The sequence below is a fragment of the Podarcis erhardii genome, assembly GCF_964252035.2.
Source record: "Podarcis erhardii genome assembly, chromosome: 8".
NCBI classification, from domain to species: domain Eukaryota; kingdom Metazoa; phylum Chordata; class Lepidosauria; order Squamata; family Lacertidae; genus Podarcis; species Podarcis erhardii.
In genome coordinates this window covers 87064971-87539032 of record NC_138499.1, presented here as the reverse complement: position 1 = coordinate 87539032, position 474062 = coordinate 87064971, and the positions used below count along the sequence as shown (strand labels likewise).

The 474062-nt window shown below is 45.2% G+C and overlaps 1 protein-coding gene across 5 annotated transcripts; it reads right to left on the bottom strand.

The window, feature by feature from the left end:
• Positions 1-3982: 3982 nt before the first annotated feature.
• On the bottom strand, positions 3983-253948 carry LOC309347902 (START domain-containing protein 10-like). Of its 5 annotated transcripts, none has more exons than XM_081872869.1 (7): positions 253944-253948; positions 12965-13161; positions 8464-8611; positions 7551-7654; positions 6621-6738; positions 5928-5980; positions 3983-4420 (listed from the first exon to the last, which is right to left on the bottom strand). In XM_081872869.1, the coding sequence occupies exons 2-7, from the start codon at positions 13127-13129 to the stop codon at positions 4208-4210; spliced, it is 801 nt and encodes a 266-aa protein (XP_081728995.1). In that variant the 5' UTR covers positions 13130-13161; positions 253944-253948; the 3' UTR covers positions 3983-4207. The 5 variants fall into 5 exon arrangements, with proteins under 5 accessions (XP_081728995.1, XP_081728992.1, XP_081728993.1 ...); XM_081872866.1 differs by lacking the exon at positions 253944-253948 and adding an exon at positions 13780-13897; XM_081872867.1 differs by lacking the exon at positions 253944-253948 and adding an exon at positions 13638-13770.
• Positions 253949-474062: the final 220114 nt, after the last annotated feature.

The following is a 474062-nucleotide window of genomic DNA, read 5'->3' as shown; positions in this document are numbered from 1 at the left end:
AAATTGATAGTTAAAGTCTTTTATATATCAACCGTATTCTTTTAGCTTCTTTTAAATTCTTATAGACTTTCACATTCACCTTCTGTTTTAGTACCTTTTAGCTTTCCAAAACGCTTTTCAGATTTTAAATGACTGTATCCCACCGTTTTATGCTGGTCTAAGACTGTAATAAAGATTTGTATTGTACTGGAGTGCTCAGATACTCTCAGAATCACGGAGATTTTCTCAGAAGCAGCACCTGGTCATATCTCTAGACCAGGGGTCAGCAAAGCTATTCAGCAGGGGGCCAGTCCACTGTCCCTTGGACTCTATTTTTTTTGGGGGGGGGATGAACGAATTCCTATGCCCCACAAATAACGCAGAGATGCATTTTAAATAAAAGTACGCATTCTCCTCATGTAAAAACACCAGGCAGGCCCCACAAATAACCCAGAGATGCATTTGAAATACAGTGGTACCTCAGGTTACATACGCTTCAGGTTACATACGCTTCAGGTTACAGACTCCGCTAACCCAGAAATAGTGCTTCAGGTTAAGAACAGTTTCAGGTTAAGTACGGACCTCTGGAATGAATTAAGTACTTAACCCAGAGGTACCACTGTAAAAGGACACATTCTATTCATGTAAAAACACGCTGATTCCTGGACTGTCCGCGGGCTGGATTTAGAAGGCGATTGGGCCGGATCCAGCCCCCGGGCCTTAGTTCGCCTACCCATGCTTTAGACCAAGCTCTAGCTGTGAAGTAGAAATATTGTATTCTAAGGGCTGCAAGGCCACTACCTTGTCGTGCAGAAGTTACATCTGGCCCGATTTACCTATTCCTTACGGTGAAATTGATTATGGTCCTTATGGTTTTAAATTTATGCAGGTTTATTGAGGCTGAGATAGGATAGCCCTAGCAATGCAGTCTGCTCTGTACTGTTAGGATTGCCGGGGATTAGTAAGCAACAACCCTGCAATGAGTCAAGTGTTAACATTGCAGGTCAGAGGTGGGGCTGAGGCTGGTTTGGATTCCCCAAACAAAACATCCTGTGGGTTGCAGCAAAGGCTAATCTACATAATTTGCCCCCTCAGCCACCACCCAGATCAAATCCAGTGCTAAATTGCACACAAAAGCCTTCCATGCAGCTGCACTTCAAAGTATTTTAAAACTCAGAAAAATTATTATTTTTGGAATGAAATTGGATGTGAGTTGGGGAAGAGTAGGAACTCATCTCTTTGCTGGTATGATGTCTATCAGTGGGATCTGGATCTGAACGAATGGTAGATGGGTTTAGCTAATCTCAGGCCTAGCAGCAACTTCCTATTTCCTTTCCAACCAATCTCAGGACACTGGGAGGCTCCCTGAGTCACAGGCCAAACAGGAAAGCTCCCCAGCTGTATTTAGTGGGACCCCTCCTCCAATCATGAGCCACCTCATTTCCTGGATGTCTTTGCTGGGTCTCTGAAAAAGGATTGTCTTGCCTTCTCTGCTCCTACTGGAAGAGTGCTGCTGTTAACCACCAACTAAACTGAACTGGGCCAAAATCCTAAATCAAGAAGTTGTCTCAAAATCTGTGCTGCTGTAGTATTCTGCATATCAGCGAGTTGGGGGGTTGGTTTCGCTTCCTTAGCTTTCTATATACATCAGCTTTCTATATACAGTGAGATTTTTTCTAGCAGATAATGAATGTTGGACTCTGATAGGAAAGAGATGTTCCTATTCCCCTCACCCTCATACAGAAGCTGTGCCTTTAAAGAATAACTTGAAACTGATTCACACTGAATGAATACTAATTCTTCATACTAACATAATTTGCAGTCTGCATCTGATCTGGGAAGGTCCCTTAAATGGGGAAGCACAGATAATTCCTTGTTTCTGAGTCTAGAAATCCAGTTCTGATTTGCTACTTATGAGACTGGTGAGTCATGACCGATTCTGAGCCAGTGCGGGAGGAGATTGCATGAAAGCCTTCTTCACCACCACTGTTTGTGGCCCTGGTGGTGACTTTCTTCTCCAGTGCTGTTCAGTCAGCTGGAGTTGTGCTACCTCTCTGATCTCTTTCCCCCTTCTCTCTCTCTCACCCCCCTGAGGAAAGTGGTAGATCATCCACCTTGCAAGCAGAAGGTCTCTGTTTCAATTCCCAATGGCATCTGCAGGTAGGGCTGGGAGAAACTTGTGCCTGAAACCCTGGAAAGCGGCTGGAAAGCTGGAAAACAGCAAGATGGACCCATGGTCTGACTCACTACAAAGCAGCTCCTTATGTTCCTATGTTGTTCATGTGTCACACTCCATCTGATAGCACTTTACAGATGCAGCAAGTTAAAATTCCTACTTTTAACACAAGCTTTGCTTATCAAGGTTGACAAAAGGTTGCCTTGTGCGTGTTTTGCTGAGAGCTGTTAAACTGCACATGCTGAGAGTGTTGCTTCTTGCTGTTGTATGTTTGTATCATGGAGTGGATGGCGCTGTAGTCTAAACCACCAAGCTTCTTGGGCTTGCAGAGTGGTGCTCTGCCTCAGATTCTGCCAGCCTAGCAGTTTGAAAGCACGCCAGTGCAAGTAGATAAATACGTACCAGTGCAGCGGGAAGGTAAAAGGCATTTCATTGCACTCTGGCTTCCACCACGGTGTCCCATTGCACCAGAAGCGGTTTAGTCATGCTGGCCACATGACTCAGAAAAGCTGTCTATGGACAAATGCTGGCTCCCTTGGCCTGAAAAGTGAGATGAGCACCACACCCCATACAGTGGTACCACGGGTTACAAACGCTTCAGGTTACAGACGCTTCAGGTTACAGACGCTTCAGGTTACAAACGCTTCAGGTTACAGACTCCACTAACCCAGAAATAGTACCTCAGGTTAAGAACTTTGCTTCAGGATGAGAACAGAAATCACACGACGGCAGCAGAAGGCCCCATTAGCTAAAGTGGTGCTTCAGGTTAAGAACAGTTTCAGGTTAAGAACAGACCTCCAGAACGAATTAAGTTCTTAACCCGAGGCACCACTGTAGTCGCCTTTGACTGGACTTAACAGTCCAGGGGTCCTTTACCTTTGCCTTTTTATCTTTTGTTTGTATCATGCTTTAACTGCTGGGATCTTAAGGAGTATAATTGTCTTCATTTCCCCATTTTTAATCTTTACAACAGCCCTGTATGGTAGCCTCAGCTGAGAGTTTGTAGTTCAGATAGCAAAGTTTGAAACTGCAATATTTTTTCCTTGTTGTTGTTTATCGATTTGTCAGGGTTGGCCAACTTTTTTTATTATTATTGTTTTGGTATCTTGCAGTAGGTAACAGAATTATAAAATGTAGCATTTAAAACAAGGGGGGCTGCTTTTCTGGGATTGTACAGGTTTGCTTTTCTTTACACAATCTGTGAATGGCATTCTGTATTTGTATGTGACTTTTCCTTCCAAGAGCTCAAGGTCATGTACATCTATCCTGCCCTTCCCATTTGCAACAGCCCTGTGAGGTAGGCCAGGCTAAATTAATATATGTGCATAACTAGCAGTTCTTGCTAATAGATTACAGAGGGAGAAATGCAGGGGCCCCAATCCACATACAGTGTACCAGCCCCAAGTAATCCCATTGACATCTGTGGCTTAGCATTATGTATGAATGTGAATGCCACCTCCCAGCCACCCTGTGCCATCTGAGGGTGCCGCATTCCAGACTTACAATACGTAATGTCAACTTTCGGTGAATAGTCCAGGACACTGCTAGTGGGATTGTCCCCCGAGTGCCACCAAATGGCTCTAAAAGGCTAGAATGCAAAGCAGCAAGTGTGAGAATCCCTCTACCCCACCCCCACCGAGCTCTTGGCAGATGCACACTGATAATTCAGTCTGCGCAGAAAGGATACCTCAGGTCATTGGTCCTGTGGTGTCCATTCCTACGCACTGAGATTCTGCGGACCTGTCAGGGCCACCTGAAAACCATCATCCCATGCACAATTGTGGTGCTTCCCAACAAGTTTCACAAACAGGGAAGGAGACAAGAGCAAACTGTGACCACTGGTCATATATGCACTTTTTGAAAAGTAGTGCTGAACGGCCCCCCTGGTGAGTCTGTGTCTCTTGGAAAGTGGGGAGTTGGAGGGCAGGGAGCTTTGTCTTCTGTTGGGTGGGCGGGCATGGGGTGGCTCTGTGGGAGCTGCTGTGTTCTGGATGGTGGAAGGCCTCATCCAGCTCACAGGACGGCGATGAGCTGTGCATCCAGATCCTGGCCTCAGGCCTCGTCGTCACTGAGGCTCATCTTGGCTTCAGACAGACCGCTCTCGTCGATGTTCTCCAAGGAGTCAGAATGCTGCAGGGAGAGCTCAGCTAGGCTAATGCTGGGCAGTGTGTTCTGTTCTGGGTACAACCAAGGCTTAAAGCCAGGGTCATGCTTCCGTTTCCACTCTGGGTACTTCAGCCCTGCCTTATAGATCGTCTTCATAGCCTGTAAAAGGAGAGTAAGTTGGTAGTAGCCAAAAATCTGGTTGCTGACGTGTATTGTGTTTCTGAACTGAAAGCAAAGACCCACTTTTACACAAGCAGACAGAGGCAGCAGGCTCAGGGCTGAGACAGAGATACAGTAGATGACCTCTGTGAGCATAATAATAATAATAATAATAATAATAATAATAATAATAATAATTTATATACTGCCCTATGCCAGGAGGTCTCAGGGTGGTTCACATAAAAAGATCACAGTATATAAAATAGAATTCAGTCATGGCAGACTTTCCTGCCCTCAGAGGAGGCTAATTGATAGGAAGGGCATGGAGATTTCTTCTAAGAGCTGCCAGTTATTTAATTCCCTTATTGGGGCACACTAGCAGTTCTTTTGAGTCTCCCTAATGTCCCAGAGCAAACAATTTGGTTGAAGGGCTGGCATGCCCATGAGGTGCAGTAAGCTGCCTTGGGCAGCTGCATCACATTTTCCATAAGCACAGCCCCCCCCCCCCGCTGCCACACTGCCTCTGCCTCTTCTGTGGGCATGATGCTGCCATGGGCTCCACCACACTTGCACCTCGATGGGAGTGGCAGTGGGGGGGTGCGTGCAGAGGAGGAGGTGGTGATGGGCCCATGGCAATGGCAGGGAGTGCCCATGGTGTGTGGGTGGGTTGGGGGGGGTTGCCTTAAGTGGCAAAACATCCTGGGCCACCCTTGTTTGGGAGCAGCTGGTCTTAAAACTGAAGAGCACAGCTCTTCCATATTCTAGCTTTGCAGAGCTACACTTTTTGACAATGTTGTGGGATGTGAAACACAAGAGCACTCAAGTACAACATTCCTAGAGTGAACATGCTTACACATGGGGAGGAATGTTTGTCCAGCCAGCAGGTAAACTTCCTGTTTCCTTCTGGGCTGGGATAGACTTCTTCTGCATGTGACTAGAGGTGGGCGTGGCCTCACCTGTGCAGGTAACGACAAAAGCATAGGGCAGGGCAGCCATCTCTCTCTCTTTTTGACTACATGCATCGAAGAAGCAACATCTACTTAGCCAAAGATGCTCTAGCCAAGAGAGGACAAAAGGACTATCTTCTTATGAGATAGTTTCCAGGTGTATGTTACTTTTCTAAAATAAGTCTGCCTTCTGGGATCCGATTGTGAACAGAATGTGAGTAAACTCTTTTTATGCTTTTATAGAAGATTGTGTTGTGTCTTATCTTTTATGAGGGAATAAGGGGAAAATACCAGAACAGTTATTATAGAGGCTTTAGCGAGCCTGAGCAAACGCATCCGCTGAGTTTAAAAGGGGAATGTTTCTCTGCTAAATTGTGAACTTGTTAACACAAGTTGGAAAGGCTATTATCAGACAATATATCCTCTCCTGCATCCCTGAACATTCCCACAACTGTGCCAATATGGACAGTTATTCCCTGCCCCCTACCAAGCCTGCTTAGCAACTTGCTTCAGTCATCGCCATCCTGCCACATGGATGTGCCCACACAACTCCAACTTACCTTTGGTGCCACGTACTGAGACGCTTTATTCACCACCCACTTTGGTAATGAACCTAAAAGAAAACCAGATCCACTCGTTACCAAAAGCTGTTGCACACAAGTATCTCTGCCATGATAACTGCTGTATTTTCCCACCATTCCTACACAGAGAAGAGCCCAGTCTATTGTGCCCCATGGGACAGGTGCGTCACCCATCGCTGTGGGTCCTTTGGTTATCCTTTGCTATCCTGCAAGGCTCCTCTCCCCAAAGCACACCCACCAGCCCCACACCTGAGATATGGTGCAAGTAGAGATGTGGCTGAATTGGCTGCACAATCAAGTTCAACTGATGGTGGCGAGTTCAGTAATGCAGGATCAGCTGAGTGAGCAGGTCCTTCATGTGGAATTCGATCACACAGCCAATCCCCGCAGAGAGCAGGGTTAAAGCCCCCCTTCTGCACACTGCCTCCCTGCCAGGCACTCGGGAAACATGGTGCCAAGGCCTTCGACTCGCGAGTGATGTCATAACAACCTCAGATGATTGCAATCTAGCCTGCTCTGCCAAAAATGGTTCCTACCTGTGCCTTAGGAAATCTCCCCTTTATTTATCACCCTGAACCCTCAACACTGACTTGGGCACTGCCTTGAACAATTCCCCCCCCCCTCTCAGGCTTTGTCTTTTCCCAGCCACAACCTGGGCGTAAAGATGCTCACCTCGAGGGTCTACTTGGGTGAGGTAGTAAAGAATGCAGCCACTCTTGTCCGTTGCCTTGATCAAGTAGCCCGTCTGCAGGGATACGGCCCTCACGCAGTCCTTTCGGGGTGGGTACTTCTGCAGAGAGACCCCACAGTTTAAGGCTTGGTTCATACATGCAGTCACCAACATGAGTGCCCGCTTGAAGAGGAACTCGTGAAGGCACTGAATCACACAATAAGCCCTTTGTGGAAACAGATGCATATGCACTAAGGGCCCTCAGATGTAGGAGCAGGGCCCATGGAGGGAGCAAAGGAGGGAAAGGAAGAAACTGGTGGAGAGCCAAACTGAGAAGCAGCAGCAGCAGCAACCCCACTGAAGAGGCTGCCAGTTCCCCACAGTGGCCAACTCAGGAAGAGGTGAGTGAGATATTATTGCTGCATAGCAGATAGAAATGATTCCCTTGACTTGGTGTAAGGCCATGGCTCAGTGCTAGAACACATGCTTTGTATTCAGGAGGCCCCAGGTTCAACCTCCAGTTAGCTCTGGAAGAGACTTGTCTGTCTCTGAAACCCCATAGAGCTGCTGCCAGCTACTCAGCCAGATAGAGCAATGGTTTGACTCTGTAGAAGGCAACTTCCTAGCTTCCTTTGAGTAAAGGCATGCTTTTAATGGGCTTAAAGGATTACAAATGAGGTAAGGGCTTGAGAAACTGGCATGGCTGAGAGAAGGGGGTTGAGGGAGAAGGAATTCTGTGTCTCTGCATGAGCAAAGGAAGAGAAGAGATGGGGTGGGGGGAAACCCCTTGCTCTATACCCCTTCCTCTTCCTTGCCAGCAGGGTACCAAGCCAGGGATGACGCCCATCCCTGCTTCCCATTCTGAACTGCAAGGCAGGACCGCAAGCACCACCCAAGGATCAGCTGTGAGGAGCTGAGAGCATGTGGCTCACTGGATGTTTGACGCTGTAGTTGATGATCATGTAGTCGTGACCAAGGGGCAGCCAGGAGCGCAAGGTAACAAAGTCCCTATTCTTCAGAGGACTTGGGCACCTCCCTGCAAGAGAAAAAACACGGTTAGCAAGAACATACTGAAATTAAAAACCCCAGGAGGAAATAATGCCTCACTAGAGACGTTGCCTAGAGAACATGGTTCACCCCTGTTCTGTTCTGGGGACATAACACCGGCCTATAGAGATGTGTTTTGAATAGCGCTATATAAATACCAAGCATTAATGAAGCAGCTCCAGTGTGTGTACCTGGATCTACCTGTCCTTGCTAAATGTTTTCCTGACTTGAGCAGCAAAGTATTCCCTGCTAGTTCTACCTCAGCCATTCCTTCCCCAATGCCCATTCAGAACCCCACATTAAAAGAAAAAGGAATGCCATGTTTGCATTCCATGTTTCGGGCAGACATTAGTTGAGCAAATATTCATTTTATTTAATGTGCATGGCAGAATGTAGAATGTGGCATTCTGCTCAGAAAGCCATTCAGCTGGAAGAGACCTCAGGAAATCCACTGTTACAGCACCCCTGATAGGTGGTCATCCAGCTACAGCTTAAAATCCTTGCTGAGTTTTTTGTTTTCTTTTGGGGGATGCAAGAAGCTCAGGACTAAGGGTTTCAGTGCAGGCCTACCAATGGCTACTCAGAAAGAAGTCCTGAATTACTCTCAGGTAAGTGGGTCTAGGATTGCAGTGGAGTAATCCAGTGGCATTCTCAAGATACACCAGCCCCAAGCCCAGCAGCCCCTCTGGGCTCAGATGGGGACGTAGCTTAGAGGCACAAGAAGTGCTTTCTTCTAGGAAGCCACATAATCTGTCAGGGGTTCCATGCCCGTCAAGTGCAAGAAGCAAGGTTGCTCACAGGAGTAATATCCAACATCCGCGTTGACAGTCAGGCGCCCAATGTCATGGGTCTCAATCATGTTGGAGTCCCACTTCTTGCGGTAACTGGTGTCATGTAGAACATCATAGAGAGTCTCTGGAGGCACATCACGGCAGACAATGCGCATCTGTGTGGCAAGGAATTTGTGTGATCATGCACTGAAAAACTGATAGCAAGCACAGCAGCGGTGTCATCAGACTCTGAGGCAAAACATTTTACCAAGGGGTGGTGCAAAGGCTGAGCAAGTGAGAGGGAAATTGTAATAAAACAAGCTGCAAAGTCTGCACTTTAAAGCTCCTTTATTTGCTCCAGATTTTTCCTCACAAAAACTTGCTCTTTAAAGCTCTATCAGAGCAAGCCACTAAAAACCTGAATGGATGCTTGTCCTGACTGGCTATTAAGGAGCGGGTTTTCACAGGAAAAGCTCCAGAGCAGTAGCAACAAACAAAAGAAACACGTTTGGACGGAGCTTTTAAGCACAGATCTGTTCCTGGAAAGAATGGGGCAAAAAGTGAGTGTCACTGAGCCTTCCTTTTACTTTACACATTTTCTGCATACAGGGAGTTGAGGGTTACCTAAGCTTCAGTCTGAGCTGGTACAATCCAGCAAGAGCTGCATGACGTGGCTCTTCAGATTCCATCACTTTGTTAATAGTCAGATCTTCTGTAATGAGACGCCTTAACCCAAAACAAGGTCAAGTGCACTTAGACCAAGCTTTTCTCTTCAGTTGGCTTAGCTCAAACAATCCATCACAAGCAAATGTGTGGAGCAGGAGTCCATTTGGAACAGAAGCAGATAACTTGGGGAGAGGTCAATTATGTGCCAGGAAAACCTGGATTCTGAAACTTTAAAGATTATGCAAAATCAATAAAATGGCAGCTATGTGAATATTTTATGTGATTTGTTAATATAAGTGGATTTCGTTTACTGTATTTTTCACTCTATAGGACACACCTGACCATAACACATACCTAGTTTTAAAGGGGGAGAACAAGAAAAAAATAATTCTCCCTCTCTGCGCAGCGCCCCTTCAGCTAAGCAGCAGAAGAAGCGGAGTCCCTTCCATTTCTTCTCCCGCTTCCCTGAAGGGGCACTGCGCAGAGAGGGAAAGCTGCGCAGCGCCTCTCCAGCTAAGCAAAGCCAGGAGAGCAAGAGGGATCGGTGTGCACCGACCCCTCTCGCTCCCCAGGCTTCAGCAAAAGCAACACGAAGCCTCTGGAGGCTTCGGGCGGCTATCCCTGAAGCCAGGAGAGTCTTCCTCTCCTGGCTTCAGTGGAAGCAACGCGAAGCCATGGAGCCTGCATTCACTCCATAAGACGCACACACATTCCCCCTTAATTTTTGGAGGGGAAAGGGTGCGTCTTATAGAGCGAAAAATACGGTATTTTGTTTAGCATCTTCTGGTATTGAACATATAACTTCTCACAATCCCAAAGGTTTTACTCTCAGTTGTGAGGTGCGATGCAATAGCCCCTGTGTCTGACGTCTTTGCTTCCTGCAATTATATCCCACCTTCCCCATTAGGAACCCCCGAGGTGGTTTACCAGTTTCAAACACTAAAACAAATGAACAGTATAAACTGTAGAGCCACATAGCCCTCTCAGGGTGTCTGGTGGTGGTGCAAGTGTCCTGGCCTGGGCCTCTCTGGCTTTCTTAAGGTCTTTCTTGCATGACGCAGCTCTGAGCTTCCAGTTCCCAAGGAGATGGAGAATCCCAAAGGATGCTCCAGGAGAGAGGCAGCTGGCCTGAGAAGAAATTCCTCAGCCGCTCCTTGAGGGTCTGCATCTTGAACACATCATCCAGGCATTGGAATTTGGGGAACATCTGTCCCCTCTCTTCATCTCCACATGTTTAAATGTTGTCGTTCAAAGAAGCCCATCTATTCCTTCCACCAATCAGGGAGCTCAAAAAGGGGCAAATTTCCATAGTCAGCACACGACACCCTCGGGAAGTGACTGGGGGTTGGGGGTAACATCCTTAAGGAGGCCCACTCCTCTGCCACCCATTAATCCTGCAGGTAGAGAATAATGCTGAGACGCTTGGGAGTGTTCAAAGCATTTCATATACAGAGCAAGGACCCACAAAGAGTCAGCCCTCCTCAAAAGCAATTCAATTTCTGTTTCAATGAATAGGCCTTTGAATACAAGGTGACCATGACTGGATGATGGCACGGTGGTGAAACCCTGCAAAAAGGGAGTGAAAGAAACATGGAAATACCAGATACTTGCCACTGAGCATTCAATTACATTAGTAAAGGAAAAAAATATGCATTTTAACACTGTGACAACAGATGGTGCTGTGGAGTCTCGTCTTTCGCCATCATAATTTCCCTTTTTGAAGTTTACAATGCGTTTTCCTGGAACACTTTTTTGATGTGTCTAGATCCACCCTGAGGAAACGATTCCAGATCTCATAAGTCTGCAGGTGGTTTCCGCCCTGAACTAGAGACCGAGGACTCGGCTACATTCTTAAAGAAACAGCAATTTGAATGTAACACCAGATGGCGCCAGAGAACAGGAAATTTTAAAACACGATTTCTCATAGAGATTTCTTTTCTTTTGTTAAAACGATCTGATTTCTGACTTATTTATAGCGTTTACCCCCCTATGTTTAGCTCCACCCCAGATTAGTGGTAACCAAAGTCACGACAACACCTGTCACTAAAGCTGTCTGTAGGATTAAGTGCCTCAGGCAGTTGGTACTTCATGGATCTACAGTATCTATCTGCATCTATCTCAGCTCAGTTCAATGAAAGCAATGGACTAAGATTAGCAAGATGGTATCTGCTGCTCATTATCCTGTTCTCATTTTTAATTAAATACTAGCCAGATGCCGAATGAAAAGAGCTATCCCTTTTTATACTGCCTTTTCTCTTTTTTGTCTGTATTTTCATCTTGGTATTCATGTACAGAAGAGCTCATATTATTCCATCAGCAATCCACGCACACATGGGGGGTGGGCTGGGGGCTTCCATTGTTTGGAAATGAGACCTCCAGATGCCCAATCTCCCTTGTCTGAAGATTAAATGTCTCTACACAGGAATTCTTTAGTCCAGCAGAGGAATATTTCAGAAGCGTGGATACCATCTAGAAGGGCCTTCCACCAACCGTGGCTGGTTTGAGAGCTATGGCCATTCCTGGACATGGAGAGTTGGTGCCTGCCCACCCGCACGGGGGAAGCCTGGCCAGCTGACAGCACTGGGTGGGCCCGAAGCAGACGCCCCACACAGGCGCCCCCAAGCGCAGCACGGCCTAGTGCTCCTCTCCATGAGTGCTGGTTCCTCCAATGCCAGAAGAAAAGCTCTGGGCCAGGCTGGGGGCACCTGCTTCGTGCTCCCTCTAAAGTCTGCACATGGGGCCAGGGGCCCTCTGGAGCACACACATGCCACTGACAGGCTGGAATTTTGATGACCATTACCTCATGTGAACAGTGTGAAAACCTCCACGTATAAGCAGCACTGATTTCACCATCAGTCTCCCTGCTTGCCATCTACACTCTGCCCAGCCCAGTAAGGCATGAGAAAAGAAGCCATTATCTCAGAACTTTCTCTCAGCCATGCAAACATTAAAGTCACAGGAATCCCTTTGAACATTCTGCTTAGAAATTCTAGACACACTTATTGAAAATAAATAAACTCCGCTAAGCACAGTGTGACTTTTTTTTTTAAAGTAAACATGTAAATCACAACTAACGGTTGGTTAAATGAAGAATCTTTGTGTACCCAAGTAAACCAGGTTCCATTGTATTGATCCCAGGCCTTTTAGATATGGAATAAGCAGCACCTCAGTGTCAATATGTGAGCACAAGAAAACGATGTGTGGAGCCAGTGAGTGAAAACTGAATCAGCCTCTTTCTGAGGGCTAACCACAACTCAAAAACTTGTGTCTTTATCTGCTATCAAATCCATATACAGTGTTCAATTCCCTTACATCTGAGCAGGACACTCAAAAACACAGAATGAGCCTTATCTTCCCCTATATCTATCTCAGTTCATGTCCAAGATACCTGAACAGGGATATTTCTGTCTGTAAAATGTGCTCGGAGGCTAAAACAGCAGAGATCCCTCACAGAAAAAAAAAGAAAGGGGAGAAGAGGATGAGGAAAAGGGAATGTGAGATCCAAAGGATCTTCCGGGACCTCTAACATTCTAGCTGAATTGCAACATTGCACATTCTGCAGCCTGGATTAATTTGAGAACTGAGCGCAGCAAGAGGGATGCTTGTTTTGGAGCAAACCTTTGTTTTGGAGTCCAGCATTCATGGGGCAGGAGCAGGAGAAGAGGCTCCTGGACAAATCAGAGGGGGCAGAAAGGGGGTGGACAGTGCTGCATCATCACCCATGATTCCCAAGCCCAGGCAGGGGCCCCTGGGTGGCATTCAAATAAGTTTTACTCAAAGCAGAGCCTCTGGAATTAATGTCGTGTTCATTAATTCCAATAGGTCTACTCTGAGTAAGCCATAGCTGAATGCCACCCCCTTACCTTGATTTTCTGCACAGTCTTGCTCTCCTGCTGCATTTGGGTCCACACTGCCACTCCTCCCTTGTTATACCGGCTGCTCCAGCCTTCCTGGCTTTCACACTGGTCCCGGAAAGTGTTGAAGTCGGAATCATCTGGGATGTAGGCTCGCTCTCCTTCCCCAGACATAGGTGCAGCTTCCTCCAGGGCCGCCAGGCTGCCTGCGAGAAGGAGCTGTGCAAATACCCACCCAGGCAAGAGAGGTTCCTGGCTGGCTACTGGGGAAGCTACACTGGGCTCAGCGCTGCCCTGGCCACTTCCCTCTCTTCCTTCATAACTCTCCCTCCCCAGCTCTATCAGGGGCCGCTCTGGGCCCCCAGCCCTGACTCTGGGAGAGAAGGGATGGCGGCGGCTACTGCTACATTCAGTGCCTCCATCAACTGCATGGCGTGGGCTCTTCAGAGCCTAGACGCTCCTCTCCTGCAGAAGAGTGACGGCTGCTGCTGGCAGTGTGGATGCCTTCTCAGTCCTGCCAAAGGGCACCAGGCCCCCCTGGGAAGCTTCTGCTATTTATGTGGGCAATCTGCAAGTGCACAAATACACACAGAGCCCATTTCGGTGCTCTATCCCCAGCATTCTCCAGTGCCTCCCCCCATGCCTCTTTCCTATCCCTCTCCTAATTTCTGCTTCTCTTAACCTGCCTCTGACTTTGCCGCACTGAGTTGCAGAACCAGCTGGGCACTTGCCAGCAGCAGCAGCAGCAGCCGCCGCTGGGTTCAGTTCTGCAGATGGTTAATGTGATGGCCTTGTTAATGCAGGATGCAGTCTAGTCTACTTACCCTGAAATGGAACTGTTGTGGGGGAGCTAGAGAAAATTCTAGATTGTGGAATAGGGATTCTGGAACAGGCAGAAGGTTGTGGGGATTGCCTCACACTGGCCATTCTCCTGGCATTACATTCTGAGGCAAAAAGGACATTCCAGATGTACTGGAGCATAAAGGGAGGGGTTTTCAGATTGTAACTCCTTCAGCTGTGACGAAGCTAGAATGTTCAGAGCTTTCAAAATGCTGTGGCCTCGTTAGAGATAGTGTGATGGCCTGGGATTCAGACTTGGATGCTGAACCTGAGGGATCCCAGCCTGCACAAGATTCCCCGCCTCCAGAACCAGCTGAGCCGGGGCTGGGGCTTGAGCCTGAAGGGTCCTCACCTGTGCTGGATCCTCAGGTGCAGGCATCAGCTGACTCTGCTCTGGCTCCTGAGGTGATGGAGGACCCATTGCCTGCAGGTGCTCCACTCTCAGCCCCATCAAAGAGAGCTGAGTTTGCCTCTGGGTCCAATAACCCTCCAGCCTCTCCTGAGCTGCAGAGGCTCAGGGCAGAGAGGCAGAGGGAACTAAGTTCTCTCAGGAGGAGTGCTTGCCTCCAGGCCAGGAGAGGCGAGTCACCAGAGGATCGGGGCTGCCCTATGCCTCGGGGCAAATAAAAGCCCCAAGTTGTGGGAGCAACATTGTTGGTTGCTAGTTCCTGCCTGAACTCTGTCCTGCTTTCCTGCCTGAGCTCCTGACCCGCCCAGGCTCCCTGCTTGCTTGCATGCCTGTCCCTAACTTCACCTGACTCTTTGCCCTGCACCCAGCTTCAGCTACTACGGACTGCCTCCACGTGGCATCTTTGACCATGGACCGGACTTGGACCTCACCTCTTGGGTAACCCATGGGACCAGCACAGTTAGGGATGTACCCGACCCAGGAAGAGGAGATCCCCTGTAACAAGGCAGATGCAGCAGGAGGCAGTAAGGGACCCCCATCTCAAAAGTCCCTTGAATCAAGGTTTCCTGCTAACAGCCCAGCAAGACCAGTTTTGCTTGTCACAATATTAATCACAATATTCACAATACTAACCACATTGAGAAATCTCAACAAGCAGAAGTAGGGATATCCAATGATTAGCAAACCCATTTAGGTGGTGATATGGGTATTTTGAGAAACATTTCAATAGCAGTATATATATTTTTAAGGTGCATATCCACAATAGAGCTCAGGTTTCTGGAAGTTATGGTGAGCAGGGAAGCAGTGACTGAGTGGAGAGGGAAGCGCACTGTGTCATCCAGTAGCCTGGATACACTTCAAAGCACTCACGTGTGGACAAAGATGCATGAATGCACACATGGAAACAGCCCAGGTATGCAATTGCACCCTGCTGTGGACACAGCCTAAACTCCACCATGTTCAAGGGGGCTGGTTCCCAGGCATGTGTCCACAGGACTACATCTGAAGCTGCTTTCAAGGGAAGCCTGTGATTGCACCAGCGTAGAGGCTTTGCAGTGCAGCTTGGGGAGAGGGTGAACCATGGGCAGGGGGAGAAAGGGTTAAACTCTCTCAAACGCACCTGCTCAGGATCCTGAAACTGTTTTGGCTTCCCTAAGTCTGCTAACTGCATCACAAAGCAGGCATTTTCTAGGCCCTGGCAGCAGGCTCATTACTTGCTATTTTTCTTTCTTTTTTTTAAAAAAAGATTTCTTTCAGAGAAAAGGGCTAATATGGAAGCAACTGAAGATAATAAAATATTCACTTTCTGTGCCAAAGGCTTCAGTAATGCTGTTGCTAATTCTAGGATATCTCCTGCAGGTGGCACCTGTGCTGAGTGCAGACTCCAGAGAAACACAAAAGATGCTTAATACAGCCGCCACGAGGCACAGATTTGGTGAGGATATTGCCTGCAAGCGCTGCTTTTCTGGGGATGACAAATTGCTTAATGAATGTCCAAGCCAAGTGCTTTGCACAGATTGCTCGTAGGCTGTGGAAGAACAAAACTCACATTTCACAAAAGACTTGGAGCTCATTGCAAAAAATAAAAAAATTAAAAATCACAGCAATACACACATCCAAGATGATTAATTGGACCTGTTTTTTCAAATAATACAGCTTCCCAGCTTAAACCTGTTTTAAACCTTGTGAGAAATAGTAATACCATAAAAATTCAAAGGAGGAGGAGAACTTTTCCATCTGCTTGTTCTGCTTCTAATTGCCACATTGTTTGCCTGGGGTTTCTGTAATTAACTAGACAGCCCTTCTAGTATACTATACAATCCACAAACCAGAGGATGAGAAACCATATGCTGCTCTATGTTTTAAGACCTGATTTTCCAAACCTAAATTAAGTATTTAAGGTTGGGGGAATCTTTTGCAGTCTGAGGGCCACATTTCTCCATGAGCTACCTTCCAAGGTATTCTTAAAGGTAAAGGACCCCTGACAGTTAAGTCCATTCGTGAACGACTCTGGGGTTGTGGCGCTCATCTCGCTTTACTGGCCGAGGGAGCCAACGTTTGTCCACAGACAGTTTTTCTGGGTCATGTGGCCAAAATGACTAAGCCACTTCTGGCGAAACCAGAGCAGCACACGGAAACGCCATTTACCTTCCCACCGAAGTGGTACCTATTTATCTACTTGCACTTTGATGTGCTTTTGAACTGCTAGGTGGGCAAGAGCAGGGACAGAGCAACGGGAGCTCACCCCATCGCGGGGATTTGAACCGCCGACCTTCTGATCGCCAAGCCCAAGAGGCTCAGTGGTTTAGACGACAGTGCCACCTGCGTCCTAAGGTGGTCCTTAGGTAGCAACTATGGACAGTCTCTCACAAAGAAACTTGCCTGACTAGTTCAACAATGGAATCCTCTATTTAGATTTTAGCCCTTGCTGGATCTAGGACCCCAGAAACTAGAAGGGGCTTAGGTATCATACAGGCTAACCCTGCAAACTCAGGGCAAGCCGTAGGCTCAGTGGTTTAGACCACAGCGCCACCCACATCCCTGTGTGGTATTCTTAGGATCATATCATTGTAGAGCTGGAAGAGAACCTGAGGTCATCTAGTCCAACTACCTGCAATGCAGGAAACTGAGATAAAGCATCCATGACAGGTGGTTGGATACCTTTGCTGAAAAACCTCCAAGGAAGGAGAGTCCACAACCTCCCAAGGAGGACCGTTCCATTGCCAAACAGCTCTTACCATCAGAAAAATTCTTCCTGATGTTTAGTCGGAATCTCCCTTCTTGTAACTTGAAGCCATGGGTTTGAGTCCTACCCTCCAGAGCAGGTGAAAACAAGCTTGCTGGATCAATGTTTCTGGGCATGTTTAGCCTGGAGAAGAGGAGGTTAAGGGGTGATATGATAGCCATGTTCAAATATATAAAAGGATGTCACAGAGAGGAGGGAGAAAGGTTTTTTCTGCTGCTCCAGAGAAGCGGACACGGAGCAATGGCTCCAAACTACAAGAAAGAAGATTCCACCTAAACATTAGGAAGAACTTCCTGACAGTAAGAGCTGTTCGACAGTGGAATTTGCTGCCCAGGAGTGTGGTGGAGTCTCCTTCTTTGGAGGTCTTTAAGCAGAGGCTTGACAACCATATGTCAGGAGTGCTCTGATGGTGTTTCCTGCTTGGCAGGGGGTTGGACTCGATGGCCCTTGTGGTCTCTTCCAACTCTATGATTCTATGATTCTATGATTCTATGATCTTCCATGTGTCAGCCCTGAAGATATTTGAACATGGCTGCCATGTCTCTTTTCTGTCTCCTCTTCTCCAGGCTAAACATACCCAACTCCTTCAAGCGCTCCTCATAAGGCTCATCTTGGTTGCCCTCCTCTGCACACATTCTAGCTCGTCAACATCCTTCTTAAATTGTAGCACCCAGAACTGGACATGGGACTCCAGGCATATTTTCTGCCCTAGATCATTGATAACTGCTGTCCCTTGGAGTAGACAGTTCTGAGTTAGATGGACCAATATTCTGACTTAATAGAAGGCAGCTTCACATTATCCATGAAACTGCATTGGATTTGAGATCTTTTTTAAATATGAAATTGTTTTATATGTGCTTTTATTGATAAATTGCTTTGAGATTATTCATAAATGGAATAAACACACACACACACACACACACAAAGTATTATTGAGGCATCTAACCATAAGCCTGCATTTTTATCAAAGCTTCTATATATTTCAATCAAGGCTTGTATTTAAAAATGAGCTTAAAAAGGATTTTCAAATGTTTCATGCCAGGCAGAGAAAACCTTGGCCATTCTCCTAAGACAAGAGGGCCCCATTGATTTATAGTAGAAAAACAATTCTCAAAGTCATAAAAAGGGAGAATTACATATGCTGCCCCAAGGCTGAGAAAACACCATTAGGAATGGGGAAGATAATACCAATGTGCCTCCCAGTAAAATGAGCCAGATCTTCTTTCTAAGGTTCAAAGGCCAAGAGCAATGGAGAAGCATCTAGCTGGCTGTGAAAGGAGGGGTGCAAACTGAAGAGGCTTCTTTTAAAAGTTGTGTTTTACTGAGTTTCTTCCTTTTTACTTTGAAAAGCTTTATTCTTTTAAGAGGCTACCTATGATAAATGTATGAAATATATTAGCTTAAATATATTGGCTTAAATGTAATTATGCAAAGGATTTAAGGAATGCTAGATTCTTATTTCATAGAGTCATATTGCAATAGGAGACCAGAGGGGCAAATGAGCCTAGCCCCCCCCTGCCAGACAGAAGACGCCATCCAAGCAGTCTTGATATATAGTTGTCAGGCATTTGTTTAGAAACATTAAATGAAGGAAATCTTTCAATGTTGATGTGAAACTCAAGATCCTTGACATCTGTTGAACATAAAAATGTAAGATTAAACATTTGTTTTAGAAGGCAATAGGGCAAGGAGGGCAAGAGGTGAGCTGGTAATTAAGATTCCATGTAAGATATATTATTACTTATATGTCATATATATAGCTCTTTGTCTCCCTTATAAGGGCAAGGAAATGGGTGTATCTTTTGTGGGTGTATCTTTTGTGATTGGTTCTAGCAAACAGCCAATAGGAATTTCAACCAGGCTGATTGGACAGAGGCAGCCACAGGAGGAGCAAAGGGGGCTGGATTAAGGGAATATAAGTGCTGGCCAGAATGGCAGGAGGCCAGGCCAGAGCTTGGTAACCATGTACCACTGTGCCTCTTATTTATTTGTCTGACAAATAAATTACTATTTTAATTTCTCTATTGCTGCGTTGAATATTTCATTCCAGCTAAGCGTTAACCACAAGCAGGGTGCTACATTTTATGGTGCCCTGTGACTCGGATAAGTGGTCTGCTGGAACGCAGCCCCTTCGCCCTACTGGGCAGGGTACAAGAGAGAGGACAACTGCTTACCCAAAGCGCGCACTGGTAAATTTTTCCAGGGGGAACGCAGAAGACTCGTCTGTCTGATACCCTGCTCACTGGCGGCGACGGACCGGGGGAAACAGGGAACCAACCAAGGGTAAGTGCACAAAGGGATTTTTGGCCCTCCAATTAATTAGGAGGAAGAGAAGTCTTGATCAAACTTCTGCGTCTCAGTAAGGGGAAACTGAGTACGCTAGGTGGTTGGGTACATCAGATGGTGGTCTGGTGGAGGAAAAGGGAAAAATTGGGAGGTAGAGTGTGGTGAAGTATCCAGCGCATTGTATGTGTGAGAAAGTACAGAGCAATCTGTAGCTGACCTGAGTGTGGAGTGGGCAGTACTTCGGTTCCTAGTGAGGCGACTCCATCTAGGCAAGGAAACCCACAAAGCGCGTCTGTGAGTGACTGAGTGGATACTTCACAGGGCCATACAATGGGAGTTGGGGGTTCAAAGGGGGAAAATACACCTCTTGAGTGTATGTTAAATAATTTTAAGAAAGCCTTCTCAGGGGCATATGGAGTCAAAATGACGCCAGAGCGCTTGAGAACGTTATGTGAACTAGAATGGCCAAAACAAATTACTGGATGGCCATCCCAGGGAACCTTTGATATAAATTTAGTGAGCAAACTTTGGACTGATATCGCCAAAGAAACTGGAGGGTGCCCAGAACAATTTCCATATATAGATTCCTGGCTGAGCACATTAAATAAAAATCCTCCATGGATAAGGGAATGCAAAGTCAAACGATGCAAATTATTGGCTGTAAAAGCCGAAGCTAGGAAAGGAATCTTGCCAAATAAACTCAAACCCATTTTTGAGGGGCCAGAGGAAGAGGTGCTTCCACCTCCACCCTATGCTCCACATCGAAGGGAGCTTAATCCAAACACTCCACCAGTTGTAACCCCAAGGCAAGAAACTGGAATGAATAATGGGAGTGGAGTCACAGAGTTTGATTCCTTGATAGATTATGATAAATATCTTCAGGAGGCATTGGAGTCCTATAATAAAGCCCAAGCAGAAGTGGTTATTCCACCTGTGACTCCTAATAGACCTCCATCTACAGTCTCCTTTAGTGGAACAACTGATTGCCCACCCCAAACCCCTGTACATCCAAGTCCCAGAGAAATATTACAGAAGTTACAGGGAGACCTTGCTCGGTCAGCAAGCAATACAGCCAGGCGTATAAAGCTGCTAAAAGAACGCCTTGCGACAGATACCATCCCCTATGATTTGAGGCCCCTAGAGCAAAATGAAGAGAAAGATCACGTAGTAGCCCCTCTTAGAAGAGTATTTGATGCACTTGAGGAGCCTGCGCTGGTTAATGGGCAACCCGGACCACGGCCACCTCGAACTTCGACCCTGCAATATATTCCATTCACAACTACAGATCTGATGAATTGGAAAACACACACCCCATCTTTTGCAGAAAAACCTCAGGCTATGATGGACTTGGTGACTTCAATAGTAAATACTCATAGTCCTACTTGGACAGATTGCCGCCAGCTCCTGAATACTCTGTTCACCACTGAGGAAAGGAGAGACATAATTGAAAAGGCACAGATATATTTGCGTGAGCAGGCCAGAGTGGGAAATATTTATAATATTGACCGTCATCTCCAAGATAACTTTCCCTTGGAAGATCCTAATTGGGATCCAAACAATGCAATTCACCTGGCCAGACTCACCACCTACCGCCAGACACTTGTGCAAGGTATCCGCAGGGCATGCCAGAAGCCCACTAATATGTCTAAAGTCTCAGAAGTAGAACAAAAACCAAATGAGAGTCCGGGAGACTTTTTAGAGAGGCTGCAAGAAGCCTATCGTATATGGACTCCTTTTGACCCTGAAGCCCCTGAAAACAGCAGAATGATTACTGCTACATTTGTGGCCCAGTGCGCTTCTGACATTCGTAAGAAAATTCAGAAATCAGAAGGATGGGAAGGGATGCTGATGAGCCAAATTATGGCCATTGCACGCCGAGTTTATCGGAATAGGGATGAGGCTGAGAAGCAAGAGAAGAAGAAGTGGCAGAAGGAAAAGATGGTAATGCTAGCCACAGCAGTGAAGCAAGACCACCGCCCCTTAAATGGAGGGCGAGGGCGAGGAAGGAATCCACCACTGGGAAGGAATCAATGTGCAAATTGCAAGAAGGAGGGTCACTGGAAGCGGGAGTGTCCTGAACCCCTGAGGTTGGAAGAAGTACGCCCAGGCCCAGGCCCAGGCCCAGGCCCAGGCTCCGGCCCAAGAAACCAGGGACGGGGACGGGGAATGATCCGAGATGGAAGATATCAGAGACCAGGACAGGGACGGAGTAGAGACAATTTCATTGGACTGGCAGAAGAGGATTTTACTCAAGACTAGGAACGACCGGACTCCATAAAGTTAGGCTTCCAGGAGCCCACGGTCACGATTCAATTAGGAAGCCATTTAATAGATTTTATGATTGATACTGGGGCTGAATACTCAGTACTCCCAGAACTATTGCAGAAAAAGGCATCCAAAAGTGTAATCATTAAAAGTGCCACTGGACAGTCAGCTAAGAGGTCTTTCCTCCAACCTTTGGAATGCCAGATTGGGGGACATCGTTTAACCCATCAGTTTTTGTATATACCTGAGTGTCCAATACCTCTCTTAGGCAGAGATATGCTGTCCAAATTGCAGGCCCAAATCACTTTCACTCCTCGAGGTCCAGAAATGAAACTGCCATCAAAAGCAGCAGGAATAATTACCCTCTCAGTACCTAAGGAACAATCATGGCGCCTAATGTCAGCCTTGCAAGTCCAACCCACATTGGATACAGAATTAAACAAGCTCCTCCGAACTCTACAGGTGCCACCAGGAGTATGGGCCGAAAATAGCCCACCAGGAATGGCTAAGAATATAGCTCCAATTGTAGTAACCCTAAAACCTATGGCTACCCCTGTATCTGTAAAGCAATATCCCTTACCCCGGCGAGCAGCGGAGGGCATCCAGAAACATTTGGACCGCCTATTAAAATATGGTCTGCTTAAGCCTTGCCAATCAGAATGGAACACACCCCTTTTGCCTGTTCGAAAACCTGGGACAGATGAATACAGGCCAGTGCAGGACTTGAGGCTCGTAAACCAGGCTATCGAGACCTTGCACCCAAATGTACCAAACCCATATACCTTGCTGAGTTTGATCCCACCAGAAGCAACATTTTTTACTGTATTGGACTTGAAAGATGCATTCTTCTGTTGCCGGCTGGCACCACAGAGCCAACCTATATTTGCCTTCCAGTGGGAAGACCCTTTGACAGGAACAAAAGGCCAGCTAACCTGGACAAGATTGCCCCAAGGATTCAAAAATTCCCCAACTTTATTTGGCACTGCCTTGGCGAGGGATCTAACAAGTTACCCCTCAATACCGGGAGAAAAGGTGGTTCTGCAATATGTGGATGATCTTATACTAGCTGCAAAGGATTTTGATACCTGTAAAGAAGGGACAGAGGAACTGCTCCACTTGCTCTGGGAAGCTGGCTACCGAGTTTCCCAGAAAAAGGCACAGTTATGTTTAGAAAAGGTCAAATATTTGGGCTTTGACATCTCACACCAACAACGAGCATTGAGACCAGAGAGGAAAGAAGCTATTTGCCTTATCAAGGAACCTACCACAAGAAAACAACTTAGGGGATTCCTGGGAACAGCAGGGTTTTGTAGACTATGGATACCTGATTTCAGTAGTCTGGCCAAGCCCTTACATGAAAGCACTCGAGGTGCAGAAAAGGACCCATTCGTATGGGGACCTGAGCAGAAACAAGCCTTTTTAGTTATCAAACAACGACTTATGGAGGCACCAGCCCTTGGATTGCCTAATTCGGAAAAACCCTTTCAGCTGTATGTACATGAACAGAATGGGATTGCAGCGGCAGTCCTGACCCAGAGATTAGGAAGTTGGAACCGTCCAGTAGCTTATTTGTCTAAACAATTGGACTCAGTAGCAAAAGGATGGCCTCCATGCCTAAGGGCAGTAGCGGCCACTGCGAGCCTTGTCAAAGAAGCTGATAAATTTACCTTTGGCCAGACGATGTATGTGAATGTACCTCATGCTGTTCTGACACTCATGGAATATAAGGGTAGTTATTGGCTAACGAACCCAAGGATGGCTAGATACCAAGGCCTATTGTGTGAAAATCCCAGGATTCATCTACGAGTAGTGAATATGCTCAATCCAGCGACTTTGCTGCCCCTACCAGAGGTAGATGATGAGGAATCACATGATTGTCTCCAAGTAATGGATGAAGTTTATTCCAGTAGACCTGATCTGAAAGATGAGCCATTGAAAAATCCAGATGTTGTATATTATACGGATGGTAGCAGTTACCTGCATGAAGGTGCCAGACGAGCAGGATATGCTGTGGTCACCAATGAGGAAGTTGTGGAAGCTGAGGCTTTGCCTGCTGGCACCTCAGCACAAAAGGCTGAACTTATAGGTTTAACTAGAGCTCTGCAATTGGCAGCCGGATGTAAGGCAAACATCTATACTGATTCAAAATATGCCTTCTTAACCCTGCATGCACATGGAGCTCTATGGAAAGAAAGAGGTCTAATCGGAGCCCACGGGAAGGCTTTGAAATATGGACCTGAAGTAGAAATCCTGTTAGAAGCAGTATGGGCTCCAGAACAGATTGCTGTAATGCACTGCAAAGGTCATGGACGAGGAAGGGATCCAATAACCAGAGGAAATCATGCTGCTGACAAAGCAGCCCGAGAGGCAGCCCAAAAGCCTGTGGGAGGATTTATAGCAGCCCTCATACCAGAGGTAGTTCCAGAAGATGTTAAACCTCACTATACCCCAGAAGAGAGGAAGTGGGCTGATCAGGAAGGAGCAGTTGTGAAGGACGGTTGGATGATCCTGCCGGACAATAGGATTTATGTACCTCATCATCTAGCAGGCACAATTGTAAGAAATTATCATGAATCTACTCACCTTGGCGGTACTGCAACTAGAGAAAGTCTCAGTCGGAAGTTGTATATTATTAATCTATCACAATTAGCAACTTGCATTTCACAGAAATGTGTTCTTTGTGCTAAAAACAATCCCAGGCAGGGACCGGTACAACCTCCTGGAATTCAGCATGTGGGATACGTCCCCATGGAAAGCCTAATTGTGGACTTCACAGAGCTGGTCCCTTCTAAGGGATTCAAGTATCTCCTTGTGTTTGTAGATACTCTTACCGGATGGGTTGAAGCTTTTCCCACCCGAACTGAAAAGGCACGAGAGGTAACTAAAAGACTCCTCACTGAATTGATCCCAAGGTTTGGATTACCTAGATGCATTGGAAGTGATAATGGGCCAGCGTTCATTGATCAAGTAGTACAAGAAGTATGTCGAGTCCTACAAGTAAAATGGAGACTGCATACAGCATATAGGCCTCAGAGTTCAGGGAAAACTGAAAGAATGAATCGGACTCTGAAAACCCAATTGGCAAAATTAACCCAGGAAACGGGATTGGGATGGGTAGATGTGTTACCCATAACACTGTTTCGTGTTCGGTGTGCACCCACAAAAAGACTTAAGTTGTCACCTTTTGAGCTCCTGTATGGGAGACCGCCCTCCTTTGTTCAGGATATTCCAGCTGACCTTAAACAAATAGGAGATCATGTGACACAGGGACAAGTGCAATCTCTCTCCCGTGTTTTTGTTTCTCTTAACAGGTGGGCCCTCGAGCGCACGCCGTGCAGCATTGCCGAGCCGATTCATCAGTTCCAGGCTGGCGATAGCGTATGGGTGAAAGAGTGGAAACGTGATCCACTTGCACCTAAGTGGCGTGGACCTTACACCGTCTTGCTCTCTACTCCAACAGCGGTGAAGGTAGCTGAGGTGACCCCCTGGATTCATCACTCTCGTTTGAAGAAGTCTGAAGGCAATTGGACGTGCAAAGGTGACCCCTCTAATCCTTTAAAACTAACTCTCTCCAAAAACCCCTGTATCTAGCCCTACCGGGAACGGGCTAGGTCACGGGCAACATTTGACGACCGGCCTGCTGCAGCCACAACCTGGAAGCTGGCTGACCTGCGCACGCCTGAAGCTTGAGGAGCGTCTGAACCAGCGACTGTGAACGGAAAGATTCTCTAATACAATTGATTGACTGCCCCCCTTGTGGAACAATTATCAGAGATATTACTCATTGGGGATCCTTGGGATATATGTTTTGGTCTTGGTGGTTCCCCATTTCTGTCACTGGGGGAATTATATTGGGGCTAATAATTATTTGCTATCACAATAAGGTAATCTTTTGTGGAAGGAATGCATATACTAGACATCAACATGATTTTATTATTAATCCTGATCCCTTGGGAAGGGGAAGGGTCCTTGAATCTGACCAAATTGGCTAAATATGGATTCAGCCATGACCACAATATGTGGGTAGGTTTAGCTGAAATGGTAGCTAATGTTGCAAATAGGACCAATTGCCTTGTTTGCTCTCTTGGGCCAGATGATTCAGAGGGAGGTATGCCCTTATTACCGATACCATTAGATGCTATTGGTATGGTAAGCGAAATGCCACACCAAACTGAAATACAGAATTTCCCCGGATGGAACTCAACTAAACCATTACGAGTTATACCTGTACAAGGGGAATTCTGTGTACATAAATCATCAGATGCAGCTGATTCTCCCATGATAGGCTCTTCTCATTGTCACTATACTTGGGATTATAAGAAGAATAGTCATACCTGGGCACACGGTACTACCTATCGAACTCGGAATACCTTGCCCTGTGCACCTCCTTTTATTCACGCATGGAAAGTGGTGTGGAACATAACTGTGACAGAAAAAGGCAATCTAACATACTGCACTGTAAACTCTCTACCCCTTTTGGTATTTCACCTTCTGTATTCCCCGTACCAAAAACCTCAGACCCGATGGTTGTGGTGGATATGTGGAGAATGGGCATACAAGAAACTCCCTTCCAAATGGAGTGGGACTTGTTTCTTGGGTTGGGTATTACCACCAATGTGGATTATGCCCACTAGTTCGGCCAGGCGAACACGAAGGAATGCTGATATTTCTCATATAGCAGGAGGAAGTACCCAAAGTTGGAGCGGTACTGATGATTGGCCACCAGAGCGCATTATAGCCTATTATGATCCTGCCTCCTGGAATCCTGGTGAGCTCATACAAGGGGCACGGGATCCTATTTATAATCTAAACAGAATAATTCGATTGCAAGCAGTAGTGGAACTTGTAACCAATGCAACGGCCCAGAGTTTGAGACTTATTGCACAACAGTTGGATGAAAGTAGAGCCGCCATTTTGCAGCTGAAAATGGGAATGGATTATGTACTTGCCAGGCAGGGAGGCCTATGTGGAGTCTTGAACTTGACAGGGAATGCCTGTTGCTTTAACATTTCTGATAATGGTGAGGCAATCCGTGTGTTGGCCACAAAGATGGAGAATATAGCACATGTCCCAGTACAAACATGGGAAGGATGGGATATGGGATGGCTCACCAATTGGTTACCTAATGTCACAGGACTCAAAGGGATACTATTGTCTTGCTTGTTTTTCTTGACAGTAGTAGTATTGGTTTTATGTATGATGCCATGTATCATTTCATGTTTTAGAAGTACAATTAGCAAGATGGTTTCAAATGAAACTCTACCTCATATCATGGCCCTATACAGAGCTTTACCTCAGGAATATGATGAAGGTCAAGCTATCAAGGACACTTGGGATGAAGGTCCTTGAGCTTGAAAGGGGGGAATGAGGCACCTAACCATAAGCCTGCATTTTTATCAAAGCTTCTATATATTTCAATCAAGGCTTGTATTTAAAAATGAGCTTAAAAAAGGATTTTCAAATGTTTCATGCCAGGCAGAGAAAACCTTGGCCATTCTCCTAAGACAAGAGGGCCCCATTGATTTATAGTAGAAAAACAATTCTCAAAGTCATAAAAAAGGAGAATTACATATGCTGCCCCAAGGCTGAAAAAACACTGGGTAAGATAATACTAATGTGCCTCCCAGTAAAATGAGCCAGATCTTCTTTCTAAGGTTGAAAGGCCAGGAGCAAATGGGGAAAAACATTTAGCTAGAAGAAAGAGAGCATTTTTGGGGAAGTCTTTTTCTAAAGCCATTCTTTCTTAAACTGAAGAGGCTTCTTTTAAAAGCTGTTTTACTGAGTTTCTTCCTTTTTACTTTGAAAAGCTTTATTCTTTTAAGAGGCTACCTATGATAAATGTATGAAATATATTAGCTTAAATATATTGGCTTAAATGTAATTATGCAAAGGATTTAAGGAATGCTAGATTCTTATTTCATAGAGTCATATTGCAATAGGAGACCAGAGGGGCAAATGAGCCTAGCCCCCCCCTGCCAGACAGAAGACGCCATCCAAGCAGTCTTGATATATAGTTGTCAGGCATTTGTTTAGAAACATTAAATGAAGGAAATCTTTCAATGTTGATGTGAAACTCAAGATCCTTGACATCTGTTGAACATAAAAATGTAAGATTAAACATTTGTTTTAGAAGGCAATAGGGCAAGGAGGGCAAGAGGTGAGCTGGTAATTAAGATTCCATGTAAGATATATTATTACTTATATGTCATATATATAGCTCTTTGTCTCCCTTATAAGGGCAAGGAAATGGGTGTATCTTTTGTGGGTGTATCTTTTGTGATTGGTTCTAGCAAACAGCCAATAGGAATTTCAACCAGGCTGATTGGACAGAGGCAGCCACAGGAGGAGCAAAGGGGGCTGGATTAAGGGAATATAAGTGCTGGCCAGAATGGCAGGAGGCCAGGCCAGAGCTTGGTAACCATGTACCACTGTGCCTCTTATTTATTTGTCTGACAAATAAATTACTATTTTAATTTCTCTATTGCTGCGTTGAATATTTCATTCCAGCTAAGCGTTAACCACAAGCAGGGTGCTACATTATGAAAGGCTTAAAGTTAGGTTTCTTAAAAACGGATTTTATTGTTCTTTTCTATTGGGGGGGAGACTTGGGTGGGGCATGGGGAGGGGTATCAGGCTGAAAAGCTGTATATAAATGTTTTTGCTCCCCCCCCCCGATCTCTTAACCTCTTTTCTTCTTTTTTTGGTTGTAAGCCTGAGGAGAGGGACTGCCAATAAAAATGAAACCATCATCTGATTCTAGGCAAATGGCACTGCCATCTAGTGGCTAAGTCAGAGTTAGTTTATGCCTCAATATTTACCAAACATTTTGGAAAGTGTCTGACAAATCTCAGCCAAGGATGAAGGCCAAACAATGGAAGCATGGGGTGTCTGTGATTAAAAAAGAAATCCAGGAGATCTAATCAAGGCTCTCCTGCACAGCAATTTACATATGGAAAAAGCTTGGCAAGCAGCTTACAAACATCAGTAATAAGGCAGTCCCTCTCCTCAGGCTTACAACCAAGAAAAGAGGTTAAGAGAGCGGAGGGGGGGGGAGAAGCAAAAGCATTTATATACAGCTTTTCAGCCTGATACCCCTCCCCATGCCCCACCCAGTCTCCCCCCAATAGAAAAGAACAATAAAATCAGTTTTTAAGAAACCTAACTTTTTAAAAGCAGTTACAGATAGGTAGCCGTGTTGGTCTGCCATAGTCAAAACAAAACAAATTCCTTCCAGTAGCACCTTAAAGACCAACTAAGTCAGTTCTTGGTATGAGCTTTCGTGTGCATGCACACTTCTTCAGATACCTGAAGGTATCTGAAGAAGTGTGCATGCACACGAAAGCTCATACCAAGAACTGACTTAGTTGGTCTTTAAGGTGCTACTGGAAGGAATTTGTTTTGTTTTTAAAAGCAGAATCATCATGAACAAAACTCTGGAGATAAAGGCAGTATAAAAGGATAGAATCAGAATGGGAAAAGGCCATGATGCCAGTCAAGTCCCACCCCTTGCCCAATATAGGTGGGCAATGCAGGATGCAACTTCTGAGTATCTCCAGCGAAGGCGAAGTGACCACTTTCCAAAGCAGGTCTCTTCCACTCTTGAGCTGTAGGAAGCTTCTTTTTCTGTTTGGTTGAAGTCTACTTCATTTGGTTTTCATCCATGGGCTCTAGTCCTGCCCTGTGGAACATGCCTGCTCCACCTGCTGAAGGCCACTATAAGATTAAACTGTGAGATATAGATTTGAAAAGGGAAAGCATGTTGGCGGGATGGAGGGAAGTCATAAGCTCGGCAGAGCGGTAGGGAATGAGATTGGTAGGCGTATATTGGAAATTATTGTTTATTGTTTAAAGTGAAAGTTCAATAAAAATTATACTGGGGGGGTAGATATTTGAAGGCCACAATCATAGCTCTCCTTAAAAGTCTCATCTCCTGGCTTAAGCATGCCCAATGCTTTCAATCATTCCTTATAGCACTTCCAAAACATTGACCATCTTGACCTCTCTCCTCTGGACATGCTCCAGTTTGTCAATGGCCTTTAAAATGCAAACCTTAAAGCTGGATGCAGTGCTCTGGATGAGGCCTGACCAACCCAGAATGAAGTTGAACAATTACTTCTTACAATCTGGAGTGGAGTGTCTGGTTTGACCTCTGAGGACTCGGTGCCTGGCACCAGGTCAGGGATCGGCAGGACAGCTATTTTCTGGGGCAGGGAAAACATTGTCCATAATTTCCAGGTAGCCCCACTTCCTGGAATGTCTTGGAAGTGACTCAATGTGATATGATTTGTCATCACGCCTGAGCTAGCAGGAAGCCTTTTAAAGTTAAAAAGGCAAGGGGGGGGGGGAATGGAACTCCTTTGGCCACCTCCTCTTCCGAAAAGCCCAGAGACATTTCTCTCTTCCCCTGCACCATAATTTTTCAAAAGGGCTTCGTTTTGTCCTTCCCACCCAAATGAAAGACATTTCTCCCACAGCTTGAGCTTCAAAGTGCAATTTATTCACACAGAGGCCTCAAATCACCTCCTTCCCATAACTGATGGCATGTCAGGGAATTCTCCAGCTGTTTCCCTGCCTCTCCTGGACTATGAGTCATCTGCCTAACCAAAGGTATGGCCAAGCTGACATTCATGAGTTATGTATGTCTAGGAAGACATCCCTGATTTACATAACTCGACATACTGCATGCATGCACTTAAAGCCTGCCACAATCTTTTAGGGAACCAAATCAGTGTTTCATAATGCCAATTAAAAACCGCAGTATTATTGCAAAAGGCAAACTCCAGCACATTCCTATACTGCACCCACATAGGATAGCCCTGTGTAGGTGGCGAGATGCATCGTTCCCATGAGAAACTTGCCTGGTATATGTTCACATGGTACTGAACCTGACCCATTTCCATAGCAACAATTCACCAGCTTTTGAACTGGAGACAAATTGACTTAACAGCTCATGTGCTTAGCCATTATGTTATGTCAGCTCAGAGCACCTCCTTCTCCTTCTCCTTCTCCTCCTTCCACCCCCCCCATATTGCTTCTTCATGTCTTTTCTCAGCAAGTAGTGTCATGTACCAGTTTGGGGGTGGAACTGGTTAGTGAACTTTAAACAACAGCCTTGCTGTGTGTGCCAAATTGATCAGGCCTGAGACACACAGTGCAGGAATCTTTCTCTGCAAAAGGGAATGCAAAAACACCAGGACAAATGCAACCCCACAATCTGGGGTCTTTCTTTGCAAGAGAATATTAAAACAAATAACCAGACCAAAAATGTCTGTTGTCTGCCTTTGCCAGAGCAGCCCACCTAACAGAGGCATGGGCCCACAGGATATCCCTCTGCCCTGGGACCCCTCAAACCTATAGCTGAGCCAGATCACTTTTACGTTTTGCAGAATTCCTAGTTAGCTCTCTAGTGGCATCAGATGAATGTTATGTTTCTTGGCTATGGCAATGGTTTGCTGATGCCTCTTTCAGTGTCACATATACCAGAACCTGAAATATAAATAAGCCTGTATAGTTTTTCCACCGATATAAAATTAGTACTTTTCTCTTGGAGAAATATTAAATATTTGGAAAGCTCTTTTTCTTCAAAGATGGCAATTTTTTCAATTTATATTTGGCCACTTGGTGTCGTCCAAGTGCCATGAAGGAGAACAAAATGGAGTCCCTTTTCTGAAAACTAAAAAGACTGTGGGCTGTAAATTTCAAACCTCGCAGAAAGAACACGAAACGTCCTTTCCTGGCTAGCTGGCATCCATCATCATCTCCACCTTGTAACCCATGACTCAAGCATGTTGGTCATCTCCCTTCAAGTTTACTATGTGTGCTTTGCTTCTCAGACCAATTATGAATCCTTGAACTGAAAATTAAAGCTAACTGGTTGCAATAAACCTTCATTTGCTTCCACAGCACATGCCTCTCCTTCCCACTGGATGCTTCTCAAAGCAGCAGTCTGAAAACAGGCTGTGTAGCCGTGGCTGATTCAATATTGTGAATCAATCTAATAGCTTTGCCTGAAGCACACTGTACCTCACAAGCCCACTGACAGTGTCTAGATGGGGGAAAGCCACTGTAAATATCTAGTCTTTGTAAATGAGTCTCATCGTCTTTGTTTCATGCTTCATTTCCCGCACAAGCTGAGCTCATGGTTTCTGAATCAGAGTCCAAAGCAAAATAAAAGAAAACAGGATATTGGAGCGCACTCCAGCCTGGCATGTATCTCATTCAATTTATGTCCTGCTCTGTTTGTGTGGATGGCCAATGAACAGCTCGTCTTCCCTCCATCATGTTATCTCAGCTTCAGGGAGATAATTTCATCGCTTATTTCCTTTCTCAGGCCATCCCTAAAGACGCCCACATGCGCCCCTGTATTTGTTTATTTGAACCAAGAACCATTACAATCCCAACGCAGTGTAGCCAAATATCTTCCAGGGGTGGCGGTGGTGGTTACTGTAGCAGACATCTAAGCCCTCTAAGTGCAGGGTTACTTGTGTGGTCTGCAACCATGATGAAAGAGGATATGAGGATGCTCATTTAGCCCCAACCCCAAAGGCACGTTTCCAGCATGGCTTTGGGTAAGAAACATCATAGTGGCACTTGGAACAAGAGGAAAATAATATCCAGAACGGCACATATCCTATCTGTGTCATTCTCAGAAATACCATTTCTTGGCTCTGTACAGACAAGAAAAATACATTTGCCTACGATGGCAATGGCTTGAACTTCCCACCAACACCCCCACCACAAATTGTTGTTGTTGTTGTTTAGTCGTTTAGTCATGTCCAATTCTTCGTGACCCCATGGACCAGAGCACGCCAGGCACTCCTGTCTTCCACTGCCTCCCGCAGTTTGGTCAGACCCATGTTTGTAGCTTCGAGAACACTGTCCAACCATCTCGTCCTCTGTTGTCCCCTTCTCCTTGTTCCCTCCCTCTTTCCCAACATCAGGGTCTTTTCCAGGGAGTCATAGAATCATAGAATCATAGAGTTGGAAGAGACCACAAGGGCCATCGAGTCCAACCCCCTGCCAAGCAGGAAACACCATCAGAGCACTCCTGACATATGGTTGTCAAGCCTCTGCTTAAAGACCTCCAAAGAAGGAGACTCCACCACACTCCTGGGCAGCAAATTCCACTGTCGAACAGCTCTTACTGTCAGGAAGTTCTTCCTAATGTTTAGGTGGAATCTTCTTTCTTGTAGTTTGGAACCATTGCTCCGTGTCCGCTTCTCTGGAGCAGCAGAAAACAACCTTTCTCCCTCCTCTATGTGACATCCTTTTATATATTTGAACATGGCTATCATATCACCCCTTAACCTCCTCTTCTCCAGGCTAAACATGCCCAGCTCCCTTAGCCGTTCCTCTTAAGGCATCGTTTCCAGGCCTTTGACCATTTTGGTTGCCCTCCTCTGGACACGTTCCAGTTTGTCAGTGTCCTTCTTGAACTGTGGTGCCCAGAACTGGACACAGTACTCCAGGTGAGGTCTGACCAGAGCAGAATACAGTGGCACTATTACTTCCCTTGATCTAGATGCTATACTCCTATTGATGCAGCCCAGAATTGCATTGGCTTTTTTAGCTGCTGCGTCACACTGTTGGCTCATGTCAAGTTTGTGGTCAACCAAGACTCCTAGATCCTTTTCACATGTACTGCTCTCAAGCCAGGTGTCACCCATCTTGTATTTGTGCCTCTCATTTTTTTTGCCCAAGTGCAGTACTTTACATTTCTCCCTGTTAAAATTCATCTTGTTTGTTTTGGCCCAGTTCTCTAATCTGTCAAGGTCGTTTTGAAGTGTGATCCTGTCCTCTGGGGTGTTAGCCACCCCTCCCAGTTTGGTGTCATCTGCAAATTTGATCAGGATACCCTTGAGTCCATCATCCAAGTCGTTGATAAAGATGTTGAATAAGACCGGGCCCAAGACAGAACCCTGTGGCACCCCACTAGTCACTCTTCTCCAGGATGAAGAGGAACCATTGATGAGCACCCTTTGGGTTCGGTCAGTCAGCCAGTTACAAATCCACTGAGTGGTAGCATAGTCAAGACCGCATTTTACCAGCTTCTTTACAAGAATATCATGGGGCACCTTGTCAAATGCCTTGCTGAAATCAAGGTAGGCTACATCCACTGCGTTCCCTTCATCTACCAGGCTTGTAATTCTGTCAAAAAACGAGATCAGGTTAGTCTGACATGACTTATTTTTCAGAAATCCATGCTGACTATTGGTGATCACAGCATTCCTTTCTAGGTGCTCACAGACTGTTTGCTTAATGATCTGCTCCAGAATCTTCCCTGGTATTGATGTCAGACTGACTGGGCGGTAATTATTTGGGTCCTCTCTTTTCCCCTTTTTGAAAATAGGGACAACATTTGCCCTCCTCCAGTCTGCCGGGACTTCGCCTGTTCTCCAGGAATTCTCAAAGATGACTGCCAGTGGTTCTGAGATCACATCTGCCAGTTCTTTTAATACTCTTGGATGCAGTTCATCTGGCCCTGGAGACTTGAATACATCTAAACTAGCCAAGTATTCTTGTACTATCTCCTTAGTTATTCTGGGCTGTGTTTCCTCTGCTGAATCATTTGCTCCAAATTCTTCAGGTCGGGCATTGTTTTCTTTATCGGAGAAGACTGAGGCAAAGAAGGCATTGAGGAGTTCAGCCCTTTCTGTGTCCCCTGTTTGCATTTCACCATCTTCTCCTCTGAGTGACCCCACTGTTTCTTTGTTCTTCCTTTTGCTATGAACATACCCATAAAAGCCTTTTTTGTTGCTTTTAACCTCTCTAGCAAGCCTGAGTTCATTCTGTGCTTTAGCTTTTCTGACTTTGTGTCTACACGTGCTGGCTATTTGTTTGAATTCCTCTTTGGTGGTTTCCCCCCTTTTCCATTTTTTGTACACATCCTTTTTAAATCTTAACTCAGTTAAAAGTTCTTTAGATAGCCACCCTGGCTTCTTTAGGCACCTTCCATGTTTCCGTCTCATTGGTATTGCCTGAAGTTGTGCTTTTACTATCTCCCTCTTAACAAACTCCCAGCCATCATGAACTCCCTTTCCTTTTAGTATTACTGTCCATGGGATCTCACCCAGCACTTCCCTAAGTTTTATGAAGTCGGCTTTCTTAAAGTCAAGAAATTGAGTCCTAGTATGCTTGGCTGCTCCTTTCCGCTGTATAGTAAACTTCAGAAGAGCATGATCACTCGCGCCTAATGATCCTTCCACTTCTACCCCACTAACCAGGTCATCAACATTGGTTAGGACCAGATCTAAAATGGCTGTTCCTCTTGTTGCTTCTCCCACTTTCTGGACAACGAAGTTGTCTGCAAGGCCAGTGAGGAATCTGTTTGACCTTATGCTCTTGGCTGAGTTTGACATCCAGCAAATATCCGGGTAATTGAAGTCCCCCATTACTACTATCTCCCTTCCTTTTGCATGCTTGGCCATCTGTTCCAGGAAGGCATCATCTATGTCCTCCGTTTGGCTTGGGGATCTATAGTAAACTCCCACAATGAGGTCCCTGTTATTCTTCTCTCCCTTAATTTTGACCCAAATGCTCTCACTTTGGCTTTGAGGTTCTAAATCTTGGATCTCTTCACAGGTATACACATCCCTGACATATAACGCCACTCCTCCTCCTTTCTTGTCTGGTCTGTTTCTCTGAAATAGATTGTATCCCTCCATTATTACATTCCAGTCATGGGACTTATCCCACCAGGTTTCAGTGATGCCTATTATGTCATATTTAGTTTGCTGTACCAAGAGCTCAAGCTCATCTTGTTTATTTCCCATGCTTTGCGCATTAGTGTACAGACATTGAAGTCCATTAATCATTCCCCCGTGTCTCTTATTTAAGGATTTTTTCCTCCCACCACTAGGTCTGTGTGCTGTTTGCTCCATTTGGTCTATGAAATTTGGATGATCATCTTCATCAATTGATAGACTCCTACCTTCAGGAGCACTGTCTCCCTCCCCCACATTAGTCAGTTTAAAGCCCTCCTGATGAGGTTTCTGAGATTTTTGGCAAAAACATTCCTCCCAACCGTTGTGAGGTGCAGCCCATCGCTTGCCAGAAGTCCATCTTCAAGAAACTGCAGTCCGTGATCTAAGAATCCAAACCGTTCCTGTTTACACCATTTGCGAAGCCAGCTGTTCACTTCCACTATTTTTCTCTCTCTCCCTGGGCCACGTCGTTCAACTGGGAGGACAGTTGAGATGACAATTTGTGCATTTAATTGCTTCAATTTCCTGCCCAGAGCCTCATAGTCTCTTTTGATCTTCTGGAGGCTATTGCTTGCAGTGTCATTGGTTCCCACATGAACCAAGAGGAAGGGGTATTTGTCAGTGGGTTTTATGATTCCTTGCAGTCGTTCAGTTACATCTTGGATCTTAGCCCCGGGGAGACAGCACACTTCCCGAGACATCTTGTCAGGCCCACAGATCACTGCTTCTGTTCCCCTCAGTAGGGAATCCCCTATCACCACTACATGCCTCCTCTTAGGTTTGGTCGGGGTTCTTCCGTGATCTGTCCATTCCAAGGTCGCCTGCACATTCCCTGAGGACTGACTTTGCTGCTCGTCTTCATATACCTGATCGACTGTAATGAGGGAGAGATCCTCAAATGGAGTCTGCTCTTCGTCTTCCATGCTAGGGGAGAGGACCTCAAAGCGATTGTGTATTTCTAAACAATCAGAGCGAACCCTGGGCTTCCTACTTCTTTGTGTCACGTTTCTCCATATATCTGGCTCCTGTGTTGGTGAACTAGCCTCCTTCTCAGGGGAGTCCCCTGTCTCCTCCTTGGTGGAGACGGTGTGCTCTGTTGCTTCCAAGAAGAGCTCCAGCTCTCTAATTCTTTGGAGCGTAGCTACACGTTCCTCCAGTTGCTGGACTTTGTCTTTTAAGAGGGCAATCAACATGCAATTGCTGCAGGTAAAGCTGCCTGCAACCTTTGGCAAGATGGCAAACATTGTGCAGGAACCGCAGGCGACTGCAGCTGTTCCCTCACTCTCCATCTTGAGTCTTCTCTTCTCATGAGGTGGCCAAAGTATTGGAGCCTCAGCTTCAGGATCTGTCCTTCCAGTGAGCACTCAGGGCTGATTTCCTTAAGAATGGATAGGTTTGTTCTTCTTGCAGTCCATGGGACTCTAAGAAGAACAAATTACTTACGGCTAATTTGAATTGTGCAGTTTCATTAGCTGAGACAAGGATTTCAGAGATCTGGCTGTTTGGTTCAAGCCAATGTGTGAAAGTCACTGCTCCTAAGGGTTTCTCATTTCCTGCCACCTATCTGCCTTCTTTCCCTCAGCTCCTGTCTGTTATCACATCCTCTCAGCAGCCCTGTCATCTCTGCCACCCTCCAAGCTTTCAGGCTCCTCCTATTCAACGGTTTCTCCCCTGGTCAAGGCTTTCACCCCAAGCAAGCAGAGCTTTGCTTGCCCCATAGATGCCGCTGCCTTCTTTCGCCAGAGAGGGTGGCAGACTGAAACCAGGGACCCATTTGTGAGTTTCATCAGCTAAGCACCGACTAGCAGCAAAAGGCCATTCAAAGGAGGGAACTGAACTTCAGACAGGTCATTGCGGTGGACTTACTCACCACACTGCAAAAACTGGATTGGAAAAGCTGTTCATTTAAGGATTATGGCATATTGCTTATCGTTTAATAACTAATCAGTTACTTCCTTTTACTTATTAATTACAGTTCTCAGTTGCCTTTTCCAAAAATGACTCAACAGCCCCCCAAACTTTAAATATCAATTAGCTGTTGTTTTTATTACATACATTGTCAGACTGCTTTATTTCGTGCAACTGTGAAATTTCTAAGTGGCAAGACATCTAAAAATAAATGCTATTCTTACATTTTATAAATAATGCATTATATCACGCCTGTTGATGAGTCACTGCCATGCAATCCTGGAATCACAGAATTGTAGAATTGGAAGGGACCTCAGGGGTCATCCAGCCCAACCCCCGCAATGCAGGAATCTCAGCTAAAGCATCCATGGCAGATGGTTTTCCAACCTCTGCTTAAAAACCTCCAAGGAAGGAGAGTCGACAACCTCCCAAGGGAGACCATTCCACTGTCAAACAGCACTTACCATCAGAAAATTATTCCTGGTGTTTAGTCAAAGTCTCCTTTCTTGCAATAGGAATCCACTGGTCTGAGTCCTACCCTCCATAATGGGAGAATACAAGCCTGCTCCATCCTCCATGTGACAGCCCTTTATATATTTGAAGATGGCTATTATATCTCTTCCCTTCTGGCTAAACAAACTCAACTCCCTCAACCATTCCTCATAAGGCTTGGTTTCCAGACCCTGGATCATCTTGGTTGCCCTCCTCTGTACACGTTCCACCTTGTCAACATCCTTCTTAAATCGTGGCGTCCTGCTCTATTACCAGGGAAATCCCACTCTTTACTGCAATTTGCCCTTCCTCTCTGGTCTGTGTCATGGAAGACATAGAGGAAAAGCTAGTCAGGGAGCTAGGCAAGAACTTTGTTGTCTTTGTTAAACAGGAGCAGAGCAATGACCAGAAACTCCTGCCTCCACTCAGATACAGACTCCAAGTGTCCCTATTTTCCAGGGACAGTTCCGGATTTACAGACGCCATCCTGGTTTCTGATTTGATCCCAGAATGTACCACTTTACCTTAGGACAGCAGTTACCAACCTGTGGGTCCCCAGATGTTGTTGGACTACAACTCCCATCATCCCTGAGCTCTGGCCTTGCTACCTAGGGGTGATGGGAGTTGTAGTTCAACAACATCTGGGGACCCACAGGTTGAGAAAGGCTGCCTTAGGATGTCCATGCTTTTATTGGAGAAATGTCGGAGGGTATGGAGTTATGCCAAGGAGATAAGCAACTACACAACCTTTAGAAATTTTTTTATGTTAAATGTTTTGTAATGTTTTTATATAGGTTGGAAGCCACCCAGAGTGGCTGGGGAAACCCAGTCAGATGGGTGGGGTATAAATAATAAAATTATTATTATTATTATTAGTAGTAGTAGTAGTAGTAGTAGTAGTATTGAATAGGACATCCCTATTTTCATGTGAGAAATGTTCGAGGGTATGCAGATATAACCAGGTTTAGTGCCATCTAATGACTAAACCATATCATGACAGCATCCATACACCCTGCTATATTAGGGACTGGTACATGGAGGGGGCTGAGGTAGTTGCATACACATTATTTTAAGATATTCGTATTTGACTCTTCCTCTAAGAAGCAGCAAATATGTCCTCCCCACCGCCCTGCCATTTTATCCTCACAACAACTCTGTGAGGTACATTAGGTGGAAAAATGTTGTCTTCTTGGCCAAAGACACCCAGGGAGCTGTATGGCTAAGTGGTCATTTGAATGTTGGCTTCCCGAGGCCTAGCCCTCACCCTACCATCAAAGGAAGCCCAGAGGCTCTGAAAAGTGGGGTCAGATTTCCATTAAGGCCAGCGTTGTGTCTACAATAAATTTCCTCACTGCGACAACCTTCTGTAGAGCCCTACTCTGCAAACGTTAAGAAAATTTGTCTCAGGCATCCGGTTTCTTTGCTGGTCTGGGCGAGTTGTGGAGAGCTCCTACTCATCCATCTACTTGAAATTGGGGGAGTAGCATATTGAAAAGGTGGCAGACATTACATGAAATGAAAACCATACTGGATCCATTTAACATACAATTAAACATTTTCTTTGAGCAATTAGCATGGCGACAACTAATAATTACCTTGGATAACTGCCTTGCGAGACACTCTACATATTTATGCAAAATTATTTCTCCCATAATATTAACATGCCATTAAGAGAAATGTGTTCGTATGAAAACATCTTGGTGTAAATGTAGAGTCGGTAAATGTGTGCTTGCTCAGCTGAGAAAAGGGAACAGGGAAAACTTTCTGCTTCAGTAGGAACAACACTGGGCTCTTTCTATGCACATGGCCTCCTGAAGTTGGCTGTGTATTAGGAGTGGCCTTCCAGATGTCATTGCATTCCAGCTCCCATAGGCCCCAGCCACTATGGCCATTGCTCTGGAATGATGGGAGCTGGAGTCCAGCCACATCCAGATTGCCGCAGGAAAGCCATCCTAGGTTTTCATGTGTGATTCTATGGCTTACTTCAAACACAACAATAATCTTCGGTTTTTGTTGTGATAACCTCACTCTTTTTCTTCCCACCTCCGAAGATGAGGGGAGGAGACTACAACTTTCTACTTACATTATGCAGCACACCATAGCTTGTGAAGAAATCAGGATATCAAACCAGGCCCATGGTTTATGGCTACATCATTGATGTTGTTGTTTATATCCTGCCCAGCTGGCTGGGTTTTCCCAGCCCCTCTGGGCGGCTCCCAGCAGAATAATAAAAACATGATAAAACATCAAACATTAAAAACTTCCCTACACAGGGCTGCTTTCAGATGTCTTCTAAAAGTCAGATAGTTGTTTGTTTCCTTGACATCCGAAGAGAGGATGTTCCACATCTGAATTGGGCCTACATGTCATACTCTCTTGCCATTTTCCCTGCTTCTCCTTTGCCGATTTTTTCCTACTCTCCCCTACTCTTACCTTTTCTCTCCAATTCTTTCCTCCATGCCGGGGGGGGGGGGGTTGTGGCATAATCAAATCACAATCTGTTGTGGGTTTGGAGCAGGACTCCTTACGATTAAGTATAATTGGTTAATTGACACTGAAATAAAAAATACCTAAATGTTTATTGCTAATGTTGGGGAAATTCCACTGCAGTATTCTAAGCAACTCTGAGCTTTAACTGAGTTGATAATTAACTGTTGCTGTTTGCTGCTAGCTAACACATGAGTGTTTAACCTTAGATCAGGTGATTAAGGTATTGGATTGCAAATCAGCACTTTGAAGGGAGTTGCCCTTAGTTCTTTGTTCTCAGACTCTGTGAGAGTATGTATGTAAATGAAGCTCTCCAGGAAACCACAGCTTCAGGTTGGAATGCAGGTTGTGGGAAGAGACATTCCTCTGCTTCTAGGTCAGTTTGGAGTATTCCATACTTTCTAAGATGTTGAGCCTACACCTTGTCTTATGAAACTGTCTAGAAATGTATCTTGGGTGTTTTTGTTTTGTGTTGAAGAAAGTTCTGCAAGTAAAGTTTAAATTAAACTTATGGGCCTCAACCATGTTCTGTTTCCAAAATGAGTCAGTTTTTATGCATCTAGTCACTTCAAACTGTGCAGTATTAACATCTGCAATATCTGCTTGAAGACTAATATTGTACAGAAATTTCAAAACCAGTAGTCTAGCACTGCTTGGGTGGTTATGTTGGAATTCATTTTTAGAAACTCCCAATTTAATTTTCCTCTTCAAAATGCAGCAAGCGGCATCTTGTTACTTATTACTATAGTATTCTTTCTTTTTTCTTTTTTTAATAACCTGCCTTTTCCCCTGACAGGCCTTTGGATTAGGAGCGAGGGTTAACTCTTTGCTTCCATGACCATCCCTCAATTTAACACCTCCCCACTCTGAAACTATAAGCCACAGAGGGCTAAACATACCAGCACAACTGTAGCAGCTCAGAGGAACTAATTCAGTGTCCCCCAAAGTAGGCAATACCACCCCCTGGGGGGGCACTGGAATGATGGGGGGCGGCGGTAGTGGCCTTGGGTGCAGCTGTGAGGGGCATTGAATAAAACTAAGGGGGAGGTAGAAGCATAAAGAAAAACAAGAAGAAAAAATTAAAACACAGTTTGTACATGTTTCATCTGTTGCGTAATGATGCTTACTGCAAAAACGCTTCCCCTGGATCTGGCGGTTGTGCTGGAGGCGAGGGCTTTCCCTGGGATTGGGTGAACCCTTTTTGGCTTCACCCAGGCCAGGAAAATGGATCACAGCTTGCCTGCCTATTTGGCCAAAGGCAGGCAGGCTGCAGTGCCAGCCCCACCCCTGTGGCAGATCACACTGAGCCGGCAGGCTTCACTCTGGTCCACCCCATGGGTTTTAATAAATAATTTTATAATTTCAAGCATCAAGGTGTCTTATTTACAACAACATATTTCCTTACTATGTTGTTGGGCAGGGGTCAGCAAACTTTTTCAGCCGTGGGCCAGTCCACTGTCCCTCAGACCATGTGGTAGGCTGGACTATATATTTTTTGGGGAGGGGGGATGAACGAATTCCTATGCCCCACACATAACCCAGAGACGCATTATAAATAAAATGACATGTACTCATGTGAAAACACACTGATTCCTGTACTTTCTGCGGGCCAGATTGAGAAGGCGATTGGGCCACATCCAGCCCACGGGCCTTAGGTTGCCTGCCCCTGTTGTAGGGCATAGGTAGAAATATAGATACATAAAAGGCTAGTCTGTCGCTGCATCTTTCTGTTTGTTCACTTAAGGAAGGCAGATTTCTAAGGAAGCACTGTGGGGGTTTTTTTTCTGAAAAGGGGACGGTAGGCTTCTGCACTAGTGCATGCTTCAGTGGCGGCACACTTGCACATACCCCTTTTCATATACTTGTAAGTGCCAGCAAGAGCCTGTACAGCAAACACACAAACCCGGGAAAGCTCAGTCAGTAGAGCATGAGGCTGTTAATCTCAAGGTTGTGGGTTCAAGTCCCACGTTAGGCAAAAAGATTCCTGCATTGCAGGGGGTTAGATTAGATGCCACTTGTGGTCCCTTCCAACATACAATTTTATGATTCTGTGAGATGCAATAGAGAAGCTGAGGCTCCAATACTTTGGCCACCTCATGAGAAGAGAAGACTCCCTGGAAAAGACCCTGATGTTGGGAAAGATGGAGGGCACAAGGAGAAGGGGACGACAGAGGACGAGATGGTTGGAAAGTGTTCTCGAAGCTACCAGCATGAGTTTGACCAAACTGCGGGAGGTGGAAGACAGGAGTGCCTGGCGTGCTCTGGTCCATGGGGTCACGAAGAGTCGGACACGACTAAATGACTAAACAACAACAACATGAGATGCAATCCATTACCTTTGGAAGCAGATACGTCCAAAGCATATTCGCACACAAATATATGTGCACACAACCTTATATCCTCATGTTGAAAGATGCAGACAGACACATGATACGCATTTTCACCCAGCCCGCTCTGCTCTTATGAAACAGAATCTGCGAAACCTCTGACTGGGCTGAGGAAGTGCTGCTAGGTGGCACTGTGAGACCGAGAGAGAGGCCTCGGTGCCAGCTCCCATTTTTGCTTCTGGTGAGTCTTGGCCGTGGCTGCTCTGATTTGCAAGAGATTTCATTATGGCGCAATGGTGAGCTTAGAGTGGTTTCTGGCCTCGCCCAAGAGTTTATGCAGAGCTAGGAACAAAGTATATTTGCTGGCTCTGGGAAACTGCTGCCTTCTGTACCAGTTGAGAAGCTATTCCCTCCAAAAGGATTCTTTGAAGCAGGGCTTTCACCCAATGAAAGAAAGATTACAGAGCAAGCCAGTGCTCCACCATCCACCAGGGACCCCGCTACTAATGCTAGTGTGGCTTCCGTAAGGTTTATCAGATCCTGTGTACTCCCAGCGGGGGAGCAGAGGGCAACAAACAGCAAGGCACAGAGCAACAGCAACAACCAGTCCCCTGGGGTCCATGGCAACCGAGCTGGCACACACCATCACAAAGGGGTTAAATTCACAACCTCTCCCCTGCAAAAAAGCATCTAGGAATTGAAGAAGCCAACCCAGTCGTGGCACTGGGTAAATGGCAACATGGTATTGCCCTTCCTCTATACACACACAAGGTGTAACTCCAGGTAGGAATAGGGGGAGAATTTTGTTTCAGTACACATTTAATACCAAATTCGCACTTTGCAAAACTATATGTGAACTGAAACACTGCCATCCTTCAAAAGCCACACATATCTGAATTTTGCGATGCAGTTTTTCAACAAAGTAATGTTTACAAAAATGTGTGTGTTAGGAGGTGTGCATAAAAGTGAAGATAATAGCGAAAATAACAAAGAAAAGTGCATTATATTGGGGGAAGTTGCTTGCAAAAATGTGCACATTTGTCAAAACGGCATACAAAAATGTGTTTGTTAGAAGGAGTTTGCACTGAACTGCTGATGAATTTTTCATAAGGTTTTTGTTTTTTTAAACCAGAACCTGCTGCTGTCAGAGAAACTATAGGATGAAAATTGAAGTGTGTGAGTGAATGGCTAATTTCAATATTGTATCAGGCAAAACTGCATTCTGTGAACCGCCCTGAGACCCCCGGGTATAGGGTGGTATATAAATTCACTTAATAATAGTAATAGTAATAGTAATAATAATAATAACATGGAGAACTGAAAGTAAGACAGGAAAAATGAGAAACTGAGCATACCCCAAATGACAGATCCTTCCTCCCTAAGGTACACAAGAAGAATGCCTCAGGGGCTCAGGTGTGGCAGCCTTTGTGATGGTGGCAGTCAGAGCAGGGGAACGGAACAGTCCCAGGGCTCCCCATTTGAATCCCCCTGAGACCCCTCACACACAGGCTTCACAAAATCACTCCAGCCACAGAGCTCACAGGCAAAGCAGGCCACCCAACAAGTTATGTGACTGACTTAGCAGAAAGTACTTATAGGAAAATGTGGGCTTCTGAGGAACAAGGATTCGTGTCTCCTTGGGGAGCAAATGTTCGTATCAGAGAGCAGAGCTTTAGTCAAGGAGGGAGAAGGAGAAATCAGAAAATGTATCCAGAGAGGCCTTTATCAGTGCTGTTATTGAAGACTGTTTTCAGTCAGAATGCATTAAGGAAAATTATTTGGAGTTGGTTCCCCCCCTATATTTTTCCACATTAAGAATAATTTTTAGGAGCTTGGAGTTTACTTCTGGGTTTTGTTTGGCTTTTGTTTTCTCTCATCTGCTCATAAGAACATAGGAACTGAGTTTGGTTTGCTGCATTTCTGAACTTAAGTCCCCAAATTGCAAATGTCAGTTGGGTACACTGGTACATGTGAATGCATGTACACACGGAAACAAGGACACACAGTAACACTATGCAGAGCTGAAATGATTTTTTTCAAATTATCTAGGGGTGCTCGCAGCCTTGCACCCTGGCATAATTGGGCCAGAAAAAGGTCTGACTGCAAGTGTAACAGAGCTGGACTACTACTGAATTTCTGTCAGAGCGTGTAAATCAATAGTGACAGCTAAGTATAAAGATTTTTTAAAATGAAGCATTGCACTGGAAAACATGGATTCATAGGATGCTTCTAGCTCCCAAACACTGAGGGTTCCTGGCAGTGGGCTGAGATCCCAAAATAAGGATGAGCTCTGTGAGGAAGGGGAGGTCATGGAGTCGAGCTTGTGGACAAAAAGACCGTAGCTAGAAGAACAAAGTAGTTAAAGGGCAGATGAGTGACTTGCTTCACAACCCCACAGACAGCCTGACCTGATCATATGCAGAGACTGGCCCCATCCTTTCCCCATTGCATTTTCTACCAATGTTACTATGCATGCAAGTACAAGACAAATAGGGCAGGGGATGCACTCATTTCTACAGTGCAGCTGTGCTTGTCCGAACTGAGAAACCTCCCTCCATGCCCCCCACTGCTCCACAGCACTCCCTCCCCCACCCCCCTCTGTGTGATCTGCAGCTTGCTGGTTCCTGGTCCAGAGCCATCTCTGTGCAGCACGCAGCATCTCTTGCTGGGAGCCAGCTGTGATTTTGCAAGGAAGCACTTGCAAATATCCTACTGCTCAGAGAGAACGCGCTATCTTGAGCTTCGCTGCCAGGGAAGGCAAACAGGCTCCAGGCTTGTGGCAAGCAGGTGCCCTAGACCCACCCAACCCTCTCCTCTCCACAACACATAGCAAGGAAGGCAGGCTGAGATGGGCTGACGTCTCTCTCGGTCAGAACAGACCATCGTTTGGTTCACACATCATGGCAAATGGTGGCTCGCTCGCCATTTGTGCTCAGGCCTTTGGTTTGCATGTTTCCCCTCCCTCTCACCTACATGCCTGTTTCATTTTCCTCTCTCACTTTGTCTGCAGTAACCACAGATTGCTGTGGCATCTGAAGCAGGCAAACTGGAATTGGAAACCACCGCCCAGACTGGGCTCCAACAACATTTGAGGGGGGCTACAGTTCATCTACCTCTGTTGTAAACATCTCGGAAGCTGTGCATATGAAATACAGAATATGAATCGCCACAAAGTGCTTTTGAAATGTTAAGTCAGTAATATCGTTCTGACCTGTGCCCACTGAAGCCTGACAGAGATGACAGAAGTCCCATCTAATGGGCCCTCGTTAATCACCCATCTGGCCTTGGAGAGAGGCACGCAGTCAGCTAAATGGGTGCTACATGGCCTAGGAACAAACAAATGGCATTTCTGCTTTTCAAGCCCTCTGACTAAATTGCCATTTAACTCCTCAGATCTTCTCCTTTCTCCAGCCTTACCCCTAGCCAATGCCTCCTGCTGATGGAGCTCAATTTCCCCCTTTCCCTCTGGTTTTCCTTTTCTTTCTGTGTCCCCCACCCGCATTTCCCTCTCTCTGGACCCCCTCTATGTCCCTTTTGCCCTTGCCTCACCTCTGGCCTCGCTCCTGTTCCACAGAATGGCATTGGAAGGAGGTGTGCCCAGAGAAATTCTGGAGCAAAACACCCTAGGAGCCACAAAGGTCATGCATGATGTGTAAGACATCCATGCAGTCAGGCTCTCCCGTGCCTGGGGGTGTCTGTCTCCTTAGCCCTGCGGGGGTTAATTAGGAACCCCACATAGCTGCTTTGAAGTGCAGCCCTGGGAGAAGAAGCTTAGCTCCCACCATCACTTTCCCTTTCTCTCTCCCCACATAGATCTCTCTCCCCTGAAGCCACTTTTGGCCCCACCCAGCTCCTAGCAGGGTTTTTTGGGGGGTGGGGGTGTAGGCAGGATACAGATCATGGGAAGGGCACAGGAGGAAAGAATTAAGCACTCTCTCCCACAGCAATATCTTCAAAGCAGCCATATGGTGCTGCTAATTAGTTAAAAACAAAACAAAACACCCTCACCGGTGGGAGATCCTAATCATGGGTCTCCAGCGCCACATCTAGTTTGGTCCTTTGTCAAAAGCAGGCAAATGCAGCAAAATGAGATGGTGGAGAGCCCTGAACTAATAAAAGGGACTGGACTATGCAGACTGCAGGTGGGGTACCACATATTTGGTTGCTCCCCTGCAGCGCACAGGAAAATGAGAATCCTTCCTAGTGGTGTGCTAGTTTCCTATTTGCAGGATTATTATTTCTTTTCTGAGAAAGCTTTGGAAAGGACATTTCCCTCTCTCCACCTGCAGCTTTTAGTGGTACAGGCCACTCTTCCACTTTAGCATTCTGCCACCTCGTTGTGCTGCTTAGCGAGCTCAGGCCTGGCTCCCCTCTCATCTGTGCAACCCACACCTGGCCTTTCTTTGCCTCCATACTCCTCGTTTTGCTCTGCTCTGCCCCTCCCTCTCCCCCTGCACCCTAAGTGAGCAACAGCCCCAAGGTCTCACCCCCCCCATGTTACTGACTGCAAGAAGGAAGGTGTGGCCGCTGCTCCCACAACACAGCTCTAGCTGGAAGGCTAGCCAAGAGCCTGAAAAGGAGACGGTTTGTGTTATGTACTGAGTTGAATAGGATCCAAAAGGCAGCAGTCTGATTGGTCCACAGGAGCCACCCAATCCAGCTCCAGATGGAAGGGAATCTGCAACCTGATTGGCCTACAGGAGAATCCCGGAATTAGTCAATCACGTGGGGCCCACTGTGTAAATAATGTATATAAGGCAGACATTCTGGGGGAACTTCCATTCCTCCTCACCACTATGAGCTGAATAAAGAGCATGAAACCCACTCTCGACCCTGAGTATATTTCAGTTTGAAACTGGCAATTTTGAGCTGGCTTGCGGGCAGGGCCGGCCCTCCCATGAGGCAAGGTGAGGCCGTGGCCACAGGTGGCAGGCTCCACAGGGGCAGCAGATTCTGCCACCAAGGGAAGCATCACCTGCAGCTGCCAGCATGGTGACAGTGTCTGCTGTGGCACACTCCTCGGAGGCCACACCTGCTGTCTCCCCAGCAGCTCGCCCCCCTGCTGCCTCTACAGCAACCTCTTAGTGAAAAGGAGGCACTGCTGGTCTCTCTCCCCATCCCCGTTCCAGATGTACATCTTCATTCACCCGTTCTTCCTTCATGGGGAGTGGGGCCACCATTTTGTGGTTTACCTCAGGTGCCAAAATATATTGGGTTGGCCCTGCTTATGGGAGCACCAGGAGGCTTACTAAAGTCTGATGACTAGCAAAGCTGGTGCTTTCTTACACACACACACACACACACACGCAATATTACTGTGTGCCTACAGTCATCCATGCATTGTCAAGCTCAAGGGGGAGATTACTGCAAGGTGCTTTATGTGGGGTTACTTTGATGTTGGCCCAGAGGCTGCAGCTAGTGCAGAACATGGCAGCTGGGTTGCTTGCGGGAGCCAATGGCCGACAGCATGCAACACTGTATTTTTTGGATTCACACTGGCTGCTAATCTGCTACCAGGACAAGTTTCAAAATGGAAAGTGACACTCCTACTGGGCTGGGTCTCACATACCAATGACCAACTCACTTGAGAGACAGCCGTACCCAGTAGGAGTAAGGAGAGCTTCTCTGTCAAGCCGCAAAGATATCAGAAGCCTGCTCAGAAGTAACTTGGAGTAGGGCTTTTAGTGTGGTGGCCCCTGTTTTGAGGAGCAGTGTCCCTGCTTAGATAGTGCAGTCACAGATAGCTGCACTTTCTGGAAACATCTGAAGACATTTCTGTTCTGACAAGCTTTCTCAGGTGGAAGGATACGGTGTCTCTGCCACAGGTGTCCACTTTGTATGGTTTTTAATTTTATCTGATGTTATTTTCTGTGCTGTTTTTAACTGTTCTTCAGCTGTTTTTCTTGATATTTTTTTTTGCATTGCCTTGAGAAGTGTGTGGAAGGGGATTAATTAATTAATTAATTATAGCATATAAGGTATCAATTAGATTCAATTCATTCAGTCAAAAGTGAACCTACACAATTCACACTTTCAAAAACAATATGTGAACCCAAACACAGTCATCCTTTGAAGCTGACATTTCTCTGAATTTTGCAATGCAGTTCTGCAGCCAGGTAATGTGCACAACAACATAAAACATGAAAAACAACATAAAAACAAAACATATTGTGTTAGGGGAAATTACTTTGCAAAAATGTCTGTATCGGGCAAAATTGCATACAACATGTGCGCGTTAGGAGAAATTCAAGCCGGAATGCTGATGAATTTTCCGAAGGACTTTATTTTTTGGCAAACTGATATAGAAATGTTCCGAATGGAACTGAAGACTTGAAACCTGAAAAACTGAGTGGTGTAACTGACAGATTCACACGCCCCTGTGTTCAGGTAAATAAACAGTATGCTACAGTAGCTCAGTCTCTCGTGGCCTCTCACTCCCAAGGAAAGTGACACTGCTAAAGGCCGCCTTGCCATGTCATCTTGAGAGACAGCAATAAGGAGAGCTTCTAAAGCAACCAGAGCCAGCCCTCAGACCCTACGTGAAACCCTACGTGGACCTGGCAAGCACTGCTGTATTCACCCCTTACCACCCTCTCCAAGCTGATTGGACTTCTCTGTGCAGCTACAATTGTGCAATACTGAAAGAGATGGGTGATTCTGCCCTTGTGCACAGTTCCTTGGCTACTTGAAAGAGTTGCGGAGGATAGGTCCATCAGTAACCATTATTACTAAAAGGAGACTCCATGGTCAGAGGCAGTATACCCCTAAGCACTAGGGCCACCCAATGAATCCAAAGGCGGGAAGATACAGGCTAAACAAAAGGAAGTACCTTTTTAAACATCACATAGTGGAATTTGCGACTGCAAAATGTAGTGATGGCCGCCAACTTGCATGGCTTTAAAGGGGGTTGGAGAAATAGAAGGACAATACAGCTAGGATTGCTCTGTATGCCACCTCAATTATCAGAGACAATGCAGGGAACAGGAGTAGTGGGAATGCTGTTTATGGACTTTCCAGAGCCAGTGTGGTGTAGTGGTTAAGAGCAGTGGACTTGTAATCTGGTGAACCGGGTTCGCGTCCCCGCTCCTCCACATGCAGCTGCTGGGTGACCTTGGGCTAGTCACACTTCTCTGAAGTCTCTCAGCCCCACTCACCTCACAGAGTGTTTGTTGTTGGGGAGGAAGGGATATGAGATTGTTAGCCACTTTGAGACTCCTTTGGGTAGTGACATCAAATCCAAACTCCTCCTCCTCCTGCTCTTCCTTCATCTAGTTGACCATGTGAAGAAGCCATGCTGGACTATCCAGAAGGGCTCTTATATTTGTATGATGATTTGAGTTACAAGAAAAATGTTTCTGACTAAACATATGGAAGAACCTTCTGACGGTAAGAGTTGGTGAATGATCTGCTTCAGAAGGTGCTGGACTCCCCTCCAATGGAGGTTTTTTAAGCAGAGGTTGGATGGCCATCTGTCATGGCTGCTTTAGTTGAGATTTCTGCATTGCAAGGGGTTGGACTAGGTCACCCTCAGAGTCCCTTCCAACTCTGCAATTATATGATTCTATAACTGGTAACCTTTTTGCCATGCATTTCAGGGTTAATCAGGTATTACCATGTCCTGCTATGTGCTGGGCTCATTTTTGTTCTACAGTACAAGTGCACAGATAATTTTTTCAACATATTAATGAGCAAACGATGGGATTGCTGTGATTGCACAGTGGAAGGGACTAATTAAGAGGGCCAGTTCTGGGCAGGAGGGAACAAGAAATGAATAATTAAAGGGTCTATTTCAGTCATGCTGGTGACTGGAGAAGGAAGAACACACCAAACATGGAGCAATTTCCTGACTGAAGGCTATGGTTCTGTGAAGACTTTCTACAACCAAATGAGACTTACTCCTGGGTAAACATACTTGTGATATTTCCTGCAAGCATGAGTATGATGGGACTGATGTGGAGAACATAGCTCTATATTAAGTGTTCCATGGAATCACAGTAGGCCATTCTGCTGCGGTGATTGTAAAATGTGCTGCTTATATTCATTCATTCATTCATTCATTCACCCCCCCTTTATTCCTATTTTATACTGCATAAAAATAGCTCGCTCCCTCCTTATGTAAGCTCCACAACAACCCTGTGAGGTAGGTTATGCTGAGAGCCTTGTTGATTTAGTTGTCTCTATACTAATGAACAGAGTATGGGAAAGAAGCCGGATGAATTTGAGCTGTTAATACAGGATGGCAAATATCCCCTAAAGGGCATTACCAGAACCTGGTAGGATAAGACTCATGACTGGACTGTAGAAACTGAGGGTTATAACATGTTCAAAAGGAATAGACAAAACAGGAAGAGGGAAGAGTAGCATTATATGTAAAGGCTGTGTACACTTCTGAAGAAATCCATAACCTGGAGCATGGAAAGCAGATTGAAAGTATATGGGTAAAAATTGTAGGAGAAAAGAAATAACCATGACTTTACTGTGGGTATCTGCTATAGACTGCCAAGCCAGACTGAAGACTTGGGTGATGCTTTTCTACAGCCGATTACCAAATATTAGGGTTGCCATATTAAAAAATAATAATCAGCAAAAACAACACTGCTGACATGGGCTGCCATACATTCAGATATTCCTGGACATTTCCAGACACTGCTTGCGGTTGCAGTATTCCGGATATGTCTGAGAAATTCTGGATGTATGGCAACCCTACGAAATATTCAAAAAGTAGAGATATAGTAGTCATGGGAGACTTAAACTATCCTGATATCTGTTAGAATGTATCTAACAGATATATCTCTGCCTAGAATATAAAGCAGTGACTGGCCCAAGGTCACCCAGTGAGCTTCCTGGCTGAGTGGGGGGCTTGAACCTTGGTCTTCCAGATCCTAGTCTGACATGAAGGAGACTTGCGGAATCACCCTGTTAAATACAAACAGGTTCATCATTGGTGGGGCATTTACCTTTAATTTCTGAGGCTCACAGATCCTCATCAGGTTGACCCTGCCCAAGTATGTGAGGACAAATCCAGGAGGAGCCACAACTCCACACACTAACTTGGGAAGTCCTGCTTGATCAGCAGCACCCTAACTATGCCATGGCAAGAGAGGACATGCGCTGGTTTTGTCCGCCGAAAGGTGAGGCACTGCAGTTATTCAGCTGGACTGTGAGAAATGTAGTTATTTTTCTGTGTTCATCTGGAAGTCAATACTCAAGGAAGGGAGCTTTAATTATGTCTCTGGCCCTCCTAAATCTCTTTATGAGAGGCCTTGACTGCAAATCTCTACATCATTGCAAAGCTATTGGCTGCTGCAGTGTGTGGCAGCACCATAAATTAGAAACAACTGGGCTTTCTCAGACCCCACAGTTCTGCCTGCACGTCTGCCTGCCCACAATACATTGGACCACCCGCTCCTTAAGGGTGTGTGTGTGTGTGTGGAGGAGAGATTGTCTCTCCTGAGGAGCAGATAAATCAGGGAATAAATGGAGTTGCTGGAAGCATGGGCTAGAGAGAGGTCAGCAGTTTACAGGCTGGGCTTGGGGGAGTGCAGTCACCTGGCACGGAGAGAGGAGATGGCTCTGATGACTATGTGCATCTCTCGCTGGGAACCTTCCTGGGCGCTCAGCAACTAGAAAGGAAAGGTGCCAGTGTCTGCAAGCAAAGCTATTTGCTTTCTTCTCCTCCATGTCTCTTCACTGTGGCAAAAAGCAAACAACCCACCACTCATCAGTTTCTGGCATAGCTCCAGAGGCTCCTTTTGGTAGCACTCCCAGAGCGAGAGAAGCCTGAAGTTGGATATTTTATTTAAAAGGGCAGCTCCACCGACACCCAGGCCCAGCCACACTTTTATTTGTCCTGTGATTTCAAGTGCATAGCTGTCATGCGTCCCTTATTTGGCGGGACAGTCCCTTATCCCAGCGCCATGTCCCGCTGCTGTCCCTTATTGATGATGTCCCTTAAATAAGCTACTGAAGGTAATGGGGCCCTTTCTATGTCCAGCTGTCCTTTGTCAACAACAAATTGTTGCTTTTTTGTGTTGAATATATGCTATATGGTAATTTATGGACCTAATAGGTATCTAAAGTCATTTGCACACAACAAAATATGTATTTTATCAAAGTAATTGTTGATCCCTTATTTTGGCTGCTGGTCCCTTATTTTCAAATCTGTAAGTTGACAGCTATGTTCAAGTGATTTCAAGTCATTGGTCTGAGAGGGGTTTAGTTTTGGTTTCTTTTTGGTGCTGCCGTTTCCCTGGGAAAACTACTGTTTACTGCTGAATCTTAACCAAGACCAATCTGCAGAAAACCCGACTGGCATTTGTGCCGATTCAGCAGTAAACGGTCTAACTTTGGGGAAGGGTTTGGGAGGGCAGAGGGCAGAGGACTCCCATTAACATGGGAGGTGTGTTGTGTGCTTCTCTCCAATAGATCTCCAGGGGGAAACCATGCTCTATGCTCCAGGGAAGGATGTCCCAGGGATCTCTCCTCTATTGGTGATTTTCCTCTGCTGCCTGCTGCACCCTAGAAAGGGCCTTTATGCTGGGGGAGCCTTCTACCATTCTACCATTGCTGGAGCACCAACACTGAGAAGGCCCTTTCTCAGGTTGCTTTCTGGACCTTGAATGGCACAGGAAACTCTGAGAAGATCTTAGTGTACAGAGAGGCACATGTGGGGACAGATGATTCTCAAGGTACAGGAAAGCATAGTTCCAGTTCCAGAAAATTGGGTGGAAGTAAGTAGGCCCTAATATGGATAACGAAGCACACCTCCCTCCCTCTCCCTGCTCTGGTCTCTGCAGCTTCCCCAGGTGAGGCTCATGGCTTGATCTGCTTGAACTTTAGAGTGGTGATTTTGGAATAGGCTTTACATAATTTGCTGCAGTGGGTTTCACACTGCTGTGTGCTTGCTGTTGCTGAAGACAAGGAGATTTGCAAGCCAAAAGCAACTGCTACAACATCTGCTGTGTGTGTGATAAGGACAATAAAGTATCCATGTTTGAACTTGAGTTTTGCTTGTCAAAATCTTTCTTCCATTGATGTCTAAAGATTCCCAACTGCGGTCCAGAGAGGAATTTGGATTTCTAGCACTCTGGCAATTAACCTGGGATTTTTGAGTGCTCATATCAAACACTAAAAAAAGCCTCTCAAGGCTTTGGTAGTGATCAGTTGGGACACCCAAAAGTCTTAATTTATCTTTAGGCAAATAACACCTCTAGTTCAGTCTCTGGGTATGATCTCTCACTATAATTGGCCGGGAGGCACAGGTGAGAGAGTGTGACTCCAGAACCAATCAGAAAGAGTGCTGCATAAGCCAATTGCCTGGCTCTCTGAGGTTGCCTTTTGGATTACCCAATCTTTGACAATTTCAGCATCCCCCAACATGTGATTTGCCAGGTTATCACTACCTGCTTGCTATTCTTCCAGAAGCCATTTCTCTATCCAGGCACCATCACCCTCCCCTTCCAGCTATATAGTTGTTATGAGTTGATGGGGGAAGGAAGAAGGCTGTACCAAGACTAGCCCCTGGATCCAGCAAGTGTTGGAATATAAGCCAGGCTGGCTTTCTGGTGAGGTGATAACTTGGGTGATAGGCCATTCAGGGAACAAAGGAAGGGGCAAATGGGTGGGGCCCCCTCCCTTAACTCACAGGTAATTCAAAGGACTAAGACAGTATTGAGTGAGGAGAGCTAGAAGCGGGAAAGCCAGAGAGTCAGAGTGATGTTCGATTTCTGTTTGAATTCAAGGCTTCATCTATGAGGGAAGCAAAGCCCTCTTGGGGTGGATAAGTTACAGATAGGTAGCCGTGTTGGTCTGCCATAGTCAAAACAAAAAATTCCTTCCAGTAGCACCTTAAAGACCAACTAAGTTAGTTCTAGGTATGAGCTTTCGTGTGCATGCACACTTCTTCAGATACACTGAAACAGAAGTCACCAGACCCTTCTATATAGTGAGAAGGTGGGGAGGGGTATTACTCAGAAGGGTGGTGGGAATGGGTGATTGGCAGATAGCTGTGATGAGCCTGTTGACGACTCTTAATGACTGCAATAGGTCTTACAGGAAAAAGCAAGGGGTGAGAAGGTGTGAAAAATGGCTTTGTCATGTATAATGAGATAAGAATCCAATGTCTTTGTTCAGACCAGGTCTCTCCATGGTTTTAAGTTTGGTAATAAGTTGCAATTCAGCAGCTTCTCTTTCCAGTCTGGAATGCACACGAAAAGCTCTGCATGCACACGAAAGCTCATACCTAGAACTAACTTAGTTGGTCTTTAAGGTGCTACTGGAAGGAATTTTTTATTTTGGGGTGGATAAGTTAATGCTGTCAACCCCTCCATAGTAGGCTCAGGATGTAGATATGTAGATAAGCCATATATCATAAATACGCCACAGTCTCCACTGTCCCCAATTCCAAGGGGAACGCAAACCCTGGGTATGTGCCTGGAACTCCTGGAATCTTGCCCTGCTTGGAGGTTGGGATGGTGTGTGTCCATTATGCCTGCAGTGTGAAGGAGGCTGGCATCTGCCCTCGCGGAAGCTCAGAGGGGCTGAGAGCAGACCCTGAGCCCTGCCGGGATGTGGTAGTGGACAGGTCATTCATGGAGAAGCCTACCTGGAAGATGGCTGAGATGAGCTGCAGAGAGAGTGAATCGGAAAGCAAGCAAAATGTTTGTTGATTTGCTCCCTGCAGCTTAAAAAAGGTACAGGAGCCCAGCAGAACAAGTGGCATGGCACAGAGGACACAGTCATGGCGCTTTTGGTATTGCAGGAAGACAGTCTGAGCAGCACAAGCCACCACTGCACAGGGAGTGCCATAGCAACTTCCCACACAGTTGTCTCCGTTGCTCTATGTTCTCCTCCAACAGGGGAAAGGAGTCTGAGGGGAGGACACTAGGAGAGCCCTTCTCTCACATGCGCTCTCATAGTCACTTGTGCTCACATACCTATCAAGCAACAACATTTGGGGCTTGTCTCTTGCAGCTGCTGACCATTGCTTATTTCAGGGGTCAGCAACCTTTTTCAGCCGTGGGCCGGTCCACCGTCCCTCAGACCATGTGGGGGCCCGGACTATTTTTTTTTGGGGGGGGGAATGAACAAATTCCTATGCCCCACAAATAACCCAGAGATGCATTTTAAATAAAAGTATGCATTCTACTCATGTAAAAACACCAGGCAGGCCCCACAAATAACCCAGAGATGCATTTGAAATAAAAGGAGACATTCTACTCATGTAAAAACATGCTGATTCCCGGACCGTCCGCAGGCTGGATTGAGAAGGTGATTGGGCCCTGGTTTCAAGAAGCACTGTAAAAGTTTGAGATGTATTGTTAAAAAGAAATAGAAAGGGGAGGGAAGTTAAATGGCAATACAATGAAGGGAATGCGTATCGAAGAGTAAACATGGATGATTACCAGAGAAGCGGAAGGAAGTCAAAAAAGATTAATTTGTTAAATCATAGAGAAAAATGTATAATTGTGTTGGAAAACTAATAAAAATATTTATTAAAAAAAGAGAAGGTGATTGGGCCCCAGGCCCCGGGCCTTAGGTTGCCTCCCCCTGGTGTTCTCTCCCCCCACCCCCTGCACATCTGCACTAGCTTCTCAGCAGGGGAACCCCAGTCCCAGTGCAGCACAAACCACAAGATTAGCAGCCGTGATGAGTGTGATCCCTGCTGTTCCCCTGCGGGGCTGCCAGCCTTCCTTTGCCAATGTGCAAGTGCTGGGCAGATAGTTATGTACTGCCTGGTGAAGCCATCCTGAGACTGGGGAGGGAGTGGACCTGACCCTCTGCTGTGTGTCCTGCAGGAAAGGTACATGAGACCTGATGGGACATGTCGCACACTCTTTATTCACCTCCGCCTTCCAGAAGCCACTCCATCTGATGCTACTCAGTGCAAGTTTTCACTTTGCAAGTGCTGTTGCTTCTTTGCTGATAGGGCCTATCAGATAAGGATCCCTGCCTTTCCCCACAGGTTTTGACTCACGGAAGCTGGCGCTAAGATGGGATTGTGACTGGGGGGTCAGGTACTTCTCTGATACCAGGGCTCAGGACCTGCAGCTTCTCCTCCTCTGGATATTTGAGGGGCAGCAGGGGCAAGGGGGGCTGTCCTCTAACCCAGGGTTCCCCAAACTTGGGTTTCCAGCTGCTACAGCTCCCATTATCCCTGACCACTGGTCTCAGGAGCGCAAGCCTAGCCCCACGACTGTGGGTGCCTGGGGCCATGGGTGCCATGCACTGTGCATGGCCCTGGCCCTGAAATTTGTGGGTGCCTGGCCCCTTCATGGGGAATTTTGTGGGTGCTCAGGCACCCAGGGCCTCAGGGAGTTGGCACCTATGACTGGTCTTGCTAGCTAGGGATGATGGGAGTTGTAGTCCAACCACAGCTGGAGACCTAAGTTTGGGAAACTCTGCTCTAACCAGTGCACAGTCTCCTGCTTATTGCTTGCATGCTGAACTAACAACCACCTGCAACTGACCCATGGGCACGGAGAACAAGTTCTTCTGGGGCAATTGGCAATCAAGCAAGGAGCTGCTAAGGAGCTAGCCTAGAGGGGTACCTGATGCCTGGGACCCAGACCATTGGCTAATGCTGTACTCCTTCCAATGGACTCTTGGCATAGGATCCTCTCAGGCTTGCCTAACTCTGCCCAACCTCTGCTAGTGAGAGATAACATCCAAGGTTTGAACCCTGGATCTTCTGCTTGTGAAACATGTGCTGTTCCACAGGCCTAGGGTTCCTCATATGACCTTCTCAGACCCTCCAGGTGTCCCTATTTTCCAGGGATATCCCTGATTTAGAGAATCATTCCATTTTCTAATTTGATCCTGGGAAGTCACACTTTTCCTTAGGATGTCCCTATTTTCATTGGAGAAATCTTGAGCTCTCTTGTTGCTTGCCGTAGTGCCATCCTTTCCCTGCCTGCCAAAAGGGTCCTTCATTCCCCCAAATGGGTTTTGCTTCCAATTGTCAGTGTGTGTGTGTGTGTGTGTGTGTGTGTGTACGTCTTGAAAGCTTGTCCCAGTGAGACATTTTAGCGGTTGTTCTGCAGGTTCCTCCCCAAATTGCTATTTGGACTTCCTGTCCCTTCCTCCTTCCCTGGGTGGCTAGTAGCAGACTGTGGTGGCTGCATGCACACCATATATTTAAAGCACACCGCCCTTCCTAAATTCTGCAAACTGTACTTAGTTAAGGGTTCTGGGAGCTGTAGTTCTTTGAGGGGTAAACCACAGTTCCCAGGATTCTCGGGAAGGTGTGTGCTTTAAATATACGGTATGTGCACAGCCCTTGTGTGAGTGGCCTGAGGTGATTTAAACCTCTGTGTATAGATGGTTAGTAGCATTTGCTTGCAGCGTTTTGGGTGCCTTTGCTGCAGTAGCACATGCAGAGGAACGTGCTGAGGTGTCCCCATGCCTGGCGGGTTGTGCCTTAAGTGCATGCAAAGTGATGCTACAGAGGCATCTCCCTGTCACCATGTGTGGATTCGCTTAATCCCTACATGGCAACAATGGGCGGGCCATCAGCTGGCTGTGCTCTGATTGGTGTGTGCAGATGGTGTTGCCATGGTCACCGTGGCTGTCAGAGTTGCTAGGTTCTCTGTAATTTGTGCCGCTTCCCTGACGCCCTTCCTCTTTCGGATCCCTGGGAGTGCAAAGGATCCTAACTCAGCTTCACGGATGCTACACTGGGGGAACTGCTCATTCGTGTGCCTTGGATGATAACACCATCATCATTTACATGGAAGTGCACTAAAGACAAGATGCATTAAACACAAGGCACAGACAATTTAAACACAAGGTGTTAGCAATTTAACTTGCAGAGTTCCTGGGGAGAAAGCTGAACCCAAAAGAGCAACAAATCTAACAGCTAACACCACATCATTTTAACCAGGTGTCCCCCAAAATCAGGAACCGGGGCTTTAAAAATAGAGCGGGGGGCACTCATAAACAGGGACAGTTAAGAGGGCATTGTTTGCAACTTTATGAAAACGAGGTTTCTGTCTCTGTGGTCATTTTTCTGCTTGTTAATGGCCAAGCCCAAGGGACCCCTGACCCATTAGCATGGCTTCCTCAGTTCTTTTCTCAGTATTTGGGAAGTTTTTTGTATACTTGCCCTCCCCAGAAAGCCTGTTTGGGAAAACAGAAGCAGAGGAGGACTTAAGTATGGGAAGAGTGTACCCAAGTGGGAAGGCTTATTCTCTGACTGCACGAACTTTACCAGCTGACGTCTTCCGAGATAGCAGGAGGAGCAAGCTACACCTTTGTGGCCTGATCAGTTGGCAACTGTGGAAAACCTACCCTGTTACCAACTGACGGTTTTGCTTGCCCTCGGCACTGAGCCATGCGCCGAGTGTGCCTATGTGGTGCTCCCACAGTTCCGAGTGTGGGCTGCATGTGTAGGGCAGAGAGAGCCCGCGGAGGGAGCTGGGTCGCTGCTGTGCTAATGAGGCTGAATGGGACCAGCACACGCGGCCTCCTGTGCAGGAGAAGACGGATGGGGGCCTCAGCTCTGCAATTGAATTTCCAGTTGACTCATGGAGTGGGGGGGGGAGGGTGCCACCCCACTTTCTGGGCTCTGTCCAATTGCAAATAATGGATGGGTCTCCTGGCTAATGGGATATTGACGCGGCAGTACCAGGGGCTCTGCTTCTGCAGCTGCCGCTTAATTGCTGGCTCTGACTGATTGCATGCACTTTGGCTGCTAACCACACTCCCGTGGAGGATAGAAGAGGGACATATTAAAATCACATGAGAATAGGAAGCAAAAGGAGCTGGGGGAAACGGGGGACAGTTGTCACATCACCCACTGTAGAAAGATGGGAGCGCACAGCAGCCTCCCACCTCCATCCACCCAGTTCTGGCCAAATCGTCAAGCGCTTGTACAAGCCTTCGTGAGAATTTGCAGCCCCTGGCTTGGCCGCCCCCTCCCTCTGAAGGGAACGGCGGTGGGGTTAAGGACGGGGGGGGGGCGCTTTCAATCCCTCGGCTGCGCACTGCTTCGGATTAATGGCAGTGGCTCGTGCCACATGCATTGTGAAACACATTCATGGATAAAGCCGGCAGAACAATGGGGATCTGGAAGCGGCTTAGGCAAGCGGCTTTGGCTGGGTGTGCAGCTGGCTGCCTTCTTGCTATATAATTACAGGCAGATCTGAAGGCGGAGAGAATCAGGTAAAAGGCGCAGATGGAACGACCCCAAATCGAACAATGCAGGAGCTGGCTGGCCAGGGGGAAGCACACCCGACAGGGCTGCATGGGGCTGGGAGGCAGGGTTTGTAAGGATTTCATTTAGTATTTACCAAATCATCTTTACATGCATATATCTATTTTTTTATAAAAAATTCTGACAAATTGGATGCAATCTGGGCTAAATCTCTTCACAGAACCACTTGGCTGTTTTAGGGCCTGAAGATTCTTAGGTGATTAGAGTGGATGTATTGAGAAAGCAATTATTTTGGATGCAGGAGCTTCGAGGGAATGTTGTGCTGTGGTTTGCATAGAGATTAAGATGGGGGCATTTCCGGACTCCTGTTGGTTTAGCTCGAAATGGGAAAAGGTCCTCTGCACTGACACGCTTGGTCTGTTTTTGCATTTGGCTTTCCTTTTGCTGCTTGAGCCCTTTCCTACTGAACAATGTGTGAGGTCAGAGCACTAATGCCATGCTAGGTTTTGCCCTGAGCCACATAGAGGTGTGGGTGAAAAATCAGCACCTGCAACAGGGCTGAATATACACCCCCCCCAATCACAAGCATGTGCTCCCCCCTGCAGCCCACTCAACAGAGCATCTACAGTGCACCATGGTCCTAAACTTGTTTACTCAAGAGTAAGGCCCACTGTGTTCGCACAGTGAAATGAGTGAGCATTCTAATATGTATTTTTAAAAATATTTTCGACTCCAGTGGTGGACAGTTCAGTGTCTCTCCCCCTAGTTATGGTTGTGTAGCTCAAACTGTCCAAGAGCGGCTATTAGTGTGTGAGAGAAGTGAATAGAAACTGGCAACATCCATCCATCAATGCTCAGCAAGTCTGAGACTTTTGCACTCTTCTTGTTGTTGAACGATCCTTTCAGGAATATGGCACTTTAGGATATTGTACCAAAATTTCATGCACGTAGATGGTGGCTGGGATCAGTGGCATAGCGTGGCAGGGTACAAAGGCAGTTGCCACAGGTGAGAATGGTTAGGGGCGTAATTTCGACACCCTCAATACAGCTGTGCACATCCATCGCTGGCCTCCATTGAAAATGGCTTTTCCATGTGAACCAGGAAGCGACTTCTCCAGACAACGGAATGACTCTTCTTTTCTTATCTCCTGGGTGACACAGGTGCTGTGAGGCACTTGAATGCACATGTGTACTCCGTCTGTTTCCCTCCTACCCACCCCCACCCCTCCATGTGGCCCCGGGCACTGGCAACCCATGCTACGCCACTGGATGATATTAAAATTAGGGTCAAACTAGATGTGATGTTAAATGCATCATTAGAAACTACATTGTCCTCTTTGAAAACGGAGGGTGCCCAAGTTTATTATTTTAATTTTTTTTTTTTTTAAAAAAACTGATATCGTTTCTAATGATGGATTTAGAATTATTTAACCTTGGTAGTCACACATTGGTCTAGGTGGACTTGTGGAATTTAGGGCTCATGCCCTATATTCTTTTACTCTGTACTTTCCAGGCACAGGCCTGCACTTTAAAGCTCTATATCTGAACACTCTTTCTTTCCCCCCTTTTTTTGCCCTGGAGCTTTCCCCGCGAAAGTCTGCTCTTTAAAGCTGAAGCACAAGAATGGCAGTTCACCTTTTCATGGACTGCTGTTTGCTCCGATTCAGCTTTAAAGGGTGGGTTTTCACGGGGAAAGCTCTGGAGCAGAAAAAAGAGCGCTTGGACATGGAACATGAAAGTGCGGACTGTGCCTTGAAAGCATGGAGGAAAGGTAAGTGTGGATAAGCCCTTAATCGGAACAAATGGCATTTTGGGTTTTCTGTGAATTGTCGTTTGCTTCAATTCAGGGGTAAGAAGCAGGTCTTTGCAAGGAAAGCACCAGGGCAAAAATGGGGAAGTGCTCAGACATGCTGCTTTAAAGTGTGAAGCTGTGCCTAGAAACACAGCACAAAAGGAAGTCTGGATGAGCCCCCAGGGAAGCTTTTCTGGACCAAATAATATGCACCATCCAATAATGCTCTGAGCAGCAGCCACAGTGATGTCCCCCGAAATTTAACTGTTGAGTCATGCTGGAGATAGTTTGATAGAGGCATTATTGTCCATGCTGTGCAGTAGACATTCATCATTCCACTTCTGTGTCTGATCAAACAGATCTTGCCAGGGTTTTGTAGTCCTGTGAAATACTAGGACAAACAAAATGATTGTGGCCATTATGGAACACAATGGTTCTGTTGCCATTCCTTTATCACCACCATGGGAACAATGCCCTTATCTGTGATTCTGCCTCTCAACTTTTTCCCTCCAGGGTGTGTGTGTGTGATGAAAAGCAGCTGAGGAAGCGAGGAGCTAGAAAAACCTTGTTCTTTCCTATTCTTTGGTCTACTCAAGCTCACTCCCAACCTGCTTTTCCCCCAACAGCGCAAAGGAATACAGGGTTTATGTGCGAGAAAAGCACCTTTGGGTATAATTTGAAGCAGACAAATGGCAGGAAGTGAGTGTTAAGCTGGGCCAGCCTTTGGGGCGAGAGAGCCGGGCAGTGTCTGAACTCAGAGTCTGTGGGGCTCCCCCTCGCTCCCCTTTTCTTTTGAATGTACCGTCTGCAGTGTGGTAGCATTGGAAAAATAAAATGTCTGCAACCTTTTCCCACGATTTGTTTCTGGCTACAAAAAATGATCCTCCTTCAGTTAGCTTTAAAGTACTTGTTTTCCCCCTCAGTTTTCACTTTGATGTCATTTGTGGTGGGTAAATAGGAGTGCAACACAGCTTTCCTTTGAGGCAATGTTACCAAACATTTAGCACTTGAAATACTATAAGCACTATATAAATAAAATAAATCTCTTAACAGGTCAACTGGATGCCTTTTTTTATTTAGAACGTTTCTTTATTATTTTTAAATCCATTTTAAAAATGGATATTCTAAACTAATAATAATAAATGCTTAGCAAAAGATAGAAACTGCTACAGACAAAAAAAAAGTCAAGGAAGGTAGTTGCTAGGCTCAACCATATGGTAACTACAGCTCTGTATTTTGGAGAAATTGTGATTTTCAAAGTTAAAACAAAAGCAATAAGGGAAAGTGACTGAAGAAGAGCCTGCTGTTAGTTACATGTGAGTGGAATCTCCCGATCTGGACCATATGCAGGATATGAATCAATAAACTCTCACACCAAGAAAGGAGTTCCAAAATTTTACTGCAAACTGTCTTTACACTTACCACATACACGCACAAAACCCAAATTCAGATGTAAATACAAATCAACACTTCGCTCTTGAACGGCTAGCAATGCCATCCAGTTTTCTTTTCTGGTTCCAGAGAGAGACTCGGATAAGCAATTTGCTTCCCCAACATGCTGGCAGCTTCTGCAAGAGACCCAGACTCTCAGGGATGAGTCACCAATTCACAGAAACATGGAAGCAAAGGCTTGAACCCCTTTGTTGCAGCTTTAGCTGCAAAAGCACCTCTTTTCACACTTGCTGCAGTTCTCTGCGAAACAGACACTGTGCAAATGCAAACCTTCACTAAGTTTCCTACACAGTGTGCATGAACATAGCATTTCCCACTGGCCATCTGTGGTGAGTGGCTGCCACCCAAAAGTCCCATTGGGGAGACAGTTTCTGCAGCAGTTGTGAGTCGCATAGGATTATAATAAGACACAAAGACACATTATTTTAGGTTAATGGGCAAAATTAGGCCACAACTTTTATTGGTTACAGCATGTGAGTAGTATTGGCTTAGGCATTGGATGAAACAGCAATACAAGACTCCACCCCGCTCAGCCCGGAGTCATATCAGGGTTAACAACCAATGGGAGGAGCTTGTTGATGCAAATACAACTGGAAGCTCCCCCATGACATCACCTGGGGTCATGCCATGGCCCTAGCCACCAGCAGGGCATCGGACAGGATCCACAATCGCCGGATTTCTTTAACAGAATACCCAAAAGAGGAGGGGTTGATGATGGCGCACACCCAACCCTCCAACACAGCACACATATTCCAATGCCTAACTGCCAATACCAGAAAGTTGTGACAAATTGCTACTAGGTAGGCAAAAAACCAAGAGGCTGCTGCCAATTTGCCAAATGGATAAAAAAGTCCTTCCAGGCCCCTTGGGCAACCAAGGCAACCAACTGAAGTCCATAGCAAGGTCAATATGCAAAAGAAGCTGACCTAAGGGGGAGAGAGGGCGGGAGATCAGAAGCCAGCAAGAACAGACTGGGAACTGAGTGCTGCCACGGCTGTTTAAATGTGGTTAGCCCCATCCACCAGCCAGCCCTATTGGTCGGCTGGAAGGCTTGGCCGTGGCAGCAGAGGCAGTCAGGAGCAGGGAGCGAAATAGGCCTCCCTGCCCCTGCAGGAAGCTGCTCCCGCTCACAACCCCCCCCCCCCCCCGGGAGGAGGAGAGACCTTCCCAAAGGGAAAGGTGCAGGTGTGGGGTAGGAGGCCAGCCCTTGAGGGAGGGGGGGGGGGCTCCCTTCTGCGTGGTGCAGTAGAAGGTGCCAAGCAGCCAAGACCTGCAAGGCTGAATCCCAGGAAGCGGAAAGGAAGTCTGAAGCTGGAGGAGGTGATCAGGAGAAGAGCAGCCTGGTCCCTATTGCCATTCCCCATGAAAGAAGAAATGAAATGCATCCATCGATCTGCTTGCTCCCCGGAGGCGCTGTGGGTGAGGATTTGCACTGTGTGGGTGCAGAGATCCACATATGTGGGATAAGTTTTGTACACACATGTCAGCGGCCTCGTAAGGAGCAGCACATTGGCTCTGGGGTTGAGCATCCCTTTCATACCCCTCTTGCTTCCAGCCTCTCTTTCTTTTTTTAAATATTTTTTTTTGTGTGTGTGCAGCTCTCAATACCTTACATGGAGACAAGATGCAGGTTAACGATAAATTGTAAGCAGAAACCACAGAGGCCCCAAAACAAGCAGCAATCCTGTCCCTGACTGTGGCTCTGGGGAGCAAAGGGCACTCTGCACATGCTCAACAGCACTCTTCAGCAAGATTCAGGGCCATCAAGCTTTCAGGGCCAAACAGAAGCTTCTGCCTTCAGGCTTCACACTGAACAGTGGGGCTGGTTTGCTTCTTCTAGTAGTGAAAGTGATCCAGCCACATTGGTGGGGTATAACAGGAGGGCCTGTTACAGCCACTTGGATCTGGGATCATAGTGCAGATTCAAATTTGTTTTCTTTTACATTCCTGTAGATTGGAATGAACTGACGTGTTAGTGTCTGGGGCTGGAATATCATTCGGGAGAGATCTCTGTCCAAATACATTGGTTGTTGTTTTTTTAACAAGTCCCAAGGCTGATCCCTGGTTGGTCCTCTTTTACGGTAAGCAGCAGCTACAATGCTGAATTTCATCCCTCACTGAGATGTGCGATCATGCAGTGTCCACATAGCTGAGCACCGAGGTGCAAAATTTGCAGTTGCGTGGGCTGAGCAGTGTGCCACTGCACAAACACCCCCCCCCCCAGCACACTGAGTTATATTTAACTTCCTCACTCATTGTGGCTGATTCTCATCTTTTTCAAGCTGTTGACAGAGATAGGAAGTGCAGAGAGATGCAGTTTCAGTAAGGCAAGAGACGAACTCCAGGAATGTGGTCCGGATTCTTGTCTTCTAAAAAAGACTCCAGAAGAGAGCTGCTGCACTCTGTGTTGCAAATGAGCAACTGTTAGAATTGTGCCCATATCTTCACGAAATGTGATATGATCTTTGCAAGCCCAGGGGCATCTGCGCATCAAACTTGTTGCTGGCACTCTGCGCTATCACCATTCATGTGCTGTCCTCACTCTGGACTGCCTCCCACAAAGCTTGTTTATACGGCCATGAAGAAGGGAAACGGTCTGCGGCACCTGACATTTTCCATCTCAAATCACTCGCAGTCAGTACCAGTAATTAAACACTGAGCTGCTGCCCGTGGCCTGTGCCAGCCAGCTGAGGAGAAGCAAAATGGCTCACTTTCTAGTGTCCCACCAGCTGCCAGTGGGAGCTACCCCTGGCTTTGTGGCCAGAGACTTAGTTAGTTCCCTCTTCCTAACAACAGCATCCGCACCGGGGTTGTCGGTGCAATCCAAAGCAGAGCCTGTGAGGAAATGAATACCGATTTCCATGTATGTATGTATGTATGTATGTATGTATGTATGTATGTATTTACCTACCAACCAACCAACCAACCAACCAACCAACCAACCACCTGTCCACAGGGTGGCTTACAATATAAAAGCATAAAATACATGACATAACAACAGCAGCAGCAGCAACAACAAAAACATTCCCTGACACATTTAAAGGGCCACGGATTGTTTAATCAGTAAAAGGCCTAGGATAAGACACATAGGTAGGCAAACTAAGGCCCGGGGGCCGGATCCGGCCCAATCGCCTTCTCAATCCAGCCTGTGGACAGTCCAGGAATCAGCATGTTTTTACATGAGTAGAATGTGTCCTTTTATTTAAAATGCATCTCTGGGTTATTTGTGGGGCATAGGAATTTGTTCATCCCCCCTCCAAAATATAGTCCAGCCCCCCAAAAGGTCTGAGAGACAGTGGACTGGCCCCCTGCTGAGAAAGTTTGCTGACCCCTGGATAAGAGGAATGCTTATGCCTGGAACCTAAAGATATTTGACAAAGGTGCCAGGCGAGCCTCCCTGGGGAGAGTATTCTACAAATGGGGAGCCATTGCAGACAAGGTCTGTTCTTGTGTTGCCAGTCTCCGGATCTCTCAGGATCCGGGGCAGTTTATATGGGGAGAGGCGGTCCTTGAGGTATTGCTTTATAGGTCAAAACCAGCACTTTGAATTGGGCCCAGAAAGTGTTAGCACATGCAGTCGGACCAGGATTGGTGTAATATGCTCAAACTGCCTTGCCCCACTGAGCAACCTGGCTGCTGAATTCTGCACCTGTTGAAATTTCCGAACTGTCTTCAGAGGCAAATCTGTTGGAAGAGACTAGATGGTATACAGTCATACCTCTTGTTACGTTAGGTTCAGGTTATGTTCTTTCAGGATACGTACCACAGCGACGCGGAAGTAACGAAATGGGTTACTTCCTGGTTTCGCCACTTGCGCATGCGCATATGCTCAAAATGACGTCATGCGCATGTGCAGAAGTGGTGAATCATGACCCATGCATGGACATGCGCGGGTTGTGTTCTGCTCAGGTTGCGAATGGGGCTCCAGAATGGATCCCGTTCGCAACCAGAGGTACCACTATAGAGATAGTTGTGATGTGAGACTTGCGTGCCTGCCCTTGAACACAGAGAATCCAGGGATCTATTTTTCATACTCCAAGAGTAACAGGAGCCCTTGCTGCACATGTAATAAGCTTCAACACTGTCAGTGGGAGACAGCATTGTCCAACACCCCCAAAGGCAGCAGGCTTATGTAGGGGGAGCAGGACAGGCCATGAGGCATGCAACATGCAGCTTCGTCCTTCAACTCCTTGCTGCCGCTGCCACTCTCATGCCTGCTCAGATGGCTCGTGCAATGCAGCAGTGGTGGTGGTGTGTGGATCGTGTGAGCAGAGCAATTTATGCCATGCACTGTGTGCCGTGGGGCCAGGCACGGCCGCCTCTCTGTGCCAGCACTCTCTGATGTGTCACGAGAAGGAAAATAAGGAGGATAGCTGGCCAGTAACAGCAAGCAAGCAAACATCACAGCCGCTGGGTTGCTGGCCCAGGAGGATGGGGGTGGGACAGCTAGTGACCCCTAGAATCTCCACCTCAGGTACCCCCTTCGCTTTGCCTAACAGTCTCTCCCCTTAAACATGTAGGCATGTCTGCAGATGGATGTAAGATGTTAGGAGTATGTGATCTTGCCATCAGGCAAAGTTGCCTACTGCCAGGCTGCTGTCATGTGTAGATTAAACAGTATTATTCATAGATTCACTTTATTGGTATTTAACATGTTCAACTCCTAGTTTCCTGCAACTTCAAGGAAATGCTTAAAAGTTGGAGTGCGGGAGGTAGAAAGCTAAAGTTTCACCAGTCATGTTTCTCAAATTTCACTAATCCTATTTTTAAAAAAAATTCAAAAGAAAGAGAAGAGATGGAACTCTGTCCTGCCATTATGGGTCACTCAAAGAGATTGTGTCCTATTTGCGCCCCAGTGTTATCTAAGGAAGCGTCTGCATAGCAGTTTCCCGGTGATGCAGCGCCGAAACATGACTGTACGCAGGAGGGTCCCTCCGCAAAAAGAGAAAATAAATAAGTATCTTCACTTTCATCTGAAATGGGTAACAAAGGAGATGTGGGCAGGAGCAGTGCTTTTTCTGGGGGTACGCAGGGGTCTGCATACCCCTAAACATTTTGTGAATCTAAGTTTGGCCTCATTGAGGGGCAGTATTTCAATATGAGTAGGAAAATGAGAGTACCCCTAAACATTTTTTTTTTAAAGAAAAAAGCACTGGGCAGGGGCTTTCTGTGCCAAGCTCAGTGTGACAATATGCCAGAGCAAGTAAGAACTTCTGTTTCACATATTTATATAGTGCTTGATACTAGAACGAAGCAGTTTATAAAAATAACACTTCCCAGAGTACAGTAGTGGCAGCAAAGGCAAGTGATTCCATGATGTCTCATTCAAAGTGAGATTGTTGGGTGGTATGGAAATCTGGCAACCAAAATGATCAAGGGTCTGGAAACCAAGCCTTACAAGGGACAGTTGAAGGAACTGGGTGTGTTTAGTCTGGAAAAGAGGAGACTGAGAGGAAATAGGATAGCCATCTTCAAATATCTCAAGAGCTGTCCCATGGAAGATGGAGCAGGATTGTTTTCTCCTGCTCTGGAGGGTCGGACTCAAACCAATGGCTTCAAATTCCAAGTAAACATCAGGAAGAACTTTCTGACAGTAAGAGCTGTTCCACAGCGGAATGGACTTCCTTGGAAGGTGCAGTACTCACCTTCCTTGGTGGTTTTTAAGCAGAGATTGGATGGCCATCTGTCAAGGATTCTTTAGTTGAGATTATTACATTGCAGGGGGTTGGACCAGATAACCCCTGGGGTTCCTTTAACTCTATGATTCCTATGTATACCACAGATCAGGAAGGTACCACCAGGGTTAAGGTGATGTAGGTTTTTGTTTAGCTAATAGCTAAAATGATTTAGCTACTGGTGATTGGTGGGACAGCTTGGGTAAGAGTAAAATAAAAATGAAGACAACTCAGTAGATGGACTGCAGCAGCAAAGCCCAGGCCTGGATCTCCCAAGAAATGCTGTTTGCTTTTGAGGAAGTTGTTGCTGAATTAAAGATCAGCGCTCTGTGCTTGCCTCCTTCCCCCAGGCTCAACTTGTACCTTTATAAATAAGCATATGTCTCTGGTGCTGTCTCCTCACAAGGGAAATGACCCTGATAAAGGCTGACCCTGGAGCTCCCAGCCATGGGAGGAGTGAGGTAGCAATACTGAGGAGGATGTAAAGGAATTCATTCTCTCTCCCATACTATTGGTATCCTTCTTTCCCAGCCCTGTCTGTATTTCGGAAAAGTTGGTTTTGCTGAATTTCCCATATTCTGAATGAATAGGACTACCAAGCATATTCTGAAGCAAGAAAGATATTGTAAGGCAAGAGTCTCCCTTTGGAGGAGTTGATGCCTTTGCCCTGTTGATGAATGCTAAAGGCAGCCCTGCAGCCCACCTAAGCATGTTGGTCACTGACCTTCCCTCCCCTCTCTCCTGTTGTCACTCTTGTTTCCTTGGCAGCCGAGGCTGGTATTATGGGCAGTGACATTGTTCCTGTGCCTGGGTTTACCTGAGCACATCACGAGGCACAGTGAAGTCCACAACTACCTACCACAAGGTCAAAAGAGCCCATTACAGAGATACTGTGTCCAGCAGCACAAGGCTACAGGAAGGAGCAGCTGGCTAGGCAGCTTGCACAAACACTTTAACAAGATGTTAGAAAATCAATTCCAATAACCGAGACCTTAAACCTGGAGAGTATTAGAGCTTTATTGGCTGCCCTAACATATTCATAGCCGCAGCCTCACACAGGCACACAACACCTGCCCTCCCTTTCTCCCTTGGCACTAAGGCCAGGCAACAATTTCTTCTTTTGAGACTATGTTGGAGCTGAGCAGAATTAGTATAGCCAGTCTGTGGTTTGGAAACCCCCAGAATGTTGAATTTGGTGGTGGCCCTTTTCCATCAGTAGAAGGTCTGCTCACTAATCCCTTGTCTGCTAACATTGAGGCAGGAATCCCAGGGGAGAGAAAGTGTTCTTGCTTTGGTGGGAAAAGCTGGCTGCTCTTTGTTGCATTCAAATCTGCATTATTAAAGCCCTCATATGGCCTGGAGGCTTCAGGACATGGAAAGAAGATACCTGCTGCTTGCAGTTATTGCGCCCTGCCTCATCCCACCCAGGTGCTCACCAGCATTTTCAGTCTGGAAGAAGAGCACAGGTGGGGTAAGAGCTGGTCTACTGGGACGGCGAGTGGGTGGTGCTGATGACAATCAGAACAAGGATAGCAAAGGAAAACCAAGCGCCTAAGCACCTACTAAATACCAAAGCATTAATGCCAATGTGTCATCCAGTCTGCAGCTAGCCCAGCATGTCCAACTTAGGTGCAGCATCTCTGAGAGTTTTATATTTTCAGGATGCTTTGGTGCACAGACTGAAGGTACGGTGCTAAATCCACCCAGACTCATCTTGGATGTACAGCTGAAGTTGGGTTGATCTGTGTGTGGAGGCCAGTATCAAGCTCTGACCTGTAATGGCCTTTCGAGGGGAGAGAAGGAGCTCTTCTGTTTCTTTCTTGGGACCTTCTCAGTCTCCTCTTCTGAAAGGCTTCTCCAGGGCTCTCTCTGTGTGTGGATGACATGATTCAGATCCATTCAACATGGCATGGCCATGGCCAAATCCCTTTCAGTGCTTTTGAATACATAATAGATGCATTATGACATATGTGGTGCTTTGCTTTTTGGCCTTGGGTGCAATTATTAGTCAACTCCCTGGTAAAGCTGTACATTGGGAGAATAATTGAGTGAAGTAGCTACAGCCTTTTGTGTCTTCTTGCATAGGTGAAAAATGTGTCATATCTAGATTATGGGCCTTCCCAGTGGACAGAAGTGGTGTCCTGGGGCTATTGGTCGTCAGGTTATTGCAAAGGCTCCAAGTGATCTTCCCAAAGCAAGGGCTTAAATTCCTGGGAACCTGAATGTGTATTGTTACCTGTTCCATCTTGAAAAGAAAAATACCCCATCACTTCTGAGTGCATTTTCCCCACTTGGTTTGTTTGCTTTTTACTAGTTCACATTATGTTTCCCAAGCACTCAAAGGCATAAGCCAAGGTTGCAGTTTAAATACAGTTCCTCCATTGCCATGTTGGGGGGGGGGGTAAGATGCTTGTTGTTAATATCTGTGACATCACTAATGATGATGAATGTTCTCTCCCCCCCCCCAATAACTGTGCAATTGGCATGGGAGGCATTTTAAAAGGGTGAGCACTTCCCAACTGCATTGTCTGAGCTTCACTTTTTAAAGTGAAAAACTCAGGAAAGATTGTCTCCTTCCTCCCATCCTTAAGGATGTGTTCTCAAGTGCATCATCAGGCTTTTAAAAGAGAGAGAGAAACAAATTGATTCCCCTTAACCTGCTCTTGCCACCCTAAATTAGACAACTGCTTTCTGTAATATTTTGCTTGTTTTCCTAGATACTGAAATCCCTTTTGATGCAAGCCACACGGGTTTTATATTTTCGGATAGGTGGGATCAATTCTTATATGGTTCTTTCTTCCCAGCAGTGCTAGGTGCAACCTGAAACCTTCAGAGCACCTATCAGAGCCTTGCTTGAATGCCTGCTATCTTCTCCCACATTCCATCTTGAGACTGAGACCAAATGAAGATCTTGTGGCTTCACTATCAGACAACTTTCCTCCCTCCGACTTCCTATTGAGGCAGGAAACCCCCCCCCAATCATTCAGTTTGTACAAACTTCACACACACTCACACACTACATACGCTATGCTTCTTTTATAAATTCATAGAAAAGCAACCATACATCAGATTTGCACTGTTCCACTTTTATTTTACTCCATGAAGGAAGGACTACAAAATGGGGGAGGTTTGATACAGGCCACCATAATCCCTTGAGCATACCAGCACATCCACAGGAGCCCTGCCCAGTTGCTATGCCAACCCTGATGGTCCTAGACAGAAGACAATCAAGATCACAAAGAACTTGCATATGGGAGTGGATTCAGCATGGACTGGAACAAAGGACAATGATCAGATCTTCCCTCTGGGGGCAGGAAACTGGAAACTCCCCTTTGTCACCTGGAAAGACCTCATGGGGAGGGGGAAAGGGGGAACCAGCCAGGTGACAGGACATTCAGGTTACCACCACAACTCCTCCCTCAACCCCTCCTTTCTGTGATGTATGCATGATGTTTCTGGGGGTGGTCTTGATCTACAGGGTGGGAATTTCAAAAGTTTTTATAAGGCCTTGGCACGATTTTTCTGTGTCTTTCCTCTCTCCTGCAAGTGAGGGGAACACCCTGTTGCAACAGATCAATAAAGGCCAAGCCTACAGGCTGCTGTTTTGCTCCAAGTTATCCTGGTTGGTGTCTTTGTTTTTTGTCCAAGGGAGCCCTCGGATTTTTCCGTTAACACTATGTAGCCTGATGAAAAATCTGGAGAATTCAAAATCTTGCAGACAATTTTGTGACATTCTGGTTGGCCTAAATAAAGATATTGCTCTGGTATGGATTTTGAAATCAATATTCATGTTGCTTGGGAAAAAGCATTCTGTGACTGAATACAGTGTCGTAGCTGGGTTTGTGTGTGCCCAGTCAGGATTTCTGGCCCGGGTGAAGCCTCCAGAGGGGCGCCATTGAGGCTCCCAGCTTCCCAGCATGTCTGGGCTTCAGCCGGAGAGAAAGATGAAAAAGTGAACGGCAGCCGCAAGCTCCATCCTACCCCTTTCCCCTTTTCCCAGGAAGCTGAGGAAGATGCATTTACAACTTGATACAGGGAGAGGGGGAGTTGGAAAATCTGGAGAGGCTGTGTGACTCTCACAGTGAAGCAGAAGATGGGGTCCCCTGTGGGTTTGCTACTGTGTGAGAAAGAAATTCTGGAGGGACGGAGGGAGGGGCAGGAAGCTGAGGAAGAGAATCATTTGGACTAGATGATCCTTGGGGTCCCTTCCAATTCTACAATTCTACGATCCTTTCAGAACTTTGAATGTGTTTAGATAGCTAAAGTTAAGTCATTTTACAGACTATACATGATCTACACACAGGAAAGTAAGGGGTGTGTGAGCATTTTTCCTGCCAGAGGCAGTTCCCGGGCAAGCTGTGGTCAGTCCGGCTGCATTAGGATTGCAATGGAAGAGCACTTTCTATTTTAGACTCGCAAAAAACATTTCTTCACATGACGTAGAACCTAAAATGACTACAAAATTATCGTTTCCCAACATGAGTAATCAAACAAAAATAAAATTGAAAGGAATCTTGTTGAAGCTTACTCTGGAGTAAATTTACTCCTTGAAAGGGTTTGCACAGAACCAAGAAGAGGTGTGGGTGACAAAAAGCCTCAAAGAGACACAAATGTTTTTTAAAGGAAACCGGAGGGTCTTGGCTGATCTTGTGGAAAGTCAGTATTTTAATGATCCTGTGACCAAATAAATACAAATCAAAACCTGACCTCAGATTGCTGCATATGGACGTTCTACTTTTGACAAACAATTTGCTTTTACTGGAAGATATGCTCATTTTCCATTTGGTCATAAAGTCGTAATACTTCTTAGGATTCCTATGTATTCAAATGATATATTGCCTAATTTTTATGCTCTTGACCCAGGTGACAGTAAACCTAGTTTCGGCTCTGCTGAATACACTAGCTCAACTCCTGTCCCTGGGAGTTGTGTGTTAAGCAGGCATATAGGGATGGGGATAATTTCTATTAATTTCACTTTTAAAGGCAAACCTGTCTAATTTGCACTTTCTGAAACTATACATGAACCAAAGCAAAGACGTCCTTCAAAATGTGCACTTCTCTGAATTTTGCAGTGCAGTTCTCCTGCCAAGTAATTCACACAAAAAATGCATGTACTGGGCTGAAGTGTGCCTAAAAATGCATATATTAGTGAAAATGGAATTCAGATAAGCTTTGCATTAGATAAAACTGGTATGTGAAAATGTGTGTATTAGACAAAATTGCATACAGAAATGTGCGTATTAGGAGAAATTTGCACTCGATGAATTTGCAAGAGGGCTTTAAAAATAATAATAATCACAAACTGATACACAAATACAGACAACTGAATTTATGAGTGGAAAAATAGAGAAATCAAAATGGACAGATTTGCCCATCCCTGCACACACACATGCGCGCGCGCGCGCGCGCACACACACACACGCTGGTAGAGCTCCCACATGAAATGGCAAGGGTGTCAGACCTCAGTCAGCCTTTGCTTTGTAATATTATGACCATTCTGTCTTCTGCTTTGCTCTTTCTTTGCAGCCTGCTAAACATTCCTGCAAAGCAAAAGCCGTCCCATGCACCTAGTGGTCTTCCACCTGCTATAAGCCTCATGTTCTCATGCAAAGCCAGCAGAGATGGCACCAGGCTGGAGGCCTGAGATATGCCACCTTCCTGATAATGCCTTTTATTGGACTAAGTGACACATAGGTTTTAGGGGATAGAGAATCCTCTTCTCGGCTCATCCTCATGCAGGATTTCCACACCCCTCCAGGCTCCTTGTCAGTGTTCTCCGCCCCCCTCCCCATATCCTCCGAGGCTTACTACCTCCCTACAAGGAACTGTGTGGTGGGGATTGAACAGAGAGCCTACCCCCTGTTTGCTGCTAAGGAAGATTAGGCAGCCTTTGAATAAGCTGCATGGAAGACTGGCTGCAAATGCCTCAGACAGGGGCTAATCAGAAAATTAGCAAGCAGGCAAAGCAATCTCATTGTTGGGGACACATTTCCCAACCTCCTATTTGCTTTGCTCCGTCTGAGCCTATTCTGCAGGCCACATTGGCCAAGCGTTCCATCCACTTTTACCTGGGAGAACCTCTTTTCCCTGGGCCCAGACCACATAAATGCAGCAGCAGTGGCAGAAGTGCCCAGCGCTCGTGCGGCACGCAGAGTCCTCTCCCTGTGGCTGCTTTTGGGGGTCCTCACCCACTCACCCCAGGGACGCAGGGGCTCAAGAGCCACAGCAACATGTACTTCCTCAACACCGTGCTGCAGTGCCTGAGCTACACAGAACTGCTCATCTTTCTTTATCTTTCTTTTGAAATTTTGCACCGCCACTCAAATTTGCACCCGGAGCAGCAGCCCCTCAAGAGTCTCTTTTAGGTTGGGAAAAGGTGCCAGGGGTAGGGAGAGAGGAAAATATTTATTCATTTATTTCATAATGTTGATATTCCTCTTGATTGGAAAGCAGTTTACAAAAAGGTAAAACAAGAAATCTGAGAAAAAATCACCACCAAAGTTTACAGAATAATAATGTAACAACAACAACAACTTATTACTTATACCCCACACATCTGGCCAGGCCTCCCCAACCACTCTGGGTGGCTCCCAACAAAATGTTGAAAACACGATAAAACACCAAACATTAAAAACTTCCCTAAATAGGGTTGCCTTCAGATGTCTTCTAAAAGGCAGGTAGTTGCTTATTTCCTTGCCATCTGATGGGAGGACATTCCACAGGGCAGGCACTACCACCAAGAAGGGCCTCTGCCTGGTTCCCTGTAGCTTCACTTATCACAGGGAGGGAACCGCCAGAAGCCCTCAGCGCTGGACCTCAGTGTCTGGACTGAATGATGGGGGTGGAGATGCTCCTTCAGGTCTACTGGACTGAGGCTGTTTAGGGCTTTAAAGGTCAGCACCAACACTTTGAATTGTGCTCAGAAATGTACTGGGAGCCAATGTAGGTCTTTCAGGACCGGTGTTAAATGGTCTCAGCAGCCATTCCCAGTCACCAGTCTAGCATTTAACAAAAGTTAAAATACTAAAACGGATTGAAATGATCTCAGCCTTTCTTAGCATCTGAGAAAGTAAGCACTGTCTGTTCCCCGCTTCCTGCCATTGTTAGTTTCCTTCCCCACAGGCTGGGAAGAAGGGGGAGGAGGGGAGACAGTGTGGTGAGGGGCTGGGGGGCACCCTGGTGGCATCTTGCCTCCCAGATTTGGCTCAGGAGCGGATGGCAGGAGGTATACCATTCCCACTGAGATCTCTCTGCCGCTCACTCGCCCCTGCCTGATTGATTTGCAGCAAGTCCTCTGTGCCACTTAATCCTGGCAGCACCAGTGGGTTCATATACACTCCTCTCATGCTGTCAGGCAGGAAGGGAGGCGGTCCTTTCTGGCATCCTGTCAGAAATGGAGGGGGCTGTGTGAATAAGGAGGCATCAGGACGGAAAGGAAAAGCCTTGCAGAAGGCAATTTCCCCCTTGATGGCACCACGCCCTTGTGCAGGCACCAAGGAAGGTCTCTGATGGGCACACAGGTACCATGTTGGTTATAATGGCAGGGCAGTCCCTGCTCCAGTGCCAACTCTGCAGGGTATCTTACCAGCACCAGGGTCCCGTCCTCTCTCTGCTGCTGCTTCGGTGTCACCCAGGGCAAGGGGCATGGGAATCCCATGGCCTTTCAGTGCTCTCTTTGGATGCCAGGTCTTGACAACTCTCCCAGCACTTTGACAACCAGTAGCAGAGTCCTAGCAGCCTAAGCCACAAGGGAGGTTAACCAGCCCTTGAGCATGTGCAGAAACCCACACAGCCCAGAGAAACAATCAAGCGGATTATTCAAAAGGACAGAGTTTATGTAAAAAGGGAGGGAGGGAGAGAAATAGCAAGTAAACAGCTAAAAATTGAAACTAAGCACTGCACAAAAATATTGGTCTGACTAAATGTATACTGATTCAAACTAACATTGCAAATCTCGGAACCGTCACCTCTGATGCTGGCAGCTTCAGGCATCAGTTGCAGGCTGGGGAAATCAAGAGGAGCAAAGGACAGTGCAATCGGTAGAGCATGAGACTCTCTTAATTTCAGGGCCATGGGTCTGAGTCCCATGGTGGGCAAAAGGATTCCCACATTGTAGGGGGTTGGACTAGATGACCCTTGTAGTCCCTATGATTCTATGAAAGGACCATTTTGCAGCGGCCCACTTTTAAGGTTTTGGATGCACATTGCCTTAACTGACTGCGGTTCGTTTCCTGCCAATCATGTCTCCTTTGGGGCGAAGGGGAAGGTGGTTGACACCTCCTGGGGAGCTATTGCTGGTGGAAATTGCCACTGGGATGCCTGTAACTCCTTACGAGACAGGATTTTACTAGGAACATGTGTAAGGAGTGTCCCTTCTTGACTAAAGCATAATGGAGGGCAGGGTAATCTTAAAATAACAGACTGGGGATAGTATAACTGTGCCACATTGGTGATCCCTGCGCTAGAGCAATCAAACCAGTTTCAGGCCCAAAACTGGGCTCAAAACTTGTCATGGTCCTGAGCAGCAGTCAGGATTTGGACACAGGAAGGGACAAGCCAGTTGAGTCTGTCTTGCCCACATCACCAACAGAGCTGCCATTGAACTTGATCCTGAGACTGGCACAGAGCATGAGAGATGCCCCTTTAAGGATCTCCACCCCTCAGCCTTTATGCAAAGGAAGAAAACGAACATATGGCTTCTAGCCAACTACAAGGAGTGCTTTCCACAATTTGTGGCTCAACTAAAATGCCGTTTCAGAAAACCACATGTTCCTTTCACTAGTAACTACCAGAGCCAGGTGAAGAGCTGGCTTCTTGATTTCCACTTCAGGCACAGATTTGGCATTTTATGGAGTTGGGGGGGGGGGAGGAAGTTGTGGTGTGTCCCATTTGGAGGGCAAAGCCCTCAAAGGAGGCAAGGCGTTCCTTGTCTTCCCCAATGGAGCAAGGAGACTCAGGGCCAGTTCAGTTGCTGGAACACGGCTAAGTGGTTGGGCTGAGCACCTCCCCGCTAGCAGTGTTCACTGGTTCTGCTGGTGGCAAAGGGGAATAACTTCTTTTTTTAAAAAAGTTATTTTGATCCCCCTGTGCCCTGCCTTGTAGGCTGTTTTGAGCATGGCTGAGGAATCTGTTACACAAATCTCTCCAAGCAGTAATGGGGCTTGCGCCCTTATGTCTCTCTCAGACATGGAGCTTGCATCTGGGGAAATCCTTCATTTCCCACAGTGCCAAATAACACACTGCTCTGAAGGTGTGTGTGTGTGTGTGTGTGTGGCTGGCTCAGAAAGAGAGACAGAAAGAAGTCTGCCTCCTCTACGGCCATCTTCATAATCTAATTGTCTGATGAGCAACGAAGGAGCCCAGTGCAGTCCAGAAGCAACAAATTGCATTGCAATCGCAAATTGAGTTAGGCTTAATCAAAGGCTCCCTTTCCCTTGGCCAGGAAGGAAGAGCTTTTCCATCAGCCTCTCAGCTTTTGTTTCTTGTCATGTATGGTCAGAAGGCAGGGGCAGCTTGGAGGCAGCAGGCGAGAGACAGCGAGCACCCGGGGGGGCCAGTTCCTTCGCTAATAGGAGGCGGCCAGCGATGCCAATAGTTCCCCAAGCTCAGAACCTGTGGGTGACCCTGTCTAGAAGGCTGCCAGAAACAGCAGGAAGTGTGACTTGGGATGAGTGGGGAAGCCTGCTTGGGCCAAAACCAATATAATCATGCAAGGCCAGAGTCTCATTCCCACTTGTGTTTCTTTCCTTTAAAAATACAAATTAAGAAAGCGCCTGATACTTTTTGCCAGACTCTCAGAATTGCTGGTGTCTTCAAAGTGAGGCTGCTCTCTCTCTCTGGAAGACCAAGTTTACAATTTGGGGTCCTCTTGGACTTGATGCTTTCCCTGGAAGTGCTGGTCCCAAGAGCCCTTCACCTGCTTAGACTATTATGACCCTAGATGGAAACAGCAGCCCTTGCTTCATGCCCCAGTTACACCCAAGTTAGATTACTGCAATGTACTTCATTTGGAGCTGCTTTTATCTTTAGTGCTGCTGGGAGACTAGCACCTTTTAGTCCTTCCTCCTCCCTAAACTGCTTAAATCCCAGCTGATTAGAAGAACTTTGTTATATCAGAGCAATCTGCTTGTACTGGCCTTTCAAGCCCCACATTATTTGAAGGCAGGTTATCTGAACATGCCTGAGCCTTTGTTACGGAAATGCTCACTTCAGCTGGAACTCTGTATGAGAGAAAGATTTCTTGTGTTTCTGAACCACACTTGAAGGGTTAAGAGGTATTGAAGGATAGACTAAAAGGAAACTCTTGGAAAGAGGAATTGGCTTGTCCCCTTGGCATACCAGCAGATGGCTTAGGTTTCACAAGTGACAGGAGACATGGTGCTCCTAAATCAGTCTCCAACAGCCCCCTTATAAGTTACAGTGAAGAAATTCAAAACAAAATAAAAAAATTCCTTCCAGTAGCACCTTAAAGACCAATTAAGTTAGTTCTAGGTATGAGCTTTCGTGTGCATGCACACTTCTTCAGATACACTGAAACAGAAGTCACCAGACCCTTCTAAATAGTGGGAAGGTGGGGAGGGGTATTACTCAGAAGGGTGGTGGGAGTAATGAGTGCTACTGGAAGGTGCTACTGGAAGGAATTTTTTTATTTTGTTTTGACTATGGCAGACCAACACGGCTACCTATCTATAACTGAAGAAATTCAGAAAGTTTCCTCTGTGCTTTCAGGTAATATTTGCACTCTCAATCTTCCGATGTTCTCCTATTTCCTGTGTTTTCTGTCTTGCGCCAGTCTGTTTTTTTTTGCAAGACTGAACAACAGATTTGTATCCAACTTCACAGAATCATCATAGAATTGTAGAGTTGGGTCATCTAATCCAACCCTCTGAAATGCAACTTCTTCCCCTTCCTGGCTCTTTCACTTTCCCCCACAGCAAAGCTGTGCCTTTCAGTTGCAGCCTCACAGTTCCTTATTTGGCAATTCTCTGCCTTTGGTCTCTTTCCTCTGTCTCTGTAACAGCAATTAGTACTGTAAATGGTTCAGGAAATGCATTATTAACCCATTCTTCACTATATCTTTTCTGTAGTGGGCATTTCAAGCTGCAGAGCTGCTCGTTTTTTCTATTGCCATGTTGTCACCATTAAACCATTATGCATTCATTCAGAAATAAATATTATTATTGCAGATGTAGTGCATTTCTTGCTCAGTTTGGTTTGTGCTAAATTCTTCAAATTAAGCAAGGTTATCTAAGCCTTTGCAATTCTCTCTGTGATTGTATGTGTGCACAGTGTTCTTCGGTAAAGGAGATGCTAATTTCCCCAAATTAGCCTCATGGTAAATGCATGTGGAATACACCTGTAGGTGCCATGTTTGCAGTGGTCTCCTAGCAAGTCTGGTAACATCTTAAGATAGGCTGTGCCTGAGGCTCTGCTCACAGGCTCACCATTAAGGCCAAGCAGTTTAATAAATAATAAGAGTTTGGCTGATTAACATTAATGTGTTTGTGGAAGGGGGATTATAATAATTATTATTATAATAATAATTAAAGTTTGGTGGACACAAGAGATGGCCTTTTGTGGTGTCCCTGGATCTATGGAACTTTCCCCCCAACTCCAAAGGAGGTATTTACTTGTAGGCTCTTCCCTAGTTTACTTTCAAGTGGGTCTTCAATACCTGTTTAGTTCAATTGGCCTTTGTGTTTTAAACAATAACTGCTTTAAACTAAAATACTGCCTTATTGGTCTGGACTGAGAGCTGCTTTACACTATTCATAGTATGGAAAAATAGATGGTGTACACACAATTATAAGCTGCTTTGGGGAAATGTCTGTTTTGAAAGATGAAGTAGAATCCTTAAATAAGTGTTTTCATGAGCTGCATCAGTTGTATGCTGGTGAGAGAACTATGGCAATGACCCAACAAACGGGATGAGGTGTGTACTCAGTGTTATCTCTCTTTGAGCTTAGACCCAGCAACCATGGAGCCTCCTTGCTGCATTAACCAAATGGCACTCTCATGTCCTCTGCTTCCGCCTTCACTCTCCCTACTTCCACAGCTGGCTCTGGGCAGAGCAGTGGGGAGCGGGGATGTGCAAAGATCCTGGTTAGATGAGTGTAGGCAATGGCCAGAGAGCATCCTCGCCCCAACCCTCACATGAGCCACTGAGCAGAGGATGGGAGCCCAGCACAGCTTATTGACCCAGGACTTTTCATTTTAATCTGACTGCACTGCTTGATAAATCCATAAACCACACCTAAAAATAGAGCTAGATCTCTCTGCAGCCCCTTGTAAATCTTACTAAATGTATTTACCACAAAGCCGGGTAGAAGTAGGGAAAGAGTCCAAGTTGGGAGTATAATCTGATGCTATGGAAGAAGGGGTTGAGAGGAGGAGGGGAAGGGTCAGAATTGGGAGCATGTTTACATGCGCAGGAGCAGTGGTTGGCAATATATGGAGCTATGCAAAAGTTGTGTTTTCCTTTCACAGTAGGTGTGGCATTTCTCTAGTTTTGTGTTTCTGCATAGGATTTTTAGATTTTTTATTTGGCAGCTCGTAAACATTATTTGGTGCATTCTGCAGAGCTTTTCCAGGATCATCCTAAACTCATTTTATTTAGCAAAAGAAATTACCAACTGCATTGTCAGACACTCTCTGTCATTTTTATCCTGCTTTGTGTCAAGTCGTGTCCACGCCACACGTTTAAAGCACACTCAGACCTCTTTCAGAGCCATTGCTTTCCTTAAGGAATCCTGGGACTTGTGGTTTGTTAAAGGGTTTTCTAACAACTCTCCGTGCCCTTGACAAATACAGTTGCACCTGCAGCCAATCGGAAGCCGCGCCTTGTTTTTGAACGGTTCTGGGAGTCGAATGGACTCCCGGAACGCATTCTGTTCAAGAAACAAGGTACAACTGTATTGTTAGAATAAACTAACAGTAGTCACTGTGGATTTTTCAGAACTATTGTTAAAGGATATGCAAACCTGCAAGATGAAGGCTGGATTGTCTCCATCCCATATGCATGAGGCTGAGATTTTATTTTAAATAAATTGTAAGATGGCAACGCACAGCTTCGGTAACTGGGTGTGTGTGTGTGTGTGTGTGTGTGTGCGTGTGTGTTACTGGAGGCACAAGCACAGGCAAAAGGAATCCACCACAGCCAGATGGTGGTACCCGCATGACTTTTAATGATGTGATTGTCATCCCTCTAAGATAGTAAATCCATTTAACAGGGATCTGCCATTTCTGTGTCACCTTCAGCACAATGGGTACATGTCATGCACTCAAAGGATGCATGCATGCACACTTGAATCCTGGGAACTGTAGTTTGCTAAGGGTGCTGGGAATTATGGCTTTATGAAGGGTAAATGACCATTCCCAGGATTCTTGTGTTTGCACGTGTGCTTTCAATGTATGGTCTGCGCACAGCCCACTATTGAATGTAACAGCTGTGAAGAACAAATGACGCTGCCTGTCCCGGGTCTCCGGCTGGAGTCACGTTAAACTGTTGACAGAGCTTGGGGTCGTCTGCGTGCTAGGCATGGGCTCTGTACCACTGAGCTTACGTTACGGCCCCTGGAACTGTCAGGCAATTAAATGGAGACCACCTGCACGAAAAGCCGAAAATGTGCGGTGGTCTCTGCGCGTAAATGTGTGGGGCACGAACGGGCGAGGTGCGCAGGGGCGTGTGTGGGAAGGTGAATGACAGGCGCTTGCCAAGACTGCCACACGTGGTTTTAATCGTCTGGCAAGTTCACCGACAGGCACCCCGGGAATCGAGTAGCTTTAGCTCCCTGCAATCCTGCGCCCGGGGTAGACTTCATTCTGGCAGCAGCGAGAGAGATTTCACTCCATTTTGTTGCCTTTGGGCAGAGGCAGCTGCCTGTAGATCCCCCTCCCCCCGTCAAAACCCATAATCGGCGTGTCCCCCCCCCCTTGAAAGCGAGGAGTGGGGAGGCTGGTGCTCTCCGGGTGCAGCCCCGGCGTGGAGGGGGAGTTGCAGCTGCGAATGGGAAGGTGAGTTAAGTGTCTCTAAGCTGCCGTGTGCATGTGATTAAAATGCACTGTTTGTTTTACTTAAGCACAACAGTCGGAGAGAGTTACAGGGCAGTGAGCTAGAAAATAACATTTACAGAAACAACGCTGCCTCCGCCAAGTTCCCTGACCTTTCCAAACCTCATTATTTCACACTTTGCACACACTTCCCTGGCCCGGGGGGGGGGGGAGGAGGGGTGCTGGATGGAAGACATGTGAGCGAGCGGCAGGAGAGGGAGAAGACAGTGCGCAGAGCCCCGGACAGACTTATTTCGCACGCCCCCTTCCCTCCCGCCACTATCGCGCGGACAGGCTGGCTGCTGCTGCTGCGGCAGATCGATGCTTGGTGGCGCTGCAATGCTATATGACGCAAGGCAATCTGGCTCTGCAGCCTGCTGGCACCCCGCCCTGTGCTCACTCCAGCCCGGAGCAGCAGCCTGAGAAAGGATGCAGAGCGGCCTGGGAAAAGAGCTGATCCCAGGATAAGTGAGCGCGGACAGGGAAGCAAAGCTCTTGGCCTGAAGCCGGGCAGAAACGCCGCATTCCTGGGAGATGCCTCTCGCTCTGTGTGGGAGAGGGTGTTACACGCAGGGCCCCCGGGATTCACACAACCCATTCCCGCAAACTGCTCTTCCCCTGAAGCCCCTCTGCGGACATCTCTCAGTCGCAGGACATAAGCAAGTGTGTGTGTGTGTGTGTGTGTGTGTGTGCGCGCGCGCGTGCAGCCACTGGGTTTTTTAAAATAGCAGATAACCCCAAATCAATTCTGTTAGTATAACCAGGGCTGAACATTTTAAACGTTTAAAATTCTGGCCCCCAGGGAGGAGCCCAGGTAGAACCTGATTGGAACCTGATTGGAGTTAGTTGGCAGAAGCCATGGACATAAGAAAAGGATGCTCACAGCAGCTCAAGTCATTTCCCCAATGCAGGCATCTCTGGTAAAAAAAGAGAGAAAAGGTCTCCTGGTCACTGCTGGAGGAATGGGAGTGCGGAGGGAGCGGAGCGCCCCTGGCACCACTATTCCGGTAGGGTGGCATTGCGGGCCCCCGGACACTCCTGTGCGCCGGGCGCCATGCCCCCGTCTGCTCTTCACCCCTGGTAGCGGAGCATGCAGCTTCGCCACTGCTCCTGGTATCAGTAGCATAGTTCCCTAAGCTCCCCTTAACCCTGCAGAGGGGCAAGCACTTAACCCTGCTGCCCATCTTACCCCTTTGGTAGACTTCCAGCAAGACACTTGAGCACAATTCTCCAGAATGGCCCCCTCCAGGATGAATCCGCTGTGAGTGGTACCTTTGTGTAGTTAAGGAAGCAGGGAGTGCCATGGGTGCCATGCAAGGACCAGAGGAGGTCTGTGGCATTTCTGGGGGACAGGGCCCCAGCCTCTGGGTCAGCTCTGCTTAGCAAGATCCTTTTAGGCAGAGAACAATTCAGCCATAGCAACAGTTGCTAAGCTCTTGCTTGAACTCTCAAGTTTCAATTCCCACCAAACCTTCACAGCTGGGAACATGTTTACATACAATTACTGCACCATAATTAGTGTGCGGCAACAGAATCCCCATAAGAGAATAGAGGTGGCTACTTGGCTGGGTGGGGTACAGGGGTGGGATGGAAGGGGGCAGTTTCATAATGAGATCAACCGGTACGTAATTTCTGAGAGCAATTGCCACACCTCCAGCCTCTCTGGAAGTCACAGGATACCGTCCCCCATCACAGATACCTGTGCTTATTCGGGTTGTGGTAGGTGGAGAAAGAGGCCAGAAAAGTAATCTTACAGATTTGGTGGGGGGGGACCCCCCTAAACCCTAGAAATTGATAAGATGGTAGGATTTGATTGATTGGGATATGGATGAAAGTACAAGCTGCAGAACTGTGCCAGACAAGGAATCCCTGGGCTGGCTTATGCAAAGAGCAAATCTGTTAATATGACAAAAGGGGTTGATGGACCATGGGATAAGAATAATTTGGCCTGGGGAGACAGCTGTTGCCAAGGTGATGGGGTGTGTGTTTGAGGTGACAGGAAAAGAGAGTTTTTGAGCAAGGGGTTCTGGGAATAAGAAGGAAGAAGACTGGGATCCATCTAGGGAAGGCTGGCTGGAAGAGATGCCTTGGACTTCATGGATGCAAAAGCCCCTCTTGAAATGACCATGCTGTGAGGTCTGGGCTCCTTGCATGCAGACTGAAGGTGTAAATACAGGGGTACCTCTGGTTACATACTTAGCTCGTTCTGGAGGTCCGTTCTTAACCTGAAACTGTTCTTAACCTAAAGCACCACTTTAGCTAATGGGGCCTCCTCCTGCTGTCATGACGCCGGAGCACGATTTCTGTTCTTATCCTGAAGCAAAGTTCTTAACCTGAGGTACTATTTCTGGATTAGCGGAGTCTGTAACCTGAAGTGTCTGTAACCTGAAGTGCATGTAACTCGAGGTACCACTGCAGGTGAATAAATCACATTTCTTAAAGCTACAACATGTCTCAGTTCTCCAAAGGAGTACGGACCCTGCATAAGTGCCTGGAACCCCATGGACTCTTGCTGCCGCTTGGCAGAGAGAGGGGGAGACACCCAACTTTTGTAACAGCAACAACTGTGAGACGATAGTGGCATTTGTCCTGGTACAGCTTTGAGAGAGAGGCACACAATGAGCATCAAATATCATATGTTGTATTCCGAGCTGTTTATGTTAAATTGAGTATATTTTTTCAGTATGGAAAAATTATGCGTGCTTTCAAGAGTGAAAAGCTTGGTGAGGGCAGCAGGCCAGGGAGGCAGGAACCCCTGTAGCTGCTCCTGAGCCTGTAGCCTCAGCCTTTTGGGGCCTGGAGCTGTGAGCTGAAGGGCACAACTAGCAAAGGTGGGTGGGCTGCTTGACCTAGGTCACCCCTCTGTTGACACGTATGTGCCACGGTGGAAGGTCTCCACTTTCTGACAGTATTTCTAGGAGATGCACCTGTCCCCCCCCCCTCTAGATATGCAGCCAGCATTATGAGATCCAGGAAAGTCCTGGAAGCCATTCTGGGAATTGCTATGAGTGTATATGCAGACTGAAAAACTGAAAGCACTAATGGCATGGGCTTGGATGTAGCATCAACAGTAAGAGCTTAGGTCAGTATTTGTACCAGTGCAACTGTCAGACCAGAAAAGTGCTTTCGTGATTTTAAAAAGGTTGTGTGGTCAAGACCTAATATGTCAGGCTTTGGCAAAAATGCACTCTCCTCTCCAGCAGCAGAATGCATATGCCATTTGAAAGCCTGGCTCGGCTCCTCTTCCTGCCCTATGATTTATGCCTGTTTAGACTGTGCCAAGCCTTCCCTGATCACAAAGGCAGTGCGCTCCTGGGCTGCTGGATGAAATTGACCTCAGGCAGCCCATGGTGGACATTCTGCCTCCTTCCTGCACTCAGCTATCAGTCCTTGGAGCTACCTTACAGGGCAGCAAAAGTGTTTGCTAAGTGTCTGCCTTTGTCTCTTTGCTGTGCTCAGCAGGAGGCTTCCATTCCCATTCCTAGAAATCCTCAAACACTCCAGATGCTTTGTCATTTAAATGTAATCAGCTCCATTCTCCTGCAGCAAGGAAATGAGCTGGGTTTGCTTGTGGGTTTGCCCACAAGTGTTTAAGTGGAGCTGGTACCGGCACATAGTCACTTAGCAGCCATTCTTGATGGCTGCTGCTCCTTGCAAAAAGGAGGGGGGGGGGGAACAATGGCATTTGCTAGCAGGAGAAGGAAAACGTCCTCACTGAATTGATTTAAATTACACTTTGATTGGGAACAGATGTAAGAGATAATGGTAGTGAGACAGGTACCTGTGAGGAGGCGGTGATGCAGGCAGGGCCCAGCAAGCCTGATGTCTCATTTATTCAGTGCAGAATGGAATGGAGCCTAGCAAGAGTGAAAGGACAGCTTGCTAAGCTGGCTTCCTCTCCACAACAAGGCTGGCTTTTTTGCTCACGGCTTCCAGAATCCGGTGCAGGAGGCAAGAGCTATTTCCAATGAACGCTCAAGTTCCTCCACAGCCAGAAGGTGCAGAGAGGATAACAAAGCAGTCATAACTTAGGCCAGGCAGCAGCAGGGTGTGTGAGAATTGCATCGTTCCCACTGCAACCCTCTTGCTCTTGCCAGGTGGGGAGCGGGCACCCCCTGTGCCAGCCTGGAGCTGGCATGGTATTTGGGCCTGGTGGCTGTGGGACAAGATGAGCCAGTCTCTGTAACCTCCAAGTGCCCCTGTTTTTCAGGGACATCCCAGATTTATAGAAGTCATCCTGGTTTCTAATTTGATCTGGGAATGTCCCACTTTTCCTTGGAATGTCCCTATTTTCATTGGAGAAATGTTGGGGAGTATGGAGTTATCTGCCCCCCGAGCCGTCTGAAGGCAATCCTATACAGTGGTACCTCTGGATGTGAATGGGATCCGTTACGGAGCCCCATTCGCATCATGAAGCAAATGCAACCCGTGTCTGCGGGTCACGATTCGCTGCTTCTGCACATGCGCGTGACGTCATTTTGAGTGTCTGCGCATGCGTGAGCAGCGAAACCCAGAAGTAACGCACTCCGTTACTTCCAGGTCACCGTGGAGCATAACCTGAAAATGCTCAACCTGAAGCACATTTAACCCGAGGTATGACTGTATAGGGAAGTTTTTTTAATGCTTAATGTTTTATTATGTTTTTATATATGTTGGATGGTTGGACAGTGTTCTCGAAGCTACAAACATGAGTCTGACCAAACTGCGGGAGGCAGTGGAAGACAGGAGTGCCTGGCGTGCTCTGGTCCAGGGGGTCAAGAAGGGGCGGACACGACTAAACGACTAAACAACAACAACATATATGTTGGAAGCTGTCCAGAGTGGTTGGGGCAACCCAGTAAGACGTGTGGAGTATAAATGGTAGAATTATCATTATGGAATGGGATGTCTCTATTTTCATCGGGGAAATGCTGGAAGGTATGCCAGAATTCCCCAGAGTGTGCTTTTGACAGGCTTGGTGGGTCGCTGCTGTGTGCCAGAAGAGTGACGCTGGCATCACTCCATAGGCAGAGGCAGGTAGAACTGTTTTGGGCTGGGGGGAGAGAGACCCCTGCCCCACCCACCTCCCCCACATCTGCACATTGCAGCAGGTGGAGGACTGTTAGTGGCAGAATGGGAAATGATGAGACATGCCTGATCTGTAATTGACGCCCCATCCCTTTTTTGGGTGTGGTTCCCATGGAAGAAATTTAAAGACTATTTACAGAAACATTGTAAAATTAATAACTGTTAGAAGGATGTTGGAATAATATTATATGATTTTAGCAGGAATGATATAAAGGATTTGGGAATAACTGACTGTTAATTGGTGAAAGGAGGAAAAGTAAAGTTACATTATATTAAGATAATTTACAGGACTAAAATTTTAAAAGAGGGAAAGGATTTGCTGAAATGGATAATTGACCTAGAATACAAAAAAGGGAGGTGTGAGGAGGTCAAGGAAATAAGCTAATGAAAGATAAGTAATGAGGAGATTTGATGTATTTTTCCTTGCGTTTTTGTTTCTGTTTAATGGATTTTATTTCTCTGTTTTTTCATATTGTGATGTGCTGTTTTGTTTTTGTTTAATGTGGTATTTTTACTCTTTCTTTCTGTAACCTTTAAAATTTTAATAAATATTATTTATTTATTTTTTAAAAAAATTGGGTGTGGTTCCCTTCGCAGCTCAGTAGAAGCTATGTTATACCAAGTCACACCAATGGCCTGCCTGGCTGATTTTTTTCTACCCAGACTGGCCGTGGCTCTCCAGGAGACATTCTGTGGATTGATCCTGGCTTCTGTCATGCACTTGGAGGGGGGGAAGAGAGGGTTGGGATAGGATGGTTCTCCAAGGGAACTCGCAGAAGAGGTTAATGCAAGACGAACACACCCTTGCTCTTAAGCCAGATGAATATGTATTTGGCTCTACTGAGAAGCTTTTTTGAGAGATGCTAGCTAAATTCCCTGACTCCTGCACTTTGATGGCTTGGGCTGGGATAGCTCTGTAGGAGGCACAGCCCTTTTAACTGGTTTTGTGTCCTTCCTCTCTGGCCGCCAGGATGATGATTTGCAGCTTGCTAAATACCTGCTGCAGGTATTCTGCTGCAGATAGAGCAGAAAGCAATCACTGGGGATATGCTGTCGAGCTGCACTTTTCTTCCCTAATCTTCTTATTTCATTTTAGCATTTACAATAACCCAGCCAGTAATCCTGACATCAAACACACAACATGCTCTTCCAAGCCGCACCCGACATCAGGATGCGCTGGTGCAGGCAGGATCTGCCGGCTCAAAGTCTCCAGATAACGCAGGGAAGAAAGACAGGAGGGAGAGGGAGAGAGCGCCTCTCGTAATCAGCTGACAGCGCACAGGCCCATTGTGTCTTGATGTTCTATTGTCCGCTGGAAGGCAAAGCTGCTACAATCCAGCTGCATTCCGAGACTCAGAATCCTGGCGCTGAAAAGGAGCTCAGAAGTCATCTAGTCCAGCCTTCTGCGAAGGAACCCCACAACATCGCTGTTACAGCATCAAAAAAGTTGCTGAGTTTTTCTTGTTGTTGTTATGTGAGGCCGACAAATGTGCCAAGCACTCACTTGTTTGGGGAAGATGAAGCTGAGAAGACACAATCCCGTTTTGTCAAGATAGTTTCCACTGCACGGCTTCAAAAGCCACTTGGGTCTGTCTGTGCTCAGGGGCCAAATACAGAAGGGTCTCCCTGCAAGAGTGGGTGGGTGGGCGGGTGGGTGGAGGTTAATAACAGGGATGTGCAGCAACCACAAGATTTTGTCCAAAACTCAGATTGGGTTTTATGGTTTGGATAGATTCAGAGGCTAGGCAGTTTAGTTCAAGTGCAACTCCTAATCCTGCTTCAAAAATCTGAAGCTTTGTGTCGTCTTGTTCACTGTTGTGGGGAAATCAACAAGTAACATTCTTGTTATTGAAATAATTGGATGCAATTTGCAGGCATAGTAGCTATTTCTGAGTGGGAAAGGCCTGCTAAATTGCAGACAAATAGTTCAGGGGTAGTAAATATGATTTTTTTAAAAAATAAGAAAAGAACCATCTCTTACTGTTTTATTTTTTGGCATAACTGGAAGAAACTTCAGACAGGGAAGCCTCTCTTTCCGTACACCACCATTGAATAACATGTTATGACAGTGTATAATGATAAAACATAAACCCCTGTTAAAAGCCATGAGGATACCTGCCAAATCTCTGGCAGGTATCTCAGTGTGGGACCAGCAATGTTAAATGCCCAACATTTAGTTGAGGCCAGACAGGCCTCTGTAATGAAGGAGACAGCTAAGAGAGCTCCTTTGGATGACCTCAGTGACTGACCTGGCATCTAAGGACTCAGAGAGTCTTTAAGGTATCCTGGGTCTCAGTTGCTCAGGGCTTTGTATACCAACACAAGAGTAACACTAGCAAGTCAGTGCAGACATGCTGCCAGCCTAGTTGCTGCATTCTGCACAGTTCAGCTTCCAGGTCCCTAGAAGCTGGAGATTCCTCCTTGGGATTCCTCCGTGTTCCTTCTTGCTGCTGTGCTCTATGTTCTGCAATGCTTTCCAGAGTTCTAGGTCTGAGGGGAATCTCCTGCATCTCACTTTTGACTTTTTGCTCAAAATTCAGGTCTTTGTCCCCTTACAAAGGGGAGTCAGACCCCAAATTCATGACAGGGTGTGAACACCGGAGCAGATCTTTAATGGTGAGGAGAAACAGTTCTTTAATTTATTCTATAATATATCCCAATTATGGGTTTATGTCTGTAGAGATGGGTCACACCTACAGGTGGGAGGGGTGCTGCTAGACTGGCAGGGTTTGAGGAGGAGAGGTGGACTTTTTTTCTACTTATGCTTCTGAGAGTAGCAGATGTCTTCATGAAACAGGGCCTTGCTGAACTAAGGTCATGGCATTTTTGTGACCGCTAAATCTAAATGGTCCCCCGTTCCCTTAATCCATTCATGGCACAAGCCACCAGTGTGTCTCCAGTGTGAACCCAGCTGAAAATCCAGCTTTCAAGATCAGCGTGAGGAAACTGCCTGGTGTCATGGATCGGACCTGTCTGTTACTGCCCAAAATCTGCTTCCTGAGGCAGATGCTGCTCATCTCCTGGATCATAAGCTGCTTCTGGATTTCTTTGATAGCGTTCTCTGTCATGAGAGCAGCCCTGCTGGATTAAGAGCAGAGGTCCATGTCACTTTGTGTTCTGTTTCTAATAGTAGCCAACCAGATGCCACAAGGAAAGCCAGTCCTCCCTTGTGGTTTCTCCCTAGAATCTGGCCTTCAGAGATAAACTGCCTCTGAAAATGGAGGTTCCACTTAGTGCCATAGTTGGTAGCTGATCATAGGCCCAATCTTCTGTGAATTTGTCTAACCCCCATTTCATGGTGTGACTACAAGCCGTTTTTGCTGTTTTTTGTCCGCTCGCCTCCTCCCTCCTGGTGGAGGAGTGTTTGCTGGCTGATTTCACATCCAGGTTCCCATACGCTGGCCTCAGGCAGCGGGGACTGTGCAAGCAGCCTGGATGAAATATCAACAAATACCTGTGCAAGATTATATTAAACAATGGCAGCACAAAGCTATTAGCAGGAGCGGGAGGCGGGGGACCCTCTTACTAAAACACAAACCAAAGGAGGCTAAATTGTGGGGTTGGAAGCATTTGTCTAATAGCAGTATTCTGCAGAAATTCAGCCAAAGGGAATAAATTCCTGCTGCAATGGGAAAAAGGGACCAGGCATAATAAGAATAAAATCACATATATGCAGAGTCAGGAGGGGTCTGAAGAGCAATATAGTAGAATCCTTAGCTGCCTTGGGAGGCCTTTTTGGCTGAAAGGTGGCATAGAAAGGAATACTAACCCCAGGGCTAATGCTTGGGAGTAGAACATAGAGGGGTGTTTTAAAGCAGGCCTGTATTTACTAAACAATGGAAATCAATGCAAATTATAAATATCCTGCATTGACTAAATAAACTCACCTGTGACAAACAAATGAATCATGTGCAGGCAGATATAAGACAAAACAGTTAGCTTTCCTTATTTGGTGCTAGCTATATGAGGAACTTTCTTGAGCCACACACCATTTCTCTCAACTTGTCACGTACTCCCGCCAGTCTTCTTCTTTTGCAAAGAGGGTCTTTAAAGGGGCCTGCCCAGGGCCAGATTTAGGTGTGACGAGGCCCTAAGCTACTGAAGGTAATGGGGCCCTTTATATGTCCAACTTTGTCAACAACAAATTGCCACTGTTTTTTGTGTTGAATATATGCTATATGGTGATTTATGAACCTAATAGGTATTTAAAGCCATTTGCAAATACAAAATGTGTATTTTATCAAAGTAATTGTTGAACTGAAATACAATTAAGAAAAAGTATATTAATAGTGAAATACAATTAAGAAGTAGTATATTTTTGGGGCCCCCAAGAGAGTGGGGCCCTAAGCCATAGCTTGTTTAGCTTATACATAAATCCTGCACTGGGCTTACCTGAGGAAGGTACGTGAGGAAGAAATAGCCAAGGCTTTCCCCCTCCCATGAGCCTTTGAAAACCTTGAGTTGCTGCTTGCAATTTGTTCCCCTCCCAAGATCAGAGGATCCAGTTCCCTTTGCAGCTCCAGGGATCCAAGACAGGATCTTCTATGAAGCTGCCAAACCTTGTGAGTAAATTTGAACAACAAATGTCAAGACCGGATCTTCTGTGAAGCTGCCCAGTCTTGCTGATTCTTGAATGAGTGTTGTACTTAGGCTACAAATAATTCAGTTTTAGAATATTTTGTATTCTGTTTCACCTTCTGCCTCCTTCCCCCTACCTTTATTCCTAATAAAGTTTCTTAATTTGACTGTTGAAGTGTGTATGTTTGCCAGCCTCAGAGTTTCAGAATCCCCATGTGCCCAGACACTTGGCATTTGGGCTCCTGGGAGTTTGGGATTAGAGTTGTAAGTGACCAGCACACTCTTCTGAGGTCTGGGAGAGACTCAGGGAGAGGGAGAGGGAGAGAGGGTTGCTGCTACACTCTGAGTAAACCACAAAGGTGCAGATTGAACATTGGTGACAAAAGGGAGTTGGAGCCCTCAAGTGAGGCTGTGGAATGAAGCATCCCTCCTTGTCAACTGTGCAGCTCATCCCAGAGCATCAAAATATTCCGCACGTTTCATTTTGTTGCAATAAATCTGTTTCTATTCTTGAAACCCAGGACTTGTGCATTAGATGTGTATCGGCTGGATTATATCGTTCTCAACCTATGTCTCCCCTTTTTTCTTTTTTGCTTTCGTGGCCTGAATGCTTGTCTCCTCAGAAGTAAACCCTGTGAAGTGCAAGGGAATTTGCTCACAGGAAAGTGGGAGATGTGTGTAGGATTTCTTCTGTCCCAGGTCAAGTTCTGGGGAGGTGAAAGCAGCTGCTTGGCCCCTTGATACAGATTGTGGTCCTGATCCAGATTGGGGCTCTACACTGGTTTCGTATTGGAAACAATACTTGGCATTTATAGAACATGTTTAAATGCTCAAAGCAGTGACCTCTCCCACTCACGAAAAGAATGGGTGACCGGGGTTGTGGGGACTGTCTACCAAAATTGGTTGTGTTTTTTTTTTTTTTTTTGAAGTTTGTTATCTATTTTTCTATTTTTATTCTTTGTTTTGTTTCTTATATCTTTTTATATTCTTTACTTTTCTTTTTGGTTTTATTTATGTATATTTGATGTATGTATGTGTTTGCAATTTAATAAGAATAAAACAAAAAACAAAAATGTGCAGAGGAGCTGCTCCAGATTATCCGCACCTTTGGCCAGAGCAGGAAGGGGAAGAATTCATGTAACGATGTGTATTCTGGCAGCAGGGGCTGGGGCTGACCTTCAAGACCCTACAACTGTGTCCTTTCAGAGCAGACTGTTTTTCTGAACTCTCCTGCAGTCTCTTGAAGGGCTTGCAATATTCATTTATATTTTTAAAAACCATTAGTATACTTGCTTTTGTATTCAATACACTTCATTTTGTTATTTATTTGTTAAAGTCACATTTGCTTTGTTGCTTGTTCATTAAACTCACATTTGCTTCTGTTCCTATATTAGCTTTTGTTGTTACAGTATAAGCTACATTCCATTCTTATATTAATTTCTATAGTTGTTGCATTCTTTTTTCCTTTCCTTTCCTTTCCTTTTCCTTTCTGCCCCCCCCCCACTTGCTAATGGTATCAGCAGGAAAGCTGCTGCCTGTGACATGATAGAAAAATAAAATGGCAAATAAGTGTGGGGCCTGTTGAAATTAGTCCTCCTGCCACCAGCATCCCAACCCAAGTGCAATTAATGAAGAATTATTTAATTTTTAAATTTTTTATTCAATTTTCTGTTTTATTCATTACATACATCTTATATCCATAACATATACTATGCATTCCTTCCTCCCTCCCCTCCTAGGCTTCCCCAACTTCCACTTCTGGTTTGTTTCCCTTTTCACCCACCTTGCTACCTCCTAAAAGAAATATACTAATAACATATTTATACAATAACATCAAACCTAGAAACATAAAGATGAAAAAGTACACCATATTATTTCTCTGTCTTCTACAGATTTTCTAATATGAATAATAATAATAATAATAATAATAATAATAATAATAATAATTTATACCCCGCCCATCTGGCTGGGCCTCCCCAGCCACTCTGGGCGGCTTCCAAAAGAATATTAAAATACTATGATACATCAAACATTAAAAGCATCCCTAAACAGGGCTGCCTTCAGATGTCTTCTAAAAGTCTGGTAGTTGTTGTTCTCTTTGAAATCTGGTGGGAGGGTGTTCCACAGGGCGGGTGCCACTACCGAGAAGGCCCTCTGCCTGGTTCCATGTAACTTGGCTTCTCGCAGTGAGGGAACCGCCAGAAGGCCCTCGGTGCTGGACCTCAGTGTCCGGGTAGAACGATGGGGGTGGAGACGCTCCTTCAGGTATACTGGACCGAGGCTGTTTAGGGCTTTAAAGGTCAGCACCAACACTTTGAATTGTGCTCGGAAACGTACTGGGAGCCAATGTAGGTCTTTCAAGACCGGTGTTATATGGTCTCGGCGGGCGCTCCCTGTCACCAGTCTGGCTGCTGCGTTCTGGATTAGTTGTAGTTTCCGGGTCACCTTCAAAGGTAGCCCCACGTAGAGTGCATTGCAGTAGTCCAAGCGGGAGATAACCAGAGCATGCACCACTCTGGCGAGGCAGTCCACAGGCAGATAGGGTCTCAGCCTGCGTACCAGATGGAGCTGGTACACAGCTGCCCTGGACACGGATTTAACCTGTGCCTCCATGGACAGCTGTGAGTCCAAAATGACTCCCAGGCTGCGCACCTGGTCCTTCAGGGGCACAGTTACCCCATTCAGGACCAGGGAGTCCTCCACACCTGCCCGCCTCCTGTCCCCCAGAAACAGTACTTCTGTCTTGTCAGGATTCAATCTCAATCTGTTAGCTGCCATCCATCCTCCAACCGCCTCCAGACACTCACACAGGACCGTCACCGCCTTCACTGGTTCTGATTTGAAAGAGAGTTAGAGCTGGGTATCATCCGCATACTGATGAACACCCAGCCCAAACCCCCTGATGATCTCTCCCAGCGGCTGCATGTAGATGTTGAAAAGCATGGGGGAGAGGACAGAACCCTGAGGCACCCCACAAGTGAGAGCCCAGGGGTCTGAACACTCATCCCCCACCACCACTTTCTGAACACGGCCCAGGAGGAAGGAGCGGAACCACTGTATGACAGTGCCCCCAGCTCCCAGCCCCTCAAGACGGTCCAGAAGGATGTTGTGGTCGATGGTATCAAACGCCGCTGAGAGATCCAGCAGAACTAGGAAACAGCTCTCACCTTTGTCCCTAGCCTGCCGGAGATCATCAACCAGTGCGACCAAGGCAGTTTCAGTCCCATAATGAGGCCTGAATCCCGACTGGAAGGGATCCAAATGGTCCGCTTCTTCCAGGCGTGCCTGGAGTTGTTCAGCAACCACTCGCTCAATCACCTTGCCCAAGAATGGAAGATTTGAGACTGGGCGATAGTTGGCCATCGTGGCCGCATCTAAAGATGTTTTTTTAAGAAGTGGTTTGATAACCGCCTCTTTCAGCGGGTCTGGGAAGGCTCCCTCACGGAGGGAAGCATTCACCACTCCACGAAGCCCATCGCCCAGTCCTTCCCGGCTAGCTTTTATAAGCCAGGATGGGCAAGGATCAAGGAGACAGGTGGTTGGTTTCACTCGTCCAAGCAGCCTGTCCACATCCTCGGAGGTAACAGATTGGAGTTGATCCCATGCAATTTGACTAGATAGGACTCTAGCACTCTCCCGCCCTGGCCCTGCTCCCACGGTGGCATCTACCTCTTCCCGAATCTGAGCGACTTTATCTGCAAAAAACTTTGCAAAATCATTGCAGGAGATCATGTGGCCCGTACTGGGCCCCGATGTAGCAGGTGGTTCCGCTAAATTGCGGACCACCTGAAAAAGTCTCCTGCTACTGTTTTCTGCAGATGCAATGATGTGATGTGAATGATGTGAATGATGTGAATGATTATTTAATCCATGAATGAAGAATTAATGGGTTCAAATGGGAACAGTGAAAAAGCAAGTCATGAATCTCATTTCTTTTTTTGATGGCGTTACAAGCTTGGTGGATCAAGGGAAAGCTGTGGATGTAGTGTATCTTGATCTCAGTAAGGCTTTTGACAAAGTCCCCCATGATATTCTTGTGAAGAAGCTGCTAAAATGTGGGCTGGACGAGGTAACTGATAGCTGGATTTGTAGCTGTTTGACCAAACTCAAAGAGTGCTCACTAATGGTTCCTTGTCAATCTAGAAAATAATAACAAGTGTCCCGGGCCCATTGTTGTTCACGTCTTTATAAATGGCTTGGAAGAAGGAATGTAGCAGATGTTCATCAAATTTTCAGATGACACCAAACTAGGGGTGGGTGGGTTAGCTAATGCTGCAGAAGACAGAATCGGAATTCAAAATGACCTTAATAGATTGGAGAACTGGGCCCAAACTAACATAATGAAATTCAATAGGAACAAATGTAAGATTCTGCACTTAGGCAGGAAGAATCAGATGCACAAATATAAGACGGGGGACACCTGGCTTGCCAGTATTACATGTGAAAAGGATCATGGGGTCTTAGTAGACCACAAGCTTGACCTGAGCAATGGTATGATGCAGCAACAGCACAAAGAAAAAAAGAAGAAGAAAAGGTCAGTGTTATTCTAGGCAGCACAAAGAAAAATCTAGTGTCTTCATCAAGGGAAGTAAGAGTAGTGCTCTAATCTGCCTTGGTCAGACCACACCTGGAATACTGTGTCCAGTCCTGGGTGCCACAGTTTAAGAAGGATATTGACAAGCTGGAATGTGTGCAGAGGAGGGCAACCTGGATGATCAAGGGTATGGAAACCAAGCCTTATGAGGGACAGTTCAAGAAGTTGGGTATGTTTAGCCTTGAAAAGAGGACACAGAGGAGATATGATAGCTATCTTCAAATATCTAAAGAGTTGTCTCATGGAAGATGGAGCAGGTTTTCTTTTTCCTGCTTTGGAGGGGAAGACCCAAACCAATGGCTTCAGGAGATTCTGGCTAAATGACAGGAATAACTTTCTAAGGGTATGAGTTGTTTGACTGTGGAATAGACGGGACTCAGAAGGTGGACTCTCCTTCCTTGGAGGTTTTCAAGCAGAGGCTGGATGGCCATCTGTCATGGATGCTTTAGTTGAGTTTCCAGTATTTCAGGAGGTTGGATTAGATGATCCTTGGGGTCCCTTTCAAAGCTACAATTCTATATAATTCTGTACAGGGCTTTTGTCTTAATGTCAGCTTTCAAGCCTAGTTGTGTGGCAGGGCTGCAGCTGGGATTTCCTTCTGGCAAGAGTGAAATGGACTAGCCTAGCTCCTAGAGGCAGAACACATGGCGGTGGACAAGATGAAGCAATATCCTTCAGTCCTGCATCTAGTGGCCTATAAGTGACCCATGTCTCACACTGGTGTTTAATCCACCGATTTACCACATGCTGATCCACTTGTGCAAGCCGAGCCTTATGGAAAAGAATACGAGCTGAGCAAGAAAATTTAATCGCGAATTTTGACATGATGAAGAGCGTTCTAGTTTCTGTAGCCCAGAGACAAAACTTGTCTCTGGAGAGAATAGAGGATTTAGGACCCTCATATCAGGCAGGGAGCGGCCTCTGCTTGTGTGGGTTGAGCTGCTTCCCTACGGAGGGCAGCAGCGCTGATTTCAGAGTGTCAGGGCCTCCCCTTGAAAAGCACTTTCTTTACTTTAATCCTCCCCTGCTATTTGGGATTTTGCCGGCACTGGAATAAGCAGCTTTCCCTAAGGCAGTGAAGAGTTTTGGCTCAATAGGAATTAATTTGCCTAATTACTGTCTTTGGGAAAAGACTGCAAAATGGCCCAGGTGCCAGCAAAAAGAATTTTCTGCAAAGACTTGCTCACAGGGTTGCTTTGGCCTCTGTGTCTAGAGGTGGTCCATGCTTACCCTGCTGGCTCTGTAGCAAAACCTCCACACCAATTGAATCTGATGGGTAGTGGGTGTTTTGCTGTGAAATCCAAGCTGAAATGAGAACAGCCATGGATGGGTGAAGACCTTTTCTCACAAAGCCAGGATGCTGCCTGCCCAGCCCCACCTGCCTCAGAAGACCAAGTTGCCTGAGGCCACGGGAGCGGCTCTCCTTTTCTGGCTTCAGTTGCCTGCAGTCACTGAAAGGAACCAGGAAGGCACTACTGCTAGGCTGGTCCACAACTTCTGCTAGGGGCTCTTTCGCTGAACTCCAAGCCTGCTTGCTAACTCTTTTATTTGCCTTTGGTCTTGCACTGCTCTGACACTTCTGGAACGCTTTGGAGGATTACAGTAAATTTGAGTGTGTGTAACTTTTATATTCAAAACTTGTGATTTGCCACCCCCTCTCCCACCTGCCCCTCCCTCACCGCCCCCCCACCCCCTTGCCCCTCATACCTTTGTCCTCCTCCTCTTCTGCTGGCACTGCAGACATACTTCCAGAAGTGCTGTGACAGAAGGAGGAAGAAGATTGGTGACACACAGGTGGAAGGGACAAGTACAAGCCCTTTTATTATGGTCAGTGACCAGCATCAAGACAAAAACACCAATTGCAAAATTTAAAAACTCTGGTTTATGTTTGGGGACTTTTCCTTCTGCTTTTTCATCCCATGCTCTGGGGTGAGCCCACTGACTCACACCACAGGGCAGGACAGAAAAATGCCCGTCTTTTAGTCCCATGTTCTGGTGTGGCCAGAGCATGGGAGCCAAAATGGGGCATCCGGAATTGGGATCAGAAACTGTGTGGCTTCTGTCAGCCCAGGACATCCCGCTTAAAATGGGACAGTTGTGTAGTATGTATTTGCATTATATGAATTGGCCTGGGAGTCTGTCTCCGTGATTCCTGCTCAATGTCTGTGCTCCCCTTCAGCTTGTTTGCCTTTTAAGCTTTTCTCCTACTCTGGCCGTCCCACCCATGTGCTGCTGGCTTGGTGTGGTGACACAGTCCATGTCCCCAGGATGGCTGGCAAAGTGATGGGGGTAACATCACAGGCTGTGGGTGGAGTGCTGCCTCATTTCTTTTAGGGCATGCTCCTCCCCATATAGTTTGGCTGTGGTCATGCATGCTCTATGAGACTCCGCGCTTTCTCACTAAAGTGGCTGGGCTCCGTTCCAAGGCAGGTGTGAGGAACTGGAACATAGGCAAAGTGGAGCTGCTCTAGTGATTAATTCAGCCCCTGCTGAAACGCTGTTCTGGATAACCAACTATGTAGTGCAGGTAGCAGAGGAATTGCCCCGGGCCAGGCATGTCAGGATCAGTAAGGGTTGATCTAGCAGCAGGCTGCAATAGCTTAATCCATGCTTTCCTGATAGCATCCAATTTAGCAAGCTATATTCCTGCCTCCACAGAGTATCTGCTTGCTATAACCCTCCCTCCCTCTCTTATATATACACCCCACCCCCACCCCGGTCCCCTCCTCTCCCCTGGCATAGACTTCCTTGCTTCCATAGGCGGAGGCGGTTAAGAGGTGATTTCAGGCTCCCTCCGGCCTGAATGGAGCCTGAGCAGCCCAGTCCCGGTGAGAAAGCCCCTCTGTGAAATACCCAGAGTGGGTGGCTGACAGCAAAGATGAATGGATTTAATCACACTGCTTACAGGGCACCATCTGAAGTTTCGTGTAAGTTATGATAGCGACAGTTTGCACGAAAATTGTATTTCCAGGCTTCATTGACTGGCTTAATGAGAATCTTTACGTGTCAGATATTAAATTAAGAAATTAAAGAGCTGTTTCAGTGTATATAGACTCCTTCTCTTGCACTGGCCAGCGCAGCTCCCTACACATCCATCAGCAGCAAGCCTGCAAAAGGATGGGAGAAGGCTTTGATTTTCTGTCACAGGAGAAGTTAATCTAATGTATGCTGGCACCTAATTCATGTTTTATTAAAAGGCATGAGGAGGAAGCTGCTAGCCTGGTCCTCACCCTCCTGAGAACCTGGGAGGAGAGCTGACGCTGCCGGGTAGACAGGACACAAGGAGAACCAGGGCGGTTTACTGTGGTCGCCTAGATTCTAGAGTGTCCAGTTAGACCAGGGTTCAAATCCCCACTTGGCCATGGAGCTCACTGACCTTGGGCCTCACAGGGTTGTTGTGGGGATTAAATGGGGAGGGGGAGAACCATGTACTCCACCTTAAGCTCCTTGGACTGAAAGGTGATATATAAATGCAATAAATAAAAATAAATGATGAGGTGCCAGAAAAACTCAGGGCCACTTATCTGCCCCCCCCAATGTCATGAGTATCCTTTGGGTATAGGTGTGCAGAAAAATGAATATATAAGAGGAAGAAGAAAGCTATAGAAAGATCCATACATTTGCCTAGGAGTATTTGGAGCATGACATTCTAGACCTGCATGATGGACAGATAAAAATTGGCTCATCCTTTACAACGTTGTCAAAGTTCAGGCTGGTGACTTGGGGTGCTTCCAAAAAAGATGATTTTTGTGGAACTGGTGCTTCTCGTGCACATTTTGCACCATCCACATCACATTGTCACCAACCCAGATGTCCTCTTACTGTGGAGAAATCTGTTTAAGTAAAAAAATAGCCAATTATGCATCCCCAGTGACTGCTGGTGTGGAGCTCATTAACACTTCTTCTTCTTCTTGGTGGATGCTTTGTTATGTGTCGGGAGATGTTTTGGTGGGTGGTCTCTATCACCACTCAGGAGGTGGTGCTACAAGGTGTCTGAGCCCACATGTGGCTCAGCATTCCCATGTACAACTCCCAATACGCTTAGGCTCGTTTTGCTGGAGTTTTTAATACATGTTTCGGTAAAGGTAAAGGGACCCCTGACCGTTAGGTCCAGTCACAGACAACTCTGGGGTTGCGGTGCTCATCTCACTCTATAGGCTGAGGGAGCCGGTGTACAGCTTCTGGGTCATGTGGCCAGCATGACTAAGCCACTTCTGGCGAACCAGAGCAGCGCATGGAAATGTCGTTTACCTATTTATCTACTTGCACCAGAGCAGTACCTATTTATCTACTTGCACTTGGACGTGCTTCGAACTGCTAGGTTGGCAGGAGCAGGGACCAAGCAATGGGAGCTCACCCCGTCGCGGGGATTCAAACCGCCGACCTTCCGATCGGCAAGCCCTGGGCTCTGTGGTTTAACCCACAGCACCACCCACGCCCCATGTTTACCCTTAACCTAATTCTCACAAGAAGTTCCACACCAGAGGAATAAATAAAGATTGGCTTATTACAAGAAACGGAAGGGACAGATTATGTGAGGGTGCTGCCTTCACACAGCAAAGTTACAATATTAATGGGCAGCAAATCCTTTGGCATGCACACCTTGATCTAAGAGAGTCAAAAGGACCCCTTTCTAGCCCCAAAAGCCTATACAGACGGAGCGTGACATTTGCCACAGACCCATGCTAACAGGTAAAGTGTGAAAGGGAGGAGAAGAGCATATTTGTCCTGCAACAGGCAGACTATAAACTGGATCTCAAGAGGGCTGTGCCTTTTGTTGAAGGATTAGGTTTCCCCCACCAATAACCTGCACCAGAGACACTCAACCATCCCTTGGTCTCTGATCCTGTGAAGCATAGAGTTGGTCCTGGAGATCATTAAGGAGCAAAGAGGGGGTCCCGCTGGAGCTCTGAGAACTACCCAACCATTGAATACCTGGGGTTTTTAAACTACTTTGAGCCAGTGTGTTCTAATGGAACAGGGAAAGGGGTCTTTTGGATTATTTTATTTATTTAATATATTTCTATACTGTCCTTCATCTGAGGATCACAGGGCATTTTTCAATACTAGCAATGCCATGACAACTTTATTTCTTTATTTCTTTGTTTATTTCCTACAAATTCATTTCTGTTTGCTATTCTGCTTTGCTTGACCTCTTTGTAATAAAGGGGACATGACCTTAACGAGAAAGGACTGCTTGCTTATCTACATATGGTTTAGACCAGGGGTCGGAAACCTAAGACCCACGGGCCACAAGCAGCCCATGGGGGTCATTTAACCAGCCCATGGACACCCCCCCACCTGCTCGGTTGGCTCCTGTGCACTGCACTAAACCTGGGCAGAGTGGGGACCGCCTTCTGCAATGCTGGCCGGCTTCCCATTGGCTGCAGGAAGCTCCTGCAGCCAATGGGAAGCTGAGCATGCCTCCTCCGCACCAGAAGGAGCACCGGAAATAGTGTTTGCGCATGCATGCGTGCAATATGCATGCACACACTCCGGCCCACCGCGGCGCCTGCGGGACCGTGAACCGGCCCAAGCCACAAAAATTTTGCCGACCCCTGGTTTAGACTGTATTCCCTCATACAAACCAGATTGGGTTGGGAGGTCTTTGGGGAGGCCCTTCTCGCACTCCCTCCACCCTCACCAGCAGGCTGGGTGGGGATGTGGGACAGGGCCTTCTTGGTGGCTGCTCTCAATGATAATCAAACTTTGCTGGTGATACAAGATTGGCACACACCAGACTGGGGCTTACCATTGCAGCGGTCCCTTGCTCCATTGGCTCCTCCCTTGAGCCCAGCCCAGCTCAAACAATGCAAGCCTACCTATTTCCACCCATTGCTGTCTGCTTAAACCACACTGGCATTTCAACAGCCGAGTTCAGAGGAAGTATTGTCTCCAAGATCTCAGCTGATGTGGGAGATTACACTGGAGACTGTGTTGATTTGGATAGACTTTAGAAAACCATTATTTTAATGCAGAGATCTGGCTCTAGATCTCTTCACTGGAATTTGGTATAGGTAAATATCAGTTTTATGCAAGGCCTCTGTATTAAAAATTGAAAGAATGACCCAAAACCGCAAGCCTTTGTGGACTTTTTGGAGGTGGGGGGGAGTGTTTTAAAAAGTGGCTGTGAACAGGTGTAGAGGTACCTGCATGCGTGCCACAAACAGGAAACAGGAGCGGAGGGTGGGGGGGTGGGGATAGTAACTGAAGAGAAGGCCAGAAACTCATCACAGAAACATTCTGTCAAGGACTGTCCTCTGGTGTGGATGGCAAACAGTGGGATACCTAACACTAAACTACAGTATGGGTGGATAGTTTCATGCCCTTTGTGCACACAATAAAACAAGACCTGAGCAACATAAAGGCCCCATCTGGAAGCGCTGTTGCATTTGAGAATCATTGTGTTTATTTGGAAGCAATTTTGTTGTGTCAGATCTTTGATAGGTTACACTTATGGAGACAAAACAACAGCACTTATAGGTGTGATGGAGGTACCAGTGGACTTGGAGTAATTCTGAGGTTTGCAACAACTCAAAAATATTTTTAAAACATCCTAAGGTGATGGAACAAAGGCAAAAAAATAAAATAAAATGTTGAGGACTGAGTGTGTTCAGGAAATAGTGACTGACTGTTGGGAGCGGAATGGAAAACTAGGACAAGGTATCATGGAAGAGACATTGTGTTGTAGGCCTCATGTGTGTGTTCGTGTGCCATTGAGGCTGCAATTTGAAGTAGAAATCAGCATCAGGAAGTGGGATTTTAAACCTTTCCTCCTTAAAATAGTTTCCCTACCCGTTTTACCCACACCAGAGCCCCATGTGCACTGTGCATCTAAAGCAATATCATACCATTTTAAACAGTTGTGCCTTTCCCCAAAGAATCCTGGGAACTCTGAGCTTGTTCTCCAGAGTGGCTTAATGTAGGGTTACCAGACATCCCCGGTTCCTGGGGACAGCCCCGGATTTGCAAATCTGTCCCCGGACAAATTCTGCCCCCAGAATGTCCCCAGATTTGCAAATCTGTCCCCGGGAAAGGTGGCAGCGGCAGCTTCAGAAGCCCGGAGCCAGCCTGGTAGCACAGTTGGCTCTGGCTGGCTTCAGGAGCTGCCCGCTGCCGTGATGCCCGCCATTTTTCCTCGCTGGAAGTCCCCATATGATGTGTCTTGTGTGCAATACATCATATGGGGACTTCCGGCAAGGAAGAATGGTGGGCACCACAGCAGCAGCTCCTGAAGCCAGCCAGAGCCAACTGCGCTACCAGGCTGGCTCCGGGCTGCTGACTGCCACTGCCGCCACCACTGCCAAAGGGAAACGGAGGATGTCCGGCGGTACAGATCTCTTGCCCCCTTCCCCCTTTGTTTTGACTGATGGGGGGAGGCTCAGGAGTCACAGGCAGGCGGGCATTGCCCAGTTTAAAAAAAAACTCTGCGCATTTATGTTTCTCAGGGTGCAAAAGAAGGGCTTTGCACCTTTATACAATATGCATGTGTGCTTGGGCCCGGGGTCTTTTGCCTCACCATCCCCGCTACTGACTCCCTGTTGCTACTCAGCTTTTAAAAAAAAGTGTCCCTGGATTCATTGAAAAAAATCTGGTAGCCATAGCTTAATGGCCAATTCCTCTTCCAGGGAACTCTGAAAACAGTTGCTCCGTGGGGGGGGGGAGGGCATGCTAAGAACTTTCAGCACCCTTAACAAACTACATTTCTTAGGATGGGAACTCTAGGCCAGGTGGGACCTAGAAAAAGGATATGGGTGTCTGTGTCCTTTTCTTTATGGGGATAAAAACAAGTTGTTGCGGGGGTGGGGGGGGAGATGAGAGAATGGCAGGAGGGAAACGGTTAAGAAGGTCCTCTCCCCTCAGCTTTCACCTTCAAAATTCAGCCTCACTGGCTGCATTGCGCAAAAGGTAGAGCAGTTTAAAAAGTATTGCAAAACTTTATTTATTTGTTTGCTGCATTTAAATTAGCTGCCCAATAACATAATTCCCAGGGTGGCTCACAGAGATAAAATACAATATTAAAAAATTCATAAAAAACAATTGCCGCATAAAATGTTCCGGCAGAGAAAAACCCAAAACCAAATCCACTATAGATCTAAAAATGCACAATATGCCAACCAGTGGGAATAAAACAACACCAACAGAGGTTTCTATCACAAATCTGCCTGACTGACAGATGACGCGAGCCATAGTGGCCAGCCAGATTAAAATAAGAACATCAGGAGAGCCTGTTGGATCAGGCCAATGGCCCTTCTAGTCTCACGGTGGCCAGCCAGAAGGCTGTGGGAAACCAGAGAGCAGGATATGAACCTGTGCAATCCTCTTTTAAAGACATTCAAGTTGGTGGAGTCAGTTCCATATGTGTTGCCTGAAGAAGATTCCTCTGGAAGTTGAGCAGCGGAGTCTGAAAAGAAATTTCTTTCCCCTCTGGTCTACACAGAGTGCGGGTTGAAATAAACGACAGACGAATGACAAGTGTCCTATGGGAGGCATCTCCCGAGCATGTCTCGGGGAGTCCCTTTTATTGAATATTACAGCATTGCCACATATGTGCTTGTTGCTGATTGGTTAACACAAATACAACGCAAGGGTTGCATATAGGCATTAATCATCAATAGATTAAAGGTTGGGAAAGGGAACACAGAATTGGACAGGTATGAAAACCTCCTTATTAAACTATTACTAGTGATTGATATAGCATGACTTAAAAGAACATAACTGTCGCATTCCGTAGATGTGGTTAACCATGCCTTGAGAACAGGTCAGGGTACGATGTTTCATGAACTCAGTGTGAACTAAACATTCTAGGGTGGGTGAGGAAGGATCGCTTCAGCTTAGAGCGGTTTGCCAGAGTCATGTGCAGAAGCAAAACTTCCCATCGACAGAGAGCCTATGTGAGTGCAGGGGAATGCAGATGGGCGACCCTTTGCAGAAAGGGTGCAGTAATAATAATAATAATAATAATAATAATAATAATAATAATAATAATAATTTATTATTTGTACCCCGCTCATCTGGCTGGGTCTCCCCAGCCACTCTGGGCGGCTTCCAACAAAGATTAAAAATACATTAAAATGTCACACATTAAAAACTTCCCTGAACAGGGCTGCCTTCAGATGCCTTCTAAAAGTCTGGTAGTTGTTTTTCTCTTGGACATCTGGTGGGAGGGCGTTCCACAGGGCAGGTGCCACTACTGAGAAGGCCCTCTGTCTGTAGCTTTGCTTCTCGCAGTGAGGGAACCGCCATAAGGCCCTCGGCGCTGGACCTCAGCGTCTGGGCAGAACAATGGAGGTGGAGACGCTCCTTCAGGTATAGAAGGATGCAGGATGCTGGAGAAGGGGCCGGTGACACACTCCCTCTCCTGCATTCTGCACAGGTTTGTCTTATCCCTACGGAAGAAGTAGTGGGTTGCTTTTTAGTATGTTTCAGGATAGCACTCTCTTTTTAAATAAAAACATCTCTATGGCCTATGGACTATGCTGTGCTTAAAGCAGAGAACTGTGATTAAATACACCCCAATAAATAGGAACAGGTGTGCAAGGGTCTTATCCAGGACTATCAGGTAAGTTTCCTTGGCTTAGCAAGACTTGGACCTAGGCTCCCCACAATGAAACTAGCCAGTTTGCCAGAGTCTTGCTGGATGGCTCAGTCTTGTCAAATGCCTCCCCCCCCCCCAACCATGTACTGGGAATGATGAACTAGAGCATTCAGTTGTTTTGAAAACAATCAAGATAAATCACTTTTCAAGCAAAAATTGCAGTGTAAGTAATGAGTGAAGCGATAAATTCCTTTTTTTCTTTTAAAAAGAAACCGCTTCAGGTTTGGATTTTTTTTGTCTTTTCTTACAATAAAGCTTTCCCTCCCCACTCCGCTTGTCATGGTCGCCAGGTAAACCTACAATGACTCAAGGCTATTTTACTTCATTCTCTTTGTTCTACTTTTGAACAGAGTATGCTGTGAAATATGCAGGTTTCACCATGAAATAAGCAATTGCTTACTATTTAGAAACTGCAGCTTTAACCACAGGAATGTATATTCATAGGCCAATCTAGGGTAGCATGAAATTTATTTTCTTTTTGTTTGTTGTACATCTTCTGCCTGTTAATTAATCCAGGTGTTCTCTGTTTCTTACACGTTGGGAAAAAGTAAATGACGGCTCCTTAATGGCTTTCCTCCCACAACAATTTACCAGGTTATATCTCTATATATTCTGCCTCAATCATCTCCTTTGAAAACCGAAGTGCGCTGGTCCTTTTAAACCATTCTCTACTGATAGGATAACGAAAGCTACCTTTTGGAACATGTGTATTTTGGAATACTCTGTGTCTTCCAATTATATCTGCAGGTGGGCCTGGGTCATAGCTAGCCTGCTGAGATGTTGGCGGGGCCGTCTTAAGTATATCCGGCACCGTGGTGCAAAGATCTCTCCAGCGCGCCCCCCCCCCCAGGTTTCCCAGAGTTGCAGACCTTTTTATGGCTCTGCCGGCAGTTTTGTAGGACTGGGCAGTTTTGTAGGACTGGAGGAGGCGGGCAGCAGCTGGAGGGCAGCTCTTCCAGTGGGGAAGAGGCAGAGCCTCCGGGCGCGGCGCTGCTTTAGTGAGGCGGGCGAGGGCGGTGAGCTGATGCCAGGAGGTGTGGCACCCAGCTTCCGCCTCTTCCCTGGCGCCCATGCCACGGTGGCCACAGCAGACAGAGGCCCCGGGCATGGTGCTGCTTTGGCATGGCATGGTGGAGGTGGGCGAGGGCAGCGAGCTGATGCTGGGAGGCACCGTGTCCAGCCTCTGCCTCTTCCCTGGTGCCCTCCAGAACTTGGCGCCCTGGTGCCCTGCGCCACTTGCCTCTATGGGCACGACGTCCCTGGATGTTGGCCCCCTCTTAAATACTGTTAGTAGGTCCATTGCATGTAGAACCAGCTTGGACAGAACAGGATAGAATTTGGGGGAGGAGTTGCAGCAGTGTAGAAACCCCGTGGGGAGGGGGGTATCCTTGGAGGGATTTAAGCAGAGATTGGAAGGCTATCTGTCCTGAATGCTTGAGCTGAGATTCCTGCATTGCAGGAGATTGGACTAGATCAGGGGTCAGCAAACTTTTTCAGAGGGGGCGGTCCACTGTCCCTCAGACCTTGTGGTGGTCCAGACTATTTTTTTTGGGGGGGGGGGATGAATGAATTCCTATGCCACGCAAATAACCCAGAGATGCATTTTAAATAAAAGCACACATTCTGCTCATGTAAAAACACCAGGCAGGCCCAGCAAATAACCCAGAGATGCATTTTAAATAAAAGGACATATACTACTAACGTAAAAACAGGCTAATTCCCAGACCGTCCGCAGGCCGGATTTAGAAGGCGATTGGGCCTGATCCGGCCCCCGGGCCTTGGACTAGATGATGCTTGGGGTACCTTCCAACTCCACAATTCTATGATTTGAAATACTGAATGTACCAAGTAATCAATAGAAAATGTTTGAAATAATCACATCTAAACAGAAACCCTGGTTTCGCTTAACTAGGAATGAGTGTAAATGAGAACATTAAAACTACATTTTCTGACTTGTAAGGAGAAAGGAATCTTAGCCTTAACTGACCTTAGCGCATTTGCATGAATGTGTGAATCTTAGATTAAGACTCTGGGAAGAACAAAGAAGGATGGAACAAAGCCTCAAAGAGGAGCACAGCACCTGTCTCCGGGATTCCTGGCAGCATCACCAGAACAAAAGCAACACCTGTGGGAATGTTAGAACCACAAAAGGCAGTGGCTGCTGGTGAGCTGAGCGGGCATGGACCCCTGGATAAGGAAACTGCACTTCCAATCCCCACAAGTCTAGGGTAGTGGTTCGAGGTTTATGCAAATGTCTTTCTCAACCAACTTTAAAGCTACAGCCTTAAGCATTTTTATTGGACTAACTTAGTGGGGCTGCCTTCCATTCATAAAACTGTGAGACATCTGCAGTGAAAAGGGATGGAGGCTGTCAGGCTCCTTGGGGTCTTTCCCAATATATATGGAAAATGCAAGTTTTCCTTCAATGTGCATGTGTCAAATGTGGAAACAAGTTGTGATGATCCAAAAATTATCCAAGCACAGCATCTGATGCCAAGCCAGGCTATTCTTTTCATGTTTGCATAGGAATATTTTTTTTTATTTGCATTTTCAACACCTACCCTTTTTAGAATACCAGATGAGTAGCTTGGAAATGATGAGGCTGACAAAAAGAGAGGTAGCCCAGCAACCACCTTCCACACAAATTCTCACAGTTAATCCCAAAGGGAAGAAGAGAGGATGGCTTCATAGAACATCAGAGTGGAAGGGAAGGGGCCCTTCGCATTTCTGGAACTCCTCTGCAGAGTGATATGAAGAATCAGGAAACTCTCATCTGCAGTCAGGTTGGGCTGGGGATTTAATTTTCTTTCGTTCTTTTTTAAAACGAAAGCTCAGACTCTGGGGCCCCTTGGTGCAATTACTCCGGTCACACCATGGATAAATCCAGTCTTGACCCACGGTGGATCCAGGGATAGGCAGCGTTTGTATAAGCATCAAATTGTTCAGCATGCCACCTCTTCAGCATCCAGCTTGTTCGACTTCTCTCAAAAGAAGCAAACGCTAACCATGTCTCAAACCATTCCTCCAAAGAATGGCAAAGTCAAATCTAAGGGACTCGGGGTCTTGAGCCAGGAACCTCAGGATCTAAGTCAGGGACCTAATCTGGTGCATGATCAGGACTCTGAGAGCTCTTTGGGTACCAAAGAGAAGGTGGACATGCAGCTGGCAGGAAATATTAAGCCTCTGGACCGGCCAAGCCAGACGCAAATCCTAGGCACAGATATGTCTTCTGTGCATATCGAGTGGTACCTTTGCCTGCTGTGCTCCAGGCTGAAGCACCCAGTTCCAGTGGTGTTATGTACTGACCTGAATCCTAGAACAATAGGATCCAGAATGCAGGAGTCTGACTGGTCTGCAGGAGCCACCCAATCAGGCTTCTGGAGGAGGTGAATCAGCAACCTGATAGGCCTGCAGGAGCAGCCAATCAGGCTTCTGGAGGAGGTGAATCTGCAACATGATTGGCCTACAGCAGCAGCCCAGAATTAGCCAATCATATGGGGCCCATTGTGTCAATAATGTATATATAGCTAGACGTTTTGGGGAAAGTTTCATTCATTGCTACTATGAGCTGAATAAAGAGAATGAAATTCACACTTGACTCCGAGTATATTTCACTGGCAACGAAGGTGGGATTCCACTGAGCTGACAGCCACACACAGCACCACAGCACTGCCGCCTGCCGCACCGCTGCACTGCACCGTGCATCCAGGCTTCAGCTCAGAAAACTGGATCCCTGGTCCCTACACAAGGGCCCTCGCCTGGCTCTGACAGAGCATAAGATTCTCCAAAGGTTCATTCGGCAACACAGGGGCTTTAGTGCCTCCCCACTTTCCCTCATCCTTCTTTACAGAGCTCTGAAGAGATTCTTCCTATTAAAAAAAAAAAAAATCTGTCATAGCAAGAAAAATCACTCACAAAGGGCCCTTGGCTAGCCATCCATCTTCCCCACCCTGCTTATAGATTGGGTTTCTCTTTGGGTGAGAAAAGTTTCAGTAAACAGCTTAATTTGGCACTAATATGAGTGGAGACATTGTTCAGTGTGTCACCTATTGATTGGCACCATTACAGCCCCATCATTCATGCTGGGTATTCCACCCTTGCATTATTATTTCAAAAACAATCCATCCCCAAGGCTCAAACTGTTTAGGCAGGTGGCGAATGATCTGCGCAGGCCAAAAGGTGTGCTGGGAGCAGGCATGTGGACACGGAAAACAGGGCGAGCTTTGTGACAAGATGGTTTGCGGCAGGAGCTCACCTGTCAAAGGGAGCCTCCCCATCTGGTTAGTCTTTTAGTGTGGACCTTTCTGATGTGTACTTGCTGAACTGATATGAAATCACAGCTCTCCTTTGAAATCGACACTACTTTGAGTTTTGCTGTGCGGTTCTCCAACCCGAGAATGCATATAGAAGAAGGTATGTTACAGGAAAGGGCACACAAGATGCCCGAACTATTGAACGAAATAAACAAAAAGGTGTTATATCTGGGAAATGGATTGCAAAATGTGTATATTAGGCAAAGCCGTGTAGAAAAACACATACAATGGGGAAAATGCATATGGAAGCAGATAGGAATTTTTGTGCAGACTTTTAAAAACAAAAAACTGCAAACTGATGTGAAAGTGCTGTGAACTGCAGATAAAGGGGCAGTTCTCCCAATGGAGGGATGTAATAATAATAATAATAATAATAATAATAATAATAATAATATATTATTATTATTATTATTATTATTATTATTATTATTATTATTTATACCCCGCCCATCTGGCTGGGTTTCCCCAGCCACTCTGGGCGGCTTCCAACAGAACACTAAAATATAATAACCTATTAAACATTAAAAGCTTCCCTAAACAGTGCTGCCTTCAGTTGTCTTTTAAAAGTAAAATAGTTGTTTATTGCCTTGACATCTATTGGGAGGGCGTTCCACAGGGCGGGTGCCACTACCAAGAAGGCCCTCTGCCTGGTTCCCTGTAACTTGAGTTCTTGCAGCGAGGGAACCTCCGGAAGGCCCTCGGTGCTGGACCTCAGTGTCTGGGCAGAACGAGGCGGGTGGTGGAGATGCTCCTTCAGGTATACTGAGCTGAGGCCGTTTAGGGCTTTAAAGGTCAGCACCAACACTTTGAATTGTGCTCAGAAACGTACTGGGAGTCAATGTAGGTCTTTCAAGACCGGTGTTATGTGGTCTCGGCAGCCTCTCCCAGTCACCAGTCTTGCTGCCGCATTCTGGATTAGGTGTAGTTTCGGGGTCACCTTCAAAGGTAGCCCCACATAGAGCGCATTGCAGTAGAAAGTCTATATTACACATATATACTTATGGGGCTGAGGCATCTGATCAAGGCCTGTATTTTAAAATGAGCTTAAAGATATATTTGCAAATGTTTGTATGTTTCATGCCAGGCAGAAACCAGCTGGCTAAGTACTTTGGCAGTTGTTTATCTTTCTGCTCTCCTGAACAAGCCCCCCCCCCCCCCGATTTATAGCAGTAGCAGGAGACAAGTTTCTCAAAGTTGTAAAAGGGAATTACAGGCTGGGTGCAAATGTTACACTGACCCTACATATTACAGAATACAACCAAGCTGCAAAAACGCTAATTAAGAGTTGGTAAATAGTAAGATTTATTGTTTAACAGAAAATAATACCATGTGCCTCCCATCAGACTCTAGCCATATTTTCCTAAAGGTTTAAGGTATACTGAGAGAGAGCTAAAGGGCAATAAATTTTGGGAAGAGCTAATGGGAAAAGCAGCTGGCTGGGAAAGGGGGGGTGTAAACTGAAGAGGCTTCTTTTGAAGCTTTTTTTTACTGAGTTCCTTTTTACTTTGCAAAGGCCTTTTCTTCTAAAAAGCTATCTATGTTATGTATGAGATTTGTTGGCTTAATGTAATTAGGCAAAGGATTTAGAAAGTAAGAAATGTTAGATTCTTATGTTGGATTCTTATTTCATTGATGGTGTGTGAGAATGTGAACCCAAGATCTCTGTTTAGATAGAATTTAATACCACGAGCCATTTGTTTTAGCCATTTGTTTTGGAATGCAGGGGCAACAGGGGCAAAAGGTGATCTGGTAATTAAGGTGCCTTGTCGAGGCAAATGTAAGATATATGGCTACTTGTCTGCCATTTATGGATAGAAGGAAATATAGCTCTTTGTCTCCCATAAAAGGTAATAGGAAATGGGTGTATCTTTTATGATTGGTTCTAGCAAACAGCCAATAGGAATTTCAACCAGGCTGATTGGACAGAGGCAGCCAAAGGAGGAGCAAGGGGGCTGGGCTGAGGAAATATAAGTGCTGGCCATCAGGGCTGGAGAGAGCAGAGCTTTGGTAACCATATACCACTGTGCCTATCATTTATTTGTCTGACAAATAAATTATTATTTTAATTTCTCTATTGCTGCGTTGAATATTTCATTCCAGCTAAGCGTTAACCACAAGCAGGGTGCTACAGGGCCCCTGGCCTGGACACTAGGCCTGGTAGCATAAAGGCAGCCAGTGCAGCTGCCATCTTGAGACCCTAGTGAAACTGCTGCTTATTTCTTCAACGGCAGCCTTGTGTACAGTGCATTGCAGTAGTGCAACTATGAAGGGGTCAGGTGGTGAATACCTGTGGCTAAGCTATCTTGATCTAGGAAAAGCTTTCTCCTGCTTCCTCTTTAACAACGTAACACAGTGGTGTCCAAACTTTTTCCAAAGAGGGCCAGATTTGATGAAGTGAAGGGCCGTGGGCGCCGATCAAAGGGCCAACCAAATTTGTTAAGCTTTTTGGGATTGAAGTTGTTGAGTTTTTCTTAGGATTGAAGTTGCTGAGGTTTTTTTTTAGGATTTTAGCTGGGGAATATACTGCCACAGGGGCTGGATTAAACTGACCAGTGGGCTGGATTAGGCCCCTGAATTGGACTTTGGTCATGCCTGACGTAAAGGAATCCAGCTCGCATGTTCCAGAGCTACTGAGTTATCCCAGAAAAGTTACTGTATCTTTAATTTCACATAGTTAGAGGAGAAAGTAATGGAAGACAAGGGACGGATGAAAAAGTGGAGGAATGGTGTCCTTGGATAATGAGGGCAGCTTCTGCCCTTAGGGTATCTAGCAAATCAGGCAAAGTCTCCCTGCTTGTTCTCTTGTATTTCTTGCTTCCATCTCTGCCTGCCTGTGATGCCAGTGGGGACACCTTAGCGATACCTACCCAGAGGAAACTGCCAGGCCAAGGAAAGGAAAAGGAAAGTCCACATACCCAGCCCAAGGCCCAGGACGGATTCACTGCATGCAAGCACTTGCTAATTAAACCTCTGCTTGTCAACGTGGCTCAGGAGCAATGACAAGAAGAGACAGCTGTCAGCAAGAGGCATGGATGACGGGGAGGCAATGAATCAGAGGAGGAGCAGGGGGTTAATTCAGAGAAGTGAGTGGGCTGAGCAGTGACAAAGAGAGTTGCCATCGAGTCGGGAAGCAAGTTTTGTGGCTTAGCCTTACAGATGTGGGAAAAGGAATACCATGGGGCCTGGGAGTGGGGCAGACTGTGCATATTCACTGTGCAACCTTGAAATTTTGTATTGGTCATGGAATTCAGCATCCCAATTGTCTCAGCTTTTTATTTGCGCATTAAAGCATTCAAACCCTTCCTTGCTGACCCTCAAAGCAGAGTCCCCATTTGTTTCTTTGTTTTTAAGTATATTTTTTCCTAGCTCTTATGGTCACAACAATAGGCTTGACAGGGTCACAAAGGGACATGTTGTTGTCATCCGTCTGTCTCAGGAGACAGTGGAGGAGTTAAGTCAAACCACTGGAGAGTTCTAGCGCCTGCCGTGGTTGTAGAGAACAATATGGTTGCAAAGTGACATGGACAATACCTATCAAAAAGTGAAAAACTATGTGTGGGGCTGAGCAAAATTGCCAGTGATCAGAACGTGGTTGGGTCTTTGAAAGTACTGAACAATTCTGTACCTTACACTGTAGCTAGCAGAAGCGGCATAAATAATACATATAAGCAAATACATACCAATGTTTATGAGCATTGCAGAGTTAAGATTTTCTTGGCATGTAATTTTGATTATTTAGGTGCAATGTTCTTTAATTTATTGATCATGAAATGCATTGCTTCTTCAGATAAGAGCACAAACCTCTGTAGGTATGTGGTGGCTGCATGCCTGATAAATCAGCAGAAAGAGAACAGGTGTGGGTCTTGTCTTGGAATTTGGTGTCATTCCTCGAAGGTGCCCTTTGAACACGTATCAGTGTTTCCTCCATGCAGGATGCTATGCTTTTGTGAGTGTGTGTGTGCGCGCGCATGCATGTGCACGTGCAATAGTGTGCATGGCTTTGGGAGCAATGATAGACTCTGTCAGGACGAAAGGAGGGCTGAGGATACCATATATTTGACAGAGCTCCAAAGAGTAAGTGACAGGAGACTGGGGAGGCAAAGGGAGCCAAAACCATTATCTCTCCTCACATGGTGGAGGCTGCCTGTTCCTGGGAGCAGGTCATTAATACACTGTCATCTCCAATGCTGACAGCTGTGGATTGGCAGCTGACAATGATTGGCAGAAAAAGATGAGCTCTCAGTGCAGTGAGAAGTCAGGTACCTGTCAGGAGCTTGCTGTTTCACACAAGGAAGCCCACACAGGGCTGCCAGCACTTTCTGAAAGAGAGAGCTCGCCATGTATTTCCTCACACCACCTAAGTGGGCACCCGGACACAACTGCACACCAAGAACTGCCACAACCAAGCACACACTGCAACCAGTTCTGTTGGCTACAAGGGAATGCTTCTTTCAAGCCAAAAATCAGGGTGAAGGGGAGAAGGCTCTGTGGGCTCCAGAGAAGGACTCTGCAGGTCCACAGAGACCAGGTTGGTGACCCCTGTGATAAGTCGTCTTTTTGCTCCCAGCTGTGTAACTTTTCTAGTCAGGAGCTGATATCCACTCCTCTCAGAGCTTGGCTGACAAGTGATGCACCATAGATCCAAACTAGATGTTAACAATGGCTGCCCCATTCCAGTATCAAGTAGAGTTGTAAGGTCTGCTTTCGACAGCAAAAGGGGCATGTGGATGAGAGGACCTGAGAAGATCTTCTGCCATTCAAAACGGCCCAATTATTAGGAATTAAGGCTTAACTCTCCATGTTCCCAGCTTCTCAGGTGAGATTGATGGATATCTGGGAATAAATAATAGACTTGTGGAGTTGTAGAGGTGGAAGGGGCACAAGGGCCATCAGGTCCAACCCCCTAGAGCCTTTTAAGTGGTAGCATCTAAGGTGGAACCTACACACATATTAAAAAAAACACTGAGAAAATGCTTGTTTAAAAAAAGTTTTGAAAAATACATTGAATTTGGCATAGCTCACTCTCGCCATCTAGTGTCACATTTGTATATTGCACTTTACAACACATTTAAAACATTTTATTTGCAACTGGTGTCAAACATGGTGTCTTTGTGGCAGCTTGTATGGTATCCAAGACTGTTTTCCTGGGATGGGAGTGGTTTTAATGGCTCCTATGGAGGGATATGAGTGGTCCAGATTGATGTGATCTGTTGATGCTGGAGACAGCTGCTTTCTCCTGTTTATTATTTTTCATTGCTGTCTATTTTACAATTACAGTATTGTATTTAAACGGTATGTTGTAAGAAGGAATGGGGTAGAAATTTGGTTCACTTTGCACTTAAAGATTAACCTACCCAATTTTCACTTTTGGAAATGAGGCTCAGGTCATGCAGTGGATCAGTGGGTCTGGCTGTTAACCAGAAGTTTGGTGGTTTGAGCCCACACAGGGATGGCTGTGGACAGAATTCCTGCATTGCAATGGGCTGGACTAGATGGCCCTCGGGTCCCTCCCAAATCTACAGTTATATGATTCTATGATACATGACCTGAAACTCGAAATTCACACTTCTCCCAAATTTTGCAGTGCAGCCAAGAAACATGCACAAACATGCATGCATCAGAGTAAAATGTGCATAAAACTGCATATGAAAATATAAAAAAAATTAAAATAAGATCAACAGAAGGTGAAGTCTGCTAAGACAGAGGTCCTGGGACTGGTCCTCAGTTCTGAGAACTGGGGAATTTGCCAGTTCTAGATGGGGTTGCACTCCTTCTGGAGGAGTGTTCTTGGAGCTCTGTTGGCAATGAGTGCCTATCACCAGCTTCAGCTGGTGTGTCAACTGCACCCTTTCCTGAACAGGGATAATGTGTCCACTGTGACGTGTTAATTGGCAACCTCACCTTTAGATTATCACAATGTGCTCTATGTGGATATACGACGTGCCTTTAGATTCCTGTTGAGTCCTGCTTGCAGGATTGTCCCCAGACAATTATTGATCTTGCCTTTCCAGATTTGTGTACTAGAAGGAAAACGTCAAAACTGCTCCCAAACAAAGCACTGCTGAAAAGTGAAGGCGGAAAAGGCAATGCATCGTGAAATTTCCCACAAAGTGGACCTGGCGCCTTCGTGTGCTCTGCTCGGATGGCAAGAACGCGGGGTCCCCAAGCAGTGCCGCAAGTGGGAGGAGGGTGGCATGTCATCCTGCTGAAAGTGCTGGCAAGAATCAGGGCTGTGCTGGTACTGAGCAGAGGGAACTCACGTGTTTGTGTATGTGTGTGTGTGTGGCATGAATGGAGAGGTGGGAGGAGAGAGGCATGTCTAATCCGTGCTCATTACCGTCAGGAGAGTGGGATAAGGGGCTCATTAAGGCTTTTCTGGAGGGAGCAGTCAGAGAGCACCTCGGCCTCGCAGCCTGACATCTCCCTAAATGAGCCTGGGCCAGAAGGGGCTGACCAGCTCCTGCCAGCCCTACCTTTTCCATCTGATTAAAATCAATTCTAAGTGGATTCCCTTCTGGCCCTTGGCGCCCGTCATTCAGCCTGATGGCTTGTCACTCACTGTTTCTCTTCTCCTGTTCGTGATGGGGCCTTCAACCCCTTGGCCTGCACAGGGGAGGGACGGCTCGGTGAAATGGGGGGAGAGATTGTTTCGCCTGCTCTTCCTGTCCCGCTCTGCATCAGCAAAGTGGTGGCAGATAGAGGGCCTTGGCAAATCTCCGTTCTCCAGTGCCAGTTGTAGAGCCTTGCCCAGGCTTTACCTCCAGTTGTTTTGGTCCCTTGGGAACGGGCCATAAATCTTTGCAAACAAATTCAGAGATTAAAAGAGGCTTACACCAAGGAACATAAATGTGCCTTTGGCTGAGAGGGCCAAGTGTAGTGTTGCTGGCCAAATTCTGGTGCTGCTAGCTTGCCTCCCTGGCCCCAGACAGCTGGATTTCAACCAGCTTCACTAGGAGGTTTGCTGCTGGTTTTTATTCTGGCTTTGCAGCTTGTTATCTCATTAGAGAGACACCAGCACAATGTAATGGCCAAATTACAACCTGCCTTTATTTGCATAAAGTAAAATATATGTGCCCAGGCCTTAAATTGTTCCAGGGCTTAATTGGGCTCAGCCCAGTTCTCTGTTTTCAGTAGCAGGGCTCAGGTGGTTGGCATCTGTCTCTCTCGGGAGAAAATGGAATCAGGGCTCAACCCTGAAAGAATAGAGAAAAGGGCCCTCAATCACTTGCAGAGTGCAGTTCCCTCACTTCTGTCATAAAGGTAAAGGGACCCCTGACCTAATGGTCCAGTCGTGGCCGACTCTGGGATTGAGGCGCTCATCTCGCTTTATTGGCCGAGGGAGCCGGTGTACAGCTTCCGGGTCATGTGGCCAGCATGACTAAGCTGCTTCTGGCGAACAGAGCAGTGCACGGAAACGCCATTTACGTTCCTGCCGGAGCGGTACCTATTTATCTACTTGCACTTTGACGTGCTTTCGAACTGCTAGGTTGGCAGGAGCAGGGACCGAGCAACGGGAGCTCACCCCGTCGCGGGGATTCGAACCGCCGACCTTCCGATCGGTAAGCCCTAGGCTCTGTGGTTTAACCCACAGCGCCACCCGCGTCCCTCACGTCTGTCATAGCCCCTCTCTATTCAGTCTGGGTCAGACCATACCTGGAATCCCATGTCCAGTTCTGGGTGTCACAATTTATGCTAGAACATGTGCAGCAGAGGGCGATCAAGATTATCAAGGGTCTGGAAACCAAGCCTTGTGAGGAATGGTTGAGGGAGGTGGGTATGTTTAGCCTGGAAAACAGGAGACTGAAAGTAGCTATGGGAGCCATCTTCAAATGTTTCAAGGGCTGTCGTATTGTAGAAGGAACAAGTTTGTTTTCTCCTGCTCCAGAGGGTAGGACCCGGACCCATGACTTCAAATTACAAGACAGGAAATTCTGACTAAACATCGGGAAGAAACTTTGATGGTAAGAGCTGTTTGACAGTGGAATATAGTCCGTGGGGAGGTTGCGGACTCACTTTCCTTGGAGGTTTTTAAGCAGAGGTTGGATGGCCTTGTGACATGGATGAGATTCCTGCATTGCATTGGATGAGATTCTATGACTATGATTTTCTCATCTTTGTTTTAAATGTTGTCTATTGTATATGTTACTGTATTGATTTCTGCAAACCACTTTGAGACATAGTGAAAAGCAGGATATAAATTCCTTAAATAAGTAAATCAGCCTGCATATGTGTGTTGGGGAGGGGGTGGAAGAGAGAATGCGTATGCTATGTGCCTTTGTGAGCTTGTGTGTGCTGCTGCACTTCAAGAAAATTCAGGAGGGACAAAAAGGGGCAGTCTTAAAGATGCACTCATGTAGCCCCAAAGATATGGGCAAGGTCTGGTGAGGACCTATAATATCTGCCCTGAGATGTCTTTTAATCACTTATTCAGAAAACAAAAGCAAAAGCGAAATTAACCAAGAGGATCTGAACTTGCCATTTTTGGTTTTTTTATTAAAAAAACACTGTTAGCTTGCTGAGTCACCTACGGGATGTGTACAAACAACAGTTATTGCAGGAAAATGCAGGATCTTATCCCTTGCTTCCTCACACAGCTATTTCTCTTTCACACCTTACAGTTCCCCTCTTGAAATACTGGAGTTTTTTTGGGGGGGGCAGGGAATATATAATACTAAATTATGCAAATGGCATACCCTCCAACAGCTCACAGGTGAAAACAGGAGACCTGATTCTCACTCCAATAACCATTGCCTGAATACTGCCCCCCCCCCCCACAGAGACAGCCATTACCCTTTGCTACTAGTGTATGTTCTGCTGGTAAACTTAAAGAACAGTTTGCTTCTTAAACACACAGAGAGACAGAATATTTCGTTTCCTAATAGATCTGGTTGTAGTGGATGGGGTGGGGGCACAGTAAAGGCCAGCACTGGGAGGTATGAAGGTGCAGCACTTAGCCCAGGCTTTGGCATCAAGTTGGAGCTGGTCAGCCATTTCAGACACCCCCCCTTGCATTTGCTTCTGTCCTGAACTGACTGCATTTCATTTTGTTTAAAACCAGCTTTGCTCAGAGACAAGGCCTTGCGACAGCTTATCGCGCTTTCAGCCCCCACCTCCCCTGCAATTTGGGCTCACAAAGGGCCTTTCCCCCAGCACGCATTCACTCTGCGCACGGTGCCCATTCTCTTCCCTTTCACAAAGGAGCGAGAACTCCAGCGCTGCCTGTTTGGCCAGTTCCGGCAGGACTTGGTGCTTCGGCTCGCGGGCGATATCTCGCCGTACACATGGGTTGCTTTCATTGTCCACAACTCTGCAAAGGAATAAAATGGACATCATTAGAATGTCACTGCAGCAAGTCTAGCTCTGCCTGCCTTTGGCTGAACAATGGCTCCGCCATCCCCCCACATCCACCTGCCCACTCCCCTTCCACAGTTGTCTTTTGTTGCCTAAGAAGGGACTTGGAAGAGTTAGTTGCTTGTGGAATCAAGATTAATGACTACCTAGTTTTTCCATTCCCCTATAGCTGCTGTGCTTGGGAGAACCAGCACCTTCCTCCTCCTCCTCCTCGCTTATAGCTATGGCTCTCTGATGTAGGAATGTGACATAACATGGAACTGCTTGGCTTACTGAAGGGGAATTTGGATGCTAGGATTCTGGATCCTGACAACTACGAGGGTGGTGATTAAATACCATATATGACACTTGCAGTGGAAAAGCAGAGATCTGGAATCCACATTTCAAAAGAAGCAGTTCTAAACCAAGGTAGCAGAGACTTAAAGCTGGCAACATGTCATTGGTGCCACCCCAAAACAATGGGATCAAACAACAGGGTCAGACCACCCCCCAGAGATATTCATTCTCTCTCTCTCTCTCTCTCTCTCTCTCTCTCTCTCTCTCACACACACACACACACACACACACACACATAGCCACACTTCCATTGTGCTTCATAGAGCACAAACTCTAAAATTAGTAAGAGTATTTGAAAGTGACATGAATAGCACGATTGTTTCCTAGGCTCATGCCCACTGGGCAGTATAGGATTGCTCCTAGACTCTTTTGCAAAAAAAGAACACAGTGCTACACTGGTGCGGAAATTATGCTGATGCAGCTGTATGTTTGCATGACTGGAATGCTATTTTGCAGGGGGAAGGGAACTGGGCAGAGTTGGTGACATAGCATGGAAGAATGGAAATTAGTCAGAACCGTGTGCTCCCTCGGGGATCAGTTCTGCCTCCAAGAACAGTATAAAGTAAACATTTCCATTGGAGTCAATGGACAGCCACAATTATTGCTTCTTGCTCCCTGCCTTCCACAACCACAATAGAGGATAGGATTCTCGCTGACTCTGCAGCCAGTCAAGGTGCACCACCAGAGCTATAAGGCTGACATGAAATGACCCCCCCCCCCATTTTGGGCCATATTGTTTGCAGCAGCCCTATTTTGATGCATGACGTCTCCCCCCAACCTCCTTGCTTACCTGAATGGAGAATGTTGTCCTCACATCTCCAGGATATGGAATGAGGACAGTGAACATGACGTTGCCCTGCACGTGCTTAGGGCTAGGGCGACACCCAAATGGGGATGGGGCACATGCATGCAACCCAGTCCCCCATCATGGCAATCGAGAGACTGAGAACATCAGTGGCATTGTCAACCCCACACTAAGAAAGATTCTCAGAGACCCCTGCGCTGTATGAGACATGGGGTGAATCACATCTACTTGTATTCCAACAGAGTGAACCGGGTGCACAGATCCTAGGAGTCCCAAATTCTCCCCTCATTCAGAGAGAGAAATCCTAGCTGATATACACACACACATCTAAGGGATGGAGCCTGCAACATACTGCTCACCCTGAAATAATATGCACCCTGTTTCATTTATATACCACGTCCCCTGACAATGACATGAGAGATCACAGCACAGGTAAATTCCAGAGGGGAAGCTGGTCTTGGTTGCTGCAAGGCAAAAAGTGTTGTGGCATGAAGTGTTGTGGGCTAGAGCACACATGGGATAAAGAGGGCTTTATGACACATTGCTACAACAAAGTGGTTCATCATGGCTTGAGATGCCGCAAGAGTCAGCCAGCAATGAAGTACATATGCAGGTTGAGAAATGCTACTAGGGATGCGGAGACTCCTCTCTGGATATTTCTGGAGAGCATCCCAGTTCTCTGTGTGCTCTTGAGCCCTTCATTCCACAAGGGCTTCCCTTTTTGTTTTACTGGAGGGGCAGTCCTTGACACATCAGAGGATCAGCATTCTTCAGGGCTCTGAAATACAGGTGTACACCAACAAATTTAACTATGTTCACACATACCATTTTAACTGCAAATAATCTGTACCTCAATGACATTTTCATGTTTGTTTTAACCAAATTGACACCTTTCTACGCACCATTTCAGGTTCAATATTTGCACTTATACATCTGTGTTTGTTATCATTTTAATGGTCTTCTATTGCACATGCGCAGAGAGTGGTTTTGGAGAAGTCTATTTTTAGTTCAAGTCCGGAATGCCAATTGCTGCTCATGCAGAGCTAAGCAAACACTCCCAAGAGGGATTTGTAAAGTTCCAGGGACCAATGGAGGAGCTCTGCCTTCTGCAAAAAAAGCTGCGCAGCCCTGGAGCTCGTTTAACCAAGCTTCAGGCAGCTTCCTAACACAGCCAACAAAAGAAGCAACAGCTATTGTTACAGCTTCTTCTAGCGACTCCCCTAGCCTATGTTTTCTCAATCTCTTTAGCTTATAGTGAGGCATGAGAGGAAAAGAAGACATTCTTCGAGATGCCTCCCTGTTTCGTACAAATTACAGTGACATCTCCAGTATCTTAAGGCTCTCCAACTGTTATAACTCTTAATACAATTCTTAGCCCCAACACACACTCCAGTTTCTTCTGCCCATGGCAGCAAGAGGACTCTGAGTGTGCCACACAGCAGGTAGAAGCAGACCAAAGGACTGAGCAAGGAATTGGCAGAAAAAGGTCTGCCTCTGGCATTTCAATGATAGTTTACAGTTTTGATGCTCTTTTTTTGAGTTCCGATCTGGCAATCCTAAATTACACCAAGCAACAACAACAAAAGTCACATGAGAAAGGCAGGCGGGGTGTGTGTGTGTTAAAATGGAATCACGATTCCGAACTATGGATTCAGATGAGAGCTGGACACCACTGTAGCAGATGGTGAACATCTGGAACCAAGACTCTGTGCTTTGGCATTATTATATGCTGCAAAGATCAGAGGCTCATCCTGACTTGCCTTTCCTCACACACTTTCTAGGCACAGGTTCATGCTTTCCTGGTCTGTGTCCAAGTGCCTTCCCCCCCTACCCCCCTCCCCATTGCTTTCGCTGTGAAAACCTGTTTCTTAACTCTGAATTGGAACAAACAGCAATTCAGGTTTTCCATGGATTGGTTTGCTACTATTCAGTGGTAAAGAAGTTTTGTGGGGAAAGCACCTGGGGGTGGGGGGAAAGCACTTGGACACAGCGCTTTAGAACCTAGAAATAATAATAATAATAATAATAACAACAACAACTTATTATTTGTACCCCACCCATCTGGCCGAGTTTCCCCAGCCACTCTGGGCAGCTTCCAACAAAGACCAAAAATACACTAAGATGTCACACATGAAAAACTTCCCTGAACAGGGCTGCCTTCAGATGTCTTCTGAATGTCAGGTAGTTGTTTATCTCTTTGACATCCACCAGGCGGGCGCCACTACCGAGAAGGCCCTCTGCCTGGTTCCCTGTAGCTTTGCTTCTCGCAATGAGGGAACCACCAGAAGGCCCTCGGTGCTGGACCTCAGCGTCCGGGCAGAAAGATGGGGGTGGAGACGCTCCTTCAGGTATACTGAATATGACATGACACAAAAGAAAGTCTGGATGAGACCTAGGCATTTGAAACCATAAACCATAAACTCTGAGTTAAGCTTAGAGCTTTATGTTTTGTTTCTGTGTACAAACTGCCCCCCATTCTATATGGTTTAAGGTATGCTGCATTGAGCAGAAGGAGATACCGTTAATCTGATTCTTTATCTTTCATCACCAACAATTCTTAAAAGATTCCAGAATGGTCAAAAGTAGTCTAGACCTCAGGTGCGCTTGGTGCTATGGCCTGGAGAAGGCAGATTGTTCTGTAATATCTGTAGAAATTAAACTATGATCCATCTGCAAATGGGAGACTTGTTCTGGGAGGGGGTTGCGCTTCCACTGAGGTTCATATTCTGGGAATCCTGCTTGTCAGTGGAGTCACAAGTGGAATCTCTGGCTAGAAGTTCTTACACCCAGCTTAGGCTGGTTCCCCAGTTATAGCTATTACTGGGCTGGGATAGAATCATAGAATCATAGAGTTGGAAGAGACCACAAGGGCCATCAAGTCCAACCCCCTGCCAAGCAGGAAACACCATCAGAGCACTCCTGACATATGGTTGTCAAGCCTCTGCTTAAAGACCTCCAAAGAAGGAGACTCCACCACACTCCTTGGCAGCAAATTCCACTGTCGAACAGCTCTTACTGTCAGGAAGTTCTTCCTAATGTTTAGGTGGAATCTTCTTTCTTGTAGTTTGGAACCATTGCTCCGTGTCCGCTTCTCTGGAGCAGCAGAAAACAACCTTTCTCCCTCCTCTATGTGACATCCTTTTATATATTTGAACATGGCTATCATATCACCCCTTAAGCTCCTCTTCTCCAGGCTAAACATGCCCAGCTCCCTTAGCCGTTCCTCATAAGGCATCGTTTCCAGGCCTTTGACCATTTTGGTTGCCCTCCTCTGGACACGTTCCAGTTTGTCAGTGTCCTTCTTGAACTGTGGTGCCCAGAACTGGACACAGTACTCCAGGTGAGGTCTGACCAGAGCAGAATACAGTGGCACTATTACTTCCCTTGATCTAGATGCTATACTCCTATTGATGCAGCCCGGAATTGCATTGGCTTTTTTAGCTGCTGCGTCACACTGTTGGCTCATGTCAGTAGCTTGGCTTCAGTAGGCCGTGAACATGGAGCTGCCCTGGAAGGTGGTTTGAAGGCTCCAGTTAGTGCAGGATGTGTTGTTGTAGAAAGGAGAATTCCCTGGATAACAAGATCCAAGTTTGGGCAAGTACTCTTTGGTGGGAGAACCTCAGCAGGGATTTAAAATCACAAAATATACAGCAAAGTAAAGCGTGGAAACATAGGCTTTTAGACCTTTAAAATATGCCCTTTAAAATAAGTTCCAAACTTTCCCTCTTCCACTGGCATAGAAAAATACCATACGTTTGGTAAGTTAAAAATGGTTTACTTACACATTCTCCAAAGGTCAGATTCAAGTGCCTTTCCATACAGCATTCAGAAAAAGTTGCAAAGGCAGTAAAAGTTTGCTGAGTTACAAAGTAGTGAAAGCTCCTAAATTAGGAACTCAAAAGTGGCTTGTGAGAGCCATGCAGTCGAAGCTGGAGCAAGCAGCTCAAATCTCTTTATGCGCTGAGCTTCTCAGGTTGACTGAGAGAGAACATAGCCCTGATTCCCTACTTTCTCCCAAGCTGTGGGGGAATGACCTCGCTAAGCTTGGCAGGAATACTCTGTGGTATTAACCCTTGCATGCATCAATTAGAATTAAGCATGCTAGTTATGTGAGGCTCGTTATCCCACATAAAATGAAAAGTGTGTGAACTTTCTTTTGTCTATACTTCGTTTCCCACCAATCAGCTTCACTGGACATTCTTAGACTGGTTATCCCACAGAATGTGCTTGCTGGGTATGTAAATGGGGCAGCCCGTGTGCCATCAGTTTTGAAAGCACTGCATTGACTGCCAATGAGTCCCGGGGCCAAATTAAAAGCATTAGTATTAGCGTACAAAACCCCACATAGCTTGGGACCTAGCAGAGTTCCTCCTCAAGTCCTGTATCAAGCCCTATATCAAGCCCTGCAGTTGGCTGTTGGTGTGGCCTTCACTGAGTGCTGTCTGGTTTGTGCCTCCCTCTTTATGGGATGTGCTCTCAGATAAGGTGCTGCTGCCTCCCTCAGGGAAAGTATTAGCTGTGGTTATTAGCTGTTTTAAAAAATGTTTTAGATGCTCTTAACTTTTATTTTTAATTGCACTGCTTTATTGTTTTGTTGCCCTGGTCCTCTTTTGAGGGGAAGGTGGGGTAGGAATCTATAATTACATAAATAACTAGTTACCCCTAAGCTGCTTGTCAGGAGAAACTTTAGTTTCCGTAGGAAAATTGACTGATATCCAATATTCTGGCATTTAACATGCCCATTTTCTAGTGGATGCCTTGAGAAAGGAAGTCTGGGAATGGCTAAGCCTTATGCCACCTTGGGCCAAATGGCCGAAATATTGGGAAATTTTGGAACAAGATGGAGACAGAATAAAACTGCAGAGCTTTGAAAAATTAAAAAACAAAGTGCGAGATTGGCTCCATTATTACCAAATAATGGAGGCATATAATTTGAACAAAAAAGTTGGCTTCCAGGTGGAAAAATCAAAATTGGAAACAGAATTGTTAGATCCTAAAATTAAGAATTTGTCAAGAATGTATAATTTGCTGTTGAAATGGAACACTCAGGATGAAACGGTGAAATCTGCTATGATTAAATGGGCACAAGATGTTGGACATAACATTATGATGGCTGACTGGGAACAGTTATGGACCACAGGTATGAAATTTACGGCATGTAATGCCTTAAGAGAGAACATAATGAAAATGATTTACAGGTGGTACATGACACCAGTCAAGCTTGCAAAAATTTACCATTTACCCGAAAATAAATGTTGGAAATGTAATGAGATTGAAGGTACATTCTTTCACCTTTGGTGGACATGCCCAAGGATTAAGACATTCTGGGAGATGATTTATAATGAAATGAAAAAGGTATTCAAATATACCTTCCTGAAGAAACCAGAGGCCTTTCTCCTGGGTATGGTCGGCCAATTGGTGCCAAAGAAGGACAGAACTTTCTTTATGTATGCAACAACAGCAGCAAGAATACTCATCGCGAAGTATTGGAAGACACAAGATTTACCCACCCGGGAAGAATGGCAGATGAAATTGATGGACTATATGGAACTGGCGGAAATGACTGGCAGAATCCGAGACCAGGGAGAAGAGTCGGTGGAAGAAGACTGGAAAAAGTTTAAAGATTATTTACAGAAATATTGTAAAATTAATGAATGTTAGAAAAATGATGGAATGAAGTTATATGGCTTTAGCAGAAATGTTATAAGGAATTAGGTACAGACAGATTGTAAATGTATTAAAGGGAAAAAATAAGGTTAGAATATGTTAAGATAAATTACAGGACAGAAAACAGAGGAAGATGGAAAGGAATTGCTGAAACAGCTAATTGAAGTGGAATACAAAAAGGGAGGTGTGAGGAGGTCGCTGAAACAAGTGAATGAAAGTTATGATATTGAAATTATTGGATGTGTTTTTAATTGTTTTTGTTTTGTTTGGTTGATTCAATGTTTTAGGGTTTGGGTTGTGTGGTGTTTTTGTTTTGTTTTTGTATTGTATTGTCTTGTCTTGTTTAATTCTTTTTCTTTTCTTTTGTAATCTTTAAATGGCATATATATATATATATATATATATATATATAGCCTTATGCCACCTTGTTCTGCACAGAGTGAGGGTTTGTTGTTGAAAAGCCAGAGAGGTTAGCAAAGCTGGGCTCAGAGGCGTGGAAGGAGGCAGGGGATGATCCACACAGAGGATGTGGGAAGTAAATAATGCAGGAGATTCCTGCTTGCCATCTTTTCCTCCTAGGCAGGTTAGCTAGGTTTGAAAGGCAACAGATTTACCCTGATTTCCAGACATGAGTTTTTGTCACCAAGCAGGGTAACAAAGAGACTTTGAAGCAAATACGAACATCAGAAAAGGAAATAAAATATGAAGCAAGTCTCATGTTCCCTTCAGAAAACAATTGCAGTGTCAGGCAGTGCCAGGCAAGGGAAGAAGCAAACAGGGAAACTGACAGACAGCACTAGCACTGAGAAATTATCATAAAAATAAACAAATCTCCAGCCTCTGACAGCACGCAAATAATTTTGTTCTGTTTTGTCTCTCCTATTGCCAAAATTGAGGGCAGGAGCATCCTTTTCCTCCCCTGATGGATGGGTTATCAGGTGATCCTCACGTTTATGTGCAGCATGCACTCAACTCTGACTCCACTCTGCTTCCGCTACAAACATGCTTTGATTGCACATGCACCCATGAAAACATTAATTTCTACCTTTCTCTGTTTTGTTTTTCTCAAACTCTATGATTGGTTGCAGAGTTCTTAAAATCTCCCTTCCTGTGGCTTCCTGAAATAAAAAGATATATACTGTTATGAGTTTGCAGGGTTAGTCTGCATGATACCTGAGCCCCTTCTAATTTCTGGGGTCCTAGATCCAGCAAGGGTTAAAATCTAATAGAGGATTCCATTGTTGAACTAATCAGGCAAGTTTCTGTGTGAGAGACTGTCCATGTTGTTGTTGTTGTTTAGTCGTGTCCGACTCTTTGTGACCCCATGGACCAGAGCACGCCAGGCACTCCTGTCTTCCACTGCCTTCCGCAGTTTGGTCAAACTCATGCTGGTAGCTTCGAGAACACTGTCTAATCATCTCGTCCTCTGTCGTCCCCTTCACCTTGCGCCCTCCATCTTTCCCAACATCAGGGTCTTTTCCAGGGAGTCTTCTCTTCTCATGAGGTGGCCAAAGTATTGGAGTCTCAGCTTCAGGTTCTGTCCTTCCAGTGAGCACTCAGGGCTGATTTCCTTCAGAATGGATAGGTTTGATCTTCTTGCAGTCCATGGGACTCTCAAGAGTCCCCTCCAGCACCATAATTCAAAAGCATCAATTCTTCGGCGATCAGCCTTCTTTATGGTCCATAGTTGCCACCTAAGGACCACCCTTAGTATAGCAAAATAAGTGATGGTGCCCTCAGGGCAAATGGGAGGGTCTTTCCCCCTCCTCACCTGGCTGGAACTTAGAAGGACAATAGCCAGTGCAGTTGTGTGTAAGCTGAGCAAACAGTAGGCTGCAGGAGAAGCTGGGAGGCAGAGCCATGCTTCATTTCTGCTTGAATCCAAGGCTCTGACCATGGGAGAAACAAGACCTTCTGGGGTGTTAATGCTGTGAGCTCCTCCATCTTATTCTCGGGTTGTATATATGTGTAAATAAACCATAGATCCTAAAGACACCACAGTCTCCGCTGTCACACATTCCAAGTAAGCTGTACCCTGGGTAAGCGCTTGGAACCCCTGGAATCTCACACTGCTTGGAGATTTGGCTGTCATGCAACAATACATTGCCCTGTCTATGTGTTCATTCACATTGATTCAGATCTCTCCTATATATATAAAACGTGCATTGAAAGACAGCAAAAATGCACTAGGTTTCCAGAGGATGCACTGGGTGGAGCCTGGGAGATAAGCGATAGTGTCTGCAAGACCAGTGGTGAACCCAGATAGCATGAGAATGGAGCCTAGGCTGTGTTCAGGTTAGGTAACGTGTTTGTGAATTGCTGTATTTATGTATGTGTTTGCACGCCTTCGTCCACACACAAGTACTTTCAATATGCCTTTGAAATCCACCTTGGAGTTCCCTGTGCATACTAGCGGGCTATACTTGATGAAATCCATTTTTTGCTGAGGGTTGTTGTCCCCTCTCCTCAATTAATATTTTCCCCACTGTACATTTTCGAAACTTGAGGTCCATGGTGAGCATGTATGGAAAACATGCTGCATTCACCTGTGCATGTGCAGCTTTAAAAACATTTTTTAAAATACAAGTTTTTTGGATATACCAGGTTTGCACAAAGGAGCAGTAAAAAACAATTTTAAAACTATTTGTGTTCTGCTTAGAGCAGGAAACTGGAGGGCCATTTTGGGTAGGCGTGTGGGTAGTTGTTTACCTATGTGCAGGCAAAGCTTTACATTCTTAAATTTATTTTTGAAATACAAGGTTTTTGATACAGATTTGCACAAAAGATCTGTCATTTGTTTTGTTTTTAAATGTGTGCTACTCCAAACCAGGCAAGGATCTGATCTCACTTGCATTAAAGGCTGCTGCTCTCTTTCCTCCCCTTTTTATATTTATTTCTAATACAAATGCTTTGTGCAAGGGCAGTTCAGTGCAAAAAAACTTTTTGTTTTTGTTTTTTTAGATGAATGTGCCTTGAGAAACAGTTAGTGGGAAAAGGCAGGCTGCTGCCTTTCCTTGGGGCTGAAGGAACGAGAATGGAAGTAGGGGGTGTGGCAATCGATGGCACCCAGCAAAACGTCACCATAAATGTAAAAACACCTGCCCCCATCATGGATCCACAGTCAAGTAACATGCCATTTTATATTGAATTTTCTTCCTTTGTTGGTAGGGCCATGCAAGCAATTGGTCTGAATTCTGAACTGAATTGGGCCAATTTGTACAAATTTCTGCTGAAACCAGATTGGGTCAAGGCAGCTACAAATGGCTACAGTGTGGATTGGGTTGACCCAAACTGATTTGTAGCTGGAACTAAATAAACGATCTCTCTAAAGCCAGACAGACTGCCTCCAAAGTGTTGCAGTTATTAATTATAGCATCATATAAGGCGAGTGTCAGGGTAAGAGGAGAGAGGGGAGGGGACTGGACTTAGTTCACTGAGAGCTATAGCTTCTCCTCCAGAGCTTGCAGGGGGATGATGAAGTTTAAAAATCCAGCTCGCACTGGCTTCACTCTTCACTCTTACAGGGGTGGCAGTTGTTAGGGTTGTTGATGTTAATCTTTCGAATTTTTATTTTGTATCTTATTATGTATGTGGGAATTGTTCAATTTGGTTGTATACTTTTTGATGTTTTGTTCAATGTTTGGTTATGTTTGTAGTTAAGTAATTTTTTTTTGTATGTTGTAAGTTGCCTTGAGCATGGAAAGGCATACAAATAAAATGATAGTTTTATTGACTGATTGATTGACTCTTTTGTCTGTCTGTTGCAAAGGATTGGTTGTATTTGTTCAGGCAAAGAGCCTGGCATTGGTATAGCAGGGTAGCTGGCCGGGTAATCAGGTTTTGGGGTGCCTGAAATTCCAGCCAACTGCTGCCTTGAAACATGCCCCCAAATCACATGTCCAAGTTTGTACCCTACTTTTCCTCATGGTTCAGCCTGCCCTGAAACAATCACGTGTGAGTGGGCATTCTTACAAATCTAATCAAGATAGATGCCACATCAGCCATTTGGATAAAATCAGGTTGCAATCTCAGCAATGTGGGGAGCACTAGTAAACTTCATTTTAAAATATAGGTGTTATCTCACAAGAAACATCTGGAAATGACAGTTAAAAGTCACCTTGTCAGGACTTTAGCACATCGGAAGTGGTTGTGGAAACAGAGTTTTATCAACTTTCAGTGCACACATTCTTATTTCCCACCACTGATCAGAACACCAAAAGCTTGTCTAGGGAACTTTTTACAGGGCTCAGATTTCTGCTTGTCTTTCATGACAAGGGCCTGATGAATAATAATGTTATTGGGTTTTTGGATAGCAATCCTACCCATTTATTCATTTGCTAATGAACAAACAAGCCTAATATTGCACACACCAGTAAGGGTAGGGCTACCCTACATCACCTTGCAAGCTCCTCATAGAATCATGGAATTGTAGAGTTGGAAAATGCAGGAATCTCAACTAAAGCATGCATGACAGAAGGCCATCCACCCTCTGCTTAAAAACCTCCAAGGAGGAGAGTCCACAACCTCCGAAGGGAGACTGTTCCCCTTTCAAACAGCAACTACAGTCAGAAAGTTATTCTCCTTTCTTGTGACTTGAAGCCATGTGTTCGAGTCCTACCCTCTGGAGGAGAAAACAATCTTGTTCCATCTTCACAGCCCTTGAGATATTTGAAGGTGGCTATCCTATCTCCTATTAGTCTCCTCTTATCATTATTATTTCAGTCTATGTGTGGGTATTCAAACTGCTATATTATCTATATAAAACACAGGAAGGGGCAATAATAGCACCTCTAACTTCACTTAATTAAACTTCCTTAGCCTTAGTGATGAATCACAGTGCCAGTTTATGTAATTGACAATAGGCTTTCTCCAGTGGGCCTTGCCTTCCTTCTTCAGTACTTCCTTCTCCCCAAGTCACCTTTCTCCTCAGCAGCACAACTGCAGTAGAATCTATGGTTGTGGAATCCTTGCACATTGTCCATGAACCATTCAGAATCTCTCAGTTTGCAGTTGCAGGCTGGGTCGGAAGGTGACGCTGCATGAAGCCACAGCCCCAGCCCCACATTTAATGCAGTGCTGGTCTGCAACTTGTTTTGCAGGAGGGGGGCCACGTTGAAAAGGGGTAGGTGGGAGCAGCAGCAGGTCACCCTCCAGTTCCTTTCCCACCAAATGCCCTGCTGCCACATCCTACCACTTCTCCCATATCCTGTTTTGGCCCCTACTATAAAGCATGCGAATACTTTTCAACATCTAGCTCAATACATGGCTGCTGTTGGGTGAGAATTCCTGGCCACCAGGGAGTGGAAGCAGTGAGCGCTTTAGATTCCCCACGGAATGTGTTTCAAAGATGTAACTCCATAACATTCCCCTTCTGTGTTACTCTTAAACATGTCACTCTTGTTATGTTGCTGAGTTTAGCTGTCTTGATGCTGTCAGTTAACTAGCGACTGCGAATGAAAGCATACACCTTGCATCACTGTGGTGTTGGGTTCCAGTCTTGCTGCAGTTAACTTTCTCGGCTTAAGCACACAGATGCCTCTCTTGCTTTTGACAGAGTACAAAGGAACGAGAGCTGAGCCAGAATCATCTTTCAAATGGAAAATGCCTCATTAGGAAGAAGCAGACCAGCTCCATGAAGCTGCAGAGCAAGGCCTACCAGACTCCCTTTGATAGCAGCAGATCTGCACCTGCTCCCAGCTGGCAACATCTGGTTCAGGATGCATCCCGTGCAACAGCAACAAGAGAAGGAGATTACATAGGAACATGGATGAAAGAGGGCCATATGCTCAGGAATAAAAAAGGATTAGTTTTGTACATGGATGGGAGAGGGAGCCCAGCTTTGTGCTGTAAAAGGGTGATTTAAAAAGGGAAGGGCTGTAAGCTCAGCTGGATAGAATATAGCTTATACATTGAAGGTGTTAGGACCCCCCCCCCAACCCTGACATCTCCAGGGAAGAATTCAGGAAGCAGGGCTGAATAAAGGAGTCAAAAGGGAATGCCAGCCAATCACTGTGTAGACAATAAGACAGAATCATAGAATTGTAGTAGTGGAAGGGATTCCTCATGTCATCTAGTCCAGTTCCCTGCAATGCAGAGCATTCTTGCTCTGTTACCTTAGCACCCCTCTTCTTCGACCTGTCCTGCCCTCCACTCTGTCTGAACTAGGAGGTTTTCTCGAATTAATTCTGCAATTGGAGCATGCACAGTTTAACATCACTTTTAGTTCATTTGCCTCTTCAGTGTCTATGCCTCTCCCCCCCCCCTCCATCAAGAGTACAGGCTTACTGGCTTGGAGGGGACAACTCAGTCATGTCAGTGAGGTCCCCATAAGCCATATTTCGATCTCCTCCCGGGCCTGTTCCTGCACAAAATTTCTTTTGCAAATTTGAGGATAGAGGCGGAGGTCTGGTGTGGGAGGTGAACCGATACACAAGCTTGAAGAACACATGCGCTCTCCAAGGTGCTGCTGCCTGCGCTCGCCAATGTCTCGTTCTTCTTTCTCATTTCAGCGACGCCACTAGTGCCAAATTTGTAGGGTCCTTTCCTGTCATCTTATGCTCAGCCTGCTGGCGGTGCTGGACCAAGGGAGATGACAGGCACCCAGTCTCGGTGGGCTGAGGCTGGGTATCCCTGCCAGATGGCGCCTCTCACTGACACAGGAACTCCCCGTCTCCTGCTGCAAATAGGTTAACACTCAGCTTCAGAAAAGGCACCCGCAAAGCAGCGAGAGAGGCACTCTCAGAAGAGATTATTCCAGGTATAAATATAGAGGGAAAGTGTTGCGGGGGGCAGGGCAGATCTGTGACATTTCTCCAGCATTGTTCAAACACTCCCCTTCTGTGAGTTAAGTTGTTAGCTCCCAACCCAAATGGATTGAGTATTTTTAAAATGCTGACCCTAATCTAAATTAACTGACTCCTGACTTCCAACCCAAACAGACTTGAGAATGATTGGCTCCAGCATTTCTGTAACACTGCCCCGAAATTGCCCTCTTCCCCTCAAAACAAGAATGAATCTCTCTCTCCCTCCCTCCCTCTCCCTCCCTCTCCTTCTCTGTGCGTATCACGGGAAGGTGGTGGAGCAGACATATGGCCTGCAACTGACATTTGAACACCATGAGAAAATCTTAGCTTCGACTAGCAAGTCCGACTGAGGATGGTGCTGTGAGGCTGAGCAGGGAGACACATGGCCAGTATTTCAAAGGGTAAACGGAACCTACGAGTCCACCGAGAATAAAGATGAGCTCAGAATAGGCTGTAATTCTACAAAACAGAAGTGCTAAATGCAAATGGAACTGTGTTCTGCACACACAGCCAAGCCTCGCGCCCTCTCCCTCCCTCCCTCCCTCCCTCTTCTCCAAGCAAACTAAACTCGGAGGGGGGGGGGAGAGCTACAAATCGCTCAACTGTTTTATTTTCCTACACATCCCTCCCCTTGCCATTGTGCTATTGGAGGTTTTTTTTTGGGGGGGGGGGAGAAGACCTATGAGAAAGGTTATTGGATGCGCATTTTGACTTCGTTGTATCTGGGCTGGAGACTGGAGAGTTTCCATGCCAATCAGTCCTCCCTCCCGCCCCGGTCCATCAAACGTCGCTGCTTTGCTGGAGAACTGAAAATGATGAAGGAAGCACGAAATGGCGCCGAATGCAGAGCTTCTCGTTGGGGAACTTTTGGCACCTTTGGCTTCCAGCATGTGGTAAATGATAAGCTGAACGAAAGGGGTTCATTTGTCTCGGTTCCCAGTTATCCCAAATCACCTTAAAAAGCATGCAACGCCCCCACCCGAAAGAAAGCACAAATGATGTTTTAGTTGGCATTGTCTGAACTCCAGAGGGGGGAGGGAGGGAGGGAGGCAGGAGGCGGGGAGATCTAGGGGAGGCCAGGCAAGCGCGTCGGGCATTAACCGGCAGGGTGGTCCTTTGAGACCAGAGGCGAGGGTGATGCTCACTCCATTTCGTTGAGTGGCATTACTGAAGTCACAGGTTTCAATCTCTCTTGCACGGAAGAGTCGTACTATTTTTTTTTTAAATATATATATTTTTATTAAAGATTTATTAGTTTACAAAGAGAAGTACTAATTGAATCTCCAAAGCATCCTATTTAGGGGTCATACTTCTCCCTTTAAAGAATAAAAAAGCAGCAGAAAGGCTGCTCCTCTGTTAACTGAATAGCCTTCCATACCTCATGTGAAGGAACTTTACATGGGGCTTGCTATTGTAATAATGATAATAATAATTTATTATGTATACCCCACCCATCTGGCTGAGTTTCCCCAGCCACTCTGGGCGGCTCCCAATCGAGTGTTAAAAACAATACAGCATTAAATATTAAAAACTTCCCTAAACATCTTCCCTAATGATTGCCACCACCCTCAGCTGTCAACCCTTTCCCTGAAGGACTGGATTATACCGGGGATTTGGAGAACTCAAGAGATGATGACACCTCTCATTGTCAAGAGACAGGGTTTTGCAAGCCGCAGGGGTGTGCCTGGGTATTTTGAGCCCTGCGCTAGAGTGCTGGGTTTGGGCCTGAGCTGCTGCCCTGCTGGACAAGTGGAGTCACCTCTGCTGCATTGGGAAGGGAATATAGTTACCACTCCCGCCCAGACGTTCTTAGGACAGGCTGCTGTTGTTGTTTTGGAAGCCTCTTCTGAAGCTATTGATCTAGCAGCCTCTGCTTAGCTTGCTTGTCAGATTCAATGGCATCAGCCACAAGTGAGAACCACATAGCTGCAGGCTAGAATGTCCCATTTTGCTGCATCAAATCACCTCTGTGGCAACTGCTGGCTAGAGTTAACTCCTTCGAGCCTGACCTGAGACTCATTTTGCTGCTCTGGCATGGCTTCTTATTTGGGGGGTTGCAATCATATTATCCTAGCAAGTTAACTGATCCAGACTTCTTCATGGCCTCCATCTCTCTATACTATATTTGCATTAATTCATTTTCATGCTGACCACTGAGTGTGCATGCCTGGGGGGCTGCCACTGCCACCGGAGGGGAGGGGAATGGGGAGGGGAGGGGAGGGGAATGAAAGGCAGAGAGTCGTCCTCTCCTTCATCCACCTGCAGCTGCGATAAGGAAGCTACATTTGGGTGGATGAAGGAGAGCTACACTTTTCTGTGAAGGATGGAGAGGGAGGCATTTGGGGGCAAGCTGTAAGGGAAAGGGGTTTTGGGGGTGAGCAGGGGGTGTACCTAGGGATTAGCCAGGTTGGTCCCTGCCAAGTCAGGGTTGGCTGGTCTACCCTGCCCTGCCCATGAGGCAAAGTGAAGCAGCCTGCCTCAGGCGGCGGAATCCCAGGGGACGGTGCCCCCAAGAGTGCCCCACCTGCTCGGGTCTCATGGCAATGTGGCGGGTGGTGGTGACACCTTACCATTTTGCCTCAGGCACAATTTAGCAGCCACCCACCCCCACTTGGAAACCCCCTCCTGGCGGCTCTGCATGTTGCCAGGTAACAGCCTTCCTTCTTTCTCCCAGCATCCCACACGTGGCTGGACAAGCGAGAAGCCATCAAACAGGGTGGGGTCACTGGGCGGGCAGGGAAGACTGTGGGAGATGAATACTGCAGGACCAGGGAGGAGGCAGGAGGCAGCTAAAATGGGCTCCTTGGTTTTCAAAGCACAGTGCAGACTTGCATGAAGGAGCGTCACTGGCCGAGTTACAAGTCACAGGCAAGACCTCCATTGGTGCATCCCTTTCCAGTTGTCACTCACCTCACCTCTCTAGGTCAGGAGTCGTCAACCTCAAATGGTATATTATCGCAAAGATAATCACCACCACATATCCCTACCGGGAAAATCATAGATTCATAGAACTGTAGAGTTGGAAGGAACCCTGAGGAGAATCTTCTCCAACTCCTTGCGATGCAGGAATATGCAGCTGTCCCATACAGGGATTGAACCCACAACCTTGGAGTTATCAGCACCACGTTCTAACCAACTGAGTTATCCAGAGACATTTTGGTGGAGACAAAATCCCTTTCCTACCACTGATGTTGGGTAGGTTCCAGCTCCCACTGAGAAAACACCACAGGGGAGAGTAATGTGCCTCCCTCCTGAAGGCAGTTGCTAGTTTTAATGCAATAAATCATGTTTCTAAAGGTCTTCTCTCCCCGCAGAATGGAAGATGCTCCCACACAAGGCTAAACAAGCTGTTAAGGTTGGGTTGAGGAGGGAAAGGAGCAGAGCAGAGCACCATCTCTGCCATATTCAGAATGTAGGTTCCAGCTTTGGGTGAAAGTCTTTCTTAGGCCCTTAAGTTCTTCTCAGGAAGAAGAGTCAGGTTTGGAGAAGAGAGTCTACCTACAGCTTGCTAACGACCTTTCATCATTTGATTCTTTTCCATTTCAGAAAAGAGCAGAACCATCCCATGCCTTCGTCCCCCAGTCAGTGCTTGTGCTGCCACAACTACAGCATTTCTGTAATGCATACTGTCAGGGGTTCAGGAGCAGAGACACAGGAGAAGGAGCAAATGGAGAGTGAGGAGGAGGAATACGAGGGGGGTGTAGGCAGTGACAGTGGTCAGAGAGATTCCACGAGTCTCTCCAGCGAATCGGAAGATTCACAGAGAGGAGCGCCGATGGCCAGGGCAAGGGGGGTGCCAAGGGGGAAACCCCAGAAGGAAGGGGCCAGCGGGGACTCCCTGAGCAGCAGTTGGAAATCAGGACCAGCGTCCCCACCAGAGCGTAGTGGGGGGGAGGAGTCCCAGGCATCAGGACCAGTCTTCCCACCACCAGAGGGAGGAGATGAGTCAGGATTGGCCACGCCTCCATCGGAGAGCGGGGAAACGGTCAAGAGGAAAGTCACCGGCTGGGCGCGCGCGCCAAGTTCAAATGTACAGGCGAGCGGCACAGCAGGTAGCCCGGATAGGGAGCCAGGTCCCAAAGCCCGCCGGAAGGAAGGGCAAGAATCAGGGGGGTCAGCGTCAGAAGAGTCCAGGAGGGAGGAAACCCCAGGGGGCAGAAGGACCCAGAGGAGGAAGGAACAGCGCAGGAGGTGGAGCCGGGCTAGGATCTTAAACTGGTGCGGAAGGGGCAGTGACTCAGAGGGGACTACGCCTGTCTAGAGTCTAGACGTAGGGTTGCACGCTCTGGCTTTAAAATGGAAATTATACTTCAATAAAGACTTTTGTACATAATATCAGCCTGGCGTTGGTCCTCTGTGAGCTGGGACCTAGAGGGAGCCCTGACACATACTTTTATAAAATAAAGTTCCCTCAGATTAGAGGTTGGATTTTAAAAGAATCCTTACTCTGCCCATACTAGGTATTTTTTTAAAAGTGCAGCAAATCATGGAAAATAATCCCCGTGGGTCCCACATGGATACTTATCCATGCAGACAGTGCTGCATTCTACTTACAGGCATTGTCCCAAACTGCAGGACCCATGAAATGGTGATGCTCACCGGTAGCATAACTGAGCTATAATATACCGTATTTTTTGCACCATAACACTCACTTTTTTCCTCCTAGAAAGTAAGGGGAAATGTCTGTGCGTGTTATGGAGGAAATGCCTACGGGTGGCATGCCTACGGATTTTCCTCCTCTAAAAACTATGTGCGTGTTATGGTCGGGTGCGTGATATATATAAAATAAAAAAAATGTCCAGTAGCACTTTAGAGACCAACTAAGTTTGTTATTGGTATGAGATTTTGTGTGCTTGCACACTTCTTCAGATACACTGAAACAGAAGCAAGAGGTGAGATGGCCAAAAATAGCTTTATCATGTATAATGAGATAAGAATCCAATGTCTCTATTCAGAGCAGGTCTCTCCATGGTTTTAAGTTTGGTAATAAGTTGTAATTCAGCAACTTCTCTTTCCAGTCTGTTTCTTAAATTCTTTTGTAATATGACAGCTACTTTGAGATCTTGTATAGAATGTCCTGGGAGATTGAAGTGTTCTCCTATTAGTTTCTCTGTCTGTAATTCCCCTCCTCTCCCTCTCACTATATATAAAGGTCTGGTGACTTCTGTTTCAGTGTATCTGAAGAAGTGTGCATGCACACAAAAGCTCATACCAATAACAAACTTAGTTGATCTCTAAGCTGCTACTGGACAATTTAATTTTAAATATATATATATATATATTTCTACTACTTCAGACCAACATGGCTACCTACCTGAATCTTGAGCTATAATAGACTCTGGAATTCAGCTTATTTAAGTCAGGTTTCCACAGGCAGCCAGTGCTCCGCCTTTTGCAAAACCATTGCAGCACCTGATTTCCAGGAAAGCAGACGTTGGTTTGATATTCTGCATTTGTAATAGCAGAACAAACAGTTGGATTCTTCCAAGTGGGACAACAACACACTGTAATGTTGCTGTACCTACCACGTTTCCCTGGCTTGCTAACATCCTGCTTAAAGTGGGGAGATATATATATATATATATATATAACGCAAGGGAGATGTTATCACATTTTGACAAGCTCCCCTCACAAACCCCACCCTGTCTTTGCAGCTGTCATCTCCTTGCTAAATTTCACTTTGTTGTTTTAAGTGCCTTGGCAACTTGGCCAAGAGGGATGGTTCCTCATCAGGTTTTTGCAGTAATAAGTGGAAATGAAGCCTGAGCCATCACTGCATGAGAAGCACTGGCATCAAACGCAATTCTAACTCAATCTCTTTAGTGCGAGAAGTATCAAATTCCTCTCCTGGGAGGTGGAAGGGGGGGGGCATGCAGGCAGCAGAGAGAGCAGGGAGGGAGGAAGAGAGTGTGTGATGGAAACTTGCAATATAATGTCGAAGAGCCTGGTGCTCATTTAAAGTGGTTGTAATCAGATGGAAATATCCCCAGGGGGGAAGCAGAGAGGAGCCTGTGAAAAAATATTCTGGGAAAGGAGAGCCGGGAGGGGAGGGGAGGGGAGGGGAGGGGAGGGGAGGGGAGGGGAGAAACGAGAGAAGCAAAATTAATTTTTCATTCTCTAGTGTGAAGGATGCTTCCACTTTTATTAGCACAGTTGTTCTCAAATCTGCAGGAAAAAAAATGCACTCACATCCGGCTTCATAGGAGAAGCCAGCTGTCAGGCTGAAATGGAAGGGAAGGCGCTTGCATCCGTGGTGTAATTAACCATCCCTGCCTTTTACTGTAGAACTCAAGTGCTTTCCCTGTTCGTTATCTGGGGTTTCTGCTTCCAGTAACAGCCATTTACACCTGAGCTCCCCCAGCATAGAGGGGCCTCTGGGGCGTCCCCCTTGCCGCTTTCCAGGCATAATGACTATGATCACAGCAACACAGCCGGGTATTTTAGGGGGGGGGGCTGTTTCTGGAAGGCTCAGCCTAGATATCGGCTGCCTTTGTAAACCGCTCCCCCCTCGCCTTATCTTGTCCCACAGTCCTCTGAGCATTTGATTGCAAGACACAGAAAAGCACAGGCTTGTCAAATCAGGTCACTCCACAATATAGCAGAGGACCAGCCGGCTCCCAGATTCCACAAAGGGTTATGGTGCTGGCAGGACCTATGACAAAGCACAGGTTCTGTTTCACCTCTTGCTTGTACTCCTGCATGACAGTAGCATCTCCTGCTGAGGGGCTGAGAGGATGGCTCTGTCTGACATTGTTATTGCAGGAACAGCATGAGGTCTGCTGGGGTGGCACACCAGAATTCTGTTCCAGTGCGCACATATCGGTGTGTGCTTGTGACGGACACAAAGCCAGTTTGGAATCGTCTGTGGGTGACATAAAGGGGCATAAAGCAAGACTGCTGTGGCCAGTCCTGAGCATAGCTTTCCCTACAGCTGACATTGTTCTGTAGTGCTAAGCTGCAAGAGTGGCCAAGTTGCACTAAAAAAAGAGAGAGGTATATTTTGTGCTGTCTGGGGGTGGGTGTCTCTGGGGTTCCCCAGGACGCTCATTTTCTTTGCAGACATCAACAGAAAAGGAACTCAGTTTGATCTGTACCAGATTGGATTAAACCTCCCCACCCCCTCAATATGCAGTGCTTTCCCCAAGAGGTCAGCACACGCAAAGGAAGAATGTAAGAGTAGTTTAGCCCATGGGTCTTTTAACTGGTGGGGGCTGTTCTTAAGGGGAGTGGGGGAAGGATGGAAGGAAGGTGAAAGAGGAAGAATTTCCGGAGGGGTAATGCTAGTCTGTTGCAGCAAACAGCAACAGCAATGAGTCTTGTGGCACCTTAAGTCTAACATTACAGTGGTACCTCGGGTTACATACGCTTCAGGTTACAGACTCCACTAAGCCAGAAATAGTACCTCGAGTTAAGAACTTTGCTTCAGGATGAGAACAGAAATTGTGCTCCGGTGGCATGGCGGCAGCAGGAGGCCCCATTAGCTAAAGTGGTGCTTTGGGTTAAGAACAGTTTCAGGTTAAGAATGGACCTCCGGAATGAATTAAGTACTTGAATGAGGTACCACTGTATTATGGCATAAGCTTTGGTCCACTTCCTCAGAAGCCTGGGGCAAGACGGTTTTAAGTATATTACACTAATTCTGGTCTGGCTGCATAGGCTGCCAGTGTGTTTTGGGCTCAATTCCAAGTGCTGGTTTTGACCTATGAAGCCTTAAGACGGCTCCGGACTGCAATACCTCAAGGACTGCCTCTCCCAGATCATCCTCAGGGGCCCTTCCTCATGTGCCTCCTCAGCGAGAGGTCTGGAGTGTGGCAAGACGAGAACAGACATTTCCTGCAGTTGCTCCCAACTTGTGGAATGTTCTCCCTAGAGAGGTTTGCATGGCACCTTTGTTGCATATCTTTATCTGCCAGACAAAAGCATTTCTATTCTGACCATGACAAGGGACTGATGTCAATGTCCCCCACTTTCAAATTACCCTCTACCTGCCCAGTTGAGAAAAGGAGGTCCAGAGAGTGGCCTGCCACATGCTTTGGGCCAGTAACATGTTGGGATAACCCCGTGGTCATCATGGCAGCCATGAAGTCCAGAACCACCCCAGAGCCAGTCTCTTTGGCATGGATGTTGAAGTTTCCCAGAACCAGCAGTCTCAACACCGCCTCTGAAACCAGCTCTGTCAGCTATGGCTGGTGGCTGATGCAAATAAAGATTTTTCTGATTCTGGGCAGTGAGGCGGCCAGCAAACCAGCAGAATCCCAAATTTGTCCCGGTTGCCCAATGCCAGGAACACACAATCTAGATCCCACCCCCCTAATTGGACAGAAAGCCAAGAGAGGGAGAGAATCTCTATAGAGCACAGCAACTCCTCCTCGCTGGCCCTTGTCAAATCCTCGGCAATGGTTGTGGCAGTTTTGCAGTGTTGGATAAGTGCAGCACTGGGCCATTTGTCAGTGACTTGTGGAGGATGCAAGACCAGCAGTTGGAGAAGTGCTGGTGTTTGTAAAGTGGGCAGGACCTAGAATTTAAGAAGCTTAATGTGGGGATTCCTACCCACAATTGTAGCCCAGCTTCTCAAATGAGTGCCACCCTCTCTGACATGATCCACATTCCTGTGGCACACATTGCTCAGGTGTAGGGGAAAGCTAAGGCTATCCTGCTTTTATTCTCACCATCAACATTGGTCAAAACAAAATAAAAAAATTCCTTCCAGTAGCACCTTAAAGACCAACTGAGTTGGTCTTTAAGGTGCTACTGGAAGGAATTTTTTTATTTTCTTTTGACCATGGCAGACCAACACGGCTACCTATCTGTAACATCAACATTGGGTCATCTTTTTACCGTATTTTTCGCTCTGTAACACGCACCTGACCATAACACGCACGTAGTTTTTAGAGGAGGAAAATCCGTAGGCATGCCACCCGTAGGCATTTCCTCCATAACACGCACAGACATTTCCCCTTACTTTCTAGGAGGAAAAAAGTGAGTGTTATGGTGCAAAAAATACGGTAAACGCTTGAGCTCTTGCTGATCCCTGCTTGGGCATCAAGTCTCCAAGGATGAGTGGCGTATGCTGCCAAGCGCTGCCCCTTCTGGGGCATCATCTGTACATGGTCTGGAGCCCTGGTTGAGTTTCAGGGCAGAGGGCAGAAGCAGGGAGCCTCTCCTACTCATGGAGGCTTCCTGTGTGGTTTAAAATGCTGAAACTTCGGGGTTTGATTTTTTTCTGTTTTCATTGCCCTTCCCCATGAAACCCATGGACCTGCTCTGACTTTGCAGTTGTAGGTACTTGTTATGTATTGAGCTGAATCCTAGAACAATAGGATCCAGAATGCAGCAGTCTGATTGGTCCGCAGGAGCCACCTAATCCAGCTCCAGGTGGAAGTGACTCAGCAACCTGATTGGCTTGCAGGAGCAGCCAATCAGGCTTCTGGAGGAGGTGAATCTGCAACCTGATTGGCCTACAGGAGCAGCCCGGAATTAGCCAATCACGCGGGGCCCATTGTGTAAATAATGTATATATAGCTAGACGTTTTGGGGAAGGTTTCATTCATTGCTACTATGAGCTGAATAAAGAGCATGAGATTCACACTCGACTCCGAGTAAATTTCAGTACTGTTTCCTTTTGCTCACAGAGGGCTGTTCTTCCTTTCAGAAGAACAGCCATTGTGGGCATTGAGCAGGAGTCATTGTTCCAACAGCAAGGTCTGAACCCGTCTTTTACAGCCCCTCCAGAAAGCAATTTATTGACCATTCTTCCTTATTTGATTGCACAGAGTTTACATGGAGGTTAGATTATAGCCAGTCTTTTTATTGAGCATTCGTTCTGCTTTGTTTGTGCGGCAGTTACTCAAGAAGCATTTGCCCTGCTTTCATCCTGATTTGCATGCAGGGTGTTTACAATTCTTCATGTTTGTTATCCATTCATCTCACAGTTTCCAATCCAGCCACTTTCTGAATCCTAAAAAAAGTCCATGTTGTGTGAGCATGTTTTTAAAACTGAATTTGTTGTGCTAATGTGACAGATCCCTTTAATCCACTTTAAATTCAGAAACTTAAAGTTCCGGTCTGTGCTTGAATCTCTCCCACAAGATAGTGGCAGTCTGGAGTTAGTGCACACCTGAATTCGCCACGGAGACTTCTTAAATTCAGCACCATGGTGTGTGTGTGTGATTGTGTGTGCAAGGGAGGCTTTTGTGGTCTCTTTCTGGCTGTCTATTGTGTTTGGAGGGTATGTGTGAATGTACTAGGTTGGCGAATATCATGGGGTCATTTTACCATTACTGAAAAACCTGCAATAAAATTATAATTATAAATAAAAAAAGCTTGCTGTGTGTTAACAACCAATAATCTTTCCAAATCTGGTGAATGAGCAACAAAACAGAAGTTGAGTTTCAAGGTAAGAGCAAAGTGTTAAAGAGGAATAACTCCTGCCTCTCAAAACCTTGACCTATACATGTTTCTGAAGTGGGGGGCCAGGTGGCTATGAAATATTGGGGTCATACAAAAGCTTACTGGAACATGTCACTTCAGTGACTGCACTACTGAAAGAAGGAAAATTCTATAATGGGAATTATTAAGGAAGAGATTATCATCATCATAAGAAAGCAATTAGGACAATGCCCTTGTGTAAATATATGTGGCATCCACATTTAGAATACCACGCACGCTTCCGCCTGCTCTGCCTTAACAAAATATAGCAAAGCTGAAGAAGACACAGAGAGGGCATCTGAAATTATCAGGGGGAGGGAACATTTCCTCTGCAGAAAGGATTTCTAAGTGAAAAGAAAAATAAATAAAAAATGAGCATTATGGATTTATAATATTATGGACAATTTGAAAGTGGAAGCTTACCTTTTTACTAAAACAGTTGAATATCCAGTCAAAAAATGATTGGCAGTAAGTTCATGGTAGACAAAATAAATTATTTCTTCTTTCCAATGGATTGTGCAAGAATGCTATGATGGCTACAAGCACAAGAAACTTGTAAAGAGGAGGACAAAAACACAGCTGAAGAGAAGAAGAAGAGTTTGGATTTGATATCCCGCCTTTCACTCCCTTTAAGGAGTCTCAAAGCGGCTAACATTCTCCTTTCCCTTCCTCCCCCACAACAAACACTCTGTGAGGTGAGTGGGGCTGAGAGACTTCAAAGAAGTGTGACTAGCCCAAGGTCACCCAGCAGCTGCACGTGGAGGAGCGGAGACACGAACCCGGTTCCCCAGAATATGAGACTGCCACTCTTAACCACTACACCACACTGGCTCTCTGATATGAAATTAGGGGATGCACCTCATGAAAAGGTTTTTCGGTCCTCCTTCTTGTGATTTTTGCACTTCTTTGCACACCAACAAAAAGGTGAATTCACACTGAGGTGAGTGTTGAAGGAAGAAAGGAACCTTTCTCCTAAGATGAGGAAGGCAGGGCAGCACTCTTTGCCTTGCCACACTGCGCTGGTGGTTTCACTCCCTGCCAACACCCCACATCAAGAACCAGCCCAGGCATAATGCACATTTATGCACATGACCAGTTGGGGGCAGAAAGTGCACCAACATCTATGTATTAATCAAAACCATTCTGTACTACCTCTCTTGTCTTGAGGTGGCGTCCAACATGATATGCACGTCTCTGGGAACCCATAGGTATGTGCACTTCACACGTGATCCTTAAACATGCTTGTGAAAGGGGGAATCTTTTAACCAGGTCAACTACAATGAGCCCTAGGGATGCGTCTAAAGGGGGTTTGGGATTCAGGAATCCACACAGACCACAAGAAATCAGTTTGAAATAGCAAAGTATTTATTACAGCGGGGTGAGAAAAAGGAATTTAATTAAAGATAATTAATGTGATGCAGTCTATAAGCATAAATTCAAGGGTGCATTCAACCTAATACCCTAATCCATTCACAACCCTGAAGACTAAAATAACTCATTAAAAGAGAAAAGAATGTATTATACTAAGGCAACGGAGAGAAAGTGGCTGGAGAATGCCCTTTTGACAGAAACACTCTAGAATAGTGGTTCCCAATTTGTGGTCCAAGGACCCCAGGGGTTCTGCATAACTCACCCAGGGGGTTGGTAACACATACCCGTCAACTGTCCTGGACATCCTGTTTGGGGAGGGGATGCTCTTATGTGGGTCACATGACTCATGTCATGGCCTGGAAGTTGCGCTGTGACATGTTGGAGGGCATGGTGGCACCATTCACATAACAAAATCTACCACAGACATATCAACATTTTCCACAGTAAGGGGTCCATGACTTGGCTTTTGAAAAACAAGTGGTCCGTAATACTTAGCTAGTTGGGAGCCACTGCTCTAGAAGATAGAGCAGGAATTAAAAGTCACTTAGTCAGTGTCTAGACAAGGACTCCTGCAGCTGTTAACTGGTAGCAAAATCATATGTGTGCATATGTTCATGTCCAAAACAAGGAGCTTGGGCTAGGAATTCTAGGCCTTAAGTGTGGCTTTCAGTCACAAGCCCTGTCATGCCGTTGCTTTGACTGGGTCATGACGAGAGGCAAGGCAAGGCAATAGAAGACCCTTACCACAGAACTTCCTGGCACAGTGTCCTTGTGAAGAAAATGCTGTGGGATGTGTTTGTGGGAAGAATCCGGCAGAGAGAGCCAGACCGCGCCAGTTGTCCTTGTTTTCTAGAAGCCTAGTCTCATAAGATTGCATTGCGTGGCAAGTTCCCGCCCCACCCAGTGGAAATAAAGACACATGACACAATTATTTAAGGTTAATGGGCAAAATATGGCCACAACTTTATTGGTTACAGGTGAGCGGTATTGGCTTAGGCATTGGTCCAACCAACTATCTGGCTTCAGCCCATCCGCTTGAAGTCCGAGAAGGGTTAACCACCAGTAGGGGGAGTCCTGCTGATGCACATCAACTAGGAACGCCCCCGGGGTCACCGCTCAGGGGCGTGCCTTAGGCCCTCACCTCCATAGGCTTCGGACAGGGCCACGCCTCCTGGAATCCTTTATTGGACTACCCTTCAATATGTGGGGGAGGTGATGGCGCTTCCTCCCCCTTTCCATCTACATAACAATACCAATACCAATGCCTAACCGCCAATACCAAGGAAGTTGTGACAATTTGCTACGAGGTAGGTGAAAAACAGGAGCATCTGGAGGCGGCAAAAGAGGGAGATCCCCGGCTGCGCCTGCGTTAAATAGGGCCAATTGGCTGTCCAGGGGATGACGTGGCCGGGGATTCCCTCAATCGCATGGAGGCTGAGAGTCAGCCACCGTGTGCATGGTGTGGGCGTGAAGCCCGCAACCCCACCTCCTTTGAAGGCAGAAGTAGCTTTGTCACAGAGGGTTTCTCTGCCTCAGTCCATTCAGACTGAGAAGCAGAAGTGTCTTTGTCACAGAGGGTTTCTCTGCCTCAGTCCATTCAGACTTCTTTTCTGGACGAAGGTGGTTTCCTCCACACTAGCCCATTAAACAATTATGTTAGGATTGTCCTGATCCCTGGTTCTGCAGGACTGGGGTGTTTTTGAAAAGAAAGGCATTGTCTTGTTTGCCCAAGAGCATGCTTACATTATAGGTGGATTCTCTCTTTGCAAGAGGACATTTCACTTCTTGGCTGTTGATTAGATTTACCTGCAAAGGGGCTTGACCAGGTTGACTCTTTTGTTTAGCCAATATTTGTGTTACTGCAACATACAAGAATGGAGAGCTAGGCAATCTGGCCTTAGAACTCAGGTAAGGGAGGGTGTCCCAGCATGCCCCACTGGTGTCCAGTTTCTCAGTCCATTGTTTGGAAATGAAGGGTGGGCTGTCATGTTTCAAACGATATTGACATACGTATAAAAATAATTAAAAAGACGGAGGGGAATGCAACTCCGTTACTTTCAATGGGATACATATTTGGGTATGTATCCAAATACACATCTCCATCCCTGTTCTGCTCTGTGCTAGGCAGCGCTGTCAGGCAATGAAACTGCCAGCAAAGCAGAGCATTGCAAGGTAAGATAAGGAGAGCCAATCCATTTGCTGGGCAAGTGGGATGTGATCCTTCTTTCTCCTGCAAAGCAGCAGCAGGTTTTCAGGAACTGCCTGTGAACAGATATGAAAAATGTGCAAAAGGGTAAAAAGCAAAGGAGGTACTTAAAACATGTTTGTACTCCCTGAAACAGTAACTTTTGTGGTGAGGACTGTAGTATTTGAAAATTCAGCGCAGCACTAACCAGGGCTTGAACCGACATTTGCAAAGGCAGCAGTCTGCCACTGATTACCAGATGCTAGGGATAAAGAACAGGAGGCAGCTCTCAGCATCTTGTGCTGCTCTAATCTTACCCCGAGTATCTGGCTAGCTACTGTTGGAAAATGGCTACTGTTGGAAATCAGTTGATGCCTTATGAAGCACAGAGTGGACTGGTCGTTTGCATTGTTAACCCTTAAGCAGAAGCCACGATTTTGGATGCCATTACAAAATGGATTGAGTCATAAGGTGTGGAATGGTGAGTTGTGGAAAGTAGATTGAGTGTTGGTGGGCAGAACTATGAGCTGTGCTCCCACAAATTATCCAGGTGATCAGTTCCCCATGAGCACCATTTATTCCCTAACAGAAAACAGCAGCATCCAGTCTGGGGGGAAAAGGCCCCTTTAAGGTTATTTTTAACACGATTCAAGCTCTCACACAAGCACAGAAAAAAGCAGACAGAGCAAATGTTGTGGCTTTGCCTGTGGCTGGTATGGTGAACTCTGGGGGGGAGGGAGAGGATATCATATTGAGTACTAAATACCAAAACTGGGACGAGCATCTTCCTGCCCATGTTCCCATGCAAATCTCGTGACCAATGCAAGGACACGGAGCCCAAAAGACGCACTTTGGGGAGGGTGCATGCTTGCACGGCACCTAAAAACATGCATTTTGTGGTGCCGTATGAGATCACGGCCTTGAAAAAGTACTTTTTTTGGGGGGGATGCTTTTTTCTGGGCAAGATCTCAGTGCAAAATTGCATGAGATCATGGCATTTGCGGGATATGGTATATGGTTGGGTGGAAAGTCCAGATAGTTATGGACCATACCTCTCTCCAATTTTCCAATCACCTTAAAGTCAGCACAGTGACTTCTGCTTGCACAATAGCACTTTCCTGGTGCCCCCCCCGGCCATGTGCCCCCTAAATATGTTCTGCAGCTTCCCCTTGTTGGAAGCACAACAGCAGGAATCATTCAATTAGAAACCTACGAGTTAATTATGTTTAAAGTTTAAAGTTGTTTAAAGTTAGTCAGCCAACCAAGAGGTAGGAGAGGTGCTGCCCAGCAACCAGTCAGAGGAGTGTGATCCTTGAGTTTTCTCTTGATTATTTTAGTGGAATGTCTCCCTGCTACAGACCAGCCAGTAAAGTATTATCAGTTTCTTTTTTCTGTGGACTCTGTGTTATTTTAAGTGACTCTGCCAACAGGTTATGGGCCCAGAAACACCACTACTGTTGGCTGTTGGCTGTGACTCGGAGAGAGCAGGCGAGAAGGCCAGAGCAAAGCAGACCTCTGAGACCAATGACCAGAAGCTCAGACTTTATACTGGGAATAACAAAGTTGAACAATGGGCACCACCAGCTGTGAAAGTTCAAAGTGGAAACGCTGTACTCCTAGGATGACTTCTGGGAAGGGCTGATCATGGACAGAGCTGCTGCCACCTCTGAAAATTGGGACAAAGAGACCAGGCAAGCAAAGAGAGTAGTCAGCCTGCTTGTGGAGATGACCAGTTCATTCACACAAGGAAGGAGGATATAGCCAAAAGTATGTGGAATGCTTTAGGAACATGACATGTGTGTGCAAACCCACCTGCTACAGAAACTGTGATGAGGTTGCAAAGGGGCCAGGACATGTGGGAAGGCTGAGGAAAGAGCTGAGGCAGCAGAATGTGAAACCACAGCAGAAGAAAAGACAGGAAATGCAACATGCTGGTGCATTGACTCTGGGGGCAAGAAGCCACATGACCTTTGACAATTCTTCACAGAAATCGAGCTCAGCGCAAGAGATAGCATTCCTTGCCCAATGGAGGAGCATGACTGCAGAGAGCGGGGCAGGGATTTCTCAGCTGTGCCTTGCCATCTGGAGGCAGGTGCCAGATCTGAACGATGATTATGTGGGATGTAATCAACTGAGAGCAGTCAAGTACAACATTCCTTGTTTTCCTAGAGTGGACATGCAAGGGAATGTTTGGTCCAGCCAGTTGGAACTTCCTGTTCGTCCTGGCCTGGAGCATCCTTCCTTTTGCATGTGGTAGAAGGTGGGCATGACCTAACCTGTCCAGGTAGCAAAAAGATGAGTCATCCAGCACACTTCCCTCCTTCCCTCTTTTTTGACTTACTTTTTGTTTGACCAACTTTTAGCTAGCTCTCAGCAGAAGCACTGGGATAATTCCCCCATATGGGGTAGATCTGCATGTACATATTTGTAACTAAGTCTGCCTTCAGAAATCCAACTGTGAACTGATGTGAGTAAACATTTTATTGACTTTGAATAAGATTGTGGTGCCTTTATTCTTTTAGGAGGGATTCAAGGGGTCTTACCAGGAAAATATTAGAACACATTTCAATCTGGACAAGCCAGATTGAATTGTGCATTGTCTTAAGAAACTCACACAAGTTTGCAACTAGTTTTCTGCTGCGTAAAGGGGAATGTAAACTCTGCTAAGTAAAGGAACTTGCTAGCGCAAGTTAGGAAGGATGTTAATAAACAATATACCCTCTCCTGCCTCCCTGAACATTTCCACAGTTTTGTATGTGACATACCAGAGGGTATGCTTTATTTCAGTAAAGCGGCACTTTCAAGGGAAAGAGGTCACCTTTCAGAAGTGGGAAGAGGTTTTGGTCATGGGATGAGCACTTGCACACACTTAACCATGGTGTCAGTGAAGCCGGAACAGCCTCTCAAATCCTGCACAGCAAGCACGCACACCTTTGGCGCTGACGCCCAGGGCACAGAAATCCTGAGGCAACCCAGAGCTTGTGAACAAGCTTTGTGATACCAGCATCTGCTGCCTCAAGGCCAAGGCAATGCAGACGCCACGACCCAAGAGCAGCCAAAGCAGAGTAAAAACCTGTAAAGCACTACCTTCCAAGGGACTCTCAGGAGCAAGGGACCGCAAAGCTGTTGAGAAGGGGCATTGGGAGGACGAGGAGAGGCCGGGTCATTCAGGTAGCAGCTTAAGGAGTAATTCTGTTTCCAGAATCACAGGACCTAGAGGTCTTGCACAGCCCCCAGGCAAAGAGGGCGTGGGGGGGTGGGAGGAAGCCTTGTGCTGACAGGATGTGGGAGTTCGATACTGCCCACTGGTAGTTTGTTGCTATTGCTATTTTATTTAATTTTGCATTTCGCAGCGTAGAAATATATGAAATAAAGAACGAAAGAGATAAAATGGCAGGGCTCCCTGGCACTCTTCCAACTTTCTCCCCGCTTTGTGAGGGAAGGTGCAGCTGTGAGCAGGCATGGCTAACAGACTGGAGGGACCCATAAGGCAGCCACCTTCCGTCTCTCTCCGATCAGCCTTCGCCTCTCTCCCCCCCTTTGCACCCCCCCACGATGAAGCATCTCCTCCTCCTCTCCGTTAAACGGCTCCTCCAACTCTCCTCTTTCTCCTTTCTGCTTGGCCCCCCCATTCCTTCCCCCACCTCTTGCTGCTTCTCTCCATCTGTCTGTCTGTCTCTCCCCCCCGCGCACCCCCGCCTCTCACTTTATCTCCCTCACACACATGCTTTCTCCAGAAGCCTCGTCTCTTTCATCCCCCTCTCCTTTGTAATGGTTTTCCCCCTTGCCTTCCGTCTTTTCTTGGCAAGCAGACCTGCATCTTCTCCCTTCCCCCACAGCTCCCCCAGCTCTCGCAGGCTCTTGTTTCAGTCTTCCTTCACATCCCCCCCACCAGGAATCCAGTTCATCTCTCCTACTCACCCCACAAGTTTCTTGTGCCCCCAGCCTTCTACCCTATACTTAATTTCTCCATGTCTTATTTACTACCGCTCATTTCCTGCCCCCCTCCTGCTGCCTGGCTCTGAGTCCTACGGCACTCATCCTTATTTTCCTTGGGTTTTCTCCCACCCACCTGTGCCATACAGACACATTTTCCTCCCGTCCTTCCCTTCAGGTAATACAAAAATGCATGATGGTCTACGGCCACTGAAATGCACCGATTCCTTCAAAACAAATTCAGGCCAAAGAATCCCCTGAATATATGGATGGCCATTAGCATGCATTAATCCAAGGGTAATTGATTGCTTACTGTGGTTGGGCAGGGTAATAGTTTTTGGGGGGCCGCCTTTCAAATGGCCAGAGGAAAGAATTGACCGAGGCTGTGATACTGTACTCTGGTCTGTAGGCCAAATCAATGGTTAAATGCTTGTCGTTCCAAACAGAAGCAGGAATACATTGCCTTGCAAGCCCTCAGAATAAAACTACAAAAAGCTTGGCATGCTAAATGGGTATTAAAATGCAGAGGTTTGGGTGGAGACAGTGAGCCTTGGCTAAAGCCATAGGAATGTACTGGAATAGGTTGGGGTGCTGTACAATGGCAGTTCGCTGTTAGTCACATGTACACTCAGAAGGGCCCCCATGGATCCTGGGGTGCTACTAACACCCAACCTTCTTTCCATCGCCACACAGCACCCACTGCCTAGCATTTTATAGTGCTCTTCTGGGCTGTTCAGATATATTATCCCTATAATCATGTGAGGTATGCCAGTAAAAGTAAAGGGACCCCTGGCCGTTAAGTTTGGTCGTGGACGACTCTGTGGGATGTAAACACAGGAGCAGTCAATGACAACATTCCTAGAGTGTACATGTTAGAACATGGGGAGGGATGTCTGTCCAGCAAGCAGGTAAACTTCCTGGGGACGGACTTCCTCCGCATGTGACCAGAGGTGGGTGTGGCCTCACCTGTGCAGGTAATGATAAAAGCACAGGGCAGGCAGCCACTCTCTCTCTTGCCTCTTGCCTCTTGCCTCTCTGCCATCTTCATCTTCTGAAGGAGCAACATGCCCTCTTGGCTCCCAGCCAAGAGAGGACAGTAATATCTTACTACAAGATAGATTCTAACTGCATGTAACCTTTTAAGCCTGCCTACCTTCTGGGATCATATTGTGAACAGAACGTGAGTAAACTCTTTTATACTTTTATAAAGACTGTGTCGTGTCTTGTATTTTAAGAGGGAACAAAGGGGAAATTACCAGAGTAATTATTATAGAGGTTCTAGCGAACCTGTGCAAGCGTTACCGTTGCGAACTTAAAGGGGAATGTCTATAAACTCTGCTGATATTTTGGGAACTTGTTAGCACAAGTTGGATAAGGATATAATTAGTCAATATATCCTCTCCTGCACCCCAGAACATTCCCACAGACTCTGGGCTCATCTCTCTTTACTGGCCAAGGGAGCCGGCGTACAGCTTCTGTGTCATATGGCCAGCATGACTAAACCGCTTCTGGCAAACCAGAGCAGCGCAAGGAAACGCCATTTACCTTCCCACTATAAACTCTGCTGATATTTTGGGAACTTGTTAGCACAAGTTGGATAAGGATATAATTAGTCAATATATCCTCTCCTGCACCCCAGAACATTCCCACAAAGGGTTATTGGGCCCAGTATTGCATATTTCTGCGTATTTTTGAAGGATTGCGTTGGATTGTGATTTTGAGTTGAGTAGTATTTTTCTGAGTTAACTTCCTGGTAAGCACATGGTCCTTTGTTCCATTGTGCAGTGGGGATTAAGCACCCCCCCTTCCCTCAGAGTTCACAGTGACCCAAGGCAGTGAAGAATTGTTTTGCATTTTTGAGATTTTTGAGATTTTGATTTTAAAATTTTGAGAAATTTTGAAATTTTGAAGAATTTTCAAATTTTTGGATTTTAAGATGGCTAGAGCAGCTTTTGATAGTGATGCAAAGCTAGGAATGCCTGTGCTGAATGAACACAATTTCATACACTGGAAGCAGCGCTTGATAGCATGTTTAGATTATAAGCACATTTTGGAAGCTTTAAACCCTCAACCTACAGGAACAACTGAGGGAGATTTAGCCAAGATAAGTGCTTGGAAACGCATGAACAGCGAAGCTAGACACATAATTTTGAGTGGACTTCGTGATGAGCAGCTATCATTAATAAATAGTACAGATGATGCATCTCAAATCTTAAGAGATATTGAGCGCGTGTATGGAGAATCTAGCATAAACTGCTTCAGAAACTTGGTGTGTAAATTAACCAGAGTGAGGATGAATTCAAAAGAGGAATTCACAGAGCACATCAACAAGTTTACTGAGATTATTCAAAGAATTGATCTGACTCCCAAAGCTTTTGATGAAGACACAAAGATAGCATTTTTGTTATCATCACTTGGACCACGCTTTAGCGCATTTGTAAGTTTGATGGATCATAGACAAGGTCTGACTTTTAAAGACTTGATTGGTTATTTAAAAGAAGAATGCAGAGATAGAGCTGAATCTCCAATGAGAAATGCTAGAAGCAAGGACAGCAGTTATGCATCTAGGCAATGTACAAAGTCCAAAGAGATGCCAAAGAAAGTGATTTGTTTCAATTGTAACAAAGAAGGACACATTGCAAAGAATTGCAGGGCTCCTAAAGCCAAGAAACCCCACCCCTTTCAGCCAAAAGGAGAAAAGAAGGGGAAATGTGAGTGCACATGGCTACTGCAAGAAAGGAATTTAACTGTCCAGAATCGTGAGAATAGACGTAATAAATGGATAATTGATTCAGGTGCCAGCTCACATTTTTCATATAAAAAGGACTATTTTAATGAGATAAATGATGAAGAAGGATCTGAAATTGAAATTGCAGATGGGAACATTGTTAAAGCAAAAGGTGCAGGTTCCATGAGTCTGAAATGCAATATAAACAATGAATGCATTGAGAACACAATCTCTAGAGTTTTGTATGTACCAGAGCTGAGCTGCAATTTAATCAGCGTGTCCACACTGGACAAGAAAGGTTTCCAGATCACATTTGGAAATGGAGAATGCAAGGTGACTAGAAATGGCAAAGTGTTTGCTCAAGCAGAGCTAATCAATGGTGTATATGAGCTTGATCTTTCAGAGAATCAGTCTGCAAAAGTGGCACATTCCAGCCAGAAGGATGAAGCAGATCTGGACCTATGGCACAGAAGGCTTGGACATAGAGACACCAACGTCATTCTGGATCTACAGAAAAGAGATCTTGTAAGAGGTTTGCAGGTAAAGCAGAGCAACAAAGCTCCAGCAAAGTGCATAAGCTGTATTACTGAGAAGGCTGTAAAACCTTCATTTCCACGTTGTGCAGAACAAAGAAGCAACAAAGTGCTTGACATAGTGCACACTGACATATGTGGACCCATGAATGTTCCCTCACTGGGAAAGAATAGATATATTTTAATATTTCTGGATGACTTTTCAAGATTTTGTGTTGTGTATTTCCTCAAAGAGAAGAGTGAGACAGTGGACAAGCTCCAGGAATACATTGCCATGGTCAAGAATAAATTCCAAAGAGCTCCAGCTGTGCTAATGAGCGACAATGGAGGTGAGTACTGCTCAAATGAAATGCAGGCTCTCCTGGCCAAGGAAGGAATTGCACATGTAACCACAATTCCTTACACACCACAGCAGAATGCCATAGCTGAGAGAAAGTTTAGGTCCATTATGGACATGACAAGGTGCATGCTAAAGGATGCATGTTTGCCACAGAAGCTGTGGGCCGAAGGAGTGTACACGTCGGTCTATTTGCAGAATAGACTGCCAACTAAAGGTGCAGAGCGCACACCATTTGAACTTTGGCATGGGAAAGCTCCCAATCTGTCGCACATACGTGTGTTTGGAAGTCCGTGTTACTTCCACGTGCCCAAGGAACACAGACACAAGCTTGACTCCAGGGCAAAAGCAGGTATCCTTGTGGGATACGCCTCTGGAGGCAAAGGATATAGAATTATGGACTTACAAACTGGTAAGACAAATGCATACCATGCGGTTTATGTTGATGAATATGGAAAGGTAGACACTAAGAACACTGTTGTGGATTCTTCAGATGAGTCAGAAAGGACTCAAGAGTTTGTATATTTCCCTTTTGAGACCCCACAAAGTACTAATCTGCCTTCGAGTGTTACAGCGCCCCCTACAGGCGATGCACCAGAGGACCAGAACCCTGGCGGCACCAGAGACGAAGATGAGGACTCAGATGGGGACATGCCTGCGTTGGAGGAGGATGAAGAAGCTGATGCGGTCGCAGAACCAGAGGTCAGGCGCTCGTCCAGAACCAACAAAGGTGTCCCACCATTACGGTTGTCCTACTTTGCAGGGTCGGCGTTTCCACAAGAACCTTCCACTTGGGAAGAGATACAGGAGATGCCAGCTGCAGAAGCCAGTCTCTGGAGGAAGGCCGCGCAGGAGGAGATGGATGCACTGCATCAGAACAAGACCTGGACACTCACTGAGCTGCCTCCCGGTAAGAAGGCCATTGGCAGTAAATGGGTTTTCAAGGTTAAGAAGGGGTCAGAAGGAGAAGTGCAGTGCTACAAAGCTAGACTTGTAGCACAGGGATTTTCACAGCGTTTTGGTGAAGACTATGATGAAGTTTTTGCACCAACCGTGAGGTACAGCAGCGTAAGAATGCTTTTAAGCATTGCAGCCTCCAAGAAAATGAGAGTGAAACACATAGACATTGCTACCGCTTTTCTACATGGGCAGATTTCTGAAGAAATTTATATGAAACAGCCCAAAGGTTTTGTAAAACCACATGAGGCACATTTAGTGTGCAAACTCCAGAAAGGACTTTACGGACTTAAACAGGCTGCTAGAGCCTGGAACCAGAAGTTGCATAAAATGCTGATGCAACTTGGGTACAAGCAAGGCGACGCTGACAAGTGCTTGTACAGTAAGTCAAATAATGGACAATTCTCATATATCTTAGCTTTTGTCGATGACCTGATTATTGCCACAGCAAGTGAGAAAGACTATACACAGATAGTAAAACACCTTAGCAAAGAGGTGGAGGTCAAGGAGCTAGGAGATGTCCAGTACTACCTCGGGATCCAGGTGGAAAGAGAAGAGGACGGCTCATTTCTTCTCAGCCAAAGACAGAAGATCCACGAGCTGATTGAGCACATGCAGATGCAAGACGCACATCCAGTTGCTACACCGATGGCTACTGACTTCCTGAAGAATCAGCAGGATTCGAAGCAGTTGCCAGACAACAATGACTACAGGTCGGCGATTGGTAAACTTTTGTATTTAGTTACCACATGTAGACCTGACTTAGCAAATGCTGTGGGGATTCTTAGCAGAAAAGTGAATTCTCCCACTGAGCATGATTGGGCAGGTGTAAAGAGGGTGGTGCGATATTTGAAGGGTACCATGAATTGTAAATTAAGGTTACCAGCCGTCAGAGACCCTAAGTTGGTTGGGTATACTGATGCGGATTGGGCTGGGGATAATGCTGATTATAAATCAACAAGTGGTCATGTTTTCATGTTTGGTGATGGACCTGTTTCATGGGGCAGATATAAACAGAGCTGTGTAGCATTATCTTCCACAGAATCAGAATACGTTGCAGCAACAGAAGCCTGCAGAGAGATCGCCTGGCTTGATCAACTCATAAAGGACTTTGGGTTGGTGAGAAAAGGGCCTGTCAGCTTGCTAGAGGACAATCAAAGTTGCCTGAAGCTGACGCAGAGTGAGAAGTTCCTGGCCAGAACAAAACACATTGGGGTTAAATACCACTACATACGCCAGATGATCCAGGATGGACTTGTGGAACTATCCTACTGCAGCACCCAAGAGATGACTGCTGACATCCTGACGAAACCCCTACCAAGAGAGAGTTTCCAGAATCTACGTGTCAAGCTGGGACTCTGGGTGGTTGAATAAAGTTGTTTATGTTTTGTGTATGTTGTATTGCCTGAGAAGGGGTATGTGGGATGTAAACACAGGAGCAGTCAATGACAACATTCCTAGAGTGTACATGTTAGAACATGGGGAGGGATGTCTGTCCAGCAAGCAGGTAAACTTCCTGGGGACGGACTTCCTCCGCATGTGACCAGAGGTGGGTGTGGCCTCACCTGTGCAGGTAATGATAAAAGCACAGGGCAGGCAGCCACTCTCTCTCTTGCCTCTTGCCTCTTGCCTCTCTGCCATCTTCATCTTCTGAAGGAGCAACATGCCCTCTTGGCTCCCAGCCAAGAGAGGACAGTAATATCTTACTACAAGATAGATTCTAACTGCATGTAACCTTTTAAGCCTGCCTACCTTCTGGGATCATATTGTGAACAGAACGTGAGTAAACTCTTTTATACTTTTATAAAGACTGTGTCGTGTCTTGTATTTTAAGAGGGAACAAAGGGGAAATTACCAGAGTAATTATTATAGAGGTTCTAGCGAACCTGTGCAAGCGTTACCGTTGCGAACTTAAAGGGGAATGTCTATAAACTCTGCTGATATTTTGGGAACTTGTTAGCACAAGTTGGATAAGGATATAATTAGTCAATATATCCTCTCCTGCACCCCAGAACATTCCCACAGACTCTGGGCTCATCTCTCTTTACTGGCCAAGGGAGCCGGCGTACAGCTTCTGTGTCATATGGCCAGCATGACTAAACCGCTTCTGGCAAACCAGAGCAGCGCAAGGAAACGCCATTTACCTTCCCACTAGAGCGGTACCTATTTATCTACTTGCACTTTGACGTGCTTTCGAACTGCTAGGTTGGCAGGAGCAGGGACCGAGCAACAGGAGCTCACCCCGTCATAGGGATTTGAACCACCGACCTGATTGGCAAGCCGTGGGCTCTGTGGTTTGCCAGTACCATCATGTTAACATTGGGGAAGGGTGACTGAAATCGAGAAAACATGTTGTTGTTGTGTTGTTGTTTAGTCGTTTAGTCGTGTCCGACTCTTCGTGACCCCATGGACCAGAGCACGCCAGGCACTCCTGTCTTCCACTGCCTCCCGAGAAAACATAGTCTTGCACAAAAACCATTAAATAATGTTGTGAGCGTGGAAAGTGAGGGTTTTACATGATTAGATGGTCAAATGACCATATAAGCAGGCCATGCACAGATGTCATTAAGCAGTACAGGAAGAAAGCTTTGTGATAGTATTTCCGCTGACAATGGTAGTCATCACAAAGGAAAACGATAATTGCATTAGTACATGCTCATGTTGCCATAGCTTGAATTGTTTGACCAATCATGCCTCGTATTCCATCTTATCTGGGTGCAGAATACAGAGATATTCTGGCCACAGGAAGACTGGCTATCACTCCTCCAAGAGTGCTAGGAATTTTAACAGTCAGGTGCTGCCCTGATGCACACTTGTGAAATTTCCATTTGTTTTAGTATGTTTCTCACCTGCTGCCACACTTCTCCTTTTACATGCACACGTCTGTCCTTCCTTCTGTCGACTCTTTGTCCTGTTTCTCACACAGAAACACACACACAAAACACCCTTGCCATATGCATGTTCATTGCACAGCTCCACTTCCTCCTTCACCGCCTCCCTCCCTCCCTCTTCCCCCCTCCCTTGCTGCCTCTCTGCCTCTCATGCCAGCTTGGGCACACTGTCAGTGGCACACACATCCTGTTGTCATACAGGTGACTGCTGATCCTTTTATCATGCAAGCACTAGAGCTGACACCCCTGTTTTTTGCTTTCATGCTTCCATCATCCTCTTGTTTGTACCGTGCGGCAGGCGTTGCTTCCCCACCCCTGCCAAATCTGCCTGCCATTCCCAGCTTCCCTTGCTTATGAATTTTACATTATTATCCACTTTAAAGTATATAAAATAACTCATCATCAATTATTGAGTGGAAATTTAAAATACTACAAATGTTTATAAATGTTTATCAAGAGGGCTTCAGAAGTGAGCTGGAAACAGCTTAAGTGGCAGAAGCACTCCCTGCCTGGGCCCATTTCACTGACAATAATTTTCATGGGACTAACAAAAAGAAATTAGTGTGGGATCCCCAGCCCTGTAAAATTCATGGCGCCTGAGGATATTGGGAGTGGCCTATCAACTACCCCTCTCCCCCAGTTTCTCCTGTGCCACAACAAGCTCCCATCCTTCCACCCAGTTCTGCATTTCCTGACACTAGAAAAGGGAACGGAACTGTCAAGCATAAAAACCTGATCCTGTCCACTTAGCTGTCCGTAGGGGCGCGTTCGGATGGAGGGTATAAAGCATGACCTCAGCCACCCACAGATACACACGCAGCCACCTGGAAGCTGCTGCCAACATCACAAGCAGCTGAAAAGTGTGCTGACATAATCAGAGAAATTGTAGCTGGGAGCCCGTGGCTGTGTCTCGTGGAATGTAGACATGAACTGGTTTAACAGCTGTTCACCTCAGGGAATCCTGGGAACTGTAGTTCTGCATGGAGGCTACAGCTTTTGAAGCACTGATTAGGATAAATATAGGAATGACACCCGGCCTGAACTTTTGATACTGATTTCTAGGGATTCAGATGGGGTGTCACTGTCACTGCGCCTCTATGGTGAAACACATTAAAAAAGGATGCCCCTGAGCATGCGCAGAATACCTTTCTTCACACAGTAAGCTGCCACACATCTATAATTGGCAATACTTGTGTAAAGAGAAAGAGCTTTTGCCTCCAAGCAGGGTTTTGCCAAACTACCTCTCATTGCAGAAAATAAATGCTGCCTCGTCTTCCTCTCCATGTTGTGGTACACAGTTCAGTTCAATACTGGATTTTCCAACAAAGGATTAGGAGTAGGGTTCCTTTTCTCTTGCAGCACAATTTCCAGAATGGATATAAAGCTGCTAGATGGTTGTACTATTGAGAATCCGTGCTCCACACCATTGTTCCTCCTGAGACTTTGAGGGCTCTTTCTTTGGGGAAGATTTTGAATGTCTCAATTGGTTTTGAGACAATTTAGTAATTTCTTCATGTCGGATTGCCTATGTTGACTGGACACAGACCTCAGATACACAAACAGGGGTCAATGTAGAAACTAGGGTCAAATCTCCACTTGGCCATGAGTCTTACTGGGCGACCGTAGACCAGTCATTGTCTCTCAGAGTTGTTGTGGGGGATTAAATGAGAAGGGGAAGAACAATGTATGCCACCTTGAGCTCCTTAGAGGAAAAGGTGGGACATATATATAGATAATCTATGCATGTACTTAAACCAGTTTTTACATAGCTTTTCATTTTATTTTTATTTAGATTCTGTCTTTACCTTCTGTGGCTTGAAATGCATGCAGTTTAGTGTAGCAATTTCAGTTTCCACCAGCTAGGATAGGCTGCTTACATATCACCAAGAAAGAGGAAATTGCCCCCCCTCCCCCCAAAAAGAGGCCACAGGTTTGCATAAAATTTGCATATGTTAATTAATAGATATATGCAAATCTAGAAACAGTGGACCAGATCTAGACTAGCTGAGGTTCATTCCCACTGAAATCAGGAGGTTTTCATAACTAACCTACCATATTGATTTCAGTGTTCAGTTAAGTGCAGTGTTCACTCTAGATCCAACTCAATTATTTTAACCCAAATAACAATATAATGCAACTTACAATAGTGGGAAAGGGTGAGATTAGCTGACCTGGTCAGTCTGCTGTCAACAGGCAAGCTCAAGGCGCACACCCCCGGCACTCTCCTTTCTTATGGCTCTTCGTTTCTAAACTGGGTGAATTGGAGATCCTTCCCTGCAAATATAGGACTCCTTCAAACAGAGGACTGCTCTCTGCAAAGTAGCACATATGGACACCCTAAACTAGGAATTCTAAAAAATGGCCTTTTAGAAAGTATCTATAGTAGAGCCTCCCACATAGGTGCCGAGTGTGTGGGGCTGTGGGTGCTCCAGCCCCCATAACATTCCCCAGGAAGGGGCAGGGCCCCCACAATTTTTTAGGCCAAGCCGTGCATGCCACAGGGGCATACGTTCCCCTTGTCAGCACACCTAGTGGTGGAGCATATGTTCCCACCAAGTGCTCCTGAGGGAGCCCACTGTGCCCAACTTGGCCTGGTGCACTGCCCAGCTGCGGAAAGGGGCAGCCAACTCCAGGGGGGCCTGGAGTGGCTCTGTGTGCCACCACCTCACCCCCTCACATGCCTCCTTATCTTCTGGAGGCTTGCTGTGGCCTCTGGAAGGCCCAATGGGGCCGGCTGCGGCCACAGGTGGGTCTGATGGGCACCGTCAGACCTTCCCGCAACCACAACACAGTGGCGTAGCGTGGGGGATGCAGGGGGGGCCGGCCGCACCGGGCGCAACATCTGGGGTTAGGGCAAATCCACGGGTTAGGGGGCGCAAATCCACGGGTTAGGGGGCGCAAATTACTTGCCTTGCCCCGGGTGCTGACAACCCACGCTACGCCACTGCCACAACAGGCCCCATTGGGGCTTCCACAGGATGCAATGGGCCTCCTCCTACTGCGTGACGTCACACATGCGCCATGCGCATGACATCACAGGCCCGTGCCGGGCACCCACAAAGTGGAGCAGAACCCGGCGCCTGTGGTCTCCAGATTCTATTGCAGATCACTTGCCTGTAAGCTTTAATTACTGAACCTTCGTGGCCTCCAGCTGCACCTTCTGCATCGGAAATCCAGAGCATGTCTGTGTCCCCGCATGTTCAGGGACAGGTATGATGTTTTCTTGCCCAGTAGTTACAGGCAAGTAAGCACTGCCCCCTCATCATAGGATTCTCAAAATATGACCCGCAAGTCACACCATCTGTAGTACCTTTCATGGGTTGCATGCATGAACTTGGGATCTCCAAAGTTTAGTCTTAAGCATCTGTGCATGGGCATAGGAAGGGGGTGCAAGGTCACGCCCCTGTCCTCAGAGGCACATGACTTCCCCCAGCCATGTAAGCACACTGGGGAAAGCCATGCATTCTTAGTCAGACCCTTTTTACCTGCATTGGCCCTCCATGCAAGTATGAAAGGGACATGCTTTGAAGACCCATTACTGCTACAGCAGTATATCTACTGGAACAACATTATCAAACCGATACAGTGGTACCTCGGGTTAAGTACTTAATTCGTTCTGGAGGTCTGTTCTTAACTTGAAACTGTTCTTAACCTGAAGCACCACTTTAGCTAATGGGGCCTCCCGCTGCCACCGCACGATTTCTGTTCTCACCCTGAAGCAAAGTTCTTAACCTGAGGTACTATTTCTGGGTTAGCGGAGTCTGTAACCTGAAGCGTCTGTAACCTGAAGCATATGTAACTCGAGGTACCACTGTAGTTACGTAAATTCAACAAATATACCCACAACGTAACTGGCTGTGTTTAGCTATATAAATTCTTTATACATCATATAAACATAACTCTTTTCACATGATCTAATTGAGTAGAAACAATTAAGGACCAACATTTAGAACAGGAAATACAAATGCAAAGTATGGTTGACACCAGCATACAGCAACTATATTTTGCAAAGGCAGATGTTAAGATATTTCGTATTCTTCATCTGATACCTGCACACAGCAGCAGCATACAACAGCCACACTTTGCCTAGGCAGATGTGGAACATTACAAAGAAAAGTTCATCTTTTGCAAGTAGTGCTCCTTAAAGTTGTTACGTTTGACACTTGTGTTCACTAAGACATACGTGGAACACAGAAAGCTTTTATTTGGACATTACGTTTAAAACAACTGATTCATTTGTATTTCCTGTTCTAAATGTTGGTCCTTAATTGCTTCTACTGAATTAGATAACGTGAAAAGAGTTATGTTTATATGATGTATAAAGAATTTATATAGCTAAACACAGCCAGTTACGTTGTGGGTATATTTATATATCTACTGGAAGCAGGAGAGGGGGGGAAAGGGAGTGGCAGCTGCTTTGCCGCACTTGATTCCTCTGATGGCTCCATGTTAAATTATGCCCTGTCAATCAAATCTCTGGTCTGCTGAGGCTACAAAATGATGGGGGTGGGAATTGACTTTCCATTATTAATTTATCTGTCAGAATTAAACTGTGGTTTGTTTTACACTTTGAAATATGATAATGTTCCAGTTTAAACCCAACATTCTGTGAAAACACCTGATTAACGTTACTTTGCTGCTCATATGCACTCAGCAGCCAATAGCCACACAGTACCACATGACCAGATGCTTGGGGAGGAATTCAGCGTCACACTTTCAGTTTTTCCATCAGTGCAAGCATCTCTGCATGCCCATCACAATAACCACTCCTTTCTCCACCTCTCACTGTGTTTTGGTGATTCCACTTCCTTTCCTTTCTTATACTTAAGCTTCTTGAAATCAGCCTTCTTAAGGGCCAGAGTGCATGTCTGACTACATCCCGCTTTCCCTTGCTTCTGTATCATGAAACCCAGGAGGACATGATCACTTTCTCCCAAGTTCCCCCATATTTCAACTTTGTCAATCAGTTCCTCCCTGTCGGGGAGGACCAAGTCCAAGATAGATGATCCCATTGTTGCTTCTTCTACCTTCTGGGAAATTTCATGGTCTTCATCATAGGCTGGAGAAGTCTACAGTACAAGTCTCTTAGCTGTCCTTGCCCTGGTTTTCAACAGTCTATCAGACAGCCATGGCCACCAATCCCTATAGATTCTGAAAATTCACGTAAATTTGGTGATACTTTAAGAGTTACGTATGGTGAAATTGGTTATACTCATAGATCAAAACTGAATGTTCAGGCTCCAGAAGAGAGTTGTCTTCCAGCTTTTTGTATCTTTGGGCCACCTAAATATGCTTTGGTCTAGGTTAGAGACCAGGGCTGTCGTATATTGGCCGATGGGACCCAGAGGCAGCGAAAGGATCATTTGCCATCACAACGGTGGTCTTCTAGGGACCCCAGAGTTTAGCCTGGTGGCCTGTGCTCTGGAGAGTGGGGCTTCACCAAGTGAGCTACCTTGGTTCTTGTGTGCTTAGGCCTCTGAACCCCCTTTGAGTAGAGAAGGGACCAGGGATGGTAACATCAGCCTTGACAGACTGGTAGTAGGATTTACAGCTTTCAGGATTTGATTTGAAGGGTTTTAGACCTCCTTTTCCAGGACTCCAGAAAAAGGAGCAGAGTCACAGCGGAAGGGGGCAAACAAGGCTACTTTCTGCTTGGCACAATGAGAGCTTTTGCTTCCATGTCCATGAGGCACACAGCATGGATAGGCTATGCCTCACCACCCACCAGCTGCCACCCTCTGCCTCCAGCAGATAGCACAAGGCTCAGATGGCATGGCATCTTCCCCAGGTTCTTCCTCCAGTGTGATCCAGAACCTAAGACTCTGGAGATCTGGCAATCCCAAATGTTAAGCAACATCAGGGCTCTGGCTTGGCCAGGTTTGGTACAAATGGCCCTTTGGCCCTTGCCTAGTCAAAAGAGAAGTACTTTCCACCTGTTGCGCTTCAGGAGACTTGACCGCGGGTGGAGATGCAGATTTGAGGATAGCAATTCACAGTCCCAGCCCCCCAGCCCCCTACTGCTGCTTTTCCACTCCCCTGGCTCACATCTGGCGAACTGCTTCCCAGCCCAGCTGCCTAGTTTAGCAGTGACCCGTGCTTTGGTTTGAAAAGAGCAACGGGCTCTGGCTTGCACCTTATGTGCAAGTGAGATGTGACTGATCGAAGGCACTCTGCTGAATTTCAGGGGTCAGGCTTGTGTTTGGAAAAGGCAGGGGGTGCTGTTCCACCGCTGGAGCTTGGCAGAGAAAGGGCTTGGGTGCTTGGGAAAGCTGTGCCAGACAGGGGGCGCCAATGCCCTGCGTGCTTCAGACGCAGCAGGAGACTGCGAATTATGCCAAGAAGCCACAAATCTCCCGAATCCACCAGTGAGCGAGTGACAGTTTTTTAGCAGTTAATAAAGAAAACATCTTTAGCTAGGGAGTGGGGGGGGGGGAGAGGCATGATTTCCCTCTGATAGTTGCTTCTTTTCTGCATGCTAATTTGAGCTGAATATGGAACAGCATGTAATTACTGTAGAGTGGCTGCCTGGCTGACACAGCCAACATGCCTGCAGGAATCACAGCTTTTAACTCCTGCTGAAATAAGAAAGAGCCGCTGCAAAAGGGCTGCTGCTGTGCAGGAGAAGGAGCCAAAAAAAAAGGAGGTGGGGTGGGGTGTCCAGGCATCCACCAGCTCTGCAAGCTAAAGACTGCTAGCTTCTCTCTCCTTCTTGCAGCTGGACCCTGCTGGAAGCTTTGTGATGGAGAAGCCCAGAGCCCCAGCTTGGTGGAGGGACTGCACTGAGCACTTGCTGGTCACAGCAGCCCTGGGATTCCCAGGCCAGTTGAGGAGGTGGAAGAGTTGCACTTTCTGCCTCTGGCTCCAATCCATATGGCTCCCATTCAGTCAGCGCCCTCACACTGACTGACTCCCTCTTCTCCCCAAGTTCGTGGTTTTTTAAAAGCAGATTTCCCAACTACATCAGAGACACCCCATACACACACGGAAAGGGAAAAGGACAAAAGAGCCATGTAAACACAAGTATTTGCTCCTTGCTTACACCTGTGTACACGTCTGTTCCTCCATAGGAGTCAGTAGTTCTTATCTTCTATAGACAATTCATTTATGAATCTGTCTTAGTACAGTAATGTTACTTGCCTGTAGAGGAAGTTTTAGTCAAATAGAAGAAGATGCTGGAGGAAGGTTTAGGCAGTTTGTTTCACGTATAGAAGTGGAGTGGACTCCACCCTTTGTGCACATGCTGTCCCTGATGTTGCTTGCCATTTAAGTGTCTAGTTCACCCCCTCCATCATGGCACAACCCAAGGGCTCTGCAACACTGTTGGAAGGCAAAGCCTTCGTAACAGAACAGCAACAGCCAACAGTGCCCACTGGACACAGTTCAAGATGGCGGAGGGATGGCTGTGCAGGAAATGGTTTAGCCATTTATTGCAGATAAAGAAGTGGCATGGATGGAAGAGACACTCAGTGGCTGAGGGTCATTCCAGGATATGGAGTGTTTGTGGCATTAGGAATTAATCCTGCCACGAGTTCTCTGTAACAAAACCTCATTGATCTCAGTGGGACCACTTATGCTCTTGCTACCGAGGTGCTCAGTTTCACTGAACTTCTGAGTACTGCTCTGAGCATCTTGACTCAATAGCCATTCCCATTTTTTCCTTGGAAAGATTGCCTAACCATAAAGCATAAAGACAGGCCAGGATAAGAAATCTGCAGTTTGCATTTCCTGACCTTGATTTATATTTGTTAATGAAATACACTTGTTACCAGTGTGAAAACTCTGGACGCGCAGAGGCAGGCCAAAGCAGGCTTTGGAAGTGCCCCCTGCAGGTGTTTCACTGCCTCCAGTGGAGAAGCAGTGCTGGCATCAGTGACAATTTTTGGGAAGATCTTGTGAGGAAGGGATACTTCAGCGGAGGTAGGGCAGGGGTGGGGCAGGGTAACACTTCCTGTGCCCATCCTGCATAAAAATATCCACCAGTAAACCTTGAATTTGACCTTCCACAGAGCCTGGGTGCAGTAAAAACTATCCCTCCTGGTCAAAACCATTGACAGCTACCAGCATGTCTTAAATGTAGGCTCCCTCCAGCAGATGTTTGTGCAGGGACTCAATTTTCTATTCTTTTTTCACTCACGGCAACTTCTAGTCACCCATGAGATCACTTTCCCATGTTTGTCATGTCAGGAAAAACATCTCTGCATAGCATCTGAACTCCAGGAGATATCCTCAGCTACATCTCAATGTTCAGTTTGATAGGTTCCTGCTTGGGGTCAGTTCAGGCTTTTCCACCCATCCTGGCCGGCCTTGGAGAGCCCATTTCATGGATCCAGAAATAATACTTTGCAGAACACTCCAGCTGCTCCAACCTCCATCCCTTTCGTTAATTAGTTCAGCTCCCTTCCTTCTCTGATTCCTTTCCCTTCTCCGCTTTTGCTATTTTGAAATTTGGTCCCAGAATAGTAGCTCTGAGAACAGATCACCATGCCACATTTAAAGCACACGACTTCCCTCAAAGAATACTGGGAACTGTAGTTTAAGGGTGCTGGGAAGTATAGTACTGAATGTGTGGGAACTAAATTCCCCGGACATTTGAGGGGATGACATGTGCTTTAAATGTGCCTTGGATGTGGTTTACGTGAATTATCCCCCTCCGAAATGGAGAAGAGGGCGCCTGCAAAATATTTCTCAACCTGGCTAGAGCAAGCAGAGTGCCATGGATGGAGACATTTGTCTTGCGGGTAATTAGTTGGGGTACATTGCATCACCTGCATGAAGTCCTGCCATTGTACAATGTCACACACCATTTCCGCAACTCGTCTGTCTGCAGTGCACACAGTGTGACAGGCGGAGGCCTCCTGGCAGCAAATTCCATGTCAGCAGTTGCTGATGTACACAAGCCTTGAAGATGCAGTCAGTGGCCTGGGCCTGGGGAGATGACTCTGAACATCTTACACTGTGTAGGATGTCCCTATTTTCACCAGAGAAATGTTGGAGGGTATGCTGTTCTCCCCAAAGAGACCACAGTGGGGCCTTGCCTTCTGTGTGAGGTTGGGATTTAGAAATGGCAGTGGCACTCACAGAATGGCACACATTGGGCATGGAGCACAGAATATATAAGAGGCTGGAAAGGTACAGAAATGGGAACTCCGTGATGGAGGAAAGGAACTGCTTACATGGTGGAGGCTGGAGAAAGTGTGAATGTTATATATGAGGCATTGTGGGAATGAGTAGGCTCATAAAAATGAGAAAAGGGGAGAACATGTTGTTTTTCTTCCTTATTTTAAATAATATTTCCCCAATTTTCTCAGTGAAAAATTACAAATTTGAGGGGTGGGGTGGGGAAATCACACACACTGAATAACCTCTTATGCAGTGTTATCTTTTTAAGAGTGAAATGCTAGTTAATGTTTTAAAATCATATTGTTACACCTAGGGATGGGGACGGGGTTTGATTCAGTTTGCATCGAAAAGTAAAACTGCTTAATTCACACCTTTCGAAACAATATGAGAATGGAAATACAGCCATCCTTTGAAATTTACACTTCTCTGAATTTTGTGCTCCAATTCTCCAACCAATGATTACAGAAGTGCATATATTGTGGGGGAAATGTGCATTACAATAAATATATCACAATGAACATACAAAAATGCGTTATACTGGGGAACATGCTTGCAAAATTACATACCTTAGTCAAAACTGCAGACAAAATGTGTTGATTAGGAGGAACTCACAAAATACTGACAAATTTTCGCGAGGATTTAAAAATCAATAAATTGCAAGCTGCTGCGGAAATGTTGGAGAATAATAATAATAATAATAATATTTATACCCTACCCATCTGGCTGGGTTTCCCCAGCCACTCTGGGAGGCTTCCAACAAAATATTAAAATACAATAGTCTGTCAAACATTAAAAGCTTCCCTAAACAGGGCTGCCTCCAGATGTCTTCTAAAAGTCTGGTAGTTGTTTTTCTCTTTGACATCTTGTGGGAGGGCGTTCCATAGGGTGGATGCCACTACCGAGAAGGCCCTCTGCCTGGTTCCCTGTAACTTGGCTTCTCGCAGCGAGGGAACCGCCAGAAGGCCCTTGACACTGGATGTCAGTGTCCGGGCAGAACAATGGGGGTGGAGCTGCTCCTTCAGGTATACTGGACTGAATTTAGGATTGGAAAAATGAGAAGCTGGCAGAACTGAAATTGACAGATCAGCCCTAGTTACACCCAACATTTCTGCTGTAAAACTAGATGACCCTTGTGGTCCCTTCCAACTCTACCAAGATGCAAGATTCAAAGGGAGCAATGAGGGCTGGCCCTATCATTATGCAGAGTGAGATGACCACCTCAGGCGGCAGATTCTGGGAGGGCAGGGAGCAGCAGTGGGGTGTTGGGAGGACACTGCTGTGTGTGTCAAGGGGCCTGCCCTGTACCAGCTAGATAGCCTAAAGTCCTTTGGTGCAGAGGAAGGCTCTGTCTTGCCACCAACGTTAAAGAAGGATCTTTTCCCCTTGTAATTTCCCTTGCAAACAAAAGGGAATATTCTAAGTTGGTGTGAAGAAGAGAGGTGGAGGGCACTAGAATGATCTCAAGCACAAGAACAGTTCCCTGCCTCTGTCTTCGCAGGGGCTAAGCTAAGAAAATGCCTATCTGCACCATACTGAACATCAAGTTTTCCTTTAATAAATTTAAACCAAAGAATTCAATTCATTTTTAAAAAAATAATATTTATTCCAGTTTTAAAGGTTACAAAAAAGAACACTAAATTAAACAAGAAAAAACAAAACAATACATCACAATAGATACAGGCAGACAAAAAAAAAAAAAAAACAGCACAGAAAAATACAAACAAAAAACAAATCAAACTTTCCCATAACTTATTTTTCATCTGCTTGTTTCCTTGACCTCCTCACACCTCCCTTTTTTGTATTCTAGTTCAATTAGATATTTCAGCAAATCCTTTCCATCTTTGTTTTTATCCTAATAATTTATCTTACCATACTGTAATTTTACATTCTCTTCTTTCACCAATTAACAATCCATTATTGCTTAATCCTTTATGACTTTTTGTTCTGTAATTTATCTTAATATAATGTAACTTTACTTTCCCTCCTTTCACCAGTTAACAGTCTATTTTTTCCTAAACCCTTATGACATTTCTGCTAAAGCCACATAACTTCATTCCAACCTCCTTCTAACATTCCTTAATTTTACAATGTATCTGTAAATAAACTTTAAATTTCTTCCAATCTTCTTCCACCGACTCTTCTCCTTGGTCTCGGATTCTGCAGGTCATTTGCGCCAGTTCCATATAGTCCATCACTTTCATCTGCCATTCTTCCCGGGTGGGTAATTCTTGTGTCTTCCAGTACTTTGCAGTAAGTATTCTTGCTGCTGTTCTGGCGTACATAAAGAAATTTCTGTCCTTCTTTAACACCAATTGGTCGACCATGTCCAGGAGAAAGGCCTCTGGTTTCTTCTGAAAGGTATATTTAAATACCTTTTTCATTTCATTATAAATCATCTCCCAGAAAGTCTTAATCCTTGGGCATGTCCACCAAAGGTGAAAGAATGTACCTTCAATCTCATTACATTTCCAACATTTATTATCGGGCAAATGGTAAATTTTTGCAAGCTTGACTGGTGTCATGTACCACCTGTATATCATTTTCATTATATTCTCTCTTAAGGCATTACATGCCGTAAACTTCATACCTGTGGTCCATAACTGTACCCAGCCAGCCATCATAATATTATGTCCAACATCTTGTGCCCATTTAATCGTAACAGATTTAACCGTTTCATCCTGAGTATTCCATTTCAACAGCAAGTTATACATTCTTGACAAATTCTTAGTTTTAGGTTCTAACAGTTCTATTTCCAATTTTGATTTTTCCACCTGAAAACCAATTTTCTTATCCAAATTGTAAGCCTCCATTATTTGATAATAATGAAGCCAATCTCGCACTTTGTTTTTTAGTTTTTCAAAACTCTGCAGTTTTAATCTGTCTCCTTCTTGTTCCAAAATTTCCCAATATTTCGGCCATTTGGCCTCCATATTGAGCTTTTTCTGAGCCTTCGCTTCCATTGGTGACAACCACCTTGGAGTTTTGTTTTCAAGCAAATCCTTATATCTTATCCAGACATTAAACAGTGCTTTCCTGACAATATGGTTTTTAAACACTTTATGTGCTTTGACCTTATCATACCACAAGTATGCATGCCATCCAAAAACATTATTGAAACCTTCCAGGTCCAAAATGTCTGTGTTTTCAAGAAGCAGCCATTCTTTCAGCCAACAAAATGCAGCTGATTCATAATAAAGCCTGAGGTCTGGCAGGGCAAATCCACCTCTTTCTTTAGCATTGGTTAATATCTTAAATTTTATTTGAGGCTTCTTGCCCTGCCAGACAAATCTAGAGATATCTTTCTGCCACTTCTTAAAACAGTCCACCTTGTCCAGAATTTGCAATGTTTGAAACAAAAATAACATCCTTGGGAACACATTCATCTTTATCACAGCAATTCGGCCTAGCAGTGATAACTTCAAATTTGACCATATTTCTAAATATTTTTTCACTTCCGTCCAACATTTTTCATAATTATCTTTAAATAAATTCACATTCTTAGCGGTCATGTTAACCCCTAGGTATTTCACCTTCTTAACCAATGTTAATCCTGTCTCCTTCTGAAACCTCTCTCTCTCGATCACTGTTAAATTTTTCTCTAAGACCTTAGTTTTCAGCTTATTCAACTTAAATCCAGCAACCTGACCAAATTCTTGAATCAATTCCAATACTCTTTTAGTACTAGATTCTGGCTCCTGTAATGTCAATACCAAATCATCAGCAAATGCTTTCAGTTTCTCCTGTTTAGCTCCGACTTGTATACCTTTAACCAATTGGTCCTTTCTAATCATATTTAGCAAAACCTCCAGGACCGATATAAAAAGCAATGGAGAGATTGGGCACCCTTGTCGTGTTCCTTTCTCAATCTTAAACTCTTCTGTAACTACATTGTTCACAATTAATTTAGCTTTTTGTTCTGAATAAATTGCACCCATACCATTTTCAAAACCTTGGCCTACCCCCATTCCCTGTAAATTTTTCTTCATAAAACTCCAAGAAATATTGTCAAAGGCTTTCTCCGCGTCCACAAATATCAAAACTGCTTTGGTCTTAATCTTCACTTGTAATTTTTCTAAAATGTTAATTATATTCCTTGTATTGTCAGACAAGTGTCTCCCTGGGAGGAAGCCCGCTTGATCTTTATGGATTCCTTCTGCTAGTACCTTTTTAAATCTTCTAGCCATAATATCAGCAAAAATTTTGTAATCCACATTGAGCAATGATATGGGGCGGTAGTTCTTGAGGTGTGTCTTCTCAGACTCTGTTTTCGGTATAAGTGTAATATATGCTTCCTTCCACGACTCTGGTGCCTTTTTCCCTTCCAAAATTTCAATTCAAGGTGGTACATGACTCCATTCAAGCTTGCAAAAATTTACCATTTGCCCGATAATAAATGTTGGAAATGTAATGAGATTGAAGGTACATTTTTTCACCTTTGGTGGACATGCCCAAGGATTAAGACATTCTGGGAGATGATTTATAATGAAATGAAAAAGGTATTCAAATATACCTTCCTGAAGAAACCAGAGGCCTTTCTCCTGGGCATGGTCAGCCAATTGGTGCCAAAGAAGGATAGAACATTTTTTATGTATGCAACAACAGCAGCAAGAATACTCATCGCGAAGTATTGGAAGACACAAGATTTACCCACCCGGGAAGAATGGCAGATGAAGTTGATGGACTATATGGAACGGTTGGAAATGACTTGCAGAATTCGAGACCAGGGAGAAGAGTCGGTGGAAGAAGACTGGGAAAACTTTAAAGATTATTTACGGAAATATTGTAAAATTAATGAATGCTAGAAAAATGTTGGAATGAAGTTATATGGCTTTAGTGGAAATGTTATAAGGAATTAGGTATAAATAGATTAATAGAGTATTAAAGGAAAAAATAAGGTTAGAATGTGCTAAGGTAATTATAGGATAGAAAACAGAGAAAGATGGAAAGGAATTGCTGAAACAATTAATAGAAGTGGAATACAAAAAGGGAGGTGTGAGGAGGTCGCGGAAATAAGTGAATGAAAGATAAGATATTGAAATTATTTGATGTGTTTTAAACTGTTTTTGTTTTGTTTTGTTAGTTTAATGTGTTAGCGTTATGTTGTGTTTTTGTATTGTATTGTATTGTCCTTTTTTGTAGTGTTTAAAAGTAATAAATATTATTATTTTTTTTAAAAAAGAATTCAATTCATGGCTTTGGTGGTCGCGCTGAAAGACATTCAGACAGTGGCAGAGTAAAAAAAGGGGGGGAGTATTTGTGCGGTTTTAATTATGAATGGTGCACGAAATACGCATTTGGAAATTAGCTTCACAAAGTCACTCCAGTTACAGGAGAATGCACTCTATGTCTCCAATGCTTTTCAGTTAAATATGAGGGAAGTGAAGCAGTGAGGAGACATGCAGAAAACATCACATGCGAGGAATTTGAGAAACAGCAGAACCCCCCCTCCTCCCAAATATCACCATTTTTTCAACAACAGCAAAAAAGACTCATTCCAAGAAAATCTGGTGATAATAGCTGAAGTGGGGCAGGTTTAACACCTTATCTCCCATCATTTAAGTTATACAAGCCAAGACTGTGCAAAGCAGCAACAGTAGAAGCAAAATGTTTCCCAGAATATTGCCTAATTCTAAAATGGTAAAAGCAGACAAGCTATAAAAGCAACCACTTGAAGATGGGCAAAACCAAGCAAAGTCAATGGTCTCTTTCACACTTTATTTTCATTTATTTGTTTGTTGCATTATTTTCATTTATTTGTTTGTTGCATTAATAGCCCACCCTTTTCTCCAAGGAGCTCAAGGTGGTGTTTTTGGTTCTCCCCTTTCCTAATTTAACCCACACAACAACCTTGTGAGGTAGGTCAGTCTGAGAGGCATCAACTGGCCTAAGGTCACCCAGTGAGAGCTTTCTGGCTGTATCCTCCTGTCTCTAATGCCTCCTTGTAAGAGAGTTTTCACTTTAGTGGCAGAACTGTAGGCCAAAGACAAAAAAGGCTGTGTTTTAGTGTTATGAAGGCCAAGCTGCAGAGGCAACCGAGCATTATTAGGACCCCGTGCACAGTTTTCCAACTTTTAAAAAACAGAACAGGATCTGCTAAACACAGCAAAAGACCAGCACAAATATTAGTATTCTTTAAATTTTGGGTTTTTTTTTTCAAATTATAATTTTACAGAAATATATCAAACATAAATAATAAAAACAAGATTCCAAGGAATATCCTGGACTTCCATCCTCCCTTTTGTGCGTCCGATTATTAATCATTTCCTCCTGCATTTTTTTATAATAATCCGAATCTTTCCTTTGTGTCCAGAATTCACCCTTAAACTATAAGTGATATTCCAATCCTACTAACGATTTAAACTGTTTACAATGGTCTTTAAGATAACTTATAAATTTCCCCCGTTCCTTATTAAAATTTTGGTCTTCCTGATTTCTGATTCTTCCGGTCATTTTAGCCATTTCAGCATAGTCCATCAACTTGATCTGCCATTCTTCTCTGATAGGAACTTTATCTTCTTTCCATCTCTGGGCCAATAACATCCATGCAGCCGTGGTCGCATACATAAATAGTATTTTCTGCTCCCTTGGGATTTCAGCACCTAAAATTCCTAAATGGAAGGCTTCAGGTTTTTTTAGGAAAGGTTATTTTAAACATTTTTTTCAACTCATTATATATCATTTCCCCAAATCCTTTTAATACCTTACAATTCTACCACATATGATAAAAGGTGCCTTCTTTTTCCTTACATTTCCAGCAAACATTTGAGCATGTTTTATACATTTTTGCTAATTTACTAGGAGTTAAATACCATCAGTACATCATATTCATATAATTTTCTTTCAACATATAACATGCCATGAACTTTAAATCCCAATTCCATAACTTCTCCCAAGCTGTAAGTTATATTTTATACCCAAAGTCTCTCGCCCAGTGTATCATTACTGATTTGACCTGTTTGTCTTTTGTATACCATTCTAGTACTGTATTAATTTATACATTTTGGAAAGTAATTTTGTTTTATTCTCTAGCAGCTCTTTTTCAAATTTAGAGACTTCAGTACAAAAACCATTCTTTTTGTCCACCTTAAACATATAATTTAATTGGTGGTATTGTAATCAAGCACAAATACAAATTAAAAGGGAAGGAAGCAAATTTAAAAGGAAGCCAACCCAGCTTTCAAGTAGAGACATCGCATTTAATTTTCAGCATGAAGGGGTCACGCTCGCTGCCTAGATGCAGGGTGGGGGCTTGGGGTTTAGAAGGATGACAGAAATGGCCCTCTCTTAAAGAGGAATGTAAGGGGTGAATTGGATCTGTAACTTCTGTCTTGCATTTAGTAGGGGAAAGCAAAACATTAGAAATCTGAATTCGGTTTGGTAAAAATCCCTCAGAATTTCCTCACCCAGAATTGGCAATCTTAATAAGGATTGTTCTGTCAGCCTACCCAACAAAATACTGCAGTTAGTCCAATAGCATTATTTAAGAAATGCTCAATTTGGAAAGATAAAGACAGTTAGTAGAACACAGAATGAAGTCAAAAAAAGTCCGTTCATTTTCCTATATAAGATACAGTTCTAAAAACAGCTATAGGAGAGAGAAAACCTGTTTAGGATTGCCCTGCTTGCCAGTCTTTTTCTGGCACCTTGCTCTTTATTGAGGTGCAAGACAATTCCCATAGTAGGTGACGAGACTGTGCTGTTCCTGCTTCTCCGGAGTGGCTCCAGAGTTCACGGCTGCCATGGCAACCATGGGCTTGTTCCATGTAATTTCTGGCGTGGCCTATTCAGCTCCACAAAAGTGGGCAAAAGGGACACTGTATACGGTGTATTTCTCAGCGGGTGGCATTCATTGATTCTCAAATAACAGCATTTGACTTTCAACAGCCAAATAGTTTTTAAAACTGGTTTCAATAACCACTTTGACTGCCAGTTGTTTGAAGAACTCGTGGCCTGGAAATTAGGATCTTGGACAATTTTTACACTAACCATCTGGTGGACTGGGAATCAGCTGCATAGGCAAAGCCTCCCAAATGTGGGTTGGGTGGATGTTGTGCCGCCGCTCCTCCCCACTGGCTGGTCTGCGCTGTGGGACGTGGGACTTGTGGTTTGGTACGGCACGGCTGCCTGCCGCATGACTGCCGGCTTCAAATGCAATGTGCTGCAGGCAATATGGCTGTTGCCTTCACTGCCTCCCACTGTCAGCTGGCCCAAAATGCAGGGGATGGAAGGCTCAGTGCTGACCATCAGCCGGGCTGGTGAAGGTCGTGCTGGATGGACCGTGGCTGATTTATTGCAGACTGCTTAAAATGCAGTGTAGGGTTGGGCTTGCTACTACTGCTGGTGCTGACTCAAATGATGATGTGATGGAGTGCATTGTTGTGGCTTCTGACACCTAGTCTAAAAGTGGGAGAGGTGTTCCTGCTACTTGCCCCCAAAACGATTAGTTGGCAGACACACAGCTGCTGCCCACCTCCCTCCCTCCCACCCATCCACCCACTCGCTCGCCTATCCTTTTCCTTTTTGCTGCACAAATCATGTGTGGCACCTTGCTTTCTGCCTATGTGCTCCACATCAAGGCCTACAGCCTGGAGATTCGGGGTGCTGACCTGGATCTGGGAGCCAAATGGGGCCCTCTAGGGACTCTCTTGGGGCCACACCCCCTTTCTCACGGCCATTTTCTGCAGCAGCCTTGCTCTGTGTCTTCCATGAGTGCCTTTGTTTGGATGAAATGGCTCCTTAAACTGGAATAAAGCCTGTTGCTTCCCTGGATGAAGAATGGAGAAGATTGTTGGTTTCTGCTTCCTTCACTGTGCAGCGAAGTGCTTGTCACGGGACAATGTTTTGCATTCCACAGTCAGAGCACTGTTGGGTTTCCCACGGGAATGGGAGACTGGATGTGACGTACACTGGTTTCCTGTTTTTCACAGTTCTCTCGGTGTTCTTTGTTTCCAAGGGAAGAAGTTGCTTCTCTGCTCTCGCAGAGGCAAGATGCATGCTTGTAATCTCTCGGCATTGGAGTGTAAATAAAGTAAAGTTAAGCATGTGGCATGTACTGCTCATCCTTCCGCTGTGTACAGGAGTCTGCAATTACAACAAAGATGACCAGATGTCTGTGGGCGCCTGGCAACCTCTGCCTTTTGCATGGCTGGAATGCAGGAAAAGGTAAGATTCTGAACCATTGCCCTTGTGGTGTAGTGGTTAAGAGCAGTAGACTCGTAATCTGGTGAACCGGGTTCGCGTCCCCGCTCCTCCACATGCAGCTGCTGGGTGACCTTGGGTCAGTCACACTTCTCTGAAGTCTCTCAGCCCCACTCACCTCACAGAGTGTTTGTTGTGGGGGAGGAAGGGAAAGGAGAATGTTAGCCGCTTTGAGACTCCTTCAGGTAGTGATAAAGCGGGATATCAAAACCAAACTCCTCTTCTTACTTGGATGATGGACTCAAGGGCATCCTGATCAAATTTGCAGATGACACCAAACTGGGAGGGGTGGCTAACACCCCAGAGGACAGGATCACACTTCAAAACGACTTTGACAGATTAGAGAACTGGGCCAAAACAAACAAGATGAATTTTAACAGTGAGAAATGTAAAGTATTGCACTTGGGCAAAAAAAATGGAAGGCACAAATACAAGATGGGTGACACCTGGCTTGAGAGCAGTACATGTGAAAAGGATCTAGGAGTCTTTTTTGACCACAAACTTGACATGAGCCAACAGTGTGACGCGGCAGCTAAAAAAGCCAATGCAATTCTGGGCTGCATCAATAGGAGTATAGCATCTAGATCAAGGGAAGTAATAGTGCCACTGTATTCTGCTCTGGTCAGACCTCACCTGGAGTACTGTGTCCAGTTCTGGGCACCACAGTTCAAGAAGGACACTGAAAAACTGGAACGTGTCCAGAGGAGGGCAACCAAAATGGTCAAAGGCCTGGAAACGATGCCTTATGAAGAACGGCTAAGGGAGCTGGGCATGTTTAGCCTGGAGAAGAGGAGGTTAAGGGGTGATATGATAGCCATGTTCAAATACATAAAAGGATGTCACATAGAGGAGGGAGAAAGGTTGTTTTCTGCTGCTCCAGAGAAGCGGACACGGAGCAATGGATCCAAACTACAAGAAAGAAGATTCCACCTAAACATTAGGAAGAACTTCCTGACAGTAAGAGCTGTTCGACAGTGGAATTTGCTGCCAAGGAGTGTGGTGGAGTCTCCTTCTTTGGAGGTCTTTAAGCAGAGGCTTGACAACCATATGTCAGGAGTGCTCTGATGGTGTTTCCTGCTTGGCAGGGGGTTGGACTCGATGGCCCTTGTGGTCTCTTCCAACTCTAGGATTCTATGATTCTTCTTCCCTGGCCCCACCTACCACTGCCCTGTGCCCCCTGGAAAGTTTCCCATGATGGCATGTGGCACTCAGGCTGGACAGGGTTCGACACACTCCTGCTACAGAGGGAAGGTCCATTTTTAAGGGATAGGTGGGCCGAGTTACTATCTCTCCTGTGGCAGGAAGAGACAGACACAGCTCCTTCGAATGGATGAATTTAAATGAATGAACATTTGAAACTGGCCACTGACTGAGGATAAAGCGAAAAGCAAAAGCTAGGCTAACCCGCCTCAGTGGATGACAAGAAAACTATTCAGGACAGTTCAAAGGGAGAAATTGCAAAAAAATGTATAAGACTGGCAAGAAAAGGTGTTGGAAGTGTAAACCTAAAGAGGGAAGCTTCTACCACATGTGGTGGAAATGTGCAGAAGTTAAAAAATTTTGGGATTCCATCTACAACGAACTAAAGAAAATACTTAAATACACCTTTGTCAAAAAGCCCGAAGCCTTCCTTCTGGGAATTATCGGAGAGGAGATAAAGAAAGAAGATTATATAATGTTTCAATATGCAACTGTAGCTGCCAGGATTCTGTTAGCACAAAATTGGAAAACCCCAAATACCCCGACCGTTAAAGATTGGCAAATTAAATTATTTGAGTATATGGATCTGGCAAAAATGACGCAGAACATTAGACAGCAAAAAGGTTCAAGGTTTATCGACAATTGGTCTAAATTCATAACATATATGGAAACAAATTCTAGAGATAGAAAAATCACAGTAGGTTTAATATAACCCTTGCGATGTGTTTACGCTAAAAAATGAAAAACTGCAGAATGGATTTAATATTCACATAACCCAAAACCGAGATGGAGGGAAGTCAAACGTTATTTATTGTTAATGAATGTTTGTTTTTTGGTTGGTTTAGGTGTTTTGATTTGGTTGATGTTTTCTTTTCTTTTCTTTCTTTTTTTGGTATGTGTTGGCTATTTTTCTTTTTCTTTCTTTGCTGTTGTTTGGTTATAGAAAATGAATAAAAAGAAGTTAAAAAAAAAACCAAAGGGAGAAATTAAACAAACATGAAGCTGGACAAAGTGCATGCGGACTGCAGTGGGGTGGTTGCACCCAGAATTCTGTTTGGAACATCTGGGGGTGATGCTGAGCAACAGGCCAGGCTGCCTACAATGTAGAAGAGAGTTTTTGGCTCCTTTTGCATGGGCCAGCTTCCCCTATGCCAGGAATGCCCATGTCAGGCACTGGGAACAGATGGGCTGCGACACATATACCCAGCTTCATTACCCACCAATATGGAAACTGTCACTTACAGGGGAAAACACAGCCAGGAACATGTGTTGGCTCCTTGGCAAACAGGTGATTTCATGCTTATGTGGAAGATCTTGCTTGCTTATCACTTAGGAGGAGGGCATTGGAGGACAAAACAGGAATGAATGAATCTTTATTTGCGTCAGCCATTGGTCATAGCAAAAAACAACAACACAATATACAAAGGATAGAAATAAAAAGTCAGTTACATAAAATACATTTTAAGGTTTTGAATCAATAGTCAAATAGTGGATCTTATTCTAATTGCCCCCAGCTAAAAACCTTGCAACCTTTGCTGTCACCTGCTCATCTTGATCTGCCAAGAGAAAGGACACTGTGGCAGTGGTTGGGCGACCGGGAATGGACAATAAAAGAGGGGTGATAACCTCGTCTCTCAAGTCTTTATAAAGAGTGCAAGCCAGAAGGGCATGCGCCACCGATTCCGTACTGCCAACTCCACAGGGACATAAGCGTTTTTCGTGTGGAATCTCTTGGAATCATCCCTCAAGTACAGCCAAGGGCAATACATTCAATCTTGAGAGAGTAAAAGTGCATCTATATTTTAGAAGTAGTAGGTTATGCAGATAGGGTGCCAGAGAATTGAAATGGGAAGGTGGAAAATAGTCACACCATGTGCAAAATTTCCTTATTGTGGCCAAGTTGTTCTGACGCTCAATATCATTTAGGCGCCGACAAATTAGACTGTTTGCTTTACTGAAACCCAAAGTGAGTAGCTGTTGTGGTGATAAACCACAAAAGTGAAGTTTTTGATAGACAATTTTAGTCCAGGTGCTCTTGCGACAATCTTGCAGCACTAGGGATATTAGACCCGGGGGGATTTGAGTTTAGGTGAAGCCAATAGTTAAGTGTCCTACGTCAGATCTGTAATTCTACCGAGGGAAGATTAGCCTCTAGGCACAATGATGCATTTGGGACACAGGGTGGTACAGAGAAAATTTGCCTTAAGAACTTTGATTGGACAGATTCTATAGATCCAAGGTGAGTGGCTGTCCAAATCTGAGCCCCATATAATAATTGTGTGCTAGGGGTTTAGCTGTGTGCTAGGGGTTTAGCTGTGTGCTAGGGGTTTAGCTGTGTGCTAGGGGTAACTGTGTGCTAGGGGTTTAGCTTGGAACACAGGACAAAACATAATTTCACAACTCTCAGCAAAACAACAACAACAAAAAGTACCCACATTTTGACGACCTTGATAAACAGGAAGAAAATACTCTGAGTACGTGCATTTTCACATTTTAAACTCACTCATTTCCTCCTTGATTTTGCTCACTTCCTTCCTTGCACCAGTCAACAGCTCTCAGCCTAATCTACCTCACATGGCTGTTGCAAAGCTATAGGAGGAGGTATAAAATGACTGCAAAAAGGGACTTAATCCTTACTTATTTATTTAAATTATTTCTTTATCCCTTTATAATAATAATAATTTATTATTTATACCCCGCCCATCTGGGTGGCTTCCAATAAAATATTAAAATACGGTAATGCATCAAACACTAAAAGCTTCCCTAAACAGGGATATTTCATATTTTCTAAAATATCTCTCAAGGCAATTTACATAGCAAAGTATCAAAATGAAACATTGCAGGTGACAGTCAAATACTCCTGGCATCAAGGGCATTTGGGTTCCTTGAAGCAGACTGATGCTTCTTTGTACTTTAAAGGGCCATGTTTTACTCCCCCAACCTCAGACAAATAAGTACACGTCCAAGGCTTCAACCAATCTTAATCTGGCCTGATTGTTGTGTGTTTTAAATGCCCAACTCTACTTGTTCTCAGTCCAGCTTCCTCCCAGGATAGTGTTCATGGCGCAAAGGGTAACAAGCCATGTCACCTTAAGCCTTTAGGCGCTGTGGATGGGAGACAGTGGAGAGCGGAGTGATCTGCTATCATTTTTTAAATGGTTTATTTTTGCTTTTTACTATTTTGATTTTACAGGTAATATAATAAGGGAAAGTATACAGACAGTATTTTTCCTAATTGCTCAGTTAAAAAGAAAATAAAACCTGCTCCCACTTTCCGGTGTTCTGCCTCAGTAGCAAAATCACCAAGATAATTAACAGGATTTGTAAAATGTTGCAGAATAATTTTTATGTTATTATTAATAACGTAATTGTGTTGAAATTAGTATTTTATTTTAAACTCCTCTTTTAAAAAATAGCTTTAAAGTTAATGGGCTGCCTATATTTAAGTTGTAAATGTGTCTGCCCGTTGCTCACAAGGAAGTCAAGGCTGCAGTCCTGTACCCACTTACCTGGTTGTAAGTCCCATTAAACACAAAGAGATTTACTTCAAAGTAGGCATGTATAATGCAGGGGACGCAGGTGGCACTGTGGTCTAAACCACAGAGCCTAGGGCTTGCTGATCAGAAGGTCGGCGGTTCGAATCCCCGCGATGGGGTGAGCTCCCGTTGTTTGGTCCCAGCTCCTGCTCACCTAGTAGTTCGAAAGCACGTCAAAGTGCAAGTAGATCAATAGGTACCGCTCTGGTGGGAAGGTAAACGGCATTTCTATGTGCTGCTCTGGTTTGCCAGAAGCAGCTTAGTCCTGCTGGCCACATGACCCGGAAGCTGTCTGTGGACAAACACCAGCTCCCTCGGCCTATAGAGCGAGATGAGTGCCACAACCCTATAGTCGTCCGCAACTGGAACTAATGGTCAGGGGTCCCTTTACCTTTAGGTAAAGGTACCACTGACTATTAGGTTCAGTCGCGGTTGACTCTGGGGTTGCAGCGCTCATCTCGCTATATTGGCCGAAGGAGCCGGCATACAGCTTCCAGGTCACGTGGCCAGCAAGACTAAGCCGCTTCTGGTGAACCAGAGCAGCGCACGGAAACGCCGTTTACCTTCCCGCCGGAGGGGTACCTATTTATCATCTTGCACTTTAACATGCTTTCGAACTGCTAGGTTGGCAGGAGCAGGGACTGAGCAACGGGAGCTCACCCTTTCGCGGGGATTTGAACCACCAACCTTCCAATTGGCAAGACCTAGGCTCTGTGGTTTAGACCACAGTGCCAACTGTGTCCCTTTACCTTTACCCAGGCATGTATAATATTGTACTGTAAGCTAACTATCCAGCACATTCTTAATGTGTGCCCAGCCTTCAGCTCCTGCATGGCAGGACACATTCCTAAGCCTCCTTGCAAAGTTTTTGCATTTTACATTTGCTGTTGTGGGTCCCTCAACATCCACCCACACTTATTGTGCAGTAGGATTTGAAGAAAATAACTTCTGGGGAGTTTCTGCTCTCAAAATAACCCATCACAGGAAAGAGTCATTCCAAGAATTAGAAAATGAGACAGAAGCGGAAGAAGCAGGGGGAACATGCGCTAAAGGAAAGGACCTTGGAGATTCCTAGTCTGATGTCCCCCCAAACTCTTTTGTCAATGGCACTTCTGACTTCACTGATTGGCTAAAAATAATGAAAAGTGGGACGTGCCAGGCTGAGTCATTTCACATAGATTGCCTTTATATGTTGCTTTATAATTTTTTTGTTTTAGGAGGCTTTGTGTTGATTTGTTTTTTAATAGAAGCTCAGAATCTGGGGCCCCTGCTGGTATGGACCCTGGACTGGTACAACTGCCCCAATTGCCCCAATCTGGCCAATTCTGTGGATGCCTCTCAGGCTTAATCTACAGTCCTCTGCTAATATTCAGGCCTTTGCTTTCCTCTTTCTCTTTGGAATTACAGTGGTACCTCAGGTTACATATGCTTCAGGTTACAGACTCCGCTAACCCAGAAATAGTGCTTCAGGTTAAGAACTTTGCTTCAGGATGAGAACAGAAATTGTGCTCTGGTGGCGCGGCAGCAGCAGGAGTCCCCCATTAGCTAAAGTGGTGCTTCAGGTTAAGAACAGTTTCAGGTTAAGTACGGACCTCTGGAACGAATTAAGTACTTAACCTGAGGTATCACTGTAATCTTCACTTCCAAGCAATAGAGATGCTGGGATCTCAAAGCACAAGAAAGAGCAATGCTTTAATTGTCCTGAGTTCAGCCTTGTGCAATGCAGCCCTATGAATATATGATTATTTTTACTCAGAGGTATGTTCCTCTGTGCTAAAGAAACAACAGCAGCATGCATTCAGCCTTGCAGCCTTAGTCTCTAATTTGCATCACCTCAAGATCTGCCTTTCCCACCCTCTGCCCCCCACCCATTGTGCAGTTCCGGAGACATCAACAGCTTACCTGCTTTCCCTGGCATGCATAAATGAAACTCTCACTGTGTGGAAAGAGCCCTGTCACTTCAAGGTAAGTGTGCATTGTTGAGAACTTGTAGCCTTGGTCTTGTTTGCAAGCTGTTTCCTCAGAGAGCCTTGAATCAGGAGGGATGTAAAGCACAGACAATTTGTCGCTTACATTCTGAAAGCGTGAGGGCTTCGCCTCTCAGCCAAGTCTGCCGTCCCTGGCTCAAAGGGCAAGAGAGCCTCTGCTCTGCACAGTGAGCATAATGAAAAATATGCACACAGGTCTAGTTGTGGAAGTTGCACATCATCATGTGTCAGTTCCGCTGTTGCTGCCCTGTACTCACAATATGGCCTCATCTGTGCATTAGATTTATACTATTTTACTTATCATGGCTTCCTCTAAAAGAGACCTGTGTGTTTTAGGTTCGTGATGTGTCAATGTTCCTTACACTTCTACTGGAAATATAAACCGGTTTGATTTTATTTGTGGTTGTGCACACCTCATGTTGTGGGGGTTTATCCTAAGCTGGATGGACAACTGCAGGGGTCCTTCAATTAGAAACCTAAGGGTTAATTCCGCTTACAGTTATCCAGTCAACCAAGAGGGGTTGGAGGGGTTGCCTAGCAACCAGTCAGAGTGGCATGATCCTTGCTGAGGTAACTCATGCTCTGATTGTTCTGAGGGAGGTTTCCTTTGTATGCATTGTATTGTAGGACTGAATTTCTATGAACGACATACGCTCTCTGTTTATTTCTCCTCATAATGTGTGCTGCTTTTGTTCCGTTTGCCCAATAATGTGCTTTTAGTTTCTTTTCTGTCTGGACTCCATCTGCATTACAGTAAGCCTGCAACTTATGAGCAGGTTACATTCCGCCTAAAGCCAAAATCATGTATAGTCAAAGCACATTGGATTGAATGGTGGGTGGGATTGCCAAAGTAATTTTGCCCAGAACCACGCTCCCTTTCTGCCTCCTTTTATTTATTTATTTTAAAGCTGAATGCACACAAGTTAAATGCATGTCAATTGCAGGCTTACTGTAGGGCACATCACACGATTGCTTGTATAGCAATATATTCCAGTCAAAATCCCTCATTAATATGCAACATTCGGCAGATGAAAGTAAAGACTCTTCCAGATGTACTCAGTGGTAGTTCTTGGTATCCGAGATGGCAGGTCCTGGTGAATCAGTGGTGGATTCAACATAATCTACCGGCATGGTTATCATATTGCAAGTCCCAAGGTTTATCCCTGAAACTTTCCAACTCAGCACTGAGATTACTTTTAGTGGTGGGCTTTCCCTCTAAGCACATACAATGTATAGTTCTCTCATCTGATCACAAGTGTCATGGCTTAGATGACACACCGACTAGGGAGATAAACAAGAAATGTATTGTCTCTCTTTAACAGAAGCATCATAAATAGGAACAGGAAACTAGGAGTTTACATCAGGTTTGGATGAATCCCAGACCTAAGTGGGCTTCATCTGAGAGATTCAGGGCTTGTCTGAGCTGAACTGGGATCTCTCCAGAGCTTCACAAAGCAAAGTGAGGCTTCTGAAGTTATTCTGGGCAATTCAGTTGTTCAGAAAATTGTGCTGACAATGGTATTTTTTCAAAAAGTGAAAGATTTGTTCACAAGCTTGCCATATAAGAAAAACACCAGGTTGGAGGGGGAGAGTTGTTTTGTGACTGACAAATGTAACTTCCAATCAGAGCTCTCCAATTATAACGCTTTAGGAATTGACGCTGAAGTAATGTATCGTCTTCTTTTTGTTTGTTCTGTTCTCTAAGCCCTTCCTTGAAAAATGCTGGATGTTCAAAGCATTCTGCCTCTGAGACACATGCCCACACACCCACTTCTGTCAAAACAGGTTTGTTCTTAACTTTCATGATTTTTGGTGCCAAATGAGCAGAACACAAGTTTGAAGCTGTTAACTCTATAGTTCCAGAATATGTTTCTGAAATTCTTCAGGTTACTCTCCTACGTGCACCTATACTATGTATGCCATTTTCATAACAAATGTGTTCACCACAAAACCACCGAGAGGGAAGTGAATCTCTCTTTGTTATCCCCCCAATCATCTTCAAAGGTGCTCATCACACAAACAAAAAAAAAGGCCTGGAAAAATTTGTCAGTATCTTGGCAGGTTTCTTACCTAGAAGCACATTATCTATGTATTCTGTTTTCACACAAATGGCCTGAAAACAGTAGGGGAGATTAAGTGATTTTTTTAAAAAACTACTCCAAGGCCAACTTTGTGGGGAAAACCCTTGCAGCTATCCTTCTGAAATTTGGCAGGATTTGCTTCCTTACAACATGCCTGCAAATTTAATCCAATTCTGCCAGAATAAAATTGACAAGTTATAGATGCTTTTAAAAGACTCAAAAGGTGTACAGTAAAGGATGGAGAAGCGTGGACCTATTTGTCTGTAATCTCTTCAGAAGGGGCTAATATGCCTGAAAATGTCATCAAATTCCTTCAAAAGGAAAAAAAAATGTAACAGCCTTGTTAAAAACATCCTCAAAACAGTGAATAAGGGAAGGATGAAGCTTCTTTTTCCTGAATTGAGATTTGGACCTGAACCAAACTAGTCATCCTCCAAAGTGCTTTGGCCTGCTCTGGGCTGTTTTTCTAAGTGACGTGGTAACATGGGCACAGGATATCAGAGACAATATTCCAGTGCACACGTGGGAATATTTACAGATAATTGGTGACACCTTTTCTTTAAATACGAATGTAAGCGAAAACTGTTATAAGATGCTCACCAGATGGTATGTTACTTCTGTATGGACAAGTAAAATTAACAATAATTATAATCCTGTGTTGGAAATGTCAGATGATGAATGGTTATTTTTCTCCATATGTGGTGGATTTGTTTATGGGGGGGGAGGAGGGGGAAGCTCTGTGTCTTCATACTTACCGTATTTTTTGCTCTATAAGACTCACTTTTTCCCTCCTAAAAAGTAAGGGGAAATGTGTGTGCGTCTTATGGAGCGAATGCAGGCTGCGCAGCTATCCCAGAAGCCAGAACAGCAAGAGGGATTGCTGCTTTCACTGCGCAGCGATCCCTCTTGCTGTTCTGGCTTCTGAGATTCAGAATATTTTTTTTCTTGTTTTCCTCCTCCAAAAACTAGGTGCGTCTTGTGGTCTGGTGCGTCTTATAGAGCAAAAAATACGGTAAATTTATGGCATTTAACTGAACTGAAGTCCTATGGTTACAGCAGGAAATATAGCTTGCCCTGTATTTTGAAGAGAGCCAAAGATCCTGCCTGTAAACTGTTAGTTAGATAAATGTGAGAATATGCAAAAATCACCAGTTCTGTATGTGTCAAAGAAAAACAACAAAAATAACCTTCAAAAACCCAATTTCTTCTCTATTTTGATATGTAGAGATTTGCTTCAAATTGAGTATATTATATCAGTTTGAACATTAAAAAGTGTTGAAAGGAAGAATACATTTCAACATGTATTTGATAAGGCTGAAAGCTGCTACCCATTAAGAAAGTTACAGAAGGCAGGGACCGCCCTTGGTAAATAGGAACAGTTGGAGCAAATCCGTATGTGTTGCTGCAGTGGAGAGGGTGGGGAGACACATAGCAAACTACCAGCTGGAACAACTGCACTGAACCTGAGCAGTTCACCAGCATCCTTGTTGAAAGGAAGGAGGCCCCTCAAGGATCTTGAACAGGTGAGGCCACTCTTGCACCAACAGTTACATTACAGGGAGGCAACAAGGATGGAATTCAACATCAGGATGGAAGTCATTTCCTCCATATGCATTTGTGTGTGTTAGTTTCACCAACATATACATGTTAGTTCATAGAATCATAGAATCATAGAATCATAGAATCATAGAATCATAGAGTTGGAAGAGACCACAAGGGCCATCGAGTCCAACCCCCTGCCAAGCAGGAAACACCATCAGAGCACTCCTGACATATGGTTGTCAAGCCTCTGCTTAAAGACCTCCAAAGAAGGAGACTCCACCACACTCCTTGGCAGCAAATTCCACTGTCGAACAGCTCTTACTGTCAGGAAGTTCTTCCTAATGTTTAGGTGGAATCTTCTTTCTTGTAGTTTGGATCCATTGCTCCATGTCCGCTTCTCTGGAGCAGCAGAAAACAACCTTTCTCCCTCCTCTATGGGACATCCTTTTATATATTTGAACATGGCTATCATATCACCCCTTAACCTCCTCTTCTCCAGGCTAAACATGCCCAGCTCCCTTAGCCGTTCCTCATAAGGCATCGTTTCCAGGCCTTTGACCATTTTGGTTGCCCTCCTCTGGACACGTTCCAGTTTGTCAGTGTCCTTCTTGAACTGTGGTGCCCAGAACTGGACACAGTACTCCAGGTGAGGTCTGACCAGAGCAGAATACAGTGGCACTATTACTTCCCTTGATCTAGATGCTATACTCCTATTGATGCAGCCCAGAATTGCATTGGCTTTTTTAGCTGCCGCGTCACACTGTTGGCTCATGTCAAGTTTGTGGTCAACCAAGACTCCTAGATCCTTTTCACATGTACTGCCAGGTGTCACCCATCTTGTAATTGTGCCTCTCATTTTTTTTTGCCCAAGTGCAATACTTTACATTTCTCCCTGTTAAAATTCATCTTGTTTGTTTTGGCCCAGTTCTCTAATCTGTCAAGGTCGTTTTGAAGTGTGATCCTGTCCTCTGGGGTGTTAGCCACCCCTCCCAGTTTGGTGTCATCTGCAAATTTGATTAGGATGCCCTTGAGTCCATCATCCAAGTCGTTGATAAAGATGTTGAATAAGACCGGGCCCAAGACAGAACCCTGTGGCACCCCACTAGTCACTCTTCTCCAGGATGAAGAGGAACCATTGATGAGCACCCTTTGGGTTCGGTCAGTCAGCCAGTTACAAATGCACTGAGTGGTAGCATAGTCAAGTCCGCATTTTACAAGCTTCTTTACAAGAATATCATGGGGCACCTTGTCAAATACCTTGCTGAAATCAAGGTAGGCTACATCCACTGTGTTCCCTTCATCTACCAGACTTGTAATTCTGTCAAAAAACAAGATCAGGTTAGTCTGACATGACTTATTTTTCAGAAATCTATGCTGACTATTGGTGATCACAGTATTCCTTTCTAGGTGCTCACTGTTTGCTTAATGATCTGCTCCAGAATCTTCCCTGGTATTGATGTCAGACTGACTGGGCGGTAATTATTTGGGTCCTCTCTTTTCCCCTTTTTGAAAATAGGGACAACATTTGCCCTCCTCCAGTCTGCCGGGACTTCGCCTGTTCTCCAGGAATTCTCAAAGATGAGTGCCAGTGGTTCTGAGATCACATCTGCCAGTTCTTTTAATACTCTTGGATGCAGTTCATCTGGCCCTGGAGACTTGAATACATCTAAACTAGCCAAGTATTCTTGTACTATCTCCTTAGTTATTCTGGGCTGTGTTTCCTCTGCTGAATCATTTGCTCCAAATTCTTCAGGTCGGGCATTGTTTCACCAGTACATGCATATTTGAATACATTACCTGTCTAGAAAGTGGTACTGCAAAACCAGTGCTTTGTGTTTTGAAATGTGATCTGCATTCCCTTGTGCTGGGCTTTGCATACTCTTGAACACGGGTAGGCAACCTAAGGCCCAGGGGCCAGATCCGGCCCAACCGCCTTCTCAATCCGGCCCGTAGATGGTCCGGGAATCAGCATGTTTTTACATGAGTAGAATGTGTGCTTTCATTTAAAGTGCATCTCAGGGTTATTTGTGGGGAATAGGAATTCGTTCATATTCTCCCCCCCCAAAAATAGTCCGGTCCCCCACAAGTTCTGAGGGACGGTGGACCGGCCCCCTGCTGAAAAAGTTTGCTGATCCCTGCTCTTGATGATGGGCCATGAAAACCAGCAGTTGGAATCCTAGTTGGAATCCTATACATCAGTATGGCTTGGGGGGTGAGGTAGGGAGCAGTTGTTGGGAATATCCATTAACAAATATAGGAATGTTTTCACTTATGCTGTTACTTTTATAGACCCAATGAGATGTTACACTCTCACTGGAGACAGGAACAACCCTGACCTTGCATAGGCTGCCAATGAAGCCCCACTTCTCTATTTGCCACACCCCAAATACACCCAATTCCCACCCCCACCCCCCTTGTGCTAGTGTGGCCCACGGTTGCAAGAGTATCATTGTACAAGTGAACATTTACTCCTCTGGCATACCATTGTGTTTTGCTTCTGAAAGAGAGTCATCCCATCTTGCCAAGTCAGTATCTCAGAGATAGGATCATACTGCCAAGGATTTTTGCCTTTGTAAATTCAGAAAAATATGCTTTCACAGAAGAGTTTTCTACAGTTTCTATCTATAGTTTCTGTAGAAAGGCAGGAAATAATTTGTTGCAATAAATAATAAATAAGTTTTTATCTTTATTTAGTAACCAAAGTTGGCTCATACACATTTTTAATAAGTTTCTGAAGTGTAAGTAACTTGTCCTTGGACCATTTCCATTCCCTTCTAACACAGAGAGAAGTCGTTTCTTAATCTAAGCAGTTTAAAGCCTAGTTCACATGGTTGTCCAAACAGAAGTTTTGTATATGCAGTGATGTATATGTTTTCCATAAAACGTAAAATGCAGTGTGCAATGGAGGGCAGTTGGGACATTGCCCAGTGAAGTGTCATGCAGAATTCTTTAAAGACACCCCCCCACCCAATCTCAAAGCCACACTATTTCTTAGTTCCACATCTCTTTCTATCATCTATTTGAATTTAGAGAGAGGTTCCTGGAGACATTTATCGATCTCCCATTTTCTGGCCAATCAGCTTTCTGTACCACTCGGTCAATCTCAAACCCAAAGTATTGCTGTGGCCGGAAGGTTGAACCCATTTATCTCCAGGCACAAAAGCCATGTGAAAATAAATAAATTTGTATTGTAGCTACTGGCTCTTAGCCCTGGTTCTGCAGTTTCTCCCTCCCTCCTATTCTCATGACGGCATTCCAGTAGGTCTGCCATCATGGTAGACCTACTAGCTAATGCACGTATTCTGAGCATGTTCAGAGCTTATTTCCTTTAAGGCCATACCTACTCACAGCTCTTAGCCCATTCTAATAGGCAGCGGTTGTTTTCTGCTTTGAACAGGTTTGCCCTTTTTGCTTCTGCAACCTTACAAGAAAGAGAACACAACAATGGACACAGGGTGAACTATCATCTATCATCTATCTATCTATCTATCTTTCTATCTTTCTATCTTTCTATCTTTCTATCTATCTACCTTATCTATCATCCATCATATTTTTTTTGTGTGTGAATGGGGGATTGGAAAGAGAAATGGTGGATGGATTGTGTACATGTTTCAACTAGGGATGGATGGATCTGACAGTTATCTCAGTTTCTAATTTTTCCAGTCTTCACGTCTGTACATTTCTGCGGCAGTTTGCAGAGCTTAAAAAAATCCCCTCATGAAAATTAATTAATATTATCTCATAATAAATACATTTTTATGAAGTTTTGACTAATGTATACATTTTTTTGCAGGAAATCTCAATGCATTTTAATGATATTTTCTTCAATATATTCTTTTAATGCATGCTATCCCCTAAGATGGGACACGGCTGGCGCTGTGGGTAAAACCTCAGCGCCTAGGACTTGCCAATCACATGGTCGGCGGTTCGAATCCCCGCAGCAGGGTGCGCTCCCGTCGTTCGGGCCCAGCGCCTGCCAACCTAGCAGTTCGAAAGCACCCCGGGGTGCAAGTAGATAAATAGGGACCGCTTACCAGCAGGAAGGTAAACGGCGTTCCGTGTGCTGCGCTGGCTCGCCAGATGCAGCTTGTCACGCTGGCCACGTGACCCGGAAGTGTCTGCGGACAGCGTTGGCTCCTGGCCTATAGAGTGAGATGAGCGCACAACCCTAGAGTCTGGCAAGACTGGCCCATACGGGCAGGGGTACCTTTACCTTTAGCCCCTAAGATATGCATTTTTGTAAATATAGTTTAACTGGAAAAGTATATTGCAAAATTGGAATAAGTACAAATTTCAAAGGATGGCTGTGTTTTGATTCTCCTTGCTTTAGAAAGTGCAAATTTTATAGGTTTGCCTCTAAATGCGAATTGAATTGCAACGAACTCTGTACAGTGGTACCTCGGGTTAATAACTTAATTCATTCTGGAGGTCCGTTCTTAACCTGAAACTGTTCTTAACCTGAGGTATCACTTTAGCTAATGGGGCCTCCCACTGCTGACGCACCGCCGGAGCACGATTTCTGTTCTCATCCTGAAGCAAAGTTCTTAACCCGAGGTACTGTTTCTGGGTTAGCAGAGTCTGTAACCTGAAGCGTCTGTAACCTGAGGTACCACTGTATTAACCATTTCCCTACATTCACTAATCAAAATCTGCAGCAGCTGCTGGGCGGAGCCAGGCAGGTTGTTCTGAGACACATGTATTTCCCGAAAATGTTCGTATGTCTCTGTGTGAATGTATGTGTGTATACAGTCTTCCAACAAGTGTTCTCCTAGTGCAAGATTCTGATCTTGAATGCTGAAAGGAAGAAAATGATGGTTTTGTTTCTTAATGACTTGACTGAAGGGAGGAACTGACATATGGGGGGAGGGGAGAGGACAACAAAATGGTACTGTGTGGTTAAAAACAACAGATTGTTGAGGTGAGAATGTTTCCAAAGCTAGAACTGCAAAGGCTCAAGATTCATTTCATTATACTGTGTTTGAGTGTCTTGAAAAGGAGATAACAGCTTTCACTTTGTTCCTTTGTGGGGAGGGGAAAGGGCAAGGGAGTACTATTTTGAAATAATGTCCTCTGAGGAAGGGAGGGAGGGGGGAATTCAATACCTTTTGTTCCTGATTATGGCTTGGTAACATGTTTTTTTATTGCATTCCCTTTTTTGTGAGTTTGTCACTGAATTTCTAAAATAAAAAGTTTTGCATCTAGGCCTGACTAGAAATCTCACTCACTGACTCACTTTGCTGTTGTTGCTGTTGTTGATGTTGTTTAGTTGTGTCCGACTCTTCGTGACCCCCTGGACCAGAGCATGCCAGGCACTCCTGTCTTCCACCTCCCACAGTCTGGTCAAACTCATGTTCGTAGCTGCGAGAACACTGTCCAACCATCTCATCCTCTGTCGTCCCCTTCTCCTTGTGCCCTCCATCTTTCCCAACATCAGGGTCTTTTCCAGGGAGTCTTCTCTTCTCATGAGGTGGCCAAAGTATTGGAGCCTCAGCTTCAGGATCTGCCCTTCCAGTGAGCACTCAGGGCTGATTTCCTTCAGAATGGAGAGGTTTGATCTTCTTGCAGTCCATGGGACTCTCAAGAGTCTCCTCCAGCACCATAATTCAAAAGCATCAATTCTTTGGTGATCAGCCTTCTTTATGGTCCAACTCTCATTTCCACACATCACTACTGGGAAAACCATAGCTTTAACTATACGGACCTTTGTTGGCAAGGTGATTCTCTGCTTTTTAAGATGCTATCTAGGTTTGTCATTGCTTTTCTCCCAAGAAGCAGGTATCTTTTAATTTTGTGACTTCTGTCACCATCTGCAGTGATCATGGAGCCCCAAAAGTAAAATCTCTAATTGCCTCCATTTCTTCCCCTTCTATTTGCCAGGAGGTGGCCAGTGGCCAGGATCTTATCCTTGCCCAAACCTTGAATACATTCTCCTTAATATCAATCATGAAGGTGAAGATCCGGGACTGTCCCTGGAAAATAGGGACACTTGGAGGGTCTGTAACTATTGTAGCCCTGCCAAGTCAGAATGTCACCAGTTGCCACTGCTGCAAGTTTAATGTGCATGCACCTGCACCTGTGTATTACCCCTTCTCCCCCCCTCTCTGTGTCATTTAGAATTTCCCCTCCCTTCAAGGTTAAGGAGCGTGATGTTTTCCCATCCTTAGAACAGCCATTTGCGGTGAGATATACTGAGAAACAGTGACTTGCCCCAGGCTAGCCAGCCAGCCAGCTCCATGATCAGGTATGCATTTGAACCCATGTGCTCCCTCTACATATGACTGGACTGACTCACAGCAGTACCGGAAGGATCAGGCACTTCCTGTGTACACATATATGCCCAGGTTGGATAAGTGCTTGCCTCTTCTTGTGGGAATGTTCAGGGATGCAGGAGAGGATATATTGTTTGATTATATCCTTTTCAACTTGTGTTAACAAGTTCTACAATTCAGCAGAGTAACAGTCTCCTTTTTAAACTTGCACAGCGGATGCGTTTGCTCAGGCTTGCTAAAGCCTCTAAAATACGTTTCGTTGGTAATTTCCCCTTTAGTCCCTCATAAAAGAAATAGACACGACACAGTCTTCTATAAAAGTATAAAAAGAGTTTACTCACTCACATTCTGTTCACAAATGGCTCTCAGAAGGCAGACTTAAATTACAAAAGTAATATACCTGGAATCTATCCCATAAAGAGACAGTCCCTTTGTCCTCTCTTGGCTGGAAACCAAGAGAGCATCTTAGGCTAAGCAGATGTTGCTTCTTCGATGAATGTAGTCAGAGAGAGAGATGGCAGCCTCCGCTGAGGTATTTTGTTACCTGCACGTGTGAGGCCACGCCCACCTCTGTTCACATGTAGAGGAAGTCTGTCCCAGCCTAGCAGGAAACAGGAAGTTCCGACTGGCTGGTCCAGACATCCCCTTTTTATGTCCACTCTAGGGATGTTGACTGCTCTGTGTTTCACATCCCACACTTCTGACCATATACTGCATATGTAAACATGCAGCTTTGCCGTATCCCCATCTTGCAGAGACCATGGGCCAACATGGAGATATGAAGGCATGTTCTCTTTGGTATAGTCATGAATATTCATCTTCAGCTCCTAATTTTTCATGGCCTTCTGCCACATCTCCTTTCACGTTAATTTCTCTCCAAATGCACTTTGTGGTCCTGTGATTATCCCAGTCAGCTGGTGCTTTAAACAGATTCCCTGCAGGCAACAAGAACTGGAAACTAATTCAGAGCGAAGCAAATGCTGAGCGAGGAATAGTGGGTTGTGTAGGTGACGCATGCCTGCCAATTAAATGGAAAGAGCTCCCTGCACAGATACAAGGCTCACAGACCCCCCCTCTGCACCCCCACCTTTTCACAAGTGAAGAGAGTTCCCTGGACTGGAAGCATCACTCTTGCCCTGATTCTGAAGCTTTTCTCTATTGGGACATATGGCTCTACAGTTGTTTGCTTTTGGAAGATCACCATTTTTTTTAATGACATTCCTCTGGGAATGGAGAAAAGTGCTTTCTCCTAGTTCTATATTATTCTCTCCACTGGGTTCTGACCCTCCTCCTCCCATTCTGGAGGTTTCAAATGCAGCCACTGAATCTGATAAATGCTCAGGATTCTTTGGAGCTGAATTTTTAAAATTTAAGCTCCCCCTCTGCCAATCCCCCTACCACCAGCTTGCCTCTTCAACACATAGTGGATACTTCTAAGATAACTCTGACTGTGCATAATTTTCCTCTGTTATTTTCATCCTGACCTAGTTGCTCATAAACTGCTGTATTGGAAAGCACTATTCTGGTTTGTCTGATTTTAGACCTCCTCAATTGTGTAGGTTTTGGTACCACTTGGAGGGGCACTTGGAACTCTTCCGCATTAAGTCAAATACAGCACATTTCCTACAGAAATGTACAGAGGGTTCTTTGAAATTTTCACTGCAGCCATGTCCAGTGCTTAAGAGGCTACCTGCTTGTCAGTTTGGCTAATGCACTTACCTGCAGTAATAAAGCAGAAGTAGAGAGCAGGTGCAAGATGAACTAGGGATGCAACTGGTCAGACTGGGGCACTGGTAGTACAGATCTCAGACTGCAAAGAATTCCCCACTCTTACCATATGTGTTCCCTTGCAGCTGCCTTATTGATTTCTGCTTTGAAATGTACTTACACAGAAAAATTGCCTCCAGCATGTGATGGAAACTTCAAAGTAATCTTTGGAGACCTCAACATTTTTCCTGAAGTAGCTGCAGCTGTATTAGGGAACACTGGTAATATTTGGATCCCAGGTCAAAAACCACTGCTGCAGTCCAGTGACACGTGTCTGAAGGAGTGCTGTGCCCAAATGCAGGCTGGCGGTCTTCTTCTTCTTCTTCTTCTTCTTCTTCTTCTTCTTCTTCTTCTTCTTCTTCTTCTTCTTCCAGAAAGCACTTGTCTTGCCAGGCAGGTAACATTCATGTGGTAGACCATTATTTTCAAATGTTCTTCTCTGATGAGCCTGTTTCCATGTTTATGCCATTGTTTCTTTTATGGGATTGTTTTGTTTTAATTGTAAGGTGTCATGAGCAATTAAGGAGAGACCAGCTGCCTTTTTGTTTGCCCCCCTCCCCAGGGAAACCCTCAGTTTAGCTATGAATTGGAACAATTGGCAACTGGTTTGCTGTTTGTTCTGATTAGTGCTGAAGAGCGGGTATTTGGGGGCGGGGGAGAGCAGTGGGGCAAAGGCAAAACCACTTTCTAGGCACGGAACAAGTGTAAGTGTGGACAAGCCCAAGCCACAGTTAGTCCATTAGGCTCCTGTGAAGGGAGAGACAGGAAGCAGAGGCCTTGCCAGTCATTTCAAGGGAGAAGAGTTGGTGGACGAAGATTGGAAGAAATTCAAAGACTACCTGCAGAAACACTGTAAAATTAATGAATGTTAAAATGATGTTGGATTGAAAATAAGTGGCATTAGCAACAAAGTTAAAAAGAGTATGCAAAAGTGAATTTGATAATGGGTGAAAACATAGAGTTTTAACATGTTAAGATATAGAGTTAAGATAAATTGAAAGAGGGTAAGGATTTGCTGATTTGATTATATTAATGGGAATACAAAAACAGGAGGTGTGAGGAGGTCAAAGAAACAAGCTAATGAGATTAAGGTTATATAAAAAAGTGGATTTGTTTTAACTTTCTTTTGTTTATTTTTCTTATTTTTTGTATTTTGTATTTTCTCTGTTTTTTTGTTTTATTATGTATTTTTGTATGTATGACCCTGTAAAATCTTAATAAATATTCTTTAAAAAAAAAAGGAAGCAGAGGCCTTGGCTCAGGTGGCTCCTCTTCTCCATGAACCGTTTCCATCCCAGCTAGTCATCCTAAGAAATCTGTAACTGTCAAAACTGATTTTGGAGTTTGTTTATGGTTTTCCTACATCTTCATCCCTTTTCCGTTATTGTCACATTTTTTAGATTGGATGCCTGAAGGCAGGGACTTTCATTTTTTTTTATTGATTTGTAAATCGCTCCAGCAGCCTTTTCATCTGTAGAGCAGGACAACAGGGCTTTCAATAAACAAACAAAAAACACAGTGTGGTTTAGGTTCCTCTGCACACCTTGGGAGCTTCCTGAACATGCAACGCTGCCTTAATTTTGGGTGCCAACATTTTACTTCCACACTGATAGGCGCAGGATTGCCCAAGTTTATATTAGAGGGAGCGAGTGTTGGACCTGCAATAAAATGTTACCATGTTAACGCAGACTCTAATAGGAACATTATACTCAGCTGGGATCAGAAGACTTGCAGTGCTATTTTGAGCTCAGATGTGGCTGGAGGGGGAAGAGGGATCCCCAGGGAGAAAAGGGGCAGCCCCCTGCGTACATAGAAATAAATACTGTTGTTCTCATTTTGCTTCCAAACTAAGAGGAAATTTACTACCCAAGTTCCATACTGAGAGGCAATGATGAGTAAACATGAATAAATACATGGTAATAACTAAAAAAATGAAAATGAAAATAAAAGAAAGCAGCAATATTAATATCAGCAGCTATATAAAACTCCTTTAGATAGAAAAAGTATTCAGCTGCTGGCCAAAAGAAAACAAGGAAACAGCTTGACAATTTTTTCTAGGAAGAAATTCTGAAGGGAGGCCAGTGGCTAAAGGGAAAACAATAGTGCAAAGTCCAGTGGCAGTTGCCAGGTGGGGGGGAGATGCCAGAATCAGAGGAAAGGAAGACTGTCCAAGACAATCTGTTTCCTAAAGTATTCAAAGTCCAGGCCATGGAAGTAATGACCTTGAACTAGCAGACCAGAAGTAAGTGGATATTTGCTACGATTGGTTAAATTCACGAGTAGCGTCTTCTCTGCACTTGTTACCTACTTAAGTTCCCTAAAAAATTTAGGAGCCACCTCCAAAGTTTTACTAAGATGTAAGGCTTCTGCAAAATGTCTTGTACCAATTCACAACCCCATTCAGAGGTGGTGCATTGGGAGATGGCCAATTTTCCAGGGGTGCACTTTGCAAATAAAATCCAAATTCTTACAGGGGGAGGGATGTGTTTTTCATTTTTGCCCAGTATTAAAAACGTGCCTATTCACACTGGCTTTTGGTTCAAAATGTGGACTAGGGCCTCACTGCTGACGCTGTTATCATTTAGGCCCTACTGTTTTTGCTGTTTTGTTATAATTGATTGCTTTTAATTATATTCACTGTGTTACATTTTATCATGTTGTGCACTACCCTGTGCTGTGCAAAAGAAATGACGGTATCTAAATAAATATGTAATGTCCTGCTGCAATATGGCAAAGCAACTCCTTCCTGTTCCTCCTTCCCTCCTCACTTTGTCTGTGGGGTGGCAGGAGCAACATACTAGGCAGTTAGCCATCTGGGCAATATTGGTGGTGATGACTGCTGGCTGGCCTGCTTCCCAGTTAACCTGCTTGAAGGAAGTTCTACACAGAGCATCCTTAGAGCTCTCTAGAGGTCATCACCAGTGCCCAGGGCCAGGCCAAGACGTTTTGGCACCTGAGGTGAACCACAAAATGGTGTTCCCCTCCCTGCCAGGGACTAAGGGACTAAGTATCAAGCGGGAATAAATATCTACATTAGGATCTACTGCCCTGTAATACATTGCTTCCACAGACAGACAAGGAAGGGGGAACAGGCAAATCTGTTTTGACATGTTGCATTGAGTTAAACAACAACAACAACCCCAATGCTGTAGACTTCCTTTCCTCTTAAAACCATCCAGAAAGGTTGCTCCCTCCTAGCTAGACCCCCAAAATCATGGGGGAAGAAGAATTTGCTGCCTCTTCCTGATTCAGCAGATCAGCTGGGTAACAGCTCTAGAGTTTGCTGAAGTCTTGGTGACTCTGGCAAGATTCTTATTAGGTTGCTTGCCAGCCAAAGCTAATAAACAATTCTCCTGGCCATGCCCAGGAATCAATGGCAATCAATGTAATTAAATGAATATATTAATAAATAAATAAAACCAAGGGACTAGAAGGATAATGTTTTCTGTAGATGTAACAAGACTCTTCGAATTTGATTGTAATTTGCAGCCTGACCCCTTATTTTGGCCCGATCAGCTTCTGTTCATGTCCCCTTCAACCAGCATTCACAGGGTGAGATTAGATCTAGAGTGAGTGGTTGGCACTTGTTTAACCCTAAGAAACTGTTGGTCTGCACACAGTGAAATTCTTAATACAGCTAGCTTCATTTTTACATACTTTCTCTGTTACAAGAAAGAGAAGTTACAGCGTGTTCATACTCACTCAAGCATGGGCATTTAGCATCTCAGCATGTCAATATTTCCATGTATCAGCATCTCTGGGGATGCACCCATCTCTCTTGCTGGCATTTGAGAAGGGGATACCTGATCTAGTCTTAGCTTGCTTCTTTTATCTAGTATTTTCTTCCACAGTATGAGCTAAAGATGGTCCTGACCTTTACTAAAAACAGGTGTGCCTGCATCCCAATGTGGAAAAGCCCAGAATGTAATTTCCATCTCCTGACATACTACATCGCCTAGCTGACCACCTGGATTTCAAAAATAGGCAGGGATTTGCATAATTTCCTATCAACATTAGATCACCAAATGACCTTTTCTTGTCTTTGGCCAAAACATCATCCCTGTTCTCATTTTTAAACCCAAAGATTAACCACAAGACTTGCCCAGACATGTCAAGAGAACATGTTCTTGCCTGCAAATGTCAAGTTCCATTTTCCTTGCTCCATTCACCTTTCACCTCTAAACCTTATCTTGAGCTACTTGAACAAAGTATATATTTTCAAGCAAATAGGTAGCCAGTCCGTATGGATTCAACATATCCCAGATTCCTACACTAGGGAAATGGAAAGTTTGCTAGAAAAAGCAGAGTTTGCCCTGAGAAAGCTTTGTGGAACTGGCCAAAACAAGATAATCTTGTTCCAGTACTAATGTCTTCACCACAGGTAACCTTTGTACCCATTTTGCCATCTGTACCCATTTTGCTCAGAATTGGTTAATACACTAAACTGCTTATTTGAGTATTATTATTCCTCCCACCCCCTACCACTCAGAATTTGACTTTATTCCAACATGCAGGAAAACCAGCTAACAGAATAAAGTATCCGGCTTGCCAGAACCACCCAATTAAAAGGGGGATGGCAGCTAAATTTGCATAAATCTACATAGAATTAAGCCAACTGGCACAATAGCTCAATGGCTGCCAGGAAGATAAAGATTCCCTCTTCTGCCTACAGACACTTTCTGGGGGGGCCAGATGGCATCGCGTCTGTCAGCCTGTTGGTTCCAGGGACTGGCCAGCTGCCAGCACTACGCCTCCAGTCTAAAACTGCAAGGCAAGGATCCCTTTCCAGCCAGCACAACCAAGTCATTCCACACAAGTCTTCTACCTACCAGTGACTCCCTGCCAGCTCCCGACTCATGAGAGAAATGTCATCATCATGACAAAGCTGCCGTCCTCTGAAAGCAGGGGCACTTGCAAAGACTGAGTTTTTGTTGAGACCTCTGTTATGAAATATGGGGTCTAGATAGCTAGGCAGAAAAAAGTAATGGTCGTAGCATTGCTCCCTGAGACAGGCAGCTGTCCATTGACTGGGCAGTCACAAGTTTGTGGCTCATGAGTGTGGTGGGAATGACACGACCTGGCCAACAGTGTTGGGTGAAATTAGGCTGCAACTTGGTTTTGGGGTTGGCATGACAACTTGATACTTCATTCCAATCAGCATAGTACCCAGTGTGGGACTCTGATGTGGGGCAGGGCAAGCTTGTAGGCTGGGCTGGGATCTTCTGGGATGAGGACCAATATTCCGCTCTCCTGTTTTTATGAAATGAACTGTAAAAAAGGGCACCACGCCCACCAGAATCTGATGCCAACTTGAATAAAATCTTGTGGGGTCCAGGTAAGCCCTGCTCTGCGATCACATGACACAGTACACACACACCATTTGAATGGGAATGCCCATCAGCTTTGTGGGTGCCCAGCCCCTAGTTTAAGGTTACCAGACCTCCCCGTTTCCCGGGGACAGTCCCCAGATTTACAAATCAATCCCCATACAAAATCCATCGAAGTTGAAAAGTGTCCCTGGATTCATTGAAAAATTCTGGTAACCTTACCCTAGTTGGCTGCTATGATTTGCTGCATGGGGTGGCCACCTCACTCTGCCTTATAGTAGGGGGTGGCCCTGCTTGCTACAATAATGCATGTGGTCACATTTTTTAAAAATCCCACAATGGAGAATTCATAATGAATTGGTTCCACATTGTAAACAAGCCCAGCTATTTGAGAATTTGAAAATCTAAGGAGAAATTTTAAGCCATTCATAGTGCTGGGGTGGAAACTGAGGACTAGGGGCTATATTGATGCAATGTCCAGTGCTACAGTTTAAGGTCACAAGGGAGATTACACAGAGGTAATTTTGTTTGGTCTTTGAATGATACTCAAAATGAGTGCTTGAGCTTTGAATGTCTAAGGCTAAATGGCTCTGTAAGAAGAACCTAGAGTTCCACTTGCATGTCAAATCAAATGTCCCCAATTGTTAGATACGGCATGAAACATTTTGATACATGAGTTCGGAAATCCAAATTATACTGCCTTTTGCACTGATTAATTGTTGTTTAGTCGGGGGTGCAATTCCCTTGGAAGTTCTTCTGTACAAGCCTTAGTAAAACAAGCAGGAGCTCCACAAACACACAGTAGATCTGGGTCAGATTTGCCTCTCTTTCATTCTTGACAGAATTTGCTTGCCATTAAAGGCATCAAAAATCTACCATCATCTCACACTACCTTATAGAAGGGCTCTGTCTCTCCCTTAGGAATAAAAACAAGTCAGAAAAGTGTAATCCATGTACATTAATCACTGCACTCAGACAGGGCAGTTCCTGTAGAGAGTTCATAACGAAAGCATATGGGCAGTATGCTTTTCTGATGTCACAGCATTAACACGTCCCTTAATAAAGAGCAAGAATGATACAACAGTGTTTTCAGCATAAACACAATTGGCAAAGAAGCAAAGTGTTGTATATGGAAAATATCCATAATGGATCAAAATAATTTGGGGGGGGGGCATCACTGAAAGGATGCAATGTGAAATCTGTAAATAATGCAGACGGGTGATGGTGGGGTTCTTGTACCTTAACAGCTGGATAACAGGCAGAGGTTCATCAGGTTAAGCCTTTTCTGCTATGGAAATACAATTATGGGGAAAGCTTCGCTGCGACTGTACTCTTTCTCTCGTTTTATGTTACGCCATTCTCCCATGGCAGTCATTATGTAAGAAGTCATTATGTAATTGGCACTAACAGCAGTCTCTTAAACTCAGAAGTCTGCTCAGAGGTCCAAAAAGGATGGCAGCCAAGCTGACCTCAGACTTATAGCCAAGAGCAGGCCTCAAAACTTAAAGCTGAGACTTTCACCTACCCACCAATACCTGCCTCCTTTCAGGAAAATCCTTGCTGATTCTGGGTGAGTCAAATGGCAACAATTCCAGAGGGTTGCTGCTGCCACAAAAAGAGCCATCTGGGCAAGTATTGCAGGCAAAGAAGCTGCTGGGTGATCTGGCATCTGACAGCTTGACTTCGATCCTGTCACAACTACTGCCTTTAAAGGCAAGATGCAGGCATGTAAATGTGACAAGGAAGCACAGGGAGAAACAGAATACTTGAACTTCTAAAAGGCTTTATTGCATTGCGTTAAAAGCAAATGGTTCTTTTTCAAACTGCAAAGTTTGTTCTGGGAACAGATGTTCCAGAAAGAAGGCAACAAAAGACCCCCAAATGCAGAGATTTAGCCACAGATGCCATCAGAACAGCTGGGAAGTCTCCTGACATCAATACTAGGGCACAGCGTGGTGTGTTTGCTCATATATATATATGAATGTGTGACAAAGCTCTACAGGCCATCTTGTCACATTCCTATGTGAGTATATGAAACTGCCTTTAACTGAAGCCCTGCATGTGTTGAAGTATGAAAGCGCCCTGGGCTTTATTCCCTGGCAGGGCAGGAAACTCTCATCCAGCAGGGCTTTTTATACTTGTAACTTGAAGAAATTACATAAATACCCTGGGTCTTAATCACCCATAGTTGTGCATGTGAGGTTAGTTTTTAACCACACACACCAGTTTGGACTACAACTCCCATCATCCCGGAGCTCTGGCCTTGCTAGCTAGGGGTGATGGGAGTTGTAGTTCAACAACATCTGGGGACCCACAGGTTCAGAAAGGCTGAGTTAGGGGATCAGGAGATTACTTTACACATTATAGTTCATCAGTCAAGGTTCAAATGATGTGGTTGTTACCATATGGGGTGAATGAGCCAGAAAGAGAAGAGAAGAGAAGAGAAGAGAAGAGAAGAGAAGAGAAGAGAAGAGAAGCGAAGCGAAGCATAGGAGTTTAGTGAAATTATCAGCCACGCTGGCTGTTGGTAATGAGTAGCATTCACACATGTTTTGACTGTACACTTCTCCCTGGGAGCAACAGAAAGCCATTGGGACTTTCAGGAACACTTGTTCTATGTTCATGCAAAGCACCCGCACCAAGGAGCCCTATGTGCTAGCCACTTGGCCACTCAGGCTCTGGGCAGCTGGATGCACACTTTTCATTGCCACCCGTCCCCCAGTATTAGGGGAAAGCGAGTCTGTCAAGGGCACTTCCAGATAGCCACTATTTTGGGGTGGGATAAAGTCACATACTGGCAAATCCAGCTTGAACAACTAAGATTGATTTGGTGTTCTTATGCCTCCCCCTCTCCTCCCCAGAATATGACTTTTTGTGTCAAGGAAGCGATAGGAAAAGGCACTGGGAAGTGTGGGATAACATTTGTTTGATGCATCATCATCCATCCTCCCTGTAATCAAATCAGGATTAACGCCCAATACACTTGTCAGCTGGAAGTGACCAAAATCAATTTTAATCGTGCAACCTGAATTTGCTAGTATGTGATTGAATCCCACCTGAAAATGAGCCTGACTCTCTCATGTCCCTCCAACATCAGTCACCAGCTGACAGTGGCTCCTTTCCTTTCTGAGACTGCACACACATTGTGTACAGTTCGTAGCACAAAAATGTCATTTTCCTCTATCTGGTATTGTTTATGCTCATCCTCAAAATGCTTCTTTCAATCTAGATTGATTCTAGATCCTGCCACCCACAAGGGCAGGTGTTGTTCCTTGATACACATTTGAATACCTTCCCCTTGGTTAGGTTTTCCATGCCTTGCACATGCCCCAGATGAATCAATAATGAAGTGGCGATTGTGATATTGGTGTACACCTGCCTACAACATCATTGGGTGAGTGTGGATGCGTCCACTATGGCTGGGACTATACCTGTTTTCATTTGCTTTCAAATGTACACAGTGCAAGGAAATGTGGAATCAATCTGTAAATGAGCTTTGGGAATGAAACCAGTTTCTTAAGAAGTGTCTTTCAGGAGCAAAAAAATAATAATAAAAAAAAATGCAATAGTTCTAGACAAAGGCCTTGTCCACACTTCCACTTGTCCCATGCCTAGGAAGCACAGATCTGAGAGTCTTTCCAGCATTCCCACAGCTTCTAGGCATGGGTCTGAGTCATTTTGTCTTTACCCTGAAAAACCTGCTCTTTAGTGATAAATCAGAACAAATGCCAATTTGCAGAAAATTTGATTGCTGCTTGTTCCAGTTCAGAGCTAAAGATCTTCTTTCCCTGGGGGAAGGCGGTGGGGCAAATGGAGGTATGGATAAGCCCTGTGTGTGGACTATGTAGGAAAAGCAAGTATTCAGTCTCCATTGATTATAGAGTAAAGTGCCATGTGCTTCACAATGAAAATGTCCCAGCCAAAGGGCAATTTGGCCCCTATATGCCTTTCTGGTGGTCTTGGAAGAGCTAAGAGAGGTGCTCACCTTCCTTGTTGGTGCAGGTGTTGCAGTGGTACTGCTAAATGCTGGATCCTGCTGCTAGCTTTGGAAAATGTTGTAAGAAGGCAGGGAGAGCAGCCTCAGTATGTTGTGTCTTGTGCAAGGTCTGTGAGATTCCCCTCTTCTCTCCTGCCACTTCACTTTAATGGCACCAAGAGGCTTAGTTAACTGCTTCAGTGAGCTGTGCATGCATTCATAGTGCTGTGCTGTGGGCACAAGTGTGAGGAGAAGTTCCTTGTTTGTCCTGAATATACAGTCCATTTATTTCATTGGGCAGCCATAAGTTCTAGTATTCTCTGCACTTTCTCCCCACCCTGCACTATTTTATGAACACCTATCACACCTCCCCTGTAGCCCTCTTCAGATATTCACTAAAACACTCACAAGGAGGCGAGGCAAGGCAGTGTGGAGCTGATCTGTCAAACATGCACATACGCACACGGTGTAGGGTAACCAGCCTCATCTAACCAGCATGCTTGAGTCTAATGAAGGGTCTCATGAAGGGGTTAATGTAATAGAGTTGGTGTTAACTTTAAGCTGTCCTGCCAGGCTTAGCCTATGTCACTTCCTTTCACCTTTTGAGGAAATGGGTAACTAAACCTTTTGTTGTATTCAGTCCACTTGTGAATTCAGTATGTGAGAAGCTCTGAGCTGCTTCCTTCAGCTGCATGACTTTAACCAGCCTCTTTTGTTTCAGACAAAAACAGAGTATATCAATACTCCTATACCAATAGTCTAGGAATGTTTACCTTTTATTTGTTTTTTAATTTTACCAAGCTACATTTTACTGCCTGTGCAACTTTTTCTGATTGCTATATAGAAAAGCACACGAATCTGACCTTTAGGGAGTTTTGTAAGTAAACCATTTTGTGACTTATGTATGCTAGGGAAGTGGGATACTTTGGGATTCTCTGGAAAGGGCATATTTTAAAGGTTTTACAGCCTATATTTCCACGCTTTTCTTTGCTGCATGCTTTGTGATGTTAAATCTCTGCTGGGGTTCTCTCACCAAAGAGTACTTACCCCAAAGAGTACTTTACCTTTTTTACCCAAAACTTAGATCTGGGCTTCCAGGATATCCAACACGCTGCTCTGTCTATAAATCTTTAATCTGTGTTTGAGGGTGAATGTCCATAGTAGGAAGGCTTCTCTACTTACGAAGGCCCCCAGGCGATTTAGAGCCCTGCACAACCATGAGTATAAGAGGCTCCCAACTTCATATCTTCACCCACAGAAGGGAGGACGTTGTAGCATCTCCCCAACTCCCCAACTTGTGGCCACTACTTTCAACTGTGGTGACTGCCTGACGAGGGCTTTAATCATTTTCTTTTCTAAACTGAAAATCCCTGATCACTTTAAAAAACTGTCTTTGTAGGGATGTTGCACCAGTCCACAAATGGATTTGTCATTTTCAGAACCTTTCCCCATTCTATCATTTCTTTTTCAAATGGGATGAACAAAATACCATTGGTAGTAATTAATGTCTTGTTGGATGTGGAAATATTTCCTGTTAAATGAAGGGCAGCTCAAAGGATTACCTCTTCACACACACACCCTTGAGTCCATATTAGCTAAACACTAAAGTTGCCTATGGAAGGGGAGAGATTTGCTTGTTTCTAATGCTGAACAGATGGGTTGATAAATCTATTGAAGACTATGGCTATTTTTCGTTCAGAGTCAGCATAGGCTGTGTGTGAGAAAAGGCTTATGAAACAGCTTCTCTTCCATGCTTTTGTTTGGCGCACTCCCCTCTCATCATTCACCTGCTCAGCGTCACATGGCAAGGAACAGCTGCTTCTGATGGATGCAGGTGGACAGGGACCCTGGAGAAACCTGGGGCGACGGGGTATGCATGGTTCACAGATTTAGCTGCACACCTTTGATCTAGACACACCACAAAAAAATGACATGGCTGGAGGGGGAAAGTGCTGATGAAGAAGCCAGGTGATGGACTGTGAGCCAGAACAACAGGCCTGCCACCTTCTCAGGAAGTTGGGAGTGTATGGCTAAGCAAGATGGACAGAGGGACATTTGCCCCCCCCCCCAGCCCTTCCTCCTAACATATTTGGCCTTTGCAAGCAGTTCTTAGGAAACACTGGGGAAAGTGACAGCCCTGCAGGAGATGTCACGGACTCAAAGATCAATACCAGCTGCTCCTCAACCCTGGGATTTGCTTGTGTTGGATGAGTACTTAAGCACTCCAAATGCAGCTTTGTGACCAGAGGCTTGAAATCCTGGTTTTGACTGGATCCAGATACAGTGCCAGAAGGAGCTGTGTGAGATTCAGCAGTCAGAAGCAGTGCTAGTTTTCCCCGCTCTTATCATGTTTATCCAGTGTCTGGAAAGGGAGAAGGTTACTGTTGTAATATATAGTTAAAAGGTAAAGGTAAAGGGACCCCTGACCATTAGGTCCAGTCGTGACCGACTCTGGGGTTGCGGCGCTCATCTTGCTTTACTGGCCGAGGGAGCCGACATTTGTCTGCAGACATCTTCCGGGTCATGTGGCCAGCATGACTAAGCCGCTTTTGGCGAACCAGAGCAGCACATGGAAACGCTGTTTACCTTCCCGCCGGAGTGGTACCTATTTATCTACTTGCACTTTGACACGCTTTTGAACTGCTAGGTTGGCAGGAGCAGGGACCAAGCAACGGGAGCTCACCCCGTTGCAGGGATTCAAACCGCCAACCTTCTGATTGGCAAGTCCTAGGCTCTGTGGTTTAACCCACAGCACCAACCGCATCCCTTAATATATAGTTACTCACATTTTTATCATCATCATCATTTATTGAATTTATATACCACCCTATACCTGGAGGTCTCAGGGTGGTTCACGTTTGCATGCATGAAAAGGTGGCTTACACAAAAGTAAGCCCTGTGAACAGTAACACTGTGCTACGATTACAGATTCCTCCCCACCCACACATTCTCCTTACCCCACCCCAGGATGTCTCCCCACTAGAAAACAGCCACTCCCTTTTTTGAACCACCCCTTTTCTTTGCACCCCCACAGGGTCCCTCTCTCCACCCATCTAAGAACATCAGAAGAGGATGCTGGAACAGGGCAGTGGCTCATCGAGTCCAGCATCCCGCTGTCATGGTGGCCAACCAGATACGCCAGTGGGACCTGGGCACGAGAACCCTCTCCCCTCCTGCAGTTTCCAAGAACTGGTATTCAGAAGTATACTGCCTCTTACCTTGCAGGCAGAGCATAGCCCTTGTGACCAGCAGTCACTGATGGCCCTCTGCCGCATAAATTTGTCTAATCTTCTTTTAAGGCAGTCCAACTTGGTGGCCACTACTGCCTCCTGTCCTGTTCAGCTTTCGGCTATCATGTCCCCTCTTGCTCACCTTTTCCGTAAACTAAAAAGACCCCAGTGCTGTAACCTTTCCTCATAGGGGAGTTGCCTCATTAACGCTGTACTGTTTTTAACACTTGATTGGGAGCCGCCCAGAGTGGCTGGGGAAACTCAGCCAGATGGGCGGGGTATAAATAAATAAATAAATAAATAAATAAATAAATAAATAATAATAATAAAAAATCATTTTGCTTGCCCTTTTCTGAACCTTTTCCAATTCTACAATATCATTTCTTTTTTTGGGGGGGGGGGGAGACAACCAGAACTGTACACAGAATTCCAAAAGCTTTCACACCATAGATTTGTTTAATGGCATGATGACAGTTTTATTTTCAGTTCCTTTCCTAGTGATCCCTAGCATGGAATTTGCCTTTTCCACAGCTGCAGCTCACTGGGTTGACATCTTCTTTGAGCTATCCATTACAACACCAAGGTCCTGGTCAGTCACCGCCAGCTCAGACTCCATAAGCGGATTTGTGAAACTAATGTATATATATTTTGCCTTGCCATGCATCGCTTTACACTTCTTTACACTGAATCGCATTTGCCATGTTACAACAAGCATCTCCAGCAGCAGCCCAAACACGCCCCACCTCCTTCCAGGGAGGGATCTGGAAGCCATGTCCTATGAAGAATGATTGAAAGAGCTATGTTTAACCGGTAGAAGAGAAGATCAAGTGGAGATAAGATAGAGATCTGACAGTCAGATTGTTCTCTACTGCTCCAGAGGACAGGACTACAACAAAAGGTGGAAATTGCATAGAAGCAGATTTTGGCTCCATACGAAGAGAAACTTCTGAACCGTAGTAGCTCTTTGACAATGAAGAAGATGGTCCCTGGAGGCGGTGGGTTCTCCTTGGCTGGAGTCATTTAAGCAGAGGCTGGATGGCCACCTGTTAGGGATGCCATAGATGCGTATCCACAACACCATTCTTCTTTTCTTCCCTTTATTTCCAGAAGTCCACCTCTGAACACCTCTCTCTTCCTCCGCATCCCCACTCAAATCCATCTTTCCCATGAAGCTGTTGGCTTATCCGCTTTGTCTCTGCCTACACCTTTATTTTTTCACACTCAACCTGTACTAATCTGGCTAACCTGTCTCCCACCTCTGCTGCTCCATTGTCTAAATTCAGATTGTAAGCTCTTCAGAGCAGGGCCAATATTTTGCTTTTGTGGTTTGGTAATGTACACTAATAGTAATCATCATCATCATCATCATCATCATCATCATCATCATCATTTATCTTTCTCTTCAAACCTCTTCACATACATGCCACTTTGCAGAAGAAGGAACAGCCCCAGTAAGACATTAGGCTGCTGTCTCAGAATTCTCTTCCGCTTTTTAAGGCGCTGGTTCTTCAGTTCTTCCTAATGGCCAATCATCTTAGTTCTTAATCTTCAGTTTGCAGCAAATGCCAAACCAAGGGCTCAAAACTTCCTTTCTTTTTCCTGGAGTGTGATAACAGATGGCTGTATCAAGAGTAGGGATGTAACTGGAGTTCATTTTGAAATGTTTCTTCTTCCTCCTCTTCAAAAAATCACAAATTTCACCCTGAAGTGAGTGCACATCCTGGGAGAGTCCTTGTGCATTTGCAGGGTTATCATGCGCAGTACCTCTTTCCCACATAGTGTCCTGGAACCCCAAATCCCTCCCTTGCTTCTATTAGGCTGAGAAGGGTGGAGCAATCAATTGGAGGAAAATGGACAGGCCCCAGCAGAATTACTTTGTCCAGTTCTGGGCACCCCAGTTTAAGAAGGATATTGATAAGCCTGAACATGTGCTGGGGAAGGGCAAATTATTATTATTATTATTATTATTATTATTATTATTTAGCTTTATACACCGCCCATCTGGCTGGGTTTCCCCAGCCACTCTGGGTGGCTTCCAACAAAATATTAAAAATACAATAAAACATCAGACATCAAAAACTTCCCTAAACAAGGGTCTGAAAAGCCTTATTTGATGGAGTTGGGTATGTTTAGCCTGGATAAGAGGAGACTGACGAGAGATATGATAGCCATCTTCAAATACTGGAGAGCTGTCACATAAAAAATAGAACAAGATTATTTTCTCTTGCTCCGGAGGGTAGGATCCGAAACAATGGCTTCAAGTTACAAGAAGGGGAATTCCAACTAAACACCCAGAAGAACTTTCTGACAGTAAGAGCTGTTCAGCAGTGGAACCACGGACTCCCTCAGAAGGTGGTGGACTGGAAGTTTTTAAGCAGAAGTTGGGGGGTCATCTGTCCTGGGTGCTTTAGTTGAGATTCCAGCATTGCAGGCAGTTGGACTGGATGACGCTGAGAATAATTTCCAACTCTACAATTCTATGATTTTATGAAGTCACAGTTACAGAAAGCCCACAGGCAGGGCATAAACACAGTATTCCTCTCCTGCTTGTGGTCCTCCTCAGCAACTAGTATTCAGAGGTACACTTTACAGTGGTACCTCGGGTTACATACCCTTCAGGTTACATACGCTTCAGGTTACAGGCTCCGCTAACCCAGAAATATTGCTTCAGCATGAGAACAGAAATCGGGCTCTGGCAGTGCAGCGGCAGCAGGAGGCCCCATTAGCTAAAGTGGTCTTCAGGTTAAGCACAGTTTCAGGTTAAGTACGGACCTGCAGAACGAATTAAGTACTTAACCCGAGGTACCACTGTACACAAGTAACCCATTCCCTCAGTTCTACACCGCTTTCCTATTATTATTTTCACAAAAAAGTATCCATCAAAGTCTTACGTAATCTCATGCAAGCAAAACACACAGGAACAAAAGAGCTTCAAAATTATGAAAAGAAAGAAGCAGGAAGAAGAAAGGGCTCGGTAATTGCAATTTTTAAAAAATGAAGATGACATGTCGAATTACATCTCAGTCGCTCCTCAGCCGGTCCACCACCCTCCCTGTAACAGATGACTGCCCCCTTAAGCAACTATCTTGCCTCAGTGCTGCAGAAGAAGAACTTAGTTACTGTTCTGCAAGAACAGCTCTGCAGCCAATCGCTCTAAACACAGGCAACATTTTTAGGAAGAGTCAAGGAGACGCTTGAACCTGCGATCCTTAAAAACGTGTGTACACAGCATAGGCTAAAAGTGCTCAGGACGCCAAGAAATGGGCGCCACCCGTCCTGAAGTTCTGCTGCGCAAGCCCCGGTGAATCGCAGTGTGGAAACCACTGCCCTCCAGCACTTCATGCGTTCCAGCATGGGTGCATTTTCTCTGCCTTGTGCACATCTATGCTACAAAGGAATCCACTAAATAATTAAGTCAAAAGTATTTTTAAAGAATAATAAAGGCAGGCGCGGAGGAGAGGAGGAGTGACGTGCTGCAGGAGTGAAGTTTGCTGCGAGACGTCAAGCAAGGAGCCTTTGATGGGCACCTCCTTTGATCTGTGCTCTGAATAGAGCCCTCACGTTTCCCGGTGTTCAGCCGCTACCTAATTACGAGGCGGCAGGACCGCAGCGAGCGCTCTCCACGTTGCTGCAGCGATAGATTTGCGGGCCTGGAAAGATGTCGATTCTCACACCGCCATTGACTCTGGCAGAACATTACCTCCCATCGATTGAGTTTGGAAAGAATCTTATTTTATTTTTCATTAAATTGTTAATCAGGGAGAAATCTCCCCCCTCCCTCCCCCTCGGTGGTATTATTTCGGTAGTCTGAAGATCGAGAGAGGAAAGTTCCATTGCCATAGAAACAGCTTCGTATCATCTTAATGCCTTGGATCAGTCCCTCTCGAACAGTTTCTCATCAAAAGACCTAATTGTTGGCCCTGATCTCCACTGCTCAATTAGTGGTGATGTCTCCCTTCAAGTTAATTGCCAGAGAAGGGAGGAAGTAGGACAAATGTAACCTTTTAGATGAAAAGATTTCTTTCCATTCCTTCGCCTTTTCTGCTCAGATACACTTCAGAGCTCTCCATTCCTGCTCCGAGGAAGCCCAAGGGACTTGCGGGAGGAGGCGAGGAAGGAGCGGAACAGGCGAGTCCGCCACTCCGAGAGACGACCGACTTCTTCACAGAATAGAAATGCCCATCGTGTTTTCTTTTCCCCTAATGGATTACGTTGTAACCCTGCCCTAAGAGGATTCGCAATCTCGCTGCAAAATCCGCTCCCTGTTGCCACAAATGAATCGGTTTACAGTGACACGTCAGGTATACCCTGCCAAATCCCAGTAAAACGGAGATTAATGGTATAAGCCAACTTCCACCATTTAGGAATATGACAATATTAATACAGGCATCTTGCTTTACTGCATCCACTGGTTTCCATTCAGTCGGATGGATCCTATTCCTGAACTGTACAAAAGGCGCAGCGATTCGCACAGTTGACACCGCCGGGCTCCAATGGGCGCGTGGCAGACTGAAGTCTTTTCTGAACTAGGTGGGAACTCAGTTTGCAAGACCTTAGATGTGAGTTGTCCACAGGGGCTGACCAAGCTGGAGTGGCTTTGATGGCCGGCCAAAAATGTGTGGTGAGGCAGCGGAGGCCAGGGACAGCAGGGAGAGCCAGTGAGGGGCACGAGCTTTCTCTTCCTCTGCCAGGCCACTGGAACTCCAACCAGCCAGCAAGTACGGAGGCAAGAAGCTACGCTGGGAGTCAGGGAGGGGAGGAATAGATTTATCTTGGGGCTCTGCTTCCACCCCAGCAGCGTAGCGTGGGTTGTCAGCACCCGGGGCAAGGCAAGTAATTTGCGCCCCTAACCCCTAACCTGCCGCCGCTGCCAGCTTCTTCTTGCTGCTGCCTGGGCTGGGGTATTTAGGGTAAGGTAGCCACGCGGCGGGTCCGTGTTAGGTGATCTGAGGCGAGTTGCCGCTGGCGCTGCCACCCAAACAACGCCGCTTGCCCGGAGGAGGAGGAGGGCAGAGAGGCGAGGAAAATGCAACATGGCCCAGCAGCTGCAGCAGCAGCAGCAGCAGGGCTGTGAGGAGGGGCTGCCTGGTGCGCCCTCCACGGCCCTGACGCGCGGGACCGTGGCGAGCGCTGAGAGCTGCTGCCTGCTGGACGCCTTCAGCCCGGACGTGCACACAGCTCGTCGGTTCCGAGACATGGGGCTCTGCTACAGCCTGTGCCTGAGGCTCTTCGGGGACTCCGGAGGCGGCGAGCGCACCCCCCCAGATGTTGCGCCTAGTGTGGCCGGCCCCCCTTCACCCCCCACGCTACACCACTGCTCCACCCAGCAAGTTTAGAGCGAAGACAAACTGCAGGCTTCCATCTATGTTTGCAGCTAGGTAGCGGGAGACAGGCAGCAACCCTCTGCGGATCCAGCCCTGGAAAGAAGTACGGGTTTGTCTTGCTTATCAGAACCTCTCCCACAGCAGCATAGAATCATAGAATTGTAGAGTTGAAAGGGAACCCTGAGTATCATCTAGTCCAACCCTCTGAAATGCCGGCATATGCAGCTATACCTGACTGAAAGGGGCGAGCAATTGCCATAGCCTGATTAAACAGCTCAAAGCGTAACGAAGTTCATTTTAAGTTGCAGAATTGCTGACCGTTTGCAAAGGGTGCATGCTTTGATTTGGGAACTCTGTTTATGCAAAGTTGATCAAGATCCAAAGGATGAGCTTGCTAAAGCAAATCAATGCATTGCACTCATTTGCAACACAATCCAAGTACTTCACAAGCTCATTAGCATACTTTTTAGCAAAGTGTTAAGTAGCTCTAAAATTCTTAAAGTTTGCTGTAAAGTGTTTTGTGCTGGGATGAGCAGACTTCCACGTTTGATTGCTTTATTATTTCAAGAGTTTGCTCTGTCCAGCACTGCTTTCTTCTTGAACTGTAGCTTCCGAACTTGGAGGCTTCTCTAAAATTATTTCTAGAAATGGAATCTGAACGTTTTGTCACAGCTGTTTACTTCCTTCAGTTCACTTGCACACACCCAATTTTAATTATGTGCACATGATTTTCATGCAATCTTCATGGGCTATGATGGAATCAGGATTATTTTCAGGTGATGTTTCTACTGCTGTTCATCTGCATTGTAAATCACTACAAACATAAAATCAATACAGCCACACACAGAACCACATCAGGATTGCTCTTTGCAGTATTTCTTCAATGCACATCCTAATGCACTGGTTCCTCCATGGGAACAAGACTTGGTAAATTGGAACTCTAGCATCCAGGAATCAATTTGATCATTTAAATCTGCAAAGCAGCTCTGGTGTACATTATTCTGATCTTAACTGCCAGAACAAAGTTTGGACATCAGAGCAGAAGAGAGGAATTGTGTGTGTGTTGGGATAGAGTAAAATTATTCATAGGTCCATGCCTAGGAATCTTTGAGGAATTCCATCTTTGCAAATTCCCGTGTTAAAGAATTTGAGCTGAATATTTTACACTAATGTGTGGCTAGGAGCTTAGCTACTCGTTGGATCTCACATTTCTCTGATTATTGTGAGGAGTTCTGCAGTTTAAACTTACAAAACATGCATTTAAACATATATATTTAGAGAACACACACATTAATATACACCTAGTGTGATGATTTTTTAAAAAAACTGCAGATTAATGTGGAAATAGCACATAATTATGTTTTGTTTCTTTTTAATGCTAGTTTTAGCACTGCCACCACAGGCAACAGTGTGTGATAGAGGTGGTGGTGGGGAGGTTATTGATTTGTTTTTGTTCTTGTCTTTACTGTGTATTTTGTTTTACTTTTATTTTGTATTTTTGTGTTGTGAACCACTCTGGGATCTATGGGTGAAGGGCTGTATATAGATTTAATTGATTAATTGATTAATAATAATAATAGGTCGGTTTTGGTGGCCTTCCCCCCCACCCTACAAATGACTTACTTCTGGAACATTCTGAGATAAACATGGCAGCTTCCATTCATTTTTAAAAAAATGCCTCCATGCTGCTCTCTTTGTGTGCCTGTGCCTTTCCTGTGATATATATTTTCTGCACTGCTCCATGGACCAGGTGGACCTGTTCAGAAGCGAGTCTGTCTGGGGATATGTTGCTCCACTTCAACTTTCTATGTAACTGGGGCAGCTCCACTGACAGATCTAGTTGGACCCTCATCCTTTGTGATATTATACGTGATAATAATAGTGATCAATGTTACAAGGATCATGGAGATAATGTACTTGAAAAGCTTTGGATACCAAAATAGCTAGCTAGCAAGCAAGCAAGCAAGCAAGCAAGCAAGCAAGCAAGCAGACAAGCAATATATATTGATGCCACAATCACCTGCCCCATGTGAGTGGGCAAGGAGAAAAAGGGGGCAAAGAACCACCCATGGATTTGTGCATTTCCTCAGGAAACAGCACAGACACCCAGGGGACTCTACTTCCTTTGTCCTTTGCTCCTGAGAAGCTTGCTTGTTGGCATCTTCAGATAATTATGATTCTTCCCTGGAACTCTCTCGACTCTGAACATCCCATCTTCACCACAACCTTAGTCTCAGAGACAGCAAGAGACGCCCCCAACCTCAGCATCTGAGGCTACAGTTCAGAACTTACTGGCAGTCCTTTTGCTGTGAACCGATCTTCTCCACTGGGTTTTTTCAATAGCAGAGCTGTTGCGTGGGTGCAGGGTAAAGGAAATAACTAAATGCAACTATTGCTGGCAAATTATTACCCACACTGGAAATAATCAGCAATTTCATCTGAAAAGAGCAGGGGCATCATTTAGGAAGGGTGGTAATGACCTTGTTTTTTTAAATTCCCATGTGATTATTGCAGCCTAGCCCATGCCAGTTAGCCGTTGGCTGTGCCCACTGGTGTCATGTGCTCAATCCCTTGCCAGCCTGCCCTTCATGCTCTGAAATCCTCCTGTGGCGAGGACAGCAGGTAATCCAGAGGCTTGCGCCATGCAGCTTGGCAGCAGCTCTTATCTGGACCATGCCATGAACAGAAGGCGTTGGTCCTGCACCTGCGGTTCTTTTAATGACACGAACTCATGTTTACAATTCACAACTGCTGGGCGGTGCTCTGACCATTGGAAATACGGGTGCATATAAAACAAATGAAATATATATGAACCACATATGCTTCCATAGCGTTGGCAAACTGCAAAAGGAACACCCTCAGAGGCTTTCAAGCAGTGAACCCCCCCCCCCCAAGCTCATGCTTTCCATGAAAAGAGGCCATTCCAGGGTAATGACTATGAGCGTGCCAAATGGCTACAGAGCAGGGCACTGCAAGGCCAGTCATCCCCAAGTAGCCTCTCTTCTTCACTGATGATGTAATCATTCATAAACGGACTTGGCTCCAGCTTCAGTGTGCCCTCTCCTCATCTGTCTCTCTGGCAAGATGCAGAGTGATTCATGTTTAAATGCAAACCATTTGCTTTTGGCTTGTGGTGCTGGGTGGCTGAGTGCCTGACAGTACGTAGACACAGACTCAAGTGCAGAAAGTACAGTTCGAATAGTGGCATCTGAATGTGTTTTGCAAAGAAAGCCAAAGGATGTGCATGAATAAATATATCATACTATATGTGGAATTTCCAAATGTTGGAAGCAGGGGTGCCATCTAGGGGGGCTGAAGGCACCCTAACATTTTCAAGGAGGGGGCTGGGGCCCCTTAAAATTCTGCAGCGGCTCATGTCACTCGTGTGTGCTGTGGGGCATGCACATGACACGTCACCATGCCCTGCAGTGCATGCACATGACGTCAGCATGTGTGTGCATGTCACGTGGCCACGACCCCCTCAATTGTGGGGGCAAGCTGGCACGCTTGGTTGGAAGTGATCATTATCAGTGTTCACTCAGAAGTTACTCGATGATGACAACTTATTTATGTGCCTCCCATCTGACCGGGTTGCCCCAGCCACTCTGGGCAGCTTCCAACAAATTAAGACATCAAACACAGTAAAACATCAAACATTAAAAACTGGGCTGCCTTCAGATGTCTTCTAAAAGTCAGATAGTTGTTTATTTCCATGACATCTCACTTCTCAGAATGAGGGAACTGCCCAAAGGCCCTTGGAGCTGGATCTCAGTGTCTGGGCTGAATGATGTGGGTGGAGATGCTCCTTCAGGCATACAGGGCCAAAGCCGTTTATGTTTTACTAGTTATGTTTTACTAGTCCTATTTCTAATCTTGTATGGGCCAGGATGTGAGTCCCTTGAGACAATCTCGAACCAAAAGGAAGAGTACACATCAGTTTACTCAATTATCTCTCAAGTATGAGATTAAGGGCTTTCCCAGCAAGAATGTCGTTCCAGTTGAGAAGCAAAGGGGGACAAAGATTTAAGTGTGTATAAATTCTAAGTAAGGCTTACAACCCCTGTCTTAGGGTTCATCCTCACTTCTACCTGCCCCGCTGCTTTCCCCTGTGAAAAGCAGCTGCCTACAACTGAATCGGCTCGACTATCGGTTGGGTTTTCCATGGACAGACATTAGGTTGACATTCTGGTTCAGCGTTAAATTGTGGGTTTCCCCAGGGGAAAGTCGAGGTACAAATGGAAAACCTCTAAGACCCGTGCTAAGTGTGGGACAAGCAAAATATGCCTGATCTCTTAGATATTATTTCACCTTGAAGAGGCACACACACCAGTTTTACTTTATTTTAGCAAGGCAATTTGTGCCCCAGGTATGCAAACTAGTACACAAGTCCATGAAACTGTTTATAAGAAGTTGCTCAGTGTTAGGACTTGTGAGCTGTCCAGAAAAGTAGATGCTTCTGAGGAATATGATAAAATTTGGACCGAAAAACATGGTGTGAGGATTCCCACATCGTTGCTCTTCCTGAAGGGTGCTCCTGGACTTCCAAGCTGCCATGGACCAGGGTTTCTGGGTGGGAGTGACTCAGCTTTCACTTAGTGTTTTTCTAGCACTGTACTGTGTCTGCCAATGCCCATTCCTTGCATCCCGAGAGCAGGAGGGATGGCTCAAACGTTGCTGCTGAATGGTGGTTTTGATAGTGAGAGTACAGCCACTTAAAAAATGTAAGAGGCTCAAGTGCTGGAATGGGTGAATGCTCAGACTTGGAGAGGGTAGGAAGGAAAAGGAAATGGCGGTGACTGGCTGCTGGGAAAATATGATGACTAAAAACTGAAACACTTATTTATTTATTTATTTATTTATTTATTTATTTATTTATTTATTTATTGCATTTATTAGTCATTTTCTACAAAAAGAAAGAAATGTCTCAAAGCAACTTAGGGGGAAAAAAATAGAAACAATGTACAGTACAAAATTCCTTAAATATTCATCTCGCAGTATAGTGGTACCTCGGTTCACAAACTTAATCCATTCCGATCTTAAACCGTCCGATCTTAAAAGTCCGTTCTTAAACCGAAACCATTCTTAAACCAAGATGCACTTTCCCTAATGAGGCCTTCCGCCGCCGGTGCCCTTCCACCATTTGGCTTCTGTTCGTAGACCGAGGTAAAGTTCACAAACCGGGACACTACTTCCGGTTTTGCAGAGTTCATAAACTGAATTGTTCGTAAACTGGGCTGTTCTTAAACCAAGGTACCACTGTACAATAAGAAGGACAAGTCCTAGCCCTCTCTACAAAAAGATGAGCGCTGCACCAAAACCCTGGGTAAAAAAAACAAACATGTATTAGTCTGGCACTTAAAAACTGACAATGTTTCCATGGGAAAGTATTGCCCAAAATGGTATTTCATTCCACTGAGGAAGCTGGTTTTTGTGAACTAACTCTCTGCACCTCTGACTGAGCTATCCTGTTTCCCTTAGGTGAGAATGAGGCCCCTGAGAAAGACCACAGGGCTCAGGGGCTGTTTATGTGGACAGTTAGTCCTTGAGGCCTTGAGCCACATGAGGCTTTATAGGCCTTGGGTGGCCATCTGTCATGGATGCTTCAGTTGAGATCCTTGCATTGCAGGGCGTTGGACTAGATGACCCTTGGGGTCCCTTCTAACCATGATTCTATGACAGGACAAAATCATCACTTTCATTTTTTAAAAATAAATTTATTTTCAGATTAAAAGTTTAGAGTCACAGATCCAACATACAACATAAAAACAAGATTCCAAGGAATCTCTTGAACTTTCCTCCTCTCCTTTGTGGGTCCTATTGTGAATCATTTCCTCCTGCAACTTTTATGATAACCCAAATCTTTTACCTCCCCATTGTGTCAAAAATTCACCATTAAACTACGTGATATTCCAATCCTACTAACGATTTTAACTGTTTACAATGGTCTTTAATATAAGTTATAAATTTTCCCCATTCCTTATTACAATTTTCCTGATATCTGATTCTTCCAGTCATTTTAGGCATTTTGGCATATTCCATCAACTTGATCTGCCATTCTTCTCTGGTAGGGACTTTATCTTCTTTCCATCTCTGGGCTAATAACGTCCACGCAGCCGTGGTCACATACATAAATAGTCTTTCCTGCTCATTTGGAATTTCAGCACCTAGAATTCGTAAAAGGAAAGCTTTGGGTTTTTAAAGAAAAGGTTATTTTAAACATTTCTTTTTCAACTCATTACATATCATTTCCCAAAATTCTTTTACTACATTACATTTCCGCCACATATGATAAAAGGTGCCTTCTCTCCCCCCCCCCCATCACTTTCAATTGAGCTTGGAAATTACCGTAAGTGGTAGCCAGTGTGCATTGCATTTTTACTTTTTTAAAAAATTAGACTGCTCTTTCTCTTTCTAGATTTAAATCTTTAAATCTTTCTTGATTTAAAGCAGCACATTGAGGATGAACACAAAGAGTTCCAGATTGATGAAAAACTACATTTTTGGACTACAAATGGGTCGGTGTGTACGCAATCTCAGCATACTGTTGTTGTTTATTGAATTTATATACCGCTCTATACCTGCAGGTTCACAGTATACTATAAAGCCGCTTCCTACATTCCAGGCATTAGCAGCGGGTCTTGCCAGGGCACTGGGTCCCAGGCAGCTACCAAAGGGCTGTTGCTGGACCAGGTGGTTTGAGGATGCCGGGGCAGAGGCAGCAACATGAGCTAAAAGAGGAAGGTCCTCTACTTATGGACCTATAACCATAAGACCACTAATGCCCACCTAACTCCTTTTCTATGGCTAAGTGTACAATGCCTGACCTAAGGGAACTGCAACTGCCTCATTATCTCTGATTTTTCCACAGTTTCTGTGCTGAAAATGCTTCTTTGGAACGTGGTACAAACAGCAGGCTGGCATGTGGCTGGTGAGAGGGGGGATGGGAAGAGCTGGCAGGCTCAGGGAAGATTTGCGCGTGGTAGCTTTTAATAGCAGCACATTCTGCTGTCAACGGCTTCTCATCATTTCACTGGGAATGTTTGCTAATTGTCAAAGATCTGATGTTTGTGTTTAAATAATCATGAAGCTGCCCTGGCTGGCTGGCCCATTTCCTCCCTTCCTGCCCCCATTTTGCAGCATATTGGGGAGAGCTTTGGGGAGGCAGCCTCTTCTAGTACGTAAAGAGAGGAAGAGCGAGCAGGGCCCAGGGAAAGGATAGATCCCAGCCTTGGGGAAGGAGTTGCTCCTTCCTCTCTCTTTGGGCCATTTTCCTTACAGATGTGGGGCAGGTAGTGGCTTGGGAAAACATCTTGGGGGCCAAACAGAGACCTGTGCCAGGCCAAATTTGGCCCACTGTCTGGAGGTTCCCAACCATGGCTTGGGAGCTTCCATACAAAATACAGTTCATAATGAGAAACCATGGTTTCTTGCTATGTGAATGAGCCATGGTAAGCATTGAGCCCCCATGCTCCCTCTCTTCCACTTTTGTGCCTGTGAGGAGATAATCAGACACACCTTTTTTTGCTGTTCTAAACAAACCATATCCAAACTCAGGGAACTGTGGATTGTTTATATTATAGTTTCAGAACAAGCTAGTTTCCGAAACCATGGTTTGATCTTGTTCTGTGGCCACAGTTTACTGACTTCAGTTGGATATCCTGGGGAAGTGTTGTTGTCTCTTCTGTGCCACTGTAAAAGAAGAGAAGCAAGTCCAAGGCTACTTTTTCACATATTGAGAGAAATTGATTTCTGTGACCTCTGAATTGAACCAATAAACCCAAGACAGCATTTTGATTTGTCATCATTGTTATGAACCTGTTTAGGCCAACAGCAGAAGGGGAATCTGCATCATTTCACCTTCTCTCCCATTAGTGCTAGACCAGGAATGTAGAATATAGAATTAAGATGTTGTTGTTTTTAAATGAACAAATAAATAAATGGATGTTTCCTGTGCTTCCAATTTAGCATAAAAGCTCTGTGGTATCATGGTCAGCATTGGACGGAGACACCCAAGTGGCTTTTGTTTCACTCTCCACTTATTTGGTTGCAAAGTTTACTGTGGGAATGTGGGCCAGGCACGATTTTGCAGTCTACCTTCCTTCAGGCACAGGTTGTCATGAGGGCATAATAAGGTGTCTGGGAGGCCATATATGCTGCCTTGAGCTCTTTATGGCAGGGCAGGATGAAATTCTAAGAGACAAAAAAGCCAAAAATCAATGGCTCTCTTGTGTGCTCACATATGAAGTGTAATTTTTATTCGATGGTATGGTAGGATGTCTGTGTGGACTCACATCTGTGAACGTGGTAGCAGCAATGAACAGAAGCGCTTCCCTTTGGATGCCAGGTTTCACGGTTTATTTCTGAGAACAGCAGGAGCCCTGATAATGCCACTCAGATATCTATTGGAAGTGGATAGCTCTCTTCCTCTCTCCCGCCCCTCCAAATGATGGGCAGATTTCCTATGCAGCTTTACCTCTGGGCTCCTTTATAGTGACAGTACAAGAACCTTCCTCAGAACTGCCTGGTCGCCCCTTTTTTCTCATTCCCCCCTGTACCAGCACTCACAAAGGAAATCAGAATGATATCAAAGGGAAAATTAAATTACCCCAATAAAGGTTTTAACGACATCACCATCTCAGACACTAATTAGACTAGTACAAAGGAAGCTAAATGTTAAAACGTGATTTCCAGTTGCCTCCCCCCCCCCAATTGTGCATAAGGAAGAATAATGGCTGTGCGAACCCTCCCATTTCAGGTCAACTGTTGTGTTGCGCCCCTGCGCTTCAAGGGCTGGAAACAGAGCCCAGTCCTCTTCTGTCACAGGAGATGTACGCCCACACAGGCTCCCAGTAAAACATGGTGTGGGCACATGAAAACCAAAAGCATTGCTGCATTGGTCACTGGGTTGTGTGTTCTCTGTGCTGCCACCTCCCAAATGCTGTGCCAAAATGGTCCAAATTCTGCAACACGAAAAGGTCAGTTCTGAGTGTGCTTCTTTCTGATGTCCTCTGTGGAGAAGGGAGCCCTTGTTTAGGCATACCTGATCAAGGGACCCTGGCAGTGCACACAGAGAATTTCACTGCCTGCCATTTTGACCTGCATGTTGCCCTACTTTTCCATGCACCGGCTGGAATTTTTCTTTTGCTCTCTCTTCACGCTCTCCAATGTCCCGCTAGCACACTGTGCTCTTTGGCACGTTACTGACAAATGCAAACATTTGTTGTAAGCACTTTCCATAGTCTAATCTCAGCAAGTCAAGAAAGTCATTCCTTTCCCCTTTCTCTTCCTGAATTTAACTCATACATATATCTTTGCACCCAGGAAAAGCCATAGCTCCACACATAGTCAAATTTCCCTATTGTCTGGATAACAAATATGGATTTGAAACATTTCTTGCTGCTTTTACATGTTGGTTTCATCCATGTTGCCAAGCAAATGTTGCTTATGGACCCAATAATGTCTTCTTCACGGTGACAATGCCCATAAAGTTGCTGAACATCTCCTATTAATTCCAGAAATGCATATCAATGTACCATTTTGCAAATTATCTACCAGCCAACACCACATTTGAGACCACGTCCACCAGCTCACACAGAGGGGTTGCAGTGCGGTCAGCTGGACAGTAGACTAATCAGCTATACAGCTGCAAATAAAATGTTTTAAGTTTGTTGTAAAGTGCATTATACAAATGTGACACTAGATGGCGATGGTGAGCTATGGCAAATCGAATATATTTTTCAAAACTTTTTTTTAAAAGCATTTTCACACCTTTTTTTTATATGTGTGTAGATTCCACCTAGCAATATTCCAGTTCTGTCTCTCTGACCCAGTGCCATGAACAATCCCTCAAACCCAGACACAGTATGGATTGGTTCCCTAGTGAAGGACACGAAATTATTATGGGCAATTGTGCCCCACTCTCCAAGCTGGAATGGTGTTGCAGGCAGGCACAGCTGGATTAAACCAGCCAGATCAGACTCTCAGATCTTGTGAATGATAGATGCTGTATTACAGACAGACCTGGCATTTAACACAGCATCGCCAGGCCAGGTGGTCAGCTGACTGATACCCCCAGATTCTGAAACAGAGGGGGGAGAAGCAGAGGGGGCCAGTTGCTCTCCTTTGCCCTTCTGTGCCCCACTGCTGCATCTACGTATGGATATGGCAGTCGGCTGCCCCCATCTCTGACCCAAGCACATACTTTCACTAGTCCAGCTCTAATGAAACACCAGAGAGAAGAGAACAAATCACAGATCAGACACCATACTAGGAAATATACATGGTGGGTTGGACTTTCCCCTACAGGGGCAAGAAGCGCTTTACTCTCACAGCAGTCCAGACCGCTTTCAGTCTTTCATCCTGGAAATGGTCAGGAGAAAACCATGATAATTCACCCCAGAACAAAACAAAACGCCAATTCTGGTCACACAACCCCACCCTGTAAAAGTAATGAAAAGGGGATTGGCCCTTGCTTGCCCTCATGAAGCTCTGAAGAAGTGACTCAAGGAAGGTTTAAAACTACAATGCCTCATCTGACTCAATCATGCCTAAATTGTGCTTGCGTGGAGACCAGGTAGTTAATTGTAGCTGAGTACATGTGTCACGTGTGGACGTGGGTGGTGCTGTGGTCTAAACCACAGAGCCTAGGGCTTGTTGATCAGAAGGTCGGTGGTTTGAATCCCCGCGATGGGGTGAGCTCCCATTGCTTGGTCCCTGCTCCTGTCAACCTAGCAGTTCAAAAGCACGTCAAAGTGCAAGTAGATCAATAGGTACCGCTCCGGCGGGAAGGTAAACGGCATTTCCATGCACTGCTCTGGATCGCCAGAAGCAGCTTAGTCATGCTGGCCACATAACCCAGAAGCTGTACACTGGCTCCCTCAGCCAATAAAGCGAGATGAGCCCCGCAACCCCAGAGTCATTCGCGAGTGGACCTAACTGTCAGGGGTCCCTTTACCTTTACCTTACATGTGTCACATACCACAACCCTATGCAAAAGAAAGAAAGAAAAGAAAAACAAGATGAAATGTTTTGTTATGGAGAAGCCTGACTGTAAAACATATATCTGGTAAAGGTTTCTTTGCAGTTCATCACTTTCTGCTCAAAGGATTCTGCTGGCAAAGAGCCAGAACAACTATCTGTAGCCGAGAATCACATTGGATCCATTCAATTGCCCCCTGCTTCCTATTTCTGCAGATGGAGTGACCCACATTCCCAATAAAAATAGCTCATCAGAATGTCACCACCACCAACTTGCCATTTCTAACCAGGAACCACAAATCCAGGAGGAAAGGAAGGGGAGAAGAGGTCCTTTTAGACTTCAGCAACTTCCAGCTATATCTGTGCAAACCATGACAGCACCGAGGAGAGAAGGAAATGAGTTATGGTGGTCTAGCAGAGCTGGAGCAGCTCCATAAGCAATCTCACTAGGAGGGCGGGTGGTGCTAACTGGCCCCCTGTGAAGGGTTCAGGGATGCTTGCACAGAGCTCGGCTGTTGAGAAAATAAAAACACAGATGGGAACGACAGAAAATGATGAGCACGGTTTAAGGAACAGTGGTGGCAGGAGCATATCGCATGCTTGCGATATACAAGCGCTGCAGGTTTGCCTGCTGCCTGGCAGGGAATCTCCTTCCTTGGAATCGTGCGAGTCCGAGCCCTGAACGCAATCTGGACCTGCTTCGCTGCTGTCAGTGGTGGGCAGGGGCTCTGCATTTGCAGGAGCCCAGGGGATTTTCAGGGGCTCGCCATCAATCATCACTGCCACCTTCCTTGCTGGTCAGCATATGGACTGCGATTACATGCTAGCAGCAGGAATCTCTAGTCTGTGCAGATTTCATAAATATATGAAACAAACAGAAAACCTGCAAGGAAGTGGGTGAGTGAAGAAGGGAGATAGTCCTTTTTATTCCCTTTCACCTACAACCGATCGTTTGAAAGTGGGGAATCGGGTTTCCTCTGGATTTTCTAATGCATGTATGAGGGAAGCATCCATACTCCCAAAGTCCAAACATACATTCTTCATTCTATTTTATGTCCCCTTTCCATAGTTAAAACCATGTTCAAGGGAGCTCACAACATGAAAAAATAGATAATTCAAAACATAACAAAAGTAGTCATAAGTAGCAAACATCAAAAAGTACATGACCAAACTGAACAATTTCCACATAGATCATAATAAAAATAAAGATACAAAAAACAGCAATAACAGCAATAACACCCCCCACCCCAAAGCAATACCCCAGCCCAAGAGTCTGTTCAGCAGCCTCAGTATTTGTAGCTGGAGTTCACAAGAGTGATGAGGATCTTTTGGCTATGCCAGCATCACTATTTCATCAGCATTAAAAATAAGCCTGGGGCAGTATGGTCTCTCTCTGTTTTTGTGTATATCATGACTAACTTTCTGCACATGCTCCGTCTCCTTTCTAGCCTCCACCGCCCTGCCCCTGTGTCCAAACACCATCCATCTACTTTCCATGCAGACGAGATGTGCTACGCACAAGCAATAGGTTTGCCCTCGGAAGCCCCTTTTCCCCAATCTCAGGTGCCCTAAGGGTGGCTGCACAATCTCACTGACTGCCCATGATGGGTGGCAAAATGGGACCACTAGGAAAGTCCACCAGCAGCCTCTTATCCACGGGGCCACACAAACTCAGAACCAGGCAGCCTGGGGGAAAGTGGAGGACTTCCCTGGCAATGTGGTGTCGTTAATTCAGCAACATACGGTGGTGTAGGCACTCTCGGTTCTTCAGGGGTCAAAGCATGAATGAGAAGGAGACAGGTACACTTCTGTTTCTGCTTCAACATGGCTGTTGGGCTTTCTTTCATGTAACACGTACAACCACCAATGGCCTTTCCAGACGCCTCCCTTTGGAAATGTGTTAAGTGGTCACTCCGCAGTGCCAGTCTTTTGTGCAGACACTGGCATCTGCCTAAGCACACTGTGTGAGCTGCCGAACCTTAGAATAAGGTTACCAGACGTCCCCATTTCCCGGGGACAGTCTCTGGATTTACAAATCAGTCCCCATACAAAATCCATTGAAGTTGAAAAGTGTCCCTGGATTCATTGAAAAAAATCTGGTAACCTTACCTTAGAAGGGTTACCAAGAATTTCGTAAGTGATGATCGGCAAGGAAAAATTAAGGAAAGTGGTCTAGCTGAGAGCCAGTTCACCCTGGGGGCAGACTTTGTGGTGGTGCAAATATCTGTCCCAGTGCGGCTATGCAAACATTGCTCCTTCCTAGCCAGAAAAAAATTGTGAGCTGGCAACCAGAGCTTAGAAAGTTCATTTTAAAAAGGAACTTGTTCTAGTTCAACTTGTCAAAAAAGGAACTAATTCTCACTCATGTTCGTCACGTTACAAAACAAACTACTTTGTTCATGTTCACTTCACATTTCAATTCGGGTTCATCCAAATGATCCTCAGCAAAAAAATATTCAGGATTCAGAATGTTGCAAGCTGCTGTGCTGAAGTCTAAAATACAGTGGTACCTCGGGTTACATATGCTTCAGGTTACATACGCTTCAGGTCACAGACTCCGCTAACCCAGAAATATTACCTCGGGTTAAGAACTTTGCTTCAGGATGAGAACAGAAATCGTGCTCCAGCAGCGCGGCAGCAGCGGGAGGCCCCATTAGCTAAAGTGGTGCTTCAGGTTAAGAACAGTTTCAGGTTAAGAACGGATCTCCGGAACGAATTAAGTACTTAACCCGAGGTGCCACCGTATACTTAAGACCAAGAAAACATAAAGCACAGACAGCAGAATGTGAACAGTCCATTTTATTTTCTCCAACCATTATGACCTTTAAGCTAACAGGCCTTAAAAGTAAAACACACACACACACACACACACACACACACACACACACACACACACACGTGTAAAGGAATTAACTTGAAGATGAACTAGAAATCATTCAAAATTCTATCCCCAAATGAACTTCAATCACATTCAGCTCATTCAGCAATTCTGGAAACCACTTTTGGGTATTTTTCAGAGATGACTGAACTAACTGAGTGACCTTCGTTACACTGAACTAATTCGTCGCAAGCGCTGATGGCAGCCCATGTTTCACTCCCCTCCGGCCTCCAAAATTACTGCTGGGAAGGGGAGCTGGTCATGCCAGGTCAAACCTACTTTTCTCCAGGCTGCTGGGGATTCATGATGGGGATGATCCATGCAGAGGGTCCTCAGAGTTCAGACGCTGTGAAAAGGGGAGATGATTCAGAGGCAAAAAGCATTGCCCCTGGTTATTATTTGGCATATTCCATTGGCTTTTTCTCTAGGCAATAAATTTGATTTCAAATTGATATTTTACCCTCTCATATCTCTGGCCATTGAAAGTCTGATGAAGGCGAGACCGATCTTCTCTACTCAAGTGATCATCTTGGGTTTCTTCTCCACCCGTGACTTGTTCATTTGGCGCAGACGCTGAGCTTTCTAGGCAGGAACTAGAATAGCAAGCATTCTAGGCCTGCCTCTAATCCTAGTTATTAGCACTAATTGAGGGTCTTCTCTCCATAGACTAAAACATGCTTGTTGCCCTAGAGCAAGAGCATGTGTGGAGGATGCCATGCTTTATCACTGGTGGTGCCACAAGCTTGGCACAGGCTTGTAACACCAATCCACTGCATGCAGCTGCCCCTCCTGTTTTTCTATTTTATTTGAACAGTGTACCAAGATACACTAAAACAAACATAAAAACCTACACTAATACAGAGTCTGCGAGTCCAGTTCAGGGAGATTTTTATCAGGATTGCAGTGCACAGGGAAGAGTGGTTTATCCCTCCTTTGCTAAGGATGTGGCGGGTGGAGAAGCTACAACAATTTACACTTCACAAAACAATATGCAAACTGAAACACAGTTTTCCTTCAAAATTCATACCTGTGTAGAAAATTAATATATCAGGTGGAAATGTGTATACAATTAATATACATGTGGAGAAAATTTATATATCAGGTGTATATTACCTGATATACACCTGATAAAGTGTAGAAAATTAATACATCAGATGGAAGTGTACATGAAATTGACATATTAGGAAAATAATATACAAAAATGCAGTACATTATGGTAAATTGGTTGAAAAATGTTTGCATCAGTCCAAATTGCATACAAAAAAGTTGGAGGAATGTGCAGTAGTGGGGACTAATTTTTGTGAGGACTTAAAAAACCCCACCCCAAAATCATGTGGAAGTCTGAGAAACTGAGTTTAAGGCTGGAAAAATTAGAAACAGAGGAACCAAAGCTAACAAACCCATCCACCCTCCATTCCTTGTGTTGGATCTGACCCCATCAGTGCCGTGGTGTTCCTGACTAGGATGCTCGCACCAGCAGATATACAGTCTTCCGTCTGTGCTGGAGGTGCAAAGATTCAAGTTCAAGGATTCGCAGACTTGAAGAAGGTGCTGCCTGACTGCTGTTCTCCTTCTCCACTGCTCCGATGCCTCACAACTGCTACCGTTCAGCTGCCAGCAGGCAGGGCTGTTCGTCCATCTTACGCAAATTTCATTTTTGCAACAGCTGAAACTGAATTCTGTGGCCTGCATAAATTGTGTAAATTGAACAAATGTGCTGCCCTCCTTGTATCTTTTTTTCCTAGTTTGCCATATTCATGGGAAAGGGCAATGAGCTATGCAAGGCACTGAAGGCTAGCCTTGGTCATTTGAAAGTATATCCTGCAACTTCTTCAGCTTCTAAGCTTTTAACAAGCATTACCAAATATGCTCAGGTGCATCTTTGCAACAATAGCTAGAAACCTGCTTTCTTAAAAAGATGGGTGTGAATGAGATTGGGGCAGGGAGGGCTCAGGCCTGCCCCTTGGAGGTCACAGCCCCAAATCTCAGGTTGGCACAAGGAGGATGAGGTGACAAAGGGCTGTGTGTGTGGTATCTCACCTTACCTTCAGCACCTTCATAGCTTTAGGGGTTAAGGAAGAGTCTCAGGGCTCCTGCAAAGTCCTTCCCTGTTGCTGTAGCCACTCCTGAGGCTGAAGAGTCTGCTGCCTTCCTTGACACTCCTGAGGGCCTCACCTTCTTCATGCTCCTCATTCCAGCCCTGATGGGAGCCTTCCTCTTCATTCCTTTCCTGTGTTGGGGGAGACAAAGACTGGGCCACCTGTGCTCGTGTGGCCAAGACGCACCCACCCAGGCAACTTAGGCTTCAGGCCAACAAGGCTGCCAAGTGAAAGGCATTCGACTGCCATCCCACACTGGCCTTCCCAGGAATCTGGGTTCTGCGGCTCCCCTGCATTTTGCTGGGACTGCAGCGCTCACAGAGCCCTGCCTCAGGACGTGCCTGCAGTGGCAGGAGTCGGAGCTATGAGGACAGAATCAGTGGCACAGACAGGGGGACAGCAGGCAGGCTCAGAGGTCGGACGCTCAGAAGGGAGGTGGAAGCCAGCCAGATCTAGCTGCTGCCCGAAGCAGCATCCCAACCGAATAGTTTGTCTTACTCATCAGTCTATAAATAATTGTCTCTCTTAGTACCTATTCCTCATTCAAGCTGTGAATCTAACAATTTCATCTGTTAGCCCCTATTATTATGAAAATTCAAACCCAATAGTTATTGGGACTCCCTGGCTAGGCAATCTGGGATTTTTTAAGGTGATTTTCATCTGCTGGGGGAGTGTGGCTCTCTTTGCTGAGAGGCTAATGTGAAGCTCGCAGGCTTGCTTACCTCAGTGCTTCCTTAAATAATATATAGCTTGTTTCCATGGCAACTCTTCTTTGCCTCTTGTCTCAAACCAAGTGCAGCAGCATCTGTTTGCTACTCCAGCAGGCCAAATGCTCTGCTTCCACGGAGAGAAGGGAGAGGGTGGATTCTGGGCTTTGCTGCAAGGGAGATCTGGCCCAACCAGAGACGAGACTTTAGTCTAGTGGTAAAGCAACTGTTTTGCATGCACAAGGTCCCGGGCTCGATCCCCAACACTTCTAGGTAAGCCTGGGAATGTCCCCTGTGCAAGCCAATGAAGACAAGACTGAGTAGACAGGCCAATGGTCTGACTCTGCATAAGGCAGCTTCCTAGGTTCCTTGTCACACAGAAGAGCTCAGCCAGCTGCTGCATGGGCAAAACCGAGGATGCCATTGTGATCTCAAAAGATGCCACCCTGCTCAGATTCATTTCGCTAAGGATGGTGGCCCATGGCCATTCATAGTGACTCTGAAAACAACAGGTGATTATAAAAAGAAAACAAAGAGTAAAGGCATTTGAGGAAAGAGAAAATATAAGAGTGAAGTATATTCTAAATTGTGGTGCAAGTACTCCAAAGATGGTCATACTAAACTTCAAAGCATTTGTTCCCAGGACAGAGGATCTTTCACCGCACGCAGAATGCCTCTTTAGCCATATTTGTACATTATTCTCCTTGTGATCATAATTGTGTGGTGGGAGAGAGGAGTCACACTTGCTGCTGCATACCTGCCACCTGACCAGCCATGAGCAAGGGAGTGGAGGGAGCAGGTGTGTTGAGCAGCAGTGGGAAACCTCTAGGCTGGGGGCCTAGTTTGGCCTGTTGGGTCATTTCCTCAAGCCACATGTGACATCAGGTGTGGGCAGGTTGAGGTGGGAGCAAAGGACCAGTGGAGAGCCTGATGGGCTAGGCAAATGGGGCTGATTGGCACAGGTAGGCAAGAGGTAGAGCTTGGCAGCACCTGGGAGGCCATGAGAAGAACTCACGGAATCTGGAGTTTGTCAGCTTTTCATATCTCAGGACTGGTGGTTGTATACTACCTGGCTGTCAGGCAGCAGTAAGCAACTCCCATGGCCGGTTGCCAGGAACGTACAAGACAAGGAAAAGTTCTTAAAGGTAAAAGGACTCTTGACCATTAGGTCCAGTCATGGTCGACTCTGGGGTTGTGGTGCTCATCTCGCTTTATTGGCCGAGGGAGCTGGCGTACAGCTTCTGGGTCATGTAGCCAGCATGACTAAGCCACTTCTGGCGAACCAGAGCAGCGCACAGAAACACCGTTTACCTTCCCGCCTATTTATCTACTTGCACTTTGACATGCTTTTGAACTGCTAGATTGGCAGGAGCTGGGACCGAGCAACGGGAGCTCACCCTGTCATGGGGATTCGAACCGCCGACCTTCTGATCGGCACGTCCTAGGCTCTGTGGTTTAACCCACAGCGCCACCCGCGTCCCTGAAAAGTTCTTACCACCTGCTTTTTATTCAATATTTACAGAGAGTGGCTTGGAACACAACCTCTTGGGATAATAGCGTTGTCCCAAGTGACTCTCTATCCTCCTTTTCTCCCACTTCCTCATTGTCATCATCTCCCCTACTGGTGGTGCTGAGGGCCCTCTGCTTCTGAGCTCTTTGCTCTCCTACTTTCAAGGCTCACTGGGTTCTGGGAGAAGGGGTGGTCTGGAATGCTTTCTAAAGACAATGTGTTCATCAGCTGTCACTCTGCTGCTGCTTCCTGTTCCTCCTCCTCCTCTCCCATTATTTACCAGCTTTCCCCCTCATCTGCCTCTGAGCTGTGACCTCCCTCAAACCCCTGCTGTAATACTGAACTGTCTTCCTCTTCGCTGGAAGGGTCAGGCTGGGGAGACGGTCTCCACTATTCCTCCTCTGCCCAGTCCCTGGCACTGGCTTTACTGGTCAGACTCATAAAATACTGGTTGGTTTGTGATGGCTCTGAAAGTGCTGAGGGATGGGTTCTGGCTGAGAGCCCACCACCTGAAGAATGCCCAGAAATCTTGGACTCTTGGCAGCTTCAAACGGATGGTAAAGGCAGTGTGGACAAGTCCACACTTTGAATACTTCCACTAGTGTGGACAGGAAATGCCGAGGCAGAATTCAACTGAAAGTGCTCATGTGTAGATGAATCTGCACTAAAGAACACATGGAAAAATTGGATCTGTGCAACCCACATGCACATGAACACTCTGATTGAGGTTGAATCCTGACAAGACAGAAGTATTGTTTTGGGGGGAGAGGAGGTGGGCAGTTGTGGGGGACTCCCTGGTCCTGAATGGGGTAACTGTGCCCCTGAAAGACCAGGTGCGCAGCCTGGGAGTCATTTTGGACTCGCAGCTGTCCATGGAGGCACAGGTCAATTCTGTGTCCACGGCAGCTGTCTACCAGCTCTATCTGGTATGCAGGCTGAGACCCTACCTGCCCGCAGACTGTCTCGCCAGAGTGGTGCACACTCTGGTTATCTCTTGCTTGGACTACCGCAGTGCGCTCTCCATGGGCTACCTTTGAAGGTGACCCAGAAAGTACAACTAATCCAGAATGTGGCAGCTAGACTAGTGACTGGGAGCGGCTGCCGAGACCACATAACACTGGTCTTGAAAGATCTGCATTGGCTGCTGGTATGTTTCCAAGCACAATTCAAAGTGTTGGTGATGACCTTTAAAGCCCTAAACGGCCTCAGTCCAGTATACCTGAAGGAGTGTCTCCACCCCCATCATTCAGCCCAGACCCTGAGGTCCAGTGCTGAGGGCCTTCTGGTGGTTCCCTTGCTGCAAGAAGCCAAGTTACAGGGAACCAGGCAGAGGGCCTTCTCGGTAGTGGCACCTGCCCTGTGGAACGGCCTCCCACCAGATGTAAAAGAGAAAAACAACTACCAGACTTTTAGAAGACATCTGAAGGCAGCCCTGTTTAGGGAAGCTTTTAATGTTTGATGCATTACTGTATTTTAATATTTTGTTGAAAGCCGCCCAGATTGGCTGGGGAAACCCAGCCAGATGGACGGGGTATAAATAAATTATTATTATTATTATTATTCGTAGTAGTAGTAGTAGTAGTACACAAGCAATTCCTTTCAGAGCAGAATGTAGACCATAAACTATACCACTATGCCATCTGCTTTCTCTTTCAATTGGGCCAAATAAAACCCAACAAACCCCAAAGAACTGAGGCAGATCTAGAACTGAGTATTTGGTATAAGACAATTAATCCCCTGCTCCCCCCCCCCGCATTTACCCACAAGGAATGACATGTACAACCTATCCATGTTGGGGAGGGCTCAGGAGGCATGGCCGGGGGTGGGGTGGGGGGGTGGGCAGAACTGCCACCGCTCCTCTGCCCCTCCGCATCTACCCACCTGAGGCTGTGACCTGCTTTGCTTAATGGTAAGGCTTGCCTTGGGCTTGAGAAACTGTCATATCTGATCTCAAAGCTACGCTACTAAATCCCATGCGAGGAATTTGTGGGACCTTCCTTTGTCCTGTCTGAGGCGGGTGCCACCGTAAAGCATCAGACGTGCTCATTCCCGTGTCAAGGAGGGGAAATGAATCCTCTCGTTCCAGTTTTGCTGTCTTTTAATAGTAAACAGTGACATACTGAGGAAGTCTGGAGCCAAGAAAGAGTGTGCCGTCCGTGACAAGGGAGGGGAGGAGGGACAAACTCCACAGAAAGAAACTGCCTGTCAAGCACTTAGGCTACCACTGAGCAAATTAGAGTAAGGGGCCAGGCAGAGAGGCGATTGCTTGAATATCCCACAGCCCTCCTGCCTGGCCCTGTGGGGTGGAGATCCACCGCTATGACCCAGCTCACTCGGCATGCTCCCCTCTAAACCTCTAATTCCCAGTGTGGAGGAAGCCCGCTGGGAGGAATTAGGCCGTGTTGCAGAGACTGTGAGCAATAAAGACAGCGCAGAGGCAGAAGATGCACCTCGCAGGCTGCGCTCAATCAGCTCTGGCCCTGAACTGCGCTGGAAGGGACTTGTGATGCTTGAGAAGAGGGAGGCAGACCCACAAGAGGAGAGGGCCACTGTGGCTGATGTGCAAGATGACTTTAAAAGGTGAATTCAGCATTCAGGATGTCACACCATCCTGTGTGCGTGTGGGTTTCCTTGTTTTGCAGAACTTAAATTCTTACGATTTTGCTTTTCAGATCATTCAGGACATTTTGGAAACGATGCTTTTGTGCAAATGCAAGGAAGGGGTAAGTGTGGGCTTGGGGAGATATGGACTTTTTTCAAAGCTCTGCTTGTTTTTTTCAGTCATCTCTTTCCCTACCAACCCATCTAGTAATTTTTCTATGAATGAGAAATTCTTGGTGTTTGTTTTTAAAGACATTTGTGATGCCAAATTATGAAATCTAGAAATAGAAAACAGCTGGAGAGGAGCTAAGGCCCAGTAAGGTCCTTGCGGCTCCACATATTATGCTCTACCAGCCATTTTTAGATGTCATGCTTCTGGTGCTTCCGCCCAGCTGATGCTGTTGGACAGAGCTGGGTATAGGGCTAGGCTGCCTTTGAAGACAGGAAGCTGCAAACTCTGCGCCAGCCTGATCTTTCCCTTTCTCACAACCCACACGGGGCAAAATTGGAGGATGGGAGAAAGAGCCAAAACCTGCAGAGGACTAAAGGGTGCTTCCCCCATTGATACTCTTTGATTCAACCTGTTCAGGGGTGTTTTTTGCCCCTAAATCAATGCCCTTTCCCTCTATGGGCTGTGTTCTTTCCTACCCACTTCTGAGAGCTCATGTCTACCAGGAAAGGTTGGATTAAGGTGGCTGGAGTCCTTTGCTGCAATTCCCAAAATAGGCCCCCTTCCCCACAGAAGCACACAAAACAAGGTGCGACAAAATAAGTTATGTGGTGCATCATCTTAAAAACCAGCCAAGCTTTTGTGGATTGCAAAATATACTCTGAGCCTCAATTTTCACAACTCTCAACAAACAACCACCATTTTGCTAACCTTGATAATCAATAACAATATGAGCCTGGGCCGTTTCACCTTCTAAACTCATCTCATCTCATTGGTGTTTGGCTCACTTCCTGCCTTGGGCCGGTCGCAAACTCTCAGCCTTATCCACTTCACAGGTATAAAAGGAGGTATAAAATGGCTACAAATGAGGACATCATGCTTGCATCAGAAGCATCATGCTTTGTACCAGTAGAGATTGGTCCATTAAGGCAGGTGGGGTGCCTTCAACTCCAAAACTATAGCCCAACTCCTCCTCTGCTCTTTACATTCACATCCAACAAAGTACCTCACATTAACATCTGAAGAAGTGTGCATGCACATGAAAGCTTATACCAAGAAACTTAGTTGGTCTCTAAGGTGCTACTGGACAATTTTTATTATTTTTATATATATTTCAACTGCGTCAGACCAACACAGCTACCTACCTGTACCTCACATTAAGAGAGATTCTGGAGTTGTTTCTGTCAATCTGCTGGGCCAGCCAACCATCTCTGGACAGTACAGCCAATAACAATAATCTCAGTGTCCCACCCCTGGCTGCAGGGGTGAAAGAAATTACATTCCAATAGATGTGGCTTGGAGAGGGCCTCCATTTTTTACTTCCCTTGGAATAAACTCTAGCCAACCAGGAGTCCCTCAGAAATGCACTGAAAGGTCCGCAGCATCAGGGCAGGACCACGAAGAGCCTCCCCACCCAATCAGATGCATGCATTTGCAAGCTCTCCTCTGAGTTTGTGTTGTTATTCCCTGGCCTTTGTGAGCAGCAGGCTAAAGCAGCAGGAAGCAGGATTCTTTCTGTGACGGTCTCTGAAGCAGGAGCACCAAAATATCTGTGCGAGTTCGGTTGGTTGTTCATATGGGCAGCAGTGTGAGCTGGGAGGGTGTAAGTGGTTGACCTGAAAGGCCTTGATTGGGTGGGGAGGAGGTGTGACTTGCTAATATAAATAGTGCAATGCTAAATGCCTACTTGGAAGTCAGCCCTACTAAGTCTAATGCAGCTTACAGTGAGTACAGAATTGGAACCTTAAACATCTCAATTCAGTTTTTTCCTTTAAAGACTAGCTGATGTATCAATAATTATTATAGCATTCATAATAATTCCATTAAATCTCTAATATGCCATCAAGGGACTCTTCTGCTACCTTTCAGGATTGTGCCACAAATAGATCCCAAAAAGTCTGCCTGAAATGTGCTCCAAAACCATGTGACACATAATGAACAATAGCTGCAGTCGCAACTGTCATGATAAAGTCGCTTGATGCCTAAGTAACACAGGGCTCAGAGATGATAGTTGTAAAAAATAGAAGCTTGAGGTAATAGTTATTCTTGGAAGCTGAAATGTGTCTTCACATAATCACAAGCAGGTTTACTCAAAAGTAACTTCCACTGTTCCTTGGAGCTGACCCTCAGGTAAATGTGCACAGGATCATAGCCTTAGAATCATAGAATTGTAGAGCTAGAAGGGTCCCTGAGGATCATCTAGTCCAACCCCTGCAATGCGGGAATATGGGAATATTCCCGTCCTATATGGGAATCGAACCTGCCCCCTTGGCGTTATCAGCACCACACTCTAACCAGCTGAGACTTTATTTCCTTTATATTGCACCTTTCCTTCAAAGAGCTGAAGGTGGCATACATGGTCCTCTCCATTTTATCCTCAGAAAACAACTCTGTGTGGTAGTGCAGGGCTGAGAGAAGGCCACTAGCCCAAAGTCACCCAGTGAGCTCTGTGGCTGAGTGAACCCAGGTCTCTCGGTCCCTAGCCCAACAGGGAATGTCCTCTCTCCGCTCCCTGGTCAGGTTTGACCCAGGATTGGGGCTGCGCTGTGCCACCCCAGTGGTGTAGGAAGGGGTGTGTGGGTGTCATCACCGAGGGGTGTGTGTGACAAAATGGCAAAAATGTGTGTGTTTTTAAAAATGGGCTCACGAAACTTTTTTTTGAAAAAATAACTCCAGCACCCACTGCACCCCCCCCTTCCTACACCACTGGTAGCTAGGTGAGGCAGGGGCACTAGGCACCACACTGCAGGGCCTGCAGTGTGCCTGAGCCATGCATATCTTGTGAGAGGGAGGCAGCAGGCAGACTGCCTGCAAGCGCTGCACTGCTTTTTTGAGCAGTGCGGAGCTCGTGCCTGCCCACTGCCTCAGCCACCCAACAGTTGAGGGGGAGACTGTGGAGAGGCTCCACGCAGCATGCCCTGCCTTGGCTCGCCCCGCCCCCATGGGAAACTCACCCCCCCCCCGGCTACAGGACACGCACACTGCACCGGGCACCCAAGCAGCTAGCTACGCCACTGTGCCACCCCCAGAAAGTGCCACCTGCAGTGGCTGCTCCTGCCCCCTATCTATGCTAGGGGGTGACTCTCAACGTACGTGGGTTACATTCTGGGTTTTTTGTTTAAAGCCAAAATTGCATATACAATCATACCTTAGTTTTTGAACAGAATGTGTTCCGGAAGTCCTTTCGACTTCCAAAATGTTCAGAAACCAAAGTGCAGCTTCTAATTGTGCAGGCACGCCGGAAACAATAGCAGAAGCTGCATCGGACGTTCTGCTTCCAAAAGAACATTTGAAGACTAGAACACTCATTTCTGGGTTTTGATCGTTCAGGAGCCGAAACGTTGGACAATCAAGGTACGACTGTAGTCAAAACTCATTGGGTTCACTGGTGGGATTTCCAAAGTCTCCCCCGCCCTATCAGATGCCTGCCCCCTTTTCATTCTCATTGTTGCCAGGCACGTGAAGCTAAATGTGCGCAAGTAAAATGCACATAAGTTGCAAGGAGTTACCTGTACGTTCATAAATGTTTAGTAAACTAGGGGAGGGCAGACTTCAGGCTTTTGTGCCTGGTATCTGCCTTGCGGTTTACATAAATCCCCAGGAGTCACCAACTGCAGCCAGGTTCTTTAGTATGAAAGAGCATGGTCTCTCTGAAGATTTCTTAAGCACAGGGGTTTCTTTTCAGGAGCAGAAATGAGATGAGCTCACAGTCTTACCACACATGGATCCATTCCTAGTTTCCATCAGCTGTCTTAATTTCAGTTGTCAAATTTCCAAAGGGCTGTGTGTCATTTTGCTATTGTTAAAACAACTGGAAGAGTTTCTCTCTTGCCAATTGACTACAAATCTCCCAGAGATCTACCAATATATTCCAGTCTACCTTTTGCCCACCCCTGCACACTGGCCAACCTAACAGGGTTGTTGTAGCATGGTTTGAAGGAGTGCTTGCAAGAAAGAAACTACATCAACAGGTAGGACTCTTCAAAACATTGCCAAAGAAGGAATTCTCAAAGGCATTCATTTCAGTTCAAATACAGCTTCTTTTTCCTCACAGCCCCAACTTCCAAATATTTTTATATATAAACGTTTGGTATATTTAGGGTTGCAGCTATACAAATTTATCTATTGAACTCTATAGGGATTACATCTGGGTAGGCATGTATATGATTGTGCTGTTAATGTCTACATCAAAGAAAACCACAAATGCTCTAAGGAATAGCAGACAGTGCAAATTATGTATTTACAATATTTTAATAACTGTAATTATGATAGTTGAAGATGCTGGTGTTTTCATTTTAAAAGTTTGTATTTTAGATTTAAGGAGATGAAGGCAGTGCAGAAAATAAATAAAATAAAATAAAATAACAGAACGACTTTCCACTACATTCCACTTTCTGCCACAATTCTTTCTATTGAATGTAAGCCTTGGTAGAAAAGAGTTTCGGGAAGTGTAACAGACCCAGCATACCTCACCTTGTTGCCAATAAAAGGGAACTGCTTCAGTGACACATATAGTAAGTGCAGCTGAAGCTGTATTCTTTTGCTGGTAGCAAACGTGTGTAGACATGACCTGCAAATAACTGTCCGAGTGTATAGCTCAATTTTTGTGTCTCAACACCCCTCCTATCACTAGTAATCAAGTGTAGAGAAATGAAGTAGGCTAGTTGTAGAGATGAACTCGCCAGAGATACCAGGTGGGTGGCTTCAGAGTATTCTGTGAGCCCCAATACACTAGTGTATTGTAGCATGTGTGGAGGCAGCACAATGTTGCAGAGCTGCCATTGCATTGGCCCAGCTCCTGCCAGCAGCAAAAGGTCCTGGCCAGCTTCTGTGACTACTCTGAGCTGCCAGCTGTGTTGCCATGGTTGAGGCAGGTTGGGCTGCTGAGTCCTAGTGATGCCCCCTGCCCCATATTCCTTGGGGTGGCCCTAGTCCATGTGCAGGCACTACCCAACCCTTGACATGTAATTGTGATCAATACACGAGGCATTGGCTAAGTGTAGGCTGGCTATGATGTGCTGCAATGGCATAGGGGTAACTAGTTGGTCAAGGACACCACCATGAGAATGAGCCTTGGTATGAATGGGTCTGTGGTTGTCACACATGTGCAATGCTGACACGGGGTTATGGATACACTTCCCAGTGCCCATGACATGGCCACATCTCTTTGCTTCCCCTGAAATGCCCAAGTAGTCCTGTGCAATGCCGTTCTGGATGGGAGATGCCATGATGGACCTCTTCATACCTCTTCTGGTCCTGGAAGACCAGTTGGGAGGGGAGCCGGTTGCAGCAGGAGGGGGAGACTCCCTGGCTTCTCCAGCAGCCTGCCTCATCTCTGTCTCCTGGCCCCCTTCCTCTCCTGCCTTTGGGTCTGGACTGCTCTCTGCCTCAACCTCTTCCTTCTCACTAAACCCTGTCACCTCTTCAGCTTCTGACACCTCCTCCTCCTAGTCTTCTCCTTCTGACCTCTCATCGTTGTCCCACCACCAATCTCTGGGCTCTGAGCCTTCTTCCCTTGGCATCCAGCCAGTCCATGACAGACACACAGGATCAAACCGCATATAGCAATACATCACACACAATTACAACAAGTAATTGGAAATTGCAACAGCATGTAACAGGTAAATATGCAGGGCAGCACTTCAGATTTCTACATTGTTTTTTATGTGCACAAGAAGGGAGAAAGGGTTCTCATCTAGAGAAACCCAGAAGTCAGGAGCCTGCGTGAGTCTAGCTAATGGAAGTGCACATGAGGGGGTGGGCAGAGGGGGACTGAGTGGTCTATCCAAGACAAGCCACCACATAATATAAGTTGAGTGGTCACTACGGGCAAAGTAGTTCTGAGAATCAGCCATGCCCCAGTGCTCCCTATAGCAGTTTGTGTGTGCATAGACAGTATTCCCTTCTGGGTGGTTGGTGAGCTCTCTCTGCATGTGTGGGATAGCTCCCTGAGGTGTTTTGCTGTGCCCTGTCCAGTCCTGTTTGCAGTGCAAAGTGTGATGGGCTCTGCCCTCCTGGGAGATTCTGGCCTCAAATAGATTCCACTGTCAGGGAATGTTTCCTAATATTCACTCTGCATTTGCTTTTGCTCAATTTCATCCCATTAGTCCTAGTGACGCCCCCTGGGACCAGCAGACAATTGCCTTCCCCTGAGTGTTGTCACGTGTCAAGCAGAGTGTGGGTGTATTTATTTATGGAAACAGCATGTCTGTGCCTGCATATGGTTTGTGGGCCACTTAAAACAGCTGCTCTGTTTATATTTGCTTAGGAGATCTCAGTGAGGAGCAGTGGGCACCTCAATTGAAATTTCATAAAATAGAGGACTGAAGAGGCCACACTGCCTACTGCTGCTCCCTTCTCCTGCAGGGATGGAAACTGTTACAACCAGTAACCTGTTGTACAGCCAAGAAACTGATAATTGCCTGTTCCCACTCCTTATTCCAAGGGCAGCACCACAGCTCAATATGTCAAAACCTCTTAAGGCCCCTCCAGAGTGTTGTGATTTTTTTAAAGCTGTATTCTGCAATATATCACTGATGCACGAGTGGTGAATTTATGCTGGACTTTTAACATATCATTCAAATTGCTAGCTGTTCTGCACTGCTCCCCCAATGTTATTACATTATTGCTATCTGCAGGGACGCTCTTGTGCCAACAAAAGTGGGGCACCTCTTCCACTCCCCCCCCCTCCAGAAAACATTTGCGGTATGAAAAGTCACAGCAGGAGTTCAGCAGGAAGATACAAGCCATGCACTGCCTAGAAGTGAAGCAATACGCCTGCCTAAAACATTTGCAGGCACAAGCAGTATCGAAATCAGGATTGTGTATACCCACCTCGATACCACTGTGAGCACAAATAATAATGTGAGCACAAATAATAATGAACAAGCAACAAAAAGAACGCCTGGTGGGACCTTGGATTAATTTCTTGAGCATAGCAAACTTTGCCAGCAGCAACCTATACAAGTACAAGCCTGGAAGAAAGATGTCATCTATGGTTCCCAGCAAACACTGGCTGGCCACAAACCTGATAATATTTGCCTCAATTCACCAGGAGAGATCTGGAAGATGCACATTCAATGCCAGAGCACTGTTGGCACCTGAGGGCCACAGGGAGCCATATTTGCATCATGGGTTGCTGGTTGTGATCCAGGACTGTGATTACTGTTGGACCCCGAAGTGCCCAGTAGGCTGTCTTGGGAGGTGATGTGTTGAAAGCTGTGCTCCATGCAGCCATACAGCCCAGTTGGAGCAACCAGATGTAAACAGGCCTGGCATGAAAGTGATGCAGCGTTATCAACATCAACGTGTGGCCACCCTGATGCATGGCTGAAGCACGTTTAATAATTAATAATAATAATAATAATAATAATAATAATAATAATAATTTATTTCTACCCCGCCCATCTGGCTGGGTTTCCCCAGCCACTCTGGGAGGCTTCCAACAAAGATAAAACATCAGTCATTAAAAACTTCCCTAAACAGGGCTGCCCTCAGATCTCTTCTAAACATCAGATAGTTGTTTATCTCTTTGACATCTGATGGGAGGGCATTCACAGGGCAGGCGCCACTGCCGAGAAGGCCCTCTGCCTGGTTCCCTGTAACTTGGCATCTCACAGTGAGGGAACCGCCAGAATGCCCTCAGCGCTGGATCTCAGTCATTTCCAGGTGGCTGCTCTTTCCCTTACTCTTTGAGTGGAAGACCAATGGGGCTGAACTAAATCTGGAGATAGGGAATGACCTAACTGGCCCCGAAGACACACATGTTCCCCTCGCATCCCCCACTCTGTGCCATTCGGAAGGGTTGATCAAGCGACTCTGGTAACTGCTCCCAGACTGGGTCTCCCCTGCAAGGTTGAGAAGAATCCATTCATATCATATCAAGTGACAAATTGAAACATTGGGGCCAATACTTTGCTATTAAAGAAACCAATGCCAGAGTTCTTAACAGCTCCAAATGTCATATATTAATTGGCTGCTCTTTTGGAATTCAGTCAGGGCCCTTTCAGCTTTCAAATTTCCCTCACAGCCAGAATAGGTCAGTTAGAAGGTGCAAAGGGAGGGGAGAGACACCGCCAGCTCTCTAGATTTCACCTCAGACTCCTAATAGTCTGACAGGAATTCTTTCCACACAGAACCCTTTAATTACAATGGCAAAGAGAGGAGTTTACAGAAGTCTATAAAAAGGAGACAAGGGTTTAAACTGTGTGTCTGTATTTTCAGTCTCTTTTTTTTTTTAAATATATATTTTATTAAAGTTTTTAAACATAAATGCAAAGATAGAAAACAGTATAACATATATCATAACATACTTTCGTAACTTCTTTGGACTCCCTCACATCTCCCGCTCCCATTTGCATCATTGTCAATTCTTGCCTGCAATTTATCATCTTGTTTACAATCTTGTGTCACATTCATTTAACTCTAATCTGTTAATTCTCCAATAGGTTTATAATTTTTCCTCAACTTACTTGTCATCTTAATTTCATCTAGTTTAGTGGTGCACAATTATTTATGATCTAGCATCCTTTCTTAACATTCAACCAAATTACAATGTTTTTTTAAATAAATCTTAAATTTCTTCCAGTCTTCTTCAACCCTCTCCTCTCCCAGGTCTCGGATTCTGCCAGTCATCTCGGCCAGTTCCATATAGTCCATCAGTCTCTTTGAAGCAGTGGCGTAGCGTGGGTTGTCAGCACCCGGGGCAAGGCAAGTAATTTGTGCCCCCTAACCCGTGGATTTGCGCCCCTAACCCTAACCCCCAGATGTTGCGCCCGGTGCGGCCGGCCCCCCTGCACCCCCCACGCTACGCCACTGCTTTGAAGACAGAGGCTGTGAAATGCTATACCTTTAAAGCACATTCAAATTACATTTGTTCCCTCAAAGAATTCTGGGCACTGTAGTTTGCCCCTTACAGAGTTACAACACTTAACAAGCTACCACGCCCATAATTCTTTGAGGGGGAAGAAGTGTAGGTGGGTTCCCATGGGGCAAGACACAATGATAACAGGAAGAACCTTTATTGAACTACATAACTGGGAAACAGAGGCAAAGCAACTACTTATATACATTTCTGAAAGCCTGGGCCACTCCCACTCCCAACACAATTGGCTGTCTACACTTCCAAACTGTGAATCACGATTCAAGAGTTTAAGGGCCAATGGCAGAGGCCCAAATCCTGAAATGTTCTGTGATTGGACAACATGTATTGAATCAGCACACAAGAACTCAGAATCCTTAGTCCAGACTCAAGCTCAGGCAAACACAGACCACTGAATACATAACACCTGGTGTGTGTCCCAATCCAGTAGTAAGCAAAATAAAAAATTCCTTCCAGTAGCACCTTAAAGACCAACTAAGTTAGTTCTTGGTATGAGCTTTCGTGTGCATGCACACTTCTTCAGATATCTGTATCTGTATTCTTCAGATATGTGTATCTGAAGATATGTGTATCTGTATTCTGTATATCTATGTATATCTGTATATTATGTATATCTGAAGATATGTGTATCTGTATTCTTCAGATATGTGTATCTGAAGAAGTGTGCATGCACACGAAAGCTCATACCAAGAACTAACTTAGTTGGTCTTTAAGGTGCTACTGGAAGGAATTTTTTATTTTGTTTTGACTATGGCAGACCAACACGGCTACCTATCTGTAACTAGAACTACAGTAGTAAGCAGTGAGGTTTCCCAGGTGAAAGTGACTGGACAAGCGGAAGAGTGGATGAGCCCATAGTCCAACATCTTAACAACTCAACCACACTGATTCTTTTCCGTTGCTGCAATTCAAAGGAAACTTTCATTGGTGCCTGTGGAGGTTTCCCATGGCATGCAAGTAGACACTTTGGAGAGGTGGGTTGTGGGTTTTTTGGAGAGGCATTCTCTAGCATAAGGAAGAGCAAGAGCAGTGGGGAGATGTAAGCTTGGGTTGGAGGAACATAAACCATGCAGACTTTCTCCCTGCCATTCAGGGAGATGCCTCTGGCTGCAGTTCCTGGCAAGCGGAGAGAGGGAGGAAGAGAATATTGAGATTGACGACTTGTGTCCTGATTCTGTTCTCCCACCTCCCCCTGTGAGCACTGGGAGGAGGGCAGGAGAGCAGCTTCCACTTCAGAAGTGAGGAAATACTCGTGACTCATGATCCATCCCCAGTGCAGAGGAAAGAGGGATATCAGTTGTGCTAAGATGACTTGGCACCTCAACAGCTCAGGCATGATGTATCACCTAAGGCTAAGACTGCTGTGTAAGTCAGTGCCGCTGTAAGGGGAAGCAGGCAAAGTGGGGCCCACCATCTTCCTCTCTCAGACTGCTCAGGAAGGAGCAGCATCAGCATGGGCAAAAGGAATCACAAGGCCCCACTGGACTCTCCAGGGAGAAGCAGCCTCTGCCACTGCAGTGCCAGGCCAGTGGTGGTGCTTGGGAAACTAGTGGCAGCTGGGGTCAGCCATCCAATTCAAGCACCTGGTGAAGCCAGGGCACACTGTGTTCAGCAGGAATGTGGTACCATCTCTGTTCCAGGCAGCCAGGGAAAAAGGTGATGTCACAGCTGGCCAGAACAAAGGTACCTTCTGCACACATTTATCACAAACCTCTGAGCTGCCAGAGTGCACAGCTTGCTTACTGCTCACTGGTGGCAGGTGGAAGGAGCACTAGGACAGGGAACTGGCACTGCCGGAGTTATGGAGATACTGCCCAAGTAAATGCCTGCAAAAGCCCTCCTCTTTCCTGCAAAGTCCTCTTTGCTTCCCTCTCTCTTGGTCAGATAGAGGTGCCCCATTGCACCATGATTTGTGGACGTAATAGTTAGGTAACCTAACATTGGGTGTGGGTGTGCGTGCGCTTTAGTTTCCCTTCTTAAATTTTATATGGCTAATTAGGTTTATCCTTCAGGATCCTTCAACTCGAGGGACATGGGTGGCGCTGTGGATTAAACCACAGATCCTAGAGCTTGCCCATCAGAAGGTCAGTGGTTCAAATCCCCGCAATGGGGTGAGCTCCCGTTGCTCAGTCCCAGCTCCTGCCAACCTAGCAGTTCAAAAGCACGTCAAAGTACAAGTAGATAAATAGGTACCACTCCGGCGGGAAGGTAAACGGCATTTCCGTGCGCTGCTCTGGTTTGCCAGAAGTGGCTTAGTCATGCTGGCCACATGACCTGGAAACTGTACGCCGGCTCCCTTGGCCAGGAAAGAGAGATGAGCCCTGCTACCCCAGAGTCATCCGTGGCTGGACCTAATGCTCAGTGGTTCCTTTACCCTTTACCTTTATCCTTCAACTCACTTGTTGTATTCTCAACTAATCTCATATCCTTTTGAGGGCTGGGAAACCCAGTCAACATTTGAGAAAACACAAAGCTTAAGCCGGTGCAGCTTATCCACTTCACTTGACACACATGAACAGGAAGTTGTATATAAAACCTTCTCTGCAGTTAACGTTGGAAGAGAATCTCTTTCCCCCCATACTTAGTTGGAATTGACCTCAGCTTTCTCTGGCTTTGCTTCAGAACCATCTGGGGACATGAATTTCCCCCTGTATTTTCAGTAAAGTATTTATGTCATATCGAGAAAGGAAGAAGTAACCTGAATATACCACTGAATCTATCATCGCAACCCTACATGGTGTAGCCTTTAGCTCCATCTTGGGTAGAACCAAATGTTCCATTTGCTACCCTGATAGCTGAAAGAAAAGGAAAGAAAGAAACCAGGAGCCCAACCAGCAGTAAATCAAATATTGCTGAGGCTGAGCTACAGTGTATATTCCTTAGATAGAGACACAAAATCTTGATTTATTATCAGGTGACGGAGACTCTACCAAATCCCTAGTCAAGTTGTTTCGGTGGCTAATTACCCTTGCTTTATTTCCAGCTTGAACTTTCTAACTCCTACTTCCAGCTGCTGGATCTTATCGCATCTTTTTCTTGCTAGAGTAACAAGCTGTCCATCACTGAATTGTTTTTCCCCTGAAAGATCATGATCAAGTACTTAGATTCGCTTGGATTTAAAGGCAATAGAATTTATTTCGTAAGTCTGCAATGTAAAAGGTAGGGGATTTTCAGCCCATCAGATCTCTTGTAGCTCCCTTCTGAGTTCTCTCTAATTTATCAATGTCCTTTTCAAAAGGGGGCACCAGAACGGTTCCCAGGGATGTATTTCATCTGCATAGAGATTGAATGCTATGTCCCTGTTCCAGCTCCCTATCCCCTGGTTTATCTTTCAAATATCACATTATCCCTTTCTCCACTGCATCACACTAAGGTCTTGCAGTGTGTGTGACAAAATCCTTTCTCAGTTTCTGATTTTCATGGGTTGCTTCCATGCTAGGTCTTCTCTCTGATATTGCTATCCTTTGTTCGCCCACTTTTACACAGAATCCAGACAACACGGCTGTCAAATGTTGCTGCTCAATGCCCTCTGCATTGTCTTTCAGTTAAATTTTCAGATCCAGTTCGTTGCAACTTCTTTAAAACAAAATGCATTTGCAACACCAGCCAGCTCACTGTGGACAGGCAAAGTGTTGTTGAGATTTAAGGACTCAAATGCATTTGATTCAAAGCTTCCTGTTTGCAGGTCCTGTCCATTTTATTATGTCCTGAAGATAGTGGCTGAAGTGATGAATGGCTTCTTAATTGTTCCTTGAACACACTCCTTTAATTACCACAGTGTCAGCTTTCTGCTTTCAAAGTGGGGAAGCCTTCATTATTAATTTTATTGCATTTTAAAAAAGAATAATGCAAGCAAAGCAGCTCTGAAAATCTCCCTCCTCCCCACCTCGAGAACAGAAAACTGTTCCTGAGACAATTAAGAGAGTCTATTCAAGGATCAATGTGCAGTGCAATCCTACATATGTTTACTCAGAAGTAAGTCCTACTATTTTCAGTGGGGCTCACTCCTAAATCAGACTGCATCCACCCACTACAATTGGCACTAAAGTAGACAGCACACAGGAAACTTTTAACTGAGATTGGAAAGGACCTTTACTGAATGGGACTTGTGGCAAGTAAACATTATAAGAAGGACCCTGGGCACAAGAAAGGGCATTGCTCACAGCACTTCACTTTAATTCTTTCCCCAGCTAACTATGTAGAAGCAATGATAGCCTGGGATAACAACAACAACAACAACAATTTATTTGTACCCCACCCATCTGGCTGGGTCTCCCCAGCCACTCTGGGCAGCTTCCAACTAAGATTAAAAATACATTAAAATGTCACACATTAAAAACTTCCCTAAACAGGGCTGCCTTCAGATGTTTTCTAAATGTCAGGTAGTTGTTAATCTCTTTGACATCTGATGGGAGGGCGTTCCACAGGGTGGGTGCCACTATCAAGAAGGCCCTCTGCCTGGTTCCCTGTAGCTTTGCTTTTCGCAGTGAGGGAACCGCCAGAAGGCCCTCGGTGGGAGTGGAGACACTCCTTCAGGTATACTGGGCTGAGGCCATTTAGGGCTTTCAAGGTCAGCACCAACACTTTGAATTGTGCTTGGAAACGTACTGGGAGCCAATTTAGGTCTTTCAAGACCCGTTTTATGTGGTCTCAGCGGCCGCTCCCAGTCGCCGGTCTAGCTGGCGCCTTCTGGATTAGTTGTAGTTTCCGGGTCACCTTCAAAGGTAGCCCCACGTATTGCATTGCAGTAGTCCAAGTGGGAGATAACTAAAGCATGCACCACTCTGGCGAGACAGTCTCTGGGCAGGGAGGGTCTCAGCCTGCGTACCAGATGGAGCTGGTAAACAGCTGCCCTGGATACAGAATTGACCCATGCCTCCATGGACAAAGGGCTGTGGTGTGGAAGCAACCTGCATGTGCAATCATGCCATTATAGAACTAGTAAACAGTAGCCAACACCAACCCTGCAAAGGACACATGGCTGCACTGTGTCTTTGGGAAGCCACTTATTTAACACAGTATATTCAGATTATTTTTTAAAAAGAGCCAGCCACTCATGAGGATACCAAAATTTGGGCTTACTTCCACAACATATAGAAAGCTGCAATTTGTTAAACATGGCATTGCCCTAAATACATATCATCATCACTAAAAAGAATTTTCTGAAAGGGTAGAATGAAACATTAACCCAAGCTCCACTGTTGCCTGCAACCTGCAGAGGGAACAGATTGGGGCTGAAAGACCAATGGAAAGTGCGCTAGTTGCATGGAGGCTCAGCTGCAAGCAAGCACAATATAGAGACAAAAGAATGTGCTTGTTTTAATATGGCACAAAAATTGTGGGCACCTTAATTTACAATTTCCATGCTTTGGGGAGCGTGACTGAATGTGTAAGTACCTTAACGATTCTCTTAAATCAAGGGTGCTTTTTAAAATAGAGAATTTCCTTGTGTTTTGAGCAATCCACTAAATTACACAATCCCTCTTGGGGATGCCTATTCCTTTACCATGGTCCTATCTGACACTGGACACAAATCTACCTTGAAGTCTAATTTGCATCACAAAACATGCCAATAAACATAATTTTAAAAATCATTTGTATTTTGAAGTGTGTAAAATTTGTTAACTGCAGCACCCAACAGGACTTACTTTCACATGTATCATTGCCCACATACCAACTTACCTTGAAATGTGGAAAGTGCCGACTGTAAACTAGGTTGAACTCCTTCCTTGGCCATTGAGATGGGCCCAAGCAACCTTGGAGCAATCTTCCCTAGGCAAGAGACACACACCATCCCACAAAACTTCACAAACATCCCTCCCCACAAGCACTTCCCAAGGGTGTCACCCAGCTCTCCCCATCCTTGCACACAGCCTCCTGTGCAGCCACTCTGTCACACAAACAATACTGCTCACCTACATGCTGTGATGTCACTTGCCCCAATTTAATTCATTCACTTAAATGGGGAATTTAACCAAGATTGTGTTCCACCCTCAATGTCTGCAGAGCATTAGAAAGATTCCAGGGGGTTCCAGGCACTCAGCCAGGGTTGTGTTTCTGTTGGGAAGATCAAGGCACAGCAGAGGTTAGTGTCTTTAAGAAATGTGGCTTATTAACACATATTTACACCTGGAAGTTCTCTCTCTCTCTCTCTCTCTCTCTCTCTCTCTCTCTCCGCGTGTTCAGACCTTTAAACCTCCCCCTTAAATAAATTCAGACAAGACTCAAATTTTGGTTTGGTTTTTGGAAGAATTGAAGCCACAACTTTATTGATTACAGCAAGTAAGTGGTTACATAGGCTCTGGTTCGACTAGCTACCTGCACCTTTGCAGGTGGCGCCAGCGGCGTAGCGTGGGTTGTCAGCACCCGGGGCAAGGCAAGTAATTTGCACCCCCTAAACCGGGGCAAGGCAAGTAATTTGCGCCCCTAACCCCTAACCTGCCGCCGCTGCCAGCTTCTTCTTGCTGCTGCCTGGGCTGGTCGGGTGTGGTTCTCTCCCGCACTCAGCGCTGCGCTGGGCGGCCGCTGCACTGTCCCTCCCCCAGATAGTCCCTCCCTCGCTCTCTCTCCGCTCCGCACCGCAACACACGCCTGGCACCCTCCCCCTCCAGTGGGCGGCGACCCGACAGCTCGGATCGGATTCGCACAGCCAGCACTGCAGTGAGAGAGAGAGAGTGAGCCAGGTAGGGGCAGAGAGCTGCAAGTGCGAGCGCCCCCCCCCAAATGTTGTGCCCGGTGCGGCTGGCCCCCCTGCACCCCCCACGCTACGCCACTGGGTGGCGCTGACCCAGGGCACCGGGCACCCCTTCTCAGCGGTTGACCAAACTATCGAGTCCCTGGATTCCTTTAATGGAATACCCTTCACATAGAGATGGTGAGAGTGCTCTCCCATCCGTATCACCTGAACCAGAGCCTATCTGCAACCTTACAAGTTGTGGCGATTTGCTACACGGCAGGTGAAACCTAAATGGCACCAGCCAATCAGCCAAGTGGGGGAAATTCCTGCCATGTCCCTGTCCCAATGACAGACGACACACGACGGCATAGCAAGGTACAAGCACAAAGCCCTAAAAGTAGGGAGAGGTGGGCGGGTGTTCCGATGCACGCACCTTGATCCGTTTAGCCTGCGTCCCATTGGCCTGATTAAACCCTGCATCAAGGGACCTACCAATTGGGTGTTGTGGCTAACCAATCTTACCCACCCACAACACAGGGTTTGGTTGCCAGGTCTCACCGCAACACGTGCCCTCTTTATGGAAGGACCCAATCTCTCTTATTTTTCCAATATTTTCAAAATAACAACATTTTCCATTCATCAAAATATCAAATTCTCTTGTTTGACTTCCCCCTCCCTCCCTCCTTCTCCAGTTTCCAAAAGTTTTTACTTTATCCCCTTGCATATAATTAATTTTTCGACTTAATTTTCATTTCGTCATTTTTAACTTAGATATCCAATTACTTCATAAATGCTACACCAATCCTGCTAATGTTTTAACATATTTACCGTGTTCTTTAACATAATCAATAAATTTAATCCAATCTGCTCGAGTTTCTTCTCATCTTGGTGCCTGATCTTCACGATAAGTTTTGCCATTTCAGCAGAGTCTATCATCTTAATTATCCAGGCTTCCTTAGTTGGTACACATTCTTCTTTCCACTTCTGGACACATAATATTCTAGCAGCTGTTGTAGCAGATGTAAATAATTTCTTTAAAGTTTTTGGTATTTATTTCCCCATTCTTCCAAGCAAAAAGGCTTCTGGTTTTTTTTAATGAAATCTGAAACATCTTTTTTAATTCATTATATATCAATTCCCAGAAGTCTTTTGCTTTTTTACAGGTCCACCACATGTGCAAAAATGTACCTTCATTGTCTTTACATTTCCAGCATATACACCTGGAAGTCCCCATTGGAGGCGGTGCAGAACATTATGCCCCAAGAATGCCAATCATTGCCCCTCTCATAGCTTCAGCGGGCTCAGGTTCAAAGCAGTGCTCAGTCATGGCTCCCAGTCTCTCAAGGCAGCCTAGTCTACCAAGCGTCAAGATGGTTTTGCCTCCTCCCTTCTTCAGGCTTCCAGACCACCTTTAGATTTCAAAAAGGACAATTTTTCCTGTGACATCAAGCCCCCTCCCCCATCACCTACCATTTCTTCTGTCCACTTCTCAGAGTGGGATATGGGCGTGGGAAGGACAGTTCTTTTGCACTGACAGTGGCCCTTAATGGCTCAGGACTTAGCTTGCTGACCATGCTGCTTTGCATAAGATAGGCATGGCCAAACTTGGCCCTCCAGATGTTTTGGGACTACAACTCCCATCATCCCTAGCTAACAGGACCAGTGGTCAGGGATGATGGGAACTGTAGTCCCAAAACAGCTGGAGGGCCAAGTTTGGCCATGCCTGGCATAAGGCAACCCAGGAATTTCCTGTCTGGCACAGTTCTGCAGTTTGCATTTCCCTTCGGATCCCAAATACTATCTAAATAATACCTTTTACTGCACTCAACCCACAAATGTTGGAGGAATGAAATGCAGCGTCAGGGACGAGGCTCAAAGCACAGCCCCACTTCTGCTTCCCCGTCCAAATCATGCTTGAAAAGGTCTATGGGTGGAAGAAGAAGTGACAGGAAAGCCAGCAGGAAAGAAACTGGACGAGGGTCAGCATTTGAGGCTTGCTGGGGAATGTGGGCACACATTAGGGAAATGGGATTTTATTGAAGTGAGAGACTGAGCCCTGAGTTACTGGAGCTGAGCAGAAATTTCAGCATGGTTAATGCCAAGGCTTGAATGAAAACTATCTCCACACATTACAATGATCCACAAGCTGATCCCAGGCTCACTCTTCTCTCCTTGCTCATCCTGTCATCATTGCCAGCTCCCTGCCCAGCTCAACATGTGCCACAAGGAACTTTTGTCTGCCTTACATTCTGATTGCTTGCTAAATAGTAGCTCGGGCTGTTGTCTATACACTCTAGCTTTTCCCCATGCTGGCTGGCCCCTCGTTTGTTCTCATTAAGGACTGGCAGGGTGTCTAATTAGCTGGTGTGGCAGTGCCAGTGCCCTGCTGGCTAAACATCTGTGCACATGAACCCCTTCCCTCTCCGTGGCACATAATAAGCATACATAACTCTGACTTGCTCGCTGCGTATGACCTGCCTTGTCACCAGGAAATAAAGCCTTGTGGCGCACAGAACACAGCACGGAGGCCTTCGTTTGCAAGGAGCTACCTGCCAACCTGGCCCTGGAACTGTCCACCCTGGCCTTGGACTCGCCGAGCCTCTGGGGATGCTCACATTAGCCGCTGAAAAAGCAGCAAGGTCATTTCCCCCTGCTGCATTTGAAGCTGCATTTGCATGGCATTGCTCACAGCAAAGAGAGGGCAGGGATGTCTTCACTCAATGCACAAGACCTTTGGGGGTTTCCCTGATACCCCAATGAATCCTATTCATGAAGCTATCATCTGCGCATGCACGGCGGCTGTTTCAGATGTTCACATTCCCACTTACTCCACAGCCAGTTTTCTAGCCTAGTTGGATTGAAGTTGTGAGTTAGTATTGTGTAGCTATCACTGCCTACAATACAGAGGTCTCTTCTTTCTGTCCCACTGTTGTTGTTGTTGTTAAGTCGTTTAGTCGTGTCCGACTCTTCGTGACCCCATGGACCAGAGCACGCGAGGCACTCCTGTCATCCACTGCCTCCAGCAGTTAGGTCAAACTCATGATGGTAGCTTTGAGAACACTGTCCAACCATCTCGTCCTCTGTCATCCCCTTCTCCTTGTGCCCTCAATCTTTCCCAGCATCAGGGTCTTTTCCAGGGAGTCTTCTCTCCTCATGAGGTGGCCAAAGTATTGGAGCCTCAGCTTCATGATCTGTCCTTCCAGTGAGCACTCAGGGCTGATTTCCTTAAGAATGGAGAGGTTTGATCTTCTTGCAGTCCATGGGACTCTCAAGAGTCTCCTGCAGCACAATAATTCAAAAGCATCAATTATTTGCCGATCAGCCTTCTTTATGGTCCAGCTCTCGCTTCCATACATCACTACTGGGAAAACCATAGCTTTTACTATACGGACCTTTGTTGGCAAGGTGATGTCTCTGCTTTTTAAGATGCTGTTTAGGTTTGTCATCACTTTTCTTCCAAGAAGCAGGCGTCTTTTAACTTCGTGACTGCTGTCCTACTGTAGTCACTAGCAAAGCATGAGAAATTGTGAACCCCAATATGGACCGGTCTGGCCTTTGCCTCCCAGACTGATGTATGCATCAAAAGTAATTGTGCACCTGCACTCTGAAGTGAGCTCCAATGGCTTCAACTGTCTGGACTTATTCCCAGGTGCAGAGGATCATACCCCTAGCTATCTACTGGCTATCACATTTCTCAAATGTTGTAATGCAATTCCTGACTCAAAGAAGTATCAAAATGCATTAAAATGCTCATTTTAAATGAAAATATATTTTGCAATGTACTTTTTTCTTTTGAAATACACAGCTAAAATACTATTTGAATCTTGTTCTTTGTGCAGATTTTTTTTTAAAAAATTGAAGATTAATGCACCAATGGAACGGAGCGGATCTATGAGTCAACGCGTATGAAAGTGACACAGAAACAGACTGATTCACCCACCCCTCGCAGTCTCTCTGATCAGCCAGTACCCAAGCATCATTTCCCTGGGCCTGGAACAAACTTGTCACATCTGCTCCCTTGATTCCTTGTCTGTTTTGAAAAACTGGATGATTGATTGGTGCCCTTTATAGCTTCTTTTGGTTCCCTTTAAGTACCTTATATTTCTGGCTGCCTGGTTTCTATTATCTATTATTATTCTATTATTATTATTTCTATTATTATTTCTATTATTTCTATTATTTCTATTATTTCTATTATTTCTATTATTATTATTATTATTATTATTATTATTATTATTATTATTTCTATCCTGGCCTTTGCCTCAAGGGAGTCCAGACTGGCAAACAGGAACACAAAGAATACAATTTTAAAAAAAACAATTAAAAGAATTTGGAAACCTGAAGACATTTCCAAACAGTCACATAACTTCACACAGCTAATCATTCCAAGGTTGTCAAGTCTTGCAGCCATCAAATGCCTGGGTAAGCAGGAATGTTTTAAAATCCTTCCTGAGCATAAATGAGTCAGACATGCCTCAGCAGGGAAGGCATTCCACACACGGGGAACCGTGACTGAAGACGCCCCATCAGGGCTACTATTATTTAATACAGGCTTCCTCAACCTCGGCCCTCCAAATGTTTTGAGACTACAATTCCCATCATCCCTGACCACTGGTCCTGCTACCTAGGGATCATGGGAGTTGTAGGCCAAAAACATCTGGAGGGCCGAGGTTGAGGAAACCTGATTTAATAAATGCTATCATTTAAAACATTATTATTAAATGTTTATATATTTCACGAAAGTTACAAGCTGAAGAACAATTTGTTGAAATCAGCTGCACATCAAAGGGGAGCTTATGGACTATATACCTCATTTGTAATTCCCTCTGGAGGTGATGAGTCTTTGCCTCATCCCTCTGAAATTTGGCAGGTCTAAAGGGGGGGAGTCAGTCAGTCAGTTCAATTTATTGTGCCTGGCGAACAGCCATTACATACGTGAAAATAATACTACTACTACGAATAGCGGTTTACATTTCTACTCCCCCACCTTTACAGGATAAATCATTTCCCATTCCCCCTTTAAGTTTTATTACACAAATTTGTAAAGCCTTTGCAAGAAATGTGGATGTTCAAAAGGATATATACCTCTCCACAACGGACAGCAAAAAACAGGTCTTTGCAAGAGATGCCCTTCTCTTCTGCAATCTTAACAATGGATGGATGCAGTTGTTTCTAAGATCATTATAAAAAGGGCATTCAAGGAATACATGAGTTATGTCTTCTATAGACAGAGAGTTGCATGTGCAAACTCTGTCCTTCTTAGGAAATCCTTTATATCGGCCCATCCAATCTGCTAACAGAAGAACATTTGGTCTTGCCTGAGTAAAGACTACCCTCATTTTGGCAGGTCTACCAGATATCTTGGCAGGGATGGAAACAATGGAATAAAAAAGCATACAATTTGTTCGATTGGCAGATCTTAGGGTTGCCATATGTCCGGAATTTCCCAGACAAATCCAGAATACTGTAGTTGGAAGCAGTGTCTGGGTGGAAATTGGCCAAATGTACAGGGAAATCTGGATGTATGGCAATCCATGTCAGCAGTGTTGTTTTTGCCAATTTTCATCATCTGTGTAAAGGGGGACTGAATATTTCTGATTTCCGATTTTTACCGGAAAATAGTGCTCACCTCTTAGAAATTCAACTACATCATTTATAAATAAATCGAAGAGAAGGGGAGCAAGTAGATATCCTTGTCTTACTCCGTTTGTAACAGGTACAGTGTCAGATAGGTGCCCTCCATTCATTCTAACTCACAGAGATGTACCAGAATATAGCGCCATTATGCATATCAATCCCCATAGATTATAGTTTGTTCCAAAGGCATTCCTGAGAGATAGAATCAAAAGGAGCCCCATCCTGCATAATTGATCACATGATGTGGTGCACACAAACCATTTGAATGGCATTGCCCATCTACTTTGGGGGGTGGCCCCCTCAAATATTTTAGGGGGGCGAAGACCCTTCGGCCCCTAGGAGTTGGCTTCTATGCCTTCAGGTGGGCTGGTCTTTTGGATCTGGAAAATATGCCAATATTTTGGAGGGGTAGTCAGTCATTTCAGGGACCCTCAGTTGAAAAGGTCTGTGCTAGGAAGAGGACACACAGGAAATGGCTTTTGAAAAGTGGCGTGATTTACCAGCAGCCTTTTCTGGGTTGCAAGGGCTGTTTTCTGGTGAGATGCTCACATGTTACTAAGGGTTATTGCTTGGCATTCACATAAAAGGGATTCTTCCACCCCTCGCCTAACCTCCTGGAGTGCAGTTCTTTCAGAAAGTCCTTAGTTGTCTTGGCTCAGAAAGCTTGTTAGACATTGGCACTGAACTTGTCATAAACTCACTAGCACAATACCAGCACCTCCACTTTCTCACTGTGAAGGAACAGATCCTTTTAATCCATTGCTGTTTCAGACCAGGTTCTTTGCTATTTGTACTCAATAATAGTGGTATTCAGTCCCCTTCCTGGGCTGTTCCTTGGCTTCCCTTTTGGGCCTGCCATGCGGAGTCTGGATGGAAAGCAGAGGCAGTGTGGGGGAACTTCTTTCAATGATCTCCAATAGGGGAGGAGGATATGCAAACAGGAATGAAATGTCAGGAATTCCCCCTCTTGACAATTGACAATTTGCCAAGGGAGGAAGCATCTTGTTGTGGATTGCAGTACATCTTGCTCCCATACACAAATGCTGAATATGCCAGGCTTTGCGAGATGCCCAGGGTGTGGCATGGCTAGAGACTATTGCAATTCACTCAGAGATTAACAGCAGATCTACCTTCTGCCTGCTCCTTCTGTGCATATTCCCCAACTGGCTGGAATTGCTCCAGAAAGTAGAGGAGGGCACGGTTTGGCTGAACATTAGGAGAAGTAGGAGCACCTGGAACCAATTACCCAGAGAGGTGGCACTGGGCTCTCTCTTGCTGAATGTCTGTGAGCAAGAGGTTGGACTGTCGTCTCTTGGGCATCCTCTGACTTTTGGATTTCTGCACTGAGCAGAGGGTTCAGCTAGACAGCTTACATGGTCCCCTCCAACTTTATGAGCATGTTCATGTTAGTGCTCACTCCACATTCAGTGCTGTTTTTGAAGCTGCAGTCGTGTGGTGTTAACAACAGTCCACATCTATCCTGCAGTTTCTTGACCATTTATGATTTCCCCCCTCAAATCAGCTTCAATCAGACGAGAATATTTAAGCGGCATTCACTTTGTGCTTTGAGATGGTGTGAACGTTTGAGGCAGGCGTTGCGCATGTGCAGCTGAGTGCGCATAAACACATAACAGCTTCTTGAGTAGCAGTTCTGTGCCAGTTGCAGGGGTGGGGAAACCAAAAGGGAGAAGGCCTCCCCAACACACGCTCTCTGATGTGGAGCAGCACTCTGCAAATTTGGCTTTACTTTGTTAGATTTTTTCAAGCTCACTTTCCCAGAGAAAATGTGGAATGTGAGTCAAAGAGCCCATAAGGGAACACACAGAATGGAGCAGAATGGTGCTCTCTAGCAATCCTCAGCTGTATTCATTGGCCTCAGCTACACAGCTGGCCCTTTCAGGCCATGTGGTAGGAGGAAGCAGGGCTATCTTAATGCAGGCAGATATGGAACACACTAACCAAAGGCTCCAAGCACAGATTCTGCAAAGATTCAAGTGTTTCCGCAACCCCTTTCCTTCCTGCTCTTACATATCCAGACTCCACAGATGTCCCCCTTCCCCTTCCCCTCACCTCTTTTTGTAGTTCTCCAGGATAAGGCAGAAGGGGCATTGCTGGGGCAGGGAAGGAAGCCAGTTTCAACCTCATGTGTTTGCTAGGCATGTTCAGCTGGGAGCTTGTTAGCTCGATATGAGCAGCCGCTGCAAAGAGCTGACGTGGTTGCAGCAAGCTGCTGCACACTCATATCCCAGGGGCTCCCGAGGGACCTGAGCTTCGATCTGCGCTGTGCGAGGTGTGCTTGTGTGCACAGAACAGATGCCATTTGCATGGATTTATTACTTGCTCCTGAATGTTAATCTCAGCACCATTTAAAAATGATGTTTCTGCCTGTGATGCTTCTACCCAGACTGCCTTTCAGAGTTTTGCCTCAGCCACAGAGCTACTGAGCCAGACGGAGGTAGAGCTCTACCCACACCCCTTGAGCTAAGGAAATGGGGCAGGGACTCTATCCTGCTGAATTTGGACTTCATGGTTGTGGGACGGTTACTAGTTTGCAGCTTGCATCCTTGTTCTAGTTCCCTGGTGCTGGACAAAAATGGCTGCCGGGAGCAGGTAGCTGTGGTCATGCAACTCTTCATACAGATGAGTCTGGCATGCACTATAATACCCAAAAAGGCCTGTTGCTAATGGGAAAAAAGTGGATTGAATAGGCAAGATCCTGGGTGCAAGGTGTCTGAACCACATGAGCTGGCCTGCCCCCTGCCCTGTCCCAAGAACAGTCTTTTGCATCTTGCTAAAGATGCCACCAAACCCCTTAGGAGAACAGCCCTTCTTTGTAGAGGGATCTTTGGCAAGCGCAGCTGCTCTGTGCGCCTCAGCTCTGTAGACTTCCTTTTCACTTGGTCACCTTGGGGCAAGGTGAAGGAGCATCAGGGGGTGCAGTCACTGCAGTTATCAGATATGATCGCTTTGGGGACTTCTCTCAGTATCAGAAGGTCTTGGGAGGATGCGCTGAGCAATTTTTAGTGAGATACTGTCTGGAAGACAAGCTCTTAGCTTCTGAATCTCCCTCCCAATAGACTGTCTCCCTAGATGAGTTATTTGGATGACCAGAAAACAGTGATTACACAGTGGCTCTCAGGCCCAAGTGGGTGTCAGCAGAGACTTGGTGTGCTGTCTTCGTCCTCTTCCCCATCAATAGAGCTTTTCCCATAATCTCTTTGCAAAACACTGCAGAAGCAAAGGTCTGAGCCAGCATTTAGCTCCTTCGCTGCTCATATATCATTGCAGGAAGACTTCACCTTTCCATGCCTTCAGTGGGCGGGTCATGTGCACTCTCTTCCTCCTTTGGCAACCTGCTCTTCCCCTTCACAGTGCTCAGGAACAATGCTCAGGTGACAATGGCAGAATGCCAATGGGACAATACTGGTGAGGAGGGAGAAAAGGATGTGGGCGTCTTCCTAGCCAGAAAATCTGGGAAGTTGGGAAGCAATCAAACCAAACTGCCTTCATTATTTGTGGATTCTTAATAGGAGCATTTATAAGCAGGAATTCTGGAGGATGTTGATTTCTGTGACTTGCTATATGAAATGACCCGTTCCACATCTCAGAATCTATCTCCAAGATTCTGCAGTGCTCCAAATGCTGCAGTACTGTTCTCAACCATTTAAATTCCTCAAAATACTCATTTAAATATGTGTTTTGAGGAGAGTCACCTTTCACTGTCACCTCTTATCCTATTGGCGTCTTTCTCCTGAAGTGGATTTCACTGATGGCGTAAATGACTGGGATCTCCTGGTCATCTAGGATTGTGTGATGAACGCCTTCAAACCAGTGGGCATTCTGGAGCAATGCCTGTGATAAGTTGCAGTCAGACTATTAGACCAAGACCTGCAGCAGCTGCAGGCAATGTACCAGCCTTCTTCACTCCACAACATCTGGAGGTAGCAGCTGTGCAGGCGGATGAAAACCTGTTTGTGTGAAGAAAAACAAAAGGGCCAGCAAAGTCAAGCCCAAGGAAGCATTGGGTTCCTGCCAAGAGACACAGATGCTCTCAGCTTTGCCACCAGGATCTCCCTCAAAAACCACTTTCAGATTTGTGCCTGCAACAACCCGTGGTAAAAAAACCAAGAGGAGAAGGCATGGTGAGTAAAAGGTTGCCCTTGGCCATAGAGCTGAGCCACGAAGCCACACTCTGCCTCATGCTGCTTAATAGAATCATAGAGCTGGAAGAGACCCAAGGGTCATCTAGTCCAACCCCTGTAATGCAGGAATCTCAACTAAAGCATCCATGACAGATGGCCATCCAACCTCTGCTTAAAAACCTCCAATGAAGGAGAGTCCAACACCTCTCAAAGGATTCCATTCCACTCTTGCTGTTCTTCCTGAAGTGTAGTCAGAATCTCTTTACTTGTAACCTGAATCCATTGGGTTGGGTGTGACCGTCTTCCATGTCTCATTTGAAGATGGCTATCATATCTCCATGGACTGCAAGAAGATAAAACCTATCCATTGTTAAGGAAATCAGCCCTGAATGCTCACTGGAAGGACAGATCCTGAAGCTGAGGCTCCAATACTCTGGCCACATCACGAGAAGAGAAGACTCCCTGGGAAAGACCCTGATGTTGGGAAAGATGGAGGGCACAAGGAGAAGGGGATGACAGAGGACGAGATGGTTGGACAGTGTTCTCAAAGCTACCAACATGAGTTTGACCAAACTGCGGGAGGCAGTGGAAGACAGGAGTGCCTGGCATGCTCTGGTCCATGGGGTCATGAAGAGTCGGACATGACTGAATGACTAAACAACAACAACACTCATATCTCCTCTCAGCTGCCTTGGAGTCAGACAAGACTGGATCCAGAATGCAAGATGGTTATTCATTTTATTGGAAGAAAGGTGGTCTATGCTGGCAATGATGAGAGGACAAAGCAGTTTAGGCCCTAAAGAAATGATGAGAGCACTCTGGGGTAGGAATCATCACCATCACTCCACTCCCCCAGAACCTGAAGCCCGTTTCTCTCTCTCTTAGAAACACAGGTTGCTATTTGTGCGTTTGGAGGTTGGTGTTCACAGCCACTCAAATTCTTGCAAGAGCCAAGGAGCAAAGGGATTGACTGGCCTTCTCCTCCAATGAGATTTTCAGTTTTAAGGATTTTGTGATGGAATGAAAAGTGGCTTTATCTGTTTAATTGAAATATTTTAAGGCTGCCTTTAATGATGCCTTAAGTGGTTAGGATATGCCTGGGGTGACTTGATTAGGTTGGAGAACAGGTAGCATTTCCATCTGAGAGATCTCATGCCTGGTATGCATAGCTAGGAAGTGTTCTTCAGTGATCAATCCTTGCATTGTTATCTCCACCCTCTGCTTGGCAATTTGGAGTCAAGGTGCTAGAGCCTAGCAGTTAGGGGGATACTTAAACAGTTGCATTGCTGAGCTTCTTGGCAACCTTATCAGATTATTTAATATTACAAAATGCAGTGGAAACAGCAGCAGCAATTGCTACTACTAGATGTGAGGGTTTCAATCCCCACACCAGTCCCATAAATATAGTGCAGAATGAAATATTCATAGAAACTGTTACTACAAACAGATTTCCTTCCTGGGCCCCAAATTACAGTCAAGTATGATGCTTTGAAGCAGTTAATCCATTTGTCATAGATGCTTTGGTTGAGATTCCTGCATTGCAGGGGGTTGGACTAGATGACCCCTGGGGTCCCAATTCTGCAATTCCATGATCAAGACCAACAGCAGCAGAACTGGCACAGGATTGACATTGCCAGTCCCCTAGAGAACAGCAGCCACACAACTCTACATTCAACATTTCTATGAATGGGAAATTGCTCATAGAATCCACAACAACCTTACCTATGTATTTAAACAACAACAACCTCCAACATTTAGGCAACTGGTAAACAAGAAAGTAAAAGGTAGGGTTACAATGGCTAGTTCTATACATTACTCGGAACAAAGTAAATTTCATTAAGTTTGGTGGGTCTTACTCCCAGGAAAGCGATTCACAGCTGCAAGAGTGGCCCAAACAAAATGTATACAACAGAATAGAAGCAGCACGAACAAGTTCAAAAGAATGCCAGCGTGGTTAAACAACAGAGTCAAAAGAAGCTATATAGCACAGCACAAGAATTAACCTTTAAAAGTGCACATTTTTCTTGGCCAAAAGAAAATGAAGAGAACTTTTTTTTTTTTTTTTGCAAAAATAAATATTTATAATCAAGCAGGCCAAGAAAAAAAGGAAGACCATATGACTATTTATAAATTTATATCTAACTCTATCTACAGATATAAAAATGAATTATAAAAAAAAACCTTTTTAATTGCACCAGAAGCACGAAACCAACTCAATAGGCACTGAGAACATTAATGTTAAAGGTGTAAAAGTAGGACTGGAGGAAAACAGGCATTTACAAAGAAGTCAAATGCGTTCCTTGCACTCGCCTGCTCTGTGGAAAATGCTAGAGAGATACTCACATCTGGTGGTGCAACTGAAGAATCATATCAAGTTGAGGGTGTCAAAGGGTGAAGGGGGTTTTTTATATAAAAAAATACGGGGCCAGATGGCATTCACCAGAGAGTTCCTAACTCAAATATGAAACTGCTGAACAAATAGCTACAATATGTATGTTGTCACTAAAACCAGTCTTCTTACCAGAAGCCTGGAAGCTAGCCAATGTAGCACTTTTAAAAAAAAGTATTTAGGGAGTTACAGGCTCATCATCCTATCTCCTGTCCTAGATAAGATCGGTGCAGAACAATAGCCTTATTTAGGTTTTAATCTCAGTCTGTAAGGCCGTAAAATGTGGACAGGGCAGGGGTGAGCACCCAAGGCCTGCCCCCAAACTCCCCAGGTGTGTGTGGACCTCTCTTCAGACCATCACCCATTTGGCACAAAGGTCCGCAAGAGGTTTCTGAACTGGATGAACATGCCCAGTTGCTTGCTTCTAGGGCCATTTGCTTGAAACGTTTAACCCTGATACAGCATGTTTTCCAAAGGCAAGGAGATTTCTAAATGTGCTCAACTGAAATCCCTCTTCAAACCTCCATAATGAATGTTGAAAGGCTTGAAGAAGTGCCCCGACCCCTGGGGATGTTGGAGTTGGGGATTTCATGCCCATCTCCTTTGAAAGCTTCGTGGTTTCAGGTGTTCAAGGCGTGAACCAGGGTGGCTTCTGCAAAGGGAAGCCTAATCTTACCTTCTCATAATTGCTTATTCGGTGTCACTAAATGTATGGTGGGGTTATTGTATTACTGGATTTGCAATAAGCTCATGACAAAAGACCCTGACTAAAGTTGCTAAAGAAACTCTGTAGTAGCAGCAGCAGACAGTTCCGCTAACAGCTCTACAACCAGGTAAAACCAAGAAGCAGAGCCTAAAGGGAGTTTTGCAATGGAGGGCTGTAATTGTATTTCAGATGGGTATTTTCAAAGTTATTAAAAATGTCCTGGAGTCAGAGGGGAACAATGAAGTGGACAAATTTGGGGGTAAGAAATAATTAACATGGAGAATTCATTATCACAAGTGGCGTTGAACCCTTAGCTTAGATGGGTTTTGGAAAGAGTTATACAAACTCTTTTTGCGTAACCTAGGGGTCTTAGTGGACCACAAGCTTAACAGGAGTCCACAGTGTGATGCAGCAGCAAAAAACCCAGTCCAGAGTTAGCACAGTCGATAAAGTTCTGCTTACTGAAAAACAGGTTGTAAATGGTCATCTAACTGGGCATTGAGCATGTAGAATCCTGACAAGACAGAAGTACTGTTTTGGGGGGACAGGAGGCGGGCAGGTGTGGAGGATTCCCTGGTCCTGAATGGGGTAACTGTGCCCCTGAAGGACCAGGTGCGCAGCCTGGGAGTCATTTTGGACTCACAGCTGTCCATGGAGGCACAGGTCAAATCTGTGTCCAGGGCAGCTGTTTACCAGCTCCATCTGGTACGTAGGCTGAGACCCTATCTGCCTGCGGACTGTCTCGCCAGAGTGGTGCATGCTCTGGTTATCTCCCGCTTGGACTACTGCAATGCACTCTACGTGGGGCTACCTTTGAAGGTGACTCGGAAACTACAACTAATCCAGAATGCGGCAGCTAGACTGGTGACTGGGGGCGGCCGCCGAGACCATATAACACCGGTCTTGAAAGACCTACATTGGCTCCCAGTATGTTTCCGAGCACAATTCAAAGTGTTGGTGCTGACCTTTAAAGCCCTAAATGGCCTCGGTCCGGTATACCTGAAGGAGCGTCTCCACCCCCATCATTCTGCCCGGACGCTGAGGTCCAGCGCCGAGGGCCTTCTGGTGGTTCCCTCATTGCGAGAAGCAAAGCTACAGGGAACCAGGCAGAGGGCCTTCTTGGTAGTGGTGCCCGCCCTGTGGAACACCCTTCCAGCAGATGTCAAAGCGATAAACAACTACCTGACATTCAGAAGACATCTTAAGGCAGCCCTGTTCAGGGAAGTTTTTAACGTGTGATATTTTACTGTAGTTTTGGTTTCTATGGAAACCGCCCAGAGTGGCTGGGGAGGCCCAGCCAGATGGGCGGGGTATAAATAATAAATTATTATTATTATTATTATTATTATTATTATTATTATTATTATTAGAAGAAGAAGAACATGACTGACCAAAGCACTGTAGGAGACAATTCACACACAAAATACGCTTGGAGAGGAATACAGTGTATAGGTATTTAAATGCTGACAATAGAAGCCCCGAAGCACTTGGCTAAACACTCTTACAAGTCTCCTTGTGATCTGGAACCACATGGAAGCAGGCTTTCTAACCTAGGGGAAACTTTTCAGCTGAATATACTTAAAAGCCCCCTTCAGATCTTCCTACTCTATACAGGAAGATATGGGGTGGTGTTATCAGGACTTAATCCTGGATGATGCCCAGGATTTGGTTCAAGTTCTTGTCCAACCAAACTTGGAACAGTGATCACAGTGCTGTCAAATGCAACATATCTGTAAGTGGAAGCTTGCCCAGAAAACTCATCAGGCTCACAACATTTGAATCCAAAAGATAAAACTTGTGTTGAGAGAGAGAGAGAGAGAGAGAGAGAGAGAGAGAGAGAGAGAGAATATTAATTGAAATGAAGCTGAAGAGGATCAAAGCTCTCCAGGGTGCCCTTATGGATAAACCAGTTAAACTAGAAATAGAGGTTAAAAGGAAATTGGCAGTTGTCACAAAGGAAAGAAGTGAAATTACTGTTCTCCTAGGATCTGTATTGGGAGGTACTGGTGCCATTTAACTTGTTCATAAATAATTTTCAGTCAAGACTATGAAGTGGCTGACACCAGATTATTCAGAATGGTGAAAATGAAAATTAATTTTGAAGATCTGCAGTAGGATCTCTCCAACAAAATGGCAAATTAGGTTCAAAGTCAGCAAGTGAAAAGTGATGCAGAATGTGGTTAAGCAAAAATACATGTACGTATATATCTCCTAAGTAGAAAAGCTAGTTTGGAATTTGGAATTGTAGCTGACAGCTAGAGATGGGGAAGAAGTTCACTTCAGTTCACATTTAAAGGTGAATCCACCTGATTCACAATTCCTCAACCAATATGTGAACAGGAACTTAGACCAATCCCCCACATTTGCACTTCTCTGAATTTTGCAACGTGGCTCTGAAATCAAGCAATGTGTGCAAAAAAAAAAAAAAAAAGAAGAAGAAGAAGAAGAAGAAGAAAAGAAGAAAAGAGATATATCAGCGGAAGGTTACATACAAAACTGCATTGTATTAGGGAAAGTATGAATATTGTGGAAAACAAGCCCTGTAAAAATGTGCTTATTAGGCAAAATTGCATACAGAGTTGTTTATATGAAGAGAAATTCACACTAAAATGCAGCTAATTTTTATGGGGGCTTTTTTTAAACAACACCAACAACAAAACACCAATGCAAACTGAAGTGGAAATGTGGATGACTGGATATAAGATTGGGAAAATGAAAGAAAATAAAACTTCCAGTAATTTATTTATTTATATTCCACCTTCCCTCGAAGGAGCTCAAAGTGGCAATCATGCTTCCTTCCTCTCTGCATTTTTTAATCCTATTTGCTTACATAAATCCATGGTGCAGTCAAATCTCTTAACACGCAGTGATTTTTCTGATCCTCCCATTTCGAAAAGGGCTTCACAGAGCTAGAGAAAGGGCGGAACGGGGCAAAAAAATATCACCAAGGAATATCTGTGCATCTGCCCTAATAAGCTTGAGTGGTTGTGGGCAAAAGATAAATATGAGTATAACAAGCAAGCAAACACACAGCTTGAACTTTTCAATGAAGGAGGTTGGCAATGTATTTGAACTCCCTGGGGGGATACCAGTATCAATGACAAGGAGGACTCACCGAGACTCAACATAATGGGATTGTCAGACTCCAGAGACACACAATTTTTGAATGGGACGTGATCTTGTAGAGCTGGTTTCAAAATTTGCTGTGTTTTTTTTATGAATCTCCTGAATTATCATCATCATCATCTTATTAGTTATTAAATTTATATATGCACATCATCCAAGAATCTCAGAGCAATTTGCAGTATAAAAAGACAAAAATATGTAACATAATAACAAACAGAGCGATAAGCACCACCCCAAAGTCCATCAGCATACGACTTGAATGGCCCAAAACACCTCATTGACTTAATGAGAAGATGCAAATAGCACTCTGTAAATGAATTTTTAAAAATCATGAACTAAATAATTGCCAATTTGTTGCCCTTTAAGAATACCTCCCCTCACCAAACAAAAAGGCTACCTAAATACTGTTTCTGTTCTTAAATTAAACCAATATTCACATTTGATTGGCAGTTTAGCTTGAGTCATTTTGATGGCACAAAATGTGCTCAGAAAAACACAGAAACCTTTTCCTCTGTGTGTCTGTGATAACAAAATCCGCCCCTGCCACAACAACTGGGCTCAATAATAGTGGATGTGAAGCAGAAAGTTTTAAATGACCTGTAATCAAAAAAGATCAACTCAAAGATCCCTCCCTGTCAAAGCCGTCTTATGGCGCCACAGGTTTGCTTTCAAGCTCCAGTCAGCAGGGTGAAAGAGCAGGATGAAGGCAACTGCACTGGCTTGGTCTTGTGGAATTGCCCTTGTGGACCTGGATTGTGATACCTGGCCTTGGACAATTATGAGAGGACGTAAGAACTCTCTTCCTTTGACAGCTAAAATGCTTTTATTTATTCCAGTGGTTTCCCCTCCCCCTAAGAGTATCTGCCCATTTCAGGCCTTCCTGAGAAGCTGACCTCAGGAACAATGAGGTTATGTGACCATAGGACTAGTCGAGTTGCAGGCTGGCACAGAGCTGGCTAATCTACAATACATTTTTGAAAGTGGTTTGTCTGTCCACCTGTATGTTTGTTGTATAGGTTTGTCTACCTCTTCAGCTATCATCACCAAATTCAGCATGAGGGTTCCTGAGGTGGGAGCAGCAGTTGCTGTTGACCTTTGGATGCACGTCGCCATTTTGAATCAAGATGGCAGACTGAAATGTGACTTTGGTGTGACTTCACCCTTTTTTCTTTTTTCTTTTGTATAGGTTCAGCCATCTCTTGAGATATTGCCACCAAGCTTGGCATGAGGGTTCATGAGGTAAAGGCAACAATCTCTGTCAATATTTAGATGCTGGGTGCCATTTTAAATCCACCTCTTTTTTCTCCCCTCCACTCAGGGCACGATGGTCCTTCAAAAGCTGCTGTGGTGACATTTTTGGGGGAGGGAGAGGCCACTATGAGAGCTGGATGGTGACAGTTCCTCAAGCTTCTTTCTTCTCCCCTCCACTCAGGGGAAGATAGGAAACCACAGGGTTGGCAGGGACCCCAAAGATGCCAACTATGCCACCCCACAATCCTATAGCATCACATTCCAGTTGCTGCGTAGAAATGTCAAAAGTATTTGAATGTTTGCAATGCAAATGATTCTTTGTGCGTAAGCTTTGGCTAGCCCCCTGACACAGTCCCAGCCTAGCTTCTTCTCCCTCACCCTGACTATTAGTGAAAGAAAAGCAGCAACACAGGACCAAACATTTGTCCCCCTGTATGCAAAGGTGTAGCTATGTGAGGAAGAAACAGGGGCAGATTACATTAGAAGAATTACTTGCACTTGCTATTAGCAGCTGGTTCATAGCTGTCAACGTTTCCCTTTTTAAAGGGAAATTCCCTTATTCCAAATAGGATTCCTCGCAAGAAAAGGGAAAAGTTGACAGCTATGAGCTGGTTGCCATAGAAAAAGAGTTCCAAAATTAAGCCAAAGGGGTAAAAAGGATTTAAATGGAGCAGTTTTAAGCCAAGACACCAAACTGCCCTTCAGGGGCAGTTGCTAGCTAAGATGTGTGGTACAGAAGAAGATCATTTAGCATCACTTTGTAAGTATAATTTGGAACAGAGCCATAACAGCCTGCAGACAAGGTTCTGAAGATGAAAATGCATACATGAAACATCAGTGGGAGCTCACCTTTAGAGCGCCACAAAATACCACATGACAATTAGGCACAGTTTTCAGCGAGGGTTTAGGGGCCCAGAGGGCAATTACTCCATGCAATGGTCAGCCAGCAAAGATCAGCCAATGGGAGCCCCAATGACACCAGCACATTTGAATTAGGGGTGCTTATGAAATTATCATCTGAATCTCTCCCTGGATTTGAGAATTTCAAATTAACAGACTCCCCCCCAAACCCCCCCCAACCAGTACATTCTGAATTCTCCATTACTGTGTGCTTTTTATTTGTACATGTTGCACAGAGTACTGAGTGTGCCCAGTTTTCTGCACTTTTCACTTCACTTGCATCCTTTTCTGCTTCTTCATAAACATGCTAGGTGGCTGATTTGTAACTGACCGAACCCAAAGAGTGTTCATTAATGGTTCCTCGTCATCCTGCAAAAAAGAGACAAGTGGGGTGCCACACACGGTTCTGTCCTGGGCACGTTGTTGTTCAACGTATTTATAAACGACTTGGATGAAGGAATAGAAGGGGTACTCATCCAATTTGCAGATCACACTAAACTGGGAGGGGTAGCTAATGCCATAAAATATCCACCCTGCATTTGTAAAGAGTCATTCCTTTAGTGTGGCAGCGCCTGTCTTTGGAACTCCCTGCTGTTGACATTAGGCAGGTGTCATCACCGCCTGCTGAAAACACATTGTGTTAAATTCATAGTTTGTTCTTCCGTGTGTATTTGCAATTGGCACCAAATGGTGGCTTTTCTCTTGTAGCAAAGAGCAACTTTGGGAAGAGGGGATTTTCATCAGGAAGCAGCTTGGGAGAAGAAGACCACCACTCCCTCCCTATACACCCAGGTTGTGAACCTGCGGGTCCCCCTATGCTGGTGGACTCCCCGCCCAGCATGGCCAATGGCAAGGAGTGGTGGGAGTTGTGGTTCAATAACATATGTAGGGCTCCTAATATCTGCCATACCACAACCCATTTATGTCCTCCATCCCACCAGTAGGACTTCGAAGGGGAAAAGACAGACAAGGACAAGCAACCCATTTGCAGTTTGGCCTTCACCATCACTCTCTCCTGGCCACCATGACAGACTGAATCCTCTTCTTCTGCCGTGAGCCTGTGAATCTGCAACAGGCAGTGAAGGTGGCCTAACAGAGAAATATTCCTAGCCCAAAGCACCCAGTCCAGAAAGGACAGGTTTTCATGTGTTGCTGTTAACCATTCCCATGCCTGCAAGGCCATCTGAAGAAAGACTGAGAGCAGGTTTTGACAAGCATCTGGAATGTTGCTAGGGCCAAAAACTCAGGGTTGTTTCAGACAGGTCAAATATGGAGAGCTGGGGGATATGCAAGTTATGCTAAGATTTAAGATCTCATTAATAGTTGGTATGAAAGTCTGTTTTACTTCTGCACATTTCCTTGGTCCACCATGACCCCTTTAAGCGAGGGCAGTGCTTTTTTTCTGGGGTTACACAGGGGTACACATACCCCTAAACATTTTGTGAATCATTGAGGGGCAGTATTTCTTTAAAGCCTAAACTGTCAGCAGTTAGAAGAAGTTGCTACTAATGACGACTTTGCACTTCATCCTTGCTCCCAACTGGCTGTTCGACAGTGAAATTTGCTGCCCAGGAGTGTGGTGGAGTCTCCTTCTTTGGAGGTCTTTAAGCAGAGGCTTGACAACCATATGTCAGGAGTGCTCTGATGGTGTTTCCTGCTTGGCAGGGGGTTGGACTCGATGGCCCTTGTGGTCTCTTCCAACTCTATGATTCTATGATTCTATGATTCTATGGCTCCATCTTAACTCCCAGCTGAAAACCCAGGAAAGAACAGGGTCCTGTGAAACAGATGCCTCCGCAGTTGCATGGAAGAAACACTGCAGGGAGCAAACACCTATGGGATAAAACACCCTCATGGTTCTCAAGTGTTCGTTTTAAGAAAAGGAGCGGTGAAAGGGCTTCCCCTTCCCTTCCTTTATTTCCCCTCTGGTTCGATATGCTCTTTGTTCCACTCCTCCTGAGTGCTGGTTTAACTACAAACATTCCAAAGACAGATTCCAGAACTGGGACATGCCCTGTTAGCCTCTGGTTTTTGTTCTTTCCTTTTTTATTCCTTTTTGTTCATTCCTTTTTTCACCCTAATGATGCCCTTCGTACATTCTTTTTATTCTACCTTTTCAACCAGGTGCGATTTTACATAACATCAGTAGGAAAAAGTCCCCCCTTGTTTGCTCAGATTTGTATTTTGCCATGCCCCACAGTCTCTTATGCTCGATGGATTTCTGCCTGGACTTGATTTTTACTTATTGTTCCCCACCCCATTTTTGGAAGTTCCTGTTTTATCTGTAATCCCTCTTGAGTCCTTGTCAGGGGAAAGGTGGGGTATGACTCTGCTCCTGCGGACTGAGCAGGAGCAGAGTCATGTGCATGTGCGCATGTGCGCATGTGCGCAGCATCTCATCTCTCTTTGCTGGATTTCTGATGGGAAAATGTTGTCAGTGCAGCCATCCCTGCTCAGCCCAGCAGCCCAGGGCCCTCCTTTCAAAACACCCTTGCTGGCTCTGAGAAGAAGAGTGTAGACCCCAAAGACAGGTGCGTAGCCTCTGGTGAAGCCCTCGGTGTTTGACAGATACTGCTGCTGTGCTGGGTGAGCTCTGTGGAGATGCTGCCCTGCTTTAGGGGAGCAAGAAACCTGAATCATTAGGAAGCTGACTTTACAAATTCTTCATGCAATTCTTCTGCGGTCATTAAAAGGATTCTGCCTGCCTGCAATTTCTGCCTTTACATAGAGCCAATTGACTTGAATTTCACATTCGTTTGGATGGTGGCAAAGGAAAGGAGGAGGTGGAGGGAGGGAGCAAGCAAGTGGAGCCCTTTGAAAAGCAACCTGTCAGTTTCCCTCTCCCCGACCCCACCACCGGTTCCTTTAGGGAGGGAGGTTTGGCAAGGTTCTTCTGTTTAATACTGGGCTTTTCTGCTACATTTTGAATTTAACAGCACAGCCGTGCAACTATGATGTTAGTGATTGTCATGGGAAGGGATTGAGGCTGGCAGAAGAGACAAGGCAGCAGCTAGAAACCAGCCTCGACTCCCCACCTTCCTCTTTTCTCAAGGCTCCAGTGCATTTGGGGTCTGAAAGGCAACACCCCTTGCTTTGTGGAAAAGACTAATCTGCAGTGAATGCAAATGTTAAGTCCACTGGCCAACACTAACCTGTGGATAATTGGAGAAAGTACGGCTGGAGCAACAACCAAACCACAAACAGCCTGACTGAAAAGCTGTCTGGCAGCAACCCTCACTACGTCCCATCGCTTGACCTTAGAGGGTTCCAATTACTGCACAAGAGGGGATTATCGGCACTCCTTTTAGCAAAGTGTGCCGGAGGAAGCAGGGATGGGAAACACTTCCTACGGCCACAACATGTGACTGCTTGTTCTCAGGATTATTTCCAGATTCTGTCAGGCTCTGAACAAAGAGCAGGGCCCTCAAATCTGCTGTTCCAGTTGCTGGTACATCTGTTCTGGGAGGAGCATGCCATGGGGGGAAGGCTGGTGGTAGCAGTGACCTCCAGTATTTCTGCATTTCCACAGTGCAATGCTCCTCCCTCTTTGCAACCCTGCATGGTTCCCGCCCATCTCTATGGACAACCTGGAGCTTCAGCTCCTAGTTCTGGAGTCATCATCACCTGGTTTCTGAATGTTGTCTCTCACTCCTGTTGAAACTACAGTGTCAGGCAAGAAGAGACTAGCTTTTTTGGAGTGGGAGGGAAGAGTTCTGTGATGCAGGCAAAGCGCTGGGAAGATTGAAGCGAATTCCCAAAGCCGTTACTAAATTTCCTGTTCATTGCTCCAGTGTTCTCATTGGTGCTTAGTTTCCTGAAACAAGAGCTTTCGTATTAGCACCCCCCCCCTCTTCCCGGCCTTCTGCTCTCCTCATCTCCCATCTGCGCAGGAGGCCGACTGGAAGCCTAGCACAGCTTTCTCCGATGTGAGCTGGGTTGTTAACAGTTTAAGAGACGTGGAGCCCCGCTCTCCCCTATGTGGAGTTGCAGGCAGCCTATTAGACTCTAGCTAGGCAAGACATCTTGTGCTTTATGCCTAATAACAACTGCAAAGACCTCAGCATTACATGGTGATGGGGGGAATATGCAGAGGCAGCTGCTCGCAGCTCCGACTTATTGGACGGTGTGCAATAAAGCAGCTGTAAGCACCTTCATCAGCAATTCAAACAGGCATACAGCACAGTCAGCAGCAGCAGCAGTAGCTGCCTTTTCAAAACGGGCCCAGAATTTAAGTTGGCTTGGCTTGTTTTATCTCGCTGATAATCGTGAAGGCTGCAACGCGATGTGGGCTGCAGTTCCAGCACCCTCCCCAGGGTGGCATCTGCCGTGTGCTCCATTGTCACCTGCATCCCAGGGAGAGTGTGTGCTGTTGTGTGGCCATAAATGCTGGCTATCTTCGCTTGTGAATATCGTAGCATTGTCCTGGGTCCCTACCCTGTAATGCTTCACCACACAGTTCTCTGCGCATGAGAACAGCCTATGCTGGGTCCATCTGCTCCAGCGTTCTGCCTTCAGTAGAGCAAGACGGAAAGAGGCAACCCCTGTTGTTTGCCCCTAGCATCTGGAAATCATAGGTCTATCACTGCCTCTGAATACAAAGGTTGCACTGAGCTGTCTGGGCCAACATCCTTAATGCACATATTACCTATGCCTCTGCCTCTAGGTGATTTATTGCAGTGGCTAAGAGTATTAGCTGTGAGCCAGGAAGTCCCCTGTGGCATGGCTAGGTCAGTGGCCGTTGTGTCAGCCTCACACTCCATCTGCAACCTGCATTTACAGTTCCGCTGCAGGGATTGCACACAAAAGTAATATTGCTCTATTGGCGCTGCAGAACATGCTTTTATATTGCGCACCATTGCTCTCCACTACCAAATGCGCCGTGCCATCTTGGCTCTCTTCTGCAGTGCCCCACCACCAGCCACATCTTTCTCATTTGAAGCGGCTGCTGCTGCTCCTCCCTCTGCTCATCGGTGCTCCTTCCCATCCTCTGCTGAGCATTAACTGACTCCGTGCTGAGTCCTTTGCCAGGCAGCCTGCATTGCTGCCTGGTGCTTCTCTCTGCACAGGCTTGGAGGCAGCCTCAAGTCCCCCCCTCCCCCCCTCCTTAGAAAAGGGGCTCACTTGAGCTATGGCTAATTGAAGCCTTTGGGACTCTGCAAACGCTGTATTGAGAAAGATGAAATGCTACAGGGCGGCACAAGATGAGGAGCGCTCCTGTCAGAAGCGGCTTCATTTCCACCCCTCGGCATCTCTGGACCTGTCACTTCACCATCCGCCTGGTGTCCTTTCTAGGCACCATCAAAGCAGGAGCTGTTCGCTGTGATATCAAAGCTGCGGGAGCTGTGGATGTATCTCTGTGTGACATCCCTTGGCTCCCAGCCTCAGCGCAACGGCGAGGGGAGGGAATCAGACCCCTCTCCCAGCCGAGAAAGGGAAGGGCCTCCCGGAGCATCAGAGACTGGGCCGCACAAGGCATGACACTGTACATCGCACCATTTGTAAGTGAACAAGCACACAGTCACAGGGACTGCGGAATACATGGAACGAGCACATGGCTGGGAGCGTAAGTCGTTGGGTTGGAAAGGGAGGGACTAGTGCTGATGGCTGAGTGGCTAAGAGGCTGAGCTGTAAAGCAGGGAGGCCCTAGTTCAGCTCTTGTCTCTGCTGGGAACTAATTGGATGGCCGTGGGCAGACTAGTCTCTCAGTCCAACACCCCCCCTCCTCACACCTCCCATACACCATGGAGATGATAACACTGACCTACTTACAGAACAAGGATTTCAACATGATATTTGTTATTATTATTTATTAAATTTGTATACCGCCCTTCACCCAAAGTTCCCAGGGCAGTTCACAACAGAAAAAAATGCAAATTGAGAATACAAAATATACAATAAAACAAAAACAAACAGAAACCAATAACCTCCCTCCTACAAACATATTTTTAAAAACCATAGAATGCTAATCAGCTGAACGCCTGGTTGAAAAGAAATGTTTCTGCCTAAAGATGTGTAATGAAGGCACCAGGCGAGCCTCCCTTGGGGAGAGCATTCCTCAAATGAGGTGCCACTGCAGAAAAGGCCCATTCCTGTGCTGCCACCCTCTGGACCTCACGTGGAGGAGGCACATGAAGAAGGGTCCAGGTTGGTTCATATGGAGACAGGCAGTCCTTGAGGTATTGCAGTCCTGATGCATTTAAAGCTTTACAGGTCAAAGCCAGCACTTTGAATTGGGCCTGGAAACTAATTGGCAGCCAGTGCAGCCAGGATCATTGTAATAAGCTCAAGCCATTTTGCCCTGGTGAGCAACCTGGCCGCTGAATTATGTGTGATAATGCCAGTGCTATATAAATGTGACATAGCAATGTTATTAATATGCTGGTATATGTGAGGAGGTGGAGAAAATATTATCCAGCTCTTCAGTACTGAAGCTGGCAAGGCCCCACAATGTCATTGTCGTCACACGGTTGATATTTTAGCCACGACCCAATTCAGGCAGCCAATATCCTCAGTTTCACAGGGCAACGAATGCAAACAAGCACACATCTCTGCACAAAATGCCCCAAAACATTTCCCAGGCTGCCTTATTTTCAGTGGCTGAGGCCTGACATGTACACCAGGGGAGGGAAATTCCTAGATGCCAACTTGGCAGGGAAAATCCCATAACAACCACCTGTGGAAATGATGTTGGCATTTAGGTTAATGAAGGCTATTCATTCAGGGTATGTGGCAATGTGGTTCTTGGATGCTTGGCAACTCATCTTCCCAATCACCCCCACCTGGTAGTTGCCCCTTCAAGCTGTTGGAGAACAAACAGGATACGCAGAGGGGGTTGGACTGAGGCAAGGATGAGATGCACCAACAAAAGAGTAACCACTGGGAATTTGAAGGCTCACAAGTCATTGTTTGGTGGCTGCAAGTTGAAAAGAAGATGGCATGAATCCAGGTGTTGTTGGCACATTGGGGCACAATGGCCCTGAAAGACTTCTTTTTGTTCCTAGCAAACCACCTGGGTCCATAGGAGTAGCTCTATACTTCATGCACATGGATGCAATGTCAAGTAGGAATGCTTCTGTAAAGGATTGTGTCCCTGTGCACATGTGGGATTTTTCCTAGGTAGAAAATGTATATATAATGTTGTAAATGCCCTTGATTTATTTTAATGCCATAGTTGTCTATAAATACTTTTATAAATAAAATAAAGGTGCCGCAAGAATACCAGAATTGATCTCACACATGCATGCAAATAGAGAAATTGGTTACATCAAACCTTGTCATGCATGATGCTGTATCTTGCTGGTCATAAATGCATTCACGCACACACACAATGGTCAATCACACACATGTGCTTGCATGGATGTGTTTATTTGCATATGTGTGTCTGGTAGAGATGGAGGAGAAATTTGGTTCAGTTTGCTTTTTTTAAAGCAAACGTACCTGACTTGAGCTTTCTGAAACAATATACAAACCTAAATACAGCAATCTTTTGAAAATTGCAACTCTCTGAATTTTACAGTCCAGTTAGGGTAAAGTGTGCATGAAAATGCATTTATTAGTGAAATTAACATACTATATTATATTATATATTAGAGGAAATTGCTTTGCAAAAATGTGCATATTAGGCAAGACTGCTTACGAAAAATGTTTATTATGAGAGATGCACACTGAAATGCCCATGAATTTTCATGAGGAATCCCCCCCCCCCAAATCCTAATGTGGAGAATGGAACTCTTAAGACTAGAAAAATAAGAAACTTCAAGAAATCATAACTGACTTATTACCCTTGGGCCTGGGTGTCTGTCCTCCTTTCTTTTTAGCAGGTAACTAGATGTGCAGCATGTACAAACACACATCTCAAAGTGGAGCATTAGCGCCTACCTTCCCAACATGCCCCCCCAACTGCATTAATTCTTACGTGTTGGGCCTCCCCAGTGTTTGCTGTAGCTGATTTCTCAGGCCTCGAGCTAAAGAAACCACTAATTGCAATTCCTTTGTCATTTGAAAGAAGAGTAATATCCCTGATTGGTGGTAATAAAGCCGTGCGCTTCAGCTAAGGGAATTCACCCGCCTGCAAAATGAGGTTAAATAAATAGCTAATAGGAGTACTCTGTAATTCAGAAGCACACACACATTGACACATAAAAACAGGCATGCGCAGATGTGCACTGGTGAATAGATTTGTGTCATAACTTGATATGCAGATTCACACCTACAGAGACATGCGCTACAGAACACGCAGATATACAGAGATTGTGATCCCTGGGTTTGATGGTGCATTGATTTATGTTCCCTATGGGTTTTCTATTAGTACATGCTAAATTTAATCTTACACGCAACATACTGTGTATAATCTACAAATTTTACAGCATTTGCTTTAAAGGCGCCAGTAATTTGTTTTTGTTAAAATCAACAACAGTATCCCTTTGAACATACAAGCAGAACTTCATAGGCAAATTAGATACAGCACAATGTGTTGTTTCCCAAACAATGCATTTTCTTCCTCCACGTGCCTTCAGCACAGCTACAATCAGATTTCATCTTTAAAGGAATTCCAGGGTAAAGTGTTTTGAGGAGAAATTGTAGCTCATGCTTTGCATGAAGAATGCCCCAGGTAAGGCTGGGAAATATTTCTTTCTGGAAGCTAGGGAAGCCACTGCCAGCCAGCATAGAGTGGCAAGCAGTGGCTTTCCTGGCATTTGGAAAGTACTGAGCTACAAAGGGCAGCTTCCGGTGACTCTCTGCATTTGGGAATAAGTAGTGTTTTGGATGGGGTCGCCCCACTTACTATGTGCTGTACATATTACTTATAATATACATTGTTGTTGTTGTTGTTGTTTAGTCATTCAGTCGTGTCCACCTCTTTGTGACCCCATGGACCAGAGCACGCCAGGCACTCCTGTCTTCCACTGCCTCCTGCACTTTGGTCAAACTCATGCTGGTAGCTTCGAGAACACTGTCCCACCATCTCGTCCTCTGTCGTCCCCTTCTCCTTGTGCCCTCCATCTTTCCCAACATCAGGGTCTTTTCCAGGGAGTCTTCTCTTCTCATGAGGTGGCCAAAGTATTGGAGCCTCAGCTTCACGATCTATCCTTCCAGTGAGCACTCAGGGCTGATTTCCTTCAGAATGGAGAGGTTTGATCTTCTTGCAGTCCATGGGACTCTCAAGGAACTCTCATGGGACTGCATAATATACATATCTACTATATATTTTGGGAAACGGTCAGTCCATTTGTTCTCTATGCATTCTGACAGCTCTTGAAACATCATCGCCAAATTTGGCACGAGGGTCCCCGAGGCCGGTGGACCAAAATGTAACTTTGCTGTGACGGGTCCAAACCGCACTTCTGAAGATATCATCGCCACATTTGGCAAGGCATTGCCAAATTTTGTGTGGCAGGTCCTGCTGGCACCAATTTGGATGGCTCTGGAGATACTGTTGATGGTTCCAACCTGCTCAAATTTGGATACCTCTGAAGATATCGTCACCCAACTCAGCACAAGGGTTTCTGAGGGGGTGGCAGCCATTTTTGTCTACGTTTGGATGCCAGAGGCCATTTTGAATCAAGATGGTAGCCCATGACTTCGGCATGACTTCACCCAATTACCAAATTGGGTCCAAATGTGCTTTGTCAACACTTGAAGATATTGTTACCCAGTTACTATGCCAAAATTTGGCATGATGGATCCAACCTGCTCCAATTTGGATAGCTCTGGAGATAGAGTCACCCAACCTGGCAACTTGGAGGAGGCGGTCTTCATTACATTTGGATGCTAGGCACCATGTTGGATCAAGATGATGGATCAAACAAACCATAATTAAACATTAGCATCCTCCCACACACAAGTTGTTTCTGGGCTGAGTCAGGCGTTCCACGGGTCAGGACAGATCTTTGGGTTGGTGTGTGTGTCTGTGTGCATGTGTGTGCACACAGCCTCAACACTCACAAGCTACACTGCGCATATAAAAATCACAATACATTTTGTTTCTTCGAATTCCCGGGCAGCACCAGGCACTCTTCACTAGCTGAGTTATAATATACAGTCTCTAATATTCAAAGACTTCATTCCAGATAGAGTTGCTCAGAAGCAAAGCATGACTGAGGTTTAGGAAATTACACATTTTATGGAGAAAGTGAGTAGAGCTTTTTCTTTTTCTTATATAGCATTAAAACTTGTAGTCTCACAATGATTCATTAACAGTAGATTCACTGAAGACAAAAGACATTACTTTTTCATACAATATTTAATCAATTTATGGAATTTACTGTCATAGAATGTGGTGATGGCTACTACCTTAGGTGAATGTTAAAATGGCGCAGCCTACCTGCAGCTATCGGCTGTGCAAATAGAAGCCCCTGGTTCAGTGCCAGTATGCCACCAAATAGCTGTTGTGGGACAGCAATGATAGGAAGGGTTGTGGCCATTTTGCCCTGCTTGTGGACTTCACAGAAACATTGGTCCAGTTACAATTGGAAGGAGGCTGTTGGACTAGCTGGACCCTGAGTTTAAGCCAACAATACTTTTCTTACATTCAACAGTGGATGTTGGCAGAAATAATTGGGGGGGGGGAGGTATGTGTGTGCCTATGGCATGTAACTACAAGTCGTTGACTTATAACCAAACTGTACAAACCATTACATGGTGCTGAAGAGAAGCAATGAGAAGCAATGGGGATTTACTGTAAGGAAGGATAGCTAATCTTAATTTGGGTACATTTTTTCTTTAATTCTAGGGAAAACTGGGAGCTGCAAATGTTCTAAAGTTATAATTTTGAGATGCTATGCACTTCTCTCCCTCTCCCTCCCTCTGCGTGTGTGTCTTGTGAACCTACCATTTAGAAAGCTTTCCTGCATGTTTATCAAGCATGTTTATAAGTCTGTTATGCAGGTTTCAGTCTCATTAACTTCAGCAAGGAAGTTGTGCTTGTTGTTCTCAGCACCACTGTCCCTAATGCTCGGCTGTGGTTGCACTGCAATGTGCTTTTACTCTGTTTCTTAACCAGTCTCTATCGTATTAAGGTAAAGGTAAAGGGACCCCTGACCATTAGGTCCAGTCATGACCGACTCTGGGGTTGCGGCCCTCATCTCGCTTTATTGGCTGAGGGAGCCGGCATACAGCTTCCAGGTCATGCAACCAGCAGGACTAAGCCTCTTCTGGCGAACCAGAGCAGTGCACGGAAACACTGTTTACCTTCCTTCCAGAGTGGTACCTATTTATCTACTTGCACTTTGATATGCTTTTGAACTGCTAGGTTGGCAGGAGCAGGGACTGAGCAACGGGAGCTCACCCTGTCATGCGGATTCGAACCGCCGACCTTCTGATCGGCAAGCCCTAGGCTCTGTGGTTTAACCCACAGCGCCACCCGCGTCCCTCTCTATTGTATTTGTTTTGACATAATACAAGATTAAAACTGACTTTTTAAGAAATCAAGCTCCACATGAGTATTTAACTTCTTAGTTAAAACTTGTTTGCTTCACACTGTTTGGTATCCTCGTCTTCACTGCATCGTTAACATCCCCCCTTTTTTAATGAAACAAAAAATATGCCTGGCACTTTTCCAGCTGGAACTTGCCAGGACCCAGTTCCAGCACCTCTCAGGTGGGCACCATAATCTCTCGCTTGGACTACTGCAATGTGCTCTATGTGGAGCTACCTTTGAAGGTGACCCGGAAACGACAACTAATGGTACCCGCCCTGTGGAATGCCCTCCCACCAGATGTCAAAGAGGAAAACAACTACCAGACTTTTAGAATCCCAAGTCTGTCTTCTGTGGCATTAGCTACCCCTCCCAATTTGGTTTCATCTTCAAATTTGATGAGCATACCTTCAATTCATTTACCCAAGTTACTTATAAAGACATAGTGCAACAACAGACCCAGGACAGAACCCAGTAAATAAACCATATATCATAAAGACACCACAGTCTCCTTTGTGCCTTATTTCCAAAAGGACACACAAACCCTGGATAAGCTCCTGGAATCTTGCCCAGCTCAGAGATTGGGGTGGTGTGCAACAATGTAAATAATAATAATAATAATAATAATAATAATAATAATAATAATATCCCATTATGTAGGTCAACACACTCTCTGCCTTTCCCTTTCCCTGGCCTGGCCCTTACCTCCCCTCCACCAGTGAGTGGAGTCAGGATTGTCTGGCACTATGTGCCCCCTCCAAATGCCTCAGCTAGAAATACGTCTGCCTCACCCAACAAGGCTGGCCGGCTACAGTGCTGCTTCCTCCTCCTCCTTTTTTGATTTGAGTTTGTGCAAAGGTTTATTAGAGAACAGTGTTATCTCCTTTGCTGAAGGGCTGGTGGTGCATTTGAGTTCCTTTTCATTTCTTTCTCTCTGTTTTCTTTTTTGGTATCCTTTGTTTTTGGTTTGAAGTTTTGCAAAGAAACAAGAATGCTATAGCGCAGTATTAGCAACCTCTCTTTCATTCCCTCCTCCCTTCAGTTTTCAGGGTAGTATTTGTGAGTGATTTCACTCCATTTTATTCTTGCTAGTAGGGATTTATCTCTCCCTTGGGAGGAGGTTTGGGACTTTGCTTGTGAATCTTTTTAATTAAACTTGAGTTATTTTGTTCTATGTATTTTCCACACACCTTGCTTCTCAGAGACACTGGACTCAGACCCCTCTTTCCAGTCCGCCAAAGTGAACTGCTTAATCTCAGCCAATAGTAGTAATAATGACAACAATGATGAAATGAAATAGGCCAATGATAGTTATTGGTTCATTATTTCTTTTAAAAAGCTACTGACCCAACCCCGCTTCCCTCAGACACTTGCCAGCGCCCAACTGTGTGCGCCTCTTTCTCTGCAAACCACAAAATGGCACACAGATCCTGGCCAGCGAAGACGGCAAGAAACAAAGATATACATTGGGAACAAGGGTGGGAGGAGCCTACCAGCACCTCTCATTTGCCAAGAGGCCACTGTAGAGGCAGCATTGGAGGAGGGGAAGACTGCCGAGAAGGAGGCAAATCTGGCCTCCAAGCAGCACGCCAGAGCAGCACTGAGCAATGAAGGCCGGATCTGCTGCCTGAGGTGGTTGCCTCACCTTGCCTCATGGGTGGGCTGGTTCTGTGTGGAAGCAGTTTGTTGGATAGGGCCCATCCCACAGGGCTGTCAGCAGGTCTGGCACTACCCATGGCAGAGGTTTGGTCATGGCAGCCCTGCCCATTTGAGTCCCTCCCCCAAACTCAAACGCACCTTCCGTGTCGCATAGAGGAGTGATACAGAAGAGTGCCCACCCAGCTCATGGAGTGAGGGACACTAAGATGCTCCAGACTGATGTCACTGGCTTGGTTTCCCCAGCTCCTAATATGGCCAAGTAGATCCATTGTTCTAGCTATACCCCAAACAACAACTTCAAGAACTGTCTGGGAAAGAGAAAGGCAGGGGTGACATCTCTTCTGCCCCTGTTCATGGTAACTACTGGAGAGAAGATGTGAGGAAAATGCTTGCCTCTAGCCACAGGCGGGCAAGTTTAAAAATATATTGGAGCTGATACAAGACTCCAAGGACTCTTTTGGGGAGTGATGGGGTGGGCTGCTGGTGCTGTGAGCAGTTCCGTCTCATTGATGTAGCAAAACCTTTGTGAGCTTTGCTTCCAAAGCGTGGCCTTGCCAATCCCCCTCCCCCTGGCTTCAGGTTGCCTTTGTTCGAGTCAGGTCAGAGGGCACATGATGAGCACACATGGCAAGGTGATCGTGTCTTTCCCTTCCACAGCAAGACCTCATACAAGCCCTAAAGCAAAGCTTGGCCTAAGATCCAGGATCAGTCAGTGCGAAAAAAAGGTACCAAAGGCTGATTAGAATTGAAAGCCCCATCTCCATACCAGCTCTGCCAAACGCTGAACTCGCAAGGCTGTGCTCTCTGACAGAAATGAGGCATGCCAGCATGGAGATCAGCTGACAGGGGAAGCTGGCATCCCCTTGAAGTCTGCAAAGGAGGGCATGAAAGGCAACAAGTTCCTCTGAATGGCCACTGGAGGAGGAAAATGTAGTTGCAAATCATGGTGCTCCTTTGCTTGCGTGTCGGTGCAAGGCTGCCAGGGACCCTGGAGAATTAGGTTTGCTCCCCGGTAACTGTGTGCAGGATTATAACATTTTCCAGACTAGGGTTTCCCAAACTAGGGTCTCCATCCCTGACCACTAGTCCTGCTAGCTAGGGATGATGGGAGATGTAGTCCAAAAACAGCTGGAGACGCAAGTTTGGGAAACCCTGCTCTAGACCGTCACAAGCACAAATCAAGGACAAGTACATATAGTAATGCCAACATTAGTGAATACAGTGGTGCCTCGCAAGACGAAAATAATCCGTTCCGCGAGTCTCTTCGTCTAGCGGTTTTTTCGTCTTGCGAAGCACGGCCATTAGCGGCTTAGCGGCTATTAGCGGCTTAGCGGCTTAGAAAAAGGGGAAAAAAGGGAAAAAACTCACAAGACTCGCAAGACGTTTTCGTCTTGCGAAGCAAGCCCATAGGGAAATTCGTCTTGCGAAGCGCCTCGAAAAACGGAAAACCCTTTCGTCTAGCGAGTTTTTCATCTTGCGAGGCATTCGTCTTGCGGGGCACCACTGTATAGGGCTACGATACACCTGGGTTTACCTGGACATGTACAGGAAAAGGACTGTCAAAATGGTGTTCGGGCCACTTTGTCCTGATTTTCACTTTTGGGAATATGGCAGCCCTAGTGAATATGTGGGATAGACTCAAAATCCACACCAAACAGGTCCCTCTGGATCACGAAGAAAGCCAAACACCAGCTCCAGTGAGTCTGTGAGAACAAATGCAATTCTCACTCCAGCTCCCATTATCTTCCATGACTTCTTTTTAAATTCTTTCTCCCTTAGATTTCCCCCTTCCTTCTCTCTTTTGTTTACTGGGTGCCATTCATTCCAGCACAGACAAATGCCTCCCTCCTTCCATTCCCTGCCTTCCCTTTGCTCACAGCCCAATCCTCTTCCCTGCAGAAGACCTAAGTAATAAGAAGATGACTGCTTTTTGCACACTCTCTTATTAGCGCTACCCAAGGTAAGCAAGGGCCGTTGCCACTGAGAAAGAAGCTGCAGCTCACGGCAGGATTCCTTGCTGCCACTTCTTTTGCCCCTTTGCAAACTCTGCATGCTGAGAGAGATGTCTGATCACGCCCTTGCTCCTCTTCCATTCCTCCTCCCTGCTGGCACCCCCAATGGGAAGCCCCCCTGTCACGGCTGCTACAGCAGCAGCTTTGCTCACTCTCTGCGAAAAAACCTTAAGAACAACTGAGCCACCAACATTCAGAGCCATGCACACACCATAACATTAAAGCTCATTTAAAAACTCTCTCCCTTAAAGAATCCTGGAAACTGTAGTTTGTTAAGGGTGCTGGGAATTGCAACTCTCTGAGGGGTGAACTATGGTTTCCAGGGTTCCTGGGAGGGGTTTGTGCTTTAAATGTGATTTAAATATATGGTGTCTATGCAGCCAGATAGCAGACAAATTCTGTTTTGCCTGAGTTGGGAGCATACACTGTTATCTGTGTTTGTCCTAACACACCCTGTGCAAACATACCTCTCATTCAGATCAATCTGGGAGTCTTCCACTGTGAGCAGGCATCTCATCATTAGCAAAATAGCAACGCTGCTTGCAAAATAGTCAGTTGTTTGAGAAAATGCTTTATCAATGCTACTAAAGGGTTCTAGTGCGAAGGAAGTCCAGGTTGAGATGGCTACCTGAAGAGTCTTCTCAGGAGATGCAAGTGTCTCAGTCTCTTGGGCAGACACCTATGTTTTAAAACCAGCACCTCAGCTGATAGCTGCTCTTTTTCCACTTTCCTGGTGACTGGCTCAGGAAAAATGGAAGCCACTCCTATCAGGTGTCTTCTGTTCTTTCTATACCTGTTGCCATTGCAAGTCTCTGCCACACATGATCCTAGTTTTATCAATTCTTCCAAGACAGTGGCTGATACCTACGCAGCACTGATCTCCCCACATCCCTTTTATTCCACTGGGGAAAGTGGCAGGGTCACAACACCTTTGTCGTAAGCAGACTTCCTCCAACTGGCACTTGTGGTGAATGCTTTGGTAGTAGGTAGCATAAAGTACCTGTGGTGGCCTTTATCATCCTTTGAGAGTGAGCAGTGGGATGCTCATGAATCATTACTGAAAATAAAAGCTTAGAGACGCTTCAAGGACAAATTACATTGTGCTGGGTTCTGAAAACAAGAGCGATTTGCTGTTGTTCAGCTACTGTGCTCCATAGGACCTAATTCTAAGAATATTTTGTGGTTTGATATCAGAGAGAGACCCCAAATTCCTGAACTCCATGAGATAAGCTCATTTGGCAAATAGAACATGTCCCAACAGCAACCAAGAATCATAGAAACCCATAGGTGTAGAGTCTTCCCCAGTATGCAACAAGATGATGTGTGTGTGATTGCATGCCCAGGAGTTCCCCTGCCCAAGGAACCACCCAAATTTCATGAATAATGAGACATGGCAACTAGTGTTTGGGTCAAATCAGACTACAACTTTATTAACTACAGATGTAAGAGGTTTGGCATAGGCATTGGGTAGGACCACCCACTTCTGGCCCGCCTGCTGGAAACACTTACTTACATTTGGAGTCAATCGGAAGAGAGGGAGTTCTTAAACTACACCAAGGAGTAACTCCCCCACTGGATTGCACCTGGGGAGTGCTATGACCCTGACCCTGCCTTGGCATCCAGACAGAAGAATCTGCCCTGAATCCCTTTAATGGGATATCCCCCTTTTTTGGAGCGCCAGGCAAAGACTACAACTTAGCCTCTATCCAAGGCTGCACCTTCCCCATGCCTAAACCTCCAAACTTATGATGATTGCTATGAGGGTGGCAAAAAACAGATGACTGGGAAAATTCCCCCCTGGTCTTGGATGACTGACAATGCCATAACAAGATCAAGTAAAGCAATGTCAGGCTTGGGGGATTCTATCCTGCCCCAGCAGCATCAAGGAAAAAACAAGAAAGTTCATATTTATGGTTTTATTCTTGACTCACCAGTAGTAGATGTGAAAAGGACCTAGAGGCCTTAGTAGACCACAAGCTTAACATGAGTCAACAATGTGATGCAGCAGCAAAAAAGGTAATGCTATTCTTAGCTTCATTAACAAAAGTACAGCGATTAAGGGAAGTAATACTACCATTCTATTCTGCCTTGGTCAAACCCCACCTGGAGTAATGTGTCCAGTTCTGGGTGCCATCATTTAAGAAAGATATTGAAAAGCTGGAACATGTACGGAGGAGGGCAACCAAGATGACAAGGGTCTGGAAACCAAACCAACAGTTGAGAGAGTTGGATATGTTTAGCCTGGGAAAGAGGAAACTGAGAGGAGATATGATAGCCATCTTCAAATATCTCAAGGGCTGTCCCATGGAAGATGGAACAAGCTTGTTTTCTCCGGCTCCAGAGGGTAGAACCTGAACCAATGGCTTCAAGTTACAAGAAAGGAAATTCCGACTAGACAGTAAATTTCTGACAGTAAACTGTTCAACAGTGGACAGACTCATTTGGAAAGTGGTGAGCTCTTCTTCCTTGGAGGTTGGGTGACCATCTATCATGCACGATGCAGCTGAGATTCTTCCATTTCAGAGGGTTGGTCTCAAGAACCATCTGGGTCCCCTCTAACTCTACAATTCAAGGAAAGCCCAAACAAGGAGACCTTCCTTTCACTCTTCATGGGTCTGACACTGCATGCTTCCTTCATAAGAAGGAGAAAGACGGGGAGTAATAAGATTCTACGACGTTTATTTGCAGCAAAAGGGAATTTTACTGAAACAGAATGAGCTTCTCCCCTGCTACACATACTAGGGGCTTTCTTGGGTGCCCCCCTTCCCTCTCTCTTTAATTGCAATGTGTTTCTGTGCTCGGTGTTTGCCATGGCAACGCCTGCCTGGCGTGCTGATGTGCCTCCCAGCACATATTGTTTCTGAAAGGTCACACTGTGGTGCGGGTGGGCTCTGCCGAGTGCACTTTCTTAATATATATATTTTTACATATTTATGAAAAGTGAGATGGAAGGTAATTACAGCCCTCTTCCCTGGGCCTTAATCTCCTCGGAGCAGCTCTTTGTCTGGAGACACACAAGCCAGGCTCGTTCCAAGTCACTGATCAAAACTGCAAACAAACAGCTAGGAGTGGGCACTCCCTTTGCTGCACTTTATTCCACATGGCCAGAGAAGAGGGATTATTCTGATAGCTGCAGCGTGTAAAAGCGGCTGTGCCTGGAGCCAGAATTTTGCAAGCTTCTGCAGGCGTGGCATCTCCCACAGGAAGCAATTCAAGGAGCCGGAGAAGATGTGGAAAGGAAAAGAGACTCTGACTTGGCCCATTCCTGGTCTCAACCGCTAGGGGACACTGCAAGAAGATGATGCTTAACCATTATCTTTTATGCTGTTCCTTCACCCAAGACCTTTGCTATGTTGCCCTGCTAGAGAAAACAAAATGGCAAACTCAGAAGTAATCCCCAACATCTCCACATCAGGCACAGAAAGACTTCGTCCTGACACCCTGCACAGCTGCTGACAACCAGTGTTGACAATACTGAGCTATTTGGAGCAGCTGCATTCTGTGTTTCGTAGCTGAGTCAACAGACCCTTCCCCAAGCTGCAGAGTGTGTCAATGCACAGTTTTCAGCACCAATCTGCTGGGCAGTGAGTGGGGATCACCATGAACCAGGAGGATGGGGGGAGGTCTATGTGTGTCTGTGTGAGAAATGAAGGAGGGGAAGCGCTTTCATGGGAGAGGAGGGGGAGCGCAGACACTTCCCACCATTGGCTGTGACCCAGCCCACAGCCACATGCAGCCTTGAGGCAAAATGGTTGCCTGCCCCTGAGATAAGGAGATGATATCAGCCCCTGAAAGAATGAGAACAAGTAAGGAGGGACTCTGAGAAATGTCACCAGACATATCAGGACTCTGTTTAGGAGATGCTCCACAGGATATCTGAAATTCTGCAGATAGGAAAAACTTACAAATTCACTTTGAATTTTGCTTCAAGCAGAATTCAGTGGACATCTAAGGATGCACAAAATACTCCTGAGAAATTTGGCCAGTAAGAGTTTTTTTAACCCTTTTAGCTTTATTGGAATTCCTCCCATGTTTTGCCTAAGCAGCATATCTTACTTGAGCAGAAAAAAAGGACAACTCAAGATCAGTCAGGGAATTTATGGCTTAGTGGAAAAGGGAAAGAATATGTGTGCACCTGGGCATGAAGGAGCCAGGTGTGGGGAGCTCCACAACTTAAGGGCTGCCACAGAGAAGGCCCTCTCCTGGGACCCCATCCCTGAGCTTCTGAGGGTGGTGGAACAACCAGGCTTGGCACTCAAGAGTGTCTGTAGGGAAGGAGGCAGACTTTCAGGTATTTGGAGCCTGAGTCATTTTGGGTATTAAACGTCAATGTGAGCACCTTGAATTGGGCCAGCAAGCAAAGTGGCAACCAGTGCACAGTTTTAAAACAGGAGTTATATGAGATCTAAATGAAACCCCAGCCAGTAGCATGGCCACTGCATTTTGGACCAAATGAAGCTTCCAAGTCATCTTCCAGGGCAGCCCCACATATAGAACATTGCAAAAATCCAATCTTGAAGCATTGAGTACAGTGGCCAAATCATCTATGTTCCAAAGAACCGGCCAAAGCTGAAAAAGATTTTCCTGGTCCCCAAGGCCACCTGAGCTTCCAGTGACAGTGTTGAATCCAGGAGCACCCCCAAACTGCATACCAGCTGCTTCCAGGGGAGTGCAACCCCATCCAAGGCTGGCCACCTGCCCACCTCCTGGGTGTGAGAGCTCAGGACACACAACACTGCTGCATTTTCAGGATTCAGCTTCTGTTTATTAGCCCACATCCAGCCCATCACCACCTTCAAGCACTTCAACTGCCCTTCCTGATTCAGTTTGAACAAAGGGAAAGAGAGAGTTGGGTACCGTTGGCATATTGGTGGCACTTCACTCCAAAACTCCTGATGGCATCTCCCAGAGGATCCTAGATGATCCTCAGGGCTCCTTCCAACTCGACAATTCTATGACTCTAGGAGGCTTTATATATGTGTTAAATAGCACGTATATGAATTGTCACCACCTTCTTGAGGACTTTGCCTCTAAAAAGGATATTTGACACTTGGGCAATAGTTGTCCCAAGTGGGTCCAGGAAGGTATTCTTGAGGAAATACCTCTCCCTTATTGTGAAACATTAATCACTCTCTGGACCTACCCAGTCAACGTCCCATGGCTAGCTCTAAGAAGCCAAGGTGGGCAAGGGTCAAGGAGGCAAGTGGTTGACTGCACTTCTTCAAGCAGCTTTTCCACGTCCTCGGGCTGCAGTCATCTAAACTGATCCCGTATAGGTGGCGTAGACAGTGCTCTAGACACCTCAGGTGCAGTAAAATTCTAAAGCATTTCTTCTGACTGAGTTCAACTCTCACTTATTAGAAGTCGAGTGGCCAGGAGCCAAGAATCACTTTCTTGTCTAGTTGGGCTGCAACATATTTGCTCCTAAAGATTCACCTCTGCAGATCTTGATGGTGAATAGTCACTGGATATTTTCCTAGTATCCACATGTTGACATTTATAGTTTAGAATGATTAATTGAACAGGCTTCTTAACAAACTCACCCTGTGCTTGAGGTCCTCTCTGAAGGGCCATGCCTGAGGGCTGATACTTTCCAATGGCATCAATGAGTAGCCCTGCCGAGGTAGTCTCCCCTCTGCCCCTGGAAACCAGGACAGAAATGGAGCAGAGGACAGCATTTGGCGGAAGAGTCAGGGCTGCCCCTCCCACCCCCTTCTTCCCTTGTGCAGCTGGCAGAGGAGTTGGGAGTTCTTGCACCCAAAACAAACACATTCAGTACGAACCGACAATTATAGATCTGAATGGAGCACAACAATCACACAAAACAGTGGTACGAAACAATTGAGAGAAATGACCCAAACAAAGATGACATTCAGCAGACAAAAAAACTGCTTAGTTGGTTGTCTGGTCGTGATCAAGCCCTGCAATCAACAAGAGCTTGATCAAGAATAAGAGGCTTATGTAAAATAAATCTTGCCATGGTGGGGAAGCTTCAACCTGGAGGCCAAATGCACCCCTAAGGCCTCACCCTTGAAGTCTCCTCTATTCTGGTCAACACAGCACCCTCAGCAGCACTGCTGTGTGCCCCCCATGAGGTTTTTTTTTCTTTCCCCATGAGGTTTTTTTTCTTTTTTCTTTCCTGGCTGGAAGTGGGAATGTCTCTTGCTTGCCTAACTGGAGGACCATGTGAGGGTGTAGAAACATCTGATATTTCTCTACCTGGAATGTTGCCTGTTGCACAAGGTTAAGTGTCATGTCCGTTTTCTGCCCACTTTTGTGGCAGGACACAGGCACCATTGGCATATAGCCCATGAGTTCTGCTCCTGGCCTGCGTACAAAGTAGCCTGCCAGCTTGTACACTGCCTGCACATGCACAGTTTCTTCCTTTGTATAGAGAAGGAATTCTTGAGGACGTTACCCTTGATTCACAATGCATCCCAACATTATGTACTAGATAAATCCATATTTGGAATTACGAACTTTAACATCACCACCAACTGGGTGCAGAATTTCATTTCCTCAACTTTCTTTCTGCCTTTCATGGCATATCTGTAGCCTATATGGCAGGTAAGATAAGTTTGGAAGTGTGTCCCAGAAGCCAGAGTCCCAGAAGCCAGAGAGATGAATAGGCCATGGTTGTGGCCAGCTCCTGGGCTCAACCCCCTGGCCAGCAAAACCAGAAGAAAGAGTGCAGAATACTAAATACTGCAGATCTAAGTGAAATGTGCATGGTTTGTAAACTACTGAACTCACATTTTCTTGGCTCAGAATTTGGATTGTTTGTGTCCAGACTTAAAAAAATGTTTTAGTAAGAGAATTTAGAAATGGACCAAAATGGCTGGACCCCCAATCTGATTTGTAGGTGGCTATTGGGGGGAGGGGACTTTCCATAGCAGGGGACCAGTTTAAAGTTTCAGGTAGGCTTACCTGATGTAAGTCTCACTCTGCTTCATTAACTGAATAGATGTTTGCTGAAACGCCAAAATCAGCATTATGCCATATAGGTCATGGGTTGCTTGTCTGATAAAAATTGCAGATAGTTGGAAGGGAAGGACGGAGGGAAGGATGGAGGGGAAGCACATTGCTAACCTGGAATAACTTGCAGTTCTCAGCAGGAACAAACAAACATGAAGACCAGAGGAGGAAACCGGAGGAGGGGGCAGGCTGTGATGACTGGCAAGACAGGACATTTGGTTTATGTGGATCTAGCACAATAAAATGCTTGGCAGTGCCACCACAAAGAGAATGAATGATAGCTCTGAAGTTGGCATATTGATTTTTTAAATAAAATAATCTTTAAAAGGGTCTCAGCTTGGGAAGGTATCTTATCTCTGCTGCCCTGATCTCAGCATGGCTGGACAGCAACCCCCACTTCAAAGTGACATTCAGCTAAAGTCATATGGTGAATGTAGCCTTATGCTTTAGCTCTTTCTTCTGTCATGTGGTACCTTGCTGGCACTCTACATGGCGCAGACTGAATGTTTGTCCCTGCATACCTAGAATACCTGCTTGGTGGTTAGGGGGTTTAATTTGGTTCTGTTGGGCACACCAAGGGAGAAGTTGTTTTCCTTCCTTCCTATACTACTTAAAAGCTGGTGTCTCTGCTGGCAGCTTCAACCGTGCAGCAGCAGGGGCAGAGCCCTCAAAGCTGCCAGCCTCCATTCCCAGCAGCAAACTGCAAAACAGGGCAAAAGAAGCCACTGGGAAGGATGGTGCCAGTGTGCCCACATGGAGGGTAACAATGGTCAGAGAGCCACCCTTGCTTCTGGGCTGCTGAAACTCCTGGAAGAGCCAATGGCTTTTAAACAGGATGGTAGAGAGGGGAGCAGACCCCCGCTGCCTTGGAAGGCCTCCTCATCTTCTCCAGTCTCAGGCATTGATTTGTGCCCTCCCCTGCCATTTGCCCTGTTTTCAGGTAAAAGGCAAAGCCACTAACTGTGACAACATGCAAAGTTCCCAATTAATGAAGGTTTCCTTGCAAAACACTGTGTCTGGGAAGATTTTAAACTTTGTTGAGGATGACTGTAGGGGGCAGTTTCTAGGTTTGCCAAGACTTGTGTGAAATGTAGATATCTCTCGTTTAAGGATGCCCAGACCTTAGAAACCCCCGTCCCCACTAAATTGGCTCAAAACTCCATTGGGTCTAGCATCTTATTTCCAATAGAAATCAGATTTTTCTAGGGCACTCACAAGTAAGGCAAAAAGGTACCACACCCACATGTCATTGCCATTTATGCTGTTTCTGAACCTCAAGGTTCTGTTCAGCTGCTACAGCCTAGGATGGCTCAGTCAACAGAGCATGAGACTCTCAATCTCAGGATCGAGGGTTTGAGCCCCATGCCAAGCAAGAGATTCCTGAATTGCAGCAGGTTAGACTAAATGATCCTTGGTCTTCCTTCCAACTCTACAATTCTATGATTCTATGGTAGATTTATCATGCTGAATCTGCATTGAAAGCTATTTTGGTCAGAAGTCGTCGCCATAATCTTGTAGTACCAAATTGTACAAGTCTGCTCCACCAATGGGGCAAAGCGAGGAGATGGTCAGGTGGCAGATCCACAGGGGAAACAGATCCCCATCTTGATTTGCACTCCCTGCCTCTTCCCTGGTGGGGAAGGGCACCATTTTGTGGTTTGCCTCAGGCGCCAAAATGTCTTGGGCTGGCCCTGATAAGTCAAATAGATGTTGTGTAAAGAAAACTGTCTCTTTTGTCTGTCCTCATCCTATTTATATAGTGAGCAAGGGACAGAAGGAGCTGCTTTCCACTTTCACTAGAATTTTTAAGGCTTCTACCAAGCTTCCTCACTTACCTATTAATCATTTTCTCAAAATAAGATCCCTTAACATTTAACTTCTCCTCACAGGGAAGATGAACCTCCAACCCCTTGGTCATTTTGGAGTTTTTGACCCAAAATGGAACTGAGTATAGTTAGCAAGTATAGTTAGGATAGGCCTAAGGAGAGAACTTCAAAGTTTGAAAAGTGGGAGCCTCACAAGAGTTTGCCTGCCTGTAGGTGAACACATGGGGTTAAAATCTGTAGCAAGTTTGCTCCCTCTCGCTCTTTGCCAGCCTGATGGAAGTTACTCACAATTCGCTGGCTTTGGATTCAGCTGTGTTGCTTAATTAGCGTTCAGAATGATACATTTTTAAAGTCATTACTTACTGCACTGCATGTTCAAAGTCAAAGCATTTCCTCTGCTCCAATTCATGAGTGCGTTGATGATGCTCTCATTGCTCATCTCAGCTGCGAGCGCGGAAGGGGGAGGGAACCCACAAGAAAACACAGCTCTTAGCATCTGTGAAAGACTGTACAAAAGGTACAATGTCATTTGGTCCGTTTGATGGAGATCTGGCACCATAAGTGCAGCCCACTTGGGCACAAAAAGCTAACCTCACAACACAGACACCAAGAGTAATAAAAAAGTAATATTTTATATCTGGCAGGTACTCTGTTGGAGAATTGCACACTCTGCAGCCAACATACACTCTGGGATTAGAGCAAAAGCACCACTGGGTGTCTAAAGGGCAAAACACATGTTACGCTTAATGTGTCGCTACATATCTTGCTTTTCTCCAATTAATTGCAGACTTTTGCCCCCACCCCACCCCACCCCCCAGAGGGGATCCCAGTGTGACTTCTTTTGAAAATCAGTGGTCCTACATTGCTATGGGGGGATGCGGGTGGCGCTGTGGGTTAAACCACAGCACCTAGGACTTGCCGATCAGAAGGTTGGCCGTTTGAATCCCCATGACGGGGTGAGCTCCCATTGCTCAGTCCCAGCTCCTGTCAACCTAGCAGTTCGAAAGCACGTCAAAGTGCAAGTAGATAAATAGGTACCGCTCCGTCGGGAAGGTAAACGGCGTTTCCGTGTGCTGCTCTGGTTCGCGAGAAGTGGCTTAGTCATGCTGGCCACATGACCCGGAAGCTGTACACCGGCTCCCTTGGCCAATAAATCGAGATGAGCGCCGCAACCCCAGAGTCGGTCATGACTGGACCTAATGGTCAGAGGTCCCTTTACCTTTACCTTTACATTGCTATGAGGCTTGGGGAGAAAGCTCACTTGGACACCATTGTGAAATTTCCTCCTAAACGTCACAGCCATGTGCGATGGCAGTGATGCAGAGGGAATTAATAAGCCTCCCCATGTGCCACTTAAGTCCCTCAAACCTTTTAATGAAATGGAAACAAGAGATGTAGCTGCACCCTATGCATTGAGTGTACTGAGTAATTTGGTAAAAGGCATTGTTCGTTCACATGGTGGTTTTGAAGGAATGTAGCCAGTGCATATCTGGTTGTCAAAGCCCACAACCGCAGGTTTCTTTCTAGTGCTTATTTCCTGTCTCTGTGTCTTCATTATTAGCTGTGCCCCCTTATCCCACTCATACCCTCTCCTCACCAATATTGTACTGAGGACAATGCTAGATGTTACTCTGGAAAGTATGTATTAGAATTCCAGCAGCTGTTTTGTCCAGGGAAAATCAGATTTTGGCAGGGGCAGGCTTCAGCTCAGATGTGTCAGGAGAGATACATAAGCCTTTTAATTTAACTTCCTTGTCAAACTGTTGTGGTCTGCTTGGACTTCCAGGTACATAAATGTCCATTTAGAGCTCTGGGCAGGCAGGTGGGCGATGGCTGGTTTGGAGGAGAAAATCAGCATCTGAAAGACTATGCCACAGGGTTGTTGAAGGGTAAAATGGAGAGGGGAGGTATGTACCCCACCATGAATTCCTCTGAGGAAAGACTGTATACAAATGTGATAAAAAGTAACACATACATAAAGAACTGGGTTCTAATTGCACTCACTGCTTATGAAGTCCATGAGGGACAGGTCGTCAGTAGAGAATGTGATTCTTAATCTCAGAGTCATGAGTTTGAGCCCCTCATTGGGTGAAAAATTCCTGCATTGCAGGAGGTTGGAGTAGATGATCCTAGTGGTATCTTCCAACTCTACAATTCTATGATTCTACATCCACAGTCTACCTGGTGAAACTCATGCTATTGACCCATCTAGTCCAGGATCCTGTTCTCACAGTGGCCAACCAGATGCCTGTGGGAAATTCGCCTGTGGGAGACCTTCACTTGCAGGCACTGATAGCCTTCTCAGTGAATTCATCCTGTCCTCATTTAAAGCCATCCAATTTGGTGGCCACCATGGTTTCCTGTGGGAGAGCGTTCCATAGTTTAACTGTGTGCTGTGTACTGGAAGTTAGAAATTCAGGAACAGATTTTAGAAGAAGATTGGGAAAGAATCTTTTGGCAACCACCCTTTGTTGCGACCTCTAGGATAATCCAGGAACAAGGGTTGAAGTTGGTACAAAAATGGTATTATACACCTGTAAGGTTATATCATATTACAAAATCTGGAAGCACGAATTGTTGGAGGAAATGTGGAGTGATGGGAACGTACAGTCATATGTGGTGGGATTGTCTGTTAGTTAATGAATTTTGGAAACAGATTGGTATAGAAATATCGGAAACTGTGGGTAGGAAGGTGGGAATATCTAAATTAATAGTTCTTATTAGTCTGAGTAGCACCAAGTTAAAAACAAAAGAGGAATATAAATGGGTAAAATTGATGGTAACTGCAGCCAGACAGGTTATAGCGAGTAATTGGAAAAATTCAGAAGAGGTAGGGGGTGACCCAATGGAGGGGAAAACTGAATAATATTATAATTTTAGAATACCTAACTGTGAAGATACACAGAATGAAAGGGTTTAAGGTCAGTGAGAAAGAGGAGGATTGGTTTGAGAAGATATTGAATTATTTGGGTTGGATTGAACAACTTGGGGCAATTAAAATGTTAAACGTTAAATAAACCTTGTGGATGGAGGAGTGTTAACGTATATAAAACTGTACATATGGTTAATTTGAATATGTTATTATTGATTATGCATACCCAATGTATCAGCCGCCTGGGGGGTTTCACTGTTTGTGTTTTGGTAGTTGGTAAAAAATAAAATAAATAAACATTTTTTTAAAAAAAAAAACCTGTACTCTGTGTACAGAAGCGCTTTCTTTTATATGTCCTGAATCGTCCGATGTTTGGCTCATTGAAAGTTCACGAGTGTTACAAGAGGAGAAAAATCTTTCTCTCTCCACTTCCTCCCTGCCATGCAACCTTTTATAAACTTCTTATCATGTCACCTCTTACCTTTTCACAAAACTAAATATATATATATACATATATGCAGGTTTTGGTGTCCTCGGGTGTCTTCCCGTGTAAAAGTTGGGGTGTCTAGGCGACGTTTCGACCTCGTCGAAACGTCGCCTAGACACCCCAACTTTTACACGGGAAGACACCCGAGGACACCAAAACCTGCATTCCTGTACCCGTGAAAATCTACGAAAGCAAATATACATATATATATATACATACATATATATATATATATATATATATATATATATATATATATATATATCCCAAATGCTGCACCCTTTCCTCAGAGGGGAGTAACTTTATCTGTTTGTTCATTTTGGTGGCCCTTTTCTGAACCTTTTCCATCTCTACAAATATCCTTTTAGAGGTGAGGAGATTAAAGAGACAAAAGAGATTTTCATACTCCCGAATGACTCAGTTATCAACAGGAATGAGCAAATCTGTCAGTTTTGGTTTCCCTGTTTCTCCCTTTCACCAATCTTAAATTTAGTTCTACACATTTCCATATCCATTTGTGAATCCTTTTTTAAAAGAAGCCTCAATTGTTATTTTTATTTTAAAAAATCATCACCATTTTTGTGCAAATGTCTGCTAATTACACATTTTTGTGTAATTAAATAAACACTTTTTTGCAAAACTATTTCCCCTAATATGCATTTTGTATATTATTTTAAAACTAACATAAGTATTTTAATGCACACTTCACCTCTGTATAGCTTTTGTTCACATCATTTGGCTGGAGAACTGCATTGCAAAATTTGGAGAAGAATGAATTTCAAAGAATAGTTGTTATATGGTTTTCCTATGGTGCCAGAAAGTGTAAATTAGGTAGATTCGCCTTTAAATGTGAATTGAATCAAATATGTCCCCCATTCATAGTATCAGCGTGCAAAGGTACACCAACATCATAGCTGCACTGCAAAGTTCTATTGTTTTTGTACAAGTTTACGGGCATTGCTTCTTCCAAACGCTTCTTCCAAATGCTGTAGCCAGTGAAAAAATCAGTGTGATGTAGTGATCAGAAGCTGGGGAGACCTCTGTTCAAACCCTTGCTCATCCATAAAGCTTACTGAGTACTCTTGATGGAGCTAGTTGCCCTCTCTCAAGCAAATCTATCTCATAATTTTTTGGTAAGCATAAAATGTGGAGAAGGAATTAACCCAGTAGCAAGCCAGAAATACTCAGTTTCAAATTTACAGTGGGGTGGAATGGTTAAATTATCCCACTTGGGAGCAAGATTTGTGGCAGTGAAAGCTCCTTGTTGCCGCGAAGGTGTTCTCTTTTGGCACAGTAGCAGGTGGACTATGAGTTCTTTAGAGGAAGAGTGGGGTGACATCAATAAAATGCAGCTTCATTGAACAGAGTTTGGCTCAGCAATGACAAAGCTAGAGAGAAATCCCTCTTCAGCAGCCACGAGTCACTGGCTCTCAGTTTAACCTACTTCCCAGGGCTGTTGTGAGGATAAAATGGGATAGCTCTGAAGTACACTACCTTGAACTCGCAGATAGAAGTGCAAGATGCAACTGTGGTAAAGAGATAAAAGACCTATATTGTCCTGGGGACTAGCTCAGCTATGAGGAACAATTGTTAACAACCACTGGCAGATGCTTGACAAGAGATGCGCCAGTGCACATTCAGAATCCCTTAAAGCAGAAGACAAAGCAGTGTCCCAGGTGAGTTGAAGCGTGGATCTGACTCGGGGTCTTTCCTCTCTCAATCCCTGCCTTGCACACACTTTGGACAGAGATGCTATTTGGCTTGGGACATCGTGCTGCCCTGAAGATATCTTCTGTCTCTCCCGCCATTAAGCGGGAGGATGTGATCCTGTTGACGCTCAGCACTGCTGCATCACAAGCTTCTTCACTACATGCAAAGGATCGCACTTGAGGAGCACTGACTGGCACTGGTCAGGACTGGATCCTCTAGGAACTCCACCAGCTCTCGTCTCCAGTATCAGACATTCAGAGGTACACCGCCTTTGAACATGGAGGGTTAGAGATTCGTGATTCTGTTTAGGGAATCACCATGGGTGTAGCCAGGATTTCTTTGGGGGGGCAGGCCTTTTGTTCGGAGGGGCAGGTCTTTTGCTAGGGGGGAGACCCCAGTTTGCTATGTATTTTTATTGATTGGGGGGCAGCTGCCCCTCCCCAGGCTCAGACAGAGGGGGGGCCATATGGGCCACTTGGCCCGGGCCTCCAATTCCAAAGGGGGCCTTGGTCAGCTTACATTCCCTATGCATTTTTAAAAAGCACTTTTGTATATCTATATTTTCCATTTTGTCTTCATATGCAGATACAGTTCAAGCCTTGAAATAAAATTGTCAGCATAACTTTTGTGAAAATTATTTATATACTTATTTATAAGACTTCAGTTATCCCCAGGGTAAAAAAGGGGGGCACATTATCTACCTGCCCAGGCCTCTACCTGGCTCTGCAAGGCCCTGCCCCTCCCTGCCCCCCTTGGCTATGCCCATACCAATCATTCATAAGTTTATAAATCTCTAATAGATTCTCTTTTGCCACCCCTCCCCTCCCCCCCCCAAAGCTACCCCCTCAACAGTCATGAGCCTTCATGGAGAAAGTGATTGATCAATGGGACGGATGTGCATTGACAAGAAGGCACGCAACAGCCATGGGGCCGTTTATAGGTATGAGCAGAGGGGAGAGAGTAAGAAATCCTGAATTGCAGACATAGTCTCTGATGAAGTCTGTCTAATTAACCAATTAACCATACCAGACTCCTTGCAAATTATTGAATTGCAGGTTGCTTAAGCTAAATTAGGCATGAGAATCCCATAAATGGCTCACTTTTATTAATCCAAATAGATTTGAAATGAGAAGTGACAGGGAGCTGATAAACAGGATCTGTGACTACATTTGCAAAATAAATTAAGGGGTATGAGAAGGATGAGCATACATACAGATGAAATCAAGAAAAACACATCCTTCCCATACTTATTCTAAAGAAATTAATTGTTTTTGCAATAACCTTTCTGTTGGCTTCTACTAGTATAGTATTGCCCAAAGTGATTTTCCCCTCCAAAACAAAAGTTAAGAAAGCAAGTTTTGCAAACCCTTTGAGCAATTACTAGACATACAAGGAAAACAACATACAATAACCAGTTGGGGTGGTAACACAACTTGAGGATTGATGAATGAGTCAACTTTAAAAGCAGCCAAACAGTAACCCAAAGTACTATCTCTCTATCGCCTTCCCCTTGCAACACTTATTGGGACTTCTTATTTTCGAGACACAAACAAGACAGACAAATTACAAACCCCTCGGGGCATGCACATTGTTACTTGATGATGGGCAGAGCTGTAAACAGCAAAATCCTTTGTACAATCAGCATTCACACCACAATCTGGAAAATCAAATACAGTGGTACCTCGGGTTACAAACATCTTGGGCTACAAACACTTTGGGTTACAAACTCTGCTAACCCGGAAGCAGTACCTCGGGTTACAAATTAAAATTGTGCACTGGCGGCGCGGCGGCAGCAGGAGCCCCATTAGCTAAAGTGGTACCTCAGGTTAAGAATGGTTTCAGGTTAAGAATGGACCTGACAAACGAATTAAGTTTGTAACCCGAGGTAAAAAGGTAAAGGGACCCCTGACCATTAGGTCCAGTCGTGGCCGACTCTGGGGTTGCGGCGCTCATCTCGCTTTATTGGCCGAGGGAGCCGGCGTTTGTCCGCAGACAGTTTTTCCGGGTCATGTGCCCAGCATGACTAAGCCGCTTCTGGCGAACCAGAGCAGCCTACGGAAACACCATTTACGTACGCCAGAACGGTACCTATTTATCTACTTGCACTTTGAAGTGCTTTCGAACTGCTAGGTTGGCAGGAGCAGGGAGTGAGCAACGGAAGCTCACCCCGTCGCGGGGATTCGAACCGCCGACCTTCTGATCGGCAAGCCCTAGTCTCAGTGGTTTAGACCACAGCGCCACGGCATTTTTTCAAACAGCAAGACTGGGCTGAGTTTTCATGTGTTTTTCTAAGCACAAATTGCAGCAGATCAAGTTTGCTCTAAATAAAAGGGGGGGATAGGCACAAGATGTGAATCCCATCCCAAGTTGTGGGGCTCCTTGGCAGGCTTTTTTAGGGGAGGGGCAAAAGTTTCTAAAAATGTCATTTTCTTTTGTTTAGTCGTTTAGTCGTGTCCGACTCTTCGTGACCCCATGGACCAGAGCACACCAGGTATTCCTGTCTTCCACTGCCTCCCGCAGTTTGGTCAGACTCATGTTTGTAGCTTCAAGAACACTGTCCAACCATCTCATCCTCTGTCGTCCCCTTCTCCTTGTGCCCTCCATCTTTCCCAACATCAGGGTCTTTTCCAGGGAGTCTTCTCTTCTCATGAGGTGGCCAAAGTACTGGAGCCTCAGCTTCAGGATCTGTCCTTCCAGTGAGCAATCAGGGCTGATTTCCTTAAGAATTGAGAGGTTTCATCTTCTTGCAGTCCATGGGACTCTCAAGAGTCTCCTCCAGACCATAATTCAAAAGCATCAATTCTTTGGCAATCAGCCTTCTTTATGGTCCAGCTCTCACTTCCATACATCACTACTGGGAAAACCATAGCTTTAACTATACGGACTTTTGTTGGCAAGGTGATGTCTCTGCTTTTTAAGATGCTGTCTCGGTTTGTCATTGCCTTTCTTCCAAGGAGCAGGCGTCTTTTAATTTCGTGACTGCTGTCACCATCTGCAGTGATCATGGAGCCCAAGAAAGTAAAATCTCTCACTGCCTCCATTTCCCCCCCTTCTATTTGCCAGGAGGTGATGGGCCCAGTGGCCATGATCTTCGTTTTACAGGGAACCAAGCTCACTCTGGCTTCATTTTCTTTTACTGTACTTTACTCTAAAGCAAGGGAGTCTCCCGACTATCCAGATGCTACTGCCTCATTTCTGGATAGCACTGTTTCCATATTGATAAGAAAACAACCAACTACCAAAGTTCACTCTTTACAATTATTATTCCCTCTCACGACTTTTTTAAAAACAGTATTCAAAGTGCTTTACATATATTATCTTGCTGACTGTAAAACATACAACATCCCTGTAGGGTAAGTAGTTTTGTCAAGTGCCTTGGTGGCCCACTCCTGCAGCTCAAACAGGCAGGTGACTTCCAGAGAAGATCTAGAAAAGCAACTGGTGCCATTATGGATCAACTCCTCACACATCCCGGGTTCTTGTGATCTCTCCTGCTTTCTCTTCCCAAACTTCTCTCTTTTTAAAAAAATATTTTTATTAAAATTTTACAAGTTTTAGCATAATCATTGCTAGTCAAAAACTCAAATTACATGTTACATTTTCAATTACCCCTCCCCCCCCCGCGACTTCCCCCAACTTCCCTTTCTGGTTTATAGCATATTCATTTCTTCTGCTTATAATTTTATATGCCTTGTGTGCTGAAATTAAAGTGGTACCTTATTAATCTGTTCTTAACATCTTAACCTCATATTTATGTTTTCTGTTTATGTTTGTTAATTGTAAGAGTCAAATTCTGCAAGTGAATCAACTTCATTGCATTGTTTCTGTATATACATCATAAAAGGTTCCCAATCTTTTAAAAAGTCATTATTGTCCTTATCTTTAAGTCTTTCAGTCAGCTTCGCCGTTTCGGCATATTCCATTAACTTTTCTTGCCATTGTTCTTTCATTGGCCTTTCATCACTTTTCCATCTTTGAGCTAATAAAATTCTAGCCAACTCTTCCCAAACTTCTCCTCAAGATAACTCCTCTTCTACTGCCCCCCCCTCGGCCTTTAGGCTCCAAAAGCCCACTCTGGCCTCAGCCCCCACCTCGCCACCAATCCCTTTCCCACAAGGGATTACTTTTAAAAATGTGTAAGACATACACTGACTTGATGTTACACTGCCCCCCCCCCACTTCAGAACATCAAAAACATGTTTTTACATCTTCACAAACCCATATTATTATTATTATTATTATTATTATTATTATTAGTATTATTATTATTATTAAAACCATAGCCACAATATAACAACAACTGTGGAAACATGACATTTTGTGCCAGAGGGACTTCTTTTTTAAAAATTGCAAACTGGTGTAGAAAAGTGGAGAACTCAACATAAGGCTGGAGAAGTGAGAGAGTAAGAAAAAATCAAAATTGATAGATAGGCCCATTCTTACCTCTACCATATCACTGTGGGCATGTATAACTACTTTTGCCTTAATAATAATAATAATAATAATAATAATAATAATAATAATTTATTATTTATACCTCACCCATCTGACTGGGCTTCCCCAGCCACTCTGGGCAGCTTTCAACAAAATATTAAAATACAGTAATGCAGCAAACATTAAAAGCTTCCCTAATCAGGGCTGCCTTCAGTTGTCTTCTAAAAATCTGGTAGTTGTTTTTCTCCTTGACATCTGGTGGGAGGGCGTTCCACAGGGTGGGCGCCACCACCGAGAAGGCCCTCTGCCTCATTCCCTGTAACTTGGCTTCTCGCAATGAGGGAACTGCCAGAAGGCCCTCGTCGCTGGACCTCAGTGTCTGGGCAGAACGATGGGGGTGGAGACACTCCTTCAGGTATACTAGGCTGAGGCCGTTTAGGGCTTTAAAGGTCAGCACCATCACTTTGAATTGTGCTCGGAAACGTACTGGGATGCTTTTAAAAGGATGCTTTTCTCTCCCTATATAAAATAATAAATAAATTGGATTTGATCTCCCGCTTTATCACTACCCGAAGGAGTCTCAAAGCGGCTAACATTCTCCTTTTCCTTCTTCCCCCACAACAAACACTTTGTGAGGTGAGTGAGGCTGAGAGACTTCAGAGAAGTGTGACTGGCCCAAGGTCACCCAGCAGCTGCATGTGGAGGAGCGGGGAATCGAACCCGGTTCACCAGATTACCAGTCCATCTCTCTGAACCACTACACCACACTGGCTCTCTATAATGTGTGCAGTGCAGCAAATGACAGGAATGTGTTTCCCAGCTGTGCTGCAAGTCTTATTCCATAGGTTCAGGTTAACTCCATATTTAAATGGAAGCCAGTACCCAACAATGTTTCTATGTCTGTGTGCTGTGCCACTAAGCTACGGTATCAGTTCAGATGGTAGTTTCCCAGTTTCCCATCAAAGTCAGTTTCTGGCCATTTCCCACCCTGATAACCCTGAATTAAGTACTGAGAACAACCTGGCGATGCTTCCTTCTATAAAGTATCAGATACGACAGGCAGTTGTGCCCCAGGATCCAGACAAATAGATCCTATTTTTTACCACAACATGATTAAATAGTTCCAGATTAATAGGTGCAGCAGGGAGGGACTCTGGAATAGAGGCGGCTGGGTGACCCTATTTCTGTCCCACACCAGTTGCATTATTTTTATTTTTATAAAACTGGTTCTTTTTCATTCTGTTTGTGGGTGGATTTTCCTCAAGAACTGAGAGGTGTGCACAGTGGAAAAAAGAAGAAGTGTGTTTTAAAATGTTCCCAGGAAGCGACTCTGCATCATAAAGTGCAGCCCCTTCTCTGGAGATGGTAGGAGAAAAAGGTGGTTGTGCTCATATAGCTATGTGGGCAGCCCCTCCCCCCCACCCAATGTAAGCAGCTTAAAATGTTACAAGGAAGAAAGGGGTGGGGCCACCTTGCAAGCATGGCATGATCCAGGCACAGTTCAGTAAACAGATTATGCAGCAGTGTCTGCAGATCTGCGTTCTGGTCCATGCATGGGTCTGAGGGAGGTGACATGGGATGGATAGCTTCAAAATGAAGAGCAAACTGGAATCCTCCCCAATCCTACTCTGTGTCCCTTGAGGCGAGCTTTAGCAAGCGGACCTTCTAGTTTATAGCATCCTGGTTTATTGCATTTCCAGCAGACTTCTTTTGCAGTGTACAAAGATTCGCCCCACCCCCACCCCAATCCAGGCCATCTCTGTTTAGGGCACCAACATTGTCTTGATTGAAATTGTCTTATGGTTTTCTGAGGTTTCTTCCAAGATCTTCCTTGTTGTCATTCTGTCTGAAGCTGCCTGACCTTTTTAGTCAGTTTTTCCACTACATCTTTCAGACTTTTAATTGTTCTGTCAATCCCTGAAACTGCACCACTGAGTCCTTGAGCGTCGTGGCTAATTCTTGATGATGTTTCCTTCTGCTTTTCTAGCTCATGAATCTGGTTCAGCTCACTACTGAGTGCAATAGCTTCATCAAGTAACAGAGGTGTTGTAAATTCAGATCTCCCCTTGGCCCGCATTAGTATTTTGGCAGTGCTAACAGTACAGGGCAACTTAGCAGCACAAAACTGCCCTATACTTTACCACCATCCCAGGAAACCACCAACCTCCTAACGTGGTTTCCATGGTTTCTGTGAGACTCTCCTAGTTGCCATTTTCTCTCTGTGAATGGTTTCTTAGCCCAGTACTCAGGAGATGGAAGCTCAAACTGTTCTACTTAAAAAATTAAAAACCTGTAATCCTCCTGCATCAGGTGAGAAGAAGCAAACATTTGATGGACTCTTTGTTTTAGAAGTACCAGAAAATCCACTCTCTCCTCATCAAGCCATCTGCTCACCCTGGAAGGATGTTCAGAATGTGCAAACTGTAGGGTAACCAGCCTCATATAACCAGCATGCTTGAGTCTAATTAATGTATGAAGGGGTTAACACCATAGAGTAAGTGGTCCTGCCAGGCTTAGCCTATGTCACTTCCCTTCACCTTGGGAGGAAATGGGCAACCAAGCCTTTCGTTGTACTCAGCCTACATATGAACTCTATGTATGAGGAGCTCTGAGCTGCTCCCTCCAGCTGCCTGGCTTAACCAACCTCTTTTGTTTCAGACAGGAATGGATTCTTAAACTACTGTAACCATTTTGTAACCAAGCAATGGTTTACCATTTTGTAACCAAGCAATGTTTTACTGCCTATGCAACTTTTTCAGACTGCTGTACAGAAAAGCACATGAATATAACGTTGGAAGTTTGTAAGTAAACCATTTTATAACTTACCAAATGTGTGGTCTATCTGTGTGCTATGGGATTAGGATACTTTGAGAGTCACTGGAATACATTTTAAAGGTTTCACAGCCTATATTTCCATACTTTTCTTTTCTGCATGTTTTGCCATGTTACATTTTTACTGGGGTTCTTTCACCAAACTTGGGTCTTGACTTTTAGGATTTCTAACACAAACCAGGAGTTCAGTTCTTCCTTAACCACTGAGAAAAGTTTGCACACGAAAACAAGGTGTTTTGTCCTACCTCCTTTGATTCCTGAGACTATCTGCTGTGAGCCACTCTCCACATTTCTGTTGTCATCAGACATTTTATTCACTGCCTGCTAATCCTACACTCTGCCACCAGTGTCAAGTAGCTCAAACAGCTCAAACAGACAGGCATCTTCCAGAGAAAGCTGTGATACAGTCTAGGAAAACAGAAGATGCTCCTCCTCCTGCAACCCTTGCTCTCCATCTCACTTCATAAACCTTCCTGCTCTCAAGATAACTCCATCTGCAAGTGTGCATGTGCAGACACACACAGACAAAGACAGCTTGTTTGGGTTTCCAGAGCTCTCCCTGGTCTTCAGAGGCTGCCTCTCCTCACATTAGTGCTTAAAGATGTGTACAAGTACACTGACTTTATGTTATGGTATTGCTGTAAGGCTTCAAGGCTTTGTGAAAGTAGTTTGCTTAACGGTTGCCTGGTGAGTTAATAGCAGAGGTGAAATTCAAACTAGAGGCCACCTGATTCATAGCTCAGACTCTTAGTTATGTACTACCCCAGTTCACTAAATATTATTTTTAAGCAATTTTGAATATAAAAGCAAAGATACGTGCTGAACAGTTAATAACAGATTTTAAAACTGCACAATGCACTAAATCAGTGGTTGCCAATTAGCTAAGTACTTCAGAACCCCTGTTTTTCAAATGCCAAGCCATGAACCCCCTACTTTTGAAAATTTTGGTATCCCTATGTTAAGTTTTTGTTATGTGAACGCTGCCATGGATTCCTGGGTGAGTTATGCGAATCCCCTGGGGTCCATGGACCACCAATTGGGAAGTACTGTGCTAAATGTCAGTTGCAGTCAAGCACTGTTGAAAGTTTTGAACCACTGGGACCATCAAGTTGCCAGCCCCCCTTAGAGTCCCATCCTACCAGGGGGGGGGGGAAGAGTTCCCTGCCCACCACATCATAGCAAACAAACAAGCAACCGATCTGTCACCCTAGCATCATGTTAGGAACAACTTCACCTATAGCATTATGTTTTTATATGTTTTTATATGTGCTGTAAGCTGCCCAGAGCAGTTGCGGAAACTCAGCCAGGTGGGTGGGGTATAAATAATAAAATTATTATTATTATTATTATTATATCTGTCTGTCATTAACTGTGCTGGGAAGGATGCGTGAGCTTTCCTGAGTCTGCAGATGAGTCGGTGCCTTCTATAGTTTGGCAGGTCTCATCCCCACAGAGGAAACAACCTTGATTGCAGTTTGCAACCAATTCTGGCAGAAAATACACCTTTTTTAAAAAAAAAAAAACCAAAAGCTATAAAGGTTCCCCCCACAAAAAACCCCACTGGGTAGATCTGCCCCCTGAATGGCATGCCTGATGTGCTCTGAAGGGGGTTCCTTTGCCTGAAAATTTCAAAACTTAGGTGAAAAGGAAACAAAAGTTATAGCAATTTTTAATTTCCCCATTATACTCTGCGGGGGGGAAACATCTTTGGATTTCAGATCATATTTGGACCTGAATTAACGGACAGAATCAGAATGACACAGTGTGGATCTGAAGCAGGTACAAGGTGACTCACTGGTGGTCTTTGAACATCCCTAGAATGTGGGCAGCTTGAGAGGTGATATTAGGTGACTTTTTTGAATTCCCCCCTCAAAGGGAAGTCAATGGAAGGGAAATTAGTCATATCGAGTTGGGGAAGGGTGTGAAGTTTTACTGACAAGAGGTGTGGCTGTGAACTGAAGCAGTATAGGAGTTCACATAAATGCTTCTCTTGCAGCCACATTTCTACTCCAGTTCAGCTTCTCTTTGCCAATAGTGTATTGAGCAGGGGTGGCCTGTCCCATATCACCGGGTCCTACTGCCCCTCTGACACACTTCCTGGGATTGCATGACGTTGGCTGCTTCAGTCCACCTCATGGGAGGGAGTTCCACTGCCATTGCAGCCATAAACCTCATTTTCTGATGGTGTCATGGGCCTTCTGCTGATTCCTTAGCCCCTTGGCCAGAAGCTCTTGAGAATAGGATTGTGCCCTAAATCTGCATGAATTTTAACAGGAGTAAAAGTAATCAGTTTTGAAGTACTGTATCTTGGGAGGCACTATTTTGTATCGGAGAAAAGGGGAAAGACATCTCCTAAAATAATGCATTTTTTATAATTCCACAGAGCATGTGGAAGGTGTTGAACCATTGCTCCTGGCGGGTGTAAGTTGCCCACATCTCAAAGCAGCATGCTCAACACGCAAGCCTGGTAGACTTTCATCTTGGTATTGGTTGTGAGCATCACATTTCTCCATAACCTTTTCGAAAGGCAAACAATGACCACTCCCCACATCAAATGGGGGGCGTTTTTTACGTGGTCGTGCGCCCCCCACCCGATTCTATGCGGCTCCCTAAAATACAACCTGGCTTTGCCCCCTCCCACGCTGGATATATGGAAGTTCCCACCTAACCTCAGACAGTTAACCAATCCCGGGGGGGGGGGCATTGTCAGGGGAGTTGACCAGGTAGGGTGGGGCCGCCCTGCCCACACAATAGAGGGTGGAACTTACCTGGGAGTCCTCTCCAGCAGCATCAGTGGAAATGTTGCTGGTCATGGTGGAGCCAAAGTAGACAGAATAGTCTACCATCTCAAGCGTGTGATCACCAGTGCTGATGCATAAAGAGCTGGCGGTGTCTTGACCCAGGATATTAGTCTTTGTCCAGCTGATGGTGAGGCCAAACTCCATGCAGGCTTAGGCAAAATGGTTCACGAGTCTCTATAGAGCTTCCTTGGAGTGTGATGTCAACGCTGTGTCATCTGCCAGCAACATCTCTCAGATAAGAACCCACCACACTTTTGTCTTGGTGTGGAGATGTGCCCAGTTGCCTTCTTTCACAAGACAGGGGCTACAATACCTAAAGCATCACTGGTATTTTTATTTGTTCAGTCTTGTCAAACCTCCCAGTGAAAAGGTCATGCAATACTTTCCATTGCCCTTCCATTCCATTCATGTTATGAATCTCAGTAAGTTTTCCCCAATATATAAATTATTCTACACTTAATTGCCTTTCACCTATTCTTAGCTGCAAGAGAAAACAGCACATCTCAATCTTCTTTATGGCAGCTTTTTAATTATTGAAAACTGTTATGTCCCCCTGCCCTCCATAACACACAAAGCTTAACTTGTTCTCTAGAATGAACATTCTGGCTGCTTTCAGCTTTTCCATGCATGCCTTACATTTTAAATGCACTACCATCTTTGATGCTTCCAACATCTTCCAAACTGTTGCCCTGTGTTTTTTTCAGAGAAAGGATTGGATATAAATTGAAAAAATAAAATAAAATTTTGATAACATTCCAAACATTAAGTTCTTCTGTAGACTGAAACTTCTTTAGTAGTCCTTCTTTCTACCCAAGAAATGCTTGGATTGGATTGTGTGGTTCTGTGGTGCAGGACTGTTGATGTCCAGGAGAGAATTCTGGGCACCTTCATCAAACTGCACTTCCCAGGATTCTTTTAAAGAAAGGCAAATCGGGTAAATGGAAATAACGTGACTATAATTTTGTTATAGATAGAGAGGTACAAACACACAACAATCCATTCCAATATTTATTTACACTTTCGTCTGGCATTTTTTGGTTCTGCTACAATTGGTTCATTTTGCACAAGTTTGTGTTCTGTTTTGCCATTCTCTGATGCAGAAATATACACATTTTTAATGTAACTGCAATAGACTTACATATCTCAGCCATCAAAATACAAATCCGTTATCTTCCCTGCATGTTGCCTTTAAAAGTTAATAAATTTCCTGTTTGTATTTTGCAGCAAAAACAACAAACAACCATGTGACATTAATCTTAAATTTTATGAAGTGGCTAATGGCTCATTACAAAGCACCTGACTGAATATCCCAGTGAATTCAGGGGTCCATATTCTCAGGAAAATGGGGTTGGGATTACAGCCATTCTCAATACCTTGATATCACACGACAGTAAAGTTGCCATATCTTGTTTCCCTCACTCAGGCATCAAGGAGTGAGGGGAGAAAAGGAACTTTCCTCAAGTTCCTTTAAGTTCCCTATACAAGATACAGGGTTTACTACCAAAAATTGGCAGTTGAATAAGAATGCTTCTCCCCACTTTGACAAAGAGGCTAGGACATTAAATGAGGAGCACAATATAACAGAAGAGGCTTCTTCCCATGTGAAAATAACAATAACGAACGATGAATTCCATTGAGTTTTAAAATTCATAATAGGAAGCTTATTAAGGCCATTTAAACCATTTACCTGGTAAGTCTTACTGAATTCAATAGGATTTCCAAGTAGACATGATTAGGATTGCAGTCTTTGGCAACAGATGGCCAATGAAGAAGGAAATCAGAGGCACCTGTATATGCAAATAATGTATGTTGCAAACCACTTTGTGTGTTTATTTACATATAATGTGTGTCTATGTTTTAAAAGCAGATCATTTTAGAGAAGCAAGGTGAACAGTTTTCACAGCAGGAATCCATGCCACAATGGGCAGATGGAAGGAAACCCGCTTGATAGTCCATTTTCAGCAGATTCCTCTGACATCCCTAAGTGAAGCATAAACTGATCAGAGGAGAGCTATCAACCTTCTATAGAAAACTCTTGAGCCATTCTTTCAACCTTCAACCAACAAAAGCAGCAGGAGTGCGATTCTGTTTCTCAAAAAAGGCTTATCGCTACCATTTCCTGGGCACCTTGTCAGCATTTTGGGTTTCTGTTCTGCTGGGTTTCTTTTGGCTTCAGTTTTCAGCCAGCCCTCCACACCCAGCTGCACCTCAAAAAGCAGAGACAGGGCACCCCACTCCCAATCTCCTCACCTGAGCACAAAAAGGCACTACAGTGCCTTTCTTTATACTTCCATTGTATTTCTAGGGTTCCCAAATCTTGTAACACTTGCAGAAGCAGCATCGTTCGATCAGAGCAAGCACATCTCAGCTGCCTGCTGGCCCAGGAAAATGCGAAGTGTCCAAGTCCAGCAGCTGTTCTCAATAGGCATGATCTCAGAGATCACTCTAAACCTCTTGTTGACCAGCTGTGTTAAACTCCTATTTTAAATCCACATGAAAAGACATCTCATGAAATCATGAAATCATAGAATTGTAGAGTTGGAAGGGATATCAAGGGTCATCTAGTCCAAACCCCTGCAATGCAGGAATCTCAACTAAAGCATCCATGACAGATGGCTATCTAACCTCTGCTTAAAAACCTCCAAGGAAAGAGAGTTCACAGCCTCCTGAGGGAGACCGTTCTGCTGTCAAACAGCTCTTACTGTCAGAAATTCTTCCTGATATTTAGTCGGAATCTCCTTTCTTGTAAGTTGAAACCATTGGTTGAAGTCCTCCCCTCTAGAGCAGGAAAAAACAAGCTTGCTTCATCTTCCATGTGACAGCCCTTGAGATGTTTGAAGGTATCCTCTCAGTCTCCCCTTCTCCAGGCTAAACATACCCAACAATCTCAACTGTTCTTCATAAGGCTTAGTTTCCAGACCCTTGATCATCTTGGTCGCCCTCCTCTGCACATTAATATCTAAATATGTATTTCCTAAACATACTTTCTTTCAAAACGGGAAAGGTGAAACCCCCCATGACTACAATACTGAAAGGAGAATGTATGGAACCTTGTGATTAAGGTCAGAGAGGAAATTGAATTAATATTTATTTATTTATTTGCAGTATTTTTATACTGCTTTTCAGATGGACCTCATTATTAGTGGTAATAATGACTGGCTGCAGCACCACAAATGATAAAAACCAAGCTGAAATTAATTCTTCTAGCTGTTGGTATGGATGTATCATTCAATTTCAGGTGTACACTATAACATCAGCATCTAAATGGATAAAGAGAGTGCTCCTTTTGCGAGGCTGAGTGCCTCCAACATTCCTTCCTTTTCCTGTGGGGTCGTCCTATAAACTCGGAGCTAATATGTGTTGATGCTTGAAGGCTAGCTGGCTTTGCTTAGGGAATCAGTGTATGCTGCAAATTCATAGTCTTCCCAATCAGAACTTGCTTATGAAAATCCCTCTCTTCCTCCTTGGTGAGCTCCAGGAGCCCTTGCTCCTCTTGATGGCCCTGCCTCGCCTCTTCCCCAAAGAGTCTGTCAACTAGCAGTAAAGTCACTGAACAAACGGTTCTGTGGCAGCTCAAGTAGGGCAAAGCTGCTATATAAATCTTCAGGCTCTGTAATACCATTTGTTTATTACCCTGGTATGAATTATGTACAGGAGTCTATTTGTCAACGTACATCTAATCAAGCAGGTAACCTGACCTTAATGCACATTTCTTTTTCTTCTGACATGCTTTGCTTGGCCTTACCTTGAGTCTTTACACAACAATTTGGCTGTTCCATAAAACGTAGACAAGGTTAATGTAATGCATAGCCCTCATTTCATGTGCCAACCGAAAGGCCACTCTTGGTTGGTATGCCCCTGATCAGATATGGGGAGATTGTTCAGTCTTTATGTTACCTTTACCTCAATCTGATCAGTGAGAGGTTTCACATGTCCTAGCAGAAACTTTGGGCAGCTTTTCTTTTTCCTTAAATGTACTTCCAGTACTGTTAGAGACCTTGATGACATCACTTCAAACTGAGGCAGGGAGAAGGATCTCCAATTATTTAGTTTTGGGGGCAACATGTCACCTGTACTTGGCCAACTCTTTAATTATATGAGGATCCATCCTCCAAACAAAAGGGACTCTGCCAGGCTACCTTTGTCCAACTGATTCCACCTGTATCAGTGCAGAATCCAATCTTATACCCATAAAACCACAAGCTTAGTGGAGACCCAGAGTCATTAGTCGCCATTCCCGTCATCTTATGTTTACATCTTACATCTCTAAGATGTAAACCTTCCGTCATCTCACCTGCAACTCAAAATGGCAGTTTCTCATTTGATACCAGACGTATTGTTCTGAAAGCACTGAGACACCTTGTGTCTTTTACCTTATATACTGCCGTAGTATCCTTGCACAATTCCAGTTTACTTCAGTGGGGAGACGATCTACCTTTCTCAATAGGACCCAGAATCCACTGCTGTAATTCTAGAAATCAAGGCCTCTGGGATATGTTGTAATAATCCTGGAGCAAGCAAACTCCCCATAGCCTGGAGCTGAGTATGTCTAGCCTGGAAAAGAGGAGACGGATAGGAGATATGATAGCCAACTTCAAATATCTCAAGGGCTGTCACATGTAAGATGGAACAAGCTTGTTTTCTCCTGCTCCAGAGGGTAGGACTCAAACCAATGGCTTCAAGTTACAAGAAAGGAGATTTCGACTAAACATCAGGAAAAACTTTCTGACAGTTCAACAGTGGAATGGTCTCCCTTGGGAGATTGTGGACTCTTCTTCCTTGGAGGTGTTTAAGCAGAGGTTGGATGGCCACCTGTCATGGATGCCTTAGCTGGAATACCTGCATTGCGGGGGGTTGGACTGGGTGACCCTTGGGGTCCCTTCCACCTCTACAATTTTTTGATTCCTGGGTTTCACTGTAAGGGCCCTTTAGCCCTCCAGATGTTGATGCACTACAACTCCCATCAGCCCCAGCAAGCATGGCCAAAGGCCAGGGATAATGGGAGTTGCAGTCCAGCAACATCTAGCAAGCCAAAGAATCCCCATGCCTGATGTTGTTAGTCCAGAAAAAATGATACCAGTTGTTATGGATTCTTGTTAGTTCCTTATCTTCATACTAATGAGCTTTGAAGAACAGCATGCTCACTCAAGGCGTCCCATTTTCTTGCAAAATTTGTCCTCAGCAGCTGAAAACAAAGCAGCAAGCTAATCCTCTGGAATAGGAATAGGAATAGGAACATCTACAGATGTTCTGGGCACTCCTTGTGTTCTCTCTAATTTTATTTATTCAAGATAATGTCTGGGCTACCATTCCCAAGGAACTCGTACAATCAGTAATGCACATTCAACAAAAGCATAAACACCAAACAAAGATAACAGAACAAGAACAGCAACCAGACAGCCAATAAAATCCACCAGAGATATAGCGTCAAACTAGAGTCAGTTATAAAACATGCTGGCATGACTCAACAAATAATGACAACAAAAGTCTTGGCACGTGCCAAAAGGCCAACAAGGTTGGCACTAGGTCAGTTTCCCTAGCATAAAAACTTCTTTCTCAAGTCATCGTCTGCTTAACTCTGGATGATGAATTTGAGAGGCACTGTGGTCACCCATCATGAGTGAGCTGAAGTCTGCCTTGGGAGCCATGCAGGTGTAATGAATGGAGGGTTCCTAAGGCAGACCCTCTGCAGCCCTACACCTGCAGTGGCTCCTTCTACCTCAGACATAGTGTTTGAACTGCTCAAGGACAGGGGGAAATCTTGACTTAAGGAGTGTCACACCCATGGAGAAGCGAGGCAGCAGAGTTCCCCTACCATCTCTGCCTTATTCCTCAAATGACTTCAACATGGTGTTTGCAAGGAACTGTGGGTAAGAACCTGAACTCACGGATGAAGGGAACAAGAGTCCAAGAGCTGTGCATACAAAGTCATGTAAGGTTGAAATGAATAATAAAGGCAAAAAGAAAGTGAAATTTAGTGCAAACCAAAGGGGCTGAGGGGATAGGAAGGGCTTTTACAAATATACCAGGGGAAAAGGAAATATCAGACAAAGTAGGGTCATTAATAAATGAGAAGGGTTATTAAATTAATGATGATTCTCAAATGGCTGAATTACTGAACTACTTATTGAAATCTGCCTTTAACAAGAAAAACAAATGAAAAAGGGAGTCAGGCAATTTTGACACAATAAAGGATTCTTCAATGGGTAGCAAAAGTAGAGAGGCATGCTGCAACATGGAGCCAGCATGAATCAAGGACTCAGGGTGGCCCCAGAAAGGAGTATTATATTAAACATCTTCCAGGCAGCAAACCTACTACAAAGCCATGTGGAAACCAGGGAGTGTTATAGTTTGAAAGACCTAATTTGGTGGATTAAAGTGAAATTTTTTGAAGCTGTCTTCATATGAGTGACTTGTACTGAACCTCTACCTCAAATATGATACCCATTGATTAAAACAACAACTGTAAAGATAAGGTTGTCTCTAGCTCAGGTGTTTCCTCAAGAGAGAGATCTGAATCATGGTTTTAGCCTAGTTGAATCCAACTACGTCCAACAATCCAAATTCTCAAAGCCCACAGTCTAGATTACCTGCAGACAAACACATTCTGGTGTCACTGCTGCAAACCAAGTTCACAAACCCCCTGTCTGTACTGTGATTCTATGCCTGTCCCTTCCCCAGAATATTCCAAATTCTATGCCATGGAAAGCTCAATTCTGCAACTCATATAAATTATGCCAATGAAGCAAACTTGCATAACTACTCTTATTTTTTCATGCTTTATCTTGTAAATTTTATTAGTTATTATTTTGGATTTCCTAGTCATGTAGTGGGTCAAGGATCTATGCAGGGCACTGAAACTCTGCTTCCAAGTATTTAATCATGGGTACCTTGGGCTTCTGAAATTTTGGCAGGTGTTGTTTGAGCATTTCTGGGTTTCCACAGCTGTAAGGGCTGCAAACATGTTTATTTTAAAAGAAACATGTAATTCTATGAATGCTGAATTCTGTACCTGTGAGTTTCTGTGCATCTGAAGAATTGTGCCATTTATCAGGCAGGCTATTTAATAAGTTAATTGACTAGCAGCTCTAGGGCCGGACAGTCTTATGCACATGTAGTTGGGAGGAAGTCATACTGAACTCATTGGGATTACTTAAGGGTAAACATGCAATTAAGTCAAGCTTTAAATCTGGTTGCCTTTCTTAGTTTTCTTCTTCTTCAATGTACTAGCCAGGACATCTTTAAACCCCATTTTTAGTTTACTACCAGACCATGAATGAGGGTTGACCCCTCCTCACTGGGACATGAAGCACTCTCTTTCAGGTTGCTACAAGAACTCAGGGTTCTTAGTGATTCTGTTCCACTGCTTCCTAGTAAAGAACATGTGCAGCTCATCTACAAAGCAAAATGTAACAAAGCAGAAACATCATCTTCTCTAATGGAGGTGGGCAACCTTTTCTGAAGCTGAGTGCTGCATTCCCTGAGGGGAAAGCGATTGGGAGCTAAGTGCCGGTTGTGGAGAAGTGGGAAGTGTCTAAAGGAAAAATGAGTGGGGCCACTTTGCAAAATTGTTGCAGGAGATCTTGAAGTCCTTGCTGGACCCTGATGGCAAAGGTAGTTCGGTTAGCCTACTAACCACCTGAAAGCAACTCCTAGAACTGTTTTCCACAGATGCAATAGAGGCAGTGAAGAAGGTCTTCTTTCTCTGAACAACAAGTTCTGTTTTCTAAAAGTGTTCTATGTCTCTCAGATGCTGAGGCTGCAGATGCTGACGTTGTGAGATGGTGCAAAGGGTTGGGACTTCCACCAGTATAAGTTTCATCTCACTGGCAGGCCTCCCAGCCCTGTGTCCAGCAGCCCCCTCAGACAGTCTTCAAAAAAGACCAAGGGTTATCAGAGGGAGATCACCAGAGCTCATAAAGAATGTGTCATGGATGTGAGATCAAGGTCTCACAGAAGTGGACTTTACCACTTCAGACTGCAGGCAGGAGCCTACATGATATGACATTCCTCCATATCAAAAAAATATCAAAAATATAAGTGAGGGAAAGTCTAGCCTTTTCTCACACATTCCTGTTTCCTATTGTCTATTCCCCCGCCCCCCATGGGGAAACATTTTGGCCACAACATGCAGGATGTGTTTATCCAGTCAGTTGAACTCATATCCAACTCACACTTCCATGTGGACCAGTATTTAACTTTACTGGTAACATGAGCAGCAAAACCTGGACAGCATATAAATGTAGATGATCAAATACTTCGCTGCAGAAGAAGCATTAATGGGTGGTTGAACATGACTGAGTTAAATGGTACTGGTGAGGTGAAAAGACAGGGCAAGAAGACAGTTTTTCTTGCATGCAAATAAGAGTGGCAGAGGGGTGCCTTTCTTTTGAGAACTGGTCTAAACATTATATACTATAGGAACAATGAAGCAACGCATGATAATAAATGCAAAGACTTCATCGGTCTCTAAAAGATCCACAATGGGGGAATTAAAGCAGTTGTAAATATAGAGACAATATGGGGGAAATATAACAAATATCACAATGCCCTGTGGGGAGAAAACATCCCAGTCTTCAGTCTGTCCAGACATAGGTTTGCCATCTCACTGACCACTGAGCCTCTGGGAAGATGTAACTCAATCTGCTCCAGCCTTTCTCAACCTTGGGTCCTCAGCTATTGTTGGACTCCCTCATCTCTGACCACTGGTCCTGCTAGCTAGAAATCATGGAAGTTGTAGTCCAACAACAGCTGGGGACCCAAGGTTGAGAAGGCTAATCAAGTCTGTTTATGTTTAGCAATATTGCATGGAGCAGGATTTATGGTTATACTTTGATGTCAAGTTCTGCCAGCCAGGCTCTCTGCTTTGGAACTTCATGTTTAGAAGGGCAAACTGTGAAACACAGAGCAGTCAGGTACAACATCCCTAGAGTGGACATAAAAAGGGGATGCCTGGACCAGCCAGTCGGAACTTCCTGTTTCCTCCTAGGCTGGGACAGACTTCCTCTACATGTGACTGGAGGTGGGCGTGGCCTCATCTGTGCAGGTAACAAAAGCATAGGACTGGCCGACATCTCTATCTCTCTGACTACATTCGTCGAAGAAGCAACATCTGCTTAGCCTAAGATGCTCTCTTGGCTTCCAGCTTCCAGCCAAGAGAGGACAAAGGGACTATCTCTTTGTGGGATAGATACCAGGTATATTACTTTTGTAACTTAAGTCTGCCTTCTGGGATCCATCTGTGAACAGAATGTGAGTGAGTAAACTCTTTTTATACTTTTATAGAAGACTGTGTTGTGTCTATTTCTGGGAAATTACCAGGTAACTTATTTTAGAAGCTTTAGTGAGCCCAAGCAAATGCATCCACTGTGAAAGTTTAAAAAGGGGAATGTTACTCTGCTAAATTGTAGAACTTGTTAACACAAGTTGGAAAGGATATAATCAAGCAATATATCCTCTCCTGCCTCCCTGAACATTCCCACACAAACACACACATGATGTGTCAGCAAGCACAGAATAGCCACAAGACCAGCTAATCCCAGTTCTTGGATGGATGTACCTTTGCAATGCCTGTGTCTTTAAATACATTTGTTGCATTCAGTGCACCATTGTTTTAGGAGGTCTCAGTCCATCTGATGTAGCCTTCTTACATTTGGCCTTCATTCACCAAAGAACAACAGGTTCCCAAAATCACATAACTACATTCCAGAAGCAAAGTGCTCCAGCACTAGAAACTCTGCATTGCTGCTTATGACAGATTGCATTCCCTTGCCCACCATTCTGTTCCCTTTGCCAAGCAAGGCCCCTCCAAACTTCTTTGCACGTGGAGAACCTGGTGCCGTGGAGTGGTCTCATTATATATTGAGAGGAGAAGCATTGGGGATGGCATTAAAAATGAGGACCCTGTCAATATTTTATAGGCCCTGGATTCCCCGGGGCATGTTTACAGGGCAGTAAATAAAAGCACTCAGCCAAGTGACATTTGTGTTCTTGCAAATGCGATTATTATGCATGATTAGCAGCCAAGCTCACTGAAAAATCTACACTAGCAGGCCTCGCCTGGCAATGAAAAATGGCTGAGCAGCCCTCAGTGATATGTGCTTCATAATCAGGCACTCTGGCTCTTTCTGAGAGGCACCTCGCTTGGCTTTAATGGAGTGCAGAGCCAGGCTCTGCTGATGTGACTGGAAAAGCTCTTCTGGCGCTTGGCTGCCTTTGCTCCCTTCTCCAGTTCATCTCTCTGCTCCTCTTCTTCCTCAGTGCCCCCCACCCTGCCAGCTCTCAGCCACACTTTGTCTCTCTTGCTTCTTCTCTCTGTTTTCTTGCCAGCTAGAGGAGTTCCGAGAGGGAAAGGGTTAAAAGATTTTCCTTACAGCCACTTACCCTGCTTTCCAGTGAAATGCATCCAAACCTACTTTTTAGCTTTAATTATTTATCAGTAACCAATTTGGCAAGGAAACCAATTAAGTGAATGGGTGATTAATGACCTGCTGATTTGCACAGGTACCTAATTTAAATGTCTATATAATATATAAGCACATTTCAGAGATGCCTTGACTGGTTGGCTCTCTCCCTAGGCCCCTGCAGCCAGCCATGCTTCGAAAAGGCTTCCTGCTCCCTCTTGGATTCAGGCAAAATGCCTGTTGCTCAAGATACAGGAACTGGGAACGGCTGACTTGGAGGCATGGAATACACATCTTAAAGATTCTGCACTATTGAAGTGCAGACTGTTGGGCTGAATGTACACCTCATAAATCATGTCCTCTCTAAAAGAGACCTGGAGACCTGGAGACTGACCTCCTGGTTGTGGGTGGGTCTATTGGATAGCCACAACACCCGATTGGTAGGTCCCTCGTTGCTGGGTTTAATCTGGCCAATGGGGTGCAGTCTAAACGGATCAAGGGACCTATATAAACCCATGCACATGTCCCAGAGCTTCCTCTTTTAGCTCGTGCATCGGAACACCCGCCTACCTCTCCCTAATTTTAGGGCATTTTGCGATTGACCTTGCTATGCCGACGTGTGTCATCTGTCGTTGGGACTGGGGCACGGCAGGAATTTCCCCCACTTAACTGATTGGCTGTAGCCATTTGGGTTTCACCTGCCACGTAGCAATTTGTCACAACTTGGAAGGTTGCAGATAGGCTCTGCTTCATGTGATAGGGATGGGAGAAAGGTCTCGCCATCCCTATGTGAAGGGTATTCCGTTAAAGCAATCCAGGGACTCAATTTGGTTTGGTTAACCCCCGAAAGGGGAGTTGTGCCCATGCCTGAGTCCAGGGGAGCATCTGGGGAGTGAACAGAGTCTGTTCCCAGGCTTTTCACCTGCCTCAGGTGTTCACCGTTGGCTGATCTCTGATAGAGCTCTGGGTCAGCGCTACCTGCAAGGGTGTAGGGAGCTAGTCGAACCAGAGCCTATGCAACCACTCACTTTTCTGTAATCAATAAAGTTGTGGCCTAAATTCTGCCAAAAACCAAAAATAAAATTTGAGTCAAATGTGTCTTTATTTAGGGGGGAGGTCTCTGGATCTGAACACGCAACAAATCTATTACTGAATGCCAGAGACCCTAACAGGTTTCTTCTTCATGCGGGAGCTGCAGAAGGTGGCTTCTGCCTTCTGTGGCACAGCTCCAACTTCTCCTTGGAGAAGTAGCGAGGGAAATAGGATGGAATGACACTTTAGGTCCTTCAAAGCCAGGGCAGCTCTTGCTTGGGTTCAAAAGTAATGAGAAACAGGCACTTTGTGTGTGTTTGTGTGTGTGTGTTGTTAGTTAGTTAGCTGGCTAGTAAGTTAGTTAGTTAGTTTCTATACTGCCCTCCATCCAAAGATCAAATATATTTAAAATACAAAAACACAAAAATATATACCATAATAACAAACAAAAACAATACCCCCCCCCCACATACTGTTTGAAAGGTGATTTGATTATCCAAAGGTTTGGGAGAAGAGGAATGTTTTCATCTGGCACCTTAAGATATGCAATGAAGGTGCCAAGTGAGCCTTCAGGGGGAGAGCATTCCACAAGTAGGGGGCCTCCACAGAAAAGGCTCATGGGTCTTACACAACTTGTGCAATCTTTAGTAGGGGATTGCAAATGTGCAGGTGATTTTGAAGAAAATGAAGTTGGTTTCATGCCATTTCTGAATGTAGTCCTTGGGCAATACACTCTCCTCCCCGCCAGTCTAGCATAAAAATGTGGGATGTAAACACAGGAGCAGTCAATGACAACATTCCTAGAGTGTACATGTTAGAACATGGGGAGGGATGTCTGTCTAGCAAGCAAGTAAACTTCCTGGGGACGGACTTCCTCCACATGTGACCAGAGGTGGCTGTGGCCTCACCTGTGCAGGTAAATGATAAAAGCACAGGGCAGGCAGCCATATCTCTCTCTCTCTCATCTTCATCTTCTGAAGGAGCAACATGCCCTCTTGGCTCTCAGCCAAGAGAGGACAGTACTATCTTCCTATAAGATAGATTCTAAGTGTATGTAACCTTTTTAAAGCTGTCTGCCTTCTGGGATCATATTGTGAACAGAACGTGAGTAAACTCTTTTATACTTTTATAAAGACTGTGTCATGTCTTGTATTTTAAGAGGGAACAAAGGGGAAATTACCAGAGTAATTATTATAGAGGTTCTAGCGAACCTGTGCAGACGTTACCGTTGCGAACTTAAAGGGGAATGTATATAAACTCTGCTGATATTTTGGGAACTTGTTAACACAAGTTGGATAAGGATATAATTAGTCAATATATCCTCTCCTGCACCCCTGAACATTCCCACAAAAAAGACATAGGGCTCACCCACACTTATATTTTGCCCCACGATTTCTGGGCACAGGTCCACACTTTCCTGGTTTGTGTCCAAGTGCTTTTTCTCTTTTTCTTTACCTTGCCACTTTCCCCACGAAAATCCGCTCTTTCATGCTGAATCAGAACAAATGGCAATTTGGTTTTTCTGCAGAATTGTTTTCAGCGATAAAGAGTGGGTTTGTCACAGAGAAAGCGTCGAGGGGAAAAAAAGTGCTTTGACAAGGAGCTTTGAAGTATGGACCTGTGGCTAGAAACATGACACAAGGAGAAGTCTGGATGAGGCCATAATGAAGATATTACTCTGGATGGGGCTATTTCCCCCTACAGTCAGATTATCTCACTGCCTAAACTATATATAGATCAGCCTTCCCCACCTACAACTCCCATCACCAGCCTAGAGTTGTAACCCAAAATATCTGAAGAGCGCCAGGTTTGGGGTGCTGATATAGATCCTCTGGCATGCATGATCCTCAGCATCTAAAGACTGGATTTTATTCCAGCCCAAGCTACCAGTTAGAAACAATAATGCCTGCAGAGACTGAAGATTCAGCAACATTTTGGATCCACATAGGGCAGACTAGATAATAACGAAGATTTATCCGCATCTAGCTCCTGACCACTTTGTTTGTAAGAGGCGTGGGCTGGTCCCTGGCCAGATCATCTCATTTGCAGGCTCGGTAGCGGCTGCCAGCACTCCGGCGCATCATGACAGACAACCAGCATTTTGGCCTTGGTGCCAGCAAGGCGTGGGCAGCATTCAGTGTCTTGCTAGCTCAGCACAAAGCCTGCTGCCCAGAATAATCAATACAGCGAGCATGTCTCTTCTAGGCTGCACCTCCTTCCAATTCTACAAGTTCCACAGCTGTTGGCAGGCAAATCCTTGTCTTACTGATATATTTTTGTTGCATTTTAAGTCCACATGTCATCCAATAGATGACAGGGCAGTTCACAAAACACAGCCAAGAATTAAGCCCCTTAACAATAAAATCCAATATAAAAAGTAAAAAATAAAAACCTTCACAACCACGCCAGTTAAAACATCAACTATGTTAGCATTATGCAGTACAGGAACATTTTAACTAGGATAACATTGAACCTATGAAGCCGCTTACTGCTGAGTCAAGCCATTGTTCTGTCTAGCCCTTTGCCATCCACTGTGGCATTTACTTTAAAAGATCTCAGGCAGACGTCCCTTTTTTCCAGCTACTTTTAACCCGCGATCATTTAACTGGAGTTCCTGATGATTAAACCTAGGACCTCATGCATGGAAAGTCTGTGGTCTACCACTGAGATATCTACTGAAGTAATGCAGTCCACCAAACATCGATTGCTCAGAAAATGCAGCGTATCTTGTGGGATTAGGTGTGGATGGTGCACAAAAAGGGAGAAGCAGACGTAACATTTGTTACACACTAAGGCCGTTTGGCAGAAAGAACCTGGCAGTGACTCTTGGAAAACCAAGTACATTGTGATGTCAGCGTGAGCAATTGAAATGAAAACCTTCGACTAAAACACCGTTTCCTAGATGAAGCCAAACACATCAATGGAGATCTAACACTACTACTTTTCCGTGAACTGCGCTGGTGCCACCTCGTTTATGAATGATGTGAGAGCATTGTAGCTGCTAATGGGGATTCCGTGCAAGGAGATAGCAATTTGAATTTTTACTGTGCTGCCTTCCTTGGCCAGAGTCCTTGGATGATTGCAAGAATGCATTAAAAGAATAGCTCAGGTAAGCTAATGCCCAGGATGGTGAGAAAGCAGAAGGAAACAGAGACTGGAGTCACATTCCAGGTGTGTCTAACGCAGGATATTGGACTATCAGGAAAAGGGTCGTTGCTGATCCCTAGAGTGTTCCATGTGGAACCTGGGATTTTTCTTTTCCTAGTGAGTGGCCTTTTGCAGGATGATGGTACATCCAGGCTACCATTTTATTCATTGAAACTGTTGCAATGATTATATAACAACTTGGTTGCTTAAAGTTGTTGCCACATGATAACATCTCTTAAGAGCAGAAGCCACTAAGGAAGGAAATCTCTCCTGAGATCATCAACACATAAATGTGTTGATGCATCTAAATTTGTATTTGGCTTCCCTCTGCTAAGGATTCAGGAAAGAGGAGCGGCAGAATGAGGTTCACATTTTGGTGCAAAATGATCTCCAGCAATTTTTGTATATTTTGACCATCCTGATTTGGAATCTGAGTCATACCATCTTCTCATCCTTGGGGAAATGGATATATTCCTTAACATATTCCCCCTTAAAACAAACATTTTGGCTGGACCTATTGCCTAGACATCTTCTTGATTAAATTGTTCCTACGCATTCTTGAACTGATCTTTGTGTCTGGATATGGCCCTCCCAGCATGGCCCCTCACACCTCTTTGAGTAATTGATGTGCACTGTTATGTTATGGTTCCACTATTTTTGTTAATTGTATCCTGTTATGTGATATGCAACCATTTTTAAAAAATAAACAGGTAATTCAAAGAACAAAATGGAAAAATAACCTAATATATTCCTCAAAGAGAGAGGACAATGTTGTTCTCTCTCTCTCTCTCTCTCTCTCTCTCTCTCTGTGTGTGTGTGTGTGTGTGTGTGTGTGTGTGCCTATTTGCTCAGCTTCCTAATGTATGTGGAAGAAAACATTTCAACTCAGTGGATGCATTGCTTTAATATTGCTGATAGCTTTAATATTTGTGGTAAACTCTCTCCCTCTGTTGCCCTTTATTATGCAAAGATGAAATGTTTCATAGATGTTGATAACATGCTTTGCAAGAGCAGTAAGAAAAGGAATGAGAGAATTTCCATTGCACCTTTTCGCTGCTCAAGAAATGATTCCTTTGCAGCTGGCCACTGGCATTCTATTAGATATATATTGAATTATTTGATAACAGCAACTTTCACTAGAAATATTGCCACAGTTCATGCAAGGAAAACTTGTGATTCCCCACACTCCAGTCCTAGGGGGTTGGTTGGCATAACACTGGATCAGTGTGTTCTGGAAATCTGATTGTTGAGTCTCTATAAGCGCAGAATCCCACTTGTCTTGCATGTGGGGTGAAAATGCAAGCTTCAGCAATGTCCACTGAACAGGTGCCTTAGAGAGCTTGACAAACTGGAACAAGGTGGAGCTGGGATCCCAACAGGGAACTGTTCACAAGGGATGTGGGAGCAATTTGATGCAGTTTGCATTTAGCAGTGAGCTTACTTAATTTTCACTTTCTGAAACAAGATCAGAACTGACACATTGTCATCATTTGAAATGGACACTTCAATGAATCTTACCACGCAGTTCTCCAGCCAAGTAACGTGTACAAATATACATATACTTGGGCAAAGTGTGCATATAAATACGTATATTTGTGAAAATAAGACCATAGAACTAGGCAAAATTGCTTTGCAAAAATATGTAGACTAGGCAAAATTGCATTTAAAAATCTGTAAATTAGAAGAAATTTGCACTAAAATGCTGATGAATTTTCAGAAGGGCTGGGAAAATGAGAAACAGAGAGAAACCAAAATGGACGTATTTGTCAATCCCTAACATGAACCCAAGAGAGGTATGGAGCTTGATAGTCTTTCAGTCAGCTTCTTCCCATTCTTGGTCACCTGGTGGGTCCTGGAGCACGCTTTGTCCTTCTTCCTGGCCACTGCCTCCTCCTGCATTTACCCCTGACAGCAAAGCCCCCTGGCTGTCAGATGAGCACTCGTCTTCTCCCAGGCCCATTGCCACTTTTTCCTGCACAAAAAGGGGAAATCCTATGGCTGGAGCTGGAGCTGGGCCACTCAGGCTACCTTACTGTGACAATGGGTTCTTCATCGGTCCCAGCTGTGCCAGAGGTCCCTGGGGAGCCCCCCCCTACCCTTATCTGGATGAGGTCTACCAGGTGACATGGTGAGGCTGAACAGGAATGCTGAAGCACACAATGAGAAATTGCCATCTTGTATTCTGTCCCATTCAACCAACAAAATAGCCACTGGAAGAGACTAAATATTATCTACTGATCCCATCAATACTAATGATCACCAGCAGGAACGCGGACTTATAAAAAATATTGGGGGGGCCCGGGAAAGCTCATGAATAATAAATAAGCTCATGAATATGCAAATAAAGTGGCGCCGCCTCCTCGTGAGCGAATAGGGGAGCGTGCTGCGCCTATTAATCAGCTCCAAAGGAAATTGGGTGGAGCTTTTGCTCGGGAGGGAGGGCAGGAGGCATGCAGCCCGCCCCTCCCTGTGCATTTTGGGCTGGGGGAGGGGCGGCGATGGCGCTCTGCTGGAGGGGCGCCGGAGATTATTGGGGGGGCGGAGCCCCCCCAAACGAATTTTTGAGGGGGCTCGGGCCCCCTCAAGCCCCATGGAGTCGGCGCCTATGATCACCAGTCTTAAACAATCTCTGGTAATCCCTTCCTCAAAAATGTAAATGCAGACAACGCCATGTTAGTTGGATGCTGGACATGGAAGAGATGTGCACGATGATGACAGGACCTGACTGGAAAACCCCAATGGACTTCTAACTAGAAAAAGTCACAAGCAATGAAAACATCTAAGAATTTGATCGAAGTTGAGATTACGATGTGATTTATCAACAAGCTAATTTATTCCAGGGCTATGTGCTCTATGTGAGGTGGACCTCAGTAACATTTTAATGTATGTGCTGGTGCCAATATTAACATCACTGTCTGATGAAGCAGGCAATAAAAGAATTGTAATGACAACAGAAGCATTTAAAAGAAGAACTAGCAATTGATCATTCAGCATAATAAGCATCACCACATTCACAAGTTACTGTCCCTCATTATATTGGCAGATTCATAGGTTGAACCTGTAGGATACGAGCTGAATGTGAACTCTTCTTCTTCTTCTTCTTTTGACACAAACTATGAGTACAGCATTGATAGCGCCCTGCTCAAGGGATCAAGTTAGTACCTGCTTGGAACTCACTACACTTTCCCTCCTCAGAAGGATCTACTACTTATTGTCTGAGAAAACAAACTCTTATACATGTAACTCATTTGACAGCAACTTTAGACACATTGCTGTAATTCCAAAAGAGCAGTGACTGCTCATTACCCAAAAAATCATATTAATGGGATTTGATTCTGTCCTGAAGGAGTTTCTTATAGGCATCGTCTTACAGTGGGAAAATCTCTAGTCTATTCATGCAGATGTAATTATTGTCCAGCAAATGATATATGTTGTGGCATGGAATATGTCATCTGAGTCAGCATTACCTGCAATGGATGTTTTCCTGTTGCCGATGTTTGGTTGTCTGAGATGCAAGTGCTTGCTCACAATCTTGATGGAAGAAAGGTGAAAGAATAGTTATTAATACTGAGGCATCACCAATGGAAAATAAAGCCATTTTACCATACCTTGGTTGTGATTCCACTTCATCCTCCAAAGTGCCTTTGGAGAGCAGCAGTGAAACAAGATTCTCCAGATATGGATCCTGTTTGTTCTGAGTGAGAAAAAAGAGAATGATACAAAACCTCTCATTTCTATCTTAACACCACTAAGGATTCAATTGGCACACAATAACATTTTGAAGATGTTGAGTTGTAATCATGTGAATGGGAACAAATGGTTGACCAGAAGATGTTGCTATGGTGCATTTCCTAGCCTGAACTGATTTATAAGATGTTCCAGAACAAACAACCGCTGAAATAAAGAAGGTAATTGAGAACGAGAAATGCACTTGCAATATGTAGACGTGTAGTGTTCTTTTTGTGCACATTTCAGCAATATACCAACCATTGCTTCTGAAACAAATGTGAAACCATGGTTTCTCTTGTTTTGTAATAATTATTCTTTACTGCATACTTACTTCTGGGTGATGTATGGTACCAGTGGTTTGTATTTTGCCAACATCTACTTTCTTTTCAATGTACAGTTAATAAATGATATGTTTTACCTCATTGAGGCGTAATGTTTAATCATACTCCCAGCAACTGTACGTCACTCTTGTTTAATGAATGATTCCAAATCTTGGTAGTCTATAGAAATGAAATACATAAACTATTGTTCTACCTCTTGCAGAAGCTATGTCACAGCTTAAAATTAGCGGCTGTTTCTTTAATACAAAAGGAACTGAGTCAGCATGAGTCAGCGGCCTACAATGAATCGGCAAAGCCTGCATGACTGTATATATAGAGTGGTCATTGGTTGTGTGGTTGGTGGGTTGGTTGGATGGTAGAAAGTTGGCTGAGTTTGGTGTGTGTAAAAGCTGTTGGTTTTGGTTAGATAAGAAGACTTTTTAAGAATAAAAGCAGCATTCTGCAAAGTACTCTTTCTGAAGGACTCCTTGTGCCGACTAGGGTCTGAGGACCAGGCAAAGGAGGTCAGAACCTTTTCCTTTTCAAACACTGACAAGTTATGGCTAATTCCCAAGTTATGGTGAATGTTGAGGATGCCACCTTGAAAATATGCCCTCTTGAAATTGTGGGAGAAGGTGGCATTACTCAGATTCTGAATCAGTGTGGTCAAATAAACAAAAATTGCTGGAAAACATCATGCACCATGAATGGCAAGGTTCTCCAACAATCTGTCAAAGTATTTGCTTTAAGGCAGGCTCCTTTTACACCCAAGCATCTCAGCAGAACAGTATGCAGCAGCGAAATCCCCATGAGTGGAAATTAGGAATAAGTGAGATTAGGTACATGATTATATTTAACACCAAGGCACTTATATAAAGCTCAATAGCTCTCCGTTACGCTGGAGATGATGCCTGATTTTAGGTACATACCAACAAATGTGGTGGGAATGTCCGCAAATAGAACAATTTTGGAAGGAAGGCTTTAAAGAGATTACTCAGATTACAGTTTAGACAATCCCAATAACCCGGGCCACAGCCTTACTTAATTTATATACTTCAGATATGGACAAACTAAGAAGTAAGGAATTAATTACACATTTATTAAGAACAATAATAGAAACTCTGGGTGGCTCCCAGCAGAATATTAAAAATGATAAAAAAGATAATTTTTTACACTGAATGGAATGATTTTATTAAATATACAAATGAAACAACACATGGACGAGAAATACCTACAACATATACTGCTATATGGCATAGATAAGCAGGCAATTTTATTTAGTTCACTCCTACTATTCTTTAGTTCTACTCCTACTATTCTGTGTTTTACAAGTTGATTTACAGAAGAATCAATAGATTTGGCTTATTGTAATTGCCTCGTTATTATGTACTGTAAAATAATGTTTTGTATTTACCCCCCAATGACCCACTTTCGTTTGTTTTGTCATATTTCAGGATTTATGACTGTATAAAGAAATGGCAATAATTGTTTTGTGAATTCTTTGTTACTGACTTTGTATCAGAAAATTAATTTTAAAACGTTAAAAGGGGGGAACACATGACAATGAAAGTTACTAGCAGCCCTAACAGGGATGAGTTGCGAAACAAATGCCTATGACATTTTAAAAGTATTTTTTAACTCTATAAGACACAGGTGGCTACAAAAAAACCTTAATTTTTATTATATCAATGTAAAATAACTTAGGTTTCCACTCAGATTAACCTTAATTAACTAAAAGTCAGTTTGGGCTATTTGGACAAATACATATTTGGTCGGGTCACAACATGAATCACCTTCTCAGAAGGGACACCAATGCAGCTAGGTCAGGGGTAGGCAACTTAAGGCCCGGGGGCCGGATGCGGCCCAATCGCCTTCTCAATCTGGCCTGTGGACGGTTCGGGAATCAGCGTGCTTCTACATGAGTAGAATGTGTGCTTTTATTTAAAATGCATCTCAGGGTTATTTGTGGGGCATAGGAATTCATTCATATTTCCCCCCCCAAAATATAGTCTGGCCCACCACATGGTCTGAGAGACGGTGGACTGGCCCACGGCTGAAAAAGGTTGCTGACCCCTGAGCTAGGTGTTGTCCACATGGAGTGAAGGCTTAGCCTTCCAGGCCTAGCAGAAATCTGCTACTATTTCAGTGGAAAGGAAGGCTCAGGGGAAGGGTCTAAATTCCTGCATTGCAGATCCCTGGGGTCCCTTCCTACTCTACAATTCTATGATTCTATGAAACCGTTATCCCTAGAGAAGATGGACCTGCTGACCACAGTTTTTTTAATTAAAAAAAAAGACCTCAAACTAATAGCCTGCTATTCCATTCTTCATGAATAGGGGGAGGCTTGGTCTTTGGGGGCCTCGCTGGAATCTTTTGGTGTCTTGCCACACTTGCCATGACAGGGAAGGCTTGAGGGGGCTCAGGCAGTGGCATAGCGTGGGCAGGGCCACAGGGCAGTTGCACTGACCACAAAATTCAAAAGAAAAATAAGAATGAATGAATGAATGAAGCTGTCGCATAAAAACATAATACATGAGATGGCACCAAGGGTAAGAATAAGCCAACCTGCTCATTGGACAGCTTTCCCAACTTGGTGTTCTTCAGACATTGTTCAGCTGCAGTTCACATTGTTCCTGACCTTTTGCCATGGGAGTTGCAGCCTAAAACCTCTGGAAGCCTAAAACATCTGGAAATTTGCAGTAGTGTGCCATCAGATTCAGCACACAGAGCAAAAAATGTAGTAGTAGTGGGTGCAACTGTAATGTGATTATTCAGAAACATCTCCATAGATCAGCAGGCCCCACAAGGTGACAACTTGCCAGAATACCCACCCATGCCCCACTCAAATCTGGAGCTTGTATTGGGACACTACAAGGGAGTAGATGAAGGTGAGAAACAGAGATAATTTACTTATTTTAACGTATGTGTGTAAGATACTTTATTTAAGCAAATCTATAGCCCAAATTGGCTAACAATAGAATATCCAAACAATTAACAGATTTAGCTTAACTCATAGGAGTAGCATCTTGGGAGATGGTCAATATCCAGGAACCTACAAGACAGCTGAAATATGAGCACATACTCAGTAGTGGGGACGGCTTCACCCAGACTGACTGTTGGTTCTTTCGGCACCCATGGATGCAAACCTAGGTAAACTAAGCCAAGAGATGAAAGGAATGGAAGACATCAGGGAGGTAAATTGGAAAGGGGACATTGTTGAGATAGGAACAGTAAATCCATTAATCTTAAGAAATACAATTCCTGTGCAAAACAGCCAAAGGCAGAGAGACACCTCATTTGTTATCAGGTTCACTGTGAAAGTCAGGTTCTTTAATTATCTCACCAAATTCTACAGCCCATTCATCAAGGTGCCTGCACTAGTTTGCTGGGAATACCACCCACAGACCATCTGGAGAAAGGTGCAGAGGAATTCTACTGAGAGTGGATCCCACTGCATGGATGTTGCTTGCAAAGCCTGCCAGCCAGCTCTTGAGTCATGGCTGAGCCTGCAATCCTGGACATGGTTGCCTTGGAGTAAGTCCCAGTGAATTCAGTGGTACTTATTCATGAGTAGATGGGGCTGAATTTGTGCTGAGAGTTTCTTTATGTCCTTTTCCACTTGCCTGATATGTTTGCACCCAGCTTGAGTGTGGCTGTGCCAGGGCGACCTAGGAAGCAGCCAGCAGCCATAATGGGGGGAGGGGGCAAGAGGAATGGGGTGGGGGTGGGAGAGAGGAGGTTGTCAGAGCTATGAGACAAGGGTGGGGGGGGTCTATCAACAGCAGAGACACTGGTGATGGAGGGGGCCACTGGTCGGACTGTGCCACAGCTTCCCTTGAAGTCTGGTATATCCCTGCCTGGGTGGGTTTCAAGTTGTCTAATCAAAACCTGCCTATTCAGCTTGTGGAATAGTTCTGTCATGAGGCGCCCTACATGAAATCCCAGTTCATATTGGGTGGGGTACCTTATCCTACATTCTTCCAGGCCACAATTCTGCACTCAGCTCACAATGAGCACTGGTTCCATATCCCTGTTCATTTCTCAGCTGATGGGCTCTGCTCTCACCAGTGTTTAACTGAGCAAATCCACAAGTAAGATCTTATTTCCTGAATCAGGTGCTTTGGAGCCTGGCAATGGTAATCTACTGCCTTCATCAGCAACAGAAAGTGGGCAGTTGGTAGGCCAACAGAGCATACTGTTTCATGTGTAGATTGTTGTTGTTGTTATTTTATTTATACCCCGCCCATTTGGCTGGGTTTCTCCAGCCACTCTGGGCAGCTTGCAGCACATAATTTCTTAAAAAAACCATTAGACATTAAAAATTTCCTGCTGCAGGGTTACCTTCAGATGTCTCCTAAAAGTCAGATAGTTGTTTCTTTCCTTGACATCTGATGGGAAGGCGTTCCACAGGGTGGGCGCCACTACCAAGAAGGCCCTCTGCCTGGTTCCCTGTAACCTCACTTCTCACAGTGAGGGAACCACCAGAAGGGCCTCGAAGCTGGACCTCAGTGTCTGGGCTGAACGATGGGGGTGGAGACGCTCCTGCAGGTATACTGGACTGAGGTCATAGTGATTTATGTTCACCATTGTGAATAATGTCCTGTGGTCTGAAAGATGATGAATACATAGAAACAGAGATGGCATGTCTTGGCTCCAAAGGGTCCTACTAGGTTTTACTTGTCTACTTGAGGGGCATTTCCCCCCAGCTTGCACCATGGTGTAGGATGCAAATCCAGTTTCTCTGAACTATCTGGTCATGTGTGAGACAAATGCTGGGGGGCTTTATAAACTAAGGTCAAAGTGTGTCAGCTCTGAGGAGGAATGGAACAAAGGATTGGAGGTCTGAAACACCAAATTCTGTTGGAAAAAGAAAATTATGTGGTTTTGGTAGAAATGATATAAAGGATTAAGCAAAAACGAGCTGATGAAAATGATGAAAGAGAGAACGTTAAACCATAATATATTAAATTAAATTACTTAAATGAAAATAAGGTTGGAAGGATTTGCTGAAATAATGATTTGAACTAGAATACAAAAACGGGAGGTGTGAGGAGGTCAAGGAAATAAGTAAAGAAAGGAAGTTATGTAAAGGTATAATCTGTTCTTTTTCCTTTTTTTCCTTTTTTCCTTTTTTTTAAAATGAGTGTATTTTCTTTTTTGTTGTTGTTGTATTCTTTTGTATTTTGTATTTATCTTTTTTCTTTTTGTAATTCTCAAACTTTGAATAAATATTATTTAAAAAAGAAAAAAAGAAACACCAAATTCTTCTGTAACAGCTCATGCAATGGGCTCAGCATTGTGGACCACCCCTAATTCAGGTATGGGCCAGCTATGCTGCTTCACACCTTTTGATTTCTGTGACTGCAAAAGGCTGAGACACACCCACACCACTTCTTGGAATTAGGCTGTGTGCAAATCATCTTCTTGTCCAGCTGAAGGGGCTCAGGTGCTGGAGAATGTAATGACTGCTCACAAGGAATATACTTATTCAAGACAAAGAATTAGCAAGGAATTGCATTCCGTCACCAGTTGTTTCAATCTGAAAACTTATTTACTTCGTCTTGTTACATAAACTCTAGTCAATGATGAACAGATTCTGTTTCATAAACCGTTGCTTAAAACACACTGGATTCAGCAGCTCCTGGATTAATTGGAAACATATTTTTTCCAAGTCAAGGAACTAAAACAACGATAGAACTCTTGCAGGCATGGCCAAACTTGGCCCTCCAGCTGTTTTGGGACTACAATTCCCATCATCCCTGACCACTGGTCCTGTTAGCTAGGGATGATGGGAGTTGTAGTCCCAAAACAGCTGGAGGGCCAAGTTTGGCCATGCCTGTCTTTCTGTGCTGAGAACTACAGTTATATGGCATAATACAAAGAAATGTGAAGTCCAAGGGGATAGTGACCTTTACATCCACACACTAGTCCAGGTCAATCTGCATCATAATTTACAGAATTTCATCAGAAGCTGAGATGTATTTGGGAACATTGCAAGCTACTTGATCCCTGATCCTGAGTGTAACACAGACCTAAATAGATTATATACCTAATTTCAGGTGAACCTTATCACAATCAACAGTATTTCCATTTTGCTCCATTAAGTTTCAGTTAGTTCACATCCAGCCCTGATCTCTGGTGCCAGTTTAGTACCTCCATAGCCTCCCTGGGTTCGGATGGGAAGGAGAAAGACAGAGGACAATCTTGAAAGACCTACATTGGCTCCCAGTACGTTTCCGAGCACAATTCAAAGTGTTGGTGCTGACCTTTAAAGCCCTAAACAGCCTCGGTCCAGTATACCTGAAGGAGCGTCTCCACCCCCATCGTTCTGCCTGGATGCTGAGGTCCAGCGCCGAGGGCCTTCTGGCGGTTCCCTCATTGCGAGAAGTAAAGCTACAGGGAACCAGGCAGAGGGCCTTCTCGGTAGTGGCGCCCGCCCTGTGGAACGCCCTTCCAGCAGATGTCAAAGCGATAAACAACTACTTGACATTCAGAAGACATCTTAAGGCAGCCCTGTTCAGGGAAGTTTTTAACGTGTGATATTTTATTGTATTTTTGTTTTCTATGGAAGCCGCCCAGAGTGGCTGGGGAGGCCCAGCCAGATGGGTGGGGTATAAATAATAAATTATTATTATTATTATTATTATTATTATTATTATTATTATCATGAAGACATTGCCTTTCAGATTTCTAGGTGGCTTTTCCAAGTGTTAGATGACACTTGCCCACATATCAACCAGAAGGATGCCAGGGTTCAACAGAACCAACAGGCATGCATTGCACATGCCCTGACATATGTCACCAAGCATAGCAACCAGGTCAGTTTCTATTACAAATCCAAGGTAACATCTAGATTGAAAATGAACTAGATCCTACAGAAAAGACAGTCATGGTCAGGGGTCCAGAGTTTGCTTGAGGAGGACTCTGACCTGGATGATGCACCATCACCCCGCTTGAGGGAGAACACTCAGCATCCACCTTCTAAACTACCCTGGGCTGAGAAAATGACTTTTCCAGCCAGTGGCGTAGCGTGGGTTGTCAGCACCCGGGGCAAGGCAAGTAATTTGCGCCCCCTAACCCCTGGATTTTAGCACTCGAGTGCGAGCGCGCCCCCCCAGATGTTGCGGCCGGCCCCCCCTGCACCCCCCACGCTACGCCACTGGGGCTGGGGGCGAGCGAAGGAGCCAAGGACCCCCCCCTTAAGGCTCAGCAGGAATTTATTAAATTTATTATTTGCGGCGCCCCCGCGGGCCGAGGCAGCCGAAGCCCCCTCCCCTCGGGCGCCTCCCCGCCCCCTCCTCTCCTTGGGCTGTAGGTGGAGCCCGCGCTCCGAGGCGCTCCAGATTGGGGCTTGGCGAGCGCCTCTCCTCCCCCCCGGCCTGGACCGGGGGCTTCCAGCCGCGCTCCGTCCTCGCCCGACCCCCCCCCCAGCTGAGAGTTGCGCTGAGAGCCGGAGCTAGCGGCGCCCCCTTCAGCCGGGAGACCCTCGCCCGCCCGCCGGCTTCCTCTCGGAGGGTGTTGGGGAGCGCAGGGCGCGGCGAGGCCCCTCGGAGCTCTCCTCCCCCCCAGTCGGCAGAAGCAGCCGCCGCCTGTGGCTGGGCCGAGGGGATGGCGGCGGCGGCGGGGTGCGGAGGTGTTGGTGCCGGCGGCGGCGCTGCTGCAGTGGCTGCTCCTCTTGCGAGCAGTGAGTGGAGCGCAGCCGCAGCTGTGGCGGCGGGGGGCGCGCGCGCACTAGGGCGCAAGGGTGGCGGGGGCGGCGGGGGCGGGGAGGCCGGCGGAGGAAGGAACTTGTCCCTTCCCTCTGGACTCGCGCCCCCCCAGAAGTTGCGCCCGGTGCGGCCGGCACCCCTGGCACCCCCCACGCTACGCCACTGTTTCCAGCACCCTCAGAGTCAGGAGGCTGACTCACCTTCTTCACCATGAAGAAGCATGTGGTGGTAGAACAGGCCACAGAACCTTCAAATGTTGCAAGCAGCTTCCCCAGCAGGATGGAGCCACTGGAAGGTCAAGATCCGCCAGCCTCAGGTGACTCTAAGCTTTTGCTGACACATCTTCCTAAACTCGGCTAATAGGGCCCACTGGGAGCTGTTCAGGGCCTGGCCTGGCCATCATTACCTGCAGCAACAAATTAGGTTCCAGTTCAATGTGCAGCCCAACAACTTTCAGAGTTAAGCATCCCTAAGGCCATTGATTTCAGTGGGGTTAGGTCTGCCTTTGCATAGAAGCAGGCTGCAGATATACTCCGAGGAATTGAGCAAAACTGTAAGTCAATGGATACTCTATTCCCCATGTGCTCCAATTGTTTCACTTTCTGATAGTTACTCTGGGAAACTAGTTTGAATTCTACCCCTGCTTTGTCTTTATTTGGAGGGGGAAGGGTGTTTTAAAAAAATTGTTAATGTGTGTGCATTCTGCTGAACCTCTCAGTGACATTCTGTACCATCAACTCTGGTATCCTCCTGGGCTGTCTGCCTGAATGGGACTGTTTTGCAGGGATTTTGGTCCTTCTTAGAGGGTTGTTTCCAGAAAGTCTCCAAAAGATGGCTGTTCTGCCATGTGTCCTCTTGGATGCCATAAGATTCCATCTTTTCCTTTATTCTGCTTAATATCTGCACGGATATCCTATGTGATTTCAAGCTTGCTCCTGGCCCCTCATAACAAAATCCCACATGCCCTCGGCCCTCTACTTTCCATTCCCACTCCTTTCTGTACTGTATAACCGAGACTGCAGCCTTTTTGCAACAGACTTTGCAAACATGCTCCCTTTTTTTTCTGGGGAATGCACAGCCCTACTAAAAAGTTCCCTTTGAAATGGGTTATTAATGAACATCCCAAAGTGGTTGTAGTAGGATATTTCCAACTTTGTAAGAAACCCAAAAGACATCTCCTGGAAGTGTAAGATACTGTGTGAGGTGGTGTGTGTGTGTGTGTGTGTGTGTGTGTGTGTGTGTGTGTGTGTGTTTTAACAGTTCCCACATTGCAGACATTGCCAATCCAATTTATGTGATAAAATGCCAGCTCCTAAAACAACCCACAACGGTGGCCTTTAAATGGAAAGACCCAAGCTCTTGAAATGTTAAATCTGGAAGCTTTGTGATTTTTCCCAAGTTAATTGTACTGTTAAGGACAGCTTCTGGAAAATAAAAAGCAATGCCAAAATCCAGAATTAGTGAGTCACACACCCTTATCAGTCTTCACAATGGCCAGGTTCCAGAAAGCTATTTTAAGTACACTCAGAGGCTTGGTCATCTTACTTTTTTCTTTGGAATGATAGACCCACATGCCATATCACAAACAAACCACTCTTGAAGCTCACCTCAGTTTCAAAAAAAGCTCTCTGGGAAGCACAGGAACAAGCTACTGAGTGAGGAGCCCAAGTCCAGCACTCCCATGGCCGTCCAGGACTAGTCAGAAGCGTCTTTGGATCCAGGCCAATGCAAACTGGAGCATTAATTCTCACTGTAATGGTAAGCTCCACATTCACAGCTAACGGAAATGTTGCCAACAATTTTTCATTGGTTTGTAATCTGCAATTCAGAGTGTGAAAACTTGCATAGTTAATTCATTGATGTATCAAATTCTAATGTGTGGATTTGTAACATCTAATTTCAACCATTTAAGTAAGTAATTGTGGTTTCAGCCCAATGCAGAAGAATCCCAGTATTAAAATAATGAAACTTGTAAGGCCTAATTTCAACAATCTGCAGCATCAGCCATATTCGGAGGAGTTTGACTATAAAAGTAATGGATTATTGTTCCACACATTGGAAAGTGAACTCATTGTTATCCAAAATTATTTTATAAGTGTACACTTGAATTCAGCTTTACTAAATGAAACAAAACAGGAGGCTTTATTTTTGAATTCTAAATTCCTTGCCCATTTAGTTAGTTTATTTTATATTTAAATAGAAATATCTACCCCACCCTTCTGATGCATGCGCAAGACTCAAGGCAGCTTGCAACAATTAAAACCACACCATCATAATAAAACCACAATATCTAAGAAAATACAATGACATCAGGCAGAACATATTAGCATAAACTCCAGATAAAAATGTGATTAAAAACATGAGTGTGTTCAAAAAGTCAGTTTGAAAAGGAAAAGGAGGAGAGAGATGTGAACACCTGGAGGAGATCCTAAATGGAAAAGAAAGGAGGGCCAAGGAGCCTGGAAGGTGGGTGATTATATCAGTCTCTGTTCATGTATCTCCTCTTTCCTCCTCCAAGAAATTAGCAAAAGGGAACAGAGGAAAAGAAAAATAAATATTAAAAGGGCAGAGAGAACCATCCTGTTTTCTGGACGAGTAACTTCCCAGTTCACACTGAGAAGCTATTTTTAAATGTTCTCATGCCCACAGACATGAAAGAGTACTTCAAAATTTTAATGAAGCTGGGATTGGTTGCGAGAAGGTTTGGGGGGGGAAATGTGATTCCGTTCGCATTTTAAGGTGAACTTACCTCCTTCACACTTTCTAAAATGCAAACCGAAACACAGCCATCCTTCAAAATTCACACTTTTCCAAATTTTGCAATGCCGAGTAATGTGTACAACAAGGAATAGACTTGAGGAAACGGCTTCGAAAAATATGTGCATTTTATGCAGAATTGCATATAAAGTGCACGGAGTAGAAGAAATTTGCACTTAAATCTTGACTAATTTTCCAGAGGACTTTTTAAAAAATCACAAACTGGCATAGAAATGTGGTGAACTGAGCTAAAGATTTGAAAAAAGAGGAACTGAGGGAATTGAATTGTTTGCCCTAAATTGTGAGTGTGTCCACGTAGTCCCACAATGATAGCAGTGAAGAGTTCTGCTTCTGTCTCAGTTTTTATTATGAAACATTTTTTAAAAAAACAGCTCTCTGCTAATGCAAATCCGGTGTCTTCTCGCATGAGGTTCTGCAGGCCTCTCCCATAAGGCTCCCCCATCTCTGCTGAGGTAGATCAGCCACTTTTAGCTTCTCCTCTTCCTCAGCTGTTTCCATTCCAGCTGGTCTTTATTTCCAGTGACTGCCTTATTATTGCTATTTGCATAGCTGTCAACTTACAGATTTGAAAATAAGGGACCAGCAACCTCGAAAATAAGGGATCAGCAGCCAAAATAAGGGATTTTGGGGGCACAGGTATGTTCGACTTCTGAGCACCTCCGAGCCAAAGGCAGAAAGCCCAGCCAGCAGCCCAATGAAGCCTCAAGTGGTGGTTCCCACAGCGCAGCAACCCGGCAGAGGGGATGCAGCAAGGAAAACCACCGTCACCTCTCCGCTGGGAAGCGCTGAGCAAAGGCGAGTCCCCAGGCAACACGGCCGATTTGATTGGCACAAGGCATGCAAGCTCCACCCCACCCCCGTCGTTCTTAGAGTCCTTATTGGGTGAGCAACGCAGCCAAGCAACACAGTTGGAGCCTCCCTCCTCCCTGGCCGGCAGGGAGGGAGAGAGAGGAGCTGCTTCGTTTGAAACACGGGGAATTTAAGGGACATCATCAATAAGGGACAGCAGTGAGACACGGCACTGGGATAAGGGAGTTTCCCGCCAAATAAGGGACGGTTGACAGCTATGGCTATTTGTAAGCCACTTTCGGAGCCTGGATAGTATGGAGCCAAATAGGAGCAAGCCTAGAGCAGAGAATAAATACTGCACCACACACAAGAGTGTTCATTTGCAATGCATACATGGCTTATCGATAACTGTCAGCCTGGGCTGCTGTGCAGGTTAAATGGGTAATCCCTACGTTCTCAACTATGAATTTATTGGCATTTATATACATACTTGGCATTTTAAAATGTTCAAAGCACTTCCCACACACTGTCTTGTTGTAGTCTTCACAACAACCCTCTAAAGTGGGTCATTTTTATTATCACCTCCCATCATAGCTGTCAACTTTTCCCTTTTCTTGCAAGGAATCCTATTTGGAATAAGGGAATTTCCCTTAAAGAAAAGGGGGAAAGTTGACAGCTATGCCTCCCATGTTGCATACAGAGAAGGGGGTGAGACAGAGAGTAGATAGAAAATGTGTGTGGCCTAAGGCTACGTAGTGAGTGTGTTTATGGCAGAGGCAAGATTCTTTTTTATAATATTTATTAAGTTTCCGTTTTATCACATTTAAACAAATCCTTATTATACTCATTACATATTTGCTCAATTGAGGTTTGACTTCCCTCCCTCCCATCTCATGGTTTCCATAATTCATTATTACTTCATAGCATTTATACATTTTCCCATTTACATTTCACTCCTTCCGTTAATCACAATTTTTTTTTAAAAAAGGTACAAATCCTTAACATTGCAAGTTTTCTTACAACAACCCTGCCAGTGTTGTTAATTGTTTACAATTGTCCTTCAGATATTGTACAAATTTACACCAGTCTTTTTGGAAAGCTTGATCACGCTGGTTTCAGATTTTCCCAGTCAGCCTTGCCAATTCTGCATAGTCCATCATCTTTGTCTGACACTCTTCTCGCGATGGAATTTCCTGTTGCTTCCATTTTCGGGCTAAAAGAGTTCTTGCTCCTGTTGTCGCATGCATAAATAGTTTTATATGTCTCTTTGGGATCTCATTCCCTACTATACCTAACAGAAATGCCTCTGTTTTTTTCACAAATGTATTTTTTTATATTTTCTTTAACTCATTATATATCATTTCCCAGTAAGCTTTTATCTTACTACAAGTCCACCACATGTGATAAAAAAAAATCCTCATTTCTTTGCATTTCCAACATTCCTTATTTCTTTTCTTTTTTTGGGGGGGGGGTAAATATTTTTTTTTTTTAATAAATATTTATTAAAGTTTTTAAATATCAATGCACAAATAATAAACAGTCTTACTTCTGTCACAAACATAATTTCATCAATTCTTTGGACTCCCTCATGTCTCCTGCTCCCATTTACATCGTTAAAAATTTTCTCCAGACAAATTATCAACTTGTTTGCAATCTCATGTCCACTCATTCAGATATAATCTAGCACTTCTTCCAAAAAGATTTATATTTTCTTTAGTCTAACTTATCATCAAATTTAAATCTAATTTAGTGGTGGCCAATTTTTTATAATCTAGCATCCTTCTTAACATTCAACCAAATTACAATGTTTTTGTAAATACATCTTGAATTTCTTTCAGTCTTCCTCCATCTTCTCTTCTCCCAGATCACGGATTCTGCCAGCAACATTCCTTATTTCTTGTCTTATACATTTTGGCTAATTTAGTTGGGGTTAAATACCATCTATACATCATTTTCATAACCTTTTCCTTTAATGCATTACATGCTGTGAACTTAATTCCTTATTCCATAATCTTTCCCATGATTCTAACTGAATATTACAACCAAAATATTTCGCCCATTGTATCATTAACACTTTGACCTCTTCATCTTTTGTATGCCATTCTAATAGTAATTTATACATTTTTGATAATATTTTCTTCTTGTCCTCCAACAACTCTGTCTGGCAGAGGCAAGATTCTGACCAGGAACTTCCTAGTGTGTAGCTCAGTCTTTTAGCCATTACATCACACAAGCTCAATAGTAAACAGCACATGAATAATAAATATATCTAGATTTTACCAACCCTTCAGATTAAGGGAAGAATTAAAAGTGCTTACAAATTCACTCATGCACCAAAAGGCATGGAAACGAAACCTCCTTAGAGGTAACTCCAGCTGTGTTCATGTGAGTGCAGCCAAAGTTATTTCCGCTGCGGAAAAGGAATTCTCTCTTACAAAGATGCTATCCTGCTCTCTAAGGTTTCTGATAAAGGCAAATTAAAACAGCAATATTTTGCAGTACCACTGAAAAAAACCCTGTTTCAGTATAAACATATAAATGTGCCTCTCTGTTTTAGGTTCCCATGAGTCTTGCTTCTCATGCTGGGAAATGTGACGATGAAAATAGCCTATAGATTCTCAGGGGCAGGGAGCCGGGTCTGCTCTGCATTGTTGGAATGACTGCACCCCAGCTATCCTCTGACAAGGACCAGCAAGTTAGCATCTGTGAAAGGCAGAAAAAGAATCTGCACTAGAAGTGCTTGGTGGCTTTATGCAGCCTTTTGTTTGAGGGCAAGTGAGACCTGTTGCAAGGGTTTAAATGTCAGCTCCCTCTGTTGCCAAATAAAAGCCATGAAGAAGTCCAGCGGTGGAAAGGAGAGCTGAAAGAAAGTGCTGAGCTCTTGAGTCAAATCAAAAGCTTGCAAGCCAGGGGTATGATGAGTACACAAACCTTGGATGATATTGGCTTACTGATGTACGAGAAAGAGATTTTTAAAAAACCTCTTGTGAAGATTGTAAATTACAGAAAGTGCAAGATGCAGCTAATAGAGGTGCCAACAGAGATTTCCTAAGCCAGGCCCAGAAAACCCACCTCAAAATGAAAGGCAAGCTATACAATCTGCAAAGTTCTTCTGCAGCTTGGTTTAAAATATCATGGGGGACTTTCCCCCTCCCTCCTCGCTGTTGTCCTGTTAAGTCGATAACAAATTCTGGGCTGCAGGGGACATTGGGAGAACTAGTTATTGTTCATTGCTTCAATACACATTGATAGATTACTCCTGCACAGGGAGGCTTTATGAATCAGTAGATCCTACAAGGAGACACACATGGCACACAATGCTTCTCCTCATCTGCTTACCACAGAGCCAACAAAAAAGATAGACTGCTATGGCACAACGAGGCTTTGTTGATTAGTATACTGGATGGATGAAGAACAGTTAGAAGCATGGTGCAACCGTGAGGTCTTCAAATTGATGGGACTTGTGAACAGTCCTGTGTGGCACAACCATTTGAGGCTACAGTCCCATACATACTTGTTACACACTTGCTCCGCAGGGAGCAAACACCATGGAACTCAGTGGGGCTTACTTCTGAGTAATGTGCAGTTATTGTAGCATGACTCCATAGTAGAAATTGTGACACCATGCACCCTTTCTGAACCAAGGTAAGACAATTCGTATCTAAGCATTTATTTTGTTGTTTAGTCATTTAGTCATGTCCGACTCTTCGTGACCCCATGGACCAGAGCACACCAGGCACTCCTGTCTTCCACTGCCTCCCGCAGTTTGGTCAAACTCATGCTGGTAGCTTCGAGAACACTGTCCAACCATCTCGTCCTCTGTCGTCGCCTTCTCCTTGTGCCCTCATTCTTTCCCAACATCAGGGTCTTTTCCAGAGAGTCTTCTCTTCTCATGAGATGGCCAAAGTACTGGAGCCTCAGCTTCACGATCTGTCCTTCCAGTGAGCACTCAGGGCTGATTTCCTTAAGAATTGAGAGGTTTCATCTTCTTGCAGTCCATGGGACTCTCAAGAGTCTCCTCCAACACCATAATTCAAAAGCATCAATTCTTTGGCGATCAGCCTTCTTTATGGTCCAGCTCTCACTTCCATACATCACTACTGGGAAAACCATGGCTTTAACTATACGGACCTTTGTTGGTAAGGTGATGTCTCTACTTTTTAAGATGCTGTCTAGGTTTGTCATTGCTTTTCTCCCAAGAAGCAGGCGTCTTTTAATTTCGTGACTGCTGTCACCATATGCAGTGATCATGGAGCCCAAGAAAGTAAAATCTCTCACTGCCTCCATTTCTTCCCCTTCTATTTTCCAGGAGGTGATGGGCCCAGTGGCCGTGATCTTCGTTTTTTTGATGTTGAGCTTCAAACCATATTTTGCGCTCTCCTCTTTCACCCTCATTAAAAGGTTCTTTAATTCCTCCTCACTTTCTGCCATCGAGGTTGTGTCATCTGCATATCTGAAGTTGTTGATATTTCTTCCGGCAATCTTAATTGCGGCTTGGGATTCATCCAGCCCAGCCTTTCGCATGATGAATTCTGCATATAAGTTAAATAAGCAGGGAGACATTTATACATTTGTGCAATGTATAGAAGTGACCATTATTTCTTTGAAAAGGCGGAGGATTTGGAGATAACCAGAACTGGTGAAGTCTACACAGCTTTTCTCCCAGCAAAGAAGCAACTGGCACAGCAAGGACCTCTTCTAAACCAAACAGGACACTTTTGAGTTTAGCTGGGTATTAGGTGTTTGTACAACTGCAATTCCTAAGTGTCCACAGTATCTTCACAAGGGAGGAGAGCAACCCAGAAACACTTGGCCACGCCCCCATGACCTCCTTGACCACCAAGCAGGCTTGCCAGGTCCAATGTCCACCAGCCTCCAATACAAATCCAATACATATTCTGATACCAATACAAATCCATGGTGTTCTTCACATATTCCTGTGACTGGTCTGCAGAGGCACAATGTGCCTCAACATAGCTAACAGCTATCTTATCATGTATTTGTACTTTGGGAGCACATATCAACCATCCAGCATCAAAGGGGTCCACCAAACTGTTGGGTCAGTCATGAATATTCTTTACTCCCTCTAATTCACAGTCAAAGCTGCTTCTGCTTCTTTGTCTTTGTTTTTGCGGCAAACAAACCAAGACCCATCTGGATCAGTTCCTCTTTATGCGACTAAGTGGGTGTGAAGCCAGACTTGTCTCTGTTCCCTCACAGTTACAGCACGTACTAGGGCAGAACCACATAAACCATCAGCAGGACTCCATCTGCAAATCCTGAACTTGACAGACAGACTCTGGTGGAGCCAGAAACTTTCATGAGGCCAGAATACAAATACAGACCATTCAAAGGTACTGTGTGGGTACATGCTGTATTTTTATTTTTTTTGTGGGGAAGGGGTTCTCTAAACTCCTGAGTGCTGGATCCTCCTCATAATTCCTAAATTTATTAAAAGATATAAATAATCAAGGTTTGATTAAACTGTGCCAAACACTTCTGAATTCAGCTTATGCTAATGAGCCAGGCCAAGCTGGGCTAGCTAGCTGTGGGGGGCTCATTTTGTTGTTGTTCTTTAGTCGTTTAGTCGTGTCTGACTCTTTGTGACCCCATGGACCAGAGCACGCCAGGCACTCCTGTCTTCCACTGCCTCCCACAGTTTGGTCAAACTCAAGTTAGTAGCTTCAAGAACACTGTCCAACCATCTCGTCCTCTGTCGTCCCCTTCTCCTTGTGCCCTCAATCTTTCCCATCAGGGTCTTTTCCAGGGAGTCTTCTCTTCTCATGAGGTGGCCAAGGTATTGGAGCCTGAGCTTCAGGATCTGTCCTTCCAGTGAGCACTCAAGGCTGATTTCCTTCAGAATGGATAGGTTTGATCTTCTTGCAGTCCATGGGATCCTCAAGAGTCTCCTCCAGCATCATAATTCAAAAGTATCAATTCTTCGGCAATCAGCCTTCTTTATGGTTCAGCTCTCGCTTCCATACATCACTACTGGGAAAACCATAGGGGGGGACAAAGACTGGTGATACCCTAACAAATGCTAAGTCATCAGGACAGTCAGGGATGGACAGGGAAGAGGGATGGGGCCCCTCCTCCAGTTGTGTGTTAGTGCGCAGAGACAAAAAGGGATTTAGGATTTCAGTTTGCTCAGACTGGGTGGGAGGAAAAGTCTTGCAGTCTGTTAGCAGGGACAAGGAAGAAGGGGGGGCAAAGAGCACCATGTGGGCTGACTGGGACAAACAGTAACGAAGAGACACAGAGCATGACTGATTTCCCCATTCTGAGACCCAAGCCTGTGGCACCTATGAGAGAAGCAAGAGACCCTCTAGGAATGTGAATGCTCCAAACTCTCTCCATCTAGGCTTGGGCTGTACATATGTGTAAATAAACCATATATCATTAAGACACCATAGTCTCCGCTAGGCCTAATTTCCAGAAGAAGAAGAAGAAGACGAAGAGGAGGAGGAGGAGTTTGGATTTGATATCCCACTTTATCACTACCCGAAGGAGTCTCAAAGCAGCTAACATTCTCCTTTCCCTTCCTCCCCCACAACAAACACTCTGTGAGGTGAGTGAGGCTGAGAGACTTCAGAGAAGTGTGACTAGCCCAAGGTCACCCAGCAGCTGCATGTGGAGGAGCGGAGACGCGATCCCAGTTCACCAGATTACGTGTCTACCGCTCTTAACCACTACACTACACTGGTGTAAACATGAACATGAACCCTGGGTAAACATGAACCCTGGGTAAACATCTGAAACCTCTGGAATCTTGTGCACCAATCCTTGGAGATTGGGGAAATAATATTATAGATGCACACAAGTAGCATCTTCAGTCAAGCAATCCAAGTGCAGCTCACCAGGTGTGGCAAAGCTGCTATGCTAGATTCCTAGCAGGTGTGCCAATGCTGATTACTGGGAGCTAGGATGGAGAGACAAGACTCCATGGTAGACAGCGGGGTGCAAACCCACCAGCAGGAGCTGTTTCTGCATGATTCTCTACCTGCTTCCTGAAATTGCACTGTTTAAGTTACAGTTTAATCAGGTTCCCCTCTCCTTTCAGACACAGCTAAAAACATTCTTCTTTCAGAAGGCTTTTGATGACTGCCAACGTGCTTCTTATTTTTTCATGCTTTTTTAAGATTTAGAAGATTCATATCCCACCTTTCAACTGCAGAATCTCTAAGGCAGCTTACAGGATACATTAATAATAAATATTTTTAAAAACTGAGAAGTAAAAAGCAGAGCAAGATTTCTCACATTATTGGTTGCAACAGGGTGCAGTGTTGAAACAATAAAAAGCCTAGCCCAAAAATATATATTTTATTTTGTAAATGTTGTTTCACATTGTTAACACTGCATTGTGCTTTGAAATTTTACATAAACATTTTAAAGCTTTTTAAAATAATAAATACTGCAACTACTGTTTGCAAAAACAGCAGCTTCAGGTATACTATGATGTCCATGTTCCAAGTGATGCAGTTTGCAACCCTTTGGAGTTTTGTGGGCATGGAGGCCCCTTTAATGGTTTGCATGAATGGAAGTGCAGTCAGTCAAAACTGGGGATGTGCTCTTAAAAAGTGGTCTCAAAATTCATTAAAAAATAAATAAATTGCATGTTTGCATACAGACCTATTTTCCCCTGCACATGAGAGATCTATTGAACAGCATATAACCCTAAATTCTTGTTTCCTCTCCTACTGTTTGTGCAAAAATCACACCTGGGTTCCTCTCCTCTCCTCTCAGCTTCTTTTACAATTGTGTGTTGCATTGTCTCTGTGGGCTGCTGTGCTTTCTTTCCTTTTTAATGTAGCCTGGATTCCAAATATCTAGACACATGGGGATTCCAAATTCCTGAGGTTGGCAATCACACATACACTTCAGCGGTAAAACTGTGAAACTTTGTTAGAAAGCAGACAGAAGCTCCAACAGATTATTAAAAGGCAGCTAGAGCACTCTAAATCTAGCACCTGCGATATAATATTTTGTCTAATGGCAGCAGTGATGGTCAGCTCCCTGGTGGAATGGAAGATGTTCCACTTTTCAAGGCTCTCTCCCCTCTCATGAGGGAGTGGCCGCTAGCTTTTTCTGACCGAGAGAGCCACACAAGTAGGCATCCTAAGGAAACCTTGTGCATTTGAAGAGGTTCTAAATTCCAGGATCCTGCTCCATTTGTGCCCCTTTTCTGCTTAGATTGCAGCCCATCTTCTTCTGAGAATACACATGGTTAGGACTGCAGACAGAGTCCTAAAATATCGGCATGTACAAACTCTCTGTGGGAGTCCTATTTACCAGGGCGTAAGCCCAACTGAACAGGACTTACTGCAGAGTAGATGCCCACCAAGAGTCCTCAAACACAAACAAGCCATACTTCAGATTCTGCCAGCCCTTGAGGTAAGTGACACTTAACCTTTGTAAAATGACCACCTGAAGGAGGGGCTGATTCTAGTGTACAGCATAAAGCCCCGCCCACTAGAGGCCAGGTATTCTATTAATCAAATTACAAGGGTTATGGCTAATCAGGAAACTTTAGAGGGGACCCAATCCACTCACCCTGTCCCTGACTATAGCAACAAGACAGCTTGAGGTGCAGAGTCAACTGTCTCTCCCAAAGGGTTCCCAGGTGGAGATGGTTGAGCTGTAAGCTGCTTGCATCTAGTCTTCCTGGTCTGGCCTTTAAATTGCACATGTAGGAGATGAGAAAACAGAGGGTGGCTTTCAACTAAAACAGGTGTCGGCAAGGTTTACCTCGCCTGGGCTGGTTCACTCCAGTGGAGATCCCTCTGTGGGCCAGATTGTGCACGCACATGCGCACAATTTCTTGCGTCTGCGCTAACGCGATTCCCGGCATCTGTGTCTGTGCAAGCGCGATTTCCAGCACTGTGGAAGCGAGTCCCTGCGCCACGCTGCGCTGTTTTAGCGCAGCGGGTAGGGACTCGCCGAGCGGGCAGCTCGGGGGCCGGTTAAACGACCCCCATGGGCCGTTTGTGGCCCTTGGGCCTTAGGTTGCCTACCCCTGAATTAAAACATTCCATCAGCACAAGGATTACTGCTAGCACAACGGGGCTTCCCCCTCCTCACCATGAGCACCCCCCCCCAATTTATTTATTTATTACTTCATAAAATTTTATATGCAGCTTGTTTGTAAGTTTACAATCAAAGTGGTTTACAATAATCTACTCGAGAGTCTGGAGGGGAATCCCCAGAACAGATTTAGGAGGGATGCAAGGGGAGGAGAGGGGAAATTCCATTGCACAAGCAGAAATCCTTGCTCTGGCAGAACGACTTGCTTAGTTGTTATGTGGAATGCAACCCACTGAACCAAGTTATTTGCAGAAGTCTTGTATCCAAATTCCAGGATCCAGCAGCAGCCACAGCGATGTATTCCCAGAAGGCAAATGTCAGGTTTCACAGAGGCCAGAGTTGCTTCCACACTGGCGACTTCAATACTGTTGAGGAATTGCTGTGTAATATTCTGGCTGAGAGCCTTCTGTGATGTTTACTTTCAAGTTCATCTCATCCAGCAAATGTCCCCTGCAACATTAGTTTAAGACAGAGGTTTTCAACCTTTCTGGGTCCACGGTTCCCTTGACCAGCTACATTCTTTCTGCAGCACCCTTGTGGGGCACAGGAGCCCAGTTATGTCACCTCTTGCTTGCAGAACGAGCAGCCTCTCCTCCCCTCTCCTTGGGAGTCCTCTGGGCAGCCACAGCTGCTGCCCCTGGTCTTTGAGCTCCCCACCCCCACCAAGAGAGGTGCCTCCTCACACTGCCCCACAGGGGTCTGGGAAGCACCCCCTGGCCAGCCCCAAAGGCACCATTCACCTGGGGAGCTTGTAGCCAGGTCTGTGGCAACAAACAGCCATGCAAGCCTTTGGGAGGCAGAGATGCAAGAGGGCATCAGAGGAGGGAGGGAAGGGGAAAGGGACAGAGGCCAGTGGTAGCTGTGGCACCCCTGACCATTATTCAAGGCACCCCAGGGTGCCACAGCACATTGGTTGAAAACCACTGGTTTAAGAAACTTTCTCCATGCAGGACCTGACAATCTTACTGCCTCCTGTTCAGAATAGCTCTGTCCTTTAATGAGTCGGTTTTCATTCCCTGGGTGACTACATTGTAGATACAGTGGTACCTTTGGTTACATACTTAATTCGTTCCGGAGGTCTGTTCTTAACCTGAAACTGTTCTTAACCTGAAGCACCACTTTAGCTAATGGGGCCTCCTGCTGCTGCCGCACCGCCGGAGCCCGAATTCTGTTCTCATCCTGAAGCAGAGTTCTTAACCTGAAACACTATTTCTGGGTTAGCGGAGTCTGTAACCTGAAGCGTATGTAACCCGAGGTACCACTGTACAAATGAATGGACAAATTCTGGAGAAACTGGCAACTATAGAAGCAAACCTCCCTTCTTTCTATCGTTTTCAAGCGCTCCCCTCTGGCAGAATGACTGAAGGAGCCCCTTTTCAACCTCTTGCTCCTCCTTGTCACCTAAACTCTTAAAAAGTTTAATCTCTCTGAGGCAAGCTACCTGTTCCTGTACAATGCATTGACTTGTTCCATAGTTATTCATTCTTTCTCTTCACAGTAAATAGCCTTGCAAGGGGGAGAATTTATGTCTTTCCCCCCATCTCTGAATGTAAGAAGGGAACAGTTGTGGTAAAGTGTTGGCCTAGGACCTGGGAGGGCAGGGTTCAAATCCCCACTCAGCCATCAAACTCACTGGGTGACATTGGGCCAGTCGCTGTCTCTCAGCCTGGCCTACCTCACAGGGTTCTTGTGAGGATAAAATGAGATGAGGGAGAACTATGTACGCCATCTTGAGCTGCTTGGAGGAAAGGTGGGACATAAACGTATAAATAAAATAAAATGTCTTGTGTGAAACATATTTGTCATAAACAATGGTGTTTCTGTTCTTCTACAGTTCACTTCCACCAACCAGGACTATATTCATAGAATCATAGAATCCTAGAGTTGGAAGAGACCACAAGGGCCATCGAGTCCAACCCCCTGCCAAGCAGGAAACACCATCAGAGCACTCCTGACATATGGTTGTCAAGCCTCTGCTTAAAGACCTCCAAAGAAGGAGACTCCACCACACTCCTTGGCAGCAAATTCCACTGTCAAACAGCTCTTACTGTCAGGAAGTTCTTCCTAATGTTTAGGTGGAATCTTCTTTCTTGTCGTTTGGAACCATTGCTCCGTGTCCGCTTCTCTGGAGCAGCAGAAAACAACCTTTCTCCCTTCACTACCACCTAGTATTTTCCTCACATCTCAAGATTGCATGTAGCCTCATTTCTGTCGTAATTATTCTCAACCTTATTACAGAATTTCACATCCACATGTGGCTCAACCCTACAGTGAGCAGGATTTCACACGAAAACATGCACATGCATGTCATCCAGATAGATAAGCTATAATAATAATAATAATAATAATAATAATAATAATAATAATAATAAATCCTCCCTGGTTGTCTGCATGCAGGGAGTTGCCTCATAGAGAATTCCTTCTCAGAGCTCAGCCCTGCAGAAAGCAGCATTTAATGTAATTTAATGTTATTGTCTTATGTAAGGAAACTGTCAAAACAATGTAAATAAGAACCTCATTAATTATATGTCAGTTATGCGCTTTAAAAATAATAATAATAAAGCACTAGTGTTGTCGGTGAATACCAACAATATTTGCTGGATTGTTTTGCATTCCACACCTGAGACCCGTATGCGGTCAGTGGCAATTTCCGGACTGCTGTCAGAATTCTCCTACATCCTTACCCCACATTTCATGCAAGCGAGAGAAGCCCAAAGCCCTTCCCTTCATCCCATTCAGCTGCTCCAAAGAAGGGGGAAGGGGTTGAAATTGGGGGAGCCCTAGGGGAGAAACACAAAGCGCCAACACATACAAGATGCAAAGGAGTGTAATATCTTCTCTGCAAACGTTATAAACTGAAGCCACAGGAAGCTGCAAAGTGGAACAAGCATCACACTCAGTGAATGCAGGTATGCAGCTGACTATGTGGAAAAAAGGAAGGCGTACATGCCTCTTTCTTCAACAGGATCCGAGAAGCAGGAATACCGGCAACTGTGACTGCTTTGAAGTGTTTTCTGGATGCTGTTGCTCCACCCCTAGTTACTGGCTCGTTCTGTGGCTGTGTTGCTATGGTATGAAGTCATCGTTTTCTGCCTACCTTTCTGTGCTGTATTGATCATGGAGCTTGCATCAGTTTGAGGAAGAAGATTCCTATGCCCATATTATGATGGGACCAGAGATACGGTGCTCATATGCTGGTGGTGGTATAAGTCAACATCTCCACTGCATGCTCCATGCAGAAGAGGGGAAACATACAAGCTGAAATCCGCCTGTTTTGAGAGACAATGGAGGAGTGCACCTTTGGGGATGAATCCAAATGGTTGGAAGGTTACAGCGCCTGCTGTGGCTGTAGAGACCGATATGGGAGAGACATGTTTTGTTGCAGGTGGGGCAGAGGAAGGTGTCCGGTTGTGCTGTTGCAGAAGCACCATAGCATTGCTTCTCTCTGCACTCCTTCCAGTGTGATTTATTGCTAGATGGCTCCCTGACATAAAGAATACTTGGAATTGTGAAATACTTGGAATTGTGAAATTGGAGAACCATGAGGAGAGGTACAGAGGGCAAGCCATTGCTTAAAAGACATATTGTGGAGCAGGACTCAACAGCTTAAGGAAAGGCTTTTCCCACTCAACATCACTTGCTACTAATGACTGTAGATTACTGTGACGTTAACATATGAGAGTGCTGGAGGTGAAATAGTTAAACAAGTTACCCAATCAGAACCCGGGGGGTGGAGTCAGAGGGACTATAAAACCAGCTCTGGGAGGGGCAAAGGAGGAGTTCGTTGGGAGGTTGGTTGGAGTGGGAGTGAATTGGGATAGAGTCTGTGGGTAGGTTGAGTTAGTATAGTGAAATAAGTTGCGTCAGGAACAGTTAGGAGCTAGGAAGATGAGTAAATATCTGAGAGGTGGTGAGTGAGAGCAGGTAGCGGAAGGTATAGGTCTGGATAGGCACCCTATGATTGTAATTGACAGATACCGTTTATGAAACCACATGCTTGTTAAACTGCAATAAATAAATAGAAGTTTATGTTCCAATTTAAACCTGACTGGACTCAATATTGTACCAGGTAGGGCCTGGGTGGTGGCAACACAGGGATCAATAGATGGTGAAATGTCCGGGGACCCTGTGTGATTGCCACAATAACTTTTGAGTTAGATCCCCTAAGAATTCTATCTTTATACATATAATCACGATCTGCAAAGACATAGTCATCTATTAATAACTGCTGCTAAATAATACACTCATCAGTTGTTCCAGCTAGGCCATGGTCTTGTTCTGAGAAAAATTCTCTCCATATGCAGGTTATTTCTCAGAGCTGCAGTGAGGCTTTCCTGTCCAGCTTCTGTAAACTTCCTGTAGACTGAGATGCAACTTTTGCAGATATCCCTGCCCTTTCACCCTCTGACCACCTCAGAATACTAGGAAGGGGTCCAAATACAGCTCACAAAACCAATGTTTATAGCACAAGGGTTTCTTCCAGTCTAGGGGGGCGGCAGGGGAGGGAAAGAGTTAAAAGGCAAGGCCACAGGGATGGGGGATGAATTGGGTTGGCTCACTTTCGAGTGTGAATCAACCTAATTATACCTAACTGGCTGACAATACAAGAACTAACAGACAGCTGCACTTTGAAACTTGTCTGTCTCTTAAATTTGTGATGCAGTTCCCCAACAACAACAAAAATTGTACAAAAATGTGTCTATTAGTGTAAATAATACACGCTAACGCATTATATTAGGGAAATTACTTCCCCAAAGGCATATATTAGATAAAATTGCATACTTAATTGTCTATTAAGAGAAATGCACATTAAAAAAAATTGCAAATCAATGCAGAAATGCAGTGAGCTGAACATAAGATGGGAAAAATGAGAAACTGAGAGAAATCAGAATTGACGGATCCGTTCATCCCTACTGCCCAGCTCTTACAGGGACAGAACACAGTTCATTAACTGTATCTTTATGCGTCACATCTTGGATTTCTTCCCCTCTGTGCACCTACTCAGTGACTGAACATTTTGGTTCCTATTACATGGAAGGCTAGACTAACTTTGAGGTAGGTACATTACCTCTAGACTTGAAAAAGCAAGTTTCGTACAAATGGAGGATGTGAAGAGGCTGGACCTTCCTTCAATGGACTGTTGCATTTTACTTATACAAGAATGCCCATTTTCTAGGCTTTGTTTAAATGGACTGTTTGTATAGATTGTTGTATATTATATGGAATGCATATTTTTACCTGTTTGTTTATTGGGGATTATAGGGTTAAATATCTCTGCCCTGAGGCTCAAATATCAAGGCAGTGGAACTCCACTGTGGATGTGAGAAATAGTACATCTCTTGTCTGAGGGCAGGAAAATTAAAAGCCCTGAACTCCCTTGAACCCAGGCGGAGAAACTCATGAGAGGCAAAGTCAACAGGTAGCCATTCTGAAGTTGGCTACCTCAAGGTGGGACAAGACAAGACAAGGAACAAGGCAAACAAACCACTGAGAGTCTGGTGGGTTTAAGGACTGTTTCATCCAGATGGTGTTTCATTCTCATTCTTTTGCTGTTCTGCCCCAAAGGGGTACATTGTTGGGTTGAAATAAACGACAGACGAATGACAAGTGTCATATGGGAGGCATCTCTCGAGCATGTCTCGGGGAGTCCCTTTTATTGAATATTGCCACATATGTGCTTGTTGCTGATTGGTTAACACAAATACAATGCGAGGGTTGCATATAGGCATTAACAGTGGCGTAGCGTGGGGGGTGCAGGGGGGGCTGGCCGCACCGGGCGCTACATCTGGGGGTTAGGGTTAGGGGGCGCAAATCCATGGGTTAGGGGGCGCAAATCCACGGGTTAGGGGGCGCAAATTACTTGCCTTGCCCCGGGTGCTGACAACCCACGCTACGCCACTGGGCATTAATCATCAATAGATTAAAGGTTGGGAAAGGGAACACAGAATTGGACAAGTATGAAAACCTCCTTATTAAACTATTACTAGTGATTGATGTAGCATTCATCCATAGATGTGGTCAACCAAGCACTAAGAACAGGTCAGTACACAGACTTTTTGTAAGCTATGTATTGCATATCTTCCTTTTCAAACTGTTTCCCTCCCTATTTTAGTAAACTTTCAAACTTCTTTCATAAAAGTGCATTCTCTCGCAAAGTCTCTTCTTATTTTAGCACCTCGGCACTCAGAAGTTATGAACATTGTTCTTCTGCGCAACAACTGTAGCTTGCCAGGTGGAATGAACAATTCCCCTCTCTCCCTTGCACCATTCTGGGGGTTCTCCTAAAGAAAACACCTCGCCTCTAACGAATTTAGGAGGCAGAGAGAGGAGAGCAGGAGAAGCCTCTTTGTGGAAGTCCTTGTGCAGTTTTTTCCATTGACAGGCTAGTTAGGCCCTATATACACAACCTAGAGAGACCCAGGGGGATTTGGAGGCTGATGTGTAAGGCAGGGGCATAGCATGGGTGGGGCTGCTGGGGCAATGACATTTTTCGTGAGGCTTGGAGCATCACAAAATGGCTCCGGGCTGGCAGGGCAGCATGAGACAGGTGCAACAGCCATGGGCCCTTCAATCTTGGCTGAGATCAAAGGGCACCTGGCTGTTGCATCTTTCTCACACTGCCCTGCCAGGCCTGAGCCACTTTGCGGGGCTGGGATTAGCCTTGCAAAGCGGCTTGGGGCTGGCATTGCTCCAGCGTCATCAGTGGTGAGGGATGGGCTGGCACGGGGGGGCTCCGTTCACCCTCTGCACCCTGCCCCCCCCCCACCGGCCTTGGGCAAACCACGCTACACCACTGGGATAAGGGGCAGCTTTGTGGGAATGATCCACGCCTTCTCAGGTGGTAGCTGTGGACTCTAAAGGGGTAGTGGGTTGTGCAAAGGGGTACATTCTGTTTTAGGCAGGAAACCCTTTCCCAGCTGGCACAGGACCCAGATTGGCTGTGAGATGGCCGTCACAGAGAATAAGGAAATCAGCTTTGCCTCTTGTGGGCTCTTTAGTATACCTGGTTCCAGGGCTGTCTTTTTTTTTTTTTTTTTTATTGAGATTCATTTGAGACACACATACAGAGACAATATACCAAAAAAAAAAAGAAAAAAGAAAAATAAAAAGAGAAAAGCAAATACAGTTGTATAGAAAAAAATAGATACAACTAGTCACCAAATATCTTAACAAAAAAAAAATTATAAAAAAAAAGAAAAACAAACACAAAAAACCGCAAAACAGAAAAAAGCTAATACATTACACATAAAACATCTGACTTCCCTCCCTGCTGATTTCGGATTTCTACTTTTAATAGTTAAGTTTTAACAGCTGGTATTAATAAATGGTATATACATCGAAAGTTTTATAGCTGACCTGCTATAGTTGGTAAGTTTCCTAAATTACCTTCAATATAGACCATAAATTTATTCCAATCGTCCTTTAATCGTCAAAAACCAAAAAAATGCAAGGTTCCAGGGCTGTCTTAAGCATATCCGGTGCCATGGTGCAAAGATCCCTCTGGCGCCCCACCCTCCGTTTCCCAGAGTTGTTGACTCGTCGACCTTTTCCCAAGCCTCTGCAAGGATTGCTCTCGTGATGGCCTGGGATTCGGACTTGGATGCTGAACCTGAGGGATCCCAGCCTGCACAGGAGTCCCCGCCTCCAGAACCACCTGAGCCGGGGCTGGGGCATGAGCCCGAAGGGTCCTCACCTGTGCTGGATCCTCAGGTGCAGGCATCAGCTGAGTCTGCTCTGGCTTCCGAGGTGATGGAGGACCCTTTGCCTGCAGGTGCTCTACTCTCAGCCCCGTCAGAGGAAGCTGAGGTGGCCTCTGGGTCCGGTAGCCCTCCAGCCTCTCCTGAGCTACAGAGGTTCAGGGCAGAGAGGCGGAGGGAACTAAGTTCCCGCAGGAGGCGTCCTCGCCTCCAGGCCAGGAGAAGCGAGTCACCAGAGAATCGGGGCGCCCTATGCCTCGGGGCAGATAAAAGCCGGCCAGCCCTAATCCCAAGTTGCAGGAGCAACATTGTTGGTTGCTAGTTCCTGCCTGAACCCTGTCCTGCTTTCCCGCCTGAGCTCCTGACCCGCCCTGACTCCCTGCTTGTATGCCTGTTCCTGGCTTCACCCGACTCCCTGCCCTGAACCCAGCTTCAGCTACTACGGACTGCCTCCATGTTGCACCTTTGACCACGGACCGAACTTGGATCTCGCCTCTCGGGTAACCCATGGGACCAGCACAGCTCTCCTCCCGTGGAGGCTTGGGAGGCAAGCTGCATGCCCACCAGCCATATGGTTGATGGGGCACAGCTGGTGGGTGTGCAGGGAAAGGGGAGGCCGCCGGCAAAGCTACACAGCTTCCCCACTTGCTGGGGCACCCCTGAGAGGCCAGCACCCTGGCGCAACGCACCAGTAAGCCTAATAGGAATGAAGGCTCTGCCTGGTCCCTGACCAACTAACATTATATGCTTGCTCCTGGTTAGAGATTAGGGCATCGTGCTCATCTTTTCCTGCTCCCACAGAACAGTGTCTGACATTCCTTATTTATAAGTGCTGCCATTTCTGGATAGGGAGTCTAATGGAAATTTTCTCTACATTGGCTCCCAGTACGTTTCCGAGCACAGTTCAAAGTGTTGGTGCTGACCTTTAAAGCCCTAAACGGCCTCGGTCCAGTATACCTGAAGGAGCGTCTCCACCCCCATCGTTCTGCCCGGACACTGAGGTCCAGCTCCGAGGGCCTTCTGGTGGTTCCCTCACTGCGAGAAGCCAAGTTACAGGGAACCAGGCAGAGGGCCTTCTCGGTAGTGGCGCCCTCCCTGTGGAACACCCTCCCACCAGATGTCAAAGAGAAGAACAACTACCAGACTTTTAGAAGACATCTGAAGGCAGCCCTGTTTAGGGAAGCTTTTAATGTTTAATGTATCACAGTATTTTAATGTTCTTTTGGAAGCCGCCCAGAGTGACTGGGGAAACCCAGCCAGATGGGCGGGGTATAAATAATATTATATTATTATTATTATTATTATTATTATTATTATTATTATTATTATTATTATTATTATTTCTCGAAGCAAGAAAGACCCTCTCTCCAGACCAGGGGAAGCCTGGCAACGCATATAGTGCTGCCTCTCACAGAGAAAGTTCTGGCTCCCCTAAATGGTGGAGAATTGAGACTATATTACTTCCACTCTGTGAGAAAGCTGCAATAAAACAAATGTGTCATTTTTACACCAAGTTGTTTTTGAGTTATGAGGGACAGAAAGCATTAGAACCATTTTTAAAGTGGAAACCCATCACTTCACCTGAAGGCTTTAACTCAAAAAACCTTCCTCCAATTACCGTCAGACACGCTGCACACCAACAGGCCCTTGGGGTCATAGAAACACCTGAGAAAACATGTCTGAAGGAAAGAGGGAGGCGGACGGACACTAAGCTAGCCAGGATGGGGGAAAGATGCTCTTTGCAGAAACAGCCCTGAGACGAGATAAAATAGTCAAGGCCCTTAAAGCCAGGAAGTTGTGCCATGTTTTAGAATGATTTGTATTGGAAGCAATCATTCAAGAAACACTCAGAGATAGTTATTACTTCAGGACCGTTGCATACCATTTGAGCGCCACAGGCAAGGCTAAGTTGTGGCATAAACCCCCAACATCTCTCCACAGTTCCATCAGCCACAAAGCAAGCCTCCCAGATTCACTATAGGCAAGGCCTGTGTGGATCCCTGGGCCATTTGCCAAGGATGTCAGTCAAATAAAGATCTTTCTAGAACACACGCTGTCCTCTTCAGTGCAGTGCAGGCCCCTATGCTCCACAGGATGGGAAACATGGAGTAATCCCATAATCCTGTGGGAGCACAAAGTGTAGCATTTGGCACAATTTCAACTTCCTGGCAATGTTAGTGTTCGCTTTTTAAAAGTAAATTTCTTGCCTTCATTGGTTACGTTACAAATATACACTCGGAATTGTCTGCTGTCTGGAAGTTGCAAAGATACTGAACTGAATAAGATTTCCAGAGGCTGAAGTTCAGCGTGCTCCAGAACTCCTGCCCTCTTACAATTCAAGGGATCATTAGGAAAGAGGTTGAAAATAAAATGGAGGAGACAATGCAGGAGTGTGCTGGGGGTGGGGGGAGTCAAACTGTTGGAAGTTTACAGCGCCTGCTGTGGCTGTAGAGACCAATACATGAGAGACATGTTTTATTGCAGCTGGGGCGGGTGAAGGCATTTGTACTGCTGCAGATGCACCAGAGCATTTCTTCCCTTTGCGCTCCTCCCAGCAATCATTCCTCCTCTGGTCACTTCAACTTGAAATAATTTTGTGTGCACTACTTGTGGTGCAGCACCTCAAAAAGCATGCTCTAGAGCTGGAAAGTGGGGTGTTATGAGTTTGTGTCTTGGCTCCCCTAAATTCCTGGGTCTAGTTGGTGTTGGAGTTTCATCAATGCTTGGCATATTAAGATTGGCTGCCAGGTGCTGAATTTAGGCATGTCAGAAGGCAAGCCAGCCTGAGAATGGCCATTAAGTATGAGTCACACCTCTCCATGGGTCTTGGGGGGGGGGGGGATTCACCTGCCAAGGGCCACATTAGCAGACTGGGCTACCTCTACACAGGTGGGCAGGCAGCACAGCATGGCCCCACTTGGCTCCAGTGTGGGGGGCATTCTGGTGGCAATGAGGGCTTGGCTTGTGCAGTGGGCTACTTCACCTCCATGCACACACACCCCATTTGCCCCAGTTGCTGGCACCCCATGCTACACCACTGGGTAGAAGATTCTAGGGTAAAGGTAAAGGGACCCCTGACCATTAGGTCCAGTCGTGACCGACTCTGGGGTTGCGGCGCTCATCTCGTTTTATTGGCCGTGAGAGCCGGCATACAGCTTCCGGGTCATGTGGCCAGCATGACTAAGCTGCCTCTGGCGAACCAGAGCAGCACAAGGAAACGCCGTTTACCTTCCCGCTGGAGCAGTACCTATTTATCTACTTGCACTTTGACGTGTTTTCGAACTGCTAGGTTGGCAGGAGCTGGGACCGAACAACGGGAGCTCACCCCGTCACAGGGATTCGAACCGCCAACCTTCTGACCGGCAAGTCCTAGGCTCTGTGGTTTAACCCACAGCGCCACCTGCATTCTACGCACCTCCAGTTTCTGAGTTACACACTTCAGTATAGAAGTTGTGCCTTGGAAGTGCCTGGTAATTTCCTTGCCAAATAAACTCCCTCTGGGGTAGGAAACTGGAGGTGGCTTCCTCTCTGGTGTGTGCATATGACATGAGATTTCCCCTCCAGGTTTTGTGACTCACACATGCATAGCATGCCAGATTTCCCCTTTTTAATCGATATCCTGGCCATCATGCCTAACAGCTGAAGCAGCAGTAGAGGAAAGGAACTCTGCCATTCCTTTCCCAGTCCCCTACCCGCCCCCCCGCCCCCCCAAAGCCATTTGCCATCTCTCTTGAAAGGCTGTGCATGTCAGATGTACAGCTCCTGAGGGTGCAGCAATTGTCTAGCAGAGCCAGTGCACTCCATGGATTGAGAGAGAGTCATGTGAAAAATGCTCTCATTCCTTCTTAAGATGCTTGGAAGCAGCCTGAGGGCTTTAGCACTGTGCCGCTTTGGTTTAAGTTTCTCTAATGAGGTTTGCCTTCTATTACTGTCAGGGAACATTTTTCATTGTTGAAGCCACTGTAAATGCAAAGCCTTAAAAATGAGTTTCCATTTCAGATCTGACAGCTCAGCTGCTAATGTAAAAGAGAGAAAAAACACAGATCTAGCTGCCTTTTAGTGCAATTAGCCCCTCCAAATGGAGCAATTTACATTGGCACACTTGTGTATCTCCCACAGGAAAAAAAGAAGAAGTCATTACATAGGCCAAGCCTTTATCAGCCGCACTGAGGAGAGGGGAGGCAGGGCTCCGGGGGCAGTCCTCCCCCCATTTCTCCTATAATGAGGGGTGAGAGGGCTGCAAGCATCTTTGTATACATGAGAGCATCTATCTTTGCACATAGGTGGTAACATTGTTCTGCATTCTGGGCTGCTCTGCCTGTGCCTTTGGGGGTGCCACACAGCCATTTGTTCTGCGTTGCCTGTGTGTGCTGGGGGTGGAGGGGAGCTTACACAACCAGCAAATTCAAGTGGAATAGCCTTTCCAGGATCCTGCCAGCTCAGACGGCAGGTGTGGGGGGGGGGGCTGAATGTTGCTGCTGCCCCACAAAACAAATTCCCCTGCACATGAAAAATAGCATATCAAGGAGAAGGTGATGTTGAATCTTGCTCCCTGGCTTACCTCTCTCCACAGATAAGGAACATTCCAACATGTAGCCTATCCTTGCATGCCTGTCGCTGACATGCGGGGGGGGGAGGATTGCCACTTTATTCTGCTGTGTGTGTGTGTGTGTGTGTGTGTGTGTGTGTGTAAGAAAGGGATGAAAAGCTGGCAGATGGACTGGCACATGTATGCATTTGTCAGTGTACACACAGGTGTGCATGTGGGTGCTTGTGCATTTTTCATTGTGAGCCTGTCATCATCTTTCCGACAGATTTGATCCATCTCTGCATTCACGGTGTATGTGCGCATATTATTTTGAAGAGTGGTAGGTAAGACCTACTCATCTTAATTTGAAATGGGCTGTGCCTTTCCAAGGCCTTTACAGAAAATTCTCAGGGAGGAAGTATTCAAGTCTTTTTCTAAGAGCTCCTCAAAACTTGGAACAACCTAGACCCATATACAGTACAGTAACTGCTTATATTACGAGAGCGGGTTATGGGAGGGTTTGGTCTCCTGACCTAGAGGGCGGCCAGTGGAGCACATTATAGCAGTCCAGACAGGACGTAATTGAGGTGTCAACTATGAACTATACTGCAGTGTTTCCCAACCTTGTGCTTCCAGCTGTTTTTGAACTACAACTCCCATCATCCCTGACTAGCAAGACCAGTGGCAAGGGATGATGGGAATTGTAGTCCAAAAACAGCTGGAGGCACAAGGTTGGGAAACACTGAACTATAGAACTAAACCTGCTTTTACTTTGCAGGTGGTATCCACCCTTCTTCCAAAGCATAAACCTCCTGCTTTGCTCTCTAACTAGGACTACAAAAAAAGAGTGGTGGCATTTATTTACTTAGAAGATTATAGCCATCCTACATCTTCCACTTTGAATAGGGCCCTTTGAGCAGCTCACAAATCGCGTATTAAAAACACAGAACAATATTAATATAATAAAGCAATTGATCAAAACAACCCAGCGGCAGTGGCACCACAGGCATGGAGGGTGGCCGCAGCACAGCCCTGCCTGCTGGGCTACATTCAGCCTGCTGGGACACAACTTGTGCGGGGGGGCTGGCTGATCTAAGATGCACAGCTATTTCATCTGCTTATAAGCCGCCTGCAGGCAAGCAAAGTTCCATCCTCTGGCAGCTCTTCAAGGGGTGGTGCTGGGGTGTGGGGGGGGGAATGCAACCATTCACAGCTGGATTTTGGAGAGGGCATTAAATATATCTATGCTGTATTTCACTTTTTCACAGCCCTGTTTCAAGTGGTCCTTCCTCAGTGCATATGCTGCACACTCGAAACCTTCACTGGACTATTTCATAAAACATCACAGGATCTGCTCAGCCAGTGAGAAATTTCCACTGTCTTGATATTTTTTTGCATTAGCTAAATGGTTGCAGATGCTGTCAAATTTCTCACAGTCTTTTTCTTTGGATTTTTTTTGAGTTCTCTGTTATCTGGCCCTGTTTCCAAAGTGGGGCTAATGCATTAAGAATCTTCCGCTGTGATTCTTGATTCATTTTTAGTCCTGAATTTTGCACTGAGCCTGGTGAAGGAACCATTCCAACCATTTGCCACCATTCTGCGGCAAACTGTGACTCCTTGGCTACCCCTAGCCGTGGCTTGTTGGCCCTGCCTCCCCAGTGCAGACACTCTGTTTGTACAGTGGTGCCCCGCAAGACGAACGCCTCGCAAGACGGAAAACCCACTAGATGAAAGCGTTTTGGAGGCGCTTCGCAAAATGAATTTCCCTATGGGCTTGCTTCGCAAGACGAAAATGTCTTGCGAGTTCCTGTGGGGTTTTTTCCCTTTTTTCCCCTTTTCCTAAGCCCTAAGCCGCTTATCAGCTGATCCGCTGATAAGCCGCTTATCAGCTGATCCGCTAAAAGCCGCTAAACCGCTAATAGCGCTAATCCGCTAAGCTGTCAACGGGCTTGCTTCGCAAGACGAAAAAACCGCTATACAAAGAGCCTCACAGAACGGATTAATTTCGTCTTGCGAGGCACCACTGTATTTAATAAGATGATTCCACAACATTACCTTCAGCCTGAAGATGAGCTCTATTTGTAGTCAGCCACATAATACACAGAATTAGTGCTATTATTTTACCAAAATGCCAGGGGGGGAATCCCAGAAGCAACTGGCTCTGGCCCCAACAGACAGTGATCACGGCATTGTAAGGCCAGTCAGAGACTAGAGCAGTTCCAGACAGGTTTTACCAATAGAAAATCAGATTCACAGAATCCGAAGAGAAATGCATGCTGCAGCATGCCTGTGAATAAAGAAACTCCCCCTTCCTTCCCAGTATAATTGATTATCCAGTTTATTCCATCGGCTTCTTTGAAGGTGAACTGCTGCAGGATTAGAAAACACATCCTTTGAAAGCAATAATTTTAAGCCACCCCCTTTCCACCCAGTAAACCAAAACGATATCAGAAAACATTTATCGCACAACAAGGAGACCCGTCACTATTGGGCTCACTCTCACAAGTAAGCAGTTCAGTGAAATAAAAATTCAGCAAATATGAAAATGAAAATAAGCGACAGCTGATCAGAGATGGACAGACTGAGACGTAGCCTAGAGATGTGTCCTTTCTCTAAATTGTGTGTGTGTGTGGACTGGGATTATGGCATAGGGGAAGCCTAACCAAAGAATGGACCAGCAGCAGCAGCCATGAGAAGGGAAGGAGGGGGCTGAGCAGGCTTGTGGCGAAGAGGGAGATGGTGAAATCTGAGAAAACGGTTGGAGCATCTGTGAATATGTGAATAGAAGGGTTGGCAGATAATTTCACTGGAGGAGTGAAGAGGAAGCAGTGAGGAAGAGGCTTCAAAGGTTACATCGGACAGGTGCACACATAGCCACGTTTCACCCAAAAGGAATGGAAATTAAGGGAATGCACTATATCTGGGTGAAATGTCTTGGGGGGGGCCCTCTTCAAATTCCCCTTCTGATTTTATGGCAGGGGGTGGTGGAAAGACTTGTGCAGCCTCCTGCTGCATTGGCTAACATGGAGCTGTTTTTTAAAATGGCTTGATGTGGCGAAGATGGCCTGTGACAACGGGTAAGAGAGGATATTGGGTAGGGGGGCAGAGAGGAGGAATAGTGGCTGTGTGGAGAGAAAGAGATAAGGAGAGAAGATTTGAGAAGGCACCTGTAAGAAGCACTGTGTCTCCACTTACACCCCTTCTGACAGCACCACAGGAATCCACCATTTCCCAGCACTCCCCATTAAATTCCAGGCTAAAACCAGTTCCATGTCACACTCAAAGAGCAGCTGCATTTTTCATGAGCTTGACAACTCTGAACCAAATGAGTCTTTCCTAAACAGCAGGGATTGTGGGTCCTCTGTTCTCTGCTGCTGGCAACAGTCGCTAAGCAAATGAGGGCAGAGCAGAGCGGATCTGAGAGGCTGTCATGTTCTTGCAGTGGGATGATGAGAGCCCTGCTCCTCCTCTGCCCCCTGCCCTCTCCCGAGAGGCTGAAGCGAGCTTTTCACACCCCACAGCCTGGGGAGCAGCGCCATGCCAGAATCACTGACACATACATGCTTGCAAACAGCCCGAGACATCGGACTCCACTTCAAGCTGGAGTTAGTGTGCGCACCGTGGCTATGTGTACCAGGTGGTACAGTCACAACAGGAATTTTAAGAAGAAAAGGTTTTAAGAAGCCCTTTGTAGGGAGCATGGCAAAGGAACAGCCACCTCATCAGAGAGCTTGTTCCAACAGAGAGCAGGGGTATGAGAAGGAATGGGCAAAGACATCAGAAGGAGGAATCTCGTGGTCCTCCAGCTATGGCATAAATTGTCATCCAAATGTGAACACCTGCCTGGTGAAATAATGGCCATTTTCTTAAATTATGCAGCAGCATAAAGTTTGGACAGAAATTTCTTCATTTTTTAGCACTGTTGTTCAAAGTTTTTTAAAAAAATATTTTTATTAAAGTTTTCTTGGTTTACACAGTTGTCTCCTTTTCATCTTTGGCAATAATAATAATAATAATAATAATAATAATAATAATAATAATTTTATTATTTATACCCCACCCATCTGGCTGGGTTTCCCCAGCTACTCTGGGCAGCCTACAGCACACACAAAATTGTAAAACCTTCAACATTAACAATTTCCCAATACAGGGTTGTTTTCAGACGTCTCCTAAAAGTCAAATAGTTGTTTCTTTCCTTGACATCTGATGGGAGGGTGTTCTACAGGGCGGGTGCCACTACCAAGAAGGCCCTCTGCCTGGTTCTCTGTAACCTCATTTCTCATAGTAAGGGAACCACCAGAAGGCCCTCAGCACTGGACCTCACTGGACGATGGGTGTGGAGACATTCTTTCAGGTATTCTCAGCTAAAACCATTTAGGGCTTTAACGGTCAGCACCAACACTTTGAATTGTGCTCAGAAATGTACTGTAAGTTGCTTTTGCAGGGCTTTGCAACAGCAGTTGCCAAAGGTGGGTCAATAACTGGTTAAGGAACAGGAAGCAGAGGGTCACATGACTTGTTCATAAATGATCTAGTGTTGGGGATGAACAGTGAGGTAGCCAGCAGGTATCCCATTAGCAATGGGCTCCCAAATTGTTCAGGTTAGTTAAAATGAAAAGGGGCCTCCAGAAGGATCTCTCCAAAGCAAATGTGGTTCAATAGAAGCAAATGTAAAGAAGAAATAGTAGTATCAAATTTATACCCCGCCCTTCCCGGTTTAAAAACCAGGCTCAGTGCAGCTAACAGCAAATATAAAACATTGATTGAAATGTGACTTAAAAGCAGCATAAAACCGCATAGAATACAACATAAAATGAAGTATCAATATCAATAAAATTCTAAAATTCAGGGGTCATTTTTGGAAGAAGAAAAAACCCCGGTCAGTAGACATTGAATGATCACCAGAGCTAACTGGCCAAGTTGGTCCTACTAGGGCCAGTAGGAGGTGTGTGAATAAGAATTTAAATGTGGGGTCCCAGAAAAGGTTTCTTCATAGAAGAGGAAAGGGGGAAAGGGAATAGAGGATCAGGCTAATTCAAACTGAAGGCCAGGCAGAATAACTCTGTCTTACAGGCCCTGCAGAAGGAGATCAAGTCCTGCAGGGCCCTAGTCTCATGGGACAGAGCATTCCACCAGGTCGGAGCTGACACTGAAAAAGCCCTGGCCCTGGTAGAGGGTAGTCTGGCTTCCTTAGGGCCTGAACTGGCAGGAACAAGACCTTGGGGGTTGTGGATACCTCAGTTAAGACACTGACCCAGTGTGTGACATCCGTGAGACAGGCTAATTCCATGCTAGGGATCAATAGGAAATAAATTTTAAATAAAACTTAGTTGAGCAAGGGGGACGTAACAGGCACGTATAAGATTATGCATGGTGTGTGGAAAGTGGATAGAGACGTATTCTTCTCTCTCTCTCATAATACTATAATTGGAAGACACCCAATGAAGCTGAATGTTTTAAGATTCCGGGCAGACCCTGGGTGGTGCTGAAGTCCTGGAAAGGTGGGCTGGACTTGCCTCTCCTGCAGGGGATGGCATCCAGCCCACTGAGGGGCCAGTGAAGGGCAGTGGGTGTCAGTGTTGTCAGTGGCCTACCTTCAAGGAGAGGAGGGTGAAGCAGCCCACTGCCACCATTATCATCACAAACAGATGAAGAACTGGCTACAGTTGGTAAAATTGTCTTTCTTCAAACAACTCTCCTAAGAATCAGGAGATTGTCAATATTTGCATTGATTCCATTTCTATTGGTCAAGGTATAATAAAAGCAAAACAAAAAAACAAAAAGTACTGTCAGGGAACTGACATCGGAGCGAGAGGTGGAGGCAAGGCTCCAAAGCTATGCAGGGGGGAAGGAATTCAGCGTAACACCAGTAGAGAAGGGAGGGAGATGGAGGATTCGGAGAGAGGTCTCCAAGACTCTTCACCCGAGACCAGTGGAGAGAGCATGGGCACGCCTCTGCCCACTCCTTCCTTGCGCAGAAGAGTCCCGCGCGGGGAGAGTAGGCGGAGACTTGGCGTTAAACAGCTTCTATGCTGGAAGCGGTTCAAGAAACGCCCACTGACGGATTCTGCAAGCGACTGAACGGCCACAGAGTGAGGGCTGTCAGCCAAGGCATGGTTAGCCAGGCGATCTAGGCAAAAGTAACGGCAACTTACGCACAAGTAACCCTTTATAACCATTACAAGTACAAACCACTCAACCAACCCCTAACTCCCACCTAAGAGATTTCATAGTTTTCTGCTTTATTAATACTATGAATAGAAGACTCATCTCTGTGTGTTTCAATTAGGGCTTTTCCTGACATAAGGTGTTGCTAATTTGGACTTATTGGCTAACTTTAAGAAACAGTGTTGCTCAGATACAGTGAACAAGGAATTGTAAAGTAATTTTACAACTGAGCACAACTCAAGTTATTTTGGCCAACTTACAACAGGTTGCAAACTTTGCGGGAGAACTCTTGCTGTACTGTTGTCGTTTTGATCAAACAAGCACAGCTGCTTGTACTTACAAGTAAAGCTGAAACTGACAGAAAGAATGGTGAAGTCTGAAGAACATTTATAAAGTTGAACAGAAGGAGATCAGTTCTAGCATGCGGCATTTTATTACAAAGCAAAGAGGCAGCTTCAGCTACTCCCACCCCAACAATGTCGCTCCAAATGCATCCCATTAATTTTGTCTCATATAAATAAATAGCAGTTGGGAAAAGTGAGCAAAAGAATTCACAAGATGTTCCACTCCTGGTTTAGGAGCAAATTGTTATGGCGTTGGCACTTCTAATATCAAAAGTATTGCATGTATATGAATTTACATAGCAAATCCCCCACAACTATAACTTATAACACTCCACCATTGCATTTATGACTGAATACCAGGTCTTGAATACCAATGTGCTCCTTCTGTGTAAGTCTGCATAGTTTTATATATTTCTACTCATAGAAATTATGATCCATAATATTATGTAGCATTGGGAAATGTAGAGGTATAATGAACAGCATCACTGCATCAGTGCAATTTAACCCTTAAATGGGTAAGTGGGGTCATATTTACCCCATCCCTTCTCCATTTTTCTATATCACCATGGCAACCGCTTCTGTGCTGTTTTATGGAAGTGTTTAATGCAGCGTTGCCACATTTGGTGCTAATGTACCAGATTTGGTACAAGTGTGACTACTAACGCATGGAAATTACCACTAGTCTACTACCACAGCTACCACTGCTTTTACTGCTACTAAATTATTAGTATATCATATTTTGCCTGTCATTTTTTCATATATACAAATCAGAAGCCGAGAGAGCAAGAGACTAGAAAAATGAAAAAAGGGGTCAACCAAAGCTCTCAATTTGAATTAAGTGTGTCTTTTAAAAAAAAAATTTGAATTCATCTATTGAATTATAGCAAGAAAAAACTGTTGGAAACCTCATCCCCAAACAAGGAGCAGTTGACTTCAGTAATAATGCTCAGATGAAGGGGCTAATGCAGAAGAAGGAAATACAAAAGAAAAAGAAACAGGCATACAGGCACATGTGGAAGTGAATTTGGAAGATGAGAGGAGTAATCCTAATGTAGATCTTGACCCTGGATGCATCACAACCAAGTTTCTATCTCCAAAGGAAATAGAAATATATATTATGGTCACATCCCTCTGCCTAAAACATTCCCAAAAGACACCTGCAATAAAGTTTTCCCAGAAAGCATACTGAAATTTCAGAGCACTAAGGAAGAACTATATGTAAGAGTGGGGCTTGCCTGAAGTTAGCAGAAACAAACAAGCTTATATTGGCATGAGACAGTCAAGACTAGCACTTCTGCATCTAAGTCTGCTCTGGTATCTGCTGAAGTCTGGAATTTTAAAGGGGAAGTGGCGAAAATTTTCCTACAGGATCCCAAAACATGGAAAGGACAATAGTCGCAGGGAATGTTAGCTTGGTGAGAACTAGAAAGACATTTGTCTGGGACAGGAGTTGACATCATCTTAGGAGTATCAAGCCAAACTGAAGCTGTGTAATGGACAACCTTTTGAAGCGCATTCCTGATGTCGTATTCTTCTTGGGAGTATGTGGTCTAGCATTTACTGGTTCATCCTGTCAAACTGGTGATTCAAACAATGGAAAGTTCTTAGGACTCATAGAATCATAGAATCATAGAGTTGGAAGAGACCACAAGGGCCATCGAGTCCAACCCCCTGCCAAGCAGGAAACACCATCAGAGCACTCCTGACATATGGTTGTCAAGCCTCTGCTTAAAGACCTCCAAAGAAGGAGACTCCACCACACTCCTTGGCAGCAAATTCCACTGTCGAACAACTCTTACTGTCAGGAAGTTCTTCCTAATGTTTAGGTGGAATCTTCTTTCTTGTTGTTTGGAACCATTGCTCCGTGTCCGCTTCTCTGGAGCAGCAGAAAACAACCTTTCTCCCTCCTCTATGTGACATCCTTTTATATATTTGAACATGGCTATCATATCAACCCTTAACCTCCTCTTCTCCAGGCTAAACATGCCCAGCTCCCTTAGCCGTTCCTCATAAGGCATCATTTCCAGGCCTTTGACCATTTTGGTTGCCCTCCTCTGGACACGTTCCAGTTTGTCAGTGTCCTTCTTGAACTGTGGTGCCCAGAACTGGACACAGTACTCCAGGTGAGGTCTGACCAGAGCAGGATACAGTGGCACTATTACTTCCCTTGATCTAGATGCAATACTCCTATTGATGCAGCCCAGAATTGCATTGGCTTTTTTAGCTGCCGCGTCACACTGTTGGCTCATGTCAAGTTTGTGGTCAACCAAGACTCCTAGATCCTTTTCACATGTACTGCTCTCAAGCCAGGTGTCACCCATCTTGTATTTGTGCCTCTCATTGAACTGCTCTCCAGGTAGCTCCTCATCCTTCAGGAACATGTACTAAGTGTAGAGGAGTCACAGAAAAGGAGTGAGCAGATTCAAGCTCATTACCTGTCCCCTGACTCACAAGATGGATTTATTGTCGAATGCTCAGATATTGTGAAATAACACCAGTTGCTTGAGAAGCAATAGGCAAAGTACTTAACCATCTTCAGATATCCATAGGGCTGTCACATGAAAGATGCAGCCAGCTTGTTTTCTCCTGCTCCAGAGGGTAGGACCTGAACCAATGGATTCAAGTAATTATAATAATGATGATGATAATAATAATAATAATAATAATAATAATAATAATAATTTATTTATTTATACCCTGCCCTTCCCGGTTCAAAAACCGGGCTCAGGGCGGCTAACAACAAATTTAAAACATTTAACAGTAAAAGCAGCATAAAATACAGTATTAAAAAATTGAACAACAATAAAGTTCAAAGTTCAGAAATTAATTTAGGGGAAATCCATCTAATAAGCATTAGATCATCACCAGGGCTAGCTGGCTGAATTAGTCCTACTTGGGCCAGCAAGGAGGCCAGGGGAGAATTAGCTGTGGGGTCTCAGAGTGGGTAATCTTCATAAAAGGGGAGGGGGAGGGAAGAGAAGGGAAATAAAAGATCAGGCTGAATTCAAATTAAAGGCCAGATGGAATAGCTCTGTCTTACAGGTCTGACGGAAGAAGGTTAAATCCTGCAGGGCCCTAGTCTCATGGGACAGAGCATTCCAACAGGTCGGAGCCATCACTGAGAAGGCCCTGGCCCTGGAGGAGGATAGTCTGACTCCCTTAGGGCCCAGGACCTCTAAACTATGGTTATTCGTGGACCTTAAGGTCCTCTGCGGGGCATACCAGGAGAGGCTGTCCCGTAAATACGAGGGCCCTAAGCCACAAAGGGCTTTAAAGGTCAAGACCAGCACCTTGAACCTGACCCTATACTCCACCGGGAGCCAGTGCAACTGGTAAAGCACTGGGTTAATATGCTCCCATGGCAGGAATCCCATGAGGAGCCTCACTGCAGCATTCTGCACCCACTGGAGTTTGTGGGACAGTTTCAAGGGCAGCCCCATGTAGAGCGAATTACAGTAGTCAAGCCTAGAGGTGACCTTTGCATGGATCACTGTGGCCAAGAAAGGAGATTCCAATTAAACATCAGGAAGAACTTTCTGGCAGTAACAACTGTTCAACAGTGGAACAGACTTCTACAAGAGGTGATAGAGTCTTCCTTCCGTGGAGGTTTTAAGCAGAGGTTGGGTGCTTTGTCTGTCATTCTTGTCTTGCAGGGGGTTGGACCAGATGAATCTTTGGGTCCCTTCTAACTCTGTAATTCTGTGATTCAATGAAAATATTCTGTTCAAACTGAGAGTGCTGGAAAACCTAGTGGATGGGCGAGGGTGGTTGTTAAGAATGCTGTAGAAAATGGCATTTGTTTGAAATGTGGTTGCATCTAACATTTTCAGGGAAAGGTTGGCAATAAAAAGAACTATCTGAAACTTTTACGTGAGCCTGTAACGGTTCAGTTTTTATTCCAATTAATTAAAGATTGCACATTTTGTTCAAATAACACTGGCATAAACTCACTGACAAATAAGCAGACAAGCAGCCTTCCTGTCAAGCAGTTAATTTGGCGGGGGCCAAAATAGGGCTTTGGTCTGCCACAGATGGTGGAATAAACTTCATTTCCTGACATAAATGCTCAGTTTTTAAGGTCTTATCAAAGACATTGCAATTAGACGTGACCCGGCAACAATTTGATTCCTGCAGGAGTTTTTCGTTTGTTTTCTGGCCTTTGAGTCTGGCACAAACTGAGGGCCACTTCAAATGTTATACAGAAATCTCATTTGCTACAGCTATGTGCAACACAGCTAAGAGTCCTGTAGCACCTTGAATACAAGCAGATTAATTGTGTGGACTTCATCAGATGCATGAAGTAGTGTCCTCTGTTAGAATACTTTGTTGCTTGTATTTGAAACTTTTTATACTCAGGATTAAATAAACTCAGGATTAAAATACAGTCATACCTCATGTTAAGTTTGCTTCATGATACGTTTTTTCAGGTAGTGTACCGCGGTGACCCAGAAGTACCAGAAAGGGTTACGTCCAGGTTTCGCCGCTCGCACATGCGCACAAGCGCTAAATCACGCTTCGTGCCGCGCACCTGCACAGATATGGTGCTTCAGGTTGCAGGCTTTTCATGTTGCGAACAGGCCTCCGGAACGGATCCTGTTCGCAACCAGAGGTACCACTGTATTCACAAAAAACTCACTAAGATTGGACTTCAGCAAATGCTGTCTTCATCTTTAAATGCAAGTAACTATCAAAGTGTGTTTGTAGTTGACTGGTGATACCAAAAGAATAGCAATCATTGGCTCCTCATCAGCCTGGAGGGAAATGGCAAGTCATAGAACCATAGAGATGGAAGGGATTCTGGGGGTCATGTAACCCAACCTGCTGCAATGCAAGTATCTCAACACATGGCACCCATCCAATTTGAAACCATACCAGACACTACTTAGCTTTGCAAATGTGCTAGCAGTTTTATTGCTGCAGCACTAGGAGGGTGTAAAGGAGTGAGGTGCCACAGAGTTCTGTCCTGGGCTGGCTGGACACAGAGGAGCGGTGGAAGGAACCAGCTGGAGACCCACCAAGGGAAGAAGGCTCAGAGCCTGGGAAATGGTGGTGTGTGGAGGTGACGCTCCACTTGTGCTGGGGCAAACCTCACACCAGGCATGCAACAGTGTGCCAAGGAGCATTGCGCCCATGCTTCCTGACCTTTTGCCTTCTTGGCTAGCAAACAGGGTTTTCCCCCTGACCATTTGTCCTCTCACAGATTTGGTTACTAGACATAACGCTTGGCTGGAGCATGACTGGAGACGCAGACATAATCAAGTATCGGGGAAAACATTTTAGGGAAACACCTCCTGACACGTGTATTTGCTAACACTGGAAATGTGCTGTAATGGTTCTGGGGTTGCTCGTGCATAAGTTGGCGCCACACCTGGCTGGGTTACCTGGGTGAACCCTTTCTGTCCGGACAGCCACCCATCCGTGGCTGTCTCAATCACTGGCAGAATCCGTCAGTGGGCGTTTCTTGAACTTCTTCCAGCAAAGAAGTTCTTTGACGCCCAGTCTCCTCCTACCCTCCCTGCGCGGAAGTCTTCTGCGCAGTGAGGGTGTGGGCAGCGGAGGACCCGTGCTCTCCCCGCTAGTCTCCGGCGAGGAGTCCTGGAGCCTTCTCTCCGATTCCCCCATCTGCCCCCCTCCTCCACTGGTGCTACGCTGATTTCCTTCCCCAGCGGATTCGGCTGCCTCTCTCCCTACTGGGACCCTCTCTGGCATCCCTCTGGAGCCTTCCCTCCGCCTCTGGCTCCGATGGCAGTTCCCTGACATGTGCTTAGATGGAAATACGCCATGTTCAGAGTGGTTTCACTACTGTTTCCAATTGTTGACTTCTGCTAATAAAAGGAACCTCTACAGAACTAGCCGGCAGCTTGCTTGGAGCATGCTTGCCAGCGTGCTTCTGCACAGCTCACCTGCATTCAACCTCCCATCGTCCTCGTTATTCCTACAGTGGTGGGACAACCATGAGTGGCCAGTGGGAGAAGAGGGAGAAGACTGGGAAGAGAAGGTGTTGGAAGCTGAGGAGGTAACAGGGCTTAGTGACCTGGATGGTGGAGGGGGTCTGTGGAAGAGAGAAGTCCAGAATCAGAGGCAGAAGTTAGAGCAGGGGAGGAGGGAGGCCAAGAGGCCAAGAGGCAGAGATAAGGTGTCTCCCCTTCCTGCTGTGACAGGCTCCCCTTGTCTCCCACAAACAGAAGAGGCATAAAAAGGGCAGAGGACAGGTTGGCTTCACGCAGGGGCAGTCTGATTGCTCGCAAGAAGCCATGGAGAGTAGGAAACGTAGACAGCTGTGAGGAGCCAAGGACCTTTAGACTTGGCAAGTGATTGCATGGAATAGGACCTACAGAGGATGCAGGTCAAGTTCTGTGTTTGGGACATGCCACCGCCCTGGCATCCAGCAGTGACCAGAGCACCAGAAGAGCAGCTACAGTGCTCAGGCAGTGGGTTCTTGGCTCTGAGCCTGATGCTAATGACCAGCGGTCCACCGCATCACAGATTGGCAGGCAAAACCTGCCACTGTGTTGTGTGGTGTCTGAACCTACACCAGTGTCCACCAACCACACGTCTTCTTCCACACACTCCAAAGATGTTTAGGAACTTTTCCTGGAGTTAAATGTGTATCCATTGTGTATTCCTAATCTTGACCTTATGCCCAGACTAAAGGAACATATATTGGTTTATTACTTGAATTAAAAGTGATAGCGAGTATATGGATGCCACTTTCAGAGATCAACGTTACAAAATAAGTGCGAAGTAAATCGCAGGAGACGTATTTTGATCTTGAGAGTAAAAAGGATACCTAACCATCCCCGAAGCCTGGGTGGTAGGTATAACAATTTGCCACAGATTCACATTAAAAGTACTTGAGCGACAGAGCATAGCTGTCCTGAAGTAATTGGAACCTAAGTCCAGGATCAGAGATCTGTGCCGTTTGCTTGAAAGTTAAGCTCTCCTAGCCAGTATCCTATAGCTACCAGGCTACAGCTTCTCTCTCTCATTCATTCCTTGCCTGTGATCCAGTGAAGCATAGCATTGTTTCTTGAGAGTGTAGAGGGCAAAGGGACTCCCCTTGGAGCTGTGAGCTATGCAATGTTAAAAATCTGGGGTTTGAGTATTTTTTGGTCCTGCTAGCTAGGGATGATGGAAGTTGTAGTCCAACAACAGCTGGAGACCCAAGTTTGAGTCTCCTTAGGGAGAAAGGGGGTGGTCTTTCTGGGTGAGTGTCATAACTCTTCTTCTTTTCTTCCTTGGTTTACTTTCTTCAAGTTCCTGTTTGCTATTTAGTTTAGCTTGCCCAGTTTGTAGGAGAAAGGACTAACTACTGTAGCTACCTTGTATATTTCCTGAATCATGACTTTGTCCTTGGAAGTAGATTCAATTGTCTGTGCAAATCTCCATTCTTCCCCACAAAATGTGAAATTACAGTGGTACCTTGGGTTACAAACTTAATTCGTTCTGGAGGTCTGTTCCTAACCCAAAACCGTTCTTAACCTGAGGTGCGCTTTCGCTAATGGGGGCTCCTGACGCTGACGCCACGCGAATTCTGTTCTCATCCTGGGGCAAAGTTTGTAACCCGAGGTACTACTTCCAGGTTAGTGGAGTTTGTAACCCGAGGTACCACTGTACAGGATTAATGCACTGGTCTTTACTTTAGGTATTATGTCAGAATACTTACTCATGCTCATGTTTAAGATAATTACCAGTGCCAGGGTTAAAACAGTTCATTGGGGACTGCATGCCGAGTTATGCCAAGTTAACTGATGCTGTGATGTGCAGTACTAAACCACAAAAAAGTTCAGACTGGCACCTATTGTTACAACAACACCAGCGTCCACAGAAGTAGAGTTGGGACACTTGAAGGCATGGCTGACAGGGCCTTTTCTGTGGTGGTGGTGAGACTGTAGAATACCCTGCCACAATAAGGTTACCCAGCTCCATTGCTTCTTACCTTTCAATGGCAAGCTGAGATCTCTCTTTTTGAGCCATATCATTTGAGACAGGGCTTTCACTGCTTCTGTACAGGTGTTGATTTCTTAATTGCAGCTGTAGCTTAATTTTGCATTCCTCATGTTTGATTTATTGTTTTAATTTGTTCACCTTAAGTATTTTAAATAAAGGAGAAATGAAATGTTTAAAACATGGACACATCCTGTCCAGCACAGTGCCGTATTGTTTTCGGCGCTTGCTCTGCCTGGGGGCCTTGTCACACACAGAAGATGAACCACCATGTAACAGCTTCCTTGTACACATACAGTTTGTTCTCACAAAATGATTGCCCAGAGGCAAATAGCCACGTCGTCACATGATGCTTGGCAATTTACATGTCACCCTGGAGTAATTTGAATATATTTGCATAATTAATCTGGATTAAACAGAAACATTGCAGCATAACCCATTACATTACAGGAGCTAGCTCATCCACACTCTGCCTCACTGAACCAGAAAAAGATTAGTCCCTTAAGGTAGTTTTCATTCCGAGATAGGTGTGTGTGTGACAGAGAGAGGAGTGCCATTTTTCAGCCTCTTCGGAACAACACTCTGTTTCTCTTAAAGCCTCAATACTCAGTGCTCTGAAATTAATTTTAGCTTGTTTTAAACAGCATTTGTCATCACAAGGCAGATCAAGCTACACCTCATTTAGAACAGTCAAACCTCAGTTGTCGAATATTTGGCTTCCGAAATGTTCGACAACCAAGGCGCAGCTTCCGATTGGTCGCAGAAGCTTCCTGCACTCAAGCGGAAGCTGCATCAGACATTCGGCTTCTGAAAAACATTCGGAATCGTTCAGGAGCCGAAATGTTTCCAAAACGGAAGCGTATTTATTTCATATGTATTCCACCCCTTCATCTGGGGCTCACAAGGCAGTTCACAGCATAAAAATAAAAAATGAGAGAACAAAATTCATAATGAAACAAACGAAAAGCAAACAAATAACCCCTCGCCTACAAACACCTTTAAAAGTCGATAGGATGTCAATCAGGCAAAAGCCTGGTTATAGAGACCTTCTTTCTCCTGGTCCGTCTCCTGCTGGGGCAGCCTTCATGCTCCTGGTTCAACAACCTGTTGCTTGCTAGTAATATCCTACCAGAGATTCTCTTTGAAGTGTCTTGTAGCTCTGGGCTTGATTTGACCCAGCAATGCTCCAGCATAATGGTTTTTTCCCCTTAATGTTTTTATTTTTTTCAAATGTACTTATTTTTTAAACCATAAGACAACACAAGTTGTCAGGGACTGGGCAGAGGAGGAATGGTGGAAACTACTACCCCAGCTTGACGCTTCCAGAGAAGAGGAAGACAGTTTAGATTTACAACAGGGGTTTGAGGGAGGTCACAGCTCAGAGGCAGATGACGGGGAAAGCTGGGAAATCATGGGAGAGCTGGAACAACACCCAGTTGATACGTTGTCATTAGAAAGCATTCCAGATCCTCCATCTCCCAGAACCCGGCGAGCCTTAAAAGTAGGAGGGCAAAGAGCTCAAAGACAGAGGGCACGTAGCAGGACCCGTAGAGGAGATGATGAAAATGAAAAATGAGGAAGTGGGAGAGATGGGGTGGTGGTGGAGATTTACTCAGGACAATGCATTATCCAAGAGGCTGCATTCTATAGCCTCTCTCTGTACAGACCAAAATAAAAAAGGACTGTAAGAAACTTTTCCTTGCCTTTATACTTTCCTGGGCAACCAGCCGGGAGTCGCTGGCACCACCCTGGCACAAGGCAAGTGCCGTCGCAGGACAGAGTACAGACAAAGTACTTATACAAGAATGAGATTCCTTGCCCCAGTGTGAAACAGCAGGTGACAAGTGTCAAGCTCCACTTGGAAACCAGATGCATGTAGCACCTCCACAGGGATATCTGAGGTGGCAAGCAACTATGTCTCACATTTGTTCATTTAACTCAGGGGTTGTCAACCTGGTCCCTACCCCCCACTAGTGGGCGTTTCAGGATTATAGGTAGGGGGTTCTACGGCAGAAGCTGAATCCTCCTTCCATCGAGCACCGGTGGACGGTACGGAAAGTTTACCATCAAGAAAGATGCATTAGTGGGCGGTAGGTATAAAAAGGTTGACTACCCCTGGTTTAACTGATTCATGGAAACCCAACCTTATCAAACCAATCATATTTTGCAGCACCTTGTTTTTTTGAGAGGGAGAGAGTGTTTGCTGCTTTAAGATCAATCTTATTAAATTCCCTGTCCTTGGGGAATCATAGACTTGGAAGGGACCACGAGGGTCATCTAATCTAACCCCCTGCAATTCCCAGTGTGGACCTCGAACCCACAACTCTGAGATTAAGAGTCTCGTGTTCTAGTGGGCCATTTTATAATCCCTCTTGTTAATTAATTAATTTCTCCCAAACTGGGATTCAAGGTTTGCAATACTTTAAAAGACGACAATAAAACACAAAGTAATAAAATCAATACAGTAAGCCCACAAGTTATGTGCACTTAACTTGTGCACATTCAGCTTTACACACTTGGAAAAATTATATATATATATATATATATATATATATATATATATATATGGAGCCAGGCATTTGGGGAAAAAAGATTTTGGCAATCCCACCCACCATTGAACCCAATGTGTTTTAACTATACACAGTTTTGGCTTTGGACTCAATCCGAGGAACATATACTGCATCTAAATTATGGGCTTACTGTAGCCAAAATACATTAAAGCACATTTAAAACCAGCATTAAAATCCCGTCCGGTGGTTAGCATCATCTGCACCTTATCCTTCAAAGGCTGAGCAAGAAGATTTCAGCCTGACAGCAGAAGGACACCACGAAGGGAGCCCATCTAGTCTCTCTTGGGGGGGGGGGATTCCACCATCTGGGGGCAGCCAGTTCCCATGTGAGGGAAACAAGACAGGATGAGAAGCTTTTTGCTGAGCTGTGAAACCAAACTAGCAGAATAAAATGCAACCCTAATCCCACATAAGGTAAAGGGACCCCTGACCATTAGGTCCAGTCGTGACCGACTCTGGGCTTGCAGCGCTCATCTCGCTTTATTGGCCGAGGGAGCTGGCGTACAGCTTCCGGGTCATGTGGCCAGCATGACTAAGCCACTTCTGGTGAACTAGAGCAGCACACGGAAACACCATTTACTGGAGCAGTACCTATTTATCTACTTGCACTTTGACGTGCTTTCGAACTGCTAAGTTGGCAGAAGCAGGGACTGAGCAACAGGAGCTCACCCCGTTGTGGGGATTCAAACCGCCAACCTTCTGATTGGCAAGTCCTAGGCTCTGTGGTTTAACCCACAGCACCACCCGCGTCCCACATATCTGGAAGTAAATTGCCTTGAATTCAGTGGGGCTTCTGAGTAGGCATGGTTAACGTCTCAGCCATAGATGGGTCTTTAAACTCTCTCTTGCTTTTGCTGCAAAAGACTACTTGGGCTGCCCCTCTGGAAATTCATTAACTTTGCATAACCCACACAGAAAGTGATTTATTTGTAAGCATCTCTTGATGGCCGAGATATGTTGCACTATGATGTGTGTGATCTGCACCAACTGGTGATGAAATGGAAGAAATAATTGTGTGAAATAAACCAATTGCCGCTGAATGAAAAATGCCATATGAACGTGTGAATGGATGTCGGGGATGTTTGTGGCTTGCTTGGGCATCCCTGACTCTTGACTATCAGGCTGCATCCTGGACTGCAAGGCACATCTAGGCTTTCCCAGTTAATGTCTAGTCCAGCATGCTAGCACAGCATACATCCTTCCATTATCCTTTTGAATTTGGAGGGCTCCTCTTGGAGACACTTCTGTCAATCTCCTCTTCACTGACCAATCAGCTCTCTGCCAATCTCAATCCAAAAATACAGCTATGGCCAGGAGGTCTGACTCATCTGTCTCCTGGCAGAAATAACACATGGCAATAAGTTTTAATCTTAAAAGAGCTATTGGCCCTTAGCCCTGTTTGTGCAGAAGAAGAGAAGAGTTTGGATTTGATATCCCGCTTTATCACTACCCGAAGGAGTCTCAAAGCGGCTAACAATCTCCTTTCCCTTCCTCCCCCACAACAAACACTCTGTGAGCTAAGTGGGGCTGAGAGACTTCAAAGAAGTGTGACTGGCCCAAGGTCACCCAGCAGCTGCATGTGGAGGAGCGGAGACGCGAACCCAGTTCCCCAGATTACGAGACTACCGCTCTTAACCACTACACCACACTGACAGTTTCCCAGCCCTCCTGTTCTCATGCTGGCAATGAATCTATCCTCAGCAGGTTGACCTGTGAGCCAATGTGTCTGCTCTGAGCCTGCTTCCTTGAAGGACAGGCCTCCAAACACCTCTCAGCACCATCTTTGCAACTAGCCAGGAGCAGGGCGGGGCTGCTAGTTTGAGCAGCTTGTTTCTCATGGATATTTTTGGGAGCTAGTGATGGTATGAGCCTCTATTTTTAATCAGTTGCATTTTGTTTTCTGAACTGGGGAGGAGCAATGGTGGCAGTTTCTGTTTGTGTTGCAACTTCCAACACTTTTGTGTTGTGAGAGCTGTAGGGTTTGTGTGTGTCGTTAGGTTTGAGAGAAGCCTGAAGGTTTTGCCCTCCTGTTTTCCTTTAGGTTTAAAAAATCTCCATCTGCCTGTGTGCTGTATTTAAGTTTGGAAATGCAGGTATAAATGTGTGTCTGTGTGATTGAGAGGTGTGGAGGCTTTGCATTTGTTTATATTTAGGTTTTTTAAATGCTGTGTGTGTGTGTGTGTGTGTGTGTGTGTGTGTGTGTGTGTTTTAGGTTGGTGACTGTGAAAACAGAATGCCTCTTGTGAAATCACCCTATTAAATACAAACAGAGTTTCCTCATTGATGAGGCAGGAACATGCTGTCCATACTTGCATCATTTCTTTCTGGGGCGCACTGTTCCTAACCTGTCTCCCCTGCTCAAGTCTGTGGGAGGAGGCTGTCGTTTGTGAGCAGGAGGTGATTCTGTTGACAGTTAACTCCCCTTAGGCTGGGTAGAATACCGCTAGCACATTTTTCTTCTTCAGCCAATTGGCAGGAACCTCCTTGCCTTCATACCTTTAAAAAGCAAGCACACCGGGGGAATCTGGAGACCTAACTGTAAAATCCTCCTCTCGGTCACTGGTTCATGGTGTTGTGTTGGGCACAGTACCCCGGCATCCTTTCCATCAAAGGGATAGTGAACTAGCCACGGCTTACAGCAGAAATGAAACAAAAGTCGAGCAGCATATTAGAGGCTAGCAAATATGTTATTCTATAAACCTTCATGTCTTACCAAGAATGATTCATCTGATCAATCCAAAACATTTATGCCACAGTAAATTTGTTACCTTTCAAGATGCCAGTGCTGTTCTGTTTGCTATTTATTTATTTTAAAAAAAACATTACAGGGTTGTTAGGAGGGGAAAAAACACTTTGGCAAATTTAAATTGCTATTATATATATTGGAGGATGGTGCCAGGGATGGATCAGATGAGAATTTAGTGTGCAGAACCTCTGTTTCTGATGGAAGCAAGGCTTGCCCCTTGCCTACATCCCACCTCAGGCAAGCCTTTCCCAGTGGGCAGCCACACATTGGATTTGCTGTGGACCTACATGCAAAAGTCGGTGTTTGTAGGCCTGAACACGCTGGTTGTGCTCCAGATTCTTTTTATTTTTTAATTCTTTTTACTTTTTAAAAATAATTCCAAAACTAACCTTCCTCCCCCAATTCAAAACCTGGGACAGGACAGCTGGAGAGACACTTTTTATTTTTGTCAGTGTTGCGTTTATATCCATCCCATATTTCCACCAAGGAGCTCAATTTGGCATTCGTGGGTCTCCTTCCCCTTTATGTTATCATCACAACAGAGTATAGAAGTGAATAAAATGAAAATGTATAAATTGCTATTGGAATGGCGTCTGAAAGATGAAGACGTTAAGTCTGTAATGATACATTGGGCTGAAGATTTTGGATATAATATAGAACTAGAAAACTGGGAAAAATTATGGAAAGAAGGAATAAAAGTTACTGCATGTAATGCTTTGCAAGAGAATGTGATGAAAATGATGTATAGATGGTATATAACACCAGTAAAACTAGCTAAAATGTACAAAGCAAGCAATAAATGTTAGAAATGTAACAATAAAGAAGGTACCTTTTATCATATGTGGTGGGAATGTAAGAAAGTGAAATATTTCTGGGAAATGATATATAATGAACTTTAAAAGATGTTGAAATATACATTTGTCAAAAAACCAGAAGCATTCTACTTGGAATTGTAGGTACCGAAATAAATAGACAAGATAAAAAAATATTTTTATATGCAACTACAGCTGCAAGAACATTGCTAGCACAGGAATGGAAACAAGAAGAATTACCAACCAAAGAAGAATGGCAGATGAAACTGATGGATTACGCAGAACTGGCAAAAATGACAGGAAGAATACAAGAACAGCAGGACCAGAAGATCCTGAAAGATGAGTAAATTTGTAAATTATCTGAAAGACAATTGTAGTCATTTGACTATCTTTGTAGGGTTGCAAGAAGTTTTGTAATGATAATTATAATAAATATTGTTGATGAGATTTAAGAGAATGGATTAGAAGATTTTGATGACTAAGCATTGGTTATGAGAGAAAATGCAGGAATAGGAGATGAATTTTGAAAATCATTAGAAGGGATTGATGGAAGTCATAGGCTAACTATAGCCACAAATGTATAAGATGAGATGGGATGGTTGTTTTGTCTGGAAAGTATGTTAAAACCAATCAAAAAATTATAGGGGGGGGGAAGAAGTGAGTAAAATGGGATCGGGGAACCATCATTTCCTATAGGTCTGGCCAATGATGGAGACTTTCTTATCCACGGTCCTGTATGGCATCTTTAAGGCTAATTCTTCAGGCTGAAATCCTACACATACTTTGCAAGGAACATCAAGCGGCACTTGCTTCTGAATGAAGTGCAGTGATTGTGCCATGAGCCCACATTAGAAATAGTGACAGCGTGGCAGCCTTCAGAGCCAAAATAAGACGCATAGTTGCTAAGTATACCTGTAATGTAATGTATATACCTGTAATGTAAATGTTTAAGTATAAATTTATGAAAAATACAGAAGCTTTTCTACTAGGGATAACGGGCATGGGTACAGTGGTACCCATACGCTTACATACGCTTCAGGTTACATACGCTTCAGGTTACAGACTCCGCTAACCCAGAAATATTGCTTCAGGTTAAGAACTTAGCTTCAGGATGAGAACAGAAATTGTGCTCTGGCAGCGTGGCGGCAGTGGGAGGCCCCATTAGCTAAAGTGGTGCTTTTGGTTAAGAACAGTTTCAGGTTAAGAACGGACCTCCAGAATGAATTAAGTACTTAACCCGAGGTACCACAGTATAGCAAGAGAAGATCAGAAAATATTCCTCTATGCCACAGGAGCGGCAAGGATCCTAATTGCTAAAAACTGGAAAAAAGAAACTGTGCCAACAAGAAAGGAATGGCAAGACAAACTGTTAGAGTATATTGAACTGGCTAGATTAACAGAGGCAATTAGAGATCACACTAGACAAGAGTTTCAAAAAGCATGGGGAAAATGCAGAGAATACTTCACAAAACAGTGCCCTAAAATACATACCTGGACTTAGAAAAATCTTAATAATTATTCATAAAGGAAACAGTTTATAAAAAGAAAATAAGGAGGCCAGATACAGGATAAAGGAAGTCTTTTATTTGGTTGTTTGTATTGTTGTATGTTATGCTCATTGTATGTTATGTTCACGTTTAATGAGGGTGGATTTGTGTATTGGGAGGTGAGGGTTTATGTTATGTTGTAAATAAAATTCCAATAAAAATTATATATATACCTGTAATGTGTAAGTGTCCACTGTTTCTTTGCAAAGGAAGAAGGTAGGGAGAGAACCAAACCTGGTGGAGGTCACATAGTTTTTCTCCCAGTATTGAAACAACTGTGACTGCAGGAACTGCTTCTGAACCAAAGGAAGACGCTTTTCAGTTTGATTTTTCAGGGATGTGGGTGGCGCTGTGGGTAAAACCTCAGTGCCTAGGACTTGCCGATTGTATGGTCGGCGGTTTGAATCCCCGTGGCGGGGTGAGCTCCCGTCTTTCGGTCCCAGCTCCTGCCCACCTAGCAGTTCGAAAGCACCCCCGGGTGCAAGTAGATAAATAGGGACCGCTTACCAGCTGGAAGGTAAACGGCGTTCCGTGTGCTGCGCTGGCTCGCCAGAGCAGCTTCGTCACGCTGGCCACGTGACCTGGAAGTGTCTCCAGACAGCGCTGGCCCCCGGCCTCTTAAGTGAAATGGGCGCACAACCCTAGAGTCGGACACAACTGGCCCGTACGGGCAGGGGTACCTTTACCTTTACCTTACAACTGCAATGCTTTTTGTCTACAGTATTTTTTGCAAGGGAGAAAGCTAGGAAGAAACCCAGAGAAACTCAGCCATCCTGCCCTTGTGATCTTCTTGCATCCCTGCCAGGTATAGTGGGCAACAGCCACAACCTAAGCACCCTTATTTTGTGACACGTTGTAGGGTGCACACTTATTTCTCTGTTCCTATGTGAAGTGAGAAAGTACCCTAAACACATCTGACACTCCCTTTCCCAGTAGAATTGGTACTGGTGGGCAGACTGACTTTCAAGGAAGCATACTTGCCATTTCTGACCTTCCTAATAAGGAACCCCTAGTTTCTCTGCTCACAATAAGAACAACTGGAAACCCCGGCTCTAGACGGAAGGATGCTACAGAAAGAGGAAATCAGTCAGGTGCTGACCTATGGAATCAAAGGAATCTGTGCTGGTTCATATAGAAAAATTCGAATTCTACCACTGAGGACCAGGAATATGTAAATTACAAAACGGTGAGGAAGTTTATGAGAGAAAAAATTGACCACAATGCAGCTTTGAAAGCCATCTTAGCACAGCAGTGGACAGCCATCGTCTCTGAAATATCCCTGCCAGTCTTCCCAGATAGTGGAGGTGTCAGTGTAATGAAAAAATTAATAAAATCAGCAGGATAGGCCCAGGGTCATAAGGCCCTCTCAGGCCATAATGCATTTTGGGGGAATCTGTCCAGAAAGGACAATGAATGACAGGAATCATAAATAAGCGAAAACAAGAATGAGATGGGTCAGTATTTCCCGAGGAGAGAAATATAATTTGATATATCTAAACCAGCCAGGTTTGTGACTAAGGTCATATTTCCTTGCCAACGTGCCTCATTTTTGCCTTCTGTGTCGGAACCTCCCACCAGTTTAGCGGGGAAATTCCAACATTATGTCATGTTGCTAGTATAACTTACCAGCTACTTCTGCTGCTTCCTAGTATGCTGCTTAGCCAGTGTAATTGTGCCTTAGGGTTGTGCTGCGAGAGGTTGGTTGTTTGCGCATGTGAAGGGGACATCATCGTTCTCAAGCTGAACTTTCATAATACTACAAGCACAAATGCGTTTTCAGTTTTGCCAATAGTCGTAGGTAGATATATCGAGTTACATGTGTGTGTGACTGAACCATACTTGGAAAGTTTCCATATTTCGAAAGATACAAAACTCTCCTTTATCCAATGCTGTTGCATTTTGATTAGATTTTTCTGATGGTGTGAATTCATTTGGGGCAGCTGGAAATTTGCATTGGCTTGTAAGCGGATTCTTGGGTGTCTTGTGCCTTGTCTGGAAGGAGTCTATCCATTTTGTATCGAGTGGGTCTTCAAATGATTGCCTTCTGTGTGGATGTTGCATTTGCTGGAGTTTTCTGCCATCAGGTGAACGAGCTCATCCCTGACACTCCTGCTAAGAATGGGGCTGAAACATGTGCCACATATTTGAATGAGCAGGGGAATGAAACATTCAGTAAAAATTGTTTTGATCAATTTTGCAATCTGAAGAAATTCATGCAAGCTGGAAAGAAGGCAGAAGGAGAAGTTGTTCTTTATTAGCTCTTGGGAAATGGGTACCATATTTTACAATTACAAAGCTATTCAAAGCTGAGCAAGCTCGCGCCATTCCTAGCCACAGTGGAAATGTAGAGAGAGCTCTTTTATTAATTCAAAGCCAGTATATGAAGGATAGAAATCATCTAGTCTTGAGACAGGAAAGGTGCTTCTAATGCGGTAGAATTCAAGTTATCACCTTACTGTGAGTTCATTATTAGAGCAGCTATAGAGGGACAGGTCTATCTTCAAACTGAGCAGAGAGTGCGGATTCCAACGCAGCTGCTATTTTCTTGCCGCGTTTTTGTATCTTGCATAATTAAAAAAAAATTAAAGTGATACCACTGGGGCAACCCCAAATTCATTCAAGGCAGAGAGGCCCCATAAACACTTCAGTCCCTACCCCACTGCCTTGCATTTTCTTATTTAATCTCTTTATTAAAACAAAAACAACACAAAAACTATTGGCAGGGAGTTTAATGATAAATAAAAGTGCAGGACTGAGTGCTGGCTGTGAGTGATGGGGGCCCCACCAGCGTCTGTCAGCAAGGCCCAGTCCATCAAACTGCAGGCTGCCGGCCTCTGATAGATTCCCATCATATATCACAGGCGTGGAGCTTACAGTAATGAGGTGCTGTTTATAACAGCAGAGATACTAAAAGTCAATGGCCAGGACTAGGCATCAAGGGCCCCCGAAGTAGTTTCCTTGACTGCCTAATCTATGATTGGGGTGGGGGAGCTTTTCCACTATCAAGTGGTCTATAAATGTTGTGAAATAAATAATACAGAAAAATAATTGCACTAATAGAATAATATTATGGACACCAGCAGTGGAATACCCATGTCTATCTTGAATTTCTGGTTGTAGACAATAAACCATAGCCTTTCAATATTTTCTCTCTTTTGTCTTATCTCCCTCAGTCACTCCAGGTCAGCAAGTCTGGTCTTATTAGCCAATTGTCAGGTCTTATTAAGCCACATTTTTTCAGTTGGAACACTGGGTGAGTGACACTTGGGTGCAATTAGGATTTGGGCTGCCGTTAAATAGTGTCTTACTAGATTTGAGTGTTTGGAATGTAACCCTGCCTTTGAGACAACAAAATATCGAAAAGTTTTTTTGTGGGATATCTAATCACCTTGTTTATACTGTATGTGTCAAGCTAATTCACTTATCTTATCACAACTACACCAAGCGTGCAGGAAATCTCCCAGCTTGCATTATTTCCCAAAAAACATCAATAACAATATGATATATTTTTGTTAAACTATATGGAGTCTAATGCCGGCAATATTTATCTTAGAATGTACAGGTCATAATTTCCAGATTTCGTCCTCAATATTCATCCCTTCATGCATTCTCTGAGTTTCACAGCCGTGTCCCCCAGGGGTCCCAAGGCAGTGAGGCTCTCCTGCTTGCAGCTGCCCTCCAGGGGGAGATTCGTTCTGTTCTTGCTTTAGTGAGCAAGGCACAGTCACTGTTAGCAGAAAGCTTTCTGCCTGTTCAGAAGGAAACAGAACTGCTAGGTGGAGTAAGGAGAGTAAATAATTCAAGTTGCTAACTGCAGCGGAGAAGGCAGAGATAGCAGAGGATGCTCAGGCATAAAATGGTAGCTTCACTGCCTGCAGCATTCCCATCTCAGAGGCCCAACCCTGCTTTGCCAAAGAGTTTGCCTTTTGTCCGCTCCTAGTGACAACTGGCAGGTCAGGAAGCTTTTGTGCTGTCAGCTTTTGGTAGTTTGCGCAGGGTCAAAAGAAGGCGGCAAAGTGCCCTTTAGGGTGGGAGAGAGCGGAACAGGCGGTTCTGGCCCTTGGCACAGTCCATTGGGAAATTCTCCAGCAACAAACAGGAGACACACAAGAGGAATTATTTTTCTTCATAACCTCTCAGGTTGGCAAGTTCTGCAGCAGAGACCATTTCCCAACATAGCTAGGACTGTGCGCATTTGTGTGCATTTCCACAGAGGGCACCTCTTTGCCTCTTCCCTGTTTCATGTCCCTCCATCTTCTGAAGTAAGGTGTGAGATCACCACTAAGCTTTTTTTTGGGGGGGGGTCTTCCTTTTGAGGCAAGGGCAGCAGCTCCTGGGGACCGTGCCCTTTTGGAGACAATATTTTGGGGGTGGGTTGCAGCCTCCCAGTGTCCAAAAAGTGTGGAGGCGAAGCATGGAGCTGAGCATGACTCTAGTGGCTGGTTCCTTCTCCTTCTCCTGCTGCAGAGGGGAAGGAGGGTTGAAGCAGCTTCCTGCCAGTGGTGGCAGAAAAGGAGCCACCGGGCATTAAAGCTGTGTGGCTGCTGTGTTTGGCTCCCTCCCGGTTCCATCCGGTGTCCTGACATTACATGCGCAATGTGATGGTTATCTTGTTATCTCCTGCTTGGACTACTGCAATGCGCTCTGTGTGGGGCTACCTTTGAAGGTGACCCGGAAACTGCAATTAATCCAGAATGCGGCAGCTAGACTGGTGACTGGGAGTGGCCGCCGGGACCACATAACACCTGTTCTGAGAGGTCTGCATTGGCTCCCAGTACGTTTCCGAGCACAATTCAAAGTGTTGGTGCTGACCTTGAAAGCCCTAAATGGCCTTGGTCCTGTATACCTGAAGGAGCGTCTCCACCCCCATCGTTCAGCCCTGACACTGAGGTCCAGCGCTGAGGGCCTTCTGGTGGTTCCCCCACTGCGAGAAGTAAGGTTACAGGGAACCAGGCAGAGGGCCTTCTCGGTAGTGGCGCCTGCCCTGTGGAACACCCTCCCAGCAGATGTCAAGGAAATAAACAACTATTTTACTTTTAAAAGACAACTGAAGGCAGCCCTGTTTAGGGAAGTTTTTAATGTCTAATGCTGTATTGTTTTTAATATTCAGTTGGAAGCCGCCCAGAGTGGCTGGGGAAACCCAGCCAGATGGGCGATGTATAAATAATAAATTATTATTATTATTATTATTATTATTATTATTATTATTATTAAATGTTGCGCCCCGCCCGCCCCATCACTGTCGCTTTTGAGAAGGATGGTTGCTTGTGTTGAGTTACCAGATGGGTTTTATTGTTTGTATCTTTTTATATGTATATTAATTAACTACATTTTTGTTGATGTTGTTTAGTCATGTCCGACTCTTTGTGACCCCATGGACCAGAGCACGCCAGGCATTCCTGTCTTCCACTGCCTCCCACAGTTTGGTCAAACTCATGCTGGTAGCTTCAAGAACACTGTCCAACCATCTCGTCCTCTGCCGTCCCCTTCTCCTTGTGCCCTCCATCTTTCCCAACATCAGGGTCTTTTCCAGGCAGTCTTCTCTTCTCATGAGGTGGCCAAAGTATTGGAACCTTAGCTTCAGGATCTGTCCTTCCAGTGAGCACTCAGGGCTGGTTTCCTTAAGAATGGATAGGTTTGATCTTCAATTAACTACATGCATCTAGCCAATTAATTTTGTTTTATTGCAATTCTATGGAATTTTAAATGTGGTATGCTATGATTTTAGGTTTTCTTATCAGCCACCATGGGTACCTAGTGAGAAAAGTCTGTGTATGTAATGCAGTGCAATGCCACATTATGCAAAGTATGTACGTAAATAAAACAACAATGGAATTTCTTCTGCTCACATGTGAATCTGCTGTACTTGTTATGGAAGCAAATCTTCCACCATCCTTACATGAGTAGTCATGCCACCTCTGATGGGGACATTGAGGAGGATCAGTGCCCACCCGTCTCCTTTCTGAGAGCAGCTCCAAGACTGCAAGAGGGAAAACAGTGTATTTCCAATACTCTCATCTTTTTAAAAAGGAAAAAAAGGAACAGAGCTTGAGAAGTTCATTGCTTTCTCCTTCCCAAACTGAGAGTGCAGCTTCTGCTTGGGGAAATGTTAGGAAAGTGTTCCTCATCTCCTTCTCAGGCTATGCTTGATTGAGGGAAGTCAGGGCAGCACCAAATTTGGAGAAGGAAGTTTGGTCCTTCGCTCTGTCATTCTGTGGCAATGGGTTTAGTGCTGAATGGGACTGGAAGTCTGGATTTGCAATGGGGCTACAGAGAGGTCTCACTAGATCTACCCCCTGCCAAGCTCATTTTTGCTAGATGCCTGATAACAAATAGCTTGCAATGACTCAAGGCTCGCTAGCTTTGCAACTAAGTGCACTGTTGCACAGATACCCCCTCCTGATCTTTGTACACCCAGAAAGATTATTGAATGAACAATATTGCAGAGAGGCCCTTTAACCCTGTGTTTGTTACAGGGCAGCCAACTGATGTGTGGGGAGAGGTGGAACTTACCTGCCAGCAGCTTGATGAGCAAGAACCAACTGGGGAAGCTTTTTGAAGTACTGTATGGTGTTCCATCTGCTAAGGTCAATCTGTTACTAGCTACATATCTACAGCTGCCTGTTGCAAAGTTGGCACTCACAATTTGTGAAAACCTTCTGCAGATCATCTTGAAACAGTTTTGCATTTTGCACACTCTTCTAGTCTTGCAGTGGAACAAATCTGACCCATTTCTTCACAGCATAGACATTTTCTTCAGTCTTTTTGTGTGTACTTCATGACAGCCACTTTTTAGGAGCCAGCTTGGTCTGTTTTATTTTTATGGAGCCTGCTCTTCCCTCTCACTGTTCACTGCTAGCAAGAATACAGTCCCTTCAGTTCTTCTTATTATCAGGCAGAGAAACAAACAGCATAAAGCAGAGGTGAAGGAGAGATGCCTTTCATCCATCTCTCCAGATTCAATGGCGTTGAGGCAGATGGCCCAGCTTGCTCTCGCAAACCCTTTCTGTGCACAATGGATTGTTTTTTCCAAGTGCCCTGGGCCCTGCTGTGGGGAGCAACATCCTGTCTCCCTTACCTTTCTCTAATGCACGTCCAAGAGTAGGTAGAGCCCTGCTCTCCCCACATCCCTTGCCTTCCTCCAAGTAGCCTCTTGCTGATGTACATGCCTATTGATTTGCCTTGTTTTGCTGTTCCCTCCTGTGCTTCATAAATGTCAACTTTTTTCTCTTACAAAGAAATTTTGTGGTAATGACTCTTTGTGCTGCTTCTAAATCCCCAATTACACAAGGAGCAGGAGTACAAAGCCATCCCCCTTTGGTGGAAATCTCCACATAATCCCTTTTCCAGAGAAGCAGCCCACTAGTGACACGCTTCTAACACTTTGTTTGTTCCTTTGGATCAAATCTAACTGATTGCCGTAACTAATTAACTTTTGCTTTCTTCAGGCCTCTGTTGTCTTAATTAATTTCACAAATACTTTGTTCCAAGCTCCCAGCCAAAAGGCAACAGCAGCAGTTCAAGTAAGCTGCAAGAAGCAAGAGTGCAAAATCCAGAGTCTCTGTTCGTAAGGGAGGAGTCAACTTGGGTTCAGCCTCGCTCTCCTTACCTTCAGGGACAGTGGCAACCTCAGGACAGAGCTGCCCATTTGCCCACAGTTCCTCAGCTAATAAGGCAAATCTCTGTCTGACCTGGAAACAAAATGAAGTGGGATTGGAGAATCCATCCTCACAGTGAGAGGTGGGCCTTGGAAGTTAAATGGGGAGTGGGCTTCTTGAGAGTCTAGACAGGGGTTGCCAACAAGGCACCTGTCGCCACCAGGATGGCTCACATGAAAAGTCTTCATAAACAATCCCTTCAAAATCCAGCATATCCTGTTTGCTCATCCCCCTCCGTCTGTGACCTGGCTCAGGGCTTGTCCACCCGTCCACTTGCCCGATGCCTAGAAAGCATGGGGCCGAGTGGTTCCGTTTGCCCTGGCACTTTCCCCGGGCAGATCCACTCTTTACTGATGAATCGAAGCAAATGTCAATCCATGGAAAACCCGACTGACATTTGCTCTGATTCAGCAGTAAAGAGTGGGTTTTCCCATGGGGCAGGGAAGTGGAGGGGCAATCAGAAGTGTGGACAAGCTCTCACTCTCCCCTACACTGAACACCCCCAAGTTTGATGACAGAAATGGACGCTAGAGATGGAACGGGATGTCGGTTTCTGTCCTAATCCATGTTGGTTAAAGAAAGATCTGTTCCCCTTACCCTATTCCATTGCTCTTCCATTCCATACTGCTCAACCGTCCCAAATTGACCAGGACATTCCTTAATTACAAAAGTTTTTTTTATTGATTTACTTGACTGGGGGTGCAGCTGCCCCCTCCCACCTCCCCCCCAGCTATGCCCATGGCTGCCCACTAGGTGCTGCTGTCTGTCTTGTCCTCTCCTTGCCAAAGTGTATTTCCAAAGGGATGGTGGCCACTTGCATGCTGGACTGTACCATTTGATGCAACCAAATCTTCCTTGGACCTTGCACGCTATAATCTGATCAGTGCTGCAACTGTACACAGACTTATCTGGGAATAAGTCCAATGGATCCTAATGGAACTTACTTCTGAGCAGAAGTGCATATGATTGCACTGTCAGTCTAGAGAAAACAGCCTACATTCCAGCTTAAGGAATTTATGAATCTCCAACTTTGGGAAACAGTTATTACACAGTGGGTGGGTAGCCAGGAGGGCAGAAAACATTCACCACTGGAATGTCAGTGTAATGGTTCTAAGGGGGTTGCTCGTGCGTAAGTTGCCGCCACTCCTGGCTAGGTTGCCTGGTTGAACCCTTTCTCTCTGGATAGCCTTGCACTCGTGGCTGTCTCAGTCGCTAGCAGAATCCGTCAGTGGGCGTTTCTTAAACTTCTTCCAGCAAAGAAGTTCTTTGACGCCAAGTCTCCTCCTACTCTCCCTGCGCAGAAATCTTCTGCGCAGGGAGGGTGTGGGCAGCGGAGGACCCGTGCTCTCCCCACTGGTCTCCGGTGAAGAGTCCTGGAGCCTTCTCTCCGATTCCCCCATCTGCCCCCCTTCACCCCTGGTGTTACGCTGATTTACTTCCCCAGCAGATGGGCTGCCTCTCTCCCTACTGGGACCCTCTCCGGCATCGCTCTGGAGCCTTCCCTCCGCCTCTGGCTCCAATGGCAGTTCCCTGACAGTCAGGGAGCACCCTCAACTTTTGATGGCTCTGGTTCTAGCAGACAACATGCTTTTGCTGTTGTTGTTTTTTTGTTAAATATTTATTAAGGTTTTACATAATAAAACAGATATCACAATCAGAAAAAAAAAGAAAAGAAAAAGACAATCAAAAATAACACGAACCAAAAATGACAAAAAAACAAAAAACAGAGAAAAAATTATTCCTTGCTTACTGTCTTTATAACCCTCTTTCCTGACTTCCTCACATCTCCCTTTTCTGTGTTCCCCTTTACACAATCAAATTCAGCAATTTCCTGCCCTCTTTCCAATCTTATACCCTATTATACATTTCAACCTATTATGCCTTTGGTTTCTTTACCTTTTAAAACCATTTATCACATGTTCTTTATAACTTAATCCCTTGTATCACAGACAACATGCTTTTGAACTACCCAGGAACACTTGCCATAAATATTTCTGTGTTCTTCCACTGGTGCATCTCCTTGATGGTTCAGAAACAATGTGAGACAGCCTTGCAAACATTAAGAATTTTATGTTTTAAATGTTTACTAGGGAGAAAGCCCATCTGAACTCTGCAGGACTTACTTTGAATAAGCATAAACTAGTCTCACTCCTAGGTGTCAAGTTCCCCAGTCCCAAAAGAGTTCCTGTGGGGAGATGGCTAATTGATGGGCTATTAGCTACTTCATTTGCATTGAAATGACACAGCAGTCAGGGACTGAACCAAAAACTACCATCATGATTTACTATTAAACCCACAGTTGAAAACAAAACCAAGTCAGGTGTCTGTTTCCAACTATTCAATTAGGTCCTGCAGATCTGGCTCACAGGAACTTCTGCACCATTCCTACTGGACACCCACTCTCTCTTGTGAACACAGGAAAGGTGCAAAGGTGTCTGCGAGCATGATCAGCTGTGGCTGATGGAGGTGCCTTTTCCCCATTGGGGGGTTATGCCTCTTTTTCTGCTCCTTCAGATGTGGCTGCCATTTTGTGTACGACAGCCTTTTTGTAACTAGCGCCAGTGGAACTTGCTCAGAATTCCAAATGTGCCCACTGTCTCAGAAAGGTTGGCAACCCCTGGTCTAGGTCAACTCCAAAGGATGGCAAGACCTCTTCAGACTCAGTTTGGGATGGGAGGAAGGAAGGAAGGAAGGGATGAGTGGAAGGGAGTGTTCTGACCAGTAATAGTCACAACCATAGTAGCGAAGGGTGGACTGGCAGGCAGCATGTGCAGGCGTCATAATCTGCTGTCCCTCCCTGAGCCATGTGGCATAGCTGTCAACGTTTCCCTTTTTTTAAGGGAAATTCCCTTATTCCAAATAGGATTCCTCGCAAGAAAATGGAAAAGTTGACAGCTATGCCATGTGACTCATCGTGGCTCACAATAGGGCCAGGCCAGTGCTAGAACCTCCTCAAAGAAAAGTAGAGAAAAATCTAGCTTCTGCTGATTATTTTCCTCAATCTCTCTTTTATTTCCCTCTGGAACTTATTTAATTTCTGTGTCAATTTGTTTTTGGTATTTAGTTCCCTGCCCTTGCAGTTCAAGGTGGTCGTTTGAAATGACAGAATGGAGTGGTAACAAAATGATTGGTTCGCCCCAGCCTTGTTTGAAAAGTGGGAACCCTGCTTGCTCCAATTCTTCAGCATAGATAAAATAACTGAACAAACATTCTCCCGCACAGAGTGACCGGATGGTGTCTTCTGTCCCTTTTGAATCTCTGTTAATCCTTAACAACCACAAGCAACAGTAAAAGGTGCAGCCCCTCATTACCTTGTACAGCTGGGGCAAGCAGCAAGCAGGGCAGCAACAGCCCAGCAGATGTGAGCTGAGCCGCTCACAGTAACCTGAACGCCGACTCCTCTTCAAGCAACTTGGCTTGCCAGACCTGTTTGGCTTCCTCACCATTCTGTTTCTTTTACCCAAACACACTCCTGGTGATGGTGATGGTGAGTTACAGATTAAAAACGGGGACAATATAACACCCTGTGGGAGAATGCAGCAGCCGAAGGAGGAAAATGCAAAAGGGGGAGGCGTTTTGAACAGGAGAAGAAAGAGAAATCTCTGTTTCGCCAGCTAAGGACACTGCAATTCACAGTGTTATGGGAGAGGTGTTTAGGTGGAATGTGCAATATTAACAGAGGCTATTAGTTAAAGTAGAGCAAAAGATTGCGAAGAACTAATCCTGGAGAGAGAGGCTAGTTGAGAAAGCCACATAAAATGCAATGCAGCAGCTGAAGCAGATTCCAGGAGCAAAGGGGGCAGTGAGAGTAGACCAGGCTGCCTCAACCTTGGCCCTCCAGATGCTTTGAGACTACAATTCCCATCATCCCTGAACACTGGTCCTGCTAGCTAGGGATCATGGGAGTTGTAGGCCAAAAACATCTGGAGGGCCGAGGTTGAGGAAGCCTGGAGTAGACCCTTGAAAAACATTCAGGGAGACACTCTGTGTAGGGATAGGAAGGGAATTACTAGTGGGATCTTAAAATGGGTACCGGCAGACATGGGGAGGGCATGGGGCTGCAGGAGGGACTTCCCACAAAAGGAGCAACAAATAGAAGCTTCCTTAGAAGAAGCAGAGAATGAAATTGGAGAGGAGGATAGGGTGAGGGATGATGACACCATAGAGATGTCTCCATTGAGCCTATGCCCTTCCATTTCAATGTCACTTGCTTCTGAGGAGACATTTTAGGCCTACACTTGTTCAGCCCTCAGATCTCCTTGTCTTGGCCTCAGCATGAGAGAGGTGGAGGCTTCCCCTCCTGCCACCCCCAAGGTAGCTGTATGAGGCACCTTGTTGGCCTTCTGAGAGGATGACACTGTTGAATGGTTTCTTTAAATGTAAAGGTTCATCATTGTTCCACCTAATGTGTATGTCTTTAAGGGGCCAGAGCAAGGGCCAGAGCAAGATAACGAGACCCAGCTTTACAGCTGTGAAACATAGCAGGTGCTGCTGAGGTGCATTGATTAAGGTGTGTCAGCATTTGCATGTAGTATATAAGGAGCAGCACCTAGCTCTCCCATTACCCTGGGGGTTGGGTTGGTGGTTGGGTCTGGTTTGTTGTTAATGTATTTAGTGTATAAGGAGCTTTTGTTTTTTGTAATTAAAACCTTGTTTAAGTTATTTTTGAGTCCCTTTCTTTTTAATGCATGGTCTCCCCAGCAAGCTCTCTGCAGCGCTACCATACTGCAAATAGCCAACAGACACCTCTAGAGTTAACAGCAAACAAAGATAACATCTTTAATGATAACCATGTAAAGGTTTGGAAATAAATAAATAAAGGTCTGCAAATATGGAGTAAAATGCAACTGCCTCTGCTGGGCAAAATCTTGGCTATAAAAATTAACACACTCCCCAAAATGCTATTCCTTTTCCAGACAGTTCCTATAGTTAATGACATTTGAAATTTCAAGGAATGGCAGAAAGATCTATCTAGGTTTATTTGTCAGGGGAGAAAACCCAAGATAAAACATAAAATTATGATCAATACCAAAGAGAGAGGTGGTTTTGCTCTCTCTGTCTTACTATTATATTTTGACGCATCATGTTTATGTTGGTTGAAAGAATGGATTCTACTGAAGAACAGCCACTTGTTAGATCTTGTAGGGCACGATCTAAAATTTGGGTGACATGCATGCCTGTGGTATGGGAAGGCTAGGATATATAAGAGACTTTCAACCCACAACATCAGGGGGAAACTTTTTTCTTTTCTTTTTTTCTTTTTCCTTTTTTTTTTTTTGCATTTTCAAAAACAGGAAAAGAGAGCATATTTAACCCCCTCCCCCTCCGTCCCCTTCCCCTGTCCCATTTACAACTTTGTACCAAATACAACATGTATACATATACCATATGGCTTCCCTTCCACCCTTTTATTGGTTCCTTTGCTTTTCTACTACTCCCGTGCCTTTGGGGAATGGAGTGGGGTTGGCATTAAATTCGATTTTCTCCATCTTGTCAATTCTCAGATTTTTTCCTCTGGCTGCACCAGTTCTCTGTTCTCACTGGCCTTGGTTCTGGCGCTCGAGAAAGAGCAACAATACTCTTATTGTTATAAGAGTATATATATCCCATATATATCCCAGCTTTCTTCCAAGGAGCTCAAGGTGGCAAATATGGTTTGCCCACTGCCTATTTTATCCTCACAACAACCTTGTGAGGTAGGTTAGGCTGAGAGGCAGGGACTGGCCCAGGGTCACGCAGTGAGCTTCATACGTGAGTATGAATTTGAACCCTGGCCTGCCAAACATTCTAGCCAGAACTCTTTAAGTTCTGATAATGCGTACTAAGATAACAACTGACGTCTTTTTAAGTGACATATTTTTTTTATGGCACTGTTTACACACAGCTCTATTTTCAGACGTTTTCATTGCCTTTGGTTAATCTCACCCTGTTTTTGACAGGTAGAACAATCCTAATGGGGCCATGGATGTACAGCACGGCGGATTCTCTGCCACATCCAAAGCTCTTTTTGCTCTTGCTTACCAGGGCAGAGGGACGTTGGTGGCACTGTGGGTTAAACCACTGAGCCTAGGACTTGCCGATCAGAAGGTCGGCGGTTCAAATCCCTGTGATAGGGTGAGCTCCCATTGCTCGGTCCCTGCTCCTGCCAACCTAGCAGTTTGAAAGCACATCAAAGTGCAAGTAGATAAATAGGTACTGCTCTGGCGGAAAGGTAAACGGCATTTCCGTGCGCTGCTCTGGTTTGCCAGAAGCGGCTTAGTCATGCTGGCCACATTACCCGGAAGCTGTACGCCAGCTCCCTCGGCCAATAAAGCGAGATGAGCGCCACAACCCCAGAGTCGGCCATGACTGGACCTAATGGTCAGGGGTCCCTTTATCTTTACCTACCAGGGCAGAAGGTGTGAGTGGTGAGGATGTTTCTTCCATTTTCTGCTGCACCTGCTCCAAGCTGTCGCACCTGAGAGGCTTGGAGATCAGGCCTGTTGGGGAGATCATGCAAATCAAAGCTTCTGGCACCCTGACCTCCAATCCCACCCTGAAATGCCCTTTTTCAGGGCTTCTGCTGGCAGAGGGACCACTGGAAGAAGCTTATCACCCATTTTGGCAACTATGAGGACTCTCCACTACAGCGGTGCTCCCCTCTCTGCCAGTGAAGAAGAGGTGGCTGGGCAGAATCCTAAACCCACAGGCACACTCACTTTTTTCCTTTCTTTTCTAGGTATAAAGCTTTCCATTTGTCAGGACTAGGCTAATTCTTTTCTGCATCGTTATATAAACCCTTGAATGTATCAAGAGTATTTTTTTTATGCTAATCATGTCCTCGAAAGGGCATTGCTCTCCCTTCCACTTTTTCTGTCCAAAAATTTTATACACATATTCTCTAATGCTTCAGCTCAAGTCATTAATAAAAATGTCAAGCAGATCTAGACCCAGGATTGCCTTCATATAGCCTTCTTCTTTGACACTGATCCAGCCATAATTGCTCTGTTAGTGTGAATTATCAAGAAATTGTGTACCCAACGTGATGGCAGTTTCTTCTTGAGTTTACTTATGAGACTGTCATAGGGAACTGTGTCAAGAGTCTCACTAAAGTCAAGGTACATTATATCAGAACTGAGAGTGAATGTGGCTCTTATCTCATGCTTCATTGAGCTTCTGAGCTTTCTTGAATTTCTTTACTTTTTATTATATACTAGCAAAATGTCTGTCATTGTGTTGGATGTTAGGTGTGTGGAAAATGAGCTTGTATGTCACAAAGACTTACAAGCTGTGCTGTTTTTCTAGAGGCGCCAGAGCTCACCACGAACTTCTCCCTTGCTCTCTTACGTAGAATGGCAATGGTGCCCACCTGAGAGGTGCCAGATCTGAGCTCTGGTGAGCTCCAGCTGGAAAAAAGGCCCTGCATACAAGTAGTGCAGTGCTCGGCCCCATCACCACCACCACCACTGAAGCACCTATGGAATCCTGGTCACCATCAAGCACAGAAGGAAGGTTTTGCCCTCAGTCCTCAAGCGAAGTGCTTTGCTTTCCCCCAAAATGACATGCATATCTGTGGGCGGCCAAATGTTCAAAAGCCCTAAATGGCTTGTGACCCGGGTAACTGAAATAACACAACTCCCCACCCCACACAATCCTGCCCAGGATCTGAGGTCAGCTATGGAGGCACATGTGAGGGTACCATCACTGGCAAAGGTCATGAAATGGATGGCTCAACTGAGGTTCTTCTCAGGCTGCAGAAGGCTCTGCCCTCTGAACCTTGGTGAGCCCCTATTCTGTATGGGCTTTTTCCATGCCAACTGAATGCCTTTCTCTTTCAGCACGTTTCCTTAGCACATTTATTGGTTTATTGCTGTCTGTTTATTGGTTTGTGGGATATACATTATTGTAAATAATATAATAAAATAAAGGAGGCAGGGAAGAGGTGAATTCAGGGACCCCATTGTTGCATCCGGTGTGCTATTTATTTAACTGTCTTTTCTTTTCTTTTCTTTTCTTTTCTTTTCTTTTCTTTTCTTTTCTTTTCTTTTCTTTTCTTTTCTTTTACAATAGCATACTGTAGTACTATTTCACTATAAAAGGAGGGAGGAATCACTCCCTCCTGGAACTGATTAATTAAGGGGCAATTCTTCACTACTATCCAAGCTATGTCGAACAGAAAGGAATAGCAGGGGCAGAAGCTAATTTAAGGCACAATAGCCATTGAAAGTCTCTGTAAACAGGGCTGCCATTTTATTGCTTTCTTTCCACTTTCCTGATACATAGCAGGTCTGGAGAGAGAGAAAACAGAGGAGGACAACTCAGAAAACAATGGAATGCAACTACATGGCAATGGCATAATCTGGATTGTCTATAAAAGGGAGTGAGCAGTTTGGCAATGCCATAAAAAGGGCTGCTGTGTGTCTTTGCATCCAAAAGTTGGTTTTAGGATGCTGAGGCTCTTTTGTACAACTTGCAAGTGTAGCATCTTCCTTAGTTTACCAGAATAAACAGACTCCATTTCTTTCTGATTGTAATTCAGTATGGAGAACAAAGCTGATCTCAGCAAACAGGAGCAGGCAGGAGCAGGAATGACCATATGCATATTTGTGTTCTTTGTGGCAGTGCCTACAGAATGGAGAGGCTGGTGTTGTCATTCTTACACCGCTGAGGTGGTAGTGCCTCTCAAACCTGGTGAAGGTTGAAGACAGAAGATTCTTTTTAAGGGATTTTAAAGTGGAATGACAAAAGCACCGTTGCCCTTACTTGCTTGCTTATTTATGTCAAGAAGATTTTTGAAACAACTGCAATGGGACACACCACGAGCAATGGTGTTTCTGTCATACTTTCAGCACTGGAAATTGTGTGATCTGTCTCCAGCTGTAGACAGAGACAGCTTTTGTCATAGTCCGACCATAGCTGTCAACTTTCCCCTTTTCTTTCAAGGAATCCTATTCGGAATAAGGGAATTTCCCTTAAAAAAAGGGGGGGGGAGTTGACAACTATGAGTCCGACAAAGCAAAGGCTGTTGTTGCAGTGCTATGGCCATATGGAACTTGGCCTCTGAGTCAGAAGCTGGTAGCAAGACAGCTCCAGAGGACAGGCCTGAACCTCACATGCTCACAGGGAATTGCAAACAGAGCTAGCTGAGCTGTGCTCAATTTCCATCAGAAACATGGGGCATTTGGATGATGGACTCAGGGGCATCCTGATCAAATTTGCAGATGACACCAAACTGGGAGGGGTGGCTAACACCCCAGAGGACAGGATCACACTTCAAAACGACCTTGGCAGATTAGAGAACTGGGCCAAAACAAACAAGATGAATTTTAACAGAGAGAAATGTAAAGTATTGCACTTGGGCAAAAGAAATGAGAGGCACAAATACAAGATGGGTGACACCTGGCTTGAGAGCAGTACATGTGAAAAGGATCTAGGAGTCTTAGTTGACCACAAACTTGACATGAGCCAACAGTGTGACGCGGCAGCTAAAAAAGCCAATGCAATTCTGGGCTGTATCAATAGGAGTATAGCATCTAGATCAAGGGAAGTAATAGTGCCACTGTATTCTGCTCTGGTCAGACCTCACCTGGAGCACTGTGTCCAGTTCTGGGCACCACAGTTCAAGAAGGACACTGACAAACTGGAACGTGTCCAGAGGAGGGCAACCAAAATGGTCAAAGGCCTGGAAACGATGCCTTATGAGGAACGGCTAAGGGAGCTGGGCATGTTTAGCCTGGAGAAGAGGAGGTTAAGGGGTGATATGATAGCCATGTTCAAATATATAAAAGGATGTCCCATAGAGGAGGGAGAAAGGTTGTTTTCTGCTCCAGAGAAGTGGACACGGAGCAATGGCTCCAAACTACAAGAAAGAAGATTCCACCTAAACATTAGGAAGAACTTCCTGACAGTAGGAGCTGTTCGACAGTGGAATTTGCTGCCAAGGAGTGTGGTGGAGTCTCCTTCTTTGGAGGTCTTTAAGCAGAGGCTTGACAACCATATGTCAGGAGTGCTCTGATGGTGTTTCCTGCTTGGCAGGGGGTTGGACTCGATGGCCCTTGTGGTCTCTTCCAACTCTATGATTCTATGATTCTATGATTTACACAGGGAAGGGACTGGGAGTGTGCATCTTGTCGCAAATGTCCCCAAATTAAGGGCTGTGGCTCCTAACCCTACACAAATCTGGAGTAGAGTCCCTTAGGCCTTGCGTAGAGTAGTGGAACTCCTGCTGCCAAGCTAATATCAAATGTCTTGCTCTGTTTTCCTTTGGACCATGTCGGTACACTCCATACCCCAGGCTTGCACCCTGGTGAAGTCACTCTGGTGCTGCTAAGGCAGCGGTTTGATTTCACCCCCAGAGATGCACTCCATTGTCCCTCAAGACAGGCTGATGCCAACTGCAACTGGCTTTTTAAAATGATTTTATTGATACATCAGAACAACAACAAAACAGAAGAAAAAAAGATCTACAGCAATAAAAATATATTAGAAATTAGATAATGATAATAAAAGTTACAACCAACGAAACCTAAACATTTACACCACATAAATATAAATAACATAAAATAACATAATTTTTTTTACTGGCTTTTTAAACTGTGGGGCTGTTGCTAGAGGCTCCTCTGTCCAGATTGGCTACATTGTGCTCCTGCACATTTTGGCACTTTCCAAACTTGTTGTCTGGCTCTAAGGCTAGAAACCCTAGTGCAGCTGCATGACAAAAATTAAAATAAATAGATAAAAAATACCACCATCCTGGTTGTAAGGACTACAGCAAGATAATGCACTTGAAGTGTCTTGAAAGACCTACATTGGCTCCCAGTGTGTTTCCGAGCACAATTCAAAGTGTTGGTGCTGACCTTTAAAGCCCTAAACGGCCTCGGTCCAGTATATCTGAAGGAGCGTCTCCTCCCCCATCGTTCTGTCCGGACACTGAGGTCCAGCTCCGAGGGCCGTCTGGCGGTTCCCTCATTGCGAGAAGCCAGGTTACAGGGAACCAGGCAGAGGGCCTTCTCGGTAGTGGCGCCCGCCCTGTGGAACGCCCTCCCATCAGATGTCAAAGCGATAAACAACTACCTGACATTCAGAAGACATCTGAAGGCTCCAGGGAAGTTTTTAATATGTGACATTTTAGTGTACTTTTCATCTTTGTTGGAAGCCGCCCAGATTATTATTATTATTATTATTATTATTATTATTATTATTATTATTATGACTTGAAAGAATAACTGAAATATACTTGAAGTCCTGCAGTGATTTCATGCTCTTTATTGCAGCTTGTAAAACAGTGATTGAATTTTCCCCCAAACCTCAAATCTTTAAGGAATGGCAAAGGATAGTCTCAAGATTTATATGGCAGGGCAAAAAACCCAGAATTCAGTTCAAATTACTGACAGACGTAAAGGAAAGAAGGGGCTTTGCCCTGCCGGATCTGAAACTGTACTATGAGGCATCATGCTTATGTTGGATAAAAGAATGGGTAAAATTGGTGAATACGGAGCTGCTCGACTTAGAGGGCTTCGATAATAGATTCGGGTGGCACGCGTATTTATGGAAGAACAAAAGGAAAGTACACAAGGGGTTTGCAAATCACATTTTTAGAGGGCCGCTAATCGAAGTTTGGGAAAGATATCAAAATCTGTTAGAGCCGAAAACACCACATTGGCTTTCACCTCTCGAAGTAATGAGTATAAAAACCACTAATATGAGAAGCAATTGGGCAACTTATGATCAGCTACTAACTAAGGTTGAAGGGAAATGGAAGCTAAAACCATATGAGCAAACAAAGGAACATGTTTACGATTGGCTACATCACCATCAGGTGAATCAGATGTTTAGTACAGATATCAAAGAAAGAGGTTATGCAGATAAAGACTCAAAATTCCAGACAGAAATAATAAATAATAAAGTGAAAATTATATCTAAGATATATAGGATGCTGTTGGACTGGAATTTAGGCGACGAGGAAGTCCAATCGGTGATGATCCATTGGTCAAGGGATATAGGTCATAGTATACAGTTTGAGGATTGGGAGAAACTTTGGAAGGAGGGGGTAAACTTTACGGCGTGTACTTCGATAAGGGAAAACGTTATGAAGATGTTTTATAGGTGGTACTTGACACCCATGAAATTATCAAAAATGTATAAGGTGGATAATAAGTGCTGGAGATGTAAAGACATAGAGGGCTCCTTCTACCATATGTGGTGGGAGTGCAGAAGGGTGAAACAATTTTGGGAGAAAGTACACACTGAATTGAAGAAGATATTAAAGTACACGTTCATAAAGAAACCAGAAATCTTTCTTCTAGGGATATTAGGACAAGAGATAAAAAAGGAAGATCGCAGATTGGTATACTATGCGGTTACGGCAGCAAGGGTAGTATTAGCCCAGGAGTGGAAACTACGGGAAACCCCAACGGTGGAGGAGTGGAGATCTAAGTTGTCGGACTACGCAGAGTTGGATAGATTAACAGGAAAAGTTAGATACATAAGAGACCAAGTGTTCACCAAAGATTGGGAAAAGTATGTAGATTATCTGGAATGTATTAGTGAAGGGCAAATAACGCTAAAGGGATTTAGAGACGCACTGTGAAAGACTAAGAGTTATTGTGCAAAGCAAACAGGAATTAGGAATCGGTATAATGACAATATAAGTAATGAAACGTGTAATTTTATTTATTGCTTCGAATGATTTACGGACAGGCTGAAGGAAGTCCCGTAAGAGACGACTATGTTATATGGATGATATGGAAATGATAATTGCTGTTTATTATTTTTAATTTTTCTTTTCTGTGTATTTTCTTTGTATTTGTGTGTTACCTTGTGTGTTTTTTTTGGAAATAACTAATAAAAAAGAATAAGAGGAAAAGGACAAAAAAAAAAAAAAAGATGAATTTCCCCCCAAACCTCATTATTTACACAATGAGTCCCATCTGATTGGCTGATTCTGCTTCCCTCCTGGAGCCTGATTGGTCTTCTCCTGCAAGCCAATCACTTCTTGCATTCTAGGATCCTACCTACCTATTGTTCTAGGATCCAAGCTTAGTACATAACACCTTTTTGCCTGTACTGAGGTAGTCCCCAATTTCTGGTGGCTGACCCTCCTAAATCATTGTCCCTCTTCTGTTTTCTGAAGAGGTTTTGGAGGCTCCTATGAAGAAACAACCATGTTGCAAGAGGTTGCCATTCTTTGGTTTCCAGAGCCGAGTAGGAGGATCAAATACACCCTAAAGTTGGTACATGGGCAGAGACAGGGCTGCTCCACGGCTTCTTGTCCATCCTTTAAAATGCGCCTCCAGTCCATGTTGCTGACTGCAGTGGAGGTGCATGGATTGACAGCATGTACAGACAAATCCATTGCAAGATGAAATATGTTAATAAAAATCACTGCATTTTTTAAGGCAAAGTGTCATAGGCAGCTTGTTTCAAGAGCGAGCACAGGACCAAGTTACTGCATCATCAATGAGCAAAAGGCAAAGGAGAGTCTTCAGAGATGTGTAACAGTGAGAGGGTGGAGAAGCAGACCATAATCCTCACTGTGAAAAGTGGTACCAAACACACAGCTGTATTTTCATTTTTGAAATGTTGCAAGGTATTTTGGGAGGAGGAATAAGGAACCTTTGACAATTGTCACTCAAATGTACTTTTTATCAGCTTAAGCTGTGGCTTCTAGCAAGCTAAATCTTCTTTCCTCTTTACTGGTGACAACCTGCAAAGGAACCTAGACAATGGCAGTTCCGGGTCATTCCCCTAGCCTCAGATTTAGGGCTTGTATCCTGTCCTTTTACTTGCCATGTTCTGATGATAAAGGCTGTCATTTTCCTGTCTGCAGTACTTGGTACCTTCATCTTAGAACTCAGGCGTCTCAGCAACAAAGGCGCGGAAGGAATTCTTCTTTAGGAAACTGTGATGCAAACTGGCTTTTCTAAGACAAACAACTAACACCTTCTGCTAAAGCAATTGCTTTATTTTATTTTATTTTATTTTATTGGTGTAAAAACCAAAAATTGGTTGGGTTGCCAGATTTTATTTTCCATAGCTGGAATGCTCCTTTTTGGAAAAAGTTGTTGGCACTCTTTTCAATTGCACTTGAACTACATAGGCTGTGCATGAGAGCTAAGGAGCAGAGCTACTGAATTCCAGCTGTAGCCCACTGTCATACAAGCTGCCCTCTGAGAAATGGCCGGGCTCAAGTGCTCCCTTAACAATCCCTTTCCTTCCACCACAGGTTCTGTTAAGGGGAAGGAGAGAGGTGACATGGCAACAGCTTAAACCAGTTGTAGCTTTGAGCAGCTGCAGCACTGCGAGTAATATATCAAGTTGCAATCAACTTGATCCCGATTTCCTCTCCCTCTCTTTCCTTTTTCCTTTCTCTTTCTGTGATGGAACTCCTATTTGGGGACTTCCCTGGCTTTTTTCTGGCCCACGTAGGACCAGTCTGGATAGATGGCCTTGACGTTTTCATCCCCAAAAAAGTTTTTGATTTGAGTTCCTACTGAAATGAGGCTGCATTTTAATGTTTTAATGTCGTATTTTAATCTTGTTTTTAAGCTGTATTTCAATCAATTGTTTTTATACCTGGTGTCAGCCACCCTGAGCCTGGTCTTGGCTGGGGAGGGCGGGGTATGAATAAATGTTGTTGTTGTTGTTGTTGTTGTTATATGGGCTTGGCTCTTTGAATCTACCAATGCCAGCCAGGAGACCAATCAGAAAGCTTTTTGTGTTCATTCTGCTTCCAGGCTCTCAACTCTTTATCCTGCTCCAGGCCCGGCCTCTTCGGTCTACCCTGCTACTAGAATTGTTGAGGCAAAAATGGTCAACACTCTGTATGAAAGGCACCAGCTGGCACAGCTTGAAATGAATTTTCCCCAGCAAACCCTTATCTCAAGATCTAGATATTGAATATCTGTGGAAATTTACGCATCCACTTGTTGGCATTAGACACACAACGGTGTTCAGTAATTGGCACTCAATATTCACCATTATTGAATATTCAGGATTTCAGACTACGTGGTTGCTGGCAGTATTTGACAGTCTGCAGACTCTGGGCGCAGTTCATCTTCAGAGCAGAAGCCCTGCACAAGGATTTCTGCTGGCACAATGGGACTTTCCTCCTCCTCCCCTCCTTGTGCCTCCCCTGCACCCCTTGAAAATGGCTCGGAGGTGGGTGTTGGGATAACCCCCAGAGAAGCACCTGGGTCGAAGGGGGAAGCTTGTTCTCTCCAGCAAGTTGAAATGCTTGAGCACATTCACCATCGTGTGATGTTGACTTCCACCCGATGCTATTTTTAACCTGCCCTTCTAACCAAGAGGACAGGTGCAGCTTTCAACCCTGTGAATTTGAGAGATCCAAGCCTGATCCAAAGTCACTCCAGCCACTTGTGCCCCTGACAGAAACTCACTGCACTCGCTTTTCTATATGGAAAAAGAAATAAAAGTTATTACTGCAGTTGCAATACAAGCAGCATAAGCAATGGATTGCACAAACTGCAACCAGAATAAAATCACCCAGCAGTGTTTTCTACCGCAAAAAGATCTACCGGTACTTTTTCCCCTTCTTTTCTTTTCTTTTCTCATCCATAATTCATCTCAGACTCACCTGCCCCCTCCTATCTGCTTCTTTGATCTCTCTTCACTTTTGTTACATCACTGAATGTCATTAAGTAGCTGTTTATTGGAGCTGTTCAACTTATTCATAGAAAAAAAATGGACTGAGAATTTAACCTTCTTGCTCTTTCTGGGTTTTTGCATTCTTTTATCTTCTTGGGCCTTTGTTGTCTGCAATCATTTATGAATAAATCACGTGAATACACTTATTTGGGAACTCTTCCCTTTGGCTGGTTGTTTGCACTGTTCAGTGCTCTGTGATTGGGCATCCAGATCACATGACCAAGTGGCTGATTCTTCATAACTGATATTAAAGATTTTCCAGCCAGTCATTGTATGTGCAAAAAAAAAAACCATTAAAAAACCCTTCATCTTCTCACAAGTCTCCAAGTATTTGTGAATAATACAGTCCCAACAAAGTACAGCAGGTCAAGCTCATCATGCCATACAGTGAGCTTTGCTGTTTACTGTCTCTGACAGATCATTAGAGAAGGTGTTAAAGAAACCCACAAACATTTCTGACCTCTCTGACTCCCACAAGACACTTCCTCCTCCAGTTTATCTTCACTCTCTGGTAGCAGTCAGTCACCTCGCTATTGCCAGAACCATATTATAAGGAGAGCATAGAACCCACTGCACAAGACAGAAGGGCAGAGCTAGAGTGTCTACACAGATGGATCCCCAGCCTCTGGCTGAAGACTTCCCATGAGGGAGAACCCACCACCTCCTCTTGTAGAAGAGAAGAAGAAGAGTTTGGATTTGATATCCCGCTTTATCACTACCCTAAGGAGTCTCAAAGCGGCTCACAATCTCCTTCCTCTTCCTCCCCCACAACAAACACTCTGTGAGGTGAGTGAGGCTGAGAGACTTCAAAGAAGTGTAGAAGGTCACCCTTCCTATTTTACCCAGGCCAACCTAACCAAGAGCACTTCCTAATACCAACTGAAATATACTCGGAGTCGAGAGTGGATTTCATGCTCTTTATTCAGCTCACTCAGTACATAACACAAACCCTGAAAGGAAAAGGCAGGAGAGAGCAATGTCACAGAGACAAAAGGCAGGGTAAGGAGAAGGAGATCCTGAAACAGCCAAGCACGTTCTCTCCCTAAGAACTCCCTTCCTTCAACAAGAGGAAAAGAGAGTGAAACATAGAAAAATATTTCTATATTAAACTGAAGGAACCCACTCAATCTATGTATGTAAAAGTGTTTGCATTTGTATTCATAGGTATGTATATATGTGTCTGTAGGTGTCTATTGGTGTCTCTCTCTCTCTGGGTGCCATGCGTGTCTTTATTTTCATTTTTTTAAAAAATAATATTTATTAAAGTTTTAAAGGTTACAAAAAGAAAAAGAGAAAACACCAAGTTAATCAAAAACTAGACAACACATCACAATAAAGAAAAAAGAAAAAAAAGAAAAAAATTAAAAAAACAGAAAACAGAAAAATAGAAACACTTAAAAAAACCACAACAAACCTTCCCATAACTTATCTTTCATTTGCTTGTTTCCTTGACCTCCTCGCACCTCCCTTTTTTGTATTCTAGTTCGGTTAGCTATTTCAGCAAATCCTTTCCATCTTTCCCAATTTTTATCCTATAATGTTTCTTAATATAATATAACTTTACCTTCCCTCCTTTCATCCATTAACAGTCTATTTTTACTTAGTCCTTTATAATATTTCTGCTAAAGCCACATAATTTCATTCCAGCCTCCTTCTAACATTCCTTAATTTTACAATGTTTCTGTAAATAAGCTTTAAATTTCTTCCAATCTTCTTCCACCGACTCTTCTCCCTGGTCTCGGATTCTACCAGTCATTTCTGCCAGTTCCATGTAGTCCATCACCTACATCTGCCATTCTTCCCGAGTGCGTGTCTTTATTTTCAGTATGGTATTGGTAAAAATGAATAATGAACAAATAAATACTGCGTGAGACATTGGCTGGCACGTACATAAGGAGCTCCGTTAACAACAGAGGAAGCAAACTCTGTTGTGTAGGCTACTTGTGCTCCCCTGCTGGAGTTGGCCCTACACGCATCACTTGTGAGATTAAGGACTTCGCATACATTCATAGGTCTTCTTCTCAATCTGGCTCCATTTGCCCATAGCTATCACTGACACGCTCTTCTCTTTGAGCAAAAACACCACTCCAAAAAGTCTCTGCTGATAAATTCCTCAACAGTGACTGACAGACAGGGGACTCCACCCCCCTGTCCCGCTTGGCCCACCAAAGGTGGAGGAGAAAAGGATTTGGCCCACTGACCAGAGCCAGAAGCCCATTCTTTCACCCATCTCGTACCCAGCCCATTTGAGGCTTGCCTTGGCCATGCCAGGCTCCTCGGAGATGCAGAAAGGCAGCACGCCGTTTGCAGAAATAACGTTGGGGTTTCTCTCTCTCCAGAGGAAGTATGTAGACAAATAAGTCCAAATGTTTCCCTCCTCAAAGCCATCAAAACACCAATGTCTCTGTAATATTTAATGGCTTGTTTTGCTCCCTAAATGATACAATGAAAAGGATTATTAATGTTAATAGCATTCTTATCATATTTTAATGGCATCATGTATAACCGAAATGTCATCTCAGCACATATTTCTCCCGCTTTCACCCAGGGCGTGGAGTAATCGTGCTCCAGAGAGATGCTGAGAGCAAGGAGAGAGCACAGCAGATGCTCTCTGAGCTCAGAGAAGCATGGCTGGCGGGAGGGAGGAGGGGGGAGTAAAATGCTAAACAAAAGCCAACCCTCGTTTCAGGGAGAGGAAGAGAAAAGATCGGAAGAGCAAGATGCTGGAGAAGAGCACGAGGAGCAAAACAACTCCCCGCCGCCACCTCTAAAAGCCCTGCCTGCAATTTTGGTTTTTCCTTATTGTCTTGCCAGGTCCCCCCAGGATCTGCCTGTTTCTGGAGGAGGAGGAGGAGGAGGAGGAGGAGGAGGAGGAGGAAGAAGAGGAGGAGGAGGAGGAGGAGGAGGCGACAGCAGGGTGGCCGCACAGCGGTTTTAAAAAGGAGCTTCTCTAATTGAACTGCAGTGCTGGACTACTAACCCTTTTCTTATATTTATTGTGTCTATGCTCGTGATGGCTTCTCACTCACTCTCTCCGACAAGGAAGACAAAGAAAGACACTTAAGCAGTGGCATAGCGTGGGGGGTGCAGGGGGGGCCGGCCGCACCAGGCACAACATCTGGGAGTTAGGGTTAGGGGGCGCAAGTCCACGGGTTAGGGGGTGCAAATCCATGGGTTAGGGGGCGCAAATCCACGGGTTAGGGGGTGCAAATTACTTGCCTTGCCCCGGGTGCTGACAACCCATGCTACGCCACTGCACTTAAGGATGTGAGAACATGGAGGGGGGCTGTTTAAGCATCAGCATGGAGGAGAAGTCTGAAGAGAGAATAACCTAGTGCTCTTCAGTGCTTCCAGCTGGTCCTGTAGCCAGGATGGGGGCAATGGTGCACCACACCAAGAGACTTGTGTGATGCTTCCTTGCTGGGGGGGGGCGCGGTTAATATGTTTTTTAAAAAACACAGCCAGATGGGCAGGGTATAAATATTATTATTATTATTATTATTATTATTATTATTATTATTATTATTGGTTTTCAATAGTAACATCGTAAACATAACTTGGAAACAAAAACAACTCATGGAGTTCATATTTTCAGATAGTCATGGTCATCTGCCATGGATGCTTTAGCTGAGATTCCTGCATTGCAGGGGGTCGGACTAGATGACCCTAGGGGTCCCTTCCAATTTTATGAAAAAAGACACCTCCTAGTAAACAATGGAATTGGCTGGCTATAGCTGTGCTGCCGCCTCTTGACTGGTTGAACAGCCTACTCGAGCATGAAGCCCAACAGGCTCAAGTGATCTCAGAAGCCAAGAGGAGCCTTCTTGGGACTCGTTTCTCAATGCAGGTTGAGCCACTTTTGAGAATGTCCTGTTGGATTTGTGACTGCACCACCCACCTGCCCTGTCATTGATTCCACCTGCATTGAGCTGTTGGTGGTACCAGCAGTTCTTAGGACGCAGCCTGGCCGGGTTGGGGAATCAATTGCTGCGGGTGAATTGCAATAATCAGGGTTACTCTTGATCACTAGGGTTCGTAAAGTAAATCACAATACTTACAAAATAAAATAGATACATAATAGCAACTGTTGCAATAAAACTATTAAAATACTTTATGTGAAGCATATGCTGCCAACAGCAGCTTAGTGCCAGCCTGCCACAACATCAACACTTCGTAGATAAATGCTTTCCTGGAAAGGAAAGTCTAAAAAAACCCACACAACTTTCTAACAGACAGAAACAAGCTCCCCAGGTAGAGTTCCTTTGCTAAAGAGTTCTGCATTGCTGGCTGCCCCTCCTGTTTCTAACCACACACCAAACCTCAAATTGTGGGGGAATCTGAACAGGGCACACAATATTGCAGTGCGTTTCATTAAATATCTCTATTGTGCAGCTACTAATCCTCGTTTTAAAGATTCCATCAATTTTATCCAATTACGACTCCCTAAAATAAGAACAGTTTGTGTTGCATTGTTGACTGGAAGATCAAAAAAAAAGATTGAAGAACTGCGCATAATTCAATTACTGGTAGTAGACAACTTAGAAATTCTACAGGGGGATGCTGAACCAACCTGATTGAAAAAGAGTGTGTATTTCTTCTTAAATGTACAGTTAATTTTATGCATTCTTTTTTATTATTTAAGAGTGTTAGAATAAGGTTGTCCAAGTGATAGCTAGTTTAACTGTTGAACTGTTGCTGTTTGTGAGGAAACCCCTATGCACAAGCACCTACTCGTGTGCAGGGGTGCTACACCATCAAGACACCCACACAATCAGGCATCCCAACTATGTAGAGCTCTTCCATGTGAGCTGAAGCTGACACACTGTTGTTTCTTCTTAAACAACACTGAAATGCACAGTTGTTGGAGAAAGAAGACATAGCAATGCGGCTAGAGCTCAAAGCACATCCTCTGTCTAGAGTCAACAAGATTATGTCCTACATGTGAGTAATGTGTAAATAGAGCTTTGGGTGCAGAGCTTTGGGGAAAACCAAGTATATACTGTCTACCAGGCTCTCCCTGTAGGTTGTCAAAATCTTGGTGCAGAAGGACACCTAGCAGCAATAAGAAAGCATGTATTGGGGAGGGGATCCCAATGCAGGGAAAAGCAGTTGAACTCCAGCTTCCACAAGGTCTTCCTTCTTGTCTGAGAGCTGCTGGACAGCTCCTGTCATAGTTGCAAGAGCTTATTGGTGCTAACGGAGCTTTCCCTTGAAATGCAAATAGCAGCCTCAGAGATGATATTTGCGAGGGCTGTGGGAGAGAGAGAAATAATTAATTTCCCCTCCCCACCTCCACCTGCTCAGGCTTCTCCTGAGCTGCTGCCTACACACACAAAAAGATGCACATTAATTGGCTGGTGGAAATTAATGCCCCATCTGCTATGGCCCTAAGACAACTACCCTAAGCAGAATACGGGGTGGAGGAGGAGTTAGGGTATGGTTACCAGATTTTTTTCAATGAATCAGGGGACACTTTCTTCTTCTTCTTTTTCTTCTTCTTCTTGAAGCTGAGTAGCAACAGGGAGTCAGTAGTGGGGATGGTGGTGAAGCAAAAGACCCTGGGCCCAAGCACACATGCATACTGTATAAAGGTGCAAAGCCCTTCTTTCACACCCTGTGAAACATAAACGTGCAGAGTTTTTAAAAAACTGGGTAACGGCCGCCCACCTACAACTCCCGAGCCTCCCCCAATCAGTCAAAACAAAGGGGGAAGGGGGAAGGAGATCTGTACCGCTGGACGTCCCCGGTACGGCGCACAAGACACATCATATGGGGACTTCCAGCGAGGAAAAATGGTGAGTGCCACAGCAGCGAGCCGCTCCTGAAGCCAGCCAGAGCCAACTGCTGAGGCTGCCGCTGCCACGTTTCCCGGGGACAGACTTGCAAATCTGGGGACATTCCGGGGACGGAATTTGTCTGGGGACAGATTTGAAAATCTGGGGACTGTCCCCAAGAACTGGGGACGTCTGGTAACCCTAAGTTAGAGCAGCCTGGGTCTGGTGGGGGATGCCATTGTTTGAATAGTACTGCACCCAGAGCAGGTACAGCCAGGGGCATTGCTAGAGTGTGGCCCAAGTACCTAGCAATTCCCTCAGGTCCAGCCCCAGCCTTTGTTTTCCACTTGCAAGGAAGGTGCTTTTTGAAATATGTAGCTGACCATTTACTGCCATCCACAACCCACTCAGAAGCAGCATCGCCTGTTCTTCCACCTCAGATCAAAACCTGAATTTCTGGTGACGGCTTGCCAGATCTTGGCATTTATGCCATATAAATGGCAACAGCAGAAACAGAACCTTCACCCCTATGAATGTATTATTTGTAGTAGTGGTTTAGAATCACAGAATTGGAGAGTTGGAGAGGGACCAGAAGGGTCATTTAGTCTATCCGCCGGCAATGCAGGAATCGATTCATAATTAAATTTATTTCTTACTTGTTTGCCATGGCAACTCAAAGTGACTTACAATATTTTAAGCAAAAAACAAACACGTACATACATTAAAACCAGCACTGAAGGGAGGAACAATCTTAAGAGACAATCCTATTTTAAAAAAAACTAGATTAAAACACTCCACTCATGCAAAAAGGCCATAGATGATTAAAAGCCAAAGTCCTGATGAAAAAATAATGTTTTGCCTGGCACTTGAAGATATGTAATGATGGCGCCAGGTGAGTGTCCTTCATTATAATGTGTGAAGCAAATTATTCTATTTGGAGCATAGAGATTAAAAATAAATGGGGGTGGGGGTGGGGAATATTATCAGAGTATGGTTGCCCTAAAGCTCTCTTTAGCCCAGCCAAAAGTGTCCTCTTCCTGTAACCAAACTTGTCCTTTCACTATGAATGCAACAACAACCTCTTCTTTCCCTCCCTCCCTCCTTGGTTTTCAAAGAACAGCACATAAACCTTTAATACGTTGCTCTCAGACACACGGAGGCTGCAAAGCACCTGCCCATGTGCAAATCTGAAGAATCAAAGGCATGCCAGGCATTCGCTTGGCTCTCCTCTCTCCCTCTCCAAATCCACTTTGCATTCCTCCATACCCTCCTGTGCTGCATTTTTTCTCTTAGAGCGCATCCCTATAATGCAATAAGTATTGCTATAAACACAACTGCTCTGTGAAAAGAGATAAATTCCATGCCCAGATTATAGCACACACACAAAAGTTGTTGTGTTTAAATACATCTCAGGAGCATTTTTTCTCTCCTTCATTCCCCCCCTCCCCCAGTCATGTTATACAGACCTATGCAGTGGTCGCATGTGAGCTAAATGAAACAGTTCAGAAATAGATCTCCCTTTACAAATATCATCGATCAGGTCTTATGGACAGGATTTTGCTGTTCCATACTTTATAGTGGATTCCAGGACAGATCTGTTGTTTAGATTTCAGCTCCTGGGAGGGAGGCTGGGTGTGCTGGGAGAGGGAAGCTGGACTAATGCCAGGCAACAGAGACCCATTCTTACCTGCAGGAGGTGGCAGCCATTAGAAAAATACAAAAAGCACTTGCTCCAAACCTTACATAATTGGGCTAACAAACACATACACTTCAATATATTTAATTCTGTTTACATAATTTTTAACGTACCATTAGCACACTTTAGACCACGGTGTAGCCCATGCTTCTTCTGCTTAACAATAGAGTAAATCCAACCCCAATTTTGACAAACTACTGGATATGAACTTTTCACAATCTTGTCCCATCATTCTTAAAGTAAAGGTAAAGGACCCCTGACCAATAGGTCCAGTCACTGGACCACAGACTCTGGGGTTGCGGCGCTCATCTCGCTTTACTGGCCGAGGGAGCCGGCATACAGCTTCTGGGTCATGTGGCCAGCATGACTAAGCCGCTTCTGGCGAACCAGTGCAGTGCAAGGAAACGCCGTTTACCTTCCCGCCAGAGTGGTACCTATTTATCTACTTGGACTTCATGCTTTTGAACTGCTAGGTTGGCAAGAGCAGGGACCGAGCAACGGGTACTAACCCCGTTGTGGGGATTCGAACCACCGACCTTCTGATCAGCAAGTCCTAGGCTCTGTGGTTTAGACCACAGTGCCAACCACATCCCTTAGAGCCCCTCAAAAATGCTACTAAATTAATTGTTTCTATGTGACCTCCTATTTTCCTTTACAATTGCAGTGAGGGGGATTGGAGCTGCAGTAAGGGGGGGTTGGGGTTGGTGGCATCTGGTAAGTGCATGTACACACCTGCAGGCTGCCACCAGCCTGGAGCTCCCCCAAAACCACCATTCCCCTCCCCATTCACATCCCACTGTCACTCCATACCTCAACAGGCAGGGCCCCTGCATGGCACCAGCAGAAGCCGCAGCAGCATGGGCAGGCTGGTGGTCCCCAGAAACAAGGTCACAAATCCTGTCGAGACCTTTCTCCTCCCACCCTCAAAACCTAGCATATGCTTTTGGATCCCTATCCATAAAGATTTATATGCTCTGCAGTAGTATATTATATTTGATATAAGTCCCTTTGACCATGACTTATTTGCCATTCCTGTCTTTAGCTTTGTATTTTTCTGTACCAAAGGACATTGCTGTTGCTGCTGCTCTTAGATTATCAATATTATTCTGTGACTCTCGTTTATTTTATTTATTCTATTCTATATTTAATTTATTTATTCTATATTATGCTTTTGGGAATAAAACATTTAATTGCAGTAGAACATTCCTCTTTTTTGCACTTATTCCTCCAAATGTTGATAGTTTTAATTTAGCCCATTTTTCAAAATGTTCTTCCATTATTTTCCTTAAAGAGGTGTGATTATTTCATTATTAGTATTTGAATTTTCTTCCACACGAGTTTCGACAATTTACATTTAAAAACAACTTTGAGCTCTTTAAAATAGGTTTGAAAACAGTAAACAAGTGTTTTTGTATTGTTTTAAAGGCTATTTTTAAAGCCTTAAAAATAGCATTGCGAACAGTGCAAAGAATGACAACTAAGAATAGGTTTAAAAACAATACAGAATAAACACCTGAAGGCAGAGGCCTTTTAATTCAGCTGGAAGGGCTGGTTGAAACAAAAAGGCTCGTCTTCAGTTGTTTCTGGAAACTCCGTATTGTGGGTGCCTGTCATATCCCAAGAAGGATGCTGTTCTACAGAATGTGGCCAACACACTGAAACACCTGCTCTGAGTTCCTGTGCAAGGGGCTTCTGATATTTCTGGGACTTGAAGGAGCTCTCTCCTGCAGAATTCACTTACTTACTAAGTGTAAAGGACCCCTGGACAGTTAAGACCAGTCATAGGCGACTATGGGGTTGCGGCGCTCATCTCACAGGCTGAGGAAGCTAGTGTTTGTCCACAGACAGCTTTCCAGGTCATGTGGCCAGCATGACTAAACCGCTTCTGGCGTAACAGGACACTGTGACGGAAACCAGAGTGCATGGAAACGCCGTTTACCTTCTACTGCAGTGGTACCTATTTATCTACTTGCACTGGTGTGCTTTTGAACTGCTAGGTTGGCAGGAGCTGGAACAGAGCAACGGGAGCTCACCCCGTCACGGGAATTCGAACCACTGACCTTCTGATTGGCAAGCCCAAGAGCAGAGGTAGGCAACCTAAGGCCCGCGGGCCGGATGCGGCCCAATCACCTTCTCATTCTGGCCCATGGACAGTCCAGGAATCAGTGTGTTTTTACATGAGTAGAATGTGCTTTTATTTAAAGTGCATCTCTGGGTTATTTGTGGGGCATAGGAATTCATTCATTCCCCCCCCCCCCAAAAAAAATAGTCCAGCCCACCACATGGTCTGAAGGACGGTGGACCGGCCCACAGCTGACAAAGGTTGCTGACCCCTACCCAAGAGGCTCAGTGGTTTAGACCACAGCGCCACCAGCATCCCTACTGACTTACTAAGTAGATAAGGGGTATAGTGGACTCTCAAGTAACGTGGTCCTTTATTGCATAGGGCCTTATATGATATGACCCTGAACTTGGCCTGGGTATAGATCAGCAGTCATTGCAAATACTACAAACCATGTCATTTGTGCTCATTGTTGGGATAGAGTATGGATTCTATATGAAGCTGTTGGAGTGATCTTTAGGGGGATCTAGAGCACAGGGTCGTCAATATACTGATGACACTCAATTCTAAGTCTCTGTTCCATCTGAGTCAGGTGCTTGCTTTTCCACAATGAAGCCATGCCTAAATAAGCTTACAGCAGACATTAAAAAATATCAAAACACAGAGCAATGGGAATACAAATATACAAAATATACAAAAGACAGAACATGTCACTAATTCAGAAATGAAAAAAATCAGTAATTTGGCAGACAGAATAAATTCAATATTACTACTACTACAAAACAACAACTAATAATAATAATAATCTAAGTTTAAGTACATAAATAGAAAGCAAACCATGAGTTAACCAACAATAAAGTTTCTGGTACAGTAGTACCTTGGTTCTCAAACTTAATCCATTCTGGAAGTCTGTTCCAAAACCAAAGTGTTCCAAAACCAAGGCACACTTTCCCATAGAAAGTAATGCAAAACAGATTAATCCATTCCGGCCTTTAAAAACAACCCCTAAAACAGCAATTTAACATGAATTTTGCTATCTTATGAGACTATTGATCCATAAAATGAAAGGAATAAACTATGTACTGTACTATAAAATAAATAAAACAGTACTGAGGATGATAAAAATAAAAATTAAAAAAAAAATCTTACCTGCACTGATGATAGTCATTGTTTGGAGGGGGGGCATTTATCCATTTCTGCAGTCACACAATCAATCAATCAATCAATCAATCAGTAGCTGAACTGGGATCCACAGTCACAAAAACAAATTAGCTGAAAAAGCCTCAAAACAAAAAACACAAAATAAATAGCAAAAACAAAAGCACCAGATATAAGCTCCAAATATCACCTCAGAACACTGCAATCGGAAACAGAAAACTTGAATTACAATGGGGGAGGTGCAAATTAGCAGCGCAACAGGAAACAGGGGGACTCAAAACGGAGCATGATGGCTTCTGAAATAAGTTCAAAAACCAGAAAACCTACTTCCGGTTTTGCAGCATTCAAGTTCCAAGTAGTTCGCTAACTAACCTGTTTGAAAACTGAGGCACAACCGAGGTCTTCCTGCACTCCAGGGAGCCTGGTTTAAATGCAGGTCGGGGGGGGGGCATACAGCTGGTTCCCCATCTCTCCACCAGAGAAGGCAAGAAAAGGCAATTATTGGGAAGGGCAATGATGGTAAGTCTCTTCCTCAGCCTCCTCGAAGTGCCAAACACTTACTGCACTTAGGTCTTACTGCACTTCAAAAACACCTCAGCAGCCTGGCTTAGATACAGTTCAGAGGCTAGATGAACTTCTCACCAGGCTAAATGAGGCAACAGGATGAGACCCGTTAAACCGAAGCTGAATCCTGGTAGCATGGAGGCTCTGTGTATCCTTGGGTTCAGCTGCAAACCTAGCTTAGCTACAATGACCTGCACATTGGTAACTTCTAGATTAAACTATTGCATTGGTGTTGCTTTGGAAGCTGCAGCTGATGAAATACACGTTGGCTGGGTTGCTTAGTGCAGCAACTACTGTGCACATGTAACACCTGTGCTAAAGGAAATTTGCTATTTGCTACCAAGACTAGTTCAAGGTTTCATTTTGGACTTTTGTCAGAGATCCTACCTGAGTGGTAAAGTTTCTTCCCTTGAATGCGAGAGGCCACCAGTGTTACCAGCCTTGAATTTTGCAGGGACAAAAAGGTCCCTCAAGGAAGCTGGCTCTATAACAAAGTCTTGTTTGGGCAAATAGGAACAAAGGCAGATCCTGTGGTGAAATGAGCCAGTGCATTTTGCTGTGAACCAGAAGGTTGGTGGTTTGAGCCCAGGAAAGGCTGTGGGCATTGCAGGAGTTGCGACTAAATGACCCCTGGGTTATGTTCCAACTCTCCAATACTATGATTCCTCATTCTCAACCTTTTATTGTGAAAATACGTTCTTTTGTATATTAATGAAACAGGATGGCTCAGAAAGGTCAAAAATAAGTAAGGGTGTATACAAAAAAATCCATAGCTCATACGAATGTAATTGTGATGGCCTGGGATTCCGATTCAGAGGCTGAACCAGAGGAATCCCAGCCTGCACAGGAGTCCCCGCCTCCAGGGCCGGCTGAACTGGGGCAGGGCCTTGATTCTGAAGCGCCTGCACCTGTGCCGGATCCTCAGGAGCAGGCACCAGGTGATTCCACTCTGGCTCCAGAGGTGGTTGAGGACTCAGTGCCTGCAGGTGAGTCTCCCCCTGGGTCCAGTAACCCTTCAGCCTCTCCTGAACTGCAGAGGCTCAGGGCAGAGAGGCGGAGGGAACTGGTTTCTCCCAGGAGGAGTACTCGCCTTAAGGCCAGGAGAGGCGGGTCTCCTGGGGGCCGGGACTGCCCCTGGCCTCAGAGAAGATAAAGGTCAGTCAGCCCGGTCCCAGGTTGCGGGAGCAATGTCGATGAAGAGCTGTTTCGGCCAACATCCAGTCCTGCTCCTCCAGTGTTCCTGTCCCCACCCGGCTTCCTGCTTCGGACCTCGCCCCGCTCCTTCGGAACTGTTTCCAGGCTATTGACCCAGGACCGGACTTTGACTACGCCAACGGTAACCTTCCCCCCGGGACCAGCACAGTAATTCACTCATTCATTTCTCTTCTCCCAGCTCCAGTCATAATATTAAAGCAGACAGAGCACTGTACACATCCCAGGTCTCTCATCTTTTAGTCACATCTGTTGAAACACCTCTCACTTTTCCTCAGCCTGAGAGAAGACCTTGGGGTTACTTGGTTACCATATCTCCTTCAGGAACTCCAGTATGTCAGTAAAACCAGGAAGAACTGGTTGTGTTCCACCCAGGCACCAATATAACATATTCTCTGGAAGCATCTCATTGGAACGAGAGTGTGGTTCAGTGTTCACGAAAGCTGCTTCACTGGTCAATAGGTACAAAATGGCTTTCGTCAGGGTCTTTTCAGAGGTTTCAGTTCTCTGTTAAATTACTGTAGATGCACCTCTCCGCCCGGGGTTCTGACACTTAGGACTCATCTTTTTGTAGTTGTAAGTTGTTTTAAACTGTTTTTAATAGCAATGCATACAGCCAAAAGGTTAAAGAAACCTGGGCAGCTGAGACAAAGCAATTCTGACCAGACTGTCTGCAAACTGGCCTGGCAGCAACTCCAGAAATTAAGCTCATGGCAGGGCTTAATTCACTCCGGTGTTTTTGAACCTTTCTTGAACTGCTAGTTTGAACTCGACAATAAGGATTCCAGGAGAGTGTCATACAAAAAACACTTAAGGGCTTCCTCCAACTGGAATATTCTCCCCACACAAACCATGCACCATCTACTGATAATGTTGTTCATTGTGCTTTAAAAATGCATTGCTGAATGCAACTTGTAAGCTGCTATGGTAGGATTTATATCCCAGAAGGTAGGATCTAAATAATGGGAACAAACAAACAAACAAACAAACAAATAAAAATGGGTGGTCATCTGAAAGCTCACAAGCAGGATTAGGCCCCTGGAGCTCCTGGTGATACTACCAAATTTCAATCAGTATAGGAAAATGGTTGACTATAATTTACCTTACATGAAAAATGCTTTTAAGTTGTAAGCTTTGAGTTCTGTATGCAATATCCTGCAGTGCCCGAGTGCATTTATTTCTATATATATAAAAACGTAGGGCTGTTGTCATGCTGCAGTTCATGTGGCCACCAACAGATGGCCATGCCAACTCCAGCATGGAGATGGGGGGCAGGTGGCTAAGGCAAGCTGTTTAACAGAGAGAGGGATGTATCACAAAGCAGTTTGTGAAGTGTCTCCCTCCTCCATTAAATACTGCTGCAGTGAGGTTTAATGGAGGGGGGCAGACTTCAGAAAACAACTCTCCAAAGTGCCTCCCCCTCCTTTAAAAGCAAGCTGTGAAGGAGGTGTAAAGGGAGGGGGGATTGGTGGATAGGAGGAGTTGGAGTTGGCAAGTGGAATGTACAGAACAAACAAGGGCAGCAGCAGCCCCTGTTACCCCATAACCTCAAAGAGTTTGCTGCAGAATAATTAAAGATATTGACCAACTTCTGGAAAATGGCTTGTGGGCAAAAATATTCCAAGACCCAGACGTAATCTGGAGAACACTGCAGACTTCGGGAATATAGAAGTTTGCCACTTGTGGCCTATACAGCATGGCTGTATCAGTCTCCAGATTTTTCCATGTAGGGTACACAGGTCAGAAGTTGCTTGAGAACGACTTGGATCAAGCTAATCCAGATTCCATGCCTACTCTTGTGCATAATAATAATAATAATAATAAATTTTATTTATATCCCGCCCTCCCCAGCCGAAGCCGGGCTCAGGGCGGCTAACAACACTAAAACAATACAACATTATAAAACATTATAAAAATGAGTTAAAAACAAAATTAATGGCAACCATAAGCTAAAGTCTTGAAAAGATTGCCAAAGGAGGGAGTCAGGCTGCGCCCTAACAAAAAATGCATGTGATATATGTGCATTTATGTATTTCTATGCCACCGCATCATAAAATATCAGGGTGGTGTGCAACTGTAGAAAATAAGACCTGCGCAACCTATGCTGTTCGAAAGGGTGTAGCCACGGTTACTGATGCAATTCTCACAAGAGTTGCATTCACATGTCATCCATAGCAGACAGTGGGTGACAAATGCACCTGTGGAGCCAACACAGCCTTTTCACCAGTGTGCTTGCATCCCACTGACACCCCTCTCCCAGGGCCATCTTAAGCATATCTGGCACCTTGGTGCAAAGATCCCTCTGGCGCCCCACCCCCCGTTTCAGCAGAGTTATCAACCTTTTCCCAAGGCTCTGCAGGGATCGCTCTCCTCCTGCGGAGGCTTGGGAGACAAGCTGCATGCCCGCCAGCCATATGGTTGATGGGGCACCGCTGGCGGGTGTGCAGGAGGGAAAGGGGAGGCGTCAGCAAAGCCGCACAGTTCCCCCATTCACTGGGGTGCCCCTGAGAGGCCGGCGCCCTGGCGCAACGCACCAGTAAAGCCAATGGAGCTGGGCATGTTTAGCCTGGAGAAGAGGAGGTTAAGGGGTGATATGATAGCCATGTTCAAATATATAAAAGGATGTCACATAGAGGAGGGAGAAAGGTTGTTTTCTGCTGCTCCAGAGAAGCGGACACGGAGCAATGGTTCCAAACTACAAGAAAGAAGATTCCACCTAAACATGAGGAAGAACTTCCTGAAGGTAAGAGCTGTTTGACAGTGGAATTTGCTGCCAAGGAGTGTGGTGGAGTCTCCTTCTTTGGAGGTCTTTAAGCAGAGGCTTGACAGCCATATGTCAGGAGTGCTCTGATGGTGTTTCCTGCTTGGCAGGGGGTTGGACTCGATGGCCCTTGTGGTCTCTTCCAACTCTTCTATGATTCTATGATTCTATGATTCAATGGGAAGGATGGCTCTGCCCCCTGCCATGCCTTGCCCCTCCTCTTCACCCTCCTGGTAAGCAGCAGTGACTTGCCTGTCAGGAGGTTGAGTTAGCAGTGCTGCCTCCCCACACCACAGGTAGTGATGAGCAGCAATACACTTGCAGGAGGCCTGTGCGTGTTTACACTTGCAGGTGCAAGACAAATAGCAGCTGGAGGTCCCCACACTCATATGCACACAACGGGCAGGAAATCTGGAAAAAGAAGGTGCTCAGTTCGCACCATTTTAAGTCGGGGCCTAGAGCAGCTGAGGAATGAGAATGGGGCAAAGGAGGAAGACACCACACTCCCCGTGAAATAATTATTCATGTGCATTGCGCTGTGCTTCAGAATCCCCACACATTCACTTTCTCAACTGATGCCGATGGTGGTGTGCATGTGTGTTTTGTAAGAGTTTGTTTGGAAGGTTCTGTTTTTATTATGTATCTTCTGTTTTTATACTGTGATTTTATCTTGTAGGGACGCGGGTGGCGCTGTGGGTAAAAGCCTCAGCGCCTAGGGCTTGCCGATCGAAAGGTCGGCGGTTCGAATCCCCGTGGCGGGGTGCGCTCCCGCTGCTCGGTCCCAGCGCCTGCCCACCTAGCAGTTCGAAAGCACCCCCGGGTGCAAGTAGATAAATAGGGACCGCTTACTGGCGGGAAGGTAAACGGCGTTTCCGTGTGCTGCGCTGGCTCGCCAGATGCAGCTTTGTCACGCTGGCCACGTGACCCGGAAGTGTCTCCAGACAGCGCTGGCCCCGGCCTCTTGAGTGAGATGGGCGCACCAACCCCAGAGTCTGTCAAGACTGGCCCGTATGGGCAGGGGTACCTTTACCTTTTTTATCTTGTAACCACCCCGAAACCTGCAGGTATAGGGCAGCAGTATACAAATTTAATAAATAATTTTTTTAAAAAATAATGATAACATCTTCACCCTTTCTTTTTTCTTTTCCTTTCTCCTCCTGCGATGAGGCTACATTTTAATGTTTTAATGTTTCAATATTTTAATGTTGCATTTTAATTTTGTTTTTAAGTTGTATTCATTCAACTTGTTTTTATTATTGCTTGTTAGCTGCCCTGAGCCCGGCCTTGGCTGGGGAGGGTGGGGTATAAATTATTATTATTATTATTATTATTATTATTATTATTATTATTATTATTATTATTATTACTGGACCTCCTGCCCCGACACACACATTCTCGCTGGCCTTAACTATGCCACCTCCTATATATTAATTCATCTCTAAGCCTGCACTTTCTTCTCTCCACTGCATCCATCAAGTGATAACCAGTTCTCCTGGAGAAAATGTTCTTCCTCAAATCAAAGGGAAACCAGAACATCCCACCCCACCCCACCCTCGCCTATTATTAGAAGTAGCCCCTTAAATCAGCTGGCATCTGTAGTGTAGATTCGCCCAGAGTCAATTGATTGAGACCTTCTATGTCTAGCCATAGTCTTTTGCTTGGACTTCTTCACTTTGCTGATGATGGATGGGAAGGTAATTACCAAGCAGGTTCCACACTCCCTAAAAGTGTCTGGGCTGACAGGGTGGCGGGAGGGGGGGAGAAACCCTGCTATTTATGGAGAGAGCAGAATAATTGCTATGGCTGCAAATTACTAGCGCAAGCCTAAGCGTGCCTGCTGGAGATGATGACAGAGAAAATTGGGAGAGAGCCCAGGCACAGCGGCATCACGTGAACATATGATCGGCATTCAGTACACTGTGTAAATACTCCTCAATCTAAAACAGGTTCATTACTAAAGGCAATGCATCTGCCATTAGGTTAGTCACCCCCAGCATTATCAAAAGCATGCAAAGCCAGCCTCTTGGATGCATGCACACCACATTCAAAACATGTTGCTCCCCGCAAAGAATCCTGGGAACTGTGGTTTGTTAAGGGTGCCAGGAGTTATAGCTCTGGGGGGGGGGATAAACTACAGTTCCCAGGATTCTTTGCTGGGGAAGGCTATGTACTGTATATGCAGCCTTAGAGAATAGTAAGAACTTGTTCCCTGAAGATGCTGTTGTCAAAGTAATTCATACACCACCTTTCCTTTCCAGAAGAAATACCAAGGCGGTTCCCAGGAAAATAAAAGTCATCACCAAAGTGACGACTGAAATCAATTATAAAAAATTAGAGTACTTGTGGTTAAAACACAGAGTAAATCAGCTACATTAAAACATCCATAATTAAAATATATAACAAACAGCATGACACTTAAAACAGTTAAAAACTGTTTCTGTGGATCAATCATAACTAAGCATCAACTAATACCTGGGGTGGAAGCATTTTCTTGCATTTACTTTGGTGTGGCGCTTCCTACTTCACAGAGGATTCCTGGTGAGATAATGTTGTAAAATGTGTATTGTTTTAAGAGAAAGGTAAAATCCATACAGTTAAAAGAAATCCTTTTAGTAGTTTAGTACACTCCCAGCTGTTCTCATTTTCTCCTCTGCTTTCATCTTCCTCTGCCAGACGCAATACGTATGTCGTGTCCCTACCTTTGCCTTCCTGGAGCTGAGCACAGGAATTTTTGCATCTACATCTGTCCTCATGTGTTTAATCTCAGGTAGTAGAAGTGGCTTAACCCACTGGACTGACTCCAAATCCATCCCTCCTCCTCTTGATCCCACCTAAGCCTTGAGGTTTTACCCCTTGATAATCTCTAATGCATGTGGATCATGGGATTGCTCTGGTTGCTGCTCAAATAAAAATGGTGATCGGCTGCAAGGCAACCCAGATGGAATGGACACAGAGGGGGAATCAGAAGACGTTTCCCTCCCTCCTGCTAGCTCCCTAACCATTTCCCCCCTTCTCATATCTCTCCTTTCTCTGCATTTGCCTTTATCCCGACTTTGTCCTTCTCGGATGCTGCACACGAGGATTAAAAGGCCTCTTTGCTACCTCTTTACCACAGCTGCCAAAGAAATATAGCTGTTGAACTTTGCTATGTGGAGCAAATTGCATGATACTTGGGTCAAGGAAAGAGGTAATAACTGGGAGTGGTCATAAGGGGATACAAGAGTGATTTGGGATGGAGGGAAATGGCCAGTAGGTGCTTTCATTCACAATTAGTACCCATTTTCTCTTGGCAGTGACGCCATCAATATGCATAGCAATTTAGAGAATAACAGTGTGAAGTCGGATTCTTGCCCTGAGCAGCTTCCAGTGTAAAATTGCACACAGCAGGGCAGGAGAGGTGTGGCTAGCACCTCCTCCAAGCTTACAATTTAATAGTGCCCAAAAAGGGACATGAATTGCCCAGGAAGGATAGAATCTATATACGCCCTGCTCTCACAGGCAAAACTTGGAGGAAAAAGACAACACATGGGTAGAACAGCTCTGTTTATACAGTCCAACCTCTCTCCCCTAAGCCACTGTGATCAAAGTGTATGGAGAAAATAATTTACAATGATTAAAAGCTAGATAAGATTTGGGAAACATGGAACATCAGTAGTACATGTGCAAAGGATCTAGGAGTCTTAGTAGAGGTAAATTGTAAATGACCCCTGGATGGTTAAGTCCAGTCAAAGGCAACTATGGGGTGTGGCGCCCATCTTACTTTTCAGGATGAAGAAGCCAGTGTTTATCCACAGATAGTTTTCCGGGTCATGTGGCCAGTATGACTAAACCTCTTCTGGTGCAATGGGACACCGTCACGGAAACCAGAGTGCACGGAAATGCCGTTGACTTTCTTGCTGCAGCGGTACCTCTTTATCTACTTGCACTGGTGTGCTTTTGAACTGCTAGGTTGGCAGGAGCTGGGACAGAGCAATGGGAGCTCACCCCATTGTGGGAATTCAAACTGCCGACCTTCCGACTGGCAAGCCCAAGAGGTTCAGTGGTTTAGACCACAGTGCCATCCACTACACCAGGGGTCTTATTAGGCCACAAGCTTAACGTGTAGCCTACCTAGATTTCAGCAAGGCATTTGACAAGGTGCCCCATGATATTCTTGTAAAGAAGCTGGTAAAATGCGGACTTGACTATGCTACCACTCAGTGGATTTGTAACTGGCTGGCTGACCGAACCCAAAGGGTGCTCATCAATGGTTCCTCTTCATCCTGGAGAAGAGTGACTAGTGGGGTGCCACAGGGTTCTGTCTTGGGCCCGGTCTTATTCAACATCTTTATCAATGACTTGGATGATGGACTCAAGGGCATCCTGATCAAATTTACAGATGACACCAAACTGGGAGGGGTGGCTAACACCCCAGAGGACAGGATCACACTTCAAAACGACCTTGACAGATTAGAGAACTGGGCCAAAACAAACAAGATGAATTTTAATAGGGAGAAATGTAAAGTATTGCACTTGGGCAAAAAAAATGAGAGGCACAAATACAAGATGGGGGACACCTGGCTTGAGAGCAGTACATGTGAAAAGGATCTAGGAGTCTTGGTTGACCACAAACTTGACATGAGCCAACAGTGTGACGCGGCAGCTAAAAAAGCCAATGCAATTCTGGGCTGCATCAATAGGAGTATTGCATCTAGATCAAGGGAAGTAATTGTGCCACTGTATTCTGCTCTGGTCAGACCTCACCTGGAGTACTGTGTCCAGTTCTGGGCACCACAGTTCAAGAAGGACACTGACAAACTGGAACGTGTCCAGAGGAGGGCAACCAAAATGGTCAAAGGCCTGGAAACGATGCCTTATGAAGAACGGCTAAGGGAGCTGGGCATGTTTAGCCTGGAGAAGAGGAGGTTAAGGGTTGATATGATAGCCATGTTCAAATATATAAAAGGATGTCACATAGAGGAGGGAGAAAGGTTGTTTTCTGCTGCTCCAGAGAAGCGGACACGGAGCAATGGTTCCAAACTACAAGAAAAAAGATTCCACCTAAACATTAGGAAGAACTTCCTGAAGGTAAGAGCTGTTCGACAGTGGAATTTGCTGCCAAGGAGTATGGTGGAGTCTCCTTCTTTGGAGGTCTTTAAGCAGAGGCTTGACAACCATATGTCAGGAGTGCTCTGATGGTGTTTCCTGCTTGGCAGGGGGTTGGACTCGATGGCCCTTGTGGTCTCTTCCAACTCTATGATTCTATGATTCTATGATTCTATGAGTCAACAGTGTGATACAGTGGGGGGCGGGGGGAGGGAGAAATCTATTCTAGGCTGCATCAACAGAAGTATAATGTCCAGATCAAGGAAATTAATAGTCCCACTCTGTTCTACCTTGGTCAGACCACACCTGGATTCCTGTGTCCAGTTCTGGGTGCCACAATTTAAGGAGGATATCGACAACCTGGAATGTGTGCAGAGGATGGCAACCAAGATGATCAAGAGTCTGAAAACCAACCCTTATGAGGGACAGTTGAGGGAGCTGGGTATGTTTAGCCTGGAAAAGAGGAGACTGAAAGGAGATATGATAGCCATCTTCAAATATCTCAAGGGCGCAAGCTTGTTTTCTCCTGCTCCAGAGTGTAGGAAACCAATGGATTTAAATGACAAGAAAGGGGTTTCTAGCTAAACGTTAGGAAGAACTTTCTGATGGTAAGAGCTGTTAGACAGTAGAATGGACTCCATCAGGAGGTTGTGGACTCTCCTGTCATGGATGCTTGAGTTGAGAGTCCTGCATTGCAGCGGGTTGTCCATGATGACCCCTGGGGTCTCTTCCAATTCTACAATTCTATTATTCTACAATTCTAGACCTACTTGTCAAAATGAGAGAGCCCCCAATTTTCACCCTACCTCTCCTCTACCTTCTTTCCCCTCCTGTGCTCTACTTCCAACTTCCCCCCTCCCCCAGTCAGATTTGTTTCATTTCTCAGAAATTGGGGAGGGGATTTAAAAGATTTGTGAGTTGTATTTACCATAGCACTAAGTAATTTGTTCTCTCAGCACAAGGATTTATCTTTGCTCAATGGAAACTTCTCCTCCCCATTTATGGCCCTTACATCTGTTCTGGGGTTTCCCCAAATCCCTTGGGGCAGATACGCAGGGCATGTGGGGAAGTCCTATTGTGCTAGTGGCAATTCTTGTTTAGCTGAATACCACCCTCCTTGCAAGGTGGAATCATCCTCCCTCTCCTCCCCATGTGTGCTGTGGCCTAGGACCCTCATACCTACAGGACCACCTCTCCTGGTATGCCCTGCGGAGGACCTTAAGGTCCATAAATAACAACACTTTGGAGGTCCCAAGCCTCAAGGAGGTTAGATTGGTTTCAACTAGGGCCAGGTCCTTTTCAGCACTGGCCCCGACGTGGTGGAACGCTCTGTCACAAGAGACAAGGGCCCTGCAGTATTTGACATCTTTCCGCAGGGCCTGCAAGACGGAGCTGTTCTGCCTGGCTTTCCGCTTAGACTCACTCTGACTTCTTATATGGGATTTGGTATATAAATTTTCCCTTGGCTTTTTTGCCATGTAGGACCAGCATGTATAGCTGGCTTGGATGAATATCTGATGTTTCCTCCCTTTATGGTCATGATTTATGGGCTTCTACTAAAATGAGGCTGCATTTTAAGCTGTATTTTAATTAACTGTTTGTTTGTTTTCTATTACGTTTTATTGTAATTCATATTTGGTGTTAGCTGCCCTGAGCCCGGCCCTGGCCAGGGAGGGTGGGGTATAAATAAAAAGTATTATTATTATTATTATTATTATTATTATTATTATTATTATTAGGGTTCTCCTACAAGACTGAGTTTGGCATGGCGGGGGAGGGCACTTCCGAATTTTTGGGGGGGATGGATATATGAACTTCTACAAAACTTTCATTGGCCATATGTTTGTGGCTGTAAAGGTGATGATAACCAGGTACCTGAGGGCAACTCATCTTGATCTGGGGTATAGTAAAATATGACAGATATCCCTTAGTAAAAAGCTTACCCAAAAGATGTGTATGTCGAAAGGAGAATAATGCTTGGACACATTTACATTTATTGTGCAAACGAGCAGGACTGAGAACAATAGAAAAGTTTGTTCATGTCATGTGTTTGTAGATCACATGACATTGAACTTTGGACTGTTATTTCCCTGGAACTTTCTGAATGAGGCATCAATAATACCTTATAATGCAAAAATGTTAAGAATACCCTTAAGAGAGAAAAGCTACTTTGTCAATGGATGAAGCACAGCTGCACCAAATGAGATTTTGTTAAATAAAATACCAACCCCCCCCCAAAAAAAACGCACCCCACATTCAATTTACAAGAAAGACCATTTTGGCTACAGATTAGAAAGAACTTCCCTAATGGTATGAATTGTTTGACTCCCTTGAAATATGGTAGACTCTTTCATTAAAAGTTTTAAGCAGGGGGTAGATTTCCTCCGTTGGCAAGGCACTAGACAAGATTAACCTATGATTTTGTGTTAAGAAGTGGGTCTAGATTTTAAATTCTACAAAATTACAGGCCCACTAATTCAACCGTCTGTCCTTGGTAAATTGGTGCAAAGGTGATTAAAGGCAAAATGATCAAGCATATGGAAGCAATAGAAGTATTGCTGAAGAAAAACGAACAATAAATAGCCCAACCGGCTGAGAACACATGGCTCTTTGAGAAGTGAGAAACAGACTTTATGGAGAGGCAAAGACAGATAGGAGCCTTATGTGTCCTTAACATAATTTACAACCCTAATTAGCAAGAGTTCTAAATCATGCACAGAGGAGGCTCCTTTCTGCACACATTATCCTGAACATCTCAACAGCAAGAGGTGGGGGCGGCAACAGCAGTGTGACTTTCAGGTGGAGCTAAACATAGAATCATAGAATCATAGAGTTGGAAGAGACCACAAGGGCCATCGAGTCCAACCCCCTGCCAAGCAGGAAACACCATCAGAGCACTCCTGACATATGGTTGTCAAGCCTTGCCAGCAAATATAGCTGCACTCATTACACTTTAGAAGCAGAACTGATCAATAAGCTTCCCCCCTTTTTTTTGCTCAACCAGATTTTAGGGAGCATTGAAGGTCTGTAGTTGTAGCTTCCTCCTCCCCCTGCTCCCACATCACAGAGAGCTACAGCTTTCAGAGCCGTTTACCACTCAATCCCCCTTCCCAGGGGGTAATTTGGAATGGTATTTAGAAGTTGGCATGGCATGGCAGAGGGACGCGGGTGGCGCTGTGGTTTAAACTGCAGAGCCTAGGGCTTGCTGATCAGAAGGTTGGCGGTTCGAATCCCCGCGACAGGGTGAACGCCCGTTGATCGGTCCTGGCTCCTGCCCACCTACCAGTTTGAAAGCACATCAAGTGCAAGTAGATAAATAGGTACCGCTCTGGCAGGAGGGTAAAATGGCGTTTCCATGTGCTGCTCTGGTTCGCCAGAAGTGGCTTAGTCATGCTCACCACATGACCCGGAAGTTGTCTGCAGATAAACGCTAGCTCCCTCGGCCAGTAAAACGAGGTGAGGACGCAACCCCAGAGGCATCCGCGACTGGACCTAACAGTCAGGGGTACCTTTACCTTTACAGTGGTACCTCTGGTTACTTAATTCATTCCGGAGGTCCGTTCTTAACCTGAAACTGTTCTTAACCTGACACACCACTTTAGCTAATGGGGCCTCCTGCTGCTGCCGCGCCGCCACGCGATTTCTGTTCTCATCCTGAAGCAAAGTTCTTAACCCGAGGTACTATTTCTGGGTTAGCAGAGTCTGTAACCTGAAGCGTATGTAACCTGAAGCGTATGTAACCCAAGGTACCACTGTACGTTTATGGCATGTGAAATATACTCGGAGTCGAGTGTGGATTTCATGTTCTTTATTCAGCTCATAGTAGTGAGGAATGAAAGTTTTTCCAAAATATCTGCTTTATTTACATTATTTACACAATGGGCCGCACGTGATTGGCTAATTCCTGGATTCTCCTGTAGGCCAATCAGGTTGCGGATTCACTTCCACCTGGAGCTGTATTGGGTGGCTCCTGCGGACCAATCAGACTGCTGCATTGTTCTAGGACCAATCAGACTGCTGGATTCTGAATCCTATTGTTCTAGGACCAATCAGACCAATGCATTTGGATCCTATTCAACTCAGTACATAACAGCATGGCAGTGTGTTGATCAGATAGACACAATTCCACAATGCAACAGGTATGCAGCATGCCATCTTTGTGCTTTCCTGTGTGTTCTGCACTGGAAACTGTGGCCATTCTGCTGGTGCAGCAGTGCTGAATCTCCATGGGAAGACGGATGCTGTCGTTCCCTGCTTTGCTCCATGGCTGAGCAACACACTGCTGAGATGAGGGAGCTGGAGGTGGGCGTGCAGGAGGACACTGAGCAGATGAAAGGGCAGCACCAGAGAACATTGTCTCTTACAGGTCCCAGGTAGAAGGGTGGGCAGAACTGAAAGAGAATGAATAATGAGGAGAACAAAGCAAAAGGCTCTGGGGAAGGCAAAGGAGGAGGGGGATAGGAACAGGGCAGACTACAAAGGGTCAGGAAGTGCGGCTGCCACAAACTGGAGTGAGGAATGGAATGGGAGGAGAAAAGCAGGTTCTGGGCCTTCTGTCCATGTTGCAAGTCAGCACAGAGAAAGAGGAAGGATATAGAAGCAGGCACTGCGTAGCGAGGAAATGGAAGGCAAGACGGAACTAGCCCCAAATACTAAAGAAAAGCAATTTAAAAGTGTGATGTCTGGTGATGAAAAGGGACAACCAAACATCCTCGAGTAAGGCACCCATGCAGTCATTATCAGAAGAGAGGAGACCATGGGCGATCTTGAGGATGCTTGGGACCTAAAGAGATGACGCTCCAGATCCACTGCCACGAGGCCTCCCATTTCCCACGCCGTAGCTGGTGAGGTTCATTGTTAACTGTTGGTGACATATTATTACAGGGCAGTTGGGTTTTCCCACTACAGTATATCTTTAACCATACTGTAATGGTTCTAAGGGGGTTGCTCGTGCGTAAGTTGCCGCCACTCCTGGCTAGGTTGCCTGGGTGAACCCTTTCTCTCTGGACAGCCTTGCACTCGTGGCTGTCTCAGTCGCTGGCAGAATCCGTCAGTGGGCGTTTCTTAAACTTCTTCCAGCAAAGAAGTTCTTTGACGCCAAGTCTCCTCCTACTCTCCCTGCGCAGAAATCTTCTGCGCAGGGAGGGTGTGGGCAGCGGAGGACCCGTGCTCTCCCCACTGGTCTCCGGTGAAGAGTCCTGGAGCCTTTTCTCCGATTCCCCCATCTGCCTCCCTTCACCCCTGGTGTTACGCTGATTTCCTTCCCCAGCAGATGGGCTGCCTCTCTCCCTGCTGGGACCCTCTCCGGCATCGCTCTGGAGCCTTCCCTCCGCCTCTGGCTCCGATGGCAGTTCCCTGACACATACCAACACCCTCTTTGCTCTTAGCTCATTGTAGGCCTGCATGTGGAGAGAGGAGGTCAGCTCTGGGGTCATTTAGTGTGAAAACAGAGGTGTTACAAGAGTGCTTCCATGTCCGCCTGTAAAATGTTGGTAGATATGCACATGGACATTTTAAGCTGCATTCTCTTCCACTTAATGATGCTCATCTATGATGCCTACTGGACTTGCTCATCCATCTGGGTCATTAGCTGCTACGTGGGAAGAGCTGCTGGATTGAGCTTGTGCAGTGGTGATAAGCTATGTGGTTTATGTTTTTAAATTTTGTTTATAGGAGAGAGAGAGAGAGAGAGAGAGAGAGAGGTGCAAATTTTGTTTATAGGTGTGTGAGAGAGAGTGAGAGAGAGAGTACACACATCCAATATTTTGGTAGTGATTAGTGAGAAATGTCTACCTATTGTTTGTGTAGCATCGTGCCATCTGCCCCATTGCTTCTAAAAAATATCGGATGCCATTTTACAGCTGGGAGGTGGCAGAGCCTGGAGAAACAGCTCAGTTGAGAGAAAAGATCTAACAAGAGGCTTTATTAATTGTACTTGGGACTTGCCTTTTCATGATTCTCCCCCTCCTAGTTAAAGCTAATGACCTGTAGCATGTTCAGTAGATGAAATATACAAAGATATATAGGCAGCTGAGCACATCTGGCATGGAGGACTGCTGATCATGAGGGGTGGAATTGGGGGAGTGGAGCGCCCCCCTCAACTTCAGAAGCAGGAGGATGTAATTCAAGTCCTCCCCCATAGTTTCGGGAGCTCAAAGTGACCATAAATTCACTTGAGCTGATGGCATCACTTAGAAATGATGACCATGCATTGTTGTTTTCTAATTAAGCTTTGTTTACAGCTTATAAACCAGCGTCTATCAGTTTAAACAATTCCTTGTTCAGGACACCACAGTGTTTATGAGGGGCTTCTGTGAGTAAAGGACCTTCCTATCTGAAGTGAGACCACAAATATGGATGGTCTTCCATGTCAGATTTTTTCTATAGGCCAGTAAAGTGTAAATTTGACCCCAAGTTACCTGATTAATAATAATAACAACAGCAATAACATCATCATCAACAACAAATTACCGTATTTTTTGCTGTATAAGACTCACTTTTTCCCTCCTAAAAAGTATGGGGAAATGTGTGTGTGTGTTATGGAGCGAATGCAGGCTGCGCAGCTATCACAGAAGCCAGAACAGCAAGAGGGATTGCTGCTTTCATTGTGCAGCAATCCCTCTTGCTGTTCTGGCTTCTGAGATTCAGAATATTTTTTTCTTGTTTTCCTCCTCCAAAAACTAGGTGCGTCTTGTGGTCTGGTGCGTCTTATAGAGCGAAAAATACGGTACATTTATCTGAAAATCCCAGTGAGGTATACAAGATTAAAAACATAATTTACATTGCATTATAAAAAAAACAATAAAACAATCACTGAAAGAAAATCAGAATAACAGTCCCGTCCCCCACACACACTTTTAAAAGGCCATAATAATAATAATAATAATAATAATAATAATAATAATAATAATAATAATATAAAAGGTCATAGATTGTTTAATGGCCAAAGGCCTGGAGAAAGATGAGTGCTTTCACCTGGCGCCTAAAGACATGCAATGATGGCACCAGGCAAGCCTCTCTGAGGGGAACATTCCACAAATGGGGAGCCACCACAGAAAAGGCCCATTCTTGTGTTGCTACCCTCCAGACCTCTCAGATAACAAGCACAGGGTCCGAGTCAATTTGTATGGGGAGAGTCAGCCCTTAAAGTATTGAGGTCCTGAGTCGTGTAATAACACACCTTAAGAAAGATGGGCTTTAACCACAGCAGCTATGGATATCTTATAATTCTTGCCTTCAGTAGGAATGAGTATGCAGACATGTTTTGAGGGAGGGAAGTCAGTAATAGCGGTGGAGATGGAAATGGTGTTTCAGTGGTTCCATGGTGCAGAACTGAACTCTATTATTTATGCAGAGCTTTTAGAGCTTACTGCTAGGTCCCTTGGTGAGCCCTGAAGTTTCTTGTGAGAACGGTTTAGATGCTCAAGTAGAGGAATCTGAATGGAAATCATGGTGGTCAGGTAAGCCTTCAAATCTGCTTCATCCTGTGTAAGGGAATGTGCCCTCAAAGTTCTGCACCAATGGCATTTTACACCTGTACAGCTGCCTCATTGCAGTCATCATAGGGTTTGTGACGGGGCTGTGGGCTCCAAATGACATTCTTAAATCTCTGGTGGGAATGCCCTTGGGTTTCATTGTTCTGGCCCCAAGCCTATCAAGAAATATCTAAAATAATTAAATCACTTCTTCAGGCATCCCCACGGCTGTCATCATGGAATATGTGGACTAATAACATGGAAGATTATCACGCTAAAGAACAATGTTGTAGCCCAGCAATGGAAAACCTTGAAGATAAACGGGAATTTCTCTTTACAGATAGGTAGCCGTGTTGGTCTGCCATGGTCAAAACAAAATAAAAAAATTTCCTTCCAGTAGCACCTTAAAGACCAACTGAGTTAGTTCTAGGTATGAGCTTTCGTGTGCATGCACACTTCTTCAGATACACTGAAACAGAAGTCACCGGACCTTTCTATATAGTGAGAAGGTGGGGAGGGGTATTACTCAGAAGGGTGGTGGGAATGGGTGATTGGCAGATAGCTGCGATGAGCCTGTTGACGACTCTTAACGACTGCAATAGGTCTAACAGGAAAAAGCAAGGGGTGAGAAGGTGAAAAATGGCTTTGTCATGTATAATGAGATAAGAATCCAATGTCTTTGTTCAAACCAGGTCTCTCCATAGTTTTAAGTTTGGTGATAAGTTGCAATTCAGCAGCTTCTCTTTCCAGTCTATTTCTGAGAACTTGTGGACTTGGGCTATTGCAGCAAAGAAAGATAATTGCATGTCTTGAGAGGGATGGAGGACCCAGAATGCTTTTATGGCATCTGGTGGGAATTTTATATCTGAACCTTCAGAAATAAAGATGCACAATATTCGCTGTCCGTACCAGCTCAGGAAATATGGGTGCCTTGATTTTTATTGGTGTGTTTCCACTTCTTCCTCTCAATGTTGTGTATTTCTTTGCTTGCTTTACATGTAATATACCCTGCTTCTGCTACTTTGGATTGTTAGTAATGTTCATTATGTTACAATATATATACTGAGTGGCTTGGATTTTGGTCTTTGGAGGAATACAACGGTCAGAAAACCATTCTATTTTACTATATCTAAACCTTTCTCCCTGGAGCCATGCGTGGCATTTTCACTTAACTACCACTCTGTGAGTTGCCTAGGCTTACCCCTTAAACCTATTGGCTAAATGTGAGGCTTGACTCCGCATGATCCAACATAGTCTTACAGGAGGAAGGTTCCTGGAATCGCCCCCAAGTTGGAGAGCCTGTTTGTTGTTTCCCTAGATTGCAAGGTCAGTTCAGATCAATGGGTAAGAGTCAATCAAAACAAGGGCAAAAGCTCAAGAATGAAAAATGAGGGGGGAAAGATCCATACATCTCCAAGATGCTGACTTTCTGCAAATGAGGCATGCACATTACAGAGGTTTCCTTGAGGCTTCCAACCTACTCAACCCCTCCCCCATTCCTTAGACTCTATTGGTGTTTATTCTTCTACCTTGCATCTGTAACATGCAGTTTGGAATGGGTTGCTTTAATTCAGAATGTTTAATCTCCCCTCCTTTTCTACCAGGTTTCTAAATGGATACCAACAGAACTAAATCAAAATAAGCATCAACACAAGGCTGGCTCGGACCTTTGGTTCTACCTAAAAAAGCCTTTAAGGAGTTTGGGGGAATGTGTCTTCTTCACACTGTTGCTTCCTTCCTTCCTTTGTAAGTGGAAAGCAATTGCTTTTGTTTGCTACAAACCAGGATTGAGAAACACAGGAATTACAAGGCACTTCTTCGTGTGGGAAGTCTGGAGTCTGGCAACACTAGAACGGGCCTTTTCTGTGGTGGCTCCCGGCTTGTGTTCTCCCTAGGGAGGCTCACCTGGCACCTTCGTTACATATCTTTAGGTGCCAGGCAAAAACTTTCCTCTTCACCAGGTCTTTGACTGATTAGACAATCATTTCTCTCCAGTGTTTTGTGGGAGGAATGTTGAGGGCAATAAATATGCTCATTGCTCCTTCACAAGTTTTAACTCTCTTGAGCAGGATGCTTTGTAAACTTCCGGTGGACAAGGAAGAATCCCTCCTCCGACCCCTGACCTTTCCAATAGCTTTCCATTTACCAACAATAATATATTTACCACCATTAATTGTTTTAGGGCCTTTCCACACTTACCTTTTGTGGTGTAGCTGTTTTCTTTGGATTTGTTGACACCCTTCTACACAACACCATTCAGGTGCCGTTCTCAAATAGCATACTCATCAAATTCCTTTTTCTTCTACCAGAAAACTTGGCATATGTGAAAGGTCTGGAACGGGTTCTCTGTTGTTGTTGTTTTCATTTGTGTTTGAGCAGCATCCCTTGCATTGAGTGGAAGGGGTGGGTGTTGGTGGGCATTGCCCTACAGCTCTAATCATGCTTTCTGTCAGGCTTGACAGTAGACTGAGAAATCACCGTCTCCCTCTCAGTTGTGCATAGAGATATTGTGTCAACACACTGCCCACGACAGCGATCATTAGCTGCAGACAGAATTTAATCATAATAGCCAGGTTCTCTATAGCTCAGTCTGACACAAGTAGCTCCTTCTATTCTCCCAATCTCCCACAGGGTTTATTTCTGTAATGCTAGGTGCTATATGCAAGTGGGGGTGGGTTTTTGGCACCCTGCACGCTCGCACATAACTCCAACATTTACTAGGCAGTGGAACATGAGAATGGGATGGGATGTGAGGCCTACCAGACACACCCAGCCATTGGCATGGATGGGGAAAGAGCATTCAGTCTCCCAGGTACAGCTACAGTTGTCAGAAGGTGCAGGTGGTAAGAAACAAATTTGTTACCTCCCCTCAACAAAAACAAATCAAAAAGCTGTAGAAATACCCTAACTTTTAACCCATTTTTCTTTTTAAGTACATTGGTGCAAAGTTTTATTAGAGTGCACTGTTACTCTCTTCCCATCTTATCTTCCTTAACTGTAGGGCTAGTGCATCGTGTGAGCATATCGCGTGGGACGCGGGTGGCGCTGTGGTCTAAACCACCGAGCTTCTTGGGCTTGCCGATCGGAGGGTCGGCAGTTCAAATCTGCGGGACAGTGGTGAGCTCCCATTGCTTTGTCCCAGCCTCTGCCAACCTAACGGTTCAAAAGCACACCAGTGGGGGACAAATAGAAGAAGACACCTTCACCCCGGTATGGCTCCCCTTTATCACATACACAGCCCAACAAGGCAACGACAAAAATCCACCAACAGTATAAAAATCGATATGGCTAACCTGATCCAAAACACCCACCCACCCCACTCACACATGAAAACAAAGACCACCACAGCCAACCACAAATGAATAACCACACCCCAGGCCAACCCCAACCTCTCTCACCAACAAAGGAACACAAGTGAACAGCAGAGAACCTGCACAAGCGACGCTGACACAAAACCCGACATACATTAAGTAAAATAGAAACATCGCCACCCGACCCCCCATCTCTCCCCCCTCCACCTCTTTCCCCCTTTTCTTCCTAATGTCTCAACAAATGAAACTGATCAGTAAAAAAATGTTACTTGAGGGGAAAAGAGAGAGAGAGATTGCACATACTTTTGTAAACCAAGAAAATCTTTAATAATAATAATAATAAGCACACCAGTGCAAGTAGCTAAATACGGCAGGAAGGTGAGTGGCATTTCTGTGCACTCTGGCTTCTGTCACGGTGTTCCATTGCACCAGAAGTGGTTGGCCACATGACCTGGAAGGCTGTCTGGACAAATGCCAGCTTCTTCAGTCTGAAGTGAGATGAGTGCCGCACCTCTTAGTCGCCTTTGACTGGACTTAACCGTCCAGGGGTCCTTTACCTTTACCTAAAGATATATCATAGGGACATGGGTGGCGCTGTGGGTTAAACCACAGAGCCTAGGACTTGCCGATCAGAAGGTCGGCAGTTCGAATCCCCGCGACGGGGTGAGCTCCCATTGCTCAGTCCCTGCTCCTGCCAACCTAGCAGTTCAAAAGCACGTCAAAGTGCAAGTAGATAAATAGGTACCACTCTGGCGGGAAGGTAAATGGCATTTCTGTGTGCTGCTCTGGTTCGCCAGAAGTGGCTTAGTCATGCTGGCCACATGACCTGGAAACTCAACGCCTACTCCCTTGGCCAATAAAGCGAGATGAGCGCCGCAACCCCAGAGTCGGCCATGACTGGACCTAATGGTCTGGGGTCCCTTTACCTTTATAGATATATCAGGGCTTTTTTTCCAGCCAGAACTCACTGGAATTCAGTTCCAGCACCTCTCAGGTGGTCACCATGGCCATTATAAGATAATAAGGGAGCTGTTCCTGGTGAGTTCCGGCACTTTTTTCCTATAAAAATAGCATTGATATTGTTGTTATTAGCATGTACTGTGGAATGACAAATATCTGGGTGTTTTTTTACTCTGCCACCCTTCTGGCACTGTCAAGTGACTGATGCAAGGATCCCTCTCCAAACTGCATGTCTGTGGATGTGGTGAAGATGGTCGCAGCTTGCATGCCTTTCTGTTTTCAGTGAGAGCTTTGTGCTCATTCTGTCATCTGCCAGATCCGGATTCTTACAACGAACACACAAAAATTGCCTTAAGGACGTGTCTGTGCCCTGTAAATGTAATACTCAGGTCTCCGGGGATGTTGTTTAGCTGTCATAATCTGCCCTCTTTGCAAATGGAAGGCATCCTTGATCCCGTCACCAGCTCAGTAGTGCTGCTGGTGGCCTCTGTAAACTACAGGACTTTACTAGCATTAAGAGGTGTTTGTCTCTGGGTTTAGGTTTCCTTTGATGAAGAAAGGAAGCTCAAAAAGCATTGGCTTTTCTGCATTATTTATTGTAAGTAATAAATATTACTTGCACTTGATTAATGGCTGTGCTTTGTGTTTTGTAACTGGTGACTCTTTCGGCGTCTCACTAGCACCTTAGCAGCTCGACAGCCTGGGTTTAAACAAAAATATATACAGGTAGAACAGTAAAAGTGGATACAACATTTGCGTGCAATAAATGGTAGCATTGGGCAGTGGTGGTGGTGGGGAGGAATAGGGCAGATGTTAAAAGATATAAAGATAAGGAATTATTCAATTGCAAAGTCTGCCTAAAGAGAGATCTTGATAGAAAATGCATTCTTTGGAGGAAAAGGGTGGATTGGGCTACATGGAAATGAGGAAGCCCCAGACCTGGGCCACTTGGAGCTATTTGGGGTTCTCAAAGGGGTGCAGCCTGACAGTGAGGCAGAGGAGAGGAGGTAGCACACAGGCAGCCTGTGTGAATCTCCTTTCACCCCTCCCAACTACTTGTTTAAAGGTAAAGGGACCCCTGACCACTAGGTCCAGTCGCAGACGACTCTGGGGTTGCGACTCTCATCTTGCTTTATTGGCCGAGGGAGCAGGCGTGTACAGCTTCCAGGTCATGTGGCCAGCATGACTAAGCCGCTTCTGGCAAACCAGAGCAGCGCACGGAAATGCCGTTTACCTTCCTGCTGGAGCGGTACCTATTTATCTACTTGCACTCTGAGGTGCTTTTGAACTGCTAGGTTGGCAGGAGCAGGGACCAAGCAACAGGAGCTCACCCCGTTGCGGGGATTTGAACTGCCGACCTTCTGATCAGCAAGTCCTAGGCTCTGTGGTTTAACCCACAGCGCCACCCACGTCTTGTTTAATCAGGGTTTAAAAACTGAGGACTATGCACAGCCCCCCATCCACCCTGTGGCCTCAATCTAGGAGTCCTAAATCAGGTGAACTCACCGCTTGTTATCTTCCGCCTGTTCTGCCATTGAGGACTTCTTGGATCATTCTTTGTCTATGTCCTCCCCTTTGACCTTACTGTACTTGGGAGTACGAGATTCCGACAGCTTCGCTCACAAGGATCATAGGAACGTGCAAGCCCACTCAACACGACAAGGTGATGATCCTGCGAGTCTTCGAAAGATTCCATCAATGGTGTCTCCGAAAAAAATTACATATCACTTGGGAAGACAGGCAAACTAATGCCAGTGTACTAGAAGAAGCAAAGATCACCAGTGTTGAAGCAATGATTCTTTAAAATCAACTTCGTTGGGCTGGTCATGTTGTTTGGCTTCCTGACTATCATCTTCCAAAGCAACTACTCTGTTCCCAACTTATCCAAGACTGTGGCAGCTGAACAGAACCTTCACGTTCAGCAGAGACACTGATCCTGCTCCTTTGCAAGTCGTTTTCTGCAGGAATGAGAGTCAGGAGGGGTTCCTACCCTCTCCCAGAAACAACCAGCAGTCAAAGTATTGGTCTTTCCATGGCGTTTTCTGCATAATAATAATAATAATAATAATAATAATAATAATAATAATTTATTATTTATACCCCGCCCATCTGGCTGGGTTTCCCCAGCCACTCTGGGCGGCTTCCAACAAAATATTAAAATACCATAATACATCAAACATTAAAAGCTTCCCTAAACAGGGCTGCCTTCAGATGTCTTCTAAAAGTCTGGTAGTTGTTGTTCTCTTTGACATCTGGTGGGAAGGCGTTCCACAGGGAGGGTGCCACTACCAAGAAGGCCCTCTGCCTCTCCTTCCTGCCTGATATCCTGACCCCTGACAGCCACAGATTGCTCTGTAGATCCTTGGCCATCTGTAGCTGGCTCGTCCAATGCCTGAGTCCCTCCAAATATACCCAATTTAACTTGGGCCCCAGTCAAACCCAGTGCACTGCCTTATTTTAAAAAACCCTTTTCTCCTCCCCTCTCCAACTGCAAGATTGTGCAAGCCCTCCCCACAAGCCATTTGAGGCCTGCAACAAGGGTCAGGTCAGCCCAGGACCATCCTGGGTCAGATTGGGGTTGCTCCAAAGCACTGAATTTGGTCCCAGATTGGATCAGGGCGCCATTGCACAGCCATAAAATCTGTGCATATTTGCGCCTGAGGGATGGGTGCAGTGCAGTACATAGGGACATAATGTTGTATGTTCTGCAAACTCTTCTCACTTAGTTCCACACTGCAGTAGAAAGCTGTGATCCTGCAAGAACATGCCTGGGACAAGTTGCATTGTCTTGCTGCTACTAGTCTATTGTGTAGCTGCCTTGCACTTCAGTGGTGTCTGTGTCAGAGGACTCCATGGTGAATTGTTCCTAGAGTTCATGGAGTTTCTTTTTCCTTGTTTGTGAGGTCATACTTTTTCCCATCACTTGTTATTTTGCAATTAGCTACTTGCATGTCTATTTCATCATTTAATTAACACGATTCTGCACAGCCTTGCAAGGGTGCTGTTTCTTACATATCAAAACAGCAACTTGCAAAGTCACCAACTATGTATGAATTGCAAAGTCATGAATTACAAATTGTGAAGTTATGAATTAATGAATTGCAAATGAATGAATTGCAAATCACAAATTATTCAAATTATTCAAAGCCTGACAAGTCAGTGGTGTTTTTCAAAGCTTGTGAATTCCTATGTGAATATTCATTAAAAATAAAAAAAACCACCCAGAATACTCTGATCTGCTGAATTTAATGAAAATGAATACTATGATTTCAAACTTGAATAGCCCTATTGGTTCCAGTTATAATTAATAAATTGCTTTGTTATTACGTCTACATCTCTGTAACAACTTAAGCACCATGACCAGGCTTTCCAGGACTAGGAACAACGGACTTGTAACACAAATTAGTCAGATTCACTGCCAAGATGTTTGTGGTTCTTTTGGAGCTTTTGTATCTGCTGGGCCTTTAAATACATATCAGAAAACTCCCCAGCACCCTGGATCAGTGACTTTCTGTAACGCTGATCCAGCACACATTCTAGATTAGAGCTGGGGTTTATCTGCTGCAGCTGCTTTAGTTAAATACAGGGCGTGTACACTTCAGCACTGAAGGGGAGCAAACATGTTAGCCTGGGCTCAAATGGAGAACTTTATAAAATATGCTCAGGCTGTCAGGTCATGGGCTGGGAAGGAAGAATATTTCCTTGCCTAGTCACTAGTGAAGTCAGTGCCACTAGTCAGTAGGTGATCATGACATGCTACTATTTGGGCGGGGGAGAGGAGCATGTACCTGTGCATTAAAAAAATATATCCTGGTTTGTTTCTGAACTTTGCTGTGCTCTCTCAGCTTTGATCTGTGTTTCAGGTACTGAGCCACTCTGAAGAAGCTAAGCTCTGTGGTTCTCCATTCACTGTGATGAATGGGGGGACAAAGTGAATGAAATTTACAGGCACAGGAGCCACTCCAGAGTGGGTTAGGTAAAGGTAAAAGGACCCCTGACCATTAGGTTGTGACTCTGGGGTTGCGGCACTCATCTCGCTTTACTGGCCGAGGGAGCCGACATACAGCTTCCGAGTCATGTAGCCAGCATGACTAAGCCACTTCTGGCGAACCAGAGCAGCACACGGAAACGCCGTTTACCTTCCCGCCGGAGTTTTTATCTAGTTGCACTATGACATGCTTTCGAACTGCTAAGTTGGCAGGAGCAGGGACCGATCAATGGGCGCTCACCCCATCGTGGGGATTCGAACCGCGACCTTCTGATAAGCAAGTCCTAGGGTCTGTGGTTTAACCCACAGTGCCACCCGCATCCCACCAGAGTGGATTAAGCATGCCAAATAGGTCCAGGGGCTTTTTGTGGGAGAAAGTAAGTGGATTCACCTTCCTCCATAATCCATTGGGGGGCCCACTCCATACTTCTTACCATAAAATAATTCAGAAGAAGTCTTGCCCCAAAATGGGATTTTGGAAACTGGCTGATAATTATCCAATATGGGTAATTCAAGGGGGCCTTTTTCAATAGCCAACAGTGTGACGCGGCAGCTAAAAAAGCCAATGCAATTCTGGGCTGCATCAATAGGAGCATAGCATCTAGATCAAGGGAAGTAATAGTGCCACTGTATTCTGCTCTGGTCAGACCTCACCTGAAGTACTGTGTCCAGTTCTGGGCACCACAGTTCAAGAAGGACACTGACAAACTGGAACGTGTCCAGAGGAGGGCAACCAAAATGGTCAAAGGCCTGGAAACGATGCCTTATGAGAAACGGCTAAGGGAGCTGGGCATGTTTAGCCTGGAGAAGAGGAGGTTAAGGGTTGATATGATAGCCATGTTCAAATATATAAAAGGATGTCACATAGAGGAGGGAGAAAGGTTGTTTTCTGCTGCTCCAGAGAAGCGGACACGGAGCAATGGATCCAAACTACAAGAAAGAAGATTCCACCTAAACATTAGGAAGAACTTCCTGACAGTAAGAGCTGTTTGACAGTGGAATTTGCTGCCAAGGAGTGTGGTGGAGTCTCCTTCTTTGGAGGTCTTTAAGCAGAGGCTTGACAACCATATGTCAGGAGTGCTCTGATGGCGTTTCCTGCTTGGCAGGGGGTTGGACTCGATGGCCCTTGTGGTCTCTTCCAACTCTATGATTCTATGATTCTATGATTCTATGATTCTATGATTCTATGAATAGAGCCAGGGGCTGCCCTCCTCTGAGTCCTCCACGACACAGTGCATGATATCTGGGTCATGGGTCAGGACAACAGCATATGGAGGGCCACAGGTTCCTCATCCATAATCTAGATTAGTGGTTCCCATTGTTGCCAGTGGAATTAACTAGGGAGCACCAAGAGCAAGGGGGGCTTCAGGGTGGGGGTCTGGATGTGATGAGCAGAGGCATGGCTAGGTTCCCTTGCACCATTGGCAAGGAGCTATATCAGTGCCCCCTGTTCCTTGTGCAAAGAGATGTATTGGCATCTCCCCCACCCCATGGACCAGAAACTACAAAAGTTTGCTTTTCATCGCTATCAGGGTGCCATCAGCAGCTCCCAGCTGGTTGCCCAGGAAAGTATAAAGACAAGGAAAAGTTTCTTGCAGCCCTTTTTTATTTCAAACTTTAGAGAGGCCATAGAATCCAGCTTCTTGGATAATGGCATTGTCCCAAGTGAATCTCTCTCACTTCCTTATTCGTCATCGTCAACTTCTCCTCTGCAGGTGCTGCTACGTGCCCTCTGTCTTTGAGCTCTTTGCTCTCCTACTTTTAAGGCTTGCCGGGTTCTGGGAGATGCTGGGTCTGGAATGCTTTCTAATGACAACGTGTCGGCTGGGTGTTGTTCCAGCTCTCCCATGATTTCCCAGCTTTCCTCCTCATCTGCCTCTGAGATGTGACCTCCTGCAAACCCCTGTTGTAAATCTATACTGTCTTCCTCTTTCTCCTCCATGGAAGGGTCCGGATGGGGAGGCATTCTCCAGCCAGCGTGGTGTAGTGGTTAAGAGCGGTGGACTCGTAATCTGGTGAACCGGGTTCGTGTCTCTGCTCCTCCACATGCAGCTGCTGGGTGACCTTGGGCTAGTCACACTTCTCTGAAGTCTCTCAGCCGCACGCACCTCACAGAGTGTTTGTTGTGGGGGAGGAAGGGAAAGGAGAATGTTAGCCACTTTATCACTTAGGTAGTGATAAAGCAGGATATCAAATCCAAAATCATCTTCTTCTTCTTCTACCATTCCTCCTCTGCCCAGTCCCTTACAGTCACCTCTCACCCTCTGCCAGTGACTTCCTCTACAACCAAGAGCAGCTCAGGAGTGGCCTGGGGAGAGTGCAGATGGGCGGATGGGCTCCTAGCCACCCTGAGCCACAGAGAAGAGGTGTGATTTTTTCACACACACCCCTGGACCTGCGCCCTTGGCAGAGGTCAGCCTGACCACCCTCTAGGTTTGCCCTGCTGCTAAGTGACATTAAGAGACATTGGGAAACTGGTATAACTTCATCAAGCCCACAGTAAGAATTTACTGAAGGGTGAAGTAGCTACTAAATGTGGTATCTAAGACTCTTGCTAAATGGCTATCAGACTTTGAAAAGCCGATATCACTGGATCAAGTTCATCAATTAAGTTTAATTAATTAAACTAAATAGTTTTAATTGGATTTTGAATAAATGTGTTACTGTTTTGAAATTTATTCTGTTTTAACCTTCCTTAGTGGGTCATACAAAGCGCTATTCAGAACAATGCCTGAAAACATTTGGGAACCACTGGTCTAGATCATACCCAACATAACACCCGATCTGAATCATCCCTCCCAGTATAAGCCTTGTGCAAAAGGTGCACTTTCACTCCAATCTGGCAGGGCAGTTCCACAGGGACAGCTAATGTGGAAGCAAATTGCAGCACTCATCCCACGCCCCCTTTGGATGTGTCCAAATCAAACGAGAATGTCCACTGTATAATGGTACAGATCTGGGGTAACAGAGTTTGGGGGTACAAGGGCACTCATAGCTGCAAGCATTAGTGAATGTTAGAAATTAACAAATGGTAGAATTTAGATAAAACCTGGAGTATTGAAGGGAATGGGTTGTGGGTGGTGCTGTGGTCTAAACCACAGAGCCTAGGGCTTGCCGATCAGAAGGTCAGTGGTTCGAATCCCCGCGACACAGTGAGCTCCTGTTGCTCGGTCCCTGCTCCTGCCAACCTAGCAGTTCGAAAGCACGAAGTGCAAGTAGATAAATAGGTATCGCTCCAGTGGGAAGGTAAACAGCATTTCCATGTGCTGCTCTGGTTCGCCAGAAGCAGCTTAGTCATGCTGGCCACATGACCCGGAAGCTGTACGTCGGCTCCTTGGCCAATAAAGCGAGATGAGCGCCGCAACCCCAGAGTCGTCCGTGACTGGACCTAATGGTCAGGGGTCCCTTTAACTTTACCTTTATTGAAGGGAATATACCACACATTATATTTAAAATACAGGCTGAACCAGTTCTCTTGTTCAGGAGATCAGGGACAGCAATCCCCTTAAGAACACAAGGAGAACTAAGTGCCAGGCCATTGAAGAACCATTCAGCTTGCAGGTGCTGTCCTTTCCCCCAGCTGTGTGTTAGTCAGCAGAAGGACTAGCAGAGTTGGGAGGGGGAGGTTACAAGAGCTGTGATGCCACACAGGAAAAATGTGCCCTTTTTGAAAAACAGAGGTCAAGCGGGCAGCTGGGGAGGAGATGCCTTGGAGCAGGTGTTCTTGGGAAGGAGGAGGGTGGAGCCAGAACTCCAGGTGCAGGGCAGAACCATCTTGGCAGGCTTGGGCAGAGGCATGGAGATGGCATGCAGGATGCCCCGGACTCCAGCGCTGTACTCCTGTAGGCTACAAGCCCCTCCTGAGATGCTATGCTCTGAACTCTCTCTTTTTTTTCTTTTTCTTTTTCTTTTTCTTTTTTGGAAAATAATATTTATTAAAATTTTAAAGGTTACAAAAAGAAAAAAGAGAAAACACCAAGTTAGGCAAAAACTAGACAACACATCACAATAAGGGGGGGGGGGGAAGGAAAAAATTATAAAAAACAAAAAACAGAAATATAGAAACAATTAAAAAAACACAACAAACCTTCCCATAACTTATCTTTCATTTGCTTGTTTCCTTGACCTCTTCACACCTCCCTTTTTTGTATTCTAGTTCAGTTAGCTATTTCAGCAAATCCTTTCCATCTTTCCCAGTTTTTATTATAATTTATCTTAATAGAGTGTAACTTTACCTGTGGGAGTCATAAAGCCAAGGCAGAGGCTTGTAAATACCGCAGGGTGCCCCCTGACCTTGGCTGACCAGCACTCTGTGCCTTGCAATGTATTAGGATGAATTGACCTTAAATGGAGCTGTGTTTCCTCTGGGCAGTGTTTCCTTATATGGTGATGGGCGTGTAAAGCCATTTACCAGGAAGTAACGTGAGACACTGGCAGACCGGCCATGCAGGCAGAGGGGAACAAAGGATAATAAAAAGTTACCAGAAGAGAGGGAAGCAAAAGGAGCTGCTCTTACCACCCCTGAAAATACTCGCTGCCTCTTTGTGTCTTTTTTCTATGCTAAGCGCCATCTAATGACGGCAGGACTCCGTCATTTACTTTCCCTCCTTTCATCCATTAACAGTCTATTTTTACTTAGTCCTTTATAACATTTTAGCTAAAGCCACATAACTTCATTCCAGCCTCCTTCTAACATTCCTTAATTTTACAATGTTTCTGTAAATAAGCTTTCAATTTCTTCCAATCTTCTTCCACCGACTCTTCTCCCTGGTCTCGGATTCTGCCAGTCATTTCCACCAATTCCATGTAGTCCATCACCTTCATCTGCCATATGCTCTGAACTCTCTCCAAAGTAGACCCAGGTGTAAATATGTGTGCAATAAACCAAATTTCTTAAAGATACTAGCTTCTGCTGTGCCCTGATTTCCCCAACAGAAGCACAGCCCTGGGTAAGCACATGGAAGGGCCATAATATCCTGTTGGTGTTGCATTTTACTTCATTCTGGTGCATTTTTATTTATCTCTTTGTAAACGTCCACAGCCTATTGAGAGTGAGTAGTAGTTTTGATCAAAACCTCAACAAAGAATGGGACAAATTCATATTATATTTGAAAGACCACTGTAAACACTTGAACTCTTCAGCAGGTTTAAATAACTCTTGCAATGATACATAGATTTTGGACACAATGGAGGACTGTAAAATGGATGGACTTACAATATGCAGTTAAAAAGTTATTCAAAGAACCCACGGGGGGGGGGAGTCTTGAGATTCGGAAGAATCTTGTGTAATTTTTTTTTTAATTGTGGATGAATTTGAGTGTGAATGAATTTGTAAAACCAAATAAAAATTATTTATAAATAAAAAATAAAAAAGAGAGTGAGTAGTAGTTATTTAAATCAGACGTAGAACATGCAGATTTTTTAATTTTATTTTTTAGTGAGAGAAATATAGCAGGTTCCTGATATCTTCCATCTGCAGGCAGCCTAACTCCAGAATCAAAAGCCCAACCCAAAATAAAGCATTCCAGGGAAGCCTGGCAAGGAAGAAAGTCCCACAACAGGGGTGACTGAATATATCAATTTTGGTTTCTCTCTTATTCTCATTTTCCCAGTCTTAAATTCAGTTTTCCGCATTTCCACATCAGTTTCTGTCACTGTTGTTTTCAAAAGAAGACATTATGGAAATTCATCAGCATTTTACTGTGAATTTCTCCTAATATATACACATGTTTGTACACAACTTTTCCTAATATACATGTTTTTGCAAAGTGGTTTTCGCTAATAAAATGTTTTTGCATGTTATTTTCACCATGCATGTTCTACCCTAGTAGATGAACTTTAGTACACCTTACCAGGCTGGAGACCTGCATGGCAACATTTGGAAAAGTGCAACTTTTGAAAGATGGCAGTGTTGCAGCCTGCATATTGTTTTGAAAATTGCAAATTCAGTAACCTTGTCTTTAAATGTGAAGTGAATCAAATTTATCCCCATCCCTAGCTACAAGGAAGGCTTTTCTGTACTCCCTGTATGTCTGAAAGAGTGAATGCTAAATAGATGTTCTCTTTTAGCTTAAAATCCAGTGGTTTTGCTTCATTAGCTGGTGCAAAAATGGAAATGCATTCGATGACTGATTTAGAAAATGTATATCCCAACTTTCCATTGCAAATAGCCTTCAAGGCAGTGAACAAAACTCCAATTAAGGCTGCAGTTCTAAACACATTTACTAGGGAGTAAGCCCCATTGAACACTGTGACTGAGTAAACTTGCATAGGATTGCATTGCACAACACAAGAGAGTATCATCGTTGAAAGTTTTAACGAATAAATGCATAAAAGCGGATTTTAAAATAGAGATAAAGGCTTGTTTGGTTATATTAAAAATTGACTAAAAATACCACTGAATATGGATAGTTGTTGTTAAAAATGTGAGTGAATCAGAAATGTTGGAACCAGGATAATTTTCCACTGAAAGTCAAGGGCACCTAGAAGAGCTTCAGGCGAAGGTTTAACTGATAGGCAATGTGGCGTTTGCCCACTCATTATGGAGATGTCATACTGGGGGAGAGAGAGAAAGGGTTAATAGGCTGACCAATAAGAAAGCCCAGGGGCGGAGCCTAACGGTGTTTAAGGCTCAACACAGAGGTTTTGGCAGTTAGTTTGGCTGGTTTCTTGTGGGTGGGGGGCATAGGAGTCAGAATGAGTTAGAGACAGAGGGGAGATGGAGAGAGTGAATCCGATTACAGTGTTTCAAAGTATTTAAAACTTGTTTGCGTTCACAATAAACTGGAATCTGAATATATTACCGGGGAAGCCTGGTTGGTGGCAGTGGAAGAGATAAGCCGTGGTGGTGCAGGGTCAATAGTCCGTGGAACGACCGGGGGCTCTGTGCGAACGCCACAGGCAGGTCCATATGGGAGAAGACAGTCCCTAAGATAACCTGGTCCCAAACCATTTGTGGCTTTAAAGGTAAAAACCAAAACCTCAAATTTTACCTAGGTACAAACTGAAAGCCAATGAAGATGCATAAGATCTGAAGAGAGGTGTTCACCAAGGTGGATCCTGGCTAATTTCTGAGAAGCATCCTCTTTTTAAGTTATATATGACTGTTTTGCATGTTTTAATCATTACATACACTCTGAATTTCGTAGCACCATGGCGACTCTTTCCAGTTGATTCAAGTACATTTACATCTCACAGCAGGTCCTGGGTGCTACTTAAAATTAACTCCAGGGTCATCTTCATTTAGGGTCTATCTCTATGTTGTGATCTGAACATGCACATTCCCAGTCAATGTAAGGGTAATTGAAGTCACCCATTACTGAAACATTTTCTTCTTTGAATTTCCCTGTGATTTCATTCTCCATCTGAAGATCACCCTGAATATTTTGGTCAGAAGGGTGATAATATGGATATTGTATTCAACTAATTTTTACTCAGAGCAGATGGCTTGACATTAATCATCCTAAGCAAATCATTGTCATTAATTTCAAGTTGGTCTACTTTGAGTAAAAATTAATTGACAATGTCTCTATTATTAAATTACTTTTGGCTTGGCATTGCTGCCCATAGTGATTCTATGGAGGAGTCAGCCCCTTTTGATATTTTTTATTTGACACTTTCTGCAGTCTTTGTCATATGGATGACACCACCCCTGGACACCCATCCCTGTCCTTCTAGAGTGCAGAGATGGGGAACCTATGGTCCATCAGAAGATTTGTTGTTGTTGTTGTTTAGTCATTTAGTCATGTCCGACTCTTCGTGACCCCCTGGACCAGAGCATAGAATCATAGAATCATAGAATCATAGAATCACAGAATCATAGAGTTGGAAGAGACCACAAGGGCCATCGAGTCCAACCCCCTGCCAAGCAGGAAACACCATCAGAGGACTCCTGACATATGGTTGTCAAGCCTCTGCTTAAAGACCTCCAAAGAAGGAGACTCCACCACATTCCTTGGCAGCAAATTCCACTGTCGAACAGGTCTTACTGTCAGGAAGTTCTTCCTAATGTTTAGGTGGAATCTTCTTTCTTGCCCAGCTCCCTTAGCCGTTCCTCATAAGGCATCGTTTCCAGGCCTTTGACCATTTTGGTTGCACTCCTCTGGACACGTTTGTCAGTGTCCAGTTTGTTAGTGTCCTTCTTGAACTGTGGTGCCCAGAACTGGACACAGTACTCCAGGTGAGGTCTGACCAGAGCAGAATACAGTGGCACTATTACTTCCCTTGATCTAGATGCTATACTCCTATTGAAGCAGCCCAGAATTGTATTGGCTTTTTTAGCTGCCGCGTCACACTGTTGGCTCATGTCAAGTTTGTGGTCAACCAAGACTCCTAGATCCTTTTCACATGTACTGCTCTCAAGAGCACGCCAGGCACTTTTGTCTTCCAATGCCTCCCGCAGTTTAGTCAAATTCATGCTGGTAGCTTCGAGAACACTGTCCAACCATCTTGTCCTCTGTCGTCCCCTTCTCCTTGTGCCCTCCATCTTTCCCAACATCAGGGTCTTTTCCAGGGAGTCTTCTCTTCTCATGAGGTGGCCAAAGTATTGGAGCCTCAGCTTCAGGATCTGTCCTTCCAGTGAGCACTCAGGGCTGATTTCCTTCAGAATGGATCGGTTTGATCTTCTTGCAGTCCATGGGACTCTCAAAAGTCTCCTCCAGCACCGTCATTCAAAAGCATCAATTCTTCGGCGATCAGCCTTCTTTATGGTCCAGCTCGTGAACTCCATTTTCCATCATCCCTGACCAAACTGGCTAAGCCTATTGTGTGCCAACAGATGTATCAAAAGAGACCTAGAATGGGGAGATTTGGCCCCGTTAAGGAAAAAAATATCCACTGATTCTGTTACAAACTTATTTGTTATGCCAGCATCTTTACAGAGAACAGAACTTGAATGGTTTCACGATGATGATGATGATTCATGCTCTTGGGGTATGAAAAAGCACTCTTGGCTGGGTGTCGGGCAGATTTTTTTTGACCTGGCATGTCAAAGGATGTCAAACAATGGGTGCATTTGTCTTATCTGCCAAGAAAATAAAGCACCAGCAAGATGAGAGAGAAAAACCATTAGGGGAAATGCCACAGTCTATGAAACCATGGAATTTATTCAAACAGATCTGAAAGGGCTACTTCCAGAAACACCATCTGGGGATGAGTATCGGCCAGTAGTATATGATACCTTTCTGAGGTATGAGTGGCATAACCACTGGAAAATATGTGCCAGAGTGTGACATATATGCTTATGAAGCATGCTGCGTTGTAATTCGGGTCACCAAATTGAATCTGCAATGATCAAGCTGATTCAGGGAGTGTGCTGGCTCCTACAGATAACCAAAGTCAAGACATGCCCACCCTGGAAGTAATGCAGGAGTGGCAAGAGTAAACTTCCTGGTGAGTGAAGTCCAGAAGGACTGAGATTTAAAAGTTCAATAAGTTGTTTTTGCCTATAATACCAGCAGACATTCAACTACACAGTACTCACTTTACGAAATTATTTATACACTGTGCAAATCTTTGTCCCAGCTCCATTGGATCATCAGGCAGAAAGAAATGGCCCGACCTATACTACCAGCTCAGTAGAATGACTTGCCACAGGCCTTTTCACGAGGTGAAAACGACAGTGTCTAACGTAAGATGCTAGCTACAGAAAAGATGAATTTACATTCCTATCAAGTTAAGATCTTCCTTGTCACCTTGCAAAACATGTTTTTGTTTTTAAAAACCATAGCGATCATGTTACTAATTTGGCCTTTGAATTTTGACCCCAGTTGTGAGATTATTTTGCAGTGCTTCTTAGAAGTGTCCAATAAGGTCACATATATGCCATTTAAATCCATATAGTATGGCTGTGTTATGAATCTGAAACATCATATGTTTATGATGCTGATATATATGAGTGCCTGGGTATCTCAAAATCTAGGCCAGGCAGTGGCTATTAAATTTACACCACATTTACACTGTTAAACTACAATATTCTTGTCCCCAAATCCAGGCATGTGAACAGTAGTATTTTTTGTTTTCAGATATTTGACCTTTGTTAGTTATGTGCCAAAGAAAGGACAGCAAATCTCCTTTCCTCACTGCATAAAGAGGCGGCAAACTCAGACAGCAAATCAGAATCTAAGATAATTCATTATTACAGCAAGACTAAGGATGGTGCAGACAACTGTGACCTGATGGTCTTCACACAGAGTTGCAAACGTGATTGCTGTTTATTAACATTTTTAAGCAGCTTCATAACAGAAAGGTATATAGTATATAGGACGCGGGTGGCGCTGTGGTCTAAACCACAGAGCCTAGGGCTTGCCGATCGGAAGGTCGGCGGTTCAAATCTCCACGACAGGGTGAGCTCCCATTGTTTGGTCCCAGCTCCTGCCAACCTAACAGTTCGAAAGCACATCAAAGTGCAAGGAGATAAATAGGTACCACTCCAGCAGGAAGGTAAACGGCATTTCCATGCCCTGCTCTGGTTCACCAGAAGCGGCTTAGTCATGCTGGCCACATGACCTGTACGCAGGCTCCCTCAGCCAGTAAAGCGAGATGAGCACTGCAACCCCAGAGTCATCCACGACTGGACCTAACAGCCCGGGGTACCTTTACCTTTATATAGTATATAGTAAATATAAATATTTATATAGTAAATATAAAATGATGCATGTCTAAAAAGTAAGTTTGGAAAGCTCTGGTTTAAAGTAAATATGAAAGCAAACCATTGCCAATGGCATCCCCCTGCCCCAGATATAGAGGACACTGCCGGTTTAAATAATCATATTGTTCGAGCCTTTGGTAAATTGAATTCTGCACCTAGAAAACCAGAAAACTCCAAAAGTGTTTGCTTAGAATTTACACTTGTCTGACTGTGTGCTTCCTGGGTGGGGATTAAAAAACCAAACCAAACATGGTGTGCATATCTGGGGCTGCAATACATCCAGAATTCCCCAGACATAGCCGGAATTTGCCCATCGAAAATGGTGTCTGAGCAGAAATTTTGAAAAGTGGCTGAGATGTCCGGGAAAACCTGTCAGTGTTTTTAGTTTGTTTTGCGATTTTCCTAAAAAAATAGGTAAAATACTTTAGTTTTTAAGGAGTTCTTATTTTAAAAAAATCTCAACAACTTTTCTGTCCAGATTCTCACTTTTTGAATATGGCAACCGTAGCACATGGTTATCTGTGCACATGCCCAATCGGTGTTTAATTGGCATGACTGATTCAACAAATCAGAAGGCAGAGACAAGACCCAAGGGAACAGGAAGGACCAAAGTGTGGTTCTTGTAGTTCTTTGGGAAATGTACCTTGCTCTCTTCTCTTCTCTTCTCTTCTCTTCCCTCTCTTTGGAGCCACCTGCTCCACCTCGCCCTGGATCACACGGTTGCCTTTTCAGCAATTTCCCTTTAAGGGCTGCAGCCTGGAGGGGAAGAGCTTGGATTTAATGCGGCTGCCTCTATGAAGCCTTGTCAACCTCTCTGCCTGTTGCCCTCAAACAGCCTGTTTCATCTGGGAAGGTTTCCTCCAGTAATGAAGCCAGAAGCAATTTCCAAAGACGTCACAGCCACCAGCGCTCTGCCTTGTGCAGCAACACTGGTCTCCCGATGCGAGGAGATTAGACAAGGACCTGGAGACATGCACCTAGCAGCTTGGCTGAGGCATCTGATCACAGAGGCTTTGGTGCAGTTACATTTGTCGACGCCGTGCTCTTTTAAGGCTGCTTTTGAAAGGGGAGAATAAATTAGCAGCCTCCACCAAAGCTGCAGGTTTCCACGTGGGAGTTTCCTTGGTCTGAAATGAGCACTCCAGATTTAACTCTCTCCTATTAGCTCAGCCAGGCACGAACAGAGCTGGGGTTGTATATTGAACAAGCATTAATTAGCAATGTAGGATCAGAGACAGCAAAATCAAGTTCCCCACAGACTGGGTGACTCATCCCCCATTCTCCTCCTCCACTGACTTTCAGCTCTGCCAAATCATAGCATGTTTGTAACAAGTTTAGGGCTTCTTAGTACAAGACCATTTTTTACCATGAAAAGCTGGGATTTGCCCACAGAGGAGTCTCTCACATTGCCCACACCCTGGGAGGGGGCAGGGAACGCACCAACCCATGACCATTTTGTCAGTTATTCAGTTGCAAGGGGAACAAACCTGTCCCAATGAACACACAATGCGAAGGCTTCTGGGTAAACAGGATCACTCTTTCACCCAGCCGGGGTCTACCTAGAATGGCATTGCAGTACATTGTCCCATGGGACGTGTGGGTTAAACCACAGAGCCTAGGACTTTCCAATCAGAAGGTTAGCAGTTCGAATCCCCATGACGGGGTGAGCTCCTGTTGCTCGGTCCCTGCTCCTGCCAACCTAGCAGTTCGAAAGCACGTCAAAGTAGATAAATAGGTACCACTCTGGTGGGAAGGTAAACAGCGTTTCGTGCGCTGCTCTGGTTGGCCAGAAGTCATTCTGGCCACATGACCCGGAAGCTGTACGCCGGCTTCCTTGGCCAATAAAGCGAGATGAGCGCCGCAACCCCAGAGTCGGCCACGACTGGACCTAATGGTCAGGGGTCCCTTTACCTTTACATTGTCCCACACCTGGCCCTCTAACCTGTAGAATCTGGATGGCTCTACTTCTGACCTGGTAGGTGCCACACAGAAAGTTATAGAATGCCCCCAAAACCTTTGTGGAGATGTAGAAACACAAAGGATGTCACCTCACACAGGGTATCAACGACATCAGACAGTTTTCTGAGCCAGCGGGTGCCAGGGGCAATGAGAGAATATCCCACTGCTTCTGGTTTACTAGAAGTGGTCCCTTTACAGATTTGGTCCACTTGGGTCAGAAGTGGTGCCATGTAACAGCTAAATTCCAATCAAGGTGTTTCTTTTAAATCTGGCATCCTGGGCAAAGTGAATGAATGCTCCAGACACCATGGTGATATTTTAAATTACTGATGTTTTGATTTTTTGAGATTTGACTTATGTTTTAAATATTGTATGTTGCATATACAGTGGACGCTTGGCATGTAATGCCATAAGAGAGATTATTATGTAAATGATATACAGGTGGTACATGACCCCAGTCAAACTTGCAAAAATATATCATTTGTCCGATAATAAATGTTGGAAATGTAAGGAAACTGAAGGTACATTCTTTCACCTTTGGTGGACGTGCCCAAGGATCAAGGCTTTCTTGGAAATGATCTATAACGAAATGAAAAAGGTATTTAAATATACCTTCCTGAAGAAACCAGAGGCCTTTCTTCTGGGCATGGCCGGCCAATTGGTGTCAAAGAAGTCCACAGCTTTTTTTATGTACGCTACCACAGCAGCAAGAATACTTATTGCAAAGTATTGGAAGACACAAGATCTACCCACTTTGGAAGAATGGCAGACAAAGGTGATTGACTATATGGGATTGGCAGAAATGACTGGCAGAATCCGTGACCAGGGAGAAGAGTTGGCGGAAGAAGATTGGAAGAAATTTAAAGATTAATTACAGAAATATTGTAAAATTAAGGAATGTTAGAATGATGTTGGATAGAAATTAAGTGGTTTCCAGCTGTAATGCTTTAAGATAATATGAAAAAGGGGTTATAAATAGGTTAAAAAGTAATGGTAAGGATTTGCTGAAACAACAATTTGAAGTGGAATACAAAAAAGGGAGGTATGAGGAGGTCCGGTAAATAAGCTAAAGGAAAATTAGCAATGGAAAATCTGTATGTTTTTAATTATTTTTATTTTGTATTTTTGTTCTTTTCTTTTTACATTTTTATTGTAATATTCTAAAAAACCTTAATAAATATTCTATAAAAAAATAATACAGTGGACGCTTGGGCTGCGAACGTGATCCGTGCAGGAAGCACGTTTGCAACCCACAGCATCCGCAACCCACAGCGCCACGTCTGCACACACGCGGGTTGCAATTTGGCGCTTCTGCGCATGCACATGCACATGCGCTGAAACCCGGAAGTAACCTTTTCCGGTACTTCCGGGTACAGTGCAGTGTGCAACCCAAAATTGCACAGCCCGAAGCATTTTTAACCCGAGGTATGACTGTATTACACCTTGAGAGCCAGATAGTGAAAAGCAGGATAATTGAAATAACGCAGCACAGGTATCTTGCAGCTTCTCTCATTTTGTGGTGGCAGGAGCAATGGTGAACTGGAAGAAGCGGAGAGGACAGAGGGTGAAGAAAGAGCAGGGGGGGGCTTTCCCCATCTTCTGGGCCTCCTGGGAAATGCAACACACCTGCTGCACCTGGAATTGGGTGTGAAGAGGGAAGCTGAGTGGGACGCAGCTGTGGAACATTTCATCAAGCAGTTGGTCCCTTACCTTTCCCGCCCCGACTTGGCCACAGTGATCCATGCGATGGTCATCTCCAGGCTGGACTACTGTAATTCGCTCTACGCGGGGCTGCCCTTGAAGCTGTCCCAGAATCTCCAGCGGGTGCAGAATGCTGCAGTGAGGCTCCTCATGGGGTCTCTCCCATGGGAGCACATTCACCCAGTGCTTTTCAAGCTGCACTGGCTCCCGGTGGAGTACAGGGTCAGATTTAAGGTGCTGCTTTTGACCTTTAAAGCCCTTCACGGCCTAGGACCCTCGTACCTACGGGACCACCTCTCCTGGTATGCCCCACGGAGAGCCTCAAGGTCCATAAATAACAACACCCTAGTGGTCCTGGGCCCTAAGGAAGTTAGATTGGCTTCAACCAGAGCCAGGGCCTTTTCAACACTGGCTCCGGCTTGGTGGAATGCTCTGCCTCATGAGACCAGGGCCCTGCAGGATCTGATTTCTTTCCGCAGGGCCTGTAAAACAGAGTTGTTCCGCCTGGCCTTTGGCTTGGAGCCAATTTGATTCCCTCCCTCCCTCTCTCTCTTTTTTTCTTTTTTCTTTTCCTTCTCCTCCTGCGATGAGGCTACATTTTAATATTTTAATGTTCCATTATTTTAATGTTGTATTTTATTTTTGTTTTTAAGTTGTAATCATTCATCTTGTTTTTATTTTGCTTGTAAGCCGCTCTGAGCCCGGCCTTGGCTGGGGAGGGCGGGGTATAAATAAATTATTATTATTATTATTATTATTATTATTATTATTATTATTATATGCAATTGTGTACTTTTGCAATATTTTAAGTTGTCTGTTGTTGCTCCAGTTTTTTGCACAGCACATAGAGATATTTTTAATATATTAAGCGGTATAAAAATTAAATGATCAATCAAATCTGACCATCATCACTCCCTAAGCCATTTTTTTGAGGAACAGTGCTAGTCATGGGGAGCTGGAAAATGAGAGCTCTACTCAAAGAGAACACCACCGCCGAAAATGCTAAACTGGTGCTGAAGTGAATAGCGCTACCAGCACTTTTAAGGAATAAATAACCCAGGTTGGACATATGCTGAAATGTCATGGGAGCACAGAAAAAGTGCAGAATGTGGCACTGTATACAAAATTAAGCAGTCTGACCCCAGGCTTCACTTTAAAATAACATGTTTCTAGCTCATATGGTTGCAAGGTCTGGAAGGGTGTGAGCCATGTCTGGTGAAATCTCAATAGCCAGATGGGTGGCTGAATAAAATCGTAGTTGCTTGGAAGGCTCTTGCGTAACTACTTTCCCCACGACTGGCAATAAATTATGACTAAATTATGCAAAATAGTAAAATTGCATAATAAATTATACAAAATTCATAATCCCTGTTAATTTGCAAAATTGATGTGGGCTACAGAAGCCATGTTTTCTTGGTGCTGAAATTGATTTTAGGTTTTCAAATGTTTCCATGCACTGTCCTGAATATGCCTCCCTTACCATTTCCATGATGGATAGATGCACACACACACACACACACACACACACACGGATAGGTGTGAGCTGAGTTTTGAATGCAGGATATTGGCAAGACCAATACTCTTCCCAGCAGAAAATTGCAGAAGCCTGACCATAGCAGCAATGCTGGCCTCTAACGTAGGCGAGAGAAGCAAACAAAGCCGAGGTCCCCAGGGCTGCCTGGCTGGTGCCATGGTCCTTCCATCGGGGCCCTCTGAGGACCTCTTGCCGATTGCCTGCACAAACAAGTGTCTTCGGATAGCGTTTAATTGACCCTTACATAGCAACTAGTGAGCAATGGACGCAGTAAAGGGGACATTTGCGCCATTGGCGGTCTCATGGCAACAAACTTCCCAACCCCTTATTCCCACAGCCACATCTCTGTGTAACCTACTGGCTGTTAGGCACTTCCCCTGAGGTTTTGGTGTGTCATTAATCTGTTACAATTACTGGGTTTAAATCCTGGGCATTCTAACCAGTCTAAATTAAAGGGCCTTTCCAGGAGGGTTCCAGTTCACCATCTTCAATGCAAATGCCCAGTTCAGATGAGTTTTGTTAGCAAAAGGGTGCAAATGACTCCATCCCTAGTTTTGCACAATAGCTTCTGATCCCCCTGTGCTGCACTTGCTAGTTAGGGATGAGGGATGAGCAGATTTCCCCCAGTCAGTGCCAGTATTTTTTCTGCCCCCTGTGCCCATCTGCCTTTTATTCCGTTTAACTTAGAGAATTTCTAAGATTAATTCCAGAACTTCCATGAAGGCAGCTTTCTGTGCCCTCAATTCATTTTCATTCCCACCCCCACCCCCAATATATACAATCTAGGGATTTTCTTTTTCCTTTTCCTTTTCCTTTTCTTCAGAAGAATGCAAAAGTGTTGGGATGGTGGGAGAATGAGAGGGGAGGCGATTGAATCATGTGTGGAGTGTGAAGACTGAAGAAGCCACAGTTAGAGGTGGGTGAGATGGAAGCTATCAGGTGGGTGGAAGCATAGAGAAACGGAGAGTGCTGGCTTTTATGAATAGCATGACAATCAATTCCCCACCAATTAACAACTGTGTAATATCACAGCCGCTCCCCTTTTGATCTTTGTAAGCAGAACAATAATCACCTGACATTTACTGTAAGATGTTTGTTCGGCGCACTGAAGCAGGGTAAGAAGAGAACACATGTGCCACACGAGCCTGAATCGGCACAGCTAGCAGGTGTGATAAAACACATCTCTTGGTCTCATCCTCATGGCAGTTCCAGGATCCCACAACCTTCATTAACGCAGGTTTTTTAATGGCTAAATTATCATCTTGTTGGTTGGTTGGTTGGTTGGTTGGTTGTGTGTGTGCATGCGCGCACATGCATGTATGTATGTATGAACTAGCAAGCAAGCTTTCCCATTTTTATGTAACAGTTAGCAGCTCCAATATTTGCTGTCAGAATTTTGAACAATGGAAATATTTTTCAGAGAGTAGCCACCATTTCAGTGTACAGAAAAACTAGGATAACAATATTTTCCCTTATCAACATCCATATTTGTTTAAATGCATGCCTCTGCATTGGACCTTTGATAAAATACAGTCCAGTGAATCATTATTAATGGCTGAGTTTAGCTTGCATTGTGTTTGCTGAACAGAAGAATTTATGAGAAACAGCTGACTGGAGGTCTCCAGTTAAACAAGATTGAGCTGTCTTTGGTTAAGAATTCTTGTGTCATCTGGGAATCTCTGAGTATTTTTCTCTCTCTCAAACCCAAAAATGTTAGTCTGATGAAAAAATATTGACAAGAAATTCACCTATCGTCTCCTGTTATCATGAACCATTGTATATATTACAGGTCAGCTCATATATTGCAACTGGCCACCTCAATCTCTGCTGAGCAGTGCACAAGATCCCAGGGGTCTTAGCCCTTATGCAGGGTTTGTGTTTCCTTCAGAAAATTAAGGTGCAACAGAGGCTAAAGTGTCTGCATGAAATACTTACACATATTTCACATTTGCACATATTTCACATTTACACATATTTACAACCTGAAGCCTTCTGTGGAGGGGGTGCAGAACATTACACCTCAAGGGTGTCTATTGTTGCTTCGCTAATAGTTTCAGCAAGCTTGGGTCCAGAGCAGAAGACAGTCATGTTCCCCTAGTCTCTGGGGGCAACCTCTCCCCACCAGCCCACTAGAAGTGCTGTCCCTCCTTCCTTTCTGCTCCTTTCAAAAGCCTCAAAAGGCACACTTTCCTGTGTGACATCATGCCCCTGTAACCCTGGCAACCGCCCCCTCCTTCCTTCTGTCTCTGTCCACTAGGTATTTGCATTGTCAATTGTCTCTTTGTTTCTTAATCATAGAATCGTAGAATTGTAGATTTGGGAGGGACCCCAGGTTCATCTAGTCCAACTCCCTGCAATGCAAGAAACCCAGCTAAAGCATCCATGACAGATGGCCCTGCTGAAATATCTATTGTTGGCATCCGTCTGACTCAAGAGACAATGGAGTGTGCCTCCAGAGTCTAACCCTGGGTTAGGAGCACTGAGGGGACCTTCCCAGGGCACAAGCCTGGGCAGCATGTATGGGGACAGTATGTTTGGCACCAGCTTGGCTGCAGGAGTTGCCAGAAGGCGGCATATAAGCTGTTATCCAACAGTCTTAGGGACTTCAGTATGAATTTGTATAGGGTTTACTCCCTAGCCTTACTGCCTCTTTAAGATGTCCCATAAGGCAGCAGGGACAGATTGTTCCAGCAGGTACAGATCTTTCTCACAAGGCAGCAGAGGTTTAGGACCACAGTTTTTCTTCTCCTAGATGTGCTACCTTCCCAGCTTGACAAGCCCCACCTGCTCCTCACTTCCCTCTAGACTAGAACATATGCAAAAACTGCCTTCTTGACCACTGGACCCGCTATTGGTCTCATCTTCTCAATCATGCAGGGGAAGTCCCTAACTCACTGAGAGTTTGAGACCCATCGGCAACCCTCACATGGGTTAGCCGGTCAGTCAAAGCCATGGGTAGACAAACTACAGACCGGGGGCCGGATGCGGCCCAACTGTCTTCTCAATCCAGCCCGCGGACGGTCCGGGAATCAGCGTGTTTTTCCATGAGTAGAATGTGTGCTTTTATTTAGAATGCACCTCTGGGTTATTTGTGAGGCATAGGAATTTGTTCATTAATTTTTTTCAAAATATAGTCTAGCCCCCCCACAAGGTCTGAGGGACAGTGGACTGGCCCCCTGCTGAAAAAGTTTGCTGACCCCTGGCCAAAGCCATTTCCTGGGGTGAGGCCGCTGTTGCATGCTGACAGCCTTGAGGAGCTGCAGGGTGGGGACCGCTTGAGTGCAGGGTGGGGACCGCTTGGAATTTTTAAAATTAAAAGCAAGCTTTTCTGATTGGCTATTTATCTGTTTTTAGTAAAACCTTTCCCCATTATAAAATATTGTTCCTCCTCCTATTTGGCTAGGAGTTATACACAAATGGAATAAAAGCACTATTTGTTTGCTTCCTCCCCACAATCCAGTTGTGGGACTGCCTGCACAAAGCCATGTTTTTGTGTATAGGGTGACTTATTTGCCCTATATAGCGCGATACAATTCCTGCAGCAGGATGAGCGCATGAATGAGCCCTTAATGTTATTTAGAATCAGGAGCCACTCCAGAACAGTTTGCTCCTCTCCACTATATAGCTCAGAGGAAGCTGTCTCTTTTGTGTTCTGTCAGACACAGTGGATAGCTATTTGATTTGTTATTATTTTTAAACATCGTCAAATAATTTCATGATTCACATAATAGGAATCTTCCAACTGAAGGGAATTAATGGTGTATTTGATCTGAGATTGAGCACAGCAGGGTGAAAAGTGGGAAAGTATATGTATAAATAATTTGTCCCTTGATAAGCAAATTGTTTAATGCCATTATTCAGACAATTCAAAATCTCAGGACAAGAGGTTGCTTGCAAATCTGGGAGTGGTCAGGCTTCCATGAGGCAAACCTGGGGCAGCCTGTCCAGGGAACAGCGTCTCAAGGGCAACTGAACACAGAGACAGCAGCCACTATGCTGTACCATGTCTGGCTCCTGGTTCACCTGGGCCAGTGCTCTCTTCTGCCTGGCGGCATGTCCCCAAAGTCTCAGCCAGAAAGCCCTGTTATCTGAGATCAGGAAATGAGCCCCTGGGGGACTCTGGAGTCCAGCAGCGACCAGGACCCTGAGCTGGAGGCTACAGCATCACTGGCCAAGGCCTGGGCCATGCTCTTGGTTGTGAGCCTGACACTGGTGACTAGTATACCATTGAACCCAAGGCTGGCAGTCAGGAGCCAACTGGTCTCCTTTTCCTGCTGTCCGACTGGCAGGGTAGTGCCTCCCACTGTGCCCAGGCCAGAGGGCTGGCCCTTTAAGAGACTAGTTATCCAAAGGAAGATAACTTGTTTACACCTTGCCAGAGCAAGTGGTTCACTAGGAGCAGTGCTTTTTTTCTGGGGGGACGCAGGGGTGTGTATACCTCTAAACATTTTGTGAATCTAAGTTTGGCCTCAGTGAGGGGCAGTATTTCAATATGAGTAGGAAAATGAGAGTAACCCTAAACATTTTTTTAGGGAAGGGGGGGGGAGCACTGGCTAGGAGCATTTCCTGGTGCTTTGACAAGCGACCTGCTTTGCCCTAGGGGCTCTCCCCAGCCTAGCAAAATCTCTTTCCCTGAAATAAAAAGGTAAAAGGTAAAGGACCCCTGACAGTTAAGTCCAGTCGTGAACGACTCTGGGGTTGCGGCGCTCTTCTCGATTTACTGGCTGCGGAGCTGACGTTTGTCCACAGAAAGTTTTTCTGGGTTATGTGGCCAACATTACTAAGCTGCTTCTGGCGAAACCAGAGCAGTGCATGGAAACGCCATTTACCTTCCCGCCGGAGTGGTACCTATTTATCTACTTGAACTTTTTTGGCGTGCTTTCGAACTACTAGGTTGGCAGGAGCTGGAACCGAGCAACGGGAGCTCACCCCGTAGCGGGGATACGAACCACTGACCTTCCGATTGCCAAGCCCAAAGCTCAGTGGTTTACACCACAGTGCAACCCATGTCCCTTCTCTGAAATAGGACCTACTAAACAAGACTCCAGGAGATGCAGGATCCATCTCCTGATTAAGTTGCCTGTTGAACCTTGATTATGCATTCAGTCTCCACATAAAAAAGATAAAGGTAAAGGTAAAGGACCCCTGACAGTTAAGTCCAGTCACAGACAACTCTGGGGTTGCAGCGCTCATCTCGCTTTACAGGCAGAGGGAGCCGGCATTTGTCCACAGACAGTTATTCCGGGTCATGTGGCCAGCATGACTAAGCCGCTTCTTGTGCAACGGAACACCGAAACCAGAGCAGCGCACAGAAACACCGTTTACCTTCCTGCTGGAGCGGTACCTATTTATCTACTTGCACTTTTTTGGTATGCTTTCGAACTGCTAGGTTGGCAGGAGCAGGGACCGAGGAACGGGAGCTCACCCCATCGTGGAGATTCGAACCGTTGACCTTCTGATCAGCAAGCCCAAGAGGCTCAGTGGTTTAGCCCAGAGATGCTAAATTAGCTGGTTTATTTATGCACTTGTATACAACTCCCTGCCAGAACGCCATACCAGGCCTGCACTGGGTTTCTCTTAGTTTAAAGGGGGGTGGGGAGTTTGGAGACTGGTTTGGGGTCTCCTTAAGGGGGCAGTGCAGTTAATTCACCGTGCCCAGGATAACATACTGATAGGCTTGTTTGTTTGTTTTGCTGAAATGCATCCCCTCAACTGCTGTAAATCTAATGAGAACAGCAGGGAGTGGGGATTAGTCGTTTCCCCTGGTGATGTTTTTACAATAATCTCTTAAGCAAATGCTCAGCCTGCACAGCACAGAGGTGCTGTTTGTGAGTTTTGTCAGCTGACCAACCCATTCTCAACCATGGGATCAGGTGTGCACTCTTACGGGGTACTGATTTATTATTTTTGCTTATTATATTTCTATATCACCATCCATCCAAGGATCACAGGGTAGCCTACAAAAGAAAGATGTATATATCTAGCATCACCGCTGGAGAGCCAGGCAGCTTCTGTGGAAGAAATGTATTTCATCAGTTGTGACTCTTCCTGGATGGTAACCTTCTGATTAGACTACTACATTGCATTATATGTGGCCCTGCCTTTGAAGACCGAAGACACACAAAAACTCCAAACTAATTTTTTCACCCAAGTAAAGGCACCCAAGGAGAATGTAGCACAGCGCTTGGTTAGGAACGTGTGATGTGGGGAGCAGCTACAGCTTAGTGAAAGACCCAGATATATTTGTAGCAGTCACACTTTGACGTATGGCATCTCCTTCTCCTTTGCACGTCTGTCTAGGGTGTACGGCCAGAGCAATAGACATGGGGTTTATTGTGTTGGTTTTTCTGGTTATACTGCTAGTGCTTCTCTCCCATTTTCTGCTTCCACACTGCAGTACCTGCCATATTATGGAACTGTGGGGCTTTGGCCCATATACTGCCATGTTTTCCAAAATTTCATTTGTACCAGTGGGTGCCATGTGACACAACAGCCGATGTCGTCAGAAATGTTGCCACATGGGTGCTTCTGTTCCTCCACGATGCAAACATGAAACGGGCAGAAAAGAATTGTATGCCAGAGAACCACCCCGATTTTTCTCACATGACACGATCCATGAAAATGGAGGGAAAACTGCAGCACAAAATTGTAATTTTCTGGGTTAAGGGGGCTGCCAACAGTCTTTCCCCATTAGAAGCAAATAGCATGGAAACGAGTGCTAAAATTCCACTACATTTCACTAGACTTCCAGAAGGGCCTTTTATGTTGTGTGAAATATCAAATAAAACGCAAAAATTATCAGGTAGGGAAACGTTGGGAAGATGGACTAAATTGCCATGTGAATGCAGTCCCCCCGCTCTCTCTCACACACAGACACACACACAGTTTGTCTCGAAGGATGAAATGACAGTGCAGAGCAAAATGTCAGGGATTATCTGAGAAACAACCAGTATGAATGCACAGCACTGCTAATAAACCGAGGGGTCTGGCATTCTTTCCCTGTGAAGTCACCCCTTCTCCTTTCCACAGCCCCAGCCTTGAGCTCACTGGAAAGGTCGCTGACCCAGGCTGAGCAGGTCAGACACAAGCACCCTGCTGTTTCCTCTGCTTTTATAGCCACTTATAGTTGTGCTGCAGGGCCAAAGCTCCTGCCCCACCCGGGGGGGGGGGGCATCTGCAACTGTGGCTCATTCTTCCTCAAAGAAAGGGGCTTTTGTTCAGCGCTGAGTGCCTGCAAGAAAAAAAAGCACTTTGGCCATAAGGCCGCCTTTGCCCTGCAGGCCGAACAAGCCCCACACTGGCTTATCCCGAAAGCCCTCCATCTATCCTGGACATTCCTGGCTCTCTTCTTGTCATCTGCTTGGCCCTGCTTGGGGGTATGATAAGCTGACCTCACTCCCCACAGGCACACCATCCTGTCCCATCTAATAGGGCTGTGCAACAGCTTCATTCAAATACCAAGGTGCATTTGAACTGACAACAGCTGCCCTGAAAGTGAGGTGAGCCACCACCCAAAGTCATCGAAAGAAAATATTTCTTTCACCCCAGCTCTTCAGAGCTCATCAGAGATTTTAGTTTGTTTTTAAAGAGATTCCAACTCTTAAATTTTTTTATGGTGCACACACATAGCAGACACACACGTCACAGGATTTACCACCCTTCAGAATTTAGGAAATATTCCCTGAGAAAATTACACTTTATTTTAGCACACAGAACAAGCCATCTTGGCTTTCTTAATGACTATAAATATTTATTCTGCAGAAAGAAATTTCTTGGAGAAACCTTTGCCAGAAGTTATTTTCACCTACAAATCCTTCAAATCCTGCCTTAAGGGCATATTTTGTATATGAATAGGGTAGGCCTGTCACCTGGATTCAAGAACTAAGGTATTTAAGGTATTTGCCATGTCAAAGGAAAGGTCAGACTCGCCAGGTAACGCAGTCAGAAAGCATTCTCTGGACAGACAGGAGACAAACCCAAATTTCTGTTGTAGGTCGCCTCTTTCTGTGACACATGTATGTTTTTTGGGTGGTCTTTGGCTAAGGGGGTTGGGCAATTTCCAAAGTCTTTAAAAGTCCTTGTACACCTTGCTCTGGGTCTTTGCCTCCTAAAAAAGTGGAGGAACTCCGTTGCAACAGAAAAATAAAGTTCTGCCTTGCTTTCCCTGGATTCTGCCTCCATCCATTCTTCTCTGACCAATCATGGACTTAGGGGACACTGAGTCCCTTGACGGGGAGTTGGGCTGTAAAAGCCAACCGCTATTTTTTCCCCTAGAACCCGACTAAACATCAGGAAGAACTTTAGGACGGTAAGAGCTGTTTGAGGTGTCCCTTGGGAGGTGGTGGACTCTCCTTCCTTGAAGGTTTTTCAGCAGATGTTGGATGGCCATCTGCCTTGGATGCTTTAGCTGAGATTCCTGCATTGCAGGGGGTTAGACTAGATGACTCTAGGGATCCCTCCAAACTCTACAATTCTATGATTCTATGAACTCAGGAAGGCCAGTTTCTATTCCTGGACACATTAACCATTTAGTGGCTTTTTCTCCTCAGCAGTTGCAAGTTAAAGACTGTAGCTTATGCCAGCAATAACCAGATCTCCTGTCAGAAGTGACCTTTCCATGAGTCAGGGTAACAGGATTCATCTCCACTGCACAACCCACTTAAGAGTTCTCATGTTCAAGCTCCACATAAAATCCAGGGGGCGATGGAAGATCTCCCATGCAAGACATTATGTTAATAGGAGGAGAAGTAAACATGAAGGAAGTACCTCGGACAGGTCCTTCTGAGGAATAATTGGTAACTGCTACTGCAAGTGGTAGTGATGTATGGAACTGAGAGCTGGACCATAAAGAAGGCTGATCGCCAAAGAATTGATGCTTTTGAATTATGGTGCTGGAGGAGACTCTTGAGAGTCCCATGGACTGCAAGAAGATCAAACCTATCCATTCTTAATGAAATCAGCCCTGAGAGCATACTGGAAGGACAGATCCTGAAGCTGAGACTCATGAGAAGCTGGCCACCTCATGAGAAGAGAAGACTCCCTGGAAAAGACCCTGATGTTGGGAAAGATGGAGGGCACAAGGAGAAGGGGACGACAGAGGACGAGATGGTTGGACAGTGTTCTCGAAGCTACCAGCATGAGTTTGACCAAACTGCGGGAGGCAGTGGAAGACAGGAGGGCCTGACGTGCTCTGGTCCAGAGGGTCACGAAGAGTCTGACACAACTAAATGACTCAACAACAACAACAACTGTAAGCGGCAAGCCCTTTCTCACTACTATTTAATAGTGAGCAATTGTTTAGAGGAGGTTTGGGGAACCTGTGACCATCCAGGTGTCCTTGGATTCCAAAACTCATCAGTCCCAATGGTTACGGTAGCCCTAAGCATGTGAAGAGTCTCAGGCTGTCCATCCTCAGCGCAGAGAATCTCATCAGTAATCACCCTGAATAGATGCATCATATGGAGGAAGCTCATTTGATCTTTCAAAACCAAAGAAGAAAATCAGAAAGAAATGAAGATCGGATGCAGAAGTGAGAAAGCTATACCAAAGTCCAATAATATTTGATTATTGAGAGGCCCGTCGTCCCCTGGGTGATATTTTTGCCCTGTACAGTATATTGCTTTCAAATTGCATTTTTATTGTTTCTTTTGCTCTCGTAGATATCAGAAATGCTGGATTAGAAATAACAACCCTAAAAACCGGGTGCTAAAGGTCTAAATGCAACAACTACTAAGTAGCAGGAAAGTGTGACAGCTTTGTATGAACCACAAATGGAACTGTGTTGCTTGAGGCTGCTTTGGGGCTTGCCTGGGGTGGGATCTCTGCAAGGCCTCCTCTTGAGCAGCACACAGACAAATTTTGCTGGACCAAGCCATGCCACCTGCTGCGTCTGACCTCCCACACTCCTTTTCCAATTAATTTCCATTTTGATTACCAACAATACATATTTTCATTCTGTCCTTCTTCATGTTGCCTTTTCTGTTTTGGTCCTATTGTGCAATGCTTTCTTAGAGTGTCGTATTATCATCTCCCACTGCCCTCACTCTTGGTTGTTGGGCTCCTTTTCATTCCATCTTATAATATCCTTTCCCCCCAGTTTGAGTTTGTTCAATTATTATATGTGCAAACTTTTATTCTGTGCAGTGTTATCTCCTTGCCCCCTTCCATTCAGTTTTAGGGCTGGTATTTGCATGTGCTTCCATTCAGTCTTATTCTTGTTGTAATTTCCTTTTTTGTACGTCTCCCCCTCTAGGTCTGTGACCTTGCATTGGAGCATACCTTTAAAAAAAATTAAATCGAGTTGTTTTATTTATTTTTCACTCAGTCGTCTTCTCTCAGACACTCCAGTCAGCCCCTCACTGTTCATGCACCTGTCTCTGACAAAGCAAGTTGCATAATCTTAGCCTACATTATTTTAATATCACAGCTACTGTTTAAGCAGAAAACACAGCCTGTCCTGTACAGTATTGTGTGTGATCATTCATAAGCTGCACTTGCATGCCCAAGGTGGTGGCACACCTCATGGTCTACCAGTATCCAGGGATACAGGTGGTTCAGACAGGCAAAGGTAAAGATAAAGGGCCCCTGGATGGTTAAGTCCAGTCAAAGGCAATTATGGGGTGCGGTGCTCATTTTGCTTTCAGGCCAAGGGAGCCGGCGTTTGTCCCCGGACAGCTTTCTGGGTCGTGTCTTCTGGATCTTCTGGGTCTTCTTCTATGGGGGAAAGGTTGTTTTCTGCTGCTCCAGAGAAGCGGACACGGAGCAATGGTTCCAAACTACAAGAAAGAAGATTCCACCTAAACATTAGGAGGAACTTCCTGACAGTGAGAGCTGTTCGACAGTGGAATTTGCTGCCAAGGAGTGTGGTGGAGTCTCCTTCTTTGGAGGTCTTTAAGCAGAGGCTTGACAACCATATGTCAGGAGTGCTCTGACGGTGTTTCCTGCTTGGCAGGGGGTTGGACTCGATGGCCCTTGTGGTCTCTTCCAACTCTATGATTCTAGGATTCTATGATTCTATGTGGCTAGCATGACTAAACCGCTTCTGGCACAACAGACAGGCAGAGGTGTTGGGACCAGCAAACTCAAACCAACAAACTCAAACACACAGGGGCGTCTTGCCCATAGAGGCAAGTGGCACAGGGCACCAGGGCACCAAGTTCTGGAGGGCAGCAGGGAAGAAGCGGAGGCTGGACATGGCACCTCCCGGCATCAGATGGCTGCCCTCACCCACCTCTGTCATGCCTCACTGAAGCAGCTCTGTGCCCAGAGCCTCCACCTGCCGTGGCCACCGCAGCACGGGTGCCAGGGAAGAGGCGGAAGCTGGGTGCGGCGTGGCGCCTCCCAGCATCAGCTCACCGCCCTTGCCCACCTCGCTGAAGCAGCTCTGCGCCCGGAGCCTCTGCCTCTTCCCCTCCGGAGGAGCCTCCCTCCAGCCACTGCCCACCTCCTCCAGCCCCGCAAAGCTGCCGGCAGTGCTGTAAAAAGGTCGGCAACTCTGGGAAACGGTGGGGGGGCACAGGATCTTTGCACCATGGCGCCGGATATACTTATGACGGCCCTGCAAACACACAATCATTGTTGCAGAGCAGAAGAAGCAATATGCAGCAGCAGCAGGTTCAGCCCTGCTCTGAGGCAGCCCCAGTAGCTGTAGCAAGCACCAGCCTGGGACCACTTTGAATGTGCAGCAAATCTCAGGCATGCCATCTGCCTGCACTGCAAGAAGTAGCAGTGCCAGGGGAAGGTCCTAGGGCATTGCACAGCCAGGAGTTTTGGAATGCCTCTGCACCGATACAACCAGTCCCCTCTTGCTCAGCGTGGTTTTGAAGCATGTGCCCATTGTTTGTATATATTCAGGACAACCTCTGCTTGGGCATTGATCATGTTCCTTAAAGGGGTCAGCTTCAGAAAGGCTCCGCTCCTGAGAATCAGGTGCCAGGTCTTTTTGTCAGCTCCAGAGATGCACACAAGGTTAGCTGCCAGGCTCTGCCTAATGGACTCATCAAGCACTATTGATTGTTATTCCACAGAAAGCCCCCTTATCCATTCAAATCAATTGCAGAAGTGAAGCACTTGGCTCTAGCCACAGGTTTTATTAGTCATCCAAACAAGAGCACTTCAGAAAGTACAGCATTGGCAGCGCCAGGGGTGGAAAGGGAGAGATCCGTCTGGATCAAACCAGATGCAGCAACAGCAGATAAACACATGTATCCACACATGGATCAGGGTAGGCAGTGTCTCCTTTTGAAGGGATGGAGAGGTGAAAAGTTTACAGCCCTCCTCGTACCCACTGCTTATGTCCCCATGGTCCCTCTCTCCAAGTGCTTTTTGTTTCACTGCAGCCACTTCCAATATTAACTTGACTAAGGAGAAAGACACCTGGCTGGAGGGAACCATGCAGGGAGATAAACCACGGGGCAAGAAGAGAGTAGGGTACCCCTTACCTATGTATGTACCCCTTTTGCTGTTAAAAATGGACCTTCCCAGCCTTTCTTTTTGCACAATTGGCAAGAATTTTCTGTTTCCCACACTGCTTTGTCACTGTCACCATCTCAAGTTTGGCTCTCCTATAGGAAGGTGGGGGCTCCATGCTAGAAGGCAGGCAGGCCAGAAGAGGCCGGCAGCTTTCACTGGTTATCACTGCTTCTGTTTTTCTGGCAGGCTATGGGGAAGATGATTAGGCTAAAACTGAGGGCATGTGTGTCAGGAATCGGGGATTTTATGAAGAACCATCTAGCTTTCCCCCTTTATTTAGACACTAAGGAGATTTGGCATGAGACTCTGAAATGAAGGTTTGTTTATTTATAAAAATTATCCCATGTCCTTCAGTAAAATCCTCTTTTAACAGGGGGTGAAACAGAGAGTATTGCAGCTCTTCAAAGTAACCATGGCAATCAAGATTTCCAGTGGGAACCTCACTGAATCCAAAAAGATATTGCTCACATCTGTTTTCCATGCAAGCAGCATGACACAGACCACTGTGTTGGGACATGATATGAGATCACCCACAGGGCTGAGCAAAGATAGTTTTCTGCCAGGGGAAAGGACATGAGGAATCTCCCTGCCCCATTCCACGTTCAGAAGCCACGTTCAGCTGGGAGACCGCCAGCTGAATCTTGCTTCACCTTTGCCGACATGGTCATATCCTCCACCACACCTGAGAGGCCACTCAGACACAGCCCTGTCTTCCCACAGAAAAGAATGGCCAGGCATTCAAGAAGAATGGCTGGGGAGCTGCTGCCACCACCCCACACTGTCTACCCCTTGATGCAACTGCCTCGCCCTGGCTTGCCCTCATCACCAAGTTCTTCTACAGAGGTTGCTAGAATGGTCTCTCTGCTGCTGTAACGAAAAGAAAGAAGTAACTATGAAAGAAATTGCCTGGGGGAAGCAAGACCCATGTGGCTTGGAAGGTGTTAAGCACACCAGTTAAAAACTGTGAAGGGAGAGGGGAGCCCCCATATTCAGTCATACTGTTCTAATAATGTAGAAAGTTGGCCGGAATGCCAGGGTTTCAGAACTAAGAACCATGCCCCGGATTTTCCTGTTTTAATTACTGTTCTTTCTCCAAGTCTTCCTACTCCCATGGATCAAAACTTTCTCTTCAGCCAGGTAAATTAAAGAATCAGAAGGTACCTCCTATAGAAAGAAGCCCAAGCCCACATGTTTCTTAGGTCTTGTGCTTAGGTCTGTTTAATGCACCAGCCAGCTCTGCCAAATGCCTTAAAACTCTGAGTATTTCCTATGCAGCTTTCCTGAAGAGCCCATCTGTCTCTCCAAGGAAAACCTATTCACTCTCCTTAGCTAGTGACCCCTCTTTCTACCTGTAGAATTTGCAACATATCAAGTCAGAACTGTAGCTTTCAGCAGGTCCTGGTCCCACAGCCTGAGGAACAGTTGTTGTTGTTGACATCCATCAGTCTCAAGAGACAATGGAGTGTGCCTCTGGGGGTGAAGTCAAACCACCATTTACAGCACCGAAGTCACCTCCCTGAGACACAAGCCCAGGCAGTGTGCTGGGCTGCTCAGACGACAAGACCCCCCTCCCTGACTCACTGATGGGGTCCAAAGGAAACAGAGCAATACGTTTGGCTTCAGCTTTGCTGCAGGAGTCGCTGGAAGGAGGTTACAAGGCGCCATCCAACCTCCTTAGGGACTCCACTCTGGATTTGTGTAGGGTTTACTCCTTATCTTTTTCTTCTTGTGAAGATGTCCCACAAGGCAGTGGCAATTTAGGATCAGAGTTTTCCTCCTCCTAGATGGGCTACCTTCCTGGGTTGATGAGCCCCATCTGCCCCTCACTTCCCTCTACAGCACGGGCAGAAACTGCTTTCTTGATTGTTGGACCCCCTATTCAATCCACTGGAGCCTGTCTTCACATAATAATAATAATAATAATAATAATAATAATAATAATAATAATAAAATAATAATAATAATTTATTATTTGTACCCCGCCTATCTGGCTGGGTTTCCCCAGCCACTCTGGGCGGCTTCCAACAGAGATAAAAAATACACTAAAATGTCACATATTAAAAACTTCCCTGAACAGGGCTGCCTTCAGATGTCTTCTGAATGTCAGGTAGTTGTCCATCGCCTTGACATCCGATGGGAGGGCATTCCACAGGGCGGGCGCCACCACCAAGAAGGCCCTCTGCCTGGTTCCCTGCAACTTGGCCTCTCGCAGTGAGGGAACCGCCAGAAGGCCCTCGGAGCTGGACCTCAGTGTCCGGGCAGAACGATGGGGGAGGAGACGCTCCTTCAGATATACTGGACCGAGGCCATTTAGGGCTTTAAAGGTCAGCACCAACACTTTGAATTGTGCTCGGAAACGTACTGGGAGCCAATGTAGGTCTTTCAAGACCGGTGTTATATGGTCTCGGCGGCCGCTCCCAGTCACCAATCTAGCTGCCGCATTCTGGATTAGTTGTAGTTTCCGGGTCACCTTCAAAGGTAGCCCCACGTAGAGCGCATTGCAGTAGTCCAAGCGGGAGATAACCAGAGCATGTACCACTCTGGCGAGACAGACCGCAGGCAGATAGGGTCTCAGCCTACGTACCAGATGGAGCTGGTAAACAGCTGCCCTGGATACAGATTTGACCTGTGCCTCCATGGACAGCTGTGAGTCCAAAATGACTCCCAGGCTGCGCACCTGGTCCTTCAGGGGCACAGTTACCCCATTCAGGACCAGGGAATCCTCCACACCTGCCCGCCTCTTGTCCCCCAAAAACAGTACTTCTGTCTTGTCAGGATTCAACCTCAATCTGTTAGCCGCCATCCATCCTCCAACCGCTTCCAGACACTCACACAGGACCTTTACCGCCTTCACTGGTTCTGATTTAAAAGAGAGGTAGAGCTGGGTATCATCTGCATACTGATGAACACCCAGCCCAAACCTCCTGATGATCCCTCCCAGCGGCTGCATGTAGATGTTGAAAAGCATGGGGGAGAGGACAGAACCCTGAGGCACCCCACAAGTGAGCGGCCAGGGGTCTGAACACTCATCCCCCACCACCACTTTCTGAACACGGCCCAGGAGGAAGGAGCGGAACCACTGTATGACAGTGCCCCCAGCTCCCAGCCCCTCAAGACGGTCCAGAAGGATGTCATGGTCGATGGTATCAAACGCCGCTGAGAGATCCAGCAGAACTAGGAAACAGCTCTCACCTTTGTCCCTAGCCCGCCGGAGATCATCAACCAGTGCGACCAAGGCAGTTTCAGTCCCATGATGAGGCCTGAATCCCGACTGGAAGGGATCCAAATGGTCCGCTTCTTCCAGGCGTGCCTGGAGTTGTTCAGCAACCACTCGCTCAATCACCTTGCCCAAGAATGGAAGGTTTGAGACTGGGCGATAATTGGCCATCGTGGCCGCATCTAAAGATGGTTTTTTAAGAAGCGGTTTAATAACCGCCTCTTTCAGCGGGTCTGGGAAGGCTCCCTCACGGAGGGAAGCATTCACCACCCCACGAAGCCCATCGCTCAGTCCTTCCCGGCTAGCTTTTATAAGCCAGGATGGGCAGGATGGGCAAGGATCCAGGAGACAGGTGGTTGGCTTCACTCGTCCAAGCAGCCTGTCCACATGCAGGGGAAGTCCCTAACTCACCAAGGGTTTGAGACCCATTGGCTCCCCTCACCTGGTTTAGCCAGCCAGTCAACCAGGTGTGGCCACTATCGCATGCTGACAGCTTCTAGGAGCCACAGGCGAGAGCTGAGTGAGGACCAAAGGTGGGCAAACTACCCCAGAGCACACTGTGTCCCCCACCAGAGATACTGCCCCTTGTGGAACAGTAGGTGAGAAATAAGCTGTATGCCACCAGCAGCATCTGAGCAAGGGGTAGAACTATAGGCCAGTTGGCCAGGTGAGCAAGCAGGAGAGAGGTGTTGGAATATAGAGCTGTGTGTGCACCAGGCAGCCCTCCCTGTTCCTCCAAAGCTAGCCTACTGGCTTCTAATTGCAATGGCGGAGGAGGAGGAGGCCTCTTTGACAATGTCCAAGTAAAAGGCAACAATCAGTCTGGTTGGCTTTGCCTCAGGCAGTCAAAAGTCTTGGGTCCATTCTGCTCATACTCATCCCAACATCTCCTGCCTTCATTTTTTTTTTATATATAAAAATTTTATTATATTTTCAGTTTACAAAAAGAAAAAAGAAAAAGATAGAAAAGAAAAAAAAGAAAAATAATCCAACTTTCAGAATACATTTTTAAGTTGTTAACTGAACTTCCCCACATCTCCCTCACCCTGCGTTCTTTACAATAAAACATATCAGCAAATTATTACCTTGTTTCGTGTCTTATTTATATCTTTCAAAATATTTTACTTCTAAATTTAAAGTACCTTTTGTCAAATATTTATACTCCTTATACATATATATGTTTATACCTTAACATAATGCAAATAATAGCTTTAAATTTCAACTTTTTCTTACTTATAACTTAACTTTCTGTTTTCTCAATCTGGTTGCAGGAGCCAAATTTTCCAAGTCATGCAGATTCTTAACATTCATACAACTTATAATGTTTTTGTAAATAGTCCTTAAATTTTTTCCAGTCTTCTTCCATTGTCTCTTCTCCCAAATCCCGGATTCTGCCAGTCCCAACATCTCCTGCCTTCACATGATACTGTTACATTAAACATGTTTCCATAAGTTCGGGAACTTTTAAGAGTGTCTTTCTCTCTTGCCTTCTTGTCACGTGCTCTTCGCTTCTCTCTAGGCTTCAAGGGGGACCTGCCCCTCACCTTGACCCTTCCTTAATGCCATCCCAGTTAGCAGTGGTGTGTTTTCTTCAGCTTAAAAAGGGAGGAAGAACAAGCTGGCACCTCAGAGGACTATGGTCTGGCCATGGGGAATATGCTGCCTAGCCCTTAAGGCTTTAGCAATGTTTTATCTCATTTGAATGTTTGAGCAAACCTATCCTGGAGACTCATGCCAAGCAAACAATAGATTAAAACTGAAACCCAAATATTTCCCAAAGCTCAAACAAGATGCACAATAACATGCCCAGCCTTTTAACAGGCACCTGAAGCTCCATGAAGCTTTCTCTCAGTGGCTGGAGGATGCAGTCGGAAGCTGAGGAGGGGGAGGGGGGAGAAGGGGGTGCATTCTCAGAATTACCCCTTCCCAGCTGCTTTTCTCCTTGCAGGACTTTCATTTTTCCTCCTGCAGGAAACAATTTTGCCAGGGAGAAGAGACAGCAGGGAAGGAGTTAACCAAAAGGAAGCTGCGTCACCTTGTCAGAAAACGTAGGACAAATTAAATTCTGTATGACTATGTTGATCTTTAAGATAATGAGCATCTCACTGACCAACAAGAAAAATATGTACAATCAAAGAAAGCTGGAAGCCATTTAGATCGGTTGGTTTTGGCCTGATCTCTTGTTCCTATTCAGATGCAGATGGAGTAGAATCTATGTTGCAATGTTCTGCCCATGTTCGCATTCTGTTTACTTGCCACACCCCATCCCTGCTCCTGAGATATTGTATGTCTCTCCTGCCACATCCCCGTCTCCCTGATTATGTCTATATGAAGGCTAAGATTATTTCAATTAAGACTTTTTTAAAAAAACAACAACAACAACAACAGCCAACATATCATATGTAGCAGAGCTGGAAAAGGAGTTCTGTCTAAGTCTCTGGAGAGTTGCTGCCACAGACAGCGCCAGGCCAGATGACCCAATGGCCAACTCAGTTTAAGTCAACTAAATATGGTCACATCTGAAGGTCACACCTCCCCTCCCCTCAGATGTAGATTGCGGTCAAACAGAGCGCAAGTTCTCTTTAGGCT

Coding starts and splice junctions, on each gene's coding strand:
- LOC309347902 (XM_081872866.1), bottom strand. CDS start 13,882: ATGGCCAGTGTGAGGCAATCCCCACAACCTTCTGCCTGTTCCAGAATC. Junction 13,162..13,779: donor CACAACAGTTCCATTTCAGG/GTAAGTAGACTA, acceptor TCCTTCTCGCAG/GCAGCCTGGCGGCCCTGGAG. Junction 6,739..7,550: donor ACTACAGCGTCAAACATCCA/GTGAGCCACATG, acceptor GTCTCTCTGCAG/AAGTACCCACCCCGAAAGGA.